This window comes from Anticarsia gemmatalis, chromosome 2, assembly GCF_050436995.1.
Source record: "Anticarsia gemmatalis isolate Benzon Research Colony breed Stoneville strain chromosome 2, ilAntGemm2 primary, whole genome shotgun sequence".
Lineage (NCBI taxonomy): Eukaryota > Metazoa > Arthropoda > Insecta > Lepidoptera > Erebidae > Anticarsia > Anticarsia gemmatalis.
Genome location: NC_134746.1, coordinates 2,232,781 through 2,682,952, shown reverse-complemented (window position 1 = coordinate 2,682,952; position 450,172 = coordinate 2,232,781). Strand labels below are relative to the sequence as shown.

The 450,172-nt window shown below is 35.3% G+C and overlaps 22 protein-coding genes across 29 annotated transcripts; 12 read left to right on the top strand and 10 right to left on the bottom strand.

The window, feature by feature from the left end:
• The first annotated feature begins 3,235 nt into the window (after positions 1 to 3,235).
• Positions 3,236 to 17,680, top strand: LOC142979298 (solute carrier family 22 member 3-like). Its single transcript, XM_076124147.1, has 12 exons — positions 3,236 to 3,551; positions 5,180 to 5,412; positions 10,398 to 10,581; positions 10,917 to 11,046; positions 11,315 to 11,443; positions 11,792 to 11,984; positions 12,297 to 12,402; positions 12,776 to 13,011; positions 13,261 to 13,340; positions 13,582 to 13,757; positions 16,364 to 16,518; positions 16,866 to 17,680. The coding sequence occupies exons 1-12, from the start codon at positions 3,522 to 3,524 to the stop codon at positions 16,924 to 16,926; spliced, it is 1,713 nt and encodes a 570-aa protein (XP_075980262.1). The 5' UTR covers positions 3,236 to 3,521; the 3' UTR covers positions 16,927 to 17,680.
• Positions 17,681 to 32,122: 14,442 nt separating this feature from the next.
• Positions 32,123 to 41,509, bottom strand: TfIIFalpha (transcription factor IIFalpha). 2 transcript variants are annotated; one of them, XM_076124126.1, is made up of 13 exons: positions 41,293 to 41,509; positions 40,099 to 40,277; positions 39,279 to 39,413; positions 38,772 to 38,873; positions 37,415 to 37,483; positions 36,053 to 36,174; positions 35,681 to 35,803; positions 35,010 to 35,121; positions 34,484 to 34,549; positions 33,920 to 34,071; positions 33,437 to 33,547; positions 32,868 to 33,018; positions 32,123 to 32,360 (listed from the first exon to the last, which is right to left on the bottom strand). In XM_076124126.1, exons 1-13 carry the CDS (start codon positions 41,311 to 41,313, stop codon positions 32,153 to 32,155), a joined length of 1,551 nt encoding a protein of 516 aa, XP_075980241.1. In that variant the 5' UTR covers positions 41,314 to 41,509; the 3' UTR covers positions 32,123 to 32,152. The 2 variants fall into 2 exon arrangements, with proteins under 2 accessions (XP_075980241.1, XP_075980251.1); XM_076124136.1 differs by having other exon boundaries at positions 32,868 to 33,015.
• A 426-nt stretch (positions 41,510 to 41,935) lies between these two features.
• LOC142979278 (kelch domain-containing protein 4) lies at positions 41,936 to 50,007 on the top strand. The gene is made up of 9 exons (XM_076124114.1): positions 41,936 to 42,154; positions 42,482 to 42,655; positions 44,563 to 44,684; positions 45,108 to 45,216; positions 45,564 to 45,791; positions 46,156 to 46,392; positions 47,957 to 48,122; positions 48,542 to 48,748; positions 49,190 to 50,007. The coding sequence occupies exons 1-9, from the start codon at positions 42,044 to 42,046 to the stop codon at positions 49,324 to 49,326; spliced, it is 1,491 nt and encodes a 496-aa protein (XP_075980229.1). The 5' UTR covers positions 41,936 to 42,043; the 3' UTR covers positions 49,327 to 50,007.
• Positions 50,008 to 50,231: 224 nt separating this feature from the next.
• dlp (glypican dally-like) lies at positions 50,232 to 159,471 on the bottom strand. The gene is made up of 11 exons (XM_076124102.1): positions 159,078 to 159,471; positions 88,904 to 89,056; positions 69,515 to 69,638; positions 67,559 to 67,669; positions 62,471 to 62,627; positions 59,592 to 59,754; positions 58,797 to 59,378; positions 58,394 to 58,550; positions 57,002 to 57,189; positions 56,397 to 56,531; positions 50,232 to 56,082 (listed from the first exon to the last, which is right to left on the bottom strand). The coding sequence occupies exons 1-11, from the start codon at positions 159,295 to 159,297 to the stop codon at positions 55,745 to 55,747; spliced, it is 2,328 nt and encodes a 775-aa protein (XP_075980217.1). The 5' UTR covers positions 159,298 to 159,471; the 3' UTR covers positions 50,232 to 55,744.
• Positions 159,472 to 159,790: 319 nt separating this feature from the next.
• Gs1l (pseudouridine 5'-phosphatase-like Gs1l) lies at positions 159,791 to 166,802 on the top strand. Its single transcript, XM_076124079.1, has 4 exons — positions 159,791 to 160,191; positions 160,585 to 160,803; positions 162,927 to 163,159; positions 163,620 to 166,802. Exons 1-4 carry the CDS (start codon positions 160,077 to 160,079, stop codon positions 163,794 to 163,796), a joined length of 744 nt encoding a protein of 247 aa, XP_075980194.1. The 5' UTR covers positions 159,791 to 160,076; the 3' UTR covers positions 163,797 to 166,802.
• A 150-nt stretch (positions 166,803 to 166,952) lies between these two features.
• ND-B8 (NADH dehydrogenase (ubiquinone) B8 subunit) lies at positions 166,953 to 168,190 on the bottom strand. Its single transcript, XM_076124091.1, has 3 exons — positions 168,024 to 168,190; positions 167,848 to 167,954; positions 166,953 to 167,080 (listed from the first exon to the last, which is right to left on the bottom strand). Exons 1-3 carry the CDS (start codon positions 168,101 to 168,103, stop codon positions 166,998 to 167,000), a joined length of 270 nt encoding a protein of 89 aa, XP_075980206.1. The 5' UTR covers positions 168,104 to 168,190; the 3' UTR covers positions 166,953 to 166,997.
• Positions 168,191 to 170,521: 2,331 nt separating this feature from the next.
• Positions 170,522 to 174,466, bottom strand: SCCRO (defective in cullin neddylation 1 domain containing SCCRO). Of its 2 annotated transcripts, none has more exons than XM_076124068.1 (3): positions 174,358 to 174,466; positions 173,606 to 174,070; positions 170,522 to 171,397 (listed from the first exon to the last, which is right to left on the bottom strand). In XM_076124068.1, exons 1-3 carry the CDS (start codon positions 174,358 to 174,360, stop codon positions 171,203 to 171,205), a joined length of 663 nt encoding a protein of 220 aa, XP_075980183.1. In that variant the 5' UTR covers positions 174,361 to 174,466; the 3' UTR covers positions 170,522 to 171,202. The 2 variants fall into 2 exon arrangements, with proteins under 2 accessions (XP_075980183.1, XP_075980173.1); XM_076124058.1 differs by having other exon boundaries at positions 173,606 to 174,205; positions 174,358 to 174,438.
• A 512-nt stretch (positions 174,467 to 174,978) lies between these two features.
• On the top strand, positions 174,979 to 178,327 carry GluRS-m (putative glutamate--tRNA ligase, mitochondrial). The gene is made up of 6 exons (XM_076124046.1): positions 174,979 to 175,415; positions 175,945 to 176,140; positions 176,500 to 176,714; positions 177,099 to 177,214; positions 177,434 to 177,543; positions 177,792 to 178,327. The coding sequence occupies exons 1-6, from the start codon at positions 175,075 to 175,077 to the stop codon at positions 178,323 to 178,325; spliced, it is 1,512 nt and encodes a 503-aa protein (XP_075980161.1). The 5' UTR covers positions 174,979 to 175,074; the 3' UTR covers positions 178,326 to 178,327.
• A 1,822-nt stretch (positions 178,328 to 180,149) lies between these two features.
• LOC142979188 (diacylglycerol kinase eta) lies at positions 180,150 to 361,169 on the bottom strand. 3 transcript variants are annotated; one of them, XM_076123986.1, is made up of 22 exons: positions 360,915 to 361,169; positions 341,024 to 341,134; positions 228,975 to 229,055; positions 210,221 to 210,366; positions 205,282 to 205,480; positions 200,525 to 200,616; positions 194,392 to 194,597; positions 193,975 to 194,171; positions 193,642 to 193,787; positions 193,417 to 193,528; positions 193,156 to 193,331; positions 192,974 to 193,061; positions 192,766 to 192,873; positions 192,468 to 192,673; positions 190,993 to 192,393; positions 189,650 to 190,066; positions 189,256 to 189,430; positions 188,149 to 188,393; positions 187,516 to 187,645; positions 187,079 to 187,234; positions 186,662 to 186,793; positions 180,150 to 186,140 (listed from the first exon to the last, which is right to left on the bottom strand). In XM_076123986.1, exons 1-22 carry the CDS (start codon positions 361,050 to 361,052, stop codon positions 185,856 to 185,858), a joined length of 4,947 nt encoding a protein of 1,648 aa, XP_075980101.1. In that variant the 5' UTR covers positions 361,053 to 361,169; the 3' UTR covers positions 180,150 to 185,855. The 3 variants fall into 3 exon arrangements, with proteins under 3 accessions (XP_075980101.1, XP_075980108.1, XP_075980117.1); XM_076123993.1 differs by having other exon boundaries at positions 188,164 to 188,393; XM_076124002.1 differs by lacking the exons at positions 341,024 to 341,134; positions 360,915 to 361,169 and adding an exon at positions 333,095 to 333,324.
• On the top strand, positions 279,975 to 281,836 carry LOC142979219 (uncharacterized). The gene is made up of 4 exons (XM_076124035.1): positions 279,975 to 280,065; positions 280,449 to 280,590; positions 281,054 to 281,145; positions 281,476 to 281,836. The coding sequence occupies exons 1-4, from the start codon at positions 280,014 to 280,016 to the stop codon at positions 281,553 to 281,555; spliced, it is 366 nt and encodes a 121-aa protein (XP_075980150.1). The 5' UTR covers positions 279,975 to 280,013; the 3' UTR covers positions 281,556 to 281,836.
• On the top strand, positions 296,548 to 363,252 carry LOC142979204 (tubulin beta-4B chain-like). 2 transcript variants are annotated; one of them, XM_076124022.1, is made up of 2 exons: positions 296,548 to 296,588; positions 361,969 to 363,252. In XM_076124022.1, the coding sequence occupies exon 2, from the start codon at positions 362,128 to 362,130 to the stop codon at positions 363,250 to 363,252; it is 1,125 nt and encodes a 374-aa protein (XP_075980137.1). In that variant the 5' UTR covers positions 296,548 to 296,588; positions 361,969 to 362,127. The 2 variants fall into 2 exon arrangements, with proteins under 2 accessions (XP_075980137.1, XP_075980129.1); XM_076124014.1 differs by lacking the exon at positions 296,548 to 296,588 and adding an exon at positions 361,710 to 361,848.
• A 1,506-nt stretch (positions 363,253 to 364,758) lies between these two features.
• Positions 364,759 to 367,188, top strand: LOC142979179 (tubulin beta-4B chain). The gene is made up of 2 exons (XM_076123973.1): positions 364,759 to 364,980; positions 365,793 to 367,188. The coding sequence occupies exons 1-2, from the start codon at positions 364,924 to 364,926 to the stop codon at positions 367,065 to 367,067; spliced, it is 1,332 nt and encodes a 443-aa protein (XP_075980088.1). The 5' UTR covers positions 364,759 to 364,923; the 3' UTR covers positions 367,068 to 367,188.
• Positions 367,189 to 368,658: 1,470 nt separating this feature from the next.
• LOC142979170 (tubulin beta chain-like) lies at positions 368,659 to 370,375 on the top strand. Its single transcript, XM_076123962.1, has 2 exons — positions 368,659 to 368,856; positions 369,042 to 370,375. The coding sequence occupies exons 1-2, from the start codon at positions 368,800 to 368,802 to the stop codon at positions 370,329 to 370,331; spliced, it is 1,347 nt and encodes a 448-aa protein (XP_075980077.1). The 5' UTR covers positions 368,659 to 368,799; the 3' UTR covers positions 370,332 to 370,375.
• A 92-nt stretch (positions 370,376 to 370,467) lies between these two features.
• On the bottom strand, positions 370,468 to 380,622 carry Alg9 (alpha-1,2-mannosyltransferase Alg9). Its single transcript, XM_076123950.1, has 9 exons — positions 380,401 to 380,622; positions 379,205 to 379,371; positions 378,649 to 378,835; positions 378,078 to 378,277; positions 377,445 to 377,722; positions 376,980 to 377,137; positions 375,850 to 376,034; positions 375,211 to 375,432; positions 370,468 to 374,539 (listed from the first exon to the last, which is right to left on the bottom strand). The coding sequence occupies exons 1-9, from the start codon at positions 380,493 to 380,495 to the stop codon at positions 374,253 to 374,255; spliced, it is 1,779 nt and encodes a 592-aa protein (XP_075980065.1). The 5' UTR covers positions 380,496 to 380,622; the 3' UTR covers positions 370,468 to 374,252.
• A 347-nt stretch (positions 380,623 to 380,969) lies between these two features.
• On the bottom strand, positions 380,970 to 383,421 carry LOC142979155 (pre-rRNA-processing protein TSR2 homolog). The gene is made up of 4 exons (XM_076123939.1): positions 383,200 to 383,421; positions 382,706 to 382,841; positions 382,205 to 382,341; positions 380,970 to 382,041 (listed from the first exon to the last, which is right to left on the bottom strand). The coding sequence occupies exons 1-4, from the start codon at positions 383,302 to 383,304 to the stop codon at positions 381,865 to 381,867; spliced, it is 555 nt and encodes a 184-aa protein (XP_075980054.1). The 5' UTR covers positions 383,305 to 383,421; the 3' UTR covers positions 380,970 to 381,864.
• A 245-nt stretch (positions 383,422 to 383,666) lies between these two features.
• On the top strand, positions 383,667 to 399,772 carry mus101 (mutagen-sensitive 101). The gene is made up of 24 exons (XM_076123860.1): positions 383,667 to 383,885; positions 384,201 to 384,352; positions 384,693 to 384,825; positions 385,100 to 385,207; positions 385,616 to 385,875; positions 386,261 to 386,436; positions 386,819 to 386,916; positions 387,034 to 387,150; positions 388,000 to 388,227; positions 388,574 to 388,763; positions 389,387 to 389,524; positions 390,354 to 390,538; positions 390,969 to 391,135; positions 391,601 to 391,800; positions 392,065 to 392,274; positions 392,397 to 392,516; positions 392,821 to 392,970; positions 393,441 to 393,592; positions 394,204 to 394,305; positions 394,612 to 394,822; positions 396,087 to 396,223; positions 396,692 to 396,892; positions 397,752 to 397,975; positions 398,350 to 399,772. The coding sequence occupies exons 1-24, from the start codon at positions 383,796 to 383,798 to the stop codon at positions 398,540 to 398,542; spliced, it is 3,942 nt and encodes a 1,313-aa protein (XP_075979975.1). The 5' UTR covers positions 383,667 to 383,795; the 3' UTR covers positions 398,543 to 399,772.
• A 58-nt stretch (positions 399,773 to 399,830) lies between these two features.
• LOC142979133 (uncharacterized) lies at positions 399,831 to 410,033 on the bottom strand. Of its 3 annotated transcripts, none has more exons than XM_076123913.1 (5): positions 407,892 to 407,910; positions 407,453 to 407,624; positions 406,132 to 406,298; positions 402,073 to 402,239; positions 399,831 to 400,480 (listed from the first exon to the last, which is right to left on the bottom strand). In XM_076123913.1, the coding sequence occupies exons 2-5, from the start codon at positions 407,619 to 407,621 to the stop codon at positions 400,285 to 400,287; spliced, it is 699 nt and encodes a 232-aa protein (XP_075980028.1). In that variant the 5' UTR covers positions 407,622 to 407,624; positions 407,892 to 407,910; the 3' UTR covers positions 399,831 to 400,284. The 3 variants fall into 3 exon arrangements, with proteins under 3 accessions (XP_075980028.1, XP_075980018.1, XP_075980010.1); XM_076123903.1 differs by lacking the exon at positions 407,892 to 407,910 and adding an exon at positions 407,805 to 407,823; XM_076123895.1 differs by lacking the exon at positions 407,892 to 407,910 and adding an exon at positions 409,956 to 410,033 and having other exon boundaries at positions 399,832 to 400,480.
• A 4,725-nt stretch (positions 410,034 to 414,758) lies between these two features.
• Positions 414,759 to 416,527, top strand: LOC142978005 (cytochrome P450 6B5-like). Its single transcript, XM_076122216.1, has one exon. It carries the CDS (start codon positions 414,776 to 414,778, stop codon positions 416,261 to 416,263), a length of 1,488 nt encoding a protein of 495 aa, XP_075978331.1. The 5' UTR covers positions 414,759 to 414,775; the 3' UTR covers positions 416,264 to 416,527.
• Positions 416,528 to 417,429: 902 nt separating this feature from the next.
• LOC142978787 (putative cytochrome P450 6a13) lies at positions 417,430 to 418,920 on the bottom strand. The gene has a single exon (XM_076123361.1). It carries the CDS (start codon positions 418,918 to 418,920, stop codon positions 417,430 to 417,432), a length of 1,491 nt encoding a protein of 496 aa, XP_075979476.1.
• A 6,723-nt stretch (positions 418,921 to 425,643) lies between these two features.
• Positions 425,644 to 426,995, top strand: LOC142979122 (uncharacterized). The gene is made up of 3 exons (XM_076123882.1): positions 425,644 to 425,813; positions 425,995 to 426,522; positions 426,562 to 426,995. The coding sequence occupies exons 1-3, from the start codon at positions 425,792 to 425,794 to the stop codon at positions 426,957 to 426,959; spliced, it is 948 nt and encodes a 315-aa protein (XP_075979997.1). The 5' UTR covers positions 425,644 to 425,791; the 3' UTR covers positions 426,960 to 426,995.
• Positions 426,996 to 427,868: 873 nt separating this feature from the next.
• On the top strand, positions 427,869 to 429,549 carry LOC142979148 (cytochrome P450 6k1-like). The gene has a single exon (XM_076123926.1). The coding sequence runs from the start codon at positions 427,893 to 427,895 to the stop codon at positions 429,381 to 429,383; it is 1,491 nt and encodes a 496-aa protein (XP_075980041.1). The 5' UTR covers positions 427,869 to 427,892; the 3' UTR covers positions 429,384 to 429,549.
• Positions 429,550 to 444,631: 15,082 nt separating this feature from the next.
• Positions 444,632 to 447,123, bottom strand: LOC142977996 (cytochrome P450 6B5-like). The gene is made up of 2 exons (XM_076122204.1): positions 445,768 to 447,123; positions 444,632 to 445,346 (listed from the first exon to the last, which is right to left on the bottom strand). Exons 1-2 carry the CDS (start codon positions 447,083 to 447,085, stop codon positions 445,186 to 445,188), a joined length of 1,479 nt encoding a protein of 492 aa, XP_075978319.1. The 5' UTR covers positions 447,086 to 447,123; the 3' UTR covers positions 444,632 to 445,185.
• Between the last annotated feature and the right edge of the window lie 3,049 nt (positions 447,124 to 450,172).

Below are 450,172 nucleotides of genomic sequence, written 5' to 3'. Positions count from 1 at the left end.
TTATCGTTAATAACATAAATACAAACTTTTTGACCATAATCATGAACATAAATCGCTTCTCATTTCATTTTCAATTATTCGAATGTCTATCATTATCAGCAGCTAATCAAATCTTCACAGTTATTAGCTAACAATCGTAGGAAGACGCCTCCATGACGCAGGAAACTGCGTCATAGTTGAATGCGTGAGTTTCATCGCAGGTATCAGCGTCGCGAATTGCATCCGCGTCATATAGAAGTTTTAAACCGAAACGTCGTCGCCATAGCAGCTATGACTGAGAAACAATACAGGTAATCTGCAGATAATTTGTTTTAAGTGAAAACAATACACATATAATTCGAACTGGTAAAATAGAACATTATGTCGATATATGTTCGGAAAAAATGTCGCTCGACATCGTCGCGCCTTTATGGAAACGTACTATCGGACCCGAAGGAGCTACCCGATCGGCATAAGTGAAAATTTTATGAAAATAGTAGTTGTTACGAGATTGCTTTTTCATTCCACAAATGCTGCCGAATCGAATGATTTTTTCAGCCAAATGAATAACACAACAAACTTAACAAGTGCAGTAGTTGTCTCTAATGCGTTTGTTGAATAAATTTCACCATACCGACCCGAATAAGTGGGTAGCAAGCCTAGGACTAGCCTTTATAATAGTGGCAAAGTGACAAGCATAACCAAATATAACCTGCAGAATTATTTATACTAATACTATGAATGCAAAAGTTTGAATGCCTAGTACGCTAGCAGGACTAAACTTCGCAACCAAATTTGATAAAAGGTGGTAGAGAGAAGATTAAAGATCCAGATTGAAATATAGGCTGTTCCTTTTTCTTAATCTAGCGCGATGCATCAGCAGAACACTGACTCCCAAGTCGCAAGGTGCCCCTCGGAAGGGAGGCAGGGTTCTTTTTTAAATTACCTCTTGCTGCTAAATACTTATGTATTATATAACTTAGTCGTTAAGTCCATTCTACCATTGTAAAAGGTTATTATTATATCAATTAATATTTTATATCTTTTTTTTAATTATCCTTTTAAAGATCAAACCCCAAGGGTTCGAAATAAGCGAAAGCAGATCCGTTCGTTCAGCTAGAATATAAGAATGTTGTTTAAAACAAACATGCCGCAGTTATGTGTACACTCACGCGTAAACATTGTTTGAAAAATGTGACAATGTAAACATGTTTACATTGACGGCCGTAAATTTAAAATACACATACATTTGATTACTTAATCTTCAAATTGTCAAGATTATGTACTCCGAACACTCAAATTGCACGAGTCCACTCTCGAGGTATCACTCTATCTTTATATCAGACTATTGATAAGGAATAGCAAACTAGTGTAAGTCCGTCAACTTAGTAGAGAACCTTGCGGTGAACGATTCATCTAAATTACAATAATAAATTTAACCCATTAATGTCCCTGGGCTGGGCAATGGTCTCCTCCCGGAATGAGGGAGGGGTTGGGGATTAAGTCCACCACGCTGTGCATGGGCACCAAATGCGGCATGGGGACTTTGCATACCTTCAAGAACTGTTTTAAAGTACTCTCAGGTATGCAAGGTTGCATAGATGATCATAGGTTGTAGTAATTAATGAATAGATTATAAGCCAGCGGGTCACTGATCTACTGAATTATATTTTTTTATACCTCCGCCAGCCGCGAATCTTGCATGTAAGGCGCTCTACAAAGTTGTCGGTCTATATCAAATCCGTATCATAAGGAAGACTTAGATAATTAGGTAATCACGATCTTAAACCTAATATCAGGTAATAAGAAAGATAAAACTATGTAAATAAGTTTTAATCTGATCGATATTGTTGGAATATTGTCATGTCTATTTATAAAGTAGGTAATAAACTTGTACTTTAGACTGCCTCTGTGGTCGGTAATTTACAGATTTAATTTACAGACATTTACTGATTCCGATTTCGGGTCGGTTGAAGTGCTTTTGGTTTATAATTTTAATATTGTAACTCCAACGAGGGAGGCTTTAGGCCTTTAGCCAACCACGCTTGAAAAGTGCGGGTTGGGGACTTATAAGATAATTGATATGAGAATATATCTCAATAGTAGACCGGAGTTTGATGACGTGCCCGGTATATAACAATAGGCACGCACCTTTTAGGTACATGGGACTTAATTATAAATGGCAAAACGTGGGTGTATTTCGGACACTTCTGCGATCTCCCACATCTTGGATTATAACAGGCGTAATATTATGCATGTATGTGTATGTCAAAGTAAGTTTGAAATTAACAAACAAACAAACAACGGGCGCATATACTCACAAAGCGAACTTTATTAGTACATAATCTTATTTTAGCATACTAACTTATTTATTACTTACTCTTTTCCTATATTGCACAAGAATTTTAGAATTGTCGTTTTCATACCAATAAAGTAAACACAGCACTGATAAGAATCTGTTGATAACAAATATTTAGGCCGACCCTGAACCTTTCCACCACAGGAAAAAAATAAAAAATATTCCTTACCGGTTCTTCCCAGTGGCTCTACCTTTAAAATTATGTAATTTAATGTAAAGCCGGCTTTTGGTTATATGATAAAATATAATTATTACATCTTGTAAGAAATGTTGTACGAGTTTACACTGTACTAAAATGTATAAACATCCCACGATTACTGTTTAAGTGTTTACACTGTAACTCAAGATGCTGGTTTCCAATAGTCAAAAGTCGGTTTTACTCTACTTTTAATTCATTAATATTATAGGAACCTGAATCAAATGAATAACTCCTTTGTCACTCTGACTTCATTTAAAAACACAGCTATTACATAATCAAATCTATATATCCCACTTCCAACCCTTTTGATGCTATCAAAACAACACCACACTGGTCTAAAAAACATCACATTATGACAAATTAAGACAGGTTAAATCCGTAAACCGAGATTTTTAAACGCTCCTACCCAAGTGTTAAACCCTTAGAACTCTATTAAACACTATTACTGGTAGTTTGAATACAATCTATTCAATACATACATTACCACTTATTATAATAAATAATGATAAAACAGGTCCCATCTCAATGGCATGGTGTTTTTATAAGCAGTATTACCGTTACGTTAGCCGACGGACGGACGCGTACAGGCATACATCTCTTGAACTTGACACTGTACACAACGCTTAAAGAATTAATCTCTTTCCGTATACATTTTTATAAATAAACTATAGTTACTTTTCGCCCATGGTTACTCGTGCAAGGTCTAGAACACTACTAAAGCGGTTCACTCAGTTTGCGTTAAACCATATGTTGATGTCAGTCGCTTATATCCGTTCATGATAACACGTTTTGCTTCACCGTAATATTATGTACAAGTCTTTAAATCATTTCACACTTTATGGGAATCGAACATCGAACAGTGGGACATAAAAGTCACACTACAGACGTTTATATATAGATACGTGACTAAATCTTATCATTTCGTTTCGATACTTTTAACAATACACAAGTGTTTTTTGAAAAGGCTCTTTGGACACGTGCACGATGAGCAAGCAAAAACAAACTGAAGATCAAGTGAGTACTACATTTTAATATTTAGGTTATTGTAGAATATATTCCTTGCAAATACGAGGTCGTGTTACGTTTGGAGCGAATATGACGCGGTGTTTTGTTTCTTGACACCGTGCCAAAATATACTCCCAACGAAATGACTTACAATATATTTCAAAGCCGATTTTTGTCTTACAAAACATTTATTAAATTGTCTAAAGATCCTTAGTCTATCTGTCTATTCCTTAAAGTAAGCAGTTTGATAGTTTTATTCACAAAACACGTCTCGATCATGTGTTTCGAAGTAAATAAACTGTCGTATTTTCCGTGTACACGGTACAGTTCGCGTGAATAATTTATTTTTAGTATGCAGAGTTCGTACTCTTGTATTTTGTGACACTTTTACATTAGATACATGTTAAACACCTTTTAGTATTATTAATTCTTTGCGGTTTTTCTACAATAATAATATTTTAAATACCTATGCATAGAATTCTCATTGTTTATGTTGCTTTTGCAAATATTTATGCTATGCGTAACAGTGTACAGGATAGTTTAATAGGTCAATGGTTTCAATGTACAATGTTCTACAGATTTTAAATGTATTTTTTTTTAAATCTAAATTAAAAAGAAAAGAAAGTGAATGGTTTGTTTCCCATTTTTTTGTATTTTACGTTTGCTAAAAGCACTAGTAGTTGTTAGTTTAATTCATATTATATTACAATATTTTTCACCATTCGATAAGATTATTTTTTTGTAATATTAAAAATGATATTCTCCGAATATTATGTTAAGGTCGCGTCGGTCATCGGTCATTGATAACAAATATTATGTAAAAATCTTAGTGGAACGTAGGCGTGTTATTTAATTATTTACTTGCGGCTCGTCATATTATTTGCAAGTCTTCTTGGAGGTGTTTTCTTTTATGCTAAAGTCACAATAACAATATTAACATACTTATTACTTACTTCATGGTTTTTATTTAACAGGACTCTATTTTTGTTAAGAGTTACAAAAACGCCGAATATGCACTGTCTCAAAATAGTAGAAATACTAAGTAATTAGGATATTTATCTTCCAAAGTCTTCAATGAGTCAAAATAGTCTGACAACTAAGTAGAGAGCATTGTATGCAATGTTCGCGGCTGGCTGTATGTATACAAATTTTAGATTATAGAATACCACTGACCCGCGGGTTTATACAGCTGACTGCGGCTGGTCCGTGAATGCCCAGACTCTCTACTGAGCTATTGGACTACAACGACTATTTTTCTCCAGTCTTCAAACAGTCACTATAACAGCAATAACATGGTTATACTGCACGTTTGGCGCAGTGGTTTAAGCGGTCACCTCGCCGCAATAACCGTAGTGCCACGTGTGGCGTGTCCCACCCGGGACAAATATGTGTGTACGAGTATTTGTTCTGAGCCTGGATGTTAATTTATCTATATAAGTATGTATTTAGAAGTATATAAGTATGTTTATCAGTTGTCTGGTTACCATAGTACAAGCTCTGCTTAGTTTGGAATCAGATGACCGTGTGTGAGTTGTCCAAAAATATAAAAAAAAACACCTTCTTAACATACCCTTACATCTTCCGTCCATCATAATCTTCTCGAAAACAAATGACGATCATCTTCAAATTCTTCCCAGATGGATGTGAGAGAAAAGCTACAACCAGAGTTGGAAAATGACACTGACATGATAGAATCAGTGCTCTCTCACGTGGGAGAGATGGGTTTGTATCAGAAGCTGCTGTTCATCGGAATGCTGCCCTTTGGCTTCTTCTACGCGTGGGTGTACTTCGTCCAGATGTTCATTGCTGTGGCACCGCAGAACTACTGGTGTCGAGTGCCTGAGCTCGCCAATTTGAGTATGGAGTTGAGGTGAGTTTGACTGATATACTACTAATGATATTTAGTTGAGTGTGTTATCTTAAGTGCTTTAGCCTGTATTATGACATCATGTACGTAATACGCCTTATAAACCCGGAGGTGCATGAAATACATCCTCGTTTCGCCATTAACTATGTTATTCCCAAAACATTATTATACGTAAAATACACTCATAATTCTCATTAAAAAAAAAACACTTTTTCTCTCAACGGATCGCCAATACAGTCCCAATTTAATGGGGGCGAAGGGCGTCATATACTGACTTCATAAATCTATGGGCTTCTGTACAAACGTTCCAATATGTATTAAAAAAAACCCGATAGCACTTTGCCTGCCTTAGGAATCGCATCCAAGACCCCTTGTTACAAATCTCTTGCCGTTTATCCAACACGGCAATCAAACTTTATACCTCGCAATAGACAAGTCATATACTACTTGAGACTACTAATCCTATCTCAAGAGTTACTTGTCCATGTTCTTGAGTGGATATTAAACGTCACAATATCTCGTAATAACAAAGGTTTTAATGAAAACAAATTAACAGCGCGTGTTTCAAGCGTGTGAACTTGATGAGGCAATAAAAATTAATCTCAATGTACTGTCACGAACAATCATGTATGTAATGACATATTTTGTAACATTTGTTATTAGTCAAGCAAACTAAAGTTTTAGGCTTGACGTGTATCTCTATGTTTGTGTGTGGCATCGTTGCGCTAAAATTGAGGATCAATAATTCTTAACTAACTTATTAGAGGTTCATGTTCAGAGTTTAAGCTCATAGCGCTGAGCACGAATTGAAAAGACCTAAACTGAACATGAACCGGAACAATAAATAATAATTAGATACTCATAATCCTATTGATTACCTTAAGATGCTTTTCGAAGCTATTGTAATCGACTATTTACAAAATAAGAAAAAGTAAAAGTTGGCGTGACAACGGTTAGGCTATATGACAGATTAATCTGTTTTATGAATGAAAACATTTAAACCACCTACGATTGTTTTCTTTCGAGCTCAATGTGTATTAACGAGCAAAAAACTAAATGCATAAAATTTGTAACACCTAATGTCAAACCAGTGAAAACTTTGATAAAGATTAAGGAAGATGAGCTGGACCTTGTGGACACAGCCAAATTGCTAGGCGTTACAATAGATTCGAAGTTACAGTGGGGTCCACATATATCACAATTGTCGAATAGACTTAGTTCTGCAGCCTTTGCGGTCAGAAAAATTCGCCAACTCACTGACATTGAAACAGCTAGGTTAGTATACTTCAGTTACTTCCATAGTGTCATGTCTTATGGAATTTTGCTCTGGGGTAACGCTGCCGACATCCAAACCATCTTTGTGCTGCAGAAGAGGGCTATTCGTGCAATTTATAACTTAGGCAGTAGACATTCACTAAGGGAAAAATTTAAGGAGATAAATATATTGACGGTGGCAGGTCAATATATATATGAAAACCTAATTTATGTACATAAAAATATAACACATTTCAAGAAAAAGAGCGATATAAATAAATAAATAATATAATCATCTTGTATCAAGCAAATTGACATTTTAAAAGAGCAAGCCGTGAGTTTCTTGCCGTTTCTTCTCACGAGCAACCAGCTTTTCCGAAACGGACAAAAAAAATACAAATACGTGACTATTTCAAATACTTTGTAAAAAGTTTACGAAATAAAGGATATTTTGAATTTGAATTTGAATTTATCAAATATTTTATAAAGGGAACACTTACTTTAATGGCTTCAGTCATAACTATGGGTTCATAACTTTTAAACTCTCGCGTTGCATGTTTAATGTCTAATAGAATACGGGAATTAACGCGAACACGCATTTTACCTTAAAATGCCTAACGTTTCGGCGCAGGTTGCACTCGCCGTGGTCCCAGGCTGACTGGAGCAGCGATGACAGGACTTCGTGTATATGAGGTGGACGAATGTCCATCCACCCTCATATTTTGATTTTTCCAACCGCCACCACACACTACACTAACCGTGTCCCTATTCTGTGAGCTAACCGATTGCGAAACATTAAGGTAAAATGCGTGTTCGCGTTAATTCCCGTATTCTATTATACATATAACTATGGGTTTGCAAATTCCAGTGATTAACTATCAAACTTTTGCTAATATGCATTTTACCTACAACTGCCTGATGTTTCGGCGAAGGTTACCTGCGAACAAGGAAAGTGTAATGGTCAAGCAAGTGGCTCACTAATTTTGACAAAACTTTGAATGTATCAAAATATAACTACATTAGAATGTTCTTTAAAACGAAAATCAACGTTGTGGATTTTATTTCACTACAATAATTTAATATTATAAACTTCAATCTTGGGCTGGGGTGTAACACTTTTTGTTGCCGACTGTACATTATGTAGTTACTGCGACAATAAAGGAAAACGTTGTGTTGAAGCCAGCAAGTCTAAAAGGTCTGTGGCTGTATTTGAAAGGGTGCCAAGTGTGCTGGATCGATGACCTATTTATCTGTAACTGAGACGCGCTGGCAGCAGTTAGCCTTAAATACTATAACATTGTCCTACTACTGAGCAATGAATGTAAAATATGATGATTCTAAACTTATATCTCGACGCAAGGGTTATGGTCACCACTCTACCACCAATGCGTCGAGAGTTCGTGGGTTCGAATACCAAACGGTATAACTCTTTGTGCGATCCACAAATAGTTATTTCGGATCCGGTTGTATTTTGCATCCGTTATTTGTGTGTTTGTAAAATTCCCCGCGACACAAAAAAAATTCATAGTGCGGGCATTGTCTTTTAAAAAAAAAAAAGCATATAAGAAAATAAGAAATAATCTTTTTTCAAATCCCTGCACACAAATTCTGAACAATTACATAAAATAAAATCATGTTGAGGTTTTGCAAAAAGATTAAGTGCGTAGTACTCGTAACCTGCGGCACTGTTAGTCAAGATGTATGAATGTGAAAGACGCCAGGGAAGTTCGTAGGGATCGTAGCAAGTGTCATTCTTTCGTCTCTGTTTACCCCTATAGGAAAAAAAGGCGTGATTTTATGTTAGTAAAGTACCGGAAGACTTATCTCTACGTCATAGATCTCAGATCAATAAATATGGATATCTACTGATATTACGATATTTTCTTCAAGCGATCTAAAAACCGAAGGTTGTGTGATAATAACAAAGGCGTGAAAATCATTCTGCAATTTTCATATTTGTTTTCCTTCTTTACTATCGTGTAATACCTGATGGTATAGATGTATGAAAACTTAAAATGTACCCATGTAGTAGGGGACAAGACTATTGCCATAAACCGGACCAATCTCCGGGCTACTACTGCGAATATTCAAATAGAAACTAGAAAAACTTTATAGCACTTTACCCGACCCGGGAGTAGAACCCGAGCCCTCGTGATCAAACGTTGTTTTTCAACTAATTTTACGAATATTAAAAAGTCCAAATTTTAATTGCTTGAATGGATATTTGTAACGCATCACTCAAAACGGATTTTGATAAGATTTCGTATATAGTACAAGCGTATACCATTATTCGGGGGAAATCTTTTCACACAGGTGAAATCTCGAGCAGAAATTAGTAACGATTAAAATTAGTTCAAAACGTTTCGTGACCTCGTGGTCGTTGGCCTATCTTAATTGTCAATAACAAGTGAATCGGATTTTTTACATGCTGATTGGGAGCGATAACGAAATTGTTCAACAATTAAGTAGTTGATAATATAATCGGATTAGGTATATGAATGAAAAGTTTCGTTCATATTTAGGTACTTAGCGTTATATAATACTGATTACTTAGATACATAAATTCATCAAATTTTTGTTTTCAAACGAAATTCGCACCTCTCACGCAAGTGGTTGCAGGTTCGAACCCGAGACAACACACCAATGACTTTTCGAAGTGTGTATTAGAAATAATTATCACTTGCTCTAACGGTGAAGGAAAGGTTTCCTCATGATGTTTTCCTTCAATAATAAATGTATTAAACAAATTTTAGGCCTAAAATTTGTTTAATACATTTATTGAGGGCATGCAAAGTCCCCAACCCGCACTTGGTCAGCTTGCGGCCAGCGGGCTCAAGGCCTAATCCCTTCCCATTGGGAGAAGATCCTTGCCCTGTAGTGGGACAGATATGGGTTAAAAAATAAATAAAAAATCGAACGCAAGACCTCCCGGCGCACTTGTTACGGCGTGGCAACCATAACCACTGCGCAATCGAGACCGTCAAATATGAGTTTTACTTTTCAAATTGGCCCTTAATTGTTAATTAAGTATACATACTAAATACTTATCCATCAGTTAAATAGATCGCATTAATCTTTAAAAACAAGCCAGTTAAGTAACAATTAACGCGAGTACTACAACAGCTGTTCCGGTCATTGACCCGCGTGACCAGATGCTCCAATTTTACTAACCTTACTGACTCACTAACTAATCTATCACCCAAAGTAAGAACATGTAACTAAGGGCAATGAACTGCAACAGCTGTTGTTGTTGTATAAACAATGTGACTGAATTGTTTTGTTTTCACAAACAACATAAAATTTCATGGATGCATGTTTTTCTTTCATCTCTACATAATAAAATAAAGTCCCCTCACGGGTAGGTATGTCTGTTTACTCGCAATAAACTCACATTGTACTGAAATTTTTATGCGGTTTTTACCAAGTTTTACCTGAGCAAAAATAACTCGATGATTGATCTCGTCTCGTCTTGATTGTATTTCACTGTTAATCTCAATATCCTGGAATCAGCTCGATTTTAAGACAATATTATATCAAGTTGATGAGGACTAATAAATGACAGCATAATCCAGTCATTTTATGTAAGGTTGTTTTTTCCTTGGGATTTCTCTCCAGAATGTTTCAGTAATTTTACAAAATTGGATCTTAGCTTTTAGTACCTTGGAGAGTACAAACTTTTCGTTGGGTCTACCGGTCCTCTTCCAGAACTATAGCTGGTCTTATGTTCCTTTCAGACGAAATCTATCAGCCCCTGGAGCCATCACAGGAGATTGGGACAAATGCATGACGTTCGACACAAACTGGACGCGAGTACTGGAGAGCCTCACTCCGCCGGTGGCTGGCACGCCCATGGTGCCGTGTCAGCACGGCTGGGAGTTCGACTTTACTGATATACCTTATGAGACTGTTGTTACTGAGGTAAGTCCTCTTTAATTACTATATTCTTATTTAGCTGTAACATCTTATTCGATAGAGAAATTTTCCTTTTATTAAACCAAAAGACCCGGTTGCCTTAAGTCAAACTGCGCGACAAGTATTGTATCCTTTGCTTGTTGGTAAAGTATAAGATACTGATAATTACGATCTTTCTTTCAAGTGAACAACTATTATGTAATGGATGTCCATTTGCTAACATTTTACGACTTCTTCTTATATTCTAGTTTCTTACTAGCATCTCTATAAAATATATAGCAATGTATCATGCTGTTGTTCTTAAACGGTTCTTATGTAACTTATTGCTCCGTTGTTTACAGAGAGGTTGGGTCTGTGATTCAGCTAGCTATGTGCCGACTGCGCAGTCAATATTCTTTGCCGGATCCCTGACAGGAGGCGTCATTTTAGGATGGATCGCTGACAAGTTTGGCAGAGTACCTGCGCTAATGGGTACGTAAAGACAAATAACTAAACATACGTTTCTCAACACAAGAAGCCCACTAGACTCGAAAGGGACACTGTGTAACTAGATCAAGAGCTGGTTTATCTTTTGTATAAACCACGGACTAGAATGTAAGGCATTTAATTAAACAAGATTTTTCCTAGTCCTATCGACAATAAGCTAGATATCGACAATATTATGTCAAACTCTTGATACATACTCGATACTACCAATGGTAGAAAATTGCGATACTCTACACTAGGCTCATCATTGCAGGTGCTAATTTGATCGGCGGTATCGGCGGAGTGGCGACTATCTTCACTACTGGTGTGTGGGACTTCGTGTTCTGCAGGTTCCTCGTCGGCATGGCGCTTGATAACTGCTTCATGATCGTATATATATTAGGTAAGTTAATCTTCTGGGATAAACCTCTTGTCTCCATCTATTACCGTATGTTAATCTTTTGTAGTAGACTTGTTTAAGAGGGAGTATTCCATGCGTTAAGCTAGCTATGACTTACGTTCGTATTTGTATATATGTTTCCATTAAAATAACAATTGAAGATAAAGAGTAATTTCGTAAAAGAAGACATTTTAATACCGAAACTCTTCAAAACTGTAAAACATGGCAGCCTCAGTACTTTAAGTGCTTTCTAGCCTTGTCTTAAAAGCTACTATCCCTATCAGAAATTCTATTTTAGACTGTATCCATATTTTCATATATACAATCAAACAGCTCCATTATTTATTCCAGTTCTAGAATACGTGGGAGCTCGATACCGCACCCTAGTTGGCAACTTGTCTATAGCTCTGTTCTTCGGAGCCGGTGCCGTGTCTCTCCCGTGGATAGCGTACTACGTGGCCGACTGGCGCAAGTTCCTGTGGATCACTTCAGCGCCCATGTTCATTGTGGTACTGGCTCCGTGGTTGCTGCCGGAGAGTGCTAGGTGAATATTCACTTTTGTTAAATGCTTTTGCCTTGCAAAATGCACTCTTTATTGATTTTGGTGGATGTCCTAAATATCCAAATTGTAACTCTTGCTAGGATCAATTGAAGCTCAATTAGATGCGGCCTTGAAGACCAGGAAAATAAAAAGATATCGGTGTTTTGGTGTTTTAAAATGTTATTTATTGTAATTGTTATTAAAGGCTCCTAATTTTGATCTCTTCATCATTATCATTTTCACTTTGACTTGAAAGGAACTTAATCATCGTCAACATTCTTACTTTTACTTAAAATTAATTGATTTCTGTTCCAGGTGGCTAATAACTCGTGGTCGTGTTCAAGAAGCCGTCAAAGTGCTGAGGAGGTTTGAAACAGTCAACGGAACTCAGATCCCTGATGATCTCATGGAAGACTTTGTTGTAAGTGCATGCACAACAAACTGCTACAATATTCAATATCAACATACCCGACTGCCTTTCAAAAAATTTAATCCTAAGTAATTTTTATCAAGAAGTGCTTAATGAATTTCCCGGAGTGACAAACTTAAGGTTTGTGGCTCTCTGTGCCTCGGAGTGCACATAAAACTGTCGGTCCTGCGCCTGAAATCTGTCTATAGTCGTGTCGGCTATCCATACCAATGGGCTATAACAGTAGTGGAATAGGGGAATGTACCTGCGAATGGAGCACACATATGGACACACTAAAGGTCTAGTACCGTTGGCTAGTTTCAATGAAATTTGCCGCCGTCAAAGACGCTAGGAAAATATTAACCAGCATTTATCTTTTCACCAGGTAGCATCAAACAAATCCAAGCTAGAAGAACGGGAGTCATTCTTCACGTTGTTCAAGAGCTCCTCACTACGGAGGACCATGGTGTGCATGGTAATAGTCTACGTCGGCTGTGCGCTGGTCTTCGACGGGCTGGTGAGGCTGTCAGACTCCTTCGGCATGGACTTCTTCATCACCTTCACTTTTTCATCTGCTACTGAGATACCGGCTATATTGCTGCTGGCTGTTGTTCTTGATAGGTAAGGAAAAGAAAACTGTTCTTTATCCCTTTTTCGTTGCTAGTTGAGATGTCAACTCTAGATTGTAAGAAAACTGAAGTTAACTTTCGCTTGTTCATTCTAAAATACGTTCTTCATGGAGATTATTCCCAATCCCAATTCAGCATCTATGTACAAACATATCTAGTTAATTTTATTTTTCAAAAATAACTAATAGAGATTAAAATACTTTGAAATATGTTTTCTAAAGTTGTTTTTATTCTATTGCAGGTGGGGTAGAAGAAAGCTTGTTTTCGGTCCAATGACTTTGGCCGGTATCTTCATACTCATCGCAATATTTGTGCCAAAAGGTAACGTATACCTTTATTATGCATTATCAAATCATATCAAATTACTACATTACAATGACTATTGGAACTGAATAATACAAATACCAGTCTGGCTCCAATAACAACGTAACTATTTATTTCAAGAGAGCCCTCGTGAACATTAATTACCTATATGGTAAAAAAAACTGGTTCCTTGAAGAACTGATTTGTGAGTTAAGAGCTTAAAATTGGGATACTAATCAGAACCTATTTTCCCCCGCAGGTCTGCCCCAGGCAACCCTGGCCATAGTAGCCCGGTTCTTCATAAACATGTGCTACACGACGGCCATACAGTGGAGCACAGAGATACTGCCGACGCCCTTCAGAGCTTCAGGCTCGTCTGCGTTACACATGACAGGGTTCATCGCCACGGTCATTACGCCGTTCGTTGTTTATTCGGTAAGTGAAGCAAAAAATATGAAAAACGGTAACAACTTGCCTGTAGAAAATAGTTTCTACCACAACTACTACTGTGGCGCAATTCTATATAGTCTGTACTGTTGAGTATCGAGTGTTTGACATTTAAAATGTAAGGGAACCTGTTGTACCTAGGCCGGTTTTTTAGAAATATATTTTTTATTGTGATTTGACGTGCAGCACACAAATCATATTTGCATAGTTTGAAATGTCAATTATTTGGGTACTCACCAAAAAAATATCAGAAATGTATATTTAATATTTACATAATATTTTTAAATTTAAAAAAAAATGGGAAATGTGGCCAAGGTACAACATACCCTATGTACCTAGGCCAGTAGTACGTTGTACCTAGGCCACATTGAAATTTGGGGGTAATTTAAGCAAATTATCAAGTTTTTTAACTAAAATCATTTTATTTGATTTATTACAGTACACAGTATTATTACAGTATACAGTATTTAACAAAACATTTAAAAAATTCTCAAATGATCAAAATTTAAAAATGATAAAAATTACAATAATATTCATAGCTTTTTTTATGCTTTTCAAACAAAATATTTAAACAAAAACAACTAACTTTGGCCACCGTTTCGTAACATCACATCGCTGCGCCTGCCAAACTCCATATGTGTATTTTGATGTTAAAAAAAAATGAATATTGTGTCCCAAATAAAAAAAAGTTTTCCAAAATCTCACAAAAGACACATGTGGAACTTGGCAGGCGCAGCGACGATATCACATAATATAATATAAGAAATCAATATACCTATATAGCATAGCAAAGGAAAACAAAATATTGAAACAACTAGCTGACCCGCGCAACTTCCCTTGCATCACATAAGAAAGAATGGGTCATAATTTTCCCCGTTTTTGTAACATTTTTTACTGGTACTCTGCTCCTATTGGTCATAGCGTGATGATATATAGCCTATAGCCTTCCTCGATAAATGGGCTATCTAAAACTGAAAGAATTTTTCAAATCGGACCAGTAGTTCCTGAGATTAGCGCGTTCAAACAAACAAACTCTTCAGCTTTATAATATTAGTTTAGATTAGTATAGATTATCTTTACCTATATATAAATTATTATTTCTCTCTTAAATTTTAATCAGTCATTTGGACTAGCTATTATAAAAACACTATCAATAATGTAGATATATTATTCAGCCTTAAGCATTTAGTAGAAATCAGAGTACTTCTGTATTTCTGGAACATAATAAATTTCTCTGTTCTTGTTAACTTTTTGCGGGGTTTTAATCTCCTCTTTTTCAGGCCATTTCCAGTTTTTAAGTGATGTTTGCATCGATTTCTGAAATAATAAAGATATTTAATTAGGAATATTATTACGTAAATGTGAAATAATTTAATAAAACATTCTCCTGGCCAAAGTATAACATCCAGGTTGTACCTTGGCCAGTGGCCAAGGTACAGCTGATCGACAGTGACCGAGGTACAACACTACTCCAACTTCACTAAAACGGTGATTTTATATAGTTTAGAGGTTAAGTATCTCGTAAGTTTTTTATTGTGTTGAGACTTGTAAAATCAAAGAACCGATAGCATATAACAGTTAAGTGACTATTAGAAAACTTTTAAAACTATTAGACTTCAAAATATATTAGAAATACTTACTTTTTCACACAAAAAAGTTTCAGCGTCGATAACACCTAACTGCACATTGAATAGTCTGTAGTGACGTATCGAATACCGTAAACAGTAGAATTTAGTATCGCGCGAATATTTGAAAACGAGCCCAGTGGCCTAGGTACACATAGTGCCAAGGTACAACAGGTTCCCCTACTACCAAAATAGTTCTTACGAACCCGGCAGAGACGCTAATTTTCGTACACAATTTGTCGATTGCTAGCCGGTTGTCGGTAGACAATAGTAGTAGTGAATCGACCTACAGATATGAAGATACGCTTATGACGGGACAGGACAAGTAATATCCACAATATTACGTTAAAAAAAGAATTAAATCTTAATTCTAAATAGTAAATACAGAATTTGTAGGCGGAATAGTTGAGGATCTTACTCCTGCGTAACATGATCATCGGCTAAATAGATTACTTATTAGGACACTTATTAGCAATCGTGTGTTAATCGCAACTTAAATAGATAAGACGTTACCAAATAAGTCATGTCTGTACAAACATTAGACTAATATGTGTAACATTATTATTATGATACACTGTAAAACGATACCTTATTGGGCAGAGATGTCTGTGTTGCTAAATCGCTTAGTACTAACGTACGCTATTTGAATTGAGAGTCTTCGCATAAGTGTAGGCTTGACGGCTTTACGTGCTCTCTGAAGCACTTCGATCAATGACCTCAACTTCCTAATGCCGGGCAATCACTGAGAAATTGTAGACAGTGAAACTCGATAGCAACTCTGGTTTGACCCATAACTTAATAGTAAAACTCAGTAACAACTTAGACCCAACCCAAACCGCGGAAGTCATTATCAATCGTCCCAAAGATAGATATTAATATGGAGGTAATACATAAAACCCAGAGATCTTTTAGGGACTTAAGTAATAACTAGAAAAGGTTGTTCCTTAAACACAATTTAACATGTTTCAGGAACGCTATTGGTGGCTACTACCGCTCTTAATCCTGGGTCTCACGGCACTGGTCGGAGCCGGCATCAGTCTGACGCTGCCTGAGACGAATGGACAGCCGATGCCGCAGACCGTGGCTGATGGAGAGAAGATTATCAGGGAACAGTCGTTATGCGGGTTAGTATAGTAATATACTCATATGAGGCCAAGAGTAACGATTCAAAGTAAGAGAGTCTCCTGTCAGACGTGGAAATATATAGTTTCATTAAAAATTATTCGCCATTTTCAATATTCTGTCAACGATTACAGATAGATTGCTATCTATCGAAAGCGATGTGACGGTAAACTGATAGATAATGCTTATCTTTAGTAAGTAAACAAAGGATTGACAGGGCATTAAAACAACCGTATAAATATACATACATGTAGCTTTTTAGAGGTAATAAATGCCTAAAAGATAAATAAAAGCGAAACCGAGCCTGACTTAATTATAAAAATCTGAATGAATGTTGTCTACTTTTCAGAAAACCTGAAGACGATCAAGCAAGTCCATACAAGAAGAGAACACGAGCTGAAGCAGTCTGATGTGTTGTTAAGATAGAGTCATTTCTAGTCGACAATATCAAGTTTTTATACAACAATGAAATAAATAGTGTAAATTGTGTTGAAGAGGAATAAAAGTGTATTTTCGAGTTCAACACACATGTGTGAACAGTCAAAAGCAAAAAATATTTCGAGATTGTAAAATTATTATTAACTAATAAAGTATATTTCATATCGTCACCGATAAAAATGCTGAATGTTGAGAATGTGACGAAAACATAATATCTTTGCTTTTGACTGTACATGGCACTTTTTTAATATGGTTAGTGATGGTTGTTAAGCCAAGATAGTACGTAATTATTTAAAGCCATTTGACTTGCGTATTATTTACAACCGGTTACTCTATTTAAGTATTTATAAATGCATTAATTCATCTATTAACTACTATTGATCACGAGTTGTCAAGTTCAATTCCGGGTCAGTTCAAGTGTTATTGCCCTTTCTTATTTATTTATTTCTCAATAACAGCCCAGTTCGGTAACGTGCTGGGTATAAGCAAAATAGCTTTTTACCTATTACATGAGATTCACATTGTAAATGGCGAATAGTGGGTGCTTATCGTACACCTCTTCTTTGAATGTAATTATTCAATGATTATTAACATTACATTTTTGTAATTAACGATTTAAGAAAGCAATACTGTGATGCTAGGAACAATTTGTTGCGTATGTAGGTAGGTATTAATTAGACATAATAATTTAAATACTTAATAAATTAATTGTACAATACAAATGACATGCCATAATAAAGTTTAAGATTAACGTTTTGTATTTATTTTACCCTTCCATCAAACATAGTAGGTGAAATAATCTTAATTATATTATAATATTAATAAATACGAAATGTGCGAAATGATTACTCAACCACGTCAAAACTATTGAAGCGATTTTTATTTGGTTAATTTTCAATATGGATTAACACATAAATATTTATAATGTGTTTTATTATAAATGCTTTCACGCGGACGAAGTCGCGGGAAGAAATGAGTGAATAATAATTTCTCTAAACTAGCTACTGATCCACAATTATCCGTAACAAGACGCATTATTTATTTCGACTAGACGACGCAATCGGTTCTCCTTTTTTTTTGAACAGGTTTTTAATTGATGATTAAAATACCACAATCACTGTCACGTCTTTCTTCCACATAAACTGTCATGAGATCAGCTGTGAAATGTCAAAACTATTGTTTACTGTCTGTCTTAGAATAATTTACACAATTCTTAGAGATATCGAGTCTTCATTCTAATGGTCTACATCTTTAAGAACTGTATTTACCGTTGAGAATAAGCCAGCCAGTCAAACTGCCAGCCAGAAAGACCAAATAAAATATTAAATTGAATATATTCTGAAACTTAACCTCTCCGTAAATATGGATCATTTTAATAGAGAAAGGTCATCTAACGTAATTAAGTCAAGCACAGCTCTGAACACAAAAGCGTCAGCGGTCAGTTTGTCTCAGGTATGTTTAAATATACAATCTTCATAAGATAGGACTCTCCTTCTATTAGCCCTTTGAACTTCATTGATAAATATTAAGTAAACTGTACTTCCATCACAAAAAGCAAGAATTGAGGTAATAAATCCAACTAATAAATTGGTAACACATACGTACATATGAAATCACGCCTGTTTCACATAAGGATAGACAGAGACCAGAGAACGCCACTTGCACGATCCTTAGAAACTTCCATTACTTTATTCACATCGATGAGTCATTAGTAGTACCATTAATTTTAGCTCTGTGTTTAAGTACTATGAAACTTTTTTCAAGTACATTATTACGTTGTACCGACTATAGAAAATCGCGCTGTTTATCAATAAGCTATCGAGGCGCCCATAGCCAGTGCTCACTGGTTGGTAAACGATCTGTGAGTTAAGCAAACTTTGGCGTGGTCATTCGATAGATGAATGACCGCCTAGTGCTATTTGAACTGGGCGTCTCCGTGCTTCGGAGGGCACGTGAAAAGTCAGTCCCGGTTGTTGTCAATTAAGATAACAGTCGTTAAGCTACGTTAAAGGCAATAAACTTATTGTTTACAGCATTACCAATTAAGGAGATATTCAGGGGTAGACGACACAGAGTTGGACGCGGATGCCTTAGAGATGGTGTTATTCCACGTGGGCGACATGGGCTTATACCAGAAACTGCTGTTCTTGGCCATGATGCCCTTCGGCATCAGCTTCTCTTGGGTGTACTTCGTACAAATGTTCCTAGTTCTGACCCCGCAGAACTTCTGGTGTAAGGTCCCTGAACTAGCCAGTTTGAGTAAAGAAATGAGGTGAGTTTTTTTTTTAAGTTTATATTAACAAGGCCTAACTGCTCCCTCGATTTGCTCAGCAGTGGGCCAGTAATGGGTTATAAAACACGAATAGAAGCTGAATACCTTTCCTGAATTGTTAATTTACTCAACAAGTTCAGTTGTAACCACCGAGTACTTGCATCCACTCAGCCACATCGATATATTTGCTACAACGTGCGATTTTAATCGCAGTAAGTTGCAAAAAGCATTACAGCATTGATGTTCTGTTCTATTAATGTATTATTAGTCATTACTTGGTAAGTAACTATCTTTAAGTTACGTACAATCTTTCTTTCATTTATATTTTAGACGCAACTTATCAGCGCCAGGTGCATACAAAGGCCAGTGGGATGGCTGCCAGACATTCGATACAGACTGGAAGGAAGTTCTAGCTACTATGCAGCCTCCACCGGGTCAAACGCCTAAAATCCCGTGCAAAAACGGATGGGAATTCGAACTTAAAAATGTACCTTACGAGACTATTGTTACTGAGGTGAATAGCATTTGAGTGTAAGCTTACATTGTTGACATAGCTTAGGACTATTATGACAAAAAAGGCTTGGAAAGATCAACAGATTAATATAATCTGAGACTGCAATAAACGTGAAGTAACTCAGATTAGCTAATCTGTTTTATGTTTTCCTTGTAATGTTTCCTCAATGCAATCACGAGATCAGAATAGTTAAAAATAGGAGAAGTAACTCATTATTCCGCTGTATTACTCTGCTTTTTCACCAGAGTCGAAATTCCACCAGAATACGCCCTTAGCGTTGCTGTCAACCTCAAAGGAATTATATTAATAGGCTTTATCTTATACTGCCTTTTTATTGCGTAAGGAGAATACATTACTGCATGCCTCGCTCCAGCGAGGAAGCGGGGATACCTATGTCGGGCTATCCCGCCGGCAAGGGGTTCCGGCTTAATCTTAGATTCTTAGGCATCACCCCCTAAAGACCTGATGGTGTTCCTGCGACGGTCACCATAACGTGGCCAGGACGCGGCACCTCCAATTAGATACTCCGCGATTCTTGCACTGCCTTGCACTTTCCCTAAAAACACCTTAGCAGTTGAACATAAGTATGTTATTATTATATCTTTATATTTTCACAGAGAGGCTGGGTGTGTGACCGCGCCAGCTATGTGCCAACTGCCCAGTCAGTGTTCTTCGCGGGATCGTTCTTGGGAGTCTTCCTCTTCGGATGGATAGCTGACCATTATGGCAGAATACCTGCTTTGGTAGGTAGGTATTTAGGTAATACGTAGAAAACTAATATCCGTTTTCAAACTCATCGAACACGCAAAACCTTTTAAAAATTTAATATGTAAGATTTTGCCAATAGCACATTTGATTCCAGCCTTTTTCAAATGCGTTATACGCGTTAGAAACTCTTACTGTACCTATTCGATTTCTATAGGATCTTTGTAGAGAAACGTAAAGTCTCAAATTTTAAAATCCATCGCAAAGCTAACATGCCTAAGTAAAACATAAGTTATGACCTTATGAACTGGTAACACATCACATCTTAATACATTTGTGATTTAACGACTTAGCCGACTTCTTACTGATTTTTGATCAGTTTTTCAGTCTATTCTTTATAATTATATTCAGCAGTCTATTATTTATAATAATGACCTTCCAGGATCGAACTTAATAGGTGGTATCGGAGGCTTAGCGACGATGTTCACTCGTGGTGCGTGGGACTTCATGCTGTGCAGGTTCCTCGTCGGCATGGCGTATGATAGTTGCTTCATGACCGTTTATATTCTAGGTAAGTATCTCGTAAAGTAAGTAAATAAGTGAACTATCCTACAGGGCAAAAAGTATGAAACTGATACAAAGGACAGAAATAGAAAAACATTTTTGTTCTCCCCACAATTAATTATGACAATTACGCTTTGAAAAATCCTTCTCTTTTTTTCTTAAATTTCCTGTATTCGAGTATGACTTTTTCAATGAAGCTTTTATCCCTCCAATCGTTTTAGAGACTCCGGAAGTACGAGGCATTTGAAATTCTCCTTATTTTTTTGAATTTCAACTCTTTTTTTAAGTAAGTATTTATATATGTGTTGCAATTCCTAGTTCTTGAATACGTGGGTCCCCGTCACCGCACCTGCGTGGCCAACTTACCCATCGCCATCTACGACGGCCTCGGCTCAATATGTCTGCCGTGGATGGCGTACTTCATAGCAGACTGGCGCATCTTACTGTGCATCACTACAGTGCCACTGTTCTTTGCGATACCTGCCAATTGGCTGATGCCTGAGAGTGCTAGGTAAGAATAGCCTGTCAGTAAACGTGTTCTCACCTCTCGTAAAATATTTTTTCACATTAGTCCATGACTTCCTTCATCTTCATGAGGTGCTTAATCATATCATGCTTAATCATATCATGATTAAGCACCTGATTTTGATACCTATTATCTGAGGATCTCCCTTTGTTTGGTTGTTTTTAGGCCACACTGATCGTGGTCTGAAGCTGATGGAGTTTTAGAGGCTCATCAGGCAGAATATTTGACTTTTTCATGTCATGAGATTTATTTCCAACATAAATTCCAAACTATTACTAGCACGACAACATTCAATACATTTTAAATGGAAATTACCATGTTATGCCTGTTCTAGGTGGTTAGCAAGTCGCGGACGAGTTGACGAAGCGGTCAAAGTATTGCGGAAATTCGAGAAAATCAATAAAAATGAAATTCCTGAAGATGTGATGGAAGATTTCATAGTTAGTTAGAAATTAAATATTTTGACTTAAACGAAAATATAGATAATAAAAATTGATAATTTTGAAAGTTATTGTATGTACATACAATAACTTTCAAAATTATCAATTTTTTGTTGATTTCCAACGCGTTTCCCTAACGTTGCGTAAGTTTTAATATTACTAAGTTCCAAAAGATATAAAATAGATCTGTGACTCCCAAACTTTTTTGTTACGTAACCATAAGGAGATAAGGAAACCTTCACTACCATTTCTTATTCCTCACTTCTCCAACAGGAGTCTTCCAGCCTACCAAGATCTAGCAAAAAGGAATCATTCCTAGTGATATTCAAGAACGCGCCGCTCCGCATCACAGCGATCCTCATGACGATAGTCTACTGCGGAGTATACGTGGTGTACGACGCGCTGGTGCGGCTCACTGAGTCCTTGTCGCTGGACTTCTTCATCGCGTTCACCATCACCGCTGTTGTTGAGATACCGTCGGTGTTGATACTCACTGTGGTACTGGATAGGTAAATTTCTTTTTTTAATCTATTAATGGCCCATTGCTGGGCGAGGGTTTCCGCTCGCAATAAGAGTTAGGCTTTGAGTCTAGTTAGGTATTTAGGTATTTGAGGCCAAAAAATAGGTCAGAATAGGTTAACAACTAGAAAGTCTCTATATTTTTATTTCTCTTCTTTTACTTCCTCCGATATTTCTTATTTCAGATTGGGCAGAAGAAACATAACATGGGCTCCATTGTTCTTAGCTGCTGTTTTTATGTTTATTGCTATGGCAGTGCCAAGAGGTACGACACTAATATTTTTTTAACTGTTTTTGTAGATTTCCGATCCGATACTACTATTTTATTTCATTTTCAATTTGATGCTGGCAGACTTTATTGCAGCATCAACCAATAGTTTCATGTTGTAAAGTGATTCATGTTGCATAATTTTTTCACTAGCAATTAATACTACTTCCCAGGACTTACGGAAGCAGTCCTCGCGATCCTAGCTCGTTTCATACTGAACATGTGTCACACGGCGATCATGCAGTGGAGTACAGAAGTACTTCCCACAAGGTTCAGAGGACTAGGCTCAGCTTCTTTACACATGAGTGGATTCGCCTTCAGTCTTGTGTCGCCGTTCATTGTGTTCTCGGTACGTTTATAAAAATGACCTATGAAGCCTCGCAAAATACCTTCTACGAGTAAGAGTAGACAACGTCTATTTAGATTGCATTATCTTTATAGCGGCAGTTTAATCCTCGAAAATTAATTTTAAGATGTTCTTCGTATGATGTGTTTTAACGATGTTTGTTTTCTAGGAACGTATATGGGCTCCATTGCCCCTACTCCTTTTGGGTATAACAACATTGATAGCGTCAATCGTCAGTTTGTTCCTGCCGGAGACGAAGGGCCAGGAGATGCCGCAGACCGTGGCTGATGCTGAGAGGATTATTAAGGAACAGTCTATTTGGAGGTTAGCATACAGTATACTACTGTTCCTATAGCGCCAAGTATCTCAGCCTATACTCCGTTCCTTGTAAAGGAAATTCTTTTATTTGAATGCAACGTTAAAAAATATCCGAGCAACCTGAGTATCGAATAGTAAACCTTTAGGAAATTTAATATAGGAGAGTTTGAAGTCTCTTGCACCTTTAAGGTCAAGTAACATCCTATACATTTTTTTTCAGAAAATACCGTATATATATCATCAAATTCAGAATGACATAACATTGTATTGATTGTATTCACAGGCGACCAGAAATGGACGACCTAAAAGAAGTCTTCAGCAAAGTGATGAGCACCACCTTCGTTGAGCCAGTCCACCGTCAGATCAGATCGACTCCTTCTCACAGCAGGCATCGATTCAGTGACAGCATATATCGCAGCGTTAGTGCACTCAACAAGACCGAACACGACATGACATCAAGTAGCAAACAAGCAGTTAGAACTAGCGGAGAAAAACCTGGACCAAGCAGGGTAGGAAGTGCTGTATCAAGTAAATCTAATATAAACGTACCTGGGCTACATACAGAGCCGACTAGTATTGGCGTCAGTGAAGCTATAAGCCTTGCAGCAAGCAATACTAGTGATACTAAAGATGAACAGTGGCAAGACGAAGCACGGTTTACGACTATAAGGTTTAGTGAGCCTGATGCGAGTGCTCCTAGAGATAGGAAGACGGAAGCTGTGCAAAGCACAAGTCAGAGTAAGCCAGATCTCGCCATTTTACCCAAAGAATTACCTGGAATTCAGTTAATTGAGTCTTCTGGAATTCGCATCAATGAACCCACTGAAATTGAGCCCAGTAATAATGCTAATCTGGATCAATCATATTTCCGAACTTTACTTGAAATTGCTAACACTTTGAAGAACAGACAATGCAATATTCTTTAACGGGTGGAGGATGGTGGGGTATTGTAAATACATTTTTAAGTTTTACCTTTTTGTATTTACGTCTACTCATTTTTTGTAATTTCAATCATAGTTTTTGTACTTGTTTATTTTATTTGTTTAGTAAAGTTTTTCAACAATTTGTGCCTTTAATTGTTACGAGAATATTTATATTTGAATACGTAGGTATGTACTATACTACCAGTATTCATTATTGCTTAGATCGGAAAATTCTATGCACGTAGAGAAGTAAAATGAAGAATACATTCTTGTTGTCCTTACCTTTAAGAAGAAACTGCCAAAAAGCAGCTGATCAAATGTCAAAGTAACATTAACATTTTGACTCGACAATTTTATTTACATTGCAACCATAATAAAATATCTCGAAACATATCCAATGTAGTTTGTGACTTTATTATTTAAATACTCTATATGGTGGCTACAATCAAAGAGAAACAAATATAAATGGTCATTCAGTAGCTAAAAGTAAAATACAGTTCTGGAAACCATGTTAAATATTCCGTACACAAAGTTATGTTTCAATAATGAGTCTATCCAATGGTGAATGTACTCCGAAACATCTAAGACTCTTCCCAATGTAGACATCTTATACAAATTCAAACTCGAAATAAAGACAGTTTCAGTGATTAATGGAAGGTCAAAACCAAAGTGGAAATTCTAATCGTGAAGCAGGTACAGATCCTCAAGGACCAAATAGACCTACAGAACCCGCTTCCTTGGCAGTTCAAGCTGGATCCCAAGTTCCTAACAGAACGGAGACAAATGCAGGTGGGACACAAACCCGAGGAAGACCAGACTCTCCACAAACACCTGCTGGTTCACCGAATGCAAATAGTGCTGATTCTCACTCAATACAAGCCGGTACATCAAACCCTCGTTCTGGACATGATCCTCAGGTAATTCATATTACTGTTTAATTCGTTAAAAGATGATAATTACTTCAACTTGTCTGAGACGAACCTATAACTGCACGCTGTTTATTGAGGGGCATTTTGAGGCCACTGCTTTCCAAAGCCTATATTTAATTTAAATGCAGAAAGAAATGTGCTAAGCTGTGAAAAACGACTTAATTCTAAACTTTATGTAGCATGTTTGCAACAGCTATGCTGCAGTGTAATATTTAACAAAAAAATAAAACGCTTTTATCGCTACGCAATTTTAAATTAAAAAGACCCACGATTTCAGTAATGTGAAAAGAACCTTTCTTAAAATTACGGTTTCAATTTATTTTACACAGGTGATCCGATTCATAGATTCGGATGAAGAGAAGCATCCAGATGAAGAAGTTGATACATTAGAGATAGTGTTGTTCCACATAGGAGACATGGGAAGGTATCAGAAGCTGCTGTTTATAGGAATGATGCCGTTCGGCGTGTTCTTCGCGTGGGTGTACTTCGTCCAGATGTTCTTGGTCCTCACGCCAGAGAAGTTCTGGTGTAAAATCCCTGAGCTTGCGAGCTTGAGTCAGGAGTTGAGGTGAGACAACACACTCTTATTAAACAATAGGGTCTGCTACCCTACTGGGTTGACGAAAAGTTATTCAACTTGTACTCGTAAAAAGTTCACAATTATATTTCGTTAATATTGTTGGAATTAAAATTATTATATTGAATTGATTGAAATATTATATTAGGCACTCAATAGAACCCAACAAAAATACGATGTTAGACACCGTATTTCTATGCTAGGTGGCTGATTTAGCTCTCTATCCACTGATATGGCTGACTATCCCATTTGGTGCTATCTTACTTATTATCACTTTTAAAGAAAGACTTTTTAAAACAGGCACATCTAAATATATTTTATCTCCGTCAAAAGCAAAAGTATACTCAAGGATTGAACTCTTCTTAGCTGGACTGGCCTACTAATTCACGCAATGGTATGTTGCAGACGTGACTTATCAGCGCCAGGTCTGGCCACAGGGTCGTGGGACAGCTGCAAGACCTTCGATGTGGACTGGGGCACTGTCCTCTCGTCCATGAAGCCGCCGCCACTCAGTACACCCACGGTGCCATGTAAGACCGGCTGGGAGTTCGAAATGACAGGAATACCGTTTGAGACTGTTGTTACTGAGGTACCATTTGTTACTGTTTTACACACATAGAGAATGTCACGCCTGTTGTACCCGAAGGTGAAGGCAGAGATGTATGAGGTTTCGCCGTGAACAAAGTTATTCCTATATAATAGGGCCAATAGTGGGCGAGCCTATGAAGGCACGGAAGAACTTTGAATAATAATATGATACTAAATAAGTCTTAAACTTAGCTGGCTCATAAGTTTGAGTCTCTGGACGGCTCTCGGCTCACAGCCTTACGATTTTATCATGTATTAGCGGCCCACTCCGCCTTCCTCCGGTTTAAATGCTTACACATAAACCTACCTCAGTCCCCGTATTTAAAAAAAAACGCAGAAAAATCCGCTGCGTAGACTTTAAGCGTATGCATACATAGGAAAAAACATCGGAAAGCGACTTTGCTTTATACTATGTCGTGATTATTTTTGCAGAGAGGTTGGGTGTGTGACCGCGCCAGTTATGTGCCGACCGCCCAGTCCGTCTTCTTCATGGGCTCGTTTACTGGGTGCATTCTTTTCGGATGGATGGCAGACGAATATGGCAGGGTTCCGGCTATAATGGGTAATAATCAAAATTGATTCTTAAATTGCCTACCTTTAAGTCAAACTTTTTTCATTTGGATTAGCATCAATTTGTTGCTGGGTTAACAATGGTCTCAGAAGTGCGGGAAACGTCATTAATGTTTATTACCACCACGCTTTAGCGCACATTTTGTTAATCCCATTGAAATTTTAATATAGCATTGAAATAATTTCCCTGTTTTAAGGTTCAAATTTGATCGGTGGTATCGGCGGAATAGCGACAATGTTCACGACTGGTGTGTGGGACTTCATCTTCTGCAGGTTCCTCGTCGGCATGGCGTTTGATAACTGCTTCATGATCTTGTACATATTGGGTAAACATTTGCAATTAATAATTTGCTTGTTTTATAGTAGTTAGCCAAACGATTGAAGTTTTTCCGGTTCGTGTGAGATAAATAATCCAAATATTTTGTGGCTTGATGGAAAATACGTACACACAACACATAAAGTCATGCCCTTCCCCGTCGGGGTGGGCAGAGACCAAAGAACACCACTTAGTACGTTCCTTACAAACTTCCCTTGCTTCATTCACATCCATACATCTTGTCGTACAGGACCGTCAGTTACGAGTACTACGCGCACATTGACAGAAAATACTTAATTTAAAAAACCATTTAGGTAAAATGGAAAATTTTGCAAGGATTTTGTTGTAAACTATGCTCTCATGTTCAGAGTATTCAGTAGCAACACCGGGTGATAGACCAGTTTCATAATTCTGGTTGAACTTAATGAAAACATATCGCAAATCTAGACATTCTATAATAATTCCCTACTTTTCACAGCAACAATAACACGTAGGTTACACCTATATAATTGATTTCAGTCCTAGAATACGTGGGTCCTCGTCACCGCACATGTTTCGCAAACATGCCCATCGCCATATACTACGGGCTCGGCGCTGTGTTCCTACCCTGGATAGCGTACTTTATCGCAGACTGGCGCATGTTGCTCTGTGTGACGTCAATACCGCCGTTCTTTGTGATACCAGCGCCGTGGTTGATGCCTGAGAGCGCTAGGTGAGCTAGCATTTTCAACTTTACTTATTAATTATAGGACCCATACTATAATAGAAAAGAAGAACAGAAAAAAAGGGAGAAGGGAGGTCCATGTGCAGATAAATTTACGGTTTTTTACAGACTAGAGTGGGTTTTTAAACCACCTTGTAAATGGGCTTACCAAAGAACTTTCACTAAAGCTTTACCCAGAAAAAATCAGAGAACAATCAATTTCTCTTTGGTATTAGTTTCCCGAAAGGCCTTTATCTCTGCATGTTTCAGATGGTTAGTGAGTCGTGGACGTGTCAAAGAGGCTGTAGCAGTATTAAGGAAGTTCGAGTACGTGAATAGAACGAAAGTACCTAATGACGTCATGGATGAATTTATTGTAAGTAATTATACCACAAATCTGATCAAGCTTTAAATTATGTATGAATATACTTGAAGAACCGAGCTTTAATATACTTATGTTATAAAAATCTATCGATTTAAATACGGGCTGTAACTATACAGAAGTGTGCAAGGTAATTGAGACGAAGAATTCAAAATATTCGTAAAATCAAAATATTTGAAATCCGATGAAATCTGGCGAAAAATGTTTTATTATGATGTGCAGTAGCGAAAACTTAAGACTACCCTCTCTTCGCTACATAATTATTTAGTTAAACTGTATTTGTGACCTAATCATGTATAACAAATAGCCAAACTAAATTAAAAGCTAAATTGCCAAACGGGTCATAAATACGTTGAGAACTTAAAATTTACAATACCTTATTTGTGGCCCGACGTATCGATCTTGGTCACGAGCTGATGTAGCAGCTTTGGGTTCACTATTTTCAAATTGTTTTTAAATTGCGGGTACTTCGACACACAACACACACTATAATATAGACATCACAACAACAATGTACACTTCACTGTGTTCACAATCGCTTTTCACTTAGTTACCAGGCTTAAGACTGGCTACTTTAAACTATTAAAAACACATAAAGGATTGTCTAAACACATCGATCGATACGGCGACGGAAGATCACAAAGGTGACGTTAACGCGTGCGCATCAAAGCGGCCGATTGGTACTAGGTAAATGGGACAACTGTCATTTGTCAAAGTTCAAGACACTAGCACCCCCAACCCAGCTCGTCACAGGTGCAGGAGTTTGTTTATCTTAGAAAATAATAAAAAGTCGTAGAATAAAAGTTTTTGCTTATGATGTTAGGTGCTATGCAGCCTAGCCTTTCTTCCAACTATGTTAGAGACGGCTTAAAGTCCCATCGGATGCAGCTTAATCCCAGTATTTTACATGCCTATTGGACCTCCACAACATAATTACCTCGGTAACTACGTCGATACCCTCCGGTAAGACTGGTTGTCGGACTTTCAAGCTTCTGACTACTGGTAACGATTGTTAAAGATCTTCGAAAATGACAGCCGGGACCCACAATTTAACGTGCCTTCCGAAACACGGAGGAACTCGATATGTATAAGATGGTCACCCATCCACGGAACAACCTCGGCAAGCGTAGCTCAACCCTGCCCTCCGAAACACAGAGCACACTTATGTATAAAGATGGCCACTAATGTACAGAACAACTTCACAAGCGTAGCTTAACCTCAGAGATCGATCCGTGCGGCTGTTGAAACTCAGCCACGAGCTCCATTTACAAATAACCCTGTATAATAAAACTCGTTCTCAGGCATCATCACTGAAAGCCGGTACGAAGAAGGCGGAATCTCTAGCTGCTATTTTAAAGAGTCAGCCTCTCCGTGTCACGGGCATGCTGATGCTGATCGTGTACAGTTTCACGATAACTGTGTACGACGCTCTCGTGAGACTCTCCGAGGTCTTCGGCCTCGACTTCTTCATCACGTTCACTATCGGAGCTGCTATTGAGATACCTTCGGTTCTGATCCTCACTGTAGCTCTTGATAGGTAAATGGCTTCCCTTTTTGTTAAATTTTAATAGGTACCTAACAATTTTTCTACAGAACAAAATATGTAGTTAGAATTTGTGAGCGCTTTTTAAAAGATGCTTCGTCGAATGCCAATTTGAAGTCTATAAAGTCAAAGACTTCTTGAAATCCCAAAAAAAATTACACAAATAATAATTATTTTACAGATTGGGCAGAAGAAATATAACGTGGGCTCCATTGTTTCTTTCCTGTGCCTTTACAACTATCGCTATGTTTGTACCCAAAGGTATATAAAAATTCACGTTCTTTTCACGTATGACTAGTCTTATTGTCTTTGGTGTGTGAATTAATTATTGGAAGGTGTAACAATCTGATAGATAAATAACAAGGTGTTCGATATACCGCTAACATGCTGATGTTGTTAATTCGGTACCCATATGAAACAAAAGAATGTGAACCACAAATGGTTGGTTTAAGTCTGGTTATGTTCGTTGGTTGTATTTTCGTAAAAGTGCCCGCTTATCCTGACTAATTGATAAAAGTTTATTTTCCAAGGTCTCCCGATGGCCACCTTTGCAGTACTCTCGAGGTTCATCACGAACATGTGCTATACGGCCATCATGCAGTGGGGCACGGAGATCCTGCCCACTGCCTTCAGGGCGTCAGGCTCGGCCGCGCTGCACATGAGCGGATTCGTCATGAGCTTGGTGTCGCCCTTCATTGTGTTCTCGGTACGCTCTTCAGTTCACATTTCAAAAAACTATTACTTTCTTGCATAAAATATCGTTGCACCGGTCGCAAGACACAAGCATCTAGAGTTGATTTGCAACTGCTGTTTTCGTAAGGTTCCTTGCAATAAGCATTTTGGGGTACCAGTTTCCCTAATTAGTGCCGGTAGCTTTAATCGGGGATGGTTTTAGTCGGAAGAATCCAACATAACCCGGCTTTCTGCCCCTGTGAGACTCGGATGTCTTCCAGAAAATTTCCCCACTCGTTAAAAAAAGTAATACATATCTTCTACGTGGTTAGACACATTATTATTTTCAAATCAAAACATAATGACAATGACATTTTCAGGAGCGTCTTTGGAATGCATTGCCATTCTTGATCTTGACGATGATGACGATGGTGGCAGCCATCTGCTGCCTGTTCCTGCCGGAGACGAAGGACCAGGACATGCCGCAGTCAGTCGCCGACGCCGAGAAGATCATCAGAGAACAGTCCATGTGGAAGTATGTACTACACTAATATAATACTGTATTTTACTACTAGTCAAATCAGCTACTCTTTGAGGCAATTACCAATTGGTAAACGATCAACCTTAGCGCGGTCATTCTAAAGGTGGCCGCATAGAGCACTGAAACGTCGTCATTAAGCTACGACAAATGCATTTATTAAATTTGTTTAAAACTTTATAGAAAAAAGGTTTACAAAGCTTTAGATATCTCACATTTTCAGATCAAAATATGTATAGACTTTAACAGTAAACTCTTTCCCTCTCCCTATCCTGCACTGAACAAATCCGCTTTCTTTTCCAGAAAACAAGAAGTCCATGACCTAAAAAAGGTGTTCAGTAAAGTGATCAGCACTACAGTCATAGAGCCAGTACAACGTTCTTACGTGGACCCTGTGACACGGAGCAGGCTACGACTGGGCACGATCAAGTCTGATGATCATATAAGACCTAATCAACCTGCTAGCAAATAAACGTGGGCACAACCCTCCTTGTAAAAAGTGTTGTGGAACTCGTTCAGACATAGTAAATGGTTAATCAAATTATAGTGGCTTTTTATTTATAATCCCGAATCCCTGTATTATAACTCCATGTTTTAACTATATCATAATTATCATAAAAAAAATATTGATAAAAGTTTATTTTAGTTTTGCAAACTTTTATCAATTGTGTTGGTTTCATATGAAAAAATAATTGAAACTAGTTCATATCCCCACTGTCGACTGTGTCACCCAGAATGACTGTAAATATTGTAACAAATATACTGACAAGGCATAGCTTATAACCGTCATAAATTTTAAACAGTATAATATAGCTATCATTAGTCTACTCAATAGCGCTGTATTGAGTCTCTAGTGACCAGAAAAGGAACTAGAAAATAATTATATTTTTATATAGAGTAAAATACACTTTAGCTACTGCTACTGCTCATAAGTGTTTATAAATAAAACACAATATAACGAATAGGTTGCAATATATTACAATGTTCAATTGCTCTTAATGCTAAGATACATCTTGCCGTTGATGTTGTGTCGCAAGGGGTTGATTCGCTTCAGTATCTGCGTCATGGTCTCCACGAGGCGCTCGCTGCTGACCCCCGTGCGTTTAGACTTGAACTTAGTCAGTAGCTCGGTCGTCGTCATAGGCTTGCGAGCCAAGTATCTACGGACCGCTTCCTCTGTTACGCCGCATTCGCTGTTAAATTCGATAAATATATTAATTCAGATTATTATGCCGTAATAGCTGGTAGTCTACGCAGCTAGTGGTCTACGCATTCTCTTCCCACGCAAGTAAGCCAGAGTTCGAATTCCAGGCACACTAACGACTTTTCGAGTTATGTGAGTGTTAGAAATAATTAACACGTAAATGAAAACATCGTAATTGAACCTATACTCGGGCCATTTCAGACGAGGGAACTAAGTCATGTCATTTTATCGGAGTCTCTCGCTTGCACTTACACATTGTCATATTCCTGATTATGACGTAGTTTGCTCGTTTGTAACGGCTTGTTTTATAGAGCCAGGAATTCTTTAAGAAAGTCGCTAACCAGCACTGAACAAGCGTTACGGACTCGAGACCTTCTCCATGCCGGAAAGAGACCGGTGTTCGGCAACGGGGTATTGATTTTTTTAAAATGTTTTTGATAATAATATTGAGTGATATTTAATTATTATGTTGAAAGTATAATAGAGTGTAACGTACGTGTAGGAGGGGTCGATCTTGTGCCTCTTGGCGGGCGGCATGTTGTTGTTGGCGTTGTTGGCGGCCGCCACCGCCGCCGCCGCCGCGCTCGGCGTGGGCGTGCCGCCGCGGGACGACGACGCGCCCGACCCGCCCGCGCCACCGCTCGCTGCTGAAATGTTACAACATATAGCATTAACTAAATCAAAATCATATCATTTATTCGATTAGGTCAATAACAGACACGTATTATCGTCAACGGTAAGTGAATTTACCACCAGTTCGTAAGATAGGGTTAATGAGAAGAGCTGGCAAGAATCTTTTGACTACTTTTTTAATCGCCAAATATATTTTAATTTTTTTCTAGTACATATAGTAAATTTTATTGATGATCGCTTTCAGTACATTGCTGCTTTGACGGGACTAGGGGCGACAGAAATGTACGGCAAACTGGCTTTCAAATAGTTGTCAGCTGAGATTCTTGATAGCCCCCCCTAGCCGTAAAAATTAACAATATTTTAAACTATATATATATTTTACTTATGCAATTATTTATTCGATTGTTACTGAATTTATACGTGTATACTCACACTTGCTAGCATTCTTGTCAGCGCCGTTCTTGCTCTTCTTGGGTTTCTTAGCGGTGTTGCTGCTTTCCGGGTCAGTGTCAGAGTCCGAACTGAAGTCACTACTTGAGTCCACTGAAAAATATACACTTATAAGGTTTTTGTAGAAATCCTCACTACTTGTCACTGCCTACAGACATAATATGTGATGAGTAACGAACGTGATTGCGAAATGAAGAATGGTAAACATAACCTTTCACGACGAAGGCTTAAATGTCACTATGCAATTAAATTACGATAATAATAGTGATGGCACGCAGTGCGGACCACAAAACATAAAAGCGCTGTCACGCAGTGCGATGTTACTTATCTATATAAAATAACATTAAACTGTACAGTTTTAAGGGGAGAAAAAAACAAAAATTGACAAAAAAAATAATACGTGGTAACATGCGGGTCAACTAGTTCTATTATAACAAATGGTGATTGTTGTGTTGATGTGGTTACCTTTCTTGTTATCGTCTTGTTTCTTCTTCTTCTTGGTAAGTTTGCTGGCTCGCTCCTCACCCTCCTTGGTGGGCTCGTCTTCTTGCTCCTCTTCTGCTTCTTTGTGCTCCTTCTCTTCTTGCTCTGAGTCCTCGTCCGATGTTAGTAGTTTCCTAAATAACAAAACGTGTCCTGAGTGATTTTTGCTATACTCCAAAGAATATTTTTTATTACCACATTTTGTTTTAGTTTTTCTTATAAGGGGTTCTTTTTTTAATTGTTATAGTTCGTTGTATTTGTAGATCACGCATTTCTTTCTTTACGTAATGAAAATAAAGGAGGAACTCGGAATGTATAATACGGTGACCTATCCACGGAACAATCTCGGCAGACGTAGCTTAACAATCGATCCGCCCGGATGTTATTCACTAAGCCACTAAGAACGAGCTCCTTCTAATAATTATTTATTATACTTATAATAACATGAAATATATGTGAAATATTTTGTTATCAACTCACTCGTCCCCTCTCTGAACTGAATCGGTTAATAAATAATAGTTAATTAGATGTTAGTTAAATGTTTACCTGAGCGCGTCTTCCTCGGCGACACCTTTAAGCTCCTTGTTCGCTTTGGTCTCATGATCCGACTCACTGCAATATCAAAATAAAAAATAATTAGATAAATTACACGATTGTGATTTTTGACTCCGTCTACTCTCCCCCCTTTTGGAGGTAATTTCCAAAATTCCTCTCTTAGTGCACTCCTCTACACTTCCGAGATTATTTCAAAGTGAATAATATACAATAAATAATCTAAAATCCACTAAGTTTGATAGAAGTAATCTTCATATCAAATTTCAACTTTCTAGTTTCGGCTATACGCTGTCCATCAGTGAGTCATCCCCGGTTTCTGAGGTACATTTAACGGTAGTTTATCTATTCAATAGCGTCAAAACTACCGCTAAATGTACTCAGAAACCGGGGGTCAGTAAGGTAAGATAATAATATGCATTTGTAAACGAAAATCGATAAGAACCCGTTGGTAGGTTACACTGTGAGTGTAATGAGGTACTCTGCCCGCGTTATATGAAGTAGTAGTATGGTTAGTGACCTGTCAGAAGAGTCAGAGATATAGTCCTTCTCTCGTCCCTCTTCGTCGCCGTCGTCACTCTCCTCGAACGCCTCGTCCTCCACCTTCTTCTTCTTCTTCTTGTTTGTGGCACCTGAACACACAGAATGAAAGAGGGTTTAGGCTTTTAGTCCACCACAATGACCACGTGGAAGGTATTGCAATATAACTGCACGTTGGGCGCAGTGGTTAACGTGGTCATTTCGCCGCAATAATCGTAGCTCCGCGTAACAAACAACCCGGGACAAATCTTTGTGTGATGAGCACGAGTATTTGTTCTGAGCCTGGTTGTTAATCTTATAGTGAGTTGTCCCAAAACATTTATTAATTTAATAACATCCCTTTAAGAACACTAAAAGAATTATCGAACATAAAGATTTATTGATGTTTTCGTTTGTTTTTGTCAGCCTACTGCTGGGCAAAGCCTCCTATTATCCCTACTGTTTGAATTAAATTTCTATCAAAGACATCTAGATTGAAAATAGGTCAGAAGCGTTGTACTCGTAACCGGCGGGCCTGTATGACAAAATGTATGGATGTGAATGAAGCAAGGGAAGTTTGTAAGGATCGTACCAAGTGGCGTCCCTTGGTCTCTGCCTACCCCTATGGGAAAAAGGCATGATATTATGTTTGTTTGTATGTATACAACATACCTTTTTTGTCCTTCTTCTTCTTCTTAGCCCCGGAGTCGCTCTCGTTGTCTTTCTCTTCCTTCTCTGAGTTAGATGAGTCGTCGTCTGAGTCTATCCATTCATCCATGTCAGAAATTTTCAAGTCTGGGAACAAAAAGAAAAGTATGACATTTCGAAGAATATTTATAACTTCTCCCATGGATGGTGCCGCCATTACCCTGCTATTAGTATAAGACTCATATTATTATAATGGCTACCAATCCGATAAAGGCTACGGCGGTCAGTTTCTTTTGGCCCAGCCTAGGATTCGAACCCGAGACCTCTTGCGCGGCAGTCGCATACACTACCGACCGCGCTACAGAGGCAATTATACTACATATTATATCAACTAACCTTTCTTAGCTTTAGTTCCTTTAGGTTTCTTCTCGTCGGGGTCCTCGACGTCATCAGCTGCGTCATCACCGCGCATGCGCTTACGTATCATCAGAGAAAAGTAGTTCACTACTTTGTTACGTCTGCAACATTCATATGAAACAGGAATATTTAATTTTCAATACATTTATTTGTAAAACTATTCTTTAGTCGCGCTGTTTAACTTGATTAGTGAAAGTGTTTTGTCTCTTTCAATTAATGTTGAAACTGTGTATGAGTGACAAACACAAAGCACTATAGTCACATAAGAGAGAATGGGTCAGAATTTTCCACGTTTTTGTAACACTTTTTACTGTTACTCTGCTTCTATTGGCCGTGATGATACAAAATATGCTTTTTTTACGAAAAATATTCTCATTTTTTTTTATCCATACTAAAATTATAAATGCGAAAGTAACTCTGTCTGTCTGTCTGTCTGTCTGTCTGCTACTCAATCACGCCTAAACTACTGAACCAATTTGCATGAAATTTGGTATGGAGATATTTTGATACCCGAGAAAGGACATAGGCTACTTTTTACCCCGGGAAAATGACGCATTTCCCGGGAAAATTCAGGTGGCGAACGAAGTCGCGAATAATCAATACTATAATGACATTAAATTAACAAAGTTCCGTTGTCATGGCAACTGTTTTAATGGCGGATATGCCTTAGCGCGACTTGGATATACTAAGAGATAGACTTCGTTATATTAAGAGATATAAATAATTTTAAGAATATTTTTCGTGAAAAAAAAGCATATTTTATATCATCACGCTACGACCAATAGGAGCAGAGTAACAGTAAAAAAGTGTTACAAAAACGTGTAAAATTCTGACCCATTCTCTCTTATGTGACGCAAGCGAAGTTGCGCGGGTCAGCTAGTATCTCATATAACGAAGTCGCGATAAGGCATATCCGTCATTAAAATAGTTGCCATGACAACGGAATTTTGTTAATTCAATGTCATTATAATATTAATTATTCGCGACTTCGTTCGCCACCTGAATTTTCCCGGGAAATGCGTCATTTTCCCAGGGTAAAAAGTAGCCTATGTCCTTTCTCGGGTATCAAAATATCTCCATACCAAATTTCATGCAAATTGGTTCAGTAGTTTAGGCGTGATTGAGTAGCAGACAGACAGACAGACAGAGTTACTTTCGCATTTATAATATTAAAGTATGGATGGATTAATTTTGGAACTGCATATGAGTGAATAAGACAAAACACTGTATAAATAATCAGAGCTTACACAACGCCGTGAAGTTATTAGTAAAAATGTAAACAGTTAAACGCCATTAACATTGACATCTAATCAATCAAGTTATTTTGTAAAGTTCACTCACCTTCCGAATTCTTGTTCAGCTTCTTCAGCAGATAAAGCCTTGTACCTCTGTATGGGCTGGAAATTGTACCTAAACAACAAGAACAATTCATTGAAATGAAAAAGTCGTGATAAAACCTTGCATGTCTAAAAGTTTTTTTACAGTTTTTTTGTGTTCTTGAGAACATGCAATATCTCTAACTCACACCTGGTGAGTGTGGAGGGACTCAAGACCTAGCCTTTTCCTCACCTAGGGTGGAGATGTGATACTACATTATTTTGTTATCCTTCAAAAAAGAGCTATTCGTGCAATATATAGTTTAGGAGCGCGAGACTCCTTGAGAGAGCTTTTTGGGCAGATAGGGATATTGACGGTGTCATCACAGTATGTCCTTGCAAACTTGTTGTATATAAAACAAAATTTAGGGACTTTCACAACAAATAGCGATAGACACAATTATAACACTAGAAACAGACACAAATTAGTAGGTCCCCATCATCGTTTACACAAGGTGCACAATTCGTTTGTAGGTCTCGGCATTCGTTTCTTCAACAAGCTTCCCAAGCACATCATTGATTTACCCCTGCCTAAATTCAAAGTTGCAGTTAAGGAACATCTCGTTAGGAAAGCTTATTACAGAATTGATGAGTTTCTAAACGACAATAGCTCTTGGGATTAGTCGCTCGCTTGATTAGGATTCTTTGAAATTAGGGAACTTTGCTATAAATTGTATAAACTCAGTAGAAGTAGGTCTAAATATTGTAAAATATGGGCAATTAATGATGCAAATAGGTGATGTTACGTACAACTTGATTTTAATCATAAAACTGTCACTTTTTTCTTCTATAATGTTACAACCAATGTGCTCACTTGCTGCCCATATTCTTATTATCACATGCTAGTAGGTGCTCCCAACATACGGTATGATCAGAGACTAATTAATAACCTTGCTATATTCATTTTCCTTAATAATTGACTATTAGTCTATATCGCTGATTGTTGGCAGCTCCTCGCATGATCAATTATTGTATCAACCACATTGTAAAACTTTTGGCGATTGAAAAGAGTGGCCGTGAGTTTCTCGCTAGCTCTTCTCATAAGGCTCTACCCCCTTTCCGAGCTAGTGGTAGATTCAGTAATTGTAACGACTATCATAAGTGTCAATATTTGACCTAAATGAATAAATGATTTGATTTTGATTTTGATTTTTAACCAACTTGTGTACCATATTTTTTACGAAAAAAATATTTAAATTTTACCCTTGCCAAGTGCAAGAACATTAACCGAATAAATGTATTTTTAATACACTTGTACTCTCTAATCGTAAAATGCATGAATAATTTCAAGAAGCAAAGATAATAATTGTATGTGTTATTACCATTCCTGTAATGGATACGCGTCGATGGCTCCGTCTGCGGCGTGGGTGAACACGTAGTACGCTGCGTTTTCTGACACGCCACCCTCTCGGATACCTTTGAACCTGAAGATAAAAACATATACTACAGTGTTTTATTGACATTACATTGACTGCAACAAGTGCCTAGTGCAGTCAGTAATGTATGCAACCGGTGATCATGAGTATTAATTATGTCTCGGGTTCGAATCCCGGGTTGAGCTTAGTATTATTAGTCTTTTCTAATTTATATTAGAATACTCAATAGCAGCCCGGAGTTTTGTAACATTGCCGGTAAATGGCAATAGGCTTACCCCGTATTACATGGGACTATTTACCACGCCTACGCTTTTGGGTATGACAGGCGTGGTATTAAGTAGTATGAGCCGGGAATCGAACCCGAGACCTCAGATAGCAGTCCGATACACTACCAAACGTGCCACAGACGCCCATCATCTGCAGTTAAAACAGTAATAATAACCTCATACTCACTTCTTGCCAGTCTTGCCTCCAACCTTCAGTATCCAGGGCTGGTCTTCAGGCTTGTATTTACGCGACGTGATGCCAAACTTCTTGCGACGCGCCTCCTCGCGCATGTCACGACCGTATTCTGAACCGGCGCCAAACCTATACACAATATATTATTTCGTCATTTAACACTAGCATAATTTAATAATGTAAAAAAATATTTGGCTATTCAAAAGAGTGGCCAGGAGTTTCTGGCGAGCTTTCGAACTGGTGCTAAGTTCACCAACTGTATTTGACCACCACAGGTGTCTCAATAGGCCTGTTTGTTTTCTAAATGAATTTTTGGTTTTGAATACTAAAATGTTGGCCTTATTAGAGACACTAACTTAAAGGTGGAATAACAAGGATAGGAAGGAGAGTATTAGCTGAAATACCTCCTGGAAAGACAAAATGATGACAAAAAATCATTTAATAATGACTAAATAGCAGAAGGCAGATATCAATAGAGTGAAAAGCAAATGAAACTTGTGTTAATTTCTTGGACAAATAATATTGCCTTTTCAGCAATATTCATTAACATCACTATGTCATATATCCCTATATCTATGTGTACAACATACATTAACAACAAGGTACAAAGAATTTATATGCGTTTTTTTATAGACAGTTTGATTTAAGAGGTAGATAAATGTGTAAAGATTGAAAATGTTTTTTTGTAAAATAACTACAAACTGGGCAAAACCGTGATAGGCTGCTAGATTTGTATAAGACTTTTGGAACATTAGCCTCGAAGACCTGCTGAACATTTTTTAATGTAAAAGGAGTAAAAATATGTAATTCTTACTTTGGCATATCTTCATCCATTCCTTTGAACTCTTTGATATTGTTCTCTCTCTCCATCTTGACGTGTGTCCATTTTGCAAAGTCCACATTGAGTGTGGCGTTGAATCTCATCACATGGTACTTCTTCTTCACATTCTTTGGCACTCTGATCTTGAACTCCTGGACTGTGGCCGAACTACCCTGAGAATGGAAAATATTTTTTTTTGTACATATTAAAATTAATTGTGATACTAAGATGCACAATGTCTGAAATATTAAGGTTACTACTTTATCACTTTACCCTACAGTTAGACCTACAGATTTAAGTTTTATATGCATAAGCCACAAGTCATATTCGCAACCGGCAGTCCTGCATGACAAACAAAGCAAAGGAAGTCTGTAGGGATCATACTAAGTGACGTTTTCCGGTCTCTGGCTACGCTTATGAGAAGATGGGGTGATTTTATGAATGTTTATACAGGGCATTGTTTGTAAAATTAGCTGAAGCAGTGAAACTGTAGCAGTGTATGATTGGGTGCCTATAAGGAAAAATATATTGCAATTGCTACATTAGGAATTTTAGGCATTAAGAATCAGTGGAGTAATAAGGTACTGACAACAGTTGTATTGAATTTTAATAAATCACAACTTACAGTAATTTACAAATTAAAAAGAAAGAATGTTTAAAAAATAAGGTTTATACATAGTAACCATATAACACAAAAAATCTTGTAGCCAGGTATGTATGTATATCCAAAAAATAAAGGTGGGGATTTAATCAATCAAGCAATGAAACAACAATAGATAAGTTTTACAGGTTTGATCTTGTTTGTTTTGCTTATGTGATAAAGAAGATTATGTGAATTCATTTGTTTTTTATTTGTCAAATCTATGAGGTAAATTGTGTCTGGGTATATAGGTAAGTATAAAGAAGTATCGGAATTGATAATTTGATAGAATGACAAACACGATTATTGATAATGAGACATAGTTGCAGCCATAATGATGGCGAATTCGTGCCTGTCATCATATTGTCAGCTGAAAACCCCCACTATGAATGAACTACAGCTGTTTGGTCGATATTTACATAACTTAACCTTATTTTAACATTGAAATTATAATTATCACAACACTCCAAAATACTGGCTCACTCAGAATAGCGTCACTAAACAAATCATAGGTATATTTTTTTAATAAAATAAACAGAATTACGAACCGACGTGCTGGGAGTCGTCATTTTCCAAGATAAATCTCACTTTTTATAAATAAAATATCACTATTATCCGAATTTATCTATGCGTATGTGTTACACAATTTTCAACAACATCTTTGAACTTAAATCTTTAATTTCTATACGATTTCGAGAGAAAATACAGATGGAAAAGTAAAGACGACCGTCACCGACTGTGCAACATTTTGCAAATGCCAAGATGACAAAGTACGTTTCGCTATCATTTCTCAAAACAAAAACTTCGTTGATATTGAAAAGTAGTAGGTTTATTACATTTTGTTTTTAAGAATATGATTATGATATTGTTATAAATAATCGTTGCCTTAACTTATACGAAGAAAACGGCTACTTAAACAGATTTTTCTTTTCTGTATTGATGTTACTAAACGTATTTATATTGTCAAAGTAAGAGGCGTTCAAAAGCTTAAGAAATATTAACCAATAAATTTAAGTATTCAAATAAAATTCTTGTATATTGGTAGCTGAAGGATGTAATTATGTTTGTATTTACGCAATTTTTATACAAAATTTGCGAGGCTAAAGTTCTGAATTATTATTTCGTTCAACTAGACTTTACGTAATATACCCAATTATTTTGAATAATTTGATATCCTACTGTTTCTGAGTGTCTGTCTGAACTAACCTATAAAGTATTTCAATCGCATATGTATTTATTGTTTTGATAAAGTTTTTCGGCATTTCTAATAAAACATATTTCTAGAGCTAAGTTTTAAAAATGGGTAAGAAAAAGAATAAGAACAAGGTCAGCGGTGCAGTGAAAACTGCAGCAAAAACCGAAAAGAAATTAGCAAATAAAATGAAAAAGGAACTTGCTAATTTAGGCGAGGTTAGTTGTAATTCTCTTAGTTTTTAATAACTATACAGGTTTATTCACTATTCAGTATAAGTAGCACACGAATTTACTACATTTTAATCCATATGTGAAGTAAATAAAATATTTTTGAACTTATTTCACCATTAAAAACTATGTAAAATTTAGGTGTTTTCATGCGGCTACCGCAACCTGTAACTCATAATATATATTTATATATGACCACATTAGATACCTTTTATGAGAAACAAACTTAATTAGGTACTTATCCTAAGCTTTTAAATTATTCTAATTTAGCAATAACAGTATACAAAATTACACACATTTTTTTTACTTTTTTAGGAAGACATAGCAAAGGTAATAGCTGAAATCGAGCGTGAAGAAGCCAAGCGAGCACAAGCCACAGAGAAGACCCTCCCAGGTCCTCCGTCAGCCAGGGCCTATGCCTCCCTCACTCCACACCCCACCAACAATGAACTCATCATGTTTGGTGGAGAGTATCATGATGGACAAAAGGTAAGCTCACTAAAACCAATGTTGTGTCCATAGATATTCCTGATCGACTCACTTGTTTTGGCTTGTGCTGATCAGGTTCATCTACACATATTTTTGGTTTTGCTGTTTGAAGCTTTACTCTGGCATGTCATCTAGCTTAGTGAATGTTTGATAAACAAAATAAACAGCTATATTTCATTAAAATTTGTATACAGTTGTTTATGTATACAGGGTGTCCCAAAACTCAACGATAATCCGAGACAGGATGAAAGGCCAAGTCATACCTGTTATAGGAAAAATAAAATAAAAATTCCATATCACTTAGTTCAGCAATAATAGACACTTTTCAAAAAAGTTGAAATTCCACACCCTTGGTCGCATTTTCAAGTCCTGTGATCACCAATGTCACAATTTCGCTGTGTTTTTTTGAATTTCGTGATCTTAATTAAATATGCTATTAATCGTATAACAAATTAATGCACAAAACATCATTAATTTAATAAAAAAAGTTAAGTTTTAGTGAGTCATCTTCCTCAAAAATATCGTTAGTTAACTTTGACGCTTCATACTGAAAAAAAAATGTACTTGACTACCCTTGGCAAGTTATTTCAAAAATTGGCGCATTTAATCAAGATTTCAAAATGGTATAACACTTGCCTCTTTTCTTGCCATTAAAAATGTTATTTTTATTTGAACGAAGAGTATCCTCGCAAATGGATCAGACGCAGTGGTACAATTTTATGGCCTCCTCGTTCTCCCGATCTAAATCCAGTAGATATTTTTTACTGAGAATGCATAAAAGAAAAAGTTTATTCGAAATCAATACAAACTCTATCAGAACTTAGCCAGAAAATTGACACAGCATCAGAGGAAATAAATGCAAGGAATTTTGATTGACTGGTGCAAAGGTCTTTTGTAAGGCGTTGCAGAGCCTGAATTCATGCCAGAGGAAAACAATTCGGAATTACTTTAGTTTAAGGAGAATAATTAAATAATATCGATGGTTCGTTCATTGTTTTTTTTTTATTGTTATAGCCTATTATGTTTATTACATTAAATATTTGTTATGGACTGACTCAATTACCTCTTTACTAAAAATAATTGCTTTCCTCTGGCACGAATACAGGCTCTGCAACGGCGTACAAAAGATTTTTTCACCAGTCAAGCAAAATTCCTTGCATTTATTTCTTCTGACGCTGTGTCAATTTTCTGGCGAAGTTCTGATAGATTTTGTATTGATTTTGAATAAACTTTTTCTTTTATGCATTCCCAGTAAAAAATATCTACTAGATTTAGATCGGGGGAACGAGGATGCCATAAAATTGTACCACTGGGTCCGATCCATCTGCGAGGATACTCTTCGTTCAAATAAAAATAACATTTTTAATGGCAAGAAAAGAGGCAAGTGTTATACCATTTTGAAATTTTGATTAAATGCGCCAATTTTTGAAATAACTTGCCAAGGGTAGTCAAGTACATTTTTTTTTCAGTATGAAGCGTCAAAGTTAACTAACGATATTTTTGAGAAAGATGACTCACTAAAACTTAACTTTTTTTAATAAATTAATGATGTTTTGTGCATTAATTTGTTATACGATTAATAGCATATTTAATTAAGATCACGAAATTCAAAAAAACACAGCGAAATTGTGACATTGGTGATCACAGGACTTGAAAATGCGACCAAGGGTGTGGAATTTCAACTTTTTTGAAAAGTGTCTATTATTGCTGAACTAAGTGATATGGAATTTTTATTTTATTTTTCCTATAACAGGTATGACTTGGCCTTTCATCCTGTCTCGGATTATCGTTGAGTTTTGGGACACCCTGTATATATTTTTTGACTACTCATTTCAGAAAGTCTTAATACATGTTTGCTTGACATGATAAATGGAGATTTTCTAATTTTGAATATTTGTTTCTTTCAGACTGAGGTATACAATGAGCTGTTGTTCTACAATCCGGCCAACAGTCAGTGGAAGCTGGTGAAGGCACCTGGAGCACCTCCACCAAGAAGTGCCCATCAAGCAGTTGCTACACCTGCTAACAAGTAAGTCAAGTATTATTAGAATTGTGTTAAAAAAAATTATGTGTAGTCTTTTTGTTATTTGAGTGCCCTTGATTCCTATTTTGATAGTTTATTAGTCTTCTCAATAATTGACGAAATCAGGCCTTTTTGCAGTGACAATAGGTATTTATGTAAAGCTCAGAAACTTCTGTTTTAATTCTTGCAAACAATTTGACTTCCTCCTTTTTCATGAAGAATAAAAGCTGTATTTTTCTACATAAAATGATGCCTGTTTTCCATGTGAGTAGACAGAAACCAAAGGGTAGCACTAGCTACTATCTCATCAAATTCCTTTTGCTTCATTCTCATGCATACATCTTATCACATTTGTCACATCCATACCGGCCATGTTGATATTTGGAATTTCCTGTAGATAATATGTAATGTTGTATTATTTTTTTATAGAGGAGAGCTGTGGATATTTGGTGGTGAGTTCACAAGCCCTTCAGAGACACAGTTCCATCATTACAAGGACTTATGGTGCTTTTCACTTGCTGAGAAGAAATGGGAAAAGGTACACATTTTAACAGAAATATTACTAAACACAGTAACTGGTTTTTGTCATAAATGTATTTTTTTAACAAACACAACAAACAAATTTCATTAAGTTTTTTTATTAGAAATAAATATTTTATTACTAAGCCAGTTTCCCTTGTCTCGAAAGATTTCGATTACTAGTTTACGAAAAAATAGCAACACACTGTATTTGAACATATTACTATGAAATTCTAAGGAACAACTTGTACCATATACAGGTTGATTTAAAATCCTCAGCAAGACTTAAAATCAACAGTATTGTCACAGAACACCAATTCAAATCACATTTACTTTATATCCTCATCAAAATTCTTTCTCCCCTAGGTGGTAGCACCTAACGGCCCGTCTCCCCGCTCCGGCCACCGCATGGTGCTCCTAGGACGTAACATCATAGTGTTCGGCGGTTACTCGGACGACGGCCGCGAGTGCCGCTACTTCGACGACCTGCACGCCTTCAGCCTGGACACGAGGACCTGGAGTAAACTGACCGCTAGTGGCAGGGGACCTAGTGCTAGGTCTGCCTGTGTTATGTTACCTATTGGCAGTGATTCGGTGAGTTGAAGAGACATATTGAATTCGAAACTGATAGTTTTGACAGTATTCCTTGCTATTTTAAAGTTATTAATTTTTTTGTTTTAAAAGAAGAATTGCTCTTTTGTGGCGGAGTATTTTTCAAACATACAAGCAATGGACACAAAATTCAACCAGACACGAAACAAGTATTTATGGATCGCACAAATATTTGCTCCATGTAGTAATCAAACCCACGACCTCTTAGATAGCGTCGTGGTGACCACCTTAACCACTGAGCCACGGAAGCCGCCGTTATTGAAACACATTTTCAAATTGCAAGTTTATTATTTTTAAAACTGGCAGAAACTCATAAACTAACCTATTTCACATATTTATTCCACAGCTAATAATCTACGGCGGTTTCTCCCGCGTCCGCGAGGGTCGTACAGAGCGCACGCACACTCACACAGATCTGTTCCGCCTCACACATAAGGCGTCGAGCGGCTCGACAGGCTCAGGCGGCTCGAGCCTCACGTGGCGCTCGCTGGCGGGCGGCCCGCTCGCCCCGCCGGCTCGAGCCGGACAAGCTGCCGCCGTCAATGTGCATAGCAATAGGGCTTATGTATTCGGCGGAGTTAGTGTAAGTATTATTACAAAACTGGCAAATTCTTTACATAGTCAGAGTTGAGATTTTTTGTTTGTGTAAATGGTTATTAAGAACAGCGCCATCTATCGCCACGCAGCTGAACTTAGTGCACGCGCTTAGATCGACGGTAGGCGGTAAAGCCGAACAATAAGGCCCAGCGCAGACAGACCGGAATAATCCTCGCGCGGTCTCGAGCATTTTCTTTACGGCTCGCGGATGCTCGAGCATGCTCGCGACTGCTCGAGCCTGCGCGAGGAAAACTTTCTAGGTTACCATTCTTCATTAAACAGGCCAGTTTTCGTGAAAATTCGTCAACGATGGTAGACTGGGCCATGATTATAATTGCTCTTTTGACTGAAGAAGAATAAAAATGACGTTATCTCTCTTTAAACTCAGTAACAACATTGAAATTTTTCGTACGATACTCGCGCGTCCTCGAGTATGCGCGGGGATACCCGCGCATCCTCGAGGACGCGCGAGCATTTTTTGTCAGGTTCAAGCAATTATGCACTTTATTTTAATTACATTAAAGTTGATTTTCAAGTGCGTTAAAAAAATCCTCTCCGCTGCGCTCCTCTTGGTCTGCGCTGACCCTATGGCCCAGCGCAGACAGACCGGAATAATCCTCGCGCGGTCTCGAGCATTTTCTTTACGGCTCGCGGATGCTCGAGCATGCTCGCAACTGCGCGAGCCTGCGCGAGGAAAGCGTTCTAGGTTACCATTCTACATTAAACAGACCATTTGTCGCGAAAATTCGTCAACGATGGTGGACTGGGCCATGATTTTAATTGCTCTTTTGGCTGAAGAAGCATAAAAATGACGTTCTCCCTCTTTAAACTCAGTAACAACATTGAAATTTTTCGTACGATGCCGACGGCGACGCGATGCCGCGCGGGGATACCCGCGCATCCTCGAGGACGCGCGAGCATTTTTGGTCAGGTTCAAGCAATTATGCACTTTATTTTAATTAATTTAAAGTTGATTTTCAAGTGCGTTAAAAAAATCCTCTCCGCTGCGCTGAACCTGACAAGAAATGCTCGCGCGTCCTCGAGGATGCGCGGGTATCCCCGCGCATACTCGAGGACGCGCGAGCATCGTACGAAAAATTTCAATGTTGTTACTGAGTTTAAAGAGAGAGAACGTCATTTTTATTCTTCTTCAGTCAAAAGAGCAATTATAATCATGGCCCAGTCTACCATCGTTGACGAATTTTCACGAAAACTGGCCTGTTTAATGAAGAATGGTAACCTAGAAAGTTTTCCTCGCGCAGGCTCGAGCAGTCGCGAGCATGCTCGAGCATCCGCGAGCCGTAAAGAAAATGCTCGAGACCGCGCGAGGATTATTCCGGTCTGTCTGCGCTGGGCCTAAGTTGACTACGTAGTTATACAAATTCGCTATAATTGACGTTAAACAAATGATAAATAATACAAAAACTGGAAAACATCGTTTGATACATGAACTAGATGGCGCCTTATATTATTAACATAGTTCCAAAATATTTATTTACTTGTCTCTACTGATAATATATTAACATATTCTATCTCTTTCCCTCGTATAGGACGTAGAAGAGACGGAAGAAGAGCTACGCGGCGAGATGAGCGATGACTTACAAATGTTGGACCTGGAGAGTGGCAAGTGGCATAATGTGACGTTACGATCTGAACAGAACACACAACAAGTTATGGAGGAACAAGTAGAAGAGCCCGTCAAGGAAGCTGTCACTGGTAAGAATATTTTTAAGTTATTTGATGATATGGTTTGCTAAAGAAAGCAACTGCAAGTGTTTTCATTAAAACAAAATTACATAAATATGACTGATCAATCTAGTGTCAAAGTTGTTTAACCCACCAAAAGGCCTTTGACATGGCTTAACGATTGTTATACTATCGACAACAACACTTTACTTATCCTCCGAAGCTTGGAGGCGCTCAATTCTAATACCACTATGCCGCTATCCATCTCTGTAATGTCCCCGCGTTGGTTAAACCCCTGATATGTAAGATTGAATATTCCACACAAAATTGTTTGTGTTAAGTATATTATGACTTACGACTTAATACACTTTGTCTTGATATTATATAGGAGATAATTGAAATAATGGTTATTTATATCAAAACTTTTACAATTTCTTTTTATTTTCCAGTGGTAACAGATGAAGTATTCACGATGAAGCTGGGCGGTGCTCCGGCGAGTACGGTCACAGTAGCTGGCGCCGCGCCCGCCCCGCGCGGGGGACCGGGCGCGCGCATGTCCGCCATGATGGCCGTGCAACGATCCACGCTGTATCTGTACGGCGGAGTGCTCGAGAAAGATGATAAACAGTTCTACTTAAGCGATATGTATAGTTTAGGTAAGTAGTCTCAATTTCACATGATTTTGAATTTTGTAATTCGGTTTCATACATTTGCTGTCACTTTATTAGCAGTGAAAAAGGGTATCTGATACTTATTTATTAACTGTAAAACTAGATAGACTTCACTCTTACTAATTAACATTGAGGAAGCTCCGATTATTTATGTCTTGTCAGTTTCAAAATTGATCATAGGTAACATAACCCTTTATAACTAATCATAGCTTATATAACGTTTATTAGTAAGACAGTGACCGCTAGTTTCTCAGATTATAAATAAGTGTCAGACAATCCATATGACTGCTAAATAAAGTGACAACATCTGTAACAATTCAATCAGATAAGCTATCAGACGGATAATTTTACAATTGAAACCTGAGCTTATTATTTTAAAATAAATTGGCGACGATTTTCATACTCACAATTTATATTTTCTTACAGATCTCCACAAGTTAAACGAATGGAAGACATTAATAGAACAGCCGTCATTACCTGACTGGCTTGGATCCGACTCCGAAGACGAGGAGTCGGGCTCCGAGCGCGGCTCCGACGATAGCGACGACGAGGATGATGAGTGAAAATAGACTCTATATCGATAGTTATAAGGTTCAAAGTGAAATGTGACGTGTAAACTTTCCAAGTGGCTGGAAGAGATATATCGAATAATATAAGGAAATATTTGTCAGTTATTTTTTTAAGTGTGTTTGTTATTTTAAGTAATTAAACCATAACAGAAAAGTATACTAAAATATTTTTTTTACAAGACCTTTATAGTCCAACAACTCAGTAGAGACTAGAGAGCCTCGTATGCCAGGTTTGCGGTTGGCGAAGTTACACAAAATTCAGAATTTAGAATATCAGTGTCCCGCAGGCATATGCAGCGTATAGTGAGTGACCTGCTGGATACAGCTGCTTACTTTATTTGGGAACTTCACACATTTTTAAATTATAATTTAGTAAAGTCATGCATGTCAGGAGTTTCTATTAAGTTGTCGGACTATAGCGACTGGATTTGCTGTTTCAAAATTCTTTTACACAAAATCTTAAACATTGGTGAGAACTGCATGAATTTGTACGATTATTTTAATGCATTACACCAATTAGTTCTAAACATTTGATATGAACACGCGATACTACGCGTAATTAGTATTTGGCTATATCGATTGTCGATGTTGTCATTCATACATAATACATGTTATATAGGTATGTGTTGTACATAGAAAAGCATATACGAAATTATACTTGCATTTTTATATTCATTACGTGTTTCATTTCCGTTCATTCGGCATGTCTTTTGGTAGCGGTTATCAAGCTCAAGTTCACCTTTAGAACGAAAAACTGGGACTTTGGTCACCCATCCACTTACCAACCTCGGTAAGTGCAACTTAACCCGAGAGATAGATCCGCGCGGTGGTTGTTACTTAGCCATGAGCTGCATCGGGAGCCTTATTAATAAGGAAATAAATAAATGAAACACATAAAATTACGCACGTAATCAGTTTTATTATTATGTACAGATAATTATATCTACGTAATAATATATCTTTATAAAAATCCGTTATTCTACCGACATACATGCATTCGTACTAGTTTTCATTGAACTATACACACACTGAGCGGACGACGGTTGATTTCTGTTTACATACAAACATAATATAAAACCACCCCTTTTTTCCCATAGGGGTAGGCAGAGACCAAGGAAATGTTTACATATTAAATTTAATTAATTTCCACGATGAACTCAGATAAAGAAAAAAACATAAATAGCACTGGGTTAGGCGAGTAAAAGTTTGAAAATGATTAAAAGTGACAAAACACTAAACCAGAACTTACACGACGTTATTAAGACAACAGTTTGTTAAATAAAAAAGAAGACATGACAAAATTTTTTTTGTTTGTGCTCTCCGAGATATAGAGGTGTACCTAAACTTACTTACACCGGGAAATCTCTGAGAAAATTTTAACAGAATATTTTGGGTCGACCTGGACTTCGAACCCCATACCTCTGCGTGTCAACCCATCGTCCGCTCTCAACATTAATTACATTTAAAGTATACATATTGTTTATCAAACGTCTCTTGTTTAGCGTCAAATTACATCGTTTATATCACTACAGCCATACAAACAGTTTTTTATTTAAAATGATTACAATCGAGACTTGCCTTGTAATTTAACGCTAAACCAGTGACGTGTAAGAATTCGCGAATTAATGGGAGTTTTTAAATTGAACATATTTGATGATTTGATATTTAAATAAAAATGTATTTAACTACATAAAGAGTAGTACAGTCATGAGCACTAATATGGTGACAACTTTTTTGTTTATTTTTATATAATTTGTAGATAGTAAAATGACTCTGTTTTTTCACTTTAAATCAATCTTATTAGCTTCCGAGTATTCAGAATTAATTTAAGGTCAGCTAAGTTTGAAGCTCTCGGTAAGATAATAAGATAACATTTAAAAATGTTTAAAATTACATATTTGGGCTCATAATAAGTAATTTTTAATGGTATTTTAACAAAATACACTCGTTACGTAACTTAACAAAACTGTATTTGTATTGAAAATTACATCTTTTATTCACATTTCAAATCATCAAATGATTTTATTTTTTATTTTCACTCCCATTCAATGGCGAATATAAGATAGATACAATTTAATACAATAAGTCCAATATGGCTTAACCGTTAAACGATACACAATATAATGTAATACGTGGCTTTCTTTTCATTGGTAATTACCGAAAATGACAAAACACCCAAAATACAACTCGATCCCAAATACCTACTTGTTAACCAAATATAATCCACGTTCCTTGCGCATTATGTGTGTTTCATGTGTTTACCCTTGTAACCAGTACAGATTTCTAGCTAACTAATTACTAGCAACAAGAGTATATAGAATAAATACGATAGACTTGTTGCTTACCGAACTTAGTTAATAAGATCTCTTTTATTCAATCATCGTATGGTTATATAGTGGTCAACCTAGATTTAAAGTTGTTCAAACGACGAGAAGACCTTTGACATGACTTCGACTGTTATCCTAATTTGTAGAAACCGGGACTGAATTTTTAAGTGCCCTTCGAAGCGCTACTAGACTATGACGCAACTAGCTATGAGCGCCTCATAAAACACTACATTATAACTAACCAATGTCAGTACATATTACATTAACTGTCAGTCGCAAAAAACTTCCGAGTTCCGATACATACAACGATTTTCACTTCGCATATCAATCGAAACCATATTAGAGCAAGGTGTTATAAAAACGTTTGCGGTAAATATTTCCGGAATTATACATGAAAAGAAAGCCATTTTGTGTGATAATATTCAACGATAATGCACGCAGACATGACACCGGTGATGTTTTTCATACGAATGTACAATTTATGGGCTTTTTTCTGTAAAATTTATTGATTTATTGCGAATATTCATGGTATGGTTTAATTTCTTTTGTTGTTAATTACTTTGTTGCTGCTGATTTATAGCCTTTTAACCGACTTTGAAAAAGGCAGAGGTTATCAATTGGACCGATTTTATTTTATGTAAAGTATATTGTTTTAGTACTTACACTATAAACTATTTGACACATGAAATGTTTAAAAAGTTATGTAATAACTTTTATGAAGTTTCATCAGTTGTTAAAATTAGCTAAGTGCTTGTTCACGTTGGAACTCGCGGGCGCGGTGGCGGTCGCGAGCGCGGGGACGTGGCGATTTGTGTTCACGTTGGCCGCCAGGCGGGCGTTTGGCTCAAACTGGCTCAAACTGGTTGATCTTACTTGACATCGCGAGTGGATCGCGCCCGCCACCGCTAGTTCGACGTGAACACACACGAACATCTTCACTTGTTTGATATTGGCGCGAGCGCGCCACGCGGGCCGCGCGCGACGCCGCTAGCTCGCCCGCGACTTAGACCGCGCGAACGGTTTGTACGTGAACACTTCGGTACATCGCCATATGTTTGATATTTCGCGACCGCGCCCGCCACCGCGCCCGCGAGTCAACGTGAATGAGCACTTATGCTTGTCAGTAATAAGACAGTAATACATGTCTTCTATGTAAACAATATTTAAACAAAATAACTAACTTTTTTTTATTTTTTGACTTTATCAGCGCCTCTATCGGGACATTTTGGAACTAAAACAATTTCCATAACACGAAAGAAAACTGAAATCGACATTAAAAAATCAAATCAATTTCATTTGTCAACGCAAACAGCCATAATTCATACAGTTAACTGTTTCAAGCAGTGAATTAAAGCAGTTTTTTTGCAACACTCGTTTTTACACCCGACTGGTCATGTCTGCGGAAATCAAAGGTTTTATAAATTTGCACGTAAGTATCGTCAAACGAAACATGCGTTCCGTACCCTGTTACATAATGAGATTGTATAAAAAACTACAACTTTCTAAAAACATTTACATACTGTTACACGGGTGGTAAGCTAAAATACACCTTGTAAGTATAGACATAGAGTTGATTTTAGCTGTTGTGTTAATTGGTAGTATAGATTTGCAATTTGCTCACACACCCGTTTAACAATGAATTGATTAAGATCTTTATTTACATGTGACAGTACAATATGTTGTATTGAGTTAAGAGCAGATTACTAGCTTTTCTTCCCTTTTTAGGGCTAGTTTCACTGTTTGGAAAAAGTGTCTGATAACTATAGTCAACTATCAGATAGCTTTATGTCTTATTATTTTAAATAAGTTAAAATGTGTAAAATTGTTTACTTACAGTTTGATAGTTATCCAGAAATGGTAAATCCGGGCACTAAGACTATTAAATGCATAATGAGAAATAATAAATACTAGCTGATATAGTCATTTTTTACCTCTCGAAATATAGAAAGACAGACCATACACTTCCCAAGTCAAATTATAAATCTTTAAAAATAAAAGATACTCAGTAACGCTCAATACAATATATCAAACTATCGATTATTATACTAAGAACAAAAACACGGGCCATTATCAAATTGTGCGATAAAATTAAATCTTAAATACATGGCACATCTTAGTGAAACTTGGTCCCCGTATTTTTACCTTTCATTACATCATCAGTGGCATAAAGACATAAGTAGCTATGTATTACCTGTATCTTAAGTCCTTTTTCTACTGAGAATATAACTTCTTTTTCATTGATGTTGAGGTACGCTTTCAGTAAAAAAAGGTCGTAAGTGGTGTATTGTGTGTTACAACTTATGTCTTCTTGCCACTGAAGTGTTAGAAGTGAATTGAAGAAGGAGTGTACTACGTTCAATCTATAAATTATTTATTGTTTTACGTTTTTGTTTACTTAAAAATGCTGTTTTTAAGTGTTTTAGATTTATTTTAATCTAGTCTAAAGGCAGTGGTTAACACGTGCAGCATTTTAAAGTAAGAAAAAAAAAATAAGACGTCCTCAATTTACAGGACGATCCAGTCATCAGTATTAGAAAAAAAACTTCGCACTAAATAGTTTTTTTTGGCTATTGCAATGTCAAATTTATTTGATAGACATATCGTGCTGTCTCGCTCTTTTATGAGATAGTGTTTACTAGAATATTCAATAAAGTATTTTACGTATATAGTATTTAATAGGAATAATGTTACTAAGCACAAAGGAAGGTGATAGTATCGTGCAAGAAAAAGTCAAATCAAAAACCAAACTAATTTTAATAAATGTTTTATTATTTCAAATTAGTTAAAACGTGTAAAATTGTACACTTTATTTATTACATAAGACCTTCCTCTGCTCGGTATATAATATATGAAATTGTGCGTTACAATGCCACAGCTTTTACAAATGCACCGAAAATATGAAAAAACATGACTTAGATTTTAACAAATCATTTTAATTTAGACACAAAAATGCCCGTGAAATATTTATATATTTTAATTTTATTTAATTAGCTGTGACATTTCACCCTATACATTACGTATAAAAAGAAATAACACTTAGATATTATACACTGGTGTGACTTATCTAATTTTAAAAATATTCAATTTGCCAATGTGTCGTTCAACAAATTGCTCTATCTATAACCTTTGCTCGACAATACATTGCAAATTAAACTATATACTTAGCGAGTAAAGCTGAAGCCAAAATCGAAGATAAATATTTTAACAAAAATATTTTTAATAAAAAAAATGTATACATATTTCAAATTATCATTACATCAGTCGGTTAAATGATTAGTCGTATCTTAGTCCGAATGAAATAATAATACATATATTTTATATGTAAAAAAATATTAATAGAAAGCAAATCAGTCTATAAACTTACTTATAGAAATTATGACTAAAGTTTATGTACATTTTTAAACATTTTTTTTTAATTTGACAGTCTGTGGTTTCGCGCCAGAAACTTGGCGCCATTGCATTTTTGAACGTTCCAACTAATAAATGATTTTTATATAATTACGTATTCTCATTCATCGTTTGTTACGAACAAAAGTAGGATTAAACCATCAGATGGTCAGCGGTTTGCATAAATGAAATATTAATTCCATCAATTTGATTTATTCGTATCGTATAAAAATATTTGAGGCGCAAACCCACAGATATACAACATCGTACAAACATACCTACTCGTATAATAAAACATACATTCACTATCTAATTCATTATAATTTACAATTTATTTACACGAAAAAAGATCATTTAATAAATACATAAAAAAAATTTGGCTGATTTTCAATTTTCGCTAAACAAAAATAAAATAAAAATATAACCGTATCATCGCCAGAATAAAAAATACTCCCTTATTGTCGTTCACTTAGAGAGGGTGGAATCGAGAATAAAAAATAAATTAATTCACTACACGAGGCACGTGTACAATTTGTTGAGAGTCTATCGTCGGAACACTCGCGTCACCCGTCTATATCACAGTAGCGCGTCTGCGCTGAACGTCCCCGGGCCGTCGCACACTGACTAGGTTATGTACAAACCGAACGAGTTCTATACACGCCGCGACGACACACGCACTCACCTCACCCGCACGCGCTCTAGAACAGGTCGGTGACGATGGTGCCGAACCACGCGCACACTACGGGTAGGGCGTACGTGAACAGAGCTTTGTGTAGAGAGGGTGAGTCAGCGGCGGCGGCGACGGGCTCCACGTTGTCGGTGGGCGGCGGTTGCTGCGCCGTCCTCTCGCTGGAGGTGTCGAGCGGCTCGTCGTCGTCGTCCTGGTTCCTGCCGCTCACGAACACGTTGTTGGTGTTGGGCGCGTCCACGATGGCCGGCACGAAGGGCGTCTCGCTCACTGGCGGCGGTGGAGGAGGAGCCTCCGGTTCAGGGTCGGTCGTGTCGTCTTCTAGGTCTGGTGGGTTCTCGCCGGAGCCTTGAAATATAGATTTTCATTAGAATTTATTTAAAAAATTATAACAAGGTTTCCCGATGATGCAATAATCGTAAAAAAACTAAATTTGAGAGAATAAAATGAGACTTTTAATCAAAAATAGTCTACTTGATTAATATATTCTTCATACAACTTCTGTACACTATTTTTTGAAAAATAATTCTCTAAAAATCTCCTAATTTTCGATTTCGATCTAGTTGGTGGCTTTCCTTGTGACCTTCGCCCATCCCATGGCCGCCATTCAGCTATTGCTTTGGTCTACCTAACACTGATAACAATAATACCAATACACATACCAGTATCATAGCCATCGAGTCTCCTATCCTCATCATCATCAGGCAGTCCGTCAGTGTTGCCGTAGTCGCCGGAGCCGGAGCCTGACTCCACGTCCTCCACCACGTCGCGCCCGAACGAGCTCGCCACTTGTAAGTCTGCAATGTTAAATAGTATGTTAGATTGTATTTCATTTAAATAAATAAGACTGATAGGCCTCAATCACATTGAAAAGAACACACGGCAAATAAGAGTATGCACGGGGTTATCTCGATAGGTTAGTCGGGTGTCTATAGTAGGTAATCCTTCACTGATCAGAATCGTCGATAATTGCACAGATTTATGTAAATATAGATTCATAAATAAGATTTAGGTTATATTTTTAAGATTTTTTAAAATAAAATTTACGTTGACTGACCCACTGCTGAGCAAAAGGTCAGACTGGTGTAAAAATTAATATATAAGGCTTCTTCAAGAGCTTTTTGTCAGAGTTACGTTTATTTTTTTCAGAACTGGCCTGGCCCGACTTTGACATTTCGGAGATTCATTTTTATTTATGTAGATAGAAGATAATCTAGTTTAAAATTACGGTGACTTTTTATTCTTATATTAAAAATTTAACACATACCTCTGCTATCGGTGTCCAGCCACTTGACCTCGACTCCATTGTACGCGTCCTTCAGCCTGGCCGTGAGTGTCCTCAGTTCCTCCTGCTGCGCGGCGGCCGCGGCGACGGCACTCGCGCTCGCTGTACCGCGCACTTCGGGGTTCGATGCCAGACCCGCTGTGCCTTCACTTGCTGCGTTTAGTAGGTAGCTGGAGGGAAAAACACGAATTTTTTAATAAAAATAATAAGTAAGTAATAAAAGAAATATTTGTTTAATTAATATTTCAATTAGAATTAGAAATAATTGTCTCATGCTCCAACGGTGAAGGAAAACATCGTGAGGAAACCTTGCATGCCTAAAATTTGTTTAATACATTTATTGAGGGCATGCAAAGTCCCCAACCCGCACTTGGCCAGCGTGGTGGACTCAAGGCCTAACCCCTCCCTCATTACGGGAGGAGACCCTTGCCCAGCAGGGGGACAGTAATGGGTTAAATTTATTTTTATTTATTTTAATATTTCAGTGGTTTAGCTATGAAAGTGCAACTGACGGATAGACTGTGACTCGATTCTCAAATTTTAGTATTTGTTGTTATAGCGGCAAAAGAAATGCAGCATCAAGAAAAATTTCAACTGTAGAACTTTCACAGTTCATGAGATACAGTCTGATGACACACAGGCAGCGAAGTTACAGTAATAGGATCCCGTTTATTCCCTTAGCGTACGGAACCTTTAAAACGATAAAGAGCTACTATTTTATCGATGTGTAGGTACGTGTGATTCGTATTACGTCAATTCTATTTTTGTGTTAAATTTTATGAGTCGTATAAATATTTTATCGCTATAAAGTTTATACAAGGGTCAGAAGTCAAACACCAGGGTGCGTAGTTTATGTACACAATAGCTATTAACATGTAACTTGATATAGTACTAGGAAAATCCCGAACGTGTACTGATTATAATTTTTTTACAGCCGGCTTTTCTATTCTTAGATAACTTTGGTCGAGGAATAACTTTGTCGTGTTAATACTTTCTTCAAATATAAAAAAAATCGCCGAAATGTATTAAACAATGGAAAAATACACAAGCAGTCATGATATTACGCCAGTTGTACCCGAAGCAGGGTAGAGGTGTATGATATACACCCACATCTAGCCATTAACAATGTTAGTCCCATTTAATAGGGGGAGAGTCTACAATAGTCTACATTTATCGGGCACGTTATCAAACCCCGGGCTACCAATGAGAAATTGGGAAATATTTTAATATAAATAAAAAAAGACCAACACTACTTTGATCAACCCAGGAATCGAACACAAACTTCATTCATTCATTGCGCCACAGGCAGTCTGTGTAGTAAAATGGTCAGCTATATTTTAAAACATGCAAAGAGAGCAATGTTTGTCTTTATACCTGGCAACAGCAGTTCCATTGAAGCAAGGTGAGCTGGTGACGCTGGTGGAGGTGCACAGTAGCGCGGGCAGGTGGTTCCAGTAGCGACGCGTGTTGCGCATGCGAGTGCGAGTCTCGCGGACCAACTTCTCCAGCGCTGGACCACCCCATTCTGAACCTGGAAGGTGGCATTTCATGATATTAGATTAAATTATACAAATAATTTAAGCGGACTGCTTTAAGACAGTATATGAAATGATTTATATTTATTTTATTACAAACTCAACATTTTCAAATTGTTAAGATCAGTCACTAGTTAGTTCTAATTTGACAATGAAATACATATAAATAAAAAAAAAAATTGGTAAGTAATTTTAAAAGTTTTTGGTTTTAATTCTTCAGCACCAATAAAATGATAACTTACCGCGGCTTTCCTCATTCTTGACAGAAGGCTTCTTCTTCTTAGGTCCCTTCTTCTCATCAAAATCGAACGCTTTGAAATCAATATCCATGGTACCAGAAGCCGCTGGTTCAGGGTCAGCGTCACGCTTCATCCTCTCATGTTCTTCATACTCCTCCTTATCAATCTTCCCTCTCATATAGTCCAAGAACTTCTCTCTCAACTTGGCTTGACGAGCCATCTCTTCCGTGACCTTCCTAATATCTTCAGGGGTTCGCAGCCCAGCAATAAGAGAATCACCATTCATAAGATTCTCAAATGACCCTTCAATTTCGAAGTCGTCAACATCATTGGGTTTCTGCGGCCAGTCAAAGTCTGGTATGGAGCGCACGGATCTGCGTTGCTTGCCTGGAGCGAAGAACGGACCGGCTCCTCCCCCTCCCCCAAGGACTGGCTTGCCACATCCAGTGAATATCTTCTGCGATATTTCTCGGTTATGCTCTTGAAAGCTCATGATGGCTTCGGAGATCTTTATGTCTATTGGTTCGACCACCATAGCTATGTTGAATGGCCCCAGCAAACGGTCGGCCACTTTGTCTACGGCATCTGAAATATTAATGGGTTTTGTTTTATCGTTTGTCGTCAGCAATTTTGTATGTTTCCTTACGCTTTACTCGTTAAAATCCGGACTAAAAAGATCGACAGAAAGCAAAGCACGATAGTTGTACGTTTCCCACAAACTAAGCAATCTCTAAATGCTTAGGTTTCTTAAACTGAAAAGTATTACATACTCAAAACGAAAAGTAAAGTTCCACTCACCGACATAGGCATCCCACGGGTCACCCAGATCGGCATGCGCGGGCAGACAGCCGCGGATGACGTTGTGGCAGTACCTGGTGCACGCCGGCTGTTGGTACCCCGCGCAGCTGCCGCAGTACCGCAGCCGAGCCCACGCTGTCACACACTCTTGGGTTACTTGCACCTAATGAAAAAGAAAAAGTTTATTATATAATGCAACGGGTCTTAAACGCGATTGGAAATTAAAGGTTAGGATAGGATTCCTTATTTATTTAAAGGACGTTTCGATCGAATTGCATCAACCGTGGTCACGGGCTGACCACGGTCGAAGAAGTTTAGTAAACAACGTAGTGTAACAATGTAGTCTTTGTTGCAATAACTAGCGGACTAGCCAGACTTCGTCCAAGTATTTTATCCTGGTGATTCCGTTCCCGTGGGAATTCTGACCCCATCGAACATATTAAATAAATAATTTTCCAATTTTGTTCTGTTCTTCAAAAGTTATGCGTGTACCCACATTTCGCTAATTCATTTTTATTTATATGGATATATAGATAGTTTCTATATCATCGTAATTTTTGGATATTTGCGGATGCTGCGCAGTGTGCACTCCCTAAAAAGTTTTCGTATCGACAATTTTAAGTTATAAAGAATGTTAACATTTTCTAACTTCGTGAATATTTCGCAACGATTATGACGATTCATCAGATTTCATCGGTAATATTGAAGCGTATTCATAATGATTTATTGCGTTTTAAACAAGTAATTAAACGTCGTAAAAAAATTATTGCTAACGTCACGATAATATTAAACTAAAAAAACACATCATTTTTATTATTGGATCAGCAAAATTATTTTTGTCCTCGTTTCATTAGATTATAATTGACGAATGTACTAATAGAGCGAATGTTCATAAACCTAGGAGATAATAGCCCCCTTTACACAAACACTATCGCGCATGAAACAAGAATCGCGCGTGAAAGAGCGCGCGTGTATGGGGAAAGGAAAGGCCAGGTGCCGCTCTCATCTGTCAAGCCCGCGAAGAAAATCGCGAGCGAAAACCGCACTGCTTTCCCGCGCGTAATCCTGTACAGTTGCCGCCAAATAACTTGAACAATTTCGCTATATCATAGGGAACGATTTCTAGGTCCGCTTTGAAAGAATAGCAGAGCGCGATGGCTAGGGCTATAGCGCTTCGATCGCTTGTTTGGTAGAACAGTCAACTGAGAGTCCTCTGCACTGGGTCTACGTTTAGTTTGCTTTCTAAAATAACTTCTTGTGTTCAAGTTGTTTGGCATCACCTATACGCTCCTAAGAACGAGCGATAGAGTGTGTGTATAAAGGGGGCTAATCACCATATTAGGCACATCAATGAAGAAACCATTCATTCCAAATCAAGTAGAACGATATAGTCATAACAAGTAGCAACAAACGTTAATTGAAAGAACAATGAATCGTAACATTACAGTTGAAGTGAGCAAATAAAAATAAATCAGCTCAGATAATACGGACAATTACAACCAAGGTCTTGGCGCCAAGAGATCAACGAACGACAAATGTTTGGCGACAAAACTGACTCATTTTCTAAAACTATACATCGGTTGAAGGTTACATACGAGTGGAATATAAATTCGCATTGATTATACTATATTAGCATGCCAATGATTCGCGTGGCATTGAGAAAATTAATACACGAACAGTTTTGGCGAAGTGTGCGACAGTAAAGCCTTATATGTGGGGAACGTTAATCAGTGATGATATAATATTATGAGTGGTCAATTATTATCACACGGGAATGGGTGTGGACGATTTAGGATTGCATTTAATGAGACTGTCTACTGTTAACAATTGAACAATTAAAGCTTGTTTGAATATTGTTGTCTGGTCTAGAGTTAATACGTGGTAACTTCTTGGTACTGTAATTAAAGTTAATGGTTCCGAGGAGTAATATTTCAAATTATCAAACGAATTCGTAACATTATTTCTTTCATATACGTTTTTATTTATAACATATTTGCGTAAAAACCTCTCGTCTGTTATATCCGAAGAAGAAGTTAGAGATGTCCAAAATACACCCGCATTAATTTTACAATATTAGTCCAAAATATCATCGAGCCTGATCGAGCTCCAGGCTACTATGTTACAGTAGCCCAGTTTTTTGTTAGCATTATTATATAAATTAGAAAAGCCCAACAGTAATGTGCTAATAATATGTTTTTATCTTGGGTATTCCCGGGAAATACTTAGAAATTCGGTAAGTTTATTTATACATACATACGTACGGAGGGAATTTCAGTCTCTCGTGATTATTAGTCACGCGATAAGCTTTTGATACCACGTGGTGTATGGAGCTATCGTAACCGCTTTATTGGCTAGTATAATGGGAATGTGTAGTAGAAAAACCTATACGTCATAGCGATCTTATTTTAGGTCTCTTTATACCTAGATAATGTTCAAAAGATTTTTTTATTGAATGGTTGATACAGTATCTTCATCAGAAGCTCGTCTGTAAAGTAGGTAATTTAAGGCACTATTTACTGGAATATATCGATCACGATTTTTGTTCGATAATTGAACCACAAAATGTCACATACTCGATATTGAGCCATACTAATTAATGAAATAAATCGATGTATTCAAAACCAGAAGAGCCGAATTTTGCAATAAATATGAAAGTACCAAAATACTATCACTAAGACAGAAGTACTCGAGATTAATATCACTGTACTTTTTAAACCCATTATTGTTCCACTGCTGGGCAAGGGTGGTCTACCGAATTTCAGGGAGGGGTTAGGCTTTCAGTCCACCATAAATTAGAAATAAATGTTTTGTTCGTTTCAGTTAGCTATATTTTATAGTTTCGATATTTCTGGTTCAAAAGCCCATGTTTCATGGTTTACCTGCATCATACTGCGAACAACATCAGCTCCAGCTCTGAGCGCCTTGTGGAAGGTCCTGGTGGCGACCACAGCTCTTCGCAGCTGCACCGACAGCTTGTTCGGCACGTCCTCGAACGGCTGGATGTCACGCATATGCTCGTTCACGCATTTTAAATATCTGAAAGAAAAAATATTACGTTAGATTACTTGAGGATAAAGTCGTATTATGAAGTAAGAGATGAAGTAGCTGTTTGGGAGAATCTATCACCAACACCTATTACAATGTGTATACAGTGTTTCTGCTTCTGCTAAATATTTTTTGACGGTGAAAAAATATATTATCACAACCGTTACCTTTAGTGTTCATATAATTGCTTATATGCTATGCACCAGGCTCATAGACAATAGCTTTATTCTAAACTTAATGGTATCTTCGATCTACAAAACAGTGTAAAATAGAAAGAAGTAAAGGTACCTTAGTCTCATAAGAACCGAATTATGGAATACAAAACGGGGATCAGAGTTATGTCGCTTGGATTCTAACCTCCATACAATTTAACTAGTTCAATTCCTCAACTAAAAGCTAGTCTTTTCCGTCCACAGATACATAGTTTTCATACTTTTATTGCAATTCTAACATACTCATCACGTCATAATACTCTTATGCTCGCCGCTCCCTACACCCAGGGTCACATGACGTCACACACCAATACGCGCATGATCTCAGCACGAACATATTCCCGAATTTATAGGCGATATTTCACACTGTACTCATTAATCAACCTTCAGATTATAGAAGCGTTGTTGTAAGCTGACAAAAGTCTTTAATCATAGTTATGTGAGACTTCTGTTTCTAGTTATTGTGGCTTGTTGTTGAAGGAAGGGAATTCGAAAATAATTTTACTGTACTAAGGATCGATTTCACCAGTTTGGATAAGTATCGATATACAAAAACAAAAGAAAATAATACTTCGTAAAAAAAGGCGTTGAATTTTTTTTCCAGAAAAGTTAGTCCAAAAAGGCTGCTATATACGAAAATATTCCGTCACAGACGGTACTGCGGTCTTAAGTTCTTTTATAATAATTTTGTTTAGGGGAAAATAGGCTTATTCTACGATAATATAAGGTTCTGAATGATTTGTCTAGGTATAGGGTGCACCATATTGGGTAGTCACTTTTGCGGACATCATTACATCATACATGTTTTCAGTCGAAAACAATTTGGCCAGCTTTGTTGGTTTATTAACATTGTATGTATACATAGTTCTATAAAAACACTAGAAAACATTTCTCTTCCTTCTAAACCATTCATAAACATGAAATGACCTAACTCAGTATACTTTAAGACCCATTCTCCACTATCGTTTCTTTTACATTTGCCGTTCCATTGAATGCGTCATATATTTCCTTTTCAACTCTCTCACATTGTGGTTCGTTCGCTATCGTTTCTTATATGTTTGCCGGTGGCTTGTATACAGTGTTGCTGACATTTCAGGGACGATTCTAGGACGGTAGTAGAGTAGTAGGTCAGGTCAGGTACGTCATTACTCATTCATAATGGGAGGGATAAATAAATAGGAAATTATTATAATTGGGTGTGGTGAAGTAATTGTTGGTTATTAATTCGATAATGGTCATTTTGGTCATTTTTAGCTTTTACTTTTGACAATATTTTGTCTTCAAAATCAATCAGCAAAATGCATGGCATATTATTATGAATATAAAGGAAAGGTCAACAGAAGTGACATTACAATTGTTATGTCACTTCTGTTGACCTTTCCTTTTTATCCAGACTATTCAAAAAGGGCCTTTATAAACTAAAGTACATTTAGACAACTATGACGTCACGATTCACGAGACGTCCTTCTTCTTCATAAGGCCATGTTGTTCCATATTCGTAGACAAAGATCGCAAACTGATATGCCTATTGTTTACCATAGTTTGTTTGTACTGAGGTTTCCTAACTAAATATTAACTACGCATCCTTCATAAACTTCGACCTTATTAAGGAATACAGTGGAAATAAGTACAGTGAGTGAGTGTTAAACATTTTGAAAGTAGCTCGAGAGAGCTGAAAATTACATACGAAGTTTTTCGCGCATAAGTTATAGTGGCAGATTGAAATGTTTACCATTAATGAGTTGCTAGATTCATATTGATACAGTGATTTTTATAGTTTTAACCATTATTAATATAATAACAAACAACAAAATACTTGATACGAAAATAATATGTAAGTATAAGCGCGGAAGGCTGACAAGTAGTCTAAAACTGTTTGGTTGACTATGCCACGTAAAAGTACCTACTCATTATTTTCAGTTTTTTTTTTCAGACTAGTTAATGTATAAAATATTAATACGTAACGCGCCCTCGCCGTCGCGCGGGAAATTGTGAAGTTTTTTGGCGACACCTATACTTATACGTACTAAACTTCGTCTACCGAACTCCCCTATTTGCCACTCTCTCACTGTACAAACCCGCACTGTGTCTACTCCAACCCTTCACTAAAACTCCATAACGCTTATTAATAACTGTATTTTATAGCCCTACAAAGCTTTAGCGAGACCACTCGTTATCGCCGCGTTCACTACACTTTATGCCCTATTATCGGCTCTAATCGTTTGTTTACGTGTTCATAACACTAAAACTGTCTGTATAAGTGTTTTATAGACGCGTCTTTATAAACAAACGGACGTTTTCCAGCTAACGACACTGTGTTACACTGTGCTTTTATTGCGTGTGCTGATTTGGTGTTTAGAATTGAGGGTAGTCTGATCAACAAGTCTATGGGAAGTGGGGAATTATCAACCAATTCAGATTTTATATGGACTCTAGTTCTTAAATTGGGGATAAATTCACTAATGGCTAACAGACTAACGGGTCGGATTGAGGGCAATGATATTTTTATTTTATATCCATTCTGCAGTTGAATGATACGTTTAAATGCTGCATGTAAGCCAAATGCAGCATCCGACTCTCTTAATAAAAATTATCTCCATCTCTACACTATTTACATTAGCTGGAAAGAACATAAGAAGAAACACTCTGCTACTAGGGCTTCTTTTATTGTTGATTGATTGACGGTTTAGACACCCATATCCGTTTGATATCACCTAACCATTTTAGAAGTCTTTTTTGACCCAATTTCTCTTTTTATACTGTCCGTACCTGCCTGTATGTCACTAATTTCATCCACCTCATCTTGCTTCGCCAAACGAACGAACTAAAAACCAAAACCATGAAACCTTTTAGCTCTTGGAGATATCCTTTTCCAACGTAATTGTTTAAACAATTTCGTCTCATCAAATTAAGTAACGCATCATTTCAGCCGTACAAAGCCTACGTTTATCACTTCATAGAAATATTATGACGCATTGCAACTTAGTTATTGTATATGGTAGAAGCCTTGAGACGAAAATGCATTTAAAATAATACAATGTGACACATTCGTATGGTAGGATAGCTTTATTTAAAGCAGCTGTTGCCAACCTGTGTTTTACGAACTACTAATAGTCTTTGGAGCGGCATTATACCTTATTGATCGATTTTATTCAATCTTTTTTATTCCTGGATTGTCAATTATGTAACACGGAAAGGGCACTCAAAGTCAGTTGTGTTACAGTCGGTACTGTTGAGTATCGAAAGTTTGATATTTAAAATGTACTGCCAAAATAGTTCCTACGGCATCCGGCAGAGGCGCTGACGCCGATTTTTATACAAAATTTCTCAATAGCTATCGACAGGCGATAGTAACAGAAATTTGCTTTACAGGATTTTTAATTACTTGACACGGAAAAGGCACTCATAGTCAGCTGTGTTCCCCGATCGGCAATCGGTTTATGAGTTTATTCACTTCTAGCGCGAACAGTTCATAAATGTTGGCCATCTTGCAATCTACGTGCTTCGGAAAAAGTGGGCCCTTATTGTAGATAACAGATTGCTATGCAATATTGTCAAGCTATATCGAAAATATTTACGCGGTTTCAATGCCTTTACCAATGAATCACACTCAAATAGCTGAAACCACGAGAATTGTTACTGGTACAAAAAATGGTATCGACAATGTTGAGAACCTCTGAAATAACTAAACAGCTGAGCTAACGTTTGTGACTAGATATGTAGACAGCTTGATTTAAATTAATTCATTCATTTAATAATTGTAGACTAAACAATATACTCGTTCCTATGTGTTTGTTTATGATTTCGCCATTACACTGCTGAACCGATAGCTGAAACTTAACATTACTATACATCAAACCCTTCAGAAACGAAGATGCTACCGTTTTTTATAAAGAAAAAATAATCTAGGCGAGTTAATAGGCGGGCCTAGTAATAAATAATTTCTTGATTAAGTAAATTACTCAATAACTAACACCAGTAGCGTTACAAATTAACACTGTTTTAAAAGTCCCCTATAAACACTTCATTAAAATCATAGCGAGTTCAAGTGGCCGTATAACACTCAACCGCCCTATAAACTTCATAACTCCTACTATGTTGAGTACTACTATGTATGGAACAGTAGACGTGTAATATTACAGCATCTATTAATGAAGACGGAATTAAGCATAGGACTACGAGAGTTTCCATCAGCTTTTTGGTGATCTTAACGAAATAAGACAAAATCACTTACTCATACTAGCCTAGATTGAAAAATAATACTAGGTATTTTGAATACTTGCAATTAAATGCTAATAATCTTATTTTGGTACAGTCTCCTAAAAAGTCACATAGTAATGTGATCACTAAGCTTAAATATCGTACAAAGTAAGCCCTAAAAATATTCCTAAGTAGCGATTCCTTGTAACCCTATTATTGAGCTACCAACTGGTTCCTAACTTGTTATTAATTTAGCTGGATTTTTTTTTCAAGCATTATACCATATACTATTATTTATCGTTATTAGTATTGATTTGCACCAATATAGACAACCGCTATTATGAAAAGCCTTGTATTTCCAAAAACTTCGTAAGGGTAATGTGAGTTTTGATATTTAATGGGTCAATTAAATAAACTTTTCCACCTTGTGCAATGTATTTGTAGTACAGTGTACCTGAATAAATATATAAAATATTACAATTTACAAACACCATGTAAGATAATACTCACTTCTCATCAAACTCGTACTGTGAGTTGAGTACCGTGAACATCTTGTTGTACAGTATGCTGAAGAACCCGTCCATCATCACGTCGAAGTTCGTGTCGCCCCGCGTGTAGTAACTGAAACAATAACATGGTATTATACACTTGGAAATAATACAGCTTTTAATATAAACGATTTAAGTTGGTGTAACGGTATGGTGTGTTATGACGTTCTTCCACTGAATATTCTATGTTTTCTTTGAGTAAAAGGTAATACAGTTTAAGGTATCTACAATTTAAGAACGGGAACATTTTTTACTTCTTAAAGAAAACGAACGTAGATCACACAACGGCTTCTTTTTCTAATGAAGAATGGTTGCATTCAGTAAAATAAGGTTTCAGGGTAAGTAAAATTGTTAAGGTTATAGAAGGAGAAAAAAACTTTATAAAGAAGGAAATTAAGGTACGATTTGTAACTTCGGAACTAAAATGAGTTAGCAACGGATAATGAGAAAAAATGTTGAATTGTTAATGCAAATAAGTATCATTTGGAGCTGGTTAATTAATATGTCACATAAGTAATACCTCAAGAAAACTTAAACGACTTTATAAAAAAAATGCGCGGAGAGTCATTGCTACAGTTTTATATATTTTTCTTGAAAAATAATAAAAAGGAAAAGATCACGCTCTGTTATGGCAGCCGTTCCAAGCAGGATTTGCATAAATTTCATCGGACTTCAACATCGTAATCCAGAGATTTGGAGTTATAATACTATATTATCCATTCATTTCTTTAAGACATTACGTTTTTTCTTTGGCAAAGTTTTGCGGCAATAATAAACTAAAGAAACAATTATTTGACTTCCACGATTAAGGGCCAGCTTCATAGCATAAAACAAGGTTATATAGGAAATACTTGAAAGATGAGTATCGGATAACCTTCGCATTGATAAAGTGACAGCAAATGTATGAACTACCATTATATACCTACATCTGATAAGCTTACCAATGCATAATAAAAGGTGATAAAACTAACTTAACTGAATGCATACAATATCTGACATTCTATCTTCATAGTCAAATGAATTACTTGACTTGAGGAGGAAAACGTTATAAGGAAATATTGCTTTAAGCTTAAAGCTCTTTTAGGCTGCCCTACAATCATTAAGCTATCCAAAACATGGCGATATTAGGCCCACGCGTATTCAAAGAGAAAAGAAGACCCGTATTAAAAAAGGAGATAAGGAAACGAATTCATAAAATCACGCCTACTTCTCATAGGAGTAGACAGAGAAGATAGAACGCCACTTCATAAAGAAGTAGTTTCTAAATGAACGGTTTTATTAAACCACTAAATAAATAAGTTTAACTTTGTATTACCGGAATACGTGAGTAATTTGAACGTTTAGTTGATGCAATGAATGAGTGTTAGTACGATGACGAATCGTTGTTTCCTTGAAACCTAGATTTAGAATAACTGTTACGCCAGTTGCTCCTGTGTGGATCACTGGAATAAATGTGCTCGTTGCTATGTCGATATAATGTCAATTTTGTTAGTGCTTAAAAGAAAAGCAAGATTACGAAAAAGATTTTGGGAGAGACCACGGGAAAGAAGTAACTAAGAGACGTCACCGTCATGTTTCGATGTGTTTCGAAATCCATTACCAATTACGACTTACGTCACTCATAGCTAGAATCAATGAGTCTATTCCCAGGCATAAAAATGTAATTTCGTAAATGAGAAAAATACTTTCTCGTGCACACGTCCTTACAAGTGGTTAAGGAAGAGGATAGATAATTAAAAAAAAACGATTTAAATGTTCATCGGAGAAGAACTGAACTTATTATATAATTTTTTTGTTGAAGTAGACCCTAGTTGTTTACGTTTAAGACAACTGTTAACATTCCATCAGTGAAGACATGGAGTAATTTCCCCTTTCCTAGAGCAAAAAATGTTGTAAAAAACTATGTTAAAGTCCTTACCTCTCAAGTTGTTCAAACAACTGTTCAAATACGTAAGAGTGTTGTTCATAGATCATGCCGTATGTCCGCTTGAACATCATGTGGAACTCCTCGCGCGACTGCTTCAGCAACCGCCTGAAGAATTCTGAAACAAAAAAAAAATACGTATAGAAAATGTTATGAAAATTATAGGTAAAGTTTAGTCGATTAGAGTATGAAGTTTTTTGTTACAAGTTCCTCGTATGTTGTGAGAGTTTGGTCGTTTTATACGTGTTTACTGAGCTTAATATTCTTTTTCCTTATAAATGTTAGCTAAGACAAATAGGTTTCTCCTTTCCTTTTTTTACTTGTATGTTATTTTGAGACACGTATACATAATATCACGCCTTTTTTCAATAGGGGCAGGCAGAGACACAAAAATCCATTTGGGACGATCGATATTATTTTCAGTTAGTACCTAAGTATTTAATTCTGTGTACCATATTAGTCTAGCTATGTGTCTCTGTCTGTATTAATCCTGGGCAAGGATGTACTAGTTTAATTTTCATCCCGCTACCAAAAGTTTTGTAAATAAAATGAGCATATAATGATCCTAGTAATAATAACAAAATTTATAAGCAAAAGGGTAGGTAACTCAAATCAGCTGAATTGTGTTCATAAAATATGAAGATTAAACGCTATAGTTCAAGTAATTTTCATTTATTCACTTAACCCTCGGTATTATTTGATTAAATTCTTCTCACATATGTACAAAATGTTGCGAATTCAGAAAATGCGACGTTCACAGGTCACAGAGAGTTAAAATAGAAAACATTGAAGGGTTCTAGCAGAAAGGTCGTTCGCATGTCTGGGCCCGATCTCACGGGTGAACGACATTTAGCTGAATCTCCATGGCTGATCATCCGACACTTAAAATAGCTAATATGTTTAGAATATTCTCAGATATTAATATTGTAAAATTATGTAAATCAGTCTGTATTTACGTTCATCATTCACTCGTAATCTCATATAATTGAAGGAGCATTAAGTTTTAAATGTTGATTGATACTAAGATGTGTTCCTTTATTTAACTTGAAACTCCTGAATAGATTTGAAATAAAATTAATTGTGGTTTAAGGCCTTAAAACTGCAGATTCATTTCCCGAAACAAGTCCTTGCAGCGTGAAAAACTTAGATTTTGTTTTTCAATAATCATGACCTTTAATCAAGTTATCAAGTCTAACCACCTAATTTAACTTTAAAGTCATACAGACCTCTAAATTTATTTCGATAAATATTTCACTCGCGTCTTAAGTCTATATCTATACTATACGCAGACGGAGTCACAGACAAGAACTATAGGTTCCTAAACAGTCGTATTACATAAACGATAACGTATATAAAATATTAATAGCAGATGTTGTCTGCTCCTATATACTATTATTATAATGGCGCTGTAAAGTTATGTCACGGTTGAATATAATCATATCGTTAGATTTTATAGCAGGTTGTTATAATTACTGGTTGTTATGATAGTGGGATTTGTAAGTAATGATTAGGAGTATCGATGATGTAGGTAGCTGATACTTTGGAATTCTATGCGTAAAGATCTTCCGAAGTTTTCCGAGTTAGAAGGAGGAAAAATGAGTGAATGAGGAAAGAAGAGATTGTGTAACTTTCTATGGTTTAAAATATTATAAATTATTTTGTATTAATATTTTATACAATTAAAATACTTCCCTGCTTGCCACTTTCTAGAGACTATAGCATATGCAAGGTGTAATTTAACCGTCATCGCTGGTTTTATTTTTGATCAAATTTATTTCGAAGGAACATGACGGTGTTGACCATGTTAACTTTACCGTCAAGTAAATATTAAGCTTTAAATGTACAATTTCGAAAACGGCATATCTCACATTACGTACAATAACTCTTAAGCCCTTTTTAAATCGTACTTTCAAACACTAAGACACCTAAATGTTCTAATTACATCGAATTCAATAGTAAACTATTTCGGGCAATGACACGGGGCTTTGTTTACAGCGTTATTCCACGAAGGCGATTCATTCAGCTCGGCTTCACAGAATACAAACAACTTAAGCATATATTTCTTATACTTTCAAGAAGTCACTTTGAATTTCTTCAGAAACTTGTAAACGTGCCAAGGGTACAGGATATTGTGGTGCGTCAATTGCAGTTTTACGAATAATAATAATATAGAGATCATCAAACAATGAAAATTTCTGAGATGATTATGAAAACTATATTGTAGACATTGTAGTTCAACAGTTAAACTGCTATTTGGTGAGCCAGGTTACAGAGAATGTGTGTGGTATTTTAGTAGTTCCAGTTAGTTTTACAACACAATTGACTGAATTTCAAGCTTTGCTTACTGAACTAGTGTAAGTAGTTGCCTCGACTAGCAGCTAATAACAATCACGATACTTTTAGCTAGTACTAGAAGAATCAAGAAGAATTGCGATCGTCTTACGATTCTCGGCGATGTATTACAAAGTTAAGCCGCATCAATTTCTTTATTCCATACTATTCCACAAAGTGAATACACTGTTTTGTTGTCTGTATGTAAACGAATCAGGAAATAAATCGATAAAGGAATTAAACAACAGTTTTAAATTAGAATACATCTGCATTGCAATGCAAAATGAATTTCATCGATTACTGATGCGCGGCACTTTTTACATTCCGTCAATCATAAAACTGCAAGCATAGCGGGAATTGTTTACATTTTACAACAGTTTTACAACCATTTTACAAGCATTTTTGTTCTATTAGAATAATTGCACGTTATATGCGTCCAAGTGTCATGTGACAACACGATACCAAAGTTCATTGACTTAGTATTTTTTGCATCGTATTTCTGTCGCGTGCAAAAACTGTTGCGTTAGAAAAACAAACGTATAGCAATTGTAAATAAATCGGTTGAAATACATTTGAATAATATAGACTTATGTATGTGCGTTAGATGTAATGGTGGGCTTTTATTCTATGTGATTTATTCGTGTTTTACGTGATGGAGTCTGTACGGGTTTTGGGGCACGACTTCGCAATTCAGTCTGTTTTACATTAGTCAAATGACGTTATGGTTATTTATTTTTTAAATGTACTTTTGAATAGTATTGTCGGTGTAAATATACAGTTAATTAATAATAAAGAAAGCTTACTTACTACAATTTGACTTCCGTTAATAGATAACATATTTTTTAAGTCATAATCATGCTATCATAACTACAATGTAGGTGTTCATTTTAAAGTCCATACCAATAAATCAATCAACAGTTTACGTAAACGCCTGCCATTTTTTACCAAAACGAAAAACCTTTAAAAAATCCGGCAAGTTTGTCCGTTGAAAGCATAATCGGTAGTAAATACCGTGAAATGTAGGAAAAAGGAAATATTTGCTGTGCACATTCATTGACGATTAACTGAAAAGTATCGAGTATCAAATCGATTACACTCACAAATATGCTTACTTTTTTTTAACGCGCCATAATGGCCGCCATTTAGCGCGTTAATTCCCGCGTTTTTTTTATCGACGCGTTAATTAGACGCGTTTTGTTGTTGCGTTATAAAAGTTAATAAAAAGGTGATTTAATATTGTCGTCCCTTAAAATATTTAAATTGCGGCATGTTGAAATACTTTTCCTGTTAACTACACAATTAATTAAAAGTTAATCTGTGTCCATTTTCTTTCGGAAAGAATGTTTTTAAACATTAAGCAAGTGCAAGAAGGTTTATTACACTGCATAGATTTTTGACTAAGTATACCTATTTAAATGTCAGAAAGTAGCAAATTCATTAATAAAATAAAGAAAACATTTAAATCTTTCATTTGTAAATCTTTTTTAAAGTTTCATATCCTCAAATGCAAGTAGTAAACAAAAAGGTAAGGTAAAAGCGGTGCAATTCTTTCAAATCAATAGTGCAATGGAACAAAAGAGGCCGGAGTGGTGGAGGAGCACGTCCTCTGTATGAGCGTAAGTACTTGAGGGGAGAGGGTTCCTTGCCACTGTGTAACGGTATATGCCTTGCGATTATTTGAATTACTAGCGTTGGAAAATGTTAGCGTGATCTTTGAATCATGCGGAATGGAGTATGTTTGGAGCTTGCTGTTAGTGAAAAAATCAAGACAAGTAGATTCGATTTAGAACTTCTCAAGCATATTGACGGAAATGAATGAATTAATGTTTAAGTTATTATCGCGGTATAGTGATATGTGGTTAAATTTTATCTCTTTGGCTGAGGTCTTACAACGATCTCGTTCAACGTCGACGTTTTGATTGCCAAAGTTACATAAGCAGGAAATGGCAAATCGTCTAAGAGTAACCGTACCATTTTTTTGTTAGCAAATTCAAATACATAACACAACTACATTCACAAGTCACATCGGAAAACTTAAGTGCTATAAATAAATCTTTAAAGCGATAAAATTTAATAACATTGCGTACAAGAACCGCAAATAAAATTGCACGACATAAACGCATCCTTTACAAACAGACACGCGAGAACTAGCGAGCGAGTGTATACTGTGCAACTGCTCTACAATTGGAACCATCGAGCATTAGTCCAGTCAATTTATCTGTAAAAATAGGGGTAACCTTGCATAAATTCCCAGAAAGCTGAAAACTTGCACAGATGCTGGGGACATGTCTGCAAAAGTCCAGTCAATTAAGACATTGACCCCTGTCTAAATTGACTGGATTATATCGAGAGTTTGACATTAATAATGTTCTGCCATAATGGTTTCTGCGACGTCCGCTAGAGGCGCTGATCAGATTTTCATACAAAATGTTTCGATAGCTAGCCGGTTGTCGATACACGATAGTAGAGAATCGGGCTACAGTACTGTGCATACTGTGCATCCGCATGGCGCGAGCGCAAACCACATCTGCGCGCGCGCATTTAAATCACTAGGTTTCCGCGCACGTGCTTCTACCAGCTGGTATGGATAACACAAAAAGTCAGTCATTTTAAGAGATCTTTACACTGCTTATAAGAAAAAAATAAACTGTCACATCAGTTTAGCATTCTACGTGAATATTAATCACGTAATTTGAAAATAACTATGTATCAGGTAATTAGATCTCAGTTTCATGGAATATTCATTTAAAGTATATATTCAAAAGCGATCAAAAATTTGGTAAGCTTGAACGTAGCTTTCCAAGTTGGTACGCCACACCTCTGCTATACTCTCGAAGAATACAAACGGGATCATATCAAAAAACAAAACGTCATTTCATATACACTCACTGGCACGGAAACTTGGCCACATACGAATTTGGCGATATTTTTTATATTATTATATTTTTATTACTAAATCAATGGTAGATTGATTGATTAAGTGTTTGTTATGATATTTAAAGTGGTAATTAAAGGATTAACTCACCAATAATAAAGTTTTTAAGTTTTTTACTTTCACGAAAAAAAGTTTCATCTTTTTCCACAAAAACAAAACCACTTTAACTGGAAACTAAGCGAAATGTCTTTAAAGTTTTTACATTTTAATGTAGTGTGTTTCCTCCTCGCGCCCTTATAACCGCTTGCATTCGATCAGGCATGCTTTGAATGACGTTTTTGACGTCAACTTGCGGTATACTGTTCCAAGCGGATACTGCTGCACTTTAAAGTTCGTTTAAAGTTAGGGGAGGGTTGGATACCGACTTAATCTTCCTTTTAAGCATATCCCAGATATGCTCTATTGGATTTAGGTCTGGGCTTCGCGCTGGCCATATCAGTTTTTGAATATCGACCTCTTCCAGGTATTCTTCAACGCATTTTGCGACGTGGGGGCGTGCATTATCGTGCATTAATCTGAATTGCTCGTGTCCAATGGATCCAGAATAAGGCACAACATGTTCCTGAAGAACCTCCTCGATGTATCGCACAGCTGTAAGGCGATTATCGACAATAACCAGCTCCGTGCGTGCATCGGAACTAATGCCTTCCCAAACCATTATTGAGCCTCCATAAAACTCATTGTTTGTGTGGTGGTGATTGGTAGAAATCGCTCTCCTCTCCTTCTCCACACTCGTTCCCGACCGTCAGGAGCACGTAAAGCTATCCTACACTCATCTGTGAACAATACGTTTGCCCATTGCTCATGCGTCCAGTTAGCGTGTTCTCGCGCAAAGCGAAGTCGAGCTACTCGGTGTTGTCTGAGGAGTTGTGGACCTCGCGCTGGCCTACGAGCTTTTCAATTAACTTCCTCAATTCGTCTTCTCACCGTACGCTCACTCACATTCACACCTCTTGAAATTTGAAGTCGCTGGCGTATCTCAACTGCGGTGAGGTAGCGGATTCTTAGAATTTCTAAGATAATAAAGCGATCGTCTCGAGCCGATGTGCACCTTTGTCCTCCACTACCTGGTCTGCAGGTGTACCTGCCCGTCTCTCGGTGTCGTTTCAGGGCATACTGCATTGATGATCGAGGTACATTAAGTGCAGCAGCAACTTCACGCTGTGACATCCCTTGGTCAATCAGTGCTATAGCTTGTGCAACTTTTGCAGGTGTCAGGGGCATCCTTTATTGGTAAAAAGCACGCCTACTTAAGAAATAACAAACAGGAAATCACAAAAGTAAAAAAATGTAACAGAAAACCTTTAACATCACACAAAATCAAACTTGCAACTTAGTCGCTGAAATGACCCGAACCAACTAAAGCTCAGAACTAACGTCATAGTGCTCTCAATCGTTATGAATTACCCTCTTGAGCTGAAGTAAACATTTTTTTGACCTACCTGCACTACAAACCGTCAACTGAAACACTTAAAATTTTTGCTATCGCGAGATAAGTGTTTGGCCAAGATTCCGTGCCGCTGAGTGTACATACGTCTTTAGTGCTTAATCATACTAAAGTATCTTGTAACTACTTTTTTTTCTTGTGGTAAAACTAACTTATGCATCTGAGATTGTTCGATATATTTTCCCTGCTGACTCTACCCATAACCGCACTGACACCTAATGAAATACGGAAAATTGGACACGAAATGTTGTAAGGGTTAAGTCTTGTCTAAATATGGCTAGTTTTTATTTAAGATGCTATTTGTGTGACGTATTAATAGGCTTGTTTACCCTTGTCGCTTGACGTGACACAATTTATCGCTTAGCTTCCACTAGGGGGGTTGACAGCTTGATATTTCTTTACTAATTTAGAAGTCACTGTGATCCGAGCTGTAGACTTGTCTGCTGATCATGAGGCCTAGAGTACGATTTAACAATTTTTTAATTCTTGTTGGAATGGTATAAAACGATCTGTGGGTTAAGCAACCGCTGGCACGGTCATTCTATAGATGGGTGACCGCATAGTGTTATTTCAACCGAGCGTCTCCTTGCTTCGGAAGGCACGTAAAAAGTCGGTCCCGGTTGTTGTCAATTAAGATAACAGTCGTTAAGCCATGACAAAGGGCTTTCGGGCGGCTTGAACAACTTTGACACTAGGTTGACCACTAACCATACGATAGTTAGAGAAATAGCCCGGGTTTCAGCTTCGAGTGCGATATACCTATGGCATAGCAAAGTTGGAGTGTTTGATTTCTGTTTCACACCTTCCTTTGGATATAACAAGCGTGGTGTTTTATAAAAATAATCTAAATAGGTACAATATTTTAAAAGGTGATCTTCCTTATTAAGCTTAGTTTCTTAGTAGTACGAATTTGTGGTTATGATATCCACCCACCTGTTCTCGTGAAACATTTACCGAAATTGCGAACTTGTACGAAAATAGAATCATGAGTCGATCACAACAAGAAATATTATCTAAGTATTTTACTTTTATATCAATATCTTATGAGAACTGGAAAGCAATTTTCCAAGAATTTTCTTTTATATTATTGATAAATTATTATTATATAATAAGTTAGTAAACCAAGATGAAAAGAAAAGTTTCTTTTGGTACGCTATTGGGCCTTTTATACTTCTTTTCGTAATAATAATATAACAATCGTAATAAATACACAAACAGATTTTGTTGATATAAACAACGACAATTCGAAATAATTCTTATCATTCAAGATATAATATAAACTACGCTTTGTATCCAATATTAGACTATTCACCTCGATTCAATATTAAAAGTAGTACTATAAAATACTATGAAGCGTCTTGCTGTCAAGACAAGCTCTACTATCTATCTTAGTCTTGAAAAATGGAGCTAAGCAGCTTTCAAGCTGGCAGTATTAGATACCTTCTCAAACAAAGCCATTAGTCTCCTTTGATATACGATACCGATGCTAAACAAACTGACGCATCACCCTTTATACTGGATACTGTATACCTAATAATATCATATTATCTTATTTAATCCTGCTATAATATAATAATTGCGAAAGTTTGCGAGGATGTTAGTATGTAGACATGTATATTGTATGATTGTCACTCTTTCAAGAAAAAGCTACTCGTTGCAGTTTAATGAAATTTGATACACAAATAGCTTATAACCAAGATTAATACATAGGGTAATTGAATCTTTCTACATGGATGAAATCGCTGGCAGAAGCCTGTCATAAAATATACGCTTACGTCAACAAGGCACTTTCACAGCAATAACTAGTTGACTTATAAGTACTCCTCTCAATTTGTACATACAAACAAACAAGGAGTTATGAAAATGAGGCTAACGAAATGTTTGAGACCCGCAATTTGCTGAATACTGGTATGTGACGTCACGATCCATGATTTTTGGCAACGTGTTCGAGACTCGCTGGGGAGTTGGGAAAGGGAAGTTCTTTTCCAATTTAATTCGGATTCCTTTGCCAAAGTTCGAAAGCGAATGGGTTGAGATTGTCTTTGGTATTTTTGTAAGGCAATTCTAAGTAATGGACTGGAGATAGAAAGTTTTGCTAAATGGCAGTAATAGGAGTCTGTATTAATATTAAAATATACAAAATTACTGAGAACATAAGCTTGATTTTTGTCAACTTCTTTAGAGAACAAGCAAAATACGATAGAGATTTAAGGCGTTACCTCTTTTCTCGTTCTAAAAGGAGATCATTCCAGCATTGGAACAGTAAGAAGAGTACCTATGAATGTAAAAAAACACCCCTTATACAAAAAATATCCCCAAAATCATCTGCCAATTCAAAACCTCATTAATTAAATACGCTTAACCTAATTCTTAACTAACCATTACACCTGTCTGTGGACATCAAACATCAACAAACATAAACTAGTGTCGTATGTCGTAAAACTATAGTCGTAACGGTGCAACTAGTCGTAGACATCAATGACGCTACCGACTAACTGCTCGTAACTATAAAGACACCGTTTAGTCCCGTGCTATGGTATACTATTACAGTGTAATCGTTAGTGGTCGAGTAAGGTATCGCACGTAGTCGGTATATCAATGAAGTGAGCTTTTGGCGCGGGCAATTCATGGGAGATTAAAGTAGTTTGGTTTTATGACAGTATTCTTGCAATACGTGCATGCAAAAATACTGTCGTTAGTGGCTTTACAAAACTCTCGGCTTAAATTGATTACGTCATTGGCTAGCAGGCTTTTTCAAACAAAAAGTTAGCAATTGATCAGCGCCCCTAGCGTATTTTGCAAGAGGAATATCCTTCAAGTAACTTTTAGTGTCAAAAGCGTGTTAAAGTGTCAAAAGTGTAGCTTGCTAGTATTAAGGTTGTAGAAGATCACACTGTTACGAATATCAAATTACTTCCCGAAATCTTCAACTCCAGGAATGATAATTCGAAACAACCTAGAGAAACATATAAAGTCACGGTTATCGATCCATTCTACGGTATTCTATTACAATAAGAACACAAACTGGTGATAGGAATCTTGTACATAAGTGTCGTGTGACCGTTTGCACATTTCGTGGTTCCGATATTTCGATAAGGGTTATCGCTGAGGGAATTGAGGGCCTTTAAGGGCTGCTTTTCCTTATGAGCCTCGAGAGTTGGGGACTGGATTTAAATAAGATTTGAACATCAAAGAAAAGAGTTGTTAATACATGCACTTTGCACTTATAAAGGCAAATTTTGAAAGGAAAAGGATGCCTTCGCTTAACTAGATGAAAGTGTATATTAAAAATCTATCAAACGTTTTTTAGGATAATCAAATATCATTACCATATACAGTCATAGGAGACTTAAGCAGAGATCGTGGATTGAACTTGATAATACCAAAATTACTGATAAGAAGATGCTGCCGATTTGGGTGTGGTGAGCAAAGGTCTTTTGACACCAGTACGAACTAAGAACAATAATATGTAGCTTTTACATCAGATTTCAAATAGTAAAAGTAAGTTTTTGCTTTCATTCTTCAAAAGGTTTCTCATACAATCCCTAAGGCAAAAGTTCCTCTGTCAAACGTGGGGTGATTATGAGGGTTTTATGCAAAGACACGTCTGTGAGCCAGACGATACGCGGCCACGACCTTTGGGACACTTGCACTCACATATTCTTATTACTTTCATTGTTTAGGGCTCGTAGTTTTGACATAGTGTGTGTAAAGATAGAGTTATTTAAAGGGGTTTTGTGTTCATATAATATAATCGATGAGATGTGTAAGGAAGACCTCATCTGGATCAATTTTTGTTTAAGAAACTTATAAAAGTTTATAGAAAAATAGTTTTTCTTTGCAGAACAGATTCCCAGGGCAGTAAAATCAATAAATTAATTAACTTTTCTACTATCAGCTATCGGTCTTCGTAGCAAGAAAGTTTTTTTAAGAATGGTAAAGCCTAAAAATAATTGTAATGCTATAGGCAAGTCGAAATCAATGGACACTTGGCACACTGCATTTCTATATAACAGAAATTCACATATAACAGAAGTCCACATATCAACACAAAATTGTCAATGGACCTAACGCCCAATTACCGCCACACCAAATACGACACAAATATCCGAGAAACTCGAGAAAAAGCCAGCAAATATTTTAATTGAAATAATTGATATAATTGGCAGTAGGCTTTATTGAATTCGTTTCGTAACAACCTTATGTGGCTGTGCTGTAACTAGCCTACAACTCCTGTCTGTATTAATAACTATATCACAGGTTTTACGCAATCCATTTTGACGAAGTCTTGAAATCAATCTATCAATTTACGTAGGTCCTATTAAAAGTTATGTTAAAGTTAAGTGTTGTGTTTAACTCAAAAGAATTACATTTTATGATTCTAAAATTTTAACTCTCGACTCGAAACAAAAGTAAGTATAGTCGAATTTGTCGTTAGAACAAAATATACTAAAGCCTGATTTCCCTCGGTACTAAAAGCTAACTTCTAACTTCTCCTACTCTCCATACCTTCAACATTTTCAATATTCTTTAGCTTTTTGATAATGGAAAGACTAATAACAGCCTGTTCCCGAATCTATACTAATATAATAAAGCTGAAGAGTTTGTTTGTTTGATTGTTTGTTTGTTTGTTTGTTTGTTTGTTTGAACGCGCTAATCTCAGGATCTACCGGTCTGATTTGAAAAATTCTTTCAGTGCTAGATAGCCCATTTATCGAGGAAGGTTATAGGCTATATAACATCACGCTGCGGCCATTAGGAGCGGAGTAGCAACGAAAAATGTTACAAAAACGGGGAAAATTATGATCCTGCATTCTCTCTTATGTGACGCAAGCGAAGTTGCGCGGGTCAGCTAGTTAGTCATAAAATCAAGATCCGTGTTGTATACAGTTAGTTAGAAGGTAGTTGTATATAGCCTTTCTACCAGCACATAGCAACATAGTGAACGTGTAGGTAACAAACTGTCACTCAAGTCTGTGACGTAGGCACAAGGCGGTGTAGGTACGAAGACACTTGCGTTTACCGCTCCACAAAGGAGCTTTGAACTTTCTCGTCGGCGCGCTGTTGTTTCTAATTACTAGATTGGTTCGTGAGAGTGGAAGGTGCGAATATACGCAAAAATATAGCTTTTCTTTAGTTCCTGGTGTCCAAATTCCTTGTGGCATTTGATTAAACCTTTGATTTATCTGTTTGTCGGTCAGTTTCTTCATCAAAAGTAACAGCCAAAGTATAGGAGCAAAGTTAAAATGACAGTCAAATTTGTTTGAATTTGACTAACATTTTTACTTTGGCTGATACTTTTAAAGAAACTGGCCGTTAGTTAACTGATCGCTTAGTAACGTCATCACGATAGTGTTTATCACATGTTGATGAGTCACGGTTTAGTGGACATAAGTTATCCAAAAAAAGGGGCGATATATATTTTTTATGAACTGGTGCTTTTGTTCGGCAAAGGTGTTTCCCAAAACTCCCACCTGTCAGCTGTCGCTGTCTTTGTATCATTTCGATAGACGACCAATTAGGCGCCTAAGTAAATGTATTATTTATAAACGAAATCGTAGGTAATCTTGCAATATAATTATATTAAAAGAATTTATGTTTGATTATGCAAAGTAGCGCAATATAACTACTAATATTGCTTGCTCAATATTAACCTATCGCAAAAGGTTACATTCGTAAAAGATGCTAAATATGTAAATCGTATGTAGGCGTTTATTTGGTATCGGCTTTTCTATTTCTTTTTATACAAATTCTTGGTAAACAAATCTTAGTATTATTTTAGCAAACATATTTATTTATGATTAGCAACAACCTGCTATTTTATCCGCGTGGGAATCTTTTTCGTTTCGACAACATTTGCGTCATGAAAATAGTCTACGATAATTTCGAAAGAACTGACTTTCTTTATAAATCTGTCTCTATACTAATCTGACGAGTTCTAGGGATCATCGTCTACATGCAACTTTACATTGAAATAATTATACTTCCAAATTAGGTATTTAGGATTAACACTACGACCTAGATTTAAACGAATAAATTAAGTTGTGCGAGTTTACCAGTAACTAAAACCAATTGTATGGAAAAAGAATAAGAGGAAATCTAATCTTAACGATAGGAACATGAAGCTTACCATTGATTGGAAAAGACCGACATTGAAAAAAAAAGGAGAAAATCTAACCCCAAGGATAAGAAAAAAAACAACCTTATCAAACTTCGAAGAAAACCTCCCATAAACAGAACAAACTACCTACCTCCAATGCCAACAAACAAAAACACGCACTTCTTCGAATCATAGCTCACTTCATATAAACATACAAACTTCCTTGACAAGAGACGAGACATGAGGCTGCTATCAGCTGGAGCCTCGGTTCTTGCTCCACTAAGATTAGCGGCACACGTCATTAGTGCCGATACGGCTTGTAATCAGCACGTTCGGAGACAGGGAGACAGGAACTGTGACTTGATATAAGTTATTTGATATAAGTAGCGAGTACATATTAACCAGTCTACTTTTTTTTTAAAGTCCTTTATTTATTTTTATTGCATTCTGAAATCTTATCATCATCAACATTTTTGATTGCGAAGAACAATTTCAGTGGTTTTTTAAATTCATAATTTGACTCAGAATTTGTGAAATTAATTGACTAAGCAAATTTTAAACGGCATTGTTTAGTTCCTTTAATACAAATGATGTATGACCTAACACTGAAGAACGATTACTTGTACACATTCCATAACGTAGGTCAATACCGGTCAAGGTTAAAATTGGCAAGTCAGTTGAAAATGTTCTAATCATCTTATAGCTACTAAATATACCTACACATTATATGATCACTACACGGTACAAAGTAATTTCACTCACTAAAGCCTAATCTACGAAGACAAAACTACCCAATATTTACAAAAAAGCTCCAATAACAAAGAAATCTCATCCATATTCTTACAAACCCGGATTTGAGACGCGGGCATGTGTGCAATTATTCAAAGTATATTCGTTAAGAAGTAAGAACACTCGGCTCTATCATCGCTAAGAGCTTCAACAGACGCTTTCGGTATTTATAGCCACGGACATTGACGGGTTATCGCCTCAATACGCACACTCTACTGCTACCACGGAAATTCGTTCTAAGACGAATATTTATATCGATAATAACAATTTTCGACCGACCATATTTGTTAATATTATAAATGCGAAAGTCTCGAACTAAAGTTACAAGACAAACCCAATTTTAATGAATTCTTGAAGACTCGACATCAAACGATGTCATATCTCAAAAATCTAAATTTGTTTACTGTACAAATTACGGGTCAGCTGGTTCTAAGAATTCTAATTAAAATAAAAGAAGGACAATTTTTTAATCCAGGCATCCGCGACAGGCACAGTGACTCGATTCTCTACTACTATCGACTACCGACAACCGAACTGTCATCGAGAAATTTTGTATGAATATCTGATCAGCGCCTCTGACGGGTGTCGTAGGAAACATTTTGGCAGTACATTCTAAATGTCAAAATTTCGATAGCTAGCCGGTTGTCGGTAGTCGATAATGGTAGAGAATCGAGGTACTGGTGTTGTCAAATATGATAAAATGCCAAAATACAATCTTCAACCTAAATTATTGATTGTCATGTCAAAAGATCAAACAACACCAATAGGTCAGCTTTGAAAGTTCGTAATCGCGTTCGTAATATGTCTAGTAGTTTGAATTGTTGATATATTATTATCTTGGTACTTAAAGACTTGGGCAAAACAAAGCTACCGCATTCGTTCTGAAGGTCAATTCAAAAGCTCTTTAAGGAGACTTGAACAATTTCCATTTAAAGTTTAGAACGACCACAACCGAATAGAACAAAGCTCTATAGATTTAATTATAGACTTTATTTAGAATGAAGCTTCAAAAAACTAATTATTTCATCATTCGATTCACTAATCAAAGCTTGATATGAAACATAATTTATCTGTATTACTTAGCCCCTTTGTCAAATAAAGATTAAAAAAAAAAAAAAAAAAAAAAAAAAAACTGTATTACTTCCCTTGTTGTTTAACTATGTGCAACCAAAATTTTAACTCCAGAATCTCCGAAGCTTTCATTAATCTATTCGTAAGTAAATATTTTCTATTGATTAAAGACCTAACAACTACTCAAATCTTAGTAGCGACCAAGAAATGTCTTCCTGTTATTTAGGTACATTACGAGTGCCAAATACTGTAAGACGTTATTCTTTTACTAAATTGTTTAACATGTCTTAAACGCGACGAGAATTTTATATACCTTATACTTTATTTGTTATTCTTTTGGCTAAAATTCAAGTCATATCCCAGTAGCCAATCCCTAGCTTGTTCGTATTCCAATAGTAGCAGCAAATCGAGTATATCGACTCTTAGTCATCTCATCGCAGCTCCAATTGTCGAGTTATTATTCATCGCAGAAGCAATGTTTAGTCTTGCACACGATAACGTAAAGTAACGGCCAACGCTTTAATAAGTTCTTTTGTTCTTATAAAAACATTCCCATTATCATATAAACTTTTATAGTTTTTCTTTCATGTATTTTTCATAATAGATTGATTTATTTTCTATTTTGAAATAGCCAAAACATAAGCCGCGATTTTTAGAGCGGCTATTGTATTACGTGTATGTTTTATTAAAATAGGTAGTTAAAATCCTTTGTTCTTTTGTCATAGGCTAGAAGCCATATCAATTACTCAAACAAAAATAGCGCCAGCCAAAAAGCTCGACAGGAAAATTGCAAATACCTCGAGACTCCCTCTTTAAACGATAAATAGAAAGAATAAAACCGTATAAAAATAAGAGCTATTTTAGTTCAAATTTTGATAAATAACTAGCTTTTCACAACTAGTCAGCCTTACGACATATATATGGCACGTGTTTTTTAATTAATAAATATAAAGTACCAAAGCAGCCCATAAGTCCTTGAACGTTTTTAAGCCAATTCATCACTTTGACAAGGCTAAACACATTGACCGCAAGTCACTACATACAAAAATTTAATAGCTTTCCACGGTATACAGGATGTGAAAGAAAAACAGTTTGTATTAAGCTGCTTATCGGCCGAAAGAAATCAGCAATGTGAGAAATGGGTCGCGTGTAAGAAAAGGGTCAGTTTCACAGATATTGACAGACTGGATATCGCCTTTTTAGCTAAGAATTTAATTGTTCCTGCCTTATCAAAATCGCCCTAATGTATGCTTCTAGCTAGTCATTATTATGGTTAGTCTGTGACCATCTATTGCAGATGATTCAGGTGTCAGATGAAGGAATATGGGAATATTTTTATCAAAAGAATATCTTCGCTCGTGGCTAAACGCAGATGAGATACGATAAAGCTGAATTAACGTCTTTGTTTTCTCTCTCTGGCTGACTTTGCCTCATACTTTGACATAGAACCAAATACATGAATACATACACAACCAAACACATGATAACTGCTGACATTTTAGTTGATGATTATATAAGAATTTACGTTAACAGACGTACAGTTAAAATAAATTGTTTGTTTTTAATCGAAACGCGATTTAACGATTATTTTCACGACATGTATAAAACTAAAATACTTGTGACGTCTTCAAGAAGTTAAAAATACACTTGGTTTCCATACTATCCAGAGCTGAATTTCCAAACATTATAAAACTTTACGCAAGAAATAATTATGAAATTTTAACATACTTTCCGAACATCAACTAAAATTATAGTTTCTTCTTGAATAAACTTATACGAAGATGGAAAAACGGCCTTTAGTAGTCTTGCGGTATCTAGTTTTTCAATATCAGTGGTCATTGTGGCCGGTCTAGCGAACTTTAAGGTAAGAAAATCCTCCACTAAGCTGATTAGGAAACGGCTCTTTGGATGTTTTCTGTTGCGGTTAAATACTTTTTTGGTTCGCCAGCAGTTTGTGGGATTAGACCTGAGGTATAATTGTGTGGGATTAGCTTTTTATTACGTTTCTTTTGAGTTTAACTCTTGCGAATATGAAGGTAAATCGCTTTTATTGAGCCGGGATTTAGGATATACTTTTTTCGTGCATTTGTGCCTAAGTTAGTATCAGTCTAATTAAGCTTCCAGTCTTTGATTAAGTTTAATATTTTAAGTCGTCTTCCATATTTTAAGTCGTCTTCCGTAACTATTTAAGCACGTTTAGTAAGTGCTGTTTTCTATCAAAAAGTTGATTAAATACCACCCGATAGAGAAGTTTACTAATAGGTAGTAAGTAATAGGATATCAAACTAACGAGCATAATTGTAAACTATAAAATTTCTTCAAAGAATCTCTACAGAGAAATCCAGAACCACGTATATGGGAACAAAAACCTGTTTAAAATTTCGGCATCTGTAAAGACAGACCGTGTCACGCACCAACGAAATAAAATAAACATCTTAATTCAATCGTTTGGACAAACCATTAGTGCTGGCGTAGTGTGAACTTGTACTCGACCAATAACACTCGGTCCACCGCATTCTTGACCAATTACGACTAAAATTAAGAGATAGTGGTGAGCAGTGGTCAATGTGGTCATGTTTTGAACAAATGATCAAATAATCAACGGTTTCTCGTGTGATTGTGTGATTGAAACACACGGTGAATGGATGTTGGAAAGTGCTTGTGTCAATATTGGCTGGTGTGGGTGATAGGGCTGCCACAGAGCCGCAGAATGAAACCAGTAACTTGTGGAAAACAAAGAAAAAAATTAAGAATTCATATTCGTAACGCCTTACAGTACCTATTTAGGAACAATGTAGGAACTAATTTACTTGATAAAAACGGTTAAGAACTTGTAAATTATGATCAACAGGGAGAAGCTCAATATTTCACCATTGAGTAAAATATTATCGTTTGATAAGCATATTAAGCAGACTTACTGCATAAAGTTCCCGACAAAGAAGATAAGTATTTAACAGTTTAGTAAACTAGCACTTTGTTGCTTGCCCTGACCCACCCCGATGTTCGTAGCTACTGTCAGTTACGGTTTCTGAGGTACATTTAACGGTAGTTTATCTATTTAATAGCGTCAAAACTGATACAAAAAAAACGCTATTGAATAGATAAACTTCCGCTAAATGTACTCAGACACCGGGGGTTAGTCTTGTACGCAGTTAATAATGATCGACAGCCCTATTGGTTAACCGGACGGTATAATTACACTGGCTCAGATGGACATAGTGTCGGCGACGTCGGCATGTCGGCGAGACGGTGACTTGACCACTGTTCTGTTTGTTCTTTACCAATGTCCTCGTGTGATGGAGTTCTGTTTTGAAATGTATGAAGTATGACCTAACGTTTTCCATTATGTAATTTAGTGAATACAACATTTTCGTAGATGTAAATCCACTTTTAAACGATATGGGTCTCATTCCAACATATTCAGGAAAAAGATGCTGGATATTTTTACACTTATATTATTTTCACAACTTCTAAAAATTCTGAACGCTGTTTTCGCGGGCGATAAATTAATTCTGCCATGTCCACATCACTTCATAAAATCGCATGCCCTAGATTAAAAACGAAAGCTATCAGAATCAATTATAAAACCCTTCTTTTCACGTCAAAATCAGTACAGTGCAACAAAACGGTCGCAAACGAGTCTTGAAACCGCTTTTAAAAGTACAGTGGTACGCGTCATTTTATCTGCAGTCATTTGTCGGTGCGGTCCACTCTCAAGTGTCAACGTGTCCATGTTTGGACAAACAGGCTGGAGTCCCGTTCTGATGCAATGCGCCGGCGCCGGGAAACGAACGTTTAAACCACACGAGCTTCAGATGATAGCTTTGATTAATATGTTTTATACTTTTATTGCTATTGTGGCTTTTGTGCTGCAGTTTCAATTAGGAGTTTCGAGAATTCTTAGTGTTTAATGTTGATTGTCGTTGCAGATTGCTGTTTATTAAGTGTTATTAAGACTTTTTAGGTTTAAAACAGACAGACAGGAGGCAAAGGGAGGTCAATGCGCGGATGTGGTGACTTTCATATAAAGTTTCCTGTCTCTGCCATGTGTGACAATGTGACGTCACGATGGGATGCGCTCATATCTTTTTTAGAAATAGATTTTACTAATAGGAAGATTTATCAATTTAAAGGAGGAAAACTACAAATAAAATTAATATTACTCTTCTAGGAAGACCTTTGGAGGGCACAATCATCTTTAATAAATGAATGTAGAGTCCGAGTCTTTGTTTCCTATACCAATTGTATCCCATCAAAGCTATTAAGAGTCGAGTCACCATCAAATTTGATCTCTCTATTAGTGAACGTGTTTGTGGATCTGGCAAGGATTTATTCCATGTAGGAATATACTTACCATAATTTAATTGTATTAAGTTTAGCAATTTTTCGATAGATCTCTTCTGATAAGGAGAAATAAACCTCTGTTCTTCAAACTTATGGGAAAAACTAGTACATATTTGGAAAAAAAAATAGAAGTGTCTCTTGACTTACAGTCAACTTTCAGAATGTTTGAACTACGTTGAAATTTAAAGTTTAAATATTGACTCCTACTTATATCAATCAGACAAACAGCTTCGAACAGACCAACCTAGACCCTTCACTTATAACCAGAAAATCAACGTCTTAATCTAAATAAAGCTCTTCTCAATATTTTTGAACCCGATGTATCAATTTAATTAGAGTTAATTAAAGTTATAAAAGCGCACTCACCATCAAACTTGATAGCTCTGTTCGTGAGCGTGTCAGCTAGTTTGCTGAGTTCGCTCCAGAGTGCGGACTCGAGCTGCGTCCGCGCCGCCTGCGTGAGGCGCACGCGCGCGCTCGCGCCGCAACAACCTTTGTTCAAGCATAGTTCGTCGGCATCTGTGGGACAAAACAATAACATTCTTAAAACATATTTCTTTTGAAAACACAGCTGTTATTTTTTCTAAAGTGTAACGAAACACACATTTCGTTAAATATTCTTTCAAAGTTATTTAATTCTAACAAAAATGTGTGTTCGGGAAGCTGCATTCTCTTGAAAACTGTTAAAGCTCTCTGACTTATCGATTAAACCATTTACCCCCGGTTTCTGAGTACATTTAGCGGTAGTTTATATATTCAAAAGCGTTTTTTGATATTGAATAGATAAACTACCATTAAATGTACCTACCTCAGAAGCCGGGGGTTAGACATTCGAACAGTTACTATATTTTTTTTATCTACAGAGCTGAGTCAGATTAACCTCTGATTCAGATCAAAACTGGGGACTTGGCATCAACAGTTGCATATACTTGCAAAATACATAAGTAAATTACCAAGTTGACTTCATGGGTAGCGGCAATTTGGCCTCGTGCCAGAAGGGTGGGATTTCGAACTCGTATTCTAAGACTTTTCTTAAATTCAGCTATTGACTAATTATACTAACAAAATTCAGGTTGATTAACATTAGATGTTAGGAAAATTTAGCTTAAATTTAAAGCAATTTCGTGACGAAACTTTAAGTCTAAGTACTGCAATTTCCGTTGCAAAATTCGGAGCAAAGTATCACAGTGTAGGGCTTTTAAAGCTTAATAAACTGTGATCATAAAACCGAGAATTCGTGCTTTATAAACTACGCCGTGTTCAGTTTGTGTCAAAAATGACATCAAGTGTTTAATAGCTAGTTAACTTTGAATGCGACGTAGAGGTGATTACTCTACCCACACGGTGCGGCCGATTAAAGTATGGTATTATGTTCTGGATATAAGAGTTAAATGATTTTTAGGTATAGATTTTATGATGGAAGCGAAACTAGATAATGATGCCGTAAATACAAGTACCAAATGTTTTTTTTTTGGCAAAAACTTCGTGGGGTCCTATGATCCCGTAACGTCATAGTATTTTGCACGTAGAATTAGATAAACAAACCCGAAAAATTGTGAATTTTTGTTGGTAAACTTACGTCAGAAAAAGCAGCAGAAAACGTTTCAAACGTTAATTATAGTCATTCGATGCTACCTAAAAGTATTTCTCGGTAAAACACTGATGTACTGTTGAGTTGTACACCATCAAGTTTCGATCGAAAGTTAATAATTGTCAACTAGACGGATCGAAGATGGGGTGCGATGTAGAGGGGCGTGAGGATGGGGTCGCAAATAAATTTAAACATCCGCCCGCGCTATGCCGTTATTGCATTACTAACAGTAGGGTGCGTTTTCTTTGATTATGCTGCAGAAATCGATAAATTTTGAGAAGCCCACGGCAGATTAACGACTGAACTAGCTTCCTTTTATTATTTTTACTCAATAGCTGTGAAAGCTACGTATGAGGGCCGTTTATTGCCTTAAAGTAACGATTCGATTGTCGAACTAGAATTGGGTTGAGCGTATAATAAAGATAAATAACTTAATTTAATTAAAACAAATCTATTAACATAGTTGTAATCTAAGGTACCTACTAGAGAAACCAGTTAATTGAGTTAGTTAGTTTTTGTTTTTAAATAATGCTGCGATTTACGACAATATCAAATATGATCTTTAATACAAATGTAAGGAAGTTACTACTTAGTTAGTTAAAAGTCCTAATAATTATATTTTATCATAAAAAAAGGATAGATTGAACTGCGATGCACATTTTATGTAGATTGTAATTATTATTTTTGTATACTTCCAAAAAAAAGTAGATGTATCAAATAGACCACCACCAGCTCCATAAACCTACGAGTCACTGATGTTCTAACTTCAGAATTTTGTATACCTACGCCAGCGAACCTTGCATATAAGACTCTCTATCATTCAACATTTCGTGCTACCGCTAACTTCCTAAGTAGACCACTTAGCTCTTATAAAAACACCTAGCAAATTGAGTGCAAACTTTTCCCGTAACTACTTACTATTCATTTCAGGTTAGAAGTTAACTTCAAACAGTAAAACGGTTCGTTTCGGAGCTCGACCAACCTGTTGCTGCCTGCAATCATTCCTCAATAGCCTGTGGAATTTTATCGTAAAGGTAATGAGCGAGAAAATCTAACGTTTTATCGATAACCTTCTGAACTGCGATTAGCTAAGTTAACCTTTTTGGAGTGTTGTAAGTGATTCAACCTTTATCTTGATGTTTTGATGAAATAGTCGGTGTTTTGATGAGGCTTTATTATCGTGACTCATTGCGTTTTATATAATACCTACTCTAAACAAAGGGTTAGGCAAAGGCGTGCAGAAGACAACCACATATGCGTCATGCAGTATAGTAGAACGAGCCTAAAGCCAATTTTCTAAGCTGCTATTAATAACCTCCTATCAAATACAGCAAAACTAAAGAATTCTTCTGGTAGCCCGTGAAATGCACTATAGACTTTGTGAGAAAAGACCAGACCGAGGAAGCTATAATAAAGCTGTTTATTCTAAACCAACATGGCGGATGTTGTTGACAGTTCAAACGTCAACTGTCAAATGTTTTGACAAGTAATTTTGTTCAATCAATTCCAAGTGTGAACAATAACGACGTAATAATTCTCATTGAATACCAAATCAGTGTTTATACCTCATTCGAATCGTGCTTTCTATGGTTGAGACGGGATAAGCCGAAATTACTGATTTACATAGCGAGTGACAAAGGAAATTAAGCCTTCTGTTTAGGCAGTAGGATCCAATATTGAATATTAAATGTTATTGCTGGATGTAGCTTGTATTACTTGTGAGGCTGTTTAAGTTGTAAACTGAAGCGATTGTGAAATATATTATCTCTTATTTCGGAATGATATTTATCATGAAGAACAATTAACCCAAAATATTACAATGGTTTTTCATTTTTTTTTGCATTGACAAAGATAAAAGAAAGCATTTACTAGTTGTTTTTTTTAGAAATAATAGCCGCAATGCTAAATTGATCCTTTACCTACCGTTGCAGTCAATGCAACTACTCAAGTCGGACTTTCCGTTTAAAATAATTTGTCATCTGTAGTGAACGAATTAAGTAAAGAAATCAGAAAGTGGCCTGAAAGTCAGTCAAAATATTGACCAACTGCCTTTACTGACGCTAAAAGTATATAGCATACTAAGGGATTATCTACTAGGTATCTTACCAACGTAACCTTTGAATACAGCACTAACAAAACTATACCCGCTTAATTCTCCTCGTTTACACCACACAACAAGATGAACAGCCCCCTAAACTAGGGGCGACATTTCTATCGTCGCTAATGTGAGTCACCGCAGCTTTGATATTAATGTTTACACATAAAACTTATGAGTTTTTGTGGTTATTACAAAAAATATAACACAAGACCTCTCGAGACAGAATGTGGTAACGACTTTCGATGTAATGATAGTTGTTTTGTAGAAAAAATATGGTAAAGTTTTGTCTGGAACATATTATAGGTACAATATTGAACCTAGATATTGCTGAAAGTATGTTCGTTCACAGGTTTTGATATAAATAACTTTTGTTTAAGATATTATTGGGAGTATGAGTCAAATTCGAAAATAGCCTATTGCTTTTGGGGAGATGTGTAAAATGAATCACGTTGTCTTATGTCGTATACTCGTATACTCTTCTGTTTGTGACTTAATTTGCTTTTTAATAATTTAAAGATCTACCAAGAGAAATTATTTTGTCTGCAACTTAAATCATTCACGACTTTGGCGAAGTATGTCATTTATGCCCGGTTTCTGAGGCACATTTAGCGGTAGTATATCTATTCAAACTGTTTTTATATGAGTTTAAAAGCTATTGAATAGATAGATAGATAAACGGGGCTAAGTGTTACTTAATTAATTTTAATTATTATAATGTTTAAATAATTTTATCTAATGTTCAATATGCAATAATTTTACGTAATCTCATCAAAATGTATCAGTATCATTTGATGCAACTCTTGAATGTCAAGATTAATAGAATGTCAGGGTCTAGAACTAATTGCTAATTATTTTTTACAATCTGAATGCATAATCTAATTTATTGTAATTATGCCTATTTAAGAAAGAAACGGAAATACTTTATTATTGCCACCTATTTACATTTTTATTGCTCAATCTTAACTGATATATTTAATTAAAAATATGTATGACTAGTTTTTAACGCGATTTCGTCTATAAGAAAATTATTTTCCGGGTTAAAAGTACCTATCCTATACCTTAGTTTAGGACATAAACTATTTGTGTACCAAATCTCATACAAAACGGTCTTATAGTTTTGAAGTATAAGAATAACAGATAGACGTACATCCATCCCCACATACGTACACATTTAAAATATTGTAGTAGGATACACTTATTGTCTAAAGCGTATTAATATTCTAATCATATCTAATTATCACTCTAATCGATATGCATGAATGTTATTACAAAATGTCAATGCATTTCGTTATGTTTTTCATTGATAGAATCTAGTAATACTAGCGGATAGGTCAATGAATGCATTACATAGCGAGGAGAGCTTCTATGCTAAGTTTTGATAAAGGTTAAGAGTCGTAACGTTTGAAAGGAATTCGGTAGCTATTATAAATAACATCCTACATAACTTGTCTGAATCTGACATATTGATATAACAAAATCCATTAGATTTGTATGCGGAAGACCATCAATCGAACAAATTGTCGTAGTTAGAAAAAGGCATTTGTCCAACAGTAGACTACAACAGGCTGACAATGAACTTATAGGTTTTTGTCACAAAAATTCCGATTTGAAAGTCTTCCTTAAAGAATTTTCTAGCCATATTGGCCATTACTTTACGAAACTGTTTAGATATTTATTTTTCAACAGTACTTTCTCATTTCAGTTTACTAAAACTCCAATTTTTACCAAAGCAATAACTTTTTCAACAAAAACATTCAATCATCAGCCCCAAAAATAGTCAGAAACCAACTAAAACAAACACTGTACAGCCATACGCTTACTTATAACAATGTACAAGAATATTCATAAGGATATCGAATCATGCGCAACTTGTTCAAACAAGCCACGCCGGGGGACGTGTTTGTTTTACTTGCACCCACCCCGGGAATGCCCGGGATTAGATGGCATGCGGGATTATATCCATATTATATTATATTTAGTATGAGTAGTTTTAAAAACGAGATTTGATTCTTAATTTAGTTGTAGATTTGAAGGTTTAAGGTGTAAAATAAAATGTGTGGTGGAATAAACTGAAAGGTGATTGAAAATGTCGTTTTATTTTTCAGCTTTGTCGATCAGTGCTATTAAAACAAATTTTGGTGTATCAAACAACAGTAATAAAAGTTCTAAATGGAAGGTAGGAAAGATACTATTTCAAAATATAAACTAGATAAAAATGTACTAAAAATCTTTAAAAAGAGCAGATTTTCTTGACAGAGACTTGAAAAAGAATTTAAAAGTAGAATTCAATGAGATACAATTTCTAAAATATTAGCTGTAAAGAAGCAAAGTACTGATTCATCCACCTCAAAAACCAGATAGAATTATATCTAAAAATACTGCAACGAATTTTAAAGCGCACATTGTTGGTATTTCATAGTTCAAAGTAGCTTTCATCTAAAAGTAAACTATGTTTTATGCATTTAATACAATAACAAAGACTCATACGAAGAGATGTTCTATGTTTTCTATCTTATCTAGCTGTCTTTACTATTATGATATTGAAAGAGAATTATCTGTTCTATTATTTGCAGATCTCGGATTAGTTAATCTATATCTTGTCTCTTTCGGTCTAGTTTGAAACTGTATATGAGTGATAAAGAAAAAGCATTTGTCCACGTAGAATGTTTTGATTAGTGGAATATATCTAAAATCTTACTAGACATCAATTTTGTTACCTGGCTATGTTGTTTGTGTGCTTGCTTTGGCACCTCTTACTGGATATTTGTTCTTTCTATTTGTTAGTAGCCTGTCAAATTATTGGCAGCTGGGAATTGGGAATATTCCTTATTTAGCAATAATTATTCAGCACTTTTAGTTATAAGAGAAAGGGATAGTTTAAGTGCTGAAACCAAGAGGATTTCTTCCGAAATTTGCAAAAACTGATGAATATCATAGTAAACAATAAGTAACTTAGCTAATATTTGTTCTGGATTCAATCAAGTATATTAGGGTTTCTCATTACGTCGAGAAATATATTTGGTTTGCTGTAGCAAAACATTCTCATACAATATTCCGTTCAGCGAGCGCTTTCTTTGATCTAGCAATCCCATTAGGCTGTTGGCATAATACAATATATACCACCATACCATACATAGACTTTATATGTTCTAGTTTATGTGAAAAAACTGAATAAAATGAGAGATCTTAAGACTTTCAAACCTGTAAATAATTGTATAAGTAACCTAAGTAATAGTTCTAAATAGGCATTGATCTAACTTTCTTTTCGTGTAGTAAATCAATAGTCTAAACTGTTGAATTAAAGGGTAAACTTTCGTAATTCAAAATGATGAATATGTCATGCCAGTCTAGTGTTATAAAGCCGAAATCGAAAAATATTGCGCGCAGATTAACTTCATGTCGGTCAACTGTCATTTTCAGTGATGATTGGTCCTCTGGTCAAGAGCTTTATACACTCCAGTCTAAAAGAGTCTGTTCACATCTGATGAAAGATGTGTCGAGCGTAGTTCATTAAGTATGATCTATGCATCAACGCATCATCAGTAAAAAGACGTGATATGCTAACCAGTAAATATTTATTTCTCTGTTCTAACGTTACGCGGCCACTATTACGCGATGGATTTTCCGTCAAAATTGAAACGACTCTTACGACCGGAGTGCTTATAACTTTTGACCAGATCACCAACTATCACTAGAAATGGAGGATGCTAGTAGGAGTTAGTAGTAAAAGTAAATAAACTCTAACATAATTATACAATTGATAGCGCTGTCAGTAAGGATTTAATATTGATAGTTAAACCTGTAAATGGAAATTAGAAAAGTAAACTAATGAACGCAGTTTCTAGCAACTGGAACGACAGTTTTATCGATGGAGACAGGAGATTAATTAAAGTAACTGCGGAGCTTCCCTTAGAAATAACGAGTCCATTGGGTGTTGAAGATTTTCTATAATTTAAAATTTAATTTACTTCTCCTGTAGAATGCGATAAAAGAGGGTGTAAATTAGTACATCACGTTGGTAAAGACAGATAATAACTGTTACTGTGTACTCCTTAAGAAAAATATCAAGAAATTGCAGGGACACCCGGTTTTGTTTAGTTTGTTTTCTACTATACAACTTAAGTGCCTTAGTTTCAGTAGCACAATTATCTATCGGTACTATGGAGCTGATCAGGTATCCATATAAAATTTAACGGTAGCTAGCCGGTTGTCATCAGTACTTGGAACCCTACGCCTGATACTAAGTGTTGCGGATCCGGGCTATGGTAATTTAGTCAACTCACTGAACTGTTGCTGTGGAGTTACAACAAAGTCCAAAATCCTTTTCTAATACTGAGAAGGCATCTCGTTGTTAGCTGATAAAGTGTTGTTCTTTTATCTCTGCCTACCCCTATAGGAAAAAGAAGTGATATTATGTATGTTTTTCTTTTGTTTCTTATCACAGTTCTAATCGTTAGAAAACATCGGTCGAACTATGTTACAGAAATATCAGGCAATGCAATATTGCGTGTTAAAATAGAATAGAAAAAAGTCATAAACAAACATTTTCAATATTTAATACAATACAATTTATTCGCGATGAGAATTTTAAGGTTTGCGATATCGTATTCCCATTGTTGCCTATCGTTGCCGCGATAGTTTTAAAAATTCATTAATATTTGACGAAATTTCGTTTACCGGAACCATATACTCCGATGCCTTCAAGTCTAGACTTACATTTAGCAAGTCTGATGTATCAGACTTGCTAAATGACTAGAATATAGCCTACAGTCGAGATTAGCACAGTAGCAGGTACCATATCTAATTGAACACGAGATAAGCAGTGTTTACACAGTCTCGACCCAAATGTGACGGAATGGGAGCAGTTTTACAGGCGTTTTCGTTATCTTTGTTATATTTCTGATTTATTATATTTATGTTGCGTGGTTTACGGTCATTCGAGTAATCTTTGTAGTTACTGTTTAGAATAACTTTCAACGCGAGGTTTTAATGAATTTAGGACTGCAGTAAAGCGTTATGTTGTAGGGCTTTAATAAATAAAGCAGTGATGGATTGCAACTCGTGTATAACAGACATATAAATGAGTAGGATCTATTCACCATCTAGTTTATTACCTGGATTGCTTGTAGGACGGCCAATCTTAACCGAAGCGTAATTATCAATGCTTAATGTATTAATACTATTAATTGTTCATTTTACAATTCAGTTATACCTCTGCGTCCTGCTTTAGTTTATTAACTTTGAGTAAGAATTCATTTGATAATATAACCAAAATGATACGTTTGTATGGACATAATTTAGTTCCAAGAAGAAAATTTAAAGTTAGTATGATTTTTATATTTTTATATAGAAACGTATTACGTATTTATTAAGCTATAAATAGCAAACAGAAAAATGAAATCTCTTTAATTGTGATATCTTCAAACGAAACATCAAAGAGTAAATCAACGAACGCTTTGATAACAGATAATGATAAACAAACTCTAATCCACTCTCCAATAGAAAATGGAACATTTTGCACGCTCAACGAAATCAATTGAAGCAAGAAGTTATTTATATAAGCCATGTTATATACATACTTTATATTATTTAAGCGTATTTGTGTCTTATGCGAACTAATGAACTGATTTAGATGCAATAGGGCAGGGTGACAGTTTAATACCTCAGGTTAAGAAACAGCATACTAATAATTAACGAATTGAACCCATTATCGTCCCACTGCCGGGCAAGATATCCACCTGGAATGAGAAAAGACCCTCGAGTCTACCATACCAGTCAAGGGTGAGAAAGATTGCGGATACTAATATCACCAAAACGCAACTAGCATTGAACCGAAGCCACGTGGATAACTTAGTATACTTATAGTACCGTAGTAACGTAATGGTACAAAGTTATGTTGTTTTACACAAAAACTGTGAATTCCGACATATAATAATATGCGCATGAATAACTTTGAAACTATTAATTTGTTAGTTGTAACAGGCTAATTGAACAAAATAGTTGGAGTGAAAGAAATAATATTTATGACTATGAGATATAATATTATAGTATGGTCTAACATTCCTGAAACTATGAACGATGAGACTAACCACGAATGTTAGTTAATCTTCTACGCTGAATTTATCGAAAGGATTTTGAAATTTGACACCGAGTAGGTACTATAGTCCGAAAACTAGTAGAAAGCCTTGTATGCAAGGTTCTATAAAAGTTAGAATTTGAACATCAATAACCCACGGGCTCACGCAGCTGATGATGACCTGTCTTATACGGCTACTTTATTTTGGAATTACTCAGAATTGATATTTATTACAATCTAGATAACTCGTTGATATTTCCCGGGATATCTTCTACGCAGACGAATTGGCGGGCAGAAGCACAAAGCAATATTAGTTTGGACTAAATAAGTTTGTATAAACGCTAAATTTTGTCTATTTATCTGTTACGCAATCACAGTTAAGATAAATCTAAGCTATGATTTTTTAAATTAACTCATTAAGGGCCAGAATAAATGGAACTTTGTATACAAGTTAAGCCGCGTGGGTTTCCTATAAAACAACATTTTACTTAATACACTTTATAATCTGACCAAACTCAGTGTACCGTTTCAAATTCAATTCACGCTCCATTAAACCAACGAATATATGTCGATAGCTATTAAGTTTCATTAATGATATAGAAATATTAATGGCTCCATTAGAACTGAGGAATTAGATTAAATACTTAGATATCTATGTTAATATTCAGTATAGTATAGTAGTCAATAACACTTAGTATTCAGAAATTTAAATGTTACCTACTTGTTTAACTTTCTATGAAGTTTATTGAGTTCTTTTACCATGTATTGCTCTAAAAAATAATGGGTTGAAATTAAAAGCAGTTTTTAAATTCCCATAATAGGTACTATTGTAAACGCGAAAGGCTGTCTTTTTGTCTGTTTCTCTTTTATGACGGCACTGCTGCATCAATTGTGATGTTTTGTGAGGAGTTACATGAAGATTCGTTATCACTCAATTTTTATTTCTTAAAACTAATATTTATTTTCATTAAGAGAAAGAAAATAGATGAAAGTTTCTGCGCGTATATTACAATTTTGCCTTACATTATTAAAACACAGTATTGTGTATTCTCGTAAACGGACGGTAAGTAAAAATTGTTAATGCTTGATTTCTCTTGCGTTTTGTATAGAGTTCGTGTTTTAAGAAATTGGTATCTCTAATTAAGTTGCTTTAGATTATTATCAACTCGATTATGTAGTTGAATTAACTTAGTTACCCAGTACCACGAAACTCAAGCGACGATATTATTTGTATTAAAATACTAGCTTATCCCGCGAGTTCGTTCACGTGAAAAGTTTTGGATACGTTCATAAAAAGTATCCAATAAGTTAATATATGTAGGTTATAAATTACATGTGTGACAAATTTTATTGATATTTATGAAGTAGTTTTTGCTTGGAAGAACATACGTATCTATCATCAACTTTCGCATTATTTGTGCGATCCACAAATAGTTGTCTCGGGTCTGGTTGTACTTTGTGTTTGTATGTTTGTTAAAGACCCCGCAACACAAGAGCAATTCTTAGTGCGGGAGTTGTCTTTAAAAAAAATATTAGATAAGGCGATTTTATAATACATATTCGTCACAATTATGTTCAGCAAAACATTATTCAAGTGTCAGATTCTATTACCAGCTACTGGTGAAGAAAAAATAATAGTCGGAGTATTCCGGAATGTGGACAGTGCACGCATAAATATAAGGTCGGTAAGGGAATTCGTGAGCCACTACGTGACGCGTGTACTAGTGAGACGCTCGCCTTCCACTGAAATACGAACGATATCAAAGATATTTGCTTTTAAAAAGGACGTAACTCTCATTAGATAAACGTAAACTTGTGTCATTTTGTTTCTCACTCATGTTTAGTTTCATATATTTGCTTTCGAAAAGAGCGTAAGTCTCATTAGATAAACGTGTACTTGTATCATTTTGTTTCTCACTCGTGTCGACTTTAGTTCGAAAAGGGCACATGTTTTGTATTTTTCTTGTGAGATGTGTCTTTCTGGAATTACATTATAAATAGATGTATTGACTCATTTCACTGGATTTATAGATCCCGTACTACGGATTCTCGAAAGTCATTCTGTTCTATGAAAGGAAACTTCAATTGCTTGTGAGAAAAGTAATGGTAGTTGAACCAATGTCATTGCACCTAAGCACAATTCTGAAGTGAGTTTGTAAAGCTCTAAGCGAGATTCTCGAAGTATGTGTCGTGTAAAAGGAGTACATTCGCAGTTCATCATATGAGGATGAAGCCCCTTCGTCTCGTCTTAATCCGGCTATTGTCTGGAGACATTCAAATGACATCACGTAGTAAGGCTTTTCTCACCCTCGGCTAATCGGGACGACCAAAAATTCAACGGTAGAAGCACGATCTATCTTTATCAACAAAAAGTTATAATTTATAGTGTGAAATGAAGAATTAAATATGGCAAAATAGGAGAGCGAAATAATCTCCATAAACGCGATATTCATTGCATGGCATTTATAGCTATTTAATGTTTTTGTAGCTTCGCTTTCACAGTGGAGTATAGTCTTTCTCCAAACTCTACGTATACGTACATAATGTTCGTTCTAATGCAATCCTTCACACCACAGATACGAGCATCAGTGTTTTTGGGAGCACACACAGATTGTATCACAAGTTTTATTGTCACGACGCGTCCCTTACGGGGCCGATAAAATGATAAACTCTATTATTATGTACACCGCGTACTACAAAGACGAATATCGTGTTGATTTCGGAATTAAAATATGTAATTTGGAGTATCAAAGACAACGACAAACATAAAATTACTCGTCATTTAACGTGGAATAATAGATTTCCGGTATTTTAAAATGCAGACCACATAATGTTAATTCATTATTAGTATGATAATACGCGATATTTATTCCTTTCCTGGTCATTTGTGAATATGAGAACAAGTTAAAACTCAGAAGACATCGCGCCTCATCCGGCGCAACTCAACACTACTTGATTGGAATAAATGTTAAACGATCATGAGCCGGATATCCTTGCTTTTAATATTCATCATAAAATTGCAAACTTATAACAAGAAAATTATATAAAAGCTGACCTCTTTAATCTCATTTTAATCTGTTGAAGATCTTTTATAAGGCGGTACTTATTAACCCTAGGTCAAACACGCAATATAAGGCAAAATTCAACGAATCATTCCCAAAGCGGTAATTACATATTATGATACAACAATATTCTCACAAAATTTGCGAGATTAAAGCCTTTTAACGCAAAAAGCAACAGGCTCGCACACCGAACGTATAATTAAACTTTTCGAACTTTAGTTTCGCGGTAATCAATCTTCGTTTCGCGCCAAAATCTGCTGCAACGCTAACCCTTTCGCTGTCCTTTCCTGATACAAGCAATTTGAGTGGAATGCCTTACTCCTCAGTCAAGACAGGATTGTCTAATTATAAAAGAATTCGCCAGTGCGTCATCCTTTATGTATCTGGCGGGAATCTCGATCCGCGTCCATTTACGAGCAAAAAGAAACGGGTTAGGTTATTATTAAAGGCGTCCGCGTGCATTCCATGTTTGCAGTCTACCAAATAGGCTATCGGTTTATGGCTATCGTGTGAAATAAGGAAGTCCTGTACTGAATGGTAATAATGTTACAGTAAGAAATATAAGTACCTACTTTGTATTTAATCCGATTGCATCCCGATTGGGGACAAAGCTTTCTCAACGATGTTTATTATTTTAATATATAAAATAATTTTTATTGATGAGTATGTCCTTATTTAAAGAATCTACCATTTATTTCGAAAACAACATGAATACATTAATAATTATAATGTTTTACAAGAGAGTTTTATATGCAAGAGAGACAAGGCCGCAGATAATAAAGATCTAAACAACAATAGAGCATAATTCAAATGGCCATTTAAACTAAAACAAATCTATTATTGAGCAAGCAATATTAATTAACCTATATCCGACACGTTCACCTGTAGCATGCACCGACCGCAGTCATTAAACGCAACTTAATCTCCGACATATTTATCGCGCACTAAATATAAAATGGAAAATTTAAGATGGCGGCTGAGGCGCCGGACCGCAATGGCGGGAACGGTTAATATTCAGTTAGTTTATACATCGTTTGTACGTTTGCTAAGATTTGTGTGCTTGGAAAGTAATTTGCGACACAAGATTTATTCTCAGCGGTTATATTTAAAGTGAACCAAGTAGTATTTGCAGTAAATTTGCTTCAAAATAATCCGCGGGACAATTGACTAGGATGAAAAATAAGTTGAAATAGAAAAGGGTTTGGTCACGTGAAGACAATCAATGGAAATTGCCAAAAAGGGATTCCATTGCGGGTAAAGATTGGAGGACCGAAACGACCATCATCAAGTTTCGTCTATGCGCGTAATATTCTTAAAAATATCAGTTTCGTAACACTTTCATCTAATAAAGGCTCTATGAGAAGATTCCCTTTTCGTTTTTCTTACAGTGACATTTTGTTTCTTTCATTTATAAAGTTATTCGTTGCAAATTCTTATGTAAAGTCTGAAGCCCGGTTTCTGATGTACATTACGGGTTTTTATTATATTAGTTTAAACACTATTGAATAGATAAACTACCGCTAAATGTACCTCAGAAATCGGGGGTGAATCCATCGCATGACGGTCTAAAGGTTTAATCCGTATAAAGATTTTCTGTGTTAATGATCACAATTTATTTCGTTACCGACTAATACATTACGGGTTGAGGTTCTATCGATTTCCTAATACCATTAACCGAGTGAAGGATGATTGGAAAGTCAATATACCTCACCGTTTCCCAATAATTGCTTATACCAATATACGTAGTAATATTCATTAACGATTTACACCATAACATGGAGATTTTTAAAAAGAAAATTCTATATTACTCCTGTCACTGATGTTTGTTAATTAAATTGATGTGTTTACGTGTTTACTTTAAGAGTTCAAGGATTAGAAAATAAGGGAAAATTCTGTTACTATAATGTTTCATTAAAAAGCTGACTTTCTTAGTATGAGAGGGATAAGGTTAGTCTTCGTCGATGAAAAGTTGCTAACTCAGACCTGACACCAAGATCTGTTTAAAGGAGACCAAGTTTAACACGGAAAGAGAAATATAAAATCGAATCTGCAATAATTACTTCCAACTAAATCAACAAACTTAATTTTAGACGTATTTCAAGGCACACTCCATTCGTTAGCTTTCTATGGATATAAGCTCTTAAGACCAAATAAATTAGTCGCTCTATAAATCTGTATCGTTGTCAGTCCCGCCAACGCTTCTGTTGACTTATTATTTTATCTCGATGACTCACCGAAGGGTTGAGCCGTTCGGAAATCCTTGACGTTTCAAATATTTAGTCATGTTTTCGAACGAATATTATTGAAATCTGGAATTCAAATGAGGTTTGATGACCTTTGAAGAACGCTATAACAATTGATACTTTATTGAAATATCTAACGTTTTGTTCTGTTTTCGAATTCGATATTTTTAATTTTATTTGTCTGGCTCACAAAGAGCATAATTGAATTCAACGTTACTTTATTGGATCCAGACAGAGCTATTTACTAGAATAGACGATAAAATGCTATTTTCTACTAGTTCAATTACAGAGTATCAAAGAGAAAATATGAACAAAAAGAAAAAATCGTCCTTCAATTTCGTAGTAAAATATGATTTCGATTTATTCACCCGGAGGGCTATGTGAAACAGCAGACATTCTACCAAAACGGTTTGACTTGTTTTTTAACTATACACTACCAAGCGCGATTAAGAAAGAAATATTATAATGCCATCAAAAACATTCTGTAAAAAGCTCAAGTCTCGCCGTAAAAAGTTGTGAGATCTATATAATACCAAGTCGATTAATCTATTTAGTCTCTACTTAAAGGACCTTCTGTCTTAAGTTATTACGTATGTTATTATCATGCCAATTATAAAAAAGAAAAACCTTTAAAACAAATAGACCGACCTGGCCATCGCATGAATTGATTATTAGTATGTATCACACTACACAGCACGACGAGAACTTAATGCTCCTGAAATGTTAATGGCGAATTTGTGTTTTCTTGCGATGACCAAGTCGATCTATTTGTTTTAAAGGTATTTTTTTTATAATTGGCATGATAATAACATACGTAATAACTTAAGACAGAAGGTCCTTTAAGTAGAGACTAAATAGATTAATCGACTTGGTATTATATAGATCTCACAACTTTTTACGGCGAGACTTGAGCTTTTTACAGAATGTTTTTGATGGCATCTCATTTCTTTTTGTAGAGCGAACATAAGTCCAATTTGTATGGAAAGACGTTTTTTTTTTCATAATTCAACATATTTTCCTATGGGAATGTTGTTCAGTTTCATGGGCTAAACACCCTTACCCACCCTATACCCCTTCCCGTTATGCCTCATATAGTAGGTACCTATTTACACCTATTTATTTTATTTTCTACAGTAATAATAATTCATTAACTGCAAATATAACCTTGTAATCTTATACATTTATATGGGTTTACAAAGTTATTGTTGCAGTTAGTGTATTTAGAAAACTGGACCGAAATTAGAAAATATTAGATTTTTCCCATGATTAAGACACTAAACCCTATTTGTATTCTAAATTTTAAGCTTCTAAGTCTGCTAGAAGTACCTTAGACTTTTGATGATCGGTGAGTCAGTGAGTCAGTGAGTCAGTGAATCAGTGAGTGACAAAATTCAAAATTTTAACAAGTTGTCATTCTTAAACTACTGGTTCAAATTGACTGAAATTTTAAATATACCGTGTTTATACAATGACTGATTAGTTGCTGAAAATCCAGGCTTCTTGTTTTATCCACAACGAAATTATAGGGGTGTCAAAAATAGCCCGAATTGCTTCGAGAAAAGGATGTTACGGCCGTGCCGCTTTTTTTTGCTCGACTTGCGGGGGCACTTCCGTGCCCCCAGATAACGTCTATTCGACCTTACGACTTATACTTATTACTTATATAGGCCTCCCCTAAAATATTCACAACTTAATATTAAGGGTCGTTTTGCTTATCTTCACTTTAATTATTTTTTGTGACCATGTGGGTAGTGGTTGAACAGGGTCAGTGTTGTGCCTGCCGGAAAGTGGAATCGTCCGTAACGGTAGCAAATGCTCAGTCACAGGCGGGCGCGTCTTCCGCTAGCGGAAACACTTGCTCCTACATACATGGTTTATTCAGTAATGACGATTATCGACTCCATTATAAATAGAACGCTGTTCGAATCGATTAATGGCGCCTCAACTTTTTTTTAATTCGAAAGTGTTTGAGAATGTTCGATTTTTGTATTAGTTTTTTTTTTATAAAATTGCGATGTTTGATTTATTGTTTGGTTTCCTTTTTTTAATTTGACTCGAAGTAGGTTTTTTGGTTATCAAAACGAGTTTTAGTTTTTTAAGCGATACGACATTTTTGATAAATTTAATTATTAATTATATCGATTACAAACACAGTTATCACCTAAATATTGTTTTTGTCGAATAATTATTATTAATGAGACATTATTATAAAGTTATCGAAATGCAATTATATATAAAAATAACTTTAATTGTGTTTACAGTGTGGTATTTATATTAAAAACAACATTATAGGCATAATCATAAGTAATAATGAGTGGGTAAACAAAATCGTTACATTTTATCACTATGCCAGTATTTTATACCTAAGTCGAAACATAATGCAAATGTTGCTACAAACAACGGTGACATACTTATAAAACAAATATGACAAATCGGAGTAATACAATATTAAACAAGTTAACATATTCTGTATAATATAGACTTTATTCCGTATTAGTTTCATTTTCTTTGCATCTCTTTCTTACTTATAAATTTAGAAAAGGATGGAATTCAAACTGTTTTAGCAACGTGTCTTGACCTATATCAGTGAGGTAGGTTTAATACCTCTTTACGTATTTAGTAAAGGAACTTATTTGACACGATACAATGTTTTAATCTAACCTTATTATATTCTTCTATTGCATCCATTTGCTATATATTGCATAGTTACAAACCATGCTCTACTTTATATGGCCTTGCAGTTACTCAAGTTTTTTTACTTGCAGTCTTATTTCTGGCTCTGACCTTTCTAATCGACTATCCTCTTCTTACTTTAAAAGAGACATTAAAACGATCCATAGACAATAGCAGTTAATTTAGAGTAGGCATAAGTAATGTCCACGTTTACGACCCTGTTCCACGCACAGGAAAGAGGTAGTGAGCCTTAGGGGACAAATAACATCGAGTCGATTAGAGGGGCGACCACGAATGATGTCTTCATTCTCTCGATTATTATTTCTAACAAAAAACACTCGGTAATACACGGTGCGAGATCGTGCGGGTGGTCCATATAATTACAGAGATTCTATACTCTCTCCCTCTCGCACTTAGAAAGATAGTGTATTAAACGAGACGAGCGGTACTCCTCTAACTCGCAACGTAATCTGTATTCACGTGAGATACGTAAACAATGTCATATTTCGTATATTCTTATACGATAAGGTGAATTTGTAATGATTAAAGCTTTTGTAAATGTGTCATTGGTACATTTTTATCGAGAAACTGGGTGGGATGTTGGGTAAAAGCTCAATCAATATTGATCAAGGTTTTATAGATTGATATTTCAATAATAGCAGATAAAAGTAAAAGACAATAGGTTTGTAACAATAAACTCATATTGTATCCATAACGGCCAAGCAGTTACCTATCTCTGTACCTTTCTTATCTTCTTTCTTAAAGCATCTCTTCCATTCTATATATTTCCATTCTACAGCATTGTCGAGTACATCAAAGTTAGTAGAAATCAACTATATTGTTTTTCTAAATCTAATGTAGCCGCGTAGATATTAACGTACATATTATACTATTAACTTCAAACACATAATATTTAATTCCACGTCACTTTTTCGTCATAGAATGCGTAAGAATCCTATGTAATCGAGTGTAACAATAGTAGGTGAACATTTGACATTTCTAACGTCGACCGCTAAGCTCTGCGGTGTCGGTTCAAACTAAGTAATTTTCGCCCTAATGTCCCTTCTCGGTGGTCGACCGGCATCGCCTCTCTAATTATGTACTTTTCACAAATAAACACAGTTACTACATGCCCATTTCGATTATACCATTCTATTACAGATAATCGGTTCGGGTCGATATCGATTACGGGTCGAGTCGATGACCGAATGGCAAACAGAGGTGCTTGACATCACTAGTAGAACAATGGGTTATAGTTTGAAAAATTTAATAATTTCATTGTATTATTTTATGCGTGGGTTTAAGTAAGAATAGTGTATTATATTGCAGGTATCTGATAGTAGTAATAAAGGGGCTTATTAAGTTTTTTATAATAACTTACTGTTTGTAGCTGTCGCAATCATTCATTCATCGACGAGACGTTGCAACATTGCTAGGAATTTTATAAACGAATATACTGGTCACATCCCTTATACAAGGCTCTATAGGCTAAAACTAAGATTTTTTTACAGGATATCTGGTATTTTACTGTAACTTAGTAGGAAGCCTAGGCATGCTTATGCATAAACTATCTAGATTATTATTAATCATTACGTAACGTTTATTTTCAAAATAAGGAACTCTATCAAACAAGTCACTCTCAGCATCAGCATAAGCCTATGTACCCCCGCCAGCCGCGAACCTTGCAAACAAGTTGCAAAAAAGCCGTTTGACATTAACATTCGAATTCTTTTATTATGATGTCAAACCAATGCTTAACCGCCCGAAGACCTTTGACCTAGGTCTAGCCAATTCGCACAAGAGTTAAATACCACCATAGTAGATACTGCTTTTAATAACAAGCCGAAAGCGGCGAATTATTCAAAATGCATAATTTACAATATAACCCTAGGAAACTGCAACCGTTCTAGGCAAGGTTCAAAGTAAGGACATAGAGACAGTAACGTCCTATAATAATTATAGTGTAAGAGGGCATAGACCCGCGTTCCGGTTAGCGATCGATACCAAATATAATTGTGTAATAAAAGCGACTCCTTGTTTGCACAAAAGCCTTTAACTAAGGAAAGCTTTCCTTTTGAATCGAATCTGTTTTGACTGTACAGGATTTGTGTAGGGACGTCTGAAGGTGGTGATTTGTTTTAGCATTTTGGAGATTTGATTAACGTTTTTGATAATGTTTTGTTGTGTTATTAATAAATGATGAGGCTTGTTATATTTGGTTTGTTTTAAACAAGAGCTTTTCTTATGCATGGATTTTGATGTAGTTAGCGGTAGTTCATCCATTCAAACGTCGTGAAAAAATGTCATGTTTATATCAGCTTAAAAGCTATTAATAGATAAACTACCGGTAAATGTATCTCAGAAACCGGGGGTTAGTCAAGGAATCTAAGTATCAGTCTAAATGTAGTTAATTACTTATGTTGCTGTTAAACTCAGGATAATGTGATATTAAGTAATACGTTGAAATATTTCAGTAGGTCATTACAGGAGACTATAATTTATTAACTTGAACCACCCAAAACGAAACAAAATATAACGAGCTCAATAAAATGACAAATTACCACACATTAGATCCTAATGAGGCACTTAAATTTAAATGTTCGTATGTAAAGCTGGCAACCCTGAGTTTGTGGGGTTGCCGCGAAAATATTAACGCTTAGAGAGTCTGAGTGGCATGAAATGAAATCATTACCCCACTTAGTGGAGGCGATAAGAGCGCCCTCTACAGCCTCTGGAGTTAACCAACATTTTATTTACACCACTTTAACTTTTTTGCGGCATCTAGCGCTCGTCGCCAGTCTTGCGAATTTAGAAATGCTAGTTATTTTTAATGACGTCTGTTTTGCTCACATGTGAAAATTGTAACTATTTCATAATTTTGAAATAGTGTTTATTTTTAATACTTTCTGAATTTTCAAAGCCTCGGTTGGACTTTGACTACATAAATCTTGTGATAACTTCACGCAAATAATACCAAAAAATGCTATTTTCCTTATTTATTGAATTGGAAAGGATTTAATTGCATTTTTGTGATAATTTAACGACTGTCATCAAATGCAATTCTACGCAATTTGCGTGTCTACCACCACACAAAAAATACAAGCATGTACGTTAACTATTATGAAACAATAAAAATTAAATTCGAAATTATGCATTAAAACTGTCTGATTACATTTCAATGTGGCTGCATGTACAAAGAAAAATACAAGTTTTATTCAATCAGTAGAATATGAAAAACGAAGTTTATTTGTTGCATTCAGTAGTCAAGTTAGAGATTTTTTCCGTGCATTTCGTGATTTTGGCGACATGCAACGGTTTGCGTGTAGAACTGCCTTAAATTTTACACTTGTCTCGCCTTTTCCTGTTACAGTACAGGCGGGGAGACAATCACTAGTTTTAGAATTCGTTGAGTCACAAAATTTATACGTTTAATGATCTTTGTTTGATTAGACACGCTGTAGAGTACAGATTGCAATGTCAATTGAAACTTTTGTAAAGTAAAGACTTTCACTGGTAAGAAGAAAGTAAAATTAGATACGGTTTTCATTAAATATTTCTGTTCTTTCATTTATAATTTTGTGATTTATTAATGTCTTTAAGAAACAGTAAATGTCCCCGTTACAGTATATTAATTCAATTAAGCGAAATTAACTTGTAATTTAGACATTTTTACGATCGTATAACGTGTTTATTTTAACGCAAATCGTTTCGTGTTAAAAGGGCGCTTATCAGACGTGGTTGCCATATTCAAAAATATGTTTGCAACCTCTTCGGCCGTACTGTCGCCATCGCCACATGTTTGAAAAAGAATGTTTATTTTTTCCAAATCACTTTGAGTGTTGCCGCTTGTGAAATAATAAAAAAGTCGTAAAATTTAGAAGCACCCGAGATTTTTATCGGTCGTCGGATGAATTGGGAATATTAATGAGTCGGAATGTTGCCAGTTCAAATTACAAGTAAATTGAATTGTTTTATTGGTCCAATCAATAAATTTTATGTTGGTGTTCAGTTTATTGTGTAATTATGATCTGTTTGGAGGCGGAAGAAGGAGGGTTGAGTGGTAAACAAGGTGAACGGAACTGAACGTAAGTGGATGTTCGTAGATGGTACGTTTTCCGATGAGTTTCCTTATTAGAAGTACTTGATAGAAAAGAAATATTATACTTAAGAACTACGATAACCGAACGAGTAAAATATTGAGCACATTTATCAATATTAGAACATATTATAATCAACGTAGTTGTTTATTTCCCGAGTTAAAATCAAACGCGTTATTTTAAGAAAAACGTCCTGTGTTTTTTATATTGTGTTTAGCACATTATAACACGGGTCACAAGCCCTTGTGTGGGTGTCGACTGTTATTTAAAACATTATATATTTTATCGATACTTAGATATTATGTTTCGCATTTGGTTGCACTTTACGTCCGAGAATATTTTCATGATTCACCGATAGAGATCCTACTACGAAAACGAATATTCGATGAAATTCTGGATGTTTTTTTCTATCTGTTATAAAGTATCGGCCGAACTTATGGTACAAGAATATAAAGCATGGTTATTCAGTAATCCGTACTCCAAATCAAAATGAAATAGAGTTTGGTATTTAAATGAACACCTTCAAACTCTTACGATTTTTTTCTTTTTCACGAACTGTAGGCCCTAATGCTTGGACATGTCATTAACAAAAAATATTATTTAATTCATTAGTCTGAAATAAAAACAGATTTTTGTCAATGAAAAAACCAGTTGCATATAATAATGAATGCGGTGACATTTTGTTATTGTCCTCTATCAAAATGCACATGTGCAATATGTATGAAAATATCAATAAAATAAACAATTAATATACAATACGTTCTTCACCTTTTGTTACCCTTCACCTTAATACATTAAAACATTTTTAATGATTTCATTTTGGGAGCAAGATGTTTTTAAAATCTTTAATTTAACAAATATTTCGATACTAATATTACAAAGAGGAAAGATTTGCATGTAAGTAATGTTGTAAGTGTGTAATGAATTGGCGCAAAAACGCCATTTGAATGCTGTTTTATATCACTTATTAATTAAGGCTATTTTAATTGTAAGAAAAAGATAAATGACCACCCACACGAAGCCAGGACGGGTCGCTAGTCATATGATAAATTTTAGTGCTAAAATAATTATATTAGTTTACTGATAATGACACAGTAACTAAAAAATATTATTGTAATCTTTAGGTCACTGCAAAAACAGGCTTTTCATGAGTATCTTTAAAAATCTCCATTTGACCTGCAGTTAATCTGTAGCCAATTAGTATTGAACTTTTATAAAAAAATATAGCGGCTCTAATTGCTTTTATTTTTCAGCTAGTGCTTTTTGTTTATAATTTGAACACTACCACTTGCGTTGGAGGTTTGGTTATCTATAATTTTTATCTTTTTTTTTCTACTGAGATTATTATGTAATGACATTTGACTGCCTCCATGGCGCAGTGGTTTAGGTCACCACGCCGCTACCATTGCGTCGGAAGGTCGTGGGTTTGATTCCCACACGGGGCAATTTGTGCGATCCACAAATAATTGTCTCAGGTCTCGTTGTACTTTGTGTCCGTTGTTTGTATGTTTGCAAAAGTAACCGCGACATAAGAGCAATTCTTAGTGCAGTTGTCTTTCTTTTTAGAATTTTATTGCAGTTGGAATTATAATTATTTCTTATACTTATATTGTATAATATCGTTAAACGTATAAATACAGTGTAATATAACGAAATAGGCACGTGCATGTATTTCGGTCAAGATCCTAACCTCTGCTCCGACACTCCGAGATAAATACATTTGTATATAAATCCTCTATCGCCTTGACGAAGTTGCTCTATCGAATAAAAATTACTTATTTACACTTTATACTAAAAGATAATTATCGAAATTATTTATCATGTGTTTTAAAAACACGTATTAGCAAAAAAAATTCTCTAAATCTATAGTTTTTATTTCCAAGACTAACTTTGAGTACATACATATGCATAAAATCACGTCTTCTTCCAAAAGGGGTAGACAAAGATCAAAACGTCACTTGACACGATCCTTACAAACTTCCTTTGCCTCAATCACATCCATACATCTTGTCATACAGGACCGCCGATTTTGAGTACTACGCATAATCACATATTAACAAAATAATGTCGTCAAATCTACGGTTTTTTTAACACTACCTCTAATAGGAGGTGTTTACACTTTACAGTACAGTTATGACATGACATATTACAATTAGAATTTCAGTCTCATTACATAAAAAAACGTTTACTTTTTTTCTCCCGCACATAGTTGACAACACAAACAGCCTGTAGAATGTAGACACAATAGAACGTCATGTTATTTTTTTTACTTTTTTAAACGACTAAACAAGTGCATTTTTGCGCCGAGTTGTAAAAAGTGCTATTGTATTGTTATAGAAATTCCTGTGCCATACAATGTACCGCGTCTGCGTGTTATTGTTCGTGAATACGCAAAAATGTCCGCTTTCAGTCACTCACTTAGCTTTTCCAAGGATTCTAGGTTCTGTAGTTTGATTTTAAAAGTTTTTGTCCCACTAAATGAAGACAAATAAATATGGTGTCAAGCCAAATTAGTTATACTAAAAATCTGACTGTTTCAGAAGCCATTTTGTAATTTATTTTTGTGAAAAAATTTTACGCCCTATTTTTTCTTCATTCATTCTTTTTGAATATCACACAAGCGAGCAACAAAACAAAAAAATATATATTTATGTCCCTAAAACAAACAACCACTCTACAAACTCTACAATAAACAGGAAAAACGTGACACCTTACAATGTACAAGGGAAGCACTACAAAGTTTTCTCATTCCTTCAAGTCCGATGTCCTCATTGTACAACCTCACCACCCCGCACTGAATCTTAACCTCAGAAACATACAGATCCTATACCCAGTACAAAATACATTTTATTAGCTATTGTTCTACAACTACTGTTAACAGTAGACGTCTAGTAATTTACATTTTGCGCGAACATTATGCGCTCGAGTAATACATACATTAGTCTAACAGTGTAAAACCTCATTTGAACTCTAGGTTGCATGTGCATGCACCATAGACAATGAACTCATAAAATATTGCGCGCCACTTTTCATAACCTCAAAAAGTAATTGTTGATAATTTGTTAATTATTATTCAACTGTATGAGTTTCGTTTTTGATCTTATATATGGCTTTCGTTTAAAGTATTTCTTGACAAACCTCATACTCAAAAAGCAACACGGTCAGAAAAATATTTTTAATTTTGTAATGTTAAAATACAATGAAAGGCCAGTACTTATCAGCACCTTATTTTCCCGCGCGAGTATTAAATGTTGTCCGAGAGAAAATGGTTACATGGCGATCGTAAAGTGGCTGGCAACCAGTCATTACTTGATGCATTATTGCTAAGTTAAAATTACGACCCACGCCTGAACTTGCAATGTTTCCGAACTTGGCACAAACGCATACAAAAAAGCCTTTAGTACATGTAGGATGTTTCATCGACTTTAGGACGACTACAGCTTTTTTTTTCGTTTTTGTCCCCATGTTAACCTTATTTGGGTCGATGTCTTGATTGAGAATTAAGATGTTTGGGACAATGTCTGAATGTAGTTGAGTTGTTGTGTAACGTTTCATTAGACCTCATTGAACTTAGTGCTAATAAAACCAGAATATATGATGATAAGACAATCATAATAACCAGCAAATAATCTCATAAAACCTATAAAATCTACAGAATAATATAGCCCGGGTAATATTACAGCAATCATTACGGAAATTAACATCAAAACGGGCGATTTAACAACAAAATTTATGGCGAATGTTTACGCAAGTGAAAAAAAGGTGATAATTATGTGCGGTTATTTTTATAAGTGTTCATATGGAAATGGTTGAATGTATGCGCATGCGCCCGCATCCGGTCGTAAACCGAGTTATAACTATTGTCGCTCTTCTATTCAATAGTAGCACAAATAAACAACACAGCGTGAGACAATCAAGATTCGATCTACAAATGGCCTGCTTAAATAAACATCGTTAATTTTATTTACGACCTTTTTATACGAAAATTATTACTTATTTTGACGTATAAGCTTAAATAAATTATATGATTCGTTTGAAAAAAGACACTTGAAATTACTATTATGGTCTGGTAGGAAAAATATGACCATATGGCACCAAAAACATCTTGAAAGATTCATTATCCGAATAGCTATTTGGCATGGGAAAACGCGGAGTACAATTTCAGTTAGGCTGAATCACATAATAGGAACCATTATGAATAACGTGATGTATTATTAAGTTCTTTTTTACTCATCACTAAAAACTGTCATTCGATATTCCACCTTGCATGCTAATCTATAGAAATAATAAACGTCAAAGTGACATTGACACTTGTAACAATGTTTTTTTTTTTCGGACATCGAACACCTAAGTCAATAAAAACGTATGTACAGTCATATTGTTTTTTTAAGCATAGACGTGTGTCAGACAGCCTCATTATATTATTTAATCACGATGGTTACGGGGTCATTAGTCGACTCTAAGTCACGAACGTTCACGTTTGCGTTAGAAAAGGGATATGTCTGTTGACGAGCTCGTTATCGATGCTAAATGTGTAACTTAAATGTCCCTTTACGCAGTCACTAGGCGCCCTTTACTGGTTGTAAGACTGTGCTCCATAGATAACGAAGAGCTTTGTTTATCTATCTTTATGGATGTATTTGCTAGTGTCAGTTTGACAGATATTTTGGCGCGTTTTTATCACTCGGGGGACAAAACTTGAAAAACCTGATACGATTCTTTTCGGCAAGTAGTTTATAGACGTAGATCAAAAAAGAGTAACTTTGGTATTCCTAATACTGGATACATAAGAAGAGTTAGGTAAAGCAAAATTCCTCAAAGTTTCATTCACCTCAAAATATTACCCATATTATTACCACATATAAAGAAACAGTGAATACAAAAGTGATAGTCGAACGTCAATAACATTGAATGTCAAATGTTCGAACAATCCAGAAGATGCAAATTGGAATAGTTCATAAAACTTCGACGTTCAGCGAATGCTACGTTTCTGGAATATTCCATGAACATTGTTGGGAATCTGGAACACTTTGTAGCAAAAGTTTTTGAAGAAAAGCTGTATTTGATTATGAGACGTTTACGGACGGTTTCATCGCTTTTAAAGAACTATTTAACTTTCCGATCTTGACTCTTTTCTATAGTTAAAATCTTAAGATAGATTCACATGTTTTCTCTTAGCAACTTTCGATACTTAAGTCCCTAATATTCCATTTATAATTTATAATTTTGTTATATTCTTGATTGCCTTGTTAATTAAAGCAAATAAATATGACTGTGTGATTCATAATTATTCAGACTCTAAGTTTGACTCCCGATTCTGCAAGTTGGAGACACTTTGTTCTAGGACCTCTGTGTCATAAAAATATTTATTTATTTAATTATTTTCAATATTTTGTACAAAGTTTACAAAATAACGGATAATTTGAATTTGACTATATATGATAACACTGTTATCGAATGGAATTTGAGGGACTTAAGTATGAAAGTTGCAAAGAGAAAACACGTCAATCTATTTTTAGATCTTCTTTGAAATACTAACTAAAGAATAAGTCTGTCTATCGTTGTATGATTATAAGCTATAAACGATTTCCAGATGGCTAAAAGATATTTTGAGTCTAGAAAATATGTGTTGTCTGGTTTTAAACCTATGTGTCAGTCACTCTATTAGAACGTGTTTCATTCTGTTAAAACCTTAGTTCAATAAATCATATAGTACGAAAATTTAAAATGTTATTGAACAAATTTAACAAGAAATTTTGGTTAGTAAAGTAAAATTAGACTATCGAAACACGAAAAAGAAAGAACATATTTTTTTGGCTGTTTGTTTATCCAGACATCCCACAAAAACTGCTCAATAGTATTTAGAGTAACTTTCACTAATAGAAAGCTTTGAATATACTCTAGTACCTACTCAAACCTAAATATTATTGTAACAGCAAAACTTCGTAGTTTAGTCTGACAATCATAAAAATGAGACAAAATATTAATGTATAATAGAATACGGGAATTAACGCGAACACGCATTTTACCTTAAAATGATCGCCGTGGTCCCAGGCAGACTCTGCCTGGGACCACGGCGAGTGCAACCTGCGCCGAAACGTTAGGCATTTTAAGGTAAAATGCGTGTTCGCGTTAATTCCCGTATTCTATTATACATTAAACATGCAACGCGAGAGTTTAAAAGTTATGAGACAAAATATTATCGATAGACTTAAACTTCAGTACCTACATGCTCGATATAGAATAATAATAAACTTCTAGAACATAATAATGGTGAATTCATTGAACCTCTAATATAAACTGTTTAATGTTTAGAATACCTGGCTTATAAGTTTCTATCAACGCTAGATCTCGCTTTGTTTAATTTATCCAATGTAATCTTGATGACTGCCTCTGTGGTCAGGATCACGAGGTTATGGGTACGATTCCCGGGACGAGCAAAATGCTGTAGATCTTTTCCAATTGATTTAATAATGTCCGGTAAATGGCTCGCCCCTAATATCATGACACTAACATAGGCAAACTGTGAGAGTATTCATACACTTCTGTCTATGCCCATGGGTATAACAGGAGTGTTGGTATGTAATGATAATTTTGAAATACACTTTACAGCGCTGAGTGCGAAAATTAAAAAGCGCTTGCACTTAAAACGAAGAGCCATGCATGGCATTATCACATGCAGTTTTACCGTTTCAGTGAGTCATCGTATGACAGGCTGATGTTAGTTGGTAAATTGTATCTTATCCACTAGCATATAGGATGTAAAATGAAGTGCACATGACGTTGACATAGGAGACTTTTTGAAATGACGGTTTCCTAGCTTTTTACTTCTATCAACGTGGAGGCTATGGAATAAACGTATGCTCGTGCATGTGCCTTGTAGTTTCACTAGCGTTTAAATACCATAAAAAGCATAATTAATAACCTATTACTGCCCTGCTGCTTCATAAGAGTCTTTTGCCGGAATTAAGTAAGGGTAAAGACTAAAATTGAATATGGCTGATAGTTGCAGAGGAAGAAGACAGTGTTAGGCCATAGTTAAGTATAGAAGAGTAGGAAGGCTGACCCTACTTGAAAGAGAGAGAGTTTCAGAGATGAGTACAAAGTGTATAAACACAACGAAATTCTCTACAACTTTAATATTTAAGAAAAGATGAGGTAAAATCACATCGGCAGGATATCAGTGCCTGTATCATAAAACCTAAGGTTTAATATCAAGGAATTCTTATTTGAAAGAAACATGTTAGTCCCGAGAGACGCTGAGGGCCGACGTCGTATAAATATCAGATCTTATGATAGTCTATTTTAGCTAAGGTTTAGTTAAGGTAATCTTGAAGGCTGTGTTACTAGATTTAATTCTGTTTATGCTATTACCTATTAAAATCTATACTAATAGATAATAGTTTGTTTGTTTGTTTGATTGTTTGTTTGAACGCGCTTATCTCAGGATCTACTGGTCCGATTTGAAAAATTCAGTGTTAGATAGTCCATTTATCGAGGAAGGTTATAGGCTATATATCATCACGCTACTACCAATAGGAGCAAAGTACCAGTGAAAAATGTTACAAAAACGGTAAAAAAATTTAACGCTTATGTAACGCAAGCGAAGTTGCGCGGGTCAGCTAGTTGATGAATAAATTCAAATACACATTACAGTGGAGATAGCTTATAGCGATAGCATTACGGTTGCAAATAGCAAATGCCGGAGGCTCTGACCTGGCGGCTGCGTAAAAAATAGCCCATATCAATTTCCAGGATATAAGATATTACCCTGTCAACGTGTTTAACATCTTTGTAATGATGGTTCGGATATATTTCAAACTGTATCTTAACGTACAACATCGACAATGGTCTGTGTCCATCTATTGAACATGATTCAGTTAGCGGTAGATAAAGGGAGCTTTCCCTCTAGCTAATAGTTCAATACTTATAGATATCTAATGTAATTTTTAAAAATTATTTTGTAAAATACTCCCAATATTTACTATGAATTCCATCGTAAAAACACTACTACCAAGTTCATAAAGGTATTGTCACACTTATCTACTACTACACGTAGTATGATAGTGTAAGTTTCACCTCCATGGACGGCGTGGTCGATGCTATCCGCCTGTATCTGGGTGAAGAGACACTTGACGCCATTGTGTCCACCTGAGCCACAAAGGTATATGGGTCGGGATGCCGCCGCGGAAAGTACTTAGTTACGTATTTTCATCTTATTTTAGGAGATTTTTTATGAGCTAGCTAGTTGAACTTTGGTTGCAAAGAAATGCAAAACATTTTTTTTGTTAGAGAAACGCTAAAAGAGAGATATCATCAATGTCGTTCATTTAGAGTTTCAGAACATCACGAAGATTAGGACATCAGTATACAGTATCTTTGCTATATTATGTAATAAATTTCACTTCAAACAGATGTACTTTGAATTGGAGGAAAAAACCATATAAAGTTTGACTAATTAACGATATCATAGAAGGTATACTTTTCAGAAAATAACTGTCTATGGACTAGTATTTAACACTTGTCAGTTATCACCAACAGTTTTTGTTTTTTAAGCAATCTATTCAATAATGCCCAATTTCCTATAAAGTCTATACGCTATAACTTTTAACCGTCATATAAAACCAAACACGACTAAGTACCAGAACCTCTGCGCTAATGGTGTACGGTATAGATGGAACGTGTCTATCGTCGCCTACCTATGTTTACGTTAGGGCCCCCAGTTTGTTTCCACGCGCTGTATCAACGCTCGATCGATGCGTATAACAAACACTTGGAAAATATTGTGCCCGTCATAATCTGTCCAAGTGATTATACTTAGTATAGTATAGTATAACTCTATGCTATAGTTTAGATAGTGACAGTGCAGTGGTAGGTTCTATTCGGTCTAAAATCTGTTTCAGATCAACAGAACAGTAGCTCAATTCTCTACTACTATCGACTACGGACAACCGACCTGACAACGAGAAATTTTGTATGAAAATCTGATCAGCGCCTTTGACGGGCATCGTGGGAAATATTTTGGCAGTACATTTTCAACAACAAGTTACAATTTCGATTTTCGACAGTAGGTACCGACTGCACAGAATCGCGCTACAGAACAGAATATTATCTGTAATGTCCTTAAAAGTCCATAGAAACTACGAAATGATTATAAAAAAAGATTACAAACTAATAAAGGTGTTGATAGTATTGTGTGCGGTTTTAAATCGCAATTAAAAAATGTGTAACAGCAATATAGGTTACTTTATGACGAACTAATTTCTACATAAAGGCAATATTTTTTATATTTGTCCTTTTTTTAGTCATGATACAGACATGCGGGAGGGTCATTAGTTTTTAAGTTTTAAATGACAGCGAACTTAATAACATTCAACCCTTTTAGCGAGTAATTGGGTTATCAGAGGAGCGCGGAACCTTTGAACCTATTAGTTGCGGTTAACCCACTTATCTTGACATGTTTTGGGCAAATTTTATACTTAAGTTCGGTGGACACCATTCCCCCAGTTACCTACCCCCTTAATAAGTAATGAGCAGAGTACAGCACTAATTTGTGCATTAATCTATAAAGTAAACGTTAAAAGCTACGGTTAAACTGAAGGGCTGACGGTGAAGAGCAATCAATATTCAATAATATCATTGAAGAAACGACACAAGAATACTAGAAGAATAGTGAAACTAAGCCTGATTCCATACAAACGATCCCTATCAAACTTAGTCTGCTGGGTCAAATGGTCTATTAAGGAACCTTATCATTCAAGCATATTAAAGGCTACGGCCTAGACTTAATTACTTCTTGTAACAAAATTGACTAGTCGGCAATTTCGTTACATGTTAAACTTTATATGGTAAAGCTTCTAATAAAGACCACAACACAACATTTAAAGTCAATTATAGCAATATATAGCAATGCTTGGTTGAACAAATGTTCCTCTATTCCTTACTATTTCCTGTTCAGCATCACAATTGAAAGAATCCCCTTCCCACAAGCTGTTACCAACACTTCATATTATTATTCAAGTTCGATCGATCTTAGCACAATGAGGGTAGTTCGTCTTCGTAGTGCGTGGCAGCTGGCGCCATCTATCAATGTTTGCACTCCATTACTCGCGTTAACGATTTATTCTCGCTACTGAACGTCTGATAAAGGAAATCTTGGGTTTAATATACTTAATAGGTGTTAAAAAATATTTTGTATAAGTGGTATAAGTTGATACCTCCCAAGCAAGTGGTCGCAGGTTCGAACCCGAGGCAACACACCAATGACTTTTCGAAGTTATGTGTGTATTAGAAATAATTATCACATGCTCCAACGGTGAAGGAAAACATCGTGAGGAAACCTTGCATGCCTAAAATTTGTTTAATACATTTATTGAGGGCATGCAAAGTCCCCAACCCGCACTTGGCCAGCGTGGTGGACTCAAGGCCTAACCCCTCCCTCATTACGGGAGGAGACCCTTGCCCAGCAGTGGGACATTAATGGGTTATATTTATTTATTTTATTTATTAAGTGGGAATTTCGAGACCCAGTTCGTTTGATAATAGCACGCTATTATCGTGTAGTTTAAACGTTTTAAAATTTTTAGCTACTATTTTCAACTAGTACACTGCAAAAATGACTGCAAAAAGTGACAACTAAACAATACGAGTACGCTGCCATTGCTCAAGTAATCCGATAAAAAGCACATAAAAGAAATACCTTTGCCCGATAACTATCAACTACTCACTCCATCAGTAAAAAAAGTACTATACTTTTTAAACTTTCAGATTAAGGCACCTGGTCACTCCATTCAGCCAGTACAAAACGTAGTTTACCTGAAAATAGAAAAAAAAAGCATAAGTACACACCTTGATGTTGGTAATAGATCGTAAAATCACTTAACTATTGTAGGTCGAGAGCTCTAAGGATTAAGGGCAAGCCGGGGTATTAACTTGTATTATTACGGGCAGACAACTCAATAAAACTCAAACCAGTCAAGTGTGAAATTGTTGACAAGTACGTTAAGAATGCTGGTGGAATGAGATAGTAATTTGTTCACTACATCATGTAAAAAGGAAAAAGAAAAAATACAATTAACATCCTGTTTTTTCACGATTATAAACATGCCTCAGTTTAATACATAGTCTATCATCGAACTAACGAAATCTAGGCATTTGTGTATATCGAACCATTTCTGTTTGTTTGTCGTATGGTTAGTGGTCAACCTAGTGTCAAAGTTGTTCAAGCCGCCCGAAAGGCCTTTGACATGGCTTAAACGTCCATTTCTGAAAAGTCCATAAGCAATTTACGCAGAATATTGTCGGAAAATCATTAAAAAATCTGTTGCAGTTTTTTTTTCACAACTTATATGGCTAACGAGAGACAGCCAGAATTTATTTTACAACCTTTTTGGTATAGTTTGTACATTGTACTGTCGTATTTCAAAAATACAAAAACAAGAAAATTACGAAATCGTTTCGTTCATAACAATAAACATGTCTTATAAGCGGATTCCGGGATGTCTCCAAGCATTTTATGTAGTCATAAAAGTTGAATTAATTCATATTAATGAACAACGAATATAATTTTTATACGACGCGTGGGTGTGATAGATAATTAATAAACATAATTGATATTCGATGATTATCTCGGAATTCGTTGATTCATATTTCTAAAGCAGTTTTGATTGATCATTTTGAATTTTCGGAATTTTTGAATTAAGTTTGCGGATATAATGACAGAATTTTCATACAAATTGCTATATTTTGGATAACTAAACGTATTAACGTTTACTGATTGTAAATGATATTCAGTATATTAGCAGATAAGATTACTAAATAAATATTGTGAAATACAAAAGGTGTGAGAGTGTTAAAGTTGTACATGATACATACACAGACATTATAATAACCTGTAAACAGTGTGAACCTAACTATACCCTATACGCCTACGAAGGAAAGCCATCCAAAGCCAAAAGAAAAAGCCAGTAAAATACGACTACACAAACATCACGTTATTTTAAAATCTCGAAATACAAATAGAAAATGATCGGCAAACGCCCAATTACTTTAGCACCCGTTTAGTGAGTCGAATGGAATGAATAAAACATTTTCATTAACAAATCGTCCCCGCCTGTTACGTTTTACTGCGACACATAAAAACGGTATTCTCACTAATCCTTATCTAAAATCGGAACAAACTGATCCATAGGAATGCATACATTTTTTGTGAAGATTTTTTTAGAAAAGGTAGCAATAATAGGGAATATTTGTAAAGAAAAAGCTTGATTTTGTTGTGCTATTGTTGGTATGTTCGATGCGATGTGTAGTTTTATATTCTCTATCATATGGTATGCGGATATTTGATAAAATTGTTTATAACTTTTTCTTCGTTTCAGTCTAATATCGGCAGTAATGATTCTTAAAGTAACATTTAATGAATTAATCATCAGTTCAGGACGTTCAACCAATGAGTTGAGAAACGATTCATTTGGATAAGAAAGCAATTTATAACAAAAAACTTTTTCAATACTATTATGACGTATTATAATAATGGTCTGTTAAAAATTAAGACTGTATTACCACAGTGATTATACCATTTCAAGGAGAAATTTGAAGCATGACACATTCTTGAGTACTCTTACTAACTCGGTTAACACGTTCGCTGCCCCTGACGCGTATGTGCGTTTTGTAGAACGCACATACGCGTCGCGGGCAGGGAACGTGTTAAAGATGACAGCAATGGATTATCCCACCACAGCCATCTCAAGTATTCTGAATGAAATTCCCATAAAACGCTTGAATGGCAAATTGTACACAACTGTATCAACAAGTAATTTGAGTATTATGCGTCATACACAATAGAAAGTTTTTATATAAAACCCGAGTTATTTTAAAACATTTATTTGTCACCTTGTTTGTACAATAGTAGGGCTAATGTTACGAGAGAATCCCTTTTCGGCATTTTCTATCAAAATTGTAAGTTTTTGCGGATCAAAAGTATAAAGCAGTTTTTTTTTCTACGATGGCACATAGATACACTTGACTGCGTTATCGTGGTTTATCATCAAGTTAAACTTCACGAATCTAAATTAAATTACGGATTTTAAATACACTTCTTTACATAGCTCATATATCAGGGTAAGAGTATCTTTAATCTCTATCCAATCTGTTATAATTTCCGCTTCTTATAATGATTTTTGTCAAAGGCAGATCAATCGTTACATCACATATACTTTGGGTTATTTTAATAACAATGTTCTACAAAGGATATAAGGTCAATAGGATGATGACTTGTACAACACTATCTTTCATGAAAAATACTCATCTTGAAACTAAATTTCATATTATTACAGCCAGTAAAACCGAAGATGGGCGTTTTTTCTTTCCTTTCACAGAATAAATAATGAATCAATTTGTGTCGCAATTATTAAAGCATGCTAATAAATAACAGTATTATAATAATATGCCGCATAATATAACATACGATCTCGAAATAGCATGTGCCAGTGCGTTAGATTTTAATGATAACGTTAATTTCACGTCCGTTCGTCGCACGCGCATCGTACAGGGTTGCCATCTGAGTAATACACGATTGTAAAAATTACATTGAATGTTATTGATTTCTTAGCCAAGTATTGAGTACATGCTTTCTTTTTTCCGTCCCCTGTTTGAGTGTCTCTCAACTATGATTTGTCCTTGATTGAAAAATATCTACCATATTGAAAAAAATATTGATAAAAACGTTACTTTGATTTTTTCTAGATTATTTCTCTGCATTGTGCATGTGGTGACACATGACACGGCTATACTTCATATGCTACTAATAGTTCACAAAGACCTAGTTCTAAACGCACTCAGAATCTTAAATAAAACATCCATAAAAGTCATGCACTCTATCTTAAAGGTCCTTTGTGAGTAATACTCTGTTAAACGATAGCTTTAAATAGCAGATGACTTTACAATTCATTTGCATGATGTAACCGAAGTGGATCGCGTAAACTTACAAACGTGAATCATTTATTATTGTATCAGATATGGCCGTTAATTGAAAAGCTTTATAGAAATAGTATAGCATAGTACGCGCCAAATAACTTTGTGTCTCGAACAGTCGCTTTTAGCCGACATTTCAACATTTAATTTTTCCTCCTCCCTGCGACTATTTGCTGCTATATTCAAACATAATTTCCGGGATTAAACGTATGCTATGTCTTAAGACTAATATTTTTAAATTGTGCGTGTGCTAAGTTTGGTAAAAATCGTTAAGTGGTGAAAAAGTAAGAAATGTTTACACGCACTAACACATTTTCACGTTTTTGTAAAATTGGTGGAGTTAAATCCATTCGCACACCATTGTCGCGATTCTCGTATTGGCGTTATCACTGACTGAAAATTGGCCATACGGTTATTACCATACATTACATTGGACATAATACGTTGACTTCTTAATATTTAATTTCAAGTAATCTAAGAGGTACAGAACAAATTATTAATTAATTATAACGAGAGTCAAAGTCAATTTAATTGTAATAATGTGATATCTAAAATGAGAAATGTTTTCAACTCATGCATTGAAAGTGTTGTATGAATAACGCAGTGACAGGTAATTTGGTCGTAAACAAGTATCGCGTGCGAGAAAAAAAAATTATCAGCAAATATGAGCTCTTTTACCAAATAAAAGCGTATTTTGACAAATATTGTATTATTTTTTATTTTCCTTTTTAAAACGATGAAATTATCGCGAATTGTGTACATAATCCCAACAGAAACATAAATGTAAAAAACGAAAGCCAAGTTTCAATACAAAACTTATGCTTGGTTGTGGGCTTTGCCGCAAAAATAATGGAGATCTAAATAGGTGCCAAGTTCTGTACAAAATCCAAATATGTATTTGTAGCAACAAAATAACACTATGAACAAATATAAAACTCTATTTCTACGTTTTATTGGATACCTATAACAATTGCTGTTATCTATACTATATTGTTTGTTTGTTTGTTTGTTTGTTTGTTTGTTTGTTTGTTTGAACGCGCTAATCTCAGGAACTACTGTTCCGATTTGAAAAATTCTTTCAGTGTTAGATAGCCCATTTATCGAGGAAGGCTATAGGCTATATAACATCACGCTACGGTCATTAGGAGCGGAGTAGCAACAAAAAATGTTACAAAAACGGGGAAAATTTTGACCCATTCTCTTAGGTGACGCAAACGAAGTTGCGCGGGTCAGCTAGTTTAAAATGTGATTTGACTTGGCCTGGTTAAGAAGCCTTGGGCCATCCCAAAGCTTAAAACTTAACTTCCAACGTCAAAGCAACCCCGGCAACCCTACACAGTATCTATATTTATCAGTTTCCCGGTGCGATCTCGATGTGTTAAGTAAACAAAGGTGCGCGGGCGCAGCGGTCGATAGACCACCGCAAATAGACCGCGCGGGTGTCAGCACACCACGCACACCACGCTCTCGGTACTGCAACGGAAGGGTTACGCACCATTTACAGATAAACAACTCAAGATGCGCTTCAATTTATATTTTAATATGGTGTTTAGGTTAGAAAATGGTGTGCAATGAGTCATGATGATATCGATGAAAGGATTTGGGAGATTAAAAAAAAATAAGATGTAAGGGCAGATATAATAATTCAACTGCACGTTTGGCGCAGTGATTTAAGCGGTCACCTCGCCGCAACAACCTTAGCGCCGCGTGTGGTGGGTTCGAATCCCACCCGGGACAAATCTTTGTGTGATGAGCACGAGTATTTGTTCTGAGCCTGGTTGTCAATTTATCTATATAAATATATATTTAGAAGTATATAAGTATGTTTATCAGTTATTTGGTTTCCCATAGTACAGTAGTTCTCTGCTTAGTTTGAAATCAAATGACCGTGTGTGAGTTATCCAACAAGAGGAAGATAAATTTGTAACAGAGACCAAAAAAAAAAAGCTAATTCAAATAAAATGACAACGGGAAATGCAACTCCAGGTATTTTTCAATGCTGCGAATGAGTTTCTCAGACAACACTACACTACATTACATTGAAGTTTGTCTTTCTAGGTAGGAAAACAGCGAGTACCGGCATCATATTCCCCCGAGATGAATTTTGGATGAGAACTTTGAAGTCTTGACAGTAAGTTAGCGTATCTTTTGACTGCCATAATGTAATTGTAAGTACCTTTAACATCCTTGTCATAATTGTCCCATATAATTGCCTAATTTCATTTCTAACCACTAAATTCCTACACTAATCTCTTAAAGAATGCATCTGCAAGAAAATCTTTTACGAAATTTACTGCACACAATGTTAATAACAAACAAGTGCGCTATAAAACTAAGGATCTTTCATAATAGTCGGTTTGTCGAGCTTTGTATGCAACGGCTAAGAGATGGCGATGAGATATCACTATCATAGGCATAGACGCCGCTTTTTGTTAAAGCTTTGTGTAAATTTACCAACGCTGTGCACGGAAGCCGATAGAGGGCGGTGTTGAGATGCGTTTTGTGAAGAAATTACTTATTTAATCTTTTTTGATAGAATTAGAAAGTCTTGTTGTGGTCATTAAATAAAAGATTTTTATAGTTTTTTTAACTCATTACTATCCCACTGCTGGACAAGGGTCTACTCCCAAACAAGGGAAGGGTAAGGCCTTGAATCCACCACACTGGTTAAGTGCGGATTTGGGACTTTGCATGCCCTCAAGAAAATGTGTTAAACAATTATTAGGCTTTTGAGCAAGTGATAATTTCGAAAAGTGATGTATTGCCTCGGGTTCGAACCATGGACCACTTTGTTCGGATACACAAGATCATCGACGACTTCTGAGAGAAAATATAGCACTGTATTAGTCTTTAAAATTTGTTTAACAGTTTTGCAGATACCCCCTACAAAGAAAACCTACAAAGTTTGTTTAACTACAATATTTGGTTTTGTACCATCTTTCTTTTTATCAACGGTACAGAAAATATACTCAGACATTTATGATTAAAATATATGCAAAGTGTTATTAAATCTGTAGAACATTTACATCGACAACCAGTTCCAAGTATTAACAAATTACACGTCGTGTAAAATTTTCGTATTAATTAATAGCAAGTTCTGCGAACGAGTTTGTGAATCAAACAATACTGAGTGACCCAGATCGTTTAAATATACACAAATGTATTTATTTTAAATTAACTACGATCGAGATTTCGATCACAGCTTTATTTAACCCAATTTTTTAATTAATATTTACATAGTAACTGCAATCCTATGCATAATTATAATTACCCTCTTATTCATAAAAATATATGAAATTATGAAAGGCTTATAAAGCGTTTTGTTTCTTTCACTCCTTAGCGAAATGAAAGAGAGAAAACATATTATAGTAGTTTTATAACTAAAATAGGTTTATAGTGTGTTTATGAATAAGAGGGTAAATGTTATAAATGCGCAATTATATCGGTTTGTTAAGCCTTCAGCTCTCTAGTATTTCTTCTCTTTCCATTCAATACATTTCATCATTTAAGTAGGTGCATTTCTTCTTCTACCAGACCCCACTAAAACACAGCCACACCTAACATTTATTTGAGCTACAAAGTTCGATTCCATTCATACATTCCATTTAACAAAGGCATAATTACAAGTAGTTCAAAACTGTCTCAACACAGTATTAAGAAGGAATGTCTTTAATGCACCCGACTGACGACGACACTTGTACAAATATAATTAAATGTTATTCAATGAACAAGAATTTGTACGATTGTGAAGACTTTCATAGTAAATATTGCTTTATTTGAACGTCTAGACAGTGACCCCAATGAAAGAGGGGAATGTCAAACTGATTCGGTTTTCAGAACTTGTAATAATTGCTGGTTTTATTACAGTTTTAATCGTTTAGCGTTTTTCTAGCAATTTATTAGCTATAGACTAGCTGCAGCTAATAAATTTGTCGAAAGCGAACGGTATTTAAATAACATGGTTACTGATAAAGAACTCTGGAGTAAACAAATATACAGCTAGTGTTCAATGACAAGTGATTTATACGATCTACATAGATTTAATAATTTCGAAGGCTTCAAGCATAGGTATTTCAGTTTTTGACAGTATTCAGTATTATTATTCGATACATTTAACTCTGTCAAAACCTCGAAAAAAGTTATTGGATCATGTAACCCTTAGCAGAAGTCACTTAATATTTTAGTTCCATGAACAATTTGCAACATGAAGAAGATCTCCCAACATATTAACCAACCAAGAGAAATGCAGAACTTATTAACCTTCATACGAAAGTGACGGGAGATAATAAGTTCATAATTTCCACTAGAAAACAATTACTGGGATTCTTTCAAGAGCTAATGAGCAACCATCGCGATGTTTTAATCAACTACCCCATCGTAAAAAGGGACACTGTCAGTTTTCAGATAAATAGTCTGTCTGGATTTAAGAAAATGTTATAGACTAGTAGTTATTATACTGTAATTAAGAAATGCATGTAAATGTGTATAAGTGGTCCTCAACAAAGAGTTAGAACGGTAGTACAAGTGGTATCGGGTTACACCGCAAGGTGCTACTTGTGTTATCGTTGTTGCGGTGATTGTGACATAATAACCAGATTAGACAAGAGTTTATTTATAATTATTAATATGTAGTAATATACTAATGCCTACAACGTAAAAATTGATTACTTTATTTATTTCAATAAGTTATAAGCTACTGAATACTGCGTGCTAATTAATATCCCTCACCTAATTCTTAGTTTTCCCAGTTTCTTGTTTTATAATAGAATACCAGAATAAGCTTAAATACGCATTTTATCTTTAAGTTTCTGACGTTTCGGCGCAGGTGATATTGGCCATAGTCCTACGTGCCAACATGCAACGCGAAAGTTTTAAATATATTTTCATCGTTAGTCTTTCTTAACCTATCTTTTTAAAGTATTTAGCCGTTGATAGTGGTTATAGAAGAGATAGTTTATTGACAGCTTGCACGTGTTATCTTTGCTTTAATATCAAACTAAAAAGTAATTGCTACCGCACTAGTTTCTGTTTCCCGGTACAATTAAAATATGTGAAACCGCCGCGTTTCAAGAACGTTGAAAGCCCAGGTTCTATAAGAAAATTCAATTATTAGATAAAGATCGAGAAACAGTATTTATTAAAGTAAAATAATATACTGGTATATAACATTTACTGCAACACAGGCAGGTTATTTACTAGAAAGCTGACAGAGTCCATCTTTACGTGGGTAGTTAAATAAAACTTCACGATGACTGCTCATTAGTTCTCGTATAATATACCCATCAATTACAAGGGACAGGTGTATTCTTACCGGTTTCGTACTTTATAGCAAAAACAGATACAAAATATAAGTGGTCCTTGTATAATTGCGTATGTTTGCTTGATATTAAATTCTTGAATCGGCTTCATTAAGCCGGCAGTGTGGATTCTGTATGAAATTATTATGTGCAATCGCCTATAAAGTTAGAAAGAGAGGGCTATACCTACAGTTTTCTCCTCCTTCGAACTCAGTCAAACATAATATGATAAAAATATAGTGGGGTTATATGGATGTTTGGTAGGAAATGGTCGAAAAAAGAGACCGGTGGAGGACTTTAGAAAATTCCTTATCCGAAAAATAAGGCAACATAGGTAAAGAGAAAATAGTAGTATTAAAATGAGTAAAGATACAGTTTAGTCTTTTGACATTAAAAGTTAAATTATTGTGTTTAAAGTATTACCGATCGAAACTCACATGATAAACACTAATCAATTCAACACAATAGTTTAACAAAGCGACGAACGCAAATGTTGCGTCAAGCCACATAAATTCAGCACATAACAACAAATAAAGAAAAGAACAAAATAAAACGGTTAATTTGCAGATAGTAATAAGAATGAAGGGAACCGGCGCCACGAGCCTCCAGACGCTTCATAAATCACACAAGGGCCTAAAGGGACTGCCGACCGAACACCGCTAAAGGCCCCTACATACCGCCGGTACCACTTTCCAAGACAATCATTATAAAACTAGCCATTTTTACAACACTGTGGTATTTCTCAGCTACGATAAAACTGTTACCGAAATAGACTATAGTTTTATTTTTAAAATATTTCGGTGTTTTCTTTCCCAAATTTCATTTTATGGCTTGATTCTTAAGCAATTCATTCAGTTTTTAGTGGAATACACTTAAGTTATAAAAACTGGAATGAACTATTAAAAGGCTATTAAGAATTCTTACTCGAAGATGTCGCTAAATTATAAATGAAACATCCAAGATGAAACTTAATAAAGAATCTTGCGACCAATTGTCTACTATACATAACTACATATACATTACATCGTAAATAAGAATATTGATTGTAAACGTCGGTGTATAAAATGCAATGGAACGAATATAATGCGATGTGTCAATGAGTCACGGGCCATGAGGGTGAATCACCCTACCTGCGCTCGCGCAGAAGCAACTCAAAACTGTTAAAAGAAAAAGACGGGGCATTAGAAAGAGAGAGAGAATACGAGACACCTTTGTACAAGGACCCCTACGGTAAAGGAGCAGCGAAGTGACAATTTATTTTAGATATTTTTGACACCGGAGCGGTTTTGTAAAAAACTTTGAGAGTATTTTTACGTGTCGATCGCTAACCGATCGTTAGTGGGACTTGCCACTTGGAGATAAATTAAATGTGTTTGAATTTGCTGTTAAGATATTCAAGGAGTTTTTCGAAGGAGCTTTCTATATTGTAAATAACGCAACATTGAAAAAACTTTCGTAATATTGTTCAAGATTTTCTTTTCTATCAGATTTATGAAAAATTACATAAATCTTCGCCTGCTTTGATATGAATTTAATTTTGTTAATTTGAACACCAGATCATCAGTCAAAAGCCATGTCAAAATCGTCTCTAAAGAACTCAAGTCTGTCATAAACATAAAGATGAACAATAAAATTAAATCTAAATGATTACTACGTTCATTTTACTAGCAATAACTAAGTGGTAGTTATGTAAAGTGTCCAACAATCGCTACTTGGGAGGTCTTCACTTATTTGATGTTTGACTACAAATTGTTTTACAGATATTAAAGTTACTATTCAAATATGACGCCTTAGAGTTTTCTTTTAGAAAGTTTGTTTAGAAAGGACATAAATATGAGTGAAGATGGGTAAATAGAGATAATTGTGTATATATATATATATACTAATTTTTATATGAATATTATAATAATTTTTATATGATAATTACTACTTAGGTTATCTGCACAATACAGGAATGAACTCCTATGGTTACATTTACTTTGTTTGTTTTGAAATTTTCACGTCTAAATTTATAGCAGTCGGTTCACTTTTATATTTTAAGGGTTTCGAATAAAATGTATGTCGCAGAATATACAAAAATGTATGTTTCATTTGTACGAACTAATTCAATAAGTATTGAATCTAGCCATATATCCTAATACAATTTACTCTCTTTTTCAAGGTAGAAACAGTCTCAATAAAGTTGATTTATCCAATCACATTTCTCCATATCGATAACTATTTAAACATTTTAGCGGTGTGATTGATTCATTTGAATAGTCGTCATAAAACTGATATTAATTAGATATGCAGAGCCGACAAATATATCAGTGATCAGATCAATTAAATGTCTTCAGAATCTGATAGATTAATCTTATCGATATATTTATTGAAAGTACTTATCTAAAGAATTTTAGTTTAGCATAATATAGATGTAAGAAATGATTGCCTTTGACTCCCACGCGGGAATTCCGGGTCAGATTTAGAGCTCGTAATTTTGACTTTTCGAACCGTGTGTCGACACTTGCTGAACACACGCCATGTAACTTTGTATGTTTGAGTATAGCCGCAAACCGCTATGACGAAATCACATATCTATTTCTAATACTTTAAATGCAAAAGTTAGGATGCTTGGGTGGCTGTTTTTAACTCAATCGCGTCAAAACTACTGAAGGGAAACTATGTATACCTAATAGTTTTAACTACTTTTAACTTAGATTACCATATACGATGCTTTTTACCTCGAAAAACTTTTACGTGGACAAAGACGAGAGAGAAGCTAGTAAAATAATTAAAAAATAGATTATGGAGAGGCGTGTGCATGTGACGGAACGAGAACGCCGTTGTCGTTACCTCTATAATATGAAAGCTTTCCTGTATAAAGTTCATAAATTTCAAAATACCTTTAAGTGTCGAAAATTTGGCAGAGTTTAAAGTTTCAAACTCAAACTGAAACTTGAGTTACTTGGCCAGGTGTCAAGGGAAAAGTATCCGCAACGATAAAACCGCGGAACACTTTGAAACTTTCAATATCATTTTACATAGAAGAGATTTAAATTAAACCACCTATTGGCAAAACTAAATAATTTCCTGTAGAAGATTCTTTGAACCATTCCATTGTCAACTATGTCGTAAACCCATTGTAAAATGACATACACAGGGTATATTTTAATACAAATTAAATGGTACTCCTCAGAGATTGAAAACAAAGATAAAATTGTTTTCTAGACTCCGAGGGACAAACCGATGACGAAATATGGTGAAACATGTATACAAGGAGTATGTTATATTGTCTGAACCATTCGTATTCAATTGAAAGAAAGGGTACATACTCCTATTACTAATATAAACCTCATAAAAGTGTAAAACAAAATGCAGTATATTTGTTCTTTTACGAACCGCAATAACGATTAGGTCGAGCTTCAACTTAAGTTAAACTTCATCCTATGGCGGCGCGCCAAGAAATTCACTTCACTTGCTGAATCGTAATATCTGTAATGTTGCAAAAAAGAGCAAAGAACCGCTTATCGTCAGCATTTACACAGCTTTTTACAATTGTACAATAAAATGAGTCTACGTTCTGTGTAAAGCTGAAGATACATTAAGGAACAGAATGTCCCACGACATATCAAGCTTACCCTGACGAATTCGCTACACTTCCGTAGCGCGATTCTCTACAGTCGGTATCGAGTATTGAGAGATTAAAATTTAAAATGTACAGCGAAAATAGTTCCTACGGCATCCGCTAGCGGCGCTGATCCGAATTTCATACAAAATTTATTGATAGCGAGACGATTGTCGACTGTCAATGGTGGTGGAGAATCGTGATACTATTGATATCATGCTACTTATGCACATAGCGACGAGCGAAGTCCGGTAACGTCGCACCACTTCACCCGTCCTCGCTGGCGACATAATAATGTGTCCTAAGTCATTTGGCCCTCGTATCTGCGGCTTTACTGTTAAAATCTTTTCTTTTATTGATCGATATCAAACTTTTAATATTTTTCAAGTCTGACTTTGAAATGTTACTTTACGCCAAATCTCAGAAAATATTGGAATTCTTTCAAGTTTATATTGTAGACGTTCTCCCAATATTATTTCAGACAGACTATAAATTCTTGACTTGAAACTCCTTTATCGTCTGCAGTATTCAGACAAAATGTTGAATAGATATTTTTATAAAATATTAAGTTCCGGTTAAGATTGGGAGATATTGGATTCCATTCCATCTGTCAAGTCGTATAATTCTAGATTATCTTCGATTCCAAAAAAAATATATTAAGATTTTGCAGTTCATATCTGTATGTAAAAATACTTTCAACTGCAGTGTCACTACCGTCAAGAACCTTTTAACTGAAAATGCCAGCCCATAGACACCTCCTTAGCATAGACTATCATAGTTATTCTGCACCAGCTGACCCGCAAAGCTCCAATCAAAATTAGTTTTTTACTCTCCATAAAAACCTTTCCTGTGTCTTAAAGACAATTTTACAAAAAGAATACGCCGAATTGGTTGTGCCGCTCTTGAGTTTTGCGCTTAACTCATCTGGCGATTCATTTTCATATAGGTAGGTATAAGTAATTATGATATAAGAAGATAAAAGTGTCCAAAGCTCTTTGGTCTATCAAAATAGTCATACTTTATACCGACCTTCGTTTCACGTGTCAAGCAAAGGATGTTTTCCAACTTTAATATGTAATAATAAAATGTTAAACAGGCATTAAGTATTCCGACAATGTTAGTGCTACCTGTATCCGTTGATGAATCAAGCTTTTAAAAACGGCCGCTGATGACCTAAGTATAACTTAGACAATGGTTGATGACTGTGAATAATTTTAGTACTAATGTCGCCTTCCGGTGGTGGGGTGACAGACACGTGTATCGTTTCCTATGGAACTGGTGTTAAGGTTAATGATAGTCGCGTTAATGGAAAACTATATTTAAAATCGGCTTTAAGTAATTTATGTGGTTTAGATCTAATCCTTTTGATTTCGAGAGACGGTCTTTGTAAGTCACTTATTATTATCAAACCGAATAATTGTACCACTGAAGAGCAAAAGCCTCCCTTTCCTTTTTAAAATTTATTCTGTAATCTGACTTTACGAGTTGGTTTAGAAAACCGTTTTAACTGAAAGCCTATCTTTGCCTGTTCTTTTTCACATCACTTCTATTGTAAAGATCTATTTCCTTCTAAACACATGCTCGGCAGGAGCAATTAATAAAACAGTTGATAATTAATCATCTATAAATAGAAAGCTCGTCAATTGGTTATAACGATTACACCGGATCGATGGCTGAAGACAATTGCGTACAATTAACCATGGGAAATGTTTATAAGTTATTGATAGTAGTACCACTTAGTTTTAGTATTCAGAACCACAGTTACATTGTGGTTAATCCTGGTTATGTTAAATGCTCGGTATTCATACGGTGATTATTGTATAAAAAGGTGATGATGGTTTATGATTTATAGATGAAATGTAAATAGAAACAAATTGAAGTAGAATGTTATGGATGTTACAAATAGCGGGAAAGATGATGTCAAAAAATGCTGAGCAAAATTTGAGTTGAAGAATAGGAAAAAAAATAATGTCGATCAATCCAAAACAATGGATTAATATTGCACTTAAATAAAAATGAAAACGTTAAAGGGAAAAGATATCTATAGCAGAAAAGCCAAGACAGTCATCTATCCTTAGTATAGATCTAAAGAAGGAAGTCCAACTACTATTAAACTACTCTCAGTGTAAAGTTTCTCCAATTTCATTTTCTGTAGAGCCAATGAAATATAATCACAGGCATTCTCATTCAAAGAAATGTAGCTGTATTTTTACAAAATTTATGCCTTTCATTAAAAACAATTTTCCTGCGTTACCAACGCTTTGCGGCGGTACACTCGGAAATGGAATTTTCGCTGGAAACAGAGAGGAAATAATCTGCAAACCAAATAAAGTTTCGTTATAAAATGATGCTGAAAGGCTGTTACGAGATGAGAATCATGAACCGTGGCATGTAGATGAGACCGTAGGATGAAAGGTTGATGAGATTATATTGGATGGTATTAAGGGTTTTAGGATCAAACTTGCAAGACGACACCGTTTTGGAAGCCTTAGTAAAGTCTTTTTGCGGGTTATAAACTATCGCTTTAATTCCTCCAATCTGAATAGAAGGCCCTCTAGAATCTTGAAATAGTAGAATACTTCTAAAGATAATAAAATTGCGATTTCATATCTTCACCTTTAGTTTAGTCGTAAAATCATAAAATATAGAGTAACATACACATCGAGAGTACTATAACTGATAGTACAGATTGAACCATTATCGATAAAGGGCAATGACCTGAAAATACTAACAGCCAACTTTCTGCGTCTACTTACGTCACTTTATAATTAAAAAAGCGGCTCAAGAAAGCAAATCATGTGACAAAAATAGGACAGAACGATTTACACAAATATCTCGAGATAAGTTATTAATGTATTAAGATTGTAATAAAATCATATCAAGGCTACTATAAAATTTACGCTGAAACGATACAGCAATATCTGTTCCTCCCTATCTAATCTACTGCCATTCGCCAAGGCAATAACAACCTTAAGTTATCAAGCTAAGGTTCATTTTCCTTTGTGGGTATTCTCAAGTAGTTTCGTTTATAGGCCTATTGTAGATTCAGTGCTTTAAAACGACCTAGAACATCGTTCAACGTTATCGCTAAGAACAAATTGATTCATTAATGCCTCTCCTTTGATGTTTTATTGTTTTTATCTTTTGTGGAATAGTTGTTTTATCTACATACCGGATCTTATGAACTCGGAAATAGTAAAGTACCTGTAAATAATAAAAACTTGGGTTAGTGAACTGCTCTGAAACAACCGAAAGAAATGGACCGACACAGAGAAAAACGGTATATTTAAGACTATAGTATGAAGCTTGAGTTAAGAAATATTGTACATAATTTAGAATTTTGGATTTTGGAAATATTAATATTTTATAACATAACTTTACATTAATATTATTATGCTAAGGTAATTAACAAAAAAGAAAATATTTAAAATTATAAAAAAACACAGTAGGAAATCATATTATTTAGGATCTTAGAATAAGTGGTGGATCTTAGAAGGTATCAGACTCGTGATCTGCTCCAAACACAAATCTTCAAGCTTTTAGCTAAATGTGTTAACAGCCTTGCTAGTAATCAACAATGCTAATAATCTTTTACTAAATAAAAATCTAATAATTCGAATATTATTAGATTCTAAGAAAAACAAGTTTATGATTAAACTATAATCCTAAGCATTTCTTATCATCACGTCTTAAGATTATATCATCCGCTCATACCTCAATAAAAATACCTTAACATAAAATATCGCAATTAAAAACATATCTGAACAAATATGTGAATAAAATGAGGAAAAAAATATCTTAATGTTCACTATTAAATGTTTATAAGGCTTGCTACACACACATTAGGGTTGGAACGTTAGATTTGGCAGTATTTACCGAACAACAAAACTGACTCGAAGCCATTACTGCAATTGTTCGGCTTGAGCCGATCGACAAGACGATGTCGAGGGGAATTTTTCCCGAACATTCATCTACAAACAGTCGGTTTTGCCGCCCGGCAGATTGATGTCGAATCGAATATGTTAGTAGCAAGCTTAACTCTCTTTAAATACTCGTTTACGGGAAATCGTTTAGTAAACAAGTCTTATTCATTAGAAGCTACTGAGAATGGAACTGCTATCATCTATACTAATATTATAAAGCTGAAGGGTTTGTTTGTTTGATTGTTTGTTTGTTTGTTTGAACGCGCTAATCTCAGGAACTACTGGTCCGATTTGAAAAATTCTTTCGGTGTTAGATAGCCCATTTATCGAGGTAGGCTACAGGCTATATATCACCACGCTATGACCAATAGGAGCAGAGCAGCAGAAAAAAATGTTACAAAATCGGGGAACATTTTAACCCATTCTCTCTTATGTGACGCAAGCGAAGTTGCGCGGGTCAGCTAGTAATAAATATGACGCATCAGTTTAAAAAACGCAAGTGTCTGGTGTTTATGAACTTTGAACTATCTTTTGTTAAAAACAGGGACCGTCTCTTGTTTCAGTGTATTGTGATTGTAACTTTGTTACGAAATCGTGTTTAGGACGTACTATCGTAATCGTAACGTAAATCATTCGTTTTTTAAAGGTTTATGGCAGACGGATAGGAAAATTGGTTTTCTCTAACTACTGTGCGTGCACAAACGTCAAATAATTTTGACATTGACAGATGCACACTATGTTAAATGTCTGCAAAATCGAGTCGAAAACTACTTCTGATTTATAGGAGTAGCCCGACTTTTTGTAAAACGTAATTAGTGAAAAATGACAAATTGTGAAATACAATTATTCGAGAAAAATACTTCATTCAAAACTAATTACAGTTTTTCATATTACAAACGAGATGTGAAATTAATGTAGCACACGTCTCATGCATTAAATCGCAAATTAAATACAGACTCAACCAATAAAACACTCTGAAACTGTACATCAAGAACAACAAATTCCAACTTTTTACAAATGCAATAACAACTATAAATTCTTAACAATCTGTTGGCTGTCAAACAGTCTGGTCATTGTCAACATCGAACACAATTTTAAAAAGTACACACCACTTCAAAGCGTCGCTGTTTCGTTTCACGCAGCTATAACTGACCGACCGAAAATAATACGCTATGTGGGTCACCAAGTCTAGGCAATATGAAATATTGACGAAATTGAGAAAGGACGTAAGTTAGGTCTGAAGAACGCTAAAATGACATACCGACTGTCTTTTATCAGCATGCATTAAACAAGCTTTTGCTCGTGATTTCAGCCGCATGGAAATATTTTGCCAGGTAAAATGCGGAAATTTGTCTAAACACAAATGTTTGTCACACTTTCACGCAAAAACTGTTGACTGGATTTTGATAATATTTGACTTTAAACCTGAATTGAAACGTCTGTCAGAAGAAAATCTTTCAGCACAAAGTCGGGTATATGCAACCAATTTGTAGCCCAACACAATATAATAGAAATATGTAATTTAATCCCGAACTAATATAAATAGCGACAATGCTGCACGAGTCCTTAGATCTAAACTGAGCCATGTGTTATTGTTAGCTGTCAAAGCTACTTGAACGTATCGCTTTGGCATTTAGCAATGACGTTTCCTCACTAAAAGCTAGCGCAGTAAGAGGAATTCCATGTTACGTATTAACTTGTTAGTTATTACTGAAGCAGTAAACCTGGTACAGTTCATTTTGTTGTTATAGAATTAACTGTATATAATAACCAGAAAATATTCTAAACTTAGACGAAACTAATTTTAAAAAATTCCCAGGACGAAGAAAATGGTCTTTATATTAGAATTTTTCTAGAGCCTAAAGACTTTTAGACCCTAGAAAACCTGGTAAACTTAAATCTATACTATCTATACTAATATTATAAAGCTGAAGAGTTTGTTTGTTTGTTTGTTTGAACGCGCTAATCTCAGAAACTACTGGTCCGATTTGAAAAATTCTTTCAGTGTTAGATAGCCCATTTATCGAGGAAGGCTATAGGCTATATATCATCACGCTACGACCAATAGGAGCAGAGTACCAGTAAAAAATGTTACAAAAACGGGGAACATTTTTGACCCATTGTCTCTTATGTGACGCAAGCGAAGTTGCGCGGGTCAGCTAGTAAATCATAAGATTACCGTTGTATTCTTACATTAATAGATGAACTTGTGTGGTATGTCTGAAAGATTCTTAAGGTATGCTAAATTGTTACCCCGCACTAAACTTGGACTGAAGCCTAACTCCTCTTAATATGGGACGACGACTTTTGCAAAGCAGTGGGGCAGTAACAGACATTATAATTTATTATTGCGAATGAATACTAACAATGGCTTAATTCATAGTGCCAGCCGACTGTAATAGTTATTTTCACACACTTCCACAGTCATCGTTCTTACGAACTGTCATCGCTGACATCATCGTTTCTATAGAACCGCTCACACTTGACGCCTGTAAGTGAACAACTTAGAGCATTTATTAATGAACCATTTGTCAAGCCTAATGAATCTGTGGGCTAAAATTAGTTCGAATATATTACCATTGAAAATTAAACCTTATTTTAAAGACATAAAGTTTGAAATTCTTTAGCAGATTTTTGTTTCGTGTATTTCATATTCATATTACTTGTGTATTAGGAATATGTTGCCGCGTTCTTTGGTGGCGATTACCAGTAATTTATTGATACAGGTCTCTGGTATGGAATTAGTTTCACAATCTATAACTTTGGTATCACAAACAACACGCGTTTTGATATTAATCAAGCAACTAGATTCCAAGTTTCATAATAGGCACAACACTTTGTTTAATTGCTAACCGGAATATTATGCAAAGTAAACAACAAGTACTTCTTAACATCAGAAGAAAAAACAACGTTTCGTAATTTTTAATAGGTAAGTAAAAAGTAAATTTAGCCATAATAGGGTATTATAGTTTACAACAGCCGAACGGATCGATCTCTGAGGTTAAGCTACGCTTGCCGAGGTTGTTCCGTGGATGGGTGACCATCTTATACATATCGAGTTCCTCCGTGTTTCGGAAGGCACGTTAAATTGTGGGTCCCGGCTGTCATTTTCGAAGATCTTTGACAGTCGTTAACAGTAGTCAGAAAGCTTGAAAGTCTGACAACCAGTCTTACCGAAGGGTATCGTGTTAATACCCAAGTAACTGGGTTGTGGAGGTCAGATAGGCAGTCGCTCCATGTAAAACACTGGTATCCAGCTGCATCCGGTAAGACTGGAAGCCGACTCCAACATAGTTTGGAACAAAGGCTAAGCGAATATATATATATAGGGTATTATAGTCTCATCTAGTGAGTGAAGGTTGAGGCCTGAATCCACCGTACTCAATGACCAAATGCGGGTTAAGGACTTTGTATTCCTCCGAGAATTGTTTTTAAGAACTCTCCGGCACGCAATTTGTTATAATTACTGTTATTTATCGTTATGGTTTTATAAATAGTCATATTTCCATCTGCGAAACAAATTAAAACGGAACGCAAACACAGGCTGAACGAAATTAACAGTGCCATTAAAAAAGCAATAGAATATCGTTCAGTAACGCGCACCTAACTAATGTAATTCTTTCACCAAACATTTCTCTTAATTTCTAAACGCAGCTGCAGTTTATTTATACTGGCTACAACCCGTTTCGTTTATCTTTGGGTTGCCAGATATGGATTTAAAAATATCTTACTTCTTCCTATGTTTGTATGATACATAATTGTAATTAGTATAAATTCCTGGACGTAAAATAATGAAAGCTTTCAGATGATAGTTGGTTTATATGACAAAGAACTCTGTAGGTAATTAAAATCGGTAGCAAAAAGTATCGAAGTATCTTCGACAATTGTTTAAACCTAATTAAAAACGATGACTGGCGTTCAATAAATAAAATATTTCCGGAATCACGAACCACAAAGAAAACCGCTAAAACAAATATAATTAGCAAACCATTAATTATTTAATGATATTACACTGAGGTCAATGTACCTAAATCAATTGCTAAGTGTTCAATTACGGCCACAAAAAAACACTAATATTTCAAAGAATAATAGTCTTTTTATGGAACAATTATCAGCTGTTATTTATTAAAAAAAATACGACACAAATTGCCAACGTTAAAAATTCAACTTTATCCTATAATCACCCTTATACGTGAGGTATATTTTCACCTGGCAACCCTGTCTAACGTTTAGTTTAATTGATACACAGTCCACATTCCACAAGCTTTATTAGACTCATTCGAAGGATAAAGGTATTCCCAAAAGAATTTTTATAACTAACATTTGTAAGAACAAAGTTAAATGCTTGTTTTAGAAGTTTGAATAATGGTACTGATGTTAATGCTTACATTCATTTCTTACAGAACACTTGCTTCTTTTTTGAAGCTGTAGAAAATTATAAAGTGTATTTATAATTTGAAGTATTTGGAGATTTAGTTGTCGCTGATGTATAAAACGTTTTACTCTTGTTATAGCTAATTCAAGTGACTAGAGAAGTAAGAAACAACATTGAATAAAGTTATTGTATATGTGCAGTTCACTATTTATAAGGACATCCTGAACCCTAAGTAAAACCGAGTTTTAGGTAGAAAAAATATGCATGGCAAAAGTTAGCAAGGTATACATCATTATAGCAGCTAATTATAGGGAAAATGCGATATTGATCAGCTAATAAACAACAAAGAAAATGAAACAAAGACGTAAACACAAAAATCTACATGTCAGCACTGACGTCATAAGCACTACGATTCTTGCTAATGTTTATACATAACGACAAAAGGTTACAATCTGACAAAAGTGTTGTAATTCCACACCGTTACATATTTCCACTACAACTTGAAAAACCAACCCTATAGTTATAATACTAAGGTGTATTTTCCTTTGTGTTTTGTGAGGAAGTGTCTGAGCGGCGCCTTTGACCGCCAAGATATTATCTAGTTTCTACAGGGCAGGTAAGCTTTATGGTCCGTGTTGGCCCCCGATCCTCAGGCCCACGAGTCCACGACGTCTCGTGTTGTTTTTCACACGAGAACTGACTATACTGCCAGGGGAACGGAATAAAAAGACTATGGGGAATTTCGGCAATTTTTGGAATTAATTTTTAATGGCGTGTTATTAAGTGGGGCTAAAATGTAGCGCGGAAAGTTGTTCTGCTTTATTTAGATAAGCGGTACGGTTTTGTCAAAGATTACAGATAGATTGCTATCTTAGATTATTACGGCAAAATGGTCTATCTTTAACTGATTTTGGTAGGATCTGCAACCCATGAATAGGTTTTAGAAGGCGAAGTAACGATATACATTGGATAGGGCATTGGAAACGGTCGTCTCATACAGCAACAGGTGCGTCTATAAATATAAGCCTAAGTTTTGGCAAAGCCTTGAAATTGTGATGTGTTCTAGAGCCCCATTTCTCTTAAGTTACTTTCTTTTACGTGGTAAAAGTTTTTAAGGTAGGAGAATAATAAGTTTCTTGAATCCTAAGTGAACAATGAAAGGTGTCCTATGTTCAATTTGTTTAGCGACTATCAAAACTGATAAAGGCAAATAAATCTGTTACCGATTCTTTAATCTCGGCAATTCAAACACTCAAAATTCTACGAAACACATTCAACAAGAAAACTAGTTTAATTTCAATGAATACTCATAAATATGTAGAATCTCCGATCTCAGTTCACGGGTTAAGTGTTAGAACGTGTTTTCACAGACGGTGCAATTTCGACTTAATATTTGGGCTTGAGGCTTATCGCGTGACTCACAAGTTGTCTGGTCACCTCGTCTCATTCACAAATATGTGAGAATGTATGAAAAAGTAGAAAAGTTCGCGATAAAACCGGTCGTAAATCTTAGCTGGTGTGCAACGGAGTTTATCTGATATGCAAGTTTATACTCGTCTTAAGATATGATGGAATGAACTTTGTGGGAACTAGAAAATTAAGGATTTTGAAGCGTTGATGGTTTGACCAGAATCTGAGTGCCCTTAGTTTTGATGGATCCTTTTTAACAAAACAGAGACGTAAACAAATATCTTTGAATTAATTTAAGTACGTTAAAAATTTGAACAAAATAAATGACCTCATTTTTAGTTAAGGAAAAGAATACAATAATTATATTTGTCAACAATTGAAAAGCATATTATTACTCATTTATTATTCTTTATACTATTTTAAGCTATGATTTATTTCGAAACCGCAAAAAGACAGCCGTCATGGCTGTCTTACACGAGTCTGTGGAAACGCTGTAAGTCTGGACTTTATACAATGACATGCAATCTACTCTAATATTACTTTTATAATATTGATACTCTTCGACATAAAAAATAGCTCTGTAATGCCTTTAGTGCGAAAATGCTGAAACGATTGCATTACTGATAGGCATCGCGCCGATACAGCTTATATCCTGAAAAGGACGACCGACTACTGGCTTTCGTTAGCGTTTTTACAACAAATACTTTTACAAACAGTTTTATGTATTAGAAATAATTCCCATTTTTTCTAACTGTGAAGGAAAACTTCGTGATCGACCCTTGCATGCTTAAAAATTCTTTAATAAATCGAAGGAACGCAAAGTTCCCAACCTGCACCTTACTAGGCAAAAATTCTCGCCTCTATTACAAAAGGAGAGCCGTAGCGGAATTCTGTAGTTTGTACTGACGAGAGACAATAAAAATTATTTGTATCGAGAGTTTGACATTTAAAATGTACTGCCGGTAGAGACGCTTAACAGATTTTCGTGTAAAATTTCTCGATAGCCAGCCGGTTGTCGGTAGGCGATAGTAGTAGAGAATCCAGCTATCGCACACAGCAATGGGACATTTAAGTTTTAAACTTATTTACATAGAATCACTTACAAAGAGGTTATAAATAATAATTTACAACCATTATAAAAGCACATACTATGGTAATGTTATTCACAACAAGTAATCACATACCAGACTACTGACTATTAAAAATTAGCTTCCGTAAACTTTAACCCGATACGGTAGTCGTATTAGTCGTATTAGTCTGTTTATTATGTGTCATATGTTGTAACATGTGTCTTTGTGTGGGAGGTTCTTAACACATAAAAGTAAGGTAGATTAAGTACCTTATACTAAGGTCAAGGCACTGATGTCAAAAACCTTCAGAATTTCCCAACTTTTTATGTTGTGTTGAGAAAAGAGAGCAAAATATCTGATGTCTCAGAAATTTGTTTAAGAAGCTGTCTCATTCATGAACAAAAAATAAACTTGAATATGCTTCTTATTTCGTGACTGGCGTTAGTCAGGTCAAATTTAGGCCTGGACTTCAGAATTGGCTGTGTGTTTTCCGTGCTTGACAGACAAACATACATTTACGCTTTTCAGATAAGAATGTAAAAATATTTAGTATTGCCGGTATTAATTGAAGATTAGACAATTTTCTTTGTCCAGTTGTCATGATCGTCATACTTCGTTCGATTACCTTATCAGGAAGAGTATTATTGATATTGATTTCCTGTGTAAAAATAAAAATTATAGATAATACTATATTTATTGTTGCGTCCAAAAGTCACTGTTAACATTTATGCAAAACAAGAATTAAATCTAATCGTTGCTTAAAAGGAAAATGGTCCATAGAAACGACACATTGAGCGGGTCGTTACCGCAATACGTGGCGACTCTCACCTTATCTCAGTCCTAGCGTTAAACAGTCGCATCACTAATCCCTTTTAACTATAGTTAGTAAGCAAGCCACAGCTTAAACTATGTACGTGACCTGACACCAGATCGAATGGAAAACTAGGGATTTGTATCGCGGCGGGCGCCGGCGAGATGAACAACATTCCTCGACCAGCCTTTGTCATGTTAACCAAACAGAAGTCTCATTATTCTGTTATTTTAACTAGCCGTGCAACGTACCTCGCCTTATACGTAAACCGGTGTTCTCTGCACGGACATCTACCCCTTACTTTTAATGTATTGCACGAACGTGGACATTTTTTCAAGCATACTCCGGTGCAATGAACCGACAATCTGTTCCCGATCTTTAGGAACTTTTTATTTCCAAATATCACAACGAATTACACGTATTGCTTACGAGCCCATCAACCTTCCAATGTGACATGTCAGAAGCGATTTGAATAACTTAAACCCACATTTCCGTTTCGTGTAAGCGAGTAAATCTGTTATTTACAACATGGAGATATCGTACATAAATATTATTAGTTTTATGTGGTTTTGTGAAACAGTCGCAGGTCGACACGACGGCGACCCCTCGCGCTATTGTGTCGGATCGACTAGTTTTTTATGCGCAAGCGCATCGGCATCGCCCACTCGAGTTTTTGGAATTCCGATAGCGGGTCCCCGCCCCCCTCGTCGCGGTGCTCCGGGGGTCCGGTTCATTCATAACGCGGCGTGATGCCTATACCCTCTTTCACTAACTTTTTAAACGATCACATGTGTCTGTCAAACCGGAAACGTAAACGAAAACAAACCTATAATTGTTTTAGTTTACATGTTTGATTTATTGTGGAGTAAGAAAACAAACCACCAACGTCGTTGTCTTCATTCTAAAATGGACTTAAATATTACGTTGAAATTCTTGTAAACATGACTAATGTACAAGTCTACCTTTGAAAATAACACGAGTGACTTGTTCTATGGAGGAGTTAATGAATGGACATCATTATTTGTATAAGTTTCATATAAATATAAGAACAGAGACCTATTCCACAATGCTCTCAATGTATAAGGAAAAGTTTTAATTGCTTTACAAAACAATATATTTTTACAAGCCGAGACGATGATTAATACCTATTCATTGATGGATTTAAGCTTAAAACCACAAACAAACATTGTGTCATGTCAAACAATTTCTTTATGCTAATTACACAATTATTTAATAAATAACATTTATTTTAACACAAATAAATACGCAAATTTTAGAACTTATAAACATAAAACATCCGCCTTATTCCCATGAGGGTAGGCAGAGATTACGAGATAATTTTATAATCCGTAACAATTTTTATGGTGTGGTAATGGACAAAGTTACACCGTAAAATTTAGCCCGTGGGCTTCTAACCGTGGGTGTGTCGTAGGTTTTCATTAAGTAGGTCACATTATATGGCACTTAAAAACGTTTACTCCTTATTTGGACTTGTAACGTATAAATTAATTTATAAATTGATGGATTTTACAATCCTTTACGACTCGAGAGAAATACAATTGCGAAATTGTACTGGCCGTTAAGAATGTGACAGTGTTGTCAGCTGCTAAAAATATTAACCTTTATGAAACTATAATCTTTCCATATTCGCAATATAGCTTTTATTATGACGTGTCCCTTTAAAACAAATCGTGGAACAAAAAACAACTGGGGACAAAATAACTGCTTGCGGCTTGTGGGTCATGCTCGGAACATTAAGATATAGCTTCGTGAGTCACTGCAAAATGATGATCATGACACATTTTGTTTTACATCTTGTCGGGGTATTTAAAATAGGATCTGTGTTACATTCCAAAGGAACGGTATTGGAGTTTTTCTTTCGGACATAATATATTATGTTCACTGGTAGGTAATTTTGACGTTGTTGATATTTATGGGAAATCTGTAAAAAATTTAAAAAGAATTAATGTCAAATCTAGGTACCTACCTACGAGTGGAGTATTGAGTGGAGATTTTTTTAAAACCTTAAAGTTTATCTGCAAATTTAATTATCTGACGGAAACATCAGCTTTAAAACGTAACTGATACTAAAATAATACAAAATTAATGTCAACGAATGATCAAAGAGTTCTCATGCTGAACTAAGGCCGCCATTTATGATTCTAGTCGCCGAACGTCCATAAAATAAATCTGCATTACACCATCATACGATTAAATGTGTGTGACCACAGAAAATAATACAGCGGTATGTTTTATCTAATTCAATTTGTTACTAAAGTAGATCCTTTAAGTAATAACTATGTAAGATTTTATCGTAGATTGAAGATATTTTACTGCTTGAGTTTCCGGCGACGAGTCGTTTTTTTTGCAAAGATTGAAGAATCCGCCATGATAGTGAGAACGATTTGCAAAAAAATGTAGTTAAATGTTATTTTTTAACACCCATTTTAAATGCCTCAGTTAATGTTGTATTTTCTTCTGTTATACTTTGTAGTACAAAACATCTAACACAGCGGTGAAAGCAATTTGCAGCGTCCATTACAACAATACGCAGTGGCGTTATGCGCTTACGGCGGGGTGATCGTCCACACTCACACGGCATAATAATTAAGGGGCGCGTTAACCACTCCAGCGCAGTTTATAGGCCGGCTCGGTGGCCGCGCAACCTGCGCGCGCGCACCACCCCCGCCCCGCGCACCCCCCGCCGCCCCCTGCCCCGCCGGACCGCATTCCGCTCCCATGCGACTGCGCTCTGCATCCTCCTCAGTCCAGGACCTCTCCAAAATGTCATGTTTTTATTAATTTCGCTGATAGTAACTGACTTTGCGAGTCTTCAACTCATTAAAGAAAGCTTCAAAAGACAACTCTGGATAAACCCACGGCGATAAATTAATTGCACCACAAATTTAGAATAAATAGATTCTAGCAATAAAATCAACTCTTTCCAATTCTGGACAGGTTCCGCCGGTTTTTATCTTCGTCATAAAACTTCATAATATTTACGTTTTCTGGCTCAAAACGTTTCACCTGTAATTCAATCAGACAAACAATATAAAATTGTCACAGGTATATTTTTTGTGTGATCGAACCATGAAGGTGTCCATTATCTACATCTATTACAAAATCGGTGTCCGTCACAATGTAAAGTCATCTTAGTCGTTTCACACGCTTATTGCCTATTCCATTAACTAAATCAGACGATGACGAATCGACCACTAAATCGAGATTATAATCATTATACGATCTCGCGGGCTCACATTCTCAACGAAGAATCCGTGAAGCGTCGGAATGCACGGAATCGATTCTAACTCGTTTTGTTTTCGCCACGTCATAACTCGATGTTCGATCTCGACCTGCACGAACCCGTTCGCGCTCGAATATTCAATCGATATTTCCGATTTGGTTTAACGGGAGACAATGCAACACTATCCCGATGAAAAATTGCATGCAGTGCGTTATTCTCCTATTTTTTATTGAAACCTGTTCCTCTTTCATGGATGTTATGATTCATAGCTTAGTGTGTCAAATAATGTTACTGTATCTGATTTTATTAACCTAGTCAAAAGATTATTTTTATTTAAAGATGCAATCAGATAGAATATAGATACAAAGATACCCAAGTTTTGTTAAATTAGTGCACTCACGCCCTGACTCAGGTCGGTCTGACGACCTAAAAATGATTATTAACGAAATAGGTGAATAAGAAAATATGTATTCCCTATTTATACCCTCGTATATAGGGTAAAGCACCCAGTAGTCAGCCTTTTAGTGAAAATGTCAATTTGATTTAGCCACATTTTTAACATTTACAACTAGATGTAAAATCATTAGTCATTGTATGAAAGGTAATTTATTAAACTTTAAGAAAAAATTAACAAAGTATCATATTCATAAGATTATTATGGAAAAAATCCGCATTAAACAAAATATGGCACTTTTTACCAGTAGTCAGCCCCATGTCGCCACTAGTCAGCCATGTCTTACCCTGTAGTCAGCCTCTTATTTACTCAATACAAATATTCTATTTTAAATATATTTTTATTGAAATCTCCAGGAAATAAAGCACATTTGCAATAATACCATGCAGTACAATTTATATATCCATTCATTTTTAACCCCCGACGCAAGAAGAGGGGTGTTATAAGGTTCGACGTGTCTGTCTGTGTGTCTGTCTGTCTATGGCATCATAACTCCCGAAAGGATGCAGTGATTTCAATTTAGTTTTTATTAATTAAAGGTGACTTATGTGCGAGTGTTTTTAGACATGTTTGATGAAAATCGGTGGAGCCGTTTAAAAGTTGTGGGGGGTTAAAGTGGGGAGATTAACCGAATGTCTGCAAATTTACTCGGACGGGGTCTCAAATGGCTTCGCATGCTGAGAAAGTTGGTGGTGGGAAAGTTAGAATGGCTTAACCTAACCACCAACCTATAAAAAGTATGAAATAAAAAAATATATTGTGAAATCGGGGGTTTTCAAGATTTAAAGTTATAGTTATTAGCACTTAGGTAATTGATTTCTAAATGTTTTCTAGTCAATTTTTCTTCACACGGTTCACAGCGATAAAAGTTTATTTTCTGTTCCTTTATTCCTTCTGTTTCTCAACTCTCCCCACTCTACAAAAGATGCTGTCTTCTATAAAACTATTTTAGCTTTCTTGATGTGTTGATACATAAGTCAATGGTAGGCTAGGAAATGATAGAAGTAGGATAGGAAGTTAGATGATAGAAGTAACTGGTATCATTCCTTTCTTTTCTCATTTCCCAAAGTTCCTTCGTGTTTCGGAAGGCATGGTAAATTGAAAGTCCCGGCGGGCATATTCAAGGATCTCTGGCAATCGTTGCCATTAGTCAGAAGCTTGAAAATCTGATAACCAGTCTTATGGTAGTCGTGGTATAGCCCAGGTAACTGGGTTGTGGAGGTCATATAGGCAGTTGCTCCATGTAAAACACTGGTATTCAGCTGCATCCGGTGAAACTGGAAGCTGATTCCAGCATATCGTGACCAGTTTCTTAGGGCAGTCATTTGTTTTTGGGAGTGCACTTAGTCTAGCTTAATGGTACGGGCCTTTTGTGAGACTATTAAACGATTTCGGACTTGTAGTGTCATAATAATGTGTGAAATGCCAAGTACTCGACTCGTTTCCATGATTTTGGTAACAGTTTTGATCGCCACCATAGCACATGACAATTATTCCTCTTTATACAGATCTTTTGGTCTTTTTGATATGATACTATTCGAAAACAAGTAACTAAGCTTTGTGCCAACATAGCCGTCCACAAATTTGAACCATAATGAAAGGATTTAAGACCTAATTTCACTTAGCAAAACTGACGGCCGACTATGGGATATGTAGGTCTAATGGTCGGCCTCATGAAATTCACTGACTTTATATGCGGCCGACTACTGGTAAAATACGATTTTTGTCTTAGAAGAGTTTAGCTCAACGCAATAGTTAAATTGAGAACTATTCGCCCTGTTAATTTCAACCACATATATGAGAATTGCAAAAAAACCAGTAGTCAGCCACCCATGGCCGATTACTGGATCAACCTCATAATTTGGAAACCCAATAGTCGGCCACGTTAATTTATAATACAAAAGACAAATAAAACGCCTGCAATGCATGATTTTATCGAAGATAAACTATTAAATACTAGCATAAAATATCAATTCGTTCCATATTACATCAAATTCATTCAAAACATGCCAAGAACTAAAACACGAATCCTTAACAAAAAAATAGCAATGGCGACGTTTTTGGCCATGTCTTTGATGGCAGTTCATAAGAATGAGTGTAACACGTTAACCTGCCTTGCTATCGAATCGTAATTGTGCATATTAGTCAATAAGAATATACAGATTCGATTAATGATTATTTTATTGGTCTTTACTATTTTCGACACTAATTATATGGATATAAAGCCTGTAAAGGCTGACTACTGGTTGGGGGCCGACTACCGGGGGTTTTACCCTACCCAGTACTGGCGTAAGATAAAATTCAACATTTCGAATGAGTAGCTAAGGGTTATAATTCATCCGAGACCCCAGAAAGGGTAGGCAAATGTTTATTTCCTTACAGCCACAGTTCGCGATAGCAGCCGAAGTAAATTTAATTTAAATAATTTGAATCTGAAAGCGAGCCTAATTAATATAATTATAATCCGAAAAGCCAACCCGATGTGGAATAAATTTTAATCCTTAATACCTTTTATGAAGGAATAATTAAAAATAAACTGCCTAATGTTACCACGTAAAAATAATGTTTTTTTAACACGCATTTTACTATTGGTACGTAATTGCATTTAACATTTTGATAAAAAGAAAATTGAAAGTTAATGTTGGACATAAAACAGATAATAAACATGGTCTTGGCTGAATGTAATCGATACTTGTGCATGCACATAAATGGACATTGAGTAACATCCATGTGTAGTAATTATGTCGCGGTCAATGTGGCCAACATGGCGAACTTTATGCTCATGAGATGAATTCTTTACTCCTTAGCAACAGTTTATTTACAAATATAACGATACAAAGCAAACACAAAGACTTCCCATGATCTAAAGATTGCTTAAGAACAAAAAGTATGTTTTCAGTCAGGTTCGTTTTGAGAAATACAAAAACGATCTTAAAAACTAATGTCTTCTAATAGCTAGTTAATAAATTAAACTTTTGATGCCTTTTTTTAGTTAAAAGACCGGGAAGGTTGTACAAGTATCAGCTTGTTTCAAAACCATTACACAGATGATGTAAGCTATGTATAAAAACTCAGACTAAATAATTGATTGAATATGAATAGGACATTTGTTACAAACTTTGAATTAAAAATAAACATTTCATTTGAGAAATACCGACTAAGAGTATTTATTTAAATGTAATCCGCATTTATCGCGAAGAGTCCCGATAGTGCAATTAAGATAAAATCTCAATAATTTATTCGGCAAATCGGTTTTACATATCTGTTGCTGCCATTCACAATGAAGTAAAATCTGTACTTTATATGGTAGTTTTATTATTGTATCGCTAAAAGCAAAAGCCTTATTACCGGTTCAGCCATCATTGCAAGTCTAGTTTTAGATGGTTTCAGATTCTTGTCCCACATTTATGGCTTTATTTTACAGTTATTCCCAGTCTCCAGGTAGAAATTTATTGCCTCGGGTATAACCAGTTCCTTAAGGAGTTTTACATAATTACGCTTACTTCGAAGAGGTATTTATCTTTACAGTTTAAAGATACATTAATTGCTCGGTTATATAGGTCAACCAGACTTTGAATCTCTCCATAATAATATATTTAAAAGACTTTGATTCTAAACTTTGACAAAAAAATTCTGACTCAAATCCTTAACATCCGTCTTAAAAGTCTTGTCAGACAAGAAAACAAAATAAAAAAATACCATAAACAACTTTATGGCATGCCAAATAATAATAAAATTGTTCTCGAACCATCGAAAATTTAATTCAATTTAAATAAACGATTGGTAACATCGATTTTAAATATCGAATGCACATTTTTTGCGCGCGCTGGCAGGCCAGTGCCACGGGCGGCGCGCCGCGGACCGGTCCGGTTGAACGGCGACAGGTCGGCACCTGCGCCGCGTGGAATGTCCGGCCGCGAATTAAAAACCTTCCACATACTCTTATTTAGTTGCGCACAATGACGATTTTCCGGATTACAGCTAATTACCGAGGCTTTTTATCTTTCCATTAAACATGTATCGCATTTTAATGAGCAAAGGGCCAATTAAAGAAATGAAACCCTTTTTTCTTTGATCGAGGTTTATAGCGTGATTAGTCGGCCAACTGGAAAAAATAATTTGCTGCTATCGGCCTTTTCCTTATTAATGAAAAGGTCCCTCTCCCTCTTCATTCGTTTCAGATAGACGAAGTAACACAAAGTTAATTTACGGCTGGAATTTCAAGAGGAACTTCTGTGTTCGAATCTCAATAGAATACAATAGGTTGTCTATTACCATAATGCAAATATTTTGGAGGTCAATTGATGGCAAGTAACTATTAATTTAGGAACGAATCGAAGCTATACATACATGCCTATCTATTGCATCATACTTTTAATAAGTCTGTTTTCGCACTGAGGGTCTCTATTGTATACGCAATAGGATGTCGTCAGTATAAGATACAAACTTCTAAAAAAGTATTTTAAAGGTAGGTATTGATAAGTATATTGTTTCTTTGTCTATGAAATTCAATATGAACGACATGAACGTCTCTAGAGGCACTTAACTGTAGATTCCGAATGCAGGCGCCTTTTTACAGAAACAAAATCACTTTACTGCTATCCATAGCGAAGATCCAATAAAAATTGAAGAAGCGGCTCTTCGCAATTCAATGAGTTCTTCAAATATTGTTGCAAAGGCAAATTGAGTAGCAAAGTGAGCGGGTTTATAAGCAAATACTATAAAATAAATAAAACAGCACGTGGCCACGCTATTCGCAGTGCTCTGTACGCTTACGTCATATTCGACCTCCATAGTTTCGGTCAAAAGCAAGCCGAATTTAACGATGTACATACGCTTTATTATTATTCATGTCTTTCTGATTTTCGTCTTGATTACAATTATGTAGATAAATGTTAATTCGTCATGCTTATTGCTCATAAACGCTTTAAAACATTAGTAACTGATTACATTACTAATATTTGCTCGACTCAAGTAATATATTTTGAACTAGCTGACCCGCGCAACTTCGCTTGCGTCCTATAAGGGAGAATGGGTGAAATTTTTCCCCGTTTTTGTAACATTAATTACTGGTACTCTGCTCCTTTTGGTCGTAGCGTGATGATATATAGCCTATGTCCTTTCTCGGGTATCAAAATATCTCCATACCAAATTTCATGCAAATTGGTTCGGTAGTTAAGGCGTGATTGAGTAGCAGACACAGACAGAGTTACTTTTGCATTTATAATATTAGTATGGAGTATGGAGGATTTATGTACTTCCAGTCAACACGGTTTTATAATAATTTTATATAAACAAAGCCATTCAACGTTTTGATTTTGTAATAACAAACCCTTGCTGATTAATAAGGGTTGTGAAATCCCATGGAAGGGTTGAAATACGGGGTTTTTTAGAAATGTTTTTTAATCAATTTATTTAGCGGGTTTTTTGTTGTTTTGCTTTTTTTTGAAAGTGATAAAACACAATGTTTGTACCTAGTAATATTATCAAAATTCAAATTCAAATTCAAAATTATTTATTGCAACAAACATGGTTCAGAGTTCTTATTTATAATACAGTTTCACATATTTGGCCGTTATAGGGACGCTGCCCCCGCCGCCGCGGCCGGCCCGTACCGTGCCGCAATACTAATATCGTGATATCTCCTAAACTATATGTCTAAATAACACACTGTAAACTGCAAAAATAATCTAAATTAAATGCTCGTGATGATGAACTTACTTATTTTGATAGGGATATATGTATTATTGGTTATATGACCAGTTAAACATCACCCAACGAATTAAATGTTTTTTTAATACAGAAAAGTAGTTTTTGTGACTTAAATAAAAAAGCTGGATATATGTCATCGCGGACTTTTTTGTAGAACTAATAAAGACCAATGTTTTTGCTATACATTGTTCTTACTTGTATCCAACGGTATAAGCGGCGCACGCACAAATGCAATCTTCAATTAGATTTTTTTTCTGACTTCTTGGACATAAATCGCTATAACTCAGCTAATATAGTTTCAATGTATTTCAATTATATATAAAAACCTGTCGGAGAAAATACTCTTTCTATTAGTGAAAACCGCATCAAAATCCGTTGCGTAGTTTTAAAGTTTTATGCATACGAAGGGACTACAGACAAAATGGGCGACTTTGTTTTATACTATGTAGTGATACGGTATGTAGATACCACCACTTAAAATTCCAAAACGGTAGGGAATATCTCACGAGACAGACAAATAATAAGAATGTGCAAAAACGCCGCATCCTGTTTCCCTCCATGGGCCTAATTACAGAATAAGAGGTTACGACATAAAAGGTCTGACATGCCCTGTGACTGATGGAGCGCCATTCAACCGAGCTGATTGAAAGGGTACACTGTGAAAGCCCGAATAATGTCGGCATAATGGGATTTCTTCTCCAGGTATGTGCTAATTCGACAGTGGGGAATATTTTTACGTTTTTTTCGAGCTCTTAACTGGCAATTATGATTTTAAGGACTATTGTTATGGCAATTCTGACAAAGCACAAATATTTCAACAGATTTATTTATATTTGGGAACAAAGCTCGTTGAGAAGTATGTTACGAACGTATTAGTAAATTTGGAGCAAGGCCACATGTTTTGCTTGCGCTGAAATCGTACCTAATCATCTTAAACATTTAGCACATCATTGAGTCAGACTTAACAGAAATCGACTTGAGAAATTCGGAAGATTTTCCTTAAGCATCTTAACGTGTTTCTTGAATTTCATAAATTCGTTGTCTTACGGTTCTGTTACATTATTCATATTTATACATTTATTCCATCCACTTACAGTCACTTATTATTGGTAAGCAGCTACTTGCCATTTCAAACAAAAACACGTAACTTCAGAATTTGAATTGTTAACTCAGACAAAAGTTGCGTAATGAATTTAACAAGTTATCAAAGAATTTCCTTACGAAGTTTCCCGGTGAGGCGTGAACTGATAAATTAGTAATCATTTGGAGTGTAATCAATAAGCCGGGAGTAGCCAGGGTTGTCGACCTTCGCTCATGTTTACTCTGCCGGCAGTGGCGTTAGTGGCGGTGTCGTCAACAGGTCCACCCACTGAACGATTTTGTGTGTCATTCCAAACATTCGGTAAAGGTGAGAGTTCCTCGGTAGCTTTCCAACTAACTATTGGAATGCTTTTGTTGGAAAACGACATTGAACAATTTGATTACTTTTCCAGCATCGTTTTGATCTGTTGTTACCGTCCAGAAATTTTGTATTTCATATAAATAAAATGAAAAAGTCATGACTGTCCCATTCGAATGCCTTTTGTAATAAAGAAAATAACAATACAAATAATATAACCTCACTGAATTGTTTTCATTTACGATTCAATTACGAAAACGTTTATGATAACTTAACGACTTCTTAATATTATGTTTACCTCGGTCATAAATAACTTAGATTTATATCGAGCTACTTAATTGGTCGTAAATTGTTTAACCTTTTAGGAAATATTGAAAAAGGTAAATATTTCATTCATAATAAGGTGTTTTAATGTAAGTGTATGCGTAGATATAAGGTTAGGGACTTGCTAGTTCGTAGTACATTTCCCGCAGTCAATGCTCGTTATCTGTGACTCCTATGACAGCTATGATAGATAGGTTAGTTTAGAAAGTGAGTACCTAACCAAACAGGATACCCCAACCCATGATAACGATGTCCATCCTTATGACATTCTGTTCGTCGAAGGCATATTTATTTAAGGAAATCTGAGGCTACTGACCTTAATCTTGTCGAGATTCCCGTGTACCCAGAACATTTTTATGCTTTTTTTATTGGAACCACGGTGAGGTAACATTCCCTGACGTCACCCCACATTTCTCTCGCATGTTATTTTAAATCATCGACGTATGATCCGGTGTTCGGTATCATGTGATTTATTTAGTCTGCAATATGCAACGGTATGATGTACGGCCACAAAGACGCATGGCAACCGAAATATCTGAACGTGCGCTGCAATAAATCATATTTGCTATTCAAATTGCCGCCGAACAAAGTCCGTTTAGGTTTTAAACATCTATATTGAAACGTAGATCGTGTTTCGTGTACAAATGCCGGTAGTTGTCGCGACAAGTCGCCGTTAGGAGTCCCGGCGATCGAGTATTGCATGCTAAACAACCGGCGAGGTATGCAAAATACTTGGTATAACCTGATACTGCGGCGGTGGCGGACGATCTATCAGACGGTAAGCCTTATTGGGAAACGTGGCGTCAACCTGCGCTCTTAAAACGTACTCTATCTTAATAGCGAGAACTGGTATCGACTTGATCTCGCCGCTTCCATTCAATTACCATCGGCGACGAATAACATTTGCGTATAAATTATAATGCCGTTGCGAATTATGATTATCTTTAATTAGTCAGCATAGGCAGCGGTTGTTAGGGCCTAGGTTTTCATGTAGCAATTATAACTGCATAAACGCCAATTAGCGTTATTGGGTCGGCGTAAGGCTTTACTAGTTTCACGGGTAATGCTGGGTGTGGCGCAGTCGTTCATTAATAATGTATCAGCTTACACCAACCGTTGTGATGGCTCGTACTTCAAAGCCTTTGGAGCAAAAAGCTCTCAATGTGCGTGGTGGAAACTCATTAAATGAAACAATGTCTTATTATTTGCGCTCACTGAATATTTACCACATGAAGCCTGTGTTGTTACAATAATCATTACGCGGTCGTTCAAATCAGTAGCGTTTCGTGTTAACGACATTCGTGGGAAGGCACTGAAGAAATGCTCGTGCCAAATACCGTGTCCGTGACTGTCAATTTTCACGGAATAATTCGACTGCGATTATTCCAAAAAGTGCGAGCGATGAACATGCTTTCGAATACCAAAAAAGGAGGATGTAATGACTGAATGGTGCCGGCAGGCCGGTCCAGACATAAACATTTTTGGAAATGTAATCGCTCGATTGCGTTCTCATCTCTGTAACTTATTTCTTTAAAATCGGTAGTATTACCGCCATCCTTTGATCGTAACGGGTTCTCGGCCGGCTTGACGATTTTAATTAAATCCCCAGTAGTTGTCTGAATGAATCAATTGACCACACTTATCAGGCAAAACCAACAAGCGCTCGGTTCAAAGAAGCTTTGTGTAAGCACGTCGGGTGTAAAGCTTTCATAAATCCGAATAAACGTCTGAAAACCATGTCAAATCGTGTTTGAACCTTCCGCAGCTTCGCCCACGCTCATTCCGTGTGCCATTACCTGCCTACTTACAACCCGTGCTTTTAACTTTAAATGTTTTCTGCCATTGACATCGTAATTTACTCGAAATTGAACTCTATTTAGTCACAATGTGGGCAAAATATTGCATTGCAGTGCTTTAAAGTAAGCTTCGCAGAAATAAGTATCTATTTTATAATGTGTGTCGCAATGTAAGCATTTCACAACGCCGCCGCCTCTGTATCAACAACACCTACATGCTACCATTACGTTTTAGAAGATGTTTATTTTGCTGGACCACAGGCGTGTGAAGGCTGACCGACGCCGGCCGAGCGTTGTAATACAGCCTAATTCCTAATATTCATGTGCAAATTCGCACGCGTCTCTTCATTAACGTTAATAACATAATTGCCTGCAGCAGTCACGATTATTCATTTACATTTATTATGTGATGATTATGCATAATTACGCACTGCAACTAAATGTTAAACATTGCTTAGTAAAGTCTAATAATATAGGCGTGTGCATGTGATCTCATAATTATTGATAAATACGCATAAATGCAATTTTTCTATTTTTTGCGGTCATAATTTAATTTAGGTAATTGTCGGTTATTTTGCATGTTTAACTTCATAATACTAACGACAAAACCGAGTAATTTAGTGGCATTATATGAAGTTCCTTGGCTAGCCGGCTGTAAAAAAGTTGGTTTCGTGTCTCGACTTGTGTATGCTCAGGTAAATTTTATTATTATTAAAACGAAGGCTGGGTCGTGGGTTCAATTCTTGTAAATAAAACAAAGGCATGTTCTTTCTATTATCACATGTTAAAAGACAGACAAAGTGATTATGTGCTAATTCGCGTAATTTGCATTACTATTGTTTGCCGGTAATCTTCGGTTAAGCGGATAACGTTGAATGACTGGTATTGGAAGTCATTAGAAACGTTTAAATAGACAATTATAAAACAAGCTTATAAAATAAACCTGTGGTTTCGCCGAATTTATAACACTTTTACTTTATCAGGTTGCGTGTTCGTATTGATAACATTATCTGATTGTTTTGTTTTATCCGTCATAATTACGAGTTTTTACGTAAAGTGCTGCTTAACCACAAGCAGTGTAATTTATTCCACACATGAGCTCAATTTGTTCTAGTTCTATGTTACTAGGAGTTAGTAAACCCCCATCTGAGCCGGTAAAAGTAAACCCTACACATAACTGCACCGTTTAAAATGCAGTTATCCAATATTGTAATACACCAGTTTGTTATGACTAGAAAGCAAATTGTACGTATCATGCATTATCGTTTATCATTATCACATTTAGGTGTGAAATAGCGCGTGATTCTCACCTGAGTTTGGTTGCGCTTGTAAATCTACCGCCGTCGACATCCCATTCTTTTCAAAGATGCTTTGCACATTCGCACAAGTTCCCTCAGAGTCACCGGCAGATGCGACGCCTAACAAACAAGAAGCCAACAGTAAATACAATATTTGGCTCCTCATTCTCAATCCGAAAATCGATTTTTTGTTAGGCGACAGTTTATCACAACAACACTCTTTCACAGCCATGTTCGCGACGACTGAATGTTTAAGTGTAAAACAATATACACTTTTATAAACGGTTCATAAATTAAGGTACGCGTAAATGACTTTATTATTAAAAACTTAAGAAATTGCGGTACTAAGCACGCAACACGGACGAAGCGCGACGACTCAACTGCGATCCATGACGGTCGCAGCTCGACTGCGCCGACAAACTGAAGTGAGCCGAAAGCGGCCGACAAGCGACATTGCCAAATTAATTAAATATTAATGGCTGCTGTCACAGAATTCTTACATAGAGTAATTTTCATGCTGTTTCTTCACTTCAATATTATAATATTTAGTCTAATATTATACAATATAATATAGGTTTAATCCTTTTAATTCTGCTGCACTAAATTATGAGGCAATACATGTTAAACGTTTGACAATTATTTTAGGCTTGCAATTTGTTTTATGACAAATAAGTTCATTGGTTCATTACAGTTCAAAATACCACTATCGACCAATAGTTTCCTACTTTCACAGGAATGTTTGATCTTGGATTGGTCATTATTTATAATTTCATATTCTCAGAAGTATTTTTTGACATTTAACATTTCCAAATTGAATTTGACACAATCAAAATAGACGAAATGTTATTCAATCATCGAGCGCACGTACAGTGTTTTTAAATAATATTTTGAATAAGTTAAGTGAAACTTCAGTGAATCTATATTTTATAGAGTTCATTTTTAAATATTACAAAAGTTACTCGTGTGTTTTTGTTGTTTATTTTGTATAAACATTTTACATAACCGGTAACCATGAGGATATATTTGTTAAAAAGTGTGTCGCGCGCGATAGGCGCGAGATATTATTCAACACCGAATTATAAAAAAGTTACGCACTGCATTTTCGACATGGATGGACTTTTACTGGGTAAGTTATGTTCGAGTTCGACCTTCGGAGCAATTGTCAATGTTATTGGATCGCAAGGTTATATACCTATACGGTCATGCTTTTACATAATTTAAACAAAGTTATGCGTGTATCATGAATTAAATGGAAACATATAATTTGAAAATTATAAGCGGGTGTTAATGTTGTAAATATTATTTCGAGACAGCTGATATTTCAAAACCCAAAGTGGAAAACAATTTCTGTAAAAATTTCAAAGCTAAAATTATCGCATTGATATTTTATTCATGCGCCTACAGAAGTATGTCATTGTTTAAAATTCTTCACAGCAATAAAAATACAATAGTATTCTTTTAAACCACAATTTAGTGCCATTAATTTTCTGGCTTGTTATTCTTGTGTTAATTTTTCTAGATACGGAGCAGGTGTATAAGAAAATGATAACACAACTATGTGCAAAGTACGGACACAAATATACGGATGAGCTGATGATGAAAGTCCTTGGTGGGACCGAACAGCGGCTCTCAGAAATCCTGTGCAAAGAATTGGACCTACCGATCACACCTACAGAGTTTAGAGATCAATTGTTAGAGCTTGGAGACACCATGCTTGCCAACACACCTTTATTAGATGGTATGTAAGAATAATAAATTAAAATAAGACTTGTCCATCCAAAATGTTATGGTTTTCAGCTTTGATTTAAACTACACCCAAGTTTAGTGTCATTTAAGTTGGAAATGTGTGTTTTATGCTTGTTCAAAGGTTACTCTATTTGTAAGACAAGGAATGTATTAGACTTATTATTTATTTATATTTAATCCCAGATATTATGAAGATACACATCTATTAGTCCTGTGACTGTTATAAAAGAACAATTAGTGGTACTAAAATGTCTACACTACGTCTAAATTCTCAAGTTTCTAATGTCCTTATCATTTTTGGCAAGCTGCTTTACTTTCGCAAGATAAAGGCTAATTTAAATTCTCTGGTAACAGTTTAGCAAACATTTAATATTTTCAACATGTCCACTTTTTATTGTTCAACAAACTGCAATTGGTGTATAAAATACAAATGTGTATTATACTTTTATCTTTCCAAGTACTTTGTATTATCAATGATATGAATGTGAATGAAGCTTGGCATTATTCCATAATTGACTAATAGCCGTTTTAATTGCCATGGACAAAGTTCGTCACACATTCTCAAGCATTGCCGACTACATACTTATAACAAAAGATTACTTAATTGGGAATATACCTACTTCATCCTGTGTACTTTTTTTCCTTCTCAAATAAAGGCTAACTTTCTGGCCACAATTTTTCCTGTATATTTTGAAAAAGTATTGTGTAATCCTTTAAAGGACAAGCTTTTCAATAAAAAGGAAGCAAATCTAATTTATATATATCTTATTTCTTTCTGTATTTTCTTAACATTTTCCTATGCATTGTGTTATTCTTTCATAAGCCTCAGCCTTGGTCAGTCCTATCAATACACTACCCAAGGTTTAAGAAAGTTAAATAAGTATAATTCTGTACTCTAAATGGTAAAAAATACTAAAAGTGTAATAGCATTTGGCTACTTATTTTGGACACAAAAATTTTGTACACCATGTACATAAAATACAGATTTACATAACAATAAATGGCTTCCATATGACTAATTATAATTATAATACTGTTACGCTTGGCTATCATCACTTGTTTAGTTGCCATGCAACGTCACATGTTACATCTAGAATGTCAAAGATAGGGAAAGTAAATTATCTTTATCAGTGTTATCAATACTGGGTTCTTGATAGCTTAGCTCCTGTGAATTTATGTCAATATACCGTTTCAGTGCAGTTCATTGATAAAATGATTATTTTATGTTTTGCTAGATTTGTACTTGCCTTAAAAATTTTACTAATATGGCTCTGATGACAGTCTCCACCAATTTTGAAGTATAGTTTTAGAATGGATAGATTACTAAAGAAATTTACATTTAAATTTGATTAACATTCCCTTATGGAACATACCAAATACACTATTTTGTAGCATAGTGTTTATTCACTGTAAATATCCATTATACAAATAAATCTATTGCCCGGAGCCTTTGGCCTAGAGGCTGATTGACTATTTCAACAACAATCTGATTCCTAATTTATAGTAATTACCGAACTTAAACATAATAACTTCGCAAATTACACAGCTTAGCTGTTATGCAATAATTTGCACAACTAACATTAAATCATTAGCACCATGGAGATAGATCGTGCCAATTTTTTTAGCGTAGCCAAAAGTAGATAGGAAACACGTGTGAATGCGCCGGCGCACGTCATCACTAAAATTATACAAGCATAGAATAAAATATTTAGTGTTGCTTATATCTGGCTAATATTAGAAACTTCCATGATTTTGATATCATTGAAAGATTGAGATACGAGATCATTTCCTATTCTTCAGCATCTAGTTTCGGTCACGATGGATCATTAATTACCCTTTTTTGTTATGCAAATAATAGGCAGGATCTAAAACCATTTAATTCTAAATGCAATAAGCAATTGGAACGCGCGTGGCTTCAGTTCTTAGACAGTCATCACTCAACTACAATTACCCAAAGATGTAGTCAAGATGACGTCAAGAAAGTATGTCTGATAGTTCATCGTAACCATTACGAGAAAGTACTTGTGCAGGATGCCTACCAGATAGAGACAAACCAGGATAATACCATAAAAATACTCCACGAAAACTAACACCAGTATACTTACTTCTCTTCAGGTGCAGAAAGACTAATAGTCCACCTCCACAAAACGAAGGTACCCTTCGCCCTCGCAACATCATCCAGTGCCAGATCAGTGGACACAAAGATAGCGTCATACAAGGAGCTGTTCTCATACTTCCATCATATGGTCATGGGCAGCACGGATAAAGAAGTCAAGTACGGAAAACCACATCCTGATATCTTTTTGGTTGCTGCTGCCAGGTTTCCTGATAAACCTGCGCCGGCTAAGGTGAGATTGATTTTTTTAATTTTATTGTAAATTGCTAGAGCAATATAAATAACTTATTAGATTTAGTAACATTTGTTTCGTATATGATTTCTGATCGAACATCCCGAAATCTCGCTTTCCCTAAGGTATTCAGTAGAATTCCAGACGACGTAATAATGCCGCTACGTCTAATTGGTTTGAGAGATCGGTCGTCGGCCGCATTGCTGTTAATCAATTCAATAATCACAATCTGTTTAATGAGCGCTGAATGGCGCTGATGGCTTATATTCCAGCACTGAGTTAAGAGATGTGATGATAATGACGATCTAACCAACCAGTTTCGGCAATAGCAATCACTTTGCCTCATAATCAGACTAATGGCTTTTGTATCCAATTTACGTTTGCAGAGATCTAATTTAGAATTTTTAGGAACGAAAATAAATAGATATCTAAATATTAAAGTTATTTTTTGTGTTTCCAGTGTCTTGTATTCGAAGACTCTCCACACGGTGTCACGGCAGGCGTGAAGGCTGGCATGCAGACCGTCATGGTCCCAGATCCACACCTCGACAAAAGACTGACTACCCACGCCACGATAGTGCTGCCATCTTTAGCCAAATTCCAACCGGAACTTTTCGGACTACCCGCTTTTCAGTGATAGGATGTGATGAGTGTTTCAGGAGCGTTTTTTCTTTGATCAACTTTATTATTACGATGTTGCTGACTGATCTAAATATTTCTAATTTCTCTTCCGAAGGGGCCAACAGTGATGGCTTATGAATACCTAAGATATGCATACTGAGATATCTTTTCAGTCCATCAGTCCATGTATCAGACACTTGGTACCTACTAGTAATTAATTAAAACATGATTTATTGCACAAAACTGTTGAATACATTTTGAATACATTTTTCGTTATTCAGATAAGTTGACAAAAGCTTGTTTGGAAAGTTCATGATAGTAGTAGATCTATCATGAACTTGGATCAATAAATTTGGTATACATAATATATCAATTTTCAAAGGCAAAACGCTCTTGATTGTATTTTGTTGAGGTATGTCTTTAGATGATAATTAGATCAATTTATTGATATTTGAAAAGGCAGTGATGAGGTCAATACATCCCATCAAAATAAGTATAAAATTTTGATAAATTAGATCATAACCTTTTTATCAATCAGCAAATTGAACAATATAGAAAGTTGTGATCAAGTAAAGGTATAATTTAATAACTGCCATATGTTGTCACTGATGGCACAAGAAAGCCAACTAAAGTGTTATTACTACATGGATATTATCATTACATGAAATAGTATACGGGAATTAACTCGAACAAACATTTTAGCATAGAATGGTTGACGTTTCTGCACAAGTTACACAAGTCATGGTCGCAGGCAGACTGGTGTGGTGACATGTTAATTCCCGGATACTATTATACAATAATCATGCAACGCGAGAAACTTAGGATTATCATTACAGGAGTGTATAATGCACATAGAAGTAGATATAAATGAAGTACAAATAGAAAAGCAATAAAGCCTTCCAATAATATATGTAAATCGTTTTCCATAGAGATACGTAAATTAAGTTGTAGTACTTAAATGTTGCCAGTTATCTTAATTGTTGTAAATGTTCTTGCAATACTGGTTTTTTATCTGTTTGTCTCCGTGTACTACAGTCTGTGGACGTGATTTTATGTATAATAAAAAAGTGTTATAAAAAGATCAAAGATTTATAAATATTAATGTATTGTTTTATTCTCTTAACAAGTAAATTGTTGTAACCTTTATTGAACCTTATGGCTGCTACACACAGTACCGGCAGCACGGTCCCCAGCCGTGGCCGATGGGGATGCCGTCGGGTTGTTACGCGGCTTGCTGCTGGCGTCAATTGTTTTAAGCATTCGAACGGTATTGACAGACCGCGCGGCTCAAGCATCATTTGTAGCATCCATTAGGCGGAAGTTCCTTTATACACTCAGCGGCAGAAAAAGTGGCCCAAAGCAAAACTACGATAAAACTTTTTAGAATATCAATATATGGTTATTATTTTGGCTATAACTATTAGTTAAACAGTTTATACACAAGTTTAGTTACAATTTACACTAAATAGTCGTAATTTTTAATCAAAAATGGGAAAAATTAAAAAATACAGCTTTTGTCGAAATCGCTTATTGAAAGTTTTTGCAAAAACCTAATTCTGCACCAAAGAAAAAATCTAATTTATACCGCGTGTTAACTCCTCTAGCATTTATGGTGACCTGCATGCATTCTGGCATGCTTTGGAGGATGTTTTAATTACTTCTTGAAGAATTTATCCCACACTCTGACTAGAGCGGTTCTTCGCTCACCAAGTGATTCTGGTGGGTTGGGCAGTGCACATACACTGTTTTTTAGCATGTGCCAGACATGTTCTATGGGGTTGATGTCTGGACTGCGAGCAGGCTAAGCCAGTTTTTGAATCCCGATATCAGCAAGGTGCGATTCCACAACGCGGGCGCTATGAGCGCCCGCATTAAACTGCATTAGAGTTAATCCTCCCGACCAATGAAATCCATAAGTGGTACAACATGGTCTTGGAAGATTTCTTCAATGTACCCGGCTGCTGTTAGGCGCTGATCTACGATGACAAGCTCCGTACGTGCCTCCAAACATACACCTCTCCATACCATAACAGACCTACCTTTGTAACTGACCGTCTGACGTGTTGTGTTGGGAAAAAACCGTCCTTAATGGCGTCTTTACACTCTCTCACGACCATTTGGTGCTCTTAATGCCACTCAGCACTCATCGGTTAACAAGAACTTGCTCCATTGGTCGATAGCCAATTCACATGTTTACGAGCAAATCGTAATCGCGCAACTCGATGGTGTCTCTCGAGTTCTGGTACTCGGGTTGGTCTTCCTGGCCGTAAATTACGTTCGTTTATCCTTCGCCTCATGTTCCGTTCACTAAGAATGACTCAGCGTGCCGCTTGAAGCCTCTAGCGAATCTCAAACGCTGTCAGAAAGCGGTTTCTCAGCACCTCGAGGTTAACAAATCGGTCATCTCTTGCGGATGTACATCATGTTCGTCCAATTCCTGGTCACCGCGTGTAGAGACCAGTCTCACGATACCTCCTAATCGCAGACCTTAAAGTGGTACGCGATACATTAAAAAATGCAGCCACCTCTCAATGGTAATGGCCCTGATCGGACAACAAGACCACCTAAGCCACTTGTTCAGCAGTAAGTGGCATCTTCAAATCTTTTCTAAAATCTAAATAGACCAATAATCAATAAAAATCATAAAGAAAATCGTTTCCGTGCAGCAATATTTCAAAATACAGAATTCAACTGACCTCTCGAATCAACACTGAATTCAGTTCTAACACACATTGTTAGAAAAAGTCATCCGTCACTTAAATTAATCTGAAATTAAACACTTCATAACACTAAACAGATCACTTCGCAACTACTTACAACAATATATCTTTCATATATTACTTAATTTGTTTACAAATTCACGATAAGCGCTTGGGCCACTTTTTCTGCCGCTGAGTGTATTATTATTTTATCGCTTTTTTATACTATTAATTATCCAATGGGTTATCCATCACTTATCCGTAAGATGTTAAACTTTCATAAAACAGTTCAAAAAGTAAGTATTCTCAATAACAACATCCATTAGGTCTTGTACTAAAAGAAGGTACTATTGACTTTGTCCAACACAGAGACAGTACAGGCCAACAAAAAAAAAAGCTTTCGCTCTTGCCCACTTCTACAAGTAGTCTATTTTATTTATTCTTCTCTCAAGAATAAAATAAAACATCATTGCTAATGACTAATATTTATATACATAAATAAAACAATAGATCATAATTTACTTTATAAGTTGTTTCACAGCAGACAAGACATCATTAGCGGCCAGGTTCGTGAGGGTAGCACTGCGCTCAACACCTTTATCTGAAATATATACATTTAAATAATTATTATCTAATGTCATGTGGGCAAAAGTCCATTGAACTTTGAGAAACAAATGAAGGTAACTTATGTTACATATTGAAAATGTTTATGAGTTAAAGTAACAAGATTATTTTTTCATCTTCACATTACTCTGTGAAAGGAACCATTATATTTACAAAATTCTATATGTGATTAAGTATGGTATATTTAATGGTATGTCAAAAATATCAAAATGATTTATCGTATTAAGTTATCTAAATAATATGAGCCAGAAGTATTTCAGTATAAAATGACAGTAATACAACTATTTAATTAAATACAAGAAACTAATAAACCAAAGACTATATAAGTCATTACTAATTAATACCTATTATACACCTAGAAAACTATACAGTTTATAAATAAATTAATGTAATACTTTATTTAGACAGGCCCTTGACGAAGGACAATATCTGGTCAGAAGACATGCCTTCCAAGTTATGACATGATTCAAGTCCCTTTGCTGTAAAAATTATTAAATCAACAAAGAACTACACAATATAGTGGGTCCTTCAGAATGACTTTCATCAGTCTTTTTTAGGCCTCTGTTGAAGAACTTAAACTGAATTTTATTCATGTGTTGAAAACGAATCATGCCTATTTGTTACATTGTTTATGGTCCTATATGTACAACATTCCCGTGCAAGAGTAAGTAGGTATATTGCTATTATTTTTTGGAAGGCTTTTATGACACTTGTATTATCTACCTACTGAAACAAAATACGTACCGTAACGGGCATAGACGCACGGCTTGACGCCATTGCACTCACGAATCAGTATCGGGAAGGTAGGGTTCTCCTTCTTGATGTTTACATAGTGCTTCTGAATGAATTCCCTGAAAATCGATGATGTTTTAGAAACAAGTTTGAGGTTATATCACTGTTTATGTAATCAAACATCTTACCGTACGCCCTCTGATGGCTTGCTGGTCTGACATAAATGAATCCTCAATTCTCTGATAGCACCACTGAAGCGGACTGCCATTTTAATAATTTGTTATTGACCAGAAAATGTAAAACGACACAGTCCAAAATTTTCTTGAACTCATAAAATGTCAGTTTGACAGTTGACAGATCTAGTTGCAATGACAATTACTTGTTACGTTCTAAAACATAGTCACTATATTTTTATTATTTATTTATTTAACCAGTTTGTTTAGAAAGAAGTTAATATTTGATAACTTAACATCAAACTCCAGTAGACCAAGATATCTTGTAACCTATGCAGTAATAGCCATCTTTTATCAAATACTAGCTGACCCGCGCAACTTCGCTTGCGTCACTTAAGATAATCATAATTTTCCCCGCTTTTGTAACATTTTTCACTGTTACTCTGCTCCTATTTATCGTAGCGTGATGATATATAGCCTATAGCCTTCCTCGATAAATGGGCTATCTAACACTGAAAGAATTTTTCAAATCGGACCAGTAGTTCCCAAGATTAGCGCGTTCAAACAAACAAACAAACAAACTCTTCAGCTTTATAATATTAGTAAGTATAGATAATACAAAGTTAATTATTACATAGGAGAATTAACTCCTTAATCAACAGGTCTCAACCTCAATTCTCAGGAGCATGTAGATCTAGAAAACTGATATCTAAGGCTTATTTATTTTGTTATACGCCATCAATATTAAAAGGTTTGCAAACTAATAAATCAATGATAACAACTCATGACCTGCGTATAATAACCAATTAACTGTCTGGGTCGCGTTACGGATTTCTACAATAGTCTTGTTTAGGTAGGCATTTCGTGTTTATATTACCATATCAAAGTATATGGTGATCAACGCTGTCTCTAATCAGCACGTCAATTTTAAAGGGTCCTTTTAGCAAAACATACAGCTATAAGTTTATCATCACAAGCTGAAGGTAGTCTAGTTTAAGAATAAGTTTCTTGAAAGTTGAATGAAGTATAAAAAGGTTTCCTATAGAAAGCTACAATTCATTTATTATTTTGATAATTGGGTAATAAGTAAAAATCAACATTTTAATTCTAAATGAAAACATAAATTATTTATTTAACAATTTAATGTAATACTCAATACATCAATTTCATCTTTTGTACATTAAAAACTAAGTACCAAACACTTTAATTATGATTTTAATATTTAATGTTACGCTAGAAGCAACAGCACTTTTCTAGTAACTTTAGAGAACTATGAAAATTGAAAAATTAATTAACATTGTGATATAAAGAGTGACAAAGAACAATCCTAATGATCAACTTTGTCATTAAAAACCTGCCTTTTAAAACGAATCGACACAATTATTATGATTAGAAGTATTTATTTTAATTACAATAGTTCGTTAAAATACTGTGCTTACCTTTTGAATAGCAGTAAAATAAGTTTTAGAAATTCATTAATCACAGATCACGCTTATAGTGTCATATTAATTAAGTTACTACGCACATCGACTTGTACCTACCATGAATTTCAATCAACAAAGCAGAATATCTTCCGGGATACATTCGCGATCTCAAGTGATCTAATAGGCAGAATGATTGTTGTCATCGCCTTACATAGGATAGTTACACACTAAAGAAACTAACTCTAGCGTCTGACGTTTATATCATCTACACTATTTCTATATTTACTCACTAGATGGCAGGCCAGTACCTTGAGGTCGCGATCCAAAATGGGATTAAATTGTATAAGAAGAGATATAATACGCTAAGATTGATCAGTTAATTCCGTTGCAAGGCCTTATGTTTGACTATGGCCTTCTATCCCATAAGGCTACCGCCTTAAAGTAGGATAGATTAGAAAGTGCTTAGATATAGAAAAGTCTCGTATTGAGTGTACACTTGATAGTTTGTAAATCTATATTTATATGAATTTGAAGTCTTCGACACAAGTACTGTAGAAACTAATTATTTTTGACTGAGTGAGAGTAAACAAAAGAATACGTATTTAAAAAAAATGGTTTTGATATAAAAATATTAGATAATCAGTTTGTACACAAATGGTGGCTTTCCGTTACAGTAGTCTCATGGATTCGTATTAAGAAATGTAAGGTTTTATTTCAAGTGAAGTGCAAAATTCGCTAAACGTTTTCAATTTTAAAGTACTAGTATTATCTCTCTAACATTAAAATATAATCATCTACAATCCTTTGTGATTACTTTGAACATTTCAATTGTTATCTCGTGATTAAGAAATAACATTCCACATGGGAGAATTAATAGTTAGAACACAGACTCTATATTGCACATTTATTTATGTCAAAATTGCACTTTAGCCCGAACACATAATAGTAGCATTTAAATTATTAGTCTGGCAATTCCAACTACAAATAAATGGGCAAATACTCAAATTGGTTAATCAAAATTATGCCGATTTCAATATTCTAGCGTTACAACCGCCATGTCAAAGCTGTGAAGCTAAAAAAACTAAAACAGAAAAATCTAAGCTTGTAATAATTAAAAAAATGTAATATCATTAATGTGTATATACATATTTACATCTTAAATTTTAAACGGCATACTATTCTATAACGTAAGAGAACCATGTAGAGATATTCGAAGAGACAATTTATAGAATAACTCTTATTATAAATATCTTTTAAATTGAAAAAAAAATCCTATCGTTTTATACCCGACCGGGTAATAGGAAATGGGTCAACAAGAAATTTTATCTAACGGACGAATAGTTTAAGAGCTATATACAGTTGAGTGAAGATTAAATAATAGTGGAAATTTCAATTGGCAAGAGAAGTTATTATAAATTGACAACACTCACGACACAGCCGGTGTCAGGAAACAGAGGGGTGTGTAAAACTATTGACACTAAACATATAACATATCGGACAAACATCGGAGACTAGAACTGTATGCCAAATGAAATTCCCATGAGAGTCATCGGGCACATGGTCGACGTCACGAATTAGTCAGCTACACAGCTCGAGGACTATGAGGAGGGCGAGCCACTCGACTGTACAGAGCTCGAGGACGTAGAACACGAGGCGTGTGAGCAGCAGTACCGCGTACGCGAGCGAGGTGAGCACGCACTGGAGCTGGTCATGCTCGGCGCCGTCCGTCTGCACGTACTGGTCGCGCGTCGCTCCGCGGTACGAGCCCGGCTAGCCCGACGCCGGCTCTAGCGCCTTGAGCGCGTCGGCGGTCAGCCCCTGCTTCTGGCACCACTCCACGAAGTCGTCGATGAGCACGGGCCACGCGCCCTCCGCGTCGTAGTTGCTCATTCCGTCGTCGATTTGCGTCGCGAAGTCTAGCAAAAGGTTCCATGTGTCCTTTGGTATGGATCTCTTGTGATGCTCCTGGAATTTAATATTGACAATAGAATTTTTATTCCAAAGTATTTTACTTCAAAGAATATTTTGAAATGAGCAATTTTTTTTAGTAAGGAAAGAAATCCTATAAGTTTCTATGACAATATTATCTTTGGCCTAATATTTGTCATGCATATGAGTAACCATTCAGGAAAATATTAGTGTTATTTAAAATGAATCCCTTTCAAGTGTTATAATCATTACACATAGTTATATTTTACATATTGAGATTACCAGTAATCTGGGACGCCTTTTTAACATAGGGGTAGACAGAGACCAAAGAATGCTACCTGGTATAATCCTTACAAACTTTCCTTGCCTCATTCACATACATCATCCATTATTAAAAATCATCCTTATGAATTAACTTAATAAGTAAATAGAATTTTAAATACAATGCAATGTAATTCAATGCAAGTGTTACATGTAAGGTGGCCTGAATAAATGACAGTCAATACACAGTGCCAGCATGTTTTGTATGTAGAAATTATTACATACTGTTGTGTTTCAACACAATGTTGATTTAGTTGTGTTCATCTAATTACTATGTAGAGTTATGTAATGTTTGTATTTAATGCGCTACAGCTACTTACGTTTTATAGTGCCTTACTTTTTAAGCAAGTTATTTATAGTTTAGTTTGAGTATTAAAAATATATACTTTTGTTTGTCTTGTTAATTTTCTTATATTAGTTGTTCTCCAGTTGTTGTGCATCAAGTATCATTAATGTAGTAATTTACACCAGAGCCATATAATTATTTTGAGACTAACATGTACCCTATTTCCAACTTTAAAATTCCTGTATCAGTCCTATATACTCTATAAAACCAAAAACCTTTATCAAAGATGGATTTAACTGTTCTTGTACTTGTGACCAATCCACAGATTAAAATAATAATATTATTTGAGTATTTTTTTTTTGAGATAAATTCTAAATTATATAACACACATGATAATCCCAACTAAAACATCAGTTTATAACAACTCATTGATTAAATGTTCAAACAATATGTCTTATCAGTCATTCACCACTCAATGTTTAATAGTAAAATTATCATAATCCAAGTTTGTACACAAACTGATAAGCCTCTTTAGCCAGTTATCTGTCTGAGATTTCTCAGACAGATAACTGGCTAAAGAGGTAAGATTTAGGAAAGAAATGTCTATGGGTGTGAGGAGTTTCAAATGTAGAAACAAAATATCTATGGTTTGATGTTATTTTTATTCAAATAAGTAGAACATTGACCTAGGAAAACAATAGTAAATATCTGAAATACTTCAAGAATTAATTGAAAATAGACTGGCCGACATGGGACTTATTTATGGCGAAAAGTGGGTTTATTTCATACACCTCTGCCTAAGCTTTCAAGTTTAATTATTTATGAAAAAATTAAGAAATCTGAAAGCCATGAAAAATGTAATAACACACTACCTACATAATTTATATTTCTGGCTGTTCTCTTTCATATGAAATATTATAACACAAGTCTTTATTGGAAAAACCTACTATTTAATTCCTTAATGAGAAAAACCCAACAAGATAGAAATGTGGATGAAAATGTTACTCATTAGGAGTAAAACTTAGGTGATACAGTAGTTGGAAATAAAATGCACTCTTTCAATGAATATGGCCTTTAGATTGTGGCTAACCAGGTTGTGGTTTTGTGTTACCACAAGTATGTAAACATAACAATGTTTACATATAAATACTCAATAATAGTTGCTCTATTTACTATTTTATAAATTCTTAAAAAAAAGTAGAAGGGTAGGGAATTATGAAATATGTTTCAGAAATCAGAGGAACTTATCCACAATAATAAAGACTAATTTGTTTTGGTCAAATTTGGAATTCAGTGTTAATAAATAAATTATGATCAATTGACTACTGATATAGGGATATCAGTACATTAATTCTGATTGGATATTCAGATATTTACTGGGATTGTATTCAAAAATATATGTTAGTATAGTATATTATATACGTAGTTGTTGTATAGTAGTTGATTATCATACAATGTCATCAAAAATTGACCTCAAATAATAAATATTTCTTGACGGAAATACCCATTAGAATAAATCTTATAATATTATTCTAGAATATTGTAAAGCTTTCTTTTGCCTAGTCACTAAAGTTTATACCTATTGAAAGTCTATTGGCTAACAATCTAGGTTAATTGTTTTATAAATGGATACATACCGTAAGAAATTTGCACCATGCATCTAGGAACTTAAATCTCCCACGGAGCACAATATTCCAATAAGCTATCGCCATATCCAAATCCAGACCCTTCTGTCCAGGATTTTTAGCATAATTAAATGTAAAGTGATAAAAGTCTTTGAACTTATTTTGATCTTTTATCTCTGTCTCTAGTGTTGGTAATTTTGCTTTTAATTTCTCTATGCTATCCGCCCCAAGTTCTATCAGGCCAGTTGTAAACTCGTCTTTGGTAAATTCGCACTGTACGGCCGCTTTACATTTCCATGCTATAATAAGAACTAGAATTGATTCAGGGCTTAAATTAAGGTCTTCTAAAAACTTCATCACACCATCTACTGTGATCTTGTCGTTCTCCTGCTGGTCTTTGTACTTCGTGAACAGTTGTTCCAGCTTTTTTCTGTCCACAGACGCCTTCACAGGGTCCTTGTAGTACGCATCGGGGTTCTGAAAGTAATTGTCACTCGCCAGGTCCAATTTCCAATCGTTCTGCGACAAACAGTATATCGCCGTGCTCTCGCTCGTCTGCGTAAATGCGACGAACTTTTTAACTTTGTCTCTCTGTGACGATTTTAATTTATTCTGTAAGAGAATCGTACGAACGTCATATTTATAACCTTATTAGTGCTTACCTGTCATTTACTTTACGTATTATAAAACAAATTGGACGTTTCATTTTTGTTTGAGTTCGTTATTTTGATGTGATTTGATACATATTTAACACGATTACTCACCATTTTCGTGAATTTTTATTTGTTTCTAATGACTTTCACTGTTATTTCGACATCGGAACCAAAGTGAAATAACAATCATAGACAACTTTCTAATGTTGTAGTTATGAAAAAATATTTTACCATATTTTTGGCCCTGTGCAAATTTTATTATTCTTGCGGTTCTTAGCCATCAGTAATGCTTGATATATGATTAATAATAGACCTACATTATTTATTTATTTTCTTTGCAATTTCAAGGCAATTTTGGGAAACTCTCTTCCTAAAAGGCACATTTATGAGATTCAGTCGTGTTCATATTAATATCACCCCCGATTTTTGGAATATGTAAGTCTTATCGTAGCAACATCGACCGATTATATCATAGACACAATATTTACGTTTAGTAATCCTGAAGAATTATTAAATACTATGAAAAACCAAATGTTTCTTTAATGATCCTAGTAAAGGAGGAAAACGTGTTAGCGACATTTCGAATTAAATCGAGTAGTTTTCAGGCATGGTTTACCTTACCCACTTGTTTTGTAACAAATTATTGTTATGTTTCAAAAGTAAGTTTATTGAGATTCAAAACGAAAATGTCAATACGGGCAAACAGCTGTTTGTGACATTTGTGACACATAACCTAACGCGCAGTAATACATTCCCTCAGTTTATCGACAAAATATGTAAATAAATATAGTAGCGTGCTAAGTTTTATGAAAACAACACACAGTAAACATGCGTTCATTATTAATGCGACAGATACTTTTCTGTCAAAAACGTAGTTTATGTAGTTCTATAAATTCTGAGAGACCTAGAGTACGATTTGCTCCTAGTCCTACGGGATATTTGCATTTGGGAGGCCTACGGACTGCTTTGTATAATTATTTATTTGCTAAATCTCGAGGAGGGGATTTCATATTACGTATAGAGGATACCGATCAGACTCGAAAAGTTGAGGGAGCTGTGGAAGCTTTGAAAACAGATTTGGAATGGGCAGGGATCGAGTGTGCGGAAGGACCGGGGTTTAACGGCCAATATGGACCTTATGTGCAGAGTGAGAGATTGGACTTTTATCAGTGAGTTACATTATTTAAGTAGCTTGTGCTCCATACTGTGTCGCAATGAAGAAAGTAGATTAAAATTGTTCCCTCATCTTGCATATTCCATACCATCGTTGATGTATAAGACCCGAGGTTGTAGCATGATATTTACAATATTTATGTTTACTTCATTTGCGCCTTAACACAATTTGCATGTAAATATTGATTTCTTTCAAAGTCTATGAGTATGTAGGTAGTTTTGTAGCCAGCAATAATAATTTTGGTGAAGTACCAAGATATTTGTTGAGCAAAGGCCAAGACTTACATGACTGTTACTTAGGTCTTATACAATTGAATTAAAGCCAATTTCAAACATCATTTTGTTATCTGTGTTTGAGGAATCAATGTCTTTGGATTTATGACTGAATTACTCATAACTAAATAGTTGATAGAGTTTATATTATTTATAGCAGTTGTCAGAAACATCACTCCATTACCCCAAACTTGGTTCTGGGTTTGAATCCCGCATAAAACGACAAACAATTTTTTCTTCTCTTTATTACAGGGAGCACATATCTACTCTTTTAGAAAATGGTTCAGCATACAAATGCTTCTGTACAGAAAGAAGGTTGAACATTTTACGTAGAGATGCTGTGAAGTCACAACGAGTACCCAAGTATGATAACCGATGTAGGAATTTAACCCATGAAGAGATTAACGAGAAGATGAATGCAGGCATACCCCATTGCATTAGGTTTAAGGTAATTCATTCACTTATGGCTTCATTCTGGAAAGAATTAATTATAAACTTTTATGTATCAAGGTCTTTGAGAGTTGTATAAAGTTTTCTCAGTATTGATATCTGCACTACTAAGGATAGTTACTTATTTAGATCACACTTAATAGAATAGAATCGACGTAAGAACTGGAAATTAGAATATAACTAAGAGACAATAATTTTCTAAAGCAATTTAATTAAGGGATTTAATTGGCTTACACCTACTTATCGGAATCATATAAGATTTTTATAAACTGAAATTAAAAGCTTGTTTTAGCATAATTAGAATTTATTATGTTATTAAAATAAAAAAATCATTAAGTGAATTCTTTATTTTCACAGCTCACATCAGACTGCCAATACTTCGACGACCTAATCTTCGGCGGCATCGCGTACGACGTGTCCATAAACGAAGGAGACCCAGTATTGATGAAGTCAGATGGCTTTCCCACGTATCACTTCGCAAATGTAGTGGACGATCATCTGATGAAGATCACACATGTGTTGAGAGGAGTGGAGTGGCAAATCTCTACCACTAAACATTTGTTGATATACAAGTTAGTATTTGAGTAAATAGTGACACATACAGAAGTGACGTCACCCAGAGGTTGCCATGTCGGTACCAATTCGGTCGATAGTCGTGTTTTCGATTTTTGTGCATTAAAAATTTAAAGCGGGTGTTAACGTGAACACGCATTTTACCTTAGAATGCCTGAAGTTTCGGCTCAGGTTACATTGGCCGTCGTCGTGGGCAAGTTTAAAACTTATTAAATGTTTGTGTGTTTTGGAGTGTCTTCACTTTGTTTTTGCCATTCTGAAGTTGAACTTCAGGTCTTGAGTTCTGAAGTCCTCCAATGTTTAACATGGATCTGTTAATGGGGAATGAGGAGACGTGGTTTGACTAGTGGATATTCGTATTGATAGTGTGTTCTGTATTTCAGAGCCTTTGGCTGGCAGCCTCCTCAGTTCGGACACATGCCACTAATCGTGAATTCTGACGGTACTAAACTAAGCAAACGACAAAGCGACGTGAAGGTTGAAGATTATAGGAATAATGGTAACATACTTACTTACTGATTCTCTACTTTAATTTGTAAAGTTTCTAAAAGAATTACATAATGAAATCAATTTTTCCTCTCTATTCAACTTGTATTTATGAGATCAATGTAAAAAAATATTTTTTTGCATCCAATCACTAAAGATTACAACTGTTACTGTGCTCCAGTTTCTGCCTACCGTTTCACATTGAAATGATATTTTTTTTGTTTATTTTTAGGTATTTACCCATTGGCGTTAGTAAACTACATTACTTTATCTGGCGGAGGCTTCGACCACGTGCCCGGAGCTGGAGTTAGAATCAAAACTATAGATGACTTGGCTGAAGAGGTACAAAGAGTTCCTAAACACATTATTTATTACACTATAACACTATAGGGCATTTAATACAAAGAATTTTGCGATAATCCAGTCAGTTTGCCTGTGATGGGAAAATACGTTTGTTCTAACAAACGGTACTAGATGGCGTTAGTATCATAAATGAACGAAATCTTACGATTTCAAAACATCATATTTTTTAAGGATTTTTTGATGAATCTTTGTTCAAAGTTTGTACATAATGTTATTTTGTTATTCAGTTCCAGATAGATAAAATATCTTCACATCCGAGCCGACTAAACCCTGATTTGTTGGAAGAATGCAACCGACTAGAAATCAAACGACAGTTACAAGACAATGACTTATCAAAGACCCTCGTAACGAACCTCAAGAACTTAATAACCAAGACTTATCCGAAACATAACTTGAACTTATCAGAGGACCACGTGAAAACAGTACTAGACTGGTCAGTGTCAAGAATATCACGAATAGAGGAACTGGTTTCAAAGAAATTCGGGTTTCTATGGATTCTACCAAAAGCCAAAACAGAAGTAGACCAAGTATTATTAGCAAAACTAGTCACGAATTTGGAGAATTTAGAGAAATTCGATCAGAATACTTTAAAAGATAATTTGAGGAGTTTTTCTTCGAATAATGGTGTGAAGTTTCCTGCGCTGATGAAGATGTTAAGAGGGGTTTTAAGTGGGTTAGATGAAGGTCCTGGGGTAGCTGAAATGATGGATTTGTTGGGCAAGAGCCAATCGTTGGAGCGAATAAAGGCTGTTGTACGATAAAATTTTGTTTTATTTATTACCATTTCAAAAATATTAAATATTTCTTCTATTTTCGTATGATGTTATCCTGCTTAGCTATCCTTACTAATATTATAAATGCGAAAGTAACTCTGTCTGTCTGTCTGTCTGTCTGTCTGCTACTCAATCACGCCTAAACTACTGAACCAATTTGCATGAAATTTGGTATGGAGATATTTTGATACCCAAGAAAGGACATAGGCTATATATTATCACGCTACGACCAAAAGGAGCAGACTACCAGTAATTAATATTACAAAAACGGGGAAAAATTTCACCCATTCTCTCTCATTGGACGCAAGCGAAGTTGCGCGGGTCAGCTAGTTCACTATATTAAAAACTGACACTTAATTAACAATTTGCATGAATCACGTGATTTTGCGGTCAGGAAACCTGTCGAAATATTTATTTTTGATTCCAAATTACTATTATTCTATCCACGCCTAGCATTTCTTTCTCGCTTAGTCAGTCTGAAAACCGATTATCATTCAGCTGGAATGAACAAGTTTCTCCTTATTTTCTTAAATAAGCCGACCATAATGACTTCCTATCTAGCGCGGTCCATTATAAATCTACGATACCAATAAAATAAAATAATTGCAACGATAAAATGGTTTTATTCACCACTTCCTTTTACGATATCTCGGTGGCTGGCAATTTCTAATAAAAACTGATTATTTTAGTACGGAGCGATGTCCTTTCTTTATGACAGAACAGATTCAATTACGAAAAGACCCGACCTTTTTGGACGTCAGTGTTTTGTTTTGGATAGAAGTTATTAACAAAAGGATTTTTGGAGGTTAATTTGTGCCTTGTTATTGGATATTGATATTATGATAAAGGAGTCGAGGGGCACCTATTTTTAATATTAGGATACCTATCTACAGCTTCCTGAAAAGGTGTGGCCTGTGTTCATTTGCAAAACCTAGTATAAGCCAGTTCTTTGTCTGAGCATAAAGAAAGAAACATAATAATGAATACCGATCTCACAATTTACGAATACTGGCATAGAAAATAAAAATAAAATACAGTTGAAATATTACTACCGTAGACCTAGTTCAGTATGGCTTAATATATGTAGTTACCTTCGCCTTCTTTATTGTGTCGGAAAACATTGTTTTCAGGCCGTTTGTAGTAAACATAGGCTTAATGGGTTAATGTCCTTTGCTTGGCTCACCTGTTGTCAATAAAAAGTAATAGTGAGCCATAAAGCCCATAAACTTCTAAACGATCTACAAAGTGACCTGACAGTTTTATGATGGCTAACATAATAATAATATACCCTACTAGCTGACCCGCGCAACTTCGCTTGCGTCACATAAGAGAGACATAATTTTCCCCGTTTTTGTAACATTTTTCACTGGTACTCTGCTCCTATTGGTTGTAGCGTGATGATATATAGCCTATAGCCTTCCTCGATAAATGGGCTATCTAACACTGAAAGAATTTTTCAAATCGGACCAGTAGTTGCTGAGATTAGCGCGTTCAAACATACAAACAAACAAACAGACAATCAAACAAACAAACAAACTCTTCAGCTTTATAATATTAGTATAGATAATATATCTACAGGCGTTTTTATTGACGAATGTTTTGTTTTTACACACGAATGAAGACGGGTGGGCATCCATTTACTGTAAATGTGCATGTGAGTACCTAAATACAATTAATCAGAATTTGATACAAAAAGGTGTCGCCATGCAGTTAACATTGCGTAATATTTTCATTATTATGTAACGCTTATCTTACGATTACTGAAAGGGTAGGACCTCATTTTTAAAATTAACTTGTAATAAAACAAACGGATATGAGTAACAGTATAATTTATTGAATCCCAAATATAAATATTGAGAGAAAATATCAAGTCAATTCTGAGTTATTATAACGTCACAAACGGGTCGATAACCCTCACCAATTACTCTCATAAACCATTTCTGATACAGAAAGAGGTTGCACATCAAGTAAGAAAGAAATATCAATTACCTACTTAATTACAAAGTAGGTAACTTAAATGTCCGGCTGTAAAATCTTTATTTTTAATTATAAAATAATATTTTTAACTTGACATATATTTTTTGATGTTCTTAGTTTTTGTTTCTTATTCAATGCTTTTAATGTGCAACCTGTATTTTAAATAATTATAAATATAATGTTAATAAATTAAACTTAAAATACGTTGAGCAACATTTTATAAAACTAAAATATTAATGACAAAGCCAAACGCAAACATTATTATGCTACAAAAGAAAAACAGTTATTGTGCCAGGAATTTTCATGAAAAGAATAATATCAAATTATTTTCAATCAATATTTTCGTAAGTATCTGGCGAAATATCTGTTATTTTAGACTAAAATATCATCAATGAAACACAGTCTTAAAATCATCACAACTTATCAAAACAAACTTAATTAATTCACAAACTAAAATTCAATTGCAAAGTTATTATTAATTATAAATGATTTCACTCGTATACAAGTTATTATTATTGCAAATAATAAAATATCTATGTAAAGTTTTGTACTCCAACTAAATAAAAATATTTGCCTTATATACTGGCACTAAAGCTAACTGGCAATAAAAAAAATGCAAGTGTCATTATGTAAGAAAAAAACAATATTCCCGCCATTTATTTATCTAAAATATTTTGTTCATAGACTTCGTATTTTCCTCAAATTGAGGATAAAGGAGTGATATTGAAATTACACGTGAGTATATTAATTTGATTAAAATATGTCCTGTAAATAACATAAAACTCATCTTTCTCTAAAACACAGATATTGTTTCATAAATAACCTCGTGTACTTTTCTCACAACTTGCATCAGGAACATACCGATATACTGTGACTAGATAACATAAACATAAAACATTATTTAAATTTTGGCTCACAAACAATTTCAGCATAATGTATGAAAGTAATATTTTGCCGATTACTCAGATGACTTTGATTACTTTAGATTACTTTTCAAACATTTTTGTTTTTCAGCCAAACTACGTACCTAACTCGATCTGTGCTAATTTTTTTGCGGTTATTAGCAATTTGTTAGTTTGTAAAGATACTTTCAACTGTGGCCATCCATACATACTTAGTTACCATGAAAAAGTAAAGATGTCACATTTGATTGTAATTATCATCAAAAGGTCTGAAAATGATCAAAGTATTATGCTTTCAGAAAGACCCATTCCCTGTAAGATTGCAGTTGACATAATGTCTTTACATTCGCTTATGTCTTTCGCTAATCTGTTTTAGGTAGCAAGTTGTGGAGTGAAGTCATATCGTCATCAGCGGCCTATTTTGTGGTAAGTCTTTTAAGTCTTATATGCCATAGTTTCATTGTTTGCCGCCAAAATAAAAACAAACGAATTACAACACCTAAGTAGAAAAATCGAAGCGAAAAATCGATGCTTATTGCTTAATCGAAATCGTAAAATAGTTTACAAAGAATTATTATACGACAGCGTTATTTAAACTGACTTAAACATATTGATATGATTACATTTATAAGAAAAAATGATGTTTTATATACCGTTTTTTGGGTACACGCAAGTTAGGCAAGATATCAACCATTTGAATTAGGTTTCTAGTCTATTAAACAATGAAAGTAAGTATATATTTTGAAGTTCTTAATTGCTCCTTAATCCACGGGAGGCTTCGTACCCAGAAAAAGGTATTTGAAAAATTACATACACACTGAAGATTTTCAATTATATCAAAAACTTACAGCTTTGAAGCTATGTGAAAAAAAAATATCATGAAACATCAAATTCTTTCTCACATCAGTTGTAAAATCCACATTTATCTTTTGAAATATAAAAACACTTATAAATAATGAAAGTACAACAATTATTCTTCAATTACATATTATTAATAACTTTCAATATTTTTTGCGAATTCATTTATTTAAATTACAGAGTAAGTTATATTTTTTTGGGATTTCATCGAAGAAAATATGAACGTTTGTCGAGGAAATTATTATTACAACAATAGGTATATCTACATTTCGATAATTAATACGAATAATAGATTACATGTCACGCATTTTTAGATGAAGTTGAAAACCGTTTTCAATTTTGCATTTAATTAAAATAGCTAGAAAACTGAACTCACAATCTGCCTCACAGCAAATGTTTCAGGATTTCAGCTATTAATATTCAGTGTGTTTAAACTTTGATAAAGTTTTGTCTCCGATGATAAACTTCACTTAATAATGCATCTATTTAAAAGTACTTTATTATTTCGAATAGTTCTAACTCAGCTAAGGCATTAAACGTCCCGTATAGTCCACGGAGGAAATATATACTAGTTTAGTACGAGTTTTATAAAACTATCATAAATATTCAATATAAATACAAGTATAGATACACACGTTTATGTACTCGTATAGTACATAAAGACTGGATACTCTGTAGAGATACATTTTATAAAAACACTTATAAGGCAGATCATATAAGGAGAGGCGATCGCGTGGAAGGAATTTAAGCGAACCAAAGACAAATATTTTTTTAGGCCTTCATTTGAATTAGTTCAAAGAATCGTACATTTTGTAGAGACGATCAAGAAATTCTTGTCGTGACAATGTAAGTCTGGATCGTGATTTAAAAGCTATATGCGGTCGAGCTAGCAGCGTCTTGGCCTATTTTATCTCCGAACGAAACCATTTGTAGTTGTCAATTTGAAAAACGGACATTCGTCCCACGCGATCGTAGCATTTTATCTAAGAGATATAAAAAAAATTATAAGAGATCACATTTTATAGATAGTCTTATTAACAGTTATAAAAGTAGGTTGTCTGTACCGTATGACAGACGTGATGAAATTGCTTGTTTTTATTTAGAATATTGAATTAAGAATAAGACACCTACGATGGCTGTCTAATCTACTCGCCATGACTTGGCGCGTTGTCTTTTCTATACATACCTATACTATTTGCCGCCGTCCAGCGGCCTAGTACGATAGATCCTAGATACAATAAGTGGTCTAATTGTCAGTGGACATTTCTATTTATCCGGGTAACATTCAGCTTTATTGCTTACTGTTGTACTACAAGGAAGCTGCGTCGTGTTACCATAATTTGGTTATACGCAATGTCTAAGAGTCACGATTTTGGAATCCTCTACCTGGTATACACTTCACTCAAGGCTTGTACTTATACAATGTACAGATAAAATGAAACTATGCTATATTTTATTATCTAATTGCTACGCGAACACTTTTCTATATTTTCCTCTAATATATTGTGCATATTTGAGTATTAATTTTGTGCTGTATATTGGAAAATAGGACTTGCAGCGGGCTACATACGTACAATATTATTAGATAAAGTAAGACAGAAAGGAAACAGGGACTACGGGACTAGGGTCTGCTTTGTATCCGTTTATTGATTAAAAATTACAGAAAATTCTGTCAAAAATTACCTATATTATGTTTTTCTATTGTATTTATTTAAAATATTTTTGACAATCAAAGAGTAACGACTGCAAGTCCCTAACATTTTATATTGAAACTGCTACTGTATATTTATATGATAAAATGTTGATTACGGAATATTTTTTTATATATTTTTTAATATGACCGCAATTATATTTTTGGAAACATAAACAAATTCGATTTTTACTTGTAAGTTTTTTGGACTTCTTTAACTTGGCACATCCTTATTTCACATATCATATTTAATTGAAATGGTTTTAGCAGAAATATAACGGCGGCCATTAGTAAAAAAGGATAATATTTTTATTAATTACCGTTATATGCCTCAGAACAGAACTGCCATTAATTCCTTGCCAAGTATTATCATGAAAATGCAATAAACATTTTTTTAACGACACCAATTAATAGCAGTCCTTTTCGGAAAGTCGGTTGGCAACTCGCATTAATTCAAAAGGTATAATTCGTTGTTTCAGTAAAATATCATAACCTCAACAATTTAAGAAATCTTTTTTAATTTTGGAAGGCAATTTTGGCAGCTTTTAGAGGTACTCTATGTTAGGATCTAAATCTTTATGGGACGATATATAAATTGTTCGAATCGATTTCAAAATAATGTTGTCACAAATACATATTAATTAAATAGGATATTTTAAATCGGGTAATACTTAAATATATTGACGTTTTGCTAATAAATTCGCGCAGTCTGTTCCCAATTCATAATCAAGTTATACGTAAGGATGAAATTCTGTTTGTGTTAATAATTCGGGGGAGCTTTATATGCTAATCTTTTCATAGTATTACAGATTGAAGGTCTCGTAATATTTTTTGGATATAATACATTTGAAAATTTTAGTATCACAAGTGCGCGGCTGGAGGTTTATATTTTATCAGTTGAATTTACGACATGTTGATTTGTCTACTAGGTCGAAAATTTATCGGGACCATTTTATAGTTTCCAGGTTGTTCCCTTGGGTCTTGTGCTCTTTCTGAGCAAAAGGATAGATACGAAACGGGGTACTGAGAAACAAGAACGTAGTAGTTTCATTGGTCAGGTGTAAAAGAAGAATAAATCCATTGGTAGGTAAAGTGCATGCCTCGATATATTGGCCTATATTGATTTTATATTATTTTTCTTATAAATATTCGATTTATTCACAACTGCATGTAATATAAAGAAGGATAGCAATAGATTATAGAATAGAGTTCACGGAGGTAGAAAAATTCGTTGACAGAATTTTGGAAATACGAAGCGAAAGTATGGTTTTTGATTGTGCAGTATTTTTGTCCTTAATGTGCTTCGCGTCTTTTCTTTCACGTCAGTCTTCTGTTTATTCGAAAACATCGTAGCTATTCTACACATTAGTATTTTTCATTAAATAGTTATGTGCTTATTCAAGATACTCGTCTTTTTGTATGAACAAGTTATTATAGTTTGTGCTCTGAAAATTTTCCATAAGAAATGTTGTCATGGAAAATTGTATGTTAAATTCTCCGTTACTAGAACGGTCAATGACAATTCAAAATTTGAAAATATTTGATTTATTAAATCGATTAAAGATGTCTGTAAATGGACATTACAGAAGTAGAAGCTCAAATGCTGTCCAAACGAACTATTGAAGGCTTACCAGAGCGTTTAAGAATCTAGTTGTTGGACAGCATTTGAGAATTACAATGTCTTTTTAAAGATTATCATATATTATGGCGCTTGCACCGTTAATAGAGTATTAGGTACCAAAATCCTTCCCCATCTCTGCTCTAATTCCTCTTTCATGTTTTATATTTGAATGAGTATGTATGTTAAATGTTAATATAATATTTTCTATAATATTCTATATTTATAGGTAGGTAAAGATTTATAGAGTTTCTTACTATTCTAAGTGGTAACTTTTAAAATGGAATCGTAAATTGTATCTACATCATATTGAAATAAGTATGAATCTATAGTCAAAATACTTTTATTTTTAATATTACTAGGGTTGCTATTACTATTAAAAACGACAAAAATATTCATGAAAGAAGAATCAGAGCAATGTCCAACATTCTCATTTAACCAAGGCCATCCCCTTCGGAGCGGCCTCGCCGTCGTCACTGTAGCTCCTTCACGGCTTGCAAGATCCTCTTCACGTGTCCTACCTTGGTGACTCCAAGATCCTTCAAATCCCTACGAGCAAGAGACAGTAGCTCGCGGCCGGTGACATCATGTTTCGCGAAAGCTTCGGAGTATTCCCCAAGTTGGAGCGACTCCAGCCAAGTCTGGACTTCTTTGACGCCCCAGCAGCGGATTTGTGCTGCAGTGTACGTTGGGGTAGGTCCTTCGGAGACGCTTCGACGGCTGCGAAGCCAGCGGCCAGCTCCACCCTTCTTCTGTACCTATAGGGAATAGAAGGGGAGGTGAAATAAGGGGGCCAATGAACATCGATAGGTTCTGATTGTTTTGTGTTTCTAAGTGTGTGTGTGAACATGCGTCACTCTGGACTAATGTTGGAAAGGTTTAATATCTCTACGGAAAGTTTTTTATTGTTTTTGTTACGGTTTAGAAGTATAATCGGATGCCATCCAAGGACATTCTGCGAAAAGGTCTCGGGATTCTAAAGGGCGTAGACTGGAAGTTATGAGTGGTGACAATAAAGTGTGGTTAGTTAATAAACCCAAGTACAAAATTTCATATACAAAATTATTTTGCGCCCAGTAATTATTAGGCTTACAGACCAAAATTGTGTCCAAAAATTTCATATTGCGACTTATATAATCGTCTAGTGAAGTGCAGTGTCATGCGTGTTTGTGTTACTTTCCTATATTAGTTTACTCAGATGTTTATCAAGTTTCAAACATTTCGTGGTCAGCGAGCTTGAACCATTAAAATGGCAAAAACCAAGTAAAATATAGGTTACCTCATCAGTCTGCAAGTACGCGTATCCATCTTGTAAGTGACATCGTGCGAGGTGCGCGCGTAGCGAGGCGGCGGCACCGGCGCCCGCGCCTGATATACCGCCACTCTCTACTAACTCATGACAACTTTCCACCTAAACAAATTATTACACATTTATTTATTTCTAAGAATTAGCATAATCACATTAAGAATCTCCTAAATACCGAAACATAAGTGGATTCTAGTAGTATTAAGAGTGTTCGACTCAATCTGAAGCATCAATATAGTCATTTTCACCCCAAAGATAACTGCTGAACAACATTTACAACGTTGAACAATAATATAGCTCCTATATAGTAACCATGTCAGAAAATAACATTCAAGCTCGAAATAGCGAACTATACAGAGACAATAATAAAAAGCATATCGCTCAACTTACCAGTGTAGCCAACAGCCGCCTGAGCTGTGGTGCAGGCAACAGCTTGCCTTCTGCGTCTTGTAGGGCGTCTGCTTGAGCCGCCACTCGACGAGCCATTGACACTCCTGATGATACACTACCGCACGCTGACGTCTCGCTTATGCAAGACAGTTTCACCTGAGAATCGGAAAACAACAAGAAAGGTGTTACGTATAAAAAGATAAAAAAAAAACTCTTAAATACTTAAGTCCTTCCCTGGAGTCAAAACGTCACGGTCCACTCATATTAGAGACAGTTTTTACCGTTAGGGCAACGTAAAGAAAAAACATTATCATCCTGGTTCATACTGAAATCTGAACTCTGAAGTCTCCGAATTTCTGATAGCTGAAGCCCAGCTCCTCGCTTTCCGAATTTATCGTGCATAATCCAAACTGAATAAATTAAGAAGAAATACTAACGTGTTTCACAAGTGTGTTGACATCATCAAGCAGTGCCAATAACTGTGAGCTCTCAGCCACAGACAGCGCGACGCGAGGACTGCCAGATCCCGCCAGAGCATGCTTTTGTTGCTGTTTCTCGTCCCACGTTCTAGTCAAATAAGCACACACAATGAACTTAAGGCTTTAATATAATTGTTTGTCACTAGAACTCTATTTGATGATTTTCTGTTGTAATTGTCTAAATGATTGTCTAAAGTCATGTGAGGGTACCATGTAGTAGGTACGCTTAAGTAAATGGCGTTAACTTTGTTTGATGATTGTTAAATGTCATTTAATATTACACGGTCATACTACTGACAACGACGACCACAATCGTCATGGTAAATATGCAACATTATGCTAATTCCCGTATAATATTAGATAACTGTTACGTAACGAGAAAGTTTAAAAGAAGACTGTAACTCCGAACTACAAAAACCGGAGGTCAGTTCTACATCGACATATCAATTTCTCGCAGATTTTTTACTATTCATTGGTCACTATAAACTTGGTTTTCTATCTTCTACAAGTTTTGTTAAAAGATGAGTTGATACAAACTTGATAACTACTTTCTTACTACTCATCTACCAAAGTAATATAGCCACCACTAACCTAAGGTGCACTAACCTAAGACTAGTTTCAAGGGCTCTAGATCTGCATAGCATTTGAGCTCTGTTCTTGTGTATGATACGAACACAGCCAGGGGGCTGTAGCCATGCTTCGCCATCAACTTGTACTGGAACACATTCCTCTCCTAGAATGTTGATTTGGACAGCCCTGCATTGAGCGATACGGTGTTTTTGTAAGTTGATCAGACGGGATGCTGCCATTTGTGCTGAGCCAAATACTGCGACCACCTGTTGAAAACACACTTAATTATACAAAAGATTCCTGGAAACGATATTTAGATTAGATTTTTTTAGCATTAAAAATCCTTTGCAAGAGTAACACGTAGATAAATACATACTTCGAAACACCAAAGGTATTCAAAGTTATCTTTAAAAAATAACATTAAATCGTCTATCTGATCGAATGTTAAAATATCTTAATGTACCATACGTTCCCTCTAAAACTTAATAGCAGAAGCAGAACACAAACAACAAACGCCAGAAACAGCAAGTAAACTATAAACACGGCACCATTAAAAACAGAAACCCATTTAACGTGTACATAACTCGCACACTTCCACAAGCCTTCATTCTGAGGTTTATACCTGTCGCTGTAAAGTTGCACAGTGGTTTTTCTCTCGTATACGTGCTTCATAATATATGAATTTTCGCGTATATTTAGCCTCGTGCGAGATTATGTGAGTCGTGGGGCGTTCAAAGGATTTCAGGCATGCTTCCTTTGATCGTTACGCATTATGAGTTAATTCCTCGACGTGTATTAATTCGTGAATATCCCGAGTCACGCGTTTGTATTGAGAAAATGGAAATTTATTTGATAATGTTGAGATGGTTTGTGGATGTTACTGTCAGCACGACGTTAGTTAATAGCAATTCGTTTTAATTCACCTGTACGTAATAATCGCTAGAACGTTATTTAAACCTGCCTGTCCTTAAAAATATAAGTTACCTGAACTTTATAAATTAAGCATGGTTAATTTAGCTACATCTTCGCATGTTTTACGTTTAATTCCTACTTTTAGTTTAAAGTAACCACATGCAATATTCCTTATCTAATATTTGCTATAAAAACACTTCAAATCATGCTGCTCACCTCAAGTATCCTGTCATCAAAAGACGGTGCTAGGAAAATGTCATCAGCCCTGGTGCCTCCCCAAAAGTTAGTTCCTCCCATGAACGAGGGTATGTTCAGTACCACAATGCCTTGTAATTCTGGTAGTGGTATTCTTTGTCCATCACACTCTAGTTGGACACGCTGCCCTAAGTGCCTAAAAAAGAAGTACGTCTAAATAAACTAAATAAACGGAAAATGTTGATAAGAGTAGTTCTTAGTACTTTAGGCGTTAGTTTCAGGTTTAAAAATTAAATTCGATGCCTAGATCTTTAGCCGAATTCCAGCCATATAGTTGTATCTAATAAATATTGGTAATACAAAAAAACATCTCTAAAGGTAGAAAAGTATGCGGAATAACAAGTCTCTAACTAACCTGTAAGTCCTGTTGACCCACTCCTTAGATCCCAACACTCCATACCACATATAATTCCTAGCCCTAGACCGGCACTTCTCTGGATGCTCTTCTCTCTTATTATGGAAGTCCAACGTGATCTTTGCATCGATACCAATTCCGAAGTAGTTGTTCATCACTGCCCTTTCATAGAACCCTTCTAATAAAGTTTCATCAGGATCCATTAGTGGGCTGACAGCTGCGCAAAGAGCGTCTGCGTTGGCCAAAAGACATTGACTGATGAAACCTTGGGTGACATGCGGCCAAGCTGGCAATTGAACCAATGGATTGATAATAGGTAATTTCTTGTTAGCGTCCTTCTCTGTTGAGTCTGATTTAGAGCCGATAGCAGTTGTTGCACCGCCTTCACCCCATATTGACGATACGGATGTTGATAATCTTAAAAATATAGTATAATGTTAAAAACACGCAATCAAGTAATAAATCTCAATGTCGGCAACCTGCAAATAGACGAAAAAATATGAACAGAACGATCCTTTAAAAGCAATTTAGATACTTGCTTTAAGAGAACTCGTCAGGTTATCAAAATATTATAAAAATATCAAGGAGAAATTTCATGATGAAACGAATACGTCGCTTAAATCAATAAAATATACGCAACATTAAACACATGTCCTCTGAGGTAAACTTAAGAAAACGGTATCAAAATATTACGAACACAGTATTCCCCGTAAAGTTTTTTCAACGTTTTTCTACAAGCCAGAGGCTTTACATAAATTTTCCAGTTGGATTCACAACGAAAATAACGCTGTTACGAAAAAATCTCTGTTATATTTCTGGGAGAAAAACTGCAAGTGTGCTGCTGAATAAATATATAAAATAAAAACATGTCGTGATTGATACGTTCATAGTAACAATAACATAGGCCTGGGTTTTAAACAATAGACGATATTTGAACGAAATATTTTTCATAATAAAGTCTTTTACAAAGCTTTCTGTCAACTCGAGTGTGAAATGATTTCGGTTGGAATTGAAAATTTTGGTCACACCGAGACGCTGGGGAGTGACAGGCAATAATCAAACATAAAACGTTTTTCTTCATAGAAAACTTTTATGATTGGGAATTTAAGTTGAAGTGAAAAGTAAGTGGGTCATTGTTCTCGAAGCCGTCGCGATTAAAGAATTCAGTGGGTTTCCATAATCAATTCACTGGAAAGTTTGAACTACATTTTAATTTAAATTTTCATACAAAATTTTCGTTGCTTACCGAGCTTTAAATTATGGTTACGAGAATAGCCTTTAGAATTTCATAGAAATGTTCAAATCGAAAGGTGGTTTATTCGTATAATTAAAAAAAAACTCACTTGTCGGGTTCTCCTGGTTTGAAGAGACTTCCACACGATATCCGTCTCGTAGCAGCAGGGGAGCAGCTCAGAAACTGTCCATATTCCGGGTCAGAGCCCAGCAGCTTCGGATTGTCAGACTGCCGCCTTTCCCTTGTGGTGCCTATACTTGGCTCTGGTGAATTGACACTTAGAGTATCGGTTCCCTGGTCAAATATGTCACTCAGTACTGACGCCATACGGCTAGGACATGTCTTCAAGCTTTTCTTATCTTCACTGTGTGATGGTGATGGAGGTTCTACGACCACACTTACTTGTGGGAACGGAGACATGTCATGGTCTTCAACAACAAACCTCGGCATTTCAATATGATTGGGAGTTTCGTCTCCCTTAATCGTCAAGGTTTCTTCAGTAGTCTTCGGAAGTAAATGTATCAAGCTCACGTCTTCCACCACTCGTTTCTTTAAACTCTTTCGCAATTGCTTTTTGAACGATTTCCGAGCGATATCACTTCCTTCCTCAAATTGTGCAAGACTGCAGTATTTAATTTGCTCTTCTACTTTCGTTGCGTTTTCGATGTAGAATACTCTGTTCTCAAATCCGAATTTCTCAACCTCTCCTTCCTTTGGCTTCTTAACCTTCGATATGTACTTTAGTTTCGCTTCGTTGTTCTTCTCCAAGCTTGGATTTCGACTGTCCATGGCAATGTCGGACACAGTATCAGATGTAAATAAAGTAGTATCATCGGTATACGTTTCGTTCTCTCCGTTTTTCCCCATCATTGCCAATAAGACCTCTTGCCCAAGCATGGAACTGATGTCGTCCATGATAGACTCTCCATGCAACGTTTCAGAGTTGACATAAGTCGTATCAGACACTTCAGGAGAATCAATATGCCCAATACCTCCAGCTTCTTCAATCTCCTCAGGTTTAGCATCAATAATTTCTGATATTAAACTAAAATCGTCACTAATGTTGGACCCTTCTGAACTACTAGCTTCGATCTCCAAATCTACACTTGACAAACGCCTATCTGGTGTGCATTCTCCACTAGCAGGAGTGACCCTGGCACTAACCTCGTAATGCACATCATCAGTATACGGTTTATCGATGTCTATAATAGTCAATTGGTCCGATTCATAAGTATCTCCCTGTATTATCGAATCTCTCTTATCGCTATCGTCTGACACGATTAAGTTAGGTATGGTAAGACTACTGCTATAAGTGGCGCGGTCTGGGTCGAGCCTCGTGAGGTTCTTGCATGAGCTTGTATCACAGGAAGAGAGGTTAGAGAGCGATAGCCTGTCTTGGGGCGAAGCAGAGCTTGTCTTGCTTCGCTCTGGTTTGTCAACGTCTAAGTTAAAATTATCCGCTGGATTAGAGCTAATTAATTTAACTATGTCTTCGTCTACGTCTGGAATGCTGTAAATGAATAAACACCATGAGTACTATTGATTTCAAAACAACTATAACTAAATGTAGAAGTCAAAACTTACTTATCAGGATGCATAGAAGTAGCAGATATGGCGGAAGCGGCCGAAGATCTCCGACTATCGGCGAAAGCTCGCGGTACGGGCAGCGCAGACATGTCCGGCGCGGGCGCCGGCATTTCAATACCCTCTACTGCACAAGCGCCTGCTATAGTAGACGTGGTTCCGGAGCTCTCGCAAGTGTCACACGAGTCTACTTCTTGAGCAACGCCCTAATAAGATTAACAGTTGTAATAGAGGTTGTTGTATTCCAGGGCTTTGTGCTTCGCACGCCTTTGTGCTTAGTTTATCTAAGATAGTTTACCTGTGGATATATTTGTGTGAGCGTCCGTACGAGTGACCTTAAAGCCCGGCGTACACTATCAGCACGTCCTGCAAGCGCGCAGCCACGAGCTGCCCAGTTGAGCTGCTCCTGATAACCAAAAAAAGATACGTTGTGAAAAAATCATTAACTACTTCTTCTATATTAATTGCTATTATTTTCACGCTGTCGCAGGAATATAAAAGATTACCTTTTCAGTCTTTTCTATGCTGCCCTTCTCGGCAACTGGTTGTGCTTCAGGCTCACTATCACTCGTCGTCTCCAGGGGCTCCCATGACCTAACACAGTTGATAGAAATTAACACTCGCATTATCTCTTAAAAAAAACTGTGACGGTGACTATAATTACATTAAGGTAGCATTAGATACTAACTTGCATCGCACGTGGTCATGTGCAAGATGAGCTCGTGCATGGAGTAGCAGCGAGACTGCACGACGCAAGCGATGAGCTGCTCTCGCTGCCCCACCTCCTGCACGCTCTCCAACTGCTGCCAAGCGTTGGCAACCAGCGCGCAGAGATGATGATGCTATGCAGTTCACTTCACCCGCCTACACAAATTGATAGTGATAGTAATAATATGATGTGCCGAAAGGTGAATAGCATAGGTGTGACGTCAACAACCAGTAATGTTACCTGCATAATGTCTTGCAAATTTCGAAGTAGCGTACTCTCTTCTAATAAATCAGGTGGTACCGGCGGCGGTGGCGGAGCAGTTAGCGCGCGTTCAAATGTCATTATTGACCACCTGTCAGACGAAAAAACGTTGACAAAAAGAAATACCAAAACATTCAATACTTACACTGTAAGGTAATAAGCAATTACATCTAGTAACGAGTATGGTAAAGTACCAAGTTATACCTGTCAAGCATCTTAGTGGAAGCTCTCTCGTATCGTTCAATAAGCTGCTGCAAGTTAGCAGCATCATCGCAGGAAGCACCCCAGCCCAAAACTCGCGCCAGATCATTACCAGTGCCCAGCGGGAGCACTGCTGTTTGGACTTGACGCTGTTAAACATGTTACTATAATTACCAAAAAGAAGGAGAGTCCAGGTTGCACAATGTTAAAATAGTTTCATACGAAAAATTTTCTTTATACATCAACCAGACCTGACAATTCTTAAGAATTAACTACCTCTCCAGATTTCCATTAAAATACTTCTAGTAGATTATTGTTCTTTAATAAGTTTCTCACATGCATGTCAAGTTTGTCGACCTCCTGCAGCACCCATCCAACGGACCCGTCTCCCGAACACACGAGGACCCTGAGCGGCGCAAAGTGCCTGAACAGGCGCAGTCCGAGCCGGGGACCAGCCCCACTGAGCTCGAACACCTGCGCTGGGTTCAGCAGCTGCTTGAAGCGACGGAGGAACTTCACGCCTTGATTGTCACCTATTCAGAAAATAATAAGGCAAGGTAAGCACTAGAATAGTAAAAGAAGATTTTAATTTATCTTATTTTATTAGCTTAGCTGCAGGTATGGTGGCAGACCCCGGCAAAATGACTTTAAATAAACGTTTTATTGCAAAACAGCATGATAGTAAATCCGGATCAGGTATCTGTATAAACATATCTTCGGAATTTTGTATGAAAATCAAACGTCATTTCCCACCTGATCTAGAGTTAACGAACACAATTAACGGCGACGCATTAGGCGGTCGGTCCGGGACCCAGGCATCATCGGGGCCAACAGAGTGGAGTCTTGTTGGGGGTACGACAGAGGCTCTGGCCGGGCCCAGAGAGCACGAAGCACGCCAGCCAGGCTTGCATGCTGCGTGCACGCATCTGCGACACCATACGCATCTGAAGTCTTGAAGCCTGTTGAAGAAAATATTGTTAGAAACATACATATATGAAGCCTAGTCTATTAAATAAAATGAATTTGTTAAACAGTAGCTTTTCTGGAAATAGGAAAATGTATAGACCTTGAAACTTTTCAGTCTTTCTCTAACATTGTATAGCAGTATAATTACAGGTTTCTACGATAGTAGAAATTCTAAAGCACTTAAATCTGAAACTTAATTTTGAATGGATCATATTTCACTTTTATTTACATTAATTTTTCATCTTCAATTTCTATGGCAAACTGGAAAGCCATTGTTAAATTAAAGAAGAATTCTGTCACATTTATTTTGGCAGCCGTTTCTACAAAGCATTTCTCCAGCCCCGAAGTATTCTGATCTATCTAATTTACAATTTATCACAGCGTCCAATTGTACGCAGGGACTAGATCGTTATCGGCACCATAATTATACAATCTGTCTATTGCAGACGTTATAGAGTGGCATTGACATTTTTATTTAAATGCCGAGCCGTTCGAGTGCCTTTGACATTATGAGAGATGTTTCTGTCCCGTTTACGCGGCTTTCCTGCTATCCTATGATAAATTGTTTGAATATTTTGGCAGGTACGTTGAAGTTTTTCAATTAATCTAGTTGATTGTCGTAGATATTTTGATCGTTTCTAAGATAATTATAATTTACTTTATAAATAGCTACAAGTTACCATGCCTTGATTATAGCAGCATTTATCTATTATATGTATATAATTATATTTCCAGTGCAGCAATTTAGGAGTAATAGCTTCAGTACGTACTTTTTTTAGTTTTGAATTTTACTACGTAGTTGGATAAAATTTAAGCAATTGAACAAAATCTAGTCATGCAATGTCTTTCTGTTTGAACACCGGATTATGTGTATGGATATCGAGGGTCGTTTGTTTGCATATAGGCTTATAAGGATCCCGAAAAAAATAGGTGAGGGTCACAATTTCATATTGGAGGATTGTGGACTGAATACGTGTATTAAGGATAAAAATTGACCTAATATTTCGCGTGAAAAATAAAGGAGTTTTTCAAAACTGATGAGTCACAAAGCTCAGTATAATCCATACTTAATATTATAAATTCGAAAATCCGAGCGTTTGGACAAATATCACAGCGATAAATACGCAGCAGTTATTAATTAGGTTACTTTAAAAAAAAGAAAAGGTTGTTTATTCATTTAAAGAGACGAATGACTACCAGTGCATCAATATTCTAGAACCAGATTGATTCTGCTTAATTTTAATCCAAGTAGTTGAATTTCTTCAACGAAAAGGATAAATTTAATAACACCGCAGTCTTTCTAACGTGAGTACTCTACAAATTCGATTGGCATGGAAATGTCACGTACAGTTCACAGAATCAGTTACTGCAGAAACCAATAGAATTTCGAAATCAAATGAAACTCATCCGATTAGTGTTCTAACTCTAAGTGCTATTGCAAGTGGTTTAAATGTAAAAAGAAAGTGTGTTCGGCAAAAAAGTAGTAATAAAGTTTTATTTTATTAACTTGCTGCGATGGAACTAATGAAAAATTTTCTTTTTTACGGGACCACACTCTTTTCAATTCAGTGTTTGTTTTTTTTAGTAGTCTAATAATTCAGTCTGAGTACCTATATCGAGGCATTCAACTTATAGACGATTTTGTTACTGCACTCATAACAGTGTCAAAAAATCAATTCTTTTGTCGACATTTGAGTTCGCTTGTTCGGATTCCCAAATAGCTCATACAAAAACTGCAAAAACCAAAATGAATAAATTTAATACGGTACCAACTCGTATTATTTAAAAATGGATTAACTTGTCTCTTGTTTTGGGCTCCGTGTATTAAAATAGCAACTAAAAACCTGTGACGTTTTATTTACCTTTTTAAAAAGCTCTACTATAAAACTCTTTACACAACAGTCACAACTAACAAGACAGTGGAAATAAAAGCTCCATTTCACTGCAGCTTAGGCCGTGTTCCTACTTTGCCGGAGCGGCGATTTATTGTTCGACGACTATTGTCTCTAGCTTTTCTTATAAAATAGTTCTTGTAGAATGCGCTCGGGCCGATGCCCATTTTTTATAGAGCAAACTTCGTTAGGTACTTCATAGTGAATAAGTAAAAATCGCCCCTTTGATTTTATAGTCTGAACAGTCTGTCCTTACAGCCAAAAAATCGTGGTCGACAGTTATTCGTTCCGTCCTATATGTAAATCTCTATTGAACAGAAACACTACGTTTCAAACTGCAAATTTGTCACGACTAAACGACAAAGTATAAACGCAACCTTACTTGTCACTCAGACCACCTCACTCCGAGTATTCTTTTGCTTCAAACGTGGCTAATGACGTCACACTACAGCAGCCATCTTGTCACTGTCAAGTTCTAAACTGCGATAATTTGGGCGCTTGCAAAACTTTTGATGCGCAGTTAACCAAACAAGGGACAGTTTGGCAATGTGTAACAAGAAAGGAAACTTTGAGAAAATAGTTTCGAAGTGGGATAGTTTAGGAGCGAAAAGTTTTGGTATCGCTATCGTTTTAGCGTGTTATCAAACGTATTGTTATACTTATCGCCAGCTTTAGGTATTGGTATAAAGCCAGAGTGTTGAATAAACTCACATTAATTTATATTTCATTGTGGTAACGAGTACCTATGTTACTCCTTCAGGTATAAAAGCCGTGATATTATACATTTAGTATGTTAATTAATTTTTCTCATTTAACTTCTGTTACCCTCATTATTTTTAGTCTTGTTTGTCAATTATATTTGCTATGACTAATGAGTAAATGATTCATTATTGCTACCGAAAACTTCCATTGTTATTGCAACAAGCATAACGGTACACAAATGCCGAATATGACACGTGGAAATAGAACTGCATGCTTAATTTATTGGGACCGAAATAGAGAGCCGTTTTGTAATAGGTTTAGGTAATACCCGGTAACGAGCAACACGTGGCATGAGGTAGGTAATAGTATGTACACAGTACAGTACAGCGGGTATATTTAATACTCTTTCTATCACTCTATAAGTAATACTAATTTACTTATTTTTTACTATATGTCGAGGTACGGGATTTGGGAATCTCGAAATGGTCTGTCTATTACTGCTTTTGTGCCTTCGGCATTGTTTTCCCGGCTAGCAATAGGTTTGCTTCTTCATTACAGGAAAATCAGATGTATTTACAAAAAAACATCTGTCAACAGCGTGATATTATAAAAAAATCTAATTCAACAAGCAATGACAACCTATTTCAAAAAGCGATTTTTCACAACAAAACAGAATGGTTTTCGAAGCGTTTCGATGAAAGGCTCGCTTCACTCGTATCCGGGGAAGCCGGGGCTCATCCGTCGGTTGAGTTGCCAGCACTCGGGGTGTTGTTTCCATTTCCCGCGTGACACGAGCGAGTTAATGGAACTTCTAGCGCGTCTCGCCACTTAGTTGTGCCTTTATTTTTAGATAGATGAAAAGTTGTAGTGGGGTTTAGGCTTTTGTTGCCGTTGTTTATAACTTAAAGTGGTCTGTATACAAAATTTCCGATGGATAAAATGACAGTAAATATTTGAAAAGTATACGAAACTCCCAATTTCACTCTGAAGACATCTCTAGTTATAATTCTATGTGAATTAGGAAAATCCAACACGACTCTAAAATCATTTCGTTTGAAGTCAAGTTTAGTTGCTGCAGTTTCTTTGACCGTTAAAACTAAGAGGAGATTGTTTAATTAGCTGACATTTAATTTTCTAAGACAGTATAATGCCTCGGGCGAATCCTGATTTTTGGTCTTTCAAAGGCAAAATTAGAGCGAAAGGTTTATCTACAGTTAAGTTGCTGTACAATTCTGAAATCTCAAGCTATTTTACATGTATAATTTTCAAAGACTGTTGAAATAACCAAAACTATTTCTATCCATTCATATATTTTGAAAATAGCCTCCACTTCTATTCTGAACCGGTTCATTCAGCCCCCAAGTCTAAAACCAGCCCTTCCCAATACATCCTACAAATTACGTCATTCCAATACAGTTTGGTCGTCTGAAAGTGACACGGATATGTAAATACTCCTCGGTCGAACAAGAATAGTGTGGTTGCACTAAAATAGCGGGCACGTGGAGGAACTCCATTCACTTACATAATAAAAGGTCAGGTTGGTTCGTGTATTAAATTTGGAAAATAAGTTGCATTTAGATTGAGCTATTATGAGGTTGGTCAAACTGAATGCCGGTAGTGCAGGAACTTTTGGCGCGAGTTTTGTTATTGAGTTTTAGCTATTTGGGTTATTAATCCAACATTTTGCGGCGTAGGACGGGCATTGGGCTATGGGTTCGATTTGACTGCCCATGAGGACCCATTCTTATCTTCGTGTAATTTAAAATTGCTAGTATTTATAAATAATTATAACTGAAACGCTGTTATACGTAGTGTTGCAATCCGTACTTGGCCAGCGTGGTGGGTTCAAGGCTTTACACCTCCCTCGTTCGGGTGGAGATCCTTGCTCAGCAGCGGGACAGACAAAATCCATAACGAGTTGTAAAGAAGCAACGTGCATAGTAGAAATACCCAATATACGGTAATATACTGTCCAGCGACAAATCAAAAGTGTATAAGGACTCTTAATCAAAAAGGAAATCAAACGATCAGGAGTCACCTTGGATTCTAACTGCGTATATCTCTGCAAAGATTTTAATTTCCTTTCAACATATAAATTCAGTTAAAAATCCTCGCTTCAACACGATATAGCAGGTACGTGTACAATACAGGATACGCGGCGTAATCCCGCGATCCGCGCGGATATCGCGGCGCGGATCATCCGCCGGATCTCAGCGGATCTTGCCGGATATCGGGCTTATCTTACACCCTTACCGTTGACGTTTAATAGGAGTGCGAGCGTCTTAATTGTTTGTTGAAGCGTATATTCGATTTCGTTGGAGTTGATAAGTAAAAATGATGGATGGTGATGTATTGTAGATTGAAGTGGTCTATCATTCTCAATCCTTTTTGTGGCTTTAACGAAAAAGGATTAAAGGGTGCTATGTATTTTGGGAAAATAGGGTTTTTACGGAACCGAAAAACACATTAAATGCAATTTAATACATTTTTTTTTTGGTAAAAAGAAGTCAATGCCAATATAATTCAAAGCCTGAATTTAGACTTGTAGTTTTTAGTTTAGGGCCATATTTAGTTACTTTAGTATCGTATAAAGTGAAACAGGAGGATATAACACATACATAAGTAGTAGGCATAAAAATATACCATATACCATCAAATTCTTCTTTACAGAATGAAATGCACGGATTAGTAAATACAGAGAAACTCCATCCATTTATACCATGGAACGTCAACGGCAAAACAAGTATTGATTGATGAAGTGCGACCGTTAATCCTAACATGAATGATGGTTTTGTTAACAAAGCTATGTGACGACATAAGCCTTTTGTATACCAGTATATATTTAGTACGAGGATATACAAAATGTTATCTAATTAAGAGCAAATGAATGCAAACGTATTTACACTAATCGCAAGCTTTTTGAGTAAGCTATCGACATTTGCGTGCATTTTAACCTTTATTTTCATGAAACAAGATAAAATAGCATATTCGCGTAAAATATCATTGCAAGTATTTTCAAAATTAAAAGTTAGCAAGTTATAGTATTGACGAGATGCATTAAAAACCAGAGAAATAAGAATGCTCTTCATAGACAAGTTATAGCATTCCGGTATTTTATCGCGCCAAAACCTCAGTTAACTTAATTAGCAATATAAACGACTGAGCAAATGTACATATACTGAAGTAGACATGAGAGCAAGGTAAAATATTAATTACATTTCTATCTGTTGTGTTATTTACCCACTCGAAAGTAGGTATATGAATTCGTACAAGTGGCCTCTGGTGCATAATGACATTAGCACAAAATTAATATGTATTTTTCTCACCTGAGCACAGATCCGCATGTCTTATCGCAGACGTCGCATTTGGCTGCGACCGGCAGGTTCCCCTCCAGCCATTGATGAGGCATTATGATGTTCTGAAACAAACAACATTATGTTATTTACTTAATACATTGCACTATAGAAACAATCGAAACACGTAAGTCAATACACCCTTAACATTAATCTTTAAGTATTCTCTTCACAGTGGATATTACGCTGAATCGTAATGAGTAAATAGTAGAAAAATATTAATAGTTTGATAAGAATTAACGTTGTTAGTTAATCCTTGGATCAACAGTTTTGAGTCCTTTCTCTTCTAGAATATATAAAATAAATCTTCAGTTATGAAAGGTACCACGATTATTCCCCTTCTCTCACAATTTTTGCCTGCGTGGGAACCGAATGGTATACAATTAGACCGTTCACTGACGAAGCAAATTTTCAAACGACGCAAATGCCTAATCGAATAAAAAAGTAATGTGAAAATCATGCAGATTGCTCAATTTAAATAATTTTGGGGTTTCACAAAGTGCTTAGTTACTTCGTAATCTATGATCCTTTCTCGAAAGGTTATTTAAGGTTGACTGGGTTTATAATGAAGCTTCGGGCTTAGTTCGGGTGAGTCCGTCTTAAGCCGACAGCGGCGGCGGCTTAAGTCATACTTTGAGGGAAACTTGGCAAAAACTATTACTTGTAGACTGGCAGGATCACTTAAAGTGTCAAGGACCTGTTTCAGAAAGTCGTGAAAGGTTTAGAGATAGATATGATGTTAACCTTTGCTATTAAGAGAAAGGGGTAAATTAGGCTTAAAAATAAATTACAGTGGTAGGTACAAATAAATGACACTAAACAAAAGGTATCCACTCCACTTACCTACACTGTTTTCAAATTGACCGCCTAAAACTATGACAAAAATAATGTGTGCACCAAAAAAATCTAAAATTAAGTATTTACAAAACATAAATTAAATAGTTTTCCGATATAACCAAACAAACACAAATTTTAACTGTCACCAGAAAATCAAAGAAAACTAGTTAAAATTCAGATGTAAAACAGAATTAACGCAAGCAACAAAAAGCTCGTCGTAGAAAGCTATTAAATAAGTTTCAAGAACGGCCGCGGCTGTAGGAAAAAAGTGAAAATTCCTGAATGCCGTCGAAATTAGCGGAATCCCCGAGTTTGTTCGACGCGACAGAAAAATGAATTCTTGAGAGAAATCAAACGCTTTTGTTAGAATGTTTCTTGAGTGTTAAAATAATTTCGGGGTGCGGTATATTTATTTTTGAGTACGTGAATATTTTGGAGGCCTAAAGCTACGCGCAAATTCAAACAATATCTAACATTTTATGATTCGGTGAAAGCAAAAATGTTATGTAGGTTTTTAGTGGTTCATTTTTATTTGGGTTGCTAAGCATAATCGTTAATTTGTTTCATATGAGAACTATGTTGGTAGGTAGTGAGATAGAGTTTATGTTACCCCGTTATAGTGAACACCTAAAGCAGTTTAGTTACCTATCGCAAAAAAGGGAGTGAAAACTAAAAAAATCAAACTAATATTATAAAGGCGACACGACTAATGCGATTCAAATGAAAATTTGCAGTTTATATTCTAATCAACTACGTAAGTTGCAAAAGAAAAACACTAGTAAAACCCCTTGAAAAAGCTAGCAAGCAATATATTCTCTCATAACGTCCCACGCGTTCATAACCCATTTCCACAATATCATGCATCAGCAACATAAAAGAAAAAAATAAAGTAGAAGTACAGACAAAGCTTCAGCGTTATATTTCCTTGTTACATGTCAAGTGGTCGAGAGCCTATTAGACTGAAATATGCTCGTCTAGTGGGGCTCCGGTACGTATTACTGCAGGAAGTGGGTGTTGCAAGTGTTCTTCTATACTGTATAGCTCGGTATAACGCCTTACATGAGTACGTTGTAGGACATTATGAGCTTTGCATGCTTTGAGAATGTAGGTGGGAATTTGTTACTTTGTTCATTTTCGAATGCAACGCAGCTAGGTAACAAGGTAGGTAATTGTAACAATGTCACTACATTTTTAGCTTTTTTCTTTCTTCCTTCGTAGCTTTTTTCCTTACTTTCATACTGGTAGGTATGATAAAGGTGGTATTTAATTATTGTATTGAGCAATTTTGTGCACTGACTTTGAAACATCTTTTTTTATTCCATTTTACTAACGAAAAGTGGCTTGAATATCATGGAAAATGTTGTCATAAAAGCGAAGTCGCAAGTAGAAGCTAGATATTACCTAAACTTGAGAATATTATGTTGAATAATACGAAATGGTCCCAAAACTACAATATTCAAGCACAATATTATCTGGCAGCACAATTGAATCAAACTGGGCGCTTTGAACAAACTTACTGTTAACAGCCATCGCCCGTGGACATAGCCTTTCAACTCATAACTCAAGCAAACAGATTTACTCCTACTTCAAACAATAGTAATTAACTTAAACATATAACTGCTCGTTTATTCACAAAATACGAAATAACTACTGAATTTTCCGTGTAGTTTTAACTCTGTAAAAGCCGGTACAGTAGGATTCATCAGTCTTAAACGTCGCCTTTAGGCAAAATCCTAAAATAAATGAGTTAATTGATAGACCAACTAAATGGCTTTAAGCGAGTTCAGTAAGGAGAAGATTCAAAATTAGATCAGTTTATTTTTTATATTATGGTTTTAGTACCGTATCGCAAGGTTACTCACTTAAAGTTATTTATGAAAGTAAATGTGGTCACTGGTCGCTTATGAAAAATGTAATATTAGTTGAAATTCCTATGCTACGCTTATCCGGAATAAGACTTTAACAAAACATAAACAATTTGAGTAACATTTCTAAAACATTCACTGAAGATTTGAAACACGTGCCGTGGGCGAAGGCTAGTTAACTAAAATAATTACGAGTCAAAACCCTTTCATTGTTTTAAGAGAAGAATAATTAGTTGAACTGTTGTGTCAGCAAACAAATGGTCTTTGAACTTTTGATTGCATTCGTTGTTATTACAGAGGGCACTGAAAATACTAATTGCATTGCCAAATTGAATTTGTATGCATCATAAATACTGAGTTGTAATTTTGTTATTTTATTAAACAGCTTGTTTTGTTTGCAGAAGAAAACAAACGTGGTCTCTTATACCGTACAGTACAGTTCTAATTAACTTATAAATAAAAAAAATATATAACCATATTGAAGGGGAATAATATGATTTGTATTAGTATACGACTCGAAACACAATTCAATTAGAGTAGAAAGACAAAGCTAATCCGGAGTTTTTGCGGTACCGACTTTTATCTATCTTTGGGTATAATCGATCAATGGTAGCGACCTACGATTGATCAATATTGTCATTCATAACTAGAGTAAAAAAAACTATCGAAATACTACCATTATGAAGAAGACCGTCAGCTACGATCCATTTATTAGTGTGCTAACACCTTTGGGATCATAATCATAATATATCATCATTTTAAAGAATGTGAATTTTACGTGACTTGCATCAAACGTTACCATAACAACTTTGTGCACTAGGTATATCTAACCTTTCTACACTACATTAGAAACATAATACTCTCAATAATAGACCCCTTTTAAAAGCATTCTATAGATACTTTAAAGTAAATATACCCGTGCAATATCAAATTCATATGCTCTTGAGCGTCCATTACAAGTCATCAACAGTGGTCGAGTGTCGGACACACAGCACTCTCCTCGTGTCCACACTCTAACTTTTGTTCAAAATAGAACGTTTTGTGTGCAACTGGTTGCAGATTGCGGACTTTTTAATACGGCAGAAAATTGGGACATTTCAACTTTCGTTTTAGCTCTAAGTATGGCTTTTTGGTTGTACAATTTTTTGTAGGTTTTTTAATGTCACGAAAATACTAGTTAATAGGTTTTTACTTAAGTATTAGTAATGTTTAATCGTTCATGGTCAATTCAGTATGTCATTTAAATCGTTTTTTACACTTACGGAAATTCAAAGCTTTAAGTTTTGTTCCATGGACAAAATACGCGGAATACAGATATTTAGCTCTATATCATAAATTATTATATTTATTCAATGATTGCAACAGTTATTGGAGCCTGAACCTATTGTAATGATAATAATGATGATGATGTTGATGAGTGATGTTCTCATGAGAAACAAATATATCTTCAGATTGTTGTTTTCAAACATTTCACTAAAAAAAGTTAGAATACAAAGCTGGCTTTTATCCTACATATCTGATTACAGTAGTAAAGTACATTAGTACAGAGTGTAATGGCATCTAATGGCGTTGGAATGAATAGAATCTTTTTGCAATCTCCGCTCCGTAGGGGTGCACTTTACTGGAGTCGACTCGACGGGAGACATACATTAGGATGCTCTTATTACTTGGTTTCAATGCAGGTTATAAATAAGATGAATAAGTGCATTTAAATTCTGATTGAATAGCCTTGTTAGGTATAAGATAACCTATTTTATACATCAGACTTGAATAAAATTAATTTGTGATTAATTGACGTAAGGTATCTAATGAATTGAATAGTTTTGATAAACATAGCAGAGTTTCAGGAGGCCGACGGCCTTCAAAAACCAACCCAGTTATTAAGAATATTAAGAATTATGTTGGAATAAAATTCAAGTGCTTACGGAAATGCCTGCAGATATTGGAATTTAATGATACATAGTACGATAATCCGCATTAAAGAGATTTTGCATTAATTACTTTTAAAATGTAAAAGTTTCCACTTACCCCCTCAACATCCTCCACAAGATGTGGTCCGAGCGACGCGAGAGTGCTCCACTTGCAAGATGGTGGCGCGCGCGACGCACATCGCTTGTGCGCCTTGAACTTGCACAGCTCACAGGCGAGCGCGTGCGCAGTGCCGAGCGCGCCGAGCGGTTCGCGGCACACGTTGCAGAATGTTGGACGAGCGTGTGTTGCGGCGTACCTGCGGATTTCAAAGAGCTTTAGAAACTGATAAAAATACCATTCTAGGTTTTGATATATTAAGTTAAAGGTACACAAATAAAGGTTACTTTTACAGGTTACGGATAAGTGACGAATGACCGATTCGACCGGAAAACAACTGTCAAAACTCTATCTGATATCTTAATGGATACTACATAACATTTAGAAGTGGTGAAACCAATTTAGTCTTTAAAAACCTGGAGTAATTATTATCACTGTGAGCAACCCGTTGACAGCTGAATATGCGGAATAACCCAGTGACTAGCTGAACCAAACAGACTGGAAGGTTTAGGCACTTAAAACCTAAAACTTTATTCTCTCTCCTTTATCTGTGTATAAACCAAATCGATTTCAAAATCAAATTACTGCACCAGCAATGCAGATCCACATGTAATTAAACAGCAATCCACTTGACATCGTCGCCTACACGTACATCTTAGTTAGGCCAAGTCCTGTCGTATTGCATGCGGCGACAGAACGAGGTCGGATCTCGAGCACGTTGAGTGTTCGATGTTCCACGTTCAGCTTATTTGGAGCATTTTGAAGCATGTTTGCTAGATCGTTAGGTAGGTAAATAGACGAGGAAATGTTCCTCGGATGCAGACAGAGTTTGGATAGTGTATTTTCAATAAAAGGATCGCTGATTGAAAGTTGCAATATTGGCTTTCGTTTGTTGATGTTTTCTTTTTGTCTTTGTCTAAGAAATCAAATATTAATAAACAAACGTAATACAGGCGTATTACGTAGGGATTTACCCTTAAAAATGTTATACAAAACATTGTTTCGAGTATTTTTTATGGAAGAAAATAAACTAAAGTTACGTTATTGCATCATAGGTAAAATCAAAACATCACAGATGAAGCAAGACATTCTTATCAGATGTTAAAATTAACAAAGCACTTTAATATTTTTCATAAATAGCTAAACTGCGCACTTATTCTGGATTTTTAGAGTAAATTCCTTGTCTCTCCAAACAAACTACTAGCGTTCTAAGCTACTAGCGGTTAGGTTAGATTAGCTTGTATTAGGCGTCATTTGCATCAGTTTCGGGTCGCTGCATCACAGAGGCAGGTGGCTAATGAACTTAGCATAATGAGCCGCAGTGACGCGTGCGCCTGATAATTGCTTCACAAGCGTACTCGTTAAATTGTAATCTAACCCATTGTAGTAGTTAGGATTAAGTGCTTGGTGTACGGACTTACCTTTACCGTATATTAAAAAAGATAGATTGAAGGATCCGTATTTTAAAAAAGACTCCCTAAGTTTGAAGGACCTCGAAACTTGAAACGATGTTTGTGGCAGTGGTTATGGCGATTATCATTCCATAAAACAAAATTAGTGCGAAACTGGTAGGTAGTTTAATTGTAAAGTCCACGTAACGCAAGATCAATAAAATAACTAGTGCGAGATTTGTCTTTTAAAAATAGAAAGACAAGAAAATTAAGTCACTACTATTATCTGTTTCAAAGGATAACATTTCAAATGCATGATTAGTGTATCTAGTTTGTACATAGGACGCATTTTAGAAGTCAACGCAATGGGAAGGTCTTCTCCCGAACAATTTATTTAACTTTATTTACATAGCATTACAACTACGCAATTCTTCTAAACAATACATCTAAAAGGCTAAGTAATCACTCACAGCGCGAATCAAAGAAACATTCCGGCTATAATATCATTCATTTTCATTAGGGAACGTCAGTTTGTTCGCCGAATACAACCTTTTAGTGCGAATATGATTCCGCGTTATGTAGTAATCAATCATACTTACACATATTTAGGCGTAAACTCCGTCCATGTGGAAAGATTTCTTCTAAAGTAACTTTAGGTGAAAGAAAGTTTAAAAATTTGTTGGATTTGAAGATTTTTATTACTGTTAAGGCAATTTTCTATATTAATTTAATGTAGCTCTTTACATAATGTATTGTTTTAGGACGACATATTAAAATTAACTAAGAGATTCCCGTGACCTAATTTTATACTTTTTAGTCTGATAGTACTTAAATAAATAAAAATAATTAGCAATTGTGTATAATTTTTCTTTTGAAAACGTAGCATATTTTTTTTATAAAATTAATAAATATGTACCCTTACAGATATAGCTAACCCGCGCGGTTTTCATGACGAAAATGGAAGCTCGCTTCTCTACTTGCTGAATTTAATCAAAATCGGTTTAGGGATTAGTCGTAAAATCGTAACAGGCAGACTTTCATATTTATAATATTATATAATGTAGTATACATATTCTTTGACTTAAGTTAATACCTTTCTCGGTAATTAGCGGCAGCTAATCTTTGGTCGGATTACAAGTCGCGTCTTACCGTTTGAATATTTCATCTTAAAAGATCTAGAACTAATTAATTTCCTTGATATCTGTTGCGCCTGTAATCTACTGAAGAACAGAAACCTATGGAAAGCTTCAGAGATTACGTTTGATGGATATTTTAATTAATTTGAAGTGTATAATTAAAATCGTTCTCTAAGGCAAGACATTTGAATAAAAATTAAAGATCACACAGAATAAAATATTAGATTACACATTTTTTAGTTACTTTATGCTTTACTCAATGAATAATGAATGTCTATGCCCAAGAAAAATATAAATATGATTGGACAACTTACACACAGTCAAGTGATTCTAATCTAAGCAGAGATTGTACTATGGTAACCAAATAACCGAAACACACACCTTATTTATCTCCTTCTAACTACATATTTAAAACACACACTTAGTGGCGCAATCTAGTCGAAGGTGAGCCTATTGCCATATAGTGGACACCAATCACTAGACTACTATCGAGAACATTCCAATTCCAATAGCTGTAGAAAAGACTTCATAATATTTTGATGGAGTCCAAAGCTTGGTTCGACTTTGTAGTTATCTCTCTTGTGGTCTGCAATAACAATAGCCATTTTTTCTTTTAAAGTACATTGTGCTTATTTAATATTAAGGTTTAATTTAAACTCTCTTTCGAAATATTCTGTAAGGTTCTTCGACCCCCCACTGGGCTCGAAATAAGACATAAAAGCGTCGCGTTATTATGCCGTCTCACGATCTAATTAGTCCTAATTACGTTTGCTCCTATTAGCTCAGGAGTCTCTTACAAAATGTGTCATGTAATTGAAGTTCTAACGCTTAAGTTAACTTTGAACAATATAATTTAAAATCTGTACTGTTATTAGGGGTATAAAAAAGAAATTATGATGGTCTGTCTGTCTATCATACTTTGCACACTTGCTGAGCGGATGTCTCAAATTATATTTTAGCAAAGCAAATACATTTAACTAAAGTATCGCTTTTCAAAGACAGAGAGTCCATTTGCTAAAAACACTATCAATTATCGACAAATATTGTATGAAAAACTGATCAGTGCCCCTGCCTCATTTCACAACAATAACAACTTTACTTCAACAATTTACATTGTCAAATGCTTGCTACCAGTACCAACTAGAAAATCGCGCTACTGGTTGCCTATAAACAGCATTACAAAGAACTAATAACTATTCATTGTTACAACCATTTTCAATAGCAGAACCAAGGACGTCTTTAAACAACGATATTAAGCCTTCTTAGAGGAAAGCGAGCGGATTAAGACCCGTCCTATGTAAATGAGGCGAGATAAAAAATATGTAGTTGCCGCGCTAACGGATACCGTTTAACTGAGGAATAAAAAAACTAGCGTTGTTTGCAGCTGTAAGGCAAGATGAAAGGAGACTCGTTTTATTTACAGAAATGTAAGATTAAAATAAAGTTACAGTACACTTGGTAGAGAATTAAATGAAAACGAATGAAAATATTGTGTGGTAATGCAGTTTTTACAATATTTTATATCGTAATCTTCATGAAAGTTTCAAAAAAGGCGTAAGAATATGTGCCAAAAGCCTAAATTTATACTTCTATTTTGACATGAAAAGCTGGACGATGGAAACAATAATTATGTTTTTATTTAGCATAAAGATTGTTCTCAATAACATAAAGTTTGGTTCCCGTCAAACTAGTCAACCTATTATATATTAATATGGTTCAATTTTCCATCCTATTTATCAGCACAGACCAAGAAGCCTTTATTTTTTGTGTGTGCACACAATGTGCACACAAGCCACGCTAATGCGTAAGTTGTATGCCTATACTGTACCAGTAGGTACTATAGTACGTATATGTATACGTAAAGTCTGTACAAACAAAAATCTTTTTACGTCCCGCAAGGTACATTTCCTTTGTTGTCCGCAATTCTTTGTATTATCAGCCAGCCATCTTGAATCTACCATATCTGAGGTAATTACTCTGTCGGGGATGTAATTAGTGAGATACACATCTGGCTCTTTTAGCCAGAGCTTTAGTTGGTATTGTGTTCACTGCTGGATTTGCCTCGGTCGATAAATTCTTGATAGTGGTTTAACTGTGATTTAGATCGTAATAAATTATGGCTGTGTAAGATTTAACTACGGTTCTTGTATGGACGAACAATCTGGTTAACGGCTTAATCAATTTGAAAAGAAAATCTTTTGGGAGGTTCGGATAGATATTATGGGAAAATTTCATGTTAAAGCAGAAGTTCTTTTATGTCATTCTATCAGACAAACCAGGATAAAATTGACGGAAATTCTAAAAACGATAACTTCGACGGTAATGGCTACCGAATATCCAACAACAATTTCATTGCAATTTTTCAGACAAGGGCTCTCTCAATTTTTGATATTGTTAGTTAATCTCACTCACCAGTGATGGTCTCCGGAGGACAGCCTGGCGACGAGGTCAGCAACATCAGCGCCGCGGTGCAGCGCACCTCGCAGTGCGCCGGCCCACGACTCCATCTCGTTGCGACTGTCCGCGCACAGCACCAGACAACGGCTTGCTGTTATCACCTGCAGAAAAAAATATATTGTATAATATATATATATATATACATATATATAATATATATAACTGCACTTTTGGCGCAGTGGTACGGCTACGGTTGCCGCGACAACCGTAGCGCCGCGTGTAGTGGGTTCGAATCCCACCCGGGACAAATCTTTGTGTGATGAGCACGAGTATTTGTTCTAAGCCTGGTTGTCAATTTATCTATATAAGTATATAATTACAAGTATATAAGTATGTTTATCAGTTATTTGGTTACCATAGTACAAGCTCTGCTTAGTTTGGAATCAAATGACCGTGCGTGAGTTGTCCAATAATATTTACATTTATTTAATACTAGCTGACCCGCGCAACTTCGCTTGCGTCACATAAGAGAGAATGGATCAGAATTTCCCCGTTTTTGTAACACTTTTTACTGTTACTCTGCTCCTATTGGTCGTAGCGTGATGATATATAGCTTAAAGCCTTCCTCGATAAATGGGCTATCTAACACAAAAATAATTTTTCAAATCGGACCAGTAGTTCCTGAGATTAGCGCGTTCAAACAAACAAACAAACAAACAAACAAACTCTTCAACTTTATAATATTAGTATAGATTGACAACCACCGGGACCATATTAATACAGTTGTTCAGGTTTAACGACTGTTATCTTATTGACAACCACCGGGACCGACCTTATTTGTGCCCTCCGAAGCACGGAGACGCTCAGTTCAAATACAATGATGCGGCCACCCATCTGTGGAATGTCCGCGTCAAGGTTGCTTAACCCACGGATCGTTTACCAACCGATGAGCGCAACTAGCCACGAGCGCTTGAGAACTAAGTTGTAAATAGATATGGCTTATTGTTAGCCCACTGTCTGGGTATGAGAAAGGTATTGAGTCTATCACGCTGGCATAGTTATTTGTCACAATAACTATCAACTCTCAGATTTACAAGGTATCTTCATGAAGCTTTCCTTCTCCGTTCAAGTACAAGTGATAATACACAAATAGTTTCCAAAAGTCATTGCCCTGGTAGTTCTGAATGCTCCACCGCTTGCGTGGGATACAAAGTTAAAATTATCTCCAGTATTTAATATTTAATAGGTGTAAAAGGTCATAGCGGGTGTGAGAAGTATTTTCAAAAAGGCATTTTACAAAACAAGAGAACGGTTTAATCTTCTAGCGTACTTTTATATAAGTATTTATTTAGAAGTACATAAGTATGTTTATCAGCTATCTGGTCACCAAAGTACAAGCTCTGCTTAGTTTGGAATCAGATGACCGTGTGTAAGTTGTCCCAAGACATTTATTTATTTACTTACGCAAATTATTTTTAGAAATAAAAATTAAATAACAAATAAAAATTTTCAGAAGAGACACTCCTTGTATATGTGTAACCTCCAAATTATATCGTTATTTGTTGTCTGTATAACGAAAATTATGGCATATTTTTCGTTACTTTATAATTTCTCTTCTCCCACGAGCTTTGCGGTACAAAAAACAGAATATTATTTATAATTCATGAATAAATAATATAATCTTTTTGGCCTTATAACTCTCGCGGCATTGTCGAAGAATAATAAGTGTGTAGTTTTGCATAATGTCATAATATATGTTAGTCGTTAGGAACTGGGTGTTATTGCTGTGATATTGAACGCAAGGACGTATCCTTGTTTAGTTCGCACCGTCTGGTTTAAATTAAGTTGGAAAAGGACATTGAAATAAACTTAAGTGTCCTTTATGTGGTAAAATCTATCGCAGTAGGTATAGTCACTGGTCTATAAGGACTTCTTTAATAGGTGATTTTTTTTAAATATCCCAATTTTCTAACCCCTTCTCTGTTGCCAGGAATATTTTGAGACTATTTTTATGTATCACGTGTCTCCTGTCATTTTCATACAAGTCAAAAAATTACGTTCGTAAGATTTGTAAGGTATACTAGCTACTATAAGAGTTCCCAGAAAAAATATCTGGTACGTTACATTGAGAAAGGAATAAGTTTCGATCGCATCTCGTCGCAGACCTTACAATAATGGCAGAACATTTCACATTTCACTAAAAATACTTATGAAAATATTCTGATATGATACCTTATCTCAATATTTGTTTTGAAATAGTATTGAAACTCAATTTTCGTCAGTATTGTGAATATTAATGAAGTTTCATGACGTTAATAAGTTTCAAGTTATTCAGTACTTTGCCTATTAGCTGTCATTTTGGACCGGATATTTCAAATGTCACGAAATAGACCCAAGTTTTTGAGTTATAATTCGATATCTTATGGTTATTCAATATTGTCTGACTGTTGTAGTATTATAAATATTCATAACTAATTAATCAATGAGAAAATGTGGCTCAAAAAAAACAACAGCTTGACTTTTTGTACATTTTGAAAGACACGTTATTCGGTATTAGCATAGAATAGTTATTTAGAAGAATATTTAATAGTGTACAGGAAATCTAACTACAGGAAAGTAGTAATTTGGAGGCAGAAGCATGTTTTCGAAATAAAAAGCTAGTCTAGCCTAAATGTAGGTCTAGAATATAAATATTCATTATCGAACGAAAAGTGTAGTTCAGATGTATAAATGTTAATACATAATAATATAATAAGACCGCCGGAGATAAAAAATATATAATTCTGGCGGTAAAATACAATATTAAAAATCCAGAGTAAGGCCTTTACGCTTATTTTTTAAATTGAAGGTAGCAAAGAAATAAATTATCACCGTCTTTGTTTGTAATCATCTATTTTGATATTGATTCTTTCATATAAGTATCTGAGCAAAGCAACTCGAAATAATGAAACACTTATGTACAATTGTACACCCATATTTTCAACTAATAAATGGTTCAAATAAATGAGAAAGATTAGGAAGGCTGACTTCACTACCATATGGAAAACCATACCATATGTGTCTGTGTGAGTGTGACTGTCCATAAAAAAACAGAAGACGTATTCTGCAATGTATTTTTTTTTCTATGGTTATATTCTAAAGTTAAAACCCTCAACACTTATAAACAACAATAACAAACCTTCAAAGCATTTGACGGCTATCACAATGTAAAAAACAGCACACAACAGTGTTAGTTTTAAACATGAGAGTCGTGAGTTTCAGTGAAGAACGAAAGAGCGATGGATCTAGCAGGATCACTCTAACAGATTGAACGGCACACGTGTTTAAGAATTAAGTACGCGATCGCCTTATTTATTGGCTGGCTTTTATCTAGACCTTACATTTATGTGTGCTACTTTTTAGGACAAAAAAGTACTAGAAATTTTTATCATGTAGTTAATTGTTGATTAATAGCGAATGTTAGTAAAGTTTTTAACGCGATATGTTATCTGTAATTTATCAGTAAGATTTTTCTCAATAATTTCACATATATTTATTAAGATCTAAGTCTGAACTATCCTACTAATATTATCAATGCGAAAGGTTGTAAGCATGGGTGAATGTATGTTTGTGTCTATTTCATGAAAAAAGTACAGTTTGATACACTAATAGCACATAGGATACTTTATACCCCGGGAAATCTTTTCACGCAGACGAAGTCTCGTGACGTTGCTAAAAATGTCGCCGCCGTGATGCCTATGTCATAAAATTGTTTATTATTACAACATTTTTTTGTCTTCGCAGAGATTTACAACATTTCGAAGTTGCGAGAAAATTATCTCACAATGAATATTAAATCAAAACGATAAATGTTTCTCCATTATCGCACACAAAAGAGGAACTCCATTTAGCGAGTCCTTACGTTTCATCTCATCTAAATAATTGTACTAATTAGTCAAAATGAAACATGTTTTATAACCATTGGATTACCGCAAATTAAATTTAATCCTTAGAATTTTGCGTAACATAAACACAAATTTCACTCATTATTTTATCAAATTATCCTGACTCACGCTTCCTATACAAATATTATGTATGCAAAAGTAACTCTCTGTATTTATCTTCTACACTTTTACAGGTATACTGCTGAATCCATATTAGATAAAATTTAGCAGAGCGATGGCATATATCCTAGAAAAAGAGATAACCTAATTGTTTTTATACAAAAAGAATCTACACGGATGAAGACGCGGATCAAACCTTGTAATGCTCTACGTAAGGCTGACATTTTCCTCCCCTAAGCACAAGGGCTGCATCAACCCTCTCTATGCTCCCTCGCGGTCTATAATAAGATGTGGTCGATAGTCAATAAAGACTGTCATTTAGGTTGCCTGTTTTTGATATTTTATTGACTGACGCCACTAAAGGTCTTTTTGGCTAAAACGAAAAAGTCAGATCGTTAAAAATATTTCTGTTCCATCACTTTCATAGCCGGGGTGATTGATAACCGGCACGACCAGCTGTTAGGCACGGGACCTTTACGTGTTCCCAACATCACAGAGGTCTGTGACCACTCTGTGGCATCAACTTCTTTAATTCGAGCAGTTATTGAAAATTTCTTGAGAGTAACATTAAGAAATAATAACATTTAGGCCCAACCAGGGACTCACCTGCCATCTGGGTGGCGGTCAAATACACTACCGTCCACGCCACAGAGACAGTTGGGTTCTATAAAGTCTTATGTAATGATGCTGATGTGACAATACTTCATTTTAGCCACATATTGAACACACGTGTCACATTGCATCAGAGAAATTGCCTCTAAAATGTTTGTACCAGCAAAATTCATAAAGGCTTTATCATTCCACACGTAAGCTGCTAATGAATGAATGCAGAGCTGAACGTGGTATTGTGACAATGTTCTGCGATCATTGTGGCGACGCGACTGTGATGTTAGTCGATACATCTGCATACGCTTTGTGGTGACCACCATTGTACGGTAAACAGTCGGGGAAATGAGTAGGTCTCATAATGATTTCTTTCTAGCTGTCCCGTACGGATTCCTATATGTGTATTTATATAGGTTTTTTTGTCCCTTACTACTCCTATAAAGATATATTTCATCAAAAATTGTTTCAGCATTTTAAGTCACGATTTCTCGGGACAGATTTTTTGTAATAATTTTTAATGTTTATGTTTGAAATTTAAATGTTTATGGAAAATGATACCAGTGTTTCGATTTTAAGGCAAGGTTTTTAAGTTCCCTGATGGACGTTTAAGAAGATTCTGCCTCTTTTTCCACGACAATGCAAACTCGTGGGCAGAATAAAAAACCTAATCAAATAAAATGAAACACGCATCTACTGCTCATTAATCAGCAAATCAATAAAACCACACGAGTGATATAACATTATAATATCGTTAGCTAACACACGAACACACGAACACACACACGTTCCGTTGCTCTGTCAAAGGGAATTAGCGTGCGAGTCAAACGTCGGCGTCGTCACCGCAAGCCGGCTTACCATGTGTTATTGAAATTCCATTCTGATTATATCGATATAGGTTTGTTATGATGTGTTATGTAACGTTTTGTTATGTTTGTTATATTTCTGTTGCGCCTCTGTGGGCGTGTATGCGATTGTTAATAGCGAAGTCTCGGGTTCAATTTGAGTTGGCTTATATTTTCTGTTTCCATATTTCACTTTTAAAATGTTTTCAATTATAGTGTAATAGAGTGTAATAATCTAACTCCCAATTACAAGACACTAACATTATAAACATGTAAAACGGGTATAGTTTGGATAGGCGAAGCAGTATAAGTCAAAATAATGTAATTTTAGTTACATTTACGAATCGTTAATACGAGTATACAATTATAGTTTGAGGTCATTCAACGTCAACCCTTAGGAATAGCAAATTATTACCTTAAAAATTCAAGGCTTTTTACAAAATAGAATCAATTCTGGTCGACTGCCCTCTACCGGCGCTTTAACGAACTGTCCCAAGAGTGCCTTAACGAACAACTCTGATTTTATCTTGGGGAAAACAAGATCAGGTAAAAAATAAACCTAGTATAATATTATAAACAAGGAGACGAAAGCGGTTTCGCTCGCGTGAGTTTTGAAAAATACTGTTTCAGCAAATTAGCTATCAAAGCTTATCATAGACACCAGTCGTGTGTCGGTATATCTATCTGTAATAATAAATAATAAGGAATGAGTGGAAAAATAGTAAAGCATTTTGATAGTGCTAAAGTTTCTGTCCCTGAATAAGAACATGTATTTTAGGTATTCTCACCGTATTTTTAGACTTTTAAAACAGTATATTTTTACAGAAATATACCTACTAATAAAAGACACGTTTCATGAAAAAAAACCCCCTTTTACAATAAAATTTAAACAAAATACCCATTTGTTTTCACTGTGTTCGGTTTCGTAATTCGTGTAAAAAAGCTCGACCATTCGGAAGTCCACATCAAAACAGTCTCTTACACAACGCACGCGACGTACGTAAACAACGTAAATCATGCGTATTCGTTCGTTTTATTTAAACGCAACACGTGTTATTGCGGCCGGTGGAACACAACAATAATATTGTTGTATGCTGTATTAATTCCGTACTGTTACATGTGACGCATTTTGGTCGTGTTTTTGGTGGACACGACACGAGAACGATACGGTGACGATACAGAAACAATTGGTATTTGTGACGTATGTTGGACGTGTCTTTAAAGTAGACGATACGGGAGCGATACGATGTTTACAAGACAGCAGACGACATTTGTTGTAAAAAATATTTTAATTGCACTATTTTTGTTACCATATTGTTATGCTGTTTAGGTCAGAAGCTTGGTAAAGAGTAGTAAAGACTCATGAAGGTTACATTAAATAGTGTGATTGAAGGAAAAACCTATACCTGATTGTTTACAAAAGGAGATTTTTTGTGTTTTTTAAGGTCAGGAGTCATTTTTTCACCAATAATATAATAGCGTGGACACATAATTGTCGAGAGAGCTATTTTAAAAAAGGATACCAAATAACAAATATAAACTCAGTCAAGAGACTTCAAGAGTCCCATATGTAAGTTTAGTATTCAAAACACACAGCGACAATCAAAGCCGATCAGCAACTGATCCACAAAACAGTCCCTTTTGCCTAGTAACCCTCCAATAATAGGGTACACCGACCACTAAGCCTTCCTTACTCCCTAGAGACGACCACTTCGCTAACTAACCTGACCATTGCGGATTTCCTTCCAACAAATAATTCGCTTCACGTAACAGAACGAGCAGTGGATGTTAGAATAAGAGATTTGTTTGCGCGATTAGTCAAAGTGGTACTTGATTCTTATTGGCTAAGTTTCGAAGGTGGATAACAACAATTTGATGTAATCGTTCAAGAGTGTTTCTGGTTGAATTGGTGGGTAATTTACCTGTTAAAGAGTTTTTTGTTTCGCGAAACTTTTAACTTTGATCATGACGTTTATACTAAAATGCCAAGTGTATATTTTAGAGGAATGTGGAATAATATTGTTTAATTTTAATTGTAAGAAAAGCAATAGAAGTCCAACTAGGCACCGACTTTTTGTCGATGAAATAGTGATCTTTCGGGTCTCATAATAATATAGTTACTTTTCTTAGTTGTTAAGAGCTTGAATGCCCGTTGGATCTTCAACCACTGTGTAAAACTTTTAATAAATTAAATTTAAGCAATAAATACCTGCAAAACTGTTAAGCGATACTAATAAATTTATTTAAATATGAAAATTAAACATTATCGCCATATTTGCATTCGTTAACCGCGAGATGGCGCGTCTTGTCGTAATTTGAATCGCATAATTGCTTTTCTATTTATATTTGGTATTTAATTTAAGCCACAACAGACTGCGGTTAAGGAGAAACAGCGCGAATTCATATCTGGATAATATCAACTGTATGCGTACATTGATATTTATTTTTTATTCTAATTTAAGGACGCAGGTGTATTTTTTGGATTGTTTTGCTGTCACGATGGAACACAAATATACGAAATTATTACTATAGATGTGTCGATGATTCAAGAGCTTGTGTATTATCCTGCTCCTTATGAAGAAACGGAATTGAATTTTATAAAGGGACCACATATGAAACTGATTTGGCTGGACAGGTGAAATACTGGTGGTTTATTTTAAAGTAAGAACTTTCAATGACTGGAGTTTGGCGACGTGTCTCTGTCTAGTGAGCAACAAATATATATTTATGTACACTTGATGAAAACATAATATCAGAGTGTTGTACACTATTTAGAAAAAACCTACTGCCTTGCTATCACCATGGAAATATGACGAAGTGTTATTATGTACAAGAAAAAATGCTATAAAGTAATATAAGACTTAATACAAAAAAATAGTGAAGGAAATTTTGTTCCTTGCATCAGCAACAGCAACTCTATCAGCAAAAACAAAATAACCTTATAAAAAACTCCATAGTGAAGTTAAATAAAGCCGTCGGTACTTATTTACCCTCCTCTCATAAGGGTCCCCTGCCCAAAGGGTCCGGAAGGGGCCATTTACTGTCACTCCACTGTCTGTTATATGTTCAATATAATAGGAACATTTTAAATCCATTAATGTGCCTTTTTTCTCTGAATCTTATTTTGTTTTGATGCAATTTGGAGTTATTTAGGTCAGTGGATTGTTTGATAAAATTATGGGATTCGGAAATTAGTCAAGTGAAAATATCCTTAGACTTTTTACCTACAAGATTTGTTACTTTTTCCTTAACAATGTGTACAATTGATTCCGTTTGCTTAAAAAGGATCCTTAGTCGGAATTTTGACGTGCTTAAAGCAACGTATAAAACTTGCTAAACAATTGGAAAACGTTGGCCAAATTAATATTACAATCTCTAACCGAAAAAATCTCGTAATGTAGATGAAATGTTGAATGGCAAAATTCTGAATCAAAATCTCTTAATTTCACGAGCTCTGTATTGTAAAATGCAGCTTATTTCACATTAACTCAACATAAATTAATTCTTTTACCGCACTCTTTACCACACGCTGCATTCAAAACACACAAAAAGGGAAAAAGAACTACATAAAGAGAAAAATTCCACACAAAAAGTAATTTAAGTCTCGTATTTAGCCGCTCTACATTTGAACAGAGAGTCTCGAGGCAAAAGGCCTCGCTAACTAGAGTGGACTCTACATCTCTACCTCGGCGACGAATGCGACAATTTGTTACATTTAACCGCTAGCCAGTAGAGCGACACCTCTTAAATGTAAAGATGAAAATAGAGGCTTGTTTTGTTTTGATAGAGGCTGATGTTTGAAACGTTAGGTTAAGTTTAGAATGAGCTATTTCGAAGATGTGATACTTTAGATTACCTCTTAAAATATCACATCTTCGAAATAGCTCATACTTTCATGTTTTTGTAAAGCTAAGTAAAGAACTATGAAGTTTTAACCTCTTGTTTCTTAAAAAAAAATATTTAATGCAGCTAGTATGAATCATAAAAACTCTTTGTGACGTAAAAGGCGTTGCATTTCTTACTGCTTTACTAACACTAGCCACTGTCATTTCTGTAGTATAAAAAGAACCCACAATATCTCAAAGAACCCTACGTTAGTAAAACGTAAAACATTTCTAAGATTGTGGAGTAAGATTCCAAGTAGACATTCCAGAAAGTTCTTGTAAAAGAAGTCTTAGTATTCAAAACATTTCACTTTTTATCTGCTGATAAAATATTTATTTACATTTCAAACAAACGGAGAGAAAAAGTTAAAAATTCTGTGTTTTAATTACCAACTGGGGTCTATTGTAGTCCCTCTCGTGTCGCCGAGAGACTCTCGACAGCTTTTACAAGATAATTGATTTTAAGGGCCAAAGGGTCCCGATTTTTATTTTATTTTTATCGTAATTTTTGGACCGATTCTACGTTTGCTCGAATTTCGGTCACTGATTCAATTGTGAGCAAAAATAAAAATTTTGGTTAAATAAAGATATTTTTGGTTCTTTTTTCGTTGAATTGGACCTGTGTTCTACAAATTCAAGATTTATTTTGTATGTAAAATGTGATACTGTGAAATTTCGACACTTTGTAAATGATAAAAACAGCGAATCTAGCGTTTTCTTTTCATTGAGACTCCTGCATTTCTCGAACTAAATTAGTAATATTTAAATTTGAATTTCGTTGCTTCGGAATAATAGCTATTAAATGTTGGAAAAACCAAAGGACAAAAAGAAATCTTTCATTTTAAATACAAAGCAAGAATTGAGAAAAACTGATGTAATATCCAGTCTTCGTTTCAGTCAAATGTAGTAACACTTTTTTACAAAGTTTCTTAGTAGTGTAGTACATATTTCAGTATCAAAGATGGGGGGACAAAGGCGACAAAAAGGCTAGAAGCAGCTGCAGCTGTTGCAGAAAAAAAGCCTTTTATAAAGTGTCGAGAACGTCGCCATTATTAATTATATTACATTGAAAAGTGCTACAAGATCTGGGACGTTTTCATGGAATTTTTTATATTGTGTTAAGTGGAGAAATGACAATAAATTACTTTGTATTATACTACTTTTTTATTTTTTAGTAAGTAAGGATTTATATTTGTTACAGGGCAAGGCAATAGTAATGTGACTATATATAACTTTAAGTGTTAATTGCGTATGTTTTGTGTTCCATGGGCTGAAAGAAATCGTTCACGCGATCTTAAACACGCGATGATTTGGTTCTGGGTGGAAATATGTTGCGTCACATTTATGTTGCACAGGCATCACGTGAGTTGGTAACGCATATTCGCCGCAAGTTAAAAAGATTCTAAAGACCGAAATTAAACAAAAAAGTATCAACATGCTTTCTAGACCCTTGCAGTGTCATATCTACCAAAGTAAGTGAGTCATTCACGCTACTCATTTATCTTAATAGCTGGCAAATTGTTCCTTAAACACAACTAGTATCGCTAAGTATCGCACCTCAGTAAAGCCTATTCTCCTCAAATATAACACATTAATGAAGTAAATACCATTATTTAAGACTCCACCGCATAAGGCGCTGAACACATCGCTTAAGCGCGGCAGCCTGACTGCTTTTTAACCCACTTTAAAAAGGAGGCGGTTCCTAATTCGTGCCAATTGTTTTTCTTTAATATGTTCCCCGATTATTCAAAGACTGATTTAAAAAAATATTTTTCTGATTGCCTTTTAATAACTCGTAATATTATAATTTTGTTTTGCCTTTGGGCGGCCTGAATACCTTTGACACCAGGTTGACCACTAACCATACGATAAAAAGGATAAGAAGATTATAATTATTGTGTGTGTAGGATTCTAAAATACGACATACGTTACAGTAAACGCGAAACGTCGTAATCGGAGCTTCGACCGCTAGACTGTCGGCAGTGTGGCCAGTACCTAAGCCTTACTGAAATATGTACGGCGTGTCTGCCCCGAGAACTGACGGCTGAATACCGTAGAATATTTCAATACCCGACGCTTTGGCCGCGGTGAAAATTCATAAATTCTCATTTAACAGGTATTCGAGTACACTATTAACGTCGGCTATAGGTTATAGCGAGGTATTTGATAAGTATTTTGTATTGGAATAGTTCGTCTTGTGAAGTGTTCTTGAATATTGCAAAATTTCTATTGTAGAGTGTTATGACCTGTCTTTTACCCGTGACTTTGATGGCTCGGAACGATTTCCTGTGACAATTGCTTTGTGCTAATCCAAGCTATGAACTTTTGAGAATCATAAGTCTCAATAATAATCATAAATGCCGGAACTTGACCAATGTGAACGAATGATTTGATTGAGGATTCTTCTCTATAAAACTTGTATTGCTGTGTGACGTGATTTTTGCGATGCGTTGTCGCAAGGCAGTGTTGTGGCTTCGCCCTAATATTCCCTCAAAGGCAATGGCCAATTTTTCCTTTCACAACTCACTCAGCACTAATTATATTAAAATATTTTGATGTTTTTTTGTATCAAATGTCAGAGGTGAACACTCCCGGCCCGTTCGACTCGGGATGAATGTATTGCCCTCCGAACAATAGAGGATTGTTTGTAAAAGCTTTTTGAAAAATATGTTGCAAATAAAATGGGTAAATAATAATTGTGAAGAACATTGAACTGGGTATTTTTTGTCATATTTTACGAAGTGAGTGGTAGAAAACGGACTATTTTTATGTGAACATGAAGTCACAAGTTGGAAGAGTACTTATTAGCAATTATTGATTGGATCTCGGAGTAGCGCTTTTTGCCTGTTGAATGCAGGTAAGTCCTCATAGTCAAGACCATCATTTGTTTTGAATGTATATGAACATGGAGACGATCACACGTAATAAATAAATGATGCCATGTTTCTTGTATAAGACAAAATACCTAAAGATTTTAAATAGGTAAGAATTTTTTTTATCTCTTTATATGAGTATCAGACATGAATATATCACAATATATATCGAACCGATTCCTCCATCACATCTTTTATACAGTCCAAAATTCTCTTACGTATTCTCTCATAATAATATTTATGTTGTGCTCAACTCATCCATACTAACACAAACACATTACGTAGTAGTGTCACGTATGAACTAAAGCTTTTTAAACAGACCCAGTTAACATCGTTCAGCTTAGTTTGGCGCGCTCGCGTTTGTTAAACCAGCCTAATGGTAGATACACACTCGAGTGTTCTACATTGTGATCGTATAAGGCGCCCACAGACAGTTGCGCTCATCGGTCGTTAAGATCTGTGGGTTAAGCAAACCTTGGCATGGTCATTCCATAGATGGTTGGCGTAGTGGTATTTGAACTCGGCGTCTCCGTGCTTTTGAGGTCGTGTGTTTGAGGAAAAAGTCGGTCCCGGTTGTTGATATTATAACAGTTATTCAGCCGCGTCAAAAAGCCTCCAGGTGGCTTGAGTATGCACGATACTGAATCAAATACAGCGATACTTTCCAAAAAACCAAATTTGACATAATAATAAATACTAGCTTTTTACGAAAATTATACTTATTTCACGAAAATAAGCAGACAACGCCTTTGCAAATTTTTTTATTAAATAATATATATTATAATATACCTATTATTTGTAGGATGTAATTCTAAAAAAAAACGTGGCATTACAATTATTGCACTCGTCATGATAAAATCAGCGAAGTGAGTACACCGAACTCCTTTACGAATATTCGCTTACACGTTATATTACACTCTCGTGCTTTCACCTCAACACGCTAGATTCGTGTCACGGTGTCACGTGACATTTGATACGTGTTTAGCGTGACACGCGCGTGTTACTGCTTTTTACAGCGGGACTGGGTACAATGGTTTGTTGTATTGTTGTAGAACAACTGTAATGGATGTAGTGGGTCGTTTTTTGTGTGGATAGTAATTTTTTTAAAGTTGCTTGAGCTGAATAAAGTTTGAAATTTAGTTCTCTATTATGTTTCTTTTTGTTTTCAGATAGAATATTTGGTATGGTAGTTGTATGTAAGCATATAGGTAATCGTAGAGAGTTACTTTATAGGCATCTATTGCATTATTACTTTCGAATTTGGCATCGCTTTAATTTTTATCGGAAAACATAATTCAAAAATATAATCGAACATATAGAGTGACAAGTAAATATAATATATAACGGTTTATTATGTGAAATAGTTGCCTAACTAAAGCAATACACAGTTTCTTTAAAAAATATCCTAAAAATAATTTTCTATGTCACTTAGAACCAGAAAAGAAATAACGTATCCAAATTCATGTTTTATACTTACATACAACAACCATTACTTTCCAAACACTCAAAAATACATCAAAATACATCACACCGATTATTTTCCGTCAACTTTCCTCAAACGTCTAAAACTCGAGCGATACTTTTCAATTTAACCGTCGCGTCGTTCAGGAATGGACAGTGAAAAATCTGTGAACTTCGCAATACGTATTTGTTTTGTAACTTTTCGGTTAAATGTGGTCGGGAGTGGTCTAGTTTCTGTTTGATACTTCTTTATGTGACCAAGTTTGTTTTGACAATAATAGATTGTTGGAACGTTTTAGTACATTAGTATTTTTGTGTTTGTAATTTTACTTAATTATTTCTATATGTTTTAAGCATCTTTTAAGCTTTTTAAGTAACATACGTATAAATCAACAAAATTAAGCAAAAAAGAATAAAGAGATTAAGCAACAAATAAGAGTAAAAAGAATTTTACAGATAGTTCCACTGATTATCGAAGGTTTCAATCGTTCTATTACATTGGTCAACACGAATTTTGAGCCTGGGTTCTGTACCTTTGATTTTGATTACATATGCCTAACTAAATAAAGAAATAATATTTTTATCTAATAAAGTTTGCTTTTGTAGCTTTTAGAACGAATTTTAAATTTTAATGGGAAAGCTCTTCTTTTCACTTTCAATTATAAATATATAAGAGTAAAAATGTTATGATTTATATATTTTTATTAATTTTAATGACAGAATAAGGCATAAAGAAACACAAAATACAAAAAAGGAAAAGAAAATTTTTTTTAGAAATAAATACTTTTGGTTTTTCTTGTGTGAAAATAGGAACTTGATGTGATCAGTAGGCTCTCCATATTCGTGGTACTGCAAACTTTATCTTTTTTTCTCTCCGCAGTACCAAGCTGAAAAAAATATAAATAGCATTTATTAACGATGTACACATTTAATGTATATTTCAAAAAATATGTATATAGGCATATAAATGTTCATTTAATATAAGATGTATTTTCTTACCTTCTAAAGTGTTTTTGCAGTTATTACACAAGAAGTGAGGTGCCCATATTTTATCCTGACTTCGTATTGACATGTTAAAGTAAGCTTCATATGCTTCACAAAATGTCTTATTTGACGATAAACAAATTTTATTGGCTCTCACTTTAATAAATTCATCACAAATGTATCAAAAAGAATCCACGTCGTTTTTACACTTTTTCGATGCCATTTTTAGACCTTGTGCCGCAAAAAAATATGTTATTATATTTAGTTTTCGTGATATATAGTACAAAAGCATTCTTAATTTATTATTAACTAGCTGACCCGTGCGGCTCCGCTCGCGTGAATGTCGTGCTGTTGCATTAGTTGCAGCTCACTTAGACCTAGATACTTTCAAGGTTAGATGCCAAACAAAATAATGCACTATAAAATAAAATTTATATCAATTTCCACAAAAATCTAAACAAAATCCATAGAAAATGTTTAAAAAGTACTTTGAAACGTAAAACAGTCACAAAAAGTACTGTCTCCGATGAGGTTCGATCCCTCACCAAAAGGATTAAAAATTAAAAACGGATCTATAAACCAATACGCCACAGCGACGCTTGTAATTTAAGCTAAAATTTTCGCTTATATTTTTATGTTACCTGTGAACGATTTTTACTACATATTTGCAATTTTCTAGAAAACTAAGAATTTTTATGAGATAAAAAGTTTCCTATAAGTTGCTCCACTACTTATTCATTAAGATTTAAAATATTGAATAACCAGGTAGGTACCTACTTATACTTTCAAAAGACTGCGGAATTTATGACAACAAAAATATTCGCTCACTCAATAAAAATGTTATTTAAATAAAAAAATATGTCAAAAAAATTATAATATTGAATTAAATCACCTAAAAAAATTAACACAATATTTAAAAAAATAAATAAATTGTACAAAAATGAAATGTCACTCGTTAGGATTTGAACTTACTCTCTCATGACAAAACAAAAGTTCATCCTTGAAATGTAACTACTTCGACCACGAACACTATTAATATGTCAGATAAAATTATACGTTTATTCCAAAAAGGCGATGCGATTTTTTTTTAAATATTATAAATATCCTAAATGTTAATCAGATAAAAAAAACATACTTAGTACAAAAAGATATCCTTTTTGTACTAAGTATGTTTTTTTGTGAATAACGTTACAATTTTTTTTAACGTATGGCCATTGACCTAGTTTTAGAATTAAGTATTTAAAATGGAATTATTTGGAACGTGATAACACTTGGGTTACTGGGTCGTTCTCCTGAAAATAAAAAGCAAAACATAGAACTACTTAGATTTTAATTCCAAAATACATATTATCCTACATTGATTAGGGTTGCCATAGATTTGGCTAGGCATTTTTAGGACCGCTTGCCTGACCTTGGCTCTTCTTAAAAATTCAATAGGTTTAGAGGGGAAATTAGAGCGATGATGAGTACTATGCAATATGGAAATTTGGAATTGGGGTGGGGGCAAGACTGCCGGACTCTGCTGGAGTGTAGAAGGCGCTGATACAGGAAAATTATCCGTGAAAGTATAAATTTGACGCATATTTCACAACATCACTGTATTACCATACTCAAAGAGTAGGTATATCTTTTGTGTTCAAACCATGTATGGTCACTGAGTTCGTACTCAGTTTTAAATGATTCGTATTTAAATTGAAACATTGTTGGTCGACCTTCCGGTATGAGTTTTGTACGCCCTTGAATTTTATATCTGAGGTATTTTTCTGAACTAATGATGCCTAAACACATTTTATGCTTAATAATGTATAGGTACTTGCGATGATACGTCCGGAACCGCGTAACCCGTAATTATTTTTTATATATCATCCGTTGTTTATTTTTTAAAACTTACCTATAGACTGTTGCATAGCTATCCAATTTATTTCCTTAATGCAACCAATTAATTTGGTTATGTGTTACGAACTACAACGCCATCTGTTAGTAGCGGCGAACAACGACAACAAACGAAATTATTCGGTTTGCCACCTAGGATATCCCGACCGCACCGGACCCACGTAAACCAGTCAACATTTATGTGTAATAAATCATACAACATTTATGTTTGAAAATCTTATAAATGTATAGCCTGTTTCAAAGGTATTTTTTTTACAATAAAGCAATCAAAATAAATTAATTAGGAAAAACATGCTTTGTTGCGGACTATAACGCCATCTATTGGTTGGTGCGAACAACAGGTATCGATACGGCAGGCGCCGCGAACTATATTGCGAATGTTGTGAAATGGATTCGCAACGCCATCTATGGTATCTCTAGGGAAACGCAGGTCCGAAAGATTTCTACGTATTTTTTTCAATTTTCTAAAAATCTATGAAAAATTATGCGATAAAAAGTATCCTAGAGACTGCTCCACTACTTATTCTATGCATATAGCAAATTTCAGTGCGTTCTATCCGGTAGTTTTTACGTGATAGCGACACATACAGACGGAGGACAGACAGACAGACAGACAGAAAAGAAAATTATAAATTGCAGATTCGGTATCAGTATCCGTTACTAAACATCCCCCATTGGTTTTTTTTTAAATATATTCAATGTACAGAATTGACCTCTCTACAGATTTATTATAAGTATAGATGTTATTCCTGTTTTCTTTTTGATTAATATAATCAGAAAATATTCACTAAAACACAGACTCAAAAAAAAAATTTTTTTTTGTCGACTTGTGTTATTTATCAATAGCATAACTAATTTTAACCTCACTAACTTTATATATTGTAAACGATGACTGCAAAATGAATCTTCAACAACAATTCCTTCACCAACCTAAGATTAGAAAGCGAAATCTCTCGTACTAAAGTAACGCGACCTTTCCCACAAAAGCCAGCGTTGCCGTGCGTATTATCGCGCATTATCACAACAATACGCTTACATAACACACAATAATACACGAACAAAACATCACTTAACTCTGCCAATGGTATGGCAAACACAAAATTCATGTCACGCACGTAAAACTCGGCTTAACACTCTGCTAAACGGGTCACGGGGTAACACGTCACATAGGGGCGAGTCTAATGGCTTCTTGCAGAAAAACGTCCACATAAAAACGTGGGAAAAAGGTGATTGAGTGTTGTAAATGGAGTTGGAATTACATGCTGTATATGTTGTTTCCGTGTAGGTGTGACAGTATATTTCATATCCGTGTTAAAGATACATAAAGATTTCTTTTCAGTTGGCTGGTATTCCGGCTGATATAGGCCAATTTTTGAGATTGTGTGTCTTTGCGTTTTGCTTAGAGTTTTTGAAGAAATAATGAACAACCTATCAATATTTCTTCCCAAACGAGTCGGGAACTAGGAAACGGCACTTTGTACGATTTTTACGCACGTGTATCTCAACTTTTTTAGAATATTCTGCTCAAATTAAAAAAAAAAAGAATTGCATCATCTGCTTAAATGGCATCTTTAATTTATTACAATCTTATTGCTTGCCATTATTTAAATGTGGGCTATTTCTAATTCTCATCGTGTTCGTTGTTCAGTCGTTTAATCATATTAAGTCAAGCCACGTAGGGCTCATAGCGCGATACATCGCTGACTTATGAGTTTAGCCTTAAATATTATATACGGAGGACGTAAAGATTGTATTTCCCTGAAGGACTGGCAGAGTTTTTGCTCTATTATATGTTGTAATAAGCTCAAGTAAGTTACGATAGTTAGTTTAAAAATAAGGAAGATGGACTCAAGTATATAACTGGCCATTGCATTGTTGGAAAAAAATGTATTGGGCATTGATAGACTTACATTTTAATGGCAAGGACAATAGACTTATGTGCAAGGGTGGAGAATATCTGTGAATGCGTACAATGAAATTTTAATAAACCTCTACATATCTCAACTTAACAGTTTTAACATAACTTACCACAGTTAAGGCCGTAATTACATAGTTGGTCAGTGTGTGGTTATTGGCTTAATTTGTTAGTATATCGAATACCGCATAGGCGAAATCGGCAGAAAAGACGAACGGTTGTTTCTATGTATTTACATATATGATCTTTGTAATTATTGTTACTTTACCTGAAAGCTGTGGTTTGCGTTGTTGATACTGCACTCTGCGAATGTGGCGTCCTCTAGTTCGTACTCGTCCCACAGCTGACTCTGTAACAAGACACACGAAATAATTATAAAATCTCATCTAAACAAACAAACTTCATAAATAAAAAGTACATAGTGATTGCGGAAGATGAGACTTAGGACTCGATTCTCGAATAATGGATAAGTTATGGAAAACCTATCAGAGAGATAAAGTAGTATTAAATGTAGGAAAATCTCATAATATTCCACTCGTTAAGCTAACCAATACGTAGATGCACAAAAGCGGTGAAACCGGCTGTTGAGCTTTAATTAACTGCCTGGGCGGGCCTGAAGTTTGGTCACATGCATTGTAGGTATATGGCAATCGTTTGACGTGGCTTATCGACTGTTTGAGCGGCTTGAACAACTTTGACACTAGGTTGACCACTAACCATACGATAAGAAGAAGATGGCAATAAAAAAGCCCTGTATTACAACGCAGCCAATGTGAACAGCAAAAAATGGGTGAAATTCTATTGTATTTACACTTTGTTCAAAAAGGATTGTACATTTCCCAACGTTCGGTTAAAAAATATTATTTTCAGACTCATATTATTGTTGAATATTGGCAAAATACGAAAAATTGTTTAACCGTGATCGTTTAAAAACAATTCAACTTCAAAAAATATAACTATGTGTTTTGTTAAACCTACAAAATCATAAATACTACCTCCTTTCATGGAAAATAAAAACAAACACACTACATATCGCGATAAGTCACAATGTGATACCAGGAAATAAGTAACCATGCCATGGTATTTCAAACATGTTTAATGTTGCCATCATTAAAAATTTTAGGGAAAGATTAAAAACGCACTCACTGCCGCGAAAATCCAAATGTGGTGTAACCAGGTGATAAATACCTAACCTTGGTATTTTAACCATTTTTAATGTTGCCATCATTTAGAACATGACAAAAACGAGATAACTTGCAGGCAAGACCAAAGTAAAAAAAATGTTTCTTTTTGTTACGAAAAATGAAAGAATTTTAATAAAAGTGTTTGTACGCACTCCTGTTTCGGTTTAAAAATAAATAATTAGAATATTTGAAGGCTCATCGCCCTTTAATCTTTTAATGTCAGTATTTTGAGCAGACTTAACGAAAAGCATAAAAGTTATTTTATAATATTTTTCTTGTATTTTAAAGGAATCAAGTGTTATGTGTACCTTATACACGGAATAAATCAAACATATTAAGAAATTCGTGAATTTAGGATAGGAGTATATTTATCGACTGTGACTAGCCGCACCCACACCAAGAACAAGAACCACAAACGAAAAACAACATCTTCAATTAGAATTCCATCTCCCGTAACACTGAAGCTGGCTGAAAGCTTAGCTGAAGAAGCTGACAAGATTATATAATAAGATTATAATAAAAAAGTTGAATCCGTACTTGGCCAGCGTGGTAGACCCAAGGCCTAATCCTTCATTACGGGAGGCGGTCCTGACCCAACAGTAGGCCAGTAATGGGTTATAAAAATTCTTTGTCAGGTCTTTTGTGGGCAGTACACGTAATGAATAAACAATAAATTATTGCAATCAAATAACACAACACTGCTCAATTCATTTTACTGCACACTAAACCAAAACACTCATAATAAATCTAGCCCTTCCACAGCACAACACTGTAATATTAAGCGGCATTACATAAGGCTTAACCCTACAAGTTTAATGCGCCGGGGTCCACAACGCCCGCTAGAATACGATCGGAAGAAACGCGGATACGTTGCGTAAATATTTGATGGACGTGCTGCCGGGATGGATGGATCGACTGTCCCTGGAGACAACGATTTATACGGTTTTGTTTTAGTGATTTAAAAGTGTAACGAAAGTTTTTAGAGGATTATGTTAGTAAGATGTAATGAAAAAACAGGATGTAGGCTGTGTATTAAACCTTAGTACTTAATTATGGAAAAAGAGCCCGTATCACTAAAATTGTCAACGACAGTCTTAATAAAAGTACTAGTAGTTGATATTGAGTTTAAAAAATTAGGTTCGTTAATCTAATGGAGTGTTACGCAAAATAAACGAGATTTTTTTTAATTATTGTTTTAAAGGAAATATAATGAGGTTTTTTACTTTTGCATCCTTCGCCTAAAATAGTAATACATGACCAATTGCCTATGGCTCCTTGTATGCTCTTATTTATATGAATATTTGCAAGTAATCATCAAATTATTAATCAGGCGACAAACCATTCATCACTGTCATTTTACCTGAAATACTCGCTTAAAATGTAGTTCATATAATATTCTAACAGTACGCCATTTACACACGTTCACAGAAGTAAATGTAACATTTATGCATTTAAAACGACGTTTGTTCAGAGCGTACAATTGTGTGGCGTATTGTCCCCGCGAGAGTTAGAGATACGCCGCGTATTGCGCAATTGTTGTAACAACGAGATTTTGACACTGAGGTGTAATTTAAATGAAATATTTTATGTAAATTGCTTTTGAGGAATAGAGTTGGATTTGTGGTCAGGAAATACAAAAAGACCTTGTAAATGAGTGTTTTTTTATTCACACGCTTTAGTGCAGTGCTTAAAAGGTAAATACGTTTCAACGTTTTCAAGATCAAGTATCAATTAACGGTGTTTGTCAAAAACTATATTTTTAGTACCATTTTTGTGTAGGAAAATATGCCAAACTAGTTCCAAAATTTCTACTTACCTTTATTGGGTACGTAATTGCCAAGATTTTGGTGTATTTGAAAAATATCTTTACCAAAAATATATTTTAACTCAACGTGAAGTTAGCAATTTTACTGAGATTTCTTGAAATTCGTACAACTGGGTCATATTATCCGAGATAAGGAAAAATAAATAGAATTTTTGAACACGAACGTATAGAACGAGGCTCAATTGCTACAATTTGATCAAAATAACGCGATTTGTTTCGCTCTCTAGAGAACGTATGGAAAGTTCAAGGTTCTATTACGATTCGTATAATACTTTTTTGGAGCACATTAGCTGCTTATGACTGGAAAAATCCTACTTAGTTAATTCTTAGAAATTAAAATAAGTAATTCCTTTTACATCAGCTTTTATTTACTGTAGGAGTCAGTTATGTTTAAACTGTTCTGGTTTCATAGATGCGATGCTTAGAACGACTTATGACATGAATTTACATTACCATTGCGTTCGCAAGTAAAATGTAATTTCTGATTAATACCGAAATTAATAATGAGCATATATTTACGTTCAGATAACACAAAAAAAAAATTGCTTATAAAATTTTACCAAGAAGAATACAATCACAAAAGTTAGGTACTTTCTGGTATGTAAAAGCAAAAACGATTGCAGAATAAAATAAGTATGTTTCAATCCATGTTTTACAGTAGCCAATATGCGGTCAACTTTATTCCATACGACTATGGATGCCAAGTTCTGGCAATCATATTTTCCTTCCACGAAACGGGTAACGGTTGCCAAATAACTACTTCAATGTAGTTTAATATTTGCTTAATTTAATTTTTCTTTCAGTCGAATTGGAAAACGAAATACCTAGTTGGTATAGTGAATTTTATCGTTTCAAATTCAAGGAATATTTAACTTTTTAGTTTATTTATTAAATCGGTGAACTGACTCAAAATCTTTTATGATATCGTCCAATAAAAAAATGTAGAGATTTATTTAGCTTTAACTATCATCATTTAAAAGCGATTGTATCGATTACACACTCACTAATAATAATTGGTACAACTATTTATTTTTTGTTTTACTGCTACACAGATTGTATAGCGCTATTCCAATCTGAAGTTGGAACAAAAATGTAATACTGGTTAAATCTTGCTTTAGATTTTTTTAACCCATCCCTGTCCAACTGCTGGACAAGAGCCTCCTTTTGAATTGAGGGAGAAGTTAGGCTCTAAATCCACCTCGCTGGCCAATGCAGGTTGAAGACTTAAGAAATGTGTTAAACAATTTTTAGGCATGCAAGATTTTGACACGATATTTTTCTTCACCGTTGGGAAAAGTAATAATCATTTTTAATAGTACCAGTAGTATTATATCATACATACATAACCTCAGGACTTGTTCCTAGAGGTGGGTAAAGACTAAAGAACGCCACTTCGCACGATCCTTATACACTTCTCTTGCTTCATTCACATCCACATAAAATTATATCAATCAACATTTCACTTAGATTATGTAGCATTAGTGTAAATTTCAACTACATACAACTGCCAACTGTACTGTAAATGTGTATATTACACAGCAGTGTTTGATAAACCAAGCATACAATTTCAAGCTGTAACCACACACGTATGAACGGGAGCATAATTGCAGTCTGTCGGTGTAGCTCTAAGCGTTGTTTGAAGGCTTTAACCGACTTTGGCTATACAACTATGAATTTGTGTTATAATTACATAGCATATTATATTTAAGCTGATATTGAAATTTGAATAGATGCGATGCAGAGCGTGAAATTTTAAGCATAATGTTATTAAGAATAAATTTTGTGGTATGGGGACGTTTATAAACATATACACAATATGCAAGGTATAATCAGACTTGTAAGAACTTTTGAAATAACGTGAATATTTATTTCATGCGCGAATTGCATTAACCAGCAGTAGCTAGAAGGTCTCTAACAACTTCTATGCTTTAGAAAACCTCACATTTCTAACTCGAGCTGGCCATTAATCTATAAGATCTAAAACCAAAATGCTTTAAATTATAGCATTGCCTGTTCTAGTAACATTTTCATCTTAAATAACACGACGGTCCCAGTTGTAAAACCCTCTCATCAAACAAACTTAGATCAAAACTATTCATTCGTAAGAATTTCGCGAACTTAACAAAACAAACTTAATACATTACCGGGAAACTTGGAAATGCATTGCTTACCGAGTTGACGTTCTAGGAAATGTAAGTTCATGTCGTGAGGTCAGCCGTCAGTGTGGAAGTAGGTCGGTAACTCCTGACAAATAGCGCAGGACATGGCAACACGCCAGGGTGCGAGTTTGTTGCTCAACTTTGTGTTGTTTGCTACAATGTACAATGAATTCTGATATATTGAATCGGATATACATATCTATGTAAATAGTTTGTATGTGTTTGTTTGTTTCTTCACGTCGACAAAGTTAAGCGGGATGCATAAATGTGATGTGAGCTATTACATTGTAAAAACGATGGTTTTATTTGTAATTATAATGAAACTGAGTTAAACTGATTTTAGATTAAGCTATGCGACGTCGCGCTCAGCCGAGCTGTAGCTTGTTGACCAGTAGGTGTTGCTCAGCTTTAAGCAAGCAGTCAGCTAGAAAAAGCGATGGTATTAAGATGCAAATAAGTCTTCTGTGCAAATTGCAGGGAATTCCATGCAAAGTGTACTGAATACCAAAGTGAACTTAAATGCGGTGATGATCATTTACGAGTTAGTTAGTTATTGTATGGCTAGGGCTCAATCTAGTATCAAAGTTGCTCAAGATACCGATGACCAATGATCAGCGAGCTTATCACGTATCTCAATTAACAGCTAGTTTACGTCAAATTTATGATCACTATTCAGTACATTGCTGCTTTGACGTAACGTGTTAACCACTATTATCTAAGGGAGAAAGCAATGAACAGCATAGTGGCTTTCAAATAGTTGTCAACTGAAATATGTGATAGCCCCCCAGATTGTTCGGGACCGATTTTTTACGTGCCTTACGAGTTAATATGAACTCAATGTTCTAAATGAAAATTAGTTGAAAGAGGAAAACTCAAAATATTTGTCTGGCTTCTTTAATCGGTTAAAACATTTGTACAAAAACGATTCCAAACGATTTACTTAAATCAATTTAATTTCTCAATAAATTTGAACGCTATCAAGATAGAGAGTGCTCTAGTTCTGAACTCAGACCGATTTGTCATAGTTTGTAGCTAAATCTGAAATGTTAGCTGAATCTTTATTTATCGTAGAAGACTTTGAACGTCTTAAGAATAATAATTATTTGATGGAATCCCGATCCCACTTGCTCCTGAAAATTTAAATGGTTCTGTTTCAGTGACGTACCTCTCTTAACAAGTATACGCAACTGTTGTGGTGAAAATAATGTTTGATGTTTTGTTGGGTGAATTTGACAGTTAGAGGTTCTCATTTCCAAGTTGCAGTTTTTTTGTTCATAAATTGGGATAATAGTCCAATGTGGATTAAATTATTTCAGGAAAAAATCTGACCCATTAATAGCAAACCTATCAAGACTGTCTGTTCTGCTTATATTCTCATCATACGTCTTTAATGATAGACAAAAATAAGTATGAACAATAAACATCATATACGTGAAAATTCTTCCGGCTTTATTCAGATTTATAACTTAGAACCCTATTTTAAAGCTATAACAATTCCTTCTTTACAAACTGCATGTATAAACCGAATAATAAATAAAAATAAAACTAGAATAACTGAAAACAGCAAAACGTAGAAATTCTTAAGGCTTCAGTCAGGTATATCACTTTGTACTTAAATATTTATTTCAAAGCTATAATAATCCTTATTTACAAACGGCATGTATAAACCAAATAATAAATAAAACTAGAATAACAGATAGCCGAATACAACAAAACAGATTAACCCAGTACGCAGCACAATTCAAGCTAAAAGCTGTATTCGTGAAATATCACATTCATTTCCTGGCAAGTGTCGTCTGTGTCGTACGAACTAGGACATAGGAAACTGCATGTAGGTCGAATATCAATCACACACCTTTACTCTTTAAATTAAGGGCGAACAAAACAAGCTTTATTTATGGCTTTGGAGAAGGTAAAATATAGGTAAAAGAGAGTTGTGCTAGTTTTGTATTTTGTGATTTTTTTTAAGGTTGTAGATAGACATCTTGAGTGTTTATGCAACGGATAAATACGCTCAAATGTGCAAACGCATTATAACAGCACAGAGGAATTATATAGTGATAGTTTATTTTCTTGTCGTTTAAGTCTTCTGATAGGGTGGTAGATTCCGTATAAAATAACATGTGAATATTATCTGATCGGAATTAATGTTTAAAATAATTATTTACCAATTAAATTCAAAAAGTAAATTAGTTGCACTAATCCTAGTTTAAATTGCTAATATTTTTCTAGCAAAACTCTCCCTATGCTAAAAAATAGTAACCTAAAACTAAAGTTAATAAACATTCAAAATGGGTAATATAGTGTGACCAAAGAGACCCGCTTAGAATCAAGGTCTTACACAACTTAACTCAATTTATTTCACCCGAAAGTGAATGTACTCGTATGTTAAACTGTAAAGTGCGGCCATCATAAATCTCAGCGGACCGACTATTAATCATTACATAGCTGGGGTTAGAGGGGGGATAGCTGGGGGTAGTTGGGGTCTGCAGCCTTGGGAACGTTTTAGAAATATTCGGCCATTGCTCACTTTGTTTGGACATTTTAGTGGAACTCATTTTAAAGGCAAATATTTTTCATAGGACGCTTGTGTTTGCCAACTTTTGTGGTTACGTTTGCTCAAATTCCTATTAGACATTTTTTTTATAAAAATTAAGGAATAGGTACAAATACATTTCAATTCACTACGGGTACGAGTATCCGCCCGTAACGAAAGAGAAGCCTTAAGCTAACATCAATGCAAAAATGCTTCTTAAGAGGATCCATTTCTATCAGAATTGCAGTAAATCAGTTAAACAATTTTATTTGATTCACCAAGATGCGTAGGATTCCATTAAGTTATATCCACAATTACTACTATTGTGTAAATTTTTGACACTAAATTCACTTTCTATAACAATTCTACAAGAAGAACAATAACACGCAAAGAACCATTAGCAGATTTGGTTGCACAGCATAAGGTAGTCACATTTCCTTTGCACATGCATTCCTAAAATAGTCATCTGCACTTTTGATACAAAATATCCCGTCTACAATATCAAAATGCTCGAGTATTTCGTACAAAAGCCGGCGTCGTGGCGTCGTCTCGTTACTCTGTATTTCTCTGTTATTCGATAGTTCTGTATCACAGTTGGTTCCTAGAAACAATATGTAATATGTGTTGAATGTATGCAAATATTTGTCTCGTGCTAAGATCTTAGTGGAACAAACAATGGAGTTTACTGTTGTATCTTAGTGCTATATTCATATTTACTAGACAATGATTGTGGTTTTAGTAATTTTTAGATGCTTCGTAAATAAATAAGAATAATACCTATTTGCGACATAAAAAATGTGGATGAGTTAGTTATCTTAATGGCTTAATTTCACTTGCAATTAATATCTGCAGTATTTCAAAAGCGAATTAGCGTTTTACAGATTAACCTATTGGCTAAACAGACAAACGAACAATAGATGTGGTTGTTAAGCACCTAACATATATATATAACAATAATATAAAAAGACAAATATCAGCTATAAAATTCATAAAAGAAACATACGTAAAAAACGCTCGTTATCAAATCGCTTGTCGCTCACAGTATAACCTCACCTTGCCCGAATCCCGCTACGGTACGCTCACAACTGTCACTACGGCCAGTTAACCCACGTAATGGCTTTTTCTCCCCGTCTGACTAACGACACGGTTACTTCATTTTACTCGTTATTGCACTTAATCCTTTAACTATATACTGTGCTAGTGAAAGGTAGTATTTATTACGTACTTTCGTGTTTGTATTTAGTTGGAATCGTGTTATGTTTCGTAGCTATTTGCTACGGCGTAGATGCTTTGCTACGGCGTAGACTGTAGTGTTTATGGTTTGTTGTTGAACACTAGACTCGAAAATTTACGTTATTGAACAATTTGTTTAGTTTGTTATGTACTCGTACTTTGCTCTAAAGTGATGATTTTATATTTATAGCTACTTAAAGCAAAACTCTTTCGAACAGTTAATTAAACAACTTTTCTTATTAGCAAAGCCTAGGTTAGTGCAATTTTAATTATGTCACGTGCAGCAAGTTTGGTGCCAAGTCAACCTTTTTTAGCAAAATAATAATATTAGTCGTCAAAGCCGGTAAATATATACAGTTTATACTCGCATCATACAATAGACAATACGTGCATAGCATATACGTAAGCATAAAACCGTAGCAATTTTTGTAAAATGTATCAACATTTTTAAAAGCTTCCCACGACCTCAAGCCATTCTAAGCCTGTGCTCAAATATTTTTAAACTAATCTATCAGCTCAGTACCGGTTGTGTTCAGGTAGCGGTGAAAGTTGGCTTATAAAAGCTGCCCTCCTGAACTATTCCAATAGAAGCTCAAAGTTGGTCTAGGCATTGTTGCTCACTTGTATTCATGTACTGACAGTTAAGGCTTGTTGCTATCGGTATTTGGTAAGTTGTGTCTTGTGCCCCAGATTTATAACAATAATGAAAAGACGAAGATTCTTGTAGACGTAGTCCTTGGCAATGTTTTCAATCGCTTGGATATAAATATAATTTGATACTTTTAAGGCAATGACGATAATTTTCAGGGTCCGCTTAATTTCGCGTCTTGGGTAACCTGCACATATATACCTATCAAAAAGTCCGAAACAGAATACATTAATTCCCGAATATTATAGAATTTTCGGGAGTTTAAAGGTAGTGTGCATGTGTGTGTTCAAAGTAATATTCTTGTTAATAATAGTAATAACGAATGAGTTCACAAAACGTGTTTTAATCATCTATAATCACAATACAGAAGTCAGGAATATTTGAGCTACCTTTTGAAAATAAACAATTCATGGAAATCTTTTAGAGTATTCATATGAAAAAGAAGTGACATTATATATTTTAGTTTCATTGTAATTTTCATTATACATTATAGTATTGTAGACAACGCTTCGTTAACATTTAGTGCAGCTTTAGTGAACATAGTTGTAGAGTCGCCTAGTCGCGCAGAAATTCTCATACAAGGCTCGTTACTTGTAGAATATTCTAGTACGGTGTAGTTATGTTTGTGTTTGTACAGTGTCAATCACTTCGGAATAATTGAGTGTATTGTACTCACGACGATCTTGAGTGCTTGATGTGTTGACGTGTAATGATTGAGATTAGGTTACAGTAGTACTATGCTGCGATCTAGATGTGCGGTAGTTTGTCGAGGCAAGGTTCAAAGAGTAATGAAGTAGCACCGTGTAGCCAAGTAAATTTGGTGTCAGTTACTTTCTTGAGAAGGGTTTTTAAATGAATGATATTATGTATGGGATTTATCTGAGTATGCAAAGACGTTGGTGCGACGACTTCGCCACCAATCTGAAGAATTAGCGTAAGATAGTTAATGACAGAAGCCAGTGGTAGTTTTTGGGAGAGACCTTTACCCAACAATGGGACAACTCATTTAACTAAAGAAGATAAACTATATGAGCGTATTTTCATTGTTGTGTGTTAAAGATGATATAGAAAATAATTATTATGTATGTCTTTTATGAAACACAGATCGCGTGGTATATACTAAAGATGTTTTTAATTTCAAATGTATTAGCGTAAATATTTCAACTTATTATTGCGTCTCGTAAAAGTATACGAACAACAAAACCAGAGTATAATTTTGCGGATTTCTTTTAAATTAAAATATGTTTTATATAAAGTTTATGTTTCTCGTTCTTTTGACTCGTTCATACACAAATTACCTTATTAACCTGTAGTTCGTGTCTCTAACTTGGGGCTATAAAAATAATTACACCTGTCAAATAAATATAATTTAAAAGGCACGAAATTGAAGCTCTTAACGTTGCGTTTACTTGTAAAATGTACGTCAGTTATCATGATTCCCAGGACACTAGTTTGTAAAAACTTACCCAACTGAAAGAGGACTGTGATAAGGGTTGGAAGTATTATATACTAGGTGACCCACGCGGGTCCTCTCACGGCCAATATTTTATGCCTTTTTGTGCTTCGTACATACGGTATTGCACCAGAGTTTAAAACACGAGTAAAAATCGATGTGTGAACCGTAAAACTATCTAACCGTAAAACAAGTTGTTAGAAGGCTCCCATTGTAAAGAATTAACTAGAACAAGTCACCACTTGGAGTAAAACTTCTACCAGCTCGAGTAAAACTGTAAGTACGGGGCATTAGTTGATCTAAAAAAAACTAGCCAATTTTTATCAGGTATATCAAACTGTCTCCAAGTTGAATTTCATCATTAATAGGTTCAGAATTTTAACATATTCGGTATCACAATTTAGCGGTAAAAGCATAACACACAGAAAGACTTTATCTGCAACATTAGTATAGATACTAACGTATTTTTATTCAGAGCTGCTTGGTTGCGGTCTGTGCTAACAGTGCCTTATCTATCTCAGTGGCTATTAGGCGAGCCGAGAGCATTGCTATGTTATATCTGTAATGTGGGCTGAAATGTCAGCTGTGTTGATATCTCTTCATTTTTCTCAAAGAATATTACTGCGGTAAGAGTTTTATTTTACAAAGATACAGAAAATAGACGTATTTTTAATATACTAAGCAAGAACATTGTTCAAAGAAGTTCTGTGGATTACAAGAAATTACTTTGATTGGAAATCTTTGTTTTGCTATTTCAAAATAAGACAGTCATAACATCAAATTCTCAGAGAAGTTTCAAGTTAGGGAGGTGGTAGCAAGAATATTAAAAAAGGTGTTATAAGACATATGCCGATCTCAGTTAACATGGAATAAGGACAAGAGAAAATATTGTTCAATGGTCCATTTATTAAGGAAAAATCTATACTTATCTATACTAATATTATAAAGTTTAAGAGTTTGTTTGACTGTTTGTTTGTTTGTTTGTTTGTTTGAATGCGCTAATCTCAGGAACTACTGGTTCGAATTTAAAAAATCTTTTTGAGTTGAATAGACCATTTATCGAGGAAGGCTTTAGGCTATATAACATCACGCTACAGCCATTAGGAGCGGAGTAGGAACGAAAAATGATACAAAAACGGGGAAAATTATGACTCATTCTCTCTTATGTGACGCCAGCGAAGTTGCGTGGGACAGCTAGTTACTAATAGAAACGGAGCATAACGGAGAAAATGTTAAGAAAACGGGGAAACTAAAGTACACACGTACAAAGACGCGTACAGCCCCTAGTCTCCTATATTTTTCAAAGGTATTTATTTCAACTTGCAATCTTTGTTCACAAGTTTCTTAGTAACACAAAACTTGAGCTTTCCTACCGTTTTGTTTTACTTTCACCAATCAATTGAATTCTTACAAGTTTCACCTGTTTTCTGTTCAATTCGGAGCTTGTTGCAATTTCTGATTTTACTTATTGAATGGTATTATTTTGACTGCAAAGTTTTTGGGAAAGTTGTTTTGAAATTGAGTAAGTGTGTTTGCTTTTTATTCTTGTATTTGCGATAAGTTTGGTATTTGATTTTACATATCAAACTCTATAAGAAGGAAATCTTTTTGATATTCTAAATACTGTTTATGAGTCTGTTATTACGGTCATGCCAACTGTTTTAAAAGTGATTATTATAAAAATGAAAACGTCAAATAGTCAAAACTGATAACCACACGAGAGTATTTGTCTTTTTCATGTGTAAAATCACAATTGATTTGATCTCATACACGCAAAACATACACGCAATACTTGTTTTCGCCATCTTGTAAGTATCTATATACTAATATTATAAAGCTGAAGAGTTTATTTGTTTGTTTGAACGCGCTAATCTCAGAAACTACTAGTCCGATTTGAAAAATTATTTCAGTGTTAGAAAGTCCATTTATCGAAGAAGGTTATAGGTTATCATCACGCTACGACCAATAAGAGCAGAGTAACAATAACAAATGTTACAGAAACGGGGAAAATTTTGACCCATTCTCTCTTATGAGACGCAAGCGAAGTTGCGCGAGTCAGCTAGTCTAAAATATCCACAAAAGAAGAAATAAAGTTTCAAGAATCTCAGCCCCCTGTAAGAGCTACGTTCAGTATAAATGTAATCTATACTAATGATGCAAGAGAAACCCGTTAGTTACTGCAGTTGGTTCATTAAGTCTCTACACAAGTCAGTTCGATAACTTGATATGCACTAGTGCATTAGTATTCAGCGCACCGACTCACCGACTCCAGTAAGTCGGTAACACTACACGTGCCGGATATCTAGTGGATTATCGTTAGTCAAAGGATAGTGATACTTTTATTTTTAAAGTTTGTTTTAACTATTTTATACTGTCGCGATTTGTTTGACCGCGATTTGTTGCATGGAGTCGGATAAATTAGAGTTGACAGTTTAGATGTAGGTTATGAAGTTGTTTTTAGTTTTGTTCTTTGGGTACATATGGTTAGGTTACAATTTCCATAACCACGCGTACATATAACAAAACCATGCGTAATCCTAAGATTATGCATGGTTTTGTTATAGAAATTGTGATTTAAATCTTTTAGAATTTGGTGGGTTTCATAAAAAATGCAGATTTATTTTCCAATAACTAGTAGCAATCTAGAATTACTGTGACTAGACGGTGACATGTATAGGCTCGTCCGAATTACACCGAACCAAACAGAAACGTCAAAAAGTTATGTAAGCACCAATATTTTAAATAGAAAAATCTTTCCGTTATCATTAAAAAAATACTAATGTACTTATATAAATACATATGGTTGAACACCATAGTTTTTTTTCAAAAACAATGTTTCTTGCCTGCTGTTGCCTAATCTACAACTCCCAAGCGCAGTTTTAACAGCTAGCCTAAACACTAACCAATGTATTCTAAAGCGTCATCCATAGTCGACTCCCAACTAATAACGAGCGTTCCCTAAACACGTATTACATAAGACGATTAGCCGTCTCATCTGATCCGCCATTGTTCTTCGTAATGGAGACTAATAGACTAACGCAGTTATTGAGTTACGAACAGTTATGGACATCGGGTGCTTGAGGGACGCACGCCAATTAGCGGGTTAATTGTAAGAGATGGTTGAAGGGTCTTGTACTAGAGTTTAGTGTGTAACGTACACGTGAATCTCAATGCTTTGATCATATTTAAAAAAATGTAATTTTCTAGCTCGTGTTAATTTTATCCCCTATTTCTTTCAGCCTTTTGATTGTCGCTTTGTAAAATATAGTGGACTATGTTTGATTTAAAAGTCATTTCGAAAAAACTAGTATAAGTACCTACAATGTTTGACTATAAGTTTTCAGCTACGTTTATTCAAAATTTTATGAAAATTGTTTCAGCAGTTTAGCCAATGCAACAGGAATTTTCGCATTTATAATTATACTAGCTGACCCGTGCGGCTCCGCTCGCGTGAATTTCGTACTGTTGCTTATTCGTTTGAGCACGCGAATTGCGAAGCACTCGATACACCTACACATAAAAATGCTAACAACTCTTTTGTCATCTAATGGTTATTTACGAAAGGGACCCGAAGGGCACACAATGTGACACAGGCTCAGGCAAGCCTGATTTCCTGTGGTTACCTTCTTTTCCGCTCTCGTCTGTATCCGTACCAGTTTACAGTGTAAAATATAATACCTTATTATAGACTGACCATTGCTTACCCGTCTGGATTCAGAATATTATTATAGGTACAGACAGACCTATCTGCGCCGGAGCTCTTCACACGCGTAATAATGTATACTTGCGATGATACGTCCGAAACCGCGTAACCCGTAATTATTTTTTATATATCATCCGTTGTTTATTTTTTAAAACTTACCAAACAGTTTGCTTCATAGCTATCCAATTTATTTCCTTAATGCAACCAATTAATTTGGTTACGTGTTTCGAACAACAACGCTATCTGTAAGTTGCGGCGAACAGCGACAACAAACGAAATTACTCGGTTTGCCATCTAGGATATCCCGACCGCACCGGACCCACGTAAACCAACATTTTTGTGTAATATATCATACAACATTTATGTTTGAAAATCTAATAAATGTATAGCATGTTAGTCCATTGAAATGTTACAATTTGAGGGCCGAATATTGCATTTCTTAGAGGACGCAATTTTATTTTTGGAATATGTAGGGGGGGTCAATAGAAGCTTAACTTGAAGTTTGTGGGGTCGCCACTCTTGTCCCTCGGCCGCCATCTTGGAAAAAGGGGTAGAAACACTTTTTTCGCTATATCTCGGAAACTATGCGTCTTACAATAAAATTGTAAGAGCATAATTTGTAGCAAATTATTTTGCCTACAAATATGTCTTATAACTTTTTGTCCTAAATTGACAATTAAAGAAGTTATAAGCAAAATAGTGAATTTTTTTTACAAAAATTTTCTTTCCAAATCCGGTCTATTTCGGAGCGCTGTTACTGAGTTTCTAATAAATGAAATTAAAAAAAAAAGTAAGGCAAAATTTTCCTCAAAAAATACTCTACAAGATTGGTCTGAGTTATTTTTTTTAATTTATTCATATCAGCTTAGCCTTTTTTCCAAACTATGTTGGAGTCGGCTTCCAGTCTCACCAGATGCAGCTGAATAAAAGTGTTTTACATGAAGCGACTGCCTATCTGACCTCCACAATTCATTTACCTGGGATATAAAACGATACCCCTGGTTAAGACTGGTTGTCAGACTTTCAAGCTTCAGAGTACTGGTAACGACTGTCAAATATCTTCGAAAATGACAGCCGTGACCCACAATTTAACGTGCCTTCCGAAACAGGGAGGAACTCGATATGTGTAAGATGGTCACCCATCCACAAAACAACCTCGGCAAGCGTGGCTTAACCTCAGAGATCCATCCGCGCGGCTGTCGCTAAAAAAAGTTATAGAGCGATAAAGAAAATATTTATAAAAAAAATTGCACTTTTTTGTTTATAACTTCTTTAATTGTTAATTTAGGGCAAAAAGTTATTAAGCATATTTGTAGACAAAATAATTTGCTACAAATTATGCTTGTACAATTTTATTGTAAGACGCATAGTTTCCGAGATATAGCGAAAAAAGTGTTTCCACCCCCTTTTCCAAGATGGCGGCCGGGGGACAAGGGTGGCGACCCCACAAACTTCAAGTTAAGCTTCTATTGACCTCCCCTACATGTTCCAAAAATAAAATTGCGTCCTCTAATAAATGTAAATCTCATGTAACATTTCAATGGACTATGTTTCAAAAGTATTTTTTTACAATAAAGCCATCAAAATAAATTAATTAGAAAAAACATGCTTTGTTGCGGACTATAACGCCATCTATTGGTTGGTGCGAACAACAGGTATCGATACGGCAGGCGCCGCGTTAACTTTATGCGAATGTTGTTAAATGGATTGCAACACCATCTATGGTCTCTATAGGGAAACGCAGGTTCAAACGATTTCTACGTATTTTTTTCAATTTTCTAAAAAAATTGAAATTGTATGCTATAAAAAGTATCCTAGAAGTTGCTCCACTACTTATTCTATGCATATACCAAATTTCAGTGCATTCTATTCGGTAGTTTTTACGTGATAGCGACACATATAGACGGAGGACAGACAGACAGACAGACAGACAGAAAAGAAAATTATAAATTGCAGATTCGGTATCAGTATCCGTTACTAAACATCCCCCATTGGTTTTTTTTTAAATATATTCAATGTACAGAATTGACCTCTCTACAGATTTATTATAAGTATAGATTACGAGGCTGAGTAGGTATAAGAGGCTGACCGCGGCTTTTTGCTAGCGTAAAACTTTTTTTAAAAGGAGTCTATTTTATTTATTATTCATTTTGTTCATAGAAAATTCCAATGTGATTAATATTGCAGTTAAGCTGTCAAAATGCAAAACACAAACAGATATCCAGTTACTTTCGCTATTATAAAATGAGTGTAGATTTTCGTTAACTTCAGAGTTCCGTATTCCTCGAACCTCTATTACTAAGAATCAGCTGCCTGTCCGTCAGTCTGTCCATCTCTCGACATCACAAAGCCCGTGTTTTGAACTCTAATGGACAGAATTTTAAATGTTTACTGAGAATTGAAGAAGCACTGGCGATTTTAACAGTAAATTAAGGAAATAATTAGGTTAACATTTTTAGTATGTAATAAAGAAAAGTGTTTTATTAATTTAATTTTTATTTTTGAAATATTGACACGACGAGTTTTAATATGTTTCTAGATACCTATCTTTATTATTTCTTGGTTTCAATGCATAGTGTTACTAAATAATAACGCGAAGAGATATACTATAATAGGCGCAAAATGGCAACTAGCGCCTTGTAATCGTGATAAAGCTTTCTTTGAGTCAACTATAAAAACAGAATTATTGCCTCTACGCACGAAATATGATGCAATACTTGTGTTTTTATTATACGAATGAAATAATATTTGTATGAAGTTACCTAAGTGATAACTGTCAAGCTAATTTTATACTGCATATATCGTTGATATTTATGTACGTATATATATATTTAAGTATTTGTTGTATTAATTGAAAACGTTTGTTAAAGTATTATCATATTAAAATACAAAAGTACCTCGTTTTTGTTAGATGACTTTATTCTGCAGTGGCACACATATTAATTATCGGCTCGTACCTTTAATTTTCATATACATAGCCAAACTTTAAGCACAAAACACGAAGTTTTTCAACTCATCGCATCCATCTTGCAAGCTCACTTGTCGACGAACCGTGAGTGATTCTTATAATATCTTAACTTGGTTCTAGATCGATCACTTTGTGAGGAGAGAATATTGTACTGTGTACTTTGTATGTACCTAACTTTATAATATAGGTACTTGTAAGTATAGAAAGGTGAAAGGACTTTGAAGTCCTTTCACCTTTCTATGTTGACTGCCTCTGTGGCGCAGTGGTTTAGGTCGCCACGCTGATACCACTGCAACGGGAGGTCGTGGGTTCGATTCCCACACGGGACAATTATTTGTGCGATCCACAAATAATTGTTTCGGGTCTGGTTGTGCTTTGTGTCCGTTGTTTGTATGTTTGTAAAAGTCCCCGCGACACAAGAGCAATTCTTAGTGCGGGAGTTGTCTTTAAAAAAAAAAAAAAAAAAAAAAAAAAAAAAAAAAAAAAAAAGTGTTTTACTATGTAGTGTGTTATTGTTTATTAGTTTTATGCGAGAAGGAATATTATTCGTCGTTTTTTTAGTTTTGTAATGAAGTAAATATGTTTTTGATACACTACTAACCAAGCTGCCAATTGTTCAATCAGATATAGGCATTAGATATCTTTGTTATTTGAATTATGCGATATGAAAGAAATGTATCTAGAATCCGTAAAAATGTTACTGTTATAAATTGGAAAAACTAAAATTTTACATCTGTTAATTGAGAAAAGTACTATTTTAACGTTAGGTACACTACACTAAAAAAACCACTGACTGGTAGCTAACCTAAAAACCTTTATATTAAACAAAAACCCGTCAGGTTTCTTCTAAAACAGCCCGTATTTCAAAGGAAAATAAAATCAGCGCACAAAACTGCCAAGTTAACCCTCACCGGTACATAAAATTAAAACAGAATTAATAACAATTACAGCAGACTATTAATTATCGTGTCTATTAAAAAAACGTCGGCCATCTTGTCGTACCTTCACCTTTGGCCTTTGTTTCATTTATTTATAATTTCACGTAAAATTTCACATCTTTTTGTTCTCCGCTCGTAATAGCAAGCATTTTTTTCGTAATGTTTGTTTTAATGGCGAGCGTGCGGTCGCAGTTATAGCGGTTATTAATATTAATATTTTATTTTATTGCTCCACTGTTGTGGGTCTTTTCGGTATGAGAGGATTAGGTTTTAGTCCATGCTGGCTAAGTCTATAGATAATGCAGACTTGTTGCCGTTAAAAAAGATTATCAGGACGTGAAAGTTTTACTCATAATATTTTTAAGTTTACTTTTCTTCCAATTTTATACATAACGATTTCAAAATGTTGCGACTTATACACGTCATTCTTTTGAGTATGGGTCTTATATGCGATGAATATATTAAATTTTACGGTACCTTACTTGTTAGTTGTTACTCGATGTTCTGATCGAGTTACACCAGTCATAGCTACTGGCAGACTAACTGACAATTTTAAAATGCCTCTACATTACTTTACTTTACTTTACTTTACAGTAGTTTACTTTTTCATCAAATTCAATATTACCGAATTCTGAGTCAGGAAAATTGGCATAATTCACGTTCACAATTATTTATGTTTTGTATGACTATATCCAAAATACTATTAGAATTTTAATCATTCTTCTTATACAGCAATTCTCACACGTGTAAATGTAATTTCCTCATAACCCTAGTTATCAAAGGTTCAGAACTTTACCAGTTTGCACGCAAAGTTCTGTGTGTGTAAGATTTAGTTCAGAGCGTTGCACCGGCTTAGTGACGTCATATGACAGTGCGTGAGAGTTAGGAACTAATGGAGTTTGACTTGCAGTTTCCCTTACATACTTTTAAATTAAAGTAAGCTTTGGAACGTGTCAGTCGTAAGGTCCGCCATTTAACAAATGCTACTAAATTATCTCAGTATAGTAAACGGAATTAGCAGTTTAATTTACGTATGGTTTTCCAAGACGATAATTTCGTCGACTGCACGTAATCTATATAAAATGATATTAAAGCTTTAATAGGATGTAATGTCGAATCAATACTGTCACGATTTTGATAGACGCCAAGATTTATGCGTCCGCCTAAAACCGCGACGGAAGAAATTACTACCTATTACAAAAGCGTTTTTGAAAAAAAATCCCAAAACGCTTTAATCGCCGCTCTCAGTTAACACTGGCGCCATACCTCCAAACATGTTTTCTTTTAGCATTCCATGTTTAAATTAATACAGGCCGCCGGCGTTGAGGCTGTGCGAGTGAAATACGACCTCTCTGCTCACGACATTTCGGTTAGCGTTATAATAACATGTTTTAAATAACATAATTTACTAAGTTTTAAAAGGGATGAATGTTCATATTTGCCTTTGCTTTAGAAGTTGTTTCTATGCCTAATTATGTCGACTAAGGTACAAGCGTGAGATGGTTTAAGACTTGAAGCAAGATGGGTTCTCGCTGATTCAGCTATTAAAAAAAACGTCCGTAAGTTTCTTGCTAGCTCTGCTTATTAGGCTGTCCCGATTTTCGAGGTAGTTGTTGATTCAGTTAATATAGTTTGCCTTTTTAAGATAGCGGGATAGAAACCCGATATCATTTAAACCATTATAATGGGGTAGGACACCGTCATGACCATTTGTTCAAAATCTACTTTCTCTGGCAAAGTTATTGTTCGTCAAACGACACCGCACCCTTGCTTATCCTCACTTGTCAAATAAATACAAAAAAAAAATACAATGCACTTTATCTCCACAAAACTCTTTCAACAATGTTTAAAAATACTTTCTTTCAAGAAACCACAATAATATTATGCGCGACGTTTAGCTCAACTGTTCAGTTTGCAACAAGTTTGTACGTGCCTTGGCTCAAATTATAACTTTTATTTGTACCAGCGTCTCAAAGTAGTTGCAGCCACGTTGCGGCCACGTTCCGGCCAGATTACGGCCACATTACGGCCACATTACGGCCACATTACGGCCATATTACGGCCACATTACGGCCAACTTAAATAGTATTTGTGTTGTGATTTATTTTACAATTTGTTTCAACTCTGATGAATTTATGTGCATGTAAAGTTATATGAGTTTGTTGATTGTAAGATTAAAATAGTAGAGTGACTTGTAACAAGTTTAATTCTTAGAAAAAGATACTTTGTAGGTTTATAGTATGCTTTTTATACGAGGAAAGATTTTCCTTTGTGGAATATTTTCTCAGTACTAATCAAAGGTATTGGCCACTCAGGTTGCAACTAAAACTTCTATTAATGTGGGCTGAAAAATCAAGAAAACACAGTGAACATTTCACGGCTTAAAATTAGAATCAATTCATTGTTTAGTTTTGATCTTTTGGTACTCTCATCTACAAACGCATTTTTTTTTTAGTAATTTTGGTGAAAACATCTGTTACACAAGATAGCTTTACCTAACTATTTAAAAGTATATTCCTAGTTGTAAGGCATTTTCTTTGAACCAGTTTTAAAGCACGTGCCTACTGAAGCAGAACATCTGTTCCAAAAAGCCAACTGTCAGTATAATTAGGGATTATTCGAATCCGACAAGTTGTTGCAAGTTGAGCGAGCTTTTAACTTAGCCGGCCAAGTTTACTTCAACGTGATGCATATTTAAGTTTGTTGTGACTCTCTGATGAGGGTCCGTGTCTACAACTTTGTAATAATATTTGTTTTGTTGTAATTAAGTTTAAAAGTAGTTTGTTATCTATCAGAGGACATTTTGAGGCCAGAGAGCGAGAAAGAGAGAGAAAAGGAGGGAGAGAGAAAGCTTCGGATGTTCTTTTTGTAGTTTAAAGTAGAATTAATAAAGTTTGTTCTGGTTTAATATTTGCACTGTATGAGTGATTTTCACGAATGATTACAAAACTCCGACTACATGATGTTCGGACTATCTTCAGTTGCATGATCATTCTGATTATGAGGTTTTTAGAGTTTAAAAGCTTGAAGGAACACACGTTCTATAATCAAATCAGATTGATCTATAAGCCTCGTATCCACTAGGCAACATTTGGCGCGCGACACGTGAATCTCAACATGTACGGCAACGCTGCACAACAGCGCGCGACGTTGCCAGCTACCGCGCAACGTGACGCGCGGCTTGTTGTTTGTTTAAAGTGCATCGTTAGTTGAGCATCAATTGTTGTCGAGTGGAGACGTGACGCACAACAATCTTCTTTTTGATTTCGATAAAATTATAACCACTGCCGCTGAAATCAACACAAGTTCCTCTGGCGACATGTTGTCGACGACTGAAGAATGTGTGGACAGACAACGTTGTTAAACAAATGTTCCGCGTCAACATTCAACAAGTTGCGAAACATGTTGAGCAACATGTCGCGCGTCAAATGTTGCCTAGTGGATACGAGGCTTTAAGTTTACATTATCGTTGTGTAGAAAAATGGCGATAGACGCATTACATTTATATTTTTTTGAGTTCCTTACTTATGTTAGTCTCTATCAATTATACAACCAAGCCTATCTAACATTACAATACTATTCAAATTACATTCACACAATTAAACCTTAGAATCAAAGCGTAACAAAGGTAGACATCTGAAGGGTGGCGTTGAGGTAATCCAATTGTTACTTGAACACAGCTGAACATATGTGAACATTATATGGACATGTTTCAACATGTGTGAACAAACGTGCGGTAAACAATGACATTGTCGAAGAACAAAGAGTAAAAATAGATCATGTGAGAGAGGGAAAAGGCAGGTTTTGAATCATATTTGGTTTAGGAATTACGAGATTTAGCTGCATAGCGTAACAAAAATATACACTTATTGTGTATAAAAACTGTCTTTTTTTTATACAGTGGGTATAATGATGGTGCGTTTAAATTATGGCTTAGAGTTGTCATGAAAAGTCACAAAAACATGTTTCTGTACTTACAAGGGTAGGTTTGAATGCACAGTATTTTTTATTGTGTCACATCTTATTGATAACTCATCTTTTGTGTTCGGTTGCAGGCTATATTCGGCACTAAGAGTTTAATTAGCCATTCAAGCTTGTAAATGCGAAAGTTTCTGAGGATGGATATGGATGGTATGTATATTTGTTACTCTTTCACGAAAAACAAAACGGATTTTAATTAATTTTGGTACACAGGTAGTTTAAAACTCAGATTAAAAAAAAGGTTGCTTTTTACCGAAGGAAATCTTTTCATTCGGACGAAAATGCGGGTGGTAGATAGTAGTAGTATATAAAATCGGAGCAGTTCCTGCTACATAAGACTCATGATAATAATTAATCGACTCTTTATAAGCTTTCCACTTGCGTGAAAATATGACAGGCACGTGAGTACACAAAAAAAATCAACACGTTACGAAAAAAATCAACGCGAGCCTTCAAAATAACATAACCTAAATTCCAATTGAACGTCGAAAAAATATCGTAAACTTTGCTTACACAAACACTCTAGGTGGCTTTACGCGGCTGTAGTATTTCGTGAAAAGTGTTTCATTATTCCAAGCATGTAGCAAGGCCACAAGGCCACCAATAGTGTCCTTGGCTTTGCTAGTTTGACCTTGGACCCGACCCAAGTGGTGGGAGCTGGTGGAAGATATAAGATTAGAGCGGATTATCTTGAAGTATGTGTAGTATGTGTACGGTGATTGTGTTCGGACGAAAAGGCTGTTGGGTTTTTACTGTTGGGGATTATGTTTTAGTTTTTAGTTGTAAGTGCTTGACTCACATCTAATGGATATATTTCTAATAGAAAAATTGTAAAAAAAATAAAAGATACATTTTATTGATATTTCTATCTAGAACTAGTAAAATATTTGTTAGCATCGTTGTTAAAATTTGATTTATCTTTTTGTGTAATAATGTTGGTCTTTCGTTTTCATTGACAAACGAACGATGCTAAAAATGATTATATTTGAATTAATCGGCATCTTATAGATATTTCGTCGTATTTACTCAAGTAGTATTACTTATTTTTTGGTCCCTGCCTACTCCTTTCAGAAAAAGACTTGATATAATGTATGTATGTAATATGACTTTAGTAAAAATAGTCACCATTTTGAAAAAATACATAACAGGCCTTTTTCCCATAGGGCTAGGCAGAAACCATAGAACCATACAATTATGTACTTAAAGTTCTTACAATTCCTCAAAACGTCTTATTCCCGCTGTCTCTCACAACTTGTCCACTACGCACTTTAGTCAAACATAGTACGCTCAGTTTCATTACTGGTCCAATAAAGTGAAATCCTTCGAGTAGGTTCCACGGTATGGCGGCGTATGCTCGTAAATATATGATATTTAATGTTCGACGCTCACAACCGCCGCGTTACGTGTTTACCTTTGTTGTGTTACTAGGTTTTACGCGTGGATTTTCCTGGAATGTAGAGTTCAATAGCTTGTTATATTCTGTTCAATTGTCGAAGTATTAAAATTAATTGTAAAAGATACGTATTGTGCATTGGCTAAAAAACCTACGCGTATATGTAAAGTCAGTACTTGTGATTACTAGGTTCCAAAAAATACCTGCAATTGCTGACTGGAAAATTCTTACGAACCTTTAAACATAGCGAAAGGTATTTATTTCATTGATTGTATCGTGCAAATCACTTGGTGTGATGTGTCACACCGAGTGATTTGTTTAATGACGAAATACGCGTCACGAAATATGCGTACTACCACACGCATATTTCGTGATATTTTTAATTCATGATATTACTATTTATGTCTAGTAAAAAAGCCAAATTTCGTAGTTGAACAAAAAAATCAAATCAATCTTATTTGACTACAAAACAAAGATCTTATTCGTGGATCTTCAAAAACCAGATTTATGCCTTACCACAAGTCAGTACCTTGAATTACATGTCTCACCATACATCAGTTATTCAAATCGATCGAGGTGACATCAATCTACCGTTTATGTCCCACGCACTGTAATTATCACTACAATTGATAGCCAGAAACGCTTTCAGTCATTAGTTAAAGCGACAATAATTGTATGTAGGTAGATAAAAGGAATTAATACGATCAGTATTAGTCACTGATATTTTTTAACATTTACTGAATGAGTCTACTTTGTTATCAGAAAGGGTTTAGTTTAGAATGAGCGCAAGTGATAATCGCTACATGTTTAAAATTTCAAGTGTCCTCGCCGCGACTATCTGTTCCTGGTGCACTCAAAATTTACTGCACGGTTTTTCATGTGGCTTCCAACTCTAGAGCGACTCCCGGGGAAGGTTTTAATGTATAATTTGTTAAGGTTTTATCTAAAAACTTGTATTAGAAACTCAGCCTAGGTCGAAGCCTGCTTTGAAATCATTGTTCATCCGAAATGATCATCAAAAAATCAATTTTTGTTGCCTGGGAACCGCTGTCAATGCTTAGCTGAGTGGGATGTTTACCTACAGTTTTATGTAGCCAACCATGCTAGCTATAACTTGTATATAAAATTTCAAATATTGACAGGCTCAGACTAAATTAATGATATTTCATATTTCCCCTGTGTATCACGCGACCTTTACAACAGTATTATTGACTAATAAAAAGAGTATGTTTATATTGACATTTGTTTAGTTATTTTAAGGCTATTCTTACAGAATTTTTTATTCAAATTTAGTTGTCCTATTTTGTATCTTTTAATCAATGTTTTGAATATTAAATGCTGTATATAATTAGGTCGGCTTTGCGTGCCCTTTTTGGAAATAAAATGTAAGGAACATTGAAGTATCTGTCGAAATAAAAATTTTTGATATTGATGCGACACCTTGAAAACCCATTTCGAATGGTAGATATACGAGTAGAAAGAGACTTGTGTACGAGTTTGAGAAGAAACGTTTGCCCACTGAGACAGTAAATACACAAAAAATGAAGAAAAAAGTCTCTTTTATATGTATATGAATTACTGATACAAACACAACTTTAGATGTGGTGCCTAACGGGTAGACCCGTAACGTCCAACATTCGAATTTTACAAAAATAATTTCACAAAAACAAGCAACATTATAACAATACGTAATTTTTACTTTAACAACGGTGTACTCGCAAAGAAAGACTCACAAAGGTATAATTAACAATTATAATTGTAAGTAAATAAATAAGATGTCGGCTGAACGCCGGCGGCTAACTCTTAACGTATTCTCTTTGACTTCGTTTGTGTTACAAAAGGTATTTTTGGTATGTATTATTTATTTTTTTGAGAGTTTTTGTATTTGAATGTGAATTTTCTTGTTATCTATTTATTAAACAAGGCGTGATTTTATGTATGTATGTATCTATTTATTTATTTAATACTGTATGAATCTGTCATTTAGAAATTAACCGGAATCACTGCCTGTAAATAAGTATTTCTTAGCTTAGCAGCAGTTGAATGTCAGCATTATAATTTCCCGTATTGCCTGACTGCACGAGCCAATACCAATTTATTAAAATTAAACAGTCAAAATACTTACGCCCACACATACAAATCATGGTATAATAGTAATAGTTTCACAAACTTGAAAAATTCCATCACCATTTAGTAATCTTAAAGGTATACATAAGAGATCTCTCCTCAATTTTTCAATAAAATACAATATGCACCATGTTCAATCTTTAAAATCCTAACGTGAAGATAAAGCGCCATCTGTCGGTGCAATATTTCAACATTTTTAGGTCACGTTTGTGTGACGTCACGGCAGGCTTGTTTCACGAGATTGTTATAAAAAGAGAACTAAAGTGTCGCGGACACACAAATCGTTGTGTTTGACAGAGTGGAAAACGTTTGATAAAAAGTACAACGTTTTAGAGGTTGGTTAGTTGTTGTTATTGGGTTAAGTTATGTTTACTGTGTATGCCTAAAGATGGGTGAGCGTTACATCTCGTTAAGCATGGATTATATTGTACGCGATTGCTTTAAGGCTTTAATATTTATTGAGAAAAGGATTTTAAACCTTTTTTTAGGCCTACAGCTAATGACATACAAACTGAAAAATAATGAGATGGTAATATCTGTAGATATTGCACGATGCATTTTAGAAAAAAAATATCTATTCCGCGTTCGATATAAAATTACTCAAACCTTCTCAACGATGCTTAAAGTTGTTCTGGAAACTTACCTGAAAAGATAAACAAAAGCACGTTAGAAAACAACATTTTTACAATTTAAACGGTCCTCTAAATTTAACTCGATTAAAGTAATATTTAAAACTATATAATTTGCTTTGTTTTAAAATCAATTGGTAACTAAAGTTAGTTGGCAATTAGTTTTTAAAATTTAATCAATATGAAAACTTTAACGATAAATCGTTAAAATTTTCATATTGATTAAATTTTATTGATTAAATATGAAAATTTTAACGATAAATCGTTAAAATTTTCATATTGATTAAATTTTATTGATTAAATATGAAAATTTTAACGATAAATCGTTAAAATTTTCATATTGATTAAATTTTATTGATTAAATATGAAAATTTTAACGATAAATCGTTAAAATTTTCATATTGATTAAATTTTATTGATTAAATATGAAAATTTTAACGATAAATCGTTAAAATTTTCATATTGATTAAATTTTATTGATTAAATATGAAAATTTTAACGATAAATCGTTAAAATTTTCATATTGATTAAATTTTATTGATTAAATATGAAAATTTTAACGATAAATCGTTAAAATTTTCATATTGATTAAATTTTATTGATTAAATATGAAAATTTTAACGATAAATCGTTAAAATTTTCATATTGCTATCAAAACTATCTACAATACCATTAACCCTATGTAGATACACATTTTCAAGCAAAAATCCTTTCAATCACACCATGTCAATAACGAGTAAATAAATAAATAATCTGCGATGGAAACACGCAGGAAATGTACGCGGAAATTGAACGGCTAACTCGGTAACGTTGCCGTGTCGGTGGCAATCTATCAGTCACGTCAAAACCACACTCGGAATAGGGCTGCTGATGTTGCGTGAAAAAAATCGTGTTTCATTCTTGTATGTGACATGGTAAATATATTGTTGGCAAAAGGATTGATTATTCGAAAAAGAAGTTATTTATTAATAGTCCTTTAGTTAGGCATAACTCAACCAAGTCAGTTTTCAGATTAGTTAAGAACGGCTAATTAGAGGATTGTTCTCTCAGAGTTTAAACAAATAATCACGTATGTAAGAGTAAATGGTTTTAGAAGTATATTTTCAATTCGAAAGGTATACCCTGGGGTCAAACTCAAAACCTGCTTGGAAAGGTCAGTTTTGGATTTTTTATTTAGCCATAATCAATTAAATCAATTAAAATATCGATATTTTTTCTAACGTCAGTTTCATAGCCCTGTATTTTTGGTTGTCGCTTCGGTCAGCGTTGACGGCGTAATAAATCAATCTGGTGATCGTTAGACCGCCACCTATCCAACTTTTATGACTTTTAATTACTTTCCCAACTTACTCCGCAAACGGTCTACTTCCCCTCCACGATTCTATACTTGGTTAATTGAAAATTTTATGATTATACGAATTATTAGCAACTGGCCGCGACATTTTACAAGTGACTAACAAATATTATACAGAATTACAAAACGATTCAGCTAATTTTAGCTCGACGTTTCGGCACAGTTTAAACTAGCTATGATTGCAAGCTGACCAGTCTGAAGTCAGTTAGGAACACCATAGTAAAAATTAAAATTTTCCTCCAGTTTTCCTCCATTGCTCATGTCTGTAGCTCAAGAAATTTCTAAACAATGCCCGAAAACGTTAATGTTTTGGATTTGCTTGTCCTCCGTATTCGTTGTTTGTATGTTCGTCAGTCTCTACAACATATTTTGATCCAATGCAAAAGTTATCTTTAAAATATTTTATTTGAAATTTCCAAAAAAGAGTAATACAAACAAAACTACGTTCAAAATTCACGTCACATACAACCGTGTAGGTTTAAATAAAGTCCCGAAGGGACTCCATCGACATATAAACGGGTTTCAGAGAGAAATAATATGTTTATAGTAAAACTATTACTTTGTGTGTGTCGAGAATTTTATATTGAGTCTGCGTGTGAAGGTTTTTATTATATTTTTCGGTAAGTTTGGAAAATAAAATTAGTTAATGTTTTGGTATTATTAATGATGAAGCAGTGACGTTTCGAAGAGAATCATTGTACATATTATTATTATATCTTTATTGTATAATATCTGACATAATGTTTATTAAAGTTAGCATAAAACTCACTCACCGACTATAGTCTTTCGCCTTTTAACTAAAATACTTATTATTTTTTCTTTTGACAAATTGGTGCATCCGTTTCAATGGTTAGTTAGGGCAAACAAACATATAGCATGCTTTCGTAAGCTTTTTAGTCTTTAATTAAAAACTTTTTTATAAAACTGAATTTGTAATTGCTACTGTACAATAAAGTTTATATTTTAATTATCAATAAATTTGTTTGATATGCCTAATATAATCCAAAATATAAATTACATCAATGCAAATCTCATTGAATACCGGGAACAGCTAAAACAACAATATACTGTGATAATTAACAAAGCATTTCACGATTCAAACTAACCAGTGCTAACCAGAATAATTGGTTTTGCTGCATTCGTGAGATTTCGTTTGAAATAGTAACGGAATCTCAGTGCGAATGAAATACTAAAGCTGTACAGTCGGCTGATTTTAATATGGATGTGAGAAATTTCACAGTGTTTTATTAAAGTTAGGAGTAGTACACACTGTAGTAGAACCGAATTTGATGGCTTACACGATTTGTGAATGAAAAAGACGGATAGATAGTCCAAAACGTGTAAAGTGTAATGATATATACAAAAAAAAACCTGATTTCTTTACTTTAGTCAAAACTTAAACAAAATGTTGTTACATTTTTTTCAACACATTAGGTACTGTCCTATTGCTGGGCAAGGGTCTTCTTTCAATGAAGAGAGAAGTTGGGCGTTGATACAACCACGCTGGCCAAGTGCAGTTTTGGGAGTTTGCATGCCCTCAAGAAGTGTGTTAAGAACTTTAGATTACTACGGCTAAGCTTAACTAGAATTTGGTGTTTACCAAGGTGATTTCGAACGCATTAAAATTGAAGTCCACTAAACGGCGTTATGACTGCATAGTGAGTAATACTCTAACTAAAATTTTGTTCTTACACATGTGTTCTACTCCTAAATAAGTTACGTTATCAAAGCGTTTCAGTCACGAATGTGCACTATCTCTTAGTACTAAAACCTGAATATATCTGTACAAAAGTTAGTGGCAAAATTTCACGAATATATGAAATATTTCATACGTAATGTGTGATTTATATTCACTTTTTCGGCTGAAATTTTGTGTAATAGTATCACCGTAAAGTTGTATTCGTATATTTGATTTATTTTAACAAAATAAGCATTTTATGTTGGCCTCATTTCACAGTTAGTTCCGATTGCCGACTGTGTATTCGGAATATTATTCGGCCACCAATTAATTTGATTGCTGTAAATCAGCATCTTAAAAAAATCTTAATATTTTTATTGTATGGGAAACGAACCCACGAACTTACGCCATAATTATGTGTGATAACTCAAAAACCGTTGAGTCAATCACGTAGGTATCCAAAATTGTCAAAAGTTAATCTTTAAATCAAGTATGCGTTTTGAATGTATCAAAACGCATAAAATATTTTCTACATAAATGTGTGTAGCACACATAAACGGCTTCGATTACCGTAGCTCACTGTTATCGGGTACGCGTCGTCGTCGTAGCAAATTGCGGCGGATATCGTAGCATTGTACCGGCCCGATCGCTACGAGTGCTACGACAGGTCTATCTACGATCTATCGCGTTGACATTTTCATTGGCTTAGTTACGAGTAGGTAATCATTTTGTTTTATGTATTTCTAACGAGTTGTGTTGTATTCGTATTTCTTTTATTTGCATTAAAGGCTACATTTATTAACGACTGCCAAAAGTATAATGTAATTGAATCTATTTGAAAGATATTTAGTTGCAGTGAAACTGGGACTAAGGATCTCAAAAATACTTCATTTATTTATTTTTTTCATATAAAAAAGACAACTACCGCATTAAGAATTCCTCTTGTGTCGCGGGGATTTTTACAAACATACAAATGCATATAAGGAAATAGTTTATCATGAGTAGAATAATTATAACCAAAACAGCTGAAGCAAAAACTAGGCCAGTTAATTTAATAAGTTTCATATAAAATGTTTGAGCGACATATCTGCCCGCATAATCTTTACAGCGATTACACAAAGCCCATGCGGGATTGGACCTTTGCTAATAGATACTGTAACTTGCCGTGATTAAAATAAAATGTAACGTTTTTTAAAGAGGAGATAATTATATGAAAATAAAAGTGTTAGTGAAGTAACAATGTGGCATGTTTAATATCGCTTAACTTTATTACTTCAGAGTTGCAATTCCCGGTCTGAAGATAGGTGGCCGCTTAGTGGTATATGAATTGAAAGTTTACGTACTTCAGAGGACACGTAAAAAGTCGGGGCCGTCTGTTTTTTAATTACGATAACAGTCGTGAAGCCATGTCAAAGGCCTGGTGGATTACTAACCAAAACATAAAATAAAACTGATTTATAATTTATATTTGGAAAAACAAAAGTCATGCATAAGTGCATATTATGTTTATCAATTGTCTGGTAACTGTAGTGCAAGCTTTGCTTAGTTTGGAAACACCGACCAAGTGTGACTTGCTTAAAGATATTAAATTCTGTTCTGGTCGACGCCGACAAAATTAAAATGTCTACCCTAAATATCTAGCCCACAAACTATTTAGCCACAATTTGTGACTTACATAGAAAGTTACACAGTCAGCAATTTCGGCACATAGAGGCAATTCTAACACATTAACTAATCAATGTACTATTCAGCGTGATCGTAGCTGTAAAATACGTATAATTTTGGGACTGATGTATTAATGATGTATTGTCCTTACTGATACCACGCCAGGAATCACTAAAATGAACCGTATATGTGCTTTATTTTGTTTGTATGTAAAATACTGTTATTCAGTTGTATCTTGTGAGACTGAGAGCCCTCTCCAACACAGTTGGAAGAAAGACTAATTGAAACCTGCTAATTTAAATCTAAAAAAAAGGTATTTTAAAGGGTTCTTCAAATGTTTAAGTGCATTTTTATTCGATTCGATTTCTAATGATCATAAAACTTCTAAGAACAGAAAATAATATACCAAAAAATATTCGCCAACCTAAATATTCTAGAAAACCCAATTAATATTTTCTTTTGTTGTACAAAACAAGGGCGAAATTTACTGATTTATTTGCGCTAAATACTAAAAGCGTTGAATAAAGAAACTGTTTGCCAATAAACTAGTTTTTTCTTCGTGAGATGATTAATCAGAATCTTAGACGTTAACTAAGTAAGCTTGGCTATTATTCTATTATATTCTATGGTGAAAGGAACTTTTTCTTCGGCAAAACTTAAGCATGAATACTCGTTTGGCTGATAGTTTCTAGCGAAGTTTATACGTTATTTTGTTAGCTTATAGTGACGCTTGGTTATACTAATAGGAACTTTTTAGTTTTTAAAGTAGGATATTGTGATTAAACTGTAAAATATCAGTTGATACAGAATTCTATGACATTTTTGATTGGCAAATAATCACAAGATCTATGCTGAGATATTTTAGGTTAGAAGCACAATTTTTTTAATAAGACATTATATTATTAATTATTTTACTTTAAATTATAAACTACAAACAATTACCATAATATAATTACATTTGGGAAATTAACACAGATAAGAAATGCCTTAATCCCATGGGGTAGGCAGTGACCAAAGAACATAAAGCCTGCGACCACGGCGAGTGCAACCTGCGCCGAAACGTTAGGCATTTTAAGCTAAAATGCGTGTTCGTATTAATTCCCGTATTCTATTATACATTAGACATGCAGCGCGAGAGTTTAAAAGTTAGGAACATAATATTATGATCTTGACATCTATTGACACAAATACATGGGAAATAAAGTCTTCACAAAAGTACCTAAAACAATTCAACTAACTTTCTCTTATATTGTACTAAACTGTCCAATATTTATAATTGACATGTCCCAAGTTGTGGTTCAATTTGGAAATGAGCGTCGGCCACCTGCGCCCGTAATATTGGTCTGGTGACCTAGTTCCGTCGAAAGGCTCTCCTCATGAATATGGGTTGCGGTTCGAAATTAGTTGGACCACCCCAAAATACGGTGAGCTCGTTTAATTAAGGGAAATGTAGTGTATTGTCTTGTAGGGGTGATAAAAACGACCGGTCGTGAGGTATGGAGTTCGATTTATTGGTTAGGTAGTGTTGTGGAGATGTTAAGTTGTTGTTAAGTTTATGCCTGTTATGAATAAACGTTTGATGTTGTGTTAAGTTTATTTTTTTAAGCTTTTGTATGGAATTAAAAGTTTGCGTGTTGTGTGTGGCATTCCAAAACTAGAAAAGTTATGAAATTACGAAGGAAATTTAAATAGAAAAAATACTTTTATGAAAAACTACAGTTACTTTGACTTAGTTTAAAACTTAACATGCAAAGCTTGATCTTACACTTGTGTTTAATGCTAACAAACTAACTAACAAACTAAATCAACAAGCTTAAAGTTCGCCACAAACTATACGCCTATTCCGTACACAAAACAAACTGCCAAACATTAACAGATCACAAAACTTTGCCTTCATCGTTAGAGCGGTCATTGACCTGTATTGTGTAACGGCCATACCACTTGATGACGTCATAAATATGTTTTATATCTAATAAATCTGGGTATTAAACTATGACAATGATATGAACGCTTATTGTTTATAGACGCAGTTATATTAGGAAAATAAAACGCTTGAGATATGGCCAGTATTAGGAGTTAATAAAGTCGTTTATGGCGCATACAATATCTGAAGGGACATGTGTAAAACTTTAGCTTTAAAACGTTAGAACTTATTTATAAATGACTAAATATAAGATAAATGAAATCAAAGACCCTACGTTTAAATGTGGATAAACACTGAAGTCGCTGACTCACTAATACATGTCGATGAATTGATGGCTTTTTATATCAAAATAATCATGTCAGTTTTCTTTGGTGGTCACTTCATTAAAAAGACAAAATCTGCATCGCGAGGGCTTTTATATAAAAATATTATGATCACGTTGTTATTCGACTACTAGCTCCTACCCTTGACTTATTAACCACATAATTCCTATTGCCGTGTGATTTCCGAGAAAAAAATCTTTGCTATGCCCTTTTTCGTATCCTACATTATCTTTGCACAACTTTTATTCAAATCGTTTCAGTAGATTAGTTATTAAAAAGAGACAGACAGACTTACTTTCGCATTTATAATATAAGTAGATATTCAACCACGTGACGGACCCTAAGCTATATCAGCGCTATAAATACTAAATCTGCTAAGTAAACCAGTGACCTATTAATTGAGCTAAATAGGTCAGATTTGATTGGTTCAGTTAAACTTGCACTAGTTTGATTACACGATGAAGTTTGTGTTAAAGCCTGGCTTTTACTTTGACTGGAATGTGCAACTTTCTTTTACAACTAGTTAGGCACTTGAAAACTAGAAACTTGTTCTGCGGTTCAAGAGGTGAGCATGTGACTGCCGGCCAAGTACCTAGTATTGTTTTGAGTTAGATAAAAATGCTTGAATTTTTTTATCAGTGGTCAAAATTATTCATTTTGCATCAGACAAGAAATTGTCGATGTAAGTTTTTTTTTTCAGAGACAAAGGTCTATCATAACTTCGTATGAGCTTTGAATCACTGCTTTGTTTTTCAATAAAATTATCCCTATCCAATCATACGAGTAAACAAGCAAGGATCTCCTCCCGAACAATTGAAGGGTCAGACTTTCAGTCGGTCAGGCTGGCCAAATGCGAGTCATGAAATTAGGCAGCATTACAAAGGACCATGCAAAAAAATGTATGGGCAGTGTCCCATCCCATCAACAGACATGGGACAAGTTTCAATATCATTATTACGTCCCATGAAAAGTCAGTACCAATTTTTAGTTCGGAATTCGACGGGGTTTTTTTTTTAAAAAGACTTTTGACAAAAATAAAGAATTTTTATTTTAAAATACAGGATACAGGCATTAACCAGTTGTATACAACTGCATGCTTGCTAATAAATAAATAAATAAATAAATAAAATAAAAAATAACATTTCCGACGATAATTACAAAAAGCAATTGTTCAACTAGACATTTTAAGTATTAATAACACAAAAACAATTGTGCCAGTAGATACTTAATAACAACAGAACTATTATCCAGACAAAAATAACGTTATATTATCCATCTATTATAATAGTCGATAACATTGCCGCTGGTAGATTAAAGTCGATATGTCGACCTTTGCCCATATACCATATAATTGATATTATATGGGCACAACTTCCAACCGTACGCGCCCCTGTTAGGCATGTGCAATACCACTGTTCAATAGCACGTCTGCCAGTTTCACTTCGGTTTATTAATATGTAACAATAATAAACGCGCGATCTAACGTGTCGTGATTGTATTCGTCCTCTAATTAACCAGACATTATCTTCTCGAATATTATACCTTGGCAAATCAGTTAGCTGGTTTTCTCGAAATAATTCAATATAATAAATTCCATTCCGAATATGTTCCGCACAGTAGGATTTTGCAAGTTTTATATGGTAGGTCCCCAAGGCGAATAAAATGATATCATCATCAGTCAGTTCTGGAAAGTCCTCAAGATGTGGCATGGTGGCCTCCATCGTCACAAAGTTAACTCTTTGTCTGTTAAGATTTTTGCCTTCGACATAATTTTTCAAAAGGTTAGGTTGATGAACCTTAGTTTGAATTATTTCAAAGAATTCCGGCGCAAGCCTGTGGTCTGTAGCAACACGGTAATGAGCATTTATTAATGATGCTGCTATGCGGAAATCGACAAACATGTTTGGCAAAGCTCGGTTAAAATAAGTTTGTTTTAATAACTTAAAACGGTTTTTGAATTTGCCGTTAACCGCCTCCACAATCCATCTACACACAGTCACCAACCGAGAATCATTTGCCTTTTCTGTTGATAGCTGGGTCGCGTTCCTGTCCTTGGTAGGTGGCATGTGAGGTTCATAGCCAAGGGACTCAATATCATTAATACTGTCCCTGAAGCCCCTGTCCAAAATAAAGACGTCCCCTCTGTGTAGTAACCAATGAAGTAAGTGCTCCTCGTCATTCATTATGTTCTGCATTATAGTTGCATCTGATGTTGTTGCAGGAAAAGGGCCTATGACATCTATGATATATCCATCGCTGCTTACTAAAATAAATGGTTTCAATAAATTGCGAAACTTGTGGAGGCTATAAGTTTTTCTTTGAAATAAATAATTAGTGCTTTTTTCAATAAATACATATGTGCCATCTGCGATAATAATTAACTTGGTGTTGTTTTCATTTCCAAAAATATGTTTGGGCAAAAATAGATTTCTCTCTAGAAGCTCATCTCTAGAAATATGACCTATACCAAGATGTCTTGGTACATATTGACCTGTCAAGCATTGTCGCGCTATTTTTAGGCGATATTCAAACACTTGACGTGTTACGCCGTAAAGCGTAGCTAGTCGCTCGTTAGGCTCTCCAGTTCGTATTTTCGTTAAATAAGCTCCGAGAACTGATCGGGGATGTCTGCATTTTTCTGCGAGCGATGGCGTTTCTTCCAAAATGACGTTGAACTGCTCTAAAGTGAATCCAGTCCAAAACATAAGTTCGCTATTATTCAGTGAGGATAATGTTTCAAAATCGAATCTTGTCCCATTCTCTCTTATGTGACGCAAGCGAAGTTGCGCGGGTCAGCTAGTACTTAATAAAACTGTATAAGTATAACATATTTTTTTTTATTGCACGATAACCCCATATCCTACAGTGACGTCGCCATAGTAAAAAATAATCATAATGTCGAGATGTATTTAATGAGATATGTTTGGCATCTGTTGATGATATGGGACGATTTTTTGCATAGTCCTTTTAATCCCAAGAAGATATATGTAGTATATTCCTGAAAAATCCATACTGAGCCGGTCATTAAAAAAAACTTGTCATAATTATAAAACTTGATATAAAAAACGACACAACTTCATTTCTATGTCAAAGTTGTAAATGCAATTCACTTCATCACGTCACCGTACAACTAAGCTACAGAGCCAAGATGATTGCTAACAGTCTCTAGGTATTAGCTCCCTAGATCCGACGGATGACCCGCTAGATAGTTGGCTTATAGGCTTCCTTAGAATATTGAGGAAGTCTACACAAATAGCTTATATCGTGTTAGGTAATAGAATTCTAGTGAAAATTTTCTCTGCCCAAAGCGTTTTGTAGCGCGATTCTCTACTACTTTCGGCAACCGGCTACCTATCGAGTAATTTTATATGAAATCTGATCAGCGCCTCTGGCGGGTGCCGTAGAAACATTTTTTGTAGTACTACTATACACGATTGTATCGACTATAGATAATCGCGCTACAGAAGACTGGAATAATTTAAAACCGACATATAATCTGACACCTTAGAAAAAGAGACTTGTTAACAAGGTTCACGTATACAAAATGTTGAATATAAAATTCTTGGCTGTTTGCTTATGCGGCTGACAGTGGCTTGTTTGATACAGATACTTTATTTTGGAAATAACCAGACTGATTAATTGTTAGTTAGATAAATGATCGAGATAAATCGTGCATGCTAAGGTTCTCTACTAAGTTGTGGGACTATATAAGTAGAGCACAAATTAGCGGTAGTTGCAGCACGCAGGCAACAATTTGCGTGGTTGTACCGCAGTATCGATCCTCATAACCAGGTCAGTAGACCACCTGCAGCTGCTAAATGTTGCTGTTGTGGCTCATGAAAGATAATATTCTATTGTTTAGAGTATTTGTAGGTAGGGCTAGCCGTAGTTGGTAAGTCAGGAACGGGGATTGAGCAAGCGTTGGAGAATATATCTATACGTCTGCTTTAGCTCAATGTAGAAAACTATTTTTGCATAATTTACGAAAAGATTTATTAATGGGCTGGGAACCCCGGAAATAATAAATATATTTATTCGTAATTTTGAAAAATGTTTCAGAAACAAAAAATAGTCGTCATAACTGTGAAACAGTCATCGCCAAATTTACTTTACACTTAACCTTAAAATGAGTAAAATTATTATTCTAATATTATATTTTTCTCATTCGTTTTGATCTCATTTACTCATCAAAATTTAATTAAGCACGGGAAAATAAAACACCTATTTTCAGGATTCTTGTTAACTTATCTACAAAAACTAAAACGACGGTTTCAAGCAAGCTTACCGATCCGTGAATAAAAAAGCTAACCTATTTTAAACTGTCCAAAAAAATAAAACAATTATGAAATGTAAACTCTTTTTAGCAAAGGAGTTTAAAACGTTAATTAAAATGCTTTGATGTGAGTCGGGGTTTGCGCCTGGCACCTGTGTCGGTAGCTCCGACGGGTTTATCATGTATCTCAGTTGACAACTAGTGTACGTGAAATTGATAGCGACTATGCAATACATTGCCGCTTTGCCGTAACGTGTTAATCATTATAATCTAAGGGAGAAAACAAAGTACAGCGTAGTGGCTTTCAAATAGTTGTCAACTTGAGATACGTGATAGCCCCTCGATTTCAAGAACTACATTTTTTTTTCATTAAGTGCATCAATGTTTTCGTAACATTCTATTATTCTAGAACTAGTTATCTGAAGTAATTTAGATAAGAGACCCTTGGTCAGCACTGGGGCAGTAATGGGTTTATTTTTAAACAGTGCATTATTAAGAACAAAAGTTATATAGAAATAAACTTAAAAAATCATTGACTCCTTCCAATAACTTGATTCTAAAAAACACTATTCAAAACACGAAACACGGGTGCAGAAAGTAACTAGGTCAAAGTTGAAAAATAACGAACAAATTGTTCCGAGCTCTATTAGCGGAACAGACGATGCAGAAAGTGTGAGTATTTTCTAATTAATACCGTTGTATTGGAACTTAGAATAATTATTTATTACTACGATAAGGAAGAAGAATCTGCATATTGTTTTGTTTGTATGTCTGTTTTGCTTTACAATGAAATAGCTTACCGATTTTCCAAAGTTAGTATTAAGATAGTTAAACGTCTGAAGTCAAATAAAGACTACTGTTTTTCCAAATATTCTAATTTTATTTTACCCATATTACTCAGGAGCCAACAACTTCAACATAATAATAATATTGTCATCTGATTATTTTAATATTCAGCCACAGCAGTGATTTATTTATCGTTACAATAATGTACTATCTCATAAATTCCGGCCGGATAAAATTCGAGAATAATAGAGTTAGTTTCGGGCTAATATAAAAACGTACTCTCAAACTAACACCTGCAAATAAAAATATTATTGTAAATCAAACAATCCTTTCAACCTTGCGAGCGTAAGCCACTTTTAGGCCCCATAAAATCTAACTTCTGACCTACTCTAACTACCGCGTCTCCACAGAGTCATGTGTTTCACGTAACACATAATTTACAGCCCCTGGCCTCATATTTACATGGTCAGTGTTTGTTGTGTACTGTGTCGTACGCACGCATCGCCCGCGGCGGTACAAAGCAGAGGAATAATGTGAATTATTCCCGTGCACGGCGCGTTTGCGTTGCAATTTCACCAACAATACACAAATACATTTATGCCTGTTATTGCCTATGGAGTACTTTGTATACAGGACTTATATAGTCACATACAGTTTCGTAACAGGAAATTCTACACAGCGGTCAATTTAACCTGCGACATCAGGCATCTCAAGTTAAAATTCCCGTATTCTATTATGTAATAAACATGCAACGCGAAGGTTTAAAAATTATGTCTACGACGAATTAAGTTGTCTAAAAATAGGTTGCTAATAACTTGAAACAAAATCCAATTCATGGAAAGAAAGAGTACAGACGTAGATATCATGAGAGTCACCTGATTCCGAACTAAGCAGAGTACTATGATAAGCAGACATATCATTATGTTTAATATATATATATATATATCATACTTTCGTGCTATTTGTCTGTCCTTAGCTAGAAGTCGCTAACTCAAAAGTCTTCCTTTACTTACTTACTAGCACACTTCACCAACCAAGAACGAAAATCCGAACCAATCGTATCTCCCTACAAATAACTATACGCTATTTATCTGAATGAAAACAAACACTCTAATAATAAACGCAAAGGTCTTCGCCCCATCAGAAATAGAGCGCCGTAGCACTGTACAAGTGTACCGATGTAAACAACTACTGACTACTGTTGAGTTAACACAGCTTGTTACTGATAACTGTCCGTATTTATACAAAATGGGACCACACGACCATTTTTAATTTTTCACTTTTTAGCGGAATCCATACTTCCATATCCATACTAATATTATAAATGCGAAAGTAACTCTGTCTGTCTGTCTGTCTGCTACTCAATCACGCCTAAACTACTAAACCAATTTGCATGAAATTTGGTATGGAGATATTTTGATACCCGAGAAAGGACATACTACTAGGAAAGGCTACTTTTTACCCCGGGAAAATGACGCATTTCCCGGGAAAATTCTGGTGGCGAACGAAGTCGCGAATAATCAATATTATAATGACATTAAATTAACAAAATTCCGTTGTCATGGCAACTGTTTTAATGACGGAAATGCTTTAGCGCGACTTCGTTATATTAAGAGATATAAATAATTTTAAGAATATTTTTCGTAAAAAAAAGGATATTTTATATCATCACGCTACGACCAATAGGAGCAGAGTAACAGTAAAAAGTGTTACAAAAACGTGGAAAATTCTGACCCATTCTCTCTTATGTGACGCAAGCGAAGTTGCGCGGGTCAGCTAGTACTAATATAAAAGTGGTCTACAACCTTATACAAAAATAGTCATACGATTTTCACCTCAGAAATGGGGTTAACAAAAAGCAGAACAGAACCAATCGCATCCGATAGCGCTGCAAATGTTTTTGTAAAACCCTTGATGACTCAAAAGTACGAATTTGCTGTGTGGTTCCTTTTTGCATAAATACGGATAACTATTAGTATGTTATTGCAACTTCCGTAAACGATAGGCTATACGCCAAATTATTTTAATAGCTAGTTTAATGGGACACATATGTTTATACCATCACGACCAGACTGTTGTACTTGATAATGTAGGTAGAGGTGTACGAAGTACACGTATGTTCTGCTGTTAACAATGTCAGTCTCATGTAAAGCCACGAAAGAGACAAGAGACCACAGTCTCCGGTTCCGCTCTCATGGGGCTAATGGAATTATTTTAATATAAAATAGAAAATACTAGTACCTATATACGGCGACACCAACGTCAGAAGTAACCTTGTGTCTTTATGAAAACGACTATCATGTTTTCACAACTGTCGTAGTAAAACGGTCATTTTTAGTAGCGTTTAATGGAACCCATTGTACGGAGCTGAAAAATTAAATATACACCGGGCACGTTTGTATGTCATTGAAAAACCAATTTGCCTCAGGGCACGCAGCCAAAAGCTGCTACTGAAAGATAAACCAAAAAAAGGATTTTATTGGGAGTAATGGGATACTGATGGGAGTGTGATACTTTAAGTGGACAAACAGAACTAATTGGTGAAGATGGAAAAAGAGTGGGGAGGGTCTGGAGATCGCGAATTCAAGCGGTTTTCACCAATCGGTAGTTTAATTTCTGAGAAAGGATTCACGCTTATTTTCTGTAACTGCTAACTGAAGCTCAAGCGGACCATAGGTATTATCCAATAGTAGATTATTATTGGATAATACCTATGGTTTGACCGCAACTTCCTGACTCCGGACAATCACTGAGAAATTCTTAACCTCTCACAAACAACTTTTTGGTCTAACCCGATCCAAACCCGAGGCGTCTGCCAGCCGTGATCAGAATCAGTCAATTTCTAATACACTTATACTGAATAACTACATCATTAGTTATCTATCCTGTAATTTTGCTACAAGCTATACCATTATGTGTTGCAGTACTGAAAGAGGTACAATCAAGACAAATGATAGCTACCCTGTTATTTGTCTGAGTACATAGTAATGACTGTACTTTGCTTATTATGGTCTTGAGTAATATGATCAAGTTAGATAAGCAGCTAAAGTACTAGTGTAAAGTCTATACTTTGAAGATGCAGAAGTGAACTATGTGTTTTTGAATTTGGATATCGAGAAGTTAGTGAATTCACATACTCTTCTAGTGCAAGAGTGAGAGCAGAGTCCAGGCCTGAAAACTGAAGAAAGATAGTAGGTAAACCTTCTGCAAAAAAAGCATTTTCTGGCGTAATGTGAAAGTAGTCATACAGAAGTTTGGATCGAAAATTGAGGAGAATGTGGTCGAATTAAAAAAAAATGATTAAAACTGTATTTTTGTACGTGAATTGTAACTTTTCCTTACTTACTTTTCTAAATGAAAGCAAATGGAAATAGCAATCTAATTTATAAAAATAGCTTGTGGTCTCATGGGGTAAAATGACGTCACTAGTCAATGTCACTGACACATTCAACGAAGTAAGTATTAAAGCATATTGATTGATTGAAACTGTAACAGGTTTACACTGAAATCGTATAAAGTTCACGTAAACTTAGTTTCTAATGAAAATTACTAATTCGTATGTGTATTGTGACGTCAACAATACTCCGAAAAACCGTGAGTCATTTATACACGATAAAGCAAAAGAAAAAGACGAAGTAAGTACTAGAGAAAGGAATAACCCAGGTTCTTAAAGCTATAAGAGATTTGAACTAAAGCTAGCTAAGAGCCGAAAATAGCTGCAGTGCCTTTAAAATACGTGAACCGGTGCCTTTTCAGGGCTCCGTACTCAAAGGGTAAAAACCGTTTTCAATACAACAAACGAGATTTTTCCGGCCTTTTTATAAATAATGTTACGGGACTCTGCGTGAGCGAGTCCAACTAACACTTGTTTAAAATTTTATCTCCAAATTATTATTATCACAGAAACATAAGTTACTAGCTTTTACCCGCGACTTCGTCCGTCACCTGAATTTTCCCATGGTAATGCGTCATTTTCCTGGGGTAAAAAGTAGCCTATGTCCTTTCTAGGGTATCAAAATATCTCCATACTAAGTTTAATGCAAATTGGTTCAGTAGTTTAGGCGTGATTGAGTAACAGACAGACAGAGTTACGTTCGCATTTATACTATTAGTATGGATGTGTGTGTTAAAAGAATATTTTCCTACAGATCATTGAACCTGTAACTTCAGCTGATGTTTTAGGACTAATGGATTTGGACATACGATACTTTTAATACGCGAGATTTTGTATAGAACAGATGGGAAAATTCCCATAGGATGATAGATACAATATTTTTTGGAACGAAATTCAATAATGATTACTGAGAAACTCATTGGTTTTCTATTACATTTTATTTAAGTAGTAAGTATATTTAAAATAGTATAAAAAATAACAAGTGTTTTTTTCAACCTACAATAATATTTTTGTTCTTACTCGTATTTTTTATTTAATTATTGGAAAACAAAGTCATTATGATAAATACCTGAGTAAAGTAAAGATGTGGTCAAAGAGGAAGCCCAGTAAGATCCTAAATATTTCGCAAAACTATTAAAAATAATAGTTCTACCATAATTAAAAATGCCTTAAAATTACTTACCATATTCCTCATTCCCATTTAATATTCCCAATTATACCAAATACAAATTTTCGTATTTCTGAGACACATCAAATTGTCAATTCAAACCGATTATAGGTAAAGCGACGAGCTGGCAATACTTCAGCGAGATTAAGAACCTGATCAGAAAGCAATTTATTCACATAGATTAGCCGTTGAGTTCCGATACAAATGGGGAGGGGAGGCGCATCTATTTAGATTTAACAGGCTGGTGGGAAAATGCTTTTTATTTGTTTTGAAAGTGACAAATTCTGTTTAAACAATTTAGATTTTGGTTCTAGTGGAGTGGATACTTAATTGAAATGAGAGTAAGATAATGCCTTAGAAGTTTATTTATTATATTTAATTCAAAATAATGAATATTATGTGATTTGAAATAAACTGTGTTTGATTTAGAGACTGCCTTGGCGGTCAAAGCAGTTGGAGTTTATAGGGTTTAAAGTCTGATTGGTCGTAGTAACCGGGGAAATATATATAAAATTTGAAGTCATATATTATTGTCACCACCATTTCCCAACGCGCCCTTACAACAAGTAGGTAAATAGTATTCCATAGTTATTATTTACCATAATGACCGAAAAAAGTATTTATTTATTATCATCATTGGCTGTATTCATCTGTTGCATATGATTAAGATTGCGTCAGGCATTTATGTATAGTAGCCAAATAACAAAACAAATACAATCATATCAATTCGCAATGAAAACAACAAATATATTTACGCAATCAAAGCCTAACCCAATTCAGATTAATAATTTATCACTAAAACCATTTGCGGTTAATCGTATAACATTATCGCAAACGTCAAACTGACGTGGAAGCGACCACACGATAAATCGATACGCGACCACAAATTGGACTACGCACATTAACCACAAAATGGTCGTCCGACGTCGCGTCAATTTTGCGGGGACGCGACGCGAGTCGACGCGACGCGAAAGTACGCGACGCAATAAAGGTATAATCAATTGCACCGCAGGTCGACGCGACAATCAATTTGTGTCGGTGTGTATTGAAAAAGGTGTGAAATATTGGATGAGACAGTTTTGGACTGTAACTGTGCTTCGTTTGAAAGAATGCTTTTGAAAAAGAAATGTCTGAACCGCATTTGGGCAGTGGTATTACAGAATAAAATACTGGAATTAACGCGACTACGCAGTTTACATTGGAATTACTGACGATCAGGTTGCAATTCACGGACAATTCTATTTTTTAATAAATATGCAACGCAAAAGTTTAAAAGTTAGGCGTGGTGCCTTAATTTTGTTCTAAGGAACCCTGATTTAAAATTAAGAATAATCATGAAGACGCGAATTAACACGAACTTTGTGCAATCAAACAATAAGGTAATATTATATTAAAACTTTTATCTTACTTATTCACTGCAAAAATACAGGTTTAATATAACACTCACCCTTTACACAATAATACTAAAGCTCTTCCAAATAGGTCAGTCTATACAAACTGACCACGCTTTCAATATTCGGCCATTAAGTATAAAACGTTAGTTTCAATATAAACCTTTATATACTACCTGTTACGAGAACCGTATTATTAACTACCAATATAAGAACGGTTGAACGAGAAGAGCGATATAACCACATAGCGCCGTCCCTGTCCCGCGTGGAACATTAAAGAACGTTACATTTAATGATAGGGAACGTAAAGGGAGAGTACATTAGATAATTTACAATGTTTTAGTTGTAATATTGCAGTTGATGCTATTAACGATTATTATTATAAAAGACGTAGTTTGTGACTATGACTTGTGTGATTAGAGCCGAAACGTCAAGTAAATCAAGGTAAATAAGCACTTTTTCGTTATTTCCCGTGTAATTTTCAGATTACAGAAAAAATATGCTGTTAGGTTATGTTTACATGAGCTTAAACGCTATTGAACAGATAAACTATCACTAACTGTACTTCAGAAACCGGGACAAGTCCATTGCTTGGTTATTACAAATAAAATAATAAAACTCAGTATAAGACTTTATATCCAGTATCTTTCAATTTGGTACCGCTATCAATGTAACAGCGGTCAGTATTGTTATTTCATTTACTTGAAGTACGGTCCCGAGACTGTCCTGATTTACAATAACAAACCCGCAGGCAGACCTTTATTCCATGGACGTTGCAATATTTTATTCAAAGTACTTTGTATTAGTATTTTTTGATAAGTGAATTTGATATTTTTTTTATAGTAAAAACCAATTAGGTACTCTTCTATCTTAAGACAAAATGACTAAAAGTTCAGATCTTGAGTTAACCACGCTGACGCTGTCCCAAATACTAAAGGTTCTTCTTAACCGCTGAAGGTTGCCCTAGGGTTTTTTTATCCCCATTGTTCTAACAACTGAATGCTACTTTTATTTTTTATACATAGTTGACAGATCAAAATAAGGAAAGATTTTTACATAACATAGCAGAACGTTATGAAAATCCAATAGAAAAAACCAGTAGAAAAGCCTAATATACAAAGGATATAAAAAAAATTTGAAGTCATTCTTGGAAATCACGAAAACCTTTCCAAAATACAAACACTACAAATAAAGATGGACTTATATTTGGTCGAAATATTATGTACAAAAATTAAAATAAACCTTTAGCACTGCGACACATTCAAATTCGCGTTAAATCTCAACACGTGGACTGAGACCTTCCGAAGATGATCCTCTATAATCCTCGACGTCAAGTTAAATCATAAATACTGTGGTACGGTCTAAGTGCACGGACCTACGGGGAAGAATACAGCGTTTTATAACAGCGATTTTTGTGAATCTTACACGAAATAAAAGAAGATGAAAGTCATGTTATTTTTACTTTGAATAAATACTATTTATTTGCCTTTAGCTGCAAAAGCCTGGCCCTAAATATCACCACTGGTAGAAAAATTTAACAATAAAAAAAATGCTCATTATTGTTTAATATTTTCTGCAAAATTTCTGAAAATGTAAAATGCTGTCTTTATAGCGCTGTAAAATTTGCAGTTTCTATGTTCTTTTACACCAAAATTACACAATACCTAATTCATTAATTTCACAAATCAATAGTTATACATGGATGCATGTATAACTATTGATAAGTGAAATTAAAAATACCTTTTCAGATTCTTATCAGTATTTCTTGCAAGCTTACTAAGTCGCAGTTATCTAGACCGTACATGAATGTCACCTCGGACCCTATAAATATGAAGCAGGCGCTAATGGACCCCAACCCTTTTGACTCGCTGATTCTAAACTTTATTGAGCCGTTCTTTGTTAAGTCGAGTGTACTTCGGAGAGGTCAACTTATATTGGTTTTGTATTGTTAACAGCTGAGCACGTTAAGTCTGTGGACAATCGCGAGGTTTTGGATGAAAGGGTTGCGGATTTTTCTTACAAGATGTATTTGTTGGTTTTCGTTTATACCATCGCGCTTAAACCTAATAGAATTGTGATTTATTATATTTGAACCATAAAAAATACACTTGATTGCATCCCCTGACTGTTTAAAACAACAAACATTTTGATTTTGGGGGGTCGGTTATTTAAAATTAATACGGAATATATTGTAGTCAATTGGACCCGCGGATCTCATATATGCAGCTAATGTTGTAATAGATATTCCTTGCATGCTTGATAGATCTTTTAAGCAGTTCAAATGTGTACAAAGTCTTTAAGACGTGCTTAGCCAGCGTGGAGGATCCAAGGCCTCCTTGTCAAGCAATGGGTCAGAAATGAGTTTTTATTTATTTCAGTTCCAATACACAAAAAAATACATAAAAACTGCCTAAAAAAGCGCTCCATTTAAACCCAAGCACCACTCACAACCATTTTTGCTCGACATCATCAAAATTTCACCAAGAACATTACCCGTGTCAGTGTGTTACCAAACTTGAAATTACAGTACAACAGTGGCCTCTAGGGCGCGGTAAAAATAGCCTTTGAACCAAGTTTCAGCCGCAAAAAAATTACATTTGAATATTTGAAACAAAAATTAAGTTTGGAACGAACTTAGTTGTTTGGATCCAATTTTTGCGACTAATTCGTTTGGGATTATGATTTGTTGGGTAAACGGGGATATTATATATTTTTTTAAGTTTTGAAGTTGAGGAACCATTGTATTAATAAGTAATGCTATAGTTGGGTATTTTAAAAATATTTTTGAATCCAAAAAGTCTCAAGTCTAAGTCACGCTAAAACTACAGAACGAATTTTAATGAAATTTGTTGAAAAACACAACACGTGATGAAGTGCGAAGTCCATTTTTTGAGTCGGTTAGTTACCTTAAGTCTAGGTCTTGCAAATAATTCCGTGATAATCACACAAACATAAATGCAAGTCAAACTGAAAACCTCCTTTTTTAAAGTCGGTTAAAAATTGTATTCCACCCGTAAAAGATTAATACTTAATAACAAGCCTTAAATAATTTTAAATAACTTTAATAAAAATAGACAACACCCAAACGATTTTTATTTGCTCACACATCTTGATTAATGTATTATTAATTAAACGTAACAGATGCGCGTGCGGTTAACGCGAACTGTATCGAGCTCGTAAACTTTTATAGTTTGTTTGAACGACGATAGTAAAAGTTACTGCCGGCTATATTGCTTTTCATGATGACTGATTAAATGTATGGAAAGAAAGTAATTAATTTTCTTGTTACTTAATTATGTGCGTATCAGATCACTTGCTTAAACGGCAAAGGAAAACATCGCGAGGAAACTTTGCACTCCTGAAAAATTTAAATGGTTTTAAATGGAATGCTAAGTTTTAAGCCCGCGATTGTACGCCCGTGAACAATTTCAGGCAAGTTGCATATGGCCTAGAAGGGTGATAGTCAGCTCTTTAAAATTTTCTTTCATAATTTTTGCTTGAAAGGGCAACAACAAACTTGCGTTTTTATAAAAGTACAAAGTAGGACTACAGACTAGAAGAATAAACTTAAAACGAATCCTATCGAGAAACTATCAAATAGTACAAAAGAATCGGTGTTGGTGAGATCTCATTGACAACTCCCGGTACATCTCTGACGTAGACCACACGTAGAGCGTAAACTGACATTAACAATACGTGCTTACAATAGTGATGTCTGTGCGTACAACAGAATGTACTGAGAAAAACTTGAAAGATTATTCTTTCAAGTTGAAGTAGCAGTGAGTTTTCTATATCAGTCGCGGGACCGATGGCCGCTGGAGCAGACGGGTCCTAGAGTGGAGACCGCGTCTCGGTAAGCGTAGGACGATTTCCGAGCTACTGATCCGGCGACATTCGTAGAATCGCCGGTAGACACTGGATAAGGAAAGCAAAGGACCGAGCAACGTGGCACGCTCTAGGAAAGGCGTTCAGCAGTGGACAGTTATAGGCTGATGGTGAGAGTAGATAACACAGTAAATGCGTCACTATGTCGTAGAAACTTATTTTGCTGCCTGCGAGCATCACTACGAAACACATTTACGCCAATCCTCAGTTAAATCACAAACCATTGACTGACAGCTGATAGTTCAGAAGAAAAGATCGTAAATATGTTTTATAGTAACTTTGGCGCCAACCGTTTGTGCTACTGATAGATAGTTTGTTTAACTATCTTTGATTGTAATCGTAGTCGGTTCTTATAGTCTTTATGCGTTTGTGCCTAGCAACTAAGGTAACTGCGAGCGACTTTGGGTGGCTACATCTTTGCCTAAAAATGTCAATTCGCTTATGAAGGTTTTGTTTCTCGGTAAAAATAGGACCCGGAGTGAGATTTCGTCTATCAGTCTGTTTGTCACCAGGCCTATATCTCGTGAACTGAGATAGCTAAACAGTAAAAAAATCTTATCTGGGGGCACGGAAGTGCCCCCGCAAGTCGAGCAAAAAAAAAGCGGCACGGCCGTAACATCCTTTTCTCGAAGCAATTCGGGCTATTTTTGACACCCCTATAATTTCGTTGTGGATAAAACAAGAAGCCAGCAACTAATTAGTCATTGTATAAACACGGTATATTTAAAATTTCAGTCAATTTGAACCAGTAGTTTAGGAATGACAACTTGTTAAAATTTTGAATTTTGTCACTCACTGATTCACTGACTCACTGACTCACCGATCATCAAAAGTCTAAGGTACTTCTAGCAGACTTAGAAGCTTAAAATTTAGAATACAAATAGGGTTTAGTGTCTTAATCATGGGAAAAATTTAATATTTTCTAATTTCGGTCCAGTTTTCTAAATACACCAACTGCAACAATAACTTTGTAATCCCATATAAATGTATAAGATTACAAGGTTACATTTGCAGTTAATGAATTATTATTACAGTAGAAAATAAAATAAATAGGTGTAAATAGGTACCTACTATATGAGACATAACGGGGGAGGGGGTATAGGGTGGATAAGGGTGTTTAGCCCATGAAACTGAACAACATTCCCATAGGAAAATATGTTGAATTATGAAAAAAAAAACGTCTTTCCATACAAATTGGACTTATGTTCGCTCTACAAAAAGAAGTGAGATGCCATCAAAAACATTCTGTAAAAACCTCAAGTCTCGCCGTAAAAAGTTGTGAGATCGATATAATACCAAGTCGATTAATCTATTTAGTCTCTACTTAAAGGACCTTCTGTCTTAAATTATTACGTATGTTATTATCATGCCAATTTAAAAAAAAATACCTTCAAAACAATTAGATCGACTTGGTCATCGCAAGAAAACACAAATTCGCCATTAACATTTCAGGAGCATTAACTTCTCGTCGTGCTGTGTAGTGTGATACATACTAATAATTAAATCATGCGATGGCCAGGTCGGTCTATTTGTTTTAAAGGTATTTTTTTTTAAATTGGCATGATAATAACATACGTAATAACTTAAGACAGAAGGTCCCTTAAGTAGAGACTAAATAGATTAATCGACTTGGTATTATATCGATCTCACAACTTTTTACGGCGAGACTTGAGGTTTTTACAGAATGTTTTTGATGGCATATGTATTTCTGTTAGCGCTGTAAGATAAGAAAATACTAAAAACAGAATAAGTTATTTATTTGGGGCTCCTTTGCAACAAACATGATTAATATGCCTTTTTTACAAATACTGGTACGGAACCCTCAGCTCGCGAGTCGAATTCGTACTTGGCCTGTTTGTAATAATAATGTACAATGGTAGAAGCACCACTGCTTTTAATTTAACGCTTGCTTGATTAAAAACGAAAAACAATACGACAAAAGTCACATTGTCGTCGCAACAAATAAAAAATGAAAATAAAAATACGCTTCAGTTATCATAAAAAGATAATTTCTGCGTCCGTGTTCTTTTATTAAAAATAATCACTTACCCTTGTTCTGAATACGTAATAAACAGAGGTCACTCTGACGTAAAAGAGAGAGAAACAAATAGAAATAATCCCCAGGTAAAAGAGAGATGACATTACTAAAGTTCTGTATCTTTTTTATATTTGTAACATACTATAACTAAATGTGTAGGCAAAGAGATAAGAGATCGAGGCTACACAAACCAACTTTCCCGTAACAAATGTTTTTCTAGTCATCCGAGCTCAATTTGCTTTTTTTTAAACTGTCCCACATTGGGACTCCCACTGCTGGTCAAAAATATTCTCCTGAATGAGGAAGGGATGAAGCATTAAGTTACTACGCTGGGCAAGTGCAGATTGGGGAATTCATCACATAAAATGTATTAAACAATAGCCATGCAAGTTTTCTTCACGATTTCTTCTTTCATCGTTAACCATTTTACTTCGAAAAGTCGTTGGTGTGTTGCCTCGGGTCCGAACCGTCGACCACTCGCGTTGGAGGTGCTAACTTATATCACTCGACTATCACTGCTTTTAATTAGCTTAGTTAATCTTAATTCAAATGATTATTTTTAATGATGATAACTTCATTGTTTCATTATAAACCGTTAATCGCTACAAATCGGTTTTTGCACTCAGTAATGGCCGTTCTTAGCAAACAATATGACGTTGCTCGCAATTGCAGTTTTAGTTACAGGGATTACATTACTAAATAGTAAGTGTTTATTTATTTTGCCCGTTTTTAGTGTTCCGTGCCCAAAGAGTAAAAGCGCAATTCACTCTGAATGCCTGTGCGGGCTTGGTGCAGGCTGTGAGCACCCACTCTCTGGGAGAATCGTGCTTTATACTAATACATCGCTGTCCATCTGTCAGTATTTGTCTGTTGCAATAAATGCCAACAAATTAACGCTGACTGCTTAAGTAACAGAAGACCTTAGTTATTTTGTTTTTTAGGGTGCTTTTGTGTTCGGTTTCCATGAGGATCTGATCACTGATCTATAGAATATCCACGCTAAAGTTTGCTTCAACCGCAAGCTATGGCCTCCTCAGAAGGAAAACTAGGAGTGATTCTACGTAATCATGTTATTCGTTTTCTAGTTTATAATATATCGCATGGACAGACCATGGAATATCCGAATACATTTCTGGAGCCCGTACAATTTGATTCCTCTTATATACGAGGCGCCTTCAACATGTCCGAATGCATGAAGGAATTGATGACATGCTGGGAGCTGATCAGGTACGTTATCCTACTATATCAGCTTAGCCATTCTTCCAAGCTATGTTGGAGTCGGCTTCCAGTCTCACCGGATGCAGCTGAATACCAGTGTTTTACATGGAGCGACTGCCTATCTGACCTCCATAACCCTGTTACTGTTAGTTACCTTGGATATAACACGATACCTTTCAGTAAGACTGGTTGTCTTTCAAGCTTCTGACTACTGTTAACTGTCAAAGATCTTCGAAAATGAGGCGGGACCCACAATTTTACGTGCCTTCCGAAACTTTTGGAATTTTCGGCGCAGGTTGCACTCGCCGTGGTCACAGGCTGCGACCATGGCGAGTGCAACCTGCGCCGAAACGTTAGGCATTTTAAGGTAAAATGCGTGTTCGCGTTAATTCCCGTATTCTATTATACATATGATTTTCAATTATATTTAAATGGTTTTTTATCGACATAATTATTCATTTTATCACATCAGACCTGATACTGCATGTCGTCCTATCGTCTACTACGAGTCAGTGTGTTCACACATAAGAGACTACTGTCACGATGAATATGGCGATTTGGAACGTAAGTATTGCAATTATCTTTATTTAAAGAAAATGTCTACGTCCCTATATTTCCATGTTATAAATGACAATGTCTGTCTTTCTGTCTATATTTCTGACTAACTTTTTGTCTGTCTTTCTGTCTGTCTGTATTTCTGACTAACCTAAACTTTCTTTCCGTCTATCTGCTACGCTTTCACAACTTAAACGCTAAATCCATTTGAATAAAATGATTTTCGCCGAGCGGCAAAAATCGTGTAACCTAACTCTGAGCTACAATTGAAAATATTCAATGTTAATTAATGAAAGCGCAATAAATAGCACCCAATTAATTAATATTATATTGTTTCAGTTTACTGGTTCTTTTGGTACTATAAGAACAACTACACAATACATCTTGAAGATTGCGACAAACCAACACCCGTTTCATAAGACTACAATTTCATATTACATTCAACTCATGGTTAGTGGTCAACCTAGTGTCAAAGTTGTTCAAAGCCCCGAAAGCCTTTGACATTTCTTAACGACAGTTACCTTAATTGACACTATCCAGGACCGACCTCTTACATGCTATCCAAAACCCGGAGACGCTCAGCTCAAATTCTACGAAGCGGCCATCTACATATGAAATAACCGCGCCAAGATTGCTTAGCCCGCTGATCGTTTACGAGTGCCTCACAATAAATATAATTACTCACTACTTGTGTGTTTGTTACTCAACCCTTTCTGAACAGTATTACCGATATATGTATTAAAAAATATATAGCCTAATATAGATTAAGAACCTCTTTCTTATTTTTAATTTTAAAAATGCTATACTTCATTGCCTTAGAGTTAAGAGTCAAATAGTGAAACAATGAAATAAATGAAATAATAAATCACATTATAATAATTGTTCTTTGATCAAGTTTACTACAATGTGGCCGGTGAAGGCTGTACTCAGCTTCAAAAGGTCGTAGGCGTCGCTTCAGGCAATAGCAAAAGCAAATAAGTCGAAATGAAATATGCTGTTTTAGTTATAAATTGTATTGAAGTTGAAATCTCGTGAGAATTAGAAATGGTTGAACAAAAATTATGGCAAGTTAAATTTAATATGTAAGTACTTTTAGGGTTCCGTAAAGCGTTAAGCGGGACACTATTATTAAGACATCTCTGCCTGTCACCAGGCTGTATCTCATTCACGAAAGTTACACTTGACGTAATTTGTTGCCGCTAAACCAACAAATAAACACCAAAAAAACAAAATAATAAAATATTGAAGAGAGCCCCCAAGTAACAAAACCATTCTCGGTTTACGTGGTATTGATAAAAAATCTTTGAGTGCAGTTGAAACATATTTATTTACAAAAATCAAAGTATGTGTCTTTCAGTTAAATAAGATATCTAAAATATTTAAAGTAATTTCCCTCCATGGCGCATAAATTTTGTCCACCCCGTACAGTAACCTATTACTGTCCCACTGCTGGGCAAGGGTCTCCTCCAGTAATGAGGGAGGGGTTAGGCCTTGAGTCCACGACGCTGGCCAAGTGCGGGTTGGGTACTTTGCATGCCCTCAAAAATGTATTTAACAAATTTTAGGCATTCAAGGTTTCCTCACGATGTTTTCCTTCACCGTTGGAGCATGTGATCATTATTTCTAATACACACATAACTTCGAAAAGACATTGGTGTGTTGCCTCGGGTTCGAACCTGCGACCACTTGCGTCTTAGGTATCAACTCATACCACTCGGCTATCATATCTGTGTACGTAGCATAAAAATTATGAAATGCTAAATAGCAATCTACTTATCAGTGAATGAAAACGCTTGGGTGTAGTCAATATAGTCATATCTCGCGTTCACGGTTTAACGCGCCCGCGTGCCGTTACTCACAGCGTTAATTATTCAGCTCCGAGTGATTCTTGATGCGATACAAATCACTCGACTGTGTTGTGTACCAATGATTACGAATTATTGATTTATTAAACAATTTCTGGGTTAAAAGTAATGGTCACGTGTTATTATTATTTAATTTTTTTCTATGGTCATAATGTACATGTTTATTTTACTTCTTTCATATATTGTTATATTATTTCTAATTACTTATCTTTAAGTGTCACACTAACACTGTTAGTTTCTAATAATTTATAATTAATTTGTTTTTTTTATATCTTAAAGTACTGTGTTGTTTTCTATTTTGTCGCGTGCAATATTAAAGGTTTTGTTAGGGGCAGCTGAAAATCAGTGCTGTGCCTAGCACGGCGTATACTGAGCTGTAGCCCTTTGTTGCACATAAATGTACTGACTAGTTATTAAGTTCTGTATTTGTGATGTTTCTTTATGTGTAACAAAAATAAATGGTTTAAATGGTTTAAATGGTCTGTGTCACGGCATATTAGTGTCGGATAAACTGTTCGATATACCTTTATCTATAACTTAACAAATATGACAGAATGTTTGAAAGCAACAGTCAAAACTCTACCTGAAGTGGTTATCCAATACTTATACAAAAATAGTGAGACCGGGCCTAAGGGACAGTTTCACGGCTTATGGAAAAACTATTGATAAAGTGACAGAGAATGTATGACAAAAACTTTCAATATTCCATCTGATAAGTTACTTTTACTAAACGGTCATCCATCTAAGAAATGATAGCGCTATGCGTTGCTTAACCTACAGATCGTTTACCGACCGGTGAACAAAACTGGCAATCTTTACTAAAATTGCATCATTCGTAAAATCCGCACAGAATTTTATGACAAAACCTATTCAAACACCATAAATTGTAGAAATTCAGAAAGCTTAGATGATTCAAAAGTTCACGATCAAATGATCCGGAATAATCGACTTTAAATTGTAAAGTAATAGAATCCAATCTCGAGTGACGGATTTGTGATAATCCTTTTGATGGCATTTCCAATTTTGTTGATGAATGTCTATTGTTGGGTTCAAGGAATGATTTTGATGGCATTGACTGTTGAAGAATGAGCAAAGCAAGGGAGGATTAATATAATAGGAGATATTTCTCACAATTCAGACAAGGTGAGGACTTTTAACCAACTTTGACTATATAACGCTCATGGCCGTATCTGAAAACGTCATCAAATTTTACTGCGTCTCAGTAGAGGCCATCTAGCGAACTGTGGCAGTGATGAAATTGAGAGTGTAGCTGTGTATAGTGCTATGCAGTTGCTTAGTTTAAACTGTGCCGCCTAATTTCTGCCAAATGTAGACCAAGACATTGTTACATCACCGCGTAACTCATATTATTATATACCTTTCTGCATTTATAAAATGTAGAACAAAATATAAATTAATCGAGTAAACTGTGATAAATTGAGACAAATTCGAATGTCGATATTCGATTTGCATCCACGAGCCTGCATCGAATAATCGTATTCATATTCAAAACGATGCTTGACGAAGTGTTACATCTATCGTGGATGTTATAATTTCAACAATTGCAGTATATTTTATATTAGCTGACTCGCGCAGCTCCGCTCACGCTTTTTTATTTTTTTTTTATCCCGGGGTAAAGTAGCTTATGTCCTTTCTCGGGTATCAAAATATCTCCATACGAAATTTCATGCAAATTGGTTCAATAGTTTAGGCGTGATTGAGTAACAGACAGACAGACAGACAGAGTTACATTCGCGTTTATAATATTAGTATAGGTATAATACATAACGGCTGTTATACCTGAAAATGAAGGCAGAAGTGTATGCATTTGTATTGTTACTTCCATGTAATAGGGGGTAAGCCGATTGCTATAAACCAGGCACGTTTTGAAACTCCATGCTACTGTTAATATTCTAATAGAACTTAGAAAAGGGAAACATCACTCGGAAAGAGATCAGTAGTCATATACACTACATAGAGTTGAGACTACAAAAGAATTGCGAAATGCAAATATGCATAAAATCGATAACAACTAGAACAAATCAACAAAACTCGGAAACTTTGAAATTCCATTTCCTTGACCTATCCGTATTTACAACTGAAAATTGTGTTTACGACCGTTTTCCAGTACATTCATAGACTGAATAGAATGAGATTTGTCACCCTTTGAAATGTAATGCAAACATTGTATGGGAATAAAATTATAACGGCAAAGCTCTCCTTTGTAAGCCGATTATAAGGTTTCTAGGGACAAAACAAAGTCGATTTGAGTGAACAGAATAATAATATTGTGAGGAGGTGAGAGCGTCTTGGCTTTTGAAGTGTTTTCTGACTTTTTTGAAGAGAATAGGGTTGTTGTGTAGCGTTTTTTTTTACAACATGCTTTATCTGTATATACCAAATGACTTGTTAAATGCAATATAGGCTATAAAGAGTTTTCTATTCTTATATTAACTTATCTGAGAATTATATATGAAACCTATGACATCGCACATTCCGACAATCAAGTAGAGAGCCATAGCACTTTTTTTCAAGTGGCCATTTATCTTGATTATAATTAATAATGCATTATATGTACCTAATGTATTTCCAATATAAAGTGCCTACTTGTATCAAGCAGGCCACAGTTAGCTGCATAGACCAACGGCTCACTAACGTTCTAAATTCTGATTTTTGCATACATTCTTTATCTGCAAACCTTGTATACAAGGCTCTCTACCAATTTGTTAGACTTAAGTAATCAGTTTAGACTAAATGCCCAATCCTCTGACTAAAAGTAAATAATAATAAATAAATTTAACCCACTAATGTCCCACTGCTGGGCAAGGGCCTCCTCCCGTAATGAGGGAGGGGTTAGGCCTTGAGTCCACCACGCTGGCCAAGTGCGGGTTGGGGACTTTGCATGCCCTCAATAAATGTATTAAACAAATTTTAGGCATGCAAGGTTTCCTCACGATGTTTTCCTTCACCGTTGGAGCATGTGACAATTATTTCTAAAGTAAGACATGCATTTAAATCTTCGTAATATTTATCCACGATTCTGATTTATCTTCTGTACTATTCACGACCTTCACAATTGCATAAAAATATACGTAGCTATACTCATTTAATATAACTAACAATGGCTCCGTTCTCCCTCTTTCAACTTAACAAAAAAATCTAGTGAATACAGCGGCCTGAATCTTTTTAATTTTAAACTAGGTCACACTCGGTCTTTGACGCCATTTCAAATCACGACTCTTAGGAACCATTCAACGATTGTAACGCTTACAATAGAGATGATTCTTAATTTTATTTTTTACTAGCTGACCCGCGCAACTTTGCTTGGGTTACATAAGAGAGAATGGGTCAACATTTTACCCGTTTTTGTAACCTTTTTCACTGGTACTCTGCTCTTATTGGTAGTAGCGTGATGATAGCCTATAACCTTCCTCGATAAATGGACTACCTAACACTGAAAGAATTTTTCAAATCGGACCAGTAGTTCCCGAGATTAGCGCGTTCAAACAAACAAACAAACTCTTCAGCTTTATAATATTAGTATAGATAATAGGTACTATCTGGTAAGCATTTTGTTTCCATTTTTTTTAGGTTCTCATAATTAATTATTAAAATACTACTTCATATTTTATTTTTCCTCCCCCAAAAGTTAAACAATATAAACTACCGATAAAAGTACAATAATATGGTTCTTTTATCTCGTTTATGTTCTGAGTTTGACATGAAATTTTACTAAAAGCTGTTTAGATAAAAAATTGTCTAACTTTTTCAGGTGTTTCAATATCAAAATTTGGTTTACATAGGTAACTGGTTAATAATTTAATTTTCATTTAAAAATCAACTACACATTTAACATCTTAAAACTTTAAACATAATAAACGTCATTTGTAAACAGTACCATTATGAAACGTATGCAAAACGTATGTGCAATCTCACGGCGCACAATAAAAGCGTGGCCTAGAATTTACCGCAAGTGAATTTGAATGCAGCTGAACTTTTCGTGTCCCACTTTACAAAGGTAAGTTATTCAACATACTGATTCTGAACGAGACGAGAAGAAAACTTTTTCCATATCCAAGTCGACAAACAGAAAGTTTGAGTGCGGGTCACACATACACACACATACACACAAACGTATTATACACATACGACAATCAAATATTTATCGAAGGACACGCGTTAAAAGTTGAACTCTGTTTTCGAGAATACGGGCTAATTTCTGAAAGACTACGCCAATTTTTTATAAAGTCAAATTGCTCTTAAATACTGTTAAGTACTGATGTTTTTACTATTGCTGGTTTACTTGAAGGCTATTCAAGTAAAAAACATTCTACAATACAAAAAAAATGGTACCCGAGAGCTGAATTGCAGGACCTTATGATTAGCGATCGGCGATCGCATATTATTATGACAAAGCTAGGTACCTACTTAAGATAGTTAAAACATCATAAGGAGTTTACACAGCAAAGTTGCCGACCCGCCGACAATATAACGTCAACCAGTTAATGTAGACAACGCTTTATATCACAATAGTCATGACGGTTATTGGTAAACATAAATCCGGACACATTTGTCAGCGACTTTGGTGTATCTAGACTCTATTATTTTAAAGACGTATCTAATAAAATCAATAACTAAGAAGTGTCAGTGTAACTTAAACTCAATATAACGTCAAATACGAGTAATTTTTCCTCCACCACTCACAAGGTTGAAAATAAGCGACACATTTTTCCAATTGACACAGATAATCCTCGTATATAGAAGGATCATGCTTGTTGCCTCATATAGTGAAACTTTGCTACTAATCCCGCGTGCAAACTTTTGATAACGGCTTAGAGCTGTCATTAATGTCATTATTAGTTCTCTTATTGGTCGTTGTGCCGCTAGTGTCTACTGATATTGACTTTTATACTTTTACTAGCTTACCCGAAAAACGTTGTTTTGCCGTTCATGTATATTTCTTTTAATGTCAGAGGTGGGCGACCCTTATCACTTAGGGGTATGAAAGATAGATGTTTACGAATTCTTAGACCTACTCAATATGCTCACAAAATTTCATGAGAATCGGTCAAGCCGTTTCGGAGGAGTACAGGAACGAACATTGTGACACGAGAATTATATATCAGATATTTATGAGTTATACAGTGTCGTGAGGCTTTTGACATTGTGAAGTTTGTAGAAAAGACAAGGCTGCAAGAGCACATTATAGCGATGCCCAGGTTTAATAAGAAGGGTCTTTTGAAAAGGGACGGGATTCGGTGAAGGAAGAGTGATAATGATGTAGTAATGAGGTACATAGCTGTCAGTCAATATTTTTTTATACGAATAAGTAAAGTGGAAAAAAAACACTAAAATTATATTTGTGATGTCAATACAGCTATTACTAATTGCTAAAAGTTCTTTCCTTTATTCCTACACTGACGAAGGTTTGTTAAACTTTGTGGACATCAACGCTTGATTGCCTTCAAACATTATGAAAGACTTCCAATCAGCAATAGTTTCAAAGGCAACCCGACAAAGACCAGTAAGTTCTCAATGAAAACAAGAGGCATCAGGTCGTTGACCCTTCCCCACAAACAAATAGTAGGTAACGTAGGTAAGTGATACTCCGTGGGAAAACACCGCGTGTTTGTCGAATTTCATTGAGCAAATAAAAAAATGTTTTGGTAAAGTCAATGTTATAGAAACGAATGATATAGGAGATCGAGTCGGCTGGTTTAGAAAACGAATATGTTTTTTTAATAATTTTATACGTATATGTATACTGTGTCACATTGTGTATTTCGCCAAACTGTCTCTGAAAAAAATGTTTACTCTACTCTATGCAATGTTATACATATAATCATTGGTACAATTTTTATAACGGTATAAAATCGGGTAGGTATTCTGAAATCAAGCCTTATCTATTTACGAAATCATGAGCAGCTTGACTGAATTATACATTTTACAATGCAATCTAATTAACCCATTTATTTAGCAAAAGTATATTCTATTTTAGAGTACCGTCAGAGCGACGTGGCGCAAATAACATTCGGTGAAACTTCGACGAAAATCAATTATGGGCACATCAATTTGAATGACAATTGACAAGCGAACACCGAGAGATCCACAAGTTCTGCAAACTTGTACCGAAGTGAATTCCAGATATTATCGATTGAGTATTGTGGGATATTTAAGTAAAGTGTCAAATGTAAAATACATATTTTTGAAAGGCGACAGATAAATCAGAGGTTATGCTTGTACGCAACACAGCCAGTCAAATTTATCAATTATCTAGTCAAATCTAGTGTGATGAGCTACGTCATAAGGCCTGTCATCTTATATTATGATACTAGCTGACCCGCGCAACTTCGCCCCGTTTTTGTAACATTTTTTATTCGTACTCTGCTCCTATTGGTCGTAGCGAGATGATATATATAGCCTATAGCCTTCCTCGATAAATGGACTATCTAACACTGAAAGAATTTTGAAATCGTGCCAGTAGTTCCCGAGATTAGCGCGTTCAAACAAACAAACAAACAATCAAACAAACAAACTCTTCAGCTTTATAATATTAGTAAGTATAGATAAAAATGTCTAATGTGTTGCTAAACGCTAAACTCAAGAACGGCTGAACCGATTCACTAAGTAATTCTTTTTTTATTATATTCCCTGAAATATGATTATGAATAATAATTATTATATCAATATTACAAGTAAAAGGTCCTTTTAGATGAAATCCCTGAAATCTATACCTATACATTTCTTTCTCAATATCTATTAAAAACACGTCATAGCGAATACATCAAATTCGTATGAATAGAATTTCCCAGATTTTTTTTCACTGTTCGTGGGATTAGAACTTAACCTAGTGTCAAAGTTTTTAAAGCTAAAACCGCTTAAATCAGCATTCTCTTCACTGGCTATAAAACCTAAGCACTGCGTATGTAAGTCGTAAAACACTGACTTAACTTTACCGGTAGTTAGACAAGCACAGAATATTATATAACAGGTACTTTAACGTTAAAGCGGTCCAAGTACTACTGTAGGAAATAGATAGCACTTTAAATGCCACATACGTCACAAAGCGACATATCTTTCTATTAATTTACCTAACACCTCAATTGTTAAATAATTAATTTTCAGTACATACATAAAAAAAACATACTGTTTTATCAAGTTCTTTAAAATGCCGCTATAACTCAACTTTGTTCATAAAATGTGGAGTCAATTTAAGCCTTAAAACGACTTTTTTTTTCCATTCGATTTGAAGCTATTGAGAGTAGTATAGTTAGAAAAGATTATATACTCCTTTAATATTTTTGTCTTTTAATTTCGCTATAAAATATTTCCATCGCATCTAAACGGCTGAAATTAAATCATTTTAACTCAGAATACATCCGTCTATATAAGTACCTATACATTCATGAAGTTCACAACTCCAAGTAATTATACTTCGAGTTGTAACGTAATATGCAAACTTTGATTGTTTCCACAACTTTTGTAAATATTTTTGTGAAATTATTCCACTGAGTCTATTCGTTTTTGCGTCGAATTTGTTTTAAAAGTTTGACTTTGTCGTGGTCACGTAAAACATCGGATGATGGTTCGAGAGCGATAAGAATATTTTAAAATACATTATTATAAAGAGACAGTTTAGTGATAGAAGACGTAGAAAACATCTGGGCTGTTAAGATATGAACTTAAGTTTCATTTAAGTGGCATTTTAATGTAATTTTCTTTTAATTTCTCTAAACAAAATGATGACGATTTCTTATTAGTAACAATACCCCAGTAGCTTTCAAGTATGAAAATCGTATACTTAGTTCAACATTTGAAACGTCAACCGCTTTCTATCGAAAAGATAGTAAAGGCTCTAGGAAATCATTATATGTTTCTATGTTGAGCGCAGAAGAATCCGAAAACTTGGCAGTTAATGATAGTAGTAAGTCCAAAAAAGTACTAACATTATTGTAAATCTTTTTAAATGACTAATTTTGCTTAAAATAGGTATCCTGAAAACACGTAAAAGGCGAACCCGGCGCATTAAAAAAGTGATCATTTATTTAAAGCTTGTATCGTGTCCTAAATCTCCTTTATTTAGTCGTTTAATATATTTATTTGTGGCCATTTCATTCTCATTTTGTTTTTATATTGGAACCATTTACTTACATAATGCAAATTGTTACGTAGTTTCATCAGAACCTTTTGGTAATAAGCTTAGTTACTAAGTGAGAATTACATAGCCCTGTTTGTGGTTTCTGTTGGGTCCATTGCATAGTTGAAACCATACAACTACGATCTTGTACGGATTATGAACCGTCGTGACGTATCATCATCCTGTCTTTGGTGAAACAATTTTGAATTTTTTTGTTCACGATTTTCTAAGATCCTGTATTAATTAATGTACATATGAACTGTACAAACATGACAAACAACCTCAGTTTCACAGAATTATTTAACTTACTTATTCCTTGTGGAAATAAAATCCATATAACTCTGAAGTCTGCTCAAAAAACGTTTAATAACATTTTAATTCCATTCCTTTACTTTAAAAATTACAATTTTAAAGTCCAATATAAAGCCGCGGTACCAGGCGCACATAACCACAGCAGAGTTTGTTATTGCGGTCGCCGGAACGTTCCAATCGTCCCTTTGATACGAAAGAGCGGTTCAAAGCGAACGAATACTACAATACGATGCCTCGCTGCTTCTACGCCACACGTATTTTCGTAAAACGTACATTTTATTTTGTTTTTTAAATGCTAAAAATGGATGCTCTACGCAGAAATAAAATCAATAATTCTGGTGTACAGATAAAGGATTAATGGAAAAGTTTCGGCGAGTTTTTTTTATTCATCAAATATTACAGGAAAACAAAGTATGTCCGAACTGTGTTGACTTTAAAAATAGGCAGTGTACCGTACCGTACGTAGGCCTTTTTTAAACCCACAAAATTCTGATAGAGATAATGCATTTGCACAGTTTTATGGGGGCCTATGACTATCACATATCACAGTTGGCATCTATTTCAAACTATGCTGTACATTGTTTCCTCCTTTAGATTATAGTGATTACCACGTTATGTCAAAGCAGCAATGGATTGCTTTTAAATGGCTGTCAACTTGTTGTCAACTGAGATACATGACAAGATCTAACTCACCACTTTCATCAGCATTTTATATGCATTAAATACTGCATGAGTTCCTACACTAAAATCACTTCTAAAGCCAGCCATTAGTACTAACTATTTTGCGAGCAGTCTGCATTTCCCGCTTCCCATTGCCTCGCACAAAAGCGCAAAAAAGCGAAAAAATCGCTTACGATATTCAAAACGAACAAATAAAGATTTCCCCTTTGATACAGGGTGTAGAAACAATTGAAAACATAACGGGTTGTTATTCCTCGAACATTTTTTTGTTTCTTTCCTCTCCCCTTTGAGATAGTCATACGAATTGTGCTATAATATGATTTGGGAATTTTGTTTGAACTTTCGTAGTTTGTATATTATTGAGCTTGATTTTATAACATAGAGCCTTTGAGAATTATTGATAGAAATATGGACAAAAGATAAAAGTAACTGATATTCTAGGAATTGAAGAAACCTTTGTATTCCTTTCAGGATGCTTTATGAAACCCTTAAAATAATATTAGTGGAAATAAAAAAACGAATTCGTATTAAAAATAGTCAATAGTCATAAAGATCAACGTTACTATCATTAGTTCCTTTTCGTTAGTTAAAGAGAGCTAGTTAAATTATCGATATTATGATACGATACCAAAGCTTCAGTGTCGGTTGACAAAAGATCATATACATTTCTTAGGTATGTTATGTACCCATTATATATAGCTTGGAAATGCGCGAGACGAACAGACAGGAAAAGCTCATACTGATAGACTTTCCAATCACTATTAATCAAAAACATCAAAATAATTCTTCATTAAAAGTATTAGATGATTAGAATCAGCCCTTACCACCAATTAATCTCGCTAAAAAAACAAAAACAAACCCTATTCTGCGTTACATCTGGACTTCATGTGCCATTTCTCGAAACGGATAATTCCCCAAAAGTTCTTCCCTTAATCCTTTATCAAAACACGGGTTACGTAACTTAATTTTAATTTCCCTATACCGAGGTCCAATATTTTCTGAAGCGAAGTGTAGAAACTTCGTATGAAACAATTACCTGAACAAACAGAGACTGTAGGAGCGAGGATGTAGACAGGAACTCATCCATAGCTTGATATATGATGAAAGTTTTATTAACTCTTTGACGACGAAAAGAATGTGTAAATAGTAATTTTTGAGGCCAGTGGAATCAAATAGGGATATCCGTGAGATATTAGATACTATTCTGGGCATTTAGTGTCAGTTTAACAGCTTATAAGTTAGTGTCCCAATAACCCAGCTAAAATGACAGCAAATGCATGACAAAAGAACTGCTTAAATTTGATTTGATACTTTTTACGAGAGGAGTAGCCAGGCGTTATTGTTTCTGATTCAAGTATATTTTTTGTAATTGTATTTATATCCGCCAAAACCAAAACTCGTAAAAAGGTTATTTTAGCTAAAGAAAAAATTTAATGATTCTTTCTACAGCAAACCTAAAATATTCACCAAAACTATCAAACGTTACGATTACCCAAAAGTCTAATCACTAATCACTCTAAACGCTACAAGCAACCGAATCCCCACAGGTTTGAACCATTTCATTTCATTACGCGCCACACATATCGAATATCTTTAATGTCCACCGGACGCGGTTACATAGACGTGAAATTATATCGACAACAGCATAGAGGCGTTAAATTTTATTGCTGCGGAATCGTTTTGATATTTTATAATGTGTAAACGAACGGGGAACGACTAGTGGGGATAAAATGACACAACAAAATGGGATAAAGCTGACATAGATTGTATAGAATCTGATAAAAGGTTTTAAGCTTTCGACATACTAGAAAGTAAATAGATAAATAAAATAAATAAATACCTACTTAACTCTAGAAAGTTTAATAGTTAATCATGCATTTTACATTGATTTGTCTTTTCGGCGAATGTCATACTAGTCGTGTTCATAGAATAACTGATAAACCTATTAAACTACTATCATGTATTAATCTCGTCAGCTCATTAGTACATACACTACTTTTTTTTTACTTTTATGTGGACGTAGGACAAATAATCCCCTAGTGGGGGTAGGCTGTATATGTAGCGCGCACGCATACGCAGATGGGCGAGGTTAGTTTCAGACTGGACTCTACATGATGGAGGCCGACCGCGACGCAGGTAGCATGATGATCTAGCGGTATTTGCAGGGACAGACCAATTCGGAAAGAAAGAGGCCTTTGCCCAGCAATGGGACACATAAGGGCCAACAAAAAACATATTTCAAGGTGAACCAAGTAACCATTTGCAACAATTCTAAAAGATACCTAACCTTTTTTAAAAAAAATCTGCATTATCACTTGGACCATACTGGAAATAGATCCAAGCTTTATGAATAAAATTCTTTTTACCAATAGAAGAGAAAAATTACAATCTAATACCTTTTTTCCACATTTAGAAAGCTTTTTAAGATCCAGGGGCATTCTCTTACTGTGTTCGACAGCCATTAGAGTAATTTGATATGTGCGTATAAGGAAAATAAAATGTTGAAATCCTTTGGGATTTCGGAACCATGTTACGTTACATAGCTATATATTATGTACAAGCATGTATGTAGTTGAAGTGGATTTCCTCATATACTTCATTGTATCCGTTGGTTTAATCAAATTTCAGCATGATCCTAGTGTCAAAATGACTTTAATTACGGCCTCTTTTTGTTGGTTACCCGAGTCTGTGTGTGTTTATGAAGCTCCATGATGTAAACTTATACTTAATAAGTATTTGATTAGTTACCCTAACTTTCAGAAAATTGTATGGCAGTTGCGATTAGTCAAAGTGCTCTCCAATATCCAGATCACAAAGTCAAAAAATCTTCCTAAACGACGACCCCTCTAAGACTTGTCCTCAATTACATTGTTTAACCACATTATTCATGCGATCAATAAGGAAGCAACTACTACTCTAACCACAGTACATACATTCTCAATTAAAATGTAAAACCTCCATCGGTCTTTCATAAAACGTACATGAAATATGCACTGAAAATTCCCGCAAACGTTGACTTATGTATAAAACGCTACATTCCCAACTTGTTGAATAAACAAACGCTCCATAAATATTTATAAAAACCGGCCAAGTGCGAGTCGGTCTCGCGCACGAAGGATTCCGTACCGACATCTATAATAGAAAAACACGTTTAAAAACTTTGAAGCGTTCACCTGTTACTGTTTTTAATATTGAGAGATAAAAATACGAAAAAAAACACTTTTATTGTATGAAAGCGTTAGGCACCCATTAATATTTTATTTTTTAATTATTTTAGTATTTGTTAATATAGCGGCAACGGAAATACATCATTTGTGAAAATTTCAGCTTTCTAGCTGTCTCGGTTTATGAGATACAGCCTGGAGACAGACAGACAGACGGCAAAGGCTTAGTAATATGGTCTCGTTTTACCCTTTGGGTACGGAACTCTAAAAAGCCAGTTACATAAAAAATGTTGGACGAAATATTTCAAAATATACGCATCATTACATATTGGTAATAATTTAAATATTGTTGCAAATGGACGGCTTGTATGAATTTATTAATCAATGTTCGCGATGTTGAATAAATAACAAACATACGTTTTCAATTAAGTGCGAATAAAATTGTTTGTAAAATGAATGAACTGGTGAAATTATTTGAATGTTTCCATTTACAGTTGCGAGTAATAATTAATTAAAAACAATATAATATTCTGCTTTGCTTGTTCTGGGTGCAACGCCAGTTTGACACTGATTTCAATATCGAGTCAAGTCACTGTTCACAGTCGCAATGTTAATAAAATAAGCTGACATTCAGGCCTTGCCGTCCTTATACCTGAAACTTTTAATATTTATTTGAGGTGTCATGATACAGAATAGGCTAGTGTAGAATCATTCGTTTATCGTATGGTTAGTGGTCAACCAATGACAAAAGTCTTTTCAGCTGTCCAAAGGCTTTTGACGTGACTTAAAACAAAGTTATCTTACAACAACCAGAACGAGCTTTTGCCCTACGAGGCATGAAAACACTGGACTCGCATACTGCTACGCGGCTACACACCTATTAAATGTCCGCGATAACGGTTGCTTAACCCCCTGATTGCTTACTGACCGGCGAGCGCAACTAGCTTTGAACACCTCGGTAGGTGGTAGAAGACATTAGAGCTATTCTAAACATAATGTTAACAAATAAGATCAAAATAACCACCAACCAACCTCACATCTATGATAACACAATTTCCTTGAAGGATTAACCTAGCTATACTCAACCTTCATTAGTTTAAAATACCCAACTAATTTTATTAGTGGCAACCCGAAGGCGGTTGATGGCAACATTGAGATCTCATTAGCGATGGTATGTTGTCAAAGTAGGTCGCCGTTGAAATAAGGACACGATAAGAATAGATAATGTTGAACATGTGAGGAACCCTTAGTTATAAGGAGCCAGCAGTGGCGAAGGGTCAGTTTTTACAAAAGGTAAGCCGGAGCTATTAGTCATTGTCTAGGTATAATACCTACATATTATGTACATCGTAAGAATATCGACGTAAAATTCTGCATAATAACAATATGAGAGTATTATCTACATTCGACTACAGTCTCTTATTTCTCTCTCTACAGTCTAATAATACATATGTAGGTACCTACTTACCATGCTACCTAATCATGCTTGTTTTGCATTAAGTTAATCTGTCTTCAGTGTAGTAACACGTAGGTAACACAACAGCACATATTTAAGATAACGTATATCGAACGATTGATGATTGCACTGGTTGTTTTATAACATATTATACAAGCAATTTAGAATGTATTCATCAACAATAAAATATCAAACACATTATGGATAAACGCAGAACACTTTAATAGAAATGAGTTTAACCTATAAATCTGACAAAATGAAAATTTACTCGAATAGAAACATGCAAAACAATTACTCTTTAATACACTGATACGTTCACAGTTATGCACAAACATTTAATAAGGAATAATGTTGTAATAAACACAAATATTCTAATTTGTTATAGAGCGCGCGAAAAAACAGTAAACAAACATAACCTAATGTCAAACTGGTGAACAATGTTCGACTCATACTTATATTTCGCCATCTCGCTCTTGCACGCAGCTCGCGCCGCGACAGAAACATGCGTAAGATCATGCGTCCGCCGCGGCGCAGCGGCGCGAGCGCTGTAGCGCCAGGCAACCCGCTCTTCCTCCGGCTTGCTCGCCACTATGCAGCGCGGTGTAAAGCGCGATCCAAAAGGTCGTAAGCGACATCGCCGCCATAGTTTTTATTGTACGCGATTCCCGATCAGCGCCTACGGTTTATTTCATTATTATTACTTCAAGTTGCGTTCTAGCGGAGCGTAATTTTTGAAGGGTAGGCGTTTTCGTACTGTTTCGATTAGATTATGTATTCTAGTTAAAGATTTCGCTTTAAATATTGTTTATTATTAATTAATTGTGTATTATTAGGCAATAGTAAACAATTAATTTAACACTAATATTTAGTCTGTCCAGAAAGGGAAGCCGGTAGGAATCGAGTTGTATGGAGCCTTCGCCACTGGGAGCCAGTTCATTATAAGGGTCATAGTTTGGTTCTCGTTTCTAGTCAACTGTTTTTGGTGTATTTTTAAAAGCTTTGGCTTCAGTTATACACGTAGCTGGCTGATTTAAATCATTTGGCGATTGAAAAGATTGGCTACAAATTTATTGCTATGTATATTTATATATATAGAGTTTGCTAGATTTTGAGCAACCTGAAGTATGGTAATAGCAAACATGCTTACACTTAGTACAAAAGAAAAAGTAATGCATGGCGGCAAGTGGGTGTCTTGCACACCTACCACATTTTCACAGAAAACACATTGATCAAAACATTAACATAAGTTCAGCGTCATAGTATCTGATCTCTGACTGAATTATCCGTGATTCTCTGAAGTGATATAAAGGTGACACCCACGATTTGATATTTCAGTATCATAATTAAGTTCAATGCAGTTCACTATAATTTATTGATATTTGCGGAGTTAATTGAGTGATTGCAATCATGATGATAATAAACACTATTTTACTGCCGTTCATTGCTTAAGAGAGTGGATTTCAGGGTAATAATTTTAAATTTTCAACCTATCCTAAAGACTTTTAGTCGTCCAAATATCTGACCTCTACATTGATTGAAAAGAAACATATTTTATAAAGAAAAGGAATAATCTGATCGGACGGGCACTGCTTAACTCATATAATCATTGCTGAATGCTGCAATTATTGTTACCAAACCTATATTCGCAGAATACTTACGAAAATTGAGCAATTCCTCACAAATCCTTTAGCCAAAATATATCTAAGATAAACTTAAGGCAAGACAATTGTAGCAACAATTACAATAGAATAAATTGTAAATAATAAATTGGCAACAATCAGACTTTGAATTAAAATCAGCACTAACACTCATTAAAATGTAAGCCGATACTAATTGTGGTTTAAACTGAAATAACAATTGTTTGACTAAAATATAAACACTAAAATAGTAGAGATAATGCTTTCGTGGTCTAAACTTGAAAGTGTATTATTATTACAAGAGAATTGAGGCAATCACGGTTATTTATCTTGAACATGTTTGACGTTTTGGCACAAGTTTAATACTACTTCTTCCTCTAAAGATGAGTGGAGATTTCAAGCAATTTGATTGGTCAATTCGCGTTCCGTACAACTCCGCTTTGCCGAGATTTGCTTGCAAAGAAAGCACCCCAACTGACTTTATTAGCAAGCTAACCAATTCTCGTGCTTATATATTTATTTAGTGTGTGACTAACTGATGATCACAAATCGTTCCGTTTTATTATATGTACATACCCAATTTAAGCTAGCCGTTTAAAAGATTTACTGAAAACTAAGAAACTTCTCATTCGATCAGCAGATTCATCAAAAATCAAAAAATCAAATCATTTATTCACTTAGGTCAAATGCGTGAATTTACCGCCAGTTCGGAAGGTAGGACCAATGAGAAGAGCTGGCAAGAATCTTTATTACAGTATAAAAATAAATATAACAAAAATAGCCTGCTAGACTGTAAGTTTTAATAATGATATTGTACTAATTATGCTGTAGTATTTAGTTACTGGCAACACTAAGACGGTTTATTGCAACACCTGCCTCGTTAGGCGGGGAACACGACGCCAAATCAAGTTAAGACAGACGTAAAGCGACGGTTATAGATATTTACTTAAAATAAATGCACTTGAATTATTAAAAAAAAAAATATAAAATTCTACTACCTCAATTTGAATGCAGATTACCATTTTGCTGAAAAATCCAACAGTTATTGGTATTTTACAGCCTATTTAAACACAAACCCATAATAAATTATGCACTATAACTACAATGAACACTGTTTTTTCCTAAAAAAAACCGTATCAATAGCAGCATTAAGCCCGAATCAAAATTTATCAGTTAACTTTAACGTGTATGACCTCAGCCGGTCAAGCCGAAGAGATTGCTAATGTTTTGCGCGTTTTAATTTAATTAAAACAATTTATTAATTTCTAGTATAAATAACATAAACGACCTGCAAAACTATACTTGACAATATCAACCACTAAAGTTTAAACTTTAACTTCAAATTAACCGCATAAAATACATCACAGCGATACCCTAATATCTTGTTAACATATAACAGAACATATGAAATTTACTAAATACAACCCTTCATTAGGGGTTTTGTGCCCCAAACTGGTTAAAACTTCGACCAAAACAATGAACGGTGTGTATCGTTACCGTGTAGGGGTTGGGGGTTGAAAAAAGTAATGTAATTTTGCGGACCGTGTACCTTTTGAATGTAAACGATGATGGTTATAACGATTTTGGGGATGTTTGGCCGCAATTTATCGGGACGTGACAAAATTTTTGATATTTCGCGTATATTTTTAAATTGAACAGTTGGATCCAATATTGACGATGGTTTTGTATCATTTAAAAATAGTATCGTGCATAGTTAAATAGATAATGAGTGAAAATATTAGGACAAGCACAAGATAAGTCTTAGGGAAGATAAGTTTTAGGAAAAGCAAATCATTGAAAAATTGTGTGAATTTTCTTAAATATGATTATTATTGTTGAAAATGGGGAATAACATAATTTACGTAAACATAAACATAATGTAAAGCTTTCCCAAGTTTATTTTTAGAAATTATTTATCATTTTTCACTGCTGCGTCTGATGAGTAGTTTCTACTGATGGGTACTTTCTTCGTTCATAAAGTGTTAATTTGAATTACCTTTCTATGTAATATTCTACCACATCATTTAATACCCAACCTACAAAACCCATTCCGTCAAACTGACTGACAACAACAATAACAGTCATAAAACTAACCCTAAACTGACCTGAATTCGTATGACAGAATAATGTAGCACTTTAGGGTTAACGAAAATTACATATAAAAGCTTTTATTTAACTTTCACAAAGTATGACCTAGTAACAAAAGTTATACAGAACTGTACATAATACGAATAAATATAAAATATTTTACAAAGCAAACGAGTCTCAAAAGCGATGAAATTAACGTTCATGTGCATTTTAATTTAGTTGTCCGAACTTGTCAGGACAACTAAAAATATAAGTCAATATCAATAAACTACTTTCAGAAGAACTATTTTCAGAATTATTGATTAGAACAGGGGCTCCCAACCTTTTCTTAGTCCGGGACCACTTTTATATTATTCTTGCTAGCAGGGACCACTGTGTAAGTATATCAAAGAAAGTGTAATAAACAACGTGAAATTTTTAAATTTTTAAATCATTCGCGGACCACTATTTGACTTCCTCGGACCACTGGTTGGGAGCCACTAGATTAGAGGGTTTGAATTCTTAGATCTAGAAAAAACATTATATAATAAGGAACCCAAGCAGGTATTTTCACTATTGTCACGATGACTAGCCATACCTAGAGAACGGTTTACAGAACTTTTGAACATTGCTAGATTTTTAAAAAACGTTTCCCAGTTGAAAGATACTTAAAAATTGTATACCGATTCTAATTATTTGTTCAAAACTTAAATTAATACACGCAACGGAATTAAAGTAATTGCAACCCGATACTCTTGGTTACTAAGTTATAATAATAATTAGTAAGAATATTACAACTTCTTGTACAAAGTTCGAATTTAATTATTTTTGACGCCGCCCGGGAAATCCCCCGTAGAACCTGTCCAAACAATTTCATTTAAAACTCCTTTACAGTTTGTTAAAATTTAAATTAATACTATCAGGTATCTTATATTAAAACTAGCTTTCCGCCCGCGGCTTTGCCCGCGTAGTATTCAACCCCATCGGGGCAGAATTTCCAGAAATCATTTCTTAGTTCCTAAGTTATCTTCATAATCAATTTCAACTCTCTACGCTCAGTAGTTTTGGCTGTACGTTGTCCATCTGTCAGTTACTCAGTAATGGATTAATTTTATGTATGTATATCGATGTAACAAAAGATACTTAGAGTTAAAAAGAAAAAATACTATAAAAATATGATAAGCAGTAAAAATAAATACGCCCATTTTTTTCTCGAAATAAATAAGAGATTTCAAATTAAATTAAAAGTATGTTTGTGATGAATATTTTGCTACGAAAGTCGGTGTCATCTATGCGTACTTATATGAAAAATAATGTTAAATTTTTTTACCAATGCTCGAAATTTTCTTTAAGATAACTATAAAATGAATAATTTCGTATATTTCAATGCCTGCAGACACGAAACCAAGCCGCAATGTCAAATTAAATAAGGATTTATATATTACTTTTGACATCTCGTCGTTTTAAATTATTGTTCACAAAATTCCATTAATAATAAACCCGTTACGCGTTCGTGTAATTTTAAACAAGCATAATAAAATTTTAATACAGTCAAATGTTATTTCTATTAAAAACTTGATACTTTAATGTAAACTTAGAACTAATGCAATCATGTTAATAGAACTAATTAGTCTGGGTGTTTGTAACTTTGTTAGTTTATAACTCTAAAATAGCTGGACTGAGATTGTTTAATTAAATAATAGTATTATTTTGTAAAGCCTTGCTTTTCAACCCTTTTCTTCGTGTAGTTGAGGTCATATTTATTATTGGTTAAGTGTTTACGTGTGCGTAAGCTAAACTTAATAATACGGGATGAAGGAAAAATGTGACTTACTTTCTCTTAAAAGAATCAAGTTTTCTGTTGAACGAGTTTTAAACAAAATACCTTAACGATATTATGCTTGCAAAAGAGCTTAACTTTTGGAACAATGCATATGCAATACTACGAAAATATGGAAGTTGTGAAGATGTAGGGATGTACCGATGTCTGTCTCTCTATCAAGCAAAAAAATATAGTTAATATTTTTATGAAATTTAAAACACCATTATAAGATATTTTAAGAAGGGTACTTTTTAATCCGAACAATTCTTTCACGCGGTCAGAACTGTAGATAACTGATACAAGTAATATAAAAGCCTATCCATTTACTTCAACCTTTATGTTCAAAGATTTTTCTCGAAGCGTCACTATAATTACCTGCCACTAGGTAACTTGATTCTAGTGTAATTGTGACAATTATCTGGAGAGCCCCACTTCTGTAATAGGAGACGAAAAGGGACGAGTTACGAAGGCCGAAGGTGGTATAATTGTGCAGACGTCACGTTGCTTTGATGAACTTTTAGTAGAAAACTTCGTGATTTCAAAGGAATTATTAAAATTGTGAAGTTTTTGGGTGTTACCGTTTGTTACTGAATTCTGGAGTTTTAGTGAAATAAATCAGGGTTTACGCGTGTAGCTTGTTTGACTAGTGGTCACTATACATCATTAATGGGAAGATAGGAAAAATCTGTGGCACGGGCGGTAGTGTATGCGACTGCCACTCAAAAGTCTCGGGTTCGAATCCCAGGCTGACCGCACATATGTAGGTCCTACTGGGTTATGAAACCAAGAGAATAGAGAGTGTACCTGTGTATGTTCACAATTGGACACTATAAACAAAAGTCCTGCACAGTTGGTTGGTTTCAATAAAACTGGCCGCTGCTGTAGCAAAATATTGGCCATTAACCAGGGAGTACACGTGTAGCCTGTCTGGCAAGTGGTCACCTTACAAGCGTCACTATTAATGGTAAGATCAGTTCAACGCATAAATCTATTGGAGTAGTCGATATATCTATGTTGAAGAAACCGATACACTGTAACTAGTAACTGCACTATGTGTAATCCAATAGTTTATATGCGATCATTACTATAACAAAACGTATGCACGGTACATATCGATTTGAATAACCTTCTCCTTTTTGAAGTCGAGGATAAATACAACAAAATATACTTAAGTTTTACTTTTTTTTTCAACCCATTACTATCCCACTGCAGGGCAAGGGTCTTCTCCCAAACAAGAGTGAGCGGCCTTAGGCCTTAAGTTTTACGACCATAATTTTATACGTGATAACTTAAGAATACACATAACACAAACAGAACATTTCCTTCTACGACATTTTTTCAAAAAGCCACGGCGAAGTGATGAAAGTTCGTACACGAGCGAACCCTTCCCAATAGTCCTCTACAATACGTTGTAAAACTTACACAAATTCGATGCTAAACTTCTTAGTATATTTAATTAGGAGCCGTGAAAGTTAATTGAACGGAAGGGTCGCGTATAACGAAGGCGATGACTCGTATGTTATTATAACTATGGGTAGTTTAAGGGATGATCAGTTTCGACGCCTTCACGTGACATTGGGGTTGAAGTCACTTGGGTGAAGGTTTAGGTGGTGTTTCTTTGATAATCGAGGTGTAATAATGATTAGTACTTATTTAGTTATATATAAATGTATAGAGAGCGAAAAGAATAACGGAATGACGCAATAAATGAATATGTTCCATTAACAGAGAACGGCCCTATAATTTCGCCTAATTTTCTCCAAAATCCCCTAATTTTTTTCAACAATTGCCATTACTAGTCTGTGATCTCCCACTGCTGGACGAAACACTCGCCCTTAGCCTCTGAATTCTATATCTAGTAGTTAGGCCTCATGAAGGGCCACTCAAATCACTGTATATGTGAAAAAACAAAATAGTAACATTTTTTTTTCAATAATTCCATTCCATAACCACAAAACGTATAAAAAAGTGGTGATTATCTAAAAATTACATTTCATAGTAAACGGAAAAGTACAATATATTATTATGTATCTTCACTATTAAAATTTCCTAGTAGGATATATAAAACAAGCATACGAATAAACGACCCACAATACATCCTCAATACTAATCCAAGTACACTCCACTATATAACCTACTCGTTTGTTTATAAGATCGCTGTAGCCAGCACTTAAGGGCGCCATTAAACGCAGACGACTCAACAGGTGACAGTACTAGCATTACTTGCCTCTGTTACTAACTAGTACATAGCTACTGTTGGTAATACAACACACTTGTGTACTTAGCTCTTGTTTTTGTCTTATTTGTTGATTCTTTTTTAATTTAGACTGCTAAGGTTGCATTTCTTGGCAAATTCGTGCAATGCACGTTTTTGTATACGAAAATTATATGTGCCAAATTTTTTACACGACCTTAGATGCTTGACAAAACTCAATTTACACATGTACTTATTTTAAGGGGAGGTTGGGGTTAGGCCTTAGGTCCATCATGTTAGCTAAGTTGGTCGATGGTTCGAACCCGATCCGATCGAACACATCAATAACTTTTCGGAATTATGTGTATTTGAAATGATAAATCTAATTTTACAAATTATATATCAATAGCTAGATTATAATTAAAAATCAAGACGCAGAGCTAATTGCGTAATATAAAAAACACAACTCACATAGGAACAGATAGATGGATGTAAAAGTATTTATTGCAAATGAGTTGAAAATTCCCATCGGCTCCTAATTTTCCTCGTGCTAATGAAAAACCTTGTTATCTCAAAGTAATTGAAACAAATTTTCCATTAACAAAACCAGAAATATTTCCTAAAACATCTACCTTTATATTACGGTACAAAATAAAATTTTGAAATAAATAATAAATATCGTCACAATGGCGGTGCGGTCACGTAAACGGGACAATTTCGTCGGACCCCTGAATTTACCGGAGTGTGCGATATTGTGGACCTTGCAATTTCGTGGTCAAATAACGAAATCTTTGTTGTGCTATATTCTGAAGGTGCGAATGAAATAGGTATTTGGAAGACCGTATGTTTGAAGATTGGAGATATTTTATAGGGGATTCGATTTTGAAATAAATTGTAATATGAACATATACATATTTCAAATAAAAATAAAGTAGGATTTTCACAATTAGACATAGTCAATTTCTATTCGACATAGTTAGTTGTACTGATATTATGATTCAAAAAGTTCAAGAATTTTTTAACTTCTAATAAGTAAAATAAAACCGAAATGAAGTGAGGTTAGCAACATCAGCTCAAACATTGTTAGATTCTAAGCAAAATATTTGACTGATCAACAACAATTATTCTTCAGGATCAAGTAAATATTCAATTTCAAAATCGTCACATCTTACGAAAATTCATAAAGCATGTGTCCTTTTAAAAAAAACACTTGTATTTTTCACTAGCGGAATATTCGAGTTAAGAGCAACTATATTTGAAAATGACGATAGCTTTCAAAACATGTTTTCAAATAAATATATACCAATAGTTAACGGCTGCAAGGCAGGCACAATAAATCCATAGTATTTCAATAAACTTGAACTATAACATGCAGTGTCACGTGTAACGGTTTATCAAACACGCCATATATTTTAAATGCAATCCGTTTCCATGAATCTGTGTTCAGTAAAAATTCGAAGAACCATTTCATCTCTATCAAAAAGAGAAACGGATCAAACTGTACCAGATTAAAAACGCATGGTTTTTATAGTATTCAAATTTTTATTTGATAATATTTTTATTTCGGTTTCATATGAGTTTCAGGGAAACGGTATTACCTAGTATTTTTGTTATAATTTAAATTATAAGCTAGCCGATAATTTCGTAGAAATAATAAAATAAGTCATAATTGTCTTTAAAGTCGTGTAGATCTGTATCGATCTAAGAACTTAGCATTTCACTAACCATGTACAAACAAAGACACAAGTCATTTCAGCACCAGAATAGATTGTAAAAATTGCCAGAGATCAGACCGTGACTGTTTCATTGTAAGGTGCTCATTACAATCAATTCCAAGTATTCATCAAATATCCCTTTTTGTGTCCATCTCTTTGCAGCTTGCTTCAACTACAGTCCTTTCTAATGAAGTTAAAATTTTGCCTTAGCCGGAACTCAATTCTAAACTCTGATCTCTGGACGCAACGCACCTAGGTTCTTTATAATAACGTAACAGGAATAAGCCTAGGTTTCATTACTTCTGATTCTTCGAAACATATCGATCGGTATAAGGAGAATTTTTAACAATTGTTTTTATACATCAACTGTCACTTTATCTACGGCGTAGGCTATCTGACATTAAGGCTAAGTTCATATGACCGCGCGGTAACAGAACCGAGAAACCGCGCGGTTCAAGAACAAGCGCGCGGGTCGTAGCGCGACAGAGCGGTGATGTAGACGATACTAGCTACTTCGATCTTGTACCGCTTGGTCGAAAGTTCCGCGCGGCACCGCGCGGTCATATGAACTTAGCCTTATCCATGGACTGTGAAATGTGTCAACCTTAATAGTCCCCAAACCTCAGCCAGGCACCCCCATTAACGAAACACTAACAGCTTGTTAATGGACAGTACATTTAAACGCACGTAAATAGTAATCCATTACGTTCCACCGCGCACTAATTAAACGTAAATATAAACGTAAGCCTATCACCGCACAAAGGTAGCGAAAATATTTAAATACTCGCGTGACGTCATACCTGAGGGGTTGAGGGTTGGAACACACATTTCTTCGTATCAACTCAAGCTGCTAGGTGTCGCTTGTTTTCATTCAAACATTGAAAGTACCTACTGACAAGACTGCGGTGTACAGCAATCAGTATAGTAACATGTGCGCTTTGTTAATCGGGTGCCGATGGCTAGTATACTAGCCCGCAGTCAGACAGCCAGTACTAATAATTAGTGGCATCGTGGCTCCGCCTAGGTTAGCATTCAAACTAAGATTCTGAAGCTTGAAACCCAATTTCTTTTTCAGGCATTACGTACACTCACTACGTAGATTACAACAATATAACATTAAAATTGTAATTTATTCAAAAGTTGTGCTCACTCATTATGTTGAGGGTGAGGCAAAAATCAATACCGTGTCAATCTTTTCCCAAGTAATATGTGCTACAACCTTAATTTAACCCACACCGCCGAAATGACATTGCCGACCGAATATGAAATTTTGTGGGACCTCTGCATACATACATTGGACCTTAATGTGCTGAATCCGTTTTGGTATAAACAGAGGACATTTACACACTAGTTTCTGATACCTACTGGGTTTATTACTTGTACGAATGAGGGTTTAAATTAAGGTAAAATGTCTTTAATTTTCCGTATAGTTAGATAAAGGTACGGACGGATATTTCCGGGACACGGTGTTGAGTTGACGTGTGTTAACGTTTGGTACAAAATGGGACATGGGAAAAGTTGACACACCTTTTTTGGAATTTCGATATGAAACTGAAAATCCCTTTCATCATCTAGCTGCAATGTTATGATACAATGTTTATCGACATATTGAAGTTAGTTAAGTAAGAAGCTTAGAAATTAGGTACACGTATTATTTTTCCGCATTCTAATGAGTTTTAATTCAAACCTGTGTTCCAGCTACGACTCCATACTTACCTGAAAAAAATACATGATCAATTAGAGCTTAAGTAATATAAAAAATACGTAATATACAAAATTCAAAAAAATTAAACAAAATACATTCTGTGTTACTGCACTCATTCATATGTCGAAAACAATAAATAAAAAAGAATACATTTTTTTAATTCACTGTTTAGCTAAAACTACATATCATTTAGGCTTATTCTAACTAACAGCTAAAAAGCTTAGTAGCTCGACTTAGAAACTTAACTTCAATATTAATAAACCGAAATCTTCGATCGCAATTCCACGTGAAGGAAAATCCCCACACCATTTGAATTCGTCCCTTGCGTCCCAAATACCAAACATCTGGAATTATTCGGCAACGGACAGTTGAGTCAAACTTCCGTGTTCGGAATATGTAACAAGTTTGAGTTTACCCTGTTTACTTGTTAAGTGTATCGTACAATAAGGCTGCGTTCTCACTTACACCTTTTATTTGTACTTAATATAACCGAAGGTGAAGGCAAAGATATATTTCGTCCTTTACCTATAAACTAATAGCCGAATGCAAACATATCTTAAGTGATTTGTAGTAAGTATTCCTGTTGCCACGACATTCATCAAAACTATTCAGACAGTTTGATACTTAAGAGTCGCTTAAAGTTAAGAAGCGTTTCTGCATAGAGTCTATACCACGTAATAAGTAGAAAGCCTATTACAATGTTTCAAACGCGTTATCAAACTCCGAGCATAATCACTGAAATTTAAAAAAACTTAATACAACCTTGCCTGACCTGGGAGCCAAACCTGAATTCTCGTGATCAACAGCCGTATGCACTACCACTCAGACTACATACTCGACAATATCGTGCAAATCATCGCAAAGTTCTAAAGCCATCCTACTAGTAGATTTTCGCTTCACGCTTCGCTTCTCTACCTCGCACATCTTTTATGTAAACACAGCCTAACGATGGGCACTGAAGTTTTAGAGGCGTCCGATTCGCCGATAGGGGTGCGTTAGCCTTGATTATTATTCTCTTTAGGAAACTTTGACACACTTTTACTTTCTTATGAATATGTTATCCGAGAACTATTCCGGTTTATTTAAAGTGGGGGCTACTCTCAACTTTTGGCGATATTGACTTTTTCAGAAAGCGGAAAATATTCAAACCCGAAGCTTTTCAATTGCGACGATCTTGCGATCGAAAGGTCGTCGGTTCGAGCCCCACTTATTTCATTCGCTTCTGACAAACACACTATACAAATCTACCAGCTTAGCTGGAGGGATAACAGAATTGCTAGTATTTAAAGCGTTTGTAAAGGGTTTCTTAATAGAGTTTGAGTTTAATCTCCGAATTGAGTTTTATCTATATCTATACTAATATTATAAAGCTGAAGAGTTTGATTGTTTGTTTGTTTGTTTGAACGCGCTAATCTCAGGAACTACTGGTCCGATTTGAAAAATTCTTTCAGTGTTAGATAGACCATTTATCGAGGAAGGCTTTAGGCTATATAACATCACGCTTCGGCTATTAGGAGCGGAGTAGTAACGAAAAATGTTACAAAAACGGGGAAAATTATGACCCATTCTCTTATATGTGACGCAAGCGAAGTTGCGCGGGTCAGCTAGTAGTTTATAATTAGCTTGTGCTTTTGTCGTTAAGTCCAACAAAATGCTTAATATGTTAAGGGACATTGTAGTAAAAGTTTTCTACGTTTTAATGTAAGCTAATCTAAAGTTATCTTTATTACTACTTAAACATGTATTTCTAGGTTAAAACTATTATATTAGTTTAATGGTCAACAAAGAACATTAAACGTGTTTTAGTTACAACACGACTGTCGTAATGGGTTCAAAGTTAACATACCTATTAGTTGTAAAAGTTTTTTTATGAGATGTTATTATGCTAAAATGCTTTTTGTATGGACTACTTATTTTGATTTTTAAAATGTATTTAAAAATTTTAGTAGTTTAAACGTATCCTATGTGTTAATCCACGCTATAAATTATCAGTGAACTAAATTTCATCCAAATCACATATTTTTTGAGTGATAGAGTAACAAACATATGTGCATCCTCACAAACGTTTGCATTTATAATATAAGAAGGATTTTTCTTTACACACCACTTCGCTACAATAAAACACTTCGCTTCATAGTAACAAACAAAAAGCACCTTTTATACAACAATATTAAGATAATACGCAAGTCCTAAATGTAATTACTATGATCTGCGTTTGACCTAAATAATCCTATTAAATATAATTATTCAGCTAAAGCTTACTTTTGTAATTATCAAATGCGGGGATTACGGATTAATTAACGAACATTCAAATTTCTTTATTAATTAATGTTGTAAAGTAAAGTATATTAGAGAGCTCTAGTTGTTATTTTATTTAATGTTCGTGAAACTAAATAAAACAGTCAGCCTGCAAACACGGCTGGTGTAACCTGCGCCGAAACGTCAAGCAATTCAAGGTAAAATGAACTCTACTCTGTGGTTAAAGACGTGTTCACGTTAATTCCCGTATATTAATTTAAAAAAAGGACGCGTTGTTTTAAAAGTTATCATACAACAAATCGCTTCGATGGTATTATGTTTACAATACATTTATTTCCATAGCATAAGAAAAGAGAATTAAATGATAAAAAAATGAAAATTTAATCTTTAACTGAACTCAAAATGTTTTTGAGAATATTATCTCAACATCTACGAGTAACTTCCTAAACCGGAACCCGACCCAACTAGCACACAAGCTGCTTATGCAGTCGTTATACAGCCTGATAGTTGCATAAGAGTCGTTCAAATGCTGTACAATTCTCTATAAGTTCTATACTAGCTATTTAAAAAACCCTTTAACAGCTAGGCGGGACAGTAGCCGTTTAGTAGGAAACTAATGACTTATAGTGATATATGAGCATGTAATTGCATCGCTAGACAGCCTAGGGAAGTATAACGGAGTTAATGGAATCTTCTATAACACCGTTAACTGTATAAGGGGACTTTAGGAGATAAAGGAGTTTAAACGGAGTTATGCGTTGCGCTTATAGCGCTCAAGAGCGTAAATAAGCTTTTTGTAATGCCTTAGGTTCTATAACAGATTTTTTTAGGGCTAGTGTATTACTCATCTATAAAAGAGTTGCGTAGGTCTTTAATAGCGCCTTGAGCGTTATATCAGATATTTATATGGCTTCTGTACGGCAAATAGATGTATAAGGTATCATTCGAAACATTTTTACAGCCATGGGGATTACAGAATTATGTTAAGCACCTAAAGCGCTATAACCGGGTAATATACCTTTATACTAAAGCTTAAAATTATTATCATAATATATTTACATAGGTGCAGTGGTGGTTCAGTCTGTCAACTGTTTTTAAAGAATAAAATAAAATAAATAAAATAAATAAAATAAATAAAATAAATAAAATAAATAAAATAAATAAAATAAATAAAATAAATAAAATAAATAAAATAAATAAAATAAATAAAATAAATAAAATAAATAAAATAAATAAAATAAATAAAATAAATAAAATAAATAAAATAAATAAAATAAATAAAATAAATAAAATAAATAAAATAAATAAAATAAATAAAATAAATAAAATAAATAAAATAAATAAAATAAATAAAATAAATAAAATAAATAAAATAAATAAAATAAATAAAATAAATAAAATAAATAAAATAAATAAAATAAATAAAATAAATAAAATAAATAAAATAAATAAAATAAATAAAATAAATAAAATAAATAAAATAAATAAAATAAATAAAATAAATAAGATAAATAAGATAAATAAAATAAATAAAATAAATAAAATAAATAAAATAAATAAAATAAATAAAAAAAAATGATTTTCAAACTATTTTAATATTCAACGACTGACCCCTAAAAGTACGAGTAAAATGCTGGTGTGCGACCAAAACAGTTATATTGAAGCACTCTTATGCCACAACTGCAGAACCTTGAGGTCTACAACAGCAAACACTAGAGCCTTTGTACAGCTTAAGGCGCTAGAGCAGATGTAACCAACTCTGAGAGCTGCTTGATCGAGACGCCATTATAGCATTTGGTAAACATATTTTTTGAGGTTATTACGATCTTTTGAAGATCATATAAATCTATAGCCTGGTAACGTTAACATAATTAAAATCATTTTTTATTACCTATAACCCTCATTAAATTATCTGTAACCCTCAAAGTCTTATTTATGTTCAAAATACAATTTCCAAATCCACATATCTATATAATTTTTGCATTTAAAACTGAATATTTTGAGGGCGCATGAAAATATTGACGATAATATACACATATATTGACAGCAAACTGGAACTCGCACTTTCATATCACGTACACAAAGAAATAAAAGCGATAGACTACTTGTTATTTTAATAATCCAATCCGTAAAAATAAAATGTCTCCTCATTTGTCACTGATGATTCATTTTAAAAAAATATATTTAGTTTACACCATAATAAACCGACCATATTACTAATTTAGAGCGTTAGCATTTATAACCGTTACACAGTAGAGCTAAAATAAGGTAAAGGTGGTATAATCGCGCTGCAAGAGCTTTTTCGAACGCTCGTGGCGCTAACCACCTCTGTACAACAGCTGGTAAGCGCCAAGAAGCTGCGAAAAAGCTCTTGTAGCGCGATTATACCACCTTCATCTTATTTTAGCGCTCCTGTATTACTACTATACTACGTACTATTATAATTACTATTTACGACCACTGTAGATCCAATATCGAGCTATAAGCTGGACAGTATGGGCCTATTTGACGCTACAAGAGATCTGTAGCCGCTTATAGAACCACTATACTTCTTACTAAGGAGCCTAAGGCGTTATAAAAATCCTTTAACCGGCCATTGTGCAGCTTGTTATAGCGCTTGTGTGCTAGTTGGGGAACTATGGACTTAAACTGCGAAGATAAACAATTAAAGACATTTCCATACATTAAATACGTAACAAATAACACACAATATTGAGAAACTAATATGAAATTACTATGCTTACGATATCCAAAGAAATGACTATCAAAGCACTTATGAGGTAATATATAAATAAATCCTTATCCTCAATCATGTCGCTTCGGCAGTAAGCAGCTGGATAATCATAATACACGATGTTGTCAATACGTTTCCTTCACATTCGTTCAATATTATTATACGTATATATTTTTATACGTAGGGTTACCAACTTCTTATTGTAGAACATACAAGTTGTGAGCTCGTGTTCACTTGTATTTTCCGTCCATTAATGTGTTTGTTTATGCAAGGATCCACAGTAGGCTATTTGACAAGTTTTTGCAAACCAAGGTAGGAGAAAAAGTTAGATGAATCAGTTTAACTAACTAATGATTGTATCACAGATAGGCTTGTAAGCTTGATAATCATATTAAGAAGTGGCAATTAACAACCTCGAGATAATACTCTTTATTTAAGTATTTAAAGTTTTCTACGTTGTATGAAAGCAGGAACTTTTACAAACATACAAACAACGGATGCAAAGTTCAAATAGACCCGCAACAATTATTTGTGGATCCTACAAGTAATTGCTCTGAATGGGAATCGAACCCACGACCTCCTGATGCAATGGTAGCGGTGTGGTGACCTAAACCACTGCGCCACGGAGGCAGTCAATCTTGTCTTGCCCATTTTCAATTATAAACACAAGATTTTGTATCTTATTTGACGGCTAGCTAGTTTCTACTAATGGTAAAAATAATTTCCACTATTATTTACTCTACTAGTAAGTATTATTTGATCACCTATTCAAAAGTACTGGTGTACAAATACCCTTCTTATTTTTAACCCATTCTAACAATTTTTGCCTAATTTGTTGACAATTGTCAAATGACTACGACTTTACAATGCAGGCAGGTGACGTCGTGGGCGCTGAACAAGTATCACAAAAGCGAGGCTTTTCTCACAAGTCTCAAGGCGACTCGCGTCAAAGGTTTCTTTCGCTTTGTGCATTTTAGAACACCTTGGCTTTCTAGTAGTGGGACCGCAAAATGAAAAGATTTTTATGACTTTATTGCTTAACTATTATGTAACCTATTTTGGGAAAATGAATTATTTAGAAATGTTCGTAAAGACTATTTATTATTTATTTTAAAGTTAGCACGAGTAGACAATTTCCTATTAAGTTATTATTACTTTAGTTAATTTTTTGAAAGTTAATTTCCGACTCGAAAATCTAAATATCAAAATCAAAAACCAATCAAGCAAAATTGGACTATATTTAGTAAACAAGTAGCAAAAAAATACCCACTGTATTAATTAAACAATTTTGGTTTTACGGCTTTAAATAGGGTAAACAGGCCAAACATACATAGCACCATATCGATTATCACATGAAAAAAGCTTATAAGGTAATAGACCCAATATACCAAACACTTTCTAATATTAACGTTTTTAAACTCTCGCGACTACACATAATATTATAATGCAACGGGTCATAAACGCGATTGAAAATTAAACGTCGGGTGAACTTTCTACTATAACAATGTTATCAAACTTCCTTTAAACTGACATACCGTTTGTCAAAGATACGTACGACAACCCTCTTTCCTGTTTATCATTCAGTCGATATCATGAGCACATCTTCGGCTGTAAGGATGCGAGTGACTGTGACGTTTGTAAGCAAACAAATTAACAGCCTGTCAAGTCTTGAGGCGAATATCGGTGAGAAATATACAGTTATGGTTTTATTTGCCAAGAAAGTTGAAGTAAGATTGGCTGTGTTTACAAATAAAGGAATCGGTAAATATGATGTAGAAATATAACTGAGAGACTAGACTGTTTTTTTCATTCATGTGGAGCCGGGGTAATTGTTGGGCTCGGAACCTAAAATTTTTCCAACTTTTTCCACGTTACGTGCAGGCTATTATGTTCATGTTTATGCCGCTTAAATATGAAGTGCAAATTCAACATTAATGGCATTGAATTTGAAATTGACCAAAATGATACATGAGGAGATTAAAATACTAAGAAAAAAAAATAACATTAAGAAAATTAAATAAGGAAGTTATTAAACGGAATTGTTCGTGCACACGGAGAGAAAAATGCTTTAAGTGCCGACATCAGCAATATAAGGACACAAAATTATATTTTAAGATATAGGCAAACCAAACAATCCTTAAAATTCAATAAATCCTCTATTAAAACTATCCTATATCTTTATTAAAACTATCATAGATTTTACGATGCACATAAGTATTTGTTTACACGAGTTCATTCAGTTGATAACACATAATATCATTCAACAGTCATTTGCAGATTGACGCATTGCGTTATTTGGCATGTACTGGCAAACATTGTTAAAAGTCCACCGATGCATGTGACTCCATGAAGATACACGATCTCGAGATAAGCATGTTGCCAAGCCGTGACGCTCTTTGTTTTGTTAGATTGTATCGGTTATATTTATTACTCTTTTAAGAAACAAAATAAAGATTTAGTTTTTGTTACAGATTTTTTTTTCAGTCGTTTAATCTTTTTTTTCCTAAGAGGCAAGAATTGTGGGAGTGATCTTTCAAGGCACAGCCCAAACCACTGGACGGATCGGACTGAAATTAGGCATCCAGTTAGATATTATAACGTAAGCATCCGGTATTTCTTAGCAGATACCTAAGGATATACCGGATTTTAATCAACTCTACCCCCAAGGGGATGAAAGTTTGTATGAAAAATCTATTCTAAGTCACAAACCACGCGGACGAAGTCGCGCGCAAAAGCTAGTTCCTACATAGAATATTATTTGGTAAGAAATCATTAGTGATATTAAAATATAATATTCCTTTTATTATCAAGAGGTCCAACTACTGTATTCTAATAATAATATGTTGATATTATACTTCATGTAACAGTCGCATGAAACCTTTTTTAATAACGAAAGGATTGACCTGGGTAAGGTCTGGTTATTGTTAGGTCTCGGGTTCAATTTGTGGGTTGGTTCATATAATTGGGTCAAAAAGGTTTTTCTAATCAAATTTGTTGCAGTATTAAATGAAAGTTACATTCATACATAAAATTACGCCTTTTTCCTATAGAGGCAAGTAGAGACCAGAGAACACATCTTTGTACAATCCTTATAAACTTTTGTCACATGTTTTATTTTTCTTACAAATTTTGTCAACCATTAAAAGGAATAATTTTTAACAAACTTTTTCTTTAAAATGGACAGGACTTGAAGGAATACAGAGTCATTAATCCCACACTGGCCACGCGCGGTAGAATCATAGCCAAAAGCTCTTACTCCGAGAGGAGACACATGCGTAGTATAAGAGATAGGCTATACATAGAGTACATTTTAAAACATGAGAATAAAATAAAGTTTACTTCAATTATGATAATAAAGCCTACTTTCTACCATTACAAGTAACAAGGTAATTAATTACAACCCCCAGTTGAAGTCGGTTTCATTACAAACTGAACAAGGATAAACCCAAAAATAGCGTAACAGAATTCTTTGAAACATTTGCAAATTTACCTTAATATTCGTATATAATATTAATATATAACAACTACATAGAATTTGCTGAACACACCGCTTTCGGCGATACATGGATTTACCTCAAAGGAAATTTTATTCTGACATTACCATCGTTATAATTTACATCCATATTATTTTAATTATAAATGCTAAAGGCTGTATGTTGCTGCTGTCAAGGTTAGGCCGGTGAAATTATTTTTTAAATGTGACTCAACATTTTGGTTTGTTCGTGACAGACTTAAAACTTAACCGTCTAATGCCCGGTTTCTGTGGCACATTAAGCGGTAGTTTATCTATTTGAACAGTTTTTTTTATATGAGTTTAAACGCTATTGAATAGATAAACTACCGCTAAATGTACCTCATAAAAGGGGTAGGAGAGATATCAAAAACAATTCGCCTAAATATAGACGGATAGATTGGCTCTAGAAACAGTTATGTCCGATTTAACCACTTCTGGATAAGTATCAGATAGTTAAGCAAATGGAATATTGACAGTTTTTCATACGTTTGCTGTTACTATCAGATTGGTAATCTGAAATTTACTTTTAAGCTGTGAAACTTTCCCGTAGAAATTTTGCCCGGAGATACCTTAAAAATTACACATAACAGAAGCGAGAACGTCAACAACATGAGCAGGGTACGCGAACGCGGGTCATATTTAGTTATAAATAAAAAGCATGTTAAATAACAGCTTATTACCATTATAACGTTCTGTTAAATATTTTTGCCTTTATTTTTTTGTTTTCTACAAACAATGGCTATAATACGACAATACAAGGCTGTGTTTCATAAAATAATGTTTGTGAACATTTTATTCTACGTAATTCTGATTGTGGGTCAAAGAATGCCCGGTTTGAACAGACGTGAACTTTTAGAATGCACACTGAAATGCGGCGAACATTATAAAACAGTAATATAATTAAAATATATGACAAGATTTTTTATATAAACGAAGCAAAGAAAGTCTGTAGTAAGCAAACTTACAAGTGGTTTGCTTTTTTATCTGCCGATCCTAATGGGAACAAGGCTATATTTTATTTATAAACGTGTGTGATTTCTGAAAACGTTAAATATTACAAAATACATAACCCTTTGAGCGCTGCAGCAATAGTATGTTAGATATTTTTTTACGCAAAAACGACTTAATATATTTTGATGAAATTTGGCACACAGATAGGTTACAACTTATGAAATAATTTGTACACTGAAAAATCTTTCCACAAGAAAGAAGTCGGAGGCACAAAATAGTATATCAATATAAATGTAAATGCGTATACGGCACTGAATTAATTATACAGTATCTTTTAACCTCTCGCTCTAACTAATAATATATGAGCAGGATAAAGCACTGATGGCTTTTGAACTTCTAAGAATTTGTACTTGCCATCCATCTCGGGATTCCACATTAATCTGTACGAAGCAATTTGGTTAGTTTCAAAGTATTTCCTGTTTCGAAAATTTCTCGTTTAATAGTTGATTGAAAACTGAATACTTAGCAATTTAATAAATAATATAATTTAAGAGGTAACTCGCTACGATGGCGGATTATTGCAACTAATATTGTCATAGTATTGTTTCTGCATTTTCCATGAACAACGAAATTAAATAAAGCAATTTGTTAAGACAATCAGCTTGCGACCGCGCGATAATAGATTTGAGTCCCGCCGGTATATTACCTGACGTATGTATGTGCATATCTACAAACAACACAAACCTTTAGGCCTAACTAGATGAAGTAAACATAACAAATCATACGTTTTGGCAACCTTAAATATTATAGAACAGTAAACATCAGGAACAATAAACATTAAAAAAACATTTATATTCTCACATTTTTATTAAGAAACAATACCACAGCACAGGCAAGAGCCGCAGTACGTACAAAAAATAAAAACAACCATAACTCCATAACAATAGGCATTGTACAACTATTAAAACCATTTTCAATTGAAATTTATTCATAAATAATTGGAAAATAATCGAAGCGCTATTTCATTGGTTCGAATGAGTGAACCAGTAAATGATTGCGTCGTGTTATTGGTCAGTAGAACTGTATGAAGAGGGATTACAATTTCACTGCGGGCGGATTTAATGTTGACCGACTGCGATAAATAGGGTTATGTTTTAACGAGGCCAGATTCTCGTAATCAGTAGCAATGTCTTTTTGAGGTAAGTTCAGTTTGAATTTCAAAAGGTGACAATAATGTGCGTAGAATTCTGACTAACTGGAGGTCCAAAATATATTTAACTTAAGGAATCAGGTAAGTTACTAAATATTAAAACGAAGGATACTTTGTCGAAAAGAAATACTTAAATAAAAGATAACGTAAACTCTCCTTTGGTTTCTGCCTACACCTGTACGAAAAAGGCGTGTTCTTATGTATGTATGTATATATGAGAACTCTAGTTAGTCTAGTTATGTTCTAACTGTTGTTTACAAATTTTTATCGCCTATATCTATAATTTAGTGGTGGATTTTGAAAAAAAACGATTTTGATGAAATTTGGGCAGAGGTAAGTATAAGGTACACCTCTGCCCAAATTTCATCAAAATCGGTTCAGAGCATTAGCCGTAAAAGCTTAACAGACAGACAGAAAGGCTATCGTAATTACTACGCTAACTGTAGAGAGAACTACCTGAAAAGGTATTTTGAGAGATCCTGTTTATTTTCACACATCATAAGGGCACACATAGCATCAAAATTACCTCAACGTGACCAAAACACATCAACGCAAATTTAATCAACATCGTGACGTCACTTTGAATAATTCGGGACACAAAACCTCAACATTGCATTGCAAACTTCAAGTGTTATACGAATATAAACTTTATGTATTAGAGAATAAAGGTGTAAGGATTACAAACGGGAGGCTTTTACGTAAATAGGCTTGTCATTTGGCCGTTGTGGAAGAGACTTTAGGTGGATTACTAGAATATGCTTTTAGTGGATTTATGTAATACTATGGGTTACCGTGGCTTTACCTGGGCAGGGAAAAAGCAATTAACGCCGAAAAAGTTAGTAATCACACTGATCAGATCTCCAAATATATCCTAAGGGAAAATCATGTCATTCTTCGACCTGTTTCGATGTCAAAGAAGAACAAACTAAAACACATTCAATCAGTTAAAATGTATTTATGTATTTTCTTAGTAATTTAAACCATCAATGCGTTATTTTTTCGAGAAAGAAGCATGTCTATATAAATAAATAAAATAAATTTAACCCATTAATGTCCCACTGCTGGGCAAGGGTCTCCTCCCGTAATGAGGGAGGGGTTAGGCCTTGAGTCCACCACGCTGGCCAAGTGCGGGTTGGGGACTTTGCATGCCCTCAATAAATGTGTTAAACAAAGTTTCTATTTTGGAATAAAGCATGTCTTTTTTGGAATATATTTAATCGCCTACCCAAGTATTATCGTCTACTATTCCTCCTCATTGATAGTATTAGTAGCGATTAGTATGTTTATTACGCAAATCATTTATATAATGTAAGGTACGCCGCAAGGGACACATGACTCTAATTGTTGATATCAAAAGACAGGTGCGTAGTACTACGAGCAGTGAAGCATAATAAGTGCGTAGGGAATTTATTACGTAGTTCTTCGTCGTTTAATCCTGAGGCGATAATAATTATATTGTTAGGTAAATAAGCTTTCTACGCCAATATTTGCCGAGAGCATAATACCTGCGCAGTTCCCTATTTCCTTATTTTTTAACCCGATGACCGTCATGACAGGAGAGAATTGAGGTGTAAGACTTTAGGTGATCTTTATGGTAGGAACTGATGTTTACGAATTATATTTATATTTTTAAATATAATTGAAAATACCGACGGTACTTTGCTTGGCTCGGGAATCGAACTAACCGACCACAGATCAGCGCCAGTGGGGCAGTAATAATTGTGTGTGTTATATTTTTTTCTAACCCTTTACTGTCCCACTACTTGGCAAGGGTCACCTATTCGGGCGGCGGGTCTTGGAAAGCGGGAGGGGCCAGGCGTTGATTCCACCACGCTGACCAAGTGCAGGTTGGGGACTTTGCATTAAAGAAATGTATTAAACAAATTTCAGGCATGCAAGGTTGCGTCACAATGTTTTCCTTTACAGTAAATAAACAAAAAAAAATACTGTAAACCAAAACACAAACATTCCTTCATTACAAACAACTGTATATAAATATATTCACGTTTCAAACACCAATAGCACGTCAATCAAAGTCGTCAGTTCGTACTGACCTCAGTGATGGTCAAACCTGGGTAACATCAGCCGCGCCTTGACCGAGATGAAGAGACACGAAACAGAAACACGCTGGATTATACGAATTAGGATGTTTATTTACGTTTACGTTTGGACGTCATTCTAATGATAACAGTGATCGTCACATTAATCTAAAACTAATTCACTCAAAAAAATTATACTTAATATCACGCCTTATTCCTATAAGGGTAGGCAAAGGACCAAAAAAATAATTAAATTACTCAATTATTTTTTTATTAAGAATTAATATTACTAATACTTAGTACCTAATATTATAAATGTGAAAGTTTGTTTGTTCGTATGTTCCTGAAAAACAAACCGGCTGAATTGATTTTAGAATAAGGCTACTTGTGGTAACCTCTGGTAGATCAGGCCCTGGGGTTGAACAATGGACATGGGATCGCTAACTTTAAAATTTTTCACCACGAGCATAAGATCCGTAGTGCATCTGAGTGTAACATAACATTTATTTATTTATTTAAACACGACACGAACGGAGCTGCGCGCTTAAACTAGTGGACTACAGTTAATACAGGTATCTTTGCTCTATAAGAAAATTTTACATGTACATTTTGTTGAGACGAGTCCCTATTCCCCATTGTTAGCAAAAGCCTTCCTGAAGACAATTATAAATAACTACAAAACACAAGCAATATAAAGGGTGAGTCAATTCAAGTTGCAAATAGCAGTTGAAATGAGGGTCACGTCTTCTAGATCAGCCTCACGAACCCTTGTAATTACATTAATGCGTGAATTCTAAGCACCCTCTATATTGCATAGACGTGTTTCTGAGAAAACGGTGAATTTGTTGATAGCATTATTGTATTAGTATAACGGTTAAGGGTTTGAAAAGCTGGTTAATTTAAGTTTAATTTTATTCAAGTTCCATCACAACACTTTAGAAATGTCTGCGTGATTAAATAACAGAAGCTTAGTGACAGCTTGCGACTAATTTAACTACTACAAACTGGCCGAAATATCAAATACAACAATCGCATGGTTCAGTTAACCCGCTCGATATAAAAAATGAAACCCCCTCTCCCTCATTTCAACCGTTTATGGGATTATTTTTGAAGAACATTTACTTATTTTTGATCCTGGATCATCAACTATATTTTTTTTATAATTTTTATTTATTTAAAAAGTAGCTTAAGATACATATTAAACTCGCCAAACATATATGCATGCTCATTTTATCACAATCAGTAAGGTAGTTTAAACAGACAGAATTTTAGATTTCTAATATTTGCATGGATAGTAAGGAACTTACATTGTACCAGTAAACCTTATAAAATCGATACAACATTGTTCCATACCTGTAGTCTTTGTATCAAGGTTTAAAGCTTTCGTTTATTTATTGTACTCTGTATGTAAATAAGAAAAGCCGGTAATCTGCTCCTATTGGTCGTAGCGTGATGATATATAGCCTATAGCCTTCCTCGATAAATGGGCTATCTAACAGTGAAAGAATTTTTCAAATCGGACCAGGAGTTCCTGAGATTACCGCGTTCAAACAAACCAACAACAAACTCTTCAGCTTTATAATATTAGTATAGATTAGAATTGCACGTTTAATTACAGGTCACGTCTGAAAATCATCAATATAATGGTCTACTACGTAAATTGGTAACTGCTTAAAATATCAACACTTTGTTTTCTTTAAAAGATCGGACGTCAAAAAAATGTAGCCATATCACTTATCCGCAATAACTATACCTCGATTATACAACTAATAATGCGGGAAATTGAGCTCATGGGTTGCTAATTTCTTCAACAACTTATAACTTTAAGTGAATATATCTCATTTTCTTGCAAGGTATCTGGATCATTATAATGGCAGCTGAAAAATATGGCCACATAGTATTATTCCAAACACGAAATATTGTTACGTGACCATAAATTTTCGAACGATGTTCCTGTCAAACCTTCCAGCACCTGCTGCACCCGCCAGTCGCCTAGTGTCGTTTAAAGTGAAACATGCATGAGGTTGGAATGATGGTATAAATAATGGTATGGTGGACCCCGGTACCTTGCAATTTTCTCCATTAAACAGATCTTCGAAATGAATATCACCAAGTACCGTTTCATACCATCAAGTGATTATACGATGCATAAAAACTTACTAAACATCAATAAACCAGCACTATAAAGCCGAGATTACACTGTTTACGATGCTCGCATGCGTTATTGATTAAAATTTTACGAGTTTACCACTGTGAAGCTTATGTTTTATAGGAATCATTGGTTTATTAATGTTGTGTGTTAGCCTCGGACTCGGCTTTGCTTGCGTAAAAGCGAAGGATTTATCAATAAAAAAAAATGGAATATTATTCATTGCATTCGTGTATTATATCAGCCTAGATTTCTTCCTACTAGCCTTCTTCTAACTCAAATGAATTCCAGTGTCAGTATAAATAAGTCGACTAAAATATTTGAACTAGAAAAATACCTGAACTGTGCCCAGTATTCAAAAAAATCAATTTAGGAAGGTAATTGGCATATTGCAGTCAAATTCACTATAATAATAAGTAGCACAATATTTGTTTGATTAACCATACTTTAAGGGAAGGCATTTGTCCAGAAATAAACGAACGAACATATAACTGCATTTTAATGGGATATTATTAAAAGATTACTCGAGCATAACGTGGGCCGTAAACCTAGTGTTTATGTGAAGAATAAACGACGCGAGAGGATACGACTTGAGATCGAACAATTAATATGTACGTATGAGAATATCATGGAAAATTTTAAAGGAATACCCACTTTAATTATAAAACAGTCGTAATCAAAACGAATATCTTTTTAATCCGAGAAGTAAGTAGTTAAACATAATGCTCAAACCTATCAGGTCATTTGTATTTCTTAAATTTTTCCTAAACGGAGTTCTTAATGTAAGCTGTATTATTACTGCAAGCTTTGTCGTGGCTAGTTTGTAGATAGATGAACTATTACATACAAAATCAGTCAGCTTTTCAAAGAACCAGAACAATGAAACACGGAGCCCTGACCATATCACCAATGTATACGAAGTTACACATACACACCTAAAAGAACCATCAAAATCGGTACCTAGTTAAAAGAAAAGAAAAAAAAAATATCTGCTTAAAAATTTGTTATTTTTTTGAAGTTGGCTAAAATTGGCTATTCTGATTTATAAATTAATCATTATCATCACCACCTCGTATTACTTTTAAGTCTCTTGCCAATTGATTGTTCTCTACCACATCATCATAGCAAAGATCTGCGACAATGTTCAACAGAAATCAGAAACTTTACCTCAACTTGCCCGTTTCTATATTTTATTCGGCGGAAGGTCGTTGTATACTAAACAGGTTGTTTCGCAGGCTGCATGCGGTCGGACCCGCCAACGACCGCTGTTTACATATTCAAGGGATCCGGTGACCCTCCCCACAAAGGACATAGCAAGTAATCCCAACTGTTCCTGATAGAACCCTGTCAACTGAACATTTATTTACTAGAAGGCGTTTGTTCTTTGTATTAAGTAGGCTTGTTGTTATAGTAGTAGATCACTAGGTCTTCGGTTTGATTCCAGTGTTGAGCAATTTTTGTTAGTTTGTGTCTGTTATACTGTGAGCCGAATACAACAAGTGGCAGTTTGATAACCGGGTCGAGCTAATCGTTAATCATTTGTTTGAAGCTTAATTATTATTTGCTCTTTAATAAGATTAGATTTTTTTATAATACTTTGAATCTTTTTTTCTAAAAATGTATACCCCTTACACCGCGTTACGGATTTCACGAAAAATATTATACAACTCTGCCTTTCCCTTCGAGAAATACAAAAAGTGACATAAAACAGAACAAAAAATATAACGAGAAGTTATTCAAACGAATTTAAGTGCCATCTTCCGTCAAGGTAGTACGTGTACAAGTGTCAAAAAAATGATTCGTTCGAAATAATTGCTAACGTTCCCCTTTTTTAATACAAACCAATTCCATTCTGTAACTTCTATTAACAGTATTTTTATTTATTTGGAAAAGCAAAAAATACGTGTATTTTTTACCAACAAGTTACTCCTTTTAGAAAATGATTGTTACATATGTAGGCTCATATGTCACAATCATTTTCTCTGCTATAACATTAAGCTTTAAAGCCTCAAGATCAATATATACTTTTTTCGAATCAACTACTAACCGGTTGCATAACGATGAAATTTACTAGCCGCGTTAGCCACGACACCAGTATTATACAAACCCCAGTAGCACTTAAACTATCGTTTAATCTATCCACAGTTAGTATTAACAGTATTGAAATGCATGATCACAATGCACTTTGTTATAACAACTCTCTGTTGTACGTACACGTGTAAACTTACTTATTTTAATTACATTAACGTCTGTTAAAACAAATTGACCGCTCGTTGCTAAAGTTTGAAGTAACTTGTAAGAGTGTAATGAGTTTTTTCTTTCATTTGTAAATGTGAAGTTGGTATAAGCTACTTGCGATGTCGTCCAAGATTCTACGACTTTTTGCTTCTTTAACCGACTTTACGAATCACAACTTACACATACATAATTATTACATAGAATCACCCCTTTTACATAGGGGTAGGCATAGACCAGAGAACGTACACTACAATCCTTAGCAACTTACCTTGTTTTATTCCCATCCATACATCTTGTTCATTCACATCCATACAGGATCAACTTATTGCCCGATATCTATAATAATTTGTCTATCTACCAATAACGGAAGAACGAAGAAAGTTTGCTGTGTTTGGAGATAAACAAACAAGCGATGATTTTCCCGAAATTTGTGAAGTTGCAAAAATAGCATAACCTTTGTTTCGTTTACATTGTTGGACAGTCAAAAATCACCACTTTTCCGTTCCATTTACTTTCAGGCAGCCTTGTTACTTGTTGACTCTCTGCATACTACAAAAGGTCGAAATAATACTGTTTTTTTATAGGAATATGATATATCTTTAATCATCAAACCAGACTTCTAGATCATTATTAAGTAATTCTCTACAGTACTTCCCCGGAACTGTTATCATAAGCTATCCTATTATATAAACCCATACATAAATGCTCTTACATAACCGCTAACCCTTTAGGGAATCACAGATAATACGTTACACATACAGACATAAATGACTAGGAATATGACGCTTCATTGAACACACACTTGAACACAATTACATCGAACCTCACGTGGAAATGCACGTGTAACACTGGTATAGAGACATAAAATAAGTTGTGTACAGAAGGAAAGCTGTGCAAAGTTTACTTTACTCACATATAGATAGGTCACATTTAATGAGTTGCTTTTTATTAAAAACTAATTTAAGTTATCGTCTTTTTCTTTGCCTTTTGAAAGGGGCACGTTCTTTATTTACGGATTTAATATTTTGAACTTTAATTTCGATTTTTATTTTCATACTACAGGACGCCCGCGAATTCATCCGCGTGGAAACCCTTCCCGTGTAAATCCCGATCCCTCGAGAACTCCAGAATAAAAAGTAGCCTATGTGTTATTCTGGGTCTTTAGCTACCTATATCAAATTTCATCGGATCAGTAGTATTTGTATGAAAGAGTAACAAACATCCATACATACATACATACATTCTCACAAACTTTCGCATTTATAATATCAGTAGGACTTAATAAGTTTTGATAATTCTGCAAGTATTGTAGAAAAAAAAACACTTTATTTAGTTCACTAGGGATATTACAAATAGTTTCACTTTGCAGCATTTCGTTGATCTTTATACAGATAGTGCACAACATGAAAGTCCTCAGTCTAATTTCAGAAAAGGCTTTGCATCTGTACCCTACCCGTCTATTCTGTAGCAAAAGGGCTACGGAATCATTTATTCAATCAGATCGGTATATAAAAAGTAACGATACTCGGGAGCTAATATGATGTGCTTGTGTAACACTCAGATCTTAACACTTCTTTATATGGAGGGTTGAATTAACCCTTATTACTCTCACAGGGTTAAAGGTTCAATTTCGTGATTAATTCGGTGTTGAAGATTGGAAAATGTATTTTAGTATTACGTATTAAAATTAGGTGTTTTATATGGAAAACTTGATGATAAAATAATTCGTGAAATGATTTTTTATCTTTATATTTCGTGGTGAATCTTCATAAGTATGATTTTCAACTTTATATTCCTTCTTTTACTTGTTCTATTATAGAGGTACGTATAAGCTTATATACAATTTGCTGTTTGAGAGGTTGTAAACAATGCATGTGTTTTAGAAAATTGTCAGATTATGTCTATTGCATTTGCCATTCGATATTTGCCGAATGTTTTGGGTTAGATTACCATATCAAATATGCATTCGATTGATTGACAGACGTTTAAGAAACTGATTTTATCTCCTTTTTGTAAACTGTTAGTTACTATTTTATTTTAAACTTTTTATATTCTTAAGTCGTTAGTTTTTATAATTATCACAGCATCATATCACACTATCAACCGAGTATGCAACAATCAATGACAATAACTAAATACATCCGTCTTTTTCCCTCTCATAGTATTAGCCCATAGATAAAACGAATAGTCGTCATAATTATATAACCAGTGCAAGGAACCTCATTACTGAGAGTACCGCGATAAGTGAGCCATTTCCTTTCTTAAGATAAAACTGTTAGATGTCATTCATAAAACATAAGGTAACTTCACGCTTGAAACACCTGAAAGTGACAGCAGAGTAGTGTCGATTAATTGTATACACCTTTATCAATTATTGACTTTAGTTTTCTGATCTTGACAGTCTTGTTCCTCATTTTGTTAAATTATTAAAGGAAGCAAGCTTATTTATTGTCTTAAGCGTAGCTGAAAGGGCATAATACACATGTTGTAAATTTATCTTGACGAAATTATGTTTTAAACCGACTAATTGTATATTCATTGAACAACTAAATTTCGTAAAAACTTTTGTGAAATGCGTAATCCATATCTTGCTAAAAAACTGTTTTACCGAATTCCTTCCATATTTCTGCCGTAAAACATTACACACGGACGGACAGAAATACTGTCACATTAAACACCTTCGTCATACATTTACAATACAGTCTAAGCTGAAAACAAAGTACAACCACTCAACCTTTTCAAACGATTCTTTGAACGAGTTTTCAATTCAACTTCGCGTATAAGGCAGTCAAGTTGCAAGCCTATTGTGACCTAGTTTCCTACATACATAATAATATGCAAAATATAAACGACAAAACAATATCGAGAAACATTTACATACATAATATCACGCCTGTTGTACCCTTTACAAAATCTATACTAATCTATACTAATATTATAAAGCTGAAGAGTTTGTTTGTTTGTTTGAACGCGCTAATCTCAGGAACTACTGGTCCAATTTGAAAAATTCTTTCAGTGTTAGACAGCCCATTTATCGAGGAAGGCTATATATTTCATCACGCTACGACCAATAGGAGCGGAGTAGCAACGAAAAATGTTACAAAATCGGGGAAAATTTTGACCCATTCTCTCTTATGTGACGTAAGCGAAGTTGCGCGGGTCAGCTAGTGTAATATACTCGTGCAGTGGTTATAATAGTCGATTTGACTCTTTCTATTGGCCCGGTGCCTTTAGTCGATTCTCACTCTCGTATTTGCTTAATCGTATAAATAGTTGTTCCAGGTATGTATCTATTTGTATTTCTTTTTCATATTTGTGAAGTTCCCGCGGTATAAATGTGTCATCAATTTATACCGTGTGTGTCAGTGCGATATTTTTTTATAATAAGAAAATTTGTTGTCAATATAGATTGCAGCACTTCAAGAAAGGCGTCTTTCTCCATCCGTCAGGATATTTCAAAAGCCAGTTTATAGGAGAATATCGCCAAATGAATTAAAAGGACACTGACATTTTGATTTTCAAAAAAAAATCTATTGAAAAAACATTCTGATCAGTTCTAATCTTTAAATAAAACACCAAGGAATAGTAACCTATTCGTTTCATAACTATAATACCATGATGTTTGAGAGATCACATCGTTAATCCTTCATTTAATCCTTGAACAACGATCGACATCGTTCTGAGTCGAGCCTCTCTGCTCTTACAAGAGCCGAGGGCGGTAATTAAAATCTATTCATATTACAACGGCTCACTGAGTTCTTGATCGAGTTGAAAAGTTACAGGTTTTTAAAATGATGTAGTTTTTTTTGTTATCTGGTATATTTTTTGTTAAAGTAATATCAAAGTTTTTAAACTATTGCGGTTGGTACACAAATTAACATACAATAACGTCCTTCTGGTCGACATCCGACTACGGCGGCCGTTACCAACACGACCAGTGACTAGTGAGAGATCAGGCGCAGCACTGTCCATATCCAAGAAAGTTCATTCTTTTTCATGTAAAATTACCAATTATCTACTTGAAGTTTCTGTATCGAGTCTTAAAATTATAAAACAATGTAAAGTTACCTCGCAAGATATCGCATTTTACTTTTTTGCATTTCCGCTCTATATGAAATGTATTTGCTTTTCTATAATATAGCAATATAAAACTTTAACCCAAAATAACATCCATAGTTTTTCTAAACAGGGATATTAATACTCGTACAATTAAATAATTAATACAAACCAAACTAAAGCACTCATAAACAAAATAATAAAAACGGTCAAAGAAACAAGACTACAAATAAAAATCTAATTTTAATTCTGTCATTTGCAGATCGCGAAAGAAACAAAATGACCTATTAAAAAGGTTTTTTAAAATACATGTTACAATCGGCCTCACTGAAAGCGACACTTGAGCATAGATAACCCTTTTCGAACCCTCTTCAAAGGTTCATCTGAACCCTTTTAAATGTCGTTCATGATTTTTCGCTATGACCATATATATTATATACCCATTCGAGTTGTAATCATAATCTTTTTCAGATTTCGCGTAAATGTGTCCGATGGTTACCGCAAAGGGATTTGTTATTTACATATTAAATTACGTTGTTAAATTGTAATCATGTACGAGGTATTTTTGTAGCAATGGACAAAAGTCACTTCCCTTCGTTATTTTAAATCAGACTAAGAATATTTAAAAATAATTATTTGCCATAAACTGTCCCATATAAAGCCACCTAAATATGAACCATATTAATACCGTAATCGTGACTCACACCTAAATTCTACTCTGTGCTTATTTTAAGCTTGTAAATCTTTAAAAAAAAACCGTAATGTCAAATTCGTTAGCTTAATATTATCGACACAAATTAACATAAATTAGAGGAATGGGTTAAGACACATAAATATAAGGGAATGGGTGATTTTTTTCTTTAATCTCACTAAGCAAAATGTTTATCCAGCATTGCAACATCAGACAACAATTGAATGCATGTTCCAAAAGGGCATAACATCAATACAGAGACGCTACACATACGCCCTTGTCAAAATTGCATATTCAATTTATTATTGGTAATGGCGTTCATTCTCTTTGTTAAAAGCGGCCACAAAATAATGAAACGTTAAGCTCTTGTTAATTGCGAAGGTACCACTACGTATCGAGGGAATTAACGTGATCATGCAATTACTACAGTAAATATTAATAAAGTAATGTTTATTAAATATTAATGGTTCATTGGAAATATTTATGTGGTGTGTTGATTAAAATAGGTGGTATTTTTATGGTTGTTGATTTTTTGTTTTGTGGGAGGCCTTTGAGGCTAAGTTCTTTACAATGAAATTACGAGTACCTCTATAAATCTTAGAACCACTAATGAAGTTCATCTTAATTTTGTTTTTATTACCGTGGTGGCAATCCTGATTTTATGCCGAATTCTGGCAATAACACACAATACAATATTTTATACTTAGTCGATTTTCGAATGCTAAGCAACTATGTTGAAACCTTAAAATTGGTATACTAATGGCAGATTAAAACCTGGAAATTTATTCCGTCAGGTTTAGATACTGTAGCTTTAAATTGCTACATCTAGGGAAGTCCCAATTGTTTTCTTCCAATACGAGATTCTTAGTCGATTGCGAGTGTTAGGCCTATCATTTTTTTCATTAATAACAATTGATGTTCACTTGCCATTATGACTCAATAATAATATTATCATTCTTAAGTACAGATTTTATCAATTGTCTGATTCCCATAATACGGGTTCTGTTTATTTTAAATTTATACAGACGAGTGTAATATAAAATCCATACGATCCATAACTAAAATTATTAATCCGATATCAAATTACCATCGAGTTCATGTCAATCCGGTATTAAACATAAGTTTCTATTTACAGCAAAAATAAAAGTCACACGGGCGAAACAGCAGAAATCTAGTATAAAATTTTGCTCTAATATAAATCAACTCTAAAATGCAAATTATAATTCATTAAACCAACTAACTTTTACTTAAAAACATTACGAAATTCGTAGTTAATTTGTTGAAAGTAAAACACGAACTAACCGGGCTATTTAATCAAGACATTAAAGGTTGCAGATCAAAGGAGTTTCACCTCACCGAGGCCTGACGACTGATGTTTTCATGAAACGTCTGACTTCGTGTGCGTTTGATAGTAAACGTAAAATTACGTGTTTGTCGGAATTACATTGTTCATATTACTGTGGCGGTTTTTCTTTTCTTGTTTTGTTTGCTTTGCCGGATTTTCTATGAAAGTGTCTAAGTTATCGGATCAAAACTATTACATTTTACAAAATATTGGTACTGTTGTAGCTGAGTTTTACTTTCTGTTTCTGGAAAATGTAATGTTAATTTTGCTTTTTATCAGGCACGTAACCAAAACTTGAATTGTTACTGAGTTTTTTTTAGTTTTTGTCTATCCTCACAAGAAAAAGGCTTGATTGAAGGTAGGTATGTATGTTTTTAAAATAACACTAAATAGCACTTTGACCGAAAATCGAAAGGCTTTGGTCCTATTAAATGCTCCTGTAGCCATAATTATGAAGTCATGTTAGAACAACTGTTTAAATTGCCGTTTAAGAATTATTTTTTTCTTCCATCATTGTATGTGTGAATGAAGCAAAGGAAGTTTGTAGAGATCGTAAGTGGCGTTTTGGTCTCTGTCAACCTATATGGGAATAAGGTGAAATTTCAGGTATGTATTTTCATAGCATTACTATTTGCTTTCTACATTTAATTCGGTATTTTATCGTACATTTCACTAAATTACTCAGTTAAATTACAAACTGAATAAATAATTGGAAACGTAATATCTTAATTGAAACGTCATTTCGTGTCACTGTTACGTGTGTGCGCGTGTATGTTGAATTGTTTGACAGGTCAATTCGTATTTCGATATGATTGTTTAAACAATTTGACATGTGTGTCCAATTTTGTTGATTTTGTTTATTATTTGTTTAAGAGTTAGTGATGATTTAATTTTTTTATGTAAATAATTTATCGTTAATTGTATATTCATTTGATATGTATACTTATGTTCTCTAAATTTGACGCAAATATTTTACAAAAAGCCTTAAACATTTGATCAATAAATTAACGTTGCCTTGTTCCTTTTACCAACTTTTTTTTATTTCATTTTAACGATTTTATTACCCACCATTAATAATATTTTTGTGGTATTGCTATAATTACTGTCATCTAACAAATTAGTTTTATTCATGATTCATGGCTGAGCAATCAAACCAGCTATCACCAAACAATCTGACATTAAAACTAATGGATTAATGATGATGGCTTCCAAAAATTCCCATTCCATCCATTTGCCACAGAATCAATATTCAGGAAACACCGTAAAATATATAACGAAGCTCATTAAATACCCATTTTCTCGTTAAAAGAGTGAAAAAGGGGACGTCGCCTGCTTTTCGCATAATTTATCAGAAATACTTTGAGGCATTACCGCTCTCACATGGGAAAAAGTTACTTTCTTATTTATAAAAGAAAATTTTCTTTTACGACAATGAAATTAGATGTAGTACGAGTATAATAATGATGTTATTTAATATTGAACGCAGTTTTTTTTTATTCAATCATGTAATATTCTTGTTAAATAGGTATATAATTAATTTTAAAATAAAAATGAATGGATTTGATTTTTAGTGGCTCTTTGAAACATGCATCACGTTCAAGTTTGTTAATTTTTTAAACTCTGTTAATTTATTGTTTTTTTTTTAAGTGAATTCATATAAAGTATTTCTTTTCCTTATTTTATAATTATTTTTTTTAAACAGACTTTTGAAGCTCCAGTAAAAGTTTTGTCCAATGGTGGGAATAAAATATTTTTTTATAAGAATTGTAGAAAATAAACAGCTTACGACAAGCGAACGAGCAACGAAGCTGTCTATTTTTTTTAAGATTGAAATAAAATCATGACTCATTAGAATCTGTAACTGTAAATACATAAATCGTGCATTTGTGTCGTTGAACCAAACTTTAAAGGCCTACGCTTCGCGCGGCAAATTCGCGTAAAACCTGAATTAAATCTCTCAAAGTACAAAGCCAAATACTCAATTAAATCATCATTTAACACATCTAATTGTACTTACATTAAAACAGTCAGCTCAGCAAAAATTGTGCAAGAGTTATCAAAATATAAACCAGGTCAAATTTACAAACGAAAAACACATACACACAACACTAGAATCTCGAAAAAAGGTAAAGACAACACGTAGATATACTTTTAAGGCATAATTTATTGCGAAATAGAAAGTTTTAGAAAGGTTTTCATTAATGATTTTTTGGTTTTGTTATCGCGAGGAGCGGCGTTGCGACCGACACAGAAGAGACGTCTGTTAGTCGCAGCGCCTGAAGCGCGACTGACGATGGCTCGGCGCCGAGCGGTCTCCGGCGATCAGGTGCACGCCACTGACATACACAAGCGTGGATGAGCCAATGTAAATCGCGATGACACCATACTACTATCTCACTCGTACGCACTGTTTTCACCCCCAACTTTGACAATGCGTAAAAGAGATAGCTACAATAGGTGTCGTCGTAGTACGCTAGCGTATCTAGTAAAACAAAGGCTTTCGTGCCCGCCCAGCTACGTTCGGCCTGGCGCTTAAATATTTAAGTCTGTACTGTATTTAAATACACAGAAAGGGCATTATTTAGGCGTAGGGTCAACAACATAACTTATTCAAGTGCTTTGAACGATTATAGGCGTGCTTTGCGTTGATTTAAGTGAGATGTTATGTATGGAAGTTAGTAAGTAATTTCAAGTTTTTATAACATTTTGTAAAGTTACACTTTTTACATTGTTCGTGCTTTTAAGGTTAATGTCTTCTAAAACATATATGGAAGGAGTCCTTTTAGTGGCGTCATAAAAATTGGGCGTGGTTTGGCGTAATGTCATTGTTCCAGCCTAAATAGCTTACGAACTTTCGCATGAAATATTGACATTACTGTTTTCAAAAAAAGAAAGCAGCGGAAAGCAGATCTAGATCTCTTTCTATAAAACACAGACAGGCTCAGATTGAGTAGAATTCTGCCACTAAACCGAAATTTGTCTTTACGATATTCAAGAAGCTTAGCCAAAACTTCAAATCCCCAACCACTGGTTATGAGGTCGCTTATCTCAGGGATAGTTTACCGACCGGTAACTGCAACCGGCTATCATCATCAACGGCATGAAAAGTTCGTGTAATATAAAATGTGTTGCCGTACAAAAGCGATTGTTGCTTATCGCTGTTCCACGGCAAGTCGTTAACACCACTTGTATAAAGTTTCGTGCGTTGAACAAAGTGCTAAAGTTTTGAATAGTTACATCAACATACATACATAACATTAAGCCTGTTATTCCCGAAGGTGTAGACAGAGGCATTTGGTATTTATACACATTCACAGATAATATCACTTCTTAATTCACGCTTGTTAAAATCGCATGTTAAAGAGGTTGTATGAAATACAGCCACTACAATGTTAGTGTCATGTAATCGGGCCTACAAACCTACTGCCATATACCGGGCACGTTACCAAAATCCGGACTACTATTGAGATTATTCTTCATAGATATTCCAAAGTCATTTTAAAATATCAATAGCTTAGCAATAGCTTTAACCAATACAGAAATCGAACCTGAAGAGAGTCATATACACTACAGCGCAGAGCTCAAAGCCAGCTGTGTAGATCAAATAGTGAATATACAAATTTAGATGTTTAATCACTCGTTTTATTGTGTGAATCGTCATTACTTACGTTTATTGTATTGCACAATGTTTCGACATTCGTTCTGATCTGATTCACCGAGTTATTTTATCTAGGACTAATCATTTAATGCACAAACTTTGTACTGCTCATACTGTAATCATGATTAGTAATTCAATGCATACAACCCAATTGGCATTATTTTAAATATTGTCAATTGTAGGCAACTGCCCCGTAGAATAATGACCAATTTGCAATATACGTTTCGTTTAAGCAGATGAAACATGTGTCGAAACCTTTTTTAAACCTTTATAGAACTTAACGCAAATAAATCTAATTGTGCTTATCCGATTTTTTATTTGAATGTAGGTCAACACTAACGCTTATGATTGTCAATTTTACAAGCGAGTGCATTTGCCGCCAATAAGATATGTAGAAGCAATAAGAAGAACTATGTGAAACTCCCGGCTACTCATTCAAATTGCAAGTTATTTATAAAGTAAAAAAGTATTAGAACACGGGAATAAACGCGAACACTCATATTGCCTTAGAATTTGGCACAGTTTGCACCGAAACTTGCACCTAAACGATAGATATTGCATTTACAGATAAAATGCGTGTTCATGTAAATTATTGTGTTTGAGTACATAATCAACATGGAACGCGAAAGTTTAAAAGTAAGGATTGCAAGTTTTTTTTTCATAATTGCAACCATTTAAACAAAAAAAGAAATTGTTTACACATCGCTCAAAAACTTATAAACGACTATTTAAGTATATATTATATTATCCCAAATTCTCAACTCTAATACAAAGTTTCGTAAATCACAAATTGCTATCAACAATCAAGAGTTCAAGAGGCGTAATCTATTCGCACGATATGTCAATACATACAATTAGTAATTAATCTAATCATTGTATAATTATACAATGTATATGTATATTAGTATACAAATATACAATGTACACGGTATACAATGTATGTACACTTAGCAACCGACAGATAATGAAGATGTATTGATTGTTAATCTTTTAAATAAAACTAAGTCGCCAAATGTGTTGCTTAGTGCAAAACTCAAGAATGACTCAAGCAATTCGACTTAATATTTTTGTAAAATTTACTTTAATACAGGTAACAGGAAAAGTTCTTAAGGAGAAAAAAAAACAAACAAAAATTGATAAACCAAAGAAACTTAATGATCGAAGCTACGTCAGCTAGATTAATCATTATTATCCATTATTGTAATTATTTGTGTCTCTTTTTCCTCTAAGTTGATAAAACAGACCGTCATATTTCCACATATTTTCGACATATAAATGCTAAATTAAATAGAAAATATAAAAATACAGAGAACAAATTTAAAATTGCAAGACAAAGCAATGTTTAAGTTGAAATAATATCTGCTACGAAACTCAATGCCTGCAGCGTAGAGCGCTACGCCGTAGCAAGTCGTAGAGCTACGCAGCACCAAGTTTGCTTTACTTAGAATGTAGGTCAGTACGGTAAAATTAAGTTTCATATTGTTTGATAGTATTCATATCTTGTTATATTATCTAGAGAACTTTGATGAGCTTGTAAAGCTAGCTGATGCTACGGTTTCATCGTAGCACGAAGATTGTTTTACGGTGTTCGGTTGTTCGATGCTACGAATATATATGCAAGTAATGTATAGTAACTTGTTAAGTATTTAGTACATTTTTGATACGAAATTATTGTCTATAATATATGTGTAAATGTCTATTACCCTCATAATTTTAATGCAAGAGTGATATTTTTGTTTAGTATAACCAACAGTCATTGCATTGCGACTACTCATGACGAAATCTATGGTTGGCAAATATTGTTCATGCGGCTAAATATGTCCAAGTTAACGTTTTATTGTATTCTAGGCTCTAGATTCGTGAGTTTCTGACCTTCTTTCTTATCTAAACCACTGAACCAGTTCGTATGAAGATAGTTTTTATCCCGATAATCACACGGGAACTATGCGTGTAATAATTGATTTAACTATAGTCCACGCGGACAAAGTCATAGACAAGAGCGATCCTATGTAATAATTACACATAAATGATAAAAATCTAATTAAACCCAAAAACCTAACACGCTTCATAAGAACTATAAGTACTGTACAACATAGAAGCCAAAAGTTTGGAATTAATCGAGTTACGGACAGATCCATCACTGTACTGTTACTATTAAGATTGATCGTGCCGCTTACAACACACGAATAATACCACTGTTCACATACATTATTATATGAATAAGTGTGGTAAATAAAAATCTTAATATTCCAGTTTCTAATATTAATTCTACAGAAAAAAAAAATCAACGAAATGTATGTACGTCATAACTTTGGAACAACTAAACTAAATTGAGGAGTATTTTTTTAACATGTTTTTACTGTCGGATCAAGGCTCGTAGGGTATCGATGTCACATCCCCTTGTGAATGGAATCAGCGGGATAAAATTGTACCCGGACGAAGTCAGGCCAAGAATTAAAATGATCATCTCTTTGGCCAAAGCAGTGTTATACACAACTGTAGAACGTCTCCGAATCGGTCGGAGGTCAAAAGTTCTGAGCTGGGTAAAGAGCTGTTACATTTCTGAAATTCGGTTGGAGTGCGTTACTTATCTTACATTAAAAAAGTCAAGGGTAACTCTTCAGTTTATAAGTAATCTATATTTAAAAATATCGCAATAAATCTATTAAAAAGTTTCTACTTGAAAAAAAAACAGAACAATACTAAAGCCGATCACACATGCAAAAATAGCCTCTATAATCTTAAAGAAAAAGTTTATTTTTCTAGTGCTAGACATTGTCACAGCTCATAACTTTTAAACTCTCGCGTTGCATGTTTAATGTATAATAGAATACGGGAATTAACGCGAACACGCATTTTACCTTAAAATGCCTAACGTTCAAATTATCCGCGACGTGGAATCCAGTGATTACTGTTACAAAACCTCGCTATGTTTCGCAATCGGTTAGCTCACAGAATAGGGACACGGTTAGTGTAGTGTGTGTTGGCGGTTGGAAAAATCAAAATATGAGGGTGGATGGACATTCGTCCGCCTCATATACACGAAGTCCTGTCATCGCTGCTCCAGTCTGCCTGGGACCACGGCGAGTGCAACCTGCGCCGAAACGTTAGGCATTTTAAGGTAAAATGCGTGTTCGCGTTAATTCCCGTATTCTATTATACATTGTCACAGCTGTTTCCTGTCAGTTGATGGAAGGGAGCGGCTTAGTTCTGGTCTGTCGAGCGCTACACGTGCCTGGAGACGCTTAGACCAGCCGAGTGGAAGGCAAACACGTGGAAACTTGGAACTGAGTTCACGTTATGGTGCAGGGGTAAAAAAGTCTCATTGCAGTATGGTGTTGGAAAGTTTTGTACTGAATCAATGTTTGTGTGAAATGGGGTGGTCCTGTCAGATTTGGTTGCATTTGTGCAGTGTTGCCAACTTTGAGGTTTTCTCTTTATAGTTGGGTAAGGTTAGGTTCTATCTAAATTATGCATTGACTGCCTCTGTGGCGCATTTAGTAGCAGAAGTCTCGGGTTTGAAACACGGGTCAGGTCAAAGTCTTTCTTAAATTTTACTGTTAAGAAATTAGAGAATGCCCGGAATTTGAGGTCGTAGATCTCCTAGCCTCGGAGTCACGTGCTCTCCGGTGCACGAAGGTTGGTTCTGCGCCTGACCGCTCACTTGTCGTGTCGGTTTAGCGGTTCTACTGGACTATGAGAATTTTGTAGATGCGGCATATATTTGGGAATGACTTTTAAACGTTGATAACACTGACTTAATGCCCGTAACTCGCACGTTCGCGAACACAATCATGCTATTTAATGCAAACTAGCTGCAAACGTGACGACATCTCTTATACATATAGCTGTCAGCAACTAAACGCGATCCGGTCACGGTTGTCTACATTTTGATGTAACGCATCACTCACGTGAGACAATAGGTAATATAGCAGTTGTCATCAACGGTTAGGACATTATGCATCAAAAGATTTTCTCTCGTATTTTGGAATTAATTAATTGATTAGGATGAGGCTGCTGTAAAATGTTGCTATTAGCCATGTTAATGAAACGTTTACCCTTGAATTGTATAAGACCAAAAATACTACGCATATTTTAAAATAAATTCACCGACCATAAGGCCCCGGATTTCGATTCCCAGGTCGAGCAAAGTACCGTTAGTTTTCATCTAATTTATATTACTTTTCTCTTAATAGTAGTCAGAGGTATAATAATGTACTCGGTATATAGCTATAGGCCTCCAATTACATAAGACGAACTGTTAATGGCGAAACGCGCATGTATTTTATACACCTCTGCCTACGGGGGTATAACAAGCGTGATTTTATGTATGTATAAATTCGCTGCAACTTTTCTAACTCTATATAAAAAACTCACAAGTCTTTTGTAAGCTAGAAGGCAGATATTATCTCGTACAAAAGATTACTCGCCTTCTTCACTTTGCAGATTGAATATAAGATCACGGAGACTTTTCAACGCGGCTGCTAAGCTGGGATCAGAGATTACCTCCTGCACTCTGAGTGCATAAAGTGTAGAATGTCCTTGAGAGAATGATATCTTGATATTTTTCTGTATTGCAACATAAAATATTTTATACATTTCTAAAAGGTGTTTTTTATATTATATTTTATGAGATTTATGTTTGAAGAATATATATTTCTACACTTATATGCACTGCCCTTCTTCATTTAATTTCATTAATATCTCTTCAGTCTCCATCCAATGGGTGCCTGGAAGAGATTACCACTGATAAGGCCGCCAGTTGTACTTTTATTTTAGTTTTATTTTATTTTGTTTTATTTGATTTTAAGTACAATAAAGAGTTTTTATTTAATTTCATCTTTTGAGAGCCTTGGTTAGTTAGGTAACTGTTGAATCTATATTCGTCAATATATTATTGCGCATAAATCAGTGATTGTGAGCGAATGAACAAGAGTATAAGGCTCAATTTATCAGCGTTCTGAACAGTCGTCTCCGCGTTACCAGAAGTTCTTGCAATTGGGACTGTATAATATTTCTGATAGTTATGAATACATTTATTTAACGTTCTAACTGGAATTGCTATTTTATTAAATTCGCTAGTTTATTGATACAACCTTTGATTTTCATGGAATCTCGTTTATTTTAACTGCACGTATGGTGCAGTGGTTGAAGTGCCTCGCCGCAATTACGGTAGCACCGCGCGAAGTGAGTTCGAATCCCATCCGGGACAAATATATGTTCGATTTAGAAGTACATAAGTAAGTTTATCAGTTATTTAGTTCTCATAGCATAAGCTCTGTTTAGTTTGGAATCTAATGACCGTGTGTGAGTTTTCCCAATGATATTTATTTCTATCTGGTAGTTCGTAATTCCAATTTCTTCCAAGAGCTCAATCGAGCACGTTACCTTAGCCATTTCTCATAGCATAATCTATCACACACCATACATTTCCTTTAAAATCATTCGACGGTTTAACCCTAAAATCATAACACACAGTTAGACAAAAGTTCCTTTCTCTCTATACCTACAAATAACACATATTGTTACTCATATCCACGCATACGTTTCTCAAACGTTACAACGCACAAGACAAGCGGTACGACTCGGCCTATTTACGTCAATCTTAGAAATTATCCTGTCCGCCATGATATAGGTTTGCATATCATACTGACACATACGTTCCGTATTACTGTTGAATGTTATTTCAATATTGAGAAGTGGCGAATTTAGTTGGTTAAATTGTGAAATTTTCGGAATTTTTGAATCAAATGGTCTATTCTCATAATTAGAATCGAACATTTGTCACAAAAATATTGTTTGTATAGAATATGACAAGCATTATTACATAGGACAGTCATTGTAAATGGTGAAACGTGGGTGTATTTGATACACCTTCGGGTATAAACAGCTTGATTTTATGTATGTATGTATTTGTACGGCAAGCATTCTTCCCAGTTAACACAAAAATGGTGATATCAATAAATATAAATCTTTTCACGCGTGTGTCTTGCTATAAAAAGGTCGTGTGTTGTCAGTTATAATACCACCAAATAGACTACCAACAGCTTAGCTAATATTGTAAGAATTTTGTAACCCACACTCTTATAAAAGTAGTCTTGCAAAGAAGGGCGGGTACAAGCAAAGTTTGTATGTCGATGCAAATACTCTCTTTAATCTCGCTTCAGAAAGACCGGAAAATTGAAGACAAGATGACATGCAAGTAATTTACAAACGCGAATCAGTGCACAACAATCCCTGTTTGTAGTGAATCAGAGTATAAAGTGCAGTGTATTACAATGTACTCACGTCTTTCTCCTTGGCGTAGTAGAGCGTGCGCCCGCGCAGTCTGAAGTAGCGCCGCTGCCATCGCTGGAAGCTGCGCGTCTGCTTCATCAGGTAACCTTCCTTGACCACGGGCTGTTGACAAACAAAAAATATATTTAATTTAACTAATTAAACGTGAAGATGTTTTTAAGTACCTTTCAGCTAAATGGACCAAATACATTAGTAATATACTCAAAAGCGACACTTCCAAGTCTAAAGGTAATGAAAAATATATTTTAACTTCTGATTTCATGTAAAATCTCTTCATGAAACTCTTTATTTAATCAAAACTCATCTTTACCAACGAAAAGTTTATTGAGCGCTCTCCTCTCAGTATCTTCTGCGTCTTTCAATCCATTTTAGACGGTATACAATATTAACTTTCACTACTTTCATACGTAGGTACAATCAGACAAAAAAAAAATTGTTTGAATCGTACATAAGACTTACGTACGTACTTCCAATGAAACGACCTTCCCACTGTGATATTATTATGCACTATTTAATAATAGAATATCATTAAACAAAGAACTTGAAACAGTATTATAAATAAGCCATGCATCCATTAAAAATTTTCGCTCTCTCCAACTCGCTCCACTGTTTTCATTATTTTAAAAGGCTGTAGAAATTAAATTAAATTCTGCTACGTCTCTCATGGCGGACATATTTCTTGAGACAGAACATTTTGATATTAGTTCCAAAGTTTTAGTGTCACTTTGGATGAGAAACGGCAAGTAGAGGAAGGCTTAACTTAAATTTTATTCTGCATAATGTCTCGATATTTTTAATGGGTTAAGTAGAAATGCTACAGGTTTTTAATAAGTTTTGTGCTGTATCTTAATAACTCTTATTTTTTTAAGCATTTTATCTGGCTGGCATCGTGCCCAAGGCATCATCAGAAATCGCTTCTGATCCAATACATACATATTTTTCAACGACTCATCGAAGAGGTTTCATTAAGAACTTATACAATAGATAATTATTAAAGAGTCTAGGAAAAACATTAAATTCTTTATCAGACAATGAAACAATGTATTGAAAACTACAATTATAAATACAACAAACGAATAATCAGTTTACAAAATGTAAAATTTCTAAGAGAAATCTCTTCTTAAACCAATATATTCTAACCTCATACATCTTAAACCTATAACTAATAATAATTCACAACGCAAAAACTCTTCAAATCATAAAACGAAACATTCTATTTCCCGTAGACAGACTCATCATATTATCCGGATAAAAAGCTTCCCCCGTCGTTCGTTTTACGCGCACGTCCGGACAATTATCCGGCCGGTTACGTTCACGTGCTCGAAGCGACACGGCTTCAATCGTGCACTCGTTACACAACTATCTATTGTAGGTTTACTATTTATTGTACTCTGCTGTGAAGGACAAATAAGGCTAGTATAGAAGAACATATTGTTATTTCGATTCCCACGATCAAAGTAATGTGAACTGCCCCTAGTCGTCCATGATCGTTTTTTAGCAATATTTTTTCAGCCCACAATTTTTATATTGAACATTTTTATTGTCAATAATATTATTTTATATCGAATACATATTTTATATTGAATTTGAGTTGGGGACAAAAGACGAGTTAGGGTTAGTAAGTAATCTTAAGCTTCAGATGTATAAACTTATCTTCTCCCGAAAAACTCTCCTTCTTAAAAAAAATCCAATTAACATTTATCAGTAACCATATTAATCCGAATTTTAATTTGGTTAAGAAACACAAATACCTATGGAAACTCAAATGAAAATGTACCTCGCTAATAGTAAATGTACGATGCACTAGTTAAAGTAAATGAATTGTCTGCATGATTAAAAGACAAATATAAATATCACTCAAACAAAAGTCCCGCTTCACGAGATGGCAGTCGGTCTGTTGATCACGTTTTTAATCTCACTACAAACGGCACGAATACGTAATTAGCTAAACAAAGACTTGTCCCGAGTAGAAATACCATTTTTAGTCGAAAACATGGATAAAAAATCAAAAAGACAAAGATCTTTATTAATACTATATGATACCTATATCTGTCTGTCTGTTACAATTTTAGATATTAGCGATTGAAAATATACGATGACTGGGATTTTTTTTTTAATTTATATCACATTTACAAGAGTTGAGCTAGTACAAAAAAAATGTGTTAAAGTTATTATTAGTGCAAGACAAAAAAGGCTAACGACGAAGTAATGCGCATAATATTGTAAAGCTGCTATTTGCCTGAAGCTTTTTTCCAATCTGTACTTAAACCAGCACTTATATTTCTGGTTATAATAAGTAAAAAACAATTCTAATAATATTATAGTTTAACGCGAATTTCGTTAACAGCTACGAAAAAACAGCGCCGCTTAGTAATCATAATTTTTAATAGGCCTTTTAACATTTTTGAGTATAAACATTTTATTTTAAAACGGTAAGTCAAATCCTGAAAACCTCAAAGCCATAGCAACTCCAATCACAAATTGCTTTTGACGAGTTCTGCGATGTAAACTGAGAATTTTATAATAAAAGAAAAGTTTTCACGATAAATAGGCCTTTCCTTGATATCAAAATTAACTATCTGATAGTCAGAAGTGGGATTTACATGATATTTTAATTATAGAAAAGATCAGATTCATTATTAAGTTATTATTTTATATTTTGAATAGTAACTATATGAGTTGAATATTTCATTGTTGTGATTTTATTTGTATAGCAACTTAGATTTTAGTGTAAGTCACACGAATATAGGTAAAAAAAATATTATACTATCAAATATTTTAAAGACAAATTGAGTATCCTAGCATCGAATTATAAACCGTAAGTCAGCGAAAAGTTACAATCATTTTAGTCATCAGTTTTCATTTAAAAAATCAACTATCCTTAAAAACGTTAGTTAACTTCCTCCAATTTTATAGAAACGCTAAATAAATATATTATAGCATTACCTATTAAATATATAAAGAAAGATCGCCTAGGATATTACAAACAGCTAATCATCGCAGATTAATTAAATCTCCATCTAATTACGTAAAATGCAGAACTATTTGTAATAAATACACTTCAGTTTGTTTTCAATGAACAGTATAAAGCGAGACAAAGAAAGAAAGGTGTAATTGCATTTATAATTAAATTCCAGTAGCACTCAGGCGCGTTTTGTTTGCATTTTGTTCATTAAATGTATTGTTCTGCATTTCCTTTGACATTGCAACCTACTTTTGAGAGAGGTATTAAATAACTACTTAGTTGTAAGAATGAGATATTGTAAGAAATGTTTTGCTTTTACCCTTAGGTTTACTTTGAATGTGAATTAATTGTTAAAGCAGTTTTCAATCTGATTGTTTTGGACATTCTGACCGAAATTTTGATGTAGCTATAGATTTTCAGGACTTATTTTAGTCAGCGTGCAAACATGGCCTGTGTTACTTACGTGGAAACTTCAAACAATCTAAGATACGAGTAAAATGCTTGTTTGCGTTAATTCCTGTATACTATAAAATAGTAAAAATGCGAAAATATTTAACTTATGATTATTTAGTTATCTATTTTGCAAGCTTGTTTTCAATTACCAATCAACTAATAGCCTGGCAATCTAAAAGAGCTGTAGAAATACTAAGACATTTTGGGCAATCCTAAATAATCTTACAAGTAATATTGCGGATTCACCAGTTTTTAGAAAAAAAGGGTATCGTCCATTATTACCAATCTACAATAAATTTCGCCACACAATAACTAAATAATATAGCGCTCTGTATACAATATTCAATGAAAATTCAAAGAAATAGAATAGTAAAAGAAAAGAATAATAATATGTCCTAAATTGCACTACAAACCGTCGCGAGCAGTAACTAGAGCAAAAACACTGTATTACATTGCTATACGACGCTTCGGGCGAAAAATTTTAATTACACGCAGCCCGCCCGAGCGATTAAACTGGCCTTTGTGAGAAATATGTTTTAATTTATTATTTCTATGAGTATTTTTATAATTTTTTAATGTTACTACGTAGTTTGGTATGCGGTTTTGCTTGTATTTTGAAGATAAATAAATAGAAGAAGACGATGAAGATTCTGAATACGGTCGGAACTTCAAACCTATCCGGTCAGGTTAGTAAAAGAAAGTAAAAAAACGATGAAAGAACTTCTATAACCTTTAATTTCAACATAAAAAAGGTTCGATAACTCTGAGATAAACCCTATCTTTTGAAAGTTAAACTAAAATATTAATACTACCTTAAACACATTTCATCGCATGATCACCAGATAGTCCATTGAAATGTTACAATTTGAGGGCCGAATATTGCATTTCTTAGAGGACGCAATTTTATTTTTGGAACATGTAGGGGTGGTCAATAGAAGCTTAACTTGAAGTTTGTGGGGTCGCCACTTTTGTCCCCCGGCCGCCATCTTGGAAAAGGGGGTGGAAACGCTTTTTCGCTATATCTCGGAAACTATGCGTCTTACAATAAAATTGACAACGCATAATTTGTAGCAAATTGTTTTGCCTACAAATATGTTGAATAACTTTTTGCCCTAAATTAACAATTAAAGAAGTTATAAACAAAAAAGTGATTTTTTTTTTACAAAAAATTTCTTTCCGAATCCGGTCTAATTCGGAGCGCTGTTACTCAGTTTCTAATTGATGAAATTAAAAAAAATATTTGGAAAAAATAACTCCAAAAATACTCTACAAGATTGGTCTGAGCATTTTTTTTTGTATATAAACCTATCAGCTTAGCCTTTTTTCCAAACCATGTTGGAGTCGGCTTCCAGTCTCACCAGATGCAGCTGAATACCAGTGTTTTACATAGAGCGACTGCCTATCTGACCTCCACAACCCAAGTTACCTGGGCTATAAAACGATACCCTTCATTAAGACTGGTTGTCAGACTTTCAAGCTTCTGTCTACTGTTAACGACTGTCAAAGATCTTCGAAAATGACAGCCGGGACCCACAATTTAACGTGCCTTCCGAAACACGGAGGAACTGGATATGTGTAAGATGGTCACCCATCCACCAAACAACCTCGGCAAGCGTGGCTTAACCTCAGAGAGCCATCTGCGCGGCTGTTGCTAAAAAAAGTTGTATAGCAACAAAGAAATGTTTCATAAAAAAAATTGCACTTTTTTGCTTATAACTTCTTTAATTGTTAATTTAGGGCAAAAAATTATTCGACATATTTGTAGGCAAAGCAATTTGCTACAAATTATGCGTTTTCAATTTTATTGTAAGACGCATAGTTTCCGAGATATAGCGAAAAAAGTGTTTCCACCCCCTTTTCCAAGATGGCGGCCGGGGGACAAGGGTGGCAACCCCACAAACTTCAAGTTAAGCTTTTATAGACCCCCCCTACATGTTCCAAAAATAAAATTGCGTCCTCTAAGAAATGTAAATCTCATGTAACATTTCAATGGACTAAGATGTCATTATCCATTTGGTTTGTAATACCTTGATGTATTTAATATAATAATATAGATAGATACAATGTAACCACAATCTTGTGGTTAAAACCAGTTTGTAGGTAAGGTCAGTTTCCATACATGCATACCTAATACCTACTCAAATATACATATAACTATAATCTAATCGCGGATACTACTGAAACCACCATTGAAATGTTTGTTGTCTAATATTAGTGAGAATGGAAGGATACGAAGACAAAACCTACACGAAATTAAATTCAAAATTGTAATTTAGGATTTAAAAGCTAACAGCTTAAGAAAATATAGCTTGAAAGACAGGGGCCCACGTGACACGCTTTGTATATTTCAAATAGGTTTCTATATTTATTTCTACTAAATATTTTTCCTCCTTATGACAACAGTTATGCATACAATGTCTTGGCTACCTAAGTCGGATATTTTAGGGGTACCAATATTTATTTAACTTACGTTTACAACTGAGCATACATATGTCAAATTGTAAAAAAAAATATTTTAGTTAGCGCCTTTATAGATAATTATAGAAAATAAAATCTATATAATTTGATCATAAAATCGCAAAAACGTAAAGACACTTCAAAATCATGTCGTTTTGACACTCAAGAGTATTTCAAGAAAATATCCATGCAAAATTATCCTCATTTTATACCACAAAAGAGTAAACAAGTAGAACTAGGAACATTCCTGATCTACTACAACTAACTCATTCTATTCTCAACAAGACATTAGAACAAAAACAGAATATGTATCAACGACACGCTTCAACAAGCTTGACCCTTCACATGACGTTCTATTCACAGATACATCGTCACGAGAGACAACTAGCCGACGTCATCGTCATTTATACTGAACTAGCTGACCCGCGCAACTTCGCTTGCGTCACATACGAGTAAGAGAGAATGGGTCAAATTTTTCCCCGTTTTTGTAACAATTTTTTACTGGTACTCTGCTCCTATTGATCGTAGCGTGATGATATATAGCCTATAACCTTCCTCGATAAATGGGCTATCCAACACTGAAAGAATTTTTCATATCGGACCAGTAGTTCCTGAGATTAGCGCGTTCAAACAAACAAACAAACAAACAAACTCTTCAACTTTATAATATTAGTATAGATTCTTTACTGATAGTATTACACGAACTGTACGTTTGTTTTCTATTGGACCCTTTATCTATGAAACTAGCGGACTGATTTATCTATACTAATATTATAAAGCTGAAGAGTTTGTTTGTTTGTTTGTTTGTTTGTTTGTTTGTTTGTTTGTTTGTTTGAACGCGCTAATCTCGGGAACTACTCTTCCGATTTGAAAAATTCTTTCAGTGTTAGATAGCCCATTTATTGAGGAAGGCTATAGGGTATATATCATCACGCTACGACCAATAGGAGCAGAGTAACAGTGAAAAATGTTACAAAAACGGGAAAAATTATGATTATCTTAAATGACGCAAGCGAAGTTGCGCGGGTCAGCTAGTTTGTTATAAGTCTTATTGTAATGTAGAGAGACGTAACAGACAATAACTGACAGCAATCTATATACATATTTCTGAGCGCACACGCATCCGTCGTAATCTTATGTCACTGGGCATGCTACATTTTCCGCACATATGAACAGACGTATAATAAAACTAGCTGACCCGCGCAACTTCACTTGCGTCACATAAGAGAGAATGGGCCATAATTTTCCGCGTTTTTGTAACATTTCTCGTTGCTACTCCGCTCCCAATTGCCGTAGCGTGATGTTATATAGCCTAAAGCCTTCCTCGATAAATGGTCTATTCAACACAAAAATATTTTTTCAAATCGAATCAGTTGTTCCAGAGATTAGCGCGTTCAAACAAACAAACAAACTCTTCAGCTTTATAATATTAGTATAGATAAAATGTACATAAAGCGACATTATCGTTGCATAAGGCAAAAAAATGTGAATACGAACTTAAATCTCCGCATAAATTTTTGAATAGGCGCGCATCGAGGAATTGGAATTCAAGGTATGGATTCACAGCATGGAATGAAGACATCTCCACACAGATCGACGTAATGCATTTTTCTTAGCAGTTTATCTATTCAGTAGCGTTTTTTTGTATGAGTTTTAACGCTATTGAATAGATAAACTGCCGCTAAATGCACCACAGAAACCGGGGGTTAGAAGCGAATGATGCGGTCTGCACCGATTTACCTTTTTGAAAAGTTTCGGAAGATTACCTACCGAATGTGTTTATTTAGAACAGAAGTCGCGTGTAAATGTTAGTTCGATATAAAAACGTTGTTTGAAGATGGTGTAAATCAATTAATGTCACTGAATTTCTTCGTATCACTTGGCTGAGTGCCAGAGAATAAACATGGGCTCGTTAGGGCTGGCGAATGTGTAATTTGGGAAGAAAGAGATAGATATATGTGTGCTGAAATGAGAAGAATAATAATAATATTATTTAAGAATAGTTTTATGGTGCTAATGTCTCATGATGTGTGATTTGTGATACGATAAGTAAAAGTATGGAAGAAGTCCCAAAAATATGGATTATGCATAATTATTTAGAAAAACTTGTATCTTAATATTGCGTAGGAACTAGGTCAATCCACTTGATTCCCTTTATTATTTCCAAAAAAATGAATGATTAATAACAATTTTATTTTTTTCTTAAATAATCATCTCAAACGTCTTCTTGACTACTTAAAATAGTATAAGAAAAATAAAAATTAAGGTCTAGTCGATGCATTTTTCATTCCATACACCCCAACGGGCAATAACACAGACAAAACACTACAGCAACACACAAAATTTACATCGCAATAAAAGTCCACGTTTTAAATAAAACATAACAATGCACGACAATGTATCAGCCCTAACTTCACACTTATACGTTACTCCGGGCCGGTCGTTGCTCTCTCGTGAAATAAGCCTACAACATATACCTACAGACTATGTCGTACGAACTTCGGACCGAATGACGTGGGACGATGTTGTACTATGTTTTGTAGTGATCTAGATTAAAATATAAAATAAATATCAGTTTTTGAGGACTATCTCGCCTTAATTGGAGATTATCTATACTAATATACTAATATAATAAAGCTGAAGAGTTTGTTTGTTTGTTTGTTTGAACGCGCTAATCTCAGGAACTACTGGTCCGATTTGAAAAATTATTTCAGTGTTAGATAGCCCATTTAACGAGGAAGGCTATAGGCTATATAACATCATCATCATCAGCTACGGTCATTAGGAGCGGAGTAGCAACGAAAAATGTTACAAAAACGGGGAAAATTTTGACCCATTCTCTTAGGTGACGCAAGCGAAGTTGCGCAGGTCAGCTAGTATAAAATAAATATCAGTTTTTGAGGACTATCTCGCCTTAATTGGAGATTATCATATATATGAATAGATAACCGTTTCTGCCCGCAATCTTGCCCGCGTATAAAATCCTGGGGTTAAAGAGGGTTTTTTGGGTTCATTTAAAAACTATTAACTAACTAGGTATATGACAGATGGAAGCAAAATTATAGATATGACGGCTTGTATTAATATACATATTCTAGTCTACTATTATCCTATGAACTTCGGACCGAATGATATGGGACGATGTTGTCGTGATCTAGATTGAAATATGAAACAAATATGAGATTTTAAAGACTGTTTCTTTAGGTGATCTGTTTGGGAAAAGTTGCAGTCTTAAGCTTGCAATATTGTCCGCGTTGGAAGTTTGGGCTAAAAAGATATATATTTTGTACGCCAATTCAGTTTGTATGTAATTTTATCAAAATTATTTTAATAATTTTTGGTTTGAGAGAGTTACAATCATATTATCATATTTCCAAAACTTGGTAAATACAAGTATAAGTATGTATGTTTGTAAAAAAAACTACCCGATTGTTTATAATTTAGATAAACACATTGAATACTCTTTGCCACGGGAAAGCGAGGAAGTCGCTGGCGGAACCTACAAAAAAATTCAATTAAAATACTAATCAACAATTACAGGCCAGTATTACATTCACGACTTTCTACTATATTTATAGAACAAAAAAGAGACAAAAAATAGACTATCTCACTTTAAACGTAGAGCGTCTGCCATATCTTTTTTACTATGATTGAAGAACTTTGAAAAAGTGCTTAGACGGTAAATTGCGTGTGAATATCTAAACTTATATCAATTGATAGCACCTGGGGGCGTACTTGAATTAATATCAACTTTCAAACAACGCGCCGAAGTTTGAGAAACAGTGATTTTACGAACGATAAAAAAGAGTTCCTTTATCTTTTCAATGGCTATAAAGACGAACTGAAAACTTTGTTCTGATTAGAATTTCTTAAAAGATTTGAGGACCAAAAAAATATTACACTTATTTAAGGAAAGATTAAGTTTTGTTTCGTGAATAGCAATCGTAAAAATTATGGACTTCGTGTAAGCTCTTATTAGTTATACCATGTTTTGTCACTTTCAAACAATTTTGAGACTGTATATAGGAGCAAAAAACAAAACACTTTACAACTAGTTTTTATTAACACAATATTAATTCGTAAGACAATGGTTGTGCGATAAATCCGACTAATATCATAAATGCAAAAGTCTGTAAGTAGTCTGTCTTTCACGCAAAATCTACTGAATGGATTTCGGTAGGCATACGGATATTTATAACCCAAATGAACACATGTAATCCATTTTTTTCTAAAGCATTTATTCTACACGGACAAAATCGTGGGCAGACACACGTGGTCAATAAAACCAATACGACAATCATATCGAAAATTCCGCAAGTAATAACGCATAAATTACTATAATATGAATAATTGCATTTAATCAAATCAGAGCGTAAATTTTCACAGAAAATTATTAATATTACGTGTTATTACGTAGCAATAATTCACATCTATATTAATTTGATTGATGCGAGCGAAGCATACCGTGGAAATACTCAACATTCCCTTTCAGACTGCAGGCACTCCAATCTCTATGCTAATGGCATGCAAATAGAGTTGAAATTGCAACGGTAAGTAGAACCATTTTATTGGAATGTCGTGGCCGTTTGATATGAATGGATATTTTTTCTGCTTTTTGCTGTAATATTACTTTCTTTGATATTTTTTATAGAGACTGCAGTGGAGCACGTGTATGATGTTTAAAAGGTTTTATTCTCTCGTAAGGGAAAATTTCTGCGTGGTTTTGATTAAATTATCCGTAGTCGATAGTTGAAAATCCATAAGAAATGAGAATCCGTGTAGGTACCCACTACCCAGTGATAAGTCTAGTTTTTCCTTTTGATATCTTTAGATACAAAATATTACATTTTACAAAAAATACTAAAATCAACGTTGCATATAAGAAATTTTAGGAATCATTCGTGAAAAAAGACTTTACCCGATCGGTATTTAAACCTCATACCGTCCCCGTAGAGCGAAAAATCACTAACTAACACTTAAGTGATTTTGAGATACGAGGTGTTTTATGTCTTAAATGACAAAAAAAAATATAACTTTTTTCGGAGATTAGTTATCGATGCATGAAAGGTTTTGTTTTGAAGATATATTAATTAAGTATATGTTATATGTATTAAACCACGAAAATAGTATATAAATTATTAACTGTAAAGGATAATTTGTTTTACCCCAAGGTTTTCCTATTTATCTGTCACTTAGTTACTTTTCACATGAAGTTAGTTAGTTTTCGCATCAGCATTTAAATATTATACTAGTAACTAAAATCAGTTAGTTATTTTAGGAGTAAAACATATTTTACATAACTATGTCTAAATAAAATACCCAACTAAATAGACTTTGCTTATTTATTAATTTATTGCCTAATTTAAAACTAGTGTCCTATCAGTTGAAAAGTATAAAAGTAAAACAACATTCATAGGCAACATTTATTGAAAAAAAAACTGTCTTTAAGTATACAAAACCTAATTAAAACATAATGAACAAGAACACGTTACAAAATCATCAATAGAACAGCATTAATGATGTAGCCACATCATTTTCCTCTTCTTCCTCGAGCTAAGTGACGTCAGGCTCACATAGCCTATCCAACACATCGTTACTAACAGGTAAAGATTCATACCAAGGATAAAGTTCGCTTAGTATGACACCTTTGACACAAAGATTTAACAAATCTTTCCTTGCAGGGGTGTATTTACCCTAGGGCTAGAAGGGCTATAGCCCGGGCCGGTTTCCTCTCTTGGGTCTGCATCTTGTCGGGGTGAGGGGGCTTAGTAGAATTGAAAGGTTGGGGAAACAGTGATCGCGAGTAACAAAAAAATACTGCGCGTGTCCCTCTGTTTGCAGAGGACACAGGTGCGGGACAGGTGAGCCGTCACACGTCACGACACTGCCCCGAGCTGACGAAGAGCCAGGCCGCTGCCGCCCTCGTCAACCGTCGGTTATCGTAAATCCGTCCATCCTTGACCGAGGGCCTTGCCTTAACCGGCTGGGTCGCGAGGAGACCACCTCTGTGAAAATCCCGAGTAACTCCAGCAGTGGCGCCCCCTTTAGGGGCCTTGCGTGGTCAGAGTTCATTCGCTTTGCGGGGACCCCCGCGCCAGAAAAACCAGACGCAAGCGGCCACTGGGGCACCTCCCGCCCTCCAGTAGTATAAGGGTCACCGGATTATGGGGCCTCTACCTCGGTGGAACGATACTTGCCACCACACTCGCGGGAACTGTTTGGATAATATAAATTTGAAAACGAACCCAAATGATGTAAGTGGGAGAGGCGAGAAGCTCAAACCCGAGGAGATCGGGGGCAAGAAGCCCAGCCGTATTGACTGCATAGCATAGTTGCGGAGGGTCGGAGCACGCCCAGTTTTAGCAAGTGTCAGACAATGACCCTAAGGACAAATTCACCATCCAGCTGGCGGACACCATCCTCACTCACCACTAGGCAGTGGTGGAGGTGGCCTTTATAAAGTCCCTTAAAGACGCTGCCAGGAACGTCAAACTGGCAGTGTCGGAGTCAAGCAGGCAGTATGCCACGAAGGAGAATTTGGCGCGTCAGGCCCAGAATTATCGCTTGCAAGAGGAGGTCGATCACATGTCACAGGCAACGGCATCAACCCCCGCGCCAGAAAAACCAGGGGCAGCGTCCTCAGCTGTACCTGCTAACGCATTCGCCACGCCACCGCCACCGCACCGCAGCTCACAGGTCTCCGGACCAAGGAGAAGCAGGGTAAACAGCCGCGTCTTACAGTGCAGTGGCTTCCAAACCGCCGTTCACTAAACCGACGGCTGCCAAAGAGTAGCAGTTCGTCGGGAAAAATAGCAAGGCGCCCAAGGCTACGGAAGCCGACAAAAAGGGCAAGAAAATCAAAATCAAATCATTTATTCATTTAGGTCAAATATTGACACTTATGATAGTCGTTACAATTACTGAATCTACCACTAGCTCGGAAAGGGGGTGGAGCCTTATGAGAAGAGCTAGCAAGAAACTCACGGCCACTCTTTTCAATCGCCAAAAGTTTTACAATGTGGTTGATACAATAATTGATCATGCGAGGAGCTGCCAACAATCAGCGATATAGACTAAACGTCAATTAAGGAAAATGAATATAGTTAGGTTATTTATTAGTCTCTGATCATACCGTATGTTGGGAGCACCTACTAGCATGTGATAATAAGAATATGGGCAACAAGTGAGCACATTGGTTGTGAACAATATAAAAGAAAAAAAGTGACAGTTTTATGATTAACATCAAATTGTATGTAACATCACCTATTTGCATCATTAAGTGCCCATATTTTACAATATTTAGACCTACTGCTACTGAGTTTATACAATTGGAAAAGGACAAAATAAACCAAGCCGACAATGAAATAGTCCGCTTCGGGGTTGCGACTACGGGAACTCGAATGTAGAGCTCCCAGGGGTCAGGGACCGGAAAAGCGGATGCCCTGGCCTCTAAATTGAGGAAAGTTATCGGGGAGGACACCTTCCGAGTGTCCAGGCCCACAAAGACCGCGGAACTGAGCATTACAGATCTGGACGGCTCAGCCTGCCCAGAGGAGGTGAAGGTCGATTAAAGCCGATTTAATAAATAAAATTGATCAGGACAATGTAAAAAACTAATTTGTTAAAAATGAAAATAAAGTTTAGTTTTTTCATTCCTTGATGGGGCGGAAAGCTAGCGGAGCCCAGGGCGCGCCATCTTAAAATACGCCTCTGCGAATGACTGCAATAATGCGCGGGCGCGGCGAGGGTCCTAAGGTCAAAGGGCGTAATCTCACTAAGTAGCATCGTATCACGGGACATAGTTACCAACCTTTCATCTAGTAGTGTTTTTGCTGAGTGAAAAGTAGCCAAAACATTTTAATTATAATACTCTAATGTGTTATGTCATCTACAGTCAGGGAAAATATTAACCAGAACACTATAGTTAGTTGTCGTTTTTTCTTTTATACGTCTGGTCTTAAATAATATAGCTCGAAAAATAATTAATGGTAGTTAGTTACTTTTCGCACAAAATATCACATACAATAAAATTACTAAGTCACTTTGATGAGTTTTCGCATTACTATTTTTTAAGACATGCCTATAGGGAGTAATGCGGAAAAAGTAGATAAGGAACTTTAATGCGTAAGTATCTTTTTCAACAAAGAAGAGAAAAAGTAATCAGGTGACTTAGTTACTTGTAACTCAACTGTCACAAATCAAATAATGTACTTAATTAAGTCTCGCGATTTACATTTTTCTAAATAATTACGTTATGAATACGAGAGTAAGACAGAAATATGGAGAAAAAATTACTGATTTTATTGGTATTTATAAGTCGATTTTGAACATTTTGTTACTTAATGACTTTTCGTTCTACGGGGACGATACATACTTTTGATTACACAGGGTGATCACATGCTAGTAAGTTGGCAAAGCATAAAACAACAGGATACTATAAAACTCATATTTCTACATCTAACACTCGAATAATCATAAACTCATTATTTACTGACCACCTAAAAGTCTTTATATTCCAAAATAGGCGGGGTCAGCTAAATGGTCAACCTTTTCTCAAACCCATAACGCATCAAAACGCTGAATCGTATCAACACGGGGCTCTCATTATAATATGGTAATATCCTATTATCCCAAATTATCAATTTACACTATCAGTAGATTATCCTTAGAAAAGGTCAGAGCTTTAGAGCAAAACGGAATTTTATTAAAAAATTTTTCTAAGCAGTAATTTTAAAGACAGGGAAAAAACGGAGTATTCTTCATTCTGCGTCTAAACTATTCTTTGTTGTTTGGAAACTGTGAGTGCTGAAAGAGGAACACTACTAGAAATCTTGATTTGCGACCACGGCCAATGTAACCTGCGCCGAAACGTCAAGCAATACAATTAAAAATCCATGTCCGGTGCTCGCGTCAGTTTCCTTAGTATATTATTATTAGGCATACATCTCAAGGATTGCAGTAGTGAAGCACTATAAAGGAGATCATCCATTTTGGGCCTTTTTTCAAAGTGCCGGCCAACAAAAAAAAGTGGCATGTATCGATAGAGCTAGCCATTTGAAGCAATAGTTAGTATGGCACGAAACCGGTAGGATCGCTTTGAACCGAGTTATACAGGTTTGAAGATTCATAATATTCAAACATTAATTCATTTCTGAAAGTGCTGTGAAACATAAAATAATGATTGATTTTGCTAGAATTAACTATCTAAAGCAAACGACCACTCTGAAGTTGATTTAAGGTCGTAAGCACACGTATCAACTCGGAAACGGGTCGTCACCGTATCAACTCGAGCTCATCAGTATTATTTGTATGTAATTCCCTACTGTAACACACTTATCGGAATCGTTATGTGATCGCCCCGGCTCACGACCATAGGAGTGGTTCGTATGCGCATTATGCATACACCAGCATCCACGGTGGAGTGCGGGGCTATGTGCAAATTCCGATAGATTTGTGGGCATACCTTCTAAACCGCAACATGGTTCCCTATAACAAGGGCCCTCATCACAAATCGTGCCCGAAGCACAAAATATTGTTCCACATGCCAATGAGTCGGACATAACAACCCAACGGCAACGCTCTAGATGACCTCTTACCTAGACGATGGTTTGTTAGTTGCACACAACCAAGGGTGCGGCCCCTTAGGTGCGAGTTTGATTCCCCCGGCGCCTCAATGCGTCGCAACTGGACTGGTCACTGGCGACTAGCGCAAGGTCAGCGCATCCTCCCTTAGCGAACCCAAGGGGTCGCACCCTCGATTCTGTGCAACTAATAAACCATCGTCTAGGTAAGAGGTCACCTAAAGTGTTGCCGTTGGGTTGTTATGTTCGACTCATCGGCATGTGGAACAATATTTTGTGCTTCGGGCACCATTTGTGATGAGGGCCCTTGTTATGAGGACACATGTTGCGGCTTAAAAGGTATGCCCGCCCTTCTATCGGAATTTGCACATAGTCCTGCACTCCACCCTGGGTGCTGGTGTATGCGTAATGCGCATACGAACCACTCCTATGATCGTAAGCCGGGGCGATCACATAACGATTCCGATAAGTGTGTTACAGTAGGGAATTACATACAAATAATACTGATGAGCTCGAGTTGATACGGTGACGACCCGTTTCCGAGTTGATACGTGTGCTTACGACCTTAAATCAACTTCAGAGTGGTCGTTTGCTTTAGATAGTTAATTCTAGCAAAATCAATCATTATTTTATGTTTCACAGCACTTTCAGAAATGAATTAATGTTTGAATATTATGAATCTTCAAACCTGTATAACTCGGTTCAAAGCGATCCTACCGGTTTCGTGCCATACTAACTATTGCTTCAAATGGCTAGCTCTATCGATACATGCCACTTTTTTTTGTTGGCCGGCACTTTGAAAAAAGGCCCAAAAATGTATGGAGCGTGGATGATCTCCTTTATCATTTGGGCTATGCACCACAAATGCTATTAAATATTTTGAAATATGAGTCATTAGTATCGGCGCACGTTAAGAAATAAACCTTATATTAAATGATACAAACCTGTTCTCTATTCATATTCACTGTGTTCTTAGTTTCAGTTTTGAAACCTTCAGTAAAACCATCAGTGCACTTTATTTAACACATAATATACTACACAAAACTCTTCTACTTGCTAATTTATCACAAAAAACCTTTTAAAAAAAAATTTTTACAGAAAAATCGGCCTCAACCCTTAACGCGACACCTTCTAATTTTATAAAAAAATCACAATCAAGACAGTTCATTTCACCAATACCTAATTAAGTTCAAATCACTTCGTAGTTACTTTATAACAAAAAACAATAAACAAGACGATTCAATTCACCAAGCCTATATCACTGTATAACAAAGAACCAAATATTAACGGCATCCAAAAATATTCGCCACAGTCGGAACTAAAACGTATCATCCATAAAACTGCGGGAGCATACTCTATTTACTTTATTTCACATAAACATTTAGCAATGATATTAATATCTTGATTGCCAATCGAATACTAAGATTCACTATATATTTGATCTACGAGTAAAGGTATTGTTAAGTTATCTTATCTTGTTCTTTAAGATGTTATCAATTTATCTAATGCATTTGTAGTTTAGATTTCTTTGGCCTACTGCTGGTTTTTGAGATTTGTATGACTGTGTTTGATATCAATAACTGGATGGTTTGCAATAAACTACCTATGAACTGCATCTAAGGAATGTAAAATCCTTAATATATAGTTATCTGACTGCTATTTTTCGTCTCCTTATGTCGTTTTAACAATGTCTTAGTTGAAATTCTTTAACTGTCGTGGTCTAAACACATAAAACTAAAATACTAAATAAGTCTTAACGAAATTACAATTTTAAAGTTACGATACCTTGTCTGTTGCAAGACGTTTGATCGAGTAACACCTATCATGGTCACTGGCTTACTAAATATGTAGCTGGTAAGCGTCGTCTTCTTGTGGTGCGAGTTCCTACGCCTACTCTCTATTTACTTCACTATTTTATATTTTGTAATTATTACAATGAAGTTATCCGTAAAATTAAAATAAAATTCTTATCGAGTTTGAGATGCGTTTAGCAATTTCTTTTTTTTTATAATGACCCACTCTACGTTTTAAATGTTATTGAAATCCGTTCAATAGTTTTTTCGTGAAAGAGTTACTAACGTACAAACTTATAAAGCCATCTTAACAAACTTTCGCAATGATTATATTAGTAAAATGTCTAAATTGGTTTATCGCATTTAAAATATTAGTAGGTTATCCAAGTTGATTTATCTATCTCATATTTTAAGCTGAAAAAGTTTCCGATCACTATAATTATTCTATTCTTCTCAGTAAGGCATAGAATAGTGTTGGTTACTAAGCAACTGCTATTATTTCTAGAGAAACCTATCTTCGTACACCAAGGTCGTAGCCGAGTGATTGTTGACAATGCTTAATGGGTGCTACATGTAACGTATCGGATTACTGAGTGAGCAGTCAGTGCAACGAACCGAATCTACTACACGGCTTTCTGCGAATCTCTTGAGAATGGGATATGCTATAGAATCTATAGATAGATGTATAAGGACAAAATTTGTTTATACGATTTATATAAATAGTATTTTTAACTCATTAATGTCCTATGGTTGGTCTTTTCCCGGAATTAGTTAGGCCTTGAGTCCACCAAGCTAGCCAAATGCGGGTTGGGGACTTTGCATATTATTATATTCAAGAACTATTCTAAAGAACTTTCAGGCATTTGAGAATGAGGAATAATTATCACTTGTTCCAACGGTGAAGGAAAAACATCATGATTCAACCTTGTATGCCTGAGAGTTCTTTAGAACAGTTAGGGTTAGGCAGAGATAAATGCTACCTGGTAAGATCCTTAAAAAATCGCTTTTATTTTTGGTTTTACTCACAGAATTATTATTTTTTGGCCTTTTTTATTTTACCAGCAAATACTCCAGCATATCTCCACCTCAAGGATTCATAACATTCAAGGCACTATAGTCATAAGTACCTCGGTGCAAACACGCTAAAGTGGGACAGTGTAAAGATTGACAGCCACCGGACGTCCGCGGCCGGACGCCGTGTAATGTAGGGTGTGTATGACACGCCGTGAATGTGAGACTGTATCGCAACTGTCAAATGTGTCAGAGTGACAGTTGTATAGTTTCGTGAGGGAGGTGATAGCGTAAGATTTTGGGAGAGAAATGTATTGACGATGATGTAAGAGGTAAATAGGACCGATAGACAGAAATATTTCAATGGTATATTTATTTTTTTGCAAATATACGTGTATGCATGTATAGATAACTTAGAGAAAATAACTGTTTTGTTGTTTGTAAACAGAGTGGCGCATGGTTAAATATTTTTTTTTTTTTTTAAACCTAGTCACCTATATTTGACTCTGTATTAGCAATATTTACTAACAAGCATTTAAAATCATGAGTGCTTTTATCGTTTACTAATAATCACAGATACATAAATCCATAAAAAAGGTTCAGCGTTTTAGTCGTGGAATCATAGTACATCGAAGACAGTAGGATATTTTTTGTACAACAATGATAGATAACAACTTTTGGATTAAGGTGTAAAGCCATGATCGGCAAAAAATATATTCCATTTGAAATAAACATTATATTTCAATATATAAATATTATATCATAACAGAGACTTTAGTAGCTTGGTTTCCAATTAATATCACTCGCATTATTATTCCCGCAATACTCAACTGACAACGTAGTTTATAAAAAAAATTCAGTGAAAAATTTTTCATTCGTGAAAGCAATCCATTAGTAGTCTAGTTAGTTAAATGGGTAACAACATTTGTATGCAAATATTGGACATCGGCACGGGTCGATAGCATCGAACAAGGCAACGCCAATTAGCAATTAACTTCTTTATACAAAGTGCCAACTTTTTAAATACCTAATTTCATTAATGTTGTTAATCACCTTGATTAGGGACCCTATTACTTTTTTCACTTATTTTTTTCTTATATAGCTGTTGTCTTCCACCGTTATTCGTAAATGAAAGCTTTAATACCTACAAAATAATAGTCGACTATAATTTTTATTTAGGCAATCACGATGATCCAATATTTTACCGCCAAAACTATTCAGCATTATTCTAATATGATATCTCCGTGAATTAAAATATAAACATTTTAAACAAAAACGTACGAAACAATGACATTTATCAGCGGGAGCGTTGAACCACCTGTCGGACGAGCAAAGATCAATATTTATGAAGGATCATATTTATCCTGCACAAAATCATTGTCACCTTAGCTCCCCTCCAGGGCTCCGTGGACCTAAATAGGTCAAACTCCACATCTCATTACTTGAGTACACAAAATTAAATGTCGTTGCTAAACAAACATTATAAGTTGAAAAATTGATCTTCGAAAATTGGAGCGGCCCGGGCACATGTAGCTCCCCCCGCCCTACCTCCAGTTTGACAGTTGGCACGCCCTACCTTACAACAACAGAATATGATGCATGCTGACTGAAGGTGCACTCACCAGTCTACCGACGCACTTGCTTGTTGATATCCTCCGCAAGAGCTGCTTCCTCTCCGTGTCATTGTCACTGTCCGTGCTGTCCTCGCAATAACCTGCTTTTTTATCTTCCACTGGCGCATTCCCGCCGGCCACTGACATCACTCCACGGGCGTTCGCACACACCACACACAGCGCACATCAAATACAACTACATCATACAGGATAAACTAATAATTTACATTGTATAAACGAATCGCTACCTCGGTGACATTTCAAGCGAACGCCATGACAATAGTGACAGTACGCCGCCGCTGAAAACAAAACAACCCTGAAAACGTTACAGCGACTTCTAGCGGAGTTTTCACGAACTCTTTCGTGTAACGGACAATATATGAGAAAGAATGGCCCGCTGAAAACGTCGCAGCGCTGCTATTTCTATTTTTGTTCGCTAGGTGGCGTTCGACTCAAGAGTGGAATATAATTACTTTCGTTGAATGTATTTCAGTATTATCCAAATTTTAATGTTTATAAAAATGTACGATAAGTGCCGTGCACCTTATTTTACAAAATACAAGATGAGGCACAAAAAAAATACCAAATAGTGTAAAAAATAACCATCCTGGTTATACAGAATTACTGGCCGGAAGAAAGATCAGAGTTTTCTGCAGTATATTCTAGAATAATTTCAAAATTTCTACGTAATGACATTTCCCTAGAGATGGATCATTTTACTGAAATCCAACGTACAATGCGCACGGAGTGACTTGCGTATAGATTTTTTTTTTATATTTTTTTTACTTAGTTTTAAGCTTAATGTTAAGCTTTTTTGTGAAAAGATTTGGATAATTTTACGATAAATTGACAAGTATTTTTATCTTCTACACGATAAATTATCAAGATGAGGGAGATCATTAATCTTCAGGTCGGTTCGTGCGGAAACCAGATTGGCGGAAAGGTTAGTAAAGAACAGCATAATATGAACTCTCGAGATCCGTATAAATGCAGCATATTGTCACTGAGCCCTCATGTCAGTATACAGTTCCTCAGTCCTTATTCGTTATTTATTTGTCTGCAGTTCTGGGAGGTGATATCCGACGAGCACGGCATCGACCCCAGCGGTTGCTACCACGGCGACTCTGATCTCCAACTAGAACGCATCAACGTGTACTACAATGAGGCGTCCGGCGGCAAGTACGTCCCGCGCACGGTCCTGGTCGATCTCAAGCCTGCCACCATGGATGCCGTGCGATCCGGACCCTTCGGAGCTCTCTACCGCCCCGATAACTTTGTCTACGGACAGAACGGTGCAGCCAACAACTGGGCGAGAGGCCACTACACCGAAGGAGTAGAAATCATTGAATCCTGCCTAGACGTCGTCAGAAGAGAAGCTGAAGGCTGTGATTGTCTTCAAGGCTTCCAAATCGCCCACTCGCTCGGTGGCGGCACCGGGTCCGGCCTAGGCACGCTTCTCGTCAACAGGATTCGCGAGGAGTACCCCGACCGAATCATCCTGACCTTCTCTGTATTCCCAAGTCCCCGGGTGTCGGACTGCGTAGTGGAGCCGTACAACACCACGCTTGCAGTGAATCAGCTGGTGGAGAACACTGACCACACGTTCTGTCTCGACAACGAGGCCCTGTACGATATTTGCTTCAGAACTTTGAAGCTAACGACGCCTACGTATGGTGACTTGAATCACTTGATCTGCGCTACCATGTCCGGGATCACGACGTGTCTACGATTCCCTGGACAGTTGAACGCAGATTTAAGGAAGCTAGCGGTCAACATGGTACCGTTCCCCAGACTACACTTCTACACTCCTGGCTTCGCGCCGCTGACGTCACGAGGTGCCCAACAGTACAGAGCACTGACAGTTCCAGAGTTAACGCTACAGATGTTCGACGCAAAGAACATGATGGTTGCTTGTGACCCTCGACAAGGCAGATACCTAACAGTAGCCACGATATTCAGAGGTCGTATGTCAATGAAGGAAGTAGACGAACAGCTAATGAATATCCAGAACAAGAACAGCACATATTTCGTGGAATGGATTCCCAACAATGTGAAGATTGCAGTGTGCGACATTCCGCCGCGAGGGTTGAAAATGGCGTCTACTTTCATTGGCAACACGACGGCAATCCAGAGTATATTCAAAAGGGTATCTGAACAGTTCGTGGCGATGTTTGGAAAGAGGGCGTTCGTACACTGGTACACTGGTGAAGGTATGGATGAGCTAGAGTTCACTGAGGCAGAGAGCAACATGAGTGATCTGGTGTCAGAATACCAACAGTACCAGGACGCGACAGCAGACGACGAGGGAGAGTTCGACGAAGAAGCGGAAGGCGAGGGGTTAGAATAGCAATTAATTCGGTTATGTGTTTGTGTTGTCCATGTGTATGTCCAAATAAAACTAAAATCATAAACATATTTTCGTAATTTTATTTTATCCAAAAGGTTAAGTTTTGAGCTTTCTGAAATGCGTAGGGCACTCTGAAATGCGTAGGGCACTCTGAAATGCGTAGGGCACTCTGAAATGCGTAGGGCACTCTGAAATGCGTAGGGCACTCTGAAATGCGTAGGGCACTCTGAAATGCGTAGGGCACTCTAAATAGCTATTGGTCACTCTGAAAAGCCATTGGTCACTCTGAAAAGCCATTGGTCACTCTGAAAAGCCATTGGTCACTCTGAAATGAGTAGGGCACTCTGAAATGAGTAGGGCACTCTGAAAAGCCATTGGGCACTCTGAAAAGCCATTGGGCACTCTGAAAAGCCATTGGTCACTCTGAAGAGCCATTGGGCCCTCTGAAAAGCCATTGGTCACTCTGAAAAGCCATTGGTCACTCTCTTCTCCTATCTCTTATCGTATGGTTAGTGGTCAACCTAGCGTCAAAGTTGTTCAAGCCGCCCGAAGGCCTTTGACGTGGCTTAACGACTGTTATCTTAATCGACAACAACCGGGACCGACTTTTAACTTGCACTCCGAAGCACGGAGACACCCAGTTCAAATACCACTATGCGGTCACCCATCTATGGAATGACCGCAGCAACGGTTGCTTCACCCACAGATCGTTTACCGACCGGTGAGCGCAAATGGCTATGGGCGCGCCTCAATTGGTCACTCTGAAAAGCTATTGGTCACTCTGAAATGCATAAAAATTTTGGAAAGCAAAGTAGGAACTTAAGTACTTTTAATTATTAATTGTTGCTCTGAAATGCACTGTAATTGTTGCTCTGAAATGCACTGTTCGCCCTAAATAATTTTGCACACTTCAGGTACAGTGCTGTACTAAAATATCTAATCACATTGCATCTCTCTTACACATACTTAACTGCTCTATATTTTGAATAGCATATTGGTTTTTTGCAAAGCTGCTGATCAATCACAATTTTAAAAGCAAACTGTCTGTGACTGTAGTAATTAAATTAATATGTTGTGTACCGTGAAGTTTTCAAATCTGTGATGAAACTACGTAATGCATTATCATACAAAATTTTATGTAGCATAGTGAAATAGTTTAAATATCTTCGCGTTGTTTTCCACGATCTATGTATAGTTTTTCTATATTGATTAAACAAGGTTTACTTCTTAACTTAATTATTTTGTAGCTATTGGTAAAGACCTGTAATTAGCCATCTGTGTGCAATCAGCAATGTAATTTCTATATTTAAGATTATAAGCTGTTGGTCTTCCTAACATATAAATAAACTATAAAAAAATAATAATAACTGGTAGCGAACTCGTGCCGTAATAAAAACAGTGACTAAAACCTACTTTGAGAATAAAGGAGGTTTACTTCAAAACCCTGGCCACAATGTCTCAAGGTGACAGCTATTCAAATTTCGATACAAAATCTCGAATCCATACCGAAGAATGTAGGCATCTCATTATTCACGAAAATTCCGTGTACAATGCACATGTTGTAAACTATATTTTTTTATAGATTTTTTTATCACCTTTTAATGCAAAATTAATCCGAAGTGAACATTTGATAGTAGTTTTTAAGGGCTAAATTCTTTGTGCTTGATCAAAATGAGGGAAATCGTCCACATCCAGGCCGGGCAGTGTGGTAACCAGATCGGAGCTAAGGTAACGTATCACACAAGGACAATACGGTAGTTACAGAGTCGAATGAGGTTGATCACGTAGATCAGTATATCATGTTTCGTTTTGTGAAAGGCGCTCAACACCTGTCACGCATTCGCGCTATATTTTCGCTATGGTATAGTACTGGTAGTACTATAGTAGAAGTCTAAACTGTACGACAAACAGGCCGTTAGGCCCTTCTCCCATTACGATACTTGTAGGGTACGATACTCGAGTATAATACTAGTTGGATACATGTTCGCTACCCGATGCTCGCATATTATGCAACTTAAAAGTTACTAAATTCATCATTTGTGCAAACTCGTTTTTTGTAGACTGACGTTATGTCGAGCGACTCCAGTGACGATGAAGCTCTTGCAGTTTTTTTGTTCTCAATTTCTCACAGTTTCTATAGCACCTAGGAGCTGTGAGGAACTGAGGAACTACCTATATTATCAAATGTTAGATTCTGTCAAACTTGAAACGTGGTGGAACTATATAGTTCCGCGAACATGTTTCCTGAACATAGTTCCAATTAGGAAATGAATGATTCCATGTTCAATCCGCTCCCGAACATGTTAAGCGCATGTCTACGCGAGACGCGACGCACAAGCGACCAACACGGCGGGTATCGCGAGACTAGTCGCGAACGCGTAGAATACCAGTATCGTAATGTGAGAGTCTCCATACAAATGTATGTGAGATACTTCGTGGCGACTAGTCTCCGAGACTAGAGTCGCGCGGGCGTATCGTAATGGGAGAAGGGCTTTAGTTCTGTAATATTGTTGGTTGTAACTCGACTGTTCTTTTTACAGTTCTGGGAGGTGATCTCTGACGAGCATGGCATCGACTCTACGGGAGCCTACAATGGAGACTCCGATCTGCAACTTGAACGTATCAATGTTTACTACAACGAGGCTTCTGGCGGCAAGTACGTCCCCCGTGCCGTACTGGTAGACCTCGAGCCCGGCACCATGGACTCCGTGCGCTCCGGACCCTTCGGACAAATCTTCCGCCCCGACAACTTCGTCTTCGGCCAATCCGGCGCAGGCAACAACTGGGCAAAAGGTCACTACACAGAGGGCGCTGAACTCGTTGACTCTGTCCTCGATGTCGTCAGAAAGGAAGCTGAAGGCTGCGACTGTCTGCAAGGCTTCCAACTCACACATTCGTTAGGAGGCGGCACCGGCTCTGGCATGGGAACCTTATTAATATCTAAGATCAGAGAAGAGTACCCCGATAGGATAATGAACACGTTCTCTGTAGTACCCAGTCCTAAAGTATCAGATACGGTCGTGGAGCCATACAACGCCACTTTGTCAGTGCATCAGTTAGTGGAAAATACAGATGAAACCTACTGCATAGACAACGAAGCGCTGTATGAGATTTGCTTCCGCACTCTGAAGCTAACGACTCCGACCTATGGAGATTTGAATCACTTGGTATCTGCGACAATGTCCGGAGTGACTACTTGTCTAAGGTTCCCGGGACAACTGAATGCAGATCTGCGAAAACTGGCTGTGAATATGGTGCCGTTTCCACGATTGCACTTCTTCATGCCTGGTTTCGCGCCGCTTACGTCTCGTGGCAGCCAGCAGTACCGAGCACTCACAGTACCGGAGCTCACGCAACAAATGTTCGATGCGAAGAACATGATGGCGGCGTGTGACCCTCGCCACGGGAGGTACCTCACAGTCGCCGCTGTGTTCCGCGGCCGTATGTCCATGAAGGAGGTGGACGAACAGATGCTCAATATCCAAAACAAAAACAGCACTTACTTTGTCGAATGGATCCCGAACAACGTGAAGACTGCCGTCTGCGATATACCTCCGCGAGGTTTGAAAATGTCAGCTACGTTTATTGGTAATACGACTGCTATCCAGGAGTTGTTCAAGAGGATTTCTGAGCAGTTCACTGCTATGTTTAGAAGGAAAGCTTTCTTACATTGGTATACTGGTGAAGGAATGGATGAAATGGAATTTACTGAAGCGGAGAGTAACATGAATGACCTGGTGTCGGAGTACCAGCAGTATCAAGACGCGACGGCAGATGACGAAGGGGAATTCGACGAAGAAGTGGAGGAAGAGTGAATGTCCAATGTTTGTTTGTACAGTGTATTGTTCTGTCCATGTTCATGTTTAGTGTTAGGTGTAACTATTTGTTTGGATGTTTATTTTATTTGTTACAATAATAAACCGGTAACAAAAGAAATATGTTATATTATTTATTTTACTTAAGCTCAATTTTGTGCAATTTTCAAGGTAGTCTAGTTAAGAGATCTCTTAAATGCCTTCACACACTTGTCATAAATAAGAGGATTAATTTATATTATGTTCATAATATGAAAGAGAAGAGATACAGCTCCGCACAACACATGTCAAATAGTCCGCGCCACCTAACAGTTAACACTCAATGACATAACCTCGCAAGAGGTAACCTAGAGTCCTCGCAAATATATAAAAGAAAAATAATGAATTACGCGAATAACTTTTGAACTAGGAACTGAACTAAATTGGATAATCTGTCTAGACAAGGATAGTATTTGGATCGGGTGGGATCAAATCCTACGAGAATGGAAACAACGGGATAAAATATGTGACCCGGAAAACGTCGAGCCAGTCCGCTTGTTGTTTGTCATGCTCCTCATACAATCATCGTCACGAAATAACACAAACAAAATTGCCATCATCACCGAACAACAGTATGGCAAACAGTACGATAGGTTAAGGCTGCGTTTCCACCAGAGATGTGCGATGGAAATGTGTCGTGCGAGGATGTCTAGCTGTGCTGTGAAAATGTGTGGGTGTTTCCACCAAAGCTGTGCGATGAAAATGTGTCTACGAGGATGTGTAGCGGAGCTGTGAAAATACGCATTATGTGTGGTGCGAGGATGCGTTGCGAAGCTGTGAAATGTATCGACGGGGGTGCGGTGTAGTGGGAGCGGAGTAACGCGAACGCCTGCCTGCCGCTCACGTCTCACTTTGCTGTCGTTAGCGCTTGTAGTCGTACGCATGTCGTACGGTTGCGTGGCATAATGGACGAAAAATTAATTGATTCCGTGAAAAAGTAGCTCCGTATCTTCTGCTTCCATTTCTTCATCGCAAATTGTTAAATATAAAAGTATCTTCTTTTTCCAATTATCCATATCTATTTTACGCACTTCTACTTCCAACAAACTCCGTCTATGGACTGGCTGGTACAGTATGCGCAAACCTCGCAACACATCCTTCTCAACACATCCCTCGCACACATCCCTCGTACACATCCCTCGCACACATTCCTCGCTTGTTTTGTATGCGCAAAAATCTAGCTCCGCTGAGCCGTTTCCACCAGAGCTGTGCTGACCGAGGCGAGGTAAATGAAGCGATTCTATTGGTTCTTTACAAACACATCCCTCGCTACGCATCCTCGCACATCTCTGGTGGAAACGCAGCCTAATCACCGGTTTCTGAGGTACATTTAACGGAAGATTATCAATTCAATAGCCTAATTGGTTAAATAGTCATTCTACTATCACTGGGATGCTAGTAGCCATTTAGGTAATACACGACCTCCTAAAGTCCTTACCCAATGATAAACAAAGGGACCACTGCATCTCGCCCGAAGTCTCTTGTTTTTTCATAATATTGTTTTACCATGGTCATCTAGATTTAATCAACAAATCTATAATGCAACAAAACAAAACCCCTTTTAATTCATATTATGTTTATTATTCATAAGGAGTAGATGTAGTACTGAAACATAATTTTTGTATTTTAGTTAGTTTTTTATAAGTCCGTTGGTTATATTTTCTTTGTTTTTGGTAAATTCCCTGTATCGAAAATGAGAGAAATAGTTCACATTCAGGTCGGAAGATGTGGAAACCAGATTGGAGCGAAGGTTTGTACGATTTTAACTTTGTTTATAATTGTTGATCTTATTACCAAGAAGACGAAGGTAAATTCGTTTAGCAATTCAAGAATTTAAACCCTTTTAACTTAGTAAAAATCTTGCAGATTTTTTTCTGGACCTACAAATATACTTATTTGAAGCTTCTTTTTAACCACGGAATTTGTTGCTTACAGTTTTGGGAAGTAATCTCCGACGAACACGGCATCGACCCACAAGGTCATTACCACGGCGATTCCGATCTTCAACTAGAACGCATCAACGTGTACTACAACGAGGGAGCATGTGCGAAATACGTCCCAAGAGCTGTCCTCGTCGACCTCGAGCCCGGCACCATGGACGCCATACGATCCGGCTGCTTCGGGCAAATATTCCGTCCAGACAACATCGTGTACGGCATGACCGGCGCAGGGAACAACTGGGCTAAAGGATTCTACACCGAAGGAGCAGATCTTCTCGAAGCCATTCTAGATGTAGTGAGAAAAGAAGCCGAAGGCTGCGATTGCTTACAAGGCTTTCAAGTCATCCATTCACTTGGAGGAGGCACAGGATCTGGGTTGGGAACTTTACTATTAGCAAACTTGACTGAAGAGTATCCGGATAGAATTTCAGCCACGTTCTCGGTAGTACCAAGTCCTAAAGTATCTGATACTGTAGTGGAACCTTACAACGCGACGCTGGCTGTCAACCAGTTAATAGAGAACTCTACGCAGTCATACTGCATAGATAACGAAGCGTTATACGACATTTGCTTCAGGACGTTGAAACTAGTAACGCCTACGTATGGAGATTTGAACCATTTAGTATCGGCAACGATGTCTGGCATCACAACGTGCCTACGATTCCCGGGACAACTGAACGCTGATTTAAGGAAGCTAGCGGTGAACATGGTGCCATTCCCGCGGCTACATTTCTTCATGCCTGGATTTGCTCCGCTGACGTCACGGGGCAGCCAGCAGTACAGAGCATTGACAGTCCCAGAGCTGACACACCAGATGTTTGATGCGAAGAATATGATGGCAGCATGTGACCCGCGGCGGGGAAGATATCTGACTGTAGCGGCTGTGTTCCGAGGTCGTATGTCCATGAAGGAAGTGGACGAACAGATGCTAAACATCCAGAAGAAAAACAAGGACTTCTTCGTGGCATGGATACCGAATAACGTGAAAACTGCAGTCTGTGATATCCCTCCAAGGGGTTTGAAAATGTCTGCTACCTTTATAGGCAATACTACAGCTATACAAGAGTTGTTCAAGAGAATTTCGGAGCAGTATACGAGTATGTTCAGGAGGAAAGCGTTTCTTCATTGGTACGTCGGTGAGGGAATGGACGAAGCCGACTTTACTGAGGCAGATAATAACCTTAGTGACTTAATCTCGGAGTACCAGCAGTACCAAGATGCGACTGCTGATGGTGAGTTCGAGGATGAGCACGAGGATGAAGAGGTCGCGGCAGCTGATGAATAGTTCTTATTTATTTAATATTTAATTAATAAATTATTTGTATAGTTGTTTGGTCTTTTACTATAGTACCTTTTGTATGCTCACAAGACAAAACTCAAATCAAGTTCAATTAAACACGGGTAGTCTTATTCGTATCTTGCAAGCATGTATCCTAATCTATCAGATTTCAATGAAACTTTCTTCTATATCTATTATATCGATATCACAAGCAATATTTAAGCATTAAATAATAGTTTTCGTTTAGTTTGATATCCTAAAAAATAGAAATCAGAGCTTTTGTGAAATAATTTTAATAAAAAATATAGATCAATCACAAAACAACAGTTACATTACATCGAATGGCTTGTGTTTATAAAAATGCAAAATACAAATAAACATTCTAGCGAAGTTAATGTTCATTACATAATTCATATGATCTATGAACATTTGTAGTTCTTTGTAAGTCCTATTATGCTTATTCAGCTCAAATATTTTCAAAGAGACAGTTACTATGTCTGTCTGTCATACTTCAACTACTAAATTACGCAGCTGATTTTGGGTAAAGTTTAACAGTTGATTAGGCTAACACCTTGATGAAGGAAATATGTTTTTTTCACTAATAGAAATGCCCGAACAGCTTTATTTCAGTTTGTTTATATCTACAAAGAATTACAAATATTCATGAACGACAAGAAATACAATTTATCTCTCATTATATCAAATCAATTTTAATACCTATCGCAAATATCATTAGAGCCTTTCAGTAATTCGCAACATTTACATTCAGGGCCCCGTTCTTTTACAATAGGGGCCCCAAAGCTAGGGCCTTTAAAGTTAGGCGACAGTTACATCCACATGTAGCTCTGTTGCTAGGGCCCGTATTCCAGCGGAATTAATGCTTTGATTCGGTAAGACTGGGGCCCCATGAAGCATTCCGGGGCCCCTTTGACAAATATAACAAAATATCAGTAACAAATAAATAACATAATTATCATTATTTCAACTGTAATAAATTGTAATACAATATAAAAACTCGCAGTGTTTCGTAGCTAGTGCTTTCAATTACCTTAAATATCCTGTGCTAATATTCTATCTACTATCCGATCTCAGTAACAATTCTTACTAGAGATAGGTTTTAGGGCGTAAGTTATTCGCTAGATTGTCGAGACAAGATTGTGAAATTCGCGGCTTAATTACTGCATATGACGTCATACAAATTATCCACACAGCAGGTACTTTTTGTGGAGCAACGTTTTCAAATCTTATCAAGCAACAAGAACAACAAAAACATATTTATTGTTATGTTACCTATTACTTTAACGGTTGTATGCATAGAGGGCACGTAAAAAGTCGGTCGTGGTTGTTGTGGACCAAGATAATAGTCGTTAAGGCATGTCAAAGGAATTTCAGGCGGCTTGAACAACTTTGACACTAGATTGACCACTAACCACACGACAAAATGACAAAAGTGATCGTAGGGATACGTTAAGGCGCTGTCTCCACGGGCGAGAGAATCGCGACGAGTCCGCCCTTGTATCGTCGGACAATCTCCACGAACGATAATTCCGCCGCGTATCGTCGCGACTCGTAGCCCGCGTTTTCCTTGTTTAAAAAGCTTCTCGAAACAAGAGGCAACATTGAAAACAAATGACGCTGCATTTGACTCGCTGCTTGTCGCGGCCGACTAGCGACGATGTATTGACGTTTCGCACGCTCGTTGACACTCGTCGTATCGCGGCGATATTATCGCCGTGTGGAGACGGTTCCATAGAGAGTGTATAGAAATACGTGGCACGACGATAATATCGCCGCGATTCTCTCGCCCGTGGAGACAGCGCCTTATTTAGTACTTAAGTATCTAAATGTTTATTTTTCTCTGTGTTACTCCACGAAAAATAGCTGCATTGTGCATGAATCGAAACCGCTTGTGTATCTATCTGTGTTTCTACTTAATTCATAATACAAAAACTGGATAAGTACTAATTATTGTACTGTTACACCGATTCATTACCTAATGTAAGTAGTAGTGCCAATTCTATTGTAACTATATGTTTACGTCTCTTTCTAATACACGATGTAAGAAAAAGACAAACATACATTAATCAATTTTAGAAGTAAAAATCATTGTTGAGAATGTCCGATCGTTGCCTTAAATATTCTTTAACCAGTTTTGGAAGGTACGTTAAATCAACTCAACCAGCACTTAGCTAGCAAGGTTAAATAAGGTCAACGCATGTCATACTGAGAGAAGAGACCCATGCTCAGCAGTGATACAGTAAGTCCTGAACTCGCACTTGGCCAGCGTGGTGGACAAGGCCTAACACCTCTATTCCGGGAATCTCCTTGCCTCGTAATGGGACAGTAATTGATTAGATTATTATTTTTATAAGTTACAATAGAATCAGCATTATAGTATTGCGTAACACCGGCCTAAAAAGCCTTAGTTCAGCATCGGACAAAACAAATATTGATTATTTCTATATAACCATACATAAAACTCTCGACCTCGTTAATTATTGCACTAAATACTTATATTATTAATATCTAATTATATTATATATTAGGTGCATGTATTGTGTAAAGGATATCTATCAAATTGTACCGCTCTTTATATAAAAGTACTGATCAAAGGAATAAAAACGCTTTTTTTAAGTTTTATTTCTCATCTACTGATTTTTTACATGACGGTAAATTCATTTAATATTTATTGAAATAGGAATGTATCGACAAATCGATATGATTTCCTAAAGAAAATCCACAATAAAAGATGAAAACCTAATTAATAATACTCTGAATCATCAAAGTATCAATTATTTTGGCGACCTCATAAAAATATGGCTTACACATTTTGTGCTTTCGCCTTTTGAAATCCTAGATCAGGATGTTCGAAAGTTCGAAGAAAGCACAGGGTTGCAGATTAATTTTAATAATTATAATTAAGGTACAAAATAAATAATACGCTCTACAATACACACAATATCAAGCATTAAATTATGACTAGATCTGTAAAGATGGTATTACTATTCAGTACTCGTCAAAACATGTGATATGTTTTTGTTTTGATTCAAAACATAATGCTTATTATTTTGTCAAAAATAACTAGGCTTTGCTGTGGTTTCTCTGATTAGGACATAGTTTAACTTTACATACACCATAGCCTATATTTTAAATGATTAAATTGCTTTCAAATAGTGGTTTGAAAGATTATCCCTTACATGTCCAGAATCTTACAAAGTCTTTGTTACCCCCCAGAATTCTTTTTATTCTGTAGTTTCATAACTTTCTACTGTTTCTTTGTAAAATGTTCAGGTAAATTTAAGTTTTGTACCAAAATAAGCATAATGTTTTAGATCTTTTAGTTTTAGAGGACCGAATGCTGGTCTGGTTGTTCAATTTCATTAAGAAATCAATTAATTAAATTCTCATTCAATTAGTTTCTAAGTTTGCCAGACCAACTCAGTTCTTATTTGGTATAGTTTCTTTATAATTTATACATTTTTAGCTTACATTTTGGTTTACGCGATTACTAACTATAAATCACGGGTTCGACTCCCAAATAGGTCTTTATAATTGAGATAAAAACGATGCAAAAACCAGTGTTAAACTTTTTTCACTTACGTATTTTAGTAGACACAAGAGTGTCCTTTCTTATAGTCCGACAACTTTCGAGCCATGGATGCAAGATTCACCGCTGTCAGAAGTAAACTACTGTTACTAAATATACAATTTAGAAAATCAGTGAGTTAGTTTATAGGTTGGTAGCCAAAGCTCTATATTAAGTTGTCGGACTTTAATAGCACAATGCATAGGATACGAACCCGCGATATCTCAATCATAAATCCAACAGTTTATTCACCGAATCGCCAGTTAAAAAGATTTAAGTACATTTATTGTCAAGCTTATTCAAAATATAATCTAAAAACGTACAAAATCTACATTTACAGATCACACTAAGAATTTATTTTTCAATAAATATAAATTAGCAAACACTGTATTTTTACTTGACAACACTGGAACGTAGAAAGCCCTGAACACTTGGTGGGATTTATTCGCGTCGAGAATAGCAACACTGGCTACTGTTTCCCATGATTTTTGCTTGTGGTAATGTGGTTGGAGGAAGCTGGGGTTGCCAACGTCGGAGTCGACTAGGTAGTGACATTGCGAAGGAGTGAGATAGGTGCTGTTGTCTCCTTTGTTTTGGTCGTTGAAGTGGGCGTGTATTAGCCGGGTCGCTGCAAACAAAAGCATTTCTTGATGAAATGGTCAATTATTTGTACATGAGTGAAGATCAAGGGATCTTCAGTGTGGAAATAAAATTCATGAGTAAATCTATACTAATATAATAAAGCTGAAGAGTTTGTTTGTTTGTTTGTTTGTTTGTTTGAACGCGCTAATCTCAGGAACTACTGGTCCGATTTGAAAAATTCTTTCAGTGTTAGATAGCCCATTTATCGAGGAAGGCTATAGGCTATATAACATCACGCTACGGTCATTAGGAGCGGAGCAGCAACGAAAAATGTTATAAAAACGGGGAAAAATTTGACCCATTCTCTTAGGTGACGCAAGCGAAGTTGCGCGGGTCAGCTAGTAATAAATATATTACGAAAGATAGTAACACTAACGATATCATAAGTTTCAACGAATTGACGGATTCCGAGATTGCAAATAGGCAGACTGCTTATCTTAATAAAATACAGTACACAACATACTGTATTTTATTAAGATAAGCAGTTAATTCTATTTCGAAATTTCAGCTAACTGAAATTTATCGTGTACAAATAGAGCACTAGTTAAAAAACGCAGCTATTTTTCATAACCTTGCTATGAATATTTTTATTGACTTATGAAACCATGCAACATGACTATCTAGTTGACATTAATTAACTATTTCTAGGCTACATACCATTATGCGCATCAGAGAAAGGCGCAGGCATCTGTCCATTAAACTCGCTGCGTATAAACCTAGTGACGTAACCAGAAGGTAGGTGGAAGCTGGAAGGAGATCGATGCCACTCCTTGCCGAAGCACACGTTTATCTGAGAGTTGTCGGGCGCCGCCGGGAGATGGCGCAGTATCGTCATTGGGCCGTGGTAGTTCGTGTATAGGGCTGTGATGCGAGATATACCTAGAAAAGAAGTTATACAATATTTTTGAATAATTATTATTTCGTGCATATTTAATAAAAGAAAGAAGAGTTGTTGTCAGATAGTAAAAAACAAATTTACGTTTTCAAAAACATATTAAATTAGGCTATGTTCTCTGATAATTGATAGTCATATTTTGATGGCTTATGTGGCTTAAAGGTCTTTATTTAACTATCAAAGATTCAAAATTAGATTGCGAGTTAAATTATGTCCTATATACTTCCTTTTTTTTAAAGCTCTATTACAAAACAATCACAAAAGAAGATTAGTTTTGTGATTGTTTGTTTGTTCAGATGTTCAAAGAAAGCTCACAGGGTTTCAATTTGTAAATTCTACCTTTATGAGCAACCAAAAAGATTTATTTAAATCTTATGAAAATTGTCTTCTATTTCACTCACCTCCCACTCCAGCGACAAGCACACACATGATCATCAGAGGACCGGTATACGCTAGATAGTGTCGTCTCTCTCTCTCACGGCGCCAGCGGAACAGTTCTGTACCGACCGCAAATGTCATCTTTTGTAAACAGTCCAGCGCTATGGCTCCGGCCAGGATTATCATACTGTATACTGGGTAGAGGAATCTGAAAGAAAATGAGCAATATTTAGAATTTTAAGAAATTATAGTCCTTTTATTGGCTTTCGTGGTATGAGGTAAGAGTTAGTGTATGCGATCACGACGACTCGGGTTCGATTCCTGTCTCCGAAACAACATTGTTGACAACTTATTGAATACTAGCTGACCCGCGCAACTTCGCTTGCGTCACATAAGAGAGAATGGGACAGAATTTTCCACGTTTTTATAACACTTTTTACTGTTACTCTGCTCCTATTGGTCGTAGCGTGATGATATAAAATATGCTTTTTTTTTCACGAAAAATATTCTCAAAATTATTCATATCTTTTATTAAAACGAAATCGCGCTAAGGCATATCCGCCATTAAAACAGTTGCCATGACAACGGAATTTTGTTAATTCAATGTCATTATAATGTTGATTATTCGCGACTACGTTCGCCACCTGAATTTTCCCGGGAAATGCGTCATTTTCCTGGGATAAAAAGTAGCCTATGTCCTTTCTCGGGTATCAAAATATCTCCATACCAAATTTCATGCAAATTGATTCAGTAGTTTAGGCGTGATTGAGTAGCAGACAGACAGACAGACAGACAGACAGACAGACAGACAGACAGACAGACAGAGTTACTTTCGCATTTATAATATTAGTATGGATTGCAACAGCAACTCTGAGTTATTAAGCTTTGAGCTGTGTAAAACACACCCGGTAGTCTGAACAGCTGATACATTCGGGTGCAAAGGGCGATATTCAATTGAAAGGTTGGCTGGAGCCATTACCAAACTCCGAGATAAAATTTGAAAAGTCGAAATAGGCATACAGTTGCATTCTCATCACAAGCGTATAGGTATATTCATCGTTGTACGCATCACAGTATTGGTACTCAAAATATTTTAAAACATTTTAAAGACTATATTTTATTTCTAATGCTCTTAAAAGCGAGTATACATTACCTCTCTTCCTTATGCGGCTGTAACATGAACACAGCGAGCCAAAGCGCTAGCGGCATGAGGTCGAGCCAGTACGGGGCGCAGAACGAGGCGCGCGCCGTGGAGCGAGGAGCGATCACCGTGCACGCTAGCAGTTGTAGCGGACACGATAGTGCGTATACCTGCAACACGGTAAGATAAGATAATCATCATATTTAGTAGATACTTTCATGAACTTTTGATAGCTGGAAAATGTAAGTTTTAACAAAATATATTTTCAGGTTCTTTTCCTTTTTTCTACATAATAAAAACCTCAGTGCTCAATAAATATTTAAGGAAATAAAAGAATAGAATTACATTTTAGAAATAATTTGTATACGCATTTAGCGAACTTATTTCCATATCATTTAGACAAATTATAGATACTGTTATCATTTAACTCAAATCAACCACATGCATGGAAAAGCAAGGTATGTAAACAGTACTCACCCAAACAACATTAAAGTTGAGGAATCCATTCACAAAGTAATAAGTCCAGGGTTCGACTCCATACAACGAAGGTCCATGTTCAGTAAATATGTTATACAAGACTATGTTCAATGGAGCTATAGTCAGTTTGCCGTAATGCCATGAGTCTATGGCTATCGTCGGTAGCAGGATCAATATGAGGGCAATGACTGACCATTTAATGAAGTCGACAAACTGTCGTTTGATGAATAACATGTCGATCGCTATTGGTACGCCTAGGAGGGCTGTGAATGGCCAACCTGTAAAAATAATAGATTTATTAGCTAGTGATAAATAAGATAAAGTAATTAAAGTAACAGAGATATTATGTGAGCTTTTTCATATTAAACAGTACAAGCTTACAGTATTCACCAAAACACTGGTATGTTACGTTATACAAAAATATGACCTATTAAGTTTAATGATAACTGGTTTTAAGTTTGTAGTTCACTGTTAGAAACTATTAAGAAAAGTTTAATATACCCTAGTCTGACCTATATATAGAAAATCATGAATTCCTAATTTCGAGATCTATTTAGTAGTATACACCTTGGTAGTAAGACATACAAATTTGCGTGAAATTTGGGAGTACATAATAGTAAAAGTAGAACTTACTCATTATAGCCGAGGCAGCAGTTAGCAACACAGCAGGCGGGTATCTCTTCCGCCACCAGCAAGCGAGCGCAGCGCTGGCTAAAGCACTGCTCCACGCGGATGGCAACATGGCCGCACTAGATGTGAACATGCCTGCCGCGGGAAGAGTCAGCGCGAGCCATACTCGACCTACGTGTACACCGAATTCGTGGCATACTGCCCTGTGATAAAAATAAATAGGAATTAGTTTCTGAATTAAAAAGTTTTAAGGGTAGCAAAATCAGTTTTTTTTTGTAAATCAGATGAAATGATGTCACTCTATAACTGAAAATATTACAAAGATATACATTTGCGACTGTGATTCCTGCTCCTAATTTATACAGCTGGGTTACTCAAAATTGGTGGCTTGACAGAGTGAAGCACTTAAATTTTAATTTATTATTTGTTTATGTAAAACATAAACTTACAAACTACAGATTTATATCAAATTCATTCGACATTTCAAGGTATTAATAACAAATACTTAGTTGAAGAGTTCATCTAGCTATGAGCTATGCCTATTCATAAGTAACAACTGATAAATATTACTTACTTATAAAACATAAGTTCAGCGCAAGCACTGAGCACAGCTAAAAGCACCCTTAGTGCGTAGAACACAGAGACTGGAGTCATGAACCATGAGAGTATCTTGGCAGGAACTGCAAACAGCCACAGTGGGATGTAAGACCGGATTGCATACACTGGACTGTATTCCCATGTTTGAAGACCAGTGCCATATACTGGAAAAGATAGAAATATGTTTGAGTAAGTATTTGAATAACTTGTTATGCAATTTGTTAGCATTATACATAAGACCTGTAGCTGCTGTACAACTCCTAAACATGTTAGATGATGCCAAAACATGATCTCAAAAACAAATAAATTAAGTAACCTAGTTAGTTGCCTGATTAGTATTTATGGCAATAGGCTTGCCCCCTCTTGGATAGGATTTAGATTGATAATAGAGTCTCTACCTATACTTTTGAGTATAAATAACAGACATAATATTAATAGTAGAAAACAGTTACTCAATTAATATACATATCCCAGGAAAATAGATAGACACTATACAATTATAATAAGTTTAATACTGTCCTTGTTGTACTCACCTAAATAGTGCAAAGGTTCCCAATAATTAAATGTCTCATCACAATCAGCTACATGACCGTAATACGCAGACAGAATGCGTGCCCCCAACAGCAGTACTAAGGCAACCGCACCACCAGGGTATGCTATACTTCGTAGATCTGATGGAGCATTCGTCACAAGGAACTCCCTGCAATAAAAGTGTAAATTGAGTTGATGGCATTGAGTTAAGCGCATCAGGGAGAACACTTTAGGAACACACAAACAAGTATGAACAAAAGATAAAGAAAAACTTTATTTTTATTTTTACAACCATGTAAAAACAGGATCTATGGGCCTTTTGTCTCATGTAAGGGTAAAACTAATAAGGAATGATGGCAAGGTGTATCAGACAGTTGAAGTAATACTGTTTTAGGGCCATTTCTAAATCAACAATTCATTGACACAAAAAAATACACTGATATATATTATTTAATAATAGGTCCATTAAGTGATTTATGTCCAATTTAACGAGTGTACTAAATACCTATCTCACATAAATTTTAAAGAACATGGGAACAGCTGTTCTTTAGAAATATATTCTAAAACTTATATTTACATACTCAACTTAAAGAAGTAATAAATTTAATTATGGGCTCCATCTTTTATTTGATTGGATTCCTACTGAATACTAATATATTCGCTTGGCCTTTGTTCCAAACTATGTTGGAGTCGGCTTCCAGTCTCACCGGATGTAGCTGGATACCAGTGTTTTACATGGAGCGACCTACCATGGAGCATCCTACTGAATACTAATAAATAACCAAAACATCAGCAGAAGCTGTAGCATTTATTTTTAAAGTGTTATTTTACTGACTTCTCTATGCTATTAAACAGATACAACAGAATTTATGTACTAATAACTTAGGCTGCCACTGGCACTGAGTAATCACCAAAAAAGTTAGCACTCAAATCAAAAATATTTTTTGTTAGTAGCATCATGCTTAATTATCTGCAGCGGACGGACTTTACCTTTGTTTGAATACGGAAACGCCTGGATAAGCGCCAAACTGAAGTACCAGCAACAAATTAGAGCATTGATGAGCCAAAATAAAAAAAATATTATAACCTATAAATGATGCCAAGTGTTTTTATACCACAGTACATTAAAGCAAGTTTAAAAATAAATAGAAGACACTAATAAGCGTTTCTATTAATAATAAATGTGCAAATAACTCACCCTTCGTTCCATTTTCGCTTTCCTTTGCTAAAACTTGTACCCCTTTTCGCTCCATTTTTATTGTGTATGCTCCGTTGTCTCGCCGTCAACGGCATTTTCGATAGATTATGTATTACCTAAACCATTTAAAGCACCACGTAATATGTGATTAATTCGCGTAAATGCGAATTTATTTTCAGAAATAGTTTACATACGCATCATCTGCGCAAGCCACAAAATGACACTGACATTATTCAAAGAGCTGATGTGTAGTATTTCGTTTATTATCCCGTTGTGGCGTTTCTATTATTTCGTTCAAAAACTATATAATTTTTTATAGGAATAAAGGTTTTAGATCATAGACCTGTAGGAATTGGCATTAATGTAAGTAATTTAAATTAACCACTTACTTGTCTTTAAGTAGTTCATATGAGTATAATAAAAATTAAAATAAGTTAAGCGGAAGGATCATTTCTTACTAGTCTAACAGTCTTTTTCAGTTTATTTATCTACAAACATGTATCTGTCTGTAAACTGATATAATAATTTTAATAATTTTAACAAAGAGTGAAATGAAAAAAACACGTACGTAATATTAACATTTATATATTTAATTTGACAAAAATATAAATACATTGTCAGTACAACACAACAGTCACTCAAACTACCTACAAAGGTATCCATACATTTCTTGTAGCCTAAAATTAACTACTGGGTACAATAGAGAAAGCTACTATCATTCCAATAAGAATACTCAAGTAGAATATCAAACCGAATGCACAGTATCCACTATACAAGACCGAACCAGTAGAAAAATGAAGATATTTATTCAATTTTTGATTAATGATAAGAAACTCTGTAGGTACCACGAGAAAAAAGTACCTAACATTAAACAAAAATTGGCTGGCGAAGCTGTTAAAAATTATGCAGTGGATACTGGCCACTTTCATCATAACATTATTAAGCACAGATAATATTTTTCCCGCCAAACTTACAAACGCATTTTTTAATGCAAATTAATAAGCAGCCAGCAAAACTATTTTCTTTGCTTTGTAAATAAATATTTAGGTATTAAACCTACTGGGGTTTCGCTAACGATAAATAGTGTATTACATGATGATTGATAACTTGATACAATTAAACATCAGGGCCCTATTCTTATAATATTGGAAGATTGTAAAACTATCAAGTTCTATAATGAGCTGCTCTTAACTAACGTATTTCATAATTATTAACGTCTAAAGTGTATTTAATTATCCAGAGACTAATATAAGTGAAGTGTAGATATGTAACAATTATTACTAATACACAACTATTTTTTTTTTCTAAACAGATATGTTTGCAAAATGAGTTAATATTGCATTCAAATTCGTGAAGTTAACATTGAAATACAGATTATACAATGTAGAATATTAAATCGTAATACTAATATAATTAGAGCAGCTCAAATGAGAACAAAAATTTGACTATAAATGAATGTTGGATTTATTTCCTCCTCCGTGTCCGCACAACTGTCCAGCCCGGTTCCATTTCATCCTCATCCATGGGCTCAGGGTCTTGATGTCCATTGGAAGACGTAGCTGCACCACCATTTGGGTGATTGTTAGGACCATCTTCCTCTCCACTGCTACTTGTGGTGTCATCATCTGGGTTGCCGTGACACTAAAAAGAATTTAAAAAATTATTAATATTTTTTTAACAATAAATATGTAACCATTGTTAAAACAAAAAAATATGTTTAATTTTGCTAATACATGCATAGACTGGGATTAGAAGGTTAAATACAGAAGCATGGGTAAGATTTTTATAGGATAGAAATACTCACTTGTGGAGGTACTGACTCGTGTATTGGTTGACTAAGCCACTTCTGACACTTTGGCATTGCTTCAATTCTAGCTCGGAGCTCATCATGACGCCCCTCTTTCAGTAGGCCGAGGTATAGCAGCAGAAGACTTGCTACTTCTGAAAATTTACAAAGATAATATTAGTGAACAACTGACCTACCCAAATTAATTTTTCCACTTGATTCATGACTTCAATATGTGGTCTTTGTGAGATGATACTGCCTTATATGTAAACAGAATTTCAGTAAACCAAGTTCAATGGTGAAGGTCTATATTTTATTCCAATTGTGGACAGTGTGGACCTACACCCAAGTTGTTTATCAGTAATAAAATATTACAAAGACCACATATTGAAATTGTATAGCCATGTATATAATGTATTTAATAAGGCCTCAACTCAGGAAAGTATTCTAGCAAAGGACTGTTTGCTCATAACATAAATTATTATGCATGGTAGTATTATTTCAGGTGGCATTATTTACCTTTTGGTGAATCATCATGGCACACTGTCTCGAACTCCTCATCCATGAGATCTTCTATGACTTCCTTGAGATCATCTCTGTCTACGACATTCTCAACGCAGTACCGTGCCAGGTACACTGACATTAATTGTGCCGTCTGAAACAACCACGAAATAATACAAGTGAAGTAGGTTTAAAAAATGTGTAAACAGTACGCTTTTTAAGTGCCGTGATTGTGGTCTAAGGAAGCCGGTAACACATTTAAATTTATATATTCTTCTTTAGGCTGCAAGACGTATGCTTTTGCTTCAGAGTTTAATAAATCAGATAAGTGCGACTCCGCAGCTGTGCCCAAAATTTCGGCCGAAAAATAAATGTTGTTTTTTTAGTAGTAACTAAGAGTACAGCATTAAAAAGATGTAAATTATGAATTTGGTAATTATTTTGCCAATTCAATGTAAAAGAGGTATAAGTTATATGAGCTAAATATACGTAAACAATATATTATTCTCTACCTTTTCGCCTCCAGGCGCTCCCATTCCATGTTCAACGGCCAGCTGTAAAGCTGTCCAGTTGTTAAGCACTAAATCAACAATCGGTTTGAAATCGTCGTACAACATTTTGTCTTAATTTCACTTTACACTTATTTTAAAATACAAAAATTGGAAGATCGCACATTTTTATAACCTCTTGAAATACGACATTAGCGTATTTTTTATGATGTAGATTAAAAAAATAATCGATTAGCAAGTTAACCTTTCCGTTCAGGAATGGGCAGTTTTATGGCTTCTGATTGATGATTTACCTAGACCGAGTTCAAAGGGAACAACTACATAAAAAAACTTTACGAGTGCAATTAAAAACAAGTGCTCAGCAATTTCTTAATGTTTCTTGTATTGTTCACCAAGTTAAACTAAGTATTACAAAAATGGACTGTAAAATTTAATTTCCGAACGAATAAGGTAAACGATGGCGGTAAATTCTTCTTTCAACCGTCATCTGTCTAAAATTTTGTAAACAACAACCGTGGTGAGGTTAACAGTTGAATATGTTCTAAAATAATGTAATTTGAGACCTCAAAGATTATTAAGTGCCTGGCCAATTGTTGAAAATGACTGAAGATATTAGTGTTACATTCATAATTCCGAAAGACTGCCGGGACGAACATGAATGTTCGGAGGATATGCAACTTGCCTTTGTAGTGAGTAAAAGTTATTTTCTTTCACAGGTTTAAAAGAATTTTCGAGAAAATAAGTAAACGGTTAAACAGTTTATGTTAAACATTTTTGTTAGGAAAGGAAAAAATATATATAAATGTTATCATAATGAAGTTATAGTTTATTCGTACATTAACACGACTTGTATGTACAGGTCAGCTGTTTCTTATCTCTGAGCATCAACAAGCTCTGCTAGCTTCAGGTGTAATTGTGTAAACAACAAGACTGATAGGATTAATGTTAAATTTCGATGTATATTTAATTTTCTTTTCTAAATCGGGTGTATTTTTGTCTTCTAGACGTGTGAACAGCATTGTGGCGGTGATCTTCAAGCGCGATGGGTGTACGAAACCCAGTGGAAGAAGTTCGATGGTCTTACAAAAAGAGATGTGTTTGTACTCTCTGAGTTTGAAGGACCTATGTATGAAAAGTTACAAGCTACTAAGTGTTTGTAAGTTGTTTTTAAAACCATTATCCTTTTTGTATAATATTATGTGATTAAATATTACAATACAGTCTTGGACTAGGCTGTCTACTAAATTATTAATTTTTAATTAAGCTTAGGGATTGGGCTGTATAAGACTTATGTAACTTGTTTTAAAATCCGTCAAAACAAATTTATGCCTCTTCTGTAAAAACAAGTATGTTTCTGTCTAAGCTTGCCTGTTCCCTTATCAAATGCACAAAAAATCCTACATTAGTAGAAAACTACTATAGTATTAAAATAGTTTTGTTATTTATTAACTGTTTTTATTGATTGAAATATATTCTTAGATAACTTTGTGTTACAGATTAGTTGGTCCAAGATGTTTATCATGTTGTCTAACAGAAGGTACTCCAATACCATCTGGCCCAGAGCCAGTCTTCACAATAGCTATGAGAGGTTTAGTAGTCACTGCCAGTGGACTCTCAAAACAACAGAAGGTAAAGTGTCTATTTAAATATTTAATTAGATATTCAGGTAAGTATGTTAAAAATATCTGAGGAAAAATGTTTATGTTAGCTGTACATATCTCTCTATTGTTCTTAGAGGAGATCTCTTCCCCAGCAGTGGGATACTTGTATGTAATGTTCACCTAAATAATTCAATTATTACTTATTTAATAGGCAATATTTGCAGTTTATATAATATGTCACCTTAATCCTATGAGTTATAAATATAGATTTTATTAAAATAGTCTATATGTTATTTTTTCAGGAGAATATAAAGAAGAAAGTTCATTGGATGGGTGGGATATACAGCACAGTGTTGACAGATGATACAACTCATTTAGTTTCTGATACTGTACTATCAGATAAATATGTTGTGAGTATTCAATGCTGAGAACTGTGTATATGTCCTCAGCAATACTGAGAATTACTTATTTCAAAATTCTCAGTTTTAGTCATAAGTTACTATATTTTTGCCTCTTACCAGTCATTGAACCTAAGTCCTCTGTACAGTAATGTAACGACACAATCTAAAGTATGTTTATGTTTAAGACAGGTGTTATATGTATAGTACTAGCTGACCCGCGCAACTTCGCTTGTGTCATATAGGAGAGAATGGGTCAAAATTTTCCCTGATTTTGTAACATTTTTCACTGGTACTCTGCTCCTATTGGTAGTAGTTGACTTTCTTAACCACTGAATGTGAATCCCATGGATCTTCTCTCTGCAAAATCTATAACAATATCAATTCTAAACTCACCTAATAAATTACCTATCTTTACAGAAATCAGTAGAAAAAGGCATACCAGTAATGGCAATAACCTGGATAGAAGCAGTCTGGGAGGCATCCCTCCGCCTCAACGTTAGTGGTTCATCTCCAGACTTCTTCATACACAAGTTACCACCATTCACAAACCTCCAAGTAACCACGTCCGGTATCAGTAAGAAAGAGAAACAGTTGATAATGAAGCTAGTGAATGAACACGGTGGAACGTTTTCAGGAGCTTTTCAAAGTGAGACTACAGATGTTGTTGTTTTGACTAAGTAAGTGTTAAAAATACATCTCTTTATTTCAGCAGTTATACATTTTATTTAGCCTATCTATAGTGAAATTAATACTAGTCTTTGCTCTCCATACGCAAATAAATTGAAATAATTAGCATTTCCGCTTAGGGCAATTTTGTTATTTTGTGATAGATTTTTCTGTTTAACTTGAAACCTAAGGGACCTAAGATCCCTGCAGGACATCATACTTAGTGCTTCTCTACAAAGGCCAGACAATTTGAACAGCACGAAATATTAATGAGAAATAGTCCAAATAAAGATAAAATGTTGTCAGTGTTTGTGTATTCCACATTTTATCACAACTGATTATTATTAAAATTATAGTATTTGAGCTTTAAATAAGACCTTATATTCTTTTCTTCAGAGAAGGAATAGGCAGTGAGAAATACAAAGCTGCGTTAGAATACGGCAAGGCGGTAGTACTGCCTGCGTGGGTGAAAGATTCAGCGGCTAAAGGAATCGCGTTACCTTTACTAAAGTACCGAGTCACAGGTGCTTCTACATCGTCGCCTCTCGCCGAGTCAAGACTGCCTGATATGAGTGAGTTCATAAGTGTTTCAAATTTATATTAAAAAATGATTTAATACTGCTTCCGTCGCACAGTGGTTTTGGTCGCAACGCCGCTACCATTGCGTAGGGACGTCGTGGGTTCGAATCCCACACGGAACAATTATTTGTGCGATCCGCTAAATTGTTTCGGATCTGGTTGTACTTAGTGTCCGTTGTTTGCATGTTTGTAAAAGTCCCCGCGATACAAGAGCAAATTTTAGTAGGGGATGTCATTAAAACGAAAAAAAAAAAATTACCACATTAAGCTTTAACCTCCGAAGTTAATGAATGAACGATTGGTTAATACCAGTTTCTGTGTACTGTTTGAATTTGGATTCAGTCAGTGTAAGCATTTATTTATATTTTTTTGTAGGTTTGAACTTCTCTCGGATAACCAATTTGAGACCACCCAGTAATTTTGTAGACGAAACTCGATCTGCCGATGTGTCTGTAATGTCTGGAAAAGTGAAGGTGAGAGATTATAATTATTCTTCTACCAAGTACACTACTGTTTTTATGGTTACCTTATTCGTGGGTGTAAAGTTGTTTATTACATTTATTTAGCACTTCTTTTGGTTTATGTTTTAGCTTACACAAGATACGAAGAAGAATGATACATCCATAGACAAGGAAGTGTTGACCGCTTTCGAGAATTTGGATATGAGTCTTATCAAAAAGGCTGGACCTATATTTGATGGCTTCTGTGTAAGTGCTTAGTGATATTTTGTTAGCTGGGAAAACTTTTATTCAGTAATTGTAAACTTGATAATATAAATAAATAAAAGTAATAATAATAATCGGAGGACGGATGCTGAGCGTAAGATGGCTAGTGGGCCAGTGATGCCTGAGCCTAGCAAAGGCGCGTGAGCTGAGTTTAACGTCCAGCGAGGCCTCTCCGTCCTTCAGCCGCTCACGTCCCTGTTGCCCCCTTGTTGCTATTGATGCGACTTGTTTAGGGGGCCCAGTTTGTGAGTTGGCAAGTCTCCGCCTGCCATTTTCACGTGTTTTCAACATTGTCGTCGGCAGGCGCCATAGCACCCGTATTTCCCATATTTTCCCGATCCATCAGCACCCCACCCAATAGCCCCAGTAGTTTATTCCTGTAGTTATGTCATAGTTCCCCGCAGCCCGGTGATTGTCCTTGGGAGGATTTCATAGTGTTCACAGGGATAATCACCGGATTGTGACACCTTACATATTTTTTGCATATTAAAGCTGTCTAAATGGGCCTCTACGTGTTGGCTTCGGCCCCACGCACGCCTTATAAAAGTCCGGGACTCTATAGTCCCGAGATGTTAAACAGACATACATAATAATAATATAATGATAGTGACATATGTATATCAGTTTCGTTCGTTTATATGAGCGAAATAAATACAAAATTGCGCGCGTATTTAAGTTTACAATAGTTACGATATATCTACTTTTTACACATAATTGCATATGTCAAATTATAATTATTTGGTTTGACAACACTATCGGTCATCTGTAACCCCATTTGAGACATAAGTTAATTGTATAATTTGCTACTTAAGTAATAACTTTACCCTTCAGATCTGGGTGGTAGGTCTGGAAGGTCCAGCTCGTGACCGCGCGGGCGCCTGCGTGTCTCGCTGCGGCGGAGTGCGGTACGACGCCGCACACGCGCGCGTCACTCACGCGGTGGCTGCTAATGTTGTAGCCGCCCGGCTCGTCTGCAGGGAACTGCCGAATGTACCTGTGTTGAACCCACTGTGGCTGGTGAAAAGTGTTGAAGCTGGGAGGGCGTTGGAGGAAACGCAGGTAAATACATATTTATCGACATGGGTATAGGTAGTCAGTATGTAGGGCACAGAAGTTATTGACCTTAGGTCATGAACTTAATACTGCCCTTACAAGACATTTATATGATCTTCAGACGACTTTTTTATTTGATTTTACTTCGTATCCATTTTTAATCTTAATCAACTAGAACTTGAAACGAAAAATTTACTCTTAAATTCACATACACAATGCAGCGCTAATATAATGCTCCAGTCTATAATAATTTCAATTTCAACATTATTTACAATTAAATTACATAGCCTGAACATTTTAGATGAAACACAAGTACAAGTTATCAATTCTCCTTTTATATTTTTCTCCTCAGTTCCTAATAGACACAAAACCGAGTACTCCAGCTAAATCGGCCCGTAAGCACAAGTTAGAAGCCGCATCTCCGATGAGCAAGCGTAACTTAGCGTTGTTGAGACGCGGCCCGCTCGACCTGCCGCCGCCTACTACCCCCCGCCTCACCCCGGATGTGCAGCAAGATGAACTTGTCAACCATTATTTAAGCCGTGAGTATATTAAACTTAAGTTTTGTAACAGATTTACACAGTAATATTGTAGCAATAATAGACAGATGATTATTTAATGGCATATTTAGTTAGCAAACACACCAAAGCTACCAAATCACAAGGTTATTCTCAGTGGTTCTTTACAGTTGCGAATACCCTAATTTCAATATTGTTTTCAATGATGTCATAAGGGGTTCTTTAAAATACTTTAATTTGAACACATAGGAGGAAAAAATTTCATTGTGCATGTTTGCCTAGATTAAGGGTTTATAGCACACTAGCTGACCCGCGCAACTTCGCTTGCTTCACATAAGAGAGAAAGGGTAAAAAACCGTTTTTGTAACATTTTTTGCTGCTACTCTGCTCCTATTATTTGTAGCGTAATGATATATAGCCTTCCTCGATAACTGGACTATCTAACAATGAAATAATTTTTCAAATCGGACCAGTAGTTCCTGAGATTAGCGCGTTCAAACAAACAAACAAACAAACTCTTCAGCTTTATAATATTAGTAGTATAGATAAAAACAGCATGATTGTTACATGCAAAGACAACTTTTAAGGGCTGATAATGCGCCCGTTGCCGGGTTGACTATAGGTAAAATGTTTGTTTGTTCATGTAGAACACATGCCAGAACAGGAGAATGAGAAGAGTCCAGAGCCGGGCCCTGCTCGCAACGTGACAGTGCGACAAGAACAACCAGACATTACTGAGGACATGGCTGAAGATCCCACTGAGGAAATTGAACAAATATTTAGAGGTAAACGCTAAACAGAAATCATAATGTGAACAAAATTTAAGTAACCTTATAGGTAAACTAGCTGACCCTCGCAACTTCGCCTGCGTCACATAAAAGACAATGGGTCAGAATTTTCCACGTTTTTGTAACACTTTTTACTGTTACTCAAAAAAATATGCCTTTTTTCACGAAAAATATTCTCAAAACTATTTATAAGTATCTCTTAATATAACGAAATCGCGCTAAGGCATATCCGCCATTAAAACAGTTGCCATGACAACGGATTTTTGTTAATTCAGTGTCATTATAATATTGATTACCCGCGACTTCGTCCGCCACCTGAATTTTCCCGGGAAATGCGTCATTTTCCCGGGGTAAAAAGTAGCCTATGTCCTTTCCCGGGTATCAATATATCTCCATACCAAATTTCATGCAAATTGGTTCAGTAGTTTAGGCGTGATTGAGTAGCAGGCAGACAGACAGACAGACAGAGTTACTTTCGCATTTATAATATTAGTATGGATGATAAATCTTTGCATGAATGGTAAAGGCCCGTTGTATGCGTTTCATGAACATTTTAATGTTATTCTTTGTTCTGTTATTATTCTGTTGTGTTATTCTTTTTCTTTTAGTCGTTTGGTTTTCGTTTGTCTCAAGGTAAAGTTAAATTAAGTATTTTTTTAATTCTCCAAAATAAGACTATTTGGGGAATTAAGTACTAATAATAAAGAACTTGCGCCATCTTTGATTTATCTTGGAGTCAGTATGTAGATACAAAGGACCTTTATCATCTCTCGTTCCTTAGCTTCAATGCTGCTCTTATCGCTAAAGCTAAATGCGTATATTTCAGGTATTAAATTCGAAGTGCAAGGTCTAGACGATGAAGCGATATGTGAGATAGGCGCGGAGGTATCGGCCGCGGGAGGGACTCTGGTGGCCGCGCCTGCCGGCGGGACCCATGCGCTAGTGCCGTTAGATTTCGATCCTGAAGAACTGCTCACTAAGAGCGCTGAACCGATCACTGTGTTCTGGATTGTGAGTATATTAAGCTATTATTTGTTGATATAAATTTAACCCATTGATGTCCCAATCCCGGAATGAGGGAGGAATTATGCCTTAAGTCCACTACGCTGGCCAAGTGCGCGGACTTTGCATACCTTCAAGAACTTTTCTCAATGTTCCTTCACCGTTAGAACAAGTGATAATTATTTCTAATACACACATAACTTCGAAGTCATTGGTGTGTTGCCTCGGGTACAAGCCCTCGACTACTTGCCTGGGAGGTGCAATTTAAACCACCACATCGAAATTGAATGATATTTCTTAATCAGTCGAAAGCGAATAAATAAAAAGAAAATAATTTCAAGAATTTTACGCAGACTTATTTTTAATCCCAAAAGATCGCAATATCATTGAACGCAATCAATATTACGTATAAAAACTACAATATATTTTTCCCTTACAGAAAGACTGTCTATCTCAACAAGAGTTGGTTCCAATAGAGTACTACCACAGGCCGGTGCATGTGACATGGAACAACTCACCGTTGCACGGAGTAGTTGCCAGTCTGAGCACTTACAGCGGAGTTGAACGAGTGTACTTAGATGAACTTGCCAAGTTGTTGGGAGCTACGTGAGTATATGCATTTATTTTTGTATGATTTTGTACATTTTAATGATAAATCAATGTTCTATGTTACACCTATCGGGAGATTTGAGTTTTTAGGATTAAATTTACATAGAAATAGGATATAAATAGGTTTGTTATAACAATTTTTATTTAAGTCAAATCAGGCTAAAATTTGTTCGACAAAAAGCCTAGAAGCAAAGGTTTCAGAAATGTGGCTGGTTATCAAAACAATGCATATCAATATTTATTTTATACTAAAATAACTCACGCCGGTTGTATCTATGTAAGTGAAAGCGTCTAAGAAATGCGTAAGAAAAAATTACACAAATAATATTAGCTTGTATTACATATATTATATGTATTTCTTTCGTATATTCCACAGCCACACACAAACAAAATTGTGTTATCCTAAATCAAGCTCAGTTTTAGAACCAGTGTACTTAATAAATCTTTGTTTTAATTTCACAGTACCCAACTGAGATTCTGCAGGCGTAACACAGCGAATGCGCTCGCATCAACACATCTAATATGTCCGACGGCAGTTGGTGATAAGTACATGGGCGCGTTGAAATGGGGCCTGCCTGCTGTGACCGCTGACTGGCTGCTACACTGTGCTAGGGAGGGAAAGCGACTGAGTGAGAGGGATTATCTAGTAGGAGACACGAAAGGTAATGATAATAAACTTTATAATAATATGTTATTGGCTTTGTCTATGAAGCTATAAACTTAGTTTAGTTTGTGACCGAACTTTATGTCACCCACATTTTTTTTTCTAGAAATCTGTCCCAATTTAAAATATGAACGGTAACAACAGTAAACAGTCAAGGCAAAATAATCTGTTTACATACATAAAATAATACCGACCGAATTGAAAACTTCCTCCTTTTGAGGTATGAGTATTAACGCTTTAATATTTCCCCTCTTGTCCACAGCACCCGAACCGCCAATCGAAGAAGAAGAACCTATCGAAGAGGAACCTCAAGAAGAAGAACCAATGGAGCCTGTTATGAACGAAGCAGACAAACAAACAAACATGAGTACAGACAAAGAGAACGCGATGTTACCGCCTGTAGACAGTACCGTGCCGCGCAGAACATCCGTGCCTAGTAGAGAACACACGCCTAAAGCTAAACTTAACAATGGTAACGTACATATAATACACGAACTAACCAAAAAACAGAAGAAGTAATTGTGTGGACATATTGGACATTAAAAGATAGTTGTAATCTAGACTTTATTATATTTTTCGATATTTTTTGTTTAGATGCAGATGAGATGTCTCCCGCATCTCGGTACATAGCGATGGCGCGACAAGGTCTACTCGGCTGCGACTCGCAAGAAACACCCAAACGGGTGCACGATCTCAAAGAAGATGCTAGACAAGGTAACTAACTAACATATTACTAAAGTTTTTGATTGAAAGTGAAATAGGACTCGGCTAGATTTAAATATTTTTCTTCTTGCCTTTTTGTTTGTGGGATTTTTACGTATACGTACTCGTATACGCTCGTGCACGTTTGTATTGCACGATTTTATTCGTATTTGAGTTGTAAAAATACATTCCCTGTATTGTACTAGGGATGTAGCGTTATCATTATAGTTTAGTTTTATCTATACTAGTAACTTACCAACTATTAGACTAGATCCAAATTAAATTAAATTATAATTATATCATATCTTAAACGCAGGTGGTGACAACGCAGTCCGCACTCCGCCTCTAGAAGATGCATTATCCACTCCGAACTTGGCCGGTCTCAGTCCCACCACGCGGCGCCGGCTACAGGCCGTGCGGCGCGGGGAAATGCCCTCCGATCCTATACGGACACCTAATGATCCTTGTGAGTATTATGTCTATGAATTCAGTAACCTCATGCCACGTGCCTATAGCGCATAGAAGGAGGATTGTACGAGTAAAAAAGTTGTAGTCTTCATTACTAATAGCTTTTCCCTTCACTACCGTTTTGTCAGTTTTATATTTATTATGCATAAAGATGGTCCTGTTGGTAAGTTATACGTTTGATATAGATCTCCCTCAGCGGCTTACTCTCGTATCAAACAAATGTAAATAAATATTACACAGTTGGAAATTATACAAAAGAAGAGGAAAAATTATGAAGAATAGAGCCCGAGTATATCCTACTTTAAATAATTGCGACACGCTATTGTATTTTCTTCTATATTGTCTTATTAAAATTCTAAGCCAGTTCCAAGCTAGTCTATGATCGATACGATACGACGAAGTTAGTAACAACGTGAAAATGAATGAGTTTTAAGCAGAAACTTTATAATTGTATCTTTCTGTTCCTAGTCGATAAGAACCCATCAACGCCGGACAGTGCATTCGGTTGCGCGTTACGTCCGGGCTCCGGCCGAATGTCGCCCGACGCGAGGAAACGCTTGTGGAAGTTTGTACACGAGCTGCCTACTAAACAACAAGAACCTGTACGAGATAAACATACGGTAAGATGTTTAAAGACCTGTACCGCGATTCTCTACAACTATTGGCCATTGACAGCCAGGTAACGTACGAGAAAATTTGTATAAAAATCTGATCAGCGCCTCTAGCGGGTGCCGTAGGAACTAGTTTTGCAGTACATTACAAACTTTCGAGACTCGATAGTACCAACTGTAAAGAATCACGCTATTCTTCACCTGGTTCACTTGCTACCGCTTATAGTAGCGAAATCTACATAGTGACGCGGTATTCTGTTTATACCTAAGCGGTTTCCACAAAAGAAGTTTCGGAACCTTCTCCGAATGCTTAACTGTCTTTTTGTCAATATTATTCTATGTGATGTTTTCTTGCTACTACAGTACTGACTAAAAAAATAACTAGTCCATAAAATATAAGTCTCAGAAAATTTATTTGTGTAATTCATGTTTTCAAGCGGCTAAGTTTAAATAGAAAGAAAAGATGCGTGGTAAGTTTATAGTTGTAAGCGTATTTTTGTTAATTATTTTATTCTTTGACATTTTATTCAAATTATTACGATCGTGGAATGAAAAATGTTGGTACCCGTGGATTTGATATTCATAAATAATTGAATGTATACTTTTCTGTTTACACACAGCCACTGTCAGAGATCCGCAACAGATTCTTAGCTCAGTTCAACGGTGATGCGCCCACTCCACCTTCAGAACATACGGTCGCGCCTAGAAAACTACATTTACAGGTAAACAATTAACGATATTCTTTTCCTCTTATCGTCTCGAAATGTTGAACGCTTTCCAACTTTCTTTATTTCGTTATACCCATAGCAACACATCAAGATAGCTTCATTACTATTAAGTACTGTTTTTTTTTAATTGCTAACAATTTATTTTACAAAATATCTACTGAACGTGTTAATGAACTCTTAAAATTATCTTACAAAAACACTTCACAATATTTCTATGTATTAAAAAACATGCTCACTAGAAACCATAAATAGGACTCTATATGTCTAAGATTCGCTGACCTACGACTATATCTTTTATAGGAACAAGCCGAAACCCCACCAGCAAAAATAGCGAAAACGTCAGACAACCAGAGTCCCAGCAGCTTCAGCACTCCCATACAAGAGTCTGTATCGACGCCAACATTGCCGGCGGCGGTGGACGCTCAGCTACAGCGACTGAACGCCGCGCTCACTGGACGACTCAGCTCGCAGCGGAAACGAACCCGGGACTCTGTTAATATACCACCACCCGGTAATTTCTTTATTTATAACGATTTTTTTCGAAGGTGTAGGCAGAGGTGTCAAATACACCCACATTTTTTATAGTCCCATGTAATAGGGAATGATCCTGATGCTATATACCGGGCGTAATATTAAACTCCTAGCTACTATCGGAATATTTAAATTAGAAAAGTCATAAAGAACTTTGCACGAGTTGGAGATCGAACCTGAAACCTCGTGATCAGCGGCCGACTACAGAATCAGTAAATATCACCACCAGGTAAGGTAACTTAATATTAAAAAATAGCAAAAACGTCAGACAACCACAGTCCCAGCAGCTTCAGTACTCCCATACAAGAGTCTGTATCGACGCCAACATTGCCGGCGGCGGTGGACGCTCAGCTACAGCGACTGAACGCCGCGCTCACAGGGCGACTCAGCTCGCAGCGGAAACGAACACGGGACTCGGTTAATATACCACCACCCGGTAATTATATAAAAAACTGTATTTACACAAACTTAAATCAAAAGTCACTTACGCTAGAAGTCCGGTTCATTAAAAGTCTCCTACATTAACGATACCTCACATTTAAAGTGTTTTACATTTAAGACTCTCTTTAACATACTTATATTATCTATTATTTTCGATGACATTAGAATAATTTTGAGAAAGTTTTATGACGAACTATAATAAATTAAATACCGACTATCTTAAGATTTTTATTCTTTTCTTGTCGTCTATCAAATAGTTTAGTAAGTGTAATACCATTTTCGAAAGCCCATTAAATGCACCAACTTTTAAGGGTACATGCCGAAAAAGCGTAGCACAATTATTTTTCAGGACAGACTGTCAAAGTTGAGTGATAATATTAGAAATATTTTCAAGGCATAGTTCGCCATAAAAGGGATATTTTCAGAAATTCCAATGAAGTTGTGTGCAAATAATGAATTGAAGTTTGTAGTAGCGTTACTTAGGCATACTCCACACAAAAAAAGAACTAGAAAAGAAGTCATTTGTAGCCACAGTAGACGTAAACTCATCGAGGGTGGCGATATTACAAAAATGGTTGTCATTTTAAAACTACATGAGATAGATTTTTTTTAAATACATTTTGAGAGCCGACACAACTCGGCCTAGCTCAGGTTTTCGTTTTGACGTTGAGTTTTGGGACATGTTGTATAAGAGAAACTTTACGTCCACTTAAGTGAAATTAACTAATATTGTTTTTACATTAATCATCATACAAGAACATTTAAAAATCAGCAATATTAATAAATGTATTGTTTCATATCAGCGCCCGACTCGGAGCCTGCGCCGGAATCTCAGCCGAACACAGTGGGATGGGACGACACGACGCCGGCGCAACAGAACGCAGAGCCGGAACAACCGTCTGTACAGATCAAACGATTCATGCTCTCTTCTAATGTTGATGTGAGTATTCAATATTACTAAATAATGGTTTGTAATGTGAAAAGAACTGTGTCTGTTTTTATCTTAGCGGTAGAAATTTATTTTTTGGCGGTGTGATATGCCAAGATGAAATATCAATGACTTTTTTTCATGACTTACGAGTATAGCTTAGCTAGTCCATCTTTATTAATTAAGAAACCGGTCTGTTAATGCTAACCTTTAGCATGGTTCTTGACTAAACTGCGGTCAATTTTTTTATTTAATTTGAAATAGAAGCAATATGCGGTCATGAAATTTCACGTCGCCTTATACGACTGAATTCTTCGACTTCACATCGCACCAAAAAAAAACAATCACAAAATATACATTAAATCTTCGACGTTATCTTGAAACTACGCTGTCATGCTTTATATTAATTGTTATAGATTTGGCCAGGTTGCACTGGCCGGGAGCTTGTAATTCAACCTTGAAATCAATTTCATATTCCAGAATCGTGAGGATATTATAACAATGATCACCGAGCTAGGTGGTCTAGTATGTGAAGGAGCTGAGCTAGACCCTGAAGCGACTCACTTGCTGTGCGCGGCGCCGGGCCGCAGTGAGAAGATGCTGGGCTCCATCGCCGCCGGCCGCTGGGTGCTGCACCCCTTGTATGTGGTCAAGAGTCATGCGGAAGGAAGTTTCTTGGCGGTATGTATCCCTCCTATGCGAAAGTAATAGTATTTCTAAGAATATCTAAAAGAAACTATTTGTTAGAAAGCTGGTCAAAATTTGGATGTGAAAAAATAGACCGTCTTATTAAGTCGGTTAAAAAAACGCGCGAGATAGGTGCTTTTAAAATTATCTTTATAATATAACTAGCTGACCCGCGCAACTTCGCTTGCGTCACATAAGAGAGAATGGGTCATAATTTTGCCCGTTTTTTAAACATTTTTTACCGGTACTCTGCTCCTATTGGTCGTAGCGTGATGATATAAAATATCCTTTTTTTTTCACGAAAAATATTCTCAAAATTTGCGCTTAGCCATATCCGCCATTAAAACAGTTGCCATGACAACGGTATTTTGTTAATTCAATGTCATTATAATATTGATTATTCGCGACTTCGTTCGCCACTTGAATTTTTCCGGGAAATGCGTCATTTTCCCGGGGTAAAAAGTAGCCTATGTCCTTTCTCGGGTATCAAAGTATCTCCATACCAAATTTCATGCAAATTGGTTCAGTAGTTTAGGCGTGATTGAGTAGCAGACAGACAGACAGACAGACAGACAGACAGACAGACAGACAGAGTTACTTTCGCATTTATAATATTAGTATGGATGTGTTGCATTGCAAGCTTCGATTTTGATTAAACGAATATACTATGGTATTTATTAAGTCCAAAATTATTGTCGATTTATTTTCCTATAATGTGTACAAGTCGCGAGTGTAAAAAAATCGTTGTTTATATTCTTTCTAACACTGCATTTATTTTTGACTGTTTCATACCAAATTCCAGAACAGAATTACAACTACGTACTATACTTTTAAACTAACTTTCATACCACAGGAAGAAGAATTCGAATGGGGCAATCCATCGGCGACATCCCTCCCACCGCTAACAGGGGCCGAGCGTACTCTCGCTCGTTCCGCTCACCGCTGGCGATCAGCGCGGGCTGATGGTACCAGCGGACCGTTCTCCGGCGTAGTAGCGCTACTACATGTACCACCGCCGAGGAGACGACTGCTGCAGAGACTGGTCACTGCTGGAGACGGACTCGCGCCTGATGATGAGTGAGTATACCCACTATAACCAAAGCTCAGTGTACATTCGCCTAACTCATTGTTGCTCAAACTGACTGCTCTCGGCACGAGCGGATATCCATTTTGGATAAACAAGCTAATAGCTATTGTGAAGTTTGTGTAATATTGAAGTTTCACGTCTTCGTTAAGCAGTGAAATGTCGTCTTCATAGTTCGTCGTCGTCGCATAGTTACTGCAAAAGAAGTCAAAGGAAAAATTAGAAGTATTAACCTGCCTTGTAAATAACTTTCTAAAATTACTTGTTTATACATACATACATAAAATCACGCCACTGTCCCATAGGTACCCCTGGCAAAGATTTATATTCGTTGTCTTGATCACTAATAAATAAATGTTTTTTCCAGACCGCCCTACACGAACGAGAACATAACAGTGTGTTTTGCGGACATCAAGCGGTACCCGCTCTCAGACCGCGACAGTGCGTGGTTGATATCTAGACGTATACCAGTGTGCGCGCCCGTACTACTGAGCGCGTACCTCACTGATGAACCGCCGCCCAAGCCTGATGACCACTGTCTGCCGCAGTTTAGACCTTAACTAAATGTGCTAAAGTTTAATTTTGGACTTGTAAAGGACATTATTGTGTAAATAATTCTTCATCAGAAAAAGATCCGGGGGTTTCCGTAGCCTGTCCTCCTTAAGGGACTCATATTCATAATTTAGAAACCTGGATTAATCACTAGACATTTTAGTTCAGGTTGACGCCTTCTGCCCCCTCACCTTAACATTTCAACACCCCCTAAGTTAACGATTTTAAACTTTCGTGACCTGTACAGATAATATTATAATGTAACGGGTCTTAAGCGCGATGGAAAATTTAAGGTTAGAATACCTTATTTGTTTACCCGACGTTTCTCGCCCATACGTATCGGACCTGCCTAAGAAACTTGAAACCTAAAAACATCACAAAATTCCTCCCCCAAAAAAATACGCCATACATAATACAATTTGCTTGTGTCATGACGGATGTGAATATCATCTCACCCGAAACTTAGTGCTTTCGGGTACACTAGTTATATTCTTAAATAATATAATACGTGCGATATTGTTCATCACAATTTGTACCTTAACATTAACAATATAAGGTTCTTTATTATACTATTTGACATCACATTAAGTTGATTTGATCCACTCTGTCAAATACCTGATACCTAAAGATGAAAAGATTTTATACACTGTAACTAATGGTGCCAAGCTTACTTACTTAAAAGCAATAATTATGTAAGAACGCTTTTTAGAAATGCTAGATTTTTTTAATAACTTATATATAAAAATAAATACATATACTTAGGCTTGCTAACACGTCAGGTTTTCCAAGATAAAATGGTGTTCGCGTAATCCGTATTCTATTTTATATTAAACATGCAACGCGAAAGTTTTAAAGTTATGTGTAGAGATATTCCGAAACAAATATTGTGTTAGAATCTTTATTATTTTGGCAAAAACAGTTATAAGTAGTTTTGTAAACTCTTTGATTTCGATGATTGGTTTATAGATCAAGACTAGTGCAAAAGTAAGACGTTTTATATGGTGTGAACTTTATTTCAAGTCATTGAAGTTCATTATTATCAACAGCTGTTATTAAAAGAGCGAGTTGCTTCAATTTTTTAATGTACATTACGTTTTCTTTTTGTTGTAAACCTAATCTATAGTCTATCGTAGTTAGTTTAGTTTTAATCTATGGTTACTATGTCACTCGACTGAAATGTAAAAATGTATAGTAATTAAACTATTTTGTGACAATAATAAAAAAGTATTATTATATAATTTGTAGTATTGTCTTATTTAATCCGCCTAATTAGTAGGATAATAAAAACAAATAAATTTCTTAACATTTTTTAATAACAATTATAGACATTCATACATTATTACTTACAAAATAACAGAAAAACTATTGATCGAATTTAGTTAAGCTACTGACAGCAATTTAAAAAAAGGGCGACGAACGAAATTCATCTTTAGTTTCTACTACATAAGACTGATATTGGCATAATTTAAAACTGGGTGGTGTGCTTTACATATATAAATAATATTTATTTGTCTAAAATGATTTATATCAGTATAAAAATCTATTTTAAAGTAAAGATCTAATCAAAACATGTTCAATAGTCTTTGCATGAAAGAGTAACACACCTAACTATCCTATAAACTTTCACATTTATAACAGCTGTATGATACCAAAACATTCTCTCTTAAATTACAGCAAATAAAGTCGATTTTCCCTTTCAATTTGTTTTCTCGCAAATACAGTCAAATTTCGTCGTACTTTAGCTTCAAAATCAAACATATTTCTTGACCATAACCTTAATAGATCTATTTTCATCGGCTGGGTAATCCAGTCCTGCTTCGGCGAGTTCTTTCCATGTGACTGTCAGCGCTGTGGAGAAGCCAGCTCGTTCTGCGCTCTTCTGAGACGCGGGGCCCGTGAATACTGTGCTTGTACCTTTTACACCGTTGTGGAGAGCTAGAGGCTCTCTGGAAAGAGAAAACAATTTATTGTAAAAGTTGTTGTCAGTTTTTTATGAATATTTAGCAGCGAGTTACTTATGATAAGGTGGTTTAAAGAAGACAAACTACTAAAGATGTACAGTACCCACTACAGTAAGTACATTCAGAATTTATTCGATTCGGATTTTTTTTTGTAAATTCACGTGTATGCTAGTCTTATATGTGCGTGCACTTTAAAACGTACGCATGATTAAGTATACGTGTATCTAAATATGTCGGACTTATCGACATACGTTATACTGCTTATAACTTAAATGGGGGTTTATATGGGTTTTGTTAGGTATTATAAGTTCGAATCTTTAAATCTCGAAACATCCTGAAACCTCGGCATTAATCCTTCAACATGTGTTAAAGGGCTCTAGGTCCTTAGTTATGTGACATACAATAATTTGTATTTGGTACTATTATTAATTAGCGATTTATTTTCTTTTTAAACAAATTGTCACAGCCTGAAAGGAATCAACTTAAGCATAAAGTTCGTTCACTGGAATCACGAGTCTTATGATATTTGAATCAAATCTAAAGAATGCTACTAAAAGAAATAGATTCGAATACAGAATGCCATAAAGCACTAGCCAATAGGAAATCAGTAAGAAAGCCTCTCTTTCCTAGCGACTCTGCTATTGGGTGGCGCACGCGACGCCGCCACACTGCTCTGATGTACTTTCATCTATCCCGCCAGTGCAGTACCGCGAGAACCTGTGCCCTTGACACATTAAAATTTGTCAAAACATTCCGCGCGCTAAAAACTTGATTTTGAGTAAATTTTTCGCGAAACGGACGCTTACTTATTGCTTTAGTTATAAGTGTAAATTAATAGTAATATCTAGTAACTGTTGTGTGATGAAGAAGTTTCATTCAAGTTTAAATGTTTACCTACCGGGATAAGGACGCCATAGTGTTGATGGTTTACCATTTTTGAATTTTGGTTAAACATTCGGTTTGGTTTCAGTTAATGGTTTTTGCTTTAATTTGTCAATACAAATAGTAATTTAGTTGGTAAGTGTACTGCGACAAGGTCGCGTGTGTTGAGATTTGTAGGTGGTTTTGATATTAGGTAGTGAGTGTTTGTGTTATTTTCGCAATGCCTAAGCGCCCTATGTGATTAGTGAGTATTATTAAATAACGACACGTAAGTTATAATTACTCGTAAGTAGGTAATGAGGTGTTGGATGATAGTGATAGTGGATTAGCGGACTACCCACACGAAGTGTCAAGTGTCGTCACAGGATCGAGTTTCGCAGGCCTCGAACTTGCGAGTTGGCCGCCGTTGCTCCAGCGTACACGTAAGTAATAGTTTATTGTCATGGCGGGATGGTACGTATGAATGAATGTTTGAACGGAGTGATACTGTTTTAATTGCATCAATTTATTATGTAGTAAGACGTGTAACTTTTTTTTTATTAACCAATTTCGGATTGTCACTTGACTACAGTGACTTCTAGCTTTACCCATGCATTTTACGAATAATGCCGACATAGCGGCTGTTGCCTTACTTATAATATAATTAAAAAAAACATTTGTATCATAGAAATGACAATAGACATTATTAAACTTACCTAGCAGCTAATATTCTTGCACCAAGCTTTGCCCCGCGGTAGTCCCTCCTGACGACTAAACCAAGCGCGTACAGAATCTTATCAATTCCCAACCACTTGAACGGGTCCAGTCTATCATCACACACCTTCAACGCTCCGTATACGTTGTTCCATGCTTTGCCTTCCACCTGAAAAAGTAATAGAAATATGCATATTCATGTCATACAAAGCGATAGTATTTATGGGTGTGTGATCGACTAACCTTCTTAGTCATAAACACACTATAAACCTATTTTAGTTAAAAAACTACTATAATATGTTTTCTCTTTTTCATTTCGCTAAGGAGTGAATGAAACAAAACATTTTATAAGCCTTGCATAACTTCATATATTTTTATGAATAAGAGGGTAATTCTATAAACGTAAACTAAGTACGTAGGTAAGATAGACTTTTCATAAAGTCCATGCAGGTGAAGCTCATTTATTATGAGTGAATATTTGGTACCATGGGTGACCCGTTAAGGTGGTCACTTCATCAGTAACAACGCAAAAAAATACCTCACATAACATGCATAAAGCGATTTGAAAGTCCCTAACCCGCACTTGACGAACATGATTGACTTGCAAGCCAAAGGGCGTTTGTCCACCGCCGCCGTCACCGGGCCGTCACCGAGAACAAGATTATTTCGGGCCGAGTTTAATATGACGTGACGGCGATCGGTGACGACGGTTTGTCCACCGCCGCCGTTACCGAACCGATTTCGCTGGTTTAGTTTGTACGGTGCGACGGCGATGGTGACGGCAAGTTCATATGTGTTTTGTATTGCCGGCACATCGGCCCGTCAAAATCTTGGCGACGATCTAGTGATGGCGGCGGCGGACAAACGCTGTAACCCGTGTATCATTCACTAAGAATGGAGACGCTTATCAGGAGATTTTGTCGCCAAAATTTCTCCTTGTAAAAGCTGACTTACATAACAAACATTTATTGAGATAACCCGGTTGCCACCTAGTTACATATACTTAATTACACAGATTCAAAAACTTATCGTGTTCAAATAAAACAATCTTATCTTATTTGCAGTTTTTTTTATCTTATGCAGTATCTAGTACATTGAGATGATGACCGTCAAATTTTGATTGCTATGCGGATTTTAAATAATCCTTGAGGATTATTCTTCGACACGTGTAGATTGCGAATGGCAATGTACTTACATATTATTATATCGTCGCTGCGCGTGCAAGACCGCGTAAGAGCAAAACGCGCAAAATTGTAATATCGTGCCCTTGTGCCTTTGTGTTTACAAAGTGCTCTTACGCGGTCTTGCAAGCGCAGCGACGATATAATAAGGACATTTTATTATTAAATACAGCTTCAAAAGTCGCTGAACATATTCAATCTTTCGAAACCCTATATTTGTAGTATTGCATATTATTCCACCGAGGAAACATCTGACGGTGATTGAAATGATTAATTCCAACGAATTCTACCTGATTTTGTATTTATTAACATTTGGTAATAAAAAGGTTTAAAAAAAAATGTGTAAAGCGACTAAGGAGCTGACTGTACCAACCTACGCTGAATAATTCAATAAGACTGATCATTTCGTTTCGTAAATCTGTACAATTAAATTCAACATTCATCCTTTCTCTTCCTACCCATTGGACTCATCTAGTTCTGGGGTCAGACTTCAAGGCAGGTCCCTAATACCTAGTTTTCGACGAATATGAATATGTCATCAAAATAAGGTATCGACTGCGATTGTACGCCATATCGTTTTGTCGGAGCCCTTGATAAATGAGATGAAGTACAATAACCAAGACGATGACCGACCTTGTGAATCACTTACCCGCTCCGGCCTATTTATTAATGCAATTAAATTCCTAACGATCTAACTACGGACTAGAGGCGCTAGTCAACAAAATTGTAGTCATGGGAGGAGCGAGGAGTGTTTACAACTACTGATCACGAGGTCTTGGGTTCCAATCCCGGGTCTTAGTATTTGTTTTTCTGACTTTACTCCTTACGAAAATAATCTGGTATACCTAAATTTTAGATTATTTTCATAGTTGCGTGTTCCGGAGTTTAGACATGTACGTCCATACGGGTATAACAGGTTATAAAAAAGATACACTCTTTCCTTATTCATGTTTGAAAGATAAATTATGCCTGCATATTTCATAAATTGATCACGTTTTAATTCTTAGTAGGTAGGCACAATATGATTACATCGGATATGCACCTGGTTAATAGGTATAAGAATAACATACCTTTACCTAGTCACAATATCTTGTGTTACTTAAAGTTTTGCACAGATTGTTATATATAAGGTTAAATGACTTCGGTAAAAACCCACAACTAATGGAAATCCAAAGTACTAAAATTATTTTATCGTTTAGATTTAGGTAGGTATGTGTTAGTTCGAAGAAAATAAGGAAATCTTGACTTAATCTGAGCCAGTCCAGTCAAGAGTATTTACTGCCGCGTAGATATATAAGTACCGGTTTAAAGGACATTACATCACTTGAATATCGAACGACACATCTGGGGGCACGGAAGTGCCCCCGCAAGTCGAGCAAAAAAAAGCGGCACGGCCGTAACATCCTTTTCTCGAAGCAATTCGGGCTATTTTTGACACCCCTAAAATTTCGTTGTGGATCAAACAAGAAGCCTGGATTTTCAGCAACTAATCAGTCATTGTATAAACACGGTATATTTAAAATTTCAGTCAATTTGAACCAGTAGTTTAAGAATGACAACTTGTTAAAATTTTGAATTTTGTCACTCACTGATTCACTGATTCACTGATTCACTGACTCACTGACTCACCGATCATCAAAAGTTTAAGGTACTTCTAGCCGACTTAGAAGCTTAAAATTTAGAATACAAATAGGGTTTAGTGTCTTAATCATGGGAAAAATTTAATATTTTCTAATTTCGGTCCAGTTTTCTAAATACACCAACTGCAACAATAACTTTGTAATCCCATATAAATGTATAAGATTACAAGGTTACATTTGCAGTTAATGAATTATTATTACTGTAGAAAATAAAATAAATAAGTGTAAATAGGTACCTACTATATGAGGCATAACGGGAGGGGGTATAGGGTGGGTAAGGGTCTTTAGCCCATGAAACTGAACAACATTCCCATAGGAAAATATGTTGAATTATGAAAAAATACGTCTTTCCATACAAATTGGACTTATGTTCGCTCTACAAAAAGAAGTGAGATGCCATCAAAAACATTCTGTAAAAATCTCAAGTCTCGCCGTAAAAAGTTGTGAGATCTATATAATACCAAGTCGATTAATCTATTTAGTCTCTACTTAAAGGACCTTCTGTCTTAAGTTATTACGTATGTTATTATCATGCCAATTTAAAAAAAATACCTTTAAAACAAATAGATCGACTTGGTCATCGCAAGAAAACACAAATTCGCCATTAACATTTCAGGAGCATTAACTTCTCGTCGTGCTGTGTAGTGTGATACATAAGTACTAATAATCAAATCATGCGATGGCCAGGTCAGTCTATTTGTTTTAAAGGTATTTTTTTTTAATTGGCATGATAATAACATACGTAATAACTTAAGACAGAAGGTCCTTTAAGTAGAGACTAAATAGATTAATCGACTTGGTATTATATAGATCTCACAACTTTTTACGGCGAGACTTGAGATTTTTACAGAATGTTTTTGATGGCATTCAGTATACAGTGTGATACAGTATTGCAGTATAGCCCACTATCAGAAGCGGCTGTATTTGCTATAAGATAAAAGTCAGGGATATTTACAAAAATCTTCGAAAAGCATAATGCTAAATTTAATTACAATAAATTCAGTTGTTTTGCTGTAGGTAAAAGATTAGCAGACGGACATTTTTTATGAAAGTTTGGATACTGAACAGTCACAACAAGTTACAAAGAATAATGATAACATATTTAGGCTTACTACACATTATCCAAAGGAAAACGCAAAACCTAATGTTGTATGTAAACCCGGTCGATCGAATAAGTGAGCGGAGTCGGTTTTGTGTGTGTGTCGGTGAATTGAATATGTTTGAACCAAGCTTTACTCACCACGTCATTAACTTCTTCTCCTTCACATATGACCAGGCACACGTTCAGCGCCACAAGCTGACTCTTGCCATCCTTCTCTTCATAGCAGCCCAAAGACATCCTCTGTTTAAGATACCCTCGCCAGAACACTTCTATACTGTCCATGCTTTCTTTGTCGTTTGCCAGGCCTGGAGCAAACGGGAGTAAATCACTTTTAGGTATTTTTTTATCTATTTTTATTGATAAAAACCTAAACAATAACTGCCTGTTCGGGGCCTTTGAAGATTATTTAAACTGCGATACCTACTATAGAAGAACGTGGGCTTAAAAACTGTCTTAACTTTTTGTGATGGACACACAATATGTCGAGGAGTTTTTGGCCTAAAGAAGAGCCAAACCGCTTGCCGGAGTGGTCCCTCTTAATTTTTAGGTGCTACCAGGTATCTTCTGCTAGTAATTGTTGTTTATATAGAGAAATAAAGTCCAAACAATATATCCATCAGTCAAAAAAATCCTAATTTTATAAGATTTAGGTTTCTATTTCTATACTACCGAACGTAGACGAAACTCATTTTCCGCATTGTGAACAAAACTAGTTGTTATTACAGCTTAAACAAATTCATAGCGAGTTACAAAGTATACAATTTCGCGTAAATATGAATACATAGTGTATTTATTATCTCATTACTTTTGCTTCTGCCATACATTTTAACTGTTTAAGAACAAATAATAAACGGCTCTTTACAATTGAAACTTTGAAGGCCACGGATGACATTTTCAACGAATATAGCTATTTAATATAATTGCGTTTTAAAGTTTACTTTAGTTATGTTAATTTTAGCAAAACTGTTGCTACTCGAATTATAATATTTAAAATTTTTAAGATATCTACTTTTCTCATTATGTGTGTTTAATTTGCAACTAAACTAAAGTATTCAGTATTTGGGACCAGTCTGTTATTGTTAGTACATTTTTTAACAAAGAACTAAGTTAATAATAACTTGGAAGCCAAACAAGACGAATTATGCTTAAGGTCGTTATTTAAAAATCTAGAATATAATTCAACAGCCACATGCATCTGTACCATAAATACTATAACAACCATAGAATAAATGTATTAAAACCGACGCCCTGCATTACTTTTAACTAATATAGGTAAAATCTTAAGCAAATGGAGATAAAAGTCTGAAACAAAATCATGCCGGATTGTTTACTTCGATTTTTACTTTCTATGCCGGAACGCCTAGCCGGCGGGAGAGCCCGACAGACCCCTGCTTCCTCCCTGGAGCGGGACATGCAGCATGCATTTTCCTGACGAAAAAAATTGTTAACTATTACTCACCGCAACTAGCACAAAGAGCTTCATCTGTGCAAAGATTCTCCATGAGGATCTTGAGGGCCTCTTCATCATCTTCCGGTCGAAGGTCTCTGATCACCCAGTTAACGCCATTGGACTCCCACGAGTCCCACACACGTGGGCAAGACGAATCCCACACTCTTTTGAAACCCATTTTCTGAAAAAGAAGTGTGAATTTATAAGTTTTTAGAATTTATAATTGGGTAGACCTCGTCTCGAATTTTATATTGTTGAATATGGAGACGAATTGCGGGTCCAATTAAAAATTCTCCTGTTTTGCTATTTAATGTTCACTGATTTCTCGGAATATGAAATTTGAGGTCGCAGGCCTACGTACTTAAGGTGTCGGTCCTCTGACTGACCAATCACCGGTCGCATCGGCTAACTATATCGGACTATGAGAGTGATGAAATAGAGAGAGTACCTGTGTAGGTATATTGCACACACTTGGATACTATATATACAAAGTCCTGCACAGTTGGCTGGTTTCAATGATACTGGCTGCCGAATCAAATCGAGCTACGATATGTAAACTCCCGTTAAAAGATTATCTCTTAAATAAATATTGACTCGTGTAGTTGCTAAGTGTTAAGCATTGTATGGTTTGTTTGTATTATTTATAAAGATGTAATGGCACTTTACTGTTATCTTATTAAATCATCACGTTTACATTATCTAAGTGGGATTGACTGCCTCTGTGGTGCATAGGTCTCGAGTTCGAATCCTGGTTCGGGGCAAAGACTTTTCTGAGTTTTTCTGCTATTAGTACTAGAAATTAGTAAATTTCTCAGAGATTTCAGAGTCTAAGACCTCCGTGCTTCGGAAAGCACGTAAAACCGTCTATCCTACGCCTGACTTTTCACTGGTCGTGTCGGATGAGCCGTCCCGCCTATGCTATCATAGGCGGGCGTTACCTCCCTTACTATTAAGGGAATAGAGAGTGTACTTGTGAATTGTGTACACACTTGGACACTATAAATAAACTCCTTACCGATCGGCTGGTTTTAATTAAATTGCCCGCCGGTACCGAATATCGGCCAGGAGGACATTATTATTTATCATTATTGGTTTGCTTCCGCTACTGTTGATGTTTTGTGATCATATTTACATTACTTTGATTCTAATTGTTTAATGAGGTAGCCAAAACACTTAGCAAACAAACATCGAACACTTATAACGTTAAAAGATAAATACGGTAGGTATTATGTCAAATAATAGATGACCCTGAATAGTTCTCAAGAAGAGTTTTCCGCAAGTCTTAGAATAACAATAGGGATACAAATATTTGTATTTGTTTTGATGATCCCAAGTTTTAAGTATGTAACTGGTTTCACTAATCTTACTAATATTGTAAATGTTTGGATGTACATAATGTTTGTTTCTAATAACGCCAAAACTTCAGAACAGATTTTAAGGAATCCAGATAGTTTAGCACCTAGGTCCTAGATTAACACATAGGATATTTTTTATCCCGGGAAATCTTTTCGCGCGGATAACGTCGCAGGCAAATTCGAATTACATAAATCGATGATTATTTACTACATAAAACTATTAATATCATATTTAAAAACAACTATCGTGTTCTGTAATAATGATTAATTACTCCTGCACAAAATCAAGTACCTATTATAAACACAATAATGAACCGATTATATTAAACGAACGGATACAAAGTACAATTATACTCAGAACAAGTTCTAGGATCACACATATTTATATGCACTGCTGGTCAGTGCCGGTCTAAGTTGTAAGGTAAATAAGTATCCTTCCATTTAAGTACATTTACTATAAACTTGATTTTGTTTATAGACATTGTCGATATCCATGGTGAGAAAGTAATAATATATGTGATGAACTGTATCTAGATAGTTACTAAGTACATAGTCCTGTACGACACATTTTTCACGGACGAATTGTACTAAATCTCGAGAATTAAAAGCTCACAGAAGCCTCTCTACTATAATAAGTGATAATGCATAAAAAATAAGCAATACAATTACTTAACTCTTAATTAAAATTCAAAACAAAAATGTAAGTGCTAATGTCTAGAGGTCAAAACATAAATAGTAATTATTATTATACCACACAAGATCCTATCATAAAATTACATTTATACTTCGCTTCGTTTTGACTCAGTTCTTGACCTTCCCGTCGCAAAAACGCAAGTCACTAAAACAATGATTGTCATATTAAACGATACTAAGATAAGATAAGAAAATAATACACGAACACTTTACTATCACAAGTATTAGGTCGGGTAAAAAGTCTTTTCGCATTATAGTATGTATGAACTTGTAATAAAATCTCTTTGGCTTCAAGAATCACAAATGAGTACACGGTTCATTAGGTTTCTTTCAGTGAGCGATTGAGGTACACAAATATCGAACATTTTTGTGTAGAGAAAAGATTTTATTACAAGTTCATACATACTATAATGCGTAAAGACTTTTTCCCCGACCTAATATTTACAACACAATTGATAACTCACATCTAGCCAATGATACGTCTACTCGCGTTCACGGTCCGCCGAGTTGTGCCACAGCTTCCGTACTGTCTTCCCGTTTGCTGGCTTTGACCTAAATTAAGTGATATTGTTTTATCTATGTATATATTTAAAGGCTAGGTTTACACGGCGCGAAAGTAGGTGTTGTTTTATATTGATAGACAGGAAAGGTTTTTTGTTTGTTTGATAACATTGGGACTAGATGTTGAAATTTTTTTATTTACAATATCTGCACTATATAGCAAATAGGTCTATAGCTTACCATAATATAACTATGGTCTGTAATAGAGGAATAAATAAAACAGCCCAGGAGAGCTATACAATCATGTATCTCAGTTGACAACTTTTTGAAAGCCTTTCTTAGATTATAGTGATTAACACGTTGCGTCGAAACAGCAATATACAGAATCATCTGGTGATCATTCATCATTGATGATTTGATGTATTGTCAAATAGCTGCTTGCTCAAAAAAAAATTTTAGGTTTCTTTTATTTATTCGTTTACCTCTGTTTCCTTATTTCGTTATTTTTTTCATGTAATGCTTAAAAAGTGAATATTTAATGTTGTGTTTTTGAAATGAACAAGTCCAAATGAAACGGGGATTATGGAAAAATAACTTAAAACAATGTCACCATAAAACATTGCTTAATATTTTTTTGTAAGAGTTTAACTGTGGATGGAGCTGTATTTAGTAGAATAGGGGGACCCTCTTTATCTGACGCATATGGTACCAAAACAATAATATCATTCAGCCTAGCCTTTCTTCCAACTATGATGGAGTCGGCTGCGAGTCTCACTGGATGCAGCTGAGTACCAGTATTTTACTAGCGCCTAATAACAATGGGTAGTAAACAAGAGATTAAAATCAAACCACTTAGTTATGTCAATAAAGATAGGGATGCGGCGAAATAAACGATTATGTAAATTACTTAGATAATATATAGATAGGTACACTTGGCAATTAAATGTAGTTTTTACTACTTCCAATATTTTTACTTTCCGTCAGATTATATTATTATATTTATTGTCAGATACCGAGAAAATCTATAAGAGCATTGACGTATTTAGTATTGTCAAACGAACCTCAAAACCTAGTGATTAATAACTTAAAACAATCTGATAAGCTTTTGAAAACAATGCGTCAAATATAATTAGACATTATAGTTGTTATATAACGCGTTTATAGCACGCGCCAAATGACTTTGGGTATCTGAATGTAACAGCAGATCTCTGCGTGCATAATTCAGTACTATATACTTGGATGTTTCAATGTTTGGACGGATGTTTGTAAGTCAATAATGCCAAAATTACTAAACACAATAATAATATGTTCATACGAAAGGAATCGCGGGCAAAAAACAAAATCAAGATAGTTGAGGAGAACGGTTAAATGGAGATGAGGCAACTACTGTGTGAATCCGTTTTGCAACAATTTTTTCTTTCCCCACAGCGTCTTGCTGCTATGTTCATACACTCAATCTTATTTGGCGCGTTCCCAACCTAATAAATTGATAAGTTTTTGAAAACAATGCGTCAAATTATAATCAGTTGCTGTGATTTAATGCGGTAAGATAAATCCTGTTACTCGTTGCTCGGTAACAAGTTAATATCAAAGGTTGAGACCTTGAGACGAACGACTGACTTAGAAATACTTGATTTCCTTGCGTGCTTTAGAAGTTAGGATATTATTATTTAAAAAATGTGCAAAAAACTGATGTTCTATTAATATGCTTGTACAGTTTTTATAGCATGTATGTACTTATGTTTTTTTGGCATATACTTGCTTATGTTGATGTTGATAAGTAAATATATTGCTATCTCTGTGGTCGAAGTTGTAGTGTGTAAGATGATACATGAAGAGGTTTTTGTTTGTCGTTCTTTCACGTGAAAACGGTTGAACTGATTTTCATGAATTTTGATATAATGATAAATAAAATCCAGAACATTGACTTTGTGATTCAAATTCGCAGTCAGAATTGCAGGCATTAGCTCATATTTTGTTCTCGGTTAGGAGAAAATTATATTGAGTTTAATTAATTTCTGTTAGAATGTTTTAATAGTAGTCTGGAATTTGGTATTACATTCTGTATTATGGCATTATACTCCCTGCATATTATAAGGGACTAAAGATATGAATGATGTACGTGGGTGTATTTCATATTGGCCTGTGACGTCACCAGCTGTTATCTAGTAAAATGCCATTATTAAGTATTTGATAGACTTTATCTGACGCTTTCCCATGTTTATGTCAATCAATCTTTTATTAAGCGTTTGACTATTATTAAGAGTTTTTTTTTAGTTCGTGTGTCGGTGTTAATTTCCTAACTCTCTGAACGTATTTGGATATAAGATAGTACATCCACAAGGAGCAGAACAGTTGTTATGAATCAGTAACCCCCGGTTTCTGAGGTACATTTAGCATTAGTTTATCTATTCAATAGTGTCAAAACTCATATAAAGAAAACGCTATTGAACAGATAAACTACCGTTAAATATACTCAGAAACTGGGGGTAAGAGATTTTTTTAAAGTTCGTGTGTCAGCGATCATTTCATAACTCACGGAACGTATCTATTTGGACAATAAGATAGTGTATCCACACTGAGCCGTTGCTCTGTAGTAGTAAGTAATTTAAATTGTCGATAGTGAGCATGCATTTACGTAAACACAAATAGCCTTGTTAAATAATTTAGAATATTATCTGCTTCCAAAAATAGATATTCTAATTTACAAAGAATCTATTTATAGAAATTAGTTTATGCAAAGTATTGCTCCACTTTTTTTTCTTTGTTGCTGAGCAAGTTAAATAGAAACATTGAAACAGCGATATCATATTCTCAGTGACAAAAGGTTGTACGTGATATTCTGTTTGTTTGTACTTATGCTTTTATGATATTGAATTGTATAGGAATACGGCTAAATTGTTTAAGTAGTGGCAACGCCCATAAGCATCATTGGAGGAGTTATTTTAAAGACAACGCGTGCATTAAAAGAAATCGTAAGTCAATGATGGAACAACAGACTTTAGAACAGTTCTTGAAGGTATGCAAAGTCCCCAATCCGCAAATAGCCAGCGTGCTGGACTTAAGGCCCGACCCCTTCCTCATTACAGGAAGAGACCTTTGCCCAGCAGTGGAACATTAATGGGTGAAAATTATTAATATACATACATTAATCAATGGACATAAATAACAACCAGACCCAAAACAACAATTCATAGATCTTTTAGAGATGTAGGTAATTTGTTTCCTTAATCCATTCGGTAAAATTGTGTTATTGTTAGCAACAAGTTTTGTAGATGTAAATTGCAATGGTTTATTTTGCAGGCGTTCTGAGTTATAATATTCTGATCATTGTTTTATTATGGTCATTGGTGTGAGGAATACAATCAGTGTTTAATTTATTGCTTAAATTACTACAGAATATGAAGGTTTTGTAGTTAAAAGTACTATAAGTGTAGTTGAGCCATTATAAAATTATATATGTATTGCATACGCATAACATAATCATATAAATACGTTTTGTAACAGTTGGTGACAGCCAAGTTGTGTAAGTTGGTACCTCCCACGCAAGTAATCGACGATTCGAACCCGAGGCAACACACCAATGACTTTACAAAGTTATGTGTGTATTGAAAATAATGTTCACTTGTTTCAACGGTGAAGGAACGCATCGTGATGTAACCTTGCATGCCTAAAAGTTCTTTAGATTCGTTCTTAAAGGTATACAAAGTCTTTAACCGGCACTTGGCTAGCGTAGCGGACTAAGGACACTCCCTCATTACGTGAGGAGAATCTTGCCCAGTAGTGGAAAATTAATGGGTTAAATTTATTTTTATTTTAAAACTGAAACTGCGTTCCACTTTTTGTAGGCGCTTTGAATAGAGACACAAACAAATAATTTTATTTTAGGAGACACTAATTCCATTGTTAGAGCTCAAATGAAAATATTACCTGTTATTATTTTAATGTTACTATTTAAAATAATGAGCTGTACAAATTAGTGGTATCTTATTTTACGAGTCATTTGTCCAAAATATGACATGTTTTTCGTCGCAAAAAACCTTGCTTGAAAACATGCAATTATCTTGTTATGTTGTTAATATTGTGTTTGTTGGCCACTAAAAAAGAAAACCAATTGCAATTTTGGTAAACTTTAGCAAGTTTAGAAAAAATCGGTATTGAAACGAAGGATCCGAGGTTTTTAATAGCTTTGGCTCATTGTATGGGCCCCGTAGTCTGAAACACTGCAATAGCTTGGGAACAATTTGTGACCTTCCCTTACTAATAGCGAATATTTGAGTTGTGTTCACTCAAAAAACTGTTCCTTTTTTGGACTGCTGCTCTTATACAAAGAAAAATTCCAGCATCTACCTTAATATTTTTAATCAATTAAATTGTTTGTCTTGGTCCCTCTACCACATTCCACGAATAGTTCCAGCGCTCACTAGGGGGCGGTGTAGCCGTTTGATGTACATAGGGTTCTAGATCTATCACTGTTCATTGTTAAATGGGTTTTCTTCAATAGCCAAGGAAAGAGTTAGAAGCTTGCCGATCTTCAAAGTTTTCTAAGCCTTTAGAATTAAAAGACAAAATCGGGACGAATTATATTATGTCTAATTACCAGTCATAAAGACCTCTTGTATCATATCCCAGTACCAACAGTAATTTTATTCCGTAATCCTTGCTCATTAACCCATACAGACCTTTGATATACCTCTATTTATCTGCAAAAAGTTCTTATATAAACGTCCATTACATCTACTTATCAGTGTAGTGACCGTACGAAAACGATTCAAGACACATCATGTTTGTGACATTGATTTGTACTGTGTTCATATTTATACTATCATTCATATACTTCAGAGGAAAATACAACCAATACTATTGGAAGAAACGTGGAGTAGCCTTTTACAACAAGCATATCACAGGAGGACCTTATTGGCAATATGTAGTCGAAGACAGGCCGATGTTTGAAATCCTTAAGGACGTCTACGATGAACACAAAAATGATCCAGCAGTTGGCCTTGGTTCCTTCTTCGATAATACTCTGTTCGTCAAAGATCCTGTGAACATTCAACATATATCTCAACTGGATTTCAATTCGTTCTACCACAGAGGGACTCCTATCAACGAAGATGATATACTAGCGAACAATGTCCTCTGGTTAAACGGACCAAAATGGAAGATAATCAGACAAAAAATGACTCCGCTTTTTACAACGGCCAAGTTGAAAAACATGTATTACATTGTGGATAAGAGTGCTCAAGATTTTGTGGAGTTTTTGAAACAGAATCCTGATCGTTTGAAAGGAGATGCTTTTGATACTTTGACCCATTTTTGTTCCGCTGCAATCTCTGCTGCTGTTTTCGGTATCGGTACTAAGTCTACTTTTGACTCCTCAATTCGTAAAAGAATAAGAGTCGCCTTGATGCCGACTTTATCCTTGAATTTAAAGTTTGCAGTAGGTGGAGTCTGTGATGTGCTGTACCACGCTTTAGGGTTAAAAATGTTTGGTGATCATGAAGATTTTTTCGTGGATACTATTAAACAAGTGATCAAACAAAGGGAAAAGGATAATGTGAAGAGACATGACTTTGTTGATCTGTGTGTTAAACTACAGAAGGAAGGAACTATGCAGGATCAAGACACTGGTGTTAAAGTTGAACCTACAGATGAAGTCTTAGCTGCTCAAGCGTTTTTCTTCTTTTTGGCCGGTGTAGAGCCTACTGCAGCAGCAATGTTTGGCACTATGTTAGAATTAGGAAGGAACCCTGAAATGTTAAAACGAGTACACGAAGAAGTTGATGCAGTTTTCGAGAAATACAACGGACAGTTGACATACGAATCTATTTATGAAGTAGAATATTTGTACAAAGTGTTTTCTGAAGCTCTGCGTGTGCATACACCTATTGGATTCTTAACGAGGCAGTGCATGGCTAACACTACATTGCCTGTAGGTAACATACCGATAGAAAAGGGGGTGAAAATTTTGACGCCAGTCTTCGATTTGCATCACGATGCGAAGTATTTTCCAAATCCAGAAGTTTTTGATCCTGATAGGTTTTCTAGAGAAGGGGAAGTGAGTGACTTAAATTATGTACCTTTTGGTAAAGGCAATAGGTACTGTATTGGAGCAAGGTATGCCCGCGTTCAGATCATGAGTGGATTGATGCATTTTCTAAGAAATTATTCACTGAATACTTATGTGGGTAAAGGTGGTGTACAATACAGTAAGGAGTCTAATCAAGTGAGGATAAAAAATGTTAAGATTGAGTTCATTCCTAGAAATTGAAACCAGAATTTGGATATTTTTTTTTTGTGTTATTGAAGATATACATTGATAGACAGCTTTTGGAATGTTTGTTTCTTGCTAATATCTAAATTGCTTTTAATTTTAAGCATTTGAATGTTATCCACATGTAGCTATATCTGTGTAAGTGTATGTCACGTATTTTAATGACAACCCCACTGTGCATGAATTTTCCGAAGTTAACATTTTTGCCGCTTCATGTTTATAAAAGCCTACATTAGTATTAAATAAATTAAAATATTTGAAGTAACTTGTTTATTTATTTAATATCCTTTACAGGCATCATCATTCTAATTACATTCATAAGTGCTATATGTCGGCTTATCATGCAGTATTGAACTTGATAATGACCTATTTACTTGACCCTTCAGTTTAGATAACAGTTCATTATATACTTAGTGCAGCTTGAACTTGTTATGAGTACATAAAATGACTTGTATGAGTCAAGTTCATTGCTCGCCAAATGATTTTATAGTCGACTTTATAGACTTAAGTACGTAATGCTATGACTACAGACTATACTAATTTCTTTTCTTTTTTAAAAGACAACTTCCGCATTAAGTATTACTTTTGTGTCCTAGGGACTTTTACAAACATAAAAACAACGGATAAAACGTACAACCAGAACCGAAACAACTATTTGTGAATCGCGAAAATAAAATTGGTATATGTATATAATGACAAGGTAAAGCAAATGAAATGCCTGGGAAATTTGAAGTTGTCAGGAACAAGGAAAAATACATAGTATTAGGTATATTATATTACATGTATTTATGACATTATTACATAAGTGACTTTACAATTACTTACTTACCTTCTATTCATGTCTAAAATAAATGATATGAGTATATTAAACACAATTTAAAAATAATGGTTTATGTACACACTTAAAGTTTCGATATGATTCCATACTAAACATATATTTACGAATCATATAAATAAATAACATTTAAGGTTTAATAATATATAAAAAACAACATGAACACTTTTTATTTAGTTATCTTAACAGGTACATTTCAGAAACGCTTTATAAATTGCTACTTTAACTATGAAATAAGATAACATTATTATAGCATTAACTGAGTTTTAAAGCAGATCCTTACCCGTATTATTAGCAACAAAACATTACATTTAATTAAAGCCTTCAATCACTTATTCCTAGGAATAATTTCAACGTTTACATTTTTCAATTTAATTAACGTCTGTTCCTTATTATATTTGATTCCTCCTTCACCTACATGTGTTTTTAATGAGTAATGTTTGAGCAAATGCATCAATCCACTTAAAAGTTGAGCTCTAGCGTATCTATGACCGATACAGTACCTTTTTCCTCTTCCAAAAGGAAGATAAGTCATGTCTTTAACTTCTCCCTCTCTGGAGAACCGGTCAGGATCAAATACTTCAGGATTTGGGTAGTACTTCGGATCATGATGAATCTCGTACACAGGTTTAATAATTTTCGTTCCTTTCTCAACGGGAATATTACCAACTGGTAGAACAGTATCTTTTGTACACTGTCTAGTGATTAGACCAACTGGTGAATATAAACGAAGGCACTCACTGATGATGTTGTCTAAATATCCCATTTCTGTAATAGCATCGTAAGTTAATTGATTGTTGTATTTCTCGAAAATTGCATCAACTTCTTTGTGTACTCGTTCTTGGATTTCCGGGTGTCTTCCTAACTCCATCATAGCTGCAAACATTGTCGCTGATGACGGGTCTACGCCGGCTAAGAAGAAGAAGAAAGCTTGAGCTGCTAACACTTCATCTGTAGGCTCAAGACTGAAGCCAGTATCAGGATCAACCATTGTTCCATTCTTCTTTAAATTCACACACAAATCAACAAAATCATGTCGTTTTACTCCCTCTTGTTCACGTTGTTTGATCACCTGTTTCATTGCTCCAACGAAGAAATCTTCATGCTTACCAAACAGATTGAGTTTCAATGCTTCAAACAACTCGTTGCTAAGGCCACCGATCACAAATTTCAAGTTCAACGACATCGTAGGTGTTAGCGCATCACGTACCATATCACAGAACGGGGAATCGAAAGTTGATTTTGTACCGATGCCGAAGACAGCAGCAGAAATGGCAGCAGCGCAGAAATGTCCGGTAATATCGTAGCCGTCACTTGTTAGTTTATCTGGGTTCAGCTTCAAGTACTCCACGAAGTCCTGAGCACTTCTATCGATGATGTAGTACATGCTCTTCAGTTTTGCAACAGTGAAGAGAGGAGACAATTTCTGTCTGATTAGTTTCCACTCCGGTCCATGCAGTAGCAGAACGTTGTGTGCCAGTAAGTCTTCTTCGATATACGGGAATCCTCTATGGTAAAACGATGGGAAATCAGCATGCGTCATATGTTGGATGTTCACTGGATCTTTGACATAAAGAGCCTTGTTGAAGAAAGATCCGATGCCAACAGCCGGAGCGTCTTCATGGTTATTGTAGATGTCTGTGAGAATTTCAAAAAATGATTTGTTTCCAATAAAGTACTCCCAGAAAGGTCCTCCAGATTTGTGTTTCTCGTAGAAAACTACTCCTCGTTTGTTCCAATAGCGCTTGTTGTATATTCCTCGGAAGTAAACGTAAGTTAGGACAAATGTTAGGACCGCGAATGCCACAGTCAGAAACATTTTGAAGGCCTTCTCTTGGTTGAGGTCAAGAGTAAAGTGAATAGAAGGAAATGGTTGATCTATTTATTTAGTATTTTGTTATTGCGAGTGGCGTAATACATCAACGTAACGTTATTGTTTACCGTTATTATGAAGTTGTGTAGGTGAAGTTGTCTGTTTGTATGTTGTTGATTTTTTCTTTAGTGCTGATTTTATTCTTAAGTTGACGGACATAAAGCTCGATTGTTGTAAGTTATTTGAAGGAATCCGAGTGTTCAAAATGTTTTAAAAAAGTGGATTAAATAGTAAAAGGAAACACATTAAAGTATGGTTAAAGTGAACAAATAAATATTATTTAAAATTGATAAAGTTGGTTAGGTAATATGTACATTTAGGCAATTCCTACAATAAGCATCTTAATCGTATGCTGGAATTTGACAAAAACTGCACATCTTTTTTATAAAACTACTTTTTGTAGTAAGTCGTGTTTCTCAACTCAAACATAAATATATTGTATTTAAACATTGATATGTAGGATATTCAAGTTATCTAATGTTTTTTTCAATTAAAAAATGAGTAAAAATCTCACTATAAATCAAGAATGTCTCTATGGTCAGGGCAATTTTGGAGAAGAGTCTATTTAAAATGTGCCTATTTACAAAAAACATATAAACTAAACCGCATGTAAACACTAGTATACTGTATATCCCTTAGTGATGACGTCATAAATGTCACTATGTAAATCAAACATACGTGTCTCGTGAGGAAAATCTTTGTTTACCCTCAACTTGTGACGTCACAGCGCACGAGTATGGCTATGGGAAATTGTGACTGTTTGTTACTTAAGATATTACGGTTTACCCCAATTAAAATAATTAGTTTATTAAGTGTATGACGAATAAAACCATGTTTTACTTAGGGTTCAATATTTATTTTTAAGTACAAGACAGATGTCGATTGGCACATGACTTGAAAAAATTGGTCGTTATTATAAAAAGTGAGGGCTATAGTATTTAATGAGTCAAAAGGTCACTTGCCTTAAAAAGTCCCGGGATTACACGAGATAGGAACCTTACCTACCTACCGCAGCACATAGTTAGCCTAATAGGGACATGTGAAACAAAGACAGGCACTTAGAGCCTGCGCAAATGAGATAAAATCCTCGACGTATTTTTTCATCCTTCGTAACGGATTCCATTATGAAGGATAAAAAATACATCAAGTATGCAGGTATTGAACGGGATTTTTAAGACTGAATTGGTTTTCTTTAATTCGTGATTCTCTGTTTTTTTTTCTATGTACAAAAGTCCCCCTCGTCTGTAAGACCTATGTAATTATAGCCAAAGAGCAAGCCAATCCCGCTAAAAGAGGAAAATATGGTCACAATGATGTACGACGAATATGTTGAAAAGGATAACAGAAAATAGGGACATACACGTCATAGTTTTTAAACTGTTATGTGAGATGATTAATATCTAATACGATATGGGATTTACGTGAACAAGAATGTTTGTTGTGTCAACTTGAGATGTAATTATATCTAAACGTTGACTAACCTTTTCTGAGGTACATTTACCGGTAGTTTATCTATTCAATAGCGTTTAAAGTCATATAAAAAGCGGTATTGGATAGATAAACTACCGCTAAATGTACCTCAGAAACCGGGCATTTATCACTCAGGTCTTTTAGGTTTGTAACTGTATTATTATAAGTGCAGTGCGTATTGCGTACACGTTTACGCGTACGCGTTACACTTGGGCCATTAAATTCGTGCCTACAGCATCATAATCATAGGAAAATGACAATGAGATTTCGATTAAATAACATGACACATGTAGGTTTGTAATCACTTGATCGAAATTAAAAAGATCTTTACTAGAACCACATTATAATATTCATGAGTACAAGACTAAATAACTATTGTCGAATTTAGCGAATTGTTTGAACTTTACTGCAAACAAATCGTGCACTTTACACTGTGTCTTAGATAAAAATAAAAAAATATTGTGTACTAGAGGCCACCCGCGACTTCGTCCGCGTGGAAACCTTTTCCGTGTAAATCCCGATACCGCGGGAACTCTGAGATAAAAAGTAGCCTTTGTGTTATTTTGGGTCTTCAGCTACCTGCAAACCAAATTTCATCGTAATCGGTTAGTAGTATTTGCGTGAAAGAGTAACAAACATCCTTACATACTCACAAACTTAGGAATTTAAAAAAAGGCTTTCGATGCTCTCATAGTAATTACTTTGATGTCGACTCTCATGAGACTCTGGACAGTATCACAAAGAAATATTTGCAAGTCATCTTAAAAGTTAATTGTTTCGGGTCATTAATCAATATAATTACTTGGCAAACATTATTATGAAATAATAATATATAACAAAGATTTACATTAAGTTTAAAAATAGATGAGAGGTCAATTGACCCCTGAGCTATGAGTATCACCGAAACGATATATTGTACATGTACAATATGCAATTATATAAAAAAAACATAGTTAACGAACGATTTATAAAACAACTTCGTATAGTAAAGACTTATAATGTTTATCACAGTGTTTTTCGCAATATCAATACTTGTAAGTACTTACCTACGTATAATGCAGAGGACGATAGAATCAAGAATATTGGAACAAACGTGGCGTAGTTTTTTACGAAAAACATAAAATAGGAGGACCGCTTTGGGAATATTTTATTGGGAACAGATCGTTTTTTGAAATCCTAAAAGATAACTACAATAGCAATGAAAATGCACTCGCTGTTGGCCTCGGATCGCTGTTCAACAAAGCTCTTTATGAAAAAGATCCAGAGAACATGAGACACATATTACAAGTGGATTTCCAGTCTCTAATTAATTATTTAATTACTTTTAATGAATAAACTACAGATGTCTATAAATCGCAATAATAAGGTTGACCACTAACCGCATGGAAAGGAAGGAAAATGTAGGAAAACTCATTGTTCCTAATTCTTATTTGGTTAAGGATTTCCCTGTTTGAAATGTGACAAGACGTAAATAATTACATCATGGACCTACATTATTAATTGTACAGTAATTTAAGTTATAATTTCCGTATCGTAAAAACCCATAAGCATTTTTCCTGACTTGTGAATTGGACTGATGCTTATAATCCACAGTCCTTTAAAAACGTAATGCCAGTATTTAATTGCAATTTATCGAACAATTTATCTTTATATATAATTCTTCTGTAAGTGTGTATCTCACTGAACTTCTCTTAAACGACTGGACCGATTTTGATGAAATTTTTTGTGTGTGTTCAAGTGGATCTGAGAATGGTTTAGATTCACAATGTCCGCTGGACAATGTTTTTTCATTTTTAATTTATTAGACAGGACAACGTCTGTCGGGTCCGCTAGTCCGATATAATCATCGTAACATTTTCAAAAGTATTTTTTAAAATTAGCCCTTTAAGTGTCCCACTGCTGGGCAAAGGCCTTCCCTCTTTCTTTCCAAACCTGTCTGTCCTGTACCATACTCGGCACAGGAAATCAAATACCGTTAGATCATTACGCCAGTCGCAAGGTATACTATAACGAATATTATATTGAAACTATAAACGAAAGAAGATCATATGTGAGAATTAATTACAACGCCATCTATTAGTGTAAATGTTAGATTGTACAAGGTTATCGTGTTGCGGCAAGTTGAAAACAGCAATAAACATAGAAGTTTGTGTTTATGAACATAGATGTCGCTGTAATAATTTTCTTTTAAAATTATAATTAAGGTTTATAGGTGAAAACGCTTAATAAAATAAACGGAACCATATCGTTACATTAGCGCATAGAAGTAAAATATCCATTGCATCCTGTATTTGTATGCTCGATATTGATGTTATGATACATAGGTATTAACTGACAGGGTGACCACATAGTGGTATTTGAACTAGGCGTCTCTGCGCTTCGGAAAAAGTCGGTCCCGGATGTTATCTATTAAGATAACAGTCGATAAGCCATGTCAAAGGCCTTCGGGCAGCTTAAACAACTTTGTCATAGGTCGACCAAGAAGAAGACTGACTGGGTTTTTTAAATAAAGTAAAATAAAAGAAAAACGCTTTAGGAATTACGTGTAACGCGCAAAACAATATCTGCTTAGCAAGTAAAAGTGCTTAGTTACTAAAATAAATGGACTTACTTATATGTTTGACATTTATGAGTGCGTGTTCCACCCGTGTCACAAATAAGTGCATTGAATGACTCTACAGATTTGCAATATTATAACGGTCAGAATGACCAGGCATTTTGACACACGTGCCAGAGAAATGTATCGTCATTGTATATTATTATTGTTTTTGTTTAGAAAAACAAAAATGATTGAAATAGTTGGTATTAATGTATTTCTTTGGTACTACAAGAAATAAATTGAAAAATTAATATACCAAACCCAACTAAATGCTTGTATAAAGTAAAAAGAAAATCTGATTACGACTGAAGTATATACATATGCCATAATAGGTATACTTTAATTCGAGGCTACTTCAAATAATTTCAATACTAATATAATCGACTAAACATAAATAATCCTTTGCATCGTGCGCTCAGGTTGGTTAACTCAAAAAATAATTAGAAAAAAAAACTTTTGGTTATAGATGAAAATATTACATAAACCTATGTTAAGAAACTCAAAGGTTCCGTTTGGTGGAATTGATAGATAGGTAGGCTATTGTGTATATTATAGGTAGGCATAATAATAGTACTGTAGTTGATATATAGAGAGTATTTGAAGCTTAATAGTTTTCTAACTAGTTCATAAATTCTCGTGAGAACTGAGAAAAAATTGATGTGTTAAGCTTTAAAAAAATGTTTTGTGTAGTTACGGAGTATTTTGTTGATTGTTCCGATTTTGCGAAATATCTTTACGCATTAAGCTGAATCCATATTTCTGCATACGCACGAACATTTTGTGTAAACGTTTGGAAATGTTCGTGAGTGGTTTGTGAGTGAATTGTGATATTCAGTACCTGTAAATCATTTCCAAGTATTTTAAACTTACCGCGTATTAAAATAAATGATACGAAAAGAATCATTGCTAAGCTATTAGTTTCTTCGAGAGTTCTAGCAGCTAGATGACTATTAAACAATTGATATAAATAATAGATGATATATGTATAAATCATCGCCCAGTAAACCTAAGAATATGACCTTAGGAAACATTGAAAACTGAATGACTTCTCAAATATATTACGTAAAATTAGAACCAGATATTAGTTGGCCTATCAACATGCTAAAAGCCTACCGGTAATAATGCAACACATTACGAAATGTATTGACTTATTATTCCATAGTTCTGTACACAGTACTAGAAAATTTTCTCGTCCCATTACTGTTCAAGCAAGAACAATGAGCATTGAAGGCTCGCCCAAGGACTCGAGTGTGGACCAACAATGTTCAGTGCTTCAGAATTTCAAATCTACGGTTTCAGTCATAACAGGATGCTATTGTTTACTTGCGTATTCGCAATAGTTCCCACAGTTCGTTCGGATACATTGTCGTTAGTTTAGTAAGTCACGTTGCGAGCGAAAGTATGATTATGAAGTATACTTTCTGTACCATTTTTGTGTTCAGTGTTATACATTGTAAGTATATTATCTTCTAGCTCAATTCCTAGGACGTTAAAATTAATTTTTTGAATGAAAACCTATTCCATTCCTTCTTTATCCTATCCTTTAAAAATATATTTTTCTTTTGTCTGTGCATAATTTAAAAATTCTAGGTCCTTTGTGTTGATCAATACTAGGAATAAAAATGCTAAAATATATCTGTTACGCTTTTAAGTTCAAACGGCTTAGCTTATTTGAATGAAATTTTCAAAATAGATTTTTTAATCTTCAAGGGGGTAAAAGGGGATGGAAGTTTGTATGCAAGTAGAGCTACGTAGGTTAGCTAGTATACGCGAATTTCATGGATGTATGTAGGTCAGTAGTTTCTTATATCCTAGAACAGAAGACTAACTATCCTCGTTTATGATTTAAGAACTGTACTGATGTTTTATTTTTATCTTGTTTAAATTATGGCCATTTTCAAGCCAAACTTTTTCTGTTCTCATAAAACATAGTTCAAACTTTGTAACAGTTTCCGTGCCAACTTCACTTTATTCTTGTATCTTGGCATATTTGTGGCGTTACTAAATATCGTCTTAGTTATCCTCATTGTTTAATGTGTACTTGACAAACAAATAAATTAATGCAACGCCTTAGGCTTTTCGCTAAAGCTCTAGGTTTGACACTTTTCTACTTTGAAATATATTAGTGTCAATATAAGTTTGTATAATCCTACTCGATGTTTCGATCGCTCGATCGAAAATGCTAAAGAAGAAGCTTCTATAGCATTCTCTCAAAATAAACTTGCACGATGAGGCCTTTTTTTACTCCTACAATCATCACTAATAATATTCAAATCCTTCCAGTGTTTTGGACAGCGCTATGTTGAATAAGTTTAACTTTATACAATACGTACTTTTGCCTGATATTTCGAAATGTAATAAACTTATTTGTTAACAAATGTCTACTTTCTTACAGACACCTGCAGCCAATTCCTAACAATCAGTACAACAAATAATCGTAAACCAACGAAACCGTCATGCGACAATACAAACAATTCTGCTTTAGTCGAACATTTCTTCAACATCATCTTCAACGAGTTCCATGCCACTCCTCCAATCTGCGTCTGCGTACAAATGTGTCACGATCAACCTACATACTGTTATCCTAATGGCTGCTTGAAAAAAACCGAACCGAATAAAAAACCCGAAGTCCCATTACCCGTAACCCGAGTTAGTGAAAACACGAACCCGATTTTCTTTTTAGATGAGAAACCGGATTTTATTAATGATTATCTGAATAAGAATTATGTTGATGAGAGTAAACCTGCTATGGTGCGGGGTACAGGTGCAGGTACGGATTAAATTATACTTTAATTCATATTCCACTGTTTCTGTAGTTCGTAGTCATATTTTTAAATGTGAAAGTACGCAACGATGGTCTTTTCGAATTAATGCAATTATTTTCTTAAAAGACGAATATAATGAAACTTATTTACCGATTCTTTAATTAAATAAAACTCTTTTGGTTCCAGCCCCAACAAATACAGAAAAATCAGTGCCAGTAAATCTCAGACCAGATCCGTTCAAAGACAGATACAAGATCCTATTCAAATACAAGAAGATGCCAAAAGTAGAACTGAAGTACAACCTTGGAGAACAAGTCAAGAATATGAGGTCAGATGTTTTGAAGAAAGACAACGTAGATGTGTCTAAAACTAGATGGCCTCAGAACAAAATTAACTATCGTTTGAGCGGACAACGAGTACCACAAGACCAGGCAGGAAATTCCAACTTCTTTATGTCCATGTTCCCTGAAAAAGATATCATAAATTATCCACCAAAATATTTCAAACGTGAACTGAATAATGCGAGCAACAATGACAGTGAAAATATGGATATAAAAGCAATTTACGTTGTAGGAAAATCTGAAATTGAAAACACAACTTTCTCTCTAGAAAAGCTAATCGACAGTCTGATTGAAAGCAGCTTTGATACTAATAAATCTGTAAATACAATCGATAGAGAACTCGAAGTTGTGACAAATATAACCAGCAATCTTAGTAAGAAGCAAAACGAAATAGAAAATGTTACTGATAAAGTGACAACTATAAAACCAGTAACAGAACAGATACATGACAATGAAACAACAAATGTTATATCGATTAATTTAACAAATGAAAACATCGATAAAAACAAATATACTGACATAAACGCAGAAAGTAATACTACAGCTTTTAATCAAATGATAGCAACTCTATCTAAAAGAATTGATATACAAAACAACACGAGTATGGAAATGGTCAGACGAATAAGTGCGGGATATGATTTTGATACAACGATCACTACTCAGAGACCTAAAGATGCTTATAGGAATGATAATATAGAAATTGTAACTACAGAAAATACGCTTTCACTGATCGAACGTGAAATAAGACCGAGAAAAAAGAGTCGACAAAGATTTGCTCGGAGACTTCAGAAAAGTAAACACAATAAATGATTTCAAAGATGGTTCATTAACACTTATAGCAAATATTTAGACGTCATGTTTATTATAAATATAAAACGATCATTTAATACCGTTTCATTTCAATCCTCATTTATTCGACTATTATGACTAAACCTCAACTAATTGCCAATTAATTGAACTTCAAAGAATTTCTCAGAAAGCTCTATTTGTGTGGCTGTATGTTTAGTTAAATGTATTATTCTAGGTATCAAATATAATGTGAGAGATGTGGTGTAAATATTCGTAGCGATAGTTGAGAATAATGTTTTATTGTGCTAGGTACCACTACTAACTAGGAGTTTTAAAATAAATGATTACACATTAGTTCGCCTCGACATAAGATAGGTGTTAAAATATGAATTTACGGAGACAAAAATCATCGATAAATGTTTGTTAATCTATACTAATATTATAAAGCTGAAGAGTTTGTTTGTTTGAACGCGCTAATCTCGGGAACTACTGGTCCGATTTGAAAAATTCTTTCAGTGTTAGATAGCCCATTTATCGAGGAAGGCTATAGGCTATATATCATCACGCTACAACCAATAGGAGTAGAGTACCAGTGAAAAAGGTTACAAAAACGGGGAAAATTATGATTCTCTTATGTGACGCAAGCGAAGTTGCGCGGGTCAGCTAGTTTTCTTTATTATACGAATTATCATTAGTTCATATGGGAGCGGAACTACGCGGGTCAGCTTGTTAATAATAACATAATATCTATTGACTTTCTAGACACATCATTTGAAGATAATGATGTAAGATTTTACATTATAAACAAAAACAGATAATTATGACGATTCATGATGACAAGCGTTAACACAATGCACTCTTCACACGGACTGATAAGCTAATACTATAAAATATAGTAAACAGATTCACTGCACATTATAACGTTACATTAACTTAATCTGTAAACATTACAAGATGATCCTAGCAATCATTCTAATAGGTTTAATAGTAACCTTAATACTAGTTTTTCTGATCGGTAATAACAATGAAAGGTACTGGAAAAAACGCGGTGTAAAGTTCCATACGAAGAATAAAGTGACCGGTGTTTTTTGGAATTTCTTAACGCAGAAAGGAGCATTGTTTGAACATTTTGGAATGCTGTATAACGAATATAAAAATGAGCCAGCTGTGGGAATCGGATCTGTTGTGACACCGGCATTGTTTGTGATACATCCAAAGAATGTACAACACGTATTACAAGGGGATTTCAATGCTTTCAACCATCGTGGAATTGAAGGCGTAGAAGGAGATACTTTGGCTGAAAATCTACTATTCCTTAACGGATCCAAATGGAAGGTAGTGCGGCAAAATATGAGTCCTCTCTTCACTGCAAATAAGTTAAAGAGCATGTTTTACATTATTGATAAATGTGCTCAAGATTTAGTGATATATTTGAAAGATAACTCTCAAAAGTGGGAAGGCGGATGCTTTGATACTCTGATGACGTATTGCAATGCAGCTGTTTGTGGTTCCATCTTCGGTATCAATTCAGAATCCATATTCGACTCGCCGTTCCTCCAAGTAGCCAAAGACATCACGGCGCCTTCGTTCAAGAATAACTTTAGATTTGCTATGATGAATCTCAGTCCAAAAATATGCAGAATATTCGGTATCAAGTTCTTTAAAGAACACGAAGAATTTCTAATCGATGCTATAACCAAAGTTATACAACAGAGAGAAAAAGAAAATGTTAAGAAGCATGATTTCGCTGATATTTGTGTTCATATACAGAAGAATGGTGTTATGAAGGATTCAGCTACTGGTTATCAGGTAGAACCGTCTTACGGTCTTTTGACAGCCCAAGCCGTATTCTTCTTAATAGCTGGCGTAGAGCCTGTTGCTATCGCGATATTTGCTACGCTGATGGAACTGGGCCGCAATCCAGAAATACTAGCAAAGGTACATCAAGAAATAGATGAACAATTCGAAAAACATGAAGGTAAAATTACTTACGATGTCATATCTGAGATGAAATATTTACACAAAATACTAAGCGAGGCTTTGAGAAAGAATCCTCCTATTGGTACTATTAGTCGTCAATGTGTTAGAGATACTGTTCTACCAGTTGGTAATATAAAAGTGGAGAAAGGAACCAAAACGTTTTCTCCTGTTTATCACATACATAACGATCCTAGAGTTTACCCTTCACCAGAAATTTTTGACCCTGAAAGGTTTGCCAAAGATAGTAAGCAGCGTGAAGAATTCTATATGCCTTTTGGTATGGGTAATAGAATGTGTATTGGAGCAAGATACGCTAAATTGCAAATGGCGGCTGGTGTAGTGCATGTTCTTCGGCACTTCACAGTGAAGACCAAGGAATTGGGTCCTCCACAGTATAAACATCACTTTATTCAAGTTAGACCTTTAAATGTTGATGTGCAGTTTATACCAAGGAATGTAAAATGATTAATTAATAAATTTAAGTATGTCCTGTATAACAAGATGTATAGAAGTGAATGAAGCAAATTAAGTTTGTAAGGATCGTACCAAGTGACGTTCTCTGGTTTTATGTATGCACATGTGTAAAATGATTCTCAAATATTAGGATTAATGCAATTAAATAAATATTATTGTGATATTCATTTGTTTTATTATGCTTAGTAGTAACTATCGATGATATTGGCTGTAACAGGATTATAATGCAAATATTGTGTTTGATCTTAGATGACCTTTGGCTCCAGTTGTATATCACGTTGAAAGGCACGCTTATTTCGTAGTTAAACGATATTTTACGATGTAAAGGTAATAATATAATATTATATATAATATTTCGAACAAAATAAATAGAACTATACCGGGAATAAAGTTTGGTTACTCTTACATTAATTGGCTTTTTGAAAATTCATTAACTAATTTAATGAATTTTGGATGATGCTAATGTACAAATGTAACCATCACATTATTTGACTCCATTGTTGTCCCACTGCTTGGCCACAATCTTCTGCCGGACAGGGGAGTGGATAGGCCTTGAGTCCACCACGCTGGCCATTATACTGTCACATTAATCTTCGAAAATCGGCAAAAAGATTAACATACCATCATTTTAAACACATTACACCAGTTTATAAACAAACAGTCAAAATTAATAGACTCACAAAAGGCCCATCGCAAAAACAATTCGGTCGTAACTGTCGCGATTCAGAATACGTCTAACAAACGACGTTTGGCCAGAATTAATTTACCTAGGACTGTCACAAATTATACGCAATGAAAATTGTAATTTCGTTGGACGATGCTGTCGGACGCTTTGAAAGGGTTGCCTGTAATGGTGGCAAGCATCTGTGGCCATTTCATGAAATGTGTCGAACACGGTTTCGGCCTGAGGGTCTCAACATTTTTTCGGTGGGAATTTTTTTAGTGGAATATTTTAATTAGGGGGTGTGATAGTATATTATTAGTGTATCTAGATGTTGTTTTGTTTTTATGGATTAAATTCATCTTGAGGCTTTGCACGGAATGACATAAAATTATAACCAAAATTATATTTTATTTACGGGAGTAAAGATAAAAGTTTAACATACCTCATATTATGCGTTGAGGCAATTTATTACTGTTTTTTTATTGGACGAATGGTAATGATCCATTTTAGCAAACATCATCGCTTACAAAATCTTAGTCGAGATTTTGCTAACCAGTAATTTTCTTTGCTTACAGACAAAGTCCTAATTACAAATCACTCGATAGACTACAACTCGATAACATCAAAAGTTCGTAATCACAAAACACTATCGCAAGGATTCATCGAGAAAAACTTTGAGAACCGCATGAAATAGCCTCGATTAACGCTATTATAGAGGAATAAAAGCAGGTTATTAAGAGTAATAAGGTTTCATAGCCCTGTGCAAGATTATTAGCTGGATATAGGTGTCTATTACGATAGGTCCGTCTTGCTATGATTGCATTTCGGATTATTCCTGCGACGTAATTAGGATCAAGGGCTTATTCGTTTTTGTTTACTTGGATATTTATTTTGGTTTGAGTATATTGAGAAAAGAATAGTCTAGGGTGTTAGTTTCCATGCGTTTTTTTGACAAAGTATTTCAGACCCTCCAAAAGGTAAACTTAGCTAGGTAAAGCTTAAAGTAAACTTTTGGCATTAATCTAATAAATAATTGTCACTTGTTCCAACGGTGAAGAAATTCCTGGGAGTTCTGTAAAAAAGTTCTTGAAGGTATGCCAAGTCCCCAACCGCACTTGGGCAGCGTGGTGAATTCATGGCCTAACCCGTCTCTAATCACGGGAGGAGACCCTTGCCCAGCAGAATTGGAAAATGGACGCGGTTATGTACGAGGAGTAAGAATACATATATATAAGATTTCGATATAAACCTTCTCAATATCACATTAAACGCTTAAAATATTGTTATCAGAAAGGTCATAAGTACACCACATAAACTCAAACATAAATAGATCTTAATTTCAACATTAATAGAAGCTGTTCTTCATTGTAACGGAACAAAAGCCGATACATTATAAAACATTATTGGATGACGTAAAATTTCTCAGTTCGTTAAACAGATTAATAAGATTAGACCATCAATAATGTCGTTTGAAACAACTGTTAAGAAAGTGAAGCAATTTTCTTTGGAGAACCGAGTGCCTTGGAAGAGCTCGAAAGTGGGGAAGCAGGTTTAGAGTAAGAGGTGGCGATAGCGGAAGCGGACATTTAACATAGTTACGAATGACAACCAGTCTTACCAAAGGGTATCGTATCGTGTTAAACCTCAGGTAACTTAAAGCTCTCATAGGCAGTCGCAACACGTAAAATGTGACTCCTATGTGGTTGGAAGGAAGGCCAGGCTGATATATTTATTCCCTCTTCTTTATCTGGCTAAACAGACTGTAAGAACAGAAATAGCTATATGACATCCACCCACTCATATTATCTTTAAGGTTCTGATCGAGATTAGATGCTTGGGGACCCTAATTGCGATATACTTAATGTGTTAGTAGATATCCAACAAAAAAAAATAATTAGGACGACCGGGAGCCTCGCGATCGGATGTTGAAAACACTGTTTAGGCCACAGATTAAAAGACAAAACACCAATTACCTTTTTTACTCCGTTAAAAGCGCAAAAATAAGTAGAGCATCCTTAGTATCACTGCTTTATCACACACGACATTCTAATTCCGATTCTTATCCACAAAAACCGCAACCTTAATTCATTCAAATAAAAGAAAAAAAAATCCAATTTGTACCGGAAACAAAGCAGAGCCATTCAGAAGAGCCTTTTTCTATTAAGTTGTGAGAGAAAAAGTTTCTCCATTTGATCCATTAAGGCGAAAGACATTCCCACCGTATATTCTAATATCGACCTAATACCTATTTATTAGCTAATGCTGGCTTTAACAAATACTCGAGATTGGATAACTTAATTAAACTTTTTTCGTGAAATTAGTATTTTTTTTATAATGGTCATTTTATGTTATTAATTTGTGTGAAACAGTTACTCGGGTTAAAGGTAAAATTGTGTCATGTCTGTGTGAAAATCTCGTCAAATTGTAATCAATAGTTTTCATTTTAAACTAAATCTATACTAGTATTGAACACTATCAGTCGCTTTTCGTTGTGCAGGTTTACACGAGGACTTCTTTTATATATACGGCTTCCATATAGAAACACTAGTTCATAAATTGAAATGCTCAAATGCAAATAGTTCGTAGCTACATTTGACTATCTTAACACCAATAAAATGTAGTTTTTACCGATCTAATATTACCTTTCCTACCAGCATATCTAAAAAACAACCGAGGAACAAACCGTATACGCTCGCTATCTATTAATTTGTCAAGAAATATAGCAACAAAATACTTATTTTATGTTCACTCCGAGTAAAAAGTAGGGAAACTTGTAAAACCCAATTAAGTTCGGTCCGGAACCGTACAACTTTTTTGTGGGACGAAATTTTTGCCCCAAAACATCTTGATAACTCTTTTCGGACGAGGTCGAAATGATTTAGGAATGTTTCTTGGTGCAGATAAAAACAAAATGTCGTCTACAACCGCTTGAGTGGCCGAGATTGGCCCCTGTTTTGTCCCGGTTTTTGTTTACGTTCTTTGTAGACGCTAATTTAGGTTCTATGACGATTGTGGATGAGATTTCGTTGTTTTATTGTGGATTTAAAATGTTCTACGACATTGTTTATGCTGATGTCCGACAGTATCTTGTATTATTAATGAGTTTTGTTATACCTGTTTGTAGTTTCCGTGATGGGTGATTATTTTGTAGCAGACGAGTTAGTTTTTAAGAATTAAAACTTCAACTGTTTATCGGATGGTGACCGCTTTTGAATCAGCTAAATTGCATAGCAAGATATGAACACGATAGAGAGGGTACTTACTCTGAAGCGAGAAAAGATGTGGTAATATTATACGATTGAAAAACTGAAGATTGACTGTCTTTTTCCAAAGTTACAGGGCGAATCGTAGATATGACGTCATATTTAGCCGTTATCCTTTACTACAGATAGGTTATTAATTTAAGGCGTTACTATCACTTATCTTAGTTAGTGATACTTTGATATCTAAGGTTGATCCGTTAATCAGCGGGCGTTAGTTTAATTGAACGTTTGTCGGAAGTATCCGTCTTGATCCGTCTCACGACGAAGGACAATCAATTAAGAGGTTCGGGATAAATGGAGCGAACTTGAAGGGTTTCTATATGATGAATTGTGATCAAATGGTTTATTTCTATTGGAAATACGTCGTAGTACTTACTTTCGGCATAGCTACGCTTATATTGGTGTAATATGCTCATGTTGGTTGTTTTTCTCTAACGTGTACGTGCTTCAGAATAAGTATGAAGCAGCTCAACCAAACTGTGATTAACATTAATTATATAATTATTTGGTTTCAAAACGGCTTAACCGAGTTGGATAAAATTTGGCAAAGTGACAGATTGTATATCAAGGTAAGATGAGATACATTTTTTTGTAAAATAACAACGTAGGCGTAGCTACAGGCACACTAGTTTAGTTTAAATCACTACAGTAACTAAGAGTGTCTCGAAAAGGTATACCGCATTTTAAAGAAACGCTTTTGTTTATTTCCCAAAATAAAACCTAATCTTAACACCCACAAGTAATCCTTGAAACAATAATTCATTCTCCATCACATAAAGGCGAGACGTCTTAACAATATTTATTTAAATCCCCCTCATCCGATAATCTTAGCAAATGTAAGCGGGGATAAGTAAAAAAAATCTATTGCATTTGAAAATACCAAGCGACAAATATTAGAATACAATTCGCAATGAAAAATAATGTAAGAATGAAAAAGACAATTTTATTGAGAAAATTTCGGGAAAATATAATCAATATCCATACATAATTTGTATGTATCCTTAGTCTTTTACTATATTAGAAAACTATAGTACAAATAAAAGTACATTGTCCATTCTAATTTTGAGACTGCTGGACTAATATAGATAAATGATTCATAATTAATATCTTTGGTTTATCTTTGTACGAAAAAGATAAAATTTTGCAACGCGATCCTTTAGAATCAATAGATCCTTTTTATAGTTATCAAGGAAGATTATGAATCTTTTCGACTCCATAAAATAATCATATACCTAATGTATAAGATAAAAGTAATAGTATCAAACTAGTAAGTAGTTAACTCAAATAGTAAGCTAGACGAATGTTTTTTTTTTATAGCAGACACTTTCACTACTAGTAATAGTTGATAATGAAAATAAAACCATCCAACCATAATAATAATACCACGAAACCTTGTTTATTAGATAGTTTTGGATATAAAACAAATGCTGGAGACATTTAGTTTTACGTCTAACTTTGTGCTAATCCTTTTGATCCTGAGATTAGACTTTTATATAAAAATCTTTGTACAAAGGTTGTTTAAAGTCAGCGTTCATTGCCACTTATTAATGTCAAGATAACAAATGTGAATGCGTTTTATCAATGCGAGTGTTATACTATAAGTTATAGGCAGAGGAGTAAAAAGCTATACGATACGTTCTTTTTAATCTTGTTTTTACAAGCGAGCCTATTGGTATGTATCGGATACATTACCTAACTGCAAACTATTATTTAGTATATTTTCATAGTTTGAAAGACTGCATCGTACTTTAGGAAAATTTGGGGTTAATTTAATCTTAAAAATAAGTAAATAGCTCACATAAAAAGCTAGCGGCGAGTTCAGGTTTCCGGTTCTTGGTACTAAATATTGTTATGAATTAAATTGCATTTTAAATAGTATTATTGATGTTAAACATGCCGATTTCTTACCATTTTAAAGTAACCACAAGTAATCGCGTTCTACCAGTACCACTTTTCATGACACGCATATCAAAATCGGGACTTCACGTTCGGCAATACTATACAAGTATGACATATTCGGTGAATAAAAACAGTCCTCAAGATTTTAATTTAAAAAATAAGTGTCAAATTCCATATTTTTTCCATATTGAAGTAGAACTGAAAAGAAACTCAATTTGGACCGTAATCGTGGATAATAAACAGATTTGAGTTGGACTGCGAACTTAAGTTGGAGATAAGTAGAATCGGACGGGAAAATTGTACGTATTAAAGTATATTATTATGGTTGATGTGAATAGGTTGGCTGGTATTAAAAAACCTAAAATGGAAGAATATAAGATTTGCCTTGTGGCTTTTTAACATTTTTAAAAAGCACGAAGAAACTAGTGCATTAAGAATTAGGGAAAACTTAGGTTTATTTACAGAAGGGTTGTAAAAAGATACAATTAACATATTTAAGGTGGCTTTTTCTTTAAATAATATTCGTGATTTTTTTAATACAGTCAAATCTCTCGTAAATATCATTAATAAATTTGGTTCTGGAAACATGTTTTTTGGAGTAAATCTCAACAAAAATTTACTGTGGCATTAGTTCAAGATTATCACTCTATTTCTTTAGACACACGTTTATACCAAAATACTTTATATGGCCAGGTGAAGGTAAAAATATCTGAAAAGTAAAACGTTTCTCACAAAAGAACAGTTAAAACATAAATCATAATTGTACTGAACAAGAATAAATGTTTATCTTTCTTTACCTTGTATTTGTACCTTTTGTATAAAGGTACTGGCAAATCGGAGTATTGAATCGAACCAAAATGCCGAGCATTCGCAGATCTACTTCGACTAAATTTAGATATTCATAGCAAGTTACTCTCTGTTTTTATTAAATACGGTGTGTGCTACGTAAATTGCTCTTTGGCTACAGTAAATAATATGGTGTCACATACTGGTCATTGAAGTTTGATTTTTTATACAAATTATTTATCTCTTAATGCTTTAAAATAAATACTTTAACAGATTTTAAGCTTTTAGAAGGCGTATGTGAAGTCATATGTTATACTCACTATGTACCTGATTTTGTAGTGAGGAGTAGTTTTATGCCCCTACTGAGCTAAAAAGAGCAAGAATTAAGCAATAGCTGAAATATGTACAAAGCTTCAACACTCCAGTTTTTCACGACCCTAACGACCTCAGCATTCGTAGAATCGGTCACGTTTTTTTTCATCATTTCGTTTTCATTTCAATCCGTTTGCTCTTCCCATATTACGAAGCATTTGCGACTGGCACTCGGTTCAGCGTCGTTAACAATGAAAGAGCTTAAAGCGCCCATTAGATGATTCTACAGTTGATGTTACAAATTATGTCATGGTTTTTGTTTCATTTTCATAGATTTTTTAAAGTTTTTGAAGTGCTAAAAAGTGTCTATGGTATCCTATATTTGAGTCCCTCTCTGTCAATACATGTATAGTATTTAATTTTATTGCTTTGTGCTTTCAACCAAAATAAGAAAGCTTCTCTAATAACGGAGTCTGTAGAAACGGATTCACAATTACAGAAATATACGTTTTTTTAACATTAAGTGCTACTAATATTTACATACACATAGCATCCTCGTATACCTTGAACTAGCACAAACAGTAGTTTGTACCCAGACAATCTTATCACACGTGATGCAGAGAACTCGCGGTCAGAAGCTATAACATTTATTGATTTATTTTAAGCTTTTTAGTTTACTTATCCCTTTCATTCTATGTGTTTCAAATATTCAAATTTCTACACATCTTTCTAATACGCTTTTAGTTGGTTTCACTTTCTTTGCCTGCAAAATACTACAATAATAAAATCAATAATCAACATCTACACCGCTATTTCAAACAGCTCGTATCTTATAATGACACGTTACTACAAAGCGTAATATATTATATCTGGTTGCCAATAACTATAATAACGGTGTAGTGTTCATACTGGCAATTGACGTCACAACTACCCGAGAATGTTCAATTGACACCTCACTAACGAATTAGATTGGTTTAAGGCGGTGTTTATGTTAGATTAGTCATTTTCAGTCGATGAATATTTAGACGATTTATTATGGTTTTTATTACAAAAAAAATATTATTATTCCTCCTCCGAAACGGCTTGACCGATTCTCATGAAATTTTGTGAGCATATTGAGAGTCTGAGAATCGGCCAACATCTATTTTTCATACCCCTAAGTGACAATATATTTTTTTTAATTTACATGGCAAAACAACGTTTGCCGGGTCAGCTAGTTGCTCTATATGCTCTTAGAATGTACCTATTCCTTATATCAGCCGCATTTGGCCGGTATAGAATAAAATTTATCTCGTTGCGGTTCAAGTATTTGCAGAAATCAGATAGGTTTAGTAGTGAAAATATTTCAGACAGACTTCCGCGTTTCTAATATTAGGTATGGATACACTACACTTTACCGCAAAAGAGACGATGCAATCTATGACATAAATAGAAAATAACCATGGCTTTTATTAAGCAACTATACGTTTTTCTTAAATATTTTCCAGTTCAAACTGTCATTTGATACTGCATTTTAATACCGATGGTTGAATTAACATAAAGATTGCATCACGAGAACGCAATCCGCTGTGCAACAGTAAAAAAGCAAGGAAACGTCCAATTACGGTCTCAGACATAGACTGTCCGCGTTTTATGTAAATCATGGTCGCAGTGGCGCAAGACGTTCTAAAGAACCAAGTTTACGCTTAGAGTAGGGTAGCCATTCGTTTTTGCAGTTTCAAAATGGTAAAATATAAATATGTACTCGTAATGGGGTATTTTGCTTGGCTAAAAGTACCAGCTTTAACTGTTTAATAGAATACAGGAATAGGCTTGTTAATAGAGATATTACAAGGGGGTGCTGGTATATTTCACACAACTTTGTTTAAACCTTCGGATATAACCTAAATAATATGAACATATGGGAGATACGGAATTGACGCACACATGCATTTATATATCTTGGAAATTCCTGACGAATCGGCACTGACTTCACATATCAGTCTTTCTATCCTTTACATGTTAACCAAATAATTCATTCGCCAAACCTATATGAGAATCTAACTTAAATCTTACTCTGCTTTTAAAGCTATCAGCAATCAAAGTACCAAGCAAAGCACTATCCAAACAGTAACTAGCCTATAAGTTCTTCTTATATCTTCTAAAACTAGATAACAAGCAAAAAATATTACACGAACTCAAACTTAAAATGTTTAAACTAAATATTTTCTAGACATTGTTAAAGTAACTTCATCATATGACTCGCCTCGCTACATAAGCTGTAACTTTCACAATTTTATTACTGAAAGCGAAAAACTTTGATTTAATACCGAAAAGATTTACCTCAGCTTATGTTTATGGATTTATGAGTTTTCTGCGCTGAAAATATAGTGGTGTTTCAGTATATTTTGGAATAAACTGAAGCTAGTTTAGTTATTTTTAAGATTATACGAGTTTAGTCAACTCTTATTTTAAAGAGACAGACTGTTTTTGTGGCGCCTAGTGAAAGCGATTCTCCGCTTCAAGTCCTGGGTCGGGTCTTTAAGTTCATGTTGTTTTTCTGCCATGAAATTATCAGTTATTGCCAAAATATGAAAATTAAGGTTGTAGATTCGATTATATCGTCCTGGCTTATAATACAGAGTGTATAGTATTTGTTTATATAGTATACTGAGTCGTAAGTGCAGTCAACACGCCACGTTATTATATAATTTAAGTTTGTCTGTTATAAAGGAAAGCAGTCGTAAAATAAATCTCTTACAAACCCACCGTATAATTGAAAAATACGACAAAAATATCTAAAGAAAAGCGTTCCTTCACGGTACCCTACAAGAAAAAAAACCTAAATGAGAGGCGAGGTGAAAGTTGCAAATAAATTCTTTTATTCATAGACCGGGCTGAAAGTTTCACAGCTTTAAACACGAAACGTGGAGTATGATCAATCAATTTCATTCGATTTAAGTTTTATAAGAAATTATTGCTGCAATTTTGGTGTTGAAAATTAGAGTTTGTGGCTAAAAAATGTTTGAAATGAGCTAAGAAATGTTTATTAGAATTCTAGATTTTTTGGGTTTAATATAAAAAGTAGTCAAGTAAAGATAAAATCGGTCTCAAGAACCTAAAGGTATGTATTTTAATAGCTATTACTCACTTCTCCTATTTTACATGTAGTCCCATCATTTAATGTAACTTTTATTATGTTCAAAGACTTCACAGGCTTCTAATGATTTTTATGTGTTTGTTGCTTTGTTTATCTTTTTTGTCTTATTGTTATACTACATATGACGACAAAAAGACTCAAATAAATTACTTACTAAATAAAACGCTGCAACATTGTAATATAATATAATAGAACTATTAAAAATTTCAATAGAAACTATCGTCGATAGTATGAGAGTATCTCCGCACTCATTACGTTCCAAGCACGTTTGCACGCAGATTGCGGTAATGTCTCCATCAGGACACTTCACTAGACCTTAGCACAACGTGACGGGGTATGGTTTATACTTCGACTGATTTATTAGTACTCTCCTTGGAAGTTCTGCGCGCCTGGTACTTATAATTGAGGAATTTGAAGTGGATACTTAATCAAATTAAAAAATACCCATTAACTTTGGATAAATTAAGTTAAAACTCCATAGGCTCAGGATATCGATATCGTAGGATTTTTTTAATTGTAATAAAATAAAACAAAGCTCTACTCTTCACACTAAAAACACCAGGTTTCCTGAGCACAGTGTTTTATTTTTCGTTGCCTGAAATCTGGTTTGAATATTGTTATTTGTTTCCTAGTTTTAGGTCTAGGTGTTGTTTCACATAGATTGCGGTAATGTCTCCATCAGGACAGGTCACTAGACCTTAGCACAACGTGACGGGGTATGGTTTATACTTCGGCTGATTTATTATAACTCTCCTTGGAAGTTTTGCGCGCCTAGTACTTATGATTGAGATATTTGAAGTGGATACTTAATCAAATTAAAGAATATCCATTAACTTTCGATAAATTAAGTTACAAAAATCTTCATAGGGTTATGTTAATTAACGTATTTTTTTTTTAATGATAAAAATAAATTCTATTCTAATCTGGTTTGAATGCTGATATAGTATTATGTAGTATGTATTATGTAGTTTAATTTTAGTTCAAGGTGCTGTACTGCGCGCCTGGTACTTATGATTGAGGGATTTGCTACTGAACATTATTGAAAGAAAATAAAAACGTTGTTTTCAAAACACAACTTATTAATTTTTCTACCATTATCGGCAATCCAGCTAGCTGTCTAGAAATTTTCTCATACATAGTGTGATAAGCGCCTCTTACGGGCACCGTGCGATTGCAATACAATTTAAATATCAAAATCGTTAGTACCGTCAGCAAAAAAACGCGCTACAGAAAACTGTAGTTTTTCTAGAAACAAATTTTCAGTTATAGTAAAGTAAAAATCATTTCCTGGATCTGGATCCAGGAACTGATTTTTATTTGATGCTTTTTACTAGCTGTTTAACATTTTTGTTGCTTCTGTGTTTTTAATTTCTAGGCACACAACAAATATAAACATTCACTAACGGATCCCACAAAGACCACAAAAAAGACTCATTCAATCTCAGCCACGATAGGTTTTAAAACTGCTACTTACATTTTCTTACGAAAACTATGTATAAGTTAGCAAGTGTGGTACACGGTAGTATGGTTGTATGGCACTAATTAGCACGCGGCCCGGGCACCGCACCAGCTTGTCTTAATGTCTCCTACAACTATCTACTGAATTTATAGCCACTCGAGCCCAAGTAAAATGTCTAGTTTCATTGTTTTTAAACGTTTTTGAGCGAGATTTTTTAATTTCGGCTGAATTTTCGTTCTTTTTTTTCTTTTTCTATCTGATGTTATAAGAAGATATAGAATGAAATGCACGTAACGTTGTTGAGTTCATTTGGAGTCTAACGTTTATGTTGCACTCGGACCAACTTTGGCTTATAGGAATCGGAAAACTGTCAACTTATTTTTCGACCCAGGGAGCACTTTTTCTTGAATCATCTTTGATTCAAGAATGATGCATGAAGACAGGCATGCATTCTTAGATGGATTAAAACATGATTCAAGCAAGAATACGTGCCATTCAAGGTGGACAACTGTGCCTTTATTTATACATTCAATAAATAAGAGCTGGATTATTTAAACACAATCAAATAGTAGGTGACGATTGATCACTGCCAATGCGCGTGAATCGTGGATTCGATTCCTACACAGAACAAATATTAGTGTGATATACAAATGTTCCTTGCATGGATTTTGTGTTTGTTAAAAGTATTCACGTAAACAACTATTAGTCCGGGAAGCACTACTAAAAAAGGCATAAAACTCAAAACTTCTGAACTCTCAAAAAACACTCAATACTCACTATAGTGCATAAATGTTCCAATCAAGTGATTTATCGGAACTTTTATACGTCGAGCGATATACCATCAATCACTTGCGAGCCATTTGAAACGGAATAAATAACTCAGGGTTCGATTCCCAGCATTTTAATGGTTATGACCGTGTTTATAGTATATAAGGATTATTCAAGTATGTTTATGGAGGAAATAAATATAAAAATAAATAGTTAAACTATTTAGTGTTGTTTAGTGGGTACTGGTTTTATCTATGTTACAGTTTGTTTAAGTTTAGTCTACTATGGTGCAAGCTACACAATTTAACAACACAACACGTTGGGGGATTATATTAGTATTCTTAAGTGCGTATAAACAATATACAGGCACTTTATGTTGAGTTCAATTATATTTGTGAATCCATTTTTATAACCAAACTAACTCCGCTCACTAATTTTCTTTGCATGTTTTGTTCTTTTTTTCTCCACAATAATCTTTCCCGCATCAAAAACAATAATATGTTGAATTGGTTCTGCCATTTTTGGGTTTTGCACTTAGCAAGTCATTTCTATATTATAGATGATTTAAGAGACAGATCTCCGACACATAGTAAAAAATAAATACAAAAAACAACTGGACCCGAAAATACTTTCTGTGAATCATACAAACATAAAGCTTTGTAACCATGGGGTAGGCAGGTACTCGGTGATCTGACTGGGGCTTAATTAGCCACTAGCTACGGTCTATTACCTAGCTACGATATTAATGACAATGAATAAATAGACCTCTATTTATTCATCAATGCATCTTGTTATACTTACATACCTACTAGTTACGAGTACTACAGATTAGGCATTTTAAAAATAGATTAGAAATATAATGTGTATTTACTACCTTTATTTTAAGACAATTTGTGTCTTTAATTTTGTCGTTAAAATAACATAATATTAATTTTAATGTGTACCATCGTTAGGTAGCTAAATAAGATGATAAAATTCGAGAGTGTCCTGAATAAACAGATTCGTCTTATATGCACAAAGGGCGTCTTAATTACGACATTACATATATGAGATGTGTATACGTTTGAGTTCTAGTGACGGGAAACGTGTTGGCGAAATTATAAATGAATTGACTAAATAGAGATTTATAGGTTTATATAAGTTTGTAAGGATCGTTCTTGGTCTCTACCGTCCGTTATATGCAAAAGGCAGTGATTTTATATATGTATGCAAAGTGATTTCGGAAGTTAAAACATATTTCCTTCCTTATCCTGCCTGATACTATCTAATAGAGAACATTTGATTTTTATTATTTTTCTCTACTTTTGTTGTTTTAATGACAAGCAAAGGTCTCTTAATGGTTTAAGATACCAAAACAAAATTATTGCGCTGAGACAATTTTAGTTATAGTTACTCGATAGTCAAGCGATGATTCTTGAGAAGTTTACGGTTAGTCAAGGCCGTTCAAATTTAAGGAAAAAACACATATGTCTTTTTGAAGTTATGTCTGTTTATAACTATTCATCACTTCCATGCCCTTGAGTTGTTATAAACAGTCCTAAGAGATACTAAGTCCTACGACCCGCACTTGGCCAGTGTTCCATTGCTCCCTTAATTATTACAGAAATACGTTAATTTAAAAAATAATAAAAAAACAAACTTATATGGTAATGATAATAATTATGTAGCTTGAACCAAATTATTGTTGAACCAAATATCAAAGTTTATCCCGGTAAGGTAGCATCACTAGTTGGCAACAATTTACATAACTCACTAATGGGAACGACTCGGTGTAACCTAAAACTTAGACGAGGCACGTGCATACTTCACAACTACTGTACTATCTTTATATGTGCTAGTTCGATAGATATAACTGTCGGTTAACGGACGTTTTAATAACTTATCTTTAGTAAAGGATAGGCTTGCTAGAATTTGCTAGTTGCGCAATATTCTTGCTGAACTACAGTAACTGTAGATTGATATATCCTTAACTGACGTCAAAGTATATATTATTGGTAGCCTAGTAATAATAGCTAGTTAACCTTAACTGAAGATCAATTTTTGATAAGGCTTTTTAAATAAATTAAAAAACAAGAGTAAATTTTTACTCTCACGCTTAAAAAAACATTGTCATACAGTACGACCGGTTATGAGTACTACGCAACCGAGCATCACCACTATTATCTGTGTATGTCTTATTATGGGCATCTTCTCCTGACATTTTCATTTACGTAACAAAAAGCAAGTAATACATAAAATTAATACACAGCCAAGTATAACGTTTCGTATACCATCAAATTCTTCATCCAATTATGCGTCAAGTTAAAAAAGCAGCCAAGTTTCGCAAGTGAAACATAAATAAGGCTTCAAACAGCGTTATACGGTACATTGTGCCGTAAGCCTCTTTGCACTGAAAAGTTTTTCAATTAAAACGGTTTTACGGAGGACGCCGACCGCGATGTGTGATCCCCTGCACTTTTGTGACGTTCCACGTTATTTTGCGAACCGTATGTTTGTTCGGGTGTATTTGAAGTTGATCTTTGATCGCAATTCGTTGATGATCAGAGGGGCTATCACGTATCTCAGTTGATAACAATTTGAAAGCCTACATTGTTTTCTCCCATAGATTATAGTGATTAGCAGGTTTCGCCGAAGCAGCAATGTATTGCATAGTGGCTATCTATATGACGTACACTAGTTGTCAACATGATAATCTCGCTAGTTTTGGTTGAGAATAAGATATTTTATTGTTATCTGTATGACAAAATGTACGATTGTGAATGAAGCAAGGGAAGCTTGTAGGGAGCGTAGCAAGTGGTGTTCTTTGGTCTCTGCCAGCCCCGATTATTGGTAAATGGCGTGATTATGTATGTATTAAGATTTTTTCATCTTTAGTTATAGTTCCGTATCAGGTAGTTCAACTTGTGGATTTATAAAATAAAACTATAACCATGATCATGTGTTGTTTTTTATGTATTATACAACATTTTATTATGCACAATGTAAAAAAAAAATCATAATAAACATATTTGTCGTCTGGGGAGCCCATTTACATTAACAACCATTCAGCTGGTTTCAAAGGTTTGGTTGTTCAATTGGTTTTTAAGTCCAACCATTCACATGAACTAAGTAATTTGGTGGTAGTTCACATTGCACATCACAAAAAAGCGCCACCGCTTTTGTACGTTAGTTTGTTACTGGATCAAAAACATCTCAACGGGTTTTTATGGCGTTTTCATCATTTTTCAGAGTAATTAATGACAAATATGTGCGCTCAAGACCGTGTTCAGAAAGGGCGAATTCGCCTTGAATTGATACGCGCGAAGTCATTGGCACCAACGCGCGAAGCTCATGCTCCTTGTGGATAGAACGTTTGCGCGAAATACGCAAGAAAGAATCGCGGCGAATCCGCTCCTTTTGAACACAGACTGTAAAAGTTAAGTTAAGTCAAAAAGATCAAAACTCGGTCAGGAACCGCGAGCAACGACTAATAACAATACTAATAAATAGTAAATCTCATAATACTAAACGTTTCGCGGTATCAAGTCGTAACGGGCATGAGGATCCCTAAGGCCGAAGGAACTGCGTTCGAATCTTTCTGGAGCATATCTCTGTTCACCCAATGTAAAACGACGTAAGAGCCACGTGAGACCAGTCTTGACTTGGAGACGAGCAAGCCTTGCTCCTGAAAATAAAAAAAATATTGTTTTAGTCATTGCAAGGCATTGATGAAAAAATAAATGGAGAGATAAAAAGTAAAAAATTAAAATTGTCATTCATACGAATGGACAGGGCTAGATTTTGTAGGAACATTGTCATCTTTATAACAAGAAATCAATCATTGAAATGTATTGTCACTGTGAGGGCAAGGTAGATAGCATGTATGTATTATAAGGTATTTCCACCGGAATGGAATTAATGTAATGAAATTGCACTATACCCGTACGAAGTTGGGCCAGTCCACTAGTTTTGAATATTATTTGTTGCTTAGGAACTAATTTTAGTCAAGCCTTGTCAATGTTACTTATAAGGGCTATATACATACAGGACACTTCTATAATTAAATGTTACGGATTGATTGATGCAATTATAGTTATTAAACTTACCTATACAAACTCGGTTTCCTTCTCCAAACGGCATAAAGGAATATTTCTTTACATCAGCTATGTTGTTCGGTCCGAACCTTTCCGGGTCAAACTCATCTGGGTTCGGGTAAAATCTTTCATCCCTGTGTATCGCATACGCAGGTATTATAATACCGGTACCTTTCTCAATTCTAACTTTACTGGGTAACACTGTATCTTTAGTGCATATCCTTTGGATAAAACCAATTGGAGGATACTTTCTCATAGCTTCATTTATCACCATATCCAGATACTGCAATTTTTCAACGTCCGTGTATGTCAGTTCCTTCTTCCCGGGCTCAAATATGCTGTCGATTTCTTCGTGTAATTTATTCAGAATTTTCGGATTACTGGCCAGTTCTAGTAAGGTAAAGTGAATGGTGTTGGCTGTTGTATCAGCTCCAGCGATGAAAAAGAAGAACGCTTGAGCAGCAACCAATTCATCAGTCGGCTCCAACTGGAATCCGGTTGTCGGATCTTCTAATACTCCATTCTTTTGCATCTCCAAACAAATTTCTATAAAGCCGTGACGTCTTTTAGTAGGATCACGTCTCCTCTCTTCCATAACACTTTTCACAACACCAACAAAAAAGTCTTCGTAATCACCAAATAACTTAAACCTTAATAGCTCAAATAATTTTGGAAATACGTTTGATATGAATATTTTTATATTAGTTGCAGTTGTTGGTTCTAGAGATTTCCAAGCCATGTCTAGAAAAGGAGAGTCCATAGTGCTGCTATTAGTTTGAGTATCAATACCAAATACAGAAGCGCCAATAGATCCCGTAGTGTAAGTGTACGAAGCAGTAAACGGCTCATCTCTCATGCTTTGATTATTTTCAACCAATTCGACAAAATCTCTCGCACATTTTTCTATGATGAAGAACATGCTCTTAAGCTTTGAACTAGTGAACACTGGAGATAGTTTCTGTCTCAAAAGTTTCCACGTATTGAAGTCTTCCATGAACAGCAGGTTGTTAGCGAGAACATCACATGGGTTGGTCTTGATACCTCGGCTGTAGAAACTTTGGAAATCACCGGCGAAGACCGCTTGAACGTCTTCTAAGTTCTTCAGCATCAGCATTGGAGTAGTTCCCATCGTTGTTCCAATGTGTGGAGCGTCATATTCGTCGTACACAGTCTTGCAAACTTCTGGCATTGATCGGTTGCCGAAAAAGAATTTGTTCATGAGGTCGTCGACTTGAATCACATTTTTCTTCCGCCAATAATTTTTGTTACTTGTCCTGAACTTTATTATGAATAACACAACACATAGAGTTATTAATATTATGAATAACATTTTGAAGCGTACGTTCTAGTGGAGGTCAAATGAGAGACTGCGGTTATCGGGCTCCTGTTGAGTGATTTAAATGGACATAATAATATTGTTTGTTTGACTGATGATAATTACATTACAGATCGTAATGATGTTTTGACACTTTCTAAGGGATCCTAAAGTATTTGTAAGAAGTCATTAGGATTTTGTAAAGATCAATTCAACCCATTAGCTAAGTTATATCTATGTTGACGTTGTAAACTAAATTAGATCGATGTTGCATCATTTAGTGAAATTGTTTATTTACACAACAAATAATACCAGACAAGACGTATACAGTAAATAAATATATGTCAAGGAAAAATTAACAAATATGTTACTAAGATACAATGTCCAAAGTGTGTCGTTTACGATATTTATTGCTGAGGTCATTAAACTCGTTAGCACTGTTAGTTATTAATTCCTTTATCTGTCTAATTATCTTACTTATTATTAATGATTATTCAATTAAGTAAATGGGAATGTTTGGATGATTAAGTGTTTGGATAGATGTTTGTTACCCTATCTTCCCAGAACTACTGATCGGATTTTGATAATTTTTTGCACATAGATAGTTTGCAATTTATTTTTTGCCCCGGATAATTTTTCATGCGAAGTCTTGCTTAGAAACTAGTAAAATAAATAAAATCTTCGGCAATCTTCGTGAAACATCGTGTTCACTCGGCCTCCATCGCTCACCGTCCCGAACGCATTCCATTTTCAATTGAGAACGTTCGTGAATCGCCGTTTTTGTTGTCGCTCGGTTAAACAGGCATGTTGGCAGGCAAAGGGTTGATTGAAAAATTTTCGCGCGTCCCACGAAATATGGGGATTCTTAACCCTTCACATGTTCAAGATACGTGTAAGTTTTAAGTAAAACTTAGATTTTAACATTGTAAATGTGAATGGATTTTATTTTATAAAATGTACTCTAGCACTCTGATAATTTGTTAGATTTTTTTTTCATCAGGTAAAATGATTCGCATGACGTAAATGCTATTACGATATTATATGTGGAATTTAAAAAAAAAACTAAAAACCGCGTTTCAAAGTTATCGTTTACGGTTTGCAAGTATTCATTTTCCCTAAATTTAGGTTTTACTAAACAAAATTAAATATTAAGCAAAATTTTTTAGGTCTTAAATTTTTCGCTACTACAAATCTGCGTCAAGCACTACAAATACAATTGTACCAAATCTAGGCCCAAAAACCATGTTTAAATTAATTCAACAAACAAATAAAAAAGACATTTTGCACCGTAAGAATTTCAATATAATACCGCGGCAGACGGGAACTATTTGAATAAAATCCCTTTCTTGGTCGTAACGACACTGTCTCGCCCATTATATGGAACTAGCTCGGCGTGGAATACTAAGAAATTACGTTTATTGCGCCATACGACCGCAATTTATTAGGTATTACTTGCATTACTGGTAAGGTGAGTTTGTTTTGAGTGCTACTTTTACGTGTAAGTTGACAAAGTTTGGAATATTGCTTTATTGTATTTGTGTAGCATTTGTGAGCCTGCAGGACGTGAGTTCGTCTGCTATTAAGTATGAAAATTGATCAGTGCCCGTAGCGTATTCCGCAAGAACTAGTTTTTTGTCATTTCATTAATTACTATTGAATGTGCGAAATTGCGCCTATTAAAGTTTAATGTAAAATCTATTGTAATTTTCTAATGCGAAAGACTTTATCGTCGTTCTAATAATCAAACCCAACCAATTTCGATGATATTTAATATCATCAAAATTGGTTGAGCAATCTAACTGAGAAAGATTTAACAACGAGATAGACAATCGAGCAAGGGTAATATTTTTTTCAAAAGTAAATATCTACACTGTTAAAATAGGGTACCCCAGACGGGTTTCCTGGTAGGTGTATAATATAGAGGGAACAGGTCAGGAGACGTCTCATACTGGTGATCTGTAGCTCAATTCTCTACAACTATCGACTCCCGACAACCGAACTGTCATCGAGAAATTTTGTATGAAAATCTGATCAGCGCCTCTGGCGGGTGTCGTAGGAAACCTTTTGGCAGTACATTCTAAATGTCAAAATTTCGAAAGCTAGCCGGTTGTCGGTAGTCGATAGTGGTACAGAATCGAGGCACTGTTCAAGAGAAGTCCACTTTTGGCGGTAAGTAAACCGTTCGGAAATCTAAATGCAATCCTATGCAATTTCACGCGCTTTGCTCAAAGAACGTTAAAAATGAAACAGCGCCGTAATTTTAGACAGTCTTACATATTCATGGAGTGTGAATCTAAATGTATCCTGATTTATTCGCGCTGTCATTGTTCGTCCGTTCTTTTTACACGACTAAATAGAAAGGAGGGTATTGTGTTCATGTTTTACGCTAGTGGGCTTGAGTGACGTGTAAGTTGTTCGGACAACACAGACGGAAGTAACTTTAAGTTATGGTTTTCTAGCTTCCGCCCGCGACTTCGTCCGCGTGGAAAGTGATTCCCTTGGTAAATATTTTCGTATGTGTTAATGTCCGTCATAAACTATCTGTGCATCAATTGAAATAATTGCGAGACTTGTTTCGTGAAAGAGTAACAAACATACATATGTACATTTATTCGTCCTCACAAACTTTCACAATAAAGTTCCACTATGCCACTGTTCATCTGGTAGTTAAAACAAACGTATTATGAACATTGGAACGATTCTCTACCACTATCGACTATCGACAACTGGCTAGCTATCGAGAGTGTTCTGACCGATAAACGCCTCTAGCGGGCGCCGTAGGAACTATATTTGTAGTACATTTTCAATGTCAAACTCACGATACTCAATAGAGCACACTGTAGAGAATCGCGCAATGAAAACATTCTTCAAGAACATATTCTCAATAAAAATATTCGATTTATTTTCCACTCCAAAAGCAATTCGTGATCCGTTAAGTGCAGTTTAATGCACAATAATGATCAGTAATCTACGGATTAGTCCCAACCACTGTGTCCCAGGCATCGCATGCATTTTTCCTTCCATTCCCCCAGTTTTACTTATGCAAATAAGTTTCGACAGCGGACGAAAACCTGCTGAAATGAAAGCGTTTGTTTCTCTCAC

What these genes read in the sequence shown, in the direction of transcription:
- LOC142979204 (XM_076124014.1), top strand. Translation starts at nt 361,792, where the DNA reads ATGAGGGAGATCATTAATCTTCAGGTCGGTTCGTGCGGAAACCAGATT. An exon ending in GAAACCAGATTGGCGGAAAG is followed by an intron (nt 361,849 to 361,968) that starts GTTAGTAAAGAA and finishes ATTTGTCTGCAG; the next exon opens with TTCTGGGAGGTGATATCCGA.
- LOC142977996 (XM_076122204.1), bottom strand. Translation starts at nt 447,085, where the DNA reads ATGTTATTCATAATATTAATAACTCTATGTGTTGTGTTATTCATAATA. An exon ending in AGGAAACCGAGTTTGTATAG is followed by an intron (nt 445,347 to 445,767) that starts GTAAGTTTAATA and finishes TTTTATTTTCAG; the next exon opens with GAGCAAGGCTTGCTCGTCTC.
- GluRS-m (XM_076124046.1), top strand. Translation starts at nt 175,075, where the DNA reads ATGCGTTCATTATTAATGCGACAGATACTTTTCTGTCAAAAACGTAGT. An exon ending in AAACATTTGTTGATATACAA is followed by an intron (nt 176,715 to 177,098) that starts GTTAGTATTTGA and finishes TCTGTATTTCAG; the next exon opens with AGCCTTTGGCTGGCAGCCTC. An exon ending in TGAAGATTATAGGAATAATG is followed by an intron (nt 177,215 to 177,433) that starts GTAACATACTTA and finishes GTTTATTTTTAG; the next exon opens with GTATTTACCCATTGGCGTTA.
- LOC142978787 (XM_076123361.1), bottom strand. Translation starts at nt 418,920, where the DNA reads ATGTTTCTGACTGTGGCATTCGCGGTCCTAACATTTGTCCTAACTTAC.
- LOC142979155 (XM_076123939.1), bottom strand. Translation starts at nt 383,304, where the DNA reads ATGTTGTACGACGATTTCAAACCGATTGTTGATTTAGTGCTTAACAAC. An exon ending in CCATGATGATTCACCAAAAG is followed by an intron (nt 382,342 to 382,705) that starts GTAAATAATGCC and finishes GTAAATTTTCAG; the next exon opens with AAGTAGCAAGTCTTCTGCTG. An exon ending in ACGAGTCAGTACCTCCACAA is followed by an intron (nt 382,042 to 382,204) that starts GTGAGTATTTCT and finishes AATTCTTTTTAG; the next exon opens with TGTCACGGCAACCCAGATGA.
- dlp (XM_076124102.1), bottom strand. Translation starts at nt 159,297, where the DNA reads ATGGCTGTGAAAGAGTGTTGTTGTGATAAACTGTCGCCTAACAAAAAA. An exon ending in TTGTTTGAACAACTTGAGAG is followed by an intron (nt 67,670 to 69,514) that starts GTAAGGACTTTA and finishes TTATTGTTTCAG; the next exon opens with TTACTACACGCGGGGCGACA. An exon ending in TTGTTCGCAGTATGATGCAG is followed by an intron (nt 59,755 to 62,470) that starts GTAAACCATGAA and finishes CTTTTTCATTAG; the next exon opens with GTGCAAGTAACCCAAGAGTG.
- TfIIFalpha (XM_076124126.1), bottom strand. Translation starts at nt 41,313, where the DNA reads ATGACGACTCCCAGCACGTCG. An exon ending in GCTGAACAAGAATTCGGAAG is followed by an intron (nt 36,175 to 37,414) that starts GTGAGTGAACTT and finishes TGAATGTTGCAG; the next exon opens with ACGTAACAAAGTAGTGAACT. An exon ending in AAGATCGACCCCTCCTACAC is followed by an intron (nt 32,361 to 32,867) that starts GTACGTTACACT and finishes CGAATTTAACAG; the next exon opens with CGAATGCGGCGTAACAGAGG.
- LOC142979219 (XM_076124035.1), top strand. Translation starts at nt 280,014, where the DNA reads ATGACGTTGCTCGCAATTGCAGTTTTAGTTACAGGGATTACATTACTA. An exon ending in ACATGCTGGGAGCTGATCAG is followed by an intron (nt 280,591 to 281,053) that starts GTACGTTATCCT and finishes TTATCACATCAG; the next exon opens with ACCTGATACTGCATGTCGTC. An exon ending in TGAATATGGCGATTTGGAAC is followed by an intron (nt 281,146 to 281,475) that starts GTAAGTATTGCA and finishes ATATTGTTTCAG; the next exon opens with TTTACTGGTTCTTTTGGTAC.
- LOC142979179 (XM_076123973.1), top strand. Translation starts at nt 364,924, where the DNA reads ATGAGGGAAATCGTCCACATCCAGGCCGGGCAGTGTGGTAACCAGATC. An exon ending in GTAACCAGATCGGAGCTAAG is followed by an intron (nt 364,981 to 365,792) that starts GTAACGTATCAC and finishes TTCTTTTTACAG; the next exon opens with TTCTGGGAGGTGATCTCTGA.
- SCCRO (XM_076124058.1), bottom strand. An exon ending in CATGGTGCAAATTTCTTACG is followed by an intron (nt 171,398 to 173,605) that starts GTATGTATCCAT and finishes ATTAAATTCCAG; the next exon opens with GAGCATCACAAGAGATCCAT.
- LOC142979122 (XM_076123882.1), top strand. Translation starts at nt 425,792, where the DNA reads ATGGTGCGGGGTACAGGTGCAG. An exon ending in GGTGCGGGGTACAGGTGCAG is followed by an intron (nt 425,814 to 425,994) that starts GTACGGATTAAA and finishes TTTTGGTTCCAG; the next exon opens with CCCCAACAAATACAGAAAAA. An exon ending in AAATATAACCAGCAATCTTA is followed by an intron (nt 426,523 to 426,561) that starts GTAAGAAGCAAA and finishes TTACTGATAAAG; the next exon opens with TGACAACTATAAAACCAGTA.
- Alg9 (XM_076123950.1), bottom strand. Translation starts at nt 380,495, where the DNA reads ATGCCGTTGACGGCGAGACAACGGAGCATACACAATAAAAATGGAGCG. An exon ending in GGAACCTTTGCACTATTTAG is followed by an intron (nt 378,836 to 379,204) that starts GTGAGTACAACA and finishes TATCTTTTCCAG; the next exon opens with TATATGGCACTGGTCTTCAA. An exon ending in TTTCTCTGATGCGCATAATG is followed by an intron (nt 374,540 to 375,210) that starts GTATGTAGCCTA and finishes TTTTGTTTGCAG; the next exon opens with CGACCCGGCTAATACACGCC.
- LOC142979298 (XM_076124147.1), top strand. Translation starts at nt 3,522, where the DNA reads ATGAGCAAGCAAAAACAAACTGAAGATCAA. An exon ending in AATTTGAGTATGGAGTTGAG is followed by an intron (nt 5,413 to 10,397) that starts GTGAGTTTGACT and finishes TGTTCCTTTCAG; the next exon opens with ACGAAATCTATCAGCCCCTG. An exon ending in ATCTCATGGAAGACTTTGTT is followed by an intron (nt 12,403 to 12,775) that starts GTAAGTGCATGC and finishes TCTTTTCACCAG; the next exon opens with GTAGCATCAAACAAATCCAA.
- LOC142978005 (XM_076122216.1), top strand. Translation starts at nt 414,776, where the DNA reads ATGTTTGTGACATTGATTTGTACTGTGTTCATATTTATACTATCATTC.
- LOC142979133 (XM_076123895.1), bottom strand. Translation starts at nt 407,621, where the DNA reads ATGGGTTTCAAAAGAGTGTGGGATTCGTCTTGCCCACGTGTGTGGGAC. An exon ending in AGCTCTTTGTGCTAGTTGCG is followed by an intron (nt 406,299 to 407,452) that starts GTGAGTAATAGT and finishes CGTTTGCTCCAG; the next exon opens with GCCTGGCAAACGACAAAGAA. An exon ending in GCAAGAATATTAGCTGCTAG is followed by an intron (nt 400,481 to 402,072) that starts GTAAGTTTAATA and finishes TTCTCTTTCCAG; the next exon opens with AGAGCCTCTAGCTCTCCACA.
- mus101 (XM_076123860.1), top strand. Translation starts at nt 383,796, where the DNA reads ATGACTGAAGATATTAGTGTTACATTCATAATTCCGAAAGACTGCCGG. An exon ending in TTACAAGCTACTAAGTGTTT is followed by an intron (nt 384,353 to 384,692) that starts GTAAGTTGTTTT and finishes TTTGTGTTACAG; the next exon opens with ATTAGTTGGTCCAAGATGTT. An exon ending in CGATCACTGTGTTCTGGATT is followed by an intron (nt 390,539 to 390,968) that starts GTGAGTATATTA and finishes TTTCCCTTACAG; the next exon opens with AAAGACTGTCTATCTCAACA.
- Gs1l (XM_076124079.1), top strand. Translation starts at nt 160,077, where the DNA reads ATGAGGATATATTTGTTAAAAAGTGTGTCGCGCGCGATAGGCGCGAGA. An exon ending in CATGGATGGACTTTTACTGG is followed by an intron (nt 160,192 to 160,584) that starts GTAAGTTATGTT and finishes TAATTTTTCTAG; the next exon opens with ATACGGAGCAGGTGTATAAG. An exon ending in ATAAACCTGCGCCGGCTAAG is followed by an intron (nt 163,160 to 163,619) that starts GTGAGATTGATT and finishes TTGTGTTTCCAG; the next exon opens with TGTCTTGTATTCGAAGACTC.
- ND-B8 (XM_076124091.1), bottom strand. Translation starts at nt 168,103, where the DNA reads ATGGCAGTCCGCTTCAGTGGTGCTATCAGAGAATTGAGGATTCATTTA. An exon ending in AAGCCATCAGAGGGCGTACG is followed by an intron (nt 167,955 to 168,023) that starts GTAAGATGTTTG and finishes ATCGATTTTCAG; the next exon opens with GGAATTCATTCAGAAGCACT. An exon ending in GTGCGTCTATGCCCGTTACG is followed by an intron (nt 167,081 to 167,847) that starts GTACGTATTTTG and finishes TATATATTTCAG; the next exon opens with ATAAAGGTGTTGAGCGCAGT.
- LOC142979278 (XM_076124114.1), top strand. Translation starts at nt 42,044, where the DNA reads ATGGGTAAGAAAAAGAATAAGAACAAGGTCAGCGGTGCAGTGAAAACT. An exon ending in AACTTGCTAATTTAGGCGAG is followed by an intron (nt 42,155 to 42,481) that starts GTTAGTTGTAAT and finishes TTACTTTTTTAG; the next exon opens with GAAGACATAGCAAAGGTAAT. An exon ending in CGTCAAGGAAGCTGTCACTG is followed by an intron (nt 48,123 to 48,541) that starts GTAAGAATATTT and finishes TTTATTTTCCAG; the next exon opens with TGGTAACAGATGAAGTATTC.
- LOC142979188 (XM_076123986.1), bottom strand. Translation starts at nt 361,052, where the DNA reads ATGTCAGTGGCCGGCGGGAATGCGCCAGTGGAAGATAAAAAAGCAGGT. An exon ending in TTGTGGAGGATGTTGAGGGG is followed by an intron (nt 200,617 to 205,281) that starts GTAAGTGGAAAC and finishes TGTTTGTTTCAG; the next exon opens with AACATCATAATGCCTCATCA. An exon ending in TGGGTCAACAGGACTTACAG is followed by an intron (nt 189,431 to 189,649) that starts GTTAGTTAGAGA and finishes CTTCTTTTTTAG; the next exon opens with GCACTTAGGGCAGCGTGTCC.
- LOC142979148 (XM_076123926.1), top strand. Translation starts at nt 427,893, where the DNA reads ATGATCCTAGCAATCATTCTAATAGGTTTAATAGTAACCTTAATACTA.
- LOC142979170 (XM_076123962.1), top strand. Translation starts at nt 368,800, where the DNA reads ATGAGAGAAATAGTTCACATTCAGGTCGGAAGATGTGGAAACCAGATT. An exon ending in GAAACCAGATTGGAGCGAAG is followed by an intron (nt 368,857 to 369,041) that starts GTTTGTACGATT and finishes TGTTGCTTACAG; the next exon opens with TTTTGGGAAGTAATCTCCGA.